General features: G+C 44.0%; 1 protein-coding gene across 1 annotated transcript; it reads right to left on the reverse strand.

Annotated features, from left to right (window-relative positions):
• Positions 1–9,900: 9,900 nt before the first annotated feature.
• Positions 9,901–428,721, reverse strand: LOC126262829 (putative phosphatidate phosphatase). The gene is made up of 7 exons (XM_049959681.1): positions 428,600–428,721; positions 372,919–373,050; positions 235,868–236,019; positions 163,710–164,035; positions 148,347–148,404; positions 102,363–102,539; positions 9,901–10,035 (listed from the first exon to the last, which is right to left on the reverse strand). Exons 2-7 carry the CDS (start codon positions 373,031–373,033, stop codon positions 9,916–9,918), a joined length of 948 nt encoding a protein of 315 aa, XP_049815638.1. The 5' UTR covers positions 373,034–373,050; positions 428,600–428,721; the 3' UTR covers positions 9,901–9,915.
• Between the last annotated feature and the right edge of the window lie 147,995 nt (positions 428,722–576,716).

Below are 576,716 nucleotides of genomic sequence, written 5' to 3' on the forward strand. Positions count from 1 at the left end.
GATGAAGCAAACACTGACTGCGGCCCGCCGAAGTGGCCGTGCGGTTAAAGGCGCTGCAGTCTGGAACCGCAAGACCGCTACGGTCGCAGGTTCGAATCCTGCCTCGGGCATGGATGTTTGTGATGTCCTTAGGTTAGTTAGGTTTAACTAGTTCTAAGTTCTAGGGGACTAATGACCTCAGCAGTTGAGTCCCATAGTGCTCAGAGCCATTTGAACCATTTTGAACTGACTGCGGAAGGGTGTGAACACGTTTTACTGTATTGTGTGCTGTGTACAGTAGAAGAGGAGTTTGGAGAGGACGCCTGTATTAGCATGACAATGCACTCTGTCACAGAACAACATCTGCGAGACAATAGCTTGTGAACACTATCATTTCTGAAGTGGAGTGCCTGCGCAAAGTCTCGACCTGAACGTAACAGAACATATTTGGGATGAGTTAGAACACCGACTTAGCTCCAGAATCTAGAAACCGCTATCTTTTCTGGGAAATGGAAATGATCGTATGGCGTCAGTGGGCAGGAGTTCCCTGGCAGGAAGTTCGGCCACCAAGTGCAAGTCCTATTGAGTGCGACGCCACATTGGGCGACTTGTGCATCGACAATGGGGATGAAATGATGATGAGGACGGCACAACGGCCCGCATCTCGTGGTCGTGCGATAGCGTTCTCTCTTCCCACGCCCGGGTTCCCGGGTTCGATTCCCGGCGGGGTCAGGGATTTTCTCTGCCTCGTGAACGCTGGGTGTTGTGTGATGTCCTTAGGTTAGTTAGGTTTAAGTAGTTCTAAGTTCTAGGGGACTGATGACCATAGATGTTAAGTCCCATAGTGCTCAGAGCCATTTGACAGCACAACACCCAGTCCCTGAGGGGAGAAAATCTCCCACCCCAGCCGGGAATCGAACCCGGGCCCCCGTGCATGGCATTCCAACGCGCTGACCGTTTAGCTAATGGGACAGACATATCTCTTCTGGTTTCGGGTCTTGAGAAAGGGTGGGCCTGTCGTTCTCCACAGACATACAGACACTCATTGAAAATGTCTCCAGCAGGGTTGGTGTTAAAGGCGAGGGGTGGGCACATTCCACATTTGTGTTCACTAATAGGAGTACTGATATTTTTGATTAGATAGTGCACAGACACGGTGTAATAAATACACTCAAAGTAAAAAAAAATGACGCACCACGAAGGAATTATCCGAATGGAATAGAAATCGGCATATATGAATAGATGCACAGACAAACAAATGACTACAATTTCAGAAAAATTGGATGATTTATTCAAGGGAAAGTGTTTCACGGACTGTGGAAGTCAGTAACGCGTTGGTCCCCCTTTGGCCCTTATACAAGCAGTTGCTAGGCTTGCCGTTGATTGATACAATTCTTGGATGTCCTCCTGAGGGACATCGTGCCAAACCCTGTACAGTTGGCTCGTTAGATCGCAAAAATCCCCGGATTGTTGAAGGGCCTTGCCCATAATGCTCCAAACGTTCAACAATTGGGTAGGGATCAGGCGACCTTGCTAGCCACAGTATGGTTTGGCAAGTACGAAGCCAAGCAGTAGAAACGCTATTCGTGTGCGTGCGGGCATTATCTTGCTGAAATGTAACTCCAAGATGGTTTGCCATGAAGGACACCAAAATGTGGCATAGATTATCTTGGACGTACTGCTGTGCTGTAAGAGTGTCGCAGATGTCAACCGAAGGAGTCCCGCTATGGAAAAGAATGGCATCCTAGACCATCACTCCCGGTTGTCAGACTACATATAGTTTGGTATCCAAGGCGTCCGAGACATGTCTGAGGCGTCTCCAGACACGTCTTTGGTGGTCATCAGGTCTCGGTTCGAAGACAATTGTACTCCATTCAATGAGACTCCAGAGCAACGACATGTCTGGAGACACTCCAGACAGAGGTGGGATACCAACCTGACTGTTGCCCGGCCATACAGCCCGACAACCATGAGTGATGGCCCTGGTGCCATTTCTTTTCATAGCAGGAACCATTTGATTGTCACCCGCGATAACATTACAACGTAGCGGTACGTCGAAGATAATCGAAGGTTCAATTTGTTGTCCTTCATGGCAAGCCATCCTGGGGTTACATTTCAGCAAGATAATGCCTGGCCACACACGACGAGCGTTTCTACCGCTTGTCTTCGCACTTACCAAACCATACCTTGGCTAGCAAGGTCGTTGGAACTCTAACCAGTTGTTAACGTTTGGACCATTATGGGCAAGACCCTCCAATCATCTCGGGATTTTTACGATGTAACACGCCAACTGGACAGATTTTCGCATCATATCCCCCAGGAGGACATACAATAATTCTATAAATCTACGCTAAGCCGAGTATCTGCTTGCATAAGGGCCAGAGATGGACCAAAGCGTTATTGACTTGCTCAATTTGTGAACCTCTTTCTCTTGAATAAAACCGCGTGGTGTAGCCGCGCGGTCTGAGGCGTCTTGTCACCGTTCGCGCGGCTCCCCCCGTCTGAGGTTCGAGTTCTCCCTCAGGTATGGGTGTGTGTATTGTCCTTAGCGTAAGTTAGCTTTAGTTAGATTAAGTAGGGACCAATGAGCTCAGCAATTTGGTCACATTGTCCTTGCCACATATTTCCAAATTTTCTTGGATAAAAAATATAATTTTATCCAACTATAATCATTTGTTTGTTTCTACATGTACATCCCACCTACCGATTTCCGTCTCGTTCGCATAATTATTTCGTGGTGCATCGTTGCTTTCTTTTCTTAGAGTCTACCTACAAACGTCAATGCGATTGCAGAGGGTTTCGTGACAAGCAATTTGAATACAAAGACCTGCATGAGAAAAATGTCGTCAAATGACGCTGCACATCGTCGAAGTTGCAGGGAAAAACACCTGCTGCTAGGCAAGATCTTCGGTAGCAAACCTGACGTCTCAGCCGTTGCTGGGTTTGTTGTTGTGACTGGCGTGGACGAGTAAGGCGCCATGTGCCACCCTAAGAACTGCGGACTTTGCGAAGAGTACGGCTTGCTGTCCGTCACGTTTTCTGCCAATGGGGTGGCCTAGCTGCAGGCGTTTTCCATGGATCTACGATGGTCTGTAGCCTCGCTGGATCACGTTTCTCAGACATGTGTTCACATCCACAATTTATTCGTCAAGGCACCATATACAAAGCTTCGAAGTTTGAAGATATTTTTGCTACACTGGCTTTAAAAAATACTGTCATGATTATAGTTAGAGAAATGTGTTTTGAAAATTACATATTTCTGGACGTTGTGTAGATTGTAAACGAGGTCGAATATTCGACTAGATCAGGTTTTCACAAACTGTGTTCTGCAGAACAGTGATGCTCTGTGGGAAGCGCTTCTAATAACATGGCGTACTTTTACGACACTTTTTCTTATTTTTAAAATTTTTTATTATGATTTGTGTGTTATTAATCATGATTTAACATTAATCACTGAATAAAACAAATTTTCTCGTTTTTTTTAATTATTAATTCATTAACCTTCAAAATAAAAAAGCTGTTCTATCGAGGTACCAAAATTCTCAGTGTTTTACGTCAAGCCGGCCGTTGGTGGCCGAGCGGTTCTAGGCGCTTCAGTCCCGAACCGCGCTGCTGCTACGGTCGCAGGTTCGAATCCTGCCTCGGGAATGGATGTGTGTGATGTCCTTAGGTTAGTTAGGTTTAAGTAGTTCTAAGTTCTAGGGGACTGATGACCTGAGATGTTAAGTCCCATAGTGCTCAGAGCCATTTGAACCATTTTTTTGTTCCGTCAGAAAACAAATTTGAAACTGTTACTTTAAATGAATGAAGCAAATCTAAAACACTGAAACTGACCTGTAAAGTAGACTCTAACACTCTGTAGTCTTCATCTTGTTTCAGCTTTTGTTCTACAACTACAGCTGTGCATTGTAGAATTTATAATTATATTTCTTCATATTGAGCTGTGTAGCCACCAAATCGACAACGAGGCAGTGTAGTGTTTGTAAATAACTAATGTAATTAACAACCCCGAGCTGGATAGGTTAATAAAGCTATCAGCACATAAATGCCTTGCCCAAATTCATATAACCACGAACACTAAAATCTTACAAACAAGGCCTGGTGTAGTTCTTAGAATACAGGCATAAGGACAAGGGACCAAAGAGAATGAAATAAAGTTTTCTTGTGATTAAAAAAAAGTTGGTTACTGAATCTGCTGAAACTAGTTAACGTACTGCGTTGCTATGGTTGGAATGATGGCTATTGCTAAATAAAAAATTTAAAAATTGTGAATGTATTTGTTGAACATGCATGGAAGTGACATAACACATTCATTCGAGGAAATTTGCTGTTTGGCTTGATACAGCCTACTATAAATCTCCATTGACTCTCAACCGAATAATTTCTTCGCTTTTGTTCTTTCTCGAATTATCTGTGTACATGTTTATATGGAACGTTTGTCATGTACACAACCATCGGTCTACTATATGTCATCCCCATGTGGACGAATTTTTTAACATTTCCATTAAAAAAGGAACACTTTTGTGCAGTGAGAAACTGGATGTTAAATATCTATATGTTTTTTTCTCTAAAGGTTTTTGCGTTAACCAGGTAGTTTGTTGTTTAAATTTTGGTTATTTGATCCTATAGACTCGTAGCAACTTAATGGGTAGTTGAAGCGTTTAATATCAGAAACAGTATGTCTTTATTACGACGGCTCTGCACATATAACATGAACATAGAATTATTCAGTAAGTACTGTTAGAGATTTGGCACTCGTAATAGCGAAACAATCAGCACATACCCCAAAACTATCTCTGAAGAACTTTTAGAAGAGTCTGCATCCACTCTGTATGATCTTAAAAATAATTATAAATATGAAACAAATCCAAATGAATTGTTTCTTAGAAATTTACAGTTTCTTACCTTGGCCTTCACATCATTTTTATGACATTCAAATTTTCAGGTACATAGGGTATACAACGGCATAGGAACAGATTTATAAGTTCAGGAAAAAAGGGAACCACTTTTTTTATTTATAACTCATCTTAATTTTGCTCACTGACACTATCAAACAATCTGTTTGTACATCATAATGCTTTCATCCCAAAACTACAGCCCTGTGACAGAGAGTTACATTCATGTACTTATAAATTATCTAATATGTTTTAGCAGTTAAGAAAGAAACTCAACCCTCTTATATCATTATTACATAACAATAATTGTAATTGACAGTGCATGGCTCCTTGCAATATAATTTACGAAAAAGAGATAAAATGAAGTCTCGTATCACATTACAAACGCACAAACAGCTAGTAACTGAAACTTTCACAAGTCAGCCGATTGAAACTGAAATGATAACAGCACACAGAAAAGGTCATATTTATTAACTGAGCAAGAGATATACATTGTTATGTACTATGGGACGCATCACTTCTCCAACTGCTGTAACTAGTCACTTATGCAACATTACAAAGGTGTCTTTTCCAGACGATTTTTCTATAATCAGATTTTTAACTGGAAAACTTCGTTTCAGTGAGACTCTTGCTAGTCATTGCTATGTTGACACACGCTCTTTGGACTTGTTGAAGGACAATGCATGTTTCATGACAGAATGACGTTCCTCTGTTCATTTTATGGTTCTGTGTCTGCCGGCTTCCAGATAATAACAACACGTACAAGGACTTTTACTAATAATGTTATATTTACATCGATTACAACAGAAAATTATTTATCTGATGCCGAACACGGAATAATACCTATACTTAAGCAAGAAAATCTAACCTATTTCCCGTTTCCTGTCTTTAGTGACACTGAGATCTAAGTCAGTCAACAATTCCGCAGAAATGTCTTCAGCTTTTAATTCTGCACTGTGAATGGATTGCGTGTTGTACATTGCTGCTAGTTATCACGAATTTGTGACACTACTCAGTAAGATTATCGCTGAAGGCTCTTGTGTATTTGTTTATATTTAATTTATGACGTACATCAATTGTAAAATTATTTTTTGCTCCAAAGTACGGTAAAAACACAATCAGAGTAGAGACTTCTTCGAACGAGATACTAAGAACACTTACAAATTACGTTAAAATAGGTTGAGTACTTCGTCTGTTGAAGTTTAAGACAGAGAATTGATACAATTATATTGTTTCTCGTTACCTATTCAGTAATTAAATAAAAGTTAGTCATTCTGGATGCTGAAACTAAGGAATTTTCTGGATACTCTAGCGGTATTAAAATTTGAAATTTTAGTGTTGGCTGGTTACATTCGTGAGAGACCGAGTTACATGTTTCATTTTTTTCTTACTTTTAATCGTAATGATAAATAACCGGTTTGCAAAACCTGTTCTATTGTTCTGTGTTTAAGGATTTTTTGGAAGCAGTGTTTCCTAAAAAAAAATTACTGAAAAATGTGTGACGTAGTATACATACTTTAATGTATTATTCTATGATAAGCACAGGCGAAATGTATTTGGACATTAAGACTGGAAATAACTGCTGTTACCGGTTAGTGGAAGACCAACATATCACGTTGCTATTTACAGACCGTAAGCTGACGCATTTTTACTTTCGAGGCAAAATATATCACGACTAAAGAAACAGATATGGTTGAAGATGTTTCTAAATTTCTAATATGTCATACGTAAATGTAGGTAGTGATGCTTATTGACAAAGAATTTTTAAGTTTGCTGTGACGAGGCTGTTAGCTTCCGGGAAGGCATGAAAACTATGCAGATTTTGCAGCAGCTGTTAAGCAGTTTTTTCTTGAGGTATAAACGATTTCTTCTAGCGCGAATAAGAAATGGTACAGACAGAGGCTGAAAATAGTTTCGTGTGGCTCAATGGTCTATTGCAAGTCTTTAAGACTGAAACTTTGGAAGCTAGCAGTTTCTGGAAGGACAAGGTAGAAATGGAAGACTCTAGTGTGGAAATTTATTCATTAAGAGCGAAGAAGATTTTTATTCTATGCTTGTACGTTGATACTTTTCTGGGACTGTCTCTTATACGACTTACTGTTTTGCCCATGGGAGTGCAAGTTGGTGGCCACAATTAGATGAATCTACACAGCTCATTCACGTCATCATAAATTGCATCCTGACTTACCTCGGGTAACTGTAGAGCGCAACCTTCTTATCCACTGCTTTCGTGAAAGATTTTAAAATTCTTTATATTGCCACGTAGCAATAATCCTATACATGTATGACCGCTTAAAATTAGCAGACGGACATGAAAGGAAGGGAAGATGACAGAAGGGACCAGTGCTTTATTTAATTCTACAGAACGAACAGGGAAAAAAATGTTAGTTAATTACAGCATCGTTTTACCGTTACATCGAAAGACTGCAACTATTTTAACGATTCCTCCATACGCCTAATAATTATGGAGATTGAATTGGTAACAGAAAAAAACTCTCAATTCCTCTTACTCTACAAATATTGTGGAACCTGCTTCTGTATTCCAAGGCGAGTGCAAAAATAAATACTCCAATAAATCAAAATGCTGAAGAGTTTTATAGTATCAGAATTGTAAAATAATAGACCAGTTTCTGAAATTATCGACGTTAGTTTAATATTTCGTTAGTTATTCATTTTTGAGTAGTAATTTAAGAAAGAATTGAAGATAGACTTCGTTAGTGTAAAAACTTTTTAAAGGAAGATAACGCTGATATTCTTCTTCTTTGGCGTGCAGAATACAGATGGTACCTTAAGTACACTTAAAAGTCTTTATATGATACCTTTTTCTGGTTTTACATTTACGTCAGTCTTTTTACTAATATTTGTCAACTTCCGCAATAAATGCCCCACCACTACCAATACATAAACACACGAATAAGGGTCTGGAGTTCCCGCTACACTAACCTGCCCACTAGGAACGTCGTCATTTATGTGAGTTTGAGAAAGTTTTTGTGTACGTGGCATCTGAAGAGGCTTCATTAGCGGCGGTAATGAGAAAAATTGTTACTCAGTAAGACATTGGTGCTAGTGACTGAAAATATTTCAGTATACAGTTTCCGACAGAACTACATTTATAAAGTACATAACCCATATTGCTGTAGCGCAATGGCAATGATAGCCGAAGTGTTCATACTTTAGAACAGTCTACTTTAGATAAGAAAGTATGGGTAGAAAATACATCGTTACTTCTCTCTTGAATGTTACTTCCACCTTATAGATATGAAAGAGAGGAGGGCTAGAAGAGATCACCTCCAACGATCGGGCTCCAGCAAACATTAGATCACCGTAATGCAACTGGGGGCATAATATTGTGCGAGATGGGTCGAAGGAGTTGTATCTTTCGGTTGGTTACCAAGATCTATAAATCGGTGGCCTACTTTACGTGGAGCCATGAAAAAAAAAATTTCTGTTCCTGACCTGTTAAGACAGTGCAAAATGGTTCAAATGTCTCTAAACACTATGGGACTTAACATCTGAGGTCACCAGTCCCCTAGACTTAGAAGTACTTAAACCTAACTAACGTAAGGACATCACACACATCCATGCCCGAAGCAGGATTCGAACCTGCGACCGTAGCAGCAGCGCGGTTCCGGACTGAAGCGCCTAGAACCGCTCGGCCACAGCGGCCGGCCGTGCAAAATCTCGTAGCTTTCATTTCAATAGATTTATAATAGGTATAATAGGTATAATAGGTATAAACAGGGAATGTTATGTTAAGGCTAACTCTTTGGTTTCAAAAGAGTCTCATCAGCAAGAATGGTGACGGTCGATGGGTGGGGGTGGGGGGTGGGAGGGGGCAAGGGGGGGGGGGAGGAAGGGGCGGAGAGCAATCTATCAGTTTCCCTCTCTCACTTTCTTATCTATGAAAGATGGTTATCATGCTCTATATCATCCGTCGAAAAATGTGCAAGTAATTTCCGCCGCACCCTGAATACATTAATATTTCAGCAAGTGCATAATAGAACTCGAACCAGTGAAATGTGTGCCAGGAACAAAGGAGGTTCATTTCCTAACACAGGTTTTGAACGCGGTAAGTAGTCAGTTACGTTGAGCACTGCAATTGTTCATACTCAACCAAAATGGGCACGAGGTAAACAGTTTGAAAAGTCCATTTGTCTGTGTACCTTTTTCTCCACACACTACAGTCTTCAATATTCTGAGGCTGTCTGCGTTCCTTCTCTGTAAAGGATACGCATACTGACGACGAAATTTTACATTTACCAAGTGCTACAAACACATGCCAATTTGTGTGTAAATGTGTATTGCAATCTGTGCCTCGGGAAACTGAATATTATGAACACAGGGCAGTTTCACGTTGTCGTATATCTAATGGAAGTAGATGGTTTGTGGAGGTAGCCAACAGAATGTGGCTCTTGCTGAGTTATTTTGAGCGTTCGACGTATTCCTTTGGTTATGGTGAACATATGATCACAAAGTCAAATGGTATGTTTCGAAATCAGTCGTAGCCTAAGAAGCGCATAAAGAAAACAGTTGTTGGAGCGAATATTCTGCTTATTCGAGCCTTTTCATCTGTGAACCCAGCAAATGAGCTTTACCTGGGCGACGAAGGTCACTCGTTGTTAGCAGTATTATGACACAGCTCGTCCAGCACACACTTTCCTTGACTGCTCTGTACCTGCAGAGCGTCCTACCTTTACCGTCGCACTATTTTTGTGCCAACAGAAACTAGCATCGTCACTGCTCAGAGAAAGGATTCGTCAGACGCACTGTACTATTGTTCAGCCCGAACGTTTAGGCACTACATTGCGACGCAGCCACACGTGAGGTTGGGAGTTTCTTAAGAACATGGAAAGTCCGACGGCTGGGAAGAGGGGTACCAGCTGACGGCAATTCATCGGCTCCTCCACGGCTCCCTGCAGCAGTCGGTCATGTCTGGAGACGCCTGTGAGGCAGCAGGCTGGGGGCCGCGGGCGCCGCCCCCGCCGCCCCCGCCGCCCCCGCCGCCCCCGCCGCCCCCGACGGCAGTCTGCGGGCTGTGACGTCACGCGGGCGGCACGCTGCCGTCGACGCTGCCGTACACGTTGCCCTCCGACAACGCCTCCGCCGCCCCCGCAGCCGGGCCTGCGGGAGCGCGCCGCCGCTGCGGCTGCACGAACACCATCTGCACAGATCACACGTGTTCCAGTTACCATCGAGGTGCCAGATGTGCGCGCTGCAGAACTGCCTGCCAACACGAAAGTCTGTAAGTAACAATTTTGTAACACAGTACCACGTGTCCACGACATCTCAAACATAGGAAGTAATTCTGCGAAGAAAATTATGTGAAAAATAGGTAAGTCTAAGGACTTTTGTGACTGAACACACTTCGAAATGGCTACGTGTCGTGAAAAGGCTTATGTGGTCGTGCAGAAACGTCTTGTGAAGCTCCACATGTACACTGATGAGCCAAAACATTATGACGACCTGCTTAGTAGCATGTTTGTCCGTCTTTGGAACGAAACACACCAGCTCCCTGACACCTGTACTGCGGGTCGGAGAAAAGCTGGCGGCGGCTGCATTATGCTCTGGGGAACGTTCACGTGGGCATCCACGGGTCCAGCGGAGCGCGTGCAAAGCACCATGACGAGCAACGTGTACCGCACAGTGGTTGCATACCTCGTACACCCCTTTACGACGATCATGTTTTCCGACAGCAGTGACATTTTTCAACAAGGCAACATACCGCAAGGCCAGGAGTGTGATGGAGTCGTTCGAGGAACACAGTGGCGAGCTTCAGTTTATGTTTTGGCCCACCAGTTCGATAGATCTGAACGCAGTCAAACACATCTGCGTTGTGACTGAACGTGGTGTCAGAGATCATCACCCCCCTCCCCGGAATTTAAGGGAATTAGGTGTCGGGAAATGCGTGGAGGTAGTGCATTGAAGTTAGAGCTCAGCATTGAACATATGTAGGTTGCCAATTTTTGCTGGTTTCCTTACAACTAAGGAGGAAATTTAAAAGCAGTGCATTAATTACTGACTGCCAACGTAATCTGAAGAAAGCGTTGTAATAACACTCTGGTTATTGGCAACTGGTTGTTTCGCATATATATGAGGTAGTTTCTGATGTCTGCAGTGACACACGCGGCGCAATTAAAGGATTTTATTAAAGCAACTTATGTATTAGGAAGATAATGTCAATAAAATACAATTAATGAAATGTGAAATTGACATACGACCTGGCACATAGGTTACTTGATAAAATCTGCTGTATAGTTTGAGGTCAGATAGCATGATTATGGGTAAACCATTTCTATTTGTCATCAAGAATCTCTAACATATCACTGAGACATAAGCCTTGTAATTACAGGCATTACGAACATATGCAACGAGACTGATCAGGTCTTTCGCATATTCTTAATCGTAATCAGCATAATAGGTACATATTCGCACTTGATTTCACAAAAATTTATTGTGCTTATCATTTTTAATAAAGGCTTGTTCTTATGTACATCGTTTCTGCTTGGTTCAAACCTCTGAAACGAAATTTATAGCCGTTCTCACATGATGAAGAAGGTATCAGATTTCATCAGACCATGCAACGCTCTGCCAGCGTGCCAACATCCAGTGTGGATGGTCATGTGCCCATTTCAGTCAAAGTTGCCGATATCGTGGTGTTAACTTTAGTACGTGCACGGGTCTTCGGCTGCAGAGGCCCGTGTTAGGAATGTTCGGTGCGCTGTCTATTGAGACACATTTATACCTGAGCAACATTAAAGTCTCATGTTAGTTGCGCCACTGTTCGTCTCCTGTGCTGTTTTACCGCTCTGCACAGCCTACGGCGTCCGACATCTGTAGTAAGGGGTAGCTGCCCAATCCCACAACGCCTGGACATGATTTCACCTTGGTTTTGCCACGTGTTATAGACACTCACCACAATACTCATCGAATACCCGAAGAGTTGTGCAGTTTCCGAAATGCTCGTGCTGAGCCTCCGGGCCATCGCACTCTACATTCTGTCAAACTCAGACAGATCGCGCGCCTCCCCCATTCTACTCACAGACAGCACACTCACTGACACTACAGGCACCGTGCGTGTGTCTGACCAGCAGTCATTCCTCGTCAGGTGACGCTGCTGTCACCTGGCCGGGTTATATCGATAGCAGGTCGGTGGTGATAATGTCCTGTCTGACCAGTGTGTATGTGGGACCACTGTGCAAACTCGACACTCCGCCGGGAGATGATGAGAGTGACACTCGCCGAAACATCGCGAAATTTCAATGCATGCACCTGGATGGATGCCAGAGAAGATTTCATCAGCAGTACACGCCGAGAAAGCCTACACTCAAGTTATTTATTTTATGTTCCATGGACCATAGCTGAGATGTCTAGCTATGATGAGGTCAGTTTTACAATCACAAATTAACTTCCTCTGAGAAAATGTGCAACATGCCGACCATTTATATGATTGCTTAAGCTATTCTTCTATGGTGATTTTTATTGTGTTCAGTTGTGACCAGTGTCCCCTCTTTCCCATCCATCACTCTCTCTCTCTCTCTCTCTCTCTCTCTCTCTCTCTCTCTATCACACACACACACACACACACACACACACACACACACGTACGATATTTTTATAAGTTCCGAAACACTGCTAGGGAGTAGGAGGTCAAGCGAAAATATTTCAGTTTGTTTTTGAAGTTAATTTAATTGTTTCCTTCTGGATGTGCCCCACAACTTCCATTAATTTCAGGATCAACGTGTTTCCACAGGGCTATAAGTTTACAGGTATGCTTTATTGAAGACGGTTTTCGGGGAAGCCAAGGCGAAATGGCTGTAGGAAATCGAAAAGGAAATGGTCGTCAGAAGGATGGATTCAACATACAAAAAAGTCAAAACAACTTTTTGCGTAATTGAAAGCAAGGGTGGCGACATTGAGCGTCCAACGTTTCACTGTAGAACGCAGAGAAGAGAGTAGATACACTGAAGCCGTCTTCCGAACAAGAACTTGTTTGATTAGGTCATAGAAGCGCGAATGGGAGTGTTTGTGGAAGACATAGAGGATCCGATATTAGAGTTTGAAATAGCTTTGGAATACTTTGCTAGCGATCAAATAAGGCACTAAGTATAGATAACATTCCTTTGGAGTTTCTAAAATCATTGAGGGAACAGATAACCAAACGATTATTCAGGTTGTTTTGTAGAATCAATGAGAGAAGAGACATACCATCAGACTTTCAGAAAAATACCATCTCGAAGACAGTAAGCGGGGATAAGTGCGACAAGTGTAGCACAGTCAGCTTAACAGCTCATTTATCCGAGTTGCTTACAAGAGTAATGTGTAAAAGAATGGAAGAGAAAATTGAGGATCTGTTAAACGACGTTAAGTTTAGCTGTCAGAAAGTTAGAGGCATCAGAGAGACAGTTCTAACGTTGTGCTTGATAAAGGAAGCAGGACTTAACAGAAAAGGAGACACGTTTATAGGATTTGATGACCTGGAAAGAGCCTTCGACAATGTAAAATCATGCAAGCTGTTCGAAATTTTGAGAAAGATACGAGAAAGCTGTAAGGAAGGTACAAAAACAATAAGACTGGAAAACCAAGAACGAAGTGTCCGGTTTAAAAAGAGTGTAAGAAGAGGATGCAGCCTTTCGTCCCTACAGTTAGATCTATACATCGAAGAATCAACAACGGAAATAAAAGAAAGGTTCAAGAGTAGGATTAAAATTCAATCTGAAGGGTATCAATTGTAAGATTTGCTGAAGACATTGCTATCGACAGCGAAATTGAAGTATAAATATACGACGTGTTGAATGGAGTGAACAATCTGATGAGTCCAGAATAGACAGAAGAAGGAGGAAAGTTATGAGGTTCCGCAGAAATGGGAACAACAAGAAACTAAACATCAAAATTAGTGATTACGAAGTAGATGACTTGAAGGAATTCTGTTACGTCGGAAACAAAATAACACGTGACGGACGACGTAACGAGGACACACATTGAGGTGACGAAAGTCACGGGGTAGCGATATGCACATACATAGACGGCAGTAGCATCGCGCACACACGGTATAAAAGAGCAGTGCACTGGCGGAGCTGTCATTAGTACTCGGCTGATTCATGTGGAAAGGTGTTCGCCACAATATTACCTTACGACGGCAATTAACAGACTTTGAACGCAGAAATGTAGCTGGAGCTTGACGCACGGGACGTTCCATTTCGGAAAACGTTAGGGCGTTCGATATTCCGAGATCCACAGTCTCAAGAGTGTGTCGAGAATACAAAATTTCAGGCATTACCTCTCACGACGGACAACGCAGTGGCCGATAGCCTTCACTTAACGATCGAGAACAGTGCGTCCGCGTCGCGTAGGATTGTCAGTGCTAACAGGGAACCAACGCTGCGTGAAATAACGGCAGAAATCAATGTGGGGCGTACGACGAACTTATCTGTTAGGTCAGTGCGGCGAAATCTGGCGTCAATGGGCTACGGCAGCAAACGACCGAGGCGAGTGCCTGTGCTAACAGCACAGCGCCTGCAGCACCTCTCCTGGGCTCGTGACCATATGGGTTGGATACTAGACGACTGGAAAACCGTGGAATGGTCAGATGAGTCCCGATTTCAACTGGCAAGGGCTGATGGTAGGATTCGAATGAGGCGCAGATCCCACGAAGCCGTGGATCCAGCTTGTCAACAAGGCACCGCGCGAGGTGGTGGTGTCTCTCCAGCAGCAGTCTGCCGCATCCGGTGCGTAAATCACACAGTTTCTTTACAAAAGTACACGGAGGAAATAACTGCTTTAATTATGTTAGCGAGAAAAGCGGAGGAAATCGCGAAGACCATTCTGCATGCGTCAATGGCTTGAATAGGGAATGAAATGCTTTACAATGATCTCACATACGTACTAGTAGAAGCTATTCGTTAACTCAGTTTAAATTTCATCCAGTTTTCGATTTTAAATTGAATACAGTTAAAGTACAGTGTCTAATGTCAATTTGCGGTCCCATAATATTTATATTCTCCATGTTGCATTGACTACTATCATTCTGAAGAAACGTACTTCATCATATACACTCCTGGAAATGGAAAAAAGAACACATTGACACCGGTGTGTCAGACCCACCATACTTGCTCCGGACACTGCGAGAGGGCTGTACAAGCAATGATCACACGCACGGCACAGCGGACACACCAGGAACCGCTGTGTTGGCCGTCGAATGGCGCTAGCTGCGCAGCATTTGTGCACCGCCGCCGTCAGTGGCAGCCAGTTTGCCGTGGCATACGGAGCTCCATCGCAGTCTTTAACACTGGTAGCATGCCGCGACAGCGTGGACGTGAACCGTATGTGCAGTTGACGGACTTTGAGCGAGGGCGTATAGTGGGCATGCGGGAGGCCGGGTGGACGTACCGCCGAATTGCTCAACACGTGGGGCGTGAGGTCTCCACAGTACATCGATGTTGTCGCCAGTGGTCGGTGGAAGGTGCACGTGCCCGTCGACCTGGGACCGGACCGCAGCGACGCACGGATGCACGCCAAGACCGTAGGATCCTACGCAGTGCCGTAGGGGACCGCACCGCCACTTCCCAGCAAATTAGGGACACTGTTGCTCCTGGGGTATCGGCGAGGACCATTCGCAACCGTCTCCATGAAGCTGGGCTACGGTCCCGCACACCGTTAGGCCGTCTTCCGCTTACGCCCCAACATCGTGCAGCCTGCCTCCAGTGGTGTCGCGACAGGCGTGAATGGAGGGACGAATGGAGACGTGTCGTCTTCAGCGATGAGAGTCGCTTCTGCCTTGGTGCCAATGATGGTCGTATGCGTGTTTGGCGCCGTGCAGGTGAGCGCCACAATCAGGACTGCATACGACCGAGGCACACAGGGCCAACACCCGGCATCATGGTGTGGGGAGCGATCTCCTACACTGGCCGTACACCACTGGTGATCGTCGAGGGGACACTGAATAGTGCACGGTACATCCAAACCGTCATCGAACCCATCGTTCTACCATTCCTAGACCGGCAAGGGAACTTGCTGTTCCAACAGGACAATGCACGTCCGCATGTATCCCGTGCCACCCAACGTGCTCTAGAAGGTGTACGTCAACTACCCTGGCCAGCAAGATCTCCGGATCTGTCCCCCATTGAGCATGTTTGGGACTGGATGAAGCGTCGTCTCACGCGGTCTGCACGTCCAGCACGAACGCTGGTCCAACTGAGGCGCCAGGTGGAAATGGCATGGCAAGCCGTTCCACAGGACTACATCCAGCATCTCTACGATCGTCTCCATGGGAGAATAGCAGCCTGCATTGCTGCGAAAGGTGGATATACACTGTACTAGTGCCGACATTGTGCATGCTCTGTTGCCTGTGTCTATGTGCCTGTGGTTCTGTCAGTGTGATCATGTGATGTATCTGACCCCAGGAATGTGTCAATAAAGTTTCCCCTTCCTGGGACAATGAATTCACGGTGTTCTTATTTCAATTTCCAGGAGTGTAGATTACAACCCCGAGAATCGTTTAGTAATTTTATTTTATTTTCCAAGGTGCTCACCATAACTGAAAAAGACATTTAGCGACAAGATACAAACACGAGGCAGTCCATAAAACCGAGAAATAGGTATATATGTTTTACACTAAGTTTCATAACAGCAGAAATTGCTAGTGTGTATCTTGTGTTTACTTTCTGACTTAAACTGGCAGTTACGTTAAGATTTCTGGCCACCTGGGAAAAATTCCAACCGTCGGACTTAACAACAAGAATTTCAGCAAATACATTTTTTGCAGTAAACGAGACAACAACTTTATGGTTACCAGTCACTGTTTCATTATCTCCACGACGCGTTTGAAAGGTTTGAACGTCCACCATCAGGTGGATTTAGATTTGTTAGTATGACATTTGTGAGTGTGTTGTGTTACCATTTTTTTATGAACTTGTGGCACTGTCTAGTGGAGAAACTAAACACTATTTCAGAGCATATGGTTTGGGTTTCTTTGGACAAAAAATTAAACATGTATCTAATGGTAAACATAAAATAAGTAAAATAAAGTACCTCCAGTGGTCACAGGTTCCTTTCACTGTCGTAACACATTACATGTGTACTATCATATGTTGTAAACAAATATGGCGTAGGAAACTATTGGGTGCATGGATCGTATACAAAAGAGAAAACATTATCACAATGGACAAAGAATATACTTCCTTACAAGATTATTACATAATAAATTTTAAAGCATTTGGAGGTGTCGTTTCGAGGTGTCGAACACATTTTTTGGAATAAATACTTCAGGTGGTATATAAATCCACTTTTGACAAGTTAAAGTACCTTAAACTTCATACTTGTTTATACAATCAGGTGAAGTGTTACAAACTTTTAAGTACAGTAATCATATTGGCTACAGTGGTAAAATTATACATAAATAACAATTTTGGTTGGGATTCATAGATAGATATGAAAGGAGGCCTGAGGGGGAGGAAGTGAAAGAGGAAGTGAGAGGGAGAGAGAGGGTGGAAAGTGTGATTGTATGACAGCAAACTTTACAAGGCAAGGGGTCTTAAGATTATATCAGTTACATGTAATAACCATGTAAAGGTTGGGGTAATACATTGGTTAATGCTTAAAAATATGCAGATGTATGTGAAATTTGTGCCAGTAGTTGATGTACATATAAATTCAAGCTGACAAGGGGTAGAAGCTGTTGGTGTGATGATATATCTGCAAATGAGGTCAACCTCTAGTACACTTAGCAGCTGTCATGGTAACATAACTAAATATTTGTGGTAAATATTAGTGTGTGTGTGTGTGTGTGTGTGTGTGTGTGTGTGTGTGTGTGTGTGTGTGTGCGTGTGCGTGTGTGCGCGCGCGTGCACGCTTTGCAGTTTTAATGATCTAGGCAGTTGCTGAAAACAGAGATGATACTATTGTAAATATTGTCATTTTTGTCGTTTAAGATGGATTCAGGTTGTTTTGTTTGGTATTTGTATATTTGGAGTGTTTCAAGAATGTCTAGTTTTCTGCCTTTCGGTTGGATATGTAGGATGCTGATACTTGTGTTGTTGACATGGTGTATGTTCCATGCACGTGGGTGGCTATTGCTAATGTGTGGTATTTTTTGTTTTTTAGTGCTGCCATGTGTTCTTTGAATCTAATCTCAAATGATCTGCCTGTCTGGCCAATCTAGAAGCAGTCACAGTCCAAACTTTCAATTTTGTACACACCTGTGTACTGCAGTGGTATGGAAGGTGTTATTTCATTCTTTTTTTGTGTTGTGATTGCTTTGCTATTATTGAGTGTTTTAGGGTGTCTACTATGGAGCGGTTATAGCTATTTGCAATAGCTGTTTGTTTTTTATTTCAATTTCTTGATCACATTTGTCTTCAGAGAGTGGTAGTTGGATAGGTCTATTGATCATGTACCGGAATGCCGCCATTTTGTGGGCTGTGGGGTGACACACATTTTTATTTCAGTTAATGTCAATACCAGTCACGGTAAAGCCTAATCAAAAATGTTCACATTTTTTGCAATAAATAACATCGACCACTGCAGGTAATACTTGTATTAAATTAATAAGCGATATCCCGAATCTTTTAGAATACAAAATGTGGAAAAAAATTAGAGGAAAATACACGCGAACCAGCTAATTTTCGCTTACATAGCTCACGACAGTATCAACTGAGCTACTGCTTCAACAAGGTAGCCAGCACCCGTATAAGGTACATAGTACACTGTCTAAAGACTCTATCTGCAGCTGTGATTATTTGATATTTAACAATGGCCCACTGTATTAATGCGACGCCGTTTTGATGGACGAACATTGAGCCGTAGCACTTAAACGGCATACTTTCATAGCACACACTGTACAATGCGAAAAAAATAAACAAAACAAAAATAAAATACGGGAAGCCTTTAGCGACCGATGTGTGGTTTCGTTTCATTTTATTATTACAAATCTTAGCTAAAATGACACGTTTTCGAGAAATCTTCAATTTGTTGATGATTTTAAACAGGTTATGTTTGTACCACGTAATCTATGATACACAAACGCGCTGAAGATGTAGTTCAACAATACGGCTGCTCCTCAGTTCTGTTTGTGAAGTAGAAACGATGTAGTAACTCGCTGACCTCGTTCCTCTAGCATGTCATATTCTTCATTTGAAGCTCTACAGTGTACTGGAACGTGAAATTGCAGACTGTGAGGTCATTAGCTCCTCTTTCACCTGCGTCCCGTGACAGGACGGCTTTAGTCGTGCATTCTTATCGTTCGCCCTTGGTTCCTGTACGTATGGTACACTGAGGCGACAAAAATCATGAGATACCTCCTAATACCGTGTCCGACCCGCTTTGTCCGGAGTAGTGGAGCAACTCGACATGCTGGAAGTCTCCTGGAGAAATAGTGAGCCATCCTGGCTGTACAGCCGTCCATAAATGCGGATGTGTTGCCGGTGCAGGATTTTGTGCACGACTAGACCACTCGATTACGTCCCATAAGTGTTCGATGAGTTTCATGTCGGGCATCTGGTTGGCCAAATCATTCCATCTTTATCCAGAATATTCTTTAAACCAATCGCGAACAATGGTGACCCAGTAACATAAAACTTGCATCGTTGTTTGGGAACATGAAGTCCATGAATGGCTACAAAAGGTCTCAGTTGGTACAGTTGGATCCAGTCAATTCCATCTAAACAGAACCAGTATGATTGTGGATCCATGTCCATGGCTTCGTGGGGTCTGGGCCACACTCGGAGCTCTTACCAACTGAAATTGGGACTCATCTCACCAGGCCACGGTTTACCATTTGTCTAGGGTCCAATCGATATGGTCACCAGCCCAGGAAAGGTGCTGCAGGCGATGTCGTGCTCTTCGCACGTCGGTTGTCTGCTGCCAAACTCGTTAACGCCAAATTTCGACACACTGTCCTAAGGCATAAGTTCGTCGTACGTCCTACATTGACATCTGTGGTTATTTCACGTAGTGATGCTCGTCTGTTGACACCGACAACTCTACGCAAACGCCGCTGTTCTCGGTCGTTCAGTGGAGATCGTCGACCACTGCGTTGTCTGTGGTGAGAGGTAATGCCTGAAATCTGGACTTCTCGGCGCGCTCTTGACACTATGGGTCTCCGAATTTCCCTAGCGATTTCCGAGATGGAATGTCCCATGCGTCTAGCTCCAAATGCTATTGCGTGTTCAAAGTCTGTTAATTCGCACCGTGCGGCCACAATCACGTCGTAAACTTTTTCATATGAATCATCTGAATCAAATGACAACTCCGGTAATGAACAGCCGTATTATAACTTGTGTACACGATACTACAGCCATCTGTATATATGAATATCGGTATCCTATGTCTTTTGCAACGTCAGTGTAAAGAGAGTAAATATGTACGGCAGAAACAATTTGCGTAATGGTCTACATGCCCTGCTGTAGTAGCTGGAACTGACTGCGAGAAATAAAGAAACGGAACGGTACATTTTCATAGCGCAGAGCATTTTCTTTGTCGGAGTTGGTTTTAGCGGAAAGGCTGCACATCGTGGTTTAAGAAATCCACAGAAGAGCCAAAGAAACTGGTACACCTGCCTAATATCGTGTAGGGCCCGCGCGAGTACGCAAAAGTACCGCAACACGACATGGTATGGACTCGACTATTGTCTGAAGTAGTGCTGGAGGGAATTGACACCATGAATTCTGCAGGGCTGTCCATAAATCCGCAGGAGTCCGAGAGGCGGAGACCTCTTCCGAACAGCACGTTGCAAGCAGTCCCAGATATTCTCGATAATCTTCACGTCTGGGAAGTTTGGTGGCCAGCGAAGTGTTTAAGCTCAGAAGAGTGCTCCTGGAGCCACTCAGTAGCAATTCTGGACGTATGAGGTGGCCCATTGTCCTCCAGGAATTGCCGTCGGAATGCACAATGGACATGAGTGGATGCAGGTGATCGGACAGGATGCTTACGTACGTATTACGTGTCAGAGTCGTATCTAGACATATCAGGAGTGCCATAAGACTCCAACTGCACACGTCCCACACCATTAAAGAGCCTACACCAGCTTGGACAGCCCCCTGCTGAAATGCAGGGTCCATGGATTCATCAGGTTGTATCCATACACGTACACGTCCATCCTCTCGACACAATTTGAAACGAGGCTCGTCCGAGGAGGCAACCTGTTTCCAAAAATCAACAGTCCAATGTCGGTGTTGACGGCCCCAGGCGAGGCGTAAAGGTTTATGTCGTGCAGTCATCAAGGGTACACGAGTAGGCCTTCGGCTCCGAAAGCCCATATCAATGTAGTTTCGTTGAATGGTTGGCACGCTGACATTTGTTGATGGCCCAGCATTGACATCCGCAGCAGTTAGCCGTTCTGTCACATTGAACGATTCTCTTCAGTCGTCGTTGGTCCCGTTCTTGTAGGATCTTTTTTCGGCCGCAGCGATGTCGCAGATTTGATGTTTTACCGGATTCCTGATATTCACGGTACTCTCGTGGAATGGAAAATCCATACTTCATCGCTACCTCGGAGATGCTGTGTCCCGTCGCTCTTGCGGCACTTATAACACCACGTTCAAATTCGCTTAAATATTGATAACCTGCCATTGCAGCAATAGTAACCGATCTAACAACGGCGCCAGACACTTATCTTATATAGGTGCTGCCGACCGCAGCGCCGTATTCTGCCTGTTTACATATCTCTGTATTTGAATACGTATACCTATACCAGTTTCTTTAGCGCTTCAGTGAATGTAGCCTATGTCCGCTTGATACTTTATGAGTGTATCGTGTAAAAATTTGATGTAAAAGGGGTGAAGTACTTTTCGAGATTTTTGGTAACTACATTAAACAACGACTTTTATTTATTTAGCAGTATATACACTACTGGCCATTAAAATTGCTACACCACGAAGATGACGTGCTACAGGCGCGAAATTTAACCGACAGGAAGAAGATGCTGTGATATGCAAATGATTAGCTTTTCAGAGCGTTCACTCAAGGTTGGCTCCGGTGGCGACACCTACAACGTACTGACATGAGGAAAGTTGCCATCCGATTTCTCATACACAAACAGCAGTTGACCGGCGTTGCCTGGTGAAACGTTGTTGTGATACCTCGTGTAAGGAGGAGAAATACGTACCATCACGTTTCCGACTTTCATAAAGGTCAGATTGTAGCCTATCGCGATTCCGGTTTATCGTATCGCGACATTGCTGCTCGCGTTGGTCGAGATCCAATGACTGTTAGCAGAATATGGAATCGGTGGGTTCAGGAGGGTAATACGGAACGCCGTGCTGGATCCCAACGGCCTCGTATCACTAGCAGTCGAGATGACATGCATCTTATCCGCATGGCAGTAACGGATCGTGCAGCCACGTCTCGATCCCTGAGTCAACAGATGGGGACGATTGCAAGACAACAATCATCTGCACGAACAATTCGACGACGTTTGCAGCAGCATGGACTATCAGATCGGAGACCATGGCTGCGGTTACGCTTGACGCTGCATCACATACAGGAGCACCTGCATGATATACTCAACGACGAACCTGGGTGCACAAATGGCAAAACGTCACTTTTTCTGATGAATCCAGGTTCTGTTTACAGGATCTTGATGGTCGCATCCGTGTTTGGCGACATCGCGGTGTACGCACATTGGAAGCGTGTATTCGTCATCGCCATACTGGCTTATCACCCGGCGTGATGGTATGTGCCATTGGTTACACGTCTCGGTCACCTCTTGTTCGCATTGACGGCACTTTGAACAGTAGACGTTGCATTTCAGATGTGTTACGACCCGTCGCTCTAGCCTTCATCCGATCCCTGCGAAACCCTACATTTCAGCAGGATAATGCACGACCGCATTTTGCAGGTCCTGTACGGGCCTTTCTGGATACAGAAAATGTTTGACTGCTGCCATGGCCAGCACTTTCTCCAGATCTCTCACCAATTGAAAACATCTGGTCAATGGTGTCCGAGCAACTGTCTCGCCACAATACGCCAGTCAATACTCTTGATGAACTGTGGTATCGTGTTGGAGCTGCATGGGCAGCTGTACCTGTACACGCCATCCAAGCTCTGACTCAATGCCCAGGTGTATCAAGGCCGTTATTACGGCCAGAGGTGGTTGTTCTGGGTACTGATCTCTCAGAATCCATGCACCCAAATTGCGTGAAAATGTAATCACATGTCAGTTCTAGTATAATGTGTTTGTCCAATGAATACCCATTTATCATCTGCATTTCTTCTTGGTGTAGCAATTTTAATGGCCAGTAGGGTATTACCCATCGTTTCCCATTGCGCGGCTCCCCACGTCGGAGGTTCGAGGTCCGCCCTCGGGCGTGGGTGTGTGTGTTGTCCTTAGCGTATGTTACTTTAACTTAGATTAAGTAATGTATAAGCCTAGGGACCAATGACCTCAGCAGTTTGGTTCCATAGCAACCTACCGGAAAGTTCCAAATTTACTTTCGCATAGCTCTCTCGTATTTTTCTCGAAGCTTCGATAATTTTGTGTCATTGTACATTGTCGAATGCTTTGTCCAAGTCGACAAATGCTACGAAAGTGTTCAGAATTGTCTTTAGTATTACTCAGGTTATCTACCTCAAGTGGTCACTAATGTTGTAACAGTGGAGCGTGTTTTTTTTAATTATTATTTGGCCTTTGAGTGTGTACTCAATTTAGCCATCGGCAACACATAATGACAATGTACACATAATTGAATAAACAAATACAGAAATGCATATTTACAAGAATAAAAAGCTTAACTGTTACAATTTTGTAAAGAATGTTTTAAAAATTGAATTGAATTGCATTGGAAAATAATTAAAAGTGTCTTGGCTAACAATTCACACCAATTCTGAAATATCTTCATCAGCAAGACATATTTATAATTTGCATACACCATTAAAACCTACAGATTGTAACCAGTACTCTTGATGAAGTTAACTATCACTTTATATAGACGAACGTCTTTAGTACACAAAAGAGAAGAAGCTGATTGAGGAAGATGGTAGCCCATACTCAGCAATGTCTTCAGAAAGACCAACAGTTCACGGTCAAATTTGGGGCACATAAATAAGATGTGGTTGACATCAGTTTCCGACCCAGGATCACACTTACATGCTGGTGAACTGTAAACGTTCATCCGATGTAGATGTTGTGGGAAAGAGGCATGATTGAAGCGGAGTCTTATGATGGTAGAAATCGTGGATCGGTCCAGATGTGTCCTCATGAACCACGGCTGTGAAGGAATCCGAGGTTGCAGCACTGCGTAATAACCACCTTTTGTCTGTTGAGAAACGTTCCACATTTCCTGCCATTGTTGTCTTGCGTGATCCTTGACTTCACGTAAGTAGTCTGTATAAGGAAGGTGCAGATCCAGGACGGTGCCTAAGGTTGCCGCTTGTTTGGCTAATGCATCAACATCATTATAGAGGATACCAGAGTGGGAAGGTACCCACAACAAATGGACCGTCCGGCCCGTGCGTGTGCTGCGAATATATTCAGGTATCACATCCAAGATATAACTGTTGGTTGTTTTGTTCCATCGACTGTACTGAGTGTTTTTAAGAACGCTTTGCGAGTCAGATACTATCAATATCTTGGGGAAGGAAGTGCTAGAGACAAACTTAAGTGCTTTCAAAACTGCCACTGTCCCCGCCGTAAAAATAGAAGTGCTCGTAGGCAGTTTGAAGGTTTTGCGGATCTGGATCTGAGGGCAGAAAAAAGCGCATCCTGTACACTCTTCTTGCGGAATTTTGGAGCCATCGGTATATACACAGAGAAAACCCGGCCACTGTGCTTGAACTAGACGATTGAAGCCAACGTTGACATTAGTACTGTCCAACCAGGTCGTACTTAAATAATGGACTGGGATCTGGGAGCAGAGCGTTTGAAGATCATATTCAAAAACAGGTAGATGCGCTGAACGCCGTATAGAATGTATGACAGGCGACCAAGTGTCAAAGCTGGCACAAACGGCTGGCACTTTATTCCTTCTGTGGGATGCAATCCGCAGTCGATAAATGCAGTCTCTACTTTGGTAGACGGAACTGTCCATAATGGCCATGCCTTGAATGTAGAATTTGTCCGATAACATGGCTCCAAGACGGGTACGAATGGCTCTATATTGAAGAGTATCTAATTTGGAGAGACGAATCTTTGACGCAGCGTGGTAGAATTGACAGCCATTGTCTAATCGAGATCGAATTATCCCTCGGTACATGGTGAGTAAAACACTCTGATGCGCTCCCCACCAGACACGAGTGAGTGATCTGATTACATTTAAACCTTCTTCACACTTGGTAACGGTGGATCGGATGTGGGGCGCCCAGCTTAACAGAGAGTCAAAAATCATCCTCAGAAATCGAGCGTGAGATTTTATTTGGAAGGTGTACTTGCCACAGGTAATGTGATCTTCAGTGCGAGCTGTCGTCGACTTGGAGAAGGGAACGACTGCTGATTTCTCAGCCGAGATCTCCAGCCCATTGATAGCCACTCATCGATGTGTGCGATGGTTGTGGTTAATGCCGTTTTGGCCTGAAGATATGAAGCAGCAGTAGAATAAACACATATATCATCAGCATACTATAGGATTTTTGTGGGGGAAGTAATTAAGCGTTCTAGGTCGTGCGTATATATACAGGAGAGGACTTAAAATTGGACCTTGCGGCAAGCCCTGGGAGACATAAAAAGGTCCGATCATGGTACCTTTGAAACGGACGTAGATCGTTCTTTGAGTAATCGGGGTACTGATACCGTAGATCATCCGTGAAGGAATTCCTAATCCTGCCAGCTTGTCCAAGAGTATCGGTATTTGTACGTGATCATATGCACCCTTAACGTCAAGAAAAGCTGCCACTACTGTCTCTTTCGTTTGAAAGACTGACGTGGTATCCATATTTAGCAAAAACAGGTTATCCGTGGTCCCTTTGCCTTTTCTGAAGCCGTATTGACTCCGAGGCAACAAATTACTTTTTTCAAGCCACCATTCTAGTCTCCTTTTTACCACTCGTTCCAGTGTTTTTGCAACACACGACGACAAGGCAATAGGCCTATAATTAGTACCGACATTTGTATCTTTACCACTTTTGAGAATTGGAACTATTACTTGCGTCTTCCATGTTAATATCAGGTCTTTCTCCATCCAGTACTGATTAAAAATGTTCAAGATAAAGTCTTTCGCTTCTATAGGCAAGTGTGCAAGCATAGAGTAGTGTATATGATCAATGCCAGTGCAACTGTCGCTCGATACTTTAATAGCTTCGTTGAGTTCTTCTTTAGAGAAAGGACGACGGAGAACATGATAGCGGTCTTCTTCAGCAGGGAACCGATGGTTTAAATGTGGCACCGTGGGAGGAGCGATTGTAGCTATGAATTCGTCTAACCAGACCGTGGTAGCAGGAGGGCAGGAAGACAGTCTTCTTGTTCTAAAAGCTTTTAATTTATGCCAGATGCTTGCCATACTGGTTTCATTATTTAGGGACAGGCAAAATTGTTTCCAACTCCCCTTCTTGGTTTTCTTCAGGAATTTGTTAACTCGCGCATTCACTTTTTGCACAGCCAAGAAGTTGTCCAATGAAGGATTCTGACGATAGGTTTTCAAGGCGAGTCGTCGCTTCGCAACTTCCCGGGAGCATTCAGAATTCCACCAAGGAAGAGTGGATCGTGTTCCGGTCAGTGCGGTGTTGTTGGGTTGAGTGCTCGCGAGACAGCAGGGCCAACGCGCAGCGGCGCATCGCTCCGCAGAGGCGGCGGGCAGTGTTGGCCAAGGCCGCAGGCGGCGCTGGAGTGGAGGGAAGAGCGTCCGAGCCGTCCCACGACCCTGCCGCATTCCAGCCGAGGCTGCCGCGGCGGGCCAGCAGCCAGCGGGAAACAGCAGGCGCCGGGCAGCCGCGGCGAGAACTCACTGTCCGAAACTGTTCTGCTTCGGCAAAAGAAAAAGCCGTAAGGCACTGGTGACTGGGAGACCCTGAAGAAAGGTTATCTGTGTTTACGCTGAGTCACCCAGGGCCGGTTTAAAAGGCCCAAGCGATAATACAAGCGGCAGCTTGTGGCGCTAAGCTGACACGGGCACGAGACCCTCCGTCCAAGTGCAAAATTTGTTCACAGAATGCGAAATAACTAGTAGTGACCATCTACAGGTGAAAGTATACCATAGTATTCGTAGAAGGAAAAGCGTCACGGTAGAGATGCTTGGGCAAACGAACTGTTTGCGAGGACATTTCTAATGTGTTGTTACTAGCCGCCGCTGATTTCACTACGAAATAGTCATATTATAAGTTTGCTTGATTTATTTGAAAAGTAAACTTTCCGATAACTGCCCATCTAAGTCCACGAAAATTTTTATCCAAGACCTACTTCTGATGTTGTTGTGGTCTTCAGTCCAGAGACTGGTTTGATGCAACTCTCCATGCTACTCTATCCTGTACAAGCTTCTTCATCTCCCCGTACCTACTGCAACCTACATCCTTCTAAATCAGTTTAGTGTATTCATCTCTTGGTCTTCCTCTACGATTTTTACCCTCTGCGCTGATCCCTTGATGCCTCAGAATATGCTCTACCAACCGATCCATTCTTCTAGTCTAGTTGTCCCACAAACTCCTCCCCAATTCTATTCAATACCTCCTCATTAGTTATGTGATCTACACATCTAATCTTCAACATTCTTCTGTAGCACCACATTTCGAAAGCCTCTATTCTCTCCTTGTCCGAACTATTTATCGTCCACGTTTCGCTTCTATACATGGCTACACTCCATACAAATACTTTCAGGAAAGACTTCCTGACACTTAAATCTATACTCGATGTTAATAAATTTCTCTTCTTCAGAGACGCTTTTTTTGTCGTTGCCAGTCTACATATTATATCCTCTCTACTTCGACCATCCTCAGTTATTTTGCTTCCAAAATACCAACACTCATTTACTACTTTAAGTGTCTCATTTCCTAGTCTAATTTCCTCAGCATCACCCGATTTAATTCGACTATATTCCATTATTCTCGTTTTGCTTTTGTTGATGTTCATCTTATATCCTCCTTTCAAGATACTGTACATTCCGTTCAACTGATCTTCCAAGTCCTTTGCTGTTCTGACACAATTACAATGTCATCGGCGAACCTCAACATTTTTATTTCTTCTCCATGGATTTTAATTCCTACACCCAATTTTTCTTTTGTTTCCTTTACTGCTTGCTCAATATACAGATTGAATAACATCGGGGATAGGCTACAACTCTGTCTCACTCTCTTCCCAACCACTGCTTCCCTTTCATGTCCTTCGACTCTTTTAACTGCCATCTGGTTTCAGTACAAATTGTAAATAGCCTTTCGCTCCCTCTATTTTACCCCTGCCCCTTCAGAATTTGAAAGAGAGTACTCCAGTCAACACTGTCATAAGCTTTCTCTAAGTCTACAAATGCTAGAAACGTAGATTTGCCTTTCCTTAATATATCTTCTAAGATAAGTCATAGGGTCAGTATTGCCTCACGTGTTCCAACATTTCTACGGAATCCAAACTGATCTTCTACCAGTTTTTCCATTTGTCTGTAAAGAATTCCTGTTAGTATTTTGCAGCCGTGGCTTATTAAACTGATAGTTCGGTAATTTTCACATCTATCAACATCTGCTTTCTTTGGGATTGGAATTATTATATTCTTCAAGTCTGAGGGTAATTCGCCTGTCTCATACATCGTGCTCACCAGGTGGTACAGTTTTGTCAGGGCTGGCTCTCCCAAGGCTATCAGTATTTCTAATGGAATGTTGTCTACTCCCGGGGCCTTGTTTCGACTGGCCTACTTCTATGTAACTGTAATCCATCAAATAGCATGTTGCAAATTACTGTACACCCGAACTGTTAAAAGAGGTGTTAACAGGTGCCGTCCTCACATTTGGAGGCAATATGCAAACTCACCTCGCGATCCCAAACTGCGTTCACGTTTCTCAGCTCAGCCGCGATTCCGTAAAAAGCGATATAGGTGACGTACAGTGTACTGGTCAAGCCTTCACACCCGGGGACTGCGCAGTTATCTTAGTGAATCGGCGCGAAGGATTTTCTCCCGCCTGATCTATGTGAATCTCTCGTAGATGTCGTCCCTCAAAGCTGCTCTTGTAGCGCACTGGATTCTTCACAAGATGCGACCTGTGGTTTTAATTCGTGGTACTGGTAGCTAATTTATATAACATTACTCCCACGGAGCTATTACGATGCACTTACTTTTAAACACCGTAAAATAGTAACAGTTTAGTATTATGAAACGATTCCTCTAGAAAAGTTAATAAAATCCGATAGCATGGCAAAGCCAACTATCACGTAAGACAAGTCCCATCGTCGACTATCACACATGAACTGGCTCCAGGCACGTCCTAACGCCGACTGGCAAGATTGTCAGGCAGCCGAAATTTCTGCCTTACATCGTAAAGCTTCGCCGCCTTTCATACAATTATGGCAAGTTGAAAATTAATGGAAAATCCTGGTTGGAATAATGACAATATTATGGAAAGGATCGTTGCTATACACCATTTGTCGGCGAAGCTGACTCACAGAGAGGCACAACAAAAAGAGTGAGAGGCAAATAAGCTTTCCTCCAAAAAGGCCTTCATCGGAATTAGACAACACACACACACACACAAACACACACACACACACACACACACACGCACATGAAAGTGAAACTCACACATACATGGCCACAGTCTCTGGCTGCCGAGATTAATAATTACAGTTATTAGAAGTCGTATGTTTTTACTTTGGTAGTACCTTCAAGTACATATGGCAAGGGCAAGCAGTGGCTTATTTTCCCCTGGGCAGCAAGTCAAGTGTTGAAGTGTGGATGTAAATGGTTCGTGTATACTGCCAGGTGTCACTCAATTCACCGCCATGCAGAAAGCATGAGGTCGTAAAGTCTGTAACGTGTTTTTGGAAACACTGTTAGACGCAGAGAAAAAGCAGTCAACACAGTGATGTGTGTACATATAAAGGTGCCAGATATAAAAATATCTGCACTTACACCAATCTGCGTGACACACACGTACACATATATATATACATACGAGGGTTATTCGGAAAGTAAGGAACGATCGGTCGCGAAATGGAAACCACAGTGAAAATCTGATGACGTTTTATGCACAGGTGTGTTAGGCACTGTCTCTAGTATGTCCGCCGGTCGCGTTACGTCGTTCTGTTCAGTTCTGAAAACAGAGGGAGCACATAGAGATACCTAGAAACAATAGTGTCTCCCGCCAAGTACGAGGACCTGGTGAGAAATTTCGCCTGAAGCTATGCAGCCAACATTACATAACAATCGTGCGTTTTCTTCTTCGAGACAATTCTCAGCCGCATACTGCAGGGACAATGAAGATTCTCCTGAATCGTTTTCAGTTGGAAATGTTTGATTACCCACAATACAGCCCCTAATTGTCTCCCTCTGAGTTTCATCTCTGCTTACATGAACTGCTGGCTATGAAGACAACATTTTGGCACAGACAACGAACCGTAGGCGGAAAGCACTGGCGGCTGCCTTCTATAACGAGGGTATTGGAATGTTGGTACAACGCTACGACGAACGTCTGTCGGGTCGGCGGCTACGGAGATAAGTAGCTGGAAGTTGTAGCTAACTGTTGCAAATAAAACAGTTTTCATTTTCACTGTGGTTTCCATTTCGCGACCTATCGTTGCTTAGACCTCATATATATATATATATATATATATATATATATATATATATATATATATATATATATATATATTGGGTTTCGAACTCATGTCTCCTGCTTCCTAGGCGGACACGCTGATCATTGCATCATGTGGCCACAATGATCAGCACAACTCCACGGACTGACATAACAGCCTCCCGTCAGACCCAAATCCTCAACTTCTTCACACGCTACTAAGATAGCGCCCCTTGCCCATTATCGTCATTACACGCTGCATTTCGCGGTTCGCCGATTCCCGTAAGAGTTCGAGCCTGGTGTGGATCCACACTGAAGACATCATGGCCGTCCTCCCCTTATATATATATGTGTGTGTGTGTGTTGCGTCTGTTGTTTCGGACATGTCCGAAAGAATAGACACTATTTTCATCTAGCAAGCAGTATGGATTGAGACACGTAGAAATTACAGACATTAACTGCGAGTCGGCATAGCTTAAATCAATGAGGAAAGCTGCAAATTTGGGCCGGCCTGGGGTTCGAACGTGGGTCTCCTGCTCACGAGGTAGATTTTTGACCAGCGATGTCTTCAAGGCGGATGCATACCAGGCTCGAACTCTTACAGGAATCTGCGAACAGCGCAAGTCATGAGGATAACGGGCAAGGGCCACTACAGTAGTAGTGTGTAGATAAGTTCAGAATTTGGCTCTGACGGGACGCGTGCTAAGCCATTCCATAGATCTGCGGTGACCACTGTGCGTGGCTGTCGCACTGGTCAGTGCAACTGCCTTGTAAGCAGGAGACCAGGGTTCGAGTCCAGGTCTGGCACAAATTTTCAACTTTCCCCATTGATATAATCAATGTCCAGTCTCAGTCAATGTTTGTAATTTCTTCTGTCTTCATCCATACTGAATGGCGTCCGTTCTTTCGAACATGTCGCAAAGACCTAACACTACATATATACGAGGGCTTTTCGGAAAGTAACGAACGATAGGTCGCGAAATGGAAACCACAATGAAAATCAAAACTGTTTTATTTGCAACGGTTAGCTACACCTTCCAGCTACTTCTCTACACAGTCGCCGCTCAGGCTTAGACATCTGTTGTAGCGTTGTACTAACTTTTCAGTTCTCTCGTTGTAGAAGACAGCCGCAAGTGCTTTTCTACAATTTTTTACTCTGGACTGCAGCTCGTGTCAAAATATTGTCTTCATAGCCAGCGGTTCATTTGAGCAGAGATGAACCTCAGGGGTAGCCTATTACGGGCTGTATTGTGAGTGATCAAACACTTCCCATCGAAAATGCTGCAGGAGCATCTTCATTGCCCCTGCAGAGTGCGGCCGAGAATTGCCGTGTAGAACGAACCACATGACAGTTATGTTATGTGGATTGCATATCTTCAGGCGAAATCTTTCGCCAGGCACTCATAAGTGGGGGAGATACTAACTTCTAGCCATCTTTACTTTATCACTGTGAGCTCAGAACTGAAAAGAGCGACATGATGCGATCGATGGGCGTACTAGACACAGTGCCCAACGCATCTGTGCAAAGCTTCATCAGATTTTCACTGTATTTTCCATCTTGCGACCGATCGTTCCTTACTTTGCGAATAACCTCGTACAAAACAAATTGTTATGGAATAGCACCGACACATTTCCAAACAGGCAAATAATGAAAGTAAGTGTTTCTCCAAGCAGCATCCCCGAAGGATTCCAGTGGTACCGAAACACTGATGTAACTACTGAACTCCTCAGTAGAGATGGCCAAACTCGTTCATCCTTGGGAACTAGTCCACTGCTGATCGTTCTTTTTTGGGAACCGTTCATTTTTACTCGTTCACCGTTCATTTGTGCTTGGTAAATGGTTCTTATGAAAAACTGAAAACTACACTCCTGGAAATGGAAAAAAGAACACATTGACAGCGGTGTGTCAGACCCACCGTACTTGCTCCGGACACTGCGAGAGGGCTGTACAAGCAATGATCACACGCACGGCACAGCGGACACACCAGGAACCGCGGTGTTGGCCGTCGAATGGCGCTAGCTGCGCAGCATTTGTGCACCGCCGCCGTCAGTGTCAGCCAGTTTGCCGTGGCATACGGAGCTCCATCGCAGTCTTTAACACTGGTAGCATGCCGCGACAGCGTGGACGTGAACCGTATGTGCAGTTGACGGACTTTGAGCGAGGGCGTATAGTGGGCATGCGGGAGGCCGGGTGGACGTACCGCCGAATTGCTCAACACGTGGGGCGTGAGGTCTCCACAGTACATCGATGTTGTCGCCAGTGGTCGGCGGAAGGTGCACGTGCCCGTCGACCTGGGACCGGACCGCAGCGACGCACGGATGCACGCCAAGACCGTAGGATCCTACGCAGTGCCGTAGGGGACCGCACCGCCACTTCCCAGCAAATTAGGGACACTGTTGCTCCTGGGGTATCGGCGAGGACCATTCGCAACCGTCTCCATGGAGCTGGGCTACGGTCCCGCACGCCGTTAGGCCGTCTTCCGCTCACGCCCCAACATCGTGCAGCCCACCTCCAGTGGTGTCGCGACAGGCGTGAATGGAGGGACGAATGGAGACGTGTCGTCTTCAGCGATGAGAGTCGCTTCTGCCTTGGCGCCAATGATGGTCGTTTGCGTGTTTGGCGCCGTGCAGGTGAGCGCCACAATCAGGACTGCATACGACCGAGGCACACAGGGCCAACACCCGGCATCATGGTGTGGGGAGCGATCTCCTACACTGGCCGTACACCACTGGTGATCGTCGAGGGGACACTGAATAGTGCACGGTACATCCAAACCGTCATCGAACCCATCGTTCTACCATTCCTAGACCGGCAAGGGAACTTGCTGTTCCAACAGGACAATGCACGTCCGCATGTATCCCGTGCCACCCAACGTGCTCTAGAAGGTGTAAGTCAACTACCCTGGCCAGCAAGATCTCCGGATGTTTGGGACTGGATGAAGCGTCGTCTCACGCGGTCTGCACGTCCAGCACGAACGCTGGTCCAACTGAGGCGCCAGGTGGAAATGGCATGGCAAGCCGTTCCACAGGACTACATCCAGCATTTCTACGATCGTCTCCATGGGAGAATAGCAGCCTGCATTGCTGCGAAAAGTGAATATACACTGTACTAGTGCCGACATTGTGCATGCTCTGTTGCCTGTGTCTATGTGCCTGTGGTTCTGTCAGTGTGATCATGTGATGTATCTGACCCCAGGAATGTGTCAATAAAGTTTCCCCTTCCTGGGACAATGAATTCACGGTGTTCTTATTTCAATTTCCAGGAGTGTAGTAGTGTAGGTGACTGAAGGATGGAGGACACCAAAAGGGGGCATTTGCCTCCCCCCTGGAGTATAGAGTTTTTATTCATTACAGAATTCTTACACACTTTTAGAAGTAATTTCTGTGATTCTGCAGAACCTCTCGTTTAGCCAACAGTCTGGCGACATACCATCTGACTTTCGGAAAAGCATCATCCACACAATTCCGAAGACGGCAAGAGCTGACAAGTGCGAGAATTATCGCACAATCAGCTTAACAGCTCATGCATCGAAGCTGCTTACAAGAATAATACACAGAAGAATGGAAAAGAAAATTGAGAATGCGCTAGGTGACGATCAGTTTCGTTTTAGGAAAAGTAAAGGGACGAGAGAGGCAATTCTGACGTTATGGCTAATAATGGAAGCAAGGCTAAAGAAAAATCAAGACAGTTTCATAGGATTTGTCGACCTGGAAAAAGCGTTCGACAATATAAAATGGTGCAAGCTGTTCGAGATTCTGAAAAAAGTAGGGGTAAGCTATAGGGAGAGACAGGTCATATACAATATGTACAACAACCAAGAGGGAATAATAAGAGTGGACGATCAAGAACGAAGTGCTCGTATTAAGAAGGGTGTAAGACAAGGCTGTAGCCTTTCGCCCCTACTCTTCAATCTGTACATCGAGGAAGCAATGATGGAAATAAAAGGAAGGTTCAGGAGTGGAATTAAAATACAAGGTGAAAGGATATCAGTGATACGATTCGCTGATGACATTGCTATCCTGAGTGAAAGTGAAGAAGAATTAAATGATCTGCTGAACGGAATGAACAGTCTAATGAGTACACAGTATGGTTTGAGAGTAAATCGGAGAAAGACGAAGGTAATGAGCAGTAATACACTCCTGGAAATGGAAAAAAGAACACATTGACACCGGTGTGTCAGACCCACCATACTTGCTCCGGACACTGCGAGAGGGCTGTACAAGCAATGATCACACGCACGGCACAGCGGACACACCAGGAACCGCGGTGTTGGCCGTCGAATGGCGCTAGCTGCGCAGCATTTGTGCACCGCCGCCGTCAGTGTCAGCCAGTTTGCCGTGGCATACGGAGCTCCATCGCAGTCTTTAACACTGGTAGCATGCCGCGACAGCGTGGACGTGAACCGTATGTGCAGTTGACGGACTTTGAGCGAGGGCGTATAGTGGGCATGCGGGAGGCCGGGTGGACGTACCGCCGAATTGCTCAACACGTGGGGCGTGAGGTCTCCACAGTACATCGATGTTGTCGCCAGTGGTCGGCGGAAGGTGCACGTGCCCGTCGACCTGGGACCGGACCGCAGCGACGCACGGATGCACGCCAAGACCGTAGGATCCTACGCAGTGCCGTAGGGGACCGCACCGCCACTTCCCAGCAAATTAGGGACACTGTTGCTCCTGGGGTATCGGCGAGGACCATTCGCAACCGTCTCCATGAAGCTGGGCTACGGTCCCGCACACCGTTAGGCCGTCTTCCGCTCACGCCCCAACATCGTGCAGCCCGCCTCCAGTGGTGTCGCGATAAGGCGTGAATGGAGGGACGAATGGAGACGTGTCGTCTTCAGCGATGAGAGTCGCTTCTGCCTTGGTGCCAATGATGGTCGTATGCGTGTTTGGCGCCGTGCAGGTGAGCGCCACAATCAGGACTGCATACGACCGAGGCACACAGGGCCAACACCCGGCATCATGGTGTGGGGAGCGATCTCCTACACTGGCCGTACACCACTGGTGATCGTCGAGGGGACACTGAATAGTGCACAGTACATCCAAACCGTCATCGAACCCATCGTTCTACCATTCCTAGACCGGCAAGGGAACTTGCTGTTCCAACAGGACAATGCACGTCCGCATGTATCCCGTGCCACCCAACGTGCTCTAGAAGGTGTAAGTCAACTACCCTGGCCAGCAAGATCTCCGGATCTGTCCCCCATTGAGCATGTTTGGGACTGGATGAAGCGTCGTCTCACGCGGTCTGCACGTCCAGCACGAACGCTGGTCCAACTGAGGCGCCAGGTGGAAATGGCATGGCAAGCCGTTCCACAGGACTACATCCAGCATCTCTACGATCGTCTCCATGGGAGAATAGCAGCCTGCATTGCTGCGAAAGGTGGATATACACTGTACTAGTGCCGACATTGTGCATGCTCTGTTGCCTGTGTCTATGTGCCTATGGTTCTGTCAGTGTGATCATGTGATTTATCTGACCCCAGGAATGTGTCAATAAAGTTTCCCCTTCCTGGGACAATGAATTCACGGTGTTCTTATTTCAATTTCCAGGAGTGTAGAAATGAGAACAGCGAGAAAGTTAACGTCAGGATTGATGGTCACGAAGTTAATGAAGTTAAGGAATTCTGCTACCCAGGCAGTAAAATAACCAATGACGGACAAAGCAAGGAGGACATCAAAAGCAGGCTCGCTATGGCAAAAAAGGCATTTCTGGCCAAGAGAAGTCTACTAATATCAAATACCGCCCTTAATTTGAGGAAGAAATTTCTGAGGATGTAGGTCTGGAGTACATCATTGTATGGTAGTGAAACATGGACTGTGGGAAAACCGGAACAGAAGAGAATCGAAGCATTTGAGATGTGGTGCTATAGACGAATGTTGAAAATTAGATGGACTGATAAGGTAAGGAATGAGGAGGTTCTACGCAGAATCGGAGAGGAAAGGAATATGTGGAAAACACTGATAAGGGGAAGGGACAGAATGATAGGACATCTGCTAAGACATGAGGGAATGACTTCCATGGTACTAGAGGGAGCTGTAGAGGGCAAAAACTGTAGAGGAAGACAGAGATTGGAATACGTCAAGCAAATAATTGAGGACGTAGGTTGCAAGTGCTACTCTGAGATGAAGAGGTTGGCACAGGAAAGGAATTCGTGGCGGGCCGCATTAAACCAGTCAGTAGACTAGACTGCTCGCCAATTACGGACGATGTGTTGCCCGTAACGAGCGGGTACAACAAACAGACAAACATGTAATAACTAGGCAGTGTAGAAATAACAAGCTAATGCAAGGAACAATGGCAAAACAATCGATGACGATGTGTAGAGAGTTGGAGAAGAGAACATGAAAATCTCACTCGAAGCGCATGGGCTATAGCACATGTAGTCTTGTAAACCTGTTGGTGGCTGTTTCCCATCTTAATAGACCACAAGTGTCTTGTATAAAATTCTTCGTTTCGACTTCCACTACATAGCTATGCTACGTTGTAAACAATAATCTTTTACACCCTATATATACTTCACGTTGTCTCTGAGTTCGTAGACGACGTAGACTTTATGGAAGCATAAAATAAAATGTGGTTTTCTCATCATACTTGCGTCACATGCTTAGTAAAAATTAGGTTTTTGTGTTGCATTATTAAAGTTAATGCAGCAATAATAATAATAATTAAGTTCGCAGTAATAAAGTTTTTGGTTCTTTTCAAATGGAGAGGCACCGCTTTTCCTACTGAGCCAAAATGTCCCACAACCCACTTTCTTTTTTTTCTTTTTTTTTTTGCAAAGAAACCAAACTAGCAGGTAATGCAAATTGGAAACAACCAAACTTAAAAATAATTAGAGCCTTCCTAAATGTAATGTTTTGTATATGAAAGATACACGAAAATCGTTTTATATGAATTTTCTTACACTAAAAATTAAGCAAATTATTGAAAGTTAGTTGCTGAATCAAGTCGATGAAACCTAAAAACATATGAATAACAAAAAAAACTTGCTTTGTTGTAAGTATGTTTTCTGCTGTTCATCGATATAATGAAGTGAGCTGATATGCCCTTTTGTTACCTGAAAAGACGTACCTATTACATATAACGTAATTTTTATGTAATTTACGTAACTATAAAATACTTTTTGATTACCGGTCGTGGACGCTGAATAGCCAGACTCAAGTGCGAGAACAGTTTGGAACACATGTAAAATGGGCGAGCGCAGTGAACGAAACGAACAACTGGATACTGAACTAACTAGGAGCAGTCGGCAGTGGAACTGAGACAGGTGGTCATGGGAAGAACGAAGAGTGCGGCCGAGGGAGACAGAGACTGAGACGAGCACGCGACCGAGGCTGGAACGAGAACTGCCGAAGTGACCGCCGCGACCGAAGTGAACTATGAACCGATCGTTCCTCGCTCCCGGGAACTATAAGTAGACCGCCGTGACTGAACTATAAACCGATCGTTCCTCGTTTCCGGGAACTATAAGTAGACCGCCGCGACCGAAGTGAACTATGAACCGATCGTTCCTTGGAATTCGTTCCTCGGTCCTGTCGTTCATCTTGGTGAACCGTTCCTTTGCACCCGTTCGTTCGCGAACTACCCATCTCTACTCCTCAGAATCACATGGTTACGTCAGTCCATTACTTGACATTTGAGCGTATTCAGGGTCAGTGACCAGTCCTTGCCTCCTCGTCCAAACTGACGGGATTGTCCTGCGTTTAGCAGACCCGCTACGAGTGGGCCTTAAACCGCGGAATAAGGAAGCGGGTTGTGGCAATCAATCCGTGTGTTTACCCTGCAGTTCACCGGGTGTGGTGGGCGCCGGGGAATGGCGCCCTTGAGCGGACGGCAATCATCCCACACGCGCTGGCGAGCGGTCGCTCTCTCAGCTCGGCAGGTGGGCGGCCGCAGGGGCTTGGCGGTGCCGTTAGCCGAAGACCGCAGCAGGCGACAGCGGACGAAGACGTGTGCCACTCGACCGCTCGCGGCTTTCCACGGCTCCAGCTTAATGGTCCAGCGGCGTTTCACTACCAGAGAACTGGTTCCGTCTCATTCCACACAGGTGAAACCGAGAGGGTACGCCACGCCGCAGTTGACTTTCGCATTCACTGGACTGTTTCTGAATACCGCTAAGTCACCAACGGCCTCCAACGCCGCAACTACACCTAGGCACCATGTCTGTTCTGGGATCCACAGGGAGTCTCAAACTGTACCCTGATCTTTTGTAAAATACACATCTTCTGCTGTGGGGCGATGTGTATGGCTGGAAAGGAAGAACACACTCCCGCAGGGGAGCGTCGTAGGACCGTTATTATTCACAATATACATAAATGACCTTACGGATGACATCGGAAGTTCACTGAGGCTTTTTGCGGATGATGCTGTGGTATATCGAGAGGTTTTAACAATGGAAAATTGTACTGAAATGTAGGAGGATCTTCAGCGAATTGATGCATGGTGCAGGGAATGGCAATTGAATCTCAATGTAGACAAGTGTAATGTGCTGCGAATACATAGAAAGAATGATCCCGTATCATTTAGCTACAATATAGCTGGTCAGCAACTGGAAGCAGTTAATTCCATAAATTATCTGGGAGTACGCATTAGGAGTGATTTAAAATGGAATGATCATATAAAGTTGATCGTTGGTAAAGCAGATGCCAGACTGAGATTCATTGGAAGAATCCTAAGGAAATGCAATCCGAAAACAAAGGAAGTAGGTTACAGTACGCTTGTTCGCCCACTGCTTGAATACTGCTCAGCAGTGTGGGATCCGTACCAGATAGGGTTGATAGAAGAGATAGAGAAGATCCAACGGAGAGCAGCGCGCTTCGTTACAGGATCATTTAGTAATCGCGAAAGCGTTACGGACGTGACAGATAAGCTCCAGTGGAAGACCCTGCAGGAGAGACGCTCAGTAGCTCGGTATGGGCTTTTGTTGAAGTTTCGAGAACATACCTTCACCGAGGAGTCAAGCAGTATATTGCTCCCTCCTACGTATATCTCGCGAAGAGACTATGAGGATAAAATCAGAGAGATTAGAGCCCACACAGAGGCATACCGACAGTCCTTCTTTCCACGAACAATATGTGACTGGAATAGAAGGGAGAACCGATAGAGGTACTCAGGGTACCCTCCGCCACACAGTGTCAGGTGGCTTGCGGAGTATGGATGTAGATGTAGATGTGTAGAATTTCAGTATAGAAATTTTTATTTCTCCAAGACAGCCAGCTTCAAGTCTTGGTTCAAATGGCTCTGAGCACTATGGGAATTAACTTCTGAGCTCATCTGTCCCCTAGAATTTAGAACTACTTAAACCTATCTAACCTAAGGACATCACACAGATCCATGCCCGAGGCAGAATTCGAACCTGCGACCGCAGCGGTCACGCGGTTCCAGACTGTAGCGCCTAGAACCGCTCGGCCACCCCGGCCGGCGTTTCAAGTCTTATGCTGCAAACATCTGATCTTGTGGAACTTGCTGTAAAAGTGCCACGTTACATTGCATGAAGTCAGTACACCAAAGGCACTCCACACACATATACATATCTTGTTAAAGAACCTAGAGTTGACAAAATGCACCTCCCAAGTTTGCCTAAAGCGTCGTGCGGCAAGCTTGGGACGCCATGTCCAACGTCGATATGCATGGACGGTACGAAGCAGGACCGTTGATATTTTTAAAATTTTGGGCATCCGATACATCGATACTTTCAAAAATATCATAACAGGCCCTCGATATTTCGAAAAATGAATCGATATGTACCCGCAAAAGATATCGAAATTCTGCCATATAAAAACGTTGGCCGCATATTGTAAACATACTGCCTGTCCATTTTTTTGGTTTAAATATTCTGTACATCAACAAGCTAACAGACTGCTTATCCCGCTTCGAGCAAGAATTGAAAGGAAAGCAAGGCACTTTGACTAATGGGGATAACCACTTGGTTAACATGTAAACAGAATTTACCTTCGGTTCTTCGTAGAACAACATTATAATAAATGAAAAGTACCATTTTGCTGTTGTTCTACCGTAGAACAAAAGCAAAGTGGTGCATTTCATTTTGTTAGCAATGATAACTGGATGTAAGTGGCACAATAGAAGGTGTCCGATGGACCCGTCGTTAGGTTTCATCACATATCGGATTTGTCCGGAACACTTCATGTCGACTTCCCTATTTATTCATTTCTGCCAACGCCAGCGACCTAGCAGCTGAAGTGTCAAAACTGCGTGGTGCAGTTAAACGTTGCAGTTTCTGTTCGTAGCGCCGAGTGCCGATAATGTCAGCATTCCCCTTCAGCACGTCTTCGCACACCGGAAAGACCAGTCTCGTCACTTAGATTTTTGTTCATCATTTTCAATAACTGTTTTTGAAGAACGTCGATGTCAAGCAATAGCACACTAGCAGCGATAAAAGTTGTTTTTTAATGCAAATGGTGTGCTACTCCTTCACTTCGGAAATCATCTTGTTATTTCATTCGCACTGCCACCCCTTCCCCGACCTGTCCCCCCTCTCTCCCCTCCCATTCCATTGGACTACTTCTTTGTGCCACCTACAATTGCTAACAGACTAGACCTGACGAAAGCTAAAAAACTAGTAAAACTCCTTCACACAGTGAAAGGAAAATTATGCTCTACTACAATTTCAAAAGAAAATTTCAGACATTTACGAAACTGCGAAAGAAGTATAATATAAAAAAAAGTCGGTGCTCAATATTTCCTTTCCGATATCGATATATCGATGTACCAGTGAAGAAGATATAACTGGTTTATATCGAGACCTTTTGGAATGTATATCGATGTATCCATATTTCATCAGAAGCCCTAGTACGAGGTGTGGCTAGAAAAAAACCGGACTAGTACTGGTGAAACAATAAAACGAATGCAATAAGGCTGAAATTCGCATGGCCTGTCACGTGACTCTCGCTCCGCCTACTGCTCGAGTTTCATCTGCCTCCTGCACTCAGTCTGCCCGTGGCGTCTGTTTTAAGTAGTTGACGTTTTGTCTGTGCGTCGGAAAATGTTGAGTGTACAGAAAGAACAGCGTGTTAACATCAAATTTTGTTTCAAACTAGGAAAATCTGCAAGTGAAACGTTTGTAATGTTACAACAAGTGTACGGCGATGATTGTTTATCGCGAACACAAGTGTTTGAGTGGTTTAAACGATTTAAAGATGGCCGCGAAGACACCAGTGATGACACTCGCACTGTCAGACCATTGTCAGCAAAAACTGATGCAAACATTGAAAAAATCGGTAAACTTGTTCGACACCTTCCTTGTCAACTCCTGTTAACTCAGACACTGCTCTGATTGTTAAACGGCGATCTTGTCGAACAAGTTTACCGATTTTTTCAATGTTTGCATCAGTTTTTGCTGACAATGGTCTGACAGTGCGAGTGTCATCACTGGTGTCTTCGCGGCCGTCTTTAAATCGTTTAAACCACTCAAACACTTGTGTTCGCGATAAACAATCATCGCCGTACACTTGTTGTAACATTACAAACGTTTCACTTGCAGATTTTCCTAGTTTGAAACAAAATTTGATGTTAACACGCTGTTCTTTCTGTACACTCAACATTTTCCGACGCACAGACAAAACGTCAACTACTTAAAACAGACGCCACGGGCAGACTGAGTGCAGGAGGCAGATGAAACTCGAGCAGTAGGCGGAGCGAGAGTTACGTGACAGGCCACGTGACTTTCAGCCTTATTGCATTCGTTTTATTGTTTCACCAGTACTAGTCCGGTTTTTTTCTAGCCACACATCGTATGAGTATGTTATCAACTGTATTCATTTTACCAACTCTATGTCCTTTATCAAGATGTATACATGTGTGGAGTGCCTTTGTTGTACAGACTTCGTGTAATGTAGCAAGACAGTCTTTTAACAAGTTGCATAAGATCAGATGTTGGCAGCATAAGATTGTTGAAACCGGACATGTTGGAACAATCACATTATATGAAGTGTGTTCTTGTGTTCCCTGATCGTGACTCTCGTCCTTGGCATCATTATCAGTTTAGACATCATCTCCTCTCCATAAAGATGCCCACTTTTTCCGTAGTCGCGCCTCACGTCCCCTCTCCTCTTACAAGAAAACATCAGCATCACCTCATATTTTTAAGTAGAAAAAAGCGCACATGCAAGATATCAGTTCCAGGATACGGTGGCGGCTGTGCAACGACTAATTTTCGTCCAAAACGCTGAGCGAATTCATTCGTATGTTCAGAAGGGGAGGCCGACACTTTCTGCCACCTTTCGGCCGGCCGGCAACACACTGCGTTGTCAGAATCGAGGTGCACGCCCTGCAGTCTTTCTCAAAAGATTTTAAAGAAAGTATTCGGTAAAAAATTTCATGTTTGCTTTACTTATAGCTGTATATGACAGGTTCATTATGATATGCCCAGCATTTCGTTAATGGTCATAATTTATTTATGTGGAATTTGAAAAAGTTTGCAATGAAAAATAGAGGTCGCTATGATTTTGCGTTTGGTGCATTTTACATAGTATATTGCTGAGTATGAAATTTAGCTAACGTATTGAATTTTTCTGTGGACTTGGGTAGAGGTCTCTGTCTGTCACCTATCTCGAGAAAACTGATCTGATGTAGCACACTCATTTGCGATCGCACCGCGCCAGCGATAAATACAGAGTGAAATATCCACAACATTCCTCATATTCCATAAACGGTCTGAGATATCACAATGAGATTTTGGCAAATGGTAGCATTCAGAGAGGAAAGTATTTTGCCATACGGTTATTATGCAAAACTTCATTACTTACAGTGTTTTGATGAAATAATGTACTTTTAAGCGCCATTGATAGATGGTGAAACGAAAAATTGTATGGATTTTGGAACAACGTAAGGTAAGACACTACCCGTTTATTTTGTACCGAGGATGAGCTTTCTCATAAGATATTGACCTTACTTTTCCTCAGTTCCTCACATAATAAATTTAATAAACCACCATTTCTGAATTCTCTCCCGACTGCGTCTGCACAACATGTTAGTGAGGTGAGTCTGTGCAAACTCCGCCGCGTTTTGGCAAAAAAAAAGCAAATTTTAACATAATAACAATAGAAATGTGCAGGTTTTACTCAAAATTCGCCACTCATGACACCTCTCTGAAAGTTACAAATGGTTAACAAGCCAGTCGATAATAAACCACAGCATTTTCGGCGGAATTCTTTTTAGATACTAACCTAAACAGAGGTCACAGATCTTTTTGAATGGTCACCATGCAAGTGTAGGTGTGGAGGGACCCGCTTAATATTTACAGAAAATGTGAATGTAGGCTTCTGTTAGAATGGCACCTGCCCTCCTGCACTTGGAATTTCCCCTGCAGCTCCTGCCTGCAGCCCCCCCCCCCCCCTCCTCCCCGCGTGCCCACTGTCTGAATATCCATTGGCCACGATGTCCTGTGCAGACTCTATGCAGTTACGACGTTTTGAATGAACACCTTTTAAACATTCACTGTGTCCCACTGCAGCCGCGCAATCTGCGAATTCGAAGTACCGAACTGTGGAATCAATACGAAGTTCGTGTTCATAATATGAGTGAAGCAACCAGCGATTGTGCTTTGTCCAGTGTGACAGAGTGCGCGGTTTCTTGCCTGTAACTGGTACCAGATATGTCTTTGCTTTGAACACTTTCATGCTGCGATTCACAAATGGATTGTTCAAATGGCTCTAAGCACTATGGGTCTTATCATCTGAGGTTATCAGTACCCTAGACTTAGAACTACTTAAACCTAACTAACCCAAGGACATCACACACAGCCATGCCTGAGGCAGGATTCGAACCTGCGACCGTACCAGCAGCGCGGTTCCGGACTAAAGCGCCTATAACCGCACGGTCACAAAGGCCGCCCAAATGGAGTGTAATCTAATGAAATAGCATAGCACTGTTTAATTATTAACATTGCTGTTGCGCGTTATTCTCTTTTCACTGGAAAAGTGAAGCTGTTAAAGTGGAATACAGTTGCAGGAGTTTCGCGTTCCTTGACGTGATTGGCATGATTAAATTGTAAATCGAAAATCATTAACTCCGTTTAATAAGAAATCTTCAGGTATTTTGTTTGAACGAGGTTGACGTATTTCGTACTCTTTCTGCGTAAAATGACATGTTTTCGAACAAGATTTCAAAACAATCTCTATAGACACATTAAATTTATTCGCAATTGCGGGAAAGCGGCTTTCAAGTACAATGTTTCGCCTGTACGGGAATACATAAAATGGATGTACGAGTACACGCGGTCGACACGTGGTTCACGACATGTATGGAAGTTTGGGTCTGACTGTGAGTCGGGGACGGATAACCAAATGGTCGGGTCTGAGGTTTTCTTCGATCGACGACTGGATATTGTATTATTCTTAAGCTCGTATTGTCGTAACGGACATTCCAGTGTTGAGATGGCTGAATGGGCACGGCCCGAAAGCCAATAACTTGGAAAAAAAGATCCGTGAACAGGAGGGCTCTGTCTGCCACCTTGCGGTCTGAAGCATCTTGTCACGGTTCGCGTGGCTTCCCCCGTCGGAGGTTCGAGTCCTCCCGCGGGCATGAGTGTGTGTGTTGTCAAGTTAGATTAAATAGTGTGTAAGCCTAGGGACCGATGACCTCAGCAGTTTTGTCCCACAGGAATTTAACACAAATTTCCAAAATTTCTTGAGAGCTTTTGGAACCCAACGAGCACAGAATTTGTGATACCATAACAGTGTTGCTCGTGGCCATGTGCATAATACTCCAAGAAAGCCGCTGAATTACGTCCGACAGTTGCGATATTGTAAAATGCTAGTTTTCATGTAGTTTGGCTCTGAGCACTATGGGACTTAACTGCTGAGGTCATCAGTCCCCTAGAACTTAGAACTAATTAAACCTAACTAACCTAAGGACATCACACACATCCATGCTCGAGGCAGGATTCGAACCTGCGACCGTAGCGGTCGCGCGGCTCCAAGCTGTAGCGCCTAGAACCGCTCGGCCATTCCGGCCGGCTTTCATGTAGTTTGTTATCATTTTTCTGTACCAGGCAGACAGGGGGAGACTAAAAACAGAGTTTACTTTCCGAATAGTTCTCATATTACTAGTCACCTAATTAGGTGTAAATTACAAAATAGTCGCAGCTAGCAGTTTCTTTAGTTTACTTCAATTTTACAGCCACCATATTTCAGACACCATTTACATATTGAGTAGTGAGGAGAGTTAACGGTTATTAAAGAAGTCTCGGAAGCACACTTCGACAGGAATGAGGCAGGAAATATCACTGTCTAGTTTAAGGGAAAATTCCGGAATTCGTCGGCCATCTCATTAGGCGAAGAAGAATACTGCAAACACGGAAAACAGATATCATCTACTCAATAAGAATTTATTCTGCTTATTGGATGACTGAGACGGATTTAACAGCTCTTGCGAACACTGAATAATCTCACACAGATTCAGCAATTTTTTATAGTTCCGTTTCTGGAGGATAACAGGCGTGCTTATCGTAGTTCGGATGCGCTCGAAATTGATCAGTCTTCACAGGGGAACCGGTGTATGGGCTTCGCTATATCGTTGTTTTTGGGCTAAATTTATTTCTCGAAAATGTATTTTTTTCGTCAGTTTTGTGGGTTTGACGTGGCCTACCACGATTTCTTTATTTCTTTCCCTATGCCAGTTCCTTCACCTCAATTTTGTGCAGTGCATATTCTAAACTCGGTCTTCTCCTGGATGTTAATTATAAAATCTTACCGATGTTCCCATTAAACGGGCTGATCCCAATATCTGAAGAACTACTTGGTGACTAGCAATACGGTTTCCGTAGTAGTGGATCCAAATTAGGTTATTTATTCAGACTTAAAACAAATAACTAAGTTATCAAAAAAGCCTATCATAGCATATTCGGACAGACACTCCGAAATATAATAAGGGAGTTTGAAATACCCTCAGAGCTAATCAGATTAATTAAAATGTGCGTAGCCAACCGCAGGAGAGACGCGCGGAATGGCCGCGCGGTTTGAGGCGCCATGTCACGGATTGCGTGGCCCCTCTCGCCGGAGGTTCGAGTCCTCCCTCGGGCATGGGTGTGTGTGTTGTTCTTAGCATAAGTGACTTTAAGCAGTGTGTAAGTGTAGGGACCGCTGACCTCAGCAGTTTCGTCCCTTAGGAATTCACACACATTTGAACATTTTGAACTGCAGGAGAAACTAAAAATTGTAAGGTGTGTACTGGACTGAGAGACGTCATTTCACCTATTTTATTTAAAGTCGTCTTAGACAAGATCGACGCAGAATTTACTAAAAATAATCCACAAGGGAGCCAAATGCAGGAGGTGACCATTACTAGACTTACTACGCAGATGATGTAGCATTAATTAGTAGTTCTAAAACAGAATTAATGAGAATGATGCAAAATTATTACAAAATCGTTGAGAAAACAGGATTACGTGTCAATGACGAAAAGGCCGAATATCTGGTTCTAAGTGAGGATATCCAAAGTGATGCAGCTTTGGCTTTCAAGGCAGTTGGTCGCTTCAAGGTACTTTTTCGTAACAACAGCAGAACAGGTATAAAAATAGATGTCCGCCCGAAAACAGCGAACAAAACACTTTTTGCCGCGCGGGATTAGCCGAGCGGTCTCAGCCGCTGCGGCTGATCCCGGCGGAGGTTCCAGTCCTCCCTCGGGCATGGGTGTGTTTGTTTGTCCTTAGGATAATTTAGGTTAAGTAGTGTGTAAGCTTAGGGACTGATGACCTTAGCAGTTAAGTCCTATAAGATTTCACACACATTTTTGAACAAAACACTTTTTAGTCCGATAAAAATCTTAAAGGGAAGATCACTTAGTACTAACTTCAAAATCGACTGTTATACCGACATTAAGCATCAATATTTGGCAAGAAAGATGAAGAAAAACTGTTAACATTCGAAGGACTAATACAAAGTAAAATTTTTGAACGGTTATGTGATGAAAATAACACGGAATGGAGGATAAGAAAAAATGAAGAATAAAGAAAGCTGTCAAACACCGTAACACCGACGAAATGCTAAAGAGGAGAAGGTTTTGGGCTGGCCATACGGCAAGAAAGACGGCGAATACGTAAGGTGGGCATGTCATTTTGATTTTTATAAGTTAATCAATGTGCATGTCAGAGAGAGAGAGAGAGAGAGAGCAAGATAGGTTACTGTTAAACAATCTTTGGTCTTATTGTGGTACAGTCTCTGCGCAGTCTCATACATTCTTAGTTGAAGCGTGATAGGTGGAGGTATTCAGTACCGCTGTGTTGACTTGTGATTGTATCTGTTGGGTGAAGATAGATTTACTGTAAAGGACACCAAGAATGAATGTGATATATGTACTGAAAGGCGAAAAGAATCTAAATTTTGAATAATGTTGTTTTTTAAGGGAAGAAGTTTGAGGTAAGGCTGCAGCACTGCGCAGCTAGTATGTCGGAATGATTATTGTGAACTAGTTAACTTTATTCACTTACTCAGAGCTGAGAGAAAGACCACACCTCTTCCCTGAGTCATGCGTTAACATATCATCTTTGGTTTTCATAGAAATTCTCTATTAACAAGATACCATTTTAAAATCATTGTTCACTTTGTTAAACGTAGTATTGTTCAGACCAATGTTATGTGTGAAGATCACGCGAAGTTTTACTTTGTCTCTTTGAATATATACTTCATTCTAAAATCGTGCCGGCCGCGGTGGTCTCGCGGTTCTAGGCGAGCAGTGCGGAACCGTGCGACTGCTACGGTCGCAGGTTCGAATCCTGCCTCGGGCATGGTTGTGTGTGATGTCGTTAGGTTAGTTAGGTTTAAGTAGTTCTAAGTTCTAGGGGACTGATGACCAAAGCAGTTGAGTCCCATAGTGCTCAGAACCATTTGAACCATTTTTTCTAAAATCGTTGTCTTGCAGTATCTCTTCATAGTAATAGTTGCTCTCCCAATCCTGCTGTTTAAAGAAGGTTTATTACTACCGATCACCACGTTGCACCACACGGTATACAACATTTTGAACACTGTCTGAAGTTTTTTCGAAAAATATAAATCTATCTTAGCGGCTGCCTGCCTACTGTTTGGTGTTGCGTTTTCGAGAAATCTGTAAAAATGTTATTGAGATGGGAGGTAAGTGGAAATTTTGATTAGGGCCAGATAATTGCTGTACTTCCGTTGTGCATTTAATATAAAGACAAGTTGTATTCAGGCCAGTTACAGAGTTCAGTTCAAATTAGATTCTGTTTAGTCAAAGGCTAGCATACGAGTTTAAGTTGCATAACAGTTCTTGGATACACAGTTTTGATAATAATTAGACTTTTTATAAAGTGGGAGGTAAATTTGGGGTAAGTTTCATACAGAAAAGCATAGTGGAGAACTTACAAACAGACTTTCTAGAACAGCATTCAGCAGGAGAATAAGGGAACGAGAGGACGAGGAAGAGAGAATATCCAGGAGGACGTAGCTAGGATAAACATCTTCTCTAAATGGACACAGAGTGCAGTCGACAGAAATAAATGGAACAGGCTCTCAGAACATGCAATCCCTTTGAATATTAATGCGTATCCTTTTCCACGTGTAAAAGTAGAAAGATTCCTTTTAGTTCCACAGATGTTTGTCCCTGATGTCTTAACACATATCCTGTGATACTGTCCCTTCTCCTAGTCAGTGTTTCCCACATATTCCTTTCCTCGCCCATGCTGCGCGGGATTTCCTCATTTTCTATCAGTATAATTAATATACAGCATTCTTCTGTAACATCTCACATCAAACCGTACGATACTCTTTCATTTTCCAACAATACGAGACTCATTTCCATACAATGCTGTCTTACATACGTGCGCTCTCAGAAACTTCTTTCTCGTGCTTTGGCTAGGATTGGTCTCTTCGCCTGTGTTAGTCTACTACTGACAACCTCCTTGTTTCCTTGTTTTGCTTCCAAGATAATAGAACGGTTCACTGAGTCTGCTAAGTGGCCCTGCAAGCTTATCGCTAATGTTGTTTCAGCTGCTCCTCAATACTTTCGCTGTTCTTTGGCTTGCTCTCAAGCCGTATTCCATGCTCATTTGACTCTACATTACATTCAACGTATTCTGTAATTCTGCTTCGCAGTCGCAGAGGATAGCACTGTAATCGACGAAACTGATAATTTACATCCTTCCTCCATGAGATTTGACCCCACTTGCGAATTTTCTCTAAGTAAAATGTAAACTTTCACTACCGGAAATGTCATACTTCTTGAAATATTCCAGGCTATTTCGCCGTGATAGAATTAGTTCCTTAGAGTAACCAACTGTTTCGTCGCCATCGGCGGAGGACATCTTCAGGAGGCGTTCAAAGCATCTCTGAGTGAGAGATTCACAGGCTACTCAGTAGTGACCTAGAACGCGAGTCGGACATTCAGATAAGCTACTATCACCCTCGAGGGTGTCCACCGCACACGGGGACGAGACGTAGAGTTTCACCAAGGAATTCGTTTGATCACGGCATAACAACCAGGAATATTTTAGTAATTGCGAATATTTCTTTCATTTTCTTCTTAATATTGAAGTACTTTGGGCATGAGTATGAAAGATGTTCCGTAGTGGATGTTAGGTTAACATTCAGATACGGTGATTCACTAATTAAATTCTATTCTGACGGTGGAACTAATTAGAAACTAAACTGAGGGCTTAATTTCCCGTCTACAAGAAAGTCGTTAGAGACGGCGCACGACATCGCATGTCACAGCGATGGAGAAGGAGTCATACAGGACATTCCCCTTAATCGATTTAGCGAAACCCATATTAATCAAAAGCTGGGTATCCGGGCCAAGATTCGAACCTCGCTCCTCCCGCTTCCAGCGCCTTAACCATTGCTCCGCGTCGCTCGGTGTCAGGCTTAGCTATCTCACCAAAAGATCGCGGAAATGCCTCCCCCGGTCCTCTGAGAAATTTATCCCCATACTCTCGCTGCAAACCCGTTCCGGAACTAGGTTAGAAAAAGTCACAGCCGTGGCGATGATTTAGTGCTGTTTGCGCACGTGGTCAATATTTTTCGTGAATTCTGGGCGCGGCGCCGTTTCGGAAAATAGTCGCCGGCGGTGGCGGTGGCAGCGGAGACAGGCGGCTTTTTGCGCAAAAGCTGTCCGGACACAACGAGCCTTAATGGGCTGTTAGTCACGCTAATGGGCCCGTAACACGGCTGCACGGCTACAGTTCCGTGATACACGACGAGGCCGGCTCACACTGGCGCCTCGGCACTCCAGCCATAGCCGTGCATATTCCCACGGCGGTGGCGCCTTCCCAGCACAACGTTCTGACGTGGACTCTACTGTCAGAGTTGTAAGAGTCGGAAATCGAGAGGGTCGCGTTCGAGTTGAGAAGGGTGTGAGTTAGGTTCCAACTTACCACTTTTTCTTCTTTTTGAGTCATCAAATCAATCTTCTGACTAGTTTGATGCAACCGGCCACGAATTCCTTTGCTGTGCCAACCTCTTCATCTCAGAGAGTAGCACTTGCAACCTACGTCCTCAATTATTTGCTGCATGTATTCCAGTCTCTGTCTTTCTCTACAGTTTTTACCCACTGCAGCCCCCTCTAGTACCATGGAAGTTATTCCCTGACGTCTTAACACATGTCCTATCATCCTGTCCCTTCTTCTTGCCAATGTTTTCCACATATTCCTTTCCTCTCCGATTCTTGTGCAGAACCTCTTCATTTCTTGCCTTATCAGTCTACCTAATTTTCATCCGTAGCGCCACATCTCAGATGGTTGGATTCTGTTTTGTTCCGGTTTTCCCATAGTCCATGTTTCACTACCAACGTACATTCTCAGAAATTTATTTCTCTAATTAAGGGCTATGTTTGCTGCTATCAGACTTCTCTTGGCCAGGAATGCCCTTTTTGCCAGTGCTATTTTTTTTATGTCCTCCCGGCTCCGTCTGTCATTGGTTATATTGCTGCCTAGACAGCAGAATTCCTTAGACTCATCTACTTTGTGAACATCAATCCAGATGTCAAGTTTCTCGCGGTTCTCATTTCTTTTGTTACCCACAGTTTCCTTGCAGTTACCGGGTGATCAAAAAGTCAGTATAAATTTGAAAACTGAATAAATCACGGAATAATATTGACGGAGAGGTACAAATTGACACACATGCTTGGAATCACATGGGGTTTTATTAGAACCAAAAAATACAAAAGTTCAAAAATGTCCGACAGATGGCGCTTCATCTGATCAGAATAGCAATAATTAGCATAACAAAGTAAGACAAAGCAAAGATGATGTTCTTTACAGGAAATGCTCAATATGTGGACCATCATTCCTCAACAATAGCTGTAGTCGAGGAATAATGTTGTGAACAGCACTGTAAAGCATGTCCGGAGTTATGGTGAGGCATTGGCGTCGGATGTTGTCTTTCAGCATCCCTAGAGATGTCGGTCGATCACGATACACTTGCGACTTCAGGTAACCCCAAAGCCAATAATCCCACGGACTGAGGTGTGGGGACGTGGGAGGCCAAGCATGACGAAAGTGGAGGCTGAGCACACGATCATCACCAAACGACGCGCGCAAGAGATCTTTCATGCGTCTAGCAATATGGGGTGGAGCGCCATCCTGCATAAACACCGTACGTTCCAGCAGGTGTTTATCAGCCAGGCTGGGGATGATGCGATTCTGTAACATATCGTCGTACCTCTCATCACCCGTCACGGTAGCAGTTACTGGCGTTTTGCTGTCCAGCGCCATCTGTCGGACATTTTGTGAACTTTGTTTTTCTTTTGTTCTAGCAAAACCCCATGTCATTCCAAGCATGTGTGTCAAGTTTTACCTCTCTATCTACATTATTCTGTGGTTTATTAAGTTTTCAAATTTATACTGACTTTTTGATCACCCGGTACTTTCTTTGCACCTAACTTCTTTATCAACTTCTATGACTGTCCTTTTTAGAGATGTCCATTAGTCTTCAACCGAACTGCCTTCTGATCTATTCTTTAACGCAGTATCTGTAGCCTTAGAAAACTTCAAGCGTATCTCTTCATTCCTTAGTATTTTCGTATGCCACTTCTTTGCTCACTGATTCTTCCTGGCTAGTCTATGAAACTTCAGCCTACTCTTCATAACTGCTAGATTGTGATCTGAGTCTATATCTGCTGCTGGGTACGCCTTACATTTCAGTATCCGAGCCGGCCGAAGTGGCCGAGCGGTTCTAGGCGCTACAGTCTGGAACCGCGTGACCGCTACGGTCGCAGGTTCGAATCTTCCCTCGGGCATGGATGTGTGTGATGTCCTTAGGTTAGTTAGGTTTAAGTAGTTCTAAGTTCTAGGGGACTGATGACCTCAGAAGTTAAGTCTCATAGTGCTTGGAGCCATTCGAACTATTTTTCAGTATCCGATTTCGGATTCTCTGCCTGACCATGATGTAATCCAACTGAAATCTTCCCGTATCACCTGATCTTTTGAAAGTATACCTGCTCCGCTTGTGATTCTTGAACAGAGTATCCGCTGTTACTTGCTGAAATTTATTGCAGAACTCAATTAGTCTTTCTCCTCTGTCGTTCCTAGTACCAAACCCATATTCACCCGTAACCCTTTCTTCTTTTTCTTGTCCTAAAACTGCATTCCAGTCCACCGTGACTTAGATTTTTGTTTCCCTCTACGTAGTGAAATACCTGTTCAATATCGACATACACTTCTTCTGCCTCTTCATCTTCAGCTTGCAATATTGGCATGTATACCTGAACTATTGTTGTCGGTGTTGGTTTGCTGTTGATTCTGACAACCCTGTCACTGAACTGTTCACAGTAACACACGTCTTCCCCACCTTCCTACTCGTAACGAATCGTACTTCCGCTATACTATTTTATGCTGCTGTTGCTATTACCCTATACTCATCTGACCAGAAGTCGTTGTTTTCTTTCCATTTCACTTCACTGACATCCACTATATCTTTATTGAACCGTTTCATTTCCCTTTCGAGATTTTATAGCTTCGCGATCACGCTCAAACTTATAACATTCCATCCCCCACACCCAGACTCGCAGAACACCCTTTTGTCGGTTATTCAGCCTCCTCTCGGAGGTCCGAATGGGGGACTATTCCGGAATCTTTTGCTAATGAAAAGACTATCATGACAGTTTTTCAATTACAGACAACATGTCCTTTAGCTACACATTATGTGTCTTTAGTGGAGTGGTTTCTTTTACCTTCTGCATCCTTATTCCGTTGATCATTGCTGATTCTTCCTCCTTTAGAGGCAGTTTACCAATCCATGGGCAAGAGAGTGCCTCTCCCCCCCCCCCCCCTCCCTCTTTGACAAGGCTGTTGGCAGAATGAGGGTTACTTCCTATGCTGGAAGTCTTTGGCCGCCATTGCTGCTGATTTTTATTCAAAATTTAAGCGGTAGCGGGGTTCGAATCCTGGACTGAGGATGTTTTGGTTACTAATAAAAGACACTGCCCCCTTTTTTGCGTTGATCTCACTTTGTTCGTTGTTGTTCATTGTATTGGTTAGGAGCGTACGTCTCATGACACCCGTTCAAGTTCATCATCGATCCATTGACTCAGTTGTTTATTACATATGGCAGCTAGTCCTCTGACCGAATTGTTTATATGTGTTTCATAATGAACTCACAATATTTACGTCTTTAATAGCGCAGATTGCGAACGAGTATCTATAACAGTGACAAAAGAGTAATTGTGCACCACAAAAATAAAGGTAAACATGATGAACAGTGTCAAGAAAAAGTTCAGAATATAAAAATGTGATTATGTTTCAGAAATGAAGTGGTAATGCGACATCCAGACCAGATGAGAGGAAATGCCGATACCATCAAACTACCCTACTGAAGATGCCTTAGAGTGAAAAAAGGGGAAACGCGTCTGGGAGACATAAATTACAGTGCAGCAAGAAAATGCGTTTTTTTTTGCCACGCAAACAAGCTTGATATTCGGCTTCACTTTCGCACTGTTCCTGTTCTGAATTATGTTCACTTTCAATTTCGTTGTCACTGTCTAATCCAACATCACTTCCTAAACTGTCCTCAAATCATTTTAAATCAGTATGCGGAAAGTCAACAGACAAAGACCTGGCTCTGAATCCATAACGCAAAATCGCAGGTGCGGTCCCAGAGTCGGCTTGCGTGAAGGAAGCAGCAGTACGTAGTATAGGTTCACGTCACATTCAACTGAATACTGACAAAGGAAACTACGGCAGCCTCGGGAAAGAACAACTGGACAACGCTGTAATCTCCTACCCCTCCTCTGTGCACTGGAAATGGAGTAACAAAAACCGCACTTGGGTCGTTAAGGGTGACACATCCCTCACACAACACGAAGAAAAGATGTCATTGCGAAAAAGAAAAGCCGTTCCAGTTAAAAATGCTATACGACTGTTTCTAGCTTTTTTCTTTCTATCCGAGTTTATGCTCTGTCTTAATACAACGTTAGCGGGGCCATTTGTATAAGCTTAAATGTTCAAATGTGTGTGAAATCTTATGGGACTTAAGTGCTAAGGTCATCAGTCCCTAAGCTTACACACTACTTAACCTAAATTATCCTAAGGACAAACACACACACCCATGCCCGAGGGAGGACTCGAACCTCCGCCGGGACCAGTCGCACAGTCCATGACTGCAGCGCCCTAGACCGCTCGGCCAATTCCGCGCGGCGTATAAGCTTAAGACGATTTTCTTCTGCACATTGTTGAATATATGGGTTGTCTCCAAAATTTACTCAGAAACGAGTAACGAATGGTAATCATTCTAATCGCATTTTTCTCTTATCTTGTAATTCTTCTCGTCCACCTAAGCGTAACGTGTTTATTTCACTAATATCAGGAACAATTGTTGTATAAGCTGTAGCAATTGCAGCTTTCCACTTGGAAACGACCTAACAACAGTGCTGTGATATTTGTTATTGTGAATCTCGAGTTATTAGTTTTTTGCACATATTTACGGCCTAGATAGCACTTTTGACCTATGTGGCTAAACATTTTTGGTATATAGGTGCCTTAGAAATCGGTGGCGTATTTTCACAACCGTGCCTATTGGTGAACTCATGTACAGACTAGTTTATTCAACCATGGAGCTGTGAATTGGTTGGTTGGTTGCTTGGGGAAGGAGACCAGACAGCGTGGTCATCGGTCGCATCGGATTAGGGAAGGATGGGGAAGGAAGTCGGCCGTGCCCTTTCAGAGGAACCATCCCGGAATTTGCCTGGAGTGATTTAGGGAAATCACGGAAAACCTAAATCAGGATGGCCGGACGCGGGATTGAACCGTCGTCCTCCCGAATGCGAGTCCAGTGTCTAACCACTGCGCCACCTCGCTCGGTGGCTGTGAATTAGTCGGCTGTTTACACATCATATATTTAGCTTGCGTAACACTGTAAGGGTATAAATTTAAACACATAAATGACGCAGGCCACACCAGACCCAATACTTTGCACTCATCATTTTTATTATATGAAAATCCCAGCCACAAAGATGCGGAGGATTGAGACCGTGTGACTTTAAGAGGCCGACGTACATACCCTGCTCGGTCTGTCCATCTTGGACCATATTGGCACTTTAGATGCCGTCTTACTTCAGCAGCAAGGGGTCAGTGCTTCATATTGCATATACCACGTTCTCCAACTTAGAGGAACTGCAGAAATTGGAGCCCGTTTCGATGGGCACTTAATGGAGAAGTTTACATTTGAAATACAGGATGGTTATAATTAAAGTGCAGCTTCTCACAGAGGTCCAGGCTATAATATGAAATTACAATGAAATCCAGACCATTAGCTATTTACAGGCGTTGATAAATAACGGGTGCAGTTGAAAATATGTGCCCCGACCGGGACTCGAACCCGGGATCTCCTGCTTACATGGCAGACGCCATCTTCATATTGGCTGTAATATCGTATGGCAGTGAAATAAAGTGTTAATGTGGAACCGCTGTAAAAGAAATTAATTCCAATTTTCTATAGGTGGTGACGCTGTGAATGCAAGAAAGACGTATAGAAATGTTTCCATATGTAACGCATTAGCAACAGGACGTGGACAGAAAAGCTGAAACAAGTAAGAAAGGCATATTGTTCATTTTATTATTAACCGCCGCTAGCACAATGTGTTCAATATGAGCACTGGAGACGTCGACGAGATGTTGTACAGAGCCAGATTTGCAGCTGGTGGCCAAAATTGTAACTAATTTTTTTCCATTGTAAATCGGTTCTGTATTAACTCATTTAAGTATCTAGCAAGTTTCGCTGCCATACGATAATTACAGCCTAACAGGACCTTTGTGAGTAGCTGCACTATAACTAAAACCACTCAGTACGTTTGTACCAACTACGACAATAATAACTATTGATGTCAGTGACTGCCCGTAGCCACACATTCGCAACTGTGTTCCAAACAGCTCTTTTGCGGACTCATGTTTACCAGGACGTTTTTGCTTCTATTACTAACTAATTTCACCGGTGTCCTTTTTTGTTATTAATGATGATGCACCCTGTGTATTACCAACCTTTCCTCATTTTAAAAGAAGGACCGTTCTTTTAACCTTAAATTTAGTTACGTAGTAACATTTTTTAGGGGTACAAAAAGTGTTTTTGACAACGTTGACTCGAATTTACTTTTTCAAATTCTCGGAGTACGGGGGTTAAATACAGGGAGCAAAAAATATATCCACAACTTGCACGAAAACCAGACGGCAGTTCTAAGAGTCGAAGTGCATTAAACAGAAGCAGTATTTGATAACAGAGTGAGGCGAGGTTGTAGCTTATCCCCGATGTTATTCGGTCTGTACACTGAACTAGCGGTGAAGGAAACCTAGGAGAAAGATAGAAACGAAATTAAAGTTTGCGGAGGAGGAATAAATACTTTGAGCTTTGCCAGTGATATTGCAATTCTGTCAGAGTCCGCAAGGACTTCGAAGAGCAGCCGAACGGAATTGGATTAGGAAGTGAAACAGTAACAGTAGTCGATGTGTTTCGCTATTTGGGCAGCAAAATAACTAATGATCGACGAAGTGGAGAGGATATAAAATGCAGACTGCGAATAGCAAGAAAAACATTTCTGAAAAGAGGAATTTGTTAACATCGAATATAAATTAAAGTGGCAGGAAGTCTTTTCTGAAGTGATCTATCTGGAGTTTAGCCTTGTATTGCAGAGGATAGTGGACGGTAATTATTTCAGTCAAGAAAGGAAGGGAACCTTTTGAAATGTGATGCTACAGAAGAAAGTCGAAAATCAGATGCGTACACAGAGTAACTAACTTAATCGAATTTGAGAAAGAAGAAATTTAACTAGACTAAAATAGGGGATCGGTCGGTAGGCCACATTCTGAAGTTGTGTAGGTGCGTGCGCCTCTCAGCCATTCTGCCGAGTAAATAACATTCTTAAATAAAAGGGGGAAAAGAACCTTTCCATCCTGTGTAAAATAATAGCATTCCTATCCATAAGAGGCAATCTACTGTTCCGAAGAGAACCCGGAAATTTATTATTTTATAGGAAAAAGTTTCACTTGATTTCTCAGATCTTTTTGCAATGAATAATATTTTTCGTTTGCTTAATGTTTTCTTACACTAACTAGCAATAATCCAGTACCCACGTATTCCTCTAGTTACGTAAGAATATAGAATATTTTTGTGTCTTTTCCTTACAGCGGACGACTCCAGAAGATATTTGTTGCTGAATGTTTTTCAAGCAGTTCTTGTTAGTACATTAGGAGCGTCTGTCTGACTTCTGTAGTAGTGTGAGGTGGAAATTGTTTCTTGCAGGAGGCAAAGGGTACTTGATGGATTAATCCATTGCGCAACTTGACAAAATAAAACCCACACACTAACATAACATGTGTCCGGATTTCGTCCCTTGATGGGACGCTAGCGCTAAGCGTCAATCACGTGTGTCTGCTACGCGGACGTCCAGAATCTGGTCTATAGGTGTCTGTTCAACCGACAACTGCTGAAGCAGCAACACAACACCAGTGCATTGTGCCCCCTTTATGCTGCAGTCCATCGATACGTCGATCAAGGATACCGCAGGGCCACAATGCGATTCGAATCAGATAGCTGAAGCTGTTCAGCAAGGGAATGTATTTGTCGGTGGGACGCGTTTGCACCTTTGAATACTGGAAACAGTGTTCACCTCTAAAAGCCAGCACAGTTACTGCATGCAGAGTCAAACAAAGGGCCCACAGACAGCCCTCATGAGCGTCGTCTGATCGCCGATGACCGTGACACGTGAATCATAAACACTACATTCCGGCAGTATATTATAGCATGGTGCACAGAACACAGTTCTTGAGGAATCTGCATGTTTATCCGGCAGTGTACTTCGTTGATGGGTACTGGTCTCAAAAGGTTTAGGGAGAACTGCGTTAGGAGATCCGTGAGGCGACAGCCGCAGTGAGTGAGAAGCGAGACGCCTCCAGAGTGTGTAACGACAACACGTTCGCTCCTGTGCGCTGTTGGGCGGGCAGGTCGCGTGTGGCCCGGTCGGCGAGCGTCCAACCGGCGCAGCGCAGCGCAGCGCAGCGAGAAACACTTTGCGTCGCCGCGCCGCGCCGCGTCGTGCTTAGTCCGGGAGCCGCGGGCCGGATGTCCGTAATTGGCCCGCTCCGGGTCGCTCGGGCGGCGAATTCCTTCGTCTGGCCGTTGCCAGCCTGCGCCATCCTAGCTAACGCTATACGCTCCAGAGGATTTTCAGCAAATTGTACACGGTCGGTCGTGATCTTACAGGTCTGCACGGATGAAAGAAATGTTACACGCGTGCGCACTGCACCCGCAAGTCCGTTATTCGCGTTCACGAGTCTTTTATCCACTTCCTGTGCATTTAAAATTCTGAAAACCATTCTGAATACGTGCGGCACGCCGGAACTTTGAAGGTAGGCCTGAATTTTCGACTGCTGGATGGTTTCATTGACTATTAATAGGAAGTTTAAAGCTTTCCCGACGTACTGATTGTCGGTTGTCAGTAATGTCCTGTCACGATATTTCGGCGCAGAGTCTTCTGGCCATCTTCAGGTGAGTGCCACTGTAGTAGTACTGGCGAGTACGCCCTTGAGCTCTATTATTTAAAGCCATACCGAGGTGACATTGCGCATGCACAGCTCAGCGTGCGCGTTCATAACAACTCCTTGCGCTGCGCCTCGCACCCTCCACGGTGAAAGCTTGGCATATCGATATCAGGTCGATTTTCATCTTTATGCAGATAACTACGTCGACTACGAAGTTTCTCTATAACATGATTCCAAACAGAGTTTAGCTGATAACCACTATCTCGACTGATGAGAGTCTCGTTGTTAGACAATCTTATTTCCATAGATTCATTGATAATCGAGCTCCAAAAGTTTGATGTATGGGCCAAAATTTTTGTGTCGTAGTAATTCATGGAGTGGTCTGTGGAAATACAATGTTCGGCGATTGCGGACTTGGTGGGTTGGAGAAGGCGAGTATGCCGTTGGTGTTACGTTCCTCCACAGTTCGTGTTGTTTGCCCTATATATGATTTGCCCCGTTCACTCAGAATCTTGTAAACACCTGATTTACAAAGGCCCAGGTCGTCTTTAACGGATCCCACCAGTGATCAAATTTCTGCCTATCTGTGAAGCTATATTCTCAATAAATAGTAGATAAGCAGTCGACCTGAAGGCCTCTTCCTCTTCCTTGTTCCGTCGTTTGTAGGTCTGCATCACTCTGTTCACTTGCTTACTTGAAAAGCCATTCTTCAGAAATACTTTTTGCAGGTGTTCCAGTTCCGCTTGCAGACTGTCGCCGTCAGAGATGGTATGGGCACGGTGGATTAAGGTTTTGAGAACACCCATTGTTTGTGCTAGATGGTGGCAACTAGTAGCTTGCAGATACAGGTCTGTATGAGTGGGCTTTCTGTACACCGAGTGATCAAGTGTGCCAGCACTCTTACGTCGCACCAAAGACGTCTAAAAATGGCAAGCAACCACATTTCTCTATCTCCATGGTAAACTTTATGTTTTCATGTATGCAGTTCATGTGACGTAAAAACCATAAGGCCACACTATAAAAGTGTCGTCAACTTATCGCCAAAATACTGTCGGTTTAAAAGTGGCAGAGTCGAGTGCTCTCTCCTCAAAATATTCCATAAAAAGATTGGCCAGCAGGGGGGGCAAAGGACTCCCCATGGCGACACCGTAAGATTGTTCGTAAAATTCGATGTTAAATATAAAATATGAAGAGGAGAGAGTATGCAGAAACAATGCTGTAATGTCTGCACCAAACATATTGCCAATGAGGTGTAGAGAGTCCACAAGGGGCACCTTTGTGAAAAGAGAAACCACATCAAGACTGACCAATAAATCGTTACTTTGTAGCTGTTGTGACTCATGTCGGCTGATAAAATCACTAGAATTCTTTATGTGATGTGCACACTTGCCTATCACTGGTTTGAGCAAAGATGCCAAGAATTTTGCTAGGTCGTACGTGGCTGCTCCAATGGTATTCACAATTGGACGTAACGGCACATTTTCCTTGTGGATCTTATGCAGTCCATGTAGCCTAGGTGAACCAGAGGTGCACCAATGAAGAGTAACATCTCGCCCATGGAAAGGATAGCCCGCCGTAACTTACGAGCATATGTGGATACAGTAGTCTTAAAATCTGACAAAGGAGACGCTACTGTCCTCATACCAAGGGATGACTATATTAATAAGATCAATGTTTTATTATGTGACTCAACGTATCGCAAAATCGATAAGGATCCCACGAGCCGAGTGATGCGAAAAACAGCAGAACTTTTATCAAATAGTTCTCTACCGAATGAGGTCATCAAGAGACTGAAACCAAACAGTTCAGTTCCACCTAGGCTATATGGACTGCCTGCAATGTCACCTCAGTGTGGCTTTAAATAGCAGAGCTCAGCGCGTACTCGCCAGTACTACTACAGTGGTACTCACCTGAAGATGGCCAGAAGACTCTGCGCCGAAATATGGTGGCAGGACGTTACTGACATCCGGCAGTTCTCCCGTGTTTTTATGGACTATTAATAGGAATCTTCCCCCCATGAACCATGGACCTTGCCGTTGGTGGGGAGGCTTGCGTGCCTCAGCGATACAGATAGCCGTAGCGTAGGTACAACCACAACGGAGGGGTATCTGTTGAGAGGCCAGACAAATGTGTGGTTCCTGAAGAGGGGCAGCAGCCTTTTCAGTAGTTGCAAGGGCAACAGTCTGGATGATTGACTGATCTGGCCTTGTAACAATAACCAAAACGGCCTTGCTGTGCTGGTACTGCGAACGGCTGAAAGCAAGGGGAAACTACGGCCGTAATTTTTCCCGAGGGCATGCAGCTTTACTGTATGATTAAATGATGATGGCGTCCTCTTGGGTAAAATATTCCGGAGGTAAAATAGTGCCCCATTCGGATCTCCGGGCGGGGACTACTCAAGAGGATGTCGTTATCAGGAGAAAGAAAACTGGCGTTCTACGGATCGGAGCGTGGAATGTCAGATCCCTTAATCGGGCATGTAGGTTAGAAAATTTGAAAAGGGAAATGGATAGGTTAAAGTTAGATATAGTGGGAATTAGTGAAGTTCGGTGGCAGGAGGAACAAGACTTCTGGTCAGGTGACCACAGGGTTATAAACACAAAGTCAAATAGGGGCAATGCAGGAGTAGGTTTAATGATGAATAGGAAAATAGGAACGCGGGTAAGCTACTACAAACAGCTTAGTGAACGCATTATTGTGGCCAAGATAGATACGAAGCCCACACCTACTACAGTAGTACAAGTTTATATGCCAACTAGCTCTGCAGATGACGAAGAAATTGAAGAAATGTATGATGAAACAAAAGAAATTATTCAGATAGTGAAGGGAGACGAAAATTTAATAGTCATGGGTGACTGGAATTCGAGTGTAAGAAAAGGGAGAGAAGGAAACGTAGTAGGTGAATATGGATTGGGGCTAAGAAATGAAAGAGGAAGCCGCCTGGTAGAATTTTGCACAGAGCACAACTTAATCATAGCTAACACTTGGTTTAAGAATCATGATAGAAGGTTGTATACATGGAAGAACCCTGGAGATACTAAAAGGTATCAGATAGATTATATAATGGTAAGACAGAGATTTAGGAACCAGGTTTTAAATTGTAAGACATTTCCAGGGGCAGATGTGGACTCTGACCACAATCTATTGGTTATGACCTGTAGATTAAAACTGAAGAAACTGCAAAAAGGTGGGAATTTAAGGAGATGGGACCTGGATAAACTGAAAGAACCAAAGGTTGTACAGAGTTTCAGGGAGAGCATAAGGGAACAATTGACAGGAATGGGGGAAAGAAATACAGTAGAAGAAGAATGGGTAGCTTTGAGGGATGAAGTAGTGAAGGCAGCAGAGGATCAAGTAGGTAAAAAGACGAGGGCTAGTAGAAATCCTTGGGTAACAGAAGAAATATTGAATTTAATTGATGAAAGGAGAAAATATAAAAATGCAGTAAATGAAGCAGGCAAAAAGGAATACAAACGTCTCAAAAATGAGATCGACAGGAAGTGCAAAATGGCTAAGCAGGGATGGCTAGAGGACAAATGTAAGGATGTAGAGGCTTGTCTCACGAGGGGTAAGATAGATACTGCCTACAGGAAAATTAAAGAGACCTTTGGAGAGAAGAGAACCACTTGTATGAATATCATGAATATCAAGAGCTCAGATGGCAACCCAGTTCTAAGCAAAGAAGGGAAGACAGAAAGGTGGAAGGAGTATATAGAGGGTCTATACAAGGGCGATGTACTTGAGGACAATATTATGGAAATGGAAGAGGATGTAGATGAAGATGAAATGGGAGATACGATACTGCGTGAAGAGTTTGACAGAGCACTGAAAGACTTGAGTCGAAACAAGGCCCCCGGAGTAGACAACATTCCATTGGAACTACTGACGGCCTTGGGAGAGCCAGTCCTGACAAAACTCTACCATCTGGTGAGCAAGATGTATGAAACAGGCGAAATACCCTCAGACTTCAAGAATAATATAATAATTCCAATCCCAAAGAAAGCAGGTGTTGACAGATGTGAGAATTACCGAACAATCAGTTTAAAAAGCCACAGCTGCAAAATACTAACACGGATTCTTTACAGACGAATGGAAAAACTAGTAGAAGCCGACCTCGGGGAAGATCAGTTTGGATTCCGTAGAAATACTGGAACACGTGAGGCAATACTGACGTTACGACTTATCTTACAAGAAAGATTAAGGAAAGGCAAACCTACGTTTCTTGCATTTGTAGACTTAGAGAAAGCTTTTGACAATGTTGACTGGAATAATCTCTTTCAAATTCTAAAGGTGGCAGGGGTAAAATACAGGGAGCGAAAGGCTATTTACAATTTGTACAGAAACCAGATGGCAGTTATAAGAGTCGAGGGACATGAAAGGGAAGCAGTGGTTGGGAAGGGAGTAAGACAGGGTTGTAGCCTCTCCCCGATGTTATTCAATCTGTATATTGAGCAAGCAGTAAAGGAAACAAAAGAAAAATTCGGAGTAGGTATTAAAATCCATGGAGAAGAAATAAAAACTTTGAGGTTCGCCGATGACATTGTAATTCTGTCAGAGACAGCAAAGGACTTGGAAGAGCAGTTGAACGGAATGGATGGTGTCTTGAAGGGAGGATATAAGATGAACATCAACAAAAGCAAAACGAGGATAATGGAATGTAGTCGAATTAAGTCGGGTGATTTTGAGGGTATTAGATTAGGAAATGGGACACTTAAGGTAGTAAAGGAGTTTTGCTATTTGGGGAGCAAAATAACTGATGATGATCGAAGTAGAGAGGATATAAAATGTAGACTGGCAATGGCAAGGAAAGCGTTTCTGAAGAAGAGAAATTTGTTAACATCGAGTATAGATTTAAGTGTCAGGAAATCATTTCTGAAAGTATTCGTATGGAGTGTAGCCATGTATGGAAGTGAAACATGGACGGTAAATAGTTTGGAAAAGAAGAGAATAGAAGCTTTCGAAATGTGGTGCTACAGAAGAATGCTGAAGATTATATGGGTAGATCACATAACTAATGCGGAGGTACTGAATAGGATTGGGGAGAAGAGGAGTTTGTGGCACAACTTGACCAGAAGAAGGGATCGGTTGGTAGGACATGTTCTGAGGCATCAAGGGATCACCAATTTAGTATTGGAGGGCAGCGTGGAGGGTAAAAATAGTACGGGGAGACCAAGAGATGAATACACTAAGCAGATTCAGAAGGATGTAGGTTGCAGTAGGTACTGGGAGATGAAGAAGCTTGCACAGGATAGAGTAGCATGGAGAGCTGCATCAAACCAGTCTCAGGACTGAAGACCACAACAACAACAACATTAATAGGAATATTCCAGTAAGGACTCAAGAATTAAAATGACTACAGTTGCACTTCCTGTACAAGGACAGCGACTTTTAAGATGATAGAGTTCACACTGACCTGCGCAGATGGAAGTATGGAAATGGACTTCAACACTTCCCCTGTCCTGCCCGCTTCTCCGATACGGAGCACAGAATCCAGCAGTTGGAAACCGTGTACAGTATCGACAGAATCAAGAGTACGCTGCACGACGAATGTCGCAGTATTGTTTGGGAAACAATTCACAACTTGTACGCACTTACAATGTGAACCGCAGGTACTCGAGCGAATACAGGTTTTTACTGTTTAAGTTCATATGCTTCATTTACTCGGTAGCTAACTTTACGTAACTGTTAGCTTAATCTGCAGTGTCCGCCACGAGTAGCTGAGTGGTGCTGGCACGGTGGCTCAGCGTGTTCGGACAGAGGGCTGCGTGCTCTCTGTAATAAAAAAAACTGAGTCACGGAATCAACGATCAACTTGAACGAATGTCTTGTGACGTCCGCCCAGACCAAACGCAACGAACTACATCGAACAAAAATTAAAAAAATAAAAATAAGTGGTCAGCGCGACAGAATGTCCGTCATAAGCGCCCCGGTTCGATTCCCGTCTGGGTCGGAGATTTTCTCCGCTCAGGGACTGGGTGTTGTGTTGTCCTAATCATCGTCATTCATCCCAATCGACGCGCAATTCGCCGAAGTGGCGTCAAATCGAAAGACTTGCACCCGGCGAACGGTCTACCCGACGGGAGGCCCTAGTCACACAACATTTACATCTGCAGTTAGAGCTCCACAAGTAATAATTATTTTATATCACGTGTATTCAGTACTGTCGAGTGCCCTACCCCTCATAAACCCTCCACTAGCTGTTGCTTTCGTTATCCTTTGTCATTTTACATGGGTGTTCGTTCAATACGCCTAAAGACGAGGGTAATGTTAGTACAAAAGGACGTGATAGATACAGTGACTGTAAAGGGAATGAACTATCGTAAGAAGGTTGTAGCTTCGTTAGTAAATGCTTTAAGAAGTTATTGTTGATTGTTGACCCTGCTACAAGCCATACAACACATTCATGCAGCATATTTTGCTAAAAGAGATTGCGCTGGATTGGAGACTCGATTGTACTGAACGACAGATATTGAGCTATAATTAATATTAACTCATGTTCTTAGAATATTATTCAAGTTATGCTATTCAAAACGAAACTACTTTACCTACTCATCTTTTGACAAAGCTCAATTAAGTTGTTACATGCAGGGATAGACACTTTTTTCTGTAAGCGTAAGCAAGTCGAACTAATCGATTTATGCAAGTGACACACGCTCTTGTCTTTTAGGCTCAATGTGCCTCACGAGAACGGGCACACAGGACTACCAACGTATACAGGGTGAATCATCCAAAACTTACACAGTAAATACTGCAGAAATGGAAAGTGCTAGTAATGCGCGGTTTTCACAGAATGGATTGTTAGTCAGGAGCTCATATTGTTACCCAATAAACTGACTGTAATAATAGTCAAAAAGTGTATTTTTGTGCAAAAAACAGGAAAATGCCTATTCACTTTAACAGATTAAAATTAGAATGTCTGTGGTGTTTGTTGCAGGAGTATAGAGTGAGTCGTTTACGAGATATCTTATTCTGTAAAGCTTCCATAACGATATTTGTTAGTGCCATTCAACCTTCGTAGTTGCTAGGTGCAGTGTTGTTATGTTCGCTTACAGTGCGCTTCTGTGTTCCTAGAATGCACTGCGAGTTGCTAGTCAGTGTGACAGTCCAAGCACTAGGTCATCAGTGGGCGATGGGATTTACTAACGCAGTAAAGGCGACATGCTCATAGTACGTGGAGAGTGTAGGAAGAATACAGCTCTTTCTTGTACGGTGTACGCGGCAAGATATTCCAACGGGAAATTATTTATAAACATCTTCAACCAGTTACGTGAAAGTGGTAGTGCATCACCTAGACAATGTAACAGAAGAATCAACTGACAACAGAAAAGGGGAAAATTAATGTTCTTGCTGCTGTTGCAGGTGACCCGCACATTAGATCCATCGCAATCGCGCGAGTAAGTGGCATGAGGCAGGCAAGTGTCCTGCGCATTCCACATCTCTCCCCATCAAGAGCTGCATGGAGACCATTACGAGAATCTTGTTAACTTCTGTACGTGCGCATTTTCACAGGATACTACAGATATATCATGTATCCTGTTTAGTGGTGAACCTACATTTACCAATCATGGCCAGGTAAGCCGCCGAACCATGCACTATTGGTCTGTTGACAATCTCCGTTGGCTTTGTCAGGTGGTACGTGAGCGTCCATGGTGTCTAAACGTTGGAGTGGGATAGTGAACCATCAACTCACAGGCTCGTTTTCCACGGACAGAACACTGAACGCGCACAACTACCGCAGCCTTCTAACAGGCCATCTTGCACGGATGCTAGAAGAAGTTCCTGTGCAGACTAGGAGGAATCAGTGGTACCAACATGACGGCTGCCCATCCCACAGTGCACGAAGTACTCCAGCATGTCTTCACGAATTGTTTCCAAACCGCTGGATTGGACACAGAGGACCTGTACCTTGGCTGGCCAGTTCCCCGGTTTTGTCGCCTGTGAACTTTTTTCTGTGGGGAAAGCTGGAAGAGGCTGTCTACAAGGACATACTAACTACATTCGGTGATATGCAACGATGTATGATTGCAGCCTGATAGGACATCTGCACTGAAATGATAGCACGTGTGCAGTAGTCATTCCATACCACTCTGGAAGTGTGTATTGCAGCTGTCGGTGGTCATTTTGTACAGATGTGTGATGGTCCATTGTCTCGATACAGGTCAGAATCCACATAACTACTGAATGTACTTGTGTTATTCCTTAGTATTTGCTACCTCAGACATTGCACAAGTGTCGGTGTGGGAACTTTTCAAAAGTGGTTCAAATGGCTTTGAGCACTATGGGACTTAACTTCTGAGGTCATCAGTCCCCTAGAACTTAGAACTACTTAAACCTAACTAACCTAAGGACATCACACACATCCATGCCCGAGGCAGGATTCGAACCTGCGACCGTACCGGTCGCGCGGTTCCAGACTGTAGCGCCTAGAACCGCTCGGCCACCCGGCCGGCAGGGAACTTTTCAAAATATGGTATTTCGTAAACGACGCGGACTACAAACCTGCAACAAACACCACTGATATTCTAACTTACCCTACCTTGAGTTTGTTAATGTCAATAGGCATTGTTCCATTTAAAAAAGTCTTTGCACAAAAAATACGCTACCTAGATATTATTATAATCTGTTTATCAGCTAAGAATACGATCGCCTGCCCACCAATCCACTCTGTGAAACCGCACATCAATAGCACTTTCCATTTCCGTAATATTTGCGGTGCAAGTTTTAGATGATTCACCCTGTTTACCAGCGTAACGAATCGGGATAAGAAATCTACCGATTAGGACCGAATCGGGCACGATTTGCTTGCAAGAGAGAAGATATGCGAGCAACAAAACATCGTAGAGGCTACCAGATCGGTGCTCTGAGTCTCGTAAAATATCCGTTACTCAGTCATGAATACATTTTATTTGCGAAGCCTTACTTTCAGCTGAATGGTAGTCGCCACTTACAGACGGCAATAGCTCTATTGCAGTGACAATAGGCGAGCGAAAGCTGCTAGTTCTTTCCTCGCGCCAACTATGTGGCACATTGCTATCAGATTGGCTGCAGCAATGACTGCAAATGTCGCCCCTCGCAGAGAATTGCAATTCTAACCTCTGGCAACCGTGAAGGAAATCCACTCGCAAGTTAACTTCTACTTGTGTTAAAGACTTACATATGCCATGTTTCTTTTAATGAGACCACTACTGATACCGTAAGACGTCGAATATTTACTTGACGATCTGAAAGAACATGTTGGGCGTAGTAAAATGAACCGGTCGTGGAAGCCTGCAATCTTAGAACACATGTCAATGAATAAATTCTGAGTTAAAACGTGTGCTGAAGCAGGATTGATGTCTGTGAGAAGTTTTAATTGCATTGCTAAAGCTACTGTGTCAGTTAATGTAATATTTAGTGTCAAAGGAAGACGGAGCATACGACGAAAAACTCTCTTCCATTAACGACAGTAATGGAGAAAAACGGCAAAGTGATAAAAAAAGGAGAAGAAAATGCGGCGCCTACTTAAAAGCAGTTTAATTTATCAGACAGTCAATCCTTCTCTAAATCACAGTGCGAAATCTTTCCCGTACCGTCTGCTGAAAAGAACCTTTCGATGCTTTGGATAATGTCAATGAAATGGTAAAAGAGGATTTGAATATATCGCCAGGCTATGAATCAGTTTCATGTGGTTCAAGTTCAACTCTCGAAATGTACTTTGTATGAATAATTAGCTACTCTGATAAATTACACTAGCTGAAAAGAATTTTTAATTTTTTCCAAAGGAGTGTCAAGTAATTAAACCGGCATGTGGTAACTTACAAGGGAACCTCCCCATCGCACCACCCTCAGATTTAGTTATAAGTTGGCACAGTGGATAGGCCTTGAAAAACTGAACACAGATCAATCGAGAAAACAGGAAGAAGTTGCGTGGAACTATGAAAAAAAGCAAGCAAAATATACAAACTGAGTAGTGCATGTGCAACATAGGCAACATCTAGGGGAATGCGAAGCCCAGAGCGTCGTGGTCCCGTGGTTAGCGTGAGAAGCTGGGGAACGAGAGGTCCTTGGTTCAAGTCTCCCCTCGAGTGAAAAGTTTAATTTTTTATTTTCAGACAATTATTATCTGTTCGTCCGATGCGAGGTAACTGCGCCGTAGTATGGGGACGTTGTATGAAAAACATATGTTTTGACAGAGCACAGGGAAAGTTGTGCGACTGTGAAACTGTTGCATTCATTTGTTGCAGTTTATATGACAAACTCTTATGTTTTCATCACTTTTTTGGGGGTGATTATTACATCCACAAGAAAATCTAAATCGGGCAAGGTAGAAGAATTGTTTTACCCATTCGCCAAGTGTACAAGTTAGGTGGGTCAACAACATATTCCTGTCATGTGACGCACATGCCATCACCAGTGTCGTATAGAATATATCAGACGTGTTTTCCTGTGGAGGAATCAGTTGAACTATGACCTTGCGATCAGATGTTTTCGGTTCCCATTGGAAAGGCACGTCCTTTCGTCTAGTAGTCGCACGGTTTTGCGGTGCGGTCGCAAAACACAGACACTAAACTTATTGCAGTGAACAGAGACGTCAATGAATGAACGGACAGATCATAACTTTGCGAAAATAAAAAAAGTAAATTTTTCACTCGAGGGAAGACTTGAACCCATGACCTCTCGTTCCCCAGCTCCTCACGCTAACCACAGGACCACGGCGCTCGTGGGGTCGCATTGTCCTTGATGTTGCATATGTTGCGAGTGGACTACTCTGTATATTTTGCTTATTTTTTTATAGTTCCACACAACTTCTTCCTGTTTTCTCGATTGATCTGTGTACAGTTTTTCAAGGCCTATCCACTGGGCCAACTTATAACTAAATCTGAGGGGGGTGCGATGGGGAGGTTCCCTTGTTAGACGCTACGAATAACCATTCCTCCGCTACGTATCGCATTTCCTTTAACACTGAGAAGCTCATATGAAGAACTGTAAACAGAAGTTTCTATAACTGCCCCCAAAGGAAGTATGGAATGTAGTAATTCGAACACTGATCTCTTATAAAGTCAATGCTGGAGACCAAACTGTAATTTTAAGTGTGCAGCATAAATAGAAATAAAAAATGTCGGACTGACCCCTCAGTTCTTCTTTCTCTTTCATTACTACCTTTTCTTTTTCTTTACATTGTCCCATATTTGTAGTTAATTACAATTTACACTTTAAAGAAACGGTTCGCACCCCCCCCCCCCCCCCCACCTCTCTTCTTTCATTAGGCTGGTTAAAATTAGAACGTGTTTCTAAGCACTCATTTCAAACGAATGTACAGGCACTATAAATTTGTTACTAATCATTTTGGCCCGTTTAGCTTTCTTTGTTTCTATTTCTGTTGTACACTTAATATTACGATCTATTTTACAGGTGTAAGTTGTTTACTTTCAACCAAAGACTACACTGTACTACTTTGTTTATTAGGTTAATGCTTCACTTGTTAGTATATGTTGCACTGTTTCTGTCTTTAACACGACATTATCTTGCCTATTTTTCATGAGCTGCTTAACTTATTTTCGTCTGGTATTTTTGTTACTTACTTTCGGTGTAAATAAGCCTTCTGGTGACAACTGCTCTGTACAGTTATTATATTGCTGACGGTTGTATTAAATACGGACGGCCAGCAACAGCAACTTGTTATCGTTTACATCGTGGTATAACATTCCTGCCAATTATGCCTGTAAGTACGATGTTTATAATTTTACACTAAGTTGTCAGACCGTGCAGTCGCTAACGTTTTGTATTTCCTCGTTTAGGCTAAGCTTGAAAACAGTCTGTGACAGAAACTAGTGGCACTGTGCAAAATAAAAGAGAGTGGAAAGTTTGCACCATGAATTTCAACGATTATCTGGCAGTTGGCTTTCCTCACTTATATGAATACGTTTTTTCTGTCTCCGAATATGGCAGTCAGATACGTTGGTACTTCGACCGTTGCCATATGCAATATGTCATACGGCAAGTTATTCAACATACTCTTCCTTGACAGATTCATGTTACTGAAAGACATTATAGTGTCAGATTCTCCAAATTCGGCTTGTCGCTATTCCTTGTTGTCTTGGACAGACCACTAATAGTTCGGCAAATATCTGTCCTTATAGATCGCAAATAGCAGGACGCCACTATGACGCAAATGTTTTAATATAACCAAATTTTTGTCATCAGTCTACTAACTGGTTTGATGCGGCCCGCCACGAATTCCTTTCCTGTGCTAACCTCTTCATCTCAGAGTAGCACTTGCAACCTACCTGTTCAATTATTTGCTTGCCGTATTCCAATCTCTGTCTTCCTCTTCAATTTTTGCCCTCTACAGCTCCCTCTAGTACCATGGAAGTCATTCCCTCGTATCTTAGCAGATGTCCTATCATTCTGTCCCTTCTCCTTATCAGTGTTTTCCACATATTCCTTTCCTCTCCGATTCTACGTAGAACCTCCTCATTCCTTACCTTATCAGTCCATCTAATTTTCAACATTCGTCTATAGCACCACATCTCAAATGCTTCGATTCTCTTCTGTTCCGGTTTTCCCACAGTCCATGTTTCACTACCATACAATGCTGTACTCCAGACGTACATCCTCAGAAATTTCTTCCTCAAATTAAGGCCGGTATTTGATATTAGTAGACTTCTCTTGGCCAGAAATGCCTTTTTTGCCATAGCGAGTCTGCTTTTGATGTCGTCCTTGCTCTGACCGTCATTGGTTATTTTACGGCCTAGGTAGCAGAATTCCTTAACTTCATTGACTTCCTGACCATCAATCCTGATGTTAAGTTTCTCGCTGTTCTCATTTCTACTACTTCTCATTACCTTCGTCTTTCTCCGATTTACTCTCAAACCATACTGTGTACTCATTAGACTGTTCATTCCGTTCAGCAGTTCATTTAATTCTTCTTCACTTTCACTCAGGATAGCAATGTCATCAGCGAATCGTATCATTGATATCCTTTCACCTTGTATTTTAATTCCACTCCTGAACCTTTCTTTTATTTCCACCATTGCTTCCTCGATGTACAGATTGAAGAGTAGGGGCGAAAGGCTACAGCCTTGTCTTACACCCTTCTTAATACGAGCACTTCGTTCTTGATCGTCCACTCTTATTATTCCCTCTTGTTTGTTGTACATATTGTATATGACCCGTCTCGCCCTATAGCTTACCCCTACTTTTTTCAGAATCTCGAACAGCTTGCACCATTTTATATTGTCGAACGCTTTTTCCAGGTCGACAAATACTATGAAAGTGTCTTGATTTTTCTTTAGCCTTGCTTCCATTATTAGCCGTAACGTCAGAATTACCTCTCTCGTCCCTTTACTTTTCCTAAAGCCAAACTGATCGTCACCTAGCGCATTCTCAATTTTCTTTTCCATTCTTCTGTATATTATTCTTGCAAGCAGCTTTGATGCATGAGCTGTTAAGCTGATTGTGTGATAATTCTGGCACTTGTCAGCTCTTGCCGTCTTCGGAATTGTGTGGATGATGCTTTTCCGAAAGTCAGATGGTATGTCGCCAGACTCATGTATTCTACACACCATCGTGAATAGTCGTTTTGTTGCCACTTCCCCCAATGATTTTAGATATTCTGATGGAATGTTATCTATCCCTTCTGCCTTATTTGACCGTAAGTCCTCCAAAGCTCTTTTAAATTCCGATTCTAATACTGGATCCCCTATCTCTTCTAAATCGACTCCTGTTTCTTCTTCTATCACATCAGACAAATCTTCACCCTCCTAGAGGCTTTCAATGTATTCTTTCCACCTATCTGCTCTCTCCTTTGCATTTAACAGCGGAATTCCCGTTGCACTCTTAATGTTACCACCGTTACTTTTAATGTCACGAAAGGTTGTTTTGACTTTCCTGTATGCTGAGTCGGTCCTTCCGACAATCATATCGTTTTCGACGTCTTCACATTTTTCCTGCAGCCATTTTGTCTTAGTTTCCCTGCACTTCCTATTTATTTCATTCCTCAGCGACTTGTATTTCTGCATTCCTGATTTTCCCGGAACATGTTTGTACTTCCTCCTTGCATCAATCAACTGAAGTATTTCTTCTGTTACCCATGGTTTCTTCGCAGCTACCTTCTTTGTACCTATGTTTTCCTTCCCAACTTCTGTGATGGCCCTTTTTAGAGATGTCCATTCCTCTTCAACTGTACTGCCTACTGCGCTATTCCTTATTGCTGTATCTATAGCGTTAGAGAACTTCAAACGTATCTCGTCATTCCTTAGTACTTCCGTATCCCACTTCTTTGCGTATTGATTCTTCTTGACTAATGTCTTGAACTTCAGCCTACTCTTCATATCTACTATATTGTGATCTGAGTCTATATCTGCTCCTGGGTACGCCTTACAATCCAGTATCTGATTTCGGAATCTCTGTCTGACCATGATGTAATCTAATTGAAATCTTCCCGTATCTCCCGGCCTTTTCCAAGTATACCTCCTCGTCTTGTGATTCTTGAACAGGGTATTCGCTATTACTAGCTGAAACTTGTTACAGAACTCAATTAGTCTTTCTCCTCATTCATTCCTCGTCCCAAGCCCATATTCTCCTGTAACCTTTTCTTCTACTCCTTCCCCTACAACTGCATTCCAGTCGCCCATGACTATTAGATTTTCGTCCCCCTTTACATACTGCATTACCCTTTCAATATCCTCATACACTTTCTCCATCTTCAGCTTGCGACGTCGGCATGTATACCTGAACTATCGTTGTCGGTGTTGGTCTGCTGTCGATTCTGATTAGAACAACCCAGTCACTGAACTGTTCACAGTAACACACCCTCTGCCCTACCTTCCTATTCATAACGAATCCTACACCTATTATACCATTTTCTGCTGCTGTTGATATTACCCGATACTCATCTGACCAGAAATCCTTGTCTTCCTTCCACTTCACTTCACTGACCCCTACTATATCTAATGGAGCCTTTGCATTTCCCTTTTCAGATTTTCTGGTTTCCCTACCACGTTCAAGCTTCTGACATTCCACGCCCCGACTCGTAGAACGTTATCCTTTCGTTGATTATTCAATCTTTTTCTCATGGTAACCTTCCCATTGGCAGTCCCCTCCCGGAGATCCGAATGGGGGACTATTCCGGAATCTTTTGCCAATGGGGAGATCATCGTGACACTTCTTCAATTACAGGCCACATATCCTGTGGATACACGTTACGTGTCTTTAATGCAGTAGTTTCCATTGCCTTCTGCATCCTCATGTCGTTGATCATTGCTGATTCTTCCGCCTTTAGGGGCAATTTCCTACCCCTAGGACAAGAGAGTGCCCTGAACCTCTATCTGCTCCTCCGCCCTCTTTGACAAGGCCGTTGGCAGAATGAGGCTGACTTCTTATGCTGGAAGTCTTCGGCCGCCAATGCTGATTATTTATCAAAATTTAGGCAGTGTCGGGGATCGAACCCGGGACCGAAGACGTTTTGATTATGAATCAAAGACGCTACCCCTTTTTTGTTTTTTTTTGTTTTTTCTCTTTTCAAAAGAAAACAAAGACTCCAATTATACTGGTTTCTCCTTCCAGTAAACAAAAATGAGTCTCCTTCGTCTTGTTGGTGAAGAAGCAATCTTTTGGGAAAAAAAAGAGTTTCTCAAAGCCAAAATCAAATTTCTTTTTCCTTTAAGAACAAATTATGAGGAATAAATAAGGAAAAGATTTTTTTTTTTAAATTAAAGTCGGCGTGCGACTTTTAGTCAAAGACCAGTTCTTACAGGAGTGCCTGAAGTGTCTCCGCCTACAGCAGGCCAGTTCGTCCAAACGTGTCTTCTCATTGCGTAGACGTGGGTTCTGGGTAGCAGATCTATTCAGTTCGGTTCGGTTTATACAGTTTACAGCTTCTCAGGGCTTGGACGTTCCAGCTACTAGGTGGGTCATCGAAAGTGCTCCGTAAGAAATTGGAAAAATATTGTTTATAGCGTGGGTTGCGTATCAGGACGCAGTGTCGTTCGTCGAGATAAGTCCAATATCCTAGCGTAGACTTGTCAAAAAAATGGTTCAAATGGCTCTGAGCATTATGGGACTCAACTGCTGCGGTCATAAGTCCCCTAGAACTTAGAACTACTTAAACCTAACTAACCTAAGGACATCATACACATCCATGCCCGAGGCAGGATTCGAACCTGCGACCGTAGCGGTCGTGCGGTTCCAGACTGTAGCGCCTTTAACCGCTCGGCCACTCCGGCCGGCCGTAGACTTGTCGCCAGAAGTAAAAAGACAGCGGATCGTGTGGCCACAGACCCAATTCACAGAGTGAGTTTTGGCTGAGGGGTAGAAAGTCTTATCGGGGTACAAAAGCATGTGGACATCGATCTGAGCCGGTGTCTGGCGAGTAAGAAACGCCAAAATTCGCCGCGCAAGTGTCCAGACGTCGAACGCTGTGCCACAGTGGAACCGGTGGACATGCGTGCCATTCACTCCACAGTGGGTGCAGAGGGATGAATCGGCGAGATGGATGCGGTGCAGACGATCTCGGTTAACCTGTTTGCCATTCACGGTGATGTACCACGCTGATTGAACGTTTGATTCAAGAAAACGCGCATGGATCGCCTTCCATATGTGTCGCCACACGTACTGTGGATACTTACGTTCGATGGGGTTGGACGGGTGGCAATGTTGTAACAATTCGGAGACTGTTTTCGTGAGGTACAAACGTGTAAGTGGTAAGGACCGGTAGATATAACTGAACTCCAGGAAAAATCGTTGGATGTAATAAAAGGGGGTTGGAATGGTCGATACCAGTACTGGGGCGGACACGGAGGCCGGCGCAAAGTTGTGAAGCAGGAGGCTAGTAAGGCTCTGCGGGCAACGATGCCAAAGTTTTAGTTGGGAGCTGACGTATAGGGCCTTGACACGAGTCGGCACGTGGATGAGTCCCATCCCGCCACGATCTCGTGGCAGTGCAAGGGATTCATACTGCACCTTGAATAACATTCCCGAGCTGACGAAGGAGCCGAAAGCCATCAACAGTCGTCGCGCCAGGAGATTTTGGATTGGTAGTACTTGAGCCACGTGTGATATACGGGAAGCATGATACATGTTCACGTATTGCGCGCGTTGGATAACGTCGAGAGCTCGTAGCCGGTGATCTGCGAGATTTGCTCTGATTGTCTGTAGCAACCGTCTACCATTGATAGTCGCTGAGCGGCGCAGGTATGATGTGAAATCAAGTCCAAGACACCGTATGGTGGCGGCGACACAAAGGGGGGCAGCACATCTCTCCGGCAAGCCCTCACCAATGAGCAGGACCTTGGATTTTGACACGTTGAGGCAGCTCCCCGACGCTTCGCCGTAAGTCGCCACCCATGCCAGTGCTGCTCATACTTCATCTTCACTGCGCAGATATAGTACTATGTCGTCTGCGTAGGCTGTACAACAAAAACGGTGGCCGTGCACAGCCATACCTTCCAAACGTTGGCGCATGCCCTGGAGCAGGGGTTCCAAGGCGAAAGCATACAAAATCGTGGAAAGAGGGCAGCCTTGCCGCACAGATCGTGCGATGACCAGGGGCGGTGTTAGGCGACCATTGTAAATGATTTTAGAGGTTGCACTACTCAACAGGCGCATAACCACTGTGACAATACCGCCAGGAAAACCCATATGCTGAAGAACTGTCCGTAAATAGAAGTGGTCAACACGGTCGAAAGCCTGGCTAAAGTCCAGTGAAGCCAAGGCGCCAGGGAGACGCTGATAATGCGCTAATGCTATCATGTCTCTGTAACGGCAAAGGGGCGTACGGATGTTGTTGTCGCCTCCTAGGGAAGTCTGGTCGCAGGATGTGCCGTAACGTGCGACCTTCTTGAGTCGCGATGCCAGTAGCCGTGTGAATATTTTCATGTCGCTGTTGAGCAAAGTAATTGGTCGATAGTCCTGGACCCTCGATAACCCGCGCGGTTTATGTACGGGGATAATAATGCCTTCTAGAAAGGCGCTCGGAACCACTGTCATCGGTGACATCAGCTCTTGTGCGATTTCCGTCCACGTGGAAGCCAACAAATAGTGAAAACGTTTATGAAATTCGATGGGGATACCGTCAGGTCCAGGAGATCTGTTATCGGAACCCGCCTTGATAGCATCTACCACTTCATCTGTGGTTACGTCGTCTTGGAGATCATGCACTGCATCCTCCGGAAGAGTGTTCGTAGTAGTCTTTCCTGAAGGAGGTGGTACATCGACGGACGTTCTTGAGGGATTCGATTAGAAGCTCGAGAACGGACTACAGTGCCTTCCAAGTGACGCCGCATGATCAAGGAGATCTGCGCCTTCGTGCGATGGACCATCGACTGCCGGGCTGGCGAGAAAGGCATCGTCGTACAGTCACGTAGTATGGTGTAGTAGAAGTGCAGGGTATGAGTTTGCCACGCCTTTAATTCCTTCCCATAACTCATCAGAGTCTTCCTGAGGGTCGGCTTTGCACAGGAGAGCTACCATGATAAGGTGGAGTCATAGGCTTCTCGACGATGGTGGCAGCGTGCCCACGCTTCTTCGACCATACGGCGACTGAGGAGGTCAGGTGAGCGACATTGAGTTTCCACAGACCACGACTATGCCACACTCGCTCACTCGCTATCGGGCGAGAGTGACGTCACAGAGGTACGCATCATGGTCTGAAAAGGCCAAGGGCCAGACTTCCGCATGACGTGTGCCATCAGCAAGGGAGCGGGTAACGTAGATGCGATCTATGCGGCTTGACGAGTGAGAGGTGTAGAATGTATAGCACGGTTGAATTCCGTGGAGCTTCTTCCATGTGTCAACAAGTCGTAGACGGTCGATGACCACTGAGAGAGATGCACAAGGGGAATGTCGCGGGAGTTGGTCCGCGGGCTCTTGTGTCGAGTTAAAATCCCCACCGAGTACCAAATCGTCCTGCGGACCGGTGAAGATGGGTGTGACGCTTTCGGCAAAAAACGTTTGTCGGTCATGACGGCGGCCAGTGCCGGACGGAACGAAGATATTAATAATACGCACGCCGAACAGTGTGAGGGCCATACCTCGCGCAGTGGGGAGGTAGATGACGTCCTCTGCAGGGAGTTCGTCGCGTAGCAGGATGGCGACGCCGCTACCGGTGTCGGATGCGGGGGAAACATGGGCGTTGCATCCGGTGGGAACTAGGAAGTCAGCCACAAACGCCTCTTGTAAGAGTGCTATATCCACATCCGCAGAGTAAATAGCGTCGCTCAACATGGCCAGTTTATGGGGGGCACGAATGGTGGCAAGATTCATCGTGGCGATACGATATTGCTGTGTACGGCCATCCTCAGTATTTGCAGAACGTGCGGTAGAAGTAGCCGGCAGGTGGAGACCCGCCGGTGGTGCCGCAGTGGTGATAATTACTGGCGGGGCGCCAGCCCCAGTGTCGCCGAGGTGGACTCCTGTGCAGACACGCTGGCAGTCTGTTCCACTTCTTCTTCAACGTCATCGGCCCAGGAAGCTGACGACGTGGACATGTGACGGTCACGTACTTCCGGAACGGGTGTTGTGGATTCCGCAACATGAGTGGCAGGGGGACCGCCGTCATCATTCGTTGACAACGGACAGGACACGTCCCGAACCGGGAGAGGAGGCGTCACAGGAGGGGCGCCTGTTGCTGCTGCATCGCGTGACTGGACGCAATGTGGGAGATCACCGTCAGACATCAGGTCGACATCTCGCGGGGCCGTCTGAGAAAGGGCGTCATCGGAAGGCGTTCGTCGTCGTTTCCTGTGTTTGCGAGGCGACCGCTGTTTTCTGATGTGGCCTTCTGAATCAGAATGTGGTCGCCCGTCGTCTGACGTCAAACCCGTCTGGACAAAGGCAGACGTCGGCACGACACCGAGGTCGACGTCCACGGTTCCAACAGGAACATCGGTTTCGGTCTGCAACCCGGACGGTCCTGAAGCGAGAACTGGAGGCGACGCCGTGCTTGTGTCGTCGGCGCGTTGTGCTGCGGCGGGTGGCGTTGACGATGCTGCTGGCGCAATCGAGATTGGTACGACGGGGTCCTGTGCAACCTTGGTGTAGGTGATGGGTAAGGACGTGACCGTCGAAGCCTGGGTCTCTTCACGTAACGGCGTCTGTATTAAACGGCGGTGTAAACATTCGGAACGTACATGTCCCTCCTGGCCACATCCTGCGCACGTTCGTGGCTGTCCATCGTACATGACGATGGCCCTCACACCGCCAATCAGCAGGTTCGATGGGACACGTTTCGTCAGCTCAATTTTTATTTGCCGGACGCCATTTAATACGGGGTAGGTCGTAAATGTTTGCCACTTCTCCGCGACGTGACCAAAGACGGTGCCATATGGTTGGAAAGCGGCAATGACCACATCCTGAGGCACCTCGAACGGGAGCTCCAACACTCGCAATGTCCGGAGACCGAATCTAGCATGGGCGACTGTCACAGCACCCATATGTCCATCAGAGTGTTTAAATTTGAGTCCGGTGGCATGACGGTGAATTATGTCATTGCAAATTTCCTCCGTCGACATCTTGATCTAGACAACACTTCCAGTGATGGAAAAATGTATGCCGATTACGTCCTGGGGGTTCAAACGTAGATCCTCTCGGATGAACTGTTCGACTTCGAAAGCTCTGGGTCGTGGATGTTCGGCCTGAAACGTTACTTTGATCGTTGCACGGCGGTACGAGTGCGCCATGGCGTACGTTAGTACTGGACTCGATAGACACAAACACCGCGACGCGGAAGTAAACACCGCCGAGAGCGGAGCGTCGGACGGCGCGCGGAGCAGCTCCGCACGCTAGCACGGCTGTGATCCGACCGCCCTAGACCACGGGTACACATTACTGGCAAGGGAACCTCCTCATCGCACCCCCCCCCCCCCTCAGATTTAGTTATAAGTTGGCACAGGGATAGGCCTTGAAAAACTGTACACAGATCAATCGAGAAAACAGGAAGAAGTTGTGTGGAACTATGAAAAAAATAAGCAAAATATACAAACTGAGTAGTCGATGCGCAAGCTAGGCCACATTAAGGAGCGTGTTAGCTTACGAGCGCCGTGGTCCCGTGGTTAGCGTGTGCAGCTGCGGAACGACAGGTCCTGGGTTCAAATCTTCTCTCGAGTGAAAAATTTAATTTTTTATTTTCAGATAATTATCAAAGTTCAGGCACTCACACATAATCAACTTCGCTCTCCAAAATTCCAGGACATGTTCAGATTTGCTTGGACATATACAGGATTTGACGGTCTACGCACGGAAACATTTGAAAACGTAAAAAAACATGTTTTGACAGAGCACAGGGAAAACTGTGCGACTGTGAAACTATTGCATTCATTTTATTCAGTTTATGTGACAAAATCTTAAGTTTTCATCACTTTTTTGGGAGTGATTATCACATGCACAAGAAAACCTAAATCGGGTAAGTTAGAAGAATCTTTTTACCCATTCGCCAACTGTGCAAGTTAGGTGGGTCGACAACATATTCCTGTCAGGTGACGCACATGCCGTCACCAGTGTCGGAAAGAATATATCAGACGTGTTTTCCTGTGGAGGTGGTCGTGCGGTAGCGTTCTCGCTTCCCACGCCCGGGTTCCCGGGTTCGATTCCCGGCGGGGTCAGGGATTTTCTCTGCCTCGTGATGGCTGGGTGTTGTGTGCTGTCCTTAGGTTAGTTAGGTTTAAGTAGTTCTAAGTTCTAGGGGACTTATGACCACAGCAGTTGAGTCCCATAGTGCTCAGAGCCATTTGAACCAACCTGTGGAGGAATCGGTTGACCTATGACCTTGCGATCAAATGTTTTCGGTTCCTATTGGAGAGGCACGTCCTTTGGTCCACTAATCGCACGGTTTTGCGGTGCGGTCGCAAAACACAGACACTACACTTATTACAGTAAACAGAGACGTCAGTGAATGAACGGACAGATCGTAACTTTGCGAAAATAAAGAAACTTTCACTCGAGGGAGGATTCGAACCGAGGACCTTTCGGTCGGCAGTTGCTCACTCTAACCACGGCGCTCATCAGCTAACAGTGTCCATTATGTGGCCTATCTTCCACATGGACTACTCAGTTTGTATATTTTGCTTATTTTTTCATAGTTCCACACAACTTCTTCCTGTTTTCTCGATTGATCTGTGTTCAGTTTTTCAAGGCCTATCCACTGTGTCAATTTATAACTAAATCTGAGGGGGGTGCGATGGGGAGGTTCCCTTGTGGGCAACAAAAACGGTCATGTTTAATAGCATATCGTATAGCGGGTCTTTCAGCCGCCGAATAGGACGACTTCCCTTATCCGCACACGAAGTGTGAGTGAGTTGTTGTAAGCGTACCTGTCCAGTGCAAGTGAATGAAATTATTGGGTGTATATTCTCACGTCTGTGATGACGATGACGATGACGACGACGATGATGATGATGTTGAGAGAGCAGAAATATGATGAAACCCATTGTCGGTACATAGCCTAATTCTCTCGAGTCGCACCAAACGGGCCACTGAGCTTAAGCCTTAGCTGCGTAAGACAGCGCAGAGGTATGGAATATGTCCAGGCCATCGGCACGAAGTCCGGTAATCAGGAACCATGCACCACCATCTCTCCTCAGCTTGATAGCAAAATACAAAGTGTTTCTAACAAATTCATCCCATTTCACATGATTGTATATTCTGCTTAAATGAAGACAGAAACATGGGATGATCTTAACTTACGCATGTGATACGAGTAAAGGGCGGTGTGATTTTAAAGGGTGCATCTTTTACATCCATACGCAAACAAACTATAGCATTTAGGATCAAAGCTTTCATTTACCATACAGAAATGTTCAATGCGCCCTCCACCGAACGTGCAGTAAACATCCAGATGCCATAAACGACGCCAGAGAGACCCATGAGGAATGGCTTGGATGCAGATGGCACGATGTGTGTGGCCTACGTGCAAATCTTCTAGCGTTCTGGCTAAGTGGAAGAGTCTAACAAAATGACGTCCCAAACATTATGATGGGCTGCCCAGCGTGAAAATGAACGCCGCCTTACTGGAGTTGCAGGCACGTGACCCGATGTAGACTGACGCTGCTTTATCGACGGTGCTCCTGCACATTTCAGTCGGGAGGCAAGAAAGTATCTCAAAGTTGCTTATCCCGATAAATGAATGGTCGTGCAGGACCAGTTGTTTCGCCCTTCAGATCTCCAGATTGTAACCCCTGGACATCTACCTTTGGGGCTGTCTGAAGGAGCTCGTGTATGCTGTTTCAACTAGGAACGTAGCACAACTATAGCAGCGAAAAGATAACAGGAGTGCAGCTGTGCAGAATGAGATGAACGGAGCCTGCAGTATTCCGAGAGCAGTGAGACGTCGCGCAACGTCACAGCCTGCGTCTACCATGGACATCGTTTTGAACATGTCGTGGGATAACGTACAGTACGTAGTTGAGCTGAATTTCGGGTCCCTTCACTCTGAAATCAATTACTTTCAGAAAGAAACTTTATTTAACGTTTTGCTCTTATTTTGATACGTACATTACACCTACGAAGTGTGTACAGTTACTTTTGAATCACCTGTACGTGTAGACTGAAGAGATAAATGAAAATTGCTATCGAGGCCAGGATTCGAAATCAGGTCTGCTGCCCACTAGGCAGATAAGCTAACCACTACGCCACCCTGGCACACTGGTTTTGCACAGCCGCATGAACAACCCACGCTCGTGTCCGCCCTCAATCTCAATTTCCATTCACGAATCAGACCACTTGTATTCCCCGTAAACTCGAACAAGACTGCAGAGGCTCTCCAACTGTATTGGAATAGCACCTCAGCATCGAACTAAATGGATGATTTGAAGGGCCTCTGCAATGCTGTTCGAATTTAAGGGGAATACCGAGTGGCCTGAGGCGTCAACGGGAATTTGGATTGAGGAGGAGGGTGTGCAGTTGTGCAAAGCCACTATGCCAGGGTGGCGGAGTGCTTAGCACCTAGTGAGCAGCAGACCTAGGTTCGAATCCCAGCCTTGGTACAAATTTTCTTTCGTCTCTTCAGTCTGCATCTATACATCATGCATGTTCGAGGCTTGAGAAGGTCTCTGGAACCACGTAGTTTCATTTGAATATGGAATGCCTGGATAAGCCAACCACTCTGCGACATGCTAAGAACTTCAACCAATGGTGTCCTCCAGACGATTCACTAAAAGTTAAGCGCTTTGACCCACTCGTCTCTTCTACACACATGTACAGGGTGACTCAACTGCCCCTACCGATCGGTTTTATGCAACCTGCAATGCCTTCAAATACCACGTGTACGATTTTCATATTCTCTTGCTTGCTACACACAAACAATTAGTACTAGAGAAAAAATGAAGTGGCCATGTTTGTAGGAAATTTAATGTTCTTAAATTTTGTACTGGCCTATGTTTTTTTGTGGAGGCCACGGTTGTCGAGTTATTTCAGAAAAAGGTATGATAGTGTTAACCAAACGCATTTTTCTTGAATAACTCGAGGACCGTGGCACCCAGGGAAAACGTATCCCAGTATCAAATTTAAGTACATTAAATTTCCTACGAAAGGTTCCTCTTCACTTTTTCTGTAGGACTAACAGTCTGCAGGTAGCAAGCAAGAGAATAAAAAAACCGTGTGTGTGGTATATGAAGGTGTTCGGGTTGCATAAAACTGATTTGTAGGGGCAGCTCAATCACCCTACATAAGGAGCAGTCAAATGAAACCGACGCTGATGGAAAAAAAAGCAAGCAAACTATTTATTATTTCAAAAGTAACTGCTATGAGTATTAATAAATTTGCGCCACTGTTACGCAAGACGGTCACTGCCTTCATGGAAAAAATGTTTGCGGCTGCCTACAGAACCATGACTGTGTCTTCTTCCGAAACAAATGCCGGCCGAAGTGGCCGTGCGGTTAAAGGCGCTGCAGTCTGGAACCGCAAGACCGCTACGGTCGCAGGTTCGAATCCTGCCTCGGGCATGGATGTTTGTGATGTCCTTAGGTTAGTTAGGTTTAAGTAGTTCTAAGTTCTAGGGGACTAATGACCTCCGCAGTTGAGTCCCATAGTGCTCAGAGCCATTTGAACCATTTTTGAACCGAAACAAATCGACGGCCACAAGTGTTTTCATCAGGGCTCCAATCAGGGCTCCAATGTTTTCCCCGGAGCTGGCGTGATTGTTGTTTTCACTACGCTGCATAGCTTTCGCTGGGAAGGCGTTACACATGCTCCATACAGTCTCGTTCTCTTCACATGCGATTTCCAGATACTCGGAGCCCTGAAGAAAGACATTCGTGACCGACGATTTGCTTCGGACGAAGTGGTGCACGCGTGGTTACAACCGCAAACGTTTTTCCATGAAGGCACTGACCATCTTGTATCACACTGGGATATATGTATTAACAATTATGACCACTGCTTTAGAAATAAAGCCAGTTTAGGTAATTTTTCCACCTGTCTCGTTTTCAAAATTGTTAAGGCTTTCGTGGCCACTTATTAACAAACTGCCTATTCGCTTCTGTCTCGCGTTATTCGGCCGCGTCTGATGATTTTTGAGCCGTGCTCACTCTCAACCAAGCGTTTTCGTGAACTTGGCTGTCTATCTGTGTTCGGTTTCCCGCCCTTGTTGCGGTTATGCTGTGGTTCTTCTTTCTTCTACGTGTGGCAGCAGCGATGTGTAACGATATTTGCACTATGTACCATCTTCGGTTTTGTGCATATAGTTTCCGGCTAGGGGGTCTGTGGGCAGTCGGTCGGTTGCTGCGGGTTAGGGAAGATATGTCCGCGTGGTGCAGTCGGCTGGGTCCGCTGGCGGTCCCTGCACAGTGTGGGCCGTGTGTGGAGCTCTCCGATCGCTGCGAGCTTCGTGGTTCACCGACCCAGGACGTCAAAGTTGAGTAGTGGTTTCAACTACCCAAGCCACGTCCATTAATGTTGTGTGGTTCGTTTTGGTGGTTTGCTGTTGGGGAGGTTTTCCTGTGAGCAACACCGAGTGCTTGTATTGCTGAAATTTAGCCACCATGTGGTGGAATTAACTACATTGGTTGACTACAATTCAAGTGCACCAGCGGAATTTTCTGCCTTGTGGCCGTTAGTGTTCCGGTTTCCTGCCCTGGCCACTAACGTAATTTCTGGCAGTGTCCTTTCCTCACCTGTTGTTGCTGTCCAACACGGTGTGTAGTTTCGACAGCTTAATACGTATACAGTACATATTTGATTATGGATAATTACGCCCATAACATTTTGTGTTTGAATTCTCATGTACGGATTGGTGGTAAGCAAGTCGTTTGTCGGTCTGTCCATGGCTGTCCCTTGGTTGCGTTCCGACGGATCAAGTGTAGTTGGGCTCACCACCTGTCTCACCTAACTGAACGAGGGCAGACCGACCGCCTGGAGGCTTCTGAGTGCCGTTGTCTTTATTGTCTTTCTCACCAGTGTTTAATTGTCTGTTTATAATGTATCATAGCCAGTGATTTAAAAAATTCTTGGTTTTACTGTGTTTTATGTAAATTAAACACCTTCAGCTGCGTATAAGTAAGTTCGAATTCTGAGAAGTGGATATTTGCTGAAAGGTTATTGTCGTTGTGTTGTCTTTTCTTTTAGTGCGGTTACAGCCACTTAAAACTTGAGGCTTATGGTTATAGCTTTTTTTTTAATTTTGGAAAATTAATTGTGGGCCTTCAGCCGCTTGGAACCTTATTTTTAAAATTACCTTTAAAGCTTAAATATTGCGGTCTTCTGCCCTTAAAGGTTTATGGTATTTCTGAATTTTGGAAAATCAATTGTGGGCCCTCAGTCGCTTAACGAAAGGTTATGGTAATTTATTTTAAAATGTTGAAAATTTTATTGTGGGGCTTCAGCCATTTGTATTGCATCTTGTTTATTTTTGTCTATCCACTTTTGCCTTGACGCTTTCAGCCTAGCTGTGATATATATATATATATATATATATATATATATATATATATATATATATATATATATATATATATATATATATACGCTCAAATTATTTCACGGCTGAAGGCCTCCAAACAAGGAATCTTAAAAGCAACAAAATAAATTTCAAGTAAACGAAGACACGCAGTTGTTTGGAGGCCTTCAGCAGTGAAATAATTTGAGTTTGAAACTCTTAATTGTAAAGGTTCGGCTATGTGCCACTTTGGTTTAAAGGTGTTATTAAATCACAATAGATTGCAATTTTAAGGTGAGGCTGACCCCAACCTTATTTGGCCGTTTCCCTTTCTGCCCAGCGGGTTTAGCGGGCGCCTCGATTTTTGTGGCGTTTCGCCAGCACGAGTGGCTGGCATTGTCAAAGCTCCAGTTCACCACCAGCAGTGGAGGATGAAGCTTAGACAACGCCAGCCAGTCGTGCTGCCGAAACGTCAGAAAAAATCATCAGACGCACATCGGCCGAAGAACCCGAGACAGAAGCCAATAGGCAGTTCGCCTCGTTTTCATTTGACTGCCCCTTATGCACGGTCTAGTCACATTAATGTGATCACCACCTGTGGTAGACGTCGGTGCAATAACAGCCCACAGAGGACAGGTGGCAGCAGTAAGAGTGGAGGTTATATAAAGCTTGTCAAGGGGACGCGGTAAACTGTGCAGTCACTGCAGCAATGCGGAAAAGGAGCGATCTGCCTGACGTCCAGAATGGCACTGTGATTGGCTTTCGGGCCAAGGGTGGAAGAATTTCCGAAACGGCTAAGTTTGTAAACTATTCGCGTGCCGCCGCGGTTGAAAACAGAGTCTCCTCAACGACGGTTCAGCGAAAGCTGCTGCGTATAGACCGCCGCAGCAGGTGCCTGGTTCGTCCACACATGAAGACTGTTGCTCATCGGCGTCGAAGGCTGGAATTTCCACGCCATTACTGCAACTGGACGTCCAGTGAGTGGGGACAGGTGGTATTTTCGGATGAATGACGTTTTATGCATCGGAGAGATGGTTATTGGCGCTTGCGTCGTGAAACGTCTGAAAGCAAAAACTGCAACAATCGTAGGAGGGGCCCAGGCCAGAGGGCATTCCCTGGGTGATCTCGGCATTCTGGAAGGGACAATGATTCAACACTAGTATGCATGTATGCTCGAGGACCACGTGCACCGCAACATGCAGTTTCTCTTTCCTCGGCACGACGGCACGTACCGCAGGACAACGCAACGTGTCACGCAGCTCGCAATGTACGCGCGTTGTTGCAAGAGCACCAGGATGAGTCTGCCCATTCGCCTGACCACCAAACTCCACGGATTAAAACACAGTGGACAATCTATGTGACCACCTCGATCGGCTCTGGAGTCGGCAGAGAATCCACAACCCTGTTGCTATCTTCCAGCAGCCCACCGACTCTATTCGTGTATGTCTCGCAGCGGTCCACTGGGCAAAAGGTGGTCATTCAGGCTTTTGGCAGGTGGTCACATCAATGTGGCCGGCCGCTGTGGCCGATCGGTTCTATGCGCTTCAGTCCGGAACCGCGCTGCTGCTACGGTCGCAGGTTCGAATCCTGCCTCGGGCATGGATATGTGAAATGTCCTTAGGTTAGTTAGGTTCAAGTACTTCTAAGTCTAGGGGACTGATGACCTCAGATGATAAGTCCCACAGTGCTTAGAGCCATTTGAACCATTTTGAACATCAATGTGACTGGAGAGTGTATCTTCCACCCGTATTATAAATTAAAGTCAACCGCACCATTTAGTATTACCTATGTGAGCTGCCATTGGTATTTCCATATGGTTTTCACTAACAGATAGGCTGATTCACGAGGAATATAGTTAACTACTGCTATACGAGACGAATCGCCCGGCCGTGGATACTCCCCGTCCCAACCCCCTCAGTGTTAGTGGTAAGATTGCCAGCGGATAGTCCATCAAAAGCTGATCGTAGATCAAGCATCAAAACAGGAAGAAGATATGATGAACCCTGACAAACAGAAGCAAAATATAAACAGTGAACGACCAAATCCCAAAATATGTAAAACTGAACATGCGTGTAAGCTATGGCGTTGTGGTTGTGTTTTCACGGCGTAGGGCTATGAAGGTGGAGATCCGTGTTCAAATCTCCCTCGTAATATATATATATATATATATATATATATATATATATATATATATATATATATATATATATATATATACTCCTGGAAATTGAAATAAGAACACCGTGAATTCATTGTCCCAGGAAGGGGAAACTTTATTGACACATTCCTGGGGTCAAATACAACACATGATCACACTGACAGAACCACAGGCACATAGACACAGGCAACAGAGCATGCACAATGTCGGCACTAGTACAGTGTATATCCACCTTTCGCAGCAATGCAGGCTGCTATTCTCCCATGGAGACGATCGTAGAGATGCTGGATGTAGTCCTGTGGAACGGCTTGCCATGCCATTTCCACCTGGCGCCTCAGTTGGACCAGCGTTCGTGCTGGACATGCAGACCGCGTGAGACGACGCTTCATCCAGTCCCAAACATGCTCAATGGGGGACAGATCCGGAGATCTTGCTGGCCAGGGTAGTTGACTTACACCTTCTAGAGCACGTTGGGTGGCACGGGATACATGCGGACGTGCATTGTCCTGTTGGAACAGCAAGTTCCCTTGCCGGTCTAGGAATGGTAGAACGATGGGTTCGATGACGGTTTGGATGTACCGTGCACTATTCAGTGTCCCCTCGACGATCACCAGTGGTGTACGGCCAGTGTAGGAGATCGCTCCCCACACCATGATGACGGGTGTTGGTCCTGTGTGCCTCGGTCGTATGCAGTCCTGATTGTGGCGCTCACCTGCACGGCGCCAAACACGCATACGACCATCATTGGCACCAAGGCAGAAGCGACTCTCATCGCTGAAGACGACACGTCTCCATTCGTCCCTCCATTCACGCCTGTCGCGACACCACTGGAGGCGGGCTGCACGATGTTGGGGCGCGAGCGGAAGACGGCCTAACGGTGTGCGGGACCGTAGCCCAGATTCATGGAGACGGTTGCGAATGGTCCTCGCCGATACCCCAGGAGCAACAGTGTCCCTAATTTGCTGGGAAGTGGCGGTGCGGTCCCCTACGACACTGCGTAGGATCCTACGGTCTTGGCGTGCATCCGTGCGTCGCTGCTGTCCGGTCCCAGGTCGACGGGCACGTGCACCTTCCGCCGACCACTGGCGACAACATCGATGTACTGTGGAGACCTCACGCCCCACGTGTTGAGCAATTCGGCGGTACGTCCACCCGGCCTCCCGCATGCCCACTATACGCCCTCGCTCAAAGTCCGTCAACTGCACATACGGTTCACGTCCACGCTGTCGCGGCATGCTACCAGTGTTAAAGACTGCGATGGAGCTCCGTATGCCACGGCAAACTGGCTGACACTGACGGCGGCGGTGCACAAATGCTGCGCAGCTAGCGCCATTCGACGGCCAACACCGCGGTTCCTGGTGTGTCCGCTGTGCCGTGCGTGTGATCATTGCTTGTACAGCCCTCTCTCAGTGTCCGGAGCAAGTATGGTGGGTCTGACACACCGGTGTCAATGTGTTCTTTTTTCCATTTCCAGGAGTATATATATATATATATATATATATATATATATATATATATATATATACAGGGTGTTTCAAAAATGACAGGTATATTTGAAACGGCAATAAAAACTAAACGAGCAGCGATAGAAATACACCGTTTGTTGCAATATGCTTGGGACAACAGTACATTTTCAGGCGGACAAACTTTCGAAATTACAGTAGTTACAATTTTCAACAACAGATGGCACTGCAAGTGATGTGAAAGATATAGAAGACAACGCAGTCTGTGGGTGCGCCATTCTGTACATCGTCTTTCTTCTGTAAGCGTGTGCTGTTCACAACGTGCAAGTGTGCTGTAGACAACATGGTTTATTCCTTAGAACAGAGGATTTTTCTGGTGTTGGAATTCCACCGCCTAGAACACAGTGTTGTTGCAACAAGACGAAGTTTTCAACAGAGGTTTAATGTAACCAAAGGACCGAAAAGCGATACAATAAAGGATCTGTTTGAAAAATTTCAACGGACTGGGAACGTGACGGATGAACGTGCTGGAAAGGTAGGGCGACCGCGTATGGCAACCACAGAGGGCAACGCGCAGCTAGTGCAGCAGGTGATCCAACAGCGGCCTCGGGTTTCCGTTCGCCGTGTTGCAGCTGCGGTCCAAATGACGCCAACGTCCCTGCATCCTCAAAAAGTACTGGTCTGGGCCGCCATGTCTTCCAAAGGAATCATTGGCCCATTTTTCAGATCCGAAACGATTACTGCATCACGCTATCTGGACATTCTTCGTGAATTTGTGGCGGTACAAACTGCCTTAGACGCCACTGCGAACACCTCGTGGTTTATGCAAGATGGTGCCTGGCCACATCGCACAGCTGACGTTTTTAATTTCCTGAATGAATATTTCGATGATCGTGTGATTGCTTTGGGCTATCCGAAACGTACAGGAGGCGGCGTGGATTGGCCTCCCTATTCGCCAGACATGAACCCCTGTGACTTCTTTCTGTGGGGACACCTGAAAGACCAGGTGTACCGCCAGAATCCAGAAACAATTGAACAGCTGAAGCAGTACACCTCATCTGCATGTGAAGCCATTCCGCCAGACACGTTGTCAAAGGTTTCGGGTAATTTCATTCAGAGACTACGCCATATTATTGCTACGCATGGTGGATATGTGAAAAATATCGTACTATAGAGTTTCCCAACTGCAGCGCCATCTGTTGTTGAAAATTGTAACTACTGTAATTTCGAAAGTTTGTCTGCCTGAAAATGTACTGTTGTCCCAAGCATATTGCAACAAACGGTGTATTTCTATCGCTGCTCGTTTAGGTTTTATTGCCTTTTCAAATATACCGGTCATTTTTGAAACACCCTGTATATATATATATATATATATATATATATATATATATATATATATATATATATATATATATATATATATTGAGAGGTGGCATGAGCCCCCTCTCATATTTCTATCTTACGATTCTCCTCTCTAATTGCATGCGGTGGGAAGTTGCTATTCCTTCACACGCGGACTTCCCATGCAGCGTCTCTCGTCACCCGGGTGGTCCAGTGACAGGCGAGCTCTTCTGACTTTGAAAGGGTAAGCCGACAGGTGTGAGGGGTCGAGTGAATGCTTTCCAGACGCCGACATTGTCAAGAGGCACGCCCGCAGAGGCCGGAAGTAGCGGCTGGGCTAGAGGTTCCGTTACTTTGCAGAAACTTAGCGAAAACACTTTCTGGCGGGCTACCAGCGAGGCGTGGGAATGACTTGTGTACCCAGGCAGTTGTGGCGGGAAAATTCCTGCGCTTTCTGCAAAATAGTAACTGTGATTGGCTTGCTCAGGGCATAGCTCCGTGACGTAGCAAAATCAGCGAAGAAATTGGCGCCAAGAATCTCCATTGGTGGAATGGTAGTGTTCCGGCAATGGAGTGGAATTTTCCGCCGGTTTTCGAGTTGCTGATTGGAACGTTTAACCACGGCCACTGTCGTGGGGGCGGGAATGTTCTGTGTTCGGCCTGTACGGGTGCTCTAGGTAGTCGGCTCTCGCCTTTCGGTCGAGGACGTCGAAACAACCAGCCATCACCTCCGGTACGGCAGATCGTGTTCTGGGAGATAAGAAGACAGTTTGGTAATGTATGTCCGCAGCACCGGCAGATAGGGATTTTCCTAGGTGATAATCAGAGCTCAGCAGAGCGCGCCTGTTCGTTTTTTTTAACTTTGTTCTGTCTTGAGTAGCAGCAATTATTGTTAGGTTAGCTGTCTGTCTCCCTTAAGATTTGAGTGGCAAGGAATTGGCTCCACATACCACTTCGTCTTAAACCTCACAATCTAGTTCAGGGACAACTTCACCTTTTCAGTGTTTGTATGAGTATCCAATTTGAGCCAATTTGATTTATTGTAAATGTTTATGTGTTTTTGTTTATTATTTTGTGTTTAGTCTTAATAAATCCTATTGTTATTTTGGTCAGAACTTTCATTCTATTAATCGGTAGAGCAACCCATCATTTCTCTCTACGTAATGAAACCTTCGTTTATTTAACTTATTTATCAAATTAAATTATTGCAGGTGCCAAACTCTTTTCTACTCCACTTGCAGGGTCTATTACAGTCAGTTCGCGTTTCTTTTTAATCCTTGTGCAACAGCAAAAGTCGGAGTTAGAATAGGGGGGGCTTAGAGCATCATTTATATATGTAGATTCTAGAATTTAGTGTTAAATTCACTGATAGCCCCTGCACCTCGCATAAAATGGCGACCCTTAGCCTCGGATCTTTCCTGTGAATCGCTGATAAGCGACATTCAGGGACATTCAGAATTTTTTGCTTAATTTTTTTATTGATTGATACCCAAGTTTTTTTTCTGGTAGTTCCGCGTTTAGTTTTAAGTAGCGGCGCATGATTACAGTTTTTGTTTTCAGTGTATATATTTTTTTGTTCATTGTTTTTTGTGTTTCGTTGATGTGGTGTCCGTACCACATCGCACTTTGTCGGATTTGTGTGCGGTTTCTGTACCACATCAAATTGTGTTTGTAGTTACAGCGTTGGAACGGCGTTGTTGAAATTTTATGTCTATGTGGAAAAATATTGGGAGTAGATGATTTTTATTGTGAATTTTAGATAAATTTGTTTTTTTTATGAATGATCACGAGAAGTAAGTCACGACTATTAGCGAGCGAAACTAAAACAAAAGAGAATAGCATAATGGATAAGGGGCAGTTTACTGACGGGGATAGGTTCGGAGATGAGATGGGCACATTTTTAGTAGGTCAGGACGACAGACTCATTGATGAGGAGGGTGATTTGGACGCGATCATAGAGCAGCGGCGCGGCCGTGATTATGATAGTGAGGTAGAGGATGAAACAGAGACAGGCACACAGGTCGAGACGGTAGCAGAAATTAATAATCAAACGAACGAGAGCAGACAGGGGCCAGCTCGGCCACGTCAGAGCTCTAGCGCCCAGGTGTCCAGAGCTACATCGCCCATGTTTGAAGAGGATCAAAAAGATGACGTAAACCTAATACTGAGCTTCCTACGATCAATGAAAGAAGAATCTGACGAACAGCGTAAGAAGGAGAAGGAAGAGGATGAGAAACAGTGTAAGAAGGACACAGAGGCAATAATTTCGCATATAGGGAAAATTCGTGGGGAATTACTAACAATAAAGAAAGAATGTGCAGAAGCAAAACAAATGTCAATGGTAGCACAAAAAGTAGCAGGCCTAGCCAAAACGGCAGCAACAGGGGCAATGAAAATCGCAAAAGCAACTTCTCAACTTGCAGGTCGCTTGCGACGTACAACACAATCCCACTCAAAATCCCTAGCATTCTTAAAAACTCAAGGTAATATCGCGGTTGCGAACACCATGAAACGAATGGAAGAAGTAGAGAGTCGGATAGCAAAACTAGAGCAAAACGGGCACACGAGCACTTCGCGTTCGGATACCAATGATGGAATACACAGAATTGTGTCTCCGAGGAAAAGCCCGCCGTGCTCTAGCCCAGTGACAGAGTGCGGAACTAACAATGCACACGCAGAAACACCTAGTAAGAGCTCCAATAATTATAGCCCATTTAGGAGAGTGAATTCTGAGTGCCACTTCCACTGTGATACAGAGGTAGCACATCACAGTTATCAGCAAGATAGAGCAGGACACTCTGCAGAGGTACAAGTATCGGAAACGAGTGACAACACCAGTGCGAGGATCAGACAGGATTTTGATCACAATCACTTCCTGTCGATACTAAAATTCCAGAAGTTCAAAGATAATGGAGGGGCGATGCATCCGAAGAGCTGGGTGACGCAGTTTACTAATTCATTACCGTCATCATGGCCAACCCACGCAAAATTAGAATTCATGTGTGGACACATCGAAGGCCAAGCCTCGGAAAAGATGCGGGGTGTGGCAGCGACGTGTCGGACTTATCAGGAATTTGTTGGTGCATTCCTGCGGACCTACTGGTCAAAGGAAACGCAAGACAGGATTAAAGAGGAAATAATATTTTGTCCTGAACTGGAGGTGTCCGGGCATAGGAGCGCCACCAATTTTTTTGATGATTTACTCAAGAAGAATCTATTTTTAGATAGTCCATATAGCAAGGGAGAAATCACCAAATTTTGTTTTTCCAAATTGCCTGTTAGGTATCAACAGACACTTGTCGGCAAGTGTGGATCTGACATAGAAGCATTCAAGAGTCTATTGCGCGAACTCGAAGTAGTCTTCGATAAACAAGACGCAAAGGACAGGAAGAAGGCGCAAAATAACAAATACCACGGGCCAGCAAGGGCAGACGACAACAGATCGCATAATCGCGTTCGCCAGTTAGGAAACCAGGGTTACGGGAATCAAGGTTACGCTATTCAAGGTTATGGAAACCAGAGACACGGAAACCAGAACGTCAGGGAACAGGGTCAATCTAGACAAGCAATCTGGGACAGGAGGAATGACGAACGGCAAAGCGACCGTAATTGGAGAGCGCGAAATCAAGGACAACAGGAGAACCAGGAGATTGAAATTAGACCTCCAAATCCTAATGGACGTCAGAGGAAGGGGAGTCTGACAAGGGATTGGCGCTAGTCCATAGGACTCCACCACTTCTCTCACACAAAGAAGTTCGTGGAATAATAGTAGTTTAAGTGGTGTACATAGTAGAATAGGCAAATATATGAACCTTTCTTCGGGGAACAATAATCGTTGCATTAATAGATTAAGATTGTCAAAGTATTAACACGCTGCATAAGAATTTACTGCTGTTAACGTTTTTTTTTGTCTATGTTCGCGATCTCCTCTGTCTTTGCGATAAGAGGCACTACCTTTCCATGAGCAATGTTTTTTTTTTTTGTCCTTTCCTATCTGGTGTCCATGTTAAGGGATAAAGATGAGTGACGAGATGTCGCACAAACGGGCGCATACAAGAACGTGCTCTTAGAAGCGTTCTGAGAAGTCGTGATACGCTCCATAGCGGCCACAACCAGTTCGTGAGACGTTCATACCAATGCTTGCAGGCACGCGTCAGTGCACTGCAAGATTGTGGTATATTGCGTGATTTCGAGGATGAATATGGGCAGTATAGTTTTTACAGTGATGCGCCAGCATCGTTGTCTTGCAAGTCGGGGTGAACCTGTGAGCGTTTGACTCCAATGGTGCCCTAGACGGTAGAAATGCGGGCATAAAGCCGACCATGCCAATGTGCTGGTTGGGGATTTAGCATGATGCTTGCGACTGTCACAGATGAATAACCAGTGACTCATACTAGGATATTCGTGACATACTGTGTAGCTGGCGTGTGGTGGGCGACTGAATCCTCAACAGGAACCAGACTTGGCTTGGTCAAATTACATTGCCTCTGGAAAGGTGCGCTTTCATTGCTAAAACTGCATCACATACAAAATTAAGTTCAACTATAAATTTATTGTCTTGGATAGCCATGGCTAACCCAGTCTCCGGAGTTTCAGTGAGGCGTAATGAAAACTCGGAGGTCATGTCGTACGGCGCGCACATCACTGTCGTCAATAGCGGCGAGCAGCGAGACATCTCAACGTAACAGGAATTATGTAAGAGTATTGTATAAGGTAAACAAAAAAAAAAAAAAAATAAAATAAAAAAATAAAATAAAATAAATAAATAAATAAATAAAAGGGAAAGTACGATATACTAGGATAAGTTAAACTGTAGGATTTAACAATAACTAGATTAATATTGTGGGGGTTTTCTACCACAAGTGTTGTGTTTGGCGCGCGCCTGTTGAGATGCTATTTTTTCAGGTCACCAAACCACAGACCCGAGATGGAGGGACGACGGGCGAGCGAAAGTAGTATAGTTGCATGTTCTTTATAGCACAGTAAAACTTAGACCTGCATAACAACATAATTTAAGTAAAAGACGTAGAATGTAGATCCTTGGGATATGGTAGTTAATTCTTGAGCATGTCTACTGTCGATCTATGTAAGTAATAGTAATATTGGTGCGGGCCCGCACATTTAGTTCTTCATCCAATATAGCGTCACACACCATGTACAATAGTGAGATCGGTCTCTACATAAATATCAAGATAAATTATTTCCATGATTTTTGTTATGACAGCTATTGATAAATAACTATAAAATTAAAATTAGAGTGTCTGAAATGACAGACCATCAATGTATCATGATGTAAATTTATCATAACATAGAAGGTCATGGGGAAAAGTTAGGCATAAGATTTTTGTAAGAATTGTGCAGATGACGGGGATCGTGGCAATGCAGAGGCCAGCCGGAGGTCATCGGCTACCTGCAAGAAGGGAGCGTCAGCGCGCTACTTGACGTGAAGGGCGCGAGAACATCCGGTCCTACAAGCTGACAGTCACCAGGCCGTATACCGGAGGGATTACGCGGGATCCTCGCCGGGCCACAAGCGAAAGTGAGGCTGGCCGTTGACACTGACACGCGACCCACACGCGACAGCCTGCTAGCTCTCCAGACGCGGCAGCCGTTTGGAGGGATTCCCTGCGGCAGTCCACGTTGTCGTGAGTACACGAAGAAGATCACATATCGTGTCAGAACCTGCGCCTCATGTGCCTCAGGACAGAAAGGGACGCTCTATACTCACCTGTTTCGGTTTTTACAACTCACTAGTATTGGCCGATCTGCATACACAAAGCAGTATCGTGCCACACACTCTAACAAATGAATGGTCTCATTTCTAACTTCTCCTCTCTATTAGAGAGCAGTTTTAGCAATCGTCGCTCCTAGTTCGATCCTGTATGGATGACCTCACACACATGTGGAGTCACTCCACGTGCCATCATCCCTCGTCGAACCGCAATATTGGGAAACGTAAAGTACTGTCCAGCGAGAGAAGAGACCTAGACTAGTGATGTATCCCAACAAGTAGACCTCAGAGACAATTAATCAACGTGAGGAGAGCCTATCACTATGTCTTCCTACCGTACTGCCGTGATCATATGCGTAGGTCTTGGTGCAATCTCAACAGAGTGCTGCAGATGCTCCAGCACACCCTATTGCCGTTGCAACAACGTAGCAACAACACGCGACGTTTAGCCCTATGTGATGTCAGTACTGTTAAATTTGTGAAGTGCTTCGGATATTTCTAACTGTGATTTAGTGCCTCATTCTCAGCACAGTCGTGAACTTTGTGCAATGTGCACGCACAATTTGATGCCCCATGAACCTTGTTTTTTTTCTTAAATTTCTTTCTCTTATGTTGTTTTTGTAATGTATGTTATACCTTGTATGCGTTTGTGTTTTACACTGTAATTCTTATTACAAATTACTGTATTGTTCTCCACACCATGTTTTTTTGTATTTTGTATTTATTGTTGTGTGTATGCAAACAGTATGCCTGAAGTCCCCATAAACTGAAGCAGATACCACCACTGTCATTGTGAATGGACCATCAGTTCAGGGAACATTTTGTAAAGGTTATTCTTGCTGCAGGGAGACAGAATGAATCGGAGGTTGGAACTAGATTCTGAAAGCTCACAAAGAGATTGTTAACTTAAAACAGTATCATGTGTGAGTGAGTTCAGGTTAGTTTCATGATTCAAATTGTTGTAAAATCTTGGGCATTTAATTGCAGAGCACACCAACTCTGATTGTAAAGAATAAACTGCTCCATATTTGGCTCACATGCCCGGGCCATATTTAGAGCGTGAATGTCTGTGTGAATCGGTGTTTGGAAGGGGCTCCCTGCGTATGGATGTGTGATGTGAGTGTTTGTGTTCCATATTAAGAAGGTGAAGTTGGCTACATCATAAATAATCCTCCCTCTATGAGCTGCATTTTTTCAGTTGCAATGATTTTTTATAGAGTGCGGCATGTGGAGTCAGTTTGTAAGATTGTTCTTGGGCGATTGACTCACTACCTTGCTCCTAAGTGAGCCAACCGCTCAACAATTACATTCTAAAATGGCGTAGGGGCAATGAGAGGTGGCATGAGCCCCCTCTCATATTTCTATCTTACGATTCTCCTCTCTAATTGCATGTGGTGGGAAGTTGCTATTCCTTCACACGCGGACTTCCCATGCAGCGTCTCTCGTCACCCGGGTGGTCCAGTGACAGGCGGGCTCATCTGACTTTGAAAGGGTAAGCCGACAGGTGTGAGGGGTCGAGTGAATGCTTTCCAGACGCCGACATTGTCAAGAGGCACGCCCGCAGAGGCCGGAAGTAGCGGCTGGGCTAGAGGTTCCGTTACTTCGCAGAAACTTAGCGAAAACACTTTCTGGCGGGCTACCAGCGAGGCGTGGGAATGACTTGTGTACCCAGGCAGTTGTGGCGGGAAAATTCCTGCGCTTTCTGCAAAATAGTAACTGTGATTGGCTTGCTCAGGGCATAGCTCCGTGACGTAGCAAAATCAGCGAAGAAATTGGCGCCAAGAATCTCCATTGGTGGAATGGTAGTGTTCCGGCAATGGAGTGGAATTTTCCGCCGGTTTTCGAGTTGCTGATTGGAACGTTTAACCACGGCCACTGTCGTGGGGGCGGGAATGTTCTGTGTTCGGCCTGTACGGGTGCTCTAGGTAGTCGGCTCTCGCCTTTCGGTCGAGGACGTCGAAACAACCAGCCATCACCTCCGGTACGGCAGATCGTGTTCTGGGAGATAAGAAGACAGTTTGGTAATGTATGTCCGCAGCACCGGCAGATAGGGATTTTCTTAGGTGATAATCAGAGCTCAGCAGAGCGCGCCTGTTCGTTTTTTTTTTTTTTTTTAACTTTGTTCTGTCTTGAGTAGCAGCAATTATTGTTAGGTTAGCTGTCTGTCTCCCTTAAGATTTGAGTGGCAAGGAATTGGCTCCACATACCACTTCGTCTTAAACCTCACAATCTAGTTCAGGGACAACTTCACCTTTTCAGTGTTTGTATGAGTATCCAATTTGAGCCAATTTGATTTATTGTAAATGTTTATGTGTTTTTGTTTATTATTTTGTGTTTAGTCTTAATAAATCCTATTGTTATTTTGGACAGAACTTTCATTCTATTAATCGGTAGAGCAACCCATCATTTCTCTCTACGTAATGAAACCTTCGTTTATTTAACTTATTTATCAAATTAAATTATTGCAGGTGCCAAACTCTTTTCTACTCCACTTGCAGGGTCTATTACAGTCAGTTCGCGTTTCTTTTTAATCCTTGTGCAACAGCAAAAGTCGGAGTTAGAATAGGGGGGGCTTAGAGCATCATTTATATATGTAGATTCTAGAATTTAGTGTTAAATTCACTGATAGCCCCGGCACCTCGCAATATATATATATATATATATATATATATATATATATATATATATATATAATGTGTGTATGTGTGTTATAAAATGTCAGTCCGGTCATTGACGTGCCTGTTCGCTGTATTCAAATTTGTGCCTGTGCGTCCCTTCGCAACAGCGAGGTGTAAGGAAGGGACCTCAAGACGTGCGCACCTCCTATTCGTTCTGCACAAGTACCACATGTTACCAGTCTTGCGTTCCGTTTTGGAAGTTTTGACTCTTGAGTTCCTTTGTTGTAACATAGTTCACACCCGTTTATTAGCTATTTTCGTTTCTGTGAGAGCTCTATGCGGCGTCTCGCATGCTCTCACTGTTCATCATATTTGCTTCAGCGTAATATATTATTACCAGGTGAGTCATATTCTAAAATCAATGTATAGCATGACAGTTGCCAAGACTACAGAAGAAGAAAACACACTTCAAATGACCGGATGAAAAGTTTATAGTTTTTTTGAAGAAAAAAGAAAAGAAGGGACACGAGGGAGATTTGAACACGCAACTCCCACGGCACAGTCTGTCACCATGACCACACAACTACGACCCCATTATCCTTGTGATTTTTGTGTTGTTTATCTTTTGCTTGGACCGTTCACTGATTACATTTTGGTTCTTTTTTTCACGGTTCAGCACACCTCCTTTCTGTTTTAATGCTTGATGTGTGTTCAGTTTTTGACGAGCTGTCCACTGGACTACATCTGAGAGGGTAGGGATGGGGAGTTTCCCTTGTTAGTGCTATCCGCGCTCCGCAGGTTGCTAGTTCTTTTAACGAATTTGAAAGCAATATTTTATCTGCAGATTCTAAAAACAACCAAAGAATTTTGGTCGTCCGTAAAATCTATGAACGCTACAAATAATTCAATACCTTCTCTTGCTGACAGTACGGGTAAGGTAACTGATAATGATAAACACAAGGCCGAAATTCTAAACCTAGCTTTCAAAAACTCGTTTACGGTAGAGGACTGCAGCGCCATTCCCCCTTTCAATTATCAAACAAACGAAAGGATGGCTGACATAGTGTTTAGTGTATCTGGGACTGTAAAACAGTTAAGATCCTTAGACACCAAGAAGGCACCTGGCCCAGACGGTTTGCCCGTAACATTTTATGTTAACTATGCTACAAATATAGCACCGTTCTTATCCATCATCTATCAGAGATCATTGGAACAGCGGAAAGTTCCACGGGACTGGAAGAAGGCCCAGGTCATAGCAATCCATAAAAAGGGTAGAAAATCGGATGCACATAATTACCGGCCAATTTCACTGACATCGATTTGTTGTAGAATCATGGAACATATTTTGTGTTCAGACATAATGACCTTTCTAGACTCTGAGAAGCTCATCTGCAGAAACCAGCACGGTTTTAGGAAACAGCGGTCATGAGAGACACAGCTGGCCCTCTTTGTGCATGATATACAACAGGCTCTAGATACCGGCTCCCAGGTTGATGCCATATTTATCGACTTTCGAAAGGCGTTCGACTCAGTTCCGCACTGTCGCTTGCTACAAAAAGTGAGCGCCTACGGTCTATCCGATGACATATGCGGTTGGATAGAAAGTTTTCTAACAGACAGGGAGCAGTATGTCGTCCTGAACGGGGTAACTTCAGCAGAAACAAGCGTAACTTTAGGTGTGCCCCAGGGCAACGTAATAGGTCCTCTGCTTTTTACGATTTACATAAACGATCTGGTTGAAGGTATTGACAGCGGCCTGAGACTGTCTTCCGATGATGCTGTAGTCTACAGGAAAGTAGTATCACACGAAAGTTGTGAACAAATCAATGAGGATTTGCAGAAAATAAATGTGTGGTGTAATGATTGGCAATTATCTCTCAATATTAGTAAGTGTAACCTACTGCGTATAACAAGGCGAAAATCCCCATTAATGTATGAGTACAAAATAAATGCCCAGTCTTTGAAAGCGGTAACGTCCATCAAGTATCTGGGTGTGACTATTCGAAATGATCTCAAATGGAATGATCAGATTACACAAGTCACGGGTAGGACGAACTCTGTGTTGCGGTTTATTGGTAGAACCCTGAAGCGATGCAGTCCTTCAACAAAGGAAATAACTTACATGACGTTAGTTCGTCCAGTCTTAGAGTATTGTTCGTCTGTGTGTGACCCTTTCCAGCTGGGGCTGATTCAAGAGATTGAGAAGGTCCAAAGAAGAGCGGCAAGATTCGTGACTGGTACATTTAGCCATCGCGAGAGCGTTATAAATCTGATAGAAAGGTTGAAGTGGGACACACGGCGAGCCAAACAGAAGGGGCTGCTCACTAAATTCCGAAATGCGATCTTCACCGAGGATGTAGAGCATATATTATTACCACCAGCTTTCAAATCGCGCAATGATTACCATTCAAGGATAAGGGAAATAAGAGCTCGTACTGAGGCGTTCAGACAGTCTTTTTTCCCTCGCGCGATCCGCGAGTGGAACAGAGGGGATGGGGAGGGGGGGGGGGGAAGACTTTGGCGCGAATTGTGCCCTCCGCCACACACTGCTTGGTGACTAGCGCAGTACATATGTAGATGCAGATGTACCCAGCTAAAACGAGGTTAGGGTATCCACTTAAATATGCTTCTGAGATCCCGTCAAGTTAGAAAATGCACTTAGTTCAAATCTGACGCAGAAAACACAATGCTCCGAACTTTAACAGAGGCACCGAGTGTTCGTGTAGTACAGTAGCAAGCCGACAGCAGCAGTGAATATGAAGTGCTTACCGTGAGGATGGCGGTGGCGGTGCCTATGGAGGATCCGGCGAGGACGTCGCTCCAGTGGTGCATGTAGTCGGAGACCCTGGACAGGGCGCAGCACCAGGCCGCCAGGAAGAGCACGAACTGCAGCAGGTGGCGCGGCAGCGTCGCCGCCCAGGGGCCGCCCGTGCGCCCGATGTAGATCTGCGGGCACACCGGCGTCTGCGTCACTGAATGCCTACACTCTCACCCAGTCCCAGCTGCAGGTCGTCCGTCTGACGGCTTCCAGGGGCGACAAACTTCATATAATGACTGGAAGAATTTAAATACTTAAAATGTTATCATACTCCACTCATTAAGGCCTATAACCTTATGTCGGACGTTTAACACAATAAGACCAATATTTAAGTTACGTGTTATGCGTATGTCTTGAAGTAGCTTTAGAAAGCATCGCTCCTGCGAAACGCAACTCGCCCTTTTTTTCACATGATATCTTGCGAACCATGGATGAAGTGTATCAGACGGATGTCATATTCCTTGACTTCCGGAAAGCGTTTGATTCGGTGCGCCACTGCAGACTCCTAACTAAGGTACGAGAATATGGGATTGGTTCCCAAATATGTGAGTGGCTCGAAGACTTGTTAAGTAATAGAACCCAGTACGTTGTCCTCGATGGTGAGTATTCATCGGAGGTGAGGGTATCATCTGGAGTGCCCCAGGGAAGTGTGGTAGGTCCGCTGTTGCTTTCTATCTACATAAATGATCTTTTGGATAGGGTGGATAGCAATGTGCGGCTGTTTGCTTATGATGCTGTGGTGTACGGGAAGGTGTTGTCGTTGAGTGACTGTAGGAGGATACAAGATGACTTGGACAGGATTTATGATTGGTGTAAAGAATGGCAGCTAACTCTAAATATAGATAAATGTAAATTAATGCAGATGGATAGGAAAAAGAATCCCGTAACGTTTGAATCCTCCATTAGTAGTGTAGCGCTTGACCCAGTCACGTTGATTAAATATTTGGGCGTAACATTGCAGAGCGATATGAAGTGGGACAAGCATGTAATGGCAGTTTGTGGGGAAGGCGGATAGTCGTCTTCGGTTCATTGGTAGAATTCTGGGAAGATGTGGTTCATCTGTAAAGGAGACCGCTTATAAAACACTTATATGACCTGTTCTTGAGCACTGCTTGAGCGTTTGGGATCCCTATCCGGTTGGATTGAGGGAGGACATAGAAGCAATTCAGAGGCGGGTTGCTAGATTTGTTACTAGTAGGTTTCATCATCACGCGAGTGTTGCGGAAATGCTTCAGGAACTCGGGTGGGAGTCTCTAGAGGGACAGGAGGCGTTCTTTTCGTGAGTCGCTACTGAGGAAATATAGAGAACCAGCATTTGAGGCTGACTGCCGTACAATTTTACTGCCGCCAACTTATATTTCGCGGAAAGACCACAAAAATAAGAGAGATTAGGGCTCGTACAGAGGCATCTAGGCAGTCATTTTTCCCTCGTTCTGTTTGGGAGTGGAACAGGGAGAGAAGATGCTAGTGTTGGTAAGAGGTACCCTCCGCCACGCACCGTATAGCGGAGTATGTATGTAGATGTAGATGTAGCATAGTTCACGGAGCGCAAATTATTCGGACTATATTCACGCAGTATTTGAGAATGCAAAGAGCACTTAGACATTTCCAACAAACTTTACACATAATTCCACATACCTTCTAATTTTTTCTTCTCTGACAGCCCCACTCCCTTCCCAACAACGAAAAAAAATTATCGCTTATTGATTTTCGCTGTGTAGTAAAACCTGAATGGCAGGCATAACATTTTAATTGGTTACTTCTTTGCTACTGACTCTGTTCGCATTACATTTTGCAGACAGTATACTAATACACCACTTAATGTCCCTGTAAAATTATGTCATTGTACGACGCATACCTTGAAGCGCCAAAGGAACTGGTGGAGGCATGCGTATTCAAATACAGAGATATTTAAACAATGTTAGAGAAGGAAAGTTGCTAATCTTTTTTGTTGTGCGTATCTCAGACGTAGCAACTCCGCTATTTGGTGAGTAGCTGCTTTCCTTGTCTAATATTGTTACTTTCCATCCTCAGTTTTTCATTGTTTGAGATATTTAAAAAGACAGATTACGCGCTGCGGTCGAAAACGTCCATATAAGACAACAAGTGTCTGGCGCAGTTGTTAGATCGGTTACTGCTGCTACAATGGCAGGTTATCAAGATTTAAGTGAATTTGAACGTGGTGTTTACAGTCGGCGCACGAGTGGTGGGACACAGCATCTCCGAGGCATCGATGAAGTGGGGGTTTTCCCGTACGACCATTTTACGAGAGTATCGTGAATATCAGGAATCCGGTAAAACATCAAATGTCCGACATCGCTGCGGTTGGAAAAAGGTCCTGCAAGAACGGGACCAACGACGAATGAAGAGAATCGTTCAACGTGACAGAAGTGCAACCCTTCTTCAAATTGCTGCAGATTTCAATGCCCGTCCATCAACAACTGTCCGCGTGCTAACCACTCAACGAAACGTCATCGATATGGGCTTTCGGAGCCGAAGCCCCACTCGTGTACCCTTGATGACTGCACGACACAAAGGTTTACGTCTCGCCTGGGCCCGTCAACAACGACATCGGACTGTTGATGACTGCAAACATGTTGCCTGATCGGACGAGTCTCGTTTCAAATTGCATCGAGCGGATGGACGTGTACAGGTATGGAAACAACCTCATGAGTCCATGGACGCTCCAAATCAGCAGGGGACTGTTCAAGCTGGTGGAGGCTCTGTCATGGTGTGGGGCGTGTGCTGTTGCATTGATATGGGACCCCTGTTACATCTAGACACGCGTCCTTCCTGTCTGGTCACCTGCATCTATTCATGTCCATTGTGCATTCCGACGGACATGGGCAATTCCAGCAGGAGAATGCGACACCCTACACGTCCAGAATTGCTACGAGTGGCTCCAGGAGTTTCTGAGTTTAAACACTTCTGAGTTTAAACACTTCCGCTCGCAGCCAAACTCCCCACACATTAACATTATTGAGCATATCTGGCATGCCTTGCAACTTACTCCTCAGGAGTGATTTCCATCCCCTCGTACTCTCACGGATTTATTCACAACCCTGCAGAATTAAAGGGGTCAATTCCATCCAGCACTACTTCGTACGTTAGTCGAGTCCATGCCACGTCATCTTGCGCGGTACTTCTGCTTGCTCGCGGGGGGTCCTACACAATATTAGGCAGGTGTACAGTTTCTTTGTCTGTTACTGTAGTTCAGGTGATACGACGTCATAAAAACAGAGATATGTGAAAAACTAGGGTTTTGCGTCTTCAGCCATAAAGTTTTTATATGATTAACATCAACTCTTTAACATACTGACTCTTTCGCAAAGCAATCAGACGATGTTTGAAGCCGTTTTATTCACGGGACCTAGATTCTTTGCAAACAGTGTTTTGTTGCGGTGTTGAGTATTCAATCAAAACTTTCTTTCCTTGTATTACAACTTTTCGTATCTTCTCCTGTGTTGTGTTCTTGGTAGAGACTAATGCTTTCTGTGAGGATGTTGTCAGTTTCAATATTATTTAGTTGGCGGTTTTCCATAAAAAATAACAAATAGCTGTCCAAGCGTGTTTGGGTAAATGGCAAAAAAAGGAATACTTTAATTTTCGCGGAAACGGAGTTTTAAAATTCAAATTTAATTCTCAGGTACGTGCAAAACTGCGTGAACAGGAGCTTCTGATCCCAGTAGGAAGGCCAGCGGCCGAATGTGTCATGAAATGAGTGAAATACTTGTAGTCCAAACAAACATATAAACGATACGTATCACATAAATGTATCTATGTAGGTTCCACATGTCCTCCTAAACCACTGGATAGATTTTAACGAAACTTCTCTTTCATATCATTTACTATGCCTAAAGAAGCACTGTGTTAGAGAGAACCACGTACCTTCAATGTGGAGGTGGTGGGGGTGTGAACGGTATGATATAGAAATATAACTAGGGAATATCTGGAACAATTTTAACACAATTTTCTACACACGTGACCCACAACTTTTATTACAAAAATACTGTGTTGGTGATATGCTTCCACGTACTACCCCTTCGTGTAGGTGTGGGTGACGTGTAAAAATGTCTGGTAACGAGCTATAATAGTGTAGGGGTTTGAATAGGCGCTTTGGTGACAGCCATGATGACGTTTCGGCTCTACGTGTGTGTGTGTGTGTGTGTATGTGTGTGTTTGTGTGTGAGTGAGTGACAGGGGAGAGAGAGAGGGAGAGAGAGAGAGAGAGAGATAGAGAGAGAGAGAGTGGAATGCAAATACAGTGACATAAAAGGTCATCTTTGTAACGCCAAAAGTAATTTCTGCCAGACTGGGCACACGCATCGCTTGCAATCTGGAAAAACTTAGTGTAACTCTAAGACCTCCCCCCCCCCTCCACGCCCCCCCCCCCATATCACAATCGATTCGATATGCCATTGAACTTCTAAAGACTATTAGTCAAATGTATATGTAAAAGGGCAAAGAAATATCTCTCTACTTCATAAGCCACTAAAAGGCATTTAATAGAAAGCAGTGGGATAAGGTCATGGGCATCTAGAAGGGAAAGGGAGTGACGTGTACGGAGACAAGACTAAATGTGAATCTGCACTTGACCCAGAAGGGTTACACAAAGGAAATGAGACCTCGAAAGACAGCAAGATCAGAAGAGGGGTCAGATAGGGATGTTGTCTCTCTCCCGTTTTTTAACATTTGTTTGGAGAAAATAGTGAAAAGTTTTTCGGATGGGAAAAGAGGCGTCGGGATAGGTGAACGGAAAACACAATGCATAAGACTCGTAGAAGACGTGGTGATTCCTGCAGAAAATGAAGAGACACTGATTCAGATGCTAAATGACCTGAACGAAGCATGTGTAGCACATGGTACGAAAGTGAAAAAAAAAAGAAAAAGAAAACGATAGGCATCGTTATAGGCTTAAAGAAGAGAAGAGCGAACTACAATTTAGGGATAGAAACCGTATAACAGGTGAGAGCTTTCAAGTACTGGGAAAGATTGATTAGGGAAGAAGTGCTGCGTGAACAGGACTTCAAAAGTCAGAATGGCTCTGGCGAAAGTGGTGTTTCAAAAACAGAAAAGAGTCTCAGCTAATGGTTTAAACACAGAATTAAGAAAGCGTCTAGTGAAATGTCTAATATGGGGCGTGGCTTGGTACGCAGCACGGACGCCGACACTGAGAAAACGGGACGAGAGGAGAATTGTGAGAGGCGGACAGACATCAGCAAGGCTGGTAAAGTCAGGAATAAGGAGATACTGAGATGAATTGGAGAACATCGGAGGACGTTGCTGGCAGTGATGAGTGGGAAGTTAAACTGCATAGGACATAATCTGACACCTGATTCCCTCCTAGTAGAGAGAACTGCAGGTTTTATTCAAGAGAAGAGAGTAACGTGCAGGAAAAGATACCAGGTGGTCTCCCTACAGCACATTATTTTTTGTACTGTTTGTTGTGATAAGGTGTAGGAAAACGTGACGTCAGCGCCTCAATATGCTGCCTATATACATTATTTTGGAGTTAGAATTGGTGTTGTTTAGTATTAGCCTTGGTATTATTTAGTAATTGATTACGAAAAAGAAAGGAAGTACAGCCCTTAAACTTAATAGAGAGACCTGCAACAACAGTTCCGATCGGTAAATGTCGCAGCCTTTGCAGGAGCCGCGGCTGATCAAGAAGGACTACTAGCTCATAACTTCAGAATTGTTAACCACTTTTAAATACCTTCGACCCAGAGGACTGTCGACCAACTACCGCGAGCTATCAACAACTGCCTAAAATGTTTAAACATTCCTTCCTTTCAGTCAATCAGTCTTAAGAGCACGGTCTAAGGCACTGCAGTCATGGACTGTGCGTCTGGTCCCGGCGGAGGTTCGAGTCCTCCTTCGGGCATGGGTGTGTGTGTTTGTCCTTAGGATAATTTAGGTTAAGTAGCGTGTAAGCTAAGGGACTAATGACCTTAGCAGTTAAGTCCCATAAGATTTCACACACATTTTTTTCCTTAAGAGCAGAATGCAAACACTCTAATTACTCATTTCCTTCTCCGGTTAACAGCACTCTTCCCGAAAGTGCTGTTTCCCTTGTAGGTTTCTTTCGCTAGTTTAGTTCCAACACGTGCTGGAATGCAGACAGTCATAGCGTCGAAGCTAGCGTTGCTGGTTCCAACCGAAACCAATCTTAGGCAGGCTACTGAAAGACCTGTTAGTTAGCACCAGACTGGACAAAGCTCAAATCTTGCGTCCCATCTGGCAAGAGGATGACTCTACTGAGTGTTCGGGAATAAAATGTTGCAGTACGCTGCAATACCCCTAGCAGCAACCGCATAAGCGCTGAGGATCGCAGTAGACAAGTTGTGAATTTCTGGGGAATGACTATGCGAAAGTGCCGCGTTATAGCCTGTCTTGCCTAAATACAGCGATAATGACGTCAGTACTGTTCGTAGTTTGACAGTTGTGAATAATAAAATGTTTCTGTCAAGACAAACAATAAACCACAGTGAGAGCAGACATCTTTCTAAAGACGCTGACTAGTGTTCCGAAGCACTTGGGGTTCAAATCCCCGTACGTCAGAATAGTCTTCAGTTGTCTTTGCACTCCCAGTATGTCACATAAGAATAAGAACTTCTCTAGAAATATAAATTTGTCCGTATCCAAATTATTATGTCAGTAGCCCGCGAGGGGGATAACAAAGAATGAAGAGGAAATTGGAAATTTTGTGGTAAGGACTATGGGAGCAAACTGCTGAGGTAATCGGTCCCTAGGCTTACGCACTACTTTAAACTAACTTACGCTAAGGACAACACACACACCCATGCCCCAGGGAGGACTCGAACCTCCGGCGGGGGGAGCCACACTAACCGTGACAAGACGCCTCAGACCCCACGGCTAACCCTCACGTCAGTGAAGAGGAAAGCAGAGGACAGCCTAGCATGGAAGGCTACAAAGTCCAAACCTTCCGCAAGGCAAATAACCAAATAACGGAATATCAGACCAGCTGTGTGGCTGGATTGAAGAGTTTTTAGCAAACAGAACACAGCATGTTGTTCTCAATGGAGAGACGTCTACAGACATTAAAGTAACCTCAGGCGTGCCACAGGTGAGTGTTATGGGACCATTGCTTTTCACAATTTATATACACACACACACACACACACACACACACACAGTATATAGTGTCGGAAGTCCCATGCGACTTTTAGCGGATGATGCTGTAGTATACAGAGAAGTTGCAGCATTAGAAAATTGCAGCGAAATGCAGGAATATCTGCAGCGGATAGGCACTTAGTGCAGGGAGTGGCAACTGACCCTTAACATAGACAAATGTAATGTATAGCGAATACATAGAAAGAAGGATCCTTTATTGTACGATTATATGGTAGCGGAACAAATACTGGTAGCAGTTACTTCTGTAAAATATCTGGGAGTATGCGTACGGAACCATTTGAAGTGGAATGATCGTATAAAATTAGTTGTTGGTAAGGCGGGTGCCAGGTTGAGATTCATTGGGAGAGTGGTTAGAAAATGTAGTCCATCAACAAAGGAGGTGGCTTACAAAACACTCGTTCGACTTATACTTGAGTATTGCTCATCAGTATGGGATCCGTACCACGTCGGGTTGACGGAGGAGATAGAGAAGATCCAAAGAAGAGCGGCGCGTTTCGTCACAGGGTTATTTGGTAAGCGTGATAGCGTTACAGAGATGTTTAGCAAACTCCAGTCGCAGACTCTGCAAGAGAGGCGCTCTGCATCGCGGTGTAGATTGCTGTCCGGGTTTCGAGAGGGTGCGTTTCTGGATGAGGTGTCGAATATATTGCTTCCCCCTACTTATACCTCCCGAGGAGATCACGAATGTAAAATTAGAGAGATTCGAGCGCGCACGGAGGCTTTCCGGCAGTCGTTCTTCCCGCGAACAATACGCGACTGGAACAGGAAATGTATCTAATGACAGTGGCACGTAAAGTGCCCTCCGCCACACACCGTTGGGTGGCTTGCGGAGTATAAATATAGATGTAGATGTTATTAAGTTCGTCCCACTCACTCTGCTGGACTGGTTTGACGTAAGTCCCGGCACAGCTATTAGACCAGTGCGTCCACGGTGTTCCTGAAGGCTGGTGCCCGTGTCACGCCCACGCCCGAGCAGCGGCCGTGCTTCAGATTCCCGCCACCTACAGCACGCTACACGCTACACGCTACAAGCTGGAGACGTGCCTGGCCCAATCGGAGCGTCCGTGCGTCTCGCCGGAATACAGATAGGCTGTCCGCGGCACGGCAAGTAGGCGGCCATTAGCATGCCGCAGCGCTGCCGCCGTCCGATCTGTTTCCGCGTGGCGGCCGTCGGCCCCACAGCTGGCTGGCACCTCATAACAATTCCGTGCTGCGCCCAGTTCGGCTACGGGACCGCTACCAACTTTCTCCGCCACATCTTTCTGTTGTCGAGAAATCTTATGGTCGTTTGCTTCGACTGTCGGATACACCTGTGCGACAGTTCGCTAACCTATTTGCGTGCGTGCGTCGTGGCCCACTCGCTGACGCTAAGAGAACACTGGTTATGACTAAAATTCAGTTGTTCACAGACCTCCAGTGTAGGCTGTAATTATGGTATGGCTGCAAACCTTGGTAGATATTCTAATGCATTAAGGCGCAACTTCCATAAGCTTGTTTTTGAGAGAAAAGTGCTTCGGAAGATCTCTATGCAGATACAGGGGAATGGAGGAACTATACCAGCAGCCCAACATAGCAGGAACTGTCAAAGCCAGACGAATGCAGTGGTCCGGCCGTGTAGCCCGGGTGGAGGATCACAGATGGCCTCGGAAGCTCCTGGATTTCACACCTACAGGAAAGAGACCGCCAGGGAGACCCAAGAAGCGCTGGAGGGATGGGCTCCATGAAGATGTAAACCAAGTGTCAATATATGTCAACAGACGGCCGATAGCACCAATGGACTGAATACAGTGGAGGAGGAAACGTGTAGATGCGTGCGGTCCACTGGGCCTGATCACGTTGTAGTAGTAGTAGTAGTAGTAGTAGTAGTAAGGCGCAACCGATTTATTCTGAAGAATAATGAGTTACATTTATGGCCACCAGGCGCAAATCTGGCGCTGTGCATCCAAGAAAGAAGTACAGAAATGTTTCCATAGGTAATGGATTAACAACGGGACGTGGGCGGAAAAGGTCACACAAGTGAGAAACTGCACAATGTTGATTTTGTTATTAACCACTAGTTACACAATTTGTTCATGCACACCACAGACGTTGACGAGATACTGCATTCGTAAAACAATGTGATCAGCAGTTGCTCACAGTACTTCCGCTTGGTTCTGACAAGGGAACCTCCCCATCGCACCCCCCTCAGATTTAGTTATAAGTTGGCACAGTGGATAGACCTTGAAAAACTGAACACAGATCAATCGAGAAAACAGGAAGAAGTTGTATGGAACCGTGAAAAAATTAGTAAAACATACAAACTGAGTAGTCCTTATGGAAGATAGGCAACATCAAGGAGAGTGCGAGCTCAGCAGCGCCGTGGTCCCGTGGTTAGCGTGAGTAGCTGCAGAACAAGAGGTCCTTGGTTCAAGTCTTCCCTCGACTGAAAATTTTACTTTCTTTATTTTCGCAAAGTTATGATCTGACCGTTCGTTCATTGACGTTTCTGTTCACTGCAATAAGTTTAGTGTCCGTGTTTTGCGACCGCACCGCAAAACCGTGCGATTAGTAGACGAAAGGACGTACCTCTCCAATGGGAACCGAAAACATTTGATCGCAAGGTCATAAGTCAACCGATTCCTCCACGGGAAAACACGTCTGATATATTCCATACGACACTGGTGACGGCATGTGCGTCACATGACAGGAATATGTTGTCGACCCACCTAACTTGTACACTTAGCGAATGGGTAAAAAGATTCTTCTACCTTGCCCGATTTAGGTTTTCTTTTAGATGTGATAATCACTCCCAAAATAGCGATGAAAACATAAGAGTTTGTCACATAAACTGAAAATAAAAAATTAAACTTTCCACTCGAAGGAAGACTTGAACCTAGGACCTCTCGTTCCGTAGCTGCTCTCGCTAACCACGGGACCACGTCGCACCTTGACCCCCAGTGTCCTTAATGTTGCCTATCTTCGCATGGACTATTAAGTTAGTATATTTTACTAATTTTTTTCATAGTTCCATACAACTTCTTCCTGTTTTCTCGATTGATCTGTGTTCAGTTTTTCAAGGTCTATCCACTGTGCCAACTTATAACTAAATCTGAGGGGGGTGCGATGGGGAGGTTCCCTTGTGAGCAACATATTACTGTATAGTGGCCTTCAGATCAAGAAGAGACCAAACGTGTCCCTGGTGAAGACGTTCTTTTAACATCTCCAGAGCCAAAAAGCACATGGATTCAGATCAGGTGATTTTGCAGACCATGCGTCTGTAGGACCTGTGGGTGTGCCACGTTCGTGGAAGGTTGCATTAAACAAATCTTTCACTGGGCGAGAGGCATGAGGTGTTGCCCCATCTTGCATGAAAACAGCGTCTTCCACACAGTTGTGATCTTCCAAAGCAAGTATCACATGTTGTACAGTGAGGTCTCGATAACGTGCAAACATCCGGTACGAATGACAGGCCCTCTGGGTGTATTCTCTTAAATAAGGAAGGACCGAGAATAAAGGTGCTTGTGAATCCACACCACACAGCCACATACGGCGAGTGCAAAGGCTCTTCGTACATAACTTGCTGTTTAACGGTACACCAAACTCGGCAGTTCTGTGTATTCACTGCCCCCTGTAGTGTAAAAATGTGCCTCGTCACTCCATAGAACATCGCCCAGCCACATGTCATCAACATCGATCCAAGCCAGAAACCGAAGATCACCTGCAGAAGGTTGCTGCGGCACATGATGTTCCAGCTGCTGCTCCATCTGGATCTTGTACAGATACTAGTGCAAAACAGACGGCAAAACTTACGCTCCCTTGAACATGGGATGGTCAGTTCTCGTGACGTTGCACGACGCTAGCACAGGCCTGGGCACGTGCTTCGTGGTCAGTTACAGCAACATCACCCTCGTCAGTAGTTCTCATCGCGCTAGGACGTCTTCCTCCTCTACGTGCCACACCAAGCTCACACCTGTTTCGTATTTCATTATCATCTTCCTTTAAATATTTGATGACAAATGGTTCAAATGGCTCGGAGCACTATGCGACTTAACTTCTGAGGTCATCAGTCGCCTAGAACTTACAAGGGAACCTCCCCATCGCACCCCCCTCAGATTTAGTTATAAGTTGGCACAGTGGATAGGCCTTGAAAAACTGAACACAGATCAATCGAGAAAACAGGAAGAAGTTGTGTGGAACTATGAAAAAAAAAAGCCAAATATACAAACTGAGTAGTTCATGTGCAAGATAGGCATCATTAAGGACAATGTGCGCGCAGGAGCGCCGTGGTCCCGTGGTTAGCGTGAGCAGCTGCGGAACGAGAGGTCCTTGGTTCAAGTCTACCCTCGAGTGAGAATTTTACTTTCTTTATTTTCGCAAAGTTATGATCTGTCCGTTCATTGACGTCTGTGTTCACTGTAATAAGTTTAGTGTCTGTGTTTTGCAACCGCACCGCAAAACCGTGCGATTAGTAGAGAGGCATTATAGAGGCACGTCTTTTCGTCTACTATTCGCACGGTTTTGCGGTGCGGTCACAAAACACACTAAACTTATTACAGTGAACACAGACGTCAATGAACGAACGGACAGATCATAACTTTGCGAAAATAAAGAAAGTAAAATTTTCACTCGAGGGTAGAGTTGAACCAATGACCCCTCATTCCGCAGCTGCTCACGCTAACCACGGGACCACGACGCACCTGAGCTCATACTGTCATTGATGTTGCCTGTCTTGCGCATGGACTACTCAGTTTGTATATTTCGCTTATTTTTTTCATAGTTCCACACAACTTCTTCCTGTTTTCTCGATTGATCTGTGTTCAGTTTTTCAAGGCCTATTCACTGTGCCAACTTATAACTAAATCTGAGGGGGGTGCGATGGGGAGGTTCCCTTGTTAGAACTAATTAAACCTAACTAACCTAAGGACATCACATACATCCATGCCCGAGGCAGGATTCGAACTTGCGACCGTAGCTGTCGCTTGGTTCCAGACTGTAGCGCCTAGAACCGCACGGCCACTCCGGCCGGCATTTAATGACATAAAACCCCTCCTCAGACCTTTCAGTCGGCGATAGACCCTCAGTGGAGCACTATAATTGCTGCCGTTTACTTAAAACTCTTTCACTAACGGCGCTCGGTCTGTCTTCTTGGCAACCATACTGTTCACTCGGGTTGTGACTTGTCAAATGACAGCGTGGACGTCACACAGTCATACAAACAGTGTACAGCGCCAGATTTACACTTGATGGCCAAAACTGGAAATAATTTTTTTCCAGAATATATCACTTCCAGCCTTCCCCCCATGAACCATGGACCTTGCCGTTGGTGGGGAGGCTTGCGTGCCTCAGCGATACCGTAGGTGCAACCACAACGGAGGGGTATCTGTTGAGAGGCCAAACAAACGCGTGGTTCCTGAAGAGGGGCAGCAGCCTTTTCAGTAGTTGCAGGGGCAACAGCCTGGATGATTGACTGATCTGGCCTTGTAACATTAACCAAAACGGCCTTGCTCTGCTGGTACTGTGAACGGCTGAAAGCAAGGGGAAACTACAGCCGTAATTTTTCCCGAGGGCATGCAGCTTTACGGTATGGTTAAATAATGATGGCGTCCTCTTGGGTAAAACAATCCGGAGGTAAAATAGTCCTCCATTCGGATCTCCGGGCGGGGACTACTCAAGAGGACGTCGTTATCAGGAGAAAGAAAACTGGCGTTCTACGGATCGGAGCGTGGAATGTCAGATCCCTTAATCGGGCAGGTAGGTTAGAAAATTTAAAAAGGGAAATGGATAGGTTAAAGTTAGATATATTGGGAATTAGTAGGAAAAGGAAGAGAAGGAAAAGTAGTAGGTGAATATGGACTGGGGTAAGGAATCAAAGAGGAAGCCGCCTGGTAGAATTTTGCACAGAGCAAAACTTAATCATAGCTAACACTTGGTTTAATAATCATGAAAGTAGGTTATATACGTGGAAGAGGCCTGGAGACAACTGAAGGTTTCAGATAGATTATATAATGGTAAGGCAGAGATTTAGGAACCAGGTTTTAAACTGTAAGACATTTCCAGGGGCAGATGTTAACTCCAACCACAATCCATTGGTTATGAATTATAGATTAAAACTAAAGAAAATGCAAAAAGGCAGGAATTTAAGAGGATGGGACCAGGATAAAGTGAAAGCACCAGAGGATGTAGAAACTATCAGAGAGAATTAGGGAACGATTGACAAGAACAGGGAAAAGAAATACAATAGAAGAAGAATGGGCAGATGAAATAGTGAAGGCGGCAGAGGATCAAGTAGGTAAAAAGGACTAGTAGAAATCCTTGGGTAACAGAAGAGATATTGAATTTAATTGATGGAAGGAGAAAATATAAAAATGCAGTAAATTAAGCAGCCAAAAAGGAATACAAACGTCTCAAAAATGATCGACAGGAAGTGCAAAACGACTAAGCAGGGACGGCTAGAGGATAAATGTAAGGATGTAGAGGCATATATCACTAGGGGTAAGATAGATACTGCCTACAGGAAAATTAAAGAGACCTTTGGAAAAAAGAGAACCACTTGTATGAATACAAGAGCTCAGATGGAAAACCAGTGATAGAAGGAAAGTCCTGACTTTAGTGTCAGGAAGTTTTTTCAAAAGTATTTGTGTGGAGTGTCGCCATGTATGGGAGTGAAACATGGACGATAAACAGTTTACAAAAGAAGAGAATAGAAGCTTTCAAAATGTGGTGCTTCAGGAGAATGCTGAAGATTAGATGGGTAGATCACGTAACGAATGAGGAGATACTGAATGGAATTGGGGAGAAGAGGAATTTGTGGCACAACTTGACTAGGAGAAGGGATCGGTTGGTAGGACATGTTCTGAGGCATCAAGGGAACACAAATTTAATATTGTAGGGCAGCGTGGAAAATAAAAATCGTAGAGGGAGACCAAGAGATGAATACACTAAGCAGATTTCGAACGATGTTGGTTGCAGTAGGTGCTTGGAGATGAAGAAGCTTGCACAGGTATAGAGTAGCATGGAGAGCTGCATCAAACCAGTCCCTGTACTGAAGACCGCAACAACAACATCACTTCCGGATTAACGTTTTAGCGTATCCACCAAATTTCGCGGCCATACGAAAGCTACAGCCCACACTGGACTTCTGTTTAGTAGCTGTACTTTAATTATAACCAGCCGGCATCTTCCCTCAGTTTTTTAGGTCCTGGAGCCACATGCAATTTACTGGAAAGTACATAAGATCGGAACACGCAGGAAAGTGTCAGGGTTTATTCCACTGTCCTGGCGAACAATTGGTTAGAAAATAGAGGCAAAACTACAAAGAACTTGGCAGTGTGAGCCTATATATCAGTGTGACGTTGTATTCCTCCTGGACTAGATGCACTCTCTGAGTGGGTAGGAAAAGGTGTTATAAAGCAGTTGTATTCTCTCGTGAGGCAAGTTGGCCAACGACTGTTCCGAATGATCTTGGATTTCCTGGATCCTAACACTGGGACAGAGTTGACATCTGAAATTGTCCCAACATGTTCTATCGAGGACAGATCTGAGGATCTTGCTCGCCACAGGAGTACCTCAACATCATGCACACGGTTCGTAAGGACATGTGGATTGTCTGACTGAAAAATGGCACCACGATACTCTCGGCTGAGAAGTAACACAGGACACAGAATGTCCATGAGGTACCGTACTTCTATCCCTCAATCACTACCAGAACTGACCTGAAGCTGTGCCCTATGATATAATTAAATTTTCCTCTAGACATTTGAGTCTCATCTTTGTATACAATAATGATGGAAGCTGAAGAAATGAATTAACATTTGTGCCATGGCCGGGACCTGAAACCAGATATCCTTGCTTACTTTTTCTAATTTTTTTTAATTCTTTGTTCATCTCATTTTGTTCTATATTGTTTGTTGTATTTGTTCGGGGCGACCGTCCCATGACACCAGTTCAGATTCTTCGTTGATCCGTTCAGTTTCTTTATTTTTTTTTTATTGTAGAGGGTAGCTAACCCTCTGACCGAACACGCTGACTCACCATGCCGGCTTGCTTAATAGGCAGTTATGCTAGCCTTTACACCACCATAACAATATAGCTAACAGAGGTGCAGGAACTACCCTAGTCCAACGCCCTTCCTAACGCAAACTTCAAAATATGGTGAAGGTGTGAAGTGAAGCTTGTGTTAAGGTAGTCTGTGCAGCTCAAAATTGGTTCAAATGGCTCTGAGCACTATGGGGCTTAACATCTGAGGTCATCGGTCTCCAAGACTTAGAACTACTTAAACCTAACTAACCTAAGGACATCACACACGTCCATGCCCGAGGCAGGATTCGAACCTACAACCGTAGCATCAGCGCGGTTCCGGACTGAAGCGCCTAGAACCGCTCGGCCAAAACGGCCGGCGTCTGTGCAGCTATGTTTGCTGTAATGCTATGGTGGTATAATGGGTAACATTCCTGTCTAGTAAGTAAGGAGTCCCAGGTTGAGGTCCTGGCTATGGCACAAATTTTAATTCATTTCTTCAGCGTCCATCACTATACCCTATGGCTCCCCACACCATCACGCCAGCAGTAGTATCCCTGTGCCTCTCCAAAATATCAGATGAATGGGACCTTTCCACCGGTCACGGCCGTACTCGCCAACTATGATCATCCGGCATACTGCAGAACCAAGATTCTTTGACATCAGTTATCAGGAGTCCATGGTTCCCTTCAAAGGGGCCACTCCAAATGCAGCCGTTTGTGTTATGGATGCTACCGCTTGCGTTACGGTGTCAAATGCAGCCTACACATGGGTTTGTATCTCCTTTGTTGAGTGGTACTTAAGTAAAAAAATTAGTGAAATCAAAGTGAACTAGAAATTAGGATATAAATGAAAAACTTGGTTTAGTTTAGAGAGTTACATACTCGCAAACAGCGGGCAGAACAGCAGAACAGAAGAGACAATGACCGTGAAGTCAGCAAGTTCCACATAAGCGGGCGCTGTCGATTCAGCCGTCGGGGCATCGCCCGACCGGCTCACGTGTTTCTCAGTTGTCGTATGTGAGCAAAGGCCCTCGCCTACATCCCAAGAGCCAATGACCGACGTTAAGAAGATTCTTCGAGGAGCTTCTCAATGTGACAGAAGAGGCAATGACCGTAAAGTCGTTCACCTCCAGTAAATTGAAGTGAATAAATACGCGAGACGCAGTGGGCCAGACAGATGAAGACGGAGGGAGACGGAGACGAAGAAGACGAAGAAGTAGCAGTAGTTTTCAGTCAGTTTCGGTGCTGAAGACCGTCATGCAAGAAGAGTCTACATCATGCACAGACGCACCGAGTCCGCCGCTGTAATGGAATAGCAAGCAGCAGCCTCGGCGCCAGAAGACAGAAGTTAAAAGGTATTTGAAGTCTGATTTTTACGTACCCGGGTGACTCGTGAGGACGGGAAGGAGACGGCCTCACCTCAGCAGTCACCTGTGAGCTGGGATGAAGACCTGACAGCCGAAGACTGGCAAGCAGGAGTCCGTGGTTCGAGTCCGGGACACTGGCCTTGCCCCCCGCCGCGCCGCTCCGGTGGCCGACGCACAACACACGCGGCCGCTTAGAGAAGAGAAACACTGGAACGCCACACCCAAGGTATCATCCGATGCACGACTTCGCTCGCAATAATTAAACCGGCCACCTCACGCTGCGCGTCTCCAGTCAGCTGGGCGAGACGGCGACACGAGATACACACCGCTACGCGTAATCAGACGCCGCCGCCGCTGCCGCAGCAGAAGCCTTCACAAACGACACAGCTGCCGCTCTCCGAACCAGAACATTCAGTAAGATACAGTTGTACAAATCTTCAATAAAAGTTATCTTATGTAAAAATGATGTTTCATTCGACCTCATACCCGAGCCAAGGAAGAACGCACCCTGCCCACATGTTGTTAAGAGAGAAAAGTTAATTTATTTAATATTTTCACCCTGACAGAATGCTTTAGAATGCTCATCCTGACAATTGACAGCATCGAAAGAGAAAACCCAGTTACATTTAGTGACAGAAGTGTCACATTTAGTAATACAACTGTTACACCTTAGCCCAGCTGCTGCAAGTCTCCGACCAATGGTGTGGGTTCATACAGAATATTGCGGGCTGTCCGTTACTTGTTCTTAGGTGCCAGTCACATCTGTGAAGGGATACGATGTTACTGATGCACCGTTGGGCTATCCTCCATTCTGGTGGTGAGACGTGGTCGACCAGAACCTTCACGAGGAGAATGCCAGCCCTCACGTTCACAGTCGGTCCACTATCGTGCTGCTATAACGGCCGAATGCCCCACAAATCTGGATATTGCAGAATTCGACCATCTGGCCAAGTGAACATTCACATGAGGTCACTTTCAAATTGTCAGGTGCCGATAACGCTGTATCATACGATTAAGCAACGGGTCTGTAATCTGTACAGTGATCATTCGACATCCGCCGCTCTTCACGCCCTTTGTGCAGGGTGATTCCGTGATGACATCTACATCTACATCTACATCCATACTCCGAAAGCCACCTGACGGTGTGTGGCGGAGGATACCTTGAGTATCTCTATCGGTTCTCCCCTCTATTCCAGTCTCGTATTGTTCGTGGAAAGAAGGATTGGCGGTATGCTTCTGTGTGGGCTCTAATCTCTCTGATTTTATCCTCATGGTCTCTTCGCGAGATATACGTAGGAGGGAGCAATATACTGCTTGACTCCTCGGTGAACGTATGCTCTCGAAACTTTAACAAAAGCCCGTACCGAGCTACTGAGCGTCACTCCTGCAGAGTCTTCCACTGCAGTTTATCTATCATCTCCGTAACGCTTTCGCGATTACTAAATGATCCTGTAACGAAGCGTGCTGCTCTCCGTTGGATCTTCTCTATCTCTTCTATCAACCATATCTGGTACGGATCCCACACTGCTGAGCAGTATTCAAGCAATGGGCGAACAAGCCTATTGTAACCTACTTCCTTTGTTTTCGGATTGCATTTCCTTAGGATTCTTCCAATGAATCTCAGTCTGGCATCTGCTTTACCAACGATCAACTTTATATGATCATTCCATTTTAAATCACTCCTAATGCGTACTCCCAGATAATTTATGGAATTAACTGCTTCCAGTTGCTGACTTGCTATTTTGTAGCTAAATGATAAGGGATCAATCTTTCTATGTTGCAAAGTGTCAGGGATAATGGAGGAAGGTAAACGAATCAAAAAAAGTCTAGTAAAATCTCTTGCACTACAAGCGCTTTGCTTTCCACATTTTACGACGAGATAGATCGCAACAAAATAAGAAAACTGTCTAGTACACATGAGCTGTAAAACAGATACCATAAGAGCTATAAGTACTCGGCCAATAGAAGAGATTTGTTCGCAGTAGCAAAGATGAAAAACTGTTCATAGCTCTTAAAGTATGCACATTAGATCCCATGTTATGGAACTTTTGTTCTTGTTTTGGTCCACCTCTCAAAATATGGAAAGGGAGAGGCTTGCAGTGGAATAGATTTGTTTCACATTATGGAAGATGAAGTGCTCATAGCACTTTAGGTATGCATTTTAGAGCCCCTGTTTACTAGATTCCTTTGATACATTTACCTTTCTCCATCGTCCCTGACATTTGAAACATTGTCACGGAATCACCCTGTATGTACCACCAGGTCTCGCACCAGCACTAAAAAGAAAAAAAGAACAACAGCAAAGCACTATGGCGGGCGCTCTACACTGAAGAGCAAAAGAAACTGGTATACCTGCCTAATATCGCTTAGGCCCCCGCGAGCACGCAGAAGTTCCGCAAGATGACGTGGCATGGACTCGGAACTAATGCCTGAAGGACTACTGGACGGAATTGATACCATGCATCCTGCAGCGCTGTCCATAAATATGTAGGAGTACGAGGGGGTGGAGATCTCATCTGAGCGACACGTTGCAAGGCATCCCAGATATGCTCAGTAAGGTCTGGTGAGGTTGTAAGCTAGCGGAAGTGTTTTAGTTCAGAAGTGTCCTGCCCAAGTCCGTCGGAATGCACAATAGACATGAATGGGTGCAGGTGATCAGGCAGGATACTTAGTTACGTTTCACCTGTCAGAGTCCCATCTAGAAGTATCAGGGATCCCCTATCACTCCAACTGCACACGTCCCACATCATTACAGAGCCTCCACCAGTTTGAACAGTCCTCTGCTGACATGCAGGGTACATGAATTCATGAGGATGTCTCCATACGCGTACACGTCCATCCGCTCGATCCATTTTGGAACGAGACTAGTCCGACCAGGCAGCATGTTTGCAGCCATCAGCAGTCCAATGTCGGTGTTGACGGGCCCAGGCGAGGCGTAAAGCTGTGCGTCGTGCAGTCATCAAGGTTATAAGAGTGGACCTTCGGCTCCGAAATCCCATATCGATGATGTTTTGTTGAATGGTTCGCACGCTGAGGCTTGTTGATGCCCGCATTGAAATCTGCAGCAGTTTGCGGAAGGGTACACTTCTGTCACGTTGAACTATTATCTTCAGTCGTCGTTGGTCCCGTTCCTGCAGGTGTTTTCTTCCTTTTTTTTCCGGCTGCAGCGATATCGGAGACTTGATGTTTTACCGGATTCCTGATATTCACGGGACCCTCGTGAAATGGTGTACGGAAAAATTCCTACTTCTTCACTACCTTGGAGGTGCTGTGTCCCATCGCTCGTGCGCCGACTATAACACCACGTTCAAACTCACTTAAGGGGGGTAGCACGTCAAACGGGCCGACTTGGAGCAGGAGAGGCAGCACAGGACGTTTTAATTTTCAGTGTCTATACTTTTACAAACAAATTCATAAAACTTTGTCAGCATCACCAGGAAGGATTCAGAATTCACACTCATTGCAGTGGAAGTTCGAAAACATATCAAAATACTTTTTTTTTTATCTGCGAAATTTTATCACATTTTCACTTACTAATGGCTGCATTTGTTGCTATAGGTACACTTTTCTTCATAAGTTAGAGAGATTCTTCGATGAATTTTGCACAGCATACATACAATACTTACAGGTGTATGAAACTCTAGAATTTATTTAATTTATGAAAAAAACGAATGAACTGTTATATTTTAAACTTCATGTTTAGAAAAAACACAAATTTTATAGTTAATTACCTCAATTTTTACCACAGTTTTTAATAGATTTCGAAAATTCTAGAGTATCATACACCTTTATGCATGGTTTGTATGGCGTGCAAAATTCATCGAAGAATCTCTTATACTTATGAAAAGTGTACCTATAGCATCAAATACTGCCATTAGTAAGTGAAAAAAATGATGAAATTTCACATGTAAAAAAATCATTTCGTTATGTTTTCGATCTTCCACTACTATGAGTGAGAATTCTGAATCCTTCCTGGTCATGCTGACAAAGTTTTATGAATATATATGTAAAAGTATAGACAGTGCAAATTAAAATGTCCTGTGGTGCCTCTCCTGCTCCAAGTCGGCCCGTTTGACGTCCTACCCCCCCCCCCCCCCCTTAAAAAACCTTGATAACCTGCCATTGTTGCAGCAGTAGCCGATCTAACAACCTGCGCCAGACACTTGTCTTATATTAGGTGTTGGTAACCGCAGCGCCGCATTATTCCTGTTTACATATGTCTGCATTTGAATACGCATGCTTATGCCAGTCTATTTGGCGCATCAGTGTATCTGTATCACAGAATTGCAACTTTAACCATTTACATTACTTGCCCACTGGCAGTGTGAACGTGTGCCAAATAGGTCTGTGTTTGAACAGTACTTGAGCTGTTCGGACAGTCTACGTCACAGTTCGAGAAATCTCTGGATCCGTGCGATCTTTTGATCGGACTACGAGCTAATAACGTTTGTTGGTACCATCACAACGACCTGTCTTAGAGTTCTTAATGCACTGTCTAATGGATTCTATGAATAAAAATAACCGTAAAACATAGATTGTGATATCCTTTATGGTGCAAGTCATGCGTAACAAATGCAATTACAAAATGAATAAAAAATTTCAATTTTGATTCCGTCAAATTCTCGAGCTTTCGCTCGTGCCGCGTTCATGTGACGTCTGATGGTACTGTCTCCAAGGCGGGTCTTGTCCATGTAATTCATTCACGCAATAAAAATTAGTCACTTTGTTGCAATCCATTTCATTTGTCCGGCAGTTACTTGCTGATTAACTTTTTACTGTTTCATGCGAATGTTGCCATCTTGTTTTCAAACTGATTAAAGCCTGGTAACATTTGTATCTGCTACTGTAATATGTGAACAGGTGTGAGTTGCTCATTTGCAACCTATTTGGTAAATCATTACCGTCTCTAATAAACAAATAAATATTACACTGCTTTCAGCCAAGCAATACTTTTAGCAGGACAGCATTTTGGTCCCTGTTTGTTATCTTTGCTTAAAGAGAAGCATAAATTTTTATATGCTGATGGAAAATAATCGCAACACCAAAAAATAATCCATATAGTGAAATTTCGGGAATACATTTCTCTAGGCAACATATTTATGTCATCAGCACTACAAGATCACAGGTTAATGTAAGCCCAATGTGAGCTGTTGCAAATGTGGAGTGCTGACACATTAATAACCGGCGTAACCGCCAGAATGTTGAATGCAAGCATGCAGACGTGCATGCATTGTGTTGCACCGGTGCTGGATGTCAGTTTGCGAGAGGCAGTTCGTGCCTGTTGCACTTGGTAAGTCAAAAAAGGGGCGGTTTGTGGATGACGGTGCAGTTACATCTATGAACATTGGTGTTTGACTTCTCGGTTACAAATAAAAGATACTCGTTACAGTGTTTTTGAAAACTGAACCCCTAAGGGGGTGAAGTGGGGGGTGCCGGTTTTCAGATTGAATTCTCCCTCAGTGTACGTAGCCGTTGTGTGATATCTGCAAAAGAGCATTTTTGGTGCAATCTTTTGTTTGATTTATAAATGCCTAAAACAAAATTATGTTGCAAGTAATACAGTAGTTCAAATGATAAACGTCTTTTCCATTCTGCACTTCAAGGGTTTTTTTTATCTTATGCGCCCAGACGCGTTTCGTCATAGCTACAGGGCATGTTCAGTGGTTGTCCTGAAATATTACACGATGTTTTCGTTTGCACATATAGGTTATATAACCCATATATAGCTAGATTAAAAAACTTGAAGTGTAGCACGGATATATATATATATATATATATATATATATATATATATATATATATATATATATATATATATATATATATGTATATATATATATATAGAGTTGAATGTTTGCAGCTACTAGTTGAAAGTTTGCAGCTTTCGACTACCCCATAAACGAACTGTTTTAGAGATATAACCAATCCAAAACTGTAATGTTTGTGATTCTAGACCACTCATGATGTTTTAACCCAATTAAATGAGAGGTATGAAAAAATTAGGAACGTTAATAGCTCCTAGACAGATTTAAGATGTTGTGGTCTTCAGTCCGACGATGCAGCTCTGAACGGTATTCTATTCTATGCTAAGCCTCTTCATCCCCGAATAGCTACTGTAGCTACATCCACTTGAAACTGCTTACAGTACTCGTCACTTGTTCTCCCTCTGCAATTAAAACAGCTTCATTACTTATTCAGGAAGGACACAATGGTCAGATAAATAAGGAATTCACAATAGTTGGTTCATATTACGGAATCATAGCAATAAACTGACCACAGAACGGATCTTAAAAAAGGCCTGTAGCAGCCAGTAGCAAAAGGCCTCAACCGGTTGTGGAAAATTTTGAAAAAATATATTTATGACCTACTTGTGACTGGTTACTATTTTAAAGGTATCTACTATTCTCATAACTGTACTACAGCACGTTTTCTCAACTCGGCAGATAACGTACATGCTCATTTTTGTCTTCTCAGCAGTTAACATTCGTAGGCGCTAATACTAATGGGCCTCTTGATGCTGACATGCAAAGTTGAGGAACGACCCAAAGGCGAAGCTTCCTCGCCGGCATATACTGCTGTCGCCAAGTACTGGCAGCAGTCTGACGCTCTCTCTGTCTACAGGTTCTCTGAGCCTCTAGTCTTAACCGTCGCCTGCCTAGCGGCGCCGCTCCGCGGAAGCTTGCGAACTACTACGAGAAAGCTTCGCCGGCGTCTTGCAGATGGCGCAGCTGTAGAAGTAAGCGCAACTGTTTTACGATAGAGACCAACATGTTGATGAAATTGTTATCAAAGAGCGAGGAAGTGAAGACGTATCGTCCTAATCTTCACGGGTAAACGTTGTTTTACAAAGATTATTCTGTTCTACGAAATCCCGAATTACTCGTTGCGTGGAATCTTAAAGACTTTCTCTAAAGTTCTGAGCCCTATCAGCCAGCATTCAGAGAAATACTATCGTCAGAGCGACGTTAAACCCTGAAACTGTTTTCCTTCTCTTGATGGACCTGACAAATCTATAAGATATTGCAATGCCTGCGTTATTCTGAATCGCTAGCATGCATGTCGAAACGAACTTTGCATCTTAATTCAAAATAACACAGGCACTGCAATTCATCAGCCGACATCGGGCGATCGACTTTCAAGTAAAATGTCTCACCTGTACGGGAATATACACAACTGATGCACGACTACAGGTTGTAGACGCATGGTAGAAGAGGTATAGACGTGATATGCAAGTTTGGGTCCGGCCGTGACTCATGCACGGAGAGTCAAATGGTAAGGCGACCGCTCACGATGAGCGGGAAATCCAGGTTCAGCTGCCGGTCCGGCACAAATTTTCACTGTTGTGGCATTCTACAGCTGTTGGAACAGTCGTAATTTCGCGCAGTGATGTGCCTGAAGGAAATGCGGTTGGAATCGTATCGCTTGTGTTAAATGTGTAGCTGCCGGAAGTTTAAACGTTGCATGTCTGTTAGTTATTTTTCAGTGCTGTATTGAGTAGAACGTTGTGTCACACTGTTTGCGAATTTCGAGATGGCAACTTAGAGGGGCAACGCGTCTGCATTAAATTTTGTTTGAAACTCAGGAAAACCTTTACAGAGACACACCAAATGACGTAGGAAGTCAACAGCAATGAGTACTTAAGCCGTAATCGGTGTTAGGCCGATATTACACTACAAAATTTCTTTGTCCAATATCTTTGTCAAAGAAATTTGATGGTGTAACAGGGAACATTGTCAAATGTCGTCAAATATTGGATCAAATCTAGGGCCTCGCTGTAGATTTGATCAAAGAAGTCGCTTGTCTTCTGTTCACTGCAATGTGACATGTTATCACGTGGAGCGCTAGCATCGCTGCAGCGTTCTGTCATTTGTAGTGTTTCTATAAACATTGTCAGTAAATACAATTGGTGTGTACCGACAACTTAACCGACAACTACAAAATTAATAGAGATGTATGAAGCTGATGTGGTGCTTTGCAACGTGAGGCACCCTGAATACAAAAATAGATTAAGAAGATTGGAGACCTGACCTAACATAACCTAACTCTCTCCTGTAGCAAGGAATTGGAGCGTTACAGTGTGCCTGTCTTCTGCAGATATAGCAGTTTTTAAGTGAGTATTGTGCTTTGTGATATGAGGATACACTTCACTGAGCACATACAGAAATGTATGCTCATCCGTTCCTAAGTAATTGACGTACGATTTGACGTCCCTCACTATAAGCTCACGTAACAAGTTTTGTTGAATGCTTTTATCGTGTCGTCATAAAACCCACGGCTTCACCCAGGCAAGTTTCCGTTTTTTCCCCTCACCTCTCTTCCACATGTGCACACAGTGCAATTGTGGTACATTCAACTGCTGCAATTAATAAAAACTTGTTGTTGTTAGCCATCTTGAACTTTGACGAAAAATCTGATGACAGTGTAATACTCCTTTTTAGCGCCACGTCAAAGATCTTTGTCAAATATGTTTGACGAATATTTCATCACATCTTTGATCATATCTTTGACAAAGAAATTTGATAGTGTAAAGGTGCGTTTACACTGCGATTTGTATCGGCACATGTATGAGATACATGTATATGCGACTTTGCGACATGTATCGCGACTTGTATGAGTTGACAAGTATCAACCTCATACATGTATGAGCGTGCGTTTACACTGGTTGATATGTATCACTGTGCGATAGCTTCCGACGACGATTTGGAAGATTTGACATTTTTATGTGCTGATACACTTGCTCTTTTGGAAGATGATAGAAAGAAAAGGCGGAGGAAGCGTAGATGGTGGCACAGAGAGTTTCTCGTGAATTAACGCTAGAGGATGGTGCATATTTTAGAAATTATGTTAGGATGAGTATGGAGGATTTCCACGGTTTGTTATCACTTGTGGCTCCTCTTGTGTTCAAAACCAACACAAACTTTCGGGAAGCGATTCCACCAGAGGATCAGTTGGCAGTAACACTCCGTTTTTTAGCCACTGGGGATTCCTCGTAAAACGAAGATTTCATGACAAAACATTTGCATTGTCGCGCGATTGCTAATGCCAACGTCTCACACACGATTGTCGGCATCCGTTGTCAACATTATCACGCGAGGCCGCCGGAATAATAGCAAAACATTGAAATATGTGCCAGATGCATGAAAAAATTATATAATGTATTACATACTCTGATATATATATTTAAAACTTTTACCTTCACTTCTTGGGATAAACTTGCACAATGGCCTCGCAAACACGAAGAATAATGTTGCATATGGCACTTTTTGATATTCTATGCAGATACATTAACGTCGAAACGACAGTCGGGACCTTCAAAACTCAAACAGCCGCCAAAGAGCTTGGTACTACCCATGCGCTAATCGTCGAAATAAGCGGCAGTCGACAAGACGACAGGAAATGATAGTATTGCGCATGCGCGAGTTCAAATGTCGCTCATACATGTCGCGTATATGGCCAAAAAGCGATATACAAAATGTATACGCGACATGTATGAGCTCGAGAGTCCGCATACAAGTTCCGTGAATTTTTGTATGAGGTGATGTATCGCGACATGTCAAATTGACATGTCGCTCATACATATCGCGATACATGTATCCCAGTGCAAACGTACCTTAATACCGGCCTTAGGAATGTTTTGCGCTGTTTAAAAGTGGCGGACAGAAGTTAAAACTGGCCAGACAGATGTTAAAGATGACCCTCGTTCAGGACGCCATTCGATGCCTACCAACGACGCTCACGTCAGGAACTTCAACGCTAGTGGGCGCGCCAATCGAAGACTGAATGTCCGAGAGTTTGCAGAAGAAAGTAACATTTCATGAAATCCAGCATCTTGGAATGCATCGCTTTGCCACAAAGTTCGTACGACGGCTCATGAGCCAGAAAGCCCTTGCATATCTGTGAAGAGCTTTTTGGGTAGCGCAAGTGAGAACGAGGTGTTCCTTAAAAGAATCATTACTGGTGATTAGTCGTGGACAAACGGTTATGATGTTGAGACCAATGTTCAGTCTTCACAACGGGTCGGGAAAGATTCTACAACACCAAAAATGCTCATCAGGTCAAGTCAAATGTCAAAGCCGTGCTGGTAGTTTTCTTTGACTTTGAATGATTAGTTCTTCATGTATTCGTGCCACAGTGACAAACTGTTAACCGATGGTTCTAATCGGGACGTGTTGCGACGCCTGCGAGAAAATGTGTGAAGGAAACTGCCTCAAATGTGGCGATACAATTCATGTCTCTTGCATCACGATAACGCACGCGCACATTCATCTCTGTTGGTGCGCGACTATCGCACAAAATACGAAATCTCTGTACTGCCTCATCCTCCGTCTCTCCAGACCTGACCTCTGAAGACTTTTTTTTATTTCCATAGTTGAAAACCCCGTTGAAGGGACGAAGATTTGCAACGATAAACGAGATAAAAGTCACAGACGGCGCTTCGTGCTATATAGCAATAGGCGTACCAAGACTGCTTCCGGAAGCAGAAACGGTGTTGGGAGTGGGGTATCAGTTGTGGAGGAGATTATTTCGAAGGAGACCATGCACAAAAAGCAAAAGGTAAGCGTAGAAAAATTTTGTGGACAAAGTTCCGGAATTTTTTGAGTAGGCCTCGTACATGTTAGGAATTAGAAAAACCGACGAGTTAAAACCGATACCGGTATTTTAGTTCTGAATAACCAGTATTTCTCGGTATTTGTTTGGTCGGTTATAACAGGTTTTAATCATTTTTTTACTAATACAATGTGTACAAGTTTGCTTCCTCCGTTTGCCGATAGGTGGCGACAACGGTAAGTAGCGGTCGAAAGAAACAGATCGAAGACGTCAGACAGTTAGCTTGGACCTCGGTCAACATAACTTCATTCAAACATTAGTCGATTTGTGTCTGCATCATAAAGTTGTTCTTGATTGAAAATGTCAGCTTACGAGCCTAATTCTCGTCATTACTCTGACAGCGGCTGAGTCTCATCGAATGCTCTCAAGTACATATGGTAAGGACTTTATTAGTGAAAGAATGTGTCGTGAGTGGTTCCAATGCATCAAGAATGGTGATTTTGCCGGCCAGTGTGGCCGAGCGGTTCTAGGCGCTACAGTCTGTAACCGCGCGACCGCTACGGTCGCAGGTTCGAATCCTGCCTCGGGCATGGATGTGTGTGCTGTCCTTAGGTTATTTAGGTTTAAGTAGTTCTAAGTTCTATGGGACTGATGACCTCAGATGTTAAGTCCCATAGTGCTCAGAGCCACTTGAGCCAATGGTGATTTTAACGTCGTAGACCGGCATAGAGGTGGAACAGAGAATGTTTTCGAAGATGCAGAATTGGAGACATTGCTGAGTGAAGACTTGCGTCAAACTCAAGAAGAATTGGCATGATTAGTGGGCGTGACACAGCAAGCCATTTCAAAACGTGCAAGGCTATGAGCATGATTCAGAGAGAAGGAACTTGCGTCCCATGTGAGCTGAAACCGAGAGACGTTGAACGGCGTTTGTGTGTTTGTGAACAGTTGTTTCAGAGGTAAAAACGGAAGGGATTTCTGCATCGCATTGTTACCGGGGACGAGAATTGGGTCCATTACGATAACCCTAAACGCATAAAATCATGGGGATAACCCGGCCATTCTTCCACATCCACGGCCAAACCGAATATTCACGGCTCCAAGATCATGCTCTGCATTTGGTGGGACCAGCTCGGAGTCGTGTACTATGTGGTGTTAAAACCAAGTGAAACAATCACAGGTGCTCGTTATCGAACGCAATTAATGCGTCTGAGCAGAGCATTAAAAGACAAAGGCCGGAATGCAGCGAGAGGCGCAATAAAATGATTTTCCAGCACCACAACGCTCGACCCCGCGCTGGAAAAGAGGTCAAAAGGTACTTGTAAACGTTAGAATGGGAAGTCCTACTCCACCCGCCGTATTCTCCTGACATTGCTCCCTCTGACTATCGCCTGATTAGATCAATGGCACATGGCCTGGCTGACCAACACTTCCGATCTGACGAAGTAGTCTCAAATTGGATCGATTCGTGAATGCCTTCAAAAGATGAACAATTTTTTCGACATGGGATTCGTACACTGCCCGACAGATGGGAGAAAGTAGTGGCCAGCGATTGAATGATACATGTGTAACCAATTCGTTTCATTAAAGCTTCAAATGTTGGGTAAAAAACGGCGAAGCAAAGTCGTACACCTTGTATCTGTCTAAAAATATTGGCATATAAATTTTCCATAGCAGCAGTGCTACAATTTTTGATTTCTCAGTGAAATTTTTTTAAAAACGAGTAAAATTTCCCTTGCCTTTTATAGTTTTTATAGAAACTGGAGAAAGCAATCAGCACTATTTTAATAACAACGCTACAGTTAGAAAACTATTACCAAACACATGACAAATGGAATCGGTAGAGCATTGCAGCGACAATAATGTACGTGTGTGTTGCCGTGTGGCGGGGCGTATTACACGATGTGCGTTCACGTGCAGTGTGCAACGTCTATCTAACAAGGGGAGGGCCTCAGACACGGCCAACCGATTCGGCTCAAATTTTGCAGGTCGCTTGTGTACAACCTAAAACGAAGGAATCTAAGATATTTTGGGTCAACACCCCCGCAATTTTGAGAAAATCATCCCTAAAGGTTATGATGAGCAATCGACTCAAAATTGGAGTGATCGACGGATAATTGTAAATAGAGCATTTGTCATCATCAGGTATGGGGTCCGCAAACGCAAACTTTTCCAGAAATCGAGGGAAGAAACTTTTACAACTCTCGCTTGTGTACCTTCATGGTTAACGCTTTTCGCCGACAGCGGTGAGAGCGCCGGCGCGGTAGCTCAGCGTGCTCGGTCAGAGGGTTAGCTTCCCTCTGCAATAAAACAAACTGAGTGAATGGATCAATGAAGAACTTAAACGGACGTCATAAGACGTCCGCCCGTACAAAAAGACCACACTCTAACGAACAAAATGAGGTCAACTAAAAAAAAATAAAAAAAAAATAAAAAAAAAACAAAAAGGAGCGCAACGGCGAAGGTAACTGGCTGGGAATCGGAGAACCCGGGTTCGAATCTCGAGGAAACCTCGCGGATGTTATTCTATTCATTTGCATTTTTCCATATCTCAATTGATCGGGATAGGAGGGTTAATAAGGTAAGTAAATCAATAAGGAATGATAATAATAATGTAGGCAAACTAATTTCCCAAACGCCGTGAGTTAGTAAAGTATTAAACTCTTAAGCCTTGTAAACAGCTCCGAATAAGAGTGCTGCGAATTCCTCACGAGGGATCACAGATAGCCAACTGCACGACGCTTGTTTACAACGAGGCACGGGAGGGAATGCACGCGGGGAGAATTATGTTGTCCCGGTTGCCTCTCCGTCATATCATAGTTGTGAACCTGGAAGAGTGAAGGTGTCCAGCACGATTCTTGTAGAAGTCAATCGGAAAGAGTAGTTTTCCGTCATTAGGCTGCCGCGAACCTCGTGGATACATGTAGTGATTTTTCCATCGTTAATGTGCCGAATGAAATACGTTTTGTGAATGAATACAGTGTTCTTCCATTAGTAACATATAACGAGTACTGTATGTAGTTTGTAGTAATCAGCTCGTCTGTTTATGCCGTAGTATCTAGTTATTGACAAACTGCCTATTGGCTTCTGTCTCGGGTTCTTCGGCCGACGTTCATCTAATGATTTTTCTGACGTTTCGCCAGCACGAGTGGCTGGCATTGTCAAAGCTTCACCCTCCATTGCCGGTGGTGAACTGGAGGCGAGCTCGCGGCCGCAGACTATATGTACCTGGCGCGCCAACGTCCGAGGGCTTCTCCGCGGTCATTTCCGGTGCGGTTCTCCTCTTGCTACCTGCGACGGTCGTTCGCTGCAGTACGGGAAGCCAGGATCCGTTTACCTTAAGGCTTTCCTCTTTCTTGTTGAAACTGTTCGCGTGTTTTTGGATTTCTACAGCTTCTCTGAACAAGCGCGTGTGATAGTGCTTCTCTACAGCCAGAACTTCCGTGTCGGCGAATTTTATTACGTGGTCGGTCTCATTCAGTGCGTGTTCTGCCACGGCCGATTTCCCCACCTGCCCCAACCTGCAATGTCGCTTATGCTCTTTGATCCTGGTGTTAATGGATCGTCCAGTCATTCCGACATAAACTTTTCCGCATGTGCATCCATTAACACCAGGATCAAAGAGCATAAGCGACATTGCAGGTTGGGGCAGGTGGGGAAATCGGCCGTGGCAGAACACGCACTGAATGAGACCGACCACGTAATAAAATTCGCCGACACGGAAGTTCTGGCTGTAGAGAAGCACTATCACACGCGCTTGTTCAGAGAAGCTGTAGAAATCCAAAAACACGCGAACAGTTTCAACAAGAAAGAGGAAAGCCTTAAGGTAAACGGATCCTGGCTTCCCGTACTGCAGCGAACGACCGTCGCAGGTAGCAAGAGAACCGCACCGGAAATGACCGCGGAGAAGCCCTCGGACGTTGGCGCGCCAGGTACATATAGTCTGCAGCCGCGAGCTCGCCTCCAGTTCACCACCGGCAATGGAGGGTGAAGCTTTGACAATGCCAGCCACTCGTGCTGGCGAAACGTCAGAAAAATCATTAGATGAACGTCGGCCGAAGAACCCGAGACAGAAGCCAACAGGCAGTTTGTCAACAAGTGGCCACGAAAGCCTTAACAATTTTATCTAGTTATTGTTTGTTGTGTCATATCTTTCAGGTGCATAATCTGAATAATGGAGGATGCACACCCTTCGACTAGCGCTGTAATATGTAGTTGGGAGCCTGTCACAGACGATGGCAAGCGGGAAGTTACTGATGCTGTGTTTTGGTTTGTAGCAGTGTTGCGAGACAGATGCATTATCAATGCACTACCGGAAGCAGGCAGTTCTGTTTCTCGGCGTTCCAGACTGATAGGAGCGGCTATCGTCGAGCGATTTTTGGAGCTGACGAACGAAATGACTTTTGTTGATACTGAAGTACTATACCATGAAGACGAAGCAGAAGGTGATTCATTGGAAGATATCCCGACTAGTGACTCGCAAAATGGTCATAACACTTTGGAAATCTCCACGTCACTGGGAATATGTGCTTCATCTGTTCCCGATGAGTATTACGAACCGGTTACTAAACGGTTGAACTACGGCGCTATATCCCTTGAAGTAAAAGTAAAGGCGGTAGCGCTAGCCAGGAATCATCCAAATTGGAACTTACAAACACTACAAAAGAATGGACAAACAACAGCCCTGGAAAGGGAGAGGGACTTGAAATTGTGGTAAAGTGATATTGTTAAAGGAGGGACAAGATACGACAAATACCAGGCGATAAATAAGTGGACATACGACAGATTTGTCGAATCTCGTCGTCGTAACGAGAATGTAACAACGAGAATACTTAAGGAGTGGGCTGCAGGTGCAGCGCTTCAATATACGGCCAACAAGGATTTTACGTTTGCTGCATCATTACCTTGGGCAAGAAATTTCAAATCGGAGTATAAAATTCGTCAACAGCACGTCACTAAATACGTCTTTCATAAGGAGGTGCAAAATATAGTACACTCCTGGAAATTGAAATAAGAACACCGTGAATTCATTGTCCCAGGAAGGGGAAACTTTATTGACACATTCCTGGGGTCAGATACATCACATGATCACACTGACAGAACCACAGGCACATAGACACAGGCAACAGAGCATGCACAATGTCGGCACTAGTACAGTGTATATCCACCTTTCGCAGTAATGCAGGCTGCTATTCTCCCATGGAGACGATCGTAGAGATGCTGGATGTAGTCCTGTGGAACGGCTTGCCATGCCATTTCCACCTGGCGCCTCAGTTGGACCAGCGTTCGTGCTGGACGTGCAGACCGCGTGAGACGACGCTTCATCCAGTCCCAAACATGCTCAATGGGGGACAGATCCGGAGATCTTCTGGCCAGGGTAGTTGACTTACACCTTCTAGAGCACGTTGGGTGGCACGGGATACATGCGGACGTGCATTGTCCTGTTGGAACAGCAAGTTCCCTTGCCGGTCTAGGAATGGTAGAACGATGGGTTCGATGACGGTTTGGATGTACCGTGCACTATTCAGTGTCCCCTCGACGATCACCAGTGGTGTACGGCCAGTGTAGGAGATCGCTCCCCACACCATGATGCCGGGTGTTGGCCGTGTGTGCCTCGGTCGTATGCAGTTCTGATTGTGGCGCTCACCTGCACGGCGCCAGACACGCATACGACCATCATTGGCACCAAGGCAGAAGCGACTCTCATCGCTGAAGACGACACGTCTCCATTCGTCCCTCCATTCACGCCTGTCGCGACACCACTGGAGGCGGGCTGCACGATGTTGGGGCGTGAGCGGAAGACGGCCTAACGGTGTGCGAGACCGTAGCCCAGCTTCATGGAGACGGTTGCGAATGGTCCTCGCCGATACCCCAGGAGCAACAGTGTCCCTAATTTGCTGGGAAATGGCGGTGCGGTCCCCTACGGCACTGCGTAGCGTGTTGAGCAATTCGGCGGTACGTCCACCCGGCCTCCCGCATGCCCACTATACGCCCTCGCTCAAAGTCCGTCAACTGCACATACGGTTCACGTCCACGCTGTCGCGGCATGCTACCAGTGTTAAAGACTGCGATGGAGCTCCGTATGCCACGGCAAACTGGCTGACACTGACGGCGGCGGTGCACAAATGCTGCGCAGCTAGCGCCATTCGACGGCCAACACCGCGGGTCCTGGTGTGTCCGCTGTGCCGTGCGTGTGATCATTGCTTGTACAGCCCTCTCGCAGTGTCCGGAGCAAGTATGGTGGGTCTGACACACCGGTGTCAATGTGTTCTTTTTTCTATTTCCAGGAGTGTATATATACAGAAAGTGGCCGCTCTTTTCAGCACGCAAACGGCGTCACTTATGACCGGTTTACGTGATCAACACCGATCAAACAGGATGCGAGTATTGGGCGAACATTCGACACACGTTATCTCCTAAGAGAGAAAAACGAACCCTTGTCGCAGTTGGTAGTAAAAACAAACTGATACATTCGTACACGGGGCAATATGCCATCACAGCCTCTGGAGAAGTGTTGCTTAAGGTTTTCCTGTGTTTACAAGAAACGAATGTTACATTTGGTCCTCGGGTTATTGAAGAGGTCAATCGTTTAACCGACTCGTTGAAAAATGTTTACATTACCTGCTCCAAATCCGGGAAACTGACGAATGCGATTTACAGAACATTTCTTGAGAAGGTTTAAACCATACGTTTCTGATACCAAGTTTTGTCTAATATTGGATTCCTGGAGTGGACAAATTAATACTAGAATATATGACACAATGTTTATAGATGGCGAGGGTCAACCGACGTGCACAGTAAAAGTAATATCGCCAAACTGCACACCTTTATGCCAACTGTGTGATGTTTATTTCTATCGCCAGGTTAAAAACTTTATTTCCAAGCTTCAGAATAGCAGTGTGCTTCTGGAAACCCAGCGGGAATTGCACAACCGCAAGGATGCAATAACTATTCACAGCATAATTCATAACCAACTTTCAGCACAGATTTTTCAGGCAATGATATCGTATGCACGGTACGCATCAAAATTAATTACCAAAAAAGACGTATTTTTAAATATAAACCAAGTTTGTTTTCCGCCGACTCTTTGGATGGAACAGTGTAGCCGTCGAAAGATTGCATTCATTAGATGTTCTTTCTGCCGTGAGTATATTTGTTTCGAATGTTTATATGACAAGTACCATCCATCTAGTTGTTCGAAGAAAAGTGAGGAAGAGCCATTGTAAAGTGACCTGGAGTATCAGTTTGGTTGTTTACTATCCCAAGAGGTTTGAGAAATTTATTTGCCTACCTTATTATTATCATTCCTTATTGATTTACTTGCAATATTAACCCTCCTATCCCGATCAATTGAGATATGGAAAAATGCAAACGAAAAGAAAAACATCCGCGAGGTTTCTTTGAGATTCGAACCCTTGCTCTCCGATTCCCAGCCAGTTACCTTGGCCGTTGCGCTATAGCCCCTGTCGGCGAAAAGCGTTAACCATGAAGGTACACAAGCGACATTTGTAAAAGTTTCTTTCCTCGATTTCTGGAAAAGTTTACGTTTGCGGACCCCATACCTGATGATGAGAAATGTTCTATTCACAATTATCCATCGATCTCTCTAATTTTGAGCCGATTGCTCGTCATAACCTTTAGGGGTGATTTTCTCAAAATTGCGGGGGTGTTGACCCAAAATATCTTAGATTCCTTCGTTTTAGGTTGTACACAAGCGACCTGCCAAATATGAGCCGAATCGGTTGGCCGTGTCTGAGGCCTTCCCCTTGTAAGCCGCGTCTATGAGGTAATTTCTCGCTGTCGCCCTCGGACATCGGTTGTGTTGCTGAATGGCACCTTGCCTAATTTGGAAGTATTTTACAAAATGCGGTACCAGTGAGGAACACTACTCCATTTACTTTAAAAGATTAAACACGAGAGGTGGTACAACAAACTTGCGACATCATATAAAGAGAAGAAACGTACACAGCATTCCTTACAAGGGAAACACCCCATCGCACCCTCGTCAGATTTAGTGGTAAAATAGACCAGTGGATAACCGGTCAACAGCTGAACAGGGATCAAGCATGAAAAGAAGAAGGTGTACTGAACTGTGAAAAGAAAGCAAAATAAACAGTAAACCGTCCAAGCTCGAGATGTGTCAACATTATTGATACAGGAAAAAAGCATTTTCCTGTATATTTTCTCGTTTTATTTCACGCCTCTTTGGATATTTTGCGCTTGGTCATATGAAGACGTAATTTCGGATCACTAGACTAAAAATAAGGCATATTAATAATATCAAAAGATATATTTTTTACGTGATAATACGTTTGGGGTTGCATACCAAAGTAATCTTCCTCAAAAATATTGAGTGAAAAATCAATATTTTAAGTCCAGGATGTAGTGGACTGACAAGGAAGCCAGTCCACAGAGACGGGTAGCCGAAAGGGCACACGTACACACACGCCGACTGGCGCGAAGTCTGGAACAGGATTCGTAATGAATGTGATAAAGAAAAGAACGTAGCTACTAGAACACTTAACTTTTATATCGTCCTTTGGTATACAGCATTCTTGATGATACAAGTGAGACTATCTTGAGATACATGCAATGGTACAAATGGCGCCTTGCTAGGTCGTATCCATTAACGTAGCTGAAGGCTATTGTAACTGTCTCTCGACAAATGAGAGAAAGGCTTCGTCAGTGTAGTCGCTAGCAACGTCGTCGTACAACTGGGCGAGTGCTAGTACGTCTCTCGAGACCTGCCGTGTGGTGGCGCTCGGTCTGCGATCACACAGTGGCGACACGCGGGTCCGACATGTACTAATGGACCGCGGCCGATTTAAGCTACCACCTAGCAAGTGTGGTGTCTGGCGGTGACACCACACAGGATCTCATTCAAAATGGTCGAAAATCCGATTTTTATTGCATTTTTTTTAAAGGTATATGTGTTTAGAATGTTGGAATGAATTTTTTTTTAATCCGTGCCTTACAAAAGTTTCTAAAGCCCGTTGTCGGGGGCAGTGTCACAGCAGCCGTGGGCGCTCTGAGACGGAGATGGCCGGCTCATGTAGTAAACATGTCGCACCGTGACGCACGTTCACAAAATGATTTCTATTGCAATACACATGCAAACGTATTCGCCCGAAAAGCTGACGAACACCGTGTGCAGCCTGCCGAACGCAGCATGTCCAGCTCAGCCAGATCGGCTTTTCTCGCCAAGAAGAACGAGGGAACTGCTCTCCAGAAACAATTCGTGTTAGAGGAACGGCTGATGTACGGTCCTGGAATTGCAGACTAAACTAAGTAACGAAAGTCCTGTTTTTGGTCAACTTTTGGTCAAAACTGGTCAAAATATAATTTTTCATCCGTCATATTAGATTAGCCATTTTGAATTTTGAAAATCGAACTTCAGATATGTGTTCAGCGACATCAATAATATGTAATAACGTGTAGTTTTTATACAAATTGAACAAATAATACATATAAAAGTTTTCCCGAACGTTTAAACACGAAATGATTTCTCGAAACTGCATGCAACATAAACTAAAAACTGTTCAACCTATTAACTTATAACTTTGACTTCCGAAAAGTAAACACTTTTCTTGGGAGCTTATACCTATAACATGTGCAACTTGTTAATATTACCTATTTTTCGTAAAGCTATAAAGAGTGACGCAATCCCCAAAAGACAGAACTTTAAGTTCGAGTTATCAACGGTCGTTAAATTCAAGGTTATTTCGTTGAGATTGGGTATAACGTACCCTAAATTTAATGTAGTATCAACTGATGTTACCCATTTTTGATTTCAGATAACTCCTGAGGGGCTACGTTGCTCACATCTGCGGAATTCAAACTCTCTGGCCCTTGATCAAACTATGATACCGGGGCCACTTTTTTTTTGCATTGAAAATCTAAATTGAAGTTCAAACCATGATCAATCATAATCCCCAAACAGATCCTTTGTATATCTTTTCATCTTTTCGTTGACAAAAAATTTCCAAACTTTGCTTATTTTTTCCTCATATGAATGACAATCTGACCTTAAGATAACATAAGTTTTGCGTATTTCCTGTAAAATTTAGCTCTTTGGCCAACCTGTGTTACCAAATTTACCGACTGAGTTGTAACAAAAGTGGTAATTTTAGAATCTTGTCCCCTATTGAATAAATTTATGTGGACGCCTTGAGTTTTAGAGTGCCAGGCCTGAGAGGGTAAGGCGGGCTTTATTTCCTCCCCCAACGCCGCACCACGCCGGTCGATCTGAGCTCCAGTTTGTTAACTTTCGCGACCGACTGCCCTGTTATAGTCTCTGCACTATACTATTTCTTGTTTCTGTTGCTATCTTCAGTCTGAAGTCGGTATCATGCAGCTGTCCTCGCCAGTCTATCCACTGAAATACTCTTCGTCTCTGCGTAGCTACTACAACAGTCATCCTCTGAAACCGGTTACTGCACCCAGTCACTGGTCTGTGTCTATCATTTTTACTCTCCACAATTCGGTCCATTCCGAAACTGTCGATTCCTCGATGGCTCAGCATGTGTCCTTGTAATCCCACAGTTACTATTACAGCTCCCTGATCTTAGAGCTGTTCTGTGACTTGTTTATGAAATGATTTTGCTTCACGAAGAATGCTAGTGGCTCAGTACTGTGTTGAACTCTGTCTCTTCTGTTGTAACCGTCTCAACGAATGGATGTAATAAAGGGTTGTGTCTTACGATGTTGATCTGGTTGCGCTGAATTGCAATAATATGTGCACTGAAGAGCCAAAGAAACTGGTACACCTGTCTAATATCGTGTAAGCCCCCCTACGAGCACGCGAAGTGCCGCAGCACGACTTGGCATGGACTCGGCATGTGTCTGAAGTAGTGCTGTAGGGAATTGAGGCCATGAAACGTGCAGGGCTGTCCATAAATCCGTAACAGTATGAGGGGGTGGAGATCTCTTCTGAACAGCACGTTGCAAGGCATCCAAGATATGCTGGATAACGCTCATGTCTGGGGAGTCTGGTGGCTAGCGGAAGAGTTTAAACTCAGAAGAGTGTTCCTGGAGCCACTCTGTTGCAATTGTGGACGTGTGGGGTGTCCCATTGTCGTGCTGGTATCCCCGAAGTCCATCGGAGTGCACAATGGACGTGAATGGACGCAGGTGATCAAACAGGATGTTTACGTATGTGTCACCTGTCAGAGTGGTCTAGACGGATCAGGGGTCAAATATCACTCCAGCTGCCCAGAGAGCCTCCATCAGCTTAAGCAGCCCTCTGCTGACATATAGCATCAATCGATTCATGAGATTGACTCCATACCCGTACACGTCCATCCGTTCGATACAATTTGAAACGAGACTCGTCCGACCAGGTAACATGTTAGCAGTCATCAACTGTCCAATGTCCGTGCTGACGGGCACAGGCGAGGAGTAAAGCTTTGTGTCGTGCAGTCATCAAGGATACACGACTGGGCCATCGGATCCGAAAGCCCATATCGATGATGTTTCATTGAATGATTCGCACGCTGACACTTGTTGATGGCCCAGCATTGAAATCTGCAGCAATTTTCGGAGGGATTGTACTTCTGACTCGTTGAACGATTCTCTTCAGTCGTCGTTGGTCGCGTTCTTGCTTTCCAGCCGCATCCGGAAAAATAGTTGGAGATTTGATGTTTTAGCGGATTCCTAAGATTCACGGTACACTCGTGAAGTGGTCTTACGGGAAAATCCCCATTTCCTCGGTACCCCGGAGTTGCTGTGTCCCACCGCTCGTGCGCCGACTGTAACACCACGTTGAAACTCACTTAAATCTTGATAAAACTCCGGCGCCAGACGATTGTTGTCTTTTATAGGCGTTACCGACCGCAGCGTCGTATTCTGCCTGTATTTAAATACGCATGCCTATACCAGTTTCTTTGGCGCTTCACTATATATTTACTTTGTTGACTGGTATTATTTAATTTACTCCTTGTCCTCATGTAATAATTTTTCACGATTTTCAGCAAATATTCGTTGTTGTACGAAGGCGAATGCCTTGTCAATAAGCTGCCGATACGGTTGCACTATCGGTCGGAGGATGGAATTCACGATTCGTACAGCCGTTACGGCGCCTTCCATGACCACCAGCGGCGTACGTCGCCCCCACATAATGCCACCCCAAAACAGCAGGGAACATCCACCAAGCTGCTCATATGCGACACTCGTCAGTGAAGAGAACGTGATGCCAGTCCTGAGCAGTCCACTCGGCATTCTGTTGAGCTTATCTGTACCACTCTGCATGGTGTCGTGGTTGCAAAGATGGACCTCGCCATGGACGTCGGGAGTGAAATTGTGCATCATGCAGCCTATTGCGCACAGTTTGAGTCGGAACACGACATCCTGTGGCTGCAAGAAAAGCATTATTCAACATCGTGGCGTTGCTGTCAGGGATCCTCCGAGCCATAATCCGTAGGTAGCGGTCATCCACTGCAGTAGTAGCCCTTGGGCGGTCTGAGCGAAGCATGTCATCAACGGTTCCTGTCTCTCTGTATCTCTTCCATGTTGGAACAACATCGCTTTGGTTCACTCCGAGACGCCTGGACACTTCCCTTGTTGAGAGCCCTTTCTGGTACAAAGTAACAATGCGGACGCGATCGGACCGCGGTATTGACCGTCTATGCATGGTTGAACTACAGACAACACAAGCCGTGTACCTCTTTCCTGGTGGAATGACTGGAATTTATCGGATGTCGGACCTCCTCCGTCTAATAGGCTCATGCATGGTTGTTTACATCTTTGGGCAGGTTTAGTGACATCTCTGAGCAGTCAAAGGGACTGTGTCTGTGATACAATATCCACAGTCGATGTCTATATTCAGGAGTTCTGAGAACCAGGGTGAAGCAAAACTTTTTTAATGTGTGTGTTAACAGCTTACTATACGGCAAGAGCATTTATATGCTATTAACTAACTCCTTACAACAGTCAAGTTAAGACATACAGCTATTGTGACTTCAGTTACATTCAGTATCTATTCATTAGTTATTCAGTTTACATATTTAATTTGCAGAAATCTTCGGTAGTGCCACAAAGCTTCCATACTTTTAGATGGCAGACCTCTCCCTAGTCCTGAATCGGTAGAAGTCGGTGAACGTCGGGAGGCTTCGGTAGGCACGCAGTTTCGACTGCTGCCAACATTACGTAGCTGACTGTGTTGTACGAGGTAGCCATTGTCGTCTGCTTCGTTATTGTTTTGCGCTGTACTGTTCTGCGTGTTTTTATTGTGCAGTTGTGCTGAACATTATCAAAATGAGTGAAGATGCAGTTGCTGGCCCATCTCGGGAGTCGCCAACAACCCCTACCGGTAGGCCTACAGTTGGAAGGAAACCAATATCACGTAGCGATGCTCGCAAAATTATATTGCGTGTGATTGAATGCTGCGAAAGGGAAACGGAGCAGAAAAAATTGCTTCACCCTATTAACAAATACGCTTTTTAACACGTTTGCGAAACGTGTTGCGAATAGTGTTAGTAGTGAAAAAATAATAGAACAAAACGTCATGCCTGCCGCGGCACTTTTTCACGCATCTCGATGTTTACCACGTCATATCTCCTGAATTATATGTCGTAAAGAGACGTAAATTTGCCGGCGCGTTTACTGATATATGTGGATACTGTATGCGAAATACGTTGCGATTAGAGTTAATAGTAACGAAATAATACATTAAAACGTCACGCCTACTGATGCAGATTTACGGTATGTACTGAGAAAATGTAGTAAGCGACAACCTTTTTGCCTTTCATTATTTTATGGGGGGTGTCAGCGAGAAAAAGTTTCGTGAAGGTTTGAAATTGTATGTAACGTTTGTTGCTAGTCGCTAAGTGCTCTCATTCTCAAATAGTGGATGCATAAATCTGAGTATTTTCCCGCGGTGGCATCTCATTGTTTATGACGTCATATCTCCTCAAGAATGTGTCTCATTTCTTTTTTTCGGCTAGGAACCTTTGTGGGCGTACGGAGAACAAATCATCAAAATTTCATCGCAATCGGATTAATGATTTGGGAACGCACAGAGGGCAGACATACATACATTCATTTTTATATATAGAGAGATTAACAGATACGATATACTATATGACCTGATTAAGTATATTTAAATTTTATAATTAATAGTTTAACATTGCGGGGAATAAAATAAAATGAAAAAAAATTGCGAGCAGTGGGAATCTAACCCGGGTCCACTGATGACAAGCCTGAACCTAATAAATTGCGCTACGCAGTGACCTAGCTGTAAAAAAAACATTGTTCAGTACTCTTTCCGGGCGTTCGGAGAACAACTCACCAAAGTTTCATTCCAATCGGATGAATGGTTTGTGAGCGCATAGTAAACAAACATACATACATTCATTTATATATGTATAGATTTTAATGTACATGACGATTTCAGTTTCGTTTACGAACAACATTTAAAGCGAGTTTTACTCCAAGCCTTTCGTCTGCTTTCGTGTAAGTATGACGCGTAATTTGTAGTGCCAGCACTGCAGCTGGGCCCGCATCTCGTGGTCGTGCGGTAGCGTTCTCGCTTCCCACGCCCGGGTTCCCGGGTTCGATTCCCGGCGGGGTCAGGGATTTTCTCTGCCTCGTGATGGCTGGGTGTTGTGTGCTGTCCTTAGGTTAGTTAGGTTTAAGTAGTTCTGAGTTCTGGGGGACTTATGACCACAGCAGTTGAGTCCCATAGTGCTCAGAGCCATTTGAGAACCATTTTGAACTGCAGCTGGTAGGTGTGCCTTGTCCTCCCCCCCCCCCTTCCCCCCCTCCCCCAACGGCTCCTGACTCCTCGCCAGCCAATGCTTGCTTCCTCCTCTCCCCGCACTCCCCTCACAACTAAGCCATCTAAAAGTTTACACACTGTACTCCACTTGTGTGTACTGTTAATCGACCTTGCTCCACTTTCGTATGAGGGTACACTCGATATAAAAAGTTGAGAAAAGATGGCTCAAAAATGGTCGAAATGGCTCTGAGCACCATGGGACTTAACATCTGAGGTCATCAGTCCCCTAGAACTTAGAACTACTTAAACCTAACTAACCTAAGGACATCACACATATCCATGCCCCGGGTAGGAATCGAACCTGCGACCGTAGCGGTCACGCGGTTCCAGACTGAAGCGCCTAGAACCGCACGGCCACCACGGCCGACGCAGTTGAGAAAAGACTTTGTATTTTTGTCATTACCTGTCAACATCCTGTGTCCTCTCTACTTCGGCCATCATCAGTTATTTTTCTGCCCAAGTAGCAAACGTTATTTAGTACTTTTGGTGTCTGGTTTCCTAATCTAATTCCCTCAGCATTCCCTGATATAATTCGGCTACTTTCGAATACCCTCGTTTTACTTCTGATGACATTCACATTATAATCTCTTTTCCAGACACTATCGCCTGCCGGAGTGGCCGATCGGTTATAGGTGCTTCAGTCTGGAACCGCGCGACCGCAGGTTCGAATCCTGCCCTGGGCATGGATGTGTGTGATGTGCTTAGGTTAGTTAGGTTTAACTAGTTCTAAGTTCTAGGGGACTGATGACCTCAGAAGTTAAGTCCCATAGTGCTCAGATCCATTTTGAACCAGACACTATCCATTCCATTCAACTGCGCTTCCAAGGCCTTCGCTGTCTCTGTCAGAATTACAAAGTCATCGGCGAACCTCAGCCTTTTAATTTCTTTTTCCTGTACTTTAATCCCCTTTCCAATTTTCTCATTGGTTTTTCTTCAGTACTCTCTCAATGTAGACTGAACAACAACGCCGGCCGGGGTGGCCGAGCGGTTCTAGGAGCTTCAGTCTGAAACCGCGCGACCGGTACGTTCGCAGGTTCGAATCCTGCCTCGGGCATGGATGTGTGTGATGTCCTTAGGTTAGTTAGGTTTAAGTAGTAAGTTCTAGGGGACTGATGACCTCAGAAGTTAAGTCCCTTAGTGCTCAGAGCCATTTGAATGATTTTGAACAACATCGGGGATAGACTACATCCCTGTCTCACTCCTATCTTGACTACTGGCTCTTTTTCATGTCATTCTATCAGGGACATACACCATAGTATTCACCATTGTATGCGTCACTGATGGCGGTTGCTCCGTCGTAACCTTGACCGAACACTTGCTCACATTCGTTTTACATACTGGCTGGTGATATTTAACCTTCCGCCATTTGTGAATACCCCCATGGAAAATGACTGATCTTAGGTCAATGAAAATATGTAGAAACATTTTTAAGAACATGTGGAAGAGAAATAACTAATAAACCACTGAAAGAAACACATTTTAATTTACTCGTGGCAGGTTAATATCTGTTAACTGCGTACCATGTTTACGTTCAAGGTTACAAAGGATGCTCAGCGTGACGACTATGTACATCCACGATAACCTGGAACCGCACTAGAAATTGCTCTGCTGCTGCCTGAAATATCTCAGTCGGAATATAGGCTACCTACTTCGCTATGCTCATCCTGAACCTCCAACGTGTGTTAGTGTCCTGTTGAAAGACCCCTTCATTCAGGTAACCCCACAGCCAGAAATCAGATGGGTTGAAATCTACTGCTCTTGGTGGGCACACAGTTTGATACGGTCGGCAATTCGAACTTTCGAATTACGTCCTTCAGCTCGGTGCGGACAGAGTTGGGTTCCTTCAATGCGCCTATACTCAGGAAGAGTAGCAGCACTATTGTCGTTATTGTGAGAAAACAGCTTTACGAGTAAAGCCCTGCCCACCAGATCCATGTTGACTGTCTGCAGCTGTAATGCACACTGGTGCTCGTGTTTCATCCTTACGTCGCCGTGTCAGTAATGACTTCTAGCGACAAGTCATGACACTAATATCACTAACAACATAAATCCTGTTGCGCACAGTCTGAAAATCGTTTCTGTAAAGTTGGGTACACATGCAATAAACAGTTCTCCGTCTACACTGACTGAAGCAGTGAAAGTTAAATTACTGCCACCCTACGTTCAGTTAACTGATGTTCATACCCTAACGCTCACGACGCCTGTAACTGCTTATGAATGCCTGTGTTCGTTATAGCTGTGATGTTCGACTCTTTGATCACATTTCACCATCATATGCACAGCTATACTGGCTGCGTGCAGACCGATCTGCATATCCTCTGTCTTCTTTACCGTCTGATCAATGTCACTGTCCCTCATATCTCTCGTCGACCTTAACGCTTTTGCCTGAGCAACATGGCAGAAACACCCTTTCTCATCGGAGCAAAATCTGTTCTGTCCCACTCAATCGTTCAGCCACCTTCTAGTTGTACTTCCTCAGTAGCAGCAATCCCACTCAGGAACAACCTCCTGCCTTACATTAGAGAACTGAATAAAATCTTCAGCTTCGGAAGGCTGATAATGACATATCTTCTAAATCAACAATAAGATTACCATTATCCCTGTACGCACTCGTTACCCTTGTACATCCCTCTTTCCATCCTGATCTCCCTCATTTCCCAGTATTCGTAGCCGATGCAGTCTATTTAAGTTTCCTTTCACTAGAACTCGCAATATCAGAAAACATCTATTTTGTAGACCTAAAAGTACTTCTTATATCTGCCACTATCATTATTCTTATTTATGTCACTATTATTAATATTAATATTACTATTATTACTATTATCACTGTTAGCGGCTGCAGCTGCAGTAGTACAAGTAATGGCAGTACAAACTTTGTTAGTTCATGGACAGTATAATTTACCAACGCTGCCACTTCAAGGATTCAAATCAATTTAAAACTACATATTTGTCATATTGAAATTGTTATTTCTTAGGTAACTATGATGTAAACCCTGGTCCCATGTAAGAGATGGCATAATGGCCGTAATCTGTTCAGGCTAGATATATAAATACATAACGCAGACTGATTTTTGACCTGCATAAACATAGGCAAATGATTCGTGTATCTTTACGACAGAATAATTTGCGAAGCAATCTTTCATTGTTTTAACATACCGAAAGACTTCACTTGACCGACTGATTTTACTAATATCTCCACTTTTCCTTCTCATTTATATTTTATCTCTTTCGTTTCTGTTTGTGCTTTCCTGTGGTTCCTCGCCCTCGGAGGAAACAGCCCGGTGGTCCGGACCTAATTACGCCTGTGCTACCATCGCTGGATAGTTTCCTTAATTGTGCGGTGATAGATTTCCAGATATCGTCTTCTTGGAGTAAACAAGATATCGATCGCTACGTGACGCAGACCTCAACAATACAGTGGTCTCTGGAGCGGCAAATGCCGTTGCTTAGCATCAGTCTGACGCGAGAAAATTAACGAGCATCATGAATGTATCCATCCCGTCAGCAAGATCTCATGAAAACCGTGAAATGCAGTGAGAGTACGGAGCAAGGACAGCAGTAAGTAGGTAAGTGATCAACATGCATGTGAGTTTCACCAATCCGTGGTACCTAAAGCACAGGCGTTAAATTGATCGCACCTTTCTGAGGATGTGTAATGTAAATTCTCACAGCCATGTATATTTAATGAATACATCGATATTCGGTATTAAAAGTTCTATTCAGGGTAATTTGATTTTGCGAACCAGTCATTCGTACTGTTTATCAAGTTTTGCTTGAGGCAGTGTGTGTTAGGGAGCATAAATTTTATACAGCATGTAATTACAGCAAAATCAGAATACTACAGGTTATACGTTCTCTTACGAAGATTCCATGCCAGGTGATGTCTCTATTTGCCCGTTTAGCCATTGCTCGACAAATCGGGTGTGTCACCATGGTGACTTTGAAACACGTGTTAGTCATGCACATATCGTACTGCAGACAGTATTGTTTGACGCCAAAATTGGAAGTCGGCAGACATAAGTCTTCTGCCTTCCTCCGATTGAGAATTAGAAAGCACAACACTCAAGAGAAGGCTGGAGAATACTGGTTACTTACAATTGTAAAAACTGCGGCGTAGAACGACAGCGAAGAATGGCCGGACGGGAAGGAAAGCCTGCAAATAAAGAAGTACACTTATTACATATTGTTAAGTCAGAATGAAATACCTTTCTACAATTACATATCTGAAGCAACATGCAGGGCGTCCAAAGACTTTAGCGTCAAAAGCGTACAGATGGTATAGAATTCTTAACTGAATGCTTTGAGACGAGGAAGAGAAGGGCGGAAATTAATGCTTTTTTAATTGATACAAACGATTGGCACCTCATCGCAACAGCAACGAAATTAGCAACTGTTCAGCGTTACGACTGCTATTACCAGTGCATTCATTAAAACGAGTATAAAATTTTGCTGAACTCTCTTAAATATTGCTGTAGTGTGCCGTGCAAAGAGGAGGCAGTTAGGACACTACCGACCAGCCCTTCAGTTTCCAGTGGGTTTCAAATACGATCGACTTCACGTAGCTTAGAAAAAGAAGTAATAATAATAATAATAATAATAATAATAATAATAATAATAATAATTTTCGTGGACAGATCACACGCGACTGTGTATTGTTTTCATTGTACAATCTCCTAGGGCTTTATCCCGTTCCATTCGCGTGTGGAGAGAGGGAGGAGAGATTACTTAAACGCCTCATTGCGCTTCGCGATTACTATGTGAGAGGTATTTAGGGGGTTGGTACGTTTCTAAACTCCTCACTCTACACTGGTTCTTGAAACAGTGTAGTACCCTTCCTCGGCGTAGTTTGCGCCTATCTTTAAGCGTCTGCCTATTCAATTTCTTCAGCATCTCCGTGATACTCTCTCATGGGTCGAACAAATATGTGACTATTTGTGTTGTTCTTCTCTGTATAGGTTCAGTATCTCCTTTTAGTCCTACGTGATATGGGTCCCACGAACTTGAGGAATGTTATAGGATGAGTTGCACAACAATTTTGTAAGAAATCTCTTTTCTCAACTAACTGCATTTCCCTGCTATTCTATCAGTTTCAGTTAAAAACTCGTCTTTACAGTATACGGCAATGCTCACGAGAAACGATTTTAGTTAAAGTTTCAGATTTGCTCTGCTACGTGCCAGAAGTCTATCAACTGCTTATCTAAGACTGAACCGATGCGATCATTTCATTTCATATCCCGACAAACTGGTACACCAAAGTATTTGTTTGGACTCACTCATATTGTAGTCTAGGACACTACGCATCTTCATTTTGTGAAGTGTTTACTCTTCCATTTTTTAACACCTCAAGTAAGTTTCCACTCTCCGCGCCAATCTGAAACCTTATCAAGATCTGACTGAATGTTTTGCAACTTTATTCAGGCAGTATTTTATTACATGTAGCTCCATACTATTAATATTATGTCCAAGGTCATTAATATACAACATGAACAGCATGGGTCCCAACACACTCCTCTTGGGCACGCATTATATCTACATCTGTCGATGACTCTGCATCCGACACAACATCCCGTTTCCTCTCTACCAAGAAATTCTAGATACCGTCATAAATTTCGAATGACACCACACACAATCTTAGTTTCGATAATGAGCATAGGTATAGTACTGAGCTAAATCCTTTTCAGAAGAAAAATAGCAATTTATAAGCCTGTGATTTACATGGCTTGTTCGATCTTAGCGTCTGATGTATTCATTTACGACCTTTAAGTGTTAAGATATCTATGATCAGCAAATTCGACGACTAGGAATAATTGAAACCGAAGGAACGAAATGTCGTAGATTATATTGTTATTTTTGTTGCTGTTGTTGTTGTTGGGCATAGAAGGTATTGGTAGACCAAGAGCCTGTCAGAGGACAGAAAGTGTTGGGTAATGACGTCTCACCAACTTCAGACTGATGTTTAAAAAAGTACATAACACACCCCAAACCACCCATACGATTAACTATTTACTGACTCGGTTATCTTTTCTCAACGTCAATATAAGAACCAAAAGTGAAGTCATCATTTGTGTCTTTCAGCTGTTGCTGATGCGAGTTTGTACCTACGGAGTAGGAAACATTCGTACAGTTTCGTTCTTTTTTTAAAAAAATGACAAAAACTAGTTCTCATAAACCGCGAAAAGTGTCTGTGTATACCGTAACCATGATCCGATTAGCCTTTGCATTATTTACCCCTTCCAAGGAGTAGATACTTTGTGTTTTCAACACCTTGCTCCACTGTTATAGAAGGGAACATGGCTGGGAGTCATAAATACGAGCAGTTTCAACTGTACGCCGAAACGAGATGCTGATTTTTTTATGCGTGCGGGCCGGGGTGGCCGAGCGGTTCTAGGAGCTTCAGTCTGGAACCGCGCGACCGCTACGGTCGCAGGTTCGAATCCTGCCTCGGGCATGGACGTGCGTGATGTCCTTAGGTTAGTTAGGGTAAAGTAGTTCTAAGTTCTAGGGGACTGATGACCTCAGAAGTTACGTCCCATGTGCTCAGAGCCATTTGAACCAATTTTATGCGTAAATACTGCCCTTCAGGCGAGAGCCTTCGATGGTTGATCTTCAGGAACAAAAACGGGCTGAACGATGTCAAGTCTGAAGGAAGTGCAGGGAGAACAGAGACGGGAATTATACGTAATTTCCTACAGAGTTCCAGTGGGAAAGGGTGAACGGAACGATGCAGGGACAGAGAGAGAGAGAGAGAGAGAGAGAGAGAGAGAGCGCTTTGGTGGGGTGTATATCCAGGCATAGCAGAGGATTAGAAAAGTCAGAGCTTTGGAGAATGTTGGGGGAACGCATTCCGTATGTTTGATCGCTTATTAGTTTCATTCTGTTGTGGGATTTCTGTTGTGTGATTTGTAAGTGCGGTTCCAAGTCAGTTTATGATATTTGAATCAGTCAGAGGTACTTCAGTGTGTTATTAATTGCAGAGAATAAAAAAAAGATATGTATAAACATTTAAGTATGGAGTGTGTCCATAACTAAGTATCAGTGTCAAAACGCTGTAGAAAGAAAACCACTGCTGAAAAAGACATCAAATTTGAACAGCATATTATTGACACAGGGGAAAGTGTCATGGAGGAAAAAAACTTTAACGAAAATCCTACCAATAGATAGTAGTGTAAGCGTCTTAACGTAATTGGGGTCAGCTACAAATGACAGGTGAATCGTAATACGATGGCTACGGTTTGAGTTGCACATTACACAATACGTACTGTTCAGTGTGCATGGCTGCACAAGTTCAGCGTGAACTGTCAGTTAAGTCTATCGACCACGGCAAGGTCGTACCACATCGGATGGGGAAAACCCGTTTTTAATTTTCCTGAGGCGAAAAACAGCATAAATTCCAAATTACATAGGTTTCTAATTGTCGTGAGATGGCGCGAGACATGTTTACTATGTTGTCCACCGTCTTTTGCCACAAGCCGAAATCGAGAAAGAGCATGTTCCACAACAGATCGGAGTATCTCGGGGTTCACGATCAGAATGCGTTGTGCAGTGCGTGTCTACAATTCAGCTACGTTCGTAATTCGAGCACTGAACACATCGTCTTTCAGATAACTCCACGGCCAGAAGTCGCACGGATTAATATCAGGTGATCTGGACGGACAGGGTGTAGGGAAATGACGACTGATAATTTCAGCATTTCCGAATCGCCTCTGTATCAGCCGCTTCACCGGCTTTGGAATGTGCGGAGAAGCGGCATCTTGCATAGAAATGGGCCTATCACATATCCACACTGTTGAAGGGTTGGAATGACGTTGGTGCGCAAAAGACGCTCATAGCGTTTACCATTGACGGCATAGGTAACAGGACTCATCTCCTAGAAAATATACACCCCTACGATGAACGATGCCGTTAACCCGTGCCACACAGTTACCTTTGCACGATGAAGCGGTACTGGTAGACGTGCGTGCGTATTTTCCGTTGCCCGTATTCTGAATTTCTGCATACTGTCATATCGTTGGAGATGTAAATGGGCTTCGCCAGTCCACAGAATGTTCCATGGTCATTCGTTGTCCAATTCCACCCGAGCAAGAAATTCCAGGGGGAACCTTTGTCTTGCTGGTGGGTCAACAGGAAGCAACTCCTGAACATGGGTGATTTTGTATGGATAGAAACGCAGGATGTTTCGTAGGATTTCATGCACCGCGCTCGCATGCATGACCACCGTTCGAGCAGTTGCCCTATCACGGCATGTTTGCACACCACTGCTCGTGCAATGTTGTGTCTACACCTTCGACAGACGTCGCATCTACTGCTTTCTTCCCTCTGCACCATTGCACTTCAAGAGAACCTGTCTTTTCGAATTTTGTAAACGCTTTCTCCAGAGCCTTAGCAGACATTTCGTACCCTTCAGTGCCCCGAACTTCTGCTGGGATACTGGCGCACTGTCACCGTTCTTGAAAAAGAGCTTTACCAGCAGTACGCGCGATTCTTCGTGGAGACATTCGCGTTGGCCGTCTCGGACGCAAACTGAGGAACAGCCGCGTAGCGCGTGTCCGTTGGTGCGCATGTTCTGACGCTTACAGCGCCATCTATCGGCCAAGTCCTTTCTCCCATGACGTTTTCCCTGCATCAATAGTGTACTGTTCAAATTTCACGTCATTCTGAGCAGCGGTTCCCTTGCTACAGCGTTTTGAGACTGGAATATTAGCTATGGACATGTAATATCACATTTTATTTAGGAAATAACTGTATCAGGTACTCTGCTGTATGTAGGAACCAAAGATGGTACTCCTTGCATAAGAAAAGCGAACACTATCATTACATAATCTCTGATTTTTATTATCTCTGTTATTCAATGTAATATTAATGGCTCTGGTTTTGTTCTTTCTCTGATAAAGACGAATGGGAACTTATAACAGAGAATAGTGAAAGTTGTATTCAAGGAATGAATAAACGAGTGCTCATATCTGATAATGAATTAAATGAGACTCGAACATAAATATTACTCTTTCTAGTCATCCTAATTACTAAAGAAAGTTTAATCTGCACAGCTGCAAAATACTAACGCGAATTCTTTACAGACGAATGGAAAAACTGGTAGAAGCTGACCTCGGGGAAGATCAGTTTGGATTCCGTAGAAATGTTGGAACACGTGAGGCAATACTGACCCTACGACTTAGAAGAAATATTAAGGAAAGGCAAACCTACGTTTCTAGCATTTGTAGAGAAAGCTTTTAACAATGTTGACTGGAATACTCTCTTTCAAATTCTAAAGGTGGCAGGGGTAAAATACAGGGAGCGAAAGGCTATTTACAATTTGTACAGAAACCAGATGGCAGTTATAAGACTAGAGGGGCACGAAAGGGAAGCAGTGGTTGGAAAGGGATTGAGACAGGGTTGTAGCCTCTCCCCGATGTTATTCAATCTGTATATTGAGCAAGCGGTGAAGGAAACAAAAGAAAAATCCGGAGTAGGTATTAAAATCCATGGAGAAGAAATAAAAACTTTAACGTTCGCCGATGACATTGTAGTTCTGTCAGAGACAGCAAAGGACTTGGAAGAGCAGTTGAACGGAATGGACAGTGTCTTGAAAGAGCATACAAGATGAACATCAACAACAGCAAAACGAGGATAATGGAATGTAGTCGAATTAAATCAGGAGATTCTGAGAGAATTAGGTTAGGAAATGAGACACTTAAAGTAGTAAATGAGTTTTGCTGTTAGGGGAGCAAAATAACTGATGATGGTCGAAGTAGAGTGGATATAAAATGTAGACTGGCAATGGCAAGGAAAGCGTTTCTGAAGAAGAGGAATTTGTTGACATCGAGTATAGATTTAAGTGTCAGGAAATCGTTTCTGAGAATATTTGTATGGAGTGTAGCTATGTATGGAAGTGAAACATGGACGATAAATACTTTGGGCAAGAAGAAAATAGAATATTTTGAAATATGGTGCTACAGAAGAATGCTGAAGATTAGATGGGTAGATCACATAACTAATGAGGAGGTATTGAATAGAACTGGGGATAAGAGGAGTTTGTGGCACAACTTGACTAGAAGAAGGGATCGGTTGGTAGGACATGTTCTAAGGCATCAAGGGATCACCAATTTAGTATTGGAGGGCAGCGTGGAGGGTAAAAATCGTAGAGGGAGCCCAAGAGATGAATACACTAATCAGATTCAGAAGGATGTTGGCTGCGGTACGAACTGGGAGATGAAGCAACTTGCACAGGATAGAGTAGCATGGAGAGCTGCATCAAACCAGTCTGGAGCCGCGAAACCGCTACGGTCGCAGGTTCGAATCCTGCCTCGGACATGGATGTGTGTGATGTCCTTACGTTAGTTAGGTTTAACTAGTTCTAAGTTCTAGGGGACTAATGGCCTCAGAAGTTGAGTCCCATAGTGCTCAGAGCCATTTTTTGCATCAAACCAGTCTCAGGACTGAAGACCACAACAACAACAACAACAACAACAACAACATTTAGGAAATAACTGTATCAGGTACTCTGCTGTGTGTAGGAACCAAAGATGTTACTCCTTGCATAAGAAAAGCGAACACTATCATTACATAATCTCTGATTTTTATTATCTCTGTTATTCAACTTAATATTAGTGACTCTGATTTTGTTCTTTCTCTGATAAAGACGAAAGTGAACTTATAACAGAGAATAGTGAAAGTTGTGTTCAAGGAATAAATAAACGGGTGCTCATCCCTGATAGGTAATTAAGTGAGACTCGAACATAAATATTACTCTTTCTAGTCATGCTAATTACTAAAGAAAGTGTCATCTGTACTATGGACGCGGAGTTGAAGAGACCCTGGGGGGATTGGCGCACGAACCTGAAAATAAACACGGCTATTTTCAATGTACTCAAGAGCACGCAACAACAAAATGCCACAACTTTTTACCAACATTTTACCACACGACAAAACACACACAAGGCGACTTTAGTTTCAATGTACATTTCAATACACCACTTGGAAACAAAGAATACGTGCTAAACTTGCCCATAAAACTGTAAAATACAGTAAAAATTATAAAAAAGTATGTCTTGTTTGTAACGTCATGAGTTGTCTGAATGAGAGCGTGGAAGGGCAAAATCTATAATTCCTTTTAGTAATATGGGAAAAGATTTATCAGGAAATAACATAAACTATTCTGCAGGGATTGAAGATAAAAATGTAAACCTTGAACACAACAAATAGAAAATCGGAAGTGATTTAAGGAAGTAATCTGACACATGTATTGTGAGATCACAAGAATTACAGGTCTTGCAGCGCTGAAGAGTATCCTTACGGCATTGTCTTCCTGATTTGTGGTTTCGACGCTATCGACTGCGCGTCGTGTATTCCGTTTGAAGTCCCTAAACTGTCTGCTTGCGCGATATGTCCCGCCAAGTTTGTTTGGCTACAAGAAGCTGACTATATTCTGTTGTTGTGGAATTGTTTTGGTATCTTACTTTATTTTTACCTCTATCGGTCGTTACCATTTTTTGTAACTGGACAACACTAAATTCTTTCAGACTTACGTTCTACTTATTAAGTATTCAGATTAGTACGTGTACCACAGACGTGTAACAGCAACCAGTACGGGGTCGACAAAGTAAAACTGGCCTCGATAATGTTTATAAGACTAGCGTGGATCTGAACCTTGGTAATGAACAGAAGGACTACCCACAACAGAAGACACTGAAACCGTGATATAAGTGCACTAGTCGCTTGCTGTCACATGTAGGCACATGCGTGTTTCCCAAGTTTTGCGTCCTGAGAACTTCGCTATGTCATTACAGCTGAGTGAGCGAGAGCAGCAGATTGTGTTTATTGACCAGTTTAAAGTAACTCAAAACGCTGCTCTCTGTGAAATGTGGATGGGAAAAATCGACTGATTAAACCGGTGGCTGTATTTCAGTTATGAATAAGCGGTATTTCTCGGTATTTGCTTGGTCTCGTTTATAATAGGTATTTTTCTTTTTTACTGATAACCGATGTATCAATTTTCCATAGCAGTGGGACTAAATTTTTGTTAAAAAAAATAAAACAGTTTGGTTGGGCGTTCTGTTACTTTTGAAAGGTTGATATCGTCTTTGAATGATATTGTTTCTGACGAAAGGAGTCAACTTATAGACCAACACATTATCGATCGAGTATTTATGAACACATTGGACAATAAATATTCACCATTGGGTTATTTCATATAGCTCAAATAGCTCTGAGGACTTAAATTCTGAGGTCATCAGTCCCCTAGAACTTAGAACTACTTAAACCTAACTAACCTAAGGACATCACACGCATCCATGCACGAGGCAGGATTCGAACCTGCGACCGTAATGGCCGCGCGGTTCCTGACCGTAGCGCCTAGAATCGCTCGGCCACCCCGGCCCTCTCTAATGAAGAAGGAACTTGTTATTTATGACTTTAAACAAGATTCGCAATTAACTCAATCTAGTATGTTAAAGTGCATGATAAATGTCTCGACAAACGTTGGCAAAGCTAAAATAACATCTTGGCAAGCCTACTCAAGGGATCTGTGGTCTGATACTAATGAATACGCATCCTTATAAAACAATCAAATTCATAAAGCCGTAATATAGCTGCTGAAAGGTTATTATTAAAAGGCAGATAGTGCTATAGAAGGATATGGGTTTGCATTTATGGCCGGACTTGAAAGCATGTTGAAAGTAAAACTGCCAGAAAATCCTCAGATGAAGCTTACAATTACTGAACTCGGCAAAAAATGACTTGATTGACCCTACAGTTCAACTCGCTGTCATGGCTGGATTTCACCATGTTAATCTGCAGGTGGAGGCTGAGGTGGCTGCAAAACGAGTCATTGGTTTCGTACTAACAACGTACGCTTACAGCTAAGTTCATATCAGCCGGAAAAATTTCTAAGTCCGCAGCTAATCAAGTCTGCTTGAAGAGGTGCCTGGCTGCAGAAACGCTCGGCTAATGTGGGAGGCTGACGATATCTGCCGGAGAAGAACTCTAGCGGAGAGGGAGCCTGGCAGAAAAGGAATTTTGTGCCCTCTGCTTCCTAAATGAAGATTTGTGTCTCTGCGGTATTCATTCATCACATTATTTTGATTGGCTGAAGTATAGACATTCCGAGTGCCGACCAGTGAAAATAATTATTAAAAAACGCTGGCCTTTTAGTCTGAGTCTCATTTCAGGCTGTTAACCTGTAACAAGCCACCTGACACTTGGCGCTGAAAAACTGTCTCCTTCTCTCTCTCTCTGTCTCTGTCTACGGCCAATATGGGTGGAGTTCTGTGGCACAAACGTGTTTCTCTCTCGAACTTGAAAATTATTCATATTATCCAGTCCAGCAGTTTTCACATCGTCTTAAATATTTTCGTTTTGCAGATCCTGAGCTCAACGGTGTCCCACGTCTATAGCGGTCTGTGCATTTCAGGGAATGCCTGCTTTCTGCTGTCCTGTTCCTGGCTAAAAATGGCACATCCCACCTTCCACATACAGGTCGTTAAAAGCAGACACTGGTGATCGGCGCTACAGGGTTCTTGGTGTCTAGTACACACTGCGGTCCCTTCATTGTTCTGATGAGTACGACCACTCTGGGAGGTTCCCCATCATTTACCTTTCTCTGAATTGCTGCTGAGGGTTGCCTCTCTTCCTTGTTCTATGGCCAACCTACTCTCGCTCATTCACTGCCCACTGAAATATGCTTTCACGTGGAGATCTCTTATTTAGGCGAATCATCAAATTCGGCATCGGTTGAGTACTGGAAATTTCTTTTATCAGTGGAGGTTAGTTATTCTGATCTGACTTGTCTCTTTAATTCTGGTTTTGTATCAATTACGGGGCAGATGGCGAAAAACGGTTGTGTGACACTACCCTTTATAAGGCAACACTTTTCAATTAAAATTTCGTCTAAACTATAATGGAAATATCCAGAAAATAGGATTTTGGTTTAAGTTTCAAATTTGCTTTGCTACGACGTTCCTTTGCTAATGATCAAAATTTTCTTGTAGCTGAGTGTCGAAAACATTAGGAGGCACTGACAGTTTTAGTTATGAGTACTGAACTTAATTCCTTTCTAATGTTGTCTCCACATTGTGGCGACTTATTTGCGATGAATTTTATTAGCGAGTGGACATACTGTGAGTGTGAGATTACTGTGCCTAGCTCCTTCAAAAGATGGTTATGATTGTGGATGAAACCATTTCCTATTCTCGCTATTTAGTTTTGCGCGACCAGTACAATGTTTCTAAGCGATGAATACCATCTAATGCACTTAGTTCATAAATTCTGATGAAATATATTTCACAGCCTTGGGATACAATTTAAGTTCGAAATATATTTGCACACTAATACATCAACGCAGATACACTGATAGGAATGGGAAGTGGTGTACCATCGAGTTGCAGTCCGATATTTAACAAATTTCATGGAGGTGATCATCACAAAGCCGGTATTAAACGATTAAACTTATATAGAGACGCGATTTATTGCTTCAATTAATGTTCATTTCTTTACATAACTTTTATTAGCAAAGATCGCATATAGATAATTTGATAACTATTTCCACTACTACCAGTGATCTTCAGATCAAAGTACACTCTGCAATGTCCAAGGTAAGAGGACACGTTATCAATTGGCTGTTATCAACGAAATGAAATGTCAGATTTGAATTCATATTTGTAACATATAAAATGCCTATACTTACGATTTACTCATGTTAGAAGTAGGAGCTCAAAGCTGACATTCCCTTGCGTTGTTTATAGCCAGTTGACGAAGTGTTCTCTTACCTTAGACAGTGCTGTGTATATTTTCATCTGAAGATGACGGGTAATGGTAGGAACTAGTTATCAGATTTCCTATATGTGATCTTGGCTAACAGAGTAAAAAGAACACCAACATTCATTGATTAAACTTTCATTCCATTTGTAACTGATGTCAGTCATCAGCAACTGGAGGTTGACCCCCACGGGCATGAATACAGTCTTGTTTGCTTTGTGGCATGATAGCAAACAGCCTCCCAATGGCATCTTGAGGAATTTCTTGCCATTTCTGAAACATATGATGTGCCAATTCATGGAGACTGCTGACTGGAGCCTGATATTTCCCGTCGCATCCCAGGTACGCTCTGTAGGTGGGAAATTAGGGGATCAGGCTGGCCAGTCAAGGATCTGTATACTTCTCAAAATGTTTATGGTGTGATCTTCAATTTGGGCTATTGCATTATACTGCTGGAATATTCCATTTGGAAACCTAGCCAGCCGGCCGCGGTGGTCTCGCGGTTCTAGGCGCGCAGTCCGGAACCGTGGGACTGCTACGGTCGCAGGTTCGAATCCTGCCTCGGGCATGGATGTGTGTGATGTCCTTAGGTTAGTTAGGTTTAAGTAGTTCTAAGTTCTAGGGGACTGATAACCACAGCAGTTGAGTCCCATAGTGCTCAGAGCCATTTTTGAAACCTAGCCGTGGAGGCTATGGCGAGAGGGTTAACCATTCTTGTCACATGGTGGCGAGAATTCAGCCTCCCTTCTGCAATTGACAAATGATTTTTGTTGCCATGTACCTCCCGTCACAGTGATACTATGAGTTTGGGAGGTATAGGTCTCGAGAATTACTGCTTTGAGTGACCTTTCAATCAGGTCGTGTAAAAACACGTTGTCAACGATCTGATCGCCACAAACAGAAGAAATACTCGTCTCTGACCGCCACACAATGAGACGAAATATCCCAATAGACTCTGGCACTGCACCATGCTGGTCTTTGCTGTTTGTGGTGTGGTATCAGCGCTGTTCCCGAGGATTCGTGATGGAACTCGGCTGGATTTCAGCTGTTGTCATCTGTCTATTCGTCAGAGCCAGTCGAAGAATCCTACGACGTTATCGTGGTGTAGTCCTTATGGAAGGACCCATGCCTACTAATCTTGCTAAGCTGTTGCTCAGGATTGATACCGTCACGACTCGCTCTTTAGTCATAGTAGAACAAACAACTGTCTGCATGGTCTGTCGATATGGCACTCCCGTGTCTCTCACATGAATGATTCGAGCTTTCTGAGAGTGTGAACGATGGTCATAAGCTGCATGTGCAATCTCCATCTTAAAGCTCCAGTAATGCTGTAAAGCCGAAGTATCGTGATTACAGCTGTCCTAATTGGTGTTCTTGTTCTACGACAATGCCCAACCTCATACAGGACGCAGTCACACATGCTACTTCTTTGGCGCATCATATTTTGCCTGGTACCCCCCGCCCCCCTCGCTTATAATCTCCGGGATCGAAAGGCATTCTTCAGTTTTTCATAAACAAACGTAAAAGGTCTGGAAATATACAGGACGGTCAGGAACAGTCTGAAAAGCTTGTAACGGTATTTCAGGGTAGGGTGTGCTGAAGAATAATTGTTAAGAAAACAGTTCGATACTTTGCGCCGTTTCAGAGTTAATTGCACTGAGATTAGCCAGTCAGACCGTTGAGCGAGCCAACTCAAGTGGCCTGCCGGAAACAATTAGTGTCAGTTGCTCTCATAGCGTAGTGTTGATAGCGCATGAGACTGCTCAGGTATTGTCCCGGGGTTCGAGCCTCTTTTTGTATCCCCATTTTGTACCGCTGTCTTGTTCGGTTTTAGGAAAGCAAACGAAGCACAGGTTTGGCGGTGCCACTTCTGGCGGGTCGCTTGAATTTGCATACACAACGGCCTGATTGGCTGACTACTGTGCTAATATACTCCGAAAAAGCACAAAGTATCGAAATTTTTTCTAACAATTATTTCGAAGCATAACCTTTCCTGCAACATCCTTACAAGCTTTACAAACTGTTTCTAATCGTCCTGTAGATGGGTTCACGAGATTTGCTCTTTAAGGTAGCGCCCCTGGCTACACTTCTAAGACTAGAGGAAGAGGCCATGTCGGATCTGTTTGAAATTAATGAAATTCAACGTGAATTGAATCAGTAACTCATGATCTGTGACAAACGATGAACACAGGAGAGATGCATTGGAGCCACTAAGAAAGCATGGAACCTTTTGCGATCTTGAGTGGTACAGATGGCAACACAGCACCCTAACCATAGAAATGTTTAGGAATTGCAGAGATGTATGAGGGGCGTTCAAAAGGAGATCTTTGTATGATGCACTGGTGACAGTGGTCCCTCTAGGCATGTAATGCTCCAAAATGACGCCTTTTTTGTCCCAAAAGAGAGTCAGCATAACCTTCCCTGCTGATGGCTCTGTTCGAAACTTGTTTGGTTTTGGTGATGAGGAACGGCGCCATTCCTTGCTCGCTCGCTTCGTTTCCGGTTGGTGGAAGTGAACCCAGTAAAGATCCTTGCAAGGAAGCCATCACCTCATTCAAAGCGCCGAAGAAGTTGTTCACAAGCATCAACACGTCGTTCTCTCATTTCAGGTATCAGCTGCCGTGGCACCCATCTTGCAGACACTTTGTGAAACTGGAGCACATCATGCACACTGTGGTGTGCTGACCCATGACTAATCTGCAAACATGCTGCAATGTCATCCAGTGTCACTCGGCAGCTTCCCTTCACCATAGATTCAACTGCTGCAATGTTCTGTGGAGTCAAAACTCGTTGTGCCTGACCTGGACGAGGAGCGTCTTCCACTGAAGTCACACCGTTTGCGAACTTCCTACATATATGATAAACATGCATCACTGTACTGAACCTTCATTCGTCGATGAATTACAATAGGTTTCATACCTTCACTACGCAAAAACCGAATAACACAACGCTGTTCTTCCTTGGTGCAAGTTGCAAGTGGGGCGGCCATCTTTATACTGATACTGCGACGGTATGTGTGCATCTGAACTATGCTACCACCTACAAGCCACTCTGCACGCTGTTTGTAGCACGCTTACCAACTTATAGGATTGTTGTTGTTGTGGTCTTCAGTCCAGAGACTGGTTTGATGCAGCTCTCCATGCTACTCTACCCTGTGCAAGCATCTTCATCTCCCAGTACCTACTGCAACCTACATCCTACTGAATCTGTTTAGTGTACTCATCTCTTGGTCTCCCTCTACGATTTTTACCCTCCGCGCTGCCCTCGAATACTAAACTGGTGATCCCTTGATGCCCCAGAATACGCCCTACCAACCGACCCTTCTTCTGGTCAAGTTGTGCCACAAACTCCTCTTCTCTCCAATTCTGTTAAATACCTCCTCATTAGTTATGTGATCTACCCATCTAATCTTCAGCATTCTTCTGTAGCACCACATTTCGAAAGCTTCTATTCTCTTCTTCTCTAAACCACTAATCGTCCACGTTTCACTTCCATACATGGCTTCACTCCATACAAATACTTTCAGATACGACTTCCTGGTACTTAAATCGATACTCCATGTTAACAAATTTCTCTTCTGCAGAAACGCTTTCCTTGCCATTGCCAGTCTACATTTTATATCCTCTCTACTTCGACCATCTTATTTTGCTCCCCAAATAGCAAAACTCCTTTACTGCTTTAAGTATCTCATTTCCTAATCTAATTCCAGCAGCATCACCCGATTTAATTCGACTACATTCCATTATCCTCGTTTTGCTTTTGTTGATGTTCATCTTATACCCTCGTTTCAAGACACTGTCCATTCCGTTGAACTGCTCTTCCAAGTCCTTTGCTGTCTCTGACAGAATTACAATGTCATCGGCAAACCTCAAAGTTTTTATTTCTTCTCCATGGATTTTAATACCTACTCCGAACTTGTTTCCTTTACTGCTTGCTCAATATACAGATTGAATAACATCGGGGATAGGCTACAACCCTGTCTCACTCCCTTCCCAATCACTGCTTCCCTTTCATACCCCTCGACTCTTATAACTGCCATCTGGTTTCTGTACAAACTGTAAATAGCCTTTCGGTTCCTGTATTTTACTCCCGCCACCTTCAGAATTTGAAAGAGAGTATTCCAGTCAACATTGTCAAAAGCTTTCTCTAAATCTACAAATGCTAGAAACGTAAGTTTGCCTTTCCTTAATCTATCTTCTAAGATAAGTCGTAGGGTCAAAATTTATTTTTAACACCCCTTATATTTGCCGCTGGAGTGTCACCTTGATATAAAGAGGTCCACATGTTTGAAGTGTCATGGCAGTTCTTTTACCGGTCAGAATATAAATACGCCTGTCTGCAAGAGAGCTGAGGGGCATCACCGAGTGCCCGTATCCCATGGGGCAGCGTCACAACAGTCTGAGAACAAAGACACCAATTCACTGGCCGATGACTCGGCCAACCTCGTCTACAGCCCCTCCCCCCCCCCCCCCCCCCGCCACCAGTCTGCTGACTCTCCCCCTTCCCTCCCCCCCCGCTCCACAACTGTGCGGGTCACTGACACACCTGTCTGACTCCACGGTGGACCCTACTGGCACAAAGTCTCTAGCATATACGAGCTGTGCGCTGGTGGAGCCTGGACCCTGGACCCGACTGCAATCAATAGAATCGTCGAGACGGGCCAGCCCGGCAGGGGTGGCCGGTCGCCTGTGAATGGGTAGCCTTACGTACCTCGCCTCCTCTATGACGTCCGGGTCGGTGCCGAGACAGGTGTAGTCGGTGATGTAGGTGTAGGGCGGCTGCAGCGCAGAGCAGTTGACGTCGGGCTGGCAGGCGGTGAAGAAGTGTGGCCGCAGGCGGCCGACCACCAGCTTGGCCGAATCGACGAGCAGCTGCTGCGCGCCGGCGCCCCACAGGAAGGCCAGCGCGGCCGCAGAGGCGCGCGACACCCAGCGGGGAACCGCCGCGCGCCGCGAGCACAATGATAACGACACGCCCCCGCCGCCGCCGCCACTGCGGGGCCGCGCGCCCCACACCACGCGCTCCGTAACCACCACCTGCGGAAGCACGGGGTGCGTCAGCCTCACTCCTCAGTCACGTGGCACTGCCTCACCGGGTCGTCGCTCTACAATGGGACAAAGTCGTGGGATACCGCCTAATATCGCGTCGGGCCCACTTTTGCTTTTTTTTATTTTATTTACACAAGTAGGACCCAATTGAGGGGCAAATCTCCAAGGTCATGGAATGTGTCAGTACAGGAAATTACAACGTAAAAGTAATAACAGATAAAAATAAAATGTTTATGAAACCGAAGAAAGTTGAGAGGTAGCATGCCTTTACGACGCACACAGTGACTTGCCCCCTCTCATATTTATATCTTACTCTGAGTAATACGATTTGGGGAAGTATGGCCGAGTATTGTCATTACAAGGCTAGTATTGAGAACTCAGAAGATACGAATATTTTCCTCTGTAATTGCATGTGGTGCAACGCTGCTATTGCTTCACACGCGGACTTCCCACGCAGCGTCTCTCATCACCTGGGTGCTCTGGTGACGGGCGGGTTCTACTGATCTTGAAAGGGTTATGCCGACGGGTGTGAGGGAGTCGAGTGGATGCTGTCCAGACGCTGACATTGTCATAAGAGTGTGCACGACACTCCCACAACAGGCCTGAAGGAGCGGCTGGGGCTAGAGATTCCGTTACTTGGAAGAAACTTAGTGAAAAAACTTTCTGACGGGCTACCGGCGAGGCGTGGGAATGACTTGTGTTCCCAGGCAGTCTTGGCAGGCAAATCCCAGCGTTTTCTGCAAAACCATAACTGTGATTGTATTGCTCAGGGGATAGATCCATGACGTAGCAAAATCGGGGCAGAAATTGGCGCCAAGTATCTCCATTGGCGAAATAGTAGTGCTTCGGCAATAGAGTGGAATTTCCCGCCGGTTTTCGCGTTGCTGATTTGCTCGTTTAACCACGGCCACTGTCGTGGGGGCGAGAATGTTCTGTGTTCGGCTTGTACGGGTGCTCATGAGAGGGTCGGAGTAGGTTACAAAACTGAGCTCTCGCTGCCTTCCGTTGGCTGTCTAATATACTTTCATTTAATTGTAACTGTTTGACGAAGTTGCTGAAGTTTCGACTTCAACGCAACTTTCCGAGTACAGTTGGCAATTGAGCGTTCTGCGTACAAGCGGCCTATGTTGTCCGTCTTGAGCAGTTTTGGCTAAAGTTGACTGTATCGGAGTTACTGTGTGACTTCGCTTGTTAAAATCAAACACTGTACCGTCAGTGATTGTACACTGAGCCTTCTTCGTCTCCCTCAGAGGCGCATTTGTGTTGCTAGAAAGTCTTTAGTCTGGAACAACCAGACCAGGATAATTTGTTTCGGGCTATACTCGCGACATTATCATCACCACGACGCGACGTCGAAGCAACCAGCCATCGCCGCCTGTACGCCAGATCGTTTCCTTCCTGTTAAGAAGATAGCTTGGTAAAGTATGTCCGCAGCACCAGCAGTTTAGGGAATTTAGTTATCTGACAATCAGAGCTCAGCAGAGCGCGCCTGTTCCCGTCTTTTCTAACGTGGTTCTGTCTTGGGTGTTCATTGTCTGAGCTATCACTACTGTAGCAGCAATTAATGTTGGGTTGGCTGGGTGTTTCTCTTAAGATTGAGTTGCAAGGAATTGGCTCCACATACCACTTGGTCATAAATGTCACAATCTAGTTTATGGACAACTTCACCTTAACAGCATTTATTTGAGTATCCAATTTGACGTATTGTAAATGTTTCATGTGTATTGTTTATTATTTTGAGTTTAGTCATAATAAATCAAATTGTTATTTTGGACAGAACTTTCATTCTGTTGATCACTAGAGTAACCCTTTCATTTCTCACTACGTCAATGAAACTTTCCTTTATCGAATTACTTTCTATCAAATTAAATTATTGCAGGTGCCAAACTCTTTTCTACTCCACTTGCAGGGTCGATTACAGTCAGGTCGCGTTTCTTCTTAATCCATGTGCAACAGCAACAGTCGGAGTTAGAAAAGGGGAGGGGGGGGGGGCTCAGAGCATCATTTCCATATGAAGATTCTAGAAGAATTTAGTGTAAAATACACTGCTAGCACCCAGCACCTCGCAAAGTCAAGCCATAAGTTTATAGTTCTGAGCACTATCGGACTTAACATATGAGGTCATCATTCCCCTAGAACTTAGAACTACTTAAACCTAACTAACCTAAGGACATCACACACATCCATGCCCGAGGCAGGATTCGAACCTGCGACCGCTGCAGTAGCGCGGTTCCGGACTGAAGCGCCTAGAACCCCTCGGCCACCGCAGCCGGTCATAAGTTTAAGTAAACTCAATCAAAATACAACAAGAATCAGCTTAATTTTTCAAGGAACTCCTCTTTCGATATGAAAGCGTGTGTATTACTGATAAGATTTTTTTATTCTAGTGGTAGATTATTGAAAATGGATGCAGCACTACAAGTACACTGCACACCTTTCTGCACAAGAGTTATAGAAGTCCGATCCAAATGGAGGTTTGATTTCTGCCGATTATTAACTGAGTGGAAGCTGCTTATTCTTGGGAATAAGCTAATACTGTTAACAAAAAACGACAGTAAGGAATATATATATTGAGAGGCCAATGTCAAAATACCCAGACTCGTGAACAGGGGTCGACAAGAGGTTCGTGAAATTACACTACTTATTCCCCGAACGGCCCGTTTCTCGGCCAAAAAAAAAAAATCCTTTTAGAATGGGAAAGCTACCCCAAAATATAATACCATACGACATAAGCGAATGAAAATAAGCAACGTAGACTAATTTTCGTGTCGAACCATCACTCACTTCTGATACCGTTCGAGTAGTAAAAATGGCAGCATTAAGTCTTTCCTGAACGTGGGCTTTCCACGACAGTTTACTATCGACCTGAGCCGGCCGGAGTGATCTAGCGGTTCCAGGCGCTTCAGTCTGGAACCGCGCCACCGCTACGGTCTCAGGTTCGAATCCTGCCTCGGGCATGTATGCGTGTTATGTCCTCAGGTTATCTAGGTTTAAGTAGTTCTAAGTTCTAGGGGACTGATGACCTCAGATGTTAAGTCCCATAGTGCTCAGAGCCATTTGAACCACTATCGATCTGAACACCTTGAAATCTGAACTGTTCAGTTTCACTAATTATGTGCCCATACTGTGAAATTAAAACGCCAGATTTTGTTGAATTGTGAGTTAGAAACTGTAAAAACTGAGTCTTGTTGTGATTTAGCGGTAGTTTATTTTCTACAGGCCATGAACTTACGTCATAAACTGCACTATTTGAAAACGAGCCAATGTTGCACACAACAACCTATACTACAAAGCTAGTGTCATCAGCAAACAAATATTTTTGAGTTACCTGTAATACTTGAGGGCATATCATTTACATTAATAAGGAGCAGGAGCGGCACCAACACTGATCCCTGGGGCACCCCCCCCCCCCACTTGACAGTACCCCACTCAGACGTACGATTGACTGCAGAACGATTCTGCAGCCGTCAATGTACATTTTGCGTAAGAGCCGAGAAGACAAGAGAAATTAGGGCTCTAATGGAGACATAAAGGGTGATCAGAAAACATCTGAAAAGCTTGTAAGGGCGCTGCTGCGGACGTAGTACTGACAAATAATTGTTTATAAAAAGATTCGATACGTTGCGCCGTTCCTGAATTATTTAGCATTGAAGTTAGCCACTCAGGTCGTTGTGCGCATCTGAACAAGTGATGACTCATGTTTTACCGGATTTATGTATATGCCAGTGCTTCAATTTGCGCGCACAACGACCAGATTGCCTATCTTCAGTGCTAAATAACATGGAAACAGTGCAACGTATCGATTTTTTTTTATTAACAGTTATTTGTCAGCACAATCTCCCCCGCAGCACCCATTCAAGCTTTTCAGACTGTTTCTGACCACCCTGCATAAAGAGTTGTTTTCCACTCACTCAGTTTGTAAATGGAACAGGAAAGGGACTGACCGGTAGTGGTATGTTTCACCATGAACAGTGTGGTAGATTGTGGACAATGTTAACTAGATGTACAAAGGGCGTTAAAAAGGTTATGCACAGCCGTCCGTAATTCTTTTACTTTTTTGCAGAAGGAGAATGAAATTTTTTGGAACATTTAGCTTTAAGTTGGTACATAAAAGCATTTTATTTTATTTGCAGGTGAGCCATAATGGACCGTGAAGTAGATGTCAGGTTGCGACAAAGGTCGGTGATGCAGTTCCTCTACAAGACCGGCGATGACTCTGCCACATCGATTCACAGGAAGTTGTTCCCTGTTTATGGGGAGGACACAGTGGATCGCAGCAGTACCCAGCGGTTGTTGCAGAGGTTTAAAGAAGGTGATGTCTCTCTACTGGACAATCCACTTTGTGGTAGACCATCGACGGCAGTGAGTGATGTGAATAAGGAGACGATTGATCAAATAATCCAAAATGAGAGATGTGTGACGACACGACAGCTTGCTGAAATGACTCGTTTGTCATTGAGTAGTGTGGTATCACTGGTACAGTCACTAGGGTAGAGAAAAATCTGTGCACGTTGGGTGCCTAGATTATTGACGAGAGAAATGAAAACGATGAGGAAGAATGTGTGCGAGGGTCTCATGAAGATCTTTACTGAAGACTGGAAACAGTGTTTTGACGGCGTCATTACCCAGGATGAAGCATGGTAGTTTTTGTCCCAACCTGAGAGCAAAACCCAATCCATGGAGTGGCATCACCCGGGTTCCGTTCGGAAGAAGAAACCAAGACTTTCGCGAACAACAGGCCGAAAGGTCATGGCCTCCTTCTTCTGGGATCAGTGTGGTGTCATTTTCATGGACTTTTTGGAACCTGGCTGCACAATTAACCGGGACTGTTACTGTTTGTCATTGGACAAGCTGCGACGTGCCATCAAGACCCACAGACCACAGCTTCAGGTTCAGCTTATCAAACTACACCATGACAATGTCTAACTTCATGCAGCCTTTATGACGCAGGAGAAAATCAGGAAAATGGGTTGGAAAATTGTTCCTCATTCTCCCTACAGTCTGGACTTGGCTCCGTCTGATTTTTACCTCTTTGGTCGTCTGAAGACCCACCTGATGTCGGAAATGGGGTCATTCCCTCTTCTGCCTCCCTTCCGGGTCCGTGCACCTACGCCTCCCTGGTGTTTGCCCCGGCCGTCCGTCCGTCTGGACTTGGCACAGGGACCCAAGGACTCGGTTCCGCCTGTGGCCCTCCGTCGCCGTTTTCTTGCGCTCCTCGCCTCATTTTCGGGCTGTGAGACTGTCTACACTGATGGTTCCCTGGTTGATGGTCACACTGCCTACGCTTTTGCTCACGCTGCCCATGTTGAGCAGCGTTCCTTGCCGGCTGGCTGCAGTATTTTTACTGCAGAGCTGGTGGCCATATTGCGCGCTCTTGAGCATATGCGTTTCTGCTCAGGTACGTCCATCGTCATCTGCAGTGACTCCCTGAGCAGCCTCCAGGCCATCGACCGCTGCTATACCTCTTCTCCTCTGGTGTCCTCTATTCAGGAGTTTGTTTCCGCCATTACCCGTTCTGGTCGTTCGGTGGTCTTTGTTTGGACGCCAGGTCACGTTGGCATCCCGGGGAACGAACGTGTTGACAGGCTGGCCAAAGGGGCGATCGACGCCCCAGCTTTGGAGATCGGCCTCACGGCTCGCGATCAGCAGCTGGTGTTCCGCCGTAAGGTGCTTGGGATGTGGACTGCTGAGTGGCGTGGCATGACATCCCCGAATAAACTGCGGGCTGTCAAGGAGACGACCGATGTGTGGCGCTCCTCCCTGCGGGCTTCTCGCAGGGACTCTGTCATCCCGTCGGATCCGCATCGGCCATACCTACCTGACGCACGGCCATCTTTTGCGTCAGGAGGATCCCCCCCTGTGTCGGTGTGGGTCCCGGCTGAGGGTCGCCCACATTTTGTTGGAGTGTCCCCGACTGCGCACCCTCCGGCAGTCTTTTAATCTCCCGGGCACTTTGCCTTTGGTTTTATGCGACGATGCCTCCATGGCTGACAACGTTTTAAATTTTATCCATGGTAGTCCTTTTTATAGTTCCATTTAGGGAGGTCCTGCATCTTTCTCTTTCTGTGTCTCTTGTTCTCGAGTCTCTCATATTTGGTTGCCGATTTTAGTGTGTTGTAAGATGGTTGACTCTTTCCCTTTTTTGTTGTTCTCGTGGTCAGTCAACCAGTCTTCGGCCATCTTCTTTTCTTCTGTTTCTTTCTGTCTGGTGTTCATCTGTACTCTTCTTGTCTGTAGTGTTCGTTGCCTAATTTGTGTTCTTTCAGTGCCTGGGGGGGGGGGAGTCTCCTTCCCCTTGGGGTTTTCCCTGCTCCACGAATTTATGTCTCGCCTGTTTTTGGAATGGGGCACTGATGACCTTAGCTGTTTAGTCCCCCTTAAACATCCCAACAACCACCACCACCACCACCTGTGCAGTAAAGCATTTTATAGTGAGGAAGACCTTATTTCCTGCGTCAAGCGATGGTGTAGAAGACAATCACCAGAATTTTACCAAAGTGCATTTACATCTACATCTACATTTATACTCCGCAAGCCACCGAACGGTGAGTGGCGGAGCGCACTCTACGTGCCACTGTCATTACCTCCCTTTCCTGTTCCACTCGCGTGTGGTTAGCGGGAAGAACGACTGCCGGAGAGCCTCCGTGCGCGCTCGAATCTCTCTAATTTTACATTCGTGATCTCCTCGGGAGGTATAAGTAGGAGGAAGCAATATATTCGATACCTCATCCAGAAACGCACCCTCTCGAAACCTGAACAGCAAACTACACCGCGATGCAGAGCGCCTCTCTTGCAGAGTCTGCCACTTGAGTTTGCTAAACATCTCCGTAACGCTATCACGCTTACCAAATAACCCTGTGACGAAACGCGCCGCTCTTCTTTGGATCTTCTCTATCTCCCCTGTCAACCCGACCTGGTACGGATCCCACACTGATGAGCAATACTCAAGTATAGGTCGAACGAGTGCTTTGTAAGCCACCTGCTTTGTTGATGGACTACATTTTCTAAGGACTCTCCAAATGAATCTCAACCTGGCACCCGCTTTATCAACAATTAATTTTATATGATCATTCCACTTCAAATCGTTCCGCACGCAGACTCGCAGATATTTTACAGAAGTAACTGCTACTAGTGTTTGTTCCGCTATCGTATGATCATACAACAAAAGGATCCTTCTTTCTATGTATTCGGAATACATTACATTTGTCTTTGTTAAGGGTCAGTTGCCTCTCCCTGCACCAAGTGCCTATCCGCTGCAGAACTTCCTGCATTTCGCTGCAATTTTCTAATGCTGCAACGTCTCTGTATACTACAGCATCATCCGCGAAAAGCCGCATGGAACTTCCGACACTATCTACTAGGTCATTTTTATATATTGTGAAAAGCATGGACAGAACGATGGGCCAGATGCATCAGAGCTGATGGAGGCTACATTGAGTAGGCTCAATGTATAGCTAAATGTTCCAAGTATGTTCACAAAAAATTTCATTCTCCTCCTGCAAAACATAAACAGAACTAGAGATGACTGTGCAAAAATGTTTGAGCGCCCTTTCTAGATTGTGAGTTCTTGTTCGTCAGAGCGGCACCCTTACCAAGCAAGGTTAATGGAAGAGATGCAGAAGATCCAAAGACGAGCACCGTGCTTTGTTTCAGGTACGGGTTCGTGACGAAGATCCTCATCCAAGTTCACTGGCAGAGCTACGAGAAAGTTGGGGAGATTCACTGTCGAATTGAGATGACATGCGAACCGAAAAGAGATAAGCGACATAGTGTTGCCTCAGTCGCATACTTCACGAAATGATCATCAGGGTAGTAAATTAAAGTTCTGGGTTGTGGGCGTAGACGGACCACCGTGTCATCCCCCGTGTTGGATGCGGTATGGAGGAACGTGTGGTCAGCACACCGCTCCGCCTGTCGTCATCGGGTTTCTTGACCCTGTAACCGCTGCTGATCAGTCGAGTGGCTCCTCAGCAGGCCTCGTGAGACTGAGTAAACCCCATACCAGTCCTTCGACCGAGGAAAAATCCCTCGCGGTATGGGGAATCGAACCTGTCTGTGTGCTGCGAAGGTTGGCGATCATCACAGTAATCAGAGAAATTCGAGATCCATTAGTGAACTGAAGAAGAAACGGGGTTAAATGATAATTATGTCCATCATAACTCTGCCACACATCGCGAGATGGCTTATAAAGTACAATAATTAGATGGAGTTTTAGTGGCCAGAAATGTGATTGGTATTTCATTTTCATTCATTTTATTTACTCGAGGAAAGAGATGTTAATGAAGAACCTGATGTTATTCATCGTCGTCGTCGTAGTCTTACGCACAGAGATTAGGCATATGGCTCACCATCTTCACAGTCTCTGTACGTCCTTCCGTGGCCGACCTGTTTCTCTCCTTCTTTTGGGGTTGTAGTTCAGGATTTTTTTTTGGTAGTCTCAAACCACTCATACTATTCACATGTTGTTTCCACCTCTCTCTCTATTCAGTTATTTCCTCATTAGTAGCATGCATGCTGAATTCATTTAGAACCTCCTGTGGACTTCAAATGTCGCTGGAGACGGAGCGCTGGCTCAGCAGAAGAGGGAATGGAATGGTTGCGACTTTTGCGCTCTTGAAGAAATCACCACGCATTCGCCTCAGTTGATTTCGAAAACTGCGGAAACTGGATGTCCGAATGAGGGTCGAGCCCTACTAGATTCGAATACGAATTAAACGCCTTAACCATTGAGACACTGCTCTTGGTAACCTTTAAAAGCTGTCATTGCACGCAAGCAACGAAAATCATACGGAAGGAGAAGAATCGAAAAATCAAGTTGTACAACAATGTCTTGAGAAATATCACCGTAACGGGAAATGAAGAGTGATCAGAGAATATGTATTACGTTTTACTACGGCGTGATCCCATTATTACTGTTACCTCTCAGGTATTGTAGTAATGCTTCGTAGAACAGTATTATTTTATTCTTTTGAGAACTTTTCAAAGTTCATTTCACAAGAAGTGTATACGTTACACATCCGTTATCTTTGAGATGGCTCATTGAAAGTTTCCGGAGCAGACTTGTAGCCGTCGTAAAGGCGAATGGTCGACGCACCCCATATTAATGTCCAGTAACAGGCGTCCACATACTTTTCAAATAGTTCCAATGGCTCTAAGCACTATGGGACTTAATATTTGTGGTCACCAGTCCCCTAGATTTAGAACTACTTAAACCTAACTAACCTAAGGACATCACACACATCCATGCCCGAGGCAGGATTCGAACCTGCGACCATAGCCACATAGGTTTGATCATATGATGTATGCGGGAGTGCTGGTCTGAAGTTTGGAAACTAGGAGCATGGTACTGGGGGAGACGAAGAGAGACGAGGAGGTGAGGGGAGGGGGGGGGGGAGAAGATTCGAGCCTGGATAGCTCATTCGGTCAGGGCGTTACCCGCGATAGGGAAGTTTCTGGGTTTGTGTCCCGGTGCGGTGCCGTTTTAATCTGCCAGAGGGTTCGAAAATAGTCCAAATTCAGCTGTAGATCGAATTATAGATCTGGAACGTGTGTGAAGTCTACAATATCTACAGCAACGGGAAACAGTGCATTAAAACCATCGCTAGTACTTCACAAGGATTACATGGTGAAAACATTAGTATTGTGTGAAACATTTTTGCATACTGCCATCAGTACACCACCAGAATCTCATACAGCACTCGGCACTGACAACAATGATTGCGGATTTAATTCTTGAGCTGAGACTGATAAGAGTCAGTTGTAGCCAACAGTCCACTGGTAGAGACTGTTCGTGGCCCCTTGTGGTATAGTGTGCAGCTAACAAGTGTCACCGGTATTCAGTCGGCGGCTTATCGTATTGAGGAGGAGGAGGAGGGGGGGGGGGGGGGAAGGAACGAGATTCACTGTTTACGGAAAACGGGTTAGGCAATTCAGGCGATACGGGGATTGGCATAACTCTGATAAAATATCGCGCCAGAGTTGTGGTCCCCGAGGGCGCCTGCCTCTGTCAACGGAACGTGCTCAGAGCCTCCTGCCTCTATCGAACATGTGTATCATTATCGTTTGGTAGAATAGCGTGTACTTTGTCGGCAAGATGAACTGTTACGAATCAGTATGTCTCTGTGTAAAAGTACGGAACCCGACAGTACTTTGCAGGTTATTGTCCTACAAACTAATGGTGTTGCGGTATTTTTAGTGTAGGTGATATACTCGTCATCTCTTACTTAACTTCTATCCCGTGTAGCGGGCGGTTCGCTTTCGCAGGATTTGACAAATTTTGATTTCACTGTTTAACATCGTGACCAGACGGCCTTCCTGACACCACAGTCGTGGAGGTAACCTAAGGAAGGGAAGTCGTGTACACCATCTGTCTGTGAAAACTTTGTTTTTCATCGTTTGTGATGTGTTATACCCTCTGAGGAGAAATCCGAAGGCCAGCCCAGGATTTGGCTAAACAAGCATGGCAAACTGCCTATAACCACAGGCTGGTCAGTGTACCGGCAATATACGAGTGGATTTTACCTTCTTCGTACACGGCATTTTCTTTATACTATACTGATATTATATTTGAATTACATTTAGGTGTAATTCAGAGAAATGAAACTAGACGATTTAACAGTCTAGCTTAATTCGCTAAACATTCCAGAAAATTCACGCCTAACGTAATTAGGCATATTTCACTGGATAAGCTGGATTGATTAAAGTATATGGTTCTCTGGGAAGTTCTGGTGCAGGTTAACAGTAGTTATTTGATTCTAAATTTTCAAATGCTTCCGACAGAAGCACTAGTTGCGCATTTCGTTGCGCCACTAAGTACATACTGCAAAATGTTCAACAATTATGATATCATGAAAGCATGACTAATCCTTGAATTATCAATTTGTCAACCACCGTTTGGTAGGAGGGTACGTTAATAATACAAGAAGAGGAGAAAAAGTACTCAGATTAAAAAGGCCATGAGGCAGGGATGCAGTGTTTCTTCCTTGTTGTTCAACCTGTAAGTTGAAGAAGCATTGTTGAGAATGCAAGAAAGGTTAGGGAGTGAGATTGAGATTGATTCAGGGTGAAAGAATATCAAGAATAAGATTAGGCGATGACAGTGCTATCTTTACTGAAACTGAAGTGAGAAATAATTACGGGATCTGTTCAATAGAGCGAACAGTCTAAAGAGCAAAATATGTGAAGTGAGAGTAAAACAAACAAACACGGAGACAATGAGGAATAGCAGAAATTATATTAATAATGAACGTATCAAAGCACCTTTTTCAAATTTCACCATGGCTTCCTTCTCTGCTTGCTCAGTGTACAGACTGAATAATATCTGTCTCAGTTCCTTCTCAACTGTTCCTACTCTTTCGCGTCCACTGCTGAAAAAGTTCGTAACTTATTGCAATTTCTTCAGCTTTAGTCTGCATTTTTATATGTAATGAATTATGATCAGAGTCCACTTTTGCACCTGGAAATGTTCTATAGTTTAAAATATGCCTTCTGAATCTTTAACTTGCCGTTTTATATCCTGTCTGAAACTTTTCAGTGTCCCCAGATCTTTTCCACATCTGCAACCTTCTTTTATGACACCTTAAGCCAAGTGTTTGCAATGATTATTGTACTCTGTGTAAAATTCTCCCAGGTGGCTTCTCCTTTCACTCATTCCCCAAGTGCATACCCTTGTCTTATATTTACTTATTTTACTTTTGCTACAATTGAATATCATTCCCTAATCGCAGTTAAACTTTTGTCACCATTAATGTACTGAATAAGTTATTTTATCTTGTGATATGTTTTTTTAGTCACTTCATGATCTGCAAAGCTAGAGACATTTACACTTACGTTACTGTGCTGACTCGTAGCTTTGTGATTATCTTCGCTATTAAATCATGTGATGCAGAACGAATTAGATTAGCAAACCATATACTTAAAGCAGTAAACGAGTTTTGCTGTTTGGAGCAAAATAACTGATGACTGCCGAAGTAGAGAGGATATATAATGTAGACTGTCAACTGTAAGAGATGCGTTTCTGAACAAGGCAAATTTGTTAATATCTAATACAGATTTAGGTGCCAGGAAGTCTTTTCTGAAAGTATTTGTAAGGAGTGTAGCCAGGTACGTAAGTTATACCTGGAAGAAAAACAGTTTAGACAACTACAGGACAGAAGCTTTTCAAATGTGGAACTACAGAAGAATGCTGAATATTAGGTGAATAGATCACGTAACTAATGAGATGCTAAATAGAATTGGGGAGAAACGAAATTTGTGGCACAACCTGACTAGAAGAGGGGATCGGTCGGCAGAACACATTAGGGATCACCAATTTAGTACTGGAGGGACGTCTGGGGGTAAAAATCGTACAGGAAGACCAAGAGATGAAGACAGAAAGCAGGTTCCGAAGGATGTAGGTTGCAGTAGTTATTTGGAGATGAAGAGATGTTGCATAGGATACAGTAGGTCGGAGAGCTGAGTATTGTAACAAGGCCGGTCCCATTCCAAGCCGGTACCATTCCAAAATACCGTAACCAACCCCCGCCACCCCCCACCCCCCTCCCCCCACCCCCGCCTACGTATACGCGCTAGACATGAAATGTTTTCATAACACCGTCACCTTTCCAAAGCATCGTTAGTCGACAAGGTCGCACGCAATGTAATGTGTTGACTCTCTAATCGTTATTACCGGCGCGGGGTTGTGACAGAGAGAGAGAGAGTTAGCGCCATCTCTCTCTACGCACGCAATGTATCCGGCACGTGTTGCCTCTCTAGTCGTTATTACCGTAGCGGGTTGTGACATAGAGAGAGTCCATTCCTTGACGTCAGAGTCGGCGGGAATTTCTTGGTCCTATGGCTAAACTCACATCCCTCCCCACCCACCCAGCCGGGAATTGGCGTGAAATTAAAAATGCCGGAGCCCTTTCTGGGACTCGATCCCTGGTGCTCCTGGACGGAATGCCCAATTGCACCCCCAACACATGAAACCTGTCTAGATGCGGGAGAGGAAGGTTAGGTTAGTGTACTTTATTTATTTTGGTCGAGAAACTGACGCAAAGATCGATCCTAATTGCGTAATTAATCACAAAGATCGGTCCTAATTACACAACTATATGCAAAGCACTACAGAAGGACGGCATAAAATCGCAATACGCCGCGAAAACTGACGATACCATACAACTGGTGTTATCCTGCCAAAGAAAAAAAATTCGCAGAACCACTCGAAACCAGCGACAGAAACATCGAAACTCTACCCTACACCTACAAGCTGCCAGAGTCGATATTAGCTAACTTTGAGACGGGTGTATTTCCTGCTTTTCATGTATGCGTGTTTCTACTGCATTACAGAGAAGTTATTATCAGAGTTTTTTTTTTTCTTTTTATACGTCTACGGCATTGCATGTTTAGAATTCTTTAAGTTCAATGGGCTCCATGTACAATTAATCTTAAATAGAGTGATGGTAGAACTGCTGTCTGGACGCTTCCATATGAGGTCTACTTTTTTCGTATTTGGTCTTCGTGGTCCTTATGCGCAATTAATGGTAGCTGCAGTAGAGTCGTTTGGTAGTTACCTTGAAATGAGGGTCTCTAAATTTTGTGTTTACAGTTCCTTGGAAAGAACACCGTCCTCCAAGGACTTCTGTTTGAGTTCTGAAAGCAGCTCCATGGCACTTACAGGTAACAAATCTAGAAGCCATTCGCCGAAATTCTTCAACATGATCTGGAACGGATCAATCCCACCAGTGAAGTAAGCAGGACGATAGTAATACTTCACCTGAAAGTTACTGGTTTATTATTCCTACTCATCAGCATTAACTTGCATTTTTTCTGCATTTAAGGCTAGCGACCATTCATCACACCAAATGGAAATTTTGTCTAAATCGTCTTGTGTCCTCCTACAGTCACTCAGCTTTGATGACTTATCGTGGACCGCTGCATCGTCGGCAGACTACTGACCCACCAAATCATTTAAGTATAAAGAGAACAGCAGCTATCCAATTGCACTGGGCTGCATATTGGATATAGCCACTCTCGTAACTCTGAGCCTGTTACATATGCTCGTGCCTTGGTTAACGGGCTGCGATGGGAGATCGTGTCATATACCTTCCTGAAATCTAGAATATGTAATCCACCTGTTACCTTCCTTTATAGTTCGAGATATATCATGTGAAATAAAGGCATGCCGAGTTTTGAACGAATGATGCTTTCTAAAATCAGGCTGATTCATCAACATAAACAGCTTAGCCTCAAGAATGTTTATTATATTCGAACTGAGAATACGTACAAAGATTCGGGAGCAGTCCGAAGTTAGGGATATTGGTCTGTAATTTTGCGGTCTGTTCCTTCATCTTTCTTGTATACTGGAGTGACCCGCGCTTTCTTTCTTTCCTTTATACCATTCGTTTCGATCTTCGTGTTGGACGAGAAAGAAAGAGAGAGAGAGAGAGGCGGGGTGATGGACCAATTCCCTGGAGTACTCCTTCTAAAATCTAACAGGAATGCCATCCGGACCAGATGATTTGTCTGTTTTTCAAATCTTGACGGTGCTTCCTTATGTCAGTTATACATCTTCCATACGGGAGTCCGTCCGAAGGTCAAGAGACTGCATGTTTGTACGGTTTTCATGCTTGAACGATGTCTTAAACGTGAAATTTTAAATTTCGGTTTGGCTTTTGCTATCTTCAACTGCCGCACCAGACTGGTCAACAAGGAACTGACTGGAATCCTTAGACTCGCTTACCGATTTTACACACAGCCTGAAAGTTCTCGGCTCCCTGCCAAATCTTTTGCTAAGTTGTGACGGTGGCAGTTACGTGCTTCACCCATTAATATTTCGGCAGCCGGCTAATGGCTTACGAGGCCTCGATTAAATCTATTAAACGTGCTTGATTCGATTATTCTATTCCCTACACCTTACAGCCATGAAATATCGGTCAAATTATACATCATCTTCGTTTCCATTAATGTCGATGGTACTTCATTCCTAAATATACGGCTTACAAGTAGTATTGTTTAGTGCTCGTCGCAGTTATGAGTACCGGTAACTACAAGCGAGGTTCATTACAAAAGCGATTCACTACAAAAGCGATAATGTCTGACTCGAAATAGCCAGGTATCTATGACAGGGTATGCTAATACACAGAAAATTCGGTGCATAACTGATTCTTTGTCTATGTGATGCACAAAACTAATTTCATTTTGTTTTGATGTTATTTATTTATTTATTGATTCTAGTTTCAGAAGCTATCCCCGATAGCCCCGCATCGCCGTCACCACTACCATCACTGCCAAGATGGTACTTACTTCCGGAGGAGGGGTATGGAAAAGATGATAATATGACGATGATGATGTAATATTTCTCTGTGAAATAATAAATATCGAGTAAAAGCACTACATATTTTGGAACACAACCTACGAGCAGCTTAGAGACAGAAGTGATGACACTTTCTGCGGGACCTGACCATCATTTTGCAGAACAATTCTCAAGCACATAGAGTGCAAACTGTTACTGATTTGTTTGACTGATGGGACTGCTGAGTGCTGTACCACTTACTGTGGTCCCCTGACGTAAGTCCTCGTGAGTTCAACTCGATTTCTGACTGAAGGAAACACTTCACGGCATTTGCTTGACGACTGCTGCAACTCATCGATTAACAGACCGCGTCACTCGAACTGTCCACACATGTGACACTGCTAAGAGCATCACTGGCAAGGGTTATACACTATGCTGGAGACTACTTTGAAGGTCAATAAAACTTTGAAAGACATATTTATTTTGTACGAGCTGTAAATAAATAGTTTCCACTGTTAAATTTCCCTTCCTCATATATAAACTCTCTCCTAGTATCCACCATCTTCTACAGGACGAGTCCCTTACAACAGAGTACACCACAGAGGTGCATGTGTGTTTGATGCTTTAGAAATACGCAGTGTGTTGCCTCAACAGTTGCTAAATTCATCGTAGCATCCACAGTGAGTAAATGATACACTGTCACTGTTGCGGCCAAAGATGCCAATACAGAGATAGAATGTATTGTACTTAAACTGCCAACAGCCTCGATTTTTACATCAGTCTATCGCACACCCTTGTTCAGTCTATTTCAGTAATGTCCAGCCTCGTACCTATCCATATATCATCAATTTACACTATAACTTTGATGCCACTGGCTGCTCTCCATGACAGCAGCAATATCTCCCTCCCTGTAATACTATTACTTGGAGTGCAATAAGACTCTCTTCACCAACTGTTCGGTGTTGTAATCAAGGAAGAAATTAACCGCATATTTACCTTCTCAGAGGAACCGAAAGTATAGGACCACTCGTATTACGTTTCGCAGACTCATCCATCAGTCAATTTGATTTCGTTTGGCTCCCATACAGCTCAGCTGATGACGCCATTCTTACGTGCTCTCCGTCCCACTCAGCAACTTGTGTGATGAACACGCTCGATCTGCTCACCACACAACGAATTCAACCACTGGTGGTGTTAAAGATTAATATGTTTTAGAACAGTTAGTCTAATTCTGAAGACGACGCTAGTTTGACTGATTATGGCATTGGTCTTCCGCTCCTAGTCTGCTTCTGTCTGTAACGGCAGGCTCAATTCAACGTCATGCTTATCTGTTGAACAAAACAAGAGTTAGTTTTACACGTTACAGCAAGTAAAAATCAGTGATAGTGGTCAAGGTTCATGGCTGGACTTGAGAGCATCTATCTTTTGTGGTGACCTTCATTATCATCCTTTAAACTGACTGACGTGTTGTTTTAGCGTCTCTGCTTAACTCAAATAGTTAAGTCCAGACTCGGCTAGCGTCGCTAATACGTCTCTACAACACTCCTACGGCCCAAATCATCAATAAGCTCTGTCGATCACGCTATTGCGTGCGACCAGCCACCTGATTTACGTCTTTCTATGACGGCTCAAAACTCGCCTTTTCACACAACATCCTCATCGCACCGATTACGAATTATCCATGTTTGATGCGTCCCTATCGCCTAATTTCGATTGACTGGCCACCGGATAGTCGTTTTGATCACCGTACTCACACTATCAACACAATTGAGATAACAGGTACGTCTCGAACACTACTGCGTCGGACAGAACACCTCATAATTATCACCCGAAACACCCGCACTCACCATACGCCGATAACGCAACGGGTGGGTCCTGAACACTACCGTTTTGGACGTCATACCCTGCACTCGTCTCAAGAAACGCAACACATTCGGTGGGACGCAATATCCACCTACCACATCACAACACGCTCAACACACCCCAAATCCATCCACCACAGAGCCAGATTTTATCCTGAAAGCTCTCCTGTCCAATAGCCTTGCCATAAAATTTTGTATAGGAAGTTATCTACATAAGATAACCCCTTCTATAATTAATCTAATACTTCTAAATATTGTTTGTGTCATAGCTGAAGCAAATTTTCTATACTAAGCGACCCAGTGGTCCCCATACAACAAAATTTAACATCAAACACATAATATACACACAAGCCATACCAAAATAAGACAAGCACATGAAAATAGGAAAATAAATACACACAACATAAAACAAATAATCACAAAACACAAATAAAACACTGCCTATACTAATACAAATAAACATCGCCAACAAATCACAAAATCTAATCTAATTATACACTACTTTGTTCCCGGCCACGTTCTTCCGCTGCCGAGTGTGCCGCCCTAGTCATTCTTGTCTGTTTTGCGCAGTTTGCGTACGGTCAGGGTTCGCCGGACGTATTTTGATTATTTGTGTAGGTTCTGGATTGCGGTCTTCACTCGCTCTCCAGTTCTGCACTGGTTGGTCCCTTCCATTTTTATTGGTTGGTTTCCAGTTATTATTACCCTGGTTCCACCTACGTTCCTGTGGCGGATAATGTTTGTCCTCTATTATCGCGTCACTGTGGATTGTTTCTTCAAGTTGCATGCTTTGTGGGCTGCACCGCGGAACTTACCCGTAAGATGACAATGGTCTCTACGAGGAGTCTCCGCTTTTCTATCTAAGGCCAGCCCGTAAATATGTCAATTAACAGCCTTTTCATACAAGTCATCATCATTTTCCTTTGATTTGGTCATGGGAATATTGATGCTGTAGAGCTTGTGAACTTGCCATGAAAGTTTTCCAAGCTCAGTGAGAAGCCAAACCGCCGGATCGTCCCCTACATAAGACTGATAGCTATTAAGTTTACAATCATATGCGCATGCAACTTGGAACGCCGCCGCATAAGGTACGTGTTTTGTGTGAAGGTTGTGTGTGAGGCTAAGGGGTTCCCTTCACAACGAGTAATAGGAGCCAGCAAGCATCAAAATCGGCGTACACAACAAAAGGACAACGCTGCTGGTGGTGAGCATTTTTAAATTTAATGAAGTTATTTTCCTCAGTGGGCATAACAACACGTACCGGGTCCTTGCATGCACAATCTAATAGATGTGTCGCTAATAACTCTTGAGATGAAAAATAATTCAAACACCTTATACAAATATGTTGTTTATGTTCATTTTTACTTAACTGGGAGGAAATGAGTCGGGACATGTCTTTGATCCAGACGTAGTGATAATTATCACGTTCGGAGAAGAGCAGCATGTTGACATGCAAATTTTGAGAAATGGAGGGGGCCTACTACTGTATGCTTGTTCTGCTCATCTGACTTGCTTTTCTTCTCCAGGCCACAAACGTGGACCGATATTGCGGTATTCTGAGCTTAAAACTTAGGTATGTCCTGGATTCTTAAAGGGAACTCTATTCCGTCAAAGTTGTACTGTCTCTTAATATCTTTGACTTTGTAACTGCTGGGACGCTCGGGATGATGTTTGTAATTGTAATTTCTCTCACAAGCCAGGACTGACCATGCAAAACACGCATTATCATAGTTATTTTGAACATTAATGCACGCCTGCTTTTTCTCAATATCTATAGGGAGTTTAATATAACTGGACCCTCCATTCATTGGATCATAGACATGTATATGGATGTCGAGGTGTGGTATACTGCTGAGCGCTTTAGCGGATCCACGTACTTCCATCTCGGAAAATCGGGCCATAATAGCGCTCAAGGTTGATTCTCGGTACTACTCAGCAATCGATGTGCTCCGAGAAATAACGCCATTTTCACCCATATATAATGCAGAGCAGCCGTCTCCGCGTCACCTTGATGTTTAGGGGGATGACTCAGTTCACTGCATAATACCGCACTGCATTTAATGGCGTTAAATTCCGGATCTTCTAAGAGTTTGAGGAGCTCGGTCTCCAAGACAGGGAGGCACGCATCCAAAAACCTTACAGGATCGCGATACCTCCCGCCTGGATTCTCAATTCTGGTGAAAGAGATTCGCTCCTCAAACGCTCTAGCAACTGCTGAGTATTCTAAGGGAGTCATTACGCCGTTATTCTGATCGAATTCGTTATCGATAGGATGGGGGAGAGAACTACCGCTAGCCATAAGGAAATTACTATTATTACTGTTGCTACAACTAGGAGTTCACCCGATAGATGAATGGGCTGGTGATGGGTGATCGTAATCATCTATGTCACACGCAGTGTATCCGGCATGGGTTGACTCTCTAGTCTTTATTACCGGCGGCAGCTCGCCACCGCCGCCCACGCAAGGTATGCGTTCCGAGACGTATACCTCTCCCCGCAAATGATGATGATTACGATCACCCATCACCAGCCCATTCATCTATCGGGTGGACTCCTAGTTGTAGCAACAGTAATAATAGTAATTTCCTTATGGCTAGCGGTAGTTCTCTCCCCCATCCTATCGATAACGAATTCGATCAGAATAACGGCGTAATGACTCCCTTAGAATACTCAGCAGTTGCTAGAGCGTTTGAGGAGCGAATCTCTTTCACCAGAATTGAGAATCCAGGCGGGAGGTATCGCGATCCTGTAAGGTTTTTGGATGCGTGCCTCCCTGTCTTGGAGACCGAGCTCCTCAAACTCTTAGAAGATCCGGAATTTAACGCCATTAAATGCAGTGCGGTATTATGCAGTGAACTGAGTCATCCCCCTAAACATCAAGGTGACGCGGAGACGGCTGCTCTGCATTATATATGGGTGAAAATGGCGTTATTTCTCGGAGCACATCGATTGCTGAGTAGTACCGAGAATCAACCTTGAGCGCTATTATGGCCCGATTTTCCGAGATGGAAGTACGTGGATCCGCTAAAGCGCTCAGCAGTATACCACACCTCGACATCCATATACATGTCTATGATCCAATGAATGGAGGGTCCAGTTATATTAAACTCCCTATAGATATTGAGAAAAAGCAGGCGTGCATTAATGTTCAAAATAACTATGATAATGCGTGTTTTGCATGGTCAGTCCTGGCTTGTGAGAGAAATTACAATTACAAACATCATCCCGAGCGTCCCAGCAGTTACAAAGTCAAAGATATTAAGAGACAGTACAACTTTGACGGAATAGAGTTCCCTTTAAGAATCCAGGACATACCTAAGTTTTAAGCTCAGAATACCGCAATATCGGTCCACGTTTGTGGCCTGGAGAAGAAAAGCAAGTCAGATGAGCAGAACAAGCATACAGTAGTAGGCCCCCTCCATTTCTCAAAATTTGCATGTCAACATGCTGCTCTTCTCCGAACGTGATAATTATCACTACGTCTGGATCAAAGACATGTCCCGACTCATTTCCTCCCAGTTAAGTAAAAATGAACATAAACAACATATTTGTATAAGGTGTTTGAATTATTTTTCATCTCAAGAGTTATTAGCGACACATCTATTAGATTGTGCATGCAAGGACCCGGTACGTGTTGTTATGCCCACTGAGGAAAATAACTTCATTAAATTTAAAAATGCTCACCACCAGCAGCGTTGTCCTTTTGTTGTGTACGCCGATTTTGATGCTTGCTGGCTCCTATTACTCGTTGTGAAGGGAACCCCTTAGCCTCACACACAACCTTCACACAAAACACGTACCTTATGCGGCGGCGTTCCAAGTTGCATGCGCATATGATTGTAAACTTAATAGCTATCAGTCTTATGTAGGGGACGATCCGGCGGTTTGGCTTCTCACTGAGCTTGGAAAACTTTCATGGCAAGTTCACAAGCTCTACAGCATCAATATTCCCATGACCAAATCAAAGGAAAATGATGATGACTTGTATGAAAAGGCTGTTAATTGACATATTTACGGGCTGGCCTTAGATAGAAAAGCGGAGACTCCTCGTAGAGACCATTGTCATCTTACGGGTAAGTTCCGCGGTGCAGCCCACAAAGCATGCAACTTGAAGAAACAATCCACAGTGACGCGATAATAGAGGACAAACATTATCCGCCACAGGAACGTAGGTGGAACCAGGGTAATAATAACTGGAAACCAACCAATAAAAATGGAAGGGACCAACCAGTGCAGAACTGGAGAGCGAGTGAAGACCGCAATCCAGAACCTACACAAATAATCAAAATACGTCCGGCGAACCCTGACCGTACGCAAACTGCGCAAAACAGACAAGAATGACTAGGGCGGCACACTCGGCAGCGGAAGAACGTGGCCGGGAACAAAGTAGTGTATAATTAGATTAGATTTTGTGATTTGTTGGCGATGTTTATTTGTATTAGTATAGGCAGTGTTTTATTTGTGTTTTGTGATTATTTGTTTTATGTTGTGTGTATTTATTTTCCTATTTTCATGTGCTTGTCTTATTTTGGTATGGCTTGTGTGTATATTATGTGTTTGATGTTAAATTTTGTTGTATGGGGACCACTGGGTCGCTTAGTATAGAAAATTTGCTTCAGCTATGACACAAACAATATTTAGAAGTATTAGATTAATTATAGAAGGGGTTATCTTATGTAGATAACTTCCTATACAAAATTTTATGGCAAGGCTATTGGACAGGAGAGCTTTCAGGATAAAATCTGGCTCTGTGGTGGATGGATTTGGGGTGTGTTGAGCGTGTTGTGATGTGGTAGGTGGATATTGCGTCCCACCGAATGTGTTGCGTTTCTTGAGACGAGTGCAGGGTATGACGTCCAAAACGGTAGTGTTCAGGACCCACCCGTTGCGTTATCGGCGTATGGTGAGTGCGGGTGTTTCGGGTGATAATTATGAGGTGTTCTGTCCGACGCAGTAGTGTTCGAGACGTACCTGTTATCTCAATTGTGTTGATAGTGTGAGTACGGTGATCAAAACGACTATCCGGTGGCCAGTCAATCGAAATTAGGCGATAGGGACGCATCAAACATGGATAATTCGTAATCGGTGCGATGAGGATGTTGTGTGAAAAGGCGAGTTTTGAGCCGTCATAGAAAGACGTAAATCAGGTGGCTGGTCGCACGCAATAGCGTGATCGACAGAGCTTATTGATGATTTGGGCCGTAGGAGTGTTGTAGAGACGTATTAGCGACGCTAGCCGAGTCTGGACTTAACTATTTGAGTTAAGCAGAGACGCTAAAACAACACGTCAGTCAGTTTAAAGGATGATAATGAAGGTCACCACAAAAGATAGATGCTCTCAAGTCCAGCCATGAACCTTGACCACTATCACTGATTTTTACTTGCTGTAACGTGTAAAACTAACTCTTGTTTTGTTCAACAGATAAGCATGACGTTGAATTGAGCCTGCCGTTACAGACAGAAGCAGACTAGGAGCGGAAGACCAATGCCATAATCAGTCAAACTAGCGTCGTCTTCAGAATTAGACTAACTGTTCTAAAACATATTAATCTTTAACACCACCAGTGGTTGAATTCGTTGTGTGGTGAGCAGATCGAGCGTGTTCATCACACAAGTTGCTGAGTGGGACGGAGAGCACGTAAGAATGGCGTCATCAGCTGAGCTGTATGGGAGCCAAACGAAATCAAATTGACTGATGGATGAGTCTGCGAAACGTAATACGAGTGGTCCTATACTTTCGGTTCCTCTGAGAAGGTAAATATGCGGTTAATTTCTTCCTTGATTACAACACCGAACAGTTGGTGAAGAGAGTCTTATTGCACTCCAAGTAATAGTATTACAGGGAGGGAGATATTGCTGCTGTCATGGAGAGCAGCCAGTGGCATCAAAGTTATAGTGTAAATTGATGATATATGGATAGGTACGAGGCTGGACATTACTGAAATAGACTGAACAAGGGTGTGCGATAGACTGATGTAAAAATCGAGGCTGTTGGCAGTTTAAGTACAATACATTCTATCTCTGTATTGGCATCTTTGGCCGCAACAGTGACAGTGTATCATTTACTCACTGTGGATGCTACGATGAATTTAGCAACTGTTGAGGCAACACACTGCGTATTTCTAAAGCATCAAACACACATGCACCTCTGTGGTGTACTCTGTTGTAAGGGACTCGTCTTGTAGGAGATGGTGGATACTAGGAGAGAGTTTATATATGAGGAAGGGAAATTTAACAGTGGAAACTATTTATTTACAGCTCGTACAAAATAAATATGTCTTTCAAAGTTTTATTGACCTTCAAAGTAGTCTCCAGCATAGTGTATAACCCTTGCCAGTGATGCTCTTAGCAGTGTCACATGTGTGGACAGTTCGAGTGACGCGGTCTGTTAATCGATGAGTTGCAGCAGTCGTCAAGCAAATGCCGTGAAGTGTTTCCTTCAGTCAGAAATCGAGTTGAACTCACGAGGACTTACGTCAGGGGACCACAGTAAGTGGTACAGCACTCAGCAGTCCCATCAGTCAAACAAATCAGTAACAGTTTGCACTCTATGTGCTTGAGAATTGTTCTGCAAAATGATGGTCAGGTCCCGCAGAAAGTGTCATCACTTCTGTCTCTAAGCTGCTCGTAGGTTGTGTTCCAAAATATGTAGTGCTTTTACTCGATATTTATTATTTCACAGAGAAATATTACATCATCATCGTCATCATTATCATCTTTTCCATACCCCTCCTCCGGAAGTAAGTACCATCTTGTCAGTGATGGTAGTGGTGACGGCGATGCGGGGCTATCGGGGATAGCTTCTGAAACTAGAATCAATAAATAAATAAATAACATCAAAACAAAATGAAATTAGTTTTGTGCATCACATAGACAAAGAATCAGTTATGCACCGAATTTTCTGTGTATTAGCATACCCTGTCATAGATACCTGGCTATTTCGAGTCAGACATTATCGCTTTTGTAGTGAATCGCTTTTGTAATGAACCTCGCTTGTAGTTACCGGTACTCATAACTGCGACGAGCACTAAACAATACTACTTGTAAGCCGTATATTTAGGAATTAAGTACCATCGACATTAATGGAAACGAAGATGATGTATAATTTGACCGATATTTCATGGCTGTAAGGTGTAGGGAATAGAATAATCGAATCAAGCACGTTTAATAGATTTAATCGAGGCCTCGTAAGCCATTAGCCGGCTGCCGAAATATTAATGCGTGAAGCACGTAACTGCCACCGTCACAACTTAGCAAAAGATTTGGCAGGGAGCCGAGAACTTTCAGGCTGTGTGTAAAATCGGTAAGCGAGTCTAAGGATTCCAGTCAGTTCCTTGTTGACCAGTCTGGTGCGGCAGTTGAAGATAGCAAAAGCCAAACCGAAGTTTAAAATTTCACGTTTAAGACATCGTTCAAGCATGAAAACCGTACAAACATGCAGTCTCTTGACCTTCGGACGGACTCCCGTATGGAAGATGTATAACTGACATAAGGAAGCACCGTCAAGATTTGAAAAACAGACAAATCATCTGGTCCGGATGGCATTCCTGTTAGATTTTAGAAGGAGTACTCCAGGGAATTGGTCCATCACCCCGCCTCTCTCTCTCTCTCTTTCTTTCTCGTCCAACACGAAGATCGAAACGAATGGTATAAAGGAAAGAAAGAAAGCGCGGGTCACTCCAGTATACAAGAAAGATGAAGGAACAGACCGCAAAATTACAGACCAATATCCCTAACTTCGGACTGCTCCCGAATCTTTGTACGTATTCTCAGTTCGAATATAATAAACATTCTTGAGGCTAAGCTGTTTATGTTGATGAATCAGCCTGATTTTAGAAAGCATCATTCGTTCAAAACTCGGCATGCCTTTATTTCACATGATATATCTCGAACTATAAAGGAAGGTAACAGGTGGATTACATATTCTAGATTTCAGGAAGGTATATGACACGATCTCCCATCGCAGCCCGTTAACCAAGGCACGAGCATATGTAACAGGCTCAGAGATACGAGAGTGGCTATATCCAATATGCAGCCCAGTGCAATTGGATAGCTGCTGTTCTCTTTATACTTAAATGATTTGGTGGGTCAGTAGTCTGCCGACGATGCAGCGGTCCACGATAAGTCATCAAAGCTGAGTGACTGTAGGAGGACACAAGACGATTTAGACAAAATTTCCATTTGGTGTGATGAATGGTCGCTAGCCTTAAATGCAGAAAAAATGCAAGTTAATGCTGATGAGTAGGAATAATAAACCAGTAACTTTCAGGTGAAGTATTACTATCGTCCTGCTACTTCACTGGTGGGATTGATCCGTTCCAGATCATGTTGAAGAATTTCGGCGAATGGCTTCTAGATTTGTTACCTGTAAGTGCCATGGAGCTGCTTTCAGAACTCAAACAGAAGTCCTTGGAGGACGGTGTTCTTTCCAAGGAACTGTAAACACAAAATTTAGAGACCCTCATTTCAAGGTAACTACCAAACGACTCTACTGCAGCTACCATTAATTGCGCATAAGGACCACGAAGACCAAATACGAAAAAAGTAGACCTCATATGGAAGCGTCCAGACAGCAGTTCTACCATCACTCTATTTAAGATTAATTGTACATGGAGCCCATTGAACTTAAAGAATTCTAAACATGCAATGCCGTAGACGTATAAAAAGAAAAAAAAAAACTCTGATAATAACTTCTCTGTAATGCAGTAGAAACACGCATACATGAAAAGCAGGAAATACACCCGTCTCAAAGTTAGCTAATATCGACTCTGGCAGCTTGTAGGTGTAGGGTAGAGTTTCGATGTTTCTGTCGCTGGTTTCGAGTGGTTCTGCGAATTTTTTTTCTTTGGCAGGATAACACCAGTTGTATGGTATCGTCAGTTTTCGCGGCGTATTGCGATTTTATGCCGTCCTTCTGTAGTGCTTTGCATATAGTTGTGTAATTAGGACCGATCTTTGTGATTAATTACGCAATTAGGATCGATCTTTGCGTCAGTTTCTCGACCAAAATAAATAAAGTACACTAACCTAACCTTCCTCTCCCGCATCTAGACAGGTTTCATGTGTTGGGGGTGCAATTGGGCATTCCGTCCAGGAGCACCAGGGATCGAGTCCCAGAAAGGGCTCCGGCATTTTTAATTTCACGCCAATTCCCGGCTGGGTGGGTGGGGAGGGATGTGAGTTTAGCCATAGGACCAAGAAATTCCCGCCGACTCTGACGTCAAGGAATGGACTCTCTCTATGTCACAACCCGCTACGGTAATAACGACTAGAGAGGCAACACGTGCCGGATACATTGCGTGCGTAGAGAGAGATGGCGCTAACTCTCTCTCTCTCTGTCACAACCCCGCGCCGGTAATAACGATTAGAGAGTCAACACATTACATTGCGTGCGACCTTGTCGACTAACGATGCTTTGGAAAGGTGACGGTGTTATGAAAACATTTCATGTCTAGCGCGTATACGTAGGTGGGGGTGGGGGGAGGGGGGTGGGGGGGTGGAGGGGGTTGGTTACGGTATTTTGGAATGGTACCGGCTTGGAATGGGACCGGCCTTGTTACAATACTGAGCTGCACCAATACAATCTTCGGACTGAATACCACAACAACAACAACAACAACATTATAATCATTTCGTTGCACTGTTCATAATGTACTTTTACAAGAGCTCCTCGTCTAGGCCTTGAAAGCTTAAGGCATGTTGACCAGCCGCCGCGCCATCCTCTGCCTTGCGGCCTAATGCGGATGAGACATGGAGAGGCATGTGACCAGCACACCACTCTCCCTGCCATTTATCCGACTTTCGAAACCGTGGAGCCGCTACTTCTCATTGAAGCAGCTCTTCAGTTGGCATCAAAAGGCTGAGTAAACCACGTGACAGTCCTCTCACCAAGAAAAAATCCCTGGTAGTACCGGGAACTGAACTAGGGCCCTCTGTATGGAAGCCTTCCACGCTGGCGACTCAGAGATATGGACGTTGTTCATAGCAGTTCACTAAAATTCCTATTTTCTTGTTCACTATGAGTCTTATTCCTATATAGCCCCTACAGGTATACGATTATGACATACTCCGTCATGGTGGTAGAACAATGCACCACCGCAACACTATTATCACAGGCGTACTGGTGCCACAGACTTCAGTGCGTTGTAGTTAAGTCTGAGCATTTTTAGAAATGGAGAGCTCGTAAGAGGGTGTCAACATTATTTTGTTCAATCCTTGTATTTGTTGTGTAAATCTCGCACACGAGATATTGTTTCTGTTTATTCAATTTTTTGTAAATTGCATTCCGTTTTGAGGTCAACTCCGCGAGAAACAGACTGAATAGGATACGATTAACCCTTGGTAGTCCTCTCGCTGGTAAACAGCGCCTTGCCTCACATTGTTTACACCTTAACGCGTGTGTCTTATCACCCACCTTTCCTTGACATCAAGGTTCAGGTAGCGCCAGTGTTTCTGGGTGGCGCACGAGTGAATGGCATGTGACACCGGCCGTGAGTAATGCTTTCCGCGGCAACGTAAACATATTTTGTATGCAGTTAACTTATACCAGCTGTACACGTGGACTGCTCCCCGCCCTGTGTTAATCCGACATTATCTGCCTGAAGCCAAGTAACGTGTGTGAGTCTCTGTGGACTCGGCTTATCTGCGACGTCGCAAAACAAACGTGGCGGTACCATCGCATTCCTCTCTTGTAACAACGCCCAGCGCGCGGCACCCAAACAACGGTTGTAAGAGTCATTTGTCTCTCTTTCACGACTTGATATCTCTCTCCGAATGGTTCAAATGGCTCTGAGCACTATGGGACTTAACTTCTGAGGTCATCAGTCTCCTAGAACTTAGAACTACTTAAAGCTAACTAACCTAAGAACATCACACACATCCATGCCCGAGGCAGGATTCGAGCCTGCGACCTTAGCGGTTGCGCGGTTCCAGACTACAGCCCTAGAACCGCTCGGCCACACCGGCCGGCTCTCTCTCCGAAATTTTAAGTTAGTGTGAGAAAGAAAGAGTCGTTGGCGTCTAACCAACACTAACTACTTCATATTTCTATTCCTATCACCGGTGATTCAGTAGAAACGTGTGAGGAAACATACAAGCGGATGACTCAATTAAGAATCAACACTAAATCTTACATATCTGAAGCGCCCGCGTTAGCACGCCTCTTCCGGGGTCGAGCAGACGTGCTGTTGCTGGATCGAATCCGCGAGGTTGATTAATGACGAGGGGTGGCAGGCAGCCTGGATGTGGTTTTTAGACTGTTTTCCACATTCGAGTAGGAGAATAAAGGGGTGGTACCCACATCCCTCGTCAGTCCCACGAGTCTCAAATATTTCCAAAACGTTCTCGCTAATTCACATGGGATAACACTAGACGCAGAGAGGTGGGGCAAATAAACTCAGTCCGAGGGTGGGATGAGGGTCAGTTTCGGGGGGCAGGGGTAGGGGGAGGGGGTGTCACGAAGGGTCAGCCTCTACCGTTACATTGCCAAATCCAGCCGCGCGGGATTAGCCGAGCGGTCTGAGGCGCTGCAGTCATGGACTGTGCGGCTGGTCCCGGCGGAGGTTCGAGTCCACCCTCGGGCATGGATGTGTGTGTTTGTGCTTAGAATAATGTAGGTTAGGTAGCGTGTAAGCTTAGAGACTGATGTCCTTAGCAGTTAAGTCCCATAAGATTTCACACACATTTGAACATTTTTTTGCCAAATCCAGATTAACATGCCGACGCTGTGAAGATATGTGATAAGGCCAGGGATGCGTTTCACAGTAGCGAAGATGAACAAGTGCTAATAACTCTTGAGTTTTTTTTGAGTCATCAGTCTTTTGACTGGTTTGATGCGGCCCGCCACGAATTCTTCTTCTGTGTCAGTTTCTTCATCTCAGAACAGCACATGCAACTTACCTCCTCAATTATTTGCTGGATATATTCTACTCTCTGTCTTCCTCTACTGTTTTTGCTCTCTACCATGCAAGTCTTTTCCTGATGTCTTAACAGATGTCCTATCATCCCTTCCTTCTTCTTGTCAATCTTTTCCGTACATTCCTTTCCTCTCCGATTCTGAGCAGAACCTTCTCATTCCTTTTCTTATCAGTCCACCTAATCTTCAACATTCGTCTGTAGCACCACATCTCAAATGCTTCGATTCTCTTCTGCTCCGGTTTTCCCACAGTCCATGTTACACTACCTTACAATGCTGTGCTCCAAACGTACATTCTCACAAATTTCTTCCTCAAATGAAGGCCTACGTCTGATACTAGTAGACTTCTCTTGCCCTCTTTGCCAGTGCTAGTCTGCTTTTGATGTCCTCCTTAATCTGTCCATCAGTGCTTATTTTGCTGCCTGGGCAGCAGAATACCTCAACTTCATCTACTTTGTGATCATCAATCCTGATGTTGAGTTTCTAGCTGTTCTTATTTTGCTACTTTCGTCTGTTTGCGATTTACTCTCAGCCCATATTCTATACTTATTAGACTTCTGCTTCACTTTCACTCAGGACAGCAATATCATCACCGAATCGTGTCATTGTTATCCTTTCGCCTTGAATTTTTATTCCACGCCTGAAACTTTCTTTTATTTCCATCACTGCGTCTTCGATGAACAGGTCGAACAGAGGAGGCGAAAGATTGCTTCCCTGTCTTACATCCTTTTTGCTCCAAACACTTCATTCTTCATCGTCCACTCTTATTATTCCCTCTTGGCTCTTGTACATGTTGTATATTACCCGTCTCTCCCGTACGACCGCAACGTCAGAATCGCCCCTCTGGCGCCTTTACCTTTCCTAAAACCAAACTGATCCTCATCGACATCTAACACTCTCAATTTTCTTTTCCGTATAATTCTTGTCAGCAATTTAGATGCAGGAGCTGTTAAACTGACTGTGTGATAATTCTCGCAATTGGCCGTTCTTGCTGTCTTCGGAATAGTATGGATTCCCTGTCTGTTCTAAGTCGACTCCTGTTTCTTCTTCTATCACATCAGACAAATCTTCTCCCTCACAGAGGCCTTCAATGTACTCTTTCCACTTACCCGCTCTCTCCTCAGAATGTAACTGTAGAATTCCCGTTGTACCCTTGCTTTTAATTTTGCCGAAGGCTGTTTTGACTTTCCTGTATGCTGGGGATCGAAATTAATGGGCAGAAGATGGACGTGCCACGTTATGCAGATGATATTGCTAGAGTCACGGAGGCAAAAGAAGATCTAGAGAAAGTCCCCAAAACAGTGGAAAAAATTCTATGCAATCAATATGGAATGAGAATAAACAAGAAAAAGACTAAAGTGATGATATGCAGTACAGGAGCAGAATATGAACGTCTGAGAATGAGAATTGGAAGAGAGGAGCTGGAAGTGATAGAGGAATTTACTTACCTGGGAAGCAAAATCACAAAGGATGGTAGAAGCCGGAAAGAAATTGCGAGCAGAATACTAGAGGCCAAAAGTGCATTTAATCGGAGAAGGAACTTACTCACCAGCAACAACATGTCTGAAAATAAGGAAACGTACCATGAAAGGTTTCGTTTGGAGTGTGGCCCTATACGGCTGTGAAACTTGGACAATTGGAAGAGAAGAGAGAAGACGGCTAGAGGCCCTGGAAATGTGGTGCTATAGAAGGATGATGAAGATCAGCTGGAGAAACAAAGTCACAAATGAACAGGTTCTTAGAAGAGTACAGGAAACCAGATCTCCGTGGAGGCACACCCAAACGAGAAGAGACAAACTTGTAGGGGAACATCCTACGACACATCATCATTGGAACAATAGCAGAAGGAGCTATTGAGGGAAGGAATCGGCGGGGGCGACCAAGGATATCATACATGCAACAGATCGTGAATGACGTTGGATGTAACACATACGTGGAAATGAAGAGGAAGGCACACAGAAGAGAGGAATGGCGCGCTGCTGCAAACCAACCTCAGGGTTGAACACTAAAAGAAGAAGAGTCAATCCTTCCGACAGTCATTGCTTTTTCGATTCATTCACATTTGTCATGCAGCCATTCCGTCTTAGGTTCCCTGCACTTCCTGTTTATCTCATTCTTCAGTGACTTGTATTTCTGTATTGCTGAATTTCCCTGAACATTTTTTTACTTCCTTCTTCCATCGATCAACTGGAGTATTTCTTATGTTATCCATGGTTTCCTCGCAGTTACCTTCTTTGTAGCTACGTTTTTCTTTCCAACTTCTGTGATTGCTCATTTTAGAGATGTCCATTCCTCTTCAACTGCACAACCTACTGAGCTATTCCGTATTGCTGTATCTATGGCCTTAGACAACTAGAAGCGTATTTGCTCATTTCTCAGTACTTCTGTTTTTCACTTCTTTGCGTATTGATTCTTCCTGACTAATCTCTTAAACTTCAATCTATTCTTTATCACTACTACATTGTGATCTGAGTCTATATCTACTCCTGGGTACGCCTTACAATACAGAATCTGATTTCGAGATCTCTGTCTGACTATGATGTAATCTCACGGAAATCTTGCCGTATCACCCGGCCTGTTCCAAGTAAACCACCTCCTCTTGTGATTTTTGAACAGAGTATTCGCTATTACTAGCCGTAATTTATTACAGAACTCAAATAGTCTTTCCCATCTCTCATTCCTTGTCCCAAGAACATCTTCTTCTGTAACCTTTTCTTCTGCTCCTTCCCCTACAAATGCATTCCAGTTCCCCATGACTATTGGATTTTCAGCTCCCTTTACGTGCTGTATTACGGTTTCAATATCCTCATATACTTTCTCTACCTCTTCATCTTCAACTTACGACGTCGGCATGGATACCTGAACTATCGTTGTCGGTGTTGGTATGCTGTCGATTCCGGTAAGAGCGACCCTATCACTGAACTGTTCACAGAAACACACTCTCTGCCCTATCTTCATATTGAAACTTCTTAATAAAATATTTGCTTAAACTGCTGAATGAAATTCAATGGAAGTGTCACTTTGCTAGTCTCCAATCTTACGACACTAACCTACTGAATTTTCCCTGGCAAACAGAACTCACACTTCTCGTATTCATTAATTACTCTCAATATACAACGGTAACGCGATCTGACAGCTACCAAAAGAATGGCCCTGACTAAAAAGAAATCCTAACAATAACCCATGCATTTCATTAAGCACTTACCTCATAAAAATCTTAATTACGCGAACTACTGCAATACAGCGAGCGTCAATACTGCCAGCTAAATAAAAGATTCTAACTGCTAAAGCCGCTAACTACTAATAGGCATGTGGTTAACAAAGGAAAGATTTTGTTGCAAACCAAATAATGTATTTATTTTTATCTCAATAATGTGACATGCAGTTCAAATACGGATATAAATCGTCATTGACATCTAGTACAAAGGTATATAATCATGAATAATATTCAGTTTCCAAGTCGAACATGAACAGATCGTTAGCCTACGCTAACACTTAAGACCTTTGCCCTCCATCAATACTAACTTTTCACATTTAACATCCATCGCTGCTGGCTCTTCACCTCCAACTGCCCAACAGTACTTCCATCCCTGCTGGCGACTAACTGCCAACTGCCCAACACTACTGGCGATTAACTTCCAACAATGAGTCCAGCCAGCCACAGAGTCTCTTACACAGAAAGCGCACTCAGGGATCCAATGCAAAGCGCTACACAGCCTTGCCAACACAGAAGCAGCCCACTTACAATATTCATAACAAACCCTACTCCCGTTATATCATTTTCTACTGCCGTTGATATTACCTGTACTCATCTGACAAGACATCCTTGTCTTCTTTCCATTTCACTTCACTGACCCCTATTACGTCTAGACTGAGTCTTTCTATTTAACTTTTAAGATTTTCCAGCTTCCCTACCACGTTCAAGATTATGACGTTCCATGCCCCGACTCTTAAAACGTTATCACTTCATTGGCTATTCAATATTTTTCTTGAGGTAAGCACTTCTAAATTTCTTACTAGACTTTTTCTTCTTGTTTCGAACCATGCTACCACCTCTCAAAACATGGCAAGCAAAGACCTTGCAGTAGAAGAGATTTGATACTCGGCAACTTAGATGAAGAAGTGCTCATACTTCTTAAGGTATGCACTTCAGAGCCCATGTTTACTAGACTTTCGTTTCTTCGAATGAGCATTCCCAATGTGACTGAATATTGCCCATTCCTCCTGGCATACCCTGCATACTTGTGCAGCGTTACATTTCGCACGATTCGGTGATGATTCTATTATATTACAGATGTTATTTCCTGGCAAAATCCACTTATTTTCACCGGTAGCGACTTCAGTGTTAACGTACCTGCCTCCGCAACGGAGAGGCTACACTGTAAGTTAGCTAACCTAATAACCTAACAGCCACTTAAGATTTCTGCATACCAAACCATTCCAGAACAGAGGTTGGAGTCCACTGCAGTACATTCTCAGGGAAATTAGCGCACTTGACGACATATCATACCAGAAGACGGATGGACTGCATCACTAGCTCTCCACAAAATAACACCGAAGGAAATGCAACCACGGTACGAGCTTTTCCCATACGTTTTTGTTATGATGCGAGCCGGCAGCCGTTATGTTCCTAGGAGTCCACGTTGCTATTTAATGGCCAAAAGATCTGTCGCCGTAGAAACCTGGACAGGAAAGCAAAAGATTAGTTGACACAAGTCCACTTCAAATAAGTATATTGTACTCAGCTGCAATGTATACAAGTTGCGGCAGCCGTGGTTAGCTATGAGCAGAGGCCCGATATGGGCTAGCGCCTGTGTACACCGAATGTTTGCCGGTACCTATCAAGAACTCGGTGTAACGTTCGGCACTAAATAGTGCCACGGAAGTATTCTCGACAAGAAGACTGGTGCTGAGGTGCCCGCGCATATAACACCGTCTTGGATATCTTCATTGGCGGCCTGGAGGTTTCTCGCTGGTGGCGAAGTTTAAAGCTCGGCTCGATGTGCCCGCAGGAATCTTCGAGGCACCGGCTCCGACAATATCGATAAGCTACAATACTACAGTTTTACGTTATTTCCATATTTACAAAACTCTTTTCGTGTTTTATGAAATACACTACTGGCCATTAAAATTACTACACCAAGAAGAAATGCAGATGATAAACGGGTATTCATTGGACAAATACTTTATACCAGAACTGACATGTGATTACATTTTCACGCAATTTGGGTGCATAGGTCCTGAGAAATCAGTACCCAGAACAACCACCTCTGGCCGTAATAACGGCCTTGATACGCCTGGGCATTGAGCCAGAGCTTGGATGGCGTGTACAGGTACAGCTGCCCATGCAGCTTCAACACGATACCACAGTTCAAGAGTAGTGACTAGCGTACTGTGATGAGCCAGTTGCTCGGCCATCATTGACCAGATGTTTTCCATTGGTGAGAGATCTGGAGAATGTGCTGGCCAGGGCAGCAGTCGAACATTTTCTGTATCCGGAAAGGCCCGTACAGGACCTGCAACATGCGGTCGTGCATTATCCTGCTGAAATGTAGGGTTTCGCAGGGATCGAATGGAGGGTAGAGCCACGGGTCGTAACAGATCTGAAACGTAACGTCCACTGTTCAAAGTGCCGTCAATGCGAACAAGAGGTGACCGAGACGTGTAACCAATGGCACTCCATACCATGACGCCGGGTGATACGCCAGTATGGCGATGACGAATACACCCTTCCAATGTGCGTTAACCGCGATGTCGCCAAACACGGATGCGACCATCATGATGCTGTAAACAGAACCTGGATTCATCCGAAAAAATTACGTTTTGCCATTCGTGCACCCAGGTTCGTCGTTGAGTACACCATCGCAGGCGCTCCTGTCTGTGATGCAGCGTCAAGGGTATCCGCAGCCATGGTCTCCGAGCTGATAGTCCATGCTGCTGCAAACGTCGTCGAACTGTTCGTGCACATAGTTGTTGTCTTGCAAACGTCCCCATCTGTTGACTCAGGGATCGAGACGTGGCTGCACGATCCGTTACAGCCATGCGGGTAAGATGCCTGTCATCTCGATTGCTAGTGATACGAGGCCGTTGGGATCCACCATGGCGTTCCGTATTACCCTCCTGAACCCACCGATTCGATATTTTGCTAACACTCATTGGATCTCGACCAACGCGAGCAGTAATGTCGCGATACGATAAACCGCAATCGCCATAGGCTACAATCCGACCTTTATCAAAGTCGGAAACGTGATGGTACGCATTTCTCCTCCTTACACGAGGCATCACAACGTTTCACCAGGCAACGCCGGTCAACTGCTGTTTGCGTATGAGAAATCGGTTGGAAACTTTCCTCATGTCAGCACGTTGTAGGTGTTGCCACCGGCGCCAGCCACGTGTGAATGCTCTGAAAAGCTAATCATTTGCATATCACAGTATCTTCATCCTGTCGGTTAAATTTCGCGTGTGTAGCACGTTGTCTTCGTGGTGTAGCAATTTTAATGGCCAGTAGTGTACTTGTGTTGCTAGACTATTCAGTATAATGCATTATCCTTCTTCCTCGGTACATGTGCTCTATTCAATGATCAGCCAGAACATTATGACCACCAGCCGGCCGTGGTGGTCTCGCGGTTCTAGGCGCGCAGTCCGGAACCGTGCGACTGCTACGGTCGCAGGTTCGAATCCTGCCTCGGGCATGGATGTGTATGATGTTCTTAGTTTAGTTAGGTTTAAGTAGTTCTAAGTTCTAGGGGACAGTTGAGTCCCATAGTGCTCAGAGCCATTTGAACCATTAAGACCACCACCGACCTACTGTCGATATAAATCATCAGTAGAGGCGACAGCAGCTTCTCCTTGTGGCGAATGGCCGCTAATCAGACACACGCATGGTACATGTAATATCAATGAGAGGTCAGTCCGCGTGTAGAATGGAAAAGCGCGCGACACATGACCGAGGGCAGATCGTGACGGCCCAGTCGCTCAGCACGAGCATTTCGAAAACTGCACGACTTGACGGGTACTCGAGAGGTGCCGCTGTCTTGAACACGTGGCGAAACCACGGTGAAAACACGTCACACGTCGTGTGGTTGGCCGGCCACCCCTCATTACAGATATCGGACGTTTTAGGCTGGGTAGACTTGTGTAACAGGACAGGCGGCGAACCGTGGTGGAACTAACATCAGAGTTTATTGCTGGGCAGAGCAGCCGAAGGTGCCAATGTTAACACCACGACATCGGCAACTACTTCTGAAATGGGCACGTGACCACTGGGCGCAATGGCAGGCGTTACATGGTCTGACGAATCGCGATACCTTCACCATAGCTTTGGGAGGGCGCGAATCCTTCGTCTTCCAGGGGAACAGCTCCTTGACCTCTGTACTGGTGGCGGCTTCATTATGCTCTGGGCAACGGTCACGTGAGCATCGATGAGCCCAGCGGAGCTCGTAGTAGGCACCATGACGGCCAAGGAGTATCATACACTGGTTGCGGACCACGTACACCCCTTCATGACGATCACGTTTTCCGATGTCAGTGGTGTTTTTCAACAAGATAATGCGCCATGTCACAAGGCCAGCAGTGTGTGGAGCGGTTCGAGGAACACAGTGGCGAGTTCCAGTTCATGTGATGGCCCCAAAATTCGCCAGATCTGAAGGTGATCAGACACATCTGGGATGCGATTGAACATGGCGTCAGAGCTCATCGCCCCCCTCCCCCAAATTTACGGAAATTAGGTTGCCTGGTTCCCTCCAGCTACCTTACAAGGCCTCATTGCTTCCATGTCACGACGCGTCGCCGCTGTTATCCGTGCCAAAGGTTGAAATACCGGCTATTAGGTAGTGGTCATAAGATACTGACTGATAGGTGTATCTACGTTTACACTACAGTGTGTGGCGGAGAGGACCTCTGGCACCAATATGTGTTCTTTCCTTTCCTGTTCTATTCACGAATGGTGCATGGGGACAATCATTGTCGGTAGAGGTTCGTGTGACATCTAATTCCTCTGATTTTCCCATCGTAGTCTTTTCGCGAGACATATGAGGGAGGAAGCAATAGCTTGCTCCACTATTAGCAGGACGTACACTCTAGAAATTGGTATAGCCCTCTGTGATGCACAATGCCTCTTTTGCAGTTTGTTGGGGACCTCCGTAGTGCCCCGAGTAAATGATTACGCTACGAAACGCACTGCTTTTAGTTGCATCTTCTCTAACCTCGTATGTTAATCCTATTTGGTAGCGGCCGAGACCGCCGGCCGGTGTGGCCGATCGGTTCTAGGTGCTTCAGTCTGGAACCGCGCGACCACTACAGTCGCGCAGGTTCGAATCCTGCCTCGGGCATGGATGTGTGTGATGTCCTTAGGTTAGTTAGATTTAAGTACTTCTAAGTTCTAGGGGACTGATGACCTCAGATGTTAAGTCCCATAGTGCTCAGAGCCATTTGAACCATTTAGTCCCAGACTGATGAACAACGTCCAAGAATCGGTGGAATGAGTCTTCTGAAATCAATTTCTTTCGTGGAAGAATTATATTTTCCTGCGACTCTCCCAATGGATCTGACTCTTATACTTTTCCTACCATTTGTTTTATGTGCTCTTTCGATTCTAAGTTACTCCTAGGTATTTTACGACTTAGTGATTTGCCGCCTATAGCAGTGGTCCCCAACATTTCTGAGACCATTACCCCAGAATGCAATCAGATATTAGGTAGTATCTCCCATCCCTGCACCCCTCGGCCCCCTCAAAATCAGCAACATTAGCACATAACTATGCTTTAGAATGAAATAAAATTTTCTTTCAACACGTTTATTTTTAAAGCGATCAAAGATAAATAATATTTTGTTTTTGTGGGATCTTTTAATTAAACTACAAACTGATGAGTCAACTGGTAGTGTATATTTCTAATAACTTTAAGTCTTTCCCCCGTTTTTTTATTATTAACAGAATGATGAAGCAATGGTCAGTGCAATGCGAGTGTACAGTTCCTCCTCAGCAAACAATGCTAACTGTCCGTGATGAGGTCAGGCACTTGTTACAAAACGAACGTACTCTGCACCTCTCCCCTCCCTAGCTACATTTGTTTATCTCCATCCTGCACCTCAATATTCTTCGGAACTGCTAGAAACTGGAAGATTTCAGGCTGCCGGTGCTTTGTGTATGACCACTGACACAGGTCCATTATGGGTACTACATACAACTCAGAGAAGGGATTTTTATGAGGTATTGAAGCATATGTGATGGATATGACTCAATTTTACTGTCGTAGATGCATAATACAAAGTATGTGAGTATGGACTGGACTGTGTGAGGAAGACGATGATCATACATTCTTTTACAAGTTGTAAAAATGTCACGAAATTTTGTCACATAGAACGCTATTATTTAAAAAGTTACTGGTAACATGTTTAATCATATCACAGTCCTACAGACTACTGATAATACATTAAGAAAAAAAGAATCCTCACCATGAAGGACTTCTCCAAATGGGAGGGAAATAAGTAGATGTGATGTACGTATGATTGGTTACAATTTCAGAAAAATTGGATGATTTATTCAATAGAAGGAGCTTCACAAATCGATCAAGTCATGATTAACATGTTGATCCTCTCCTGGTCCTTATGCAAGATGTTATTCGGCTTGACATATATTGAGAGAGTTGTTGGATGATGACCTGTGGAATATCATGCCAGTTTCTGCCCAATTGGCGAGTTAAATCGAGAAAATCCAGAGTTGGTTGGTGGAGCGTGCACATAATGCTCAAAATGTTCTCAGTTAGAAAGAGATCCGGCTACCTCGCCGGCCAAGGTAGGGTTTAGCATGCACGGAGATGAGGAGTAGAAACTATAGCCGTGTGGCACCCCAGACCATGAGTCCTGGTTGTCGGAATGGGGCATAGAATATCACTGATGTACCACAGTGCTATAAAGGTGCCATGGATGCCAAATAAAAGGGTTCTGATATGGAAATAAATGGCACTTGAGGACATCAGTCCTTGTTAACTGAATGGGATGTAGAGTATTATCGATGAACTGCTGTGCTGTATGGGTGTCACCAATGACAAACGAAGGGGTCCTGCTTTGAAAAACAACAGGACCCCAGACCATCAGTCCTGGCTGTTGGTATGGGACACAGAACATCATCAACATAGCACTGTGCCTTAAGGGTGCCATGGATGACAAAGAAAGTTGAACTGCATTGAAAAGATGTGGCACCACAGACATCAGTCCCAGTTATCAGAATGGGATATAGAGCATTGTCGAGAAACTGATGTGCTGTAAGGGTAACAAAGGACTTCTGCTATGAAAAGAAACGCCACCCCATTCCATCAGTCCTGATTGTCGGGCCGTATGGCAGGCGGCAGTCAGGCTGGTAGCCCACCAGTGCCCGTGCATCTCCAGACACGTCTTTCGCTTGGAATCTCATTGACTAGAGTAGAACTGTCTTCGAGGATGAGCTCCATTTTGAACTGAGCCCCGATGACCAACGATAACTCATGTCTCACCAGAAAGGTTTTCTACTGCCGTGCGCACAGCCACTACGAGTTCGATTGCAAACACAGTTAAGTGCCGCAATGAAAGAATACTTGCGCCGTGTCGACACGAGTGGTTTATTTCGACCTTTGCCGTTGTCTCTAATCCAGTGTAGGGTGCTAAGCCCATGTTGTTTAAAATACATTTTGTGTGTGAAAGTGGAAATAATGAAACACTGCCTGGATACCCCCATCTGATGTGGAGTTGGCCATTAATTGTCTTGAGAGGCCCGCCATTATAGAAGGAAGCGGTGAGTATTGTGTTATCATAGAGAAGCATCAGCAGAATGTTTCTTTCAGGAAAGCTCAGTGACTTTGAACGCGGACTACTCATTGGATGTCACCTGAGTAACGAATCTACCAGTGGTATTTCAACCCTTCTACAGCTGGCCATGTCGACTGTTAGTGGTGTGATTGTAAAGTGGAAACGTAAAGGAACAGTCACAACTAAACCGATACCAGGAAGTCCTCATGTATGCACGTACAGGGACTGTTGAATTTTGCAGAACGTGGTTACAGAAAATTGCATGAAATCAGCAAGAGGAATCACTCGTGAGTTCCAAAATGTTGTCAAAAATCCAGCAAGCACAATGACTGTGCACAGGGAATTAAAGAGAATCTGTGGTCAGTGCTAAGAAATGTTTGAGGTGGTGCAAAGAGCTTCGCCATTGGACAGTTGGTGAGTGGCAACGAGTGATTTGGAGTGATGAACCGAACTATACCCAGTGGCAATCCGATGGAAAGGTTGGTGTTTGGTGAATCCCTGGAAAGCGTTACCTATTGTCATATGTAGTGCACACAGTGAAGTATGGAGGAATTGCTGATATTATATGGTGGTGTTTATTGTTGTCAGTGTGTGGTATCGTTATTGAGCTTAAAGAAACGATAAATGCGGAAGGAGATGAACACATTTTACAGCAGTGAGCAACACGTACAGTGGAGGAATCGTTCCGATACGATGAGTGTTTGTATCAGCGATGCCAATGCTCCATGCGATAAAACAGCATCTGCGACGAAGTGTCTGTAGACAGTAACATTCCTGAAATGGACTGGCCTTCCCAGAGTCAGGACCTGAACCCAAAGCCACATCTTTAGGATGAGTTCGAACGTCGACTGCGCTCCAGATCACAGCGTCATCACGTTTCGGCTGCCTTTCATCCACAGACATTTTGACACCACGCTGAAAGGGCCCGCTGCAGAATTAAAGCCGTTATAAACGCGAAGGGTGGACACACCCCCTATTAAAATCCACTAGTAGGTGTCCCCATGCTTTTGATCAAGTAGTGAATGCCTGAACTCTCGCACTGCGATGTCACGTACACTCAGTATGATACGTGGTCTAACAAGGATGGGCCCAACCACTGCACTACGGTGTTTTCAACACCGTCTCTAACGTCATTTGTATCTACACTGAAGTGCCAAGGTAACTGGTATACCAGGTGTACCGGTATGAAATGGGCGTTAAGATACAAATGTGTCGATAGGGAACATTTGTTGTGAACGAGCCTTTATTTTCTTTTTGTTTGGTTGGTATGACATCTGTCAAAGATATTCAGTGTACATCAAGTCATGGAACGAACAACATCATATGTTTTCATCGTGTTAACGATATCGAATTTTGTACCAGAAAGTGATGATTTGCAGAAAGCATTAATTTTTTGTTTTCATTTGAAAAAAATGTGCTGCAGAGTCACATCGAATGCTTGTCGAGGTATATGGTGATCATGCTCTATCAGAAGCAACATGCAAAATATGGTTCCAACGGTTCAGAAATAATGACTTTGATGTAAGAAATGAAGAATGTGGAAGACCACCAAAAACGTTCGAAGACGCCGAATTGCAAGCAATATTGGATGAAGATGATACTTTGAGTCAGAAGCAAATGGCTGCAATGCTAAATGTTGCACAACAAACAATTTCTGACCGTTTGAAAGCTATGGGAAAGATCCAAAAGTGTGGAAAATGGGTGCCACATGAATTGAATGAAAGACAGATGGAAAAACGAAAAACCATTTGTCACATTTTGCTTCAAAGACATGAAATAAAATCAATTTTGCATCGAATTGTTACTGTCGATGAAAAATGGATTTATTTTAAGAATCCTAACGGGAAAAATCATCGGTTAATCCGGGACAACCAGCAACATCGACTGCAAAACCAGACCGATTCGGCAAGAAGACAATGCTCTGTGTTTAGTGGGATCAGAAAGGTGTCGTATATCATGAGCTTCTAAAACCCGGTGAAACTGTGAATAATGATCTCTACAGACAATAAATGATCAATTTGAACTATGCATTGATCGGAAAAAGACCAGAATGGGCCAGAAGACATGGCAAAGTAATTTTTTTACACGATAATGCACCTGCACACAAAGCAAAACTGCTTCAGGATACAATCAAAACACTTGACTGGGAGCTGCTACCCCATCCGCCGTATTCACCAGACCTTGCCCCTTCCGACTACCATTTGTTTTCATCAATGGGACACGCATTGGCTTAGGAACACTTCGATTCCTACGAAGAAGTCGAAAATTTGGTGTCTGATTGGTTTGCTTCAAAAGACGAACATTTCTATTGGCGTGGTGTCCACAAATTGATAGAAACGTGGTCAAAATGTATAGAAAGCAATGGTCAGTACTTTGAATAAAATGTTTTTACTTTTGAATTCAAAATTAGTGTTTCATTTTCACAAAAAAACGCTCATTTCATACCAGTACACCTGGTAGTCATGCCTATTCAAATACAGAGATATGGCAACAGTCAGAATACGGCTCTGCGATAGGCAAAGCCTATATAAGACAGCAAGAATCTGGCACAGTTGTTAGATCGGTTTCAGCTGCTACAATGGCAGGTTATCAAGATTTAAGCGAATCTGAAAGTGGTGTTACAGTCGGCGCACTAGCGATGAGACACAGCATCTCAGAGGTTGCGATGAAGTGGGGATTTTCCCGTACGACCATTTTACGAGAGTACCGTAAATATCAGGAATCCGGTAAAACATCAGATCTCCGACATCGCTACGGTCGGAAAAGGTCCTGCAAGAACGGGACCAACGACGACTGATAAGAATCGTTCAACGTGACAGAAGTGCAACCCTTCCACAAATTGCTGCAGATTTCAATGCTCCGCCATCAACAAGTGTCCGCGTGCGAACCAATCAACGAAAAGTCATCGGTATGGTCTTTCGGAGTCGAAGGCCCACTCGTGTACCCTTGATGACTGTACGACACAAAGGTTTACGCCTCGCTTGGGCCCGTCAGCTACGACATTGGACTGTTGATGACTGGCAACATGTTGCCTGGTCGCATGAGTCTCGTTTCAAATTGTATTGACCAGATAGGCTTGTTCAGGTATGGAGACAACCTCATGAATCCATGGACACCTTGGGTGATATGAGACCCCTGGCACGTCTAGACCACTTTGACAGGTGACACGTACGTAAGCATCCTGTCTGATCACCTGCATCCATTCATGTCCATTGTGCATTCTGATGGACTTGGGGAATTCCAGCAGGACAATGCGACACCCCACATGTCCACAACTGCTACAAAGTGGCTCCAGGAGCACTCTTCTGAGGTTAAATATTTCCGCTGGACACCAAACTCTGCAGACATGAACATTATTGAGCTTATCTGGGATGCCTTGTAACGTGCTGTTCAGAAGAGATCACCACTGCCTCGCACACTTACGGATTTATGGACAGCCATGCGGGATTCAGGGCGTCAGTTCCCTCCGGCACTACTTAAGACATTAGTCGAGTGCACACCACGTCGTGTTGCGGTACTTCTGCGTGCTCACGAGGGCCCTACACGATATTAAGTTAGGTGTATAGGTTCTTTGTTTCTTCAGTTTTGTAAATCTAATGATTGTCTCTAACTAGAAGTCTGTAAACATATGTGTATACGAATTAGCTTATTTTAAATTGATCTAAATTTGTAAATACTTTGACATGTCCTATATTCTTGTAAAAAGAGATCTGCGGATGAATAAAGCTACTACTACTACTACTATTACTCAATGTAAATGTACGTTCATCAACATCGATTTCCTAAAAGGAAATCTACAACCACAGAAAGTAACTGAATGTACTATTATGCAATAACTGTGGCTCTAAAATAAAACATTTATTTTACAGATTAAATGAAAGTGAGCTCCATTATGGACATAATGGAATACGAGTAAATGTCCAGATGAAGATATCGGAAAGGATTTCGCGGAAGCGATACCCATTAGACCATCTACCGGATGCTATAATACCAACGAAAATAGTTTCTTCCTGCGCAGGATTCCTAGAACTGTTCAGACGTTCATTTTTTAGAACAGTCCTTTTGCCGTAATGACGCACCGGTGATACTTACGTAACTCCACGATAACGCTACACGATAGCATTGGCAAATACGGTGTGTACGTCCTAACCTTGAATAACTCCGAACCTGTTAGATACGTTGTGCTGTAAAATGCGGTATTTTCTTCGAATGAAAATCGAAAGTTAGTATTTTCTTTTTCCAATTTTATAACAAAATGGCAGTTGTAATAGAAGACTACCGTCTATTTACAACAAATTTTATTTTAACCTTATTTCGTCCATATTGAACTGTGCTTTGGAAACTGCGTCTAATTATGATATAAATGGCAAAACAATTATCGAGTGTCACTGACTTATTTTCTCATACAACACGTTTCGAGGCCTTACACCCTCATCTTCAAGGTGGATCACTCATTTTCATTCGCATTTGTTTTCCTAGATGTAGGGACTTGTCTGTCGTACACTTCATTTTGCTTCAGATTAGTTATAATACTTCCAATCTTAATATAGCACTGTAGTTATACATTATCAGCGATATCATAATTACTTTTGACATGTTCTAACAAAAAGCATATTGTAGATCGTTACGTTTACACGTTGCGTCGGTGAATATCACACATATAAACAAAACAAAAATAGTCCAGAGGTTGGACAGGCAGATACCATATTTTGTAAGTCAAAGAGAAAAGCTTACCTTGTGAATCAAACTTACAAACCACATGAAAACAGGCATGTACATCTGTAGAACTTTCTCACATAAACATAATCTTTAAAAAATTTACATACAAAAATTGTGAGCGTATTTATTTGGTAATTAATCAGTTTGATAATTTGGGCATTGCGTTCTGGTTTCTTCAGTTTTAGACGCTCAAGAGGTAGCATTCAAAGTTATTATTTCTGGAGTCAAAGTTATTGTTTATAATCTAGTAACAGTGAAAAACGTCTAAAATGATTCATTGGCACTGTCTACGTTTTCTCATTCTTCCCATGGTTTCTGCTGCAAATAAGTACTTCCAATACATCAAAGAGACGTACTTTGTCGCCTTTGTTTAATTTGTGATGATGTTGAAAGCATGTCCTATGTCGTTAATGTGGGAAGTTCCGTCCAGTCTGATCACTCTTATTTTGTATCGGAAAGTTTGCTTTTGTTACTTTTTATATTGTGTGACAGCCTATATGTAATTCATTGCTGCTGAAAAAAAACTGCCTCATTGTATGTTCTCAATATGTTATGAATTATTTTCTGTGAAACGCCATCTAAATATGGATTCAACTCTGTTTGGTGTCTGTTTGTTACTCTTATTTTTGCTTTTATCTAACTTTTTATTACGTTCTTAGACCACTTTTCTATGATTGCAAGCTGGAAAAAATATGTACTGTTATTCGTTTAATTTAAAGAATAAACTTGTCAAGATTACCTATGACGGTTTCGGGAGCTTTCAGCCATCTTAATATTTATCACTAAACTACACTAGTGTGCTTCGCGAGTTATAAAGTAGTGCTAAGTCTGAAAGATGATTCAATTCGGCTGTAGATCTGTACCTGTACTATCTATGAAAAGTTTTCGTATTGTGTTTGTGATATTTAGCGATACAAATCATAGAGTATGTATATCTATGGAGTGTGCATAGTCTATTGCGCATATTCTCAACATCAAACCCAGCTAGTCACGTGATTGGGATCACGATGCTCGTCTACAATTTACGGTAATAGCGAAACTTCAATATTACACATTACACATATTCGCCTTGTTTATATAAGTTTCTGCATGCTTGAGTTTTAGTAACAGCTGTGGAGCAGTATTGTCGTTGCTATGGATGTAAAAGATAAGTATGTGAAAGGAAGACCAGTTAGTTTTCAGAGGTACGTACAACAAATGTGTAATTGTAAGTGTAAAGTTGATATGCAGCACTTTATACGAGGGCTATTCCGAAAGTAAGGTCCGATCGGTCACGGAATGGAAACGACTATGAAAATCCGATAAAGCTTTGCACAGATGTGTTGGGTAGTGTCTCTAGTATAACCCCAGTTAGCATCACGTCGCTCTTCTCATTTCTGAGCTCGCAGTGAGTGCGTAAAGATGTCTAGAAAATAGTGTCTGCCGCCAAGTACGGGGGCCTGGTGAGAAATTTCCCCTGAAGCTATGCAGCTAACATTACATAACTGTCGTGCTGTTTCGTCTTCAAGACAATTCTCAGCCGCATTCTGCAGGGACAATGAAGATGCTCCTGCATCGTTTTCAAATGGAAATGTGAGATTACCCACAATACAGCCCGTAATTGTCTCCCTCTGAGTTTCAGCTCAGGTCACATGAACCGCTGGTTATGAAGACAACATTTCGGCACAAGACAACGAGCCGTAGGCCAGCGTAGAGAATTGGCGGAGAGCACTGGCGGCTGCCTTCTATAGCGAGGGTATGGGAAAGTTGGTACAACGCTGCGATACACGTCTAAGTCGGGTCGGCGACTATGGAGATAAGTAGCTGCAAGGTGTATCTAACTGTTGCAAATAAAACATTTTTGATTTTTACCGTGGTTTCCATTTCGCGACCTATCGGACCTTACTTTCGGAATAGCCCTCGTATGTTGTAAAATATCGAGACACGGTACTATATGGTCTTGTATTGTAGAGATAACTTCTGCGGTTTTATGGCAGTTTGTTTACGAGACAAGTGCTCGATAAATTTTGAGGTGTGTTTGAGTAAACTGCAGTCAGTGTACATATACTGGTGCTACGTTCATACGCAGATAAAATTTATACATGACTGTCTGACTAATTTTCTCCAATTTATGCAGATTTTCAAACCCTTGTGTGTATCTAAGTATTTCTGCGTGACACAGTTACCTATACAGTGTCACTGTAACGTAATTAATTAGAACAGATTCGACAGTATGAATCAGTGCAATAGAAAACCTAAAAAAATATTGTTGGCTGTCACTTGTTTTACTATCACTTACTTTATTACTCCAAAATTCGAGCACTATTCTCGTATTTTTTTAATTTTCTTGTGCATAACGTTTCATTTTACTTTTTTGGTGAGTTGGCGAAAAAATGTTACAGATATTTTACTTGTTTGTAAAAAGCAGGAGGGCAAATAAAGAAAAGTTGAAAAGAATAATGGACAAGCAGGTTAAGCAAAGCTCTTACCGTATTTATTGTAACAGTTTCATAATTCCAGATGCGTTGTTTTTTCGTGACATTAGGCGCTGTCTACGGTGTCACTATGGCGTAATTGATTAAAACAGAGGTTCGACAACATGAGTAAGTGCAACACAAAACGTAAAAAAAAATGTTGTTGGCTGTCACTTCTTATTCCGCTATCGAAAATACGTACTTAAGGCGGGACCTGAGCTATGATACTGTGACGAAAAAGCGCGATAGTATTACTCTTCACATCTTTAACTCATCTTCTGCAGCTGGTATCAAATTGTTAAGATGTCTGTAAAACACGTATGCAAAGTTTCACGGTACCTCTGAAGGTGATATCAGTATCAGCGATGTAATGACTCTCAAAATACGCTAAGCACTCTATACGGGCTAAAATGCGCCGTCCCAAAACCACTTGACTTGAGCTGCAGCAGATGCTGGGAACAGAATTCTCGTTCTGTGCATCTGCTTGCTCACCCCATAGATACTTATACTGTATGGGACAAATATGTGTATACAGTGTATTTAAAACAACTGTCACATATTCCTACAGGAGGCAGTATTGGTCAAAACTAGAAGGAAAGTTGGGGTAATGATAAATTCTCAAACCAATTCTTGTTGGTATTAGGGTTAATCTGTCCACTCATTCCCATCTGTCTGTAGAGATAGACACTATAGGTTGTTCTGCATGAGATTATCAAGCATACCAAAGCATCCTTCAGTCTTTTTCGCAGTGAATCACATACTGTTTCAAATTCACCCGGCTCCATTCAGATTGCATTTGTCCTCCCCCCCCCCCCCTCCCACATCTCCGTATAGTCTGCAGATTGTCGATGAGTTCAAATGGTTCAAATGGCTCTGAGCACTATGGGACTCAACATCTTAGGCCATAAGTCCCCTAGAACTTAGAACTACTTAAACCTAACTAACCTAAGGACATCACACACACCCATGCCCGAGGCAGGATTCAAACCTGCGACCGTAGCGGTCGCGTGGTTCCGTACTGCAGCGCCAGAACCGCACGGCCACCGCGGCCGGCTGTCGATAAGTTGAACACACTCGAGAGCCTTTAAATATCCCCATAGCCTGAAATTCAACGGGTTCAGGCCCGGTGAATGGGACAGCCATGGTACTGCATCGCCTCGACCTATCCACCGCCCAAGAAACTTTGCGGTGAGTCACTTTCGAACGATCCGTAGAAAACAGGTTGGTACCCCGTAGTACACAGAACACAGCCGTTTCCTTTCTTCAAGAATATCATTCTCCAATAGCAATGGAAACTCATGGCGTCAAAATAGGTGGTACATAGCAACTGTTAATGTGTTTGGTAAAGTGTATGGTCCTATGACTACGTAACGGATAATTCCTTTCCATACACTGATACTTAAATAATCCTAATGCCTCACCTCCATGACTGCACGAGGATCTGGATCTGACATCACGTGCGTACGAGGTCTGTTCGAAAAATTCCGGCACTTTGTCCACAACATTTTTCTACTCTCACCTTTTACTTATTGTGCAGTTGTGCATGGTCTCCTTCGAAATACTCTCCTCCATAACTGGTACACCGTTCCAAACGTCGTTTCCGCTTCCGAAAGCAGTCTTGGTACGCCTCTTGCTGGGTCCCGCTAAGCATCGTGTGCGAATTTTCTTTTATCTTGTCTATCAACGGGGTTTTCAACTATGGAATTAAAAACAATCCGCAGCGGATGGGGCAGCACAGTGATTTCGTTTTCTTGCAACAGTCACGCACCAACAGAGATGAATGTACGCGTGCGTTATCGTGATGCAAGAACCATGAACTATCTCGCCGCCACATTTCAGGCCGTTTCCTTCTCACATTTTCTCGCAGGCGTCGCAACACGTCCCGCTAGTACCATCGATTAACAGTTTGTCCCTGTGACACGAATTCATTATGAACTAATCCAACAAAGTCAAAGGAAACTATTAGGAAGGCTCTGACATTTGATCTCAACTGACGAAATGTTTTTGATCTTCGAGGCCCTTTCGCGACCCATTGTGAAGATTGAACCTCTGTCTCAACATCATAACCGTAGACCCACGTCTCATCAGCTCTTAAGGAACACCTAGCCAGCGCGGTCTAAGGCGCCTTGCACGGTCCATGTGGCTTCCTCCCGTCGGAGGTTCGAGTCCTCCGTCGGGCATCGGTGTGTATGTTGTCCATAGCGTAAGTTAGATTAAGTAGTGTTTAGGCTTAGGGACCGCTAACCTCAGCAGATGGGTGCCATAAGACTTTACCACAAATTTCCGAATTTTCATTTGCGCGATCCGAAAGCTTTTCACAGAATGCGAGACGGAGGTCCTTCTGGTCATGGCTCATGTGCCGTGGGACAAACTTGGCGGCAATACGATGCATTTTAAGACGGTGACAGGATTTCATGACATGATCCAACTGAAACGTTACATTCTTCTGCAATTTCTCGGTCGGACACGCACAATTTCGTTGACCTTCCTGACATGACCGTCAGACATCGAAGGGTATCTTGTTGCGACGCCTGCTAGAAAATGTGAGAAGGAAACGGCCTGAAGTGTGGCGAGACAATTCATGGCTCTTGCATCACGGTAACGCACCCGCACTTTCACCCTTGCTGGTGCGCGACTATTGGCTCCTCCTCCGTACTCTCCAAACCTGAATCTTTAACTTCCGTCCGGTGATATTTAAACCGTGTGAACATTCGTAAAACCAAGTACGGCTTAAGCACTCATCACCGTAGGCTCCCTGAGTCATTTGGCGTGCCTCTGTTATGGATTTTATTTTTATAAGTTTCAAGCAAACTTTAATGCAGACGCCTTGCTCCTCCAACTCCGCCGTACCGAAATTTGCAGTCTGTGCGTCACAAAGTTCTACTCAATACAGCACTGGACAACAGCTAACAGACATACAACAATGAAAAACATGGCTCTGAGCACTGTGGGACTTAACATCTGAGGTCATCAGTCCCCTAGAAGTTAGAACTACTTAAACCTAACTAACCTAAGGACAACATACACATCCATGCCCGAAGCAGGATCCGAACCTGCGACCGTAGCAGTATCGCGGTTCCAGACTGAAGCGACTAGAACCGCTCGGCCACTCCGGCCGGCCCAACAATGAAACTTCCGGCAGTTACACATTAAACGCCGTTATGTGCCGGGATGGTAGGGACAGAGCATCGAGTGACATTATACTGAGTGCACTATCCGAAAATTACCTCGAGCAATTAAACAGAGAACCGACTCGTGGAGATAACATCTTGGACCTACTGATAACAAATAGACCCGAACTTTTCGACTCCGTAAGTGCAGAACAGGGAATCAGTGATCATAAGGCCGTTGTAGCATCCCTGAATATGGAAGTTAATAGGAATATAAAAAAGGGAGGAAGGTTTATCTGTTTAGCAAGAGTAATAGAAGGCAGATTTCAGACTACCTAACAGATCAAAACGAAAATTTCTGTTCCGACACTGACAATGTTGAGTGTTTATGGAAAAAGTTCAAGGCAATCGTAAAATGCGTTTTAGACAGGTACGTGCCGAGTAAAACTGTGAGGGACGGGAAAAACCCACCGTGGTACAACAACAAAGTTAGGAAACTACTGCGAAAGCAAAGAGAGCTTCACTCCAAGTTTAAACGCAGCCAAAACCTCTCAGACAAACAGAAGCTAAGCGATGTCAAAGTTAGCGTAAGGAGGGCTATGCGAGAAGCGTTCAGTGAATTCGAAAGTAAAATTCTATGTACAGACTTAAAAGAAAATCCTAGGAAGTTCTGGTCTTACGTTAAATCAGTAAGTGGCTCGAAACAGCATATCCAGACACTCCGGGATGATGATGGCATTGAAACAGAGGACGACACGCGTAAAGCTGAAATACTAAACACCTTAGAGCATAGTTGCCTAGAAATAAGCTTTTGTAATCAGGGAAAGAGTTTACACTCACCGTGCACCGTCACTCCCCTCACACCTTGTTCCAAAGCTGTTTCACAGAGGAAGACCGCACTGCAGTTCCTTCTCTAAATCCTCGCACAAACGAAAAAATGGCTGACATCGAAATAAGTGTCCAAGGAATAGAAAAGCAACTGAAATCACTCAACAGAGGAAAGTCCACTGGACCTGACGGGATACCAATTCGATTCTACACAGAGTACGCGAAAGAACTTGCCCCCCTTCTAACAGCCGTGTACCGCAAGTCTCTAGAGGAACGGAGGGTTCCAAATGATTGGAAAAGAGCACAGGTAGTCCCAGTCTTCAAGAAGGGTCGTCGAGCAGATGCGCAAAACTATAGACCTATATCTCTGACGTCGATCTGTTGTAGAATTTTAGAACATGTTTTTTGCTCGAGTATCATGTCGTTTTTGGAAACCCAGAATCTACATGTAGGAATCAACATGGATTCCGGAAACAGCGATCGTGTGAGACCCAACTCGCGTTATTTGTTCATGAGACCCAGAAAATATTAGATACAGGCTCCCAGGTAGATGCTATTTTTCTTGACTTCCGGAAGGCGTTCGATACAGTTCCGCACTGTCGCCTGATAAACAAAGTAAGAGCCTACGGAATATCAGACCAGCTGTGTGGCTGGATTGAAGAGTTTTTAGCAAACAGAACACAGCATGTTGTTATCAATGGAGAGACATCTACAGACGTTAAAATAACCTCTGGCGTGCCACAGGGGAGTGTTATGGGACCATTACTTTTCACAATATATATAAATGACCTAGCAGATAGTGTCGGAAGTTCCATGCGGCTTTTCGCGGATGATGCTGTAGTATACAGAGAAGTTGCAGCATTAGAAAATTGTAGCGAAATGCAGGAAGATCTGCAGCGGATAGGCACTTGGTGCAGGGAGTGGCAACTGTCCCTTAACATAGACAAATGTAATGTATTGCGAATACATAGAAAGAAGGATCCTTTATTGTATGATTATATGATAGCGGAACAAACACTGGTAGCAGTTACTTCTGTAAAATATCTGGGAGTATGCGTGCGGAACGATTTGAAGTGGAATGCTCATATAAAATTAATTGTTGGTAAGGCGGGTGCCAGGTTGAGATTCATTGGGAGAGTGCTTAGAAAATGTAGTCCATCAACAAAGGAGGTGGCTTACAAAACACTCGTTCGACCTATACTTGAGTATTGCTCATCAGTGTGGGATCCGTACCAGATCGGGTTGACGGAGGAGATAGAGAAGATCCAAAGAAGAGCGGCGCGTTTCGTCACAGGGTTATTTGGTAACCGTGATAGCGTTACGGAGATGTTTAGCAAACTCAAGTGGCAGACTCTGGAAGAGAGGCGCTCTGCATCGCGGTGTAGCTTGCTCGCCAGGTTTCGAGAGGGTGCGTTTCTGGATGAGGTATCGAGTATATTGCTTCCCCCTACTTATACCTCCCGAGGAGATCACGAATGTAAAATTAGAGAGATTAGAGCGCGCACGGAGGCTTTCAGACAGTCGTTCTTCCCGCGAACCATACGCGACTGGAACAGGAAAGGGAGGTAATGACAGTGACACGTAAAGTGCCCTCCGCCACACATCGTTGGGTGGCTTGCGGAGTATGAATGTAGATGTAGATGTAGATGTAGATGCCAACCGCATTTCGCACCAACACGCCATTGGCGTGAAATTGCGAATGTTCGGGGATTTTTTGAACAGACCTCGTATAGCACTGATTTACTACGCCATGTCTTGTGGATCCCGCCTCAGATGTAAACAAACTGCATGCTGAACTGAGAATCTTCAATGTCCCATATCTCAACAGGTATTTATTTCCGGACATAACACAGGATATCCGGGCTAGAGGTATTCACATACAAATCGTTATAACGAAAGAACTAGACATTTTATGTTGCTGGATAAATACGCAAACGATAGAGACACTCCCGAAGAAATTTTATGAGTCGCATGGCGCATGCGCGCCAGTGTCAGGACGCAACTGTCTCGACATGTTGCCGAGCTGTGCATTTCATCAGATGCCTCCCGACTCATTTTCCAGCAGGATGGTGCCAACCCCCCCCCCTCCCCCCCATAAGGTATCATGAGGATGTCACCACATTTCTCCATGAGACGTCTCCTGAGCGCTGGATCAGAGGGGGAGGCGAAAATGTCTGGTCTGGTCCCCTCGGACTCCCCATCTAACTCCGCTGGATTTCTGTGCATGGGGGTTTATCAAGAACTGCCTTAGCGCCCGCTGCTTCGCTCGCGGAGACTGTATAGCCTCCAAGAGAGTTTTGTTTTTATTTAATCGAATTTTTATATTGTTCACAAATTGAGACATTTTCTAAGCTTTTCACGCTAATTAAGGCCATACAAATCATGATCTTTTCCGAATGTACTTCTGATCAAAGAGCGATTTATAGCTTTTACTTTATGTGGAGATGTTTCTATAGCAACTTTCATGCCCAAACAAATTTTCATAAATTTAGCTTTAAAATTTTTTTAACGAAGCGAAATATTTTCTTAAAAAATTTCATCGCTTATTGGATTCCTTAGTGGTTCAATTTCCAGAAACACTGAAACACGTATTTTTTTTAAATTTCTAAACGAGAAGTCAAATACCAACTGTCAAAGATGTAGCATTAAAATCCTTTAGTAGTTATTTATTTTGAAAAAAAACCTTTCACCCACTATTTCACTCCCTTAGCGGTTGAATTTCCAATAATGCTGAAACACTTATTTTTTATTTTCTGACTGAGAAACCAAATTCCTGTTTTTACAGTTCTAGTTTCAAAATTCCCTTACTAGCAACATACTTTCAGAAAGCCTTTCATCCTCTATTTCACCCCCTTAGGAATGGAATTTCGGACAATCCCTGCAGTGTAAGCTCCATACCATCTACAAACTTTAAGTTCCCATCCTTAGCGGTTTGGGCTGGGCGGTGATGTGCCGATGAGTCAGTGTGACCCTATTTCGCCCCTTCTGTGATTGGATTTCTAAAACCGGTGAAACACGTATTTTTCCATCTCTAACCGAAAATCCGAACACTAATTTTCAAAGATTTAGCTTTAAAAATAGTTTCATAAAACTTTCACGCCCTTAGGGGTTGAATTTACAAAAATACTGACATCCGTATATTTCATTTCTAACAGAGAAGCCAAGTGCAAATTTTCATAGATTTAGTTTGAGAAATGCTTGCACAATGAAATATTTCCCTAAAAACGTTTATCCCTCGCTCCACCTGCATAAGAGTTGAATTTCCAAAAACAGTGTAACACGTATTTTTTTTATTTCTAACTGAGAAGCCAAATCTAAATTTTCATGGACTTAGCTTTAAAAATGCTTTCATAATAAAACAATTTCATAAAATTCTCATCCTCTATTTGACCCCGTTAAAGAGTTCAATTTTTAAAAATATTGAAACACGCATTTTTTAATTTGTAACTGAGATGTCAAATGCCAATGTTCATAGAAGTAGAATTAAAAGTACTTTAGTAGTTCTGTAATTATGACATATCTTCAAAACAAGCTTTCACCTCCTACTTCATATCCCATAGCGTTAAATTTCCACAAATGCTGAAACACGTATTTCTTTATTTCTGACCGAGAAACCAAATAACAATTTTCGTAGGTCTAGCTTCAAAACTTCCAAACTAGAGACTTTTTCAAAGAAGCTCTTCAATGCCTATTGCGCCCCTCAGGGTTGGAATTTCGAAAAATCCTATCGTAAGCGACGCCTACTGTAGAAGATGCATACCTTCTCAAAATTTCAAGTTTCTATCTTTAACGGTTTGCCTTTTATTTATACAGATATTGTTTACAGAACAAAGGCTCGAGATCTGGTGGATTTGTGACAACGGATGTAGGCCGCAGTAGAGGCCGTAACAACCAGTCATGCTTACGAACACGTGGCGAGAGATGGAGAGCCGTTTCGATATTGTCGAGTTTCAAAGAGTGCCCTCACTGAAGAATGTTTGAGTTCCTGTGTACAATGTTGGACAGATAATGTTATAAACCTTAAAAGGTTTTGAAATACAAACCTATGTTACTGTATACCTCCAGATCTGAATCCCTGTATTATCGGACTTCTTCTCTACTTTTGATAGATACACCTCCTGTTGGAACATGTTCAAAAATGGTTCAAATGGCTCTAAGCACTATGGCAACATCAGAGGTCATCAGTCCCCTAGACTTAGAACTACTTAAACCTAACTAACCTACGGACATCACACACATCCACGCCTGAGGCAGGATTCGAACTTGCGACCGTAGCAGCACTGCGGTTCCGGACTGAAGCGCCTAGAACCGCTCGGTCACAGCGGCCGGCATGGAACATGTGCTACTTCTTTTAACACCCTGTCCTGTCATTTCTGCTGGAACATTCTGTGAACAACTTTAGTATCGTGTATAATGTATGACTTTAGTGCCGTAACCAATAATAGCTAATTTGTAGCCACATGAAGCATAAAGGCAGGCAGGTAGCTACATTCAGGGAAATAAACAATGCTGGAAACTAGCAATCCACCTGAAGGTGAGGGTGTATATCCACGAAACGCGCCCTAGAACGAAATATAACTGACTGACAGAGAAATTGTTTTAATTGCTAGTTTATGGTTTAATTTAGATATAGAGTTATTAGTGGACAGTGAAACGCTGTTGCCAGTGGTAGATAACAAAATCAACTCAACGAACTCCGAATAAAGTGATTAGTAGGTCACACTTTCAAGACATCAGGAATGGAATTAGCTAGTCCTTTGCTCGAATCCGAAAGGAAGAAGGTTAGGACTTAACGTCGCGTCAACGACTGGGTCATTAGAGCATGGGGGAAGGAAATCGGACAATTTATTTTCAAAGGAGCCATCTCGCCATTTGTCTTTTACGACTTCGAGAAACTTTGGCCTGCATGGCCGGACGGAGGTCTCAACACCGCTACTCCTGAATTCCAGTCCATTGTCTCAATCACTGCCCCACTTTGACCAGTGTGTCAGTCCGAGCTGATGTGTGTACTGTTACTGAAAATTAACGTGACGTCAAATATCTCTGTTTTTCTGTCTGCAGGGAGCGCCAAGTTACGAGATACGAGTGACTCGAGCTTCACGCCTCCCCTCCTCATCACAGCCTCCCGCCTCCTTCTCTCCTCGCTCCCATCGTCTTATCTGACAGGAAGTACTTGTGACATTGGAGGAAGGCCAATGTTCATCTTTTATTGGGGACAAACTTCACCAGAGAGTGTGCTACTCGAACACTTGTCTGGTCTCGAATGGTTTTCCTTCACGATCATTTTCTACTGACCGCCAAAAGCAATGAAATATTAGATATGCATGCAAACCATGCAATAATGTACCATTTATAGAGACCTATGTGTATATCTGTTCACATTCACCTAATCTTTTTCAGGAATATTAGTATCCGTGATGGATAGGAAAACATTTTAGAGCAATAAGAATATCGGTTAATGTGGTAATTTGTTGTTAACGATTTTCATTTACACTAAAGGTCCGTTTTCACTTGATTTCATATAGATTTCATATAGGCAAAGGATGAATCGTGTATTATACAACGTTGCTACTCTCTACGGCTGTGCGCAAATGAGTAATGTCATTTTCGAAAGATACTTCTTGACCACTTTCTCTTAACTACTCACGCATTTTTCTAGACACACAAAAATAGTTCCAACCTCTCAAAGTTTTGCATCACCCCGGATCGCAGAACTCCTCAAGATAGATGTTGACTGTGGATATTGTATCACAGACACAGTCTCTTTGACTGTTCAGAAATGTCACTAAACCCTCTCAAAGATGCAAACAACCATGCACGAGCAGCGCCTATTAGACGGAGGGGGTCCGACAGCCGATCAGTTCCAGTTATTCCACCAGGAAGGAGGTACACGGCTCGTGTTGTCTGTCGTTCAACCATGCTAGACGGTCAATACCACGGTTCGATCGCGTCCGCATTGTTACTTCGTGCCAGGAAGGGCTCTCAACGAGGGAACTGTCCAAACGTCTCGGAGTGAACCAAAACGACGTTTTTCGGACATGGAGGAGATACAGAGAGGCAGGAACTGTCGATGACATGCCTCGCTCTGGCCGCCCAAGGGCTACTACTGCAGTGTATGACCACTACCTACGGATTATGGCTCAGTGGAACCCTGACAGCCACGCCACCAGGTTGAACAATGCTTTTCGTGCAGCCACAGGACGTCGTGCTACGACTCAAATTGTGCGCAACAGGCTGCATTATGCGCAACCTCACTCCCGACGTCCCCAGTGAGGTCCATCTTCGCAACTAAGACATCATGCGGCGCGGTACAGATTGGCCCAACAACATACCGAATGGACCGCTCAGGACTGGCATCACGTTTTCTTCACCGATGAGAGTCGCATTTGCCTTCAACCAGAAAATCGTCGGTAACGTGTTTGGAGGCAATCCAGTCAGGCTGAATGCCGTAGACACACTGTCCAGTGATTGCAGCAAGGTGGAGGTTCCCTGCTGTTTTGGGGTGGCATTATGTGGGGCCGACGTACGCCACTGGTGGTCATGGAAGGCGCTGTAACGGCTGTACGAATCGTGAATGCCATCCTCCGACTGATAGTGCAATTATATCGGCAGCATATTGGCAAGGCATTCGTCTTCATGTACGACAATTCGCGCCCCCATCGTGCACATATTGTGAACGACTTCCTTCAAGACATCGACATCGCTCGACTAGAGTAGCCGGCATGTTCTACAGATATGAACACAATCGAACATGCGTGGGATAAATTGCAAAGGGTTGTTCATGGACGACGTGACTAACCAAACACTCCGAGGGATCTACGCCTAATCGCCGTTGAGGAGTGGGACAAACTAGACCAACAGTGCCATGATGAACTTGTGGATAGTATGCCACGACGAATACAGGTATGCATCAATGCAAGAGGACGTGCTGTTGTGTACAGCAATCTGGACCACCACCTATGAAGGTCTCGCTGTATGGTGGTATAACATGCAATGTGTGGTTTTCATAAGCAGTGAAAAGGGCGGAAATGATGTTTATGGTGATCTCTATACCAATGTTTTGTACAGGTTCCGGAACTCTCGGAACCGAGGTGATGCAAAACTTTTTTTGATGTGTGTAACTTGCCTTGTGTCCTCAAGAGAAAGTGTTGAAACTAAACAGACTAAATAAAACGTCATTAAGAGTACTTCTAATGTGACAGCCGCAACTGTTTAAGTCTATTTTGTAAAATGAAGAAACAGCGCAACAGCGCTTGATCAACAATCTTTAATTGTATATACAACCGGTTTAGGAACATTTGAAGTTCAATTATCTGGTGTAAACCGCAATGATGAAAATACTGTGTTGCACGACATCGGGAGGAATCTTCAAGTCTGATAATGTCAGATAATGAATCATGCGTCTAAAATGAATTAAAAGAAACTGATCAAATAATGTTCCACTCACATCTGAGGTGTAGGAAAGGGTGTTCGGTATAATCAAGTGTACTGGCGCGTGTAATTGGTATCCGGGCTCTATGATAGAGAAATTGAGTAGAAAAATTGTTGTAAAGCGTGAGGGAGCGTGGAAGGGAATTACTTTAAACCAGTAGAGAAAAAGGGAAATAAGAACTTTTTTAATAGTCCATATCATTGATTCGAATCAGAGAGACCTGGAAATAAACTGATGTGAATCGACATAGCTCCGGCATTTTTCATACTAAAATATTTATGCAGCAGGTTAAGGGACCGTGAAGTCTTAAAAATGATCATTTCTCCTATCCCGGAGGGTTCCGTATTGAGTGCGATGCAACCCAGTTGCATAAAAGCAGATACACTGGCCAGACAGTCAGGAATTTTTATACGAAATTTAAAGAATATAACGACCTGGCCATTTCCAGGTCAGCCCTGACAATGCATTTAAATGATTGCACACTGCAGAGAAAGGTTGGTTGCTCAGAGTCTTGGAAGAAATTTAAATCTTAAGAAGTTTCATTCCCATTTTCTCGATACAGCTAATGAACGCACTGCCCTGTATCACTAAAATATTTTAGTTAATTATGACATTATTCAGGTACGTTAAGGTGTGTATAGAACATAACATTTCTCCATTTTTTTTTTAATTTACAGGGCCTCTTCCCCCTTAATGTTGGGATGGTTCCGTCTTCTTTCTGCTGATACTTCCCTTTTTTCCAGTTTAAACAGTTCAGGAATCACATATCTGCTTCATACCACGCTTGCGCTATGGGTCTTGTGTGGCCTCAGTACTGTTACATAGTTTTCCTGTTTGCGTTTCAGGTTACGCATTGCGGCGAACGGTTTTATGGAATTTATGTAAGTTATTTCAACCAATATGTGATTTCTCTTCCTCTTTTTACTGCAGTTTACATGTTTCAAGATTCTACTGAATTTTTCTGTCCGGTCGTGATGTCTGTTTTTTTTTCGGATTTTTCTAGGTCATTTTTATCCTTTTGGCACGGAACACTTGGTTCCATGACAACGTTGACCTCAGATGATAAGTGTTGGCGCATAGGTCCTTACCTGACATTTCAGACTTGAGGATTCCTCCGATTGACGTATACCACAACATTTTCATTTTAAAAGTTTGCACCAGGTCGGCGTGCGACTAGGGCCTTCCGTCGGGTTGACCGTTCGCCGGGTCTTTCGATTTGACTCTATTTCGCCGGCCGTGGTGGCCGAGCGGTTCTATGCGCTTCAGTCAGGAACCGCGCGACCGCTGCGGTTGCAGGTTCGAATCCTGCCTCGGGCATGGATGTGTGTGATGTCGTTAGGTTAGTTAGGTTTAAGTAGATCTAAGTTCTAGGGGACTGATGACCTCAGATGTTACGTCCCATAGTGATCAGAGCCATTTGAACCATTTTGACGCTATGTCGGCGATTTGAGCGTCGATGGGGATGAAACGATGATAATTACGACAACACAACACCCAGTCCCTGAACGGAGAAAATCTCCGACCTAGCCAGGAATCGAACCCGGGCCCTTAGGGCTGACATTCTGTCGCGCTGACCACTCAGCTACCGGGGGACGGACAGGTTACTCCAGGTGATGGAATTTTAAGTGTTCTGAAGGGTTAAAATGGCTCTGAACACTATGGGATTTAACATCTGAGGTCATCAGTCCCCTAGAACTTAGAACTACTTAAACCTAACCAACCTAAGGACATCACACACATCCATGCCCGAGGCAGGATTCGAACCTGCGACCGTAGCGGTCGCGCGGTTCCAGACTGTAGCTCCTAGAACCGCTCGGCCACAACGGCCGGCTAAGTGTTCCGAGACTGGTTGCGTACACAATGAAAGATTGTTGATTAAGCGACTGTTACGCATTTTTCCTTTCTTTCCTTTTTTCAGAATAAGACATTATTTTACAAATATTACCGTAATTTAATCAAAATAGCAATAATGTACAGGACACTGTAAGCTCGTCACTCGTTTATTATGGCACGGAACAGTAACGTCCCAGTGGAGTTACGTATGGTAAACGGAACGAGTGACATGCGGGAATAAGTGAAAGGTGCCAAGCATTGTCGAGTTCCTCGCAGTGGCCGGGGAGACACGCTCACATTTTTTTCTGCAGCTGCAGCTGCCACGCTGCTGAAGCGCCTGGTGTGCAACCAGAGGCCACCTTCCGGTCGTCGTCAGCGAAACGCGACGCGACGCCCTTACCGCATGGCGGTGGACATCCTAGGAGTTGCGGAGGCGCGTTAACACAGTTTATAGTAATTCGCCTCTCTGTCTGTGTACAACTGCACTGCAGCGTCTTCATTAAACGTCACGCGAGAAGAGTCAGTTTTTCTTCTACACGACGTTTGAATCCGGTGTACTGTTTTGGGTTTTGACTTCACACGGAGTTTCAGGTACAATGAATACCTGTGTAACGCATAAACTTTCATTTCGTAATGCACTGAGGCTGCGAACTTCCCAGCTGTTGTCAAATGTGAGTCGCATTAAATCAGCAAGACAGCAGATTGTTGTATGCAAGGCTAGTGTTCCAAAAATACCGCGGTCCCGTATACCGTATTTTACGGACTATAAGACGCTACGGGCTATAAGACGCACCTTAAATTTTAAGCAATTTTTTTAAAAAATGAAACTTTTGCTATTTTTATTATTAGATTTCAAAGCCAGACTAAAAAATAAAGCGAACTGATCTTTAAAGTACCTGAAAATCGTCGTCTGAAATTTCTTCTTCTTCTTTTTCTTCTTCTTCATCCTCTTCGTCGTCATCGTCGTCCTCTTCATATACAAGATGGCCTTCACTGCCATCGAGAGCGTTACTTATGCCGCACTTCTTGAATGACTTCACAATAATGTCTTCTGTCACTCTAGACCATGACTGTTATATCCACTGTCACACTTGTTTGAGTGTAGGTTGTTTTAAAGCTCCCTTCGGGGTGAATTCATGTTGGGTTTCAACCATCATCCATTTGTTGATTCAAAAAACTTTACCAAGAGCCTTATGTTTTGGTTGATTTTATTTTACATCTCAAGTGCTACCAGTTTCGCCAACTCAATATTGCTATCTTCAGGCCCCATACGCCATTATCGTATTAACAATCTTATCGAATGGCGCCATAAAACTGGAATCGTAAATCCGATCGTTATGCAACAGATTCCTGTGAACGGATGACACTGTTGCATAACGATCGAATTTACGATTCCAGTTTTATGGCACCATTCGATAAGATTGTTAATACGATAATAGAATATGGGGCCTGAAGGTGGCAATACTGAGTTGCCGAAACTGCTGGCATTTGAGATATAAAATAAAATAAACCAAAACATACGGCTGTTGGTATAGCTTTTTGAATCAAGAAATACGTACCAGCCAATGTCTCCCAGGCCACAATGGACCGACGAGATCATCCACTTGTTCCAGTCGTCTGTTTATCCAGACATAAAGAAGTTGCAGTTGTGAAGTGAATCCTCTAGGAATAACAGCTGCCTTTGTATTTTCTGATGTATTTTGGGTTTGGTTCGCAAGCACAACCTTGTAGATCCAACCAACTCCACCCTTAAAATCTATTAAATTCCACTGTAGCGCTAGCTTACGAATGTGTATTTGAATCATTTTTGTATTAATTCCAACGCCATTTTAACGGTGTCCTTGAATCCATTTCAGTATGTCATCTTCTAGTTCTGGCCATTTTGTATTCAGTCCTCTGTTTGCACATTTAGCCTTCATCATTTCTTTCAGTTCTTCCTTACTGCCCGCCAATCGCGAAAGGTTTTTTCTGTTGGTGGAGGGCCGAGATACCGCTCAGCTGCTCTGTTTCCATGTCCTTCTGTGTATGATATTATTTTCAATTTATAGCCCTCATCCTATGAATACATTTTACTTTTTTCCGTTACGGAAAACAAAGTAAACAAATCATTTTCGATTCGAGTTCACAGGCATTGTTATGACGCATCATAGGCTAGACAGTGGTCTCGGTTTGTGATAACCGAGGCGGGAGGAAGACAGTATTAGCAAGCTTGCGAATCAACGTAACTCGCGTCCGTCCGTTGGTGCTCTTCTGCTGCCAGTTGAATCCAACGTTGCCAGATAGAGATAGGTTTCCAGCGGCATCGAATATATGGTTATTTTTAAGACTGCCGGGAATTTTAAATCAAACACTAACATTTTTATATTAATTTCGAGTACAAGACCAACCTGAATTTTGGAGGCAATTTTTCGAAGAAAAAAGTACGTCTTGTAGTCCGTAAGATGCGTTATGTACGTGGCGACTTCACAAAGTAAGTTACGTGTACCGTTCGACACTATAACCGTTACCCAACAACGGTGGCGCATTGTCAGAAGAGACCACACGTTCAGGGTGTCCTGCAGATACAGTTCTACTGTGGTACGCATGAAGACGGATAATAATGTGCGCTGGGTGTTGTGTGCTGCCCTTAGGTTGGTTAGGTTTAAGTAGTTCTACGTTCTAGGGGACTGATGACCATAGATGTTAAGTCCCATAGTGCTCAGGGCCATTTGAACCAATAATTTGCGAGTGAAGTGGTACAGAAAAGCCCGGGTTCCCGGGTTCGATTCCCGGCGGGGTCAGGGATTTTCTCTGCCTCGTGATGGCTGGGTGTTGTGTGCTGCCCTTAGGTTAGTTAGGTTTCAGTAGTTCTAAGTTCTAGGGGACTGATGACCATAGATGTTAAGTCCCATAGTGCTCAGAGCCATTTGAACCATTTTTTTGGTACAGAAAATGCGATTGTACTCCAAAGCTAAAGTCGGCGGTAGCGTACAGTTCCCGTCGTCAAACGGTCTAAACTGCACACATATTCACCGTGAAATTGTGGTGATACATAGACCAAATGCATTGTCACATCCAGCAACAGTCAAATAGTGTCGACAATGTCACCAAAGCCTCACAGGCGTGGCTGGTACTGACCCGCCATACAGTGCAGATCCTACACCATTCGAATTCCATCTTTTCTGCAAGCTGAAGAAAACGTCCTGGGGAAAGAGATTTTCCAACGATGAGGATGTTCACAGGTCGTTTCTCGAATGGCTCCGTGACCAAAGGGCGGATTTCTGTCATCGAGGAACTGAGAGTAGAACGTTCTGACTTTTGTTTGCAGAGACCCCACGACTTTGTTGAAAAATACTGCCTCGTATACTATGTTACTTTGAAGCGTAGCGCAGCAGGCAATAAAAGTTATTTGGCCTGCCATGATAAAATGTAAGATACTTGCAGAAGTCCCCTGGTACAGCAAATAGACTACGCACCAAAATTATGAGAATTCTAAAGGAGAAATTCTTTAGAATTATAGGAAAAGCATAATAATCGATAGTCTGTGCAATACTGGCGTTCCAGGTGACCAATCTACACTGAAGGGCCGAAGAAACTGGTACACCTGCCTAATATCGTGTAGATCCCCCGCGAGCACGCAGCAGTGCCGCAACACGACGTGACGTGGACTCGACTAATGTCTGAAGTAGTGCAGAAGAGAACTGACACCATGAATCCTGCAGGGCTGTCCATAAATCCGTAAGAATACGAGGGAGCGGAGATCTCTTCTGAACATCACTTTGCAAGGTACCCCGGATATGCTCAATAATGTTCATGCCTGAGGAGTTTGGCGGCCAGCGGAAGCATTTGAACTCAGAAGTGTGTTCCTGAAGCCAGTCTGTAGAAATTCTGGACGTATGGGGTGCCGTATTGTCCTGCTGGAATTTCCCAAGTCCGTCGCAATGCACAATGGACATGAATGGAAGCAAGTGATCAGACAGGATGTTTACGTACGTTTCACCTACCAGTGGTCTAGACGTATCAGTTGCACACACCCCACACCATTTCAGAGCCTCCACCAGCCTGAACAGTCCCCTGCAGACATGAAGCGTCCATGGGTTCATGAGGTTTTTTCCATACCTGTAAACGCCCATCCGTTCGATACAATTTGAAACGAGACTCGTCCGAGCAGGCAACATGTTTCCAGTCATCAGCAGTCCAATGTCATTGTTGACGGGCCCAAGCGAGGCGTAAATTTTTGTGTCGGGCAGTCATCAAGAGTACACGAGTGGGCCTTCGGCACCGAAAGAACATATCGATGACGTTTCGTTGAATGGTTCACACGCTGACACTTGTTGGTGGTCCAGCGTTGATATCCGCAGCAATTTGCGGAAGGCTTGCACTTCTGTCCCGTTGAACGATTCTCTTCAGTCGTCGTTGGTCCTGTTCGTGCAGGATCTTCTTCCGACAGCAGCTATGTCGAATATTTGATGTTTTACCGGGTTCCTGATATTTACGGTACACTCGTGAAATGGTGGTACGGGAAAACCCACACTTCATCGCTACCTTGGAGATACTGTGTTCCATCGCTCGAGCGCTGACTATTACACGACCTAGAAACTCACTTAAAACTTAATAACCGGCCGATGTAGCAGCAGTAACCGGTCTAACAGACACTTTGCCGATCACAGCGCCGTATTGTGGCTGTGTACATATCTCTGTATTTGAATACACATGCCTGCACCAGTTTCTTTGACGCTTCAGTGTATTTGGCATGGACCTCTCTCTGCCCTTCTCCTTACCGTACTAGCCCGTCAGACTTGCTAGACAACTATGAGTTCATCACTGACTCTGTCAGTGAGCAAAACCCTCACGCAAGTTTTTCGATATGTTATTGGTTAGCTTCTAAGAACTCTGAAAAATAACAACAAATTGTAATGTAACTGATAGCTCACTCCTTTTGTCGGTACGGCGGCAGACCGCAAACGAGGGAGAGATACGGAATAGGAGCGTCTGAGACTGGAGGTCATGTGCCATGGTGCCTGAGATCAAAACGCAATAGCAAAATAATAAAAAAAGCTGGAGTTTTGATGAGACAGTTAAAAGAATTATTTATATGAATTCAGAAGACTACAGAGAATTATATAATAAAGTGACATTAAACTTTAAAGTGGTCGCTGTGGTTTGGTATACTTAATATAGATACAATAACAATTTATGAACCTGCAGCATGCTGCAAGTGAAAAATAAGTCCGCAACTTGTCTTATAATTGAAATAAATGGTTGTAGCTCGGCCATAAGTTGCATTGAGAAGTATCTGCTCTCTTTTTTGTTCTTGATAGTAACTAGATTCGGACACTAGTGTCCATTTTCAAACCATCCGTGATGTAAGTATGACAAATACAGGCGATAGCCCATGTACAGGAACTGTCCCTGCAGCAATCAAAATGGTATAAAGCCGAATTAACAACAGCAAAATACACCTCATAGGACGGACATTAGAGTTCTCTGATTACCGCAGAAACAGTTTCTGTACATGGGCAGTCACCTGTATTTGTCACACTTGCCGCACGGATGGTTTGAAAATGAATACAAGTATCTGAAACTATTCACCATAAAGAAATAAAAGATAGATACTTCTCAATGCAGCTTATGACGGGGCTACAACCATTTATTTCAACAATAACCGTTATTGTTGATAATGAAAAATAATTAATAAATTTGAAGGAAGGATGATTAGGGTTTGAAGTCCCGTCCGCGACGATTGATGAGATAAGATAAGGTGAGCAGGAAAAAAGGACTCAGAACGATTCTTTAAGAATATTTATTCAAGCCTCGTCCGAAGGTAAGCCTGAAATGATTCGAAAAGTTTTACAAAGTTAAAGTAGGCCATCAAATTGCTAATTACAGCTGTTTGTAGGTGCAGATGAAAAATAAAGACTATGAAAACTAGCGAGTAAAGCATTAAGATACATACGTTAATTTTTATTGCTTGATGCGGAATTTCTATAATTAAATGTAATGTCGTTTCCTGAAAACTCCCGATGTAATTTCAGAAGGTTCAAATGGCTCTGAGCACTATGGGACATAACATCTTAGGTCATCAGTCCCCTAGAACTGAGAACTAGTTAAACCTAACTAACCCAAGGACATCACACACATCCATGCCCGAGGCAGGATTAGAACCTGCGACCGTAGCAGTCGCGCGGCTCCGGACTGCGCGCCTAGAACCGCGAGACCACCGCGGCCGGATAATTTCAGAAGGAATGGACTGCTCTCCATTTAGTTCAAAGAAACAAAACATCCAACTAAACCGCTTGTGACGCAGAATAAGAGTCAATTTTCATCAATTTTCAGATTAGGAAATGAAGAACACATTTCGTACTCCGCAATGGCAAAATGGTAACTTTTGTTGTTCCAAGATGATAGGTTTCAACAGATTATGCTGCCGTCATCTGATCATGGTACTTTTATAACAAGCTGCATAACATCGGATACATCGGAGACTGTTGAAACAGGTCATCTTGGAATAATAGAAGTTTCCACACTGTGACTGCGGCGTACGGAGTGTGTTCTTCATACCCTGCCATATAGATCGCCACACAGTACAACATGTGTACTTTACAAAATTTTCAGTTTAGTATACACTTCTGAAATCTCTAGAATTCTCTGTCGAAGGACTGCATCTTAAATATGAAAGTAGCCTAAGTCTCGCGCAGTATTATGCTGGACTAGATGCTCATGTGCCCACCCTGAGCAATAGACTGCCGTTATTCACTGTCAAATTCCGTTGATAAGCCAAACATGAAGCCAAGTCCCGTGTGACGCCTGGAGTTACTGATTATCAGTTCCCTGTGGAGGCTGATATTGAACGCCATGGATGCAACTTTAAACTTATCGCAAACAGTGGTAATGTACAGGAGCTGGACAAAAATATAGAAACAGTCCGGGAAATGGATGCTTGCACATACATCTACATCGACGTGATTACTCTGCTATTCACAATAAAGTTCCTGGCAGAGGTTTGAATGAACCACCTTCAAGCTATCTCTCTACCGTTCCACTCTCGAACGGCGCGCGGGGAAAACCAGTACTTAAATTTTTCTGTGCGAGCCCTGACTTCTCTTATTTTATTGTGATGATTATTTCTCCCTCTGTAGGTGGGTGCCAACAGAATGTTTTCGCAGTCGGTAGAAAAAACTGGTGACTGAAATTTCATGAGAAGATACCGTCACAGCGAAAAACGCCTTTTTTTTTTTAATGATTGCCACTCCAATTCACGTATCATGTCTGTGGCACTATCTCCCCTACTTCGGGATAATACAAAACGAGCTACCCTTCTTTGTACTTTTTCGATGTCATCTGTCAGTCGCATCTGATGCGGATCCCACACCGCACAGCAATACTCCAGAATAGGGTGGACAAGCGTGGTGTAAGCAGTCTCTTTAGTAGACCTGTTACACCTTGAAAGTGTTCTGCCAATGAATCGCAGTCTTTGGTTTGCTCTTCCCACAATCTATGTGATTGTTACAATTTAGGGTACTTGTAATTGTAATCCCTAAGTATTTTGTTGAATTTACAGCCTTCAGATTTGTGTTACTTATCGCGTAATCTAAATTTAGCGGATTTCTTTTGGTACTCACGTGAATAACTTCATTCTTTTCTTTATTCAGGGCCAATTGCCACTTTTCGCGTCATACAGATATTTTATCTAAATCATTTTGCAATTCATTTTGGCCATCTGATGACTTTACAAGACGGTAAACGACACCATCATCTGCGAACAATCTAAGACGGCTACTAAGATCTTCTCCTATGTCGTTAACATAGATCAGGAACAATAGAAGGCCTATAACACTTCCTTGGGGAACGCCGGATATTACTTCTGTTTTACTCTATGATTTTCCGTCTATTACTACGAACTGTGACCTTTTTGACAGGAAATCAAGAATCGAGTCGCACAACTGAGGCGATATTCCATAGGCACACAGTTTCGTTAGAAGACGCTTATGGGGAACGGTGTCGAAAGCCTTCTGGAAATCTAAAAATATGGAATCAGTATGACATCCGCTGTCGATAGCACTCATTACTTCCTGAGCATAAAGAGCTAGTTGTGTTTCACAAGAAATTTTCTGAATCCGTGCTGACTATGAGTCAATAAATCGTTTTCTTCGAGGTAACTCATAATGTTGGAATACAGTATATGTTTCAAACACTTACTGGAAATCGACGTTAGTGATATGGGCCTGTAATTCAACGGATTACTCCTGCTTCCCTTTTTGGGTGTTGGTGTGACCTGAACCATTTTCCAGTATTTAGGTACGGATGTTTCTGAGAGCGAGCGGTTGTATATAATTGTTAAATATGGAGCTATTGCATCAGCATACTCTGAGAGGAGCCTGACTGGTATACAATCTGGACCGGAGGCCTTGCCTTTATTAAGTGATTTAAGCTGCTTTGCGACACCAAGGATATCTATTTCTACGTTTCTCATCTTGGCAGTTGTTCTTGATTGGAATTCAGGAACATTTATTCGTCTTCTTTGGTGAACGAGTTTCGGAAAACCGTGTTTAATAACTCTGCTTTAGTGGCACTGTCGTCAGAGACTTACTCGTTGTTATCGCGCAGTGAAGGTATTGATTGCGCCTTGCCAGTGATGTGCTTCATGTATGACCAGAATCTCTCTGGGTTTTCTGCCAGATTTTTAGACAGAATTTCATTGCGGAAATTATTGAAAGCATCTCGCATTGAAGTACGTGCTTTATTTCGAACTTCTGCAAACCTTTGGCAGTCTGGGGGATTTTGCATTCTTTTAAATTTGGCATGCTTTTTTTTCTGCTTCTGCAACAGCGATCTCACCCGTTTTGTGTACCATGGGGGATCACTACCATCACTTATTAATTTATGTGGTATGTGTCTGTTAATAGCTGTCGATACTATCTCTTTGAGCCGGCCGCGGTGGCCGTGCGGTTCTAGGCGCTCCAGTCCGGAGCCGCGCTGCTGCTCCGGTCGCAGGTTCGAATCCTGCCTCGGGCATGGATGTGTGTGATGTCCTTAGGTTAGTTAGGTTTAAGTAGTTCTAAGTTCTAGGGGACTGATGACCACAGCAGTTGAGTCTCATAGTGCTCAGAGCCATTTGAACCATTTTTATCTCTTTGAAATCATTCCACAACTTTGCTACGCTTGCATGATATGATCGGAAGGAGTGCAGACTGTCTCTTAAAACGTTGTTAAGAGCATTTTTAACAGCTTTTTTAAATAAATATACTTTGCGTTTCTTTTTCATGGTTGTAGGTGTTACGGTATTCAGACGATAGCCAACACACTGAAACTATCAGTCGTGGTCAGAACAGTGTTCTGTGTAGTTGTGAGGGTATTACGTTGAACGTAAGTGAATTCGAACGTAGGCAAATTATTGGTGCTCATTCCAAAGAAATCAGGTACTGACAGGTGTGAAAATCAGTTTAGTAAGTCACGGCTGCAAAATACTAACAAGAATAATTCTTTACAGACGAATGGAAAAGCAGGTAGAAGCCGAGCTCGGAGATCAGTTTGGATTCCGGAACTCGCGAGGCAATACTGACCCTACGACTTCTCATAGAAGATACGTTAAGGGAAGATAAATTTACTTTTATAGCATTTGTTGACTCTGAGAAACCTTTTGACAATGTTGACAGGAACACTCTCTTTCAAATCCTAAAGCTGGCGGGGGTAAAACACAGGTAGCAAAATACTATTTACAATTTGCACAGAAACCAGATGGCAGTTATAAGAGTCGAGGGACATGAAAGGGAAGCAGTGATTGAGAAGGGAGTGAGAGACGGTTGTATTCTATCCCCGATGTTATTCAATCTGTATACTGAGCAAGCAGTAAAGAAATCTAAAGAAAAATTTGGAGTAGGAATTAAAGTCTAGGGAGAAGAAATAAAAACTTTGAGGTTTGCCGATGACACTGTAATTCTGTCGCAGACGGCAAAGGACTTTGAAAAGCAGTTTAACGTAATGGACAGTGTCTTGAAAGGAGATATAAGATGAACATCAAGAAATGCAAAACGAGGACATGCTGAGGTAATTAGATTAGGAAATGAAACTCTTAAATTATTAGATGAGTTTTGCTATTTTGGAAGCAAAATAACTGAGGATGGTCGAAGCGGGGAGGATATAAAATGTAGACTGGTAACGACAAGAAAAGCGTTTTTGAAGAAGAGAAATTTGTTAACATCGAGTATAGATTTAAGTGTCAGGAAGTCCTTTCTGAAAGTATTCGTATGGAGTGTAGCCACGTATGGAAGTGAAACATGGACGATAAGCAGTTTAGACAAGAAGAGAATAGAAGCTTCTGAGATGTGGTGCTACAGAAGAATGCTAAAGATTAGATGGGTAGAGCGCGTAAGTAATGCGGCGGTCTGAATGGAGCTAGGGAAAAGAGAAATTTGTGGTACAACCTGACTAGAAGAAGGGATCGGTTGGTAGGTCACATTCTGAGGCATCAAGGGATCACCAGTTTAGTTCTGGAGTAAAAATCGCAGAGGGAGACCAAGAGATAAATACAGTAAGCAGATTCAAAACGATGTAGGTTTCAGTAGTTACTCGGAGATGAAGAGGCTTTCACAGGATAGAGTAGCATGGAGAGGTGTATCAAACCAGTCTTTGGACTGAATACCACAAGAACAACAAAGTGGGTGCTTCCATAAACAGGATAGCGGAAGTGTGTTGTGTTTCAAGACGCACCGTACGGAAGATTTATCCGGCATACATTGAAAGCGGAGAAAGATCTGCAGCTAACTCACAACGCGGACGAAAGTATGTCTCTAGTAATGGTGACGGACAGTCATCGAAGGCGATTGTGACGAAAAATAAGAGGACGACAGCTGCAAAAGTCACTGCGAAACTGAATTCGTCGCTCGCGAACGCTGTCAGTACCAAAACAACACGAAGGGACCACAGTATGCAAGGAACGGCAGGGTGCCCTGGGGTTGCAGAACCATTCATCAGTGACAGGAGCACCCTTGACGGGAAAAGGTGGTTCCGAGACTATAAATCTGGAGCACGGAGGAACGACAGAAAGTCATTTGGGCGGACGAGTCTCGCTGCACACTGTTACCAACATCTAGCCGAGTGAAACATCGTGGGGGTCTGGTGATGATTTCGCAGCCATGTCATGGTATTCCGTGGGCTCCACGGTTACTCTACAAGGTTGCCTTACTGGCAAGGATTCCGTGACAATATTGGATGATCAGGTCCATCCCACGTTACAATGTTTGTTGCCCAATGGTGAAGCTGTGTTCCAAGACGACAAGGCCTTGTTCACACAGCTCGCATCGTCCAGGACTGGTTTCGTGAGCACGAAGATGCATTGTCGCACCCTCGCCCCCTATCCCACTCCACCCCCCTGGCCATCACTGTTACCACGTCTAAACATTATTGAGCCTTTGTGGTCTACTTTGGAGAGGAAGGTTGTGATCGCCATCCACCTCCATCATCATTACTTAAACTTGCCACTATTTTGCAGGAAAAGTGGCAACCACCGTATTAGGCGTGGCAACATGTTTTGTTTCGGATGTTTCCATATGTTTGTCCGGTACCTGCATAAAAGAGCGAGGTGTGTTGGTAAGCAATGGTTTCGCTGGAGGCTGGAGAAGAGCTGGCTGGACTCACCACAAGCAGCGGCAGGCCCAGAGCGACGAGTGCGAGGGCGAGCGAGGGCACGGTGTCCGCCTTGACGGGGTGCCGGATGGACTCGTCGTCGCAGAAGAAGCCGCGCCGGAACGGCTTCCCGAACAGGAAGATGAACAGCACGGCCAGGCCCTCTGCAACACAGAGGGCACCTGCTCCAGAAACCTGCTCTCCTCATAACAGCTCCAAAATCTATTCCGAAACTACATTACTTTGGTTGCAATAGGTTGCACAGTCGTCATAGATACAGGGTGTTTCAAAAATGACCGATATATTTGAAACGGCAATAAAAACTAAACGAGCAGCGATAGAAATACACCGTTTGTTGCAATATGCTTGGGACAACAGTACATTTTCAGGCAGACAAACTTTCGAAATTACAGTAGTTACAATTTTCAACAACAGATGGCGCTGCGGTCTGGGAAACTCTATAGTACGATATTTTCCACATATCCACCATGCGTAGCAATAATATGGCGTAGTCTCTGAATGAAATTACCCGAAACCTTTGACAACGTGTCTGGCGGAATGGCTTCACATGCAGATGAGATGTACTGCTTCAGCTGTTCAATTGTTTCTGGATTCTGGCGGTACACCTGGTCTTTCAAGTGTCCCCACAGAAAGAAGTCACAGGGGTTCATGTCTGGCGAATAGGGAGGCCAATCCACGCCGCCTCCTGTATGCTTCGGATAGCCCAAAGCAATCACACGATCATCGAAATATTCATTCAGGAAATTAAAGACGTCGGCCGTGCGATGTGGCCGGGCACCATCTTGCATAAACCACGAGGTGTTCGCAGTGTCGTCTAAGGCAGTTTGTACCGCCACAAATTCACGAAGAATGTCCAGATAGCGTGATGCAGTAATCGTTTCGGATCTGAAAAATGGGCCAATGATTCCTTTGGAAGACATGGCGGCCCAGACCAGTATTTTTTGAGGACGCAGGGACGATGGGACTGCAACATGGGGCTTTTCGGTTCCCCATATGCGCCAGTTCTGTTTATTGACGAAGCCGTCCAGGTAAAAATAAGCTTCGTCAGTAAACCAAATGCTGCCCACATGCATATCGCCGTCATCAATCCTGTGCACTATATCGTTAGCGAATGTCTCTCGTGCAGCAATGGTAGCGGCGCTGGGGGGTTGCCGCGTTTGAATTTTGTATGGATAGAGGTGTAAACTCTGGCGCATGAGACGATACGTGGACGTTGGCGTCATTTGGACCGCAGCTGCAACACGGCGAACGGAAACCCGAGGCCGCTGTTGGATCACCTGCTGCACTAGCTGCGCGTTGCCCTCTGTGGTTACCGTACGCGGTCGCCCTACCTTTCCAGCACGTTCATCAGTCACGTTCCCAGTCCGTTGAAATTTTTCAAACAGATCCTTTATTGTACCGCTTTTCGGTCCTTTGGTTACATTAAACCTCCGTTGAAAACTTCGTCTTGTTGCAACAACACTGTGTTCTAGGCGGTGGAATTCCAACACCAGAAAAATCCTCTGTTCTAAGGAATAAACCATGTTGTCTACAGCACACGTGCACGTTGTGAACAGCACACGCTTACAGCAGAAAGACGACGTACAGAATGGCGCACCCACAGACTGCGTTGTCTTCTATATCTTTCACATCACTTGCAGCGCCATCTGTTGTTGAAAATTGTAACTACTGTAATTTCGAAAGTTTGTCCGCCTGAAAATGTACTGTTGTCCCAAGCATATTGCAACAAACGGTGTATTTCTATCGCTGCTCGTTTAGTTTTTATTGCCGTTTCAAATATACCGGTCATTTTTGAAATACCCTGTAGTATGAATGATAACATTTTACCGCAATGCCTGTCAATGCTTGTCAATGCAGGCAGTTTCCCTCTATTTTGATTCTATTATTGTAACACCTTCAACTGTGTAGCCTTTCTCTAATACATACATAAGTACGTACGATACGTCAAATCGGCAACATTTGCACAAGAGGCCCTGAACGCTAAACTCACACATGAAATAGCGTAATCATAGGAGGCAGGCCATAATATCAGACTACAGAGTTACAAAACATTACAGGCATTATTAAAACGAACAGATAAAATCAAAAATGGTAAAAAAGAGCATGTTAGCAAATTTCAATATTTTGCCGAATCTCTATGAGAACAGAGAAAAACTTAACATTAGGATTGATAAAGTTCAGGAATACTGCTGCCTAGGCCACAAGGTAATCAATGACGGATGGAGCAAGGAGGACATCGAAAGCAGACTAGCGCTGGCAAAAAGGGCGTTCCTGGTCAAGAGAAGTCTACTAGATCCAACATAGGCCTTCATTTGAGGAAGAAATTTCTGAGAATGTACGTTTGGATCACAGCACTGTTGGACAGTGAAACATGGACTGTGGCGAAAATCGGAACAGAGGAGAATCGAAACGTTTGAGATGTTGTGCTACAGACGAATGTCGTAAATTAGGTGGACTGATAAGGTAAGTGGAAAACACTGACAAGAGGAATGGACAGGATGATAAGACATCTTTTAAGACGTCAGGGAATGACTTTCGTGGTACTAGAGGGAGCTGTAGAAGGCAAAAACTGCAGAGGAAGACAGAGATTGGAAGACATCCAGCAAATAACTGAGGAAGTACATGGAAAGTACTACTCTGAGATAAAGAGGTTGGCACAGGACAGGAATTCGTGGCGGTCCGCATAAAAAAAAAATTAAAAGTAAATAAATAAAAATGGCAGACTGGAGTAGAGAAATTTGCGAAACGTGTGTTAGTAAACAAAAATCAGACAAGTTCAAGCAGGACTCGCACTGAGAGAATTACGTGGATTCTTAATTATATATATAGATAGTTCGTCTATCCTGCGAATCGAGAATCTGGGTGATTTTTGCCTGTTTTCGACATCAATACTGGTAAGATATCTGTCCTGGGAATTCCAAGACGTCCGAGAATGCTTCGATTTTAAATTTAAATGTTTTCGGAATTTCACATTCGCTATTTTAGTTTTTTTATTTACTTTACTAATTTTGGATTATATTAAAATGCTCTGCTAGCTGGCAATTACAGGTGCGTTGACTTCGTCTGTTCTCGTCTGTGTTGCGATTACTAGTCAGACCTGTAGAAAGTTTCCAGACAACAAAACGATACGAAAAACACACAGAGCTGTTGTTGCTGCACAGATAGCGAACTGCCCCGTGGAATGCTTCGACGTATATTTTATGGAATGTCCGGACCTCATCCCAAAATATGGCAGTGCAACCCTGTTTCACTTACCATAATTATCATTACAGACGCTGTGTATGTTATGGGAATAGACTGTCAGGGGATGTTTGAACACTATGTAATCAAAAGTATCCGGGCACCTGGCTGGAAATGACTTACAAGTTCGTGCCGCCCTCCATCGGTAATGTTCGAATTCAATATGGTGTTAGCCCGCCCTTAGCCTTGATGACCCACTCTCGCACGCATACGTTCAGTCAGGTGCTGGAAGGTTTCTTGGGGACTGGCAGCTCATTCTTCACGGAGTACTGCACTGAGGAGATGTATCGATGTCGGTCGGTGAGGCCTGGCACGAAGTCGGCGTTCCAAAACATCCTAAAGGTGTTCTACAGGATTCAGGTCAGGACTCTGTACAGGCCAGTCCATTACAGGGATGTTATTGTCGTGTAACCACTTCGCCACAGGCTGTGCATTATGAACAGGTGCTCGATTGCTTTGAAAGATGCACTCGCTATCCCCGAATTACTCTTCAATAGTGGGAAGCAAGAAGGTGATTAAAACATCAGTGTAGGACTGTGCTGTGATAGTGCCACGCAAAACAACAAGGGGTGCAAGCCCCCTCCATGAAAAATACGACCACACCATAACACGACCGCCTCCGAATTGTACTGTTGGCACTACACACGCTAGCAGACGACGTTCACCGGGCATTCGCCATACCCACCCTGCCATTGGATCGCCACATTGTGTACCGTGATTCGTTTCTCCACACAACGATTTTCCACTATTCAATCGTCCAACGTTTACGCTCCTTACACCAAGCGAGGCGTCGTTTGGCATTTACCGTCGTGATGTGTGGCTTATGAGCAGACGCTCGGCCATGGAATCCAAGTTTTCTCACCTCCCGCCTAACTGTCATAGTACTTGCAGTGGATCCTGATCAGTTTGGAATTCCTGCGTGATGGTCTGGATAGATGTCTGCCTATTGCACATTGCGACCATCTTCAAGTAAAGAATGGCTCTAAGCACTATGGGACTTAACATCTTAGGTCATCAGTCCCCTAGAACTTAGAACTACTTAAACGTAACTAACCTAAGGACATCACACACATCCATGCTCGAGGCAGGATTCAAACCTGCGACTGTAGCAGCAGCGCGGTTCCCGAGTGGAGAGCCTAGAACTGCTCGGCCACAGCGGCCGGCCCCTCTTCAACTGTCGGCGGTCTCTGTCAGTCAACAGATGAGGTCGGCTTGTACGCTTTTGTGCTGTACGTGTCCCTTCACGTTTCCACTTCACTATCTCACCGGAAACAGTGGACCTAGGGATGTTCACGAGCGTGGAAATCTCGCGTACAGACGTATGACACAAGTGACCACATTCGAAGTCCGTGAGTTCCACGGAGCGCCCAATTCTGCTCTCTCTACTACTGAGGTCGCTGACATGGATTTACTGGCAGTAGGTGGCAGCACAATGAACCTAATATGAAAAAAGTATGTTTTTGGGGGTGTCCGGACACTTTTGATCACAAAGTGTAATTACACAAACCTTCTCTTCAACAACTCTAGCTGTTACTGAGAACCAGATGAAAATACCTGTAGTAGTCCCTGAGAATTTGTGGTGATCTTAATATAAGTGAAAGGAACCTGTGACCACTGGAGGTACTTTAGTTTACTTATTTTATGTTTACCGTTAGATACGCGTTTAATTTTTTGGCAGAAGGAACCCAAAATCATGTTCTGGAATAGTGTTTTGATTCTCCACTAGACAGTGCCACAAGTTCCTCCAAAAAATCATAACACAACACATACACACACATATGTCATATTAACAAATGTAAATCCACCTGATGATGGGTGTGTAAACCATTGAAACGCGTCGTGGAGATAAATAAACAGTAACAGGTAACAGTAAACTTGTTGTTTCATTTAATGTCAATAACAGTCACGGTAAACCTTAACCTAAAATGTTCGCATTTAAAGATGAATCGCTTTCGAAGCGAGCAGTCCATTACTCGACTCGTCGCGGCTATGCACAAAATACAAGTGACGTGTTGGCCCGCACCCTGGCAGCGACTTGTAGACATAGTTTCCAGCGGACAACAATCCCCACGCTAAGGCCGCTTAATAAATCTGCTGTAAACAGATGTGATCCGGCAGTAGCGAATGCTACAAACCAAGCGCAGTTATCGCGCTATTAAACGGGTGCGAATAGCTCGAATCTGTTCTATTTCAGAACCTTGTTTGCGTCCGGCACTTTCCCCAATGATGAGACCACCTGGTGATGTGCATCGTAAATGTGATGTTTACTCTGAGGCGCACCACCGGTGCAAACGAAGAAGTTCTGATGTCAAATCCAGAAACGTAGAACAAACGACAAAGCTTTCAGACACTCACGTCTTATGATATAAGGCAGTCGTTATACCTGGCGCCCCAGCAGTTGATTTTGTGCGTACCCCAAGTACATTTTTGTTATGATGTGTAAAATAATGTAGTTTGCGCGGTGATATGAGTTATTTTATGTTAATTTGTATGCCCCTAATGTATTCTTTGGTCGCAGAGTATTTTTGTACATGACAGCAGCTAAGTTCAAATGGTTCAAATGACCCTGAGCACTATGGGACTTAACATCTATGGTCATCAGTCCCCTAGAACTTAGAACTACTTAAACCTAACTAACCTAAGGACATCACACAACACCCAGTCATCACGAGGTAGAGAAAATCCCTGACCCCGCTGGGAATCGAATGGCACGCCAGCAATATATGTAACATGCCTATGATATGTTACTATCGGCAGTCTTCAAGTCATTGGATCATTATGAATCTGTGACAACAAATTACCAGCTGCTGTTGTGGTTGTACACAGAGCAAAGTTCAGAATACGATCTTAAAAGGTGTCAGTGTAGCGTGGATCCTTTGGTAAAATGACGGAATATGGCCATCTTTTACTTGTAATTAAGAGTGACTTGAAAACGACTTCAAGTACAGATGTTACAAATGTAAGTAAGAAATTTGTGCAGTAATGTTTTGTCTTAATGTGGGATGTGAAAGTGTTATTTATGCATAGTTATGTATGCAGAAAATGTAGTGCTTTTCCATGGTTTTACAGGTGCTTGACAATGACGTGTAGTCGGAATTGGCTGATCGCACGATTAAATAAAAATCGCCATACAGCCTACTACTGACCATGTTTACCTTTACTAAAATATAATGGGCAGACGGCACGGTAAAAACGGAGAGAAAGCTACACGGTTATTCGTTTATTTAAATGTTGTGTACTCGTAGCTCAAGAGATGAATGAGAAACACTGTTAGTAATGAAAATAGTGATATACGGATCTAATGTCAGATGAGGTGATTAAACCCACTTGGATTTGTGGGAAAAGAAAGATGCTTAGAGGTGTTCGTCATTCAATAGAAACGTCTAACGCCGGAGAAAAGGGTACATACAGGGTGTTTCAAAAATGACCGGTATATTTGAAACGGAAATAAAAACTAAACGAGCAGCGATAGAAATACACCGTTTGTTGCAATATGCTTGGGACAACAGTACATTTTCAGGCGGACAAACTTTCGAAATTACAGTAGTTACAATTTTCAACAACAGATGGCGCTGCAAGTGATGTGAAAGATATAGAAGACAACGCAGTCTGTGGGTGCGCCATTCTGTACGTCGTCTTTCTGCTGTAAGCGTGTGCTGTTCACAACGTGCAAGTGTGCTGTAGACAACATGGTTTATTCCTTAGAACAGAGGATTTTTCTGGTGTTGGAATTCCACCGCCTAGAACACAGTGTTGTTGCAACAAGACGAAGTTTTCAACGGAGGTTTAATGTATCCAAAGGACCGAAAAGCGATACAATAAAGGATCTGTTTGAAAAATTTCAACGGACTGGGAACGTGACGGATGAACGTGCTGGAAAGGTAGGGCGACCGCGTACGGCAACCACAGAGGGCAACGCGCAGCTAGTGCAGCAGGTGATCCAACAGCGGCCTCGGGTTTCCATTCGCCGTGTTGCAGCTGCGGTCCAAATGACGCTAACGTCCACGTATCGTCTCATGCGTCAGAGTTTACACCTCTATCCATACAAAATTCAAACGCGGCAACCCCTCAGCGCCGCTACCATTGCTGCACGAGAGACATTCGCTAACAATATAGTGCACAGGATTGATGACGGCGATATGCATGTGGGCAGCATTTGGTTTACTGACGAAGCTTATTTTTACCTGGACGGCTTCGTCAATAAACAGAACTGGCGCATATGGGGAACCGAAAAGCCCCATGTTGCAGTCCCATCGTCCCTACATCCTCAAAAAGTACTGGTCTGGGCCGCCATTTCTTCCAAAGGAATCATTGGCCCATTTTTCAGATCCGAAACGATTACTGCATCACGCTATCTGGACATTCTTCGTGAATTTGTGGCGGTACAAACTGCCTTAGACGCCACTGCGAACACCTCGTGGTTTATGCAAGATGGTGCCCGGCCACATCGCACGGCCGACGTCTTTAATTTCCTGAATGAATATTTCGATGATCGTGTGATTGCTTTGGGCTATCCGAAACATACAGGAGGCGGCGTGGATTGGCCTCCCTATTCGCCAGACATGAACCCCTGTGACTTCTTTCTGTGGGGACACTTGAAAGACCAGGTGTACCGCCAGAATCCAGAAACAATTGAACAGCTGAAGCAGTACATCTCATCTGCATGTGAAGCCATTCCGCCAGACACGTTGTCAAAGGTTTCGGGTAATTTCATTCAGAGACTACGCCATATTATTGCTACGCATGGTGGATATGTGGAAAATATCGTACTATAGAGTTTCCCAGACCGCAGCGCCATCTGTTGTTGAAAATTGTAACTACTGTAATTTCGAAAGTTTGTCTGCCTGAAAATGTACTGTTGTCCCAAGCATATTGCAACAAACGGTGTATTTCTATCGCTGCTCGTTTAGTTTTTATTGCCGTTTCAAATATACCGGTCATTTTTGAAACACCCTGTAAAACGGACTTGAATCATTTACAGAACGTCGCCAGAGAAACTGTAGAACAGAACAGATCAATGAGTACGAAATATCACTTTTGCAGATACAGCATTACATGTTGTTTTATTGGAATAAAAAAAGAGAGTTCACAGAATTAAAAAGAATATTTAGTAGCACAATTACAAAATTCACTGCCTGATAGGAAAATGTTAAGCACACGGAATGGGAGGAGTAAACGAAATGAAACTGCATGGACTGAGAGGGTATGTGGTGTTACTTCAGCGATTATAAAATCGAGTCCACTTTACATACAATTTGACAATACGAGCCCACTTATCAATATGGCGTTGAACCCCTTCTGACCTGTATTAATACACTGATGCGGTTCGGAAGTGCGTCCTAAAGCCGTACAATAGACTGGTTTGATTCAACGCCATGAAATATTATTCCATTAAAGAGTTATTGTTGTTTAGAATATAACCACAAGCATTAATTTAAGAATTTTTGTGAAAATACTCTTTGTTGGCGTAGAAGAAGTTGCCGAAAGGGAATATATAGAACTCTATGTTAAATTCCACTTCATTATACATAAGACACTCTATTTTCTTTGGCCGGTTCTTGAATATACGATTAGCCCTCAATAATTAATGCAACACTTTTTTTCGGACAGTTTCGGTGGAAAAATACAGAATTTGTTGTGGGACACCGTGGAACATTCCCGCTTCAGGCCCTATAGTTTCATGAAGTTCCGATAGGTAGCGGCAATATACGTACGCCTCAAATGACGTCTGCAACGCATGTGCATTAACATCTACATCTACATGGATACTTTGCAAATAACATTTAAGTGCCTGGCAGAAGGTTCATCGAACGACCTTTAAAATTCTCTATCATTCCAATCCCGTATAGCGCGGGGAAAGAACGAACACATATATCTTTCCGTACGAGCTCTGATTTCCCTTATTTTATCGCGGTGATCGTTTCTCCCTATGTAGGTCGGTGTTAACCAAACAGTTTCGCATTCGGAGGAGAAAGTTGGTGATTGGAACTTGGTGAGAAGATTCCGTCGCAACGAAAACCGCCTTTCTTTCAATGATGTCCAGTCCAAATCCTGTCTCGTTTCAGTGACACTCTCCCCCATATTTCGCGATAATACAAAACGTGCTGCCCTTCTTTGAACTTTTTCGGTGTACTCCGTCAGTCCTATCTGGTAAGGCTCCCACACCGCGCAGCAGTATTCTAAAAGAGATTCTGAGTAGATCTGTTACATGTTTTAAGTGTCCCCACAACATTTTCTGTGTGTTCCTTCCAATTTAAGTTGTTCGTAATTGTAATTCCTAGGTATTTAGTTGAATTTACGGCTTTTAGATTAGACTGATTTATCGTGTAACCGAAATTTAACGAGTTCCGCTTAGCACTCATGTGGATGACCTCACACTTTTCGTTATTTGGTGCCAACTGACACTTTTCGCACCATTCTGATATTTTTTCTGAATCGTTTTGAAGTTTGTTTTGATCTTCTGATTACTTTATTTGTCGATAAACGATAGCGTCGTCTCCAAACAACCAAAGACGGCTGCTCAGATTGTCTCCCAAATCGTGTATGTTGCTATATAATGCGTTCAGTATGCTGTTCATAGTATCTTACCCGCGCTCCTATTTTTTTATTCATTATTAAACCTACTCCTGCTTTACCTCTATTTGATTTTGTATTTATAACTCTGTAGTCACCTGACCAGAAGTTTTGATCCTCCTATCGCCGAACTTCACTAATTCCGAGTATATCTACCTTTAACCTAGCCATTTCTCTTTTTAAATTTTCTAATCTACCTGTCTGATTAAGGGATCTGACATTCTGTGCTCCGATCCGTAGAATGCCGGTTTTCTTTCTCCGGGTAACGAAGTTCTCCTAAGTCGTCCCATCCCGGAGATCCGAATGTTGTTGTCCGATGTTATTCAATCTGTATACTGAGCAGGTAGTAAAGGAAAGAAAAGAATAACTTGTAGTACGAATTATAATCCATGGCAAAGAAATAATCCGGGGCGAAGAAATAACAACTTTGAAATTTGCCGAGGACACTGTAGTTTTGTCAGAGACAGCGAAGGACCTGGAAGAGCAGTTGAAAGGAATGGACATGTCTTGAAAGAAGGATATAAGATGAACATCGACAAAAGCAAAACTAGGATAATGGAATGTAGTCGAATTAAATCAGGTGATGCTGAGTGAATTAGATTAGAAAATGAGACACTTAAAGTGGTGGATGGGTTTTGCTATTTGGGGAGCAAAATAACTGATGATGGTCGAAGTAGAGAGGATATAAAATGTAGACTGGCAATAGCAAGGAGAGCGTTTCTGAAGAAGAGAAATTTATTGACGTGTAGTATAGATTTTAGTGTCAGGAAGCCCTTTCTAAAAAAAAATTGTATGTAGTATAGCCATGTATGGAAGTGAAACATGGACGATAAACAGTTTAGACAAGAAGAGAATAGAAGCGTTCGAAATGTTGTGTTACAGAATAATGCTGAAGATTAGATGGGTAGATCACGTAACTAATGAGGAGGTACTGAATAGAATTGGGGAGAAGAGGAGTTCGTGGCACAACTTGACTAGAAGAAGGGATCGGTTGGTAGGACATGTGTTGAGGCATCAAGGGATCATCAGTTTAGTACTGGAGGGAAGCGCGAAGGGTAAAAATCTTAGAGGGAGACCAAGGCATGAATACACTATACAGATTCAGAAGGATGTATGTTACAGTAGTTACGTGGAGATCAAACATCTTGCGCAGGATAGAGTGGCATGGAGAGCTGCATCAGACCACTCTATGGACAGAATACCACTACAACAAACAATTGATGAGCAAGAAGTTGGTACCGACAGACCAATAGAGTGGTACCACACAGTTCCTCCCAGTATGGTGACGTAAGGCCGTTGCATGGGGCGGAGATTTTGTCGAAAAACAGTGTTCTGTAGCCAAAAGAGTGGGGAATAATATGATGGATTGGAATATTCAATACAACCAAAGTCTATAGAGTTCGTTTTGAGTCCTAATATTACCTTCGTGGTTTGCACTATTTTTTGAGAAATATGATATATTTATAATGACAAAGGACCTTAGTGTGTTCTTAAATGGTGAAGCAGCAAATTTTTGAAAATGTCTGTATAGGATGGTCCAGAACTATCGCCCGATATGATTCTTATAATTAGCCATTGTATTCTAAAAATACTAAGCCCATAAATTAAGTCTCCACAAAATATGATACTGCAACCGATTAGTGGATGGAAAAATGCAAAAGAAGCTTGTTTCTTTATGTTTAAATCATTCATAGCAATAATCATGCGCACAGATCCGTAGTTTTGTTAATTTTGGTGTGTGGGGTTTCAAATTAAGGTTGTAACCTCTCTCTGGTCCTCAAAAACGGAACATTATCTGCTCTTTTTAAATAGGTGATTTTTACCGTTAGTGGAGTTATTTCAGAACTATTGAATTATGTTTTAAGTCTTGCCAACCCCCATCGAAGCAAAATAAAGTTTTCGTAAGTGTTGAAGGTCCTGGTCACGTTAGTGAATATCCGTGGGTACATACAGCGAGGACGATGTGAACACCCTCGCGTGCTAGATGCCTTCGAGCCACACCCAACCTGGTCGGACAGCGCGCGTCATTAACGGTTAAAGAGACGCGTTTCGGCGAAAGCCACCCACAACGGCAGGCAGGCCACGTTAACAAGTCATCTCGGAAAGCCACATGACAGGAAGTAATGGTAGCGCACCGTCGCCCAGAGGTAGTTTCCGGGAATTTCTGCTCGCACAGGGGGCCTTTCAGCTGCTGTTTTAATAACAAACCTATAGTCACAACACGGAGAGTATATTCTGCTCTAGCAGACCGTGGAACGCGGCGAGAGACGGGAAACAAACAGCTTCGGTTGGTTCTTAGATTTTCATAGATACGGTATGCGAGTATGTTCTCAAGATATACTGACCATATCTTTAACTATGTTGTAGTTCTAATGGCACTAATTTGCATTAGAGAGGCTCATTGCATGTACGAAATACGATGAAGCTTTCTAAAAAACTAGCCTTAATTTACAGGTAACAATGATGATTGAAATTCACGCACCTCACTGAAACTAAATCTTTAATCAGGTGAACTGAAATGGGTGTACATAATAAAACAACAAAAAATAGTAATACCAAAAGGACTGCAAAAAGTGTGAAATAGGAGCTGTCATTTCTATTATAGGGGTACGGAGAAATGACAATAATACAGGACTAAGGGAAACAAATTTTATTTCGTAAAAATGTATTATATGCTGCTGGTATGTAGTCCACTTTGAAAATAGGAAACACAAGACCTAGTAGATCAATTACAGAAGCCATAATGCAATTACGAGCCAAACCTCTAAGCCGAAAACGAAAAATTATTGACTTACGGCAGGGTGGAGACATTCAGTAGGCCCAAAAACTGTCACAGAAATAAGCTAGTTAAATGAGTCTCACACATCAAACCTTTACAAGGACTGAAGTATTACTATAAAAGAAAGCAATTTCCATTTCCTCACCTTAACAGCTCTAAAAGCCTAAAAATTATTAAAAAAACACTTAATTTTTATGAACTATGGCACTTCCAGCATTGCTGCACGCTTCTGAAACATAGACCGTTACAAAAATTTGGCGAGAATACAATTTAGCGATCAGAAATGAAATGTTTATCGAGTGTCAATATATGTAGTCTCACCCCAGATAACGACAGAACAGGAGAAGTAAGTATCAAACTAGAACTAAAACAAAATCACGTTTGCTACAACGTGTACAAAGGGTGAAAAACAACAAATGTCCCCCACCGGAAAAGCGATTTAGTGTCATAAATCCGAACACAGTGTACGATTATGAGGATAATTATGATTTTTATGGTGATCTTGGTATTGGGGGTGATGATGATGCTGGTATTGGCAATGATGATCATAACAAGTGATATTGATCAAGGTGACTGTGGTATTAATCACGCTAATGGTGCGTTTGACCACTGTGGTGGTGATACATACCATGCTGATGATACTGATGGTGAAGATGATTGTTCAAAAGTGGTTCAAATGGCTCTGAGCACTACGGGACTTTACTCCTGAGGTCATCAGTCCCATAGAACTTAGAACTACTTAAATCTAACTAAACCAAAGGAGACCACACACATGCATGCCCGAGGCAGGATTCGAACCTGTGACTGTAGCGGTCGCGCTGTTCCAGACTGTAGCGCCTAGAACCGCTCGGCCACCCCGGCCGGCGAAGATGATGTGATGATATTGATATTGTTCATGACTGTAGTGCACACTAATGTTATCACAGAAGAGAAATTTGGGTACGAAAAGTTAATGAAAGATAATCTGGTGAAAGACTTCATGAAAACGCAGTCCTCGCCAGTATCAACCCACATACCCATGATCAGCTTCTAGATGTGGCGACTGGCGAAGCAGATACGAAAGAAGCAGCTGACAGACCAGGTACTATGCGTACGGGAACCGACTCATCCAAGTTTCAAAAAAGGTATTTTCATCGCCTTTCGAGCCAAGGACACTATATCCTATCGACGAGTTTCAGGAACTATTCGTGTCCCTCTGAGGAATTATGTGTACCATGGCTGGAGAGTGAAATAGTGGTACCACAGTGAATTACTGTCGTAAATCTAAGTACCATCGACATTGAAGCTGAGGGTAGACTACACCTATGTGTACACTAAAATCAATAGTCCAGCTAAACCAAGAACCGACCAAACCATAAGAATAGAGCTGTGTATGGCGTTTCGAAGCAGACACTTCGATGTCTTTAGTCGCGCGTCGACAGAAAAGGATCGGATCGGCATTATCTAAACTGGACTGTGGCTGATGTGCGTCCAGTAGCCTTTTCCGATAATATTCTTCCTGTTTTATAGGACGCACAGAATAAAGCGTGTTTGTAGAAAACTTGGGAGCAGAGACGCTCCTGAAACGATTTCTGAAAGAACACGGCGCTGAAAAGAAGCATTTATGTCACTCTACGTAACGTTTTCACGTCATTCTCAAGTAGTTCAACTCTGTGTGGAAGACACTCCGGAAACTAGTTCGCTACGAATGCTTCCATGAAGACCACGACCAACTATACACGACAAATGTCTTTCTTTCGCAGGCCTAGAAATGTCGGTAAGTTAGTGAAAAAAATCAAGGGAAATCACCGAGGTACAGTCCCCACCTATGACACGCTGTATTTTCATGATAATCGGAAAACTGTTTGCTACGTGAGTCTTTCACAGTGGACCCTTCAGCAGCTGTGGGAAGTGTTGTTAATAATATGGCCACAGATATCTGAGAAGACGTATTGGCATAGGATTCTGTCACTTCCAGCTTTTCCAGCCTATGTTTGTGCATCAAATAGATATTGTTCTGCGTATGAATAGAACGTACGTCAGGTATATTTTAATGTTTTTTTTCCAATGTCTGGACCTTTCTAAATATGTCTTTGGTTCTTCGGAGTACACATGATGTACTTAATGTCTCTATTCCAGATTTGATTATTGTGTTGCAGCAAAGATACCAAACAAAAATTTTTTCAGGCTCGAACACATTATCGTATTTCACATTTATAAGTTTTTCTCCCCCCATGAACCATGAACCATGGACCTTGCCGTTGGTGGGGAGGCTTGCGTGCCTCAGCGATACCGTAGGTGCAACCACAACGGAGGGGTATCTGTTGAGAGGCCAGACAAACGTGTGGTTCCTGAAGAGGGGCAGCAGCCTTTTCAGTAGTTGCAAGGGCAACAGTCTGGATGATTGACTGATCTGGCCTTGTAACAATAACCAAAACGGCCTTGCTGTGCTGGTACTGCGAACGGCTGAAAGCAAGGGGAAACAACGGCCGTAATTTTTCCCGAGGGCATGCAGCTTTACTGTATGATTAAATGATGATGGCGTCCTCTTGGGTAAAATATTCCGGAGGTAAAATAGTCCCCCATTCGGATATCCGGGCGGGGACTACTCAAGAGGACGTCGTTATCAGGAGAAAGAAAACTGGCGTTCTACGGATCGGAGCGTGGAATGTCAGATCCTTTAATCGGGCTGGTGGGTTAGAAAATTTAAAAGGGAAATGGATAGGTTAAAGTTAGATATAGTGGGAATTAGTGAAGTTCGGTGGCAGGAGGAACAAGACTTCTGGTCAGGTGACTACAGGGTTATCAACACAAATAGGGGTAATGCAGGAGTAGGTTTAATAATGAATGGGAAAATAGGAATGCGGGTAAGCTACTACAAACAGCATAGTGAACGCATTATTGTGGCCAAGATAGATACGAAGCCCACACCTACTACAGTAGTACAAGTTTATATGCCAACTAGCTCTGCAGATGACGAAGAAATTGAAGAAATGTATGATGAAATAAAAGAAATTATTCAGATAGTGAAGGGAGACGAAAATTTAATAGTCATGGGTGACTGGAATTCGAGTGTAGGAAAAGGGAGAGAAGGAAACGTAGTAGGTGAATATGGATTGGGGCTAAGAAATGAAAGAGGAAGCCGCCTGGTAGAATTTTGCACAGAGCACAACTTAATCATAGCTAACACTTGGTTTAAGAATCATGATAGAAGGTTGTATACATGGAAGAACCCTGGAGATACTAAAAGGTATGAGATAGATTATATAATGGTAAGACAGAGATTTAGGAACCAGGTTTTAAATTGTAAGACATTTCCAGGGGCAGATGTGGACTCTGACCATAATCTATTGGTTATGACCTGTAGATTAAAACTGAAGAAACTGCAAAAAGGTGGGAATTTAAGGAGATGGGACCTGGATAAACTGAAAGAACCAGAGGTTGTACAGAGTTTCAGGGAGAGCATAAGGGAACAATTGACAGTAATGGGGGAAAAAAATGCATTTGAAGAGGAATGGGTAGCTTTGAGGGATGAAGTAGTGAAGGCAGCAGAGGATCAAATAGGTAAAAAGACGAGGGCTAGTAGAAATCCTTGGGTAACAGAAGAAATATTGAATTTAATTGATGAAAGGAGAAAATATAAAAATGCAGTAAATGAAGCAGGCATAAAGGAATACAAACGTCTCAAAAATGAGATCGACAGGAAGTGCAAAATGGCTAAGCAGGGATGGCTAGAGGACAAATGTAAGGATGTAGAGGCTTTTCTCACTAGGGGTAAGATAGATACTGCCTACAGGAAAATTAAAGAGACCTTCGGAGATAAGAGAACCACTTGTATGATCATCAAGAGCTCAGATGGAAACCCAGTTCTAAGCAAAGAAGGGAAAGCAGAAAGGTGGAAGGAGTATATAGAGGGTCTATACAAGGGCGATGTACTTGAGGACAATATTATGGAAATGGAAGAGGATGTAGATGAAGATGAAATGGGAAATACGATACTGCGTGAAGAGTTTGACAGAGCACTGAAAGGCCTGAGTCGAAACAAGGCCCCGGAGTAGACAACATTCCATTGGAACTACTGACGGCCTTGGGAGAGCCAGTCCTGACAAAACTCTACCATCTGGTGAGCAAGATGTATGAAACAGGTGAAATACCCTCAGACTTCAAGAAGAATATAATAATTCCAATCCCAAAGAAAGCAGGTGTTGACAGATGTGAAAATTACCGGACAATCAGTTTAATAAGCCACAGCTGCAAAATACTAACATGAATTCTTTACAGACGAATGGAAAAACTAGGAGAAGCCGGCCTCGGGGAAGATCAGTTTGGATTCCGTAGAAATACTGGAACACGTGAGGCAATACTGACCTTACGACTTACCTTAGAAGAAAGATTAAGGAAAGGCAAACCTACGTTTCTAGCATTTGTAGACTTAGAGAAAGCTTTTGACAATGTTGACTGGAATACACTCTTTCAAATTCTAAAGGTGGCAGGGGTAAAATACAGGGAGCGAAAGGCTATTTACAATTTGTACAGAAACCAGATGGCAGTTATAAGAGTCGAGGGACATGAAAGGGAAGCAGCGGTTGGGAAGGGAGTGAGACAGGGTTGTAGCCTCTCCCCGATGTTATTCAATCTGTATATTGAGCAAGCAGTAAAGGAAACAAAAGAAAAATTCGGAGTAGGTATTAAAATCCATGGAGAAGAAATAAAAACTTTGAGGTTCGCCGATGACATTGTAATTCTGTCAGAGACAGCAAAGGACTTGGAAGAGCAGTTGAACGGAATGGATGGTGTCTTGCAAGGAGGATATAAGATGAACATCAACAAAAGCAAAACGAGGATAATGGAATGTAGTCAAATTAAGTCGGGTGATGTTGAGGGTATTAGATTAGGAAATGAGACACTTAAAGTAGTAAAGGAGTTTTGCTATTTGGGGAGCAAAATAACCGATGATGGTCGAAGTAGAGAGGATATAAAATGTAGACTGGCAATGGCAAGGAAAGCGTTTCTGAAGAAGAGAAATTTGTTAACATCGAGTATATATTTAACTGTCAGGAAGTCATTTCTGAAAGTATTTGTATGGAGTGTAGCCATGTATGGAAGTGAAACATGGACGGTAAATAGTTTGGACAAGAAGAGAATAGAAGCTTTCGAAATGTGGTGCTACAGAAGAATGCTGAAGATTAGATGGGTAGATCACATAACTAATGAGGAGGTACTGAATAGGATTGGGGAGAAGAGGAGTTTGTGGCACAACTTGACCAGAAGAAGGGATCGGTTGGTAGGACATGTTCTGAGGCATCAAGGGATCACCAATTTAGTATTGGAGGTCATCGTGGAGGGTAAAAATCGTAGGGGGAGACTAAGAGATGAATACACTAAGCAGATTCAGAAGGATGTGGGTTGCAGTAGGTACTGGGAGATGAAGAAGCTTGCACAGGATAGAGTAGCATTGAGAGCTGCATCAAACCAGTCTTAGGACTGAAGACCACAACAACAACAACAAGTTTTTCTCCATTACTAAGTAATTTGAATTAGCTGTAGGCGTACATAAACTAACCTGTAACAAAGAAGACAATGCTGTGAAACAGAACACGCGCCAGAAGGTTATCGGACGAATGACAAGTGCGTCCCCTCTTTTTTTTCTTTTTAACGAATACCACGTCGCCGACATTACGTAAGTTTATCTCTGACTGGTCAGGCAAGGTCACATAACATCCTGTGTGGAGTGAGATACTGCTGGGACTGAGTGAGCTGACTTTCGAAAATCAGGTTACGTGGTTATTCAATAATGTTTGTTGGTCTCTTTTACATCAATATTAGATTGTTTGTAAGGAGCTCTCCTGGCTTCCTCATCACTGACGGCCGTTTCCTGCAGACTACCTGAAGGAAAATTTGGAAAGTATTTCGCGTAGATTTCCCGACCATGTTATAGTTCTGGGTGGAGATTTTAATTTGCTGGATATAGACTGGGAGACTCAAGAGACTCAAACGTTTATAACGGGTGGTAGGGACAAAGAATCCAGTGAAATTTTTTTAAGTGTATTATCTGAAAACTACCTTGAGCAGTTAAACTGAGAACCGACTCGTGGCGATGACATATTAGACCTTCTGGTGACAAACAGACCCGAACTATTTGAAACAGTTAACGCAGAACAGGTAATCAGCGATCATAAAGCGGTTACTGCATCGATGATTTCAGCCGTAAATAGAAATATTAAAAAAGGTAGGAAGATTTTTCTGTTTAGCAAAAGTGACAAAAAGCAGATTTCAGAGTACTTGACGGCTCAAGTGCAGATAGTGTTGAGGATCAGTGGAAAAAGTTCGAAACTATCGTACAATATGCATTATTCGAGTATGTGCCAAGCAAGAGCGTAAGAGATGGAAAAGAGCCACCGTGGTACAACAACCGAGTTAGAAAATTGCTGCGGAAGCAAAGGGAACTTCACAGCAAACATAAACATAGCCAAAGCCTTGCAGACAAACAAAAATTACACGAAGCGAAACGTAGTGTATGGAGGGCTACGCGAGAGGCGTTCAACGAATTCGAAAGTAAAGTTCTATGTACTGACTTGGCATAAAATCCTAAGAAATTTTGGTCTTATGTCAAAGCTGTAGGTGAATCAAAACAAAATGTCCAGACACTCTGTGCCCAAAATGGTACTGTAGTCGGATGACCGACTAAAGACCGAAATACTAAATGTATTTGTCCAAATCTGTTTCACAGAGGAAGACTGCACTGTAGTTCCTTCTCTAGATTGTCGCACGGATGACAAAATGGTAGATATCGAAATAGATGACAGAGGGATAGAAAAACAATTAAAATCATTCAAAAGAGGAAAGGCCGCTGGAACTGATGGGATACCAGTTCGATTTTACACAGAGTACGCGAAGGAACTTGCCCTCCTTCTTGCAGCGGTGTACCGTAGGCCTCTAGAAGAGCGTAGTGTTCCAAAGGATAGGAAAAGGGCACAGGTCATCCCCGTTTTCAAGAAGGGACGTAGAACAGATGTGCAGAACTATAGACCGGTATCTCTAACGTCGATCAGTTGTAGAATTTTGGAACACGTATTATGTTCGAGTGTAATGACTTTTCTGGAGACTAGAAATCTACTCTGCAGGAATCAGAATGGGTCTCGAAAAAGACGATCGTATGAAACCCAGCTCGCGCTATTCGTCCACGAGACTCAGAGGGCCATAGACACAGGTTCCCAGGTAGATGCCGTGTTTCTTGACTTCCGCAAGGCGTTCGATACAGTTCCCCACGGTCGTTTAATGAACAAAGTAAGAGCATATGGACTATCAGACCAATTGTGTGATTGGATTGAAGAGTTCGTAGATAACAGAACGCAGCATGTCATTCACAATGGAGAGAAGTCTTCCGAAGTAAGAGTGATTTCAGGTGTGCCGCAGAGGAATGTCGTAGAACCGTTGCTATTCACAATATTCATAAATGACCTTGTGGATAACATCAGAAGTTCACTGAGGCTTTTTGCGGATGATGCTGTAGTATATCGAGAGGTTGTAACAATGGAAAATTGTACTGAAATGCAGGAGGATCTGCAGCAAATTGACGCATTGTGCAGGGAATGGCAATTGAATCTCAATGTAGACAAGAATACAAAGAATGAAAGATTCTTTATCATTTAGCTACAATATAGCAGGTCAGCAACTGGAAGCAGTTAATTCCATAAATTATCTGGGAGTAGGCATTAGGAGTGATTTAAAATGAAATGATCATATAAAGATGATCGTCGGTAAAGCAGATGCCAGACTGAGATTCACTGGAAGAATCCTAAGGAAATGCAATCCGAAAACAAAGGAAGTAGGTTACAGTACACTTGTTCGCCCATTGCTTGAATACTGCTCAGCAGTGTGGGATCCGTACCAGATAGGGTTGATAGAAGAGATAGAGAAGATCCAACGGAGAGGAGCACGCTTCGTTACAGGATCATTTAGTAATCGCGAAAGCGTTACGGAGATGATAGATAAACTCCAGTGGAATACTCTGCAAGGGAGACGCTCAGCAGCTCGGTACGGGCTTTTGACGAAGTTTCGAGAACATACACTCACCGAGGAGTCAAGCAGTATATTGCTCCCTCCTACATATATCTCGCGAAGAGGCCATGAGGATAAAATCAGAGAGATTAGATTCCACACAGAGGCATACCGACAATCTTTCTTTCCACGAACAATACGAGACTGGAATAGAAGGGAGAACCGATAGAGGTACTCAAAGTACCCTCTGCCACACACCGTCTGGTGGCTTGCAGAGTATGGATGTAAATGTAGATGTAGGAGTATCAAGTCTGATGAAATTAATGCTCTTAGGAAACTATATTTACACTGTCATTACCAAAAGATAATTTTTTTCCCCACAATATGTTATCCAATGAAACTTGATGTTAAAGTCTAATGAAACGTACCCAGGATATAACTGCTACATGTTTAATTTAAAAATGTATGTCTGGAATTGTAATGAAGCACACCTATAACCATGAATTTATAAAAGCTTCAGTAGGAGATTATTTTGAGGGTAGATATTTCTAAGTCTTTGCAACGTATATTAAAACCAAATGAAAGATGCAGATGCGGATGCAGATGGCTTTACTCTTATTAATGTCATAGAAGCGAAAATTCTTTTTACACCAACAGAAAATAAACTTTCATTTGATTACGGTACTGCAATGGAGTTGTTCGTCAGGGTTCCATATTTCGACCACTTTTTTTTGCTAATATACCTGAGTGACTTCCCATTTGTAACACACGGAGACGCATTGTCGATAAAGGAGGGTCAAAAATTATCTACACTGCACATGAACGCTTACAGCACCACTGCACGCATCAGTTATTAGACTTCAGCCAATTCAGTTACGTTCTGTCAGTGACAGCTTATATTTGTCGGCTCCGCTAGTAATTTTCGCTGATGAGAAAGAATGCACAGTGATTCGTCTTCTTTGGTCGAAAGGGGCGAAAAGGACTGAAATTCATTGTAGAGTTTCAGGGCAATATGGCGACAATGCTATGTCACGCCAAAGTATTTATTTGTGGATCAAGATATTGAAAGTGGCTGGACGATTGTGATACCTAAAGAGGAAGTAGGCTGTACTTCAATGCGCACAACTGTCAAAAAGATTCAGCAGTCTGAAGAGGTGGCTTTAGCGGATTAGTGATACGGTATCATCTTCTTCGGGCGTCAGTATGGTTCTAATCAAATCATACACGATTAATTTGGTTACCATAAAGTTGTTGTGCGATGGGAAAAGTCAGCTTACTGAAAAACTCAAGGTTAGACGCGCTGACATCTGCCAGCTCTTACTTGATCGTAGCAAAACGTAAGGCGTCTCATTCTGGACCAGGATAGTAGCCAATGATGAACCGTGTGTTGACCACTACCAGCTAGAAACAAAACGTCAAGGTATGGAGAGGAAGCACACCGAATCACCAAAGACAAAAAAGTTCGGGACATTTCCATCGGCAGGAAAGGTTATGCTAACCATCTTTTGTTACCAGGTGGAGTTTTACTGAGACAGTACATGACAAAAGGAACATGAAAGGTTGGATGATTAGAGTCTACAGCCGGCCGGTGTGGCCGAGCGGTTCTAGGCGCTTCAGTCTGGAACCGCGTGACCGCTACTGTCGCAGGTTCGAATCCTGCCTCGGGCATGGATGAGTCTGATGTCCTTAGGTTAGTTAGGTTTAAGTAGTTATAAGTTCTAGGGGATGACATCAGATGTTAAGTCCCATAGTGCTCAGAGGTTTTTAGAGTCGACAGCGAGGTCACTAGAGACGGAGCACAACGAATTACAAAAGGATGGTGAAGAAAATCGGTCGCCCCCTTTCAAAGGAGCCAACCGGCTTTCTCATGGATCGATTTAGAAAATCACGGATACCCTAAATGTGGATGATCGGATGGAAATTTGAACCATCTCCTCGCCCAGCGTACTAACCTGATTGGGAGGAACAGCTGAACTGTATGTGTGTGTGTGTGTGTGTGTGTGTGTGTGTGTGTGTGTGTGTGTGTGAGAGAGAGAGAGAGAGAGAGAGAGAGAGAGATAGAGAGAGAGAGAGAGTTTGAGTCTATCAATTTAATGAATTTTCATGAGTTTTTCGATAACCTGTACTTGAAGGCAAAGGAGAGGAAATGCAAAATGAAAAGGCTATTGTGATGTATTCAACGGTTTTATATTTAATAAGGAGGACAATAGTTTCAACTTTGTACAAGGAGAAAATCGTTAACATTTTCACCAGCGAAATAGTCAGGTTTCACATTAAAATACTATCAACATACAAAATGTCCCAGGAGGAATGTTCAGTATTCAGAGATGTGACAAACTATGCATTCGAAGAGAAAACTCTAGTAAATATGGGTTCTAAAAAATATACCTTAAGAGCTCTGAGCAGTTGTGCAGCAGACAAGGTATGTTACACGGTAGCGGAGGCGGACAAGTGCTCTTAGCTTTTAAGTTACGCATTTTAGAGCCCATGTTTGCTGGATATTTTTATTTCCAATGATCGGTCCTGTTATGTTCCTGAATATTGGCCAATCCTGCTCGTACACTCTGTTCAGGGTAACAAGGAGACGGCTCTGCTAGAACTGCTGCTTGCATGGGGCTTATGGCATTAATCGAAGACACGCTGACAGCTGCGAACCACCTGCATCCCTTCACGCTTGATGCCTTCCCCAACGGCGATATAGTCTTTGAACAGTATAACTGTCCGTGTCTCAAACCCAGAATCGTGCTACAGTGGTTTGAGGTGGATTATAGTGAATCACATTGAGGCGACCACCGAGTACACAAATAATCGGCCATTATTTACGGGAATTACGTTATTTGTGTTTAGACATCCGCTGTCACGTATCTCCGCAAGCCTACCAACGAACTTTAGAAGAGATGGTATGCAGAATCGGTGATTTATTGCGTCCCAAAGATGGCCCAACAAGCTATTAAGCAGGTGGTCATAATGTTTTGGCTCTTCAGTGTAAACTTCGATGACAGGGCACAGCCACCGAGCGCCAGAAATGTAACACCATCTATCTAAATAAATGCCTATGTGAACCACAAGTGATCATCTTGAGCAGCCAAGGGCAGCCCACAGCATCATTTTAGGTGCTGGAATGACGATAACGAATGCAATGTGGCAACGTTTGCTTCTCCTCAGAGCATCCACACACAGGCACATGCATCGTGATACCGTACGCAGAACAGTAGAAGACGGCGCTGTGTTACAGTAGTCCTGTGTACCCTATTGTCGCTGATACAGCCACTGCCGGCACCCCTCTCTCCGGTGGCGGATCAAGGGAAGCCGCGCCAACACTCGCCGTGCTGACACTGCAGAGGGTTGATGAATGGTGCAGGTCCTAGCAGTTGACGAAAATAACATATTTCGTGTATTTTAAAATCTTGAATATACACTCCTGGAAATGGAAAAAAGAACACATTGACACCGGTGTGTCAGACCCACCATACTTGCTCCGGACACTGCGAGAGGGCTGTACAAGCAATGATCACACGCACGGCACAGCGGACACACCAGGAACCGCGGTGTTGGCCGTCGAATGGCGCTAGCTGCGCAGCATTTGTGCACCGCCGCCGTCAGTGTCAGCCAGTTTGCCGTGGCATACGGAGCTCCATCGCAGTCTTTAACACTGGTAGCATGCCGCGACAGCGTGGACGTGAACCGTATGTGCAGTTGACGGACTTTGAGCGAGGGCGTATAGTGGGCATGCGGGAGGACGGGTGGACGTACCGCCGAATTGCTCAACACGTGGGGCGTGAGGTCACCACAGTACATCGATGTTGTCGCCAGTGGTCGGCGGAAGGTGCACGTGCCCGTCGACCTGGGACCGGACCGCAGCGACGCACGGATGCACGCCAAGACCGTAGGATCCTACGCAGTGCCGTAGGGGACCGCACCGCCACTTCCCAGCAAATTAGGGACACTGTTGCTCCTGGGGTATCGGCGAGGACCATTCGCAACCGTCTCCATGAAGCTGGGCTACGGTCCCGCACACCGTTAGGCCGTCTTCCGCTCACGCCCCAACATCGTGCAGCCCGCCTCCAGTGGTGTCGCGACAGGCGTGAATGGAGGGACGAATGGAGACGTGTCGTCTTCAGCGATGAGAGTCGCTTCTGCCTTGGTGCCAATGATGGTCGTATGCGAGTTTGGCGCCGTGCAGGTGAGCGCCACAATCAGGACTGCATACGACCGAGGCACACAGGGCCAACACCCGGCATCATGGTGTGGGGAGCGATCTCCTACACTGGCCGTACACCGTTAGGCCGTCTTCCGCTCACGCCCCAACATCGTGCAGCCCGCCTCCAGTGGTGTCGCGACAGGCGTGAATGGAGGGACGAATGGAGACGTGTCGTCTTCAGCGATGAGAGTCGCTTCTGCCTTGGTGCCAATGATGGTCGTATGCGTGTTTGGCGCCGTGCAGGTGAGCGCCACAATCAGGACTGCATACGACCGAGGCACACAGGGCCAACACCCGGCATCATGGTGTGGGGAGCGATCTCCTACACTGGCCGTACACCACTGGTGATCGTCGAGGGGACACTGAATAGTGCACGGTACATCCAAACCGTCATCGAACCCATCGTTCTACCATTCCTAGACCGGCAAGGGAACTTGCTGTTCCAACAGGACAATGCACGTCCGCATGTATCCCGTGCCACCCAACGTGCTCTAGAAGGTGTAAGTCAACTACCCTGGCCAGCAAGATCTCCGGATCTGTCCCCCATTGAGCATGTTTGGGACTGGATGAAGCGTCGTCTCACGCGGTCTGCACGTCCAGCACGAACGCTGGTCCAACTGAGGCGCCAGGTGGAAATGGCATGGCAAGCCGTTCCACAGGACTACATCCAGCATCTCTACGATCGTCTCCATGAGAGAATAGCAGCCTGCATTGCTGCGAAAGGTGGATATACACTGTACTAGTGCCGACATTGTGCACGCCCTGTTGCCTGTGTCTATGTGCCTGTGGTTCTGTCAGTGTGATCATGTGATGTATCTGACCCCAGGAATGTGTCAATAAAGTTTCCCCTTCCTGGGACAATGAATTCAAGGTGTTCTTATTTCAATTTCCAGGAGTGTATTCATCATTTAGTTTTGCACTTCCTTTTATAGGCCGTGTTTACAGTTAAAATTGTTGGATGTGAGATCCGCCAGTGAACACTGGGCTGAGACACACAACAAACCGCAATCACACTGTGTTTTGGTGAGGTGAAAAGCGTTTTCACTGCGTTATTTGTGGAAAATACTTGTTATAGTTACGTGTGCATGACAACACCTCAGCATGATGCGGAGGATGGAAGTGCTTGCCACACGAAAACGTAAGTAAAAACGAATATAGGTGCGAAAACATAGCGGCAAACTAAATTGTATGCTAGAAGATAGGTTAACTCCCAGGAAAAAACTTTCTCATCAACATCGTTTGGTTGCACGTGGCGAGCTAGCTGTATTAATTAACACACAAGTGATCCAAAAAATTCATGCACACCAAATGTAAAGGTATTTACAAAATAATCTGCTTGTTGAACTAAAGATGCACGTAATTTTATAGTCATTTAACAAAAATGTTCACATTGCAGAATAAATAAAAACAAAAACCCACTGATGATGACACAGTGGTGCCGAAACATGTTTGGGTACTGAGATGGTTCAAATGGCTCGGAGCACTTGGTTCAAATGGCTCGGAGCACTATGCGACTTAACTTCTGAGGTTATCAGTCGCCTAGAACTTAGAACTAGTTAAACCTAACTAACCTAAGGCCATCACACACATCCATTCCCGAGGCAGGATTCGATCCTGCGACCGTAGCGGGCGCTCGGCTCTAGACTGTGGCGCCTAGAACCGCACGGCCACTACGGCCGGCAGGTACTGCGAAAAACGGTGTTTTGCGTAACTGGCGGACCTCACATCCAACAATCTTGAACATAGTTCAGTATAGGGATTGTAGAATGTAATTTCGTGAGGCTTTATTTCACTTGATGCTCACGAATATTGCGTATCCATAGGGGAAAAAATCCACTACTGTAGAACTACACTGTTGATGACAAACTGCTTAAAATAGTATATAACATTATATATCTAGGAGTAACAACCCAGAGCGACCTTAAATTGAATGACCACGTAGAACAAACAGTAGGAAAAGCAGATGCCAGACCGAGATTCGTAGGTAGAATCTTAAGAAAACGTAACCCATCCACGAAGGAGTTTTTCCACAAGGCGCTTGTTCCACCGATTGTTGAGTGTTGTTCATAAATGTGGGATCCTTACCAGGAAAGAGTAATAGAACAGAGAGAGAAGATCCAGGGAGGAATGGCGCGATTCGTCACGGGCTCGTATAGTACGTGTGAGTGAATTACAGAAATGCTCAACAAACCTCAGTGGCAGACATTACAAGACAGTCGTTTTACATTACGGAGAGATTTGCTATTGATATTTCGAGTGAGAACTTTCCGAGAGGAGTCGGACAACATATTACTTCCTCTCCCATACATCCAACGAAAAAGTCCGAGAAGTTAAAATTTATACAGAGGATTACTGGCAATCATTCTTTCCACACGCTCCTTCCCACACGCCATTGGCGAGTGGACTAGGGAAATGGGAGGGGGAATCAGTTAGCCGTTCTAAGAGTAATGACCGCCAGATGTAGATGTAAATGCCGATGCAATATCACCGAACGGTAAACTGCATCGTCGATAGGTCACGACTCACGATCTTGCAACTGTCGAATTCCGGCACGTGCTGTTGTATATTATTCCATCTCTTTATTATTTTTTGTCATCAGTCATCTGACCGGGCCGGTTTGATGCGGCCAGCCGCGAATTCTTCTCCTATGCCAACATCTCCATCTCAGAGTGGTACTGCACGCAAACGTCCTTAATTACTTGTTCGATATATTAGAATCTCTGTTTTCACCTATAGTTTTTATGCTCTATAGCTCCTTCAAGTACAATAGAAGTTCTCCCTTGGTCTCTTACACATGGCCTATCATCCTTTCCCTTCTTCCTGTCTATTATGAAAGTTATTTGCTGCTTTTTTGCGGACATTAACGGTCGATACCTCGTCTTTAACATCGATATTCCACTCTGTCACTGACTTCATTATCGGCATTTAAATATTGATGTGTAAACTCCTAACTTCGAATTTTTTACATATCGATTATTATCGAACGTCCCTAGTTGGGAACCGCTGGGATGCGGATCTAGCCGGCCGGAGTGGCCGAGCGGTTCTAGGCGCTACAGTCTGGAGCTGCGCGACCGTTACGGTCGCAGGTTCGAATCCTGCCTCGGGCATGGATGTGTGTGATGTCCTTAGGCTAGTTAGGTTTAAGTAGTTCTAAGTTCTAGGAGACTGATGGCCTCAGCAGTTAAGTCCCATAGTGCTCAGAGCCATTTGAACCATTTTGATGTGGATCTGGCTATTTATCTCAGAGAATGTTATGCCCTTAGAATCCTATGATCAGTGTGTGACATGCAGTGTCTTTTGGTTACATATTAACCATATGTACACTCAGTTCTTAGCTATGGCATTCTTTTTTGGGGAACAAATACACAAAATATGAACACAGTTTTCATACTCCAGAAAAGAGTCATAAGAATAATAACCAAAAATACTAGTCAAGCTCATTGTAAAGATCTGTTCACAACACTGGGGATTTTAGCTGCACCATGTGAATACATTTACCAGTCAGTTGTACACATCAAAAATAACATTGGTAATTACTGCACAAACAGCTCTGTCCATGACCATGCAACAAGATAATAGACTCAACTTACATTTGCCAAGAAAAAATAAACATAAAAGTCGAAACAGCAGTTTCTACCAAGGAATAAAACTGTACAATAAATCACCAAAAGAGATTAAAGAAATTGCAAAAATACACTTATTTAAAAAGGCAGGTAACAAGTACCTGTTATGCAATAAATTTTATAGATTGTAGGATTACTTAGCTAAAACAGGGTAGGGGTTTGATAAAAAATGTTATACAAATAAATAATAATAATAATGATTGTACAATATCCAACATTCCACGAAACACCTTCACTTTATGTTTTTTTTCCTTCTTTTTTCCATTTCTAGAAATATTTAGCCCCAAGCCCCTCGTAGGATAATACTAACACCGCTTCCCCTTTCTGAGCTCAACATCTCACTCATTATGGAGGGATGCTGACTTAGCTTTTCAGGATAGCAAATGGTACGTTGCGGTACAGAAAATGGCCCAGAGATCACCAGTGTGTGTGTGTGTGTGTGTGTGTGTGTTTGTGTGTGTGTGTGCGTGCGTGTGTGTAGTGAGTGAAGTATTATGAATCAATGTGTGTATAGTGCTTGCAGTGACTGATAGTGAGATGTGAGTGAACATTGTGGGATTACATTATTTAATAAGTTATTTGTAAAAAAAGTTTTGTATACCAGGAGTAAATCTAATGATTGTCTCTAACTAGAAGTCTGCAAATATATGTGTATACGAATTAGCTTATTTTAAATTGATCTAGATTTGTAAACACTTTGACATGTCCTATATCCTTGTAAAAAGAGATCTACGGATGAATAAAGCTACTACTACTACGATTGTGGGTTTGAACAGGCAGAGTCACGCTTGCGCAGACCTGCGGTGCACGCCAGTTCGGCGTGAGCTGAGTCGGCCGTTATCTGTGACGTAGCGCCAGCTTGTCAGTCGCGGCCGTGTCGCTCCGGAGTGACCGCCTACGTCACCAGTCGATTACAGCGCGAGCCGCGGCTGCAGAGGTAAACACCAGCTGAGCGATACCAGCTGGCGGGCCCAAAGGTTCTCTCACTCGATGCTAACGTCTGTCTCTCAATGGACGGCGGGTCCCTCGCGGTCGACAAAGGGCGCTATATGCGTCTTGTTGGCTCTTTAAAATAACGATGGCTCGCAGACGACATAGTCCGTCTGGCTGCACGGAAGGAAGACAACTGCCGAGCGAAAGGCGCAGGGTACTTACAAGGGAACATCCCCATCGCACCCCCCTCAGATTTAGTTATAAGTTGGCACAGTGGACAGGCCTTGATAAACTGAACACAGATCAATTGAGAAAACAGGAAGAAGTTGTGTGGAACTGTGAAAAAATAAGCAAAATATACAAACCGAGTAGTCCATGGGCCACATAGGCAACATCGTGGAGACCGACAGCTCAGGAGCGCCGTGGTCCCGTGGTAGCGTGAGCAGCTGCAGAAGGAAAGGTCCTTGGTTCAAGTCTACCCTCGAGCGAAAATTTTACTTTCTTTATTTTTGCATTGTTATTATCTGTCCGTTCGTTCATTGACGTCTCTGTTCACTGTAATAAGTTTAGTGTCTGTGTTTTGCGAACGCATCGCAAAACCGTGCGATTAGTAGACGAAAGGACGTGCCTCTCCAATGGGAACCGAAAACATTTGATCGCAAGGTCATAGGTCAACCGATTCCTCCACAGGAAAACACATCTGATATATTCTATACGACACTGGTGACGGCATGTGCGTCACATGACAGGAATATGTTGTCGACCAACCTAACTTGTACACTTGGCGAATTGGTAAAAAGATTCTTCTACCTTGCCCGATTTACGTTTTCTTGTGAATGTGACAATCACTTCCAAAAAAAAGTGATGAAAACATAAGAGTTTGTCACATAAACTGAAAATAAAAAATTAAACTTTTCTTTCTATGGAAGATTTGAACCAAGGTCCTTTCGTTCCGCAGCTGCTAACGTTACCACGAGACCACGACGCTCCTGCGCTTCTAGTGTCCTTGATGTTGCCTATCTTTCCATAAACTACTCAGTTTGTATATTTTGCTTATTTTTTCACAGTTCCACACAACTTCTTCCTGTTTTCTCAATTGATCTGTGTTCAGTTTTTCAAGACCTATCCACTGTGCCAACTTATAACTAAATCTGAGGGGTGTGCGATGGGGAGGTTCCCTTGTTAGCACAGAAATTGGGCTCGGCAGAAACGTTGATGATGAGGAATAGTATCTTAACGCGAAAGTAGCTTTTACATGATTGGTCACCGCCTAGTATCATAGCTCGGTGAAACTTGGACCATGCATAGATGTTACTGTTCAGTACCGAAGATGATTGGAAGAAATACGCAATGAGACGAACGACAGTGACATTGTAATTCAAACACACTTGTTAAACTGTGGTCTTATGATGCGACTTATGATGGTTTCCTAGGCATTGCAAAAGGCGGAATATAGTTCTTAATAGTATCTGTGATAATCACAGATCGAAACGCATGCTCTGCAACGTGCTTCCATGATGGCCACAAGTTTGGGAAGGAGTTGTTGTGGCGGGCTGTTGCATTCCTCCACCAACTGGGTTGGAAACAGCTGGGTGGTCGCTGGTGTGTGTGGACGTGCTGCAACACAACTCCCCAGAGCCTCCCATACCTGGCCGAAGGGTTGGTGGAATGGGCAGGCCAGTCCATTTGCAGAAATTCTCTCGTTCCAAGAGCTTCTCTGCTGAGCTGTTCGATCCATCGCCCAGTGTCATCCATGAAAATGGAAGGCCGGGTCTAATGTATCACTGAAAAAACGCACAAGTGGGTGGGGGATAGTGTGACAATGACGTTGGCCAGCGAGTGTACCGTCTTCACAGATTCCGTGCTCCTTTTCAACTTTATGCCTCCCCACACCATTACACCTTGGCCACCTAAAAGGATCATGATCGAGAATTCTTTTCTGTGCGTTCCGCGTTCCGTCCTGTCGCCATATGAGGTTACGTCCATCAGTGTCGACATGGTCGTTTTGGTGGTCCACGTGTTATGGCGTGAAGAGGCATAATGGCGCATTGGTTTACTGACCTCCAAATCTGTGAACGCAGTAAACTCACTGGTCAGTTTTATTGTGGCACTGTACTCCTCCTTCATGTGCGTATTTTCAAGGGTGCATTCGGCACTAACTGCATTTTTATGGGTGGCAATGTGCGACCACATCGAATAGCTCAGGTGGAGAAGTTCTTGCATTTAAATCTTATCGGTCACGGGCGAGATGCATTTTGGAGACATTCTGAAGCACATCCACATACAGCAGTGGTTCTCAGCCGCGCCGGTGGAGGAGTGGGGGTCCCCAAGGCAAGCACTCTTTACCAACCTTCTTGCCAGCATGGGAGCACATCGGGGAGAAAATATTTCCGTCCGTGGTGATCACATAGCCTACTAAGAACCATGTCCAGCCTTTTGTAACGTGCAGCGGACCATCATTAATCGGGATGACTTCAATATAAGTACTGTCTTCGAACAAAAGTGTCTTTTATGTTCGTTTCGTCACGTATGTCTTTGAGTTATCTTCTGTCTTATACTGTAGCTGTTCTTTCTATGTATGACCCAAGTTTCATCGACGTCTGTTGTTGACAGTGACACATCATGCGAAAGTTACTTTCGTTCTTACGTTTTCCCACTTCACTGTAGAAAGGATAATGAGAAATTTCTAACACTGCAACTGGTCAAAAACGTATAAAGAGGGATTTACGCTAACGCTCCATTGTTCACCTAATTTTTGAAAGGTACAAAGCTTAAGTTTTATGAAAAATTGAGTACACTAGGTGACAAACTAGTCGCGCCCGGGAGATGTAACGGTGATACCGTCTAATACGGCTTCTGGTTTGACAACGGATTCAATTCGGCGAACAAGAGAGTCGACAAGTATCTTCAGCTGCACCACATCCGACTGATACCAGTCATGGAGGTTTAGATCCTGCGGAGCTACCAAATTTCGGTGGTGCTGACTCTTCATTTCACCCTCAGTTCCAAATATCTACTGGCATTTTCAGTGTGGGTTTAAGATCTGGTGGTTTGGGAGACCAGCTGAGGCGGGACAGTGTATCTTAGCGTCGTCAGATCAGGAGAACACGCGCAGAACCCTACTAACAGCGCTGCCATTCTCTTGGACGGTGGTAATGACAATGGATTACTCGTTGTGAAGATATACAGAGTGGCGCACATAAAACCGGCCCGAACAGGAATGCGAACGAGCGTGAGTAGCATTACTAGCTTGTCAGTTTCTTTCCCACCTTCCAACAGCAGTGGCGTGTGAGTAATTCATACGGAAAGTAGTCGTTATAAACCGTGTACGTCATTGTCATGCCTTACTCCATTGAAGAATGTGTGTTCATTGTTGAAGAATATATGCGATCTGAATCCATTAAAGTTGTTCGTGACACTTTTTATGAAAAGTTTCCTGAAACTAATAGTCCTGCAAGATCAACGATTCAGTATCTAGTGAGAGAGTGGCGTTCGACGGGCAGTGTTGCTAATTCAAAGAGAAAGAAGGCACCGACTGTACGTACACGTGAAGTGGTGGCAAACGTGACGGCACACATTTAAAGAATTGCCTACAAGTCAACACGACGATTATCACAGCAATTTGGAATATCTCAAAGGTCATTTCAACGAATCCTTCATGGCTTAAAAATGAAACCTTACAGTGTGAGTGTTGTTCAGCAAATAAAAGAAGTAGTTAAGGGTAAACGTACACATTACTGTAATTGGTTGCTGGAAAATGTCGCTGGGGGACAACTTGATCCTTTCCTCCTTTTTTCGATGGATGAAGCTTGGTTTCATCTGTCGGGTTACGTTAATTCACAAAACACAAGACATTAGGCTACAGAGAATCCCCATGACATACTGCCAAAGCCGTTACACGATTTAAAACTTGGTGTATGGTGTGCTGTATCTGGTAACAGAATTGTCGAGCCATTGTTCTTCAACGAAACTGTCAACACACATGTTTACTTGCAACTCTACAATGAATTTTCGGCTCAGTTAACACCAAACAAAAAATGCTGTGCATATTTCCAGCAAGCTGGAGCAACTTCTCATAATACGTAGGATTTGTCCTCAGCTCGCATACATAGTGATTTTACAGAAGAGAGGACCATCTGTAAGAGCTTGTGGCCACCCCGCTCTCCCGACTTGTCACCATGTGACTTTTACCTCTGGGGATTTCTAAAGTTCGAGTCTACCGCAACAATCGCAGAACACGTGACACTTTAAAAAACAACGCACGTGAAGAAATTTCGAACATTCCTCAAAGAGCACTGCAAAGTGTTTTCCTTAACGTGCTTCGAGGTGCACAACTTTGCTTGGATGCTGGCGGAGAACATTGTCAACACAGACTTTAAATTCTAAAATATGCCTATTAAACTAATAAATGTAAATTTGTTACTTAAACTGTTAATTACATAGTTAATAATGAAACTGTACAATAAAAAGTAAGAAAGCGATGATGAGCAATGGTTTTCTTCAGGGGCAGTGCAGGGGCGAGTTTTATGTGCGTCGCTGTGTAGGAGAATGGGCAGTACTTGGTCACCGTGACTGCTGAAATAAACAATCTGGATCATGTTCATTGGAACCTGAACGAGGGAGCCTAGATCACGGCATGAAAATAGAAAAGAACTCTCAAAGGATGACAGAACCATCTGCGGTACGAACTATACTCTCCAAACATTGCGCAATCAAGTCTGACTGTGCTGTCGCTTCTCTGGACACCTTGGATCATTTGAAGAGGCGCAAAGCAGAGACTCTTCAGGTTGCACTACACGGCTCCCGTCAGCTACTGTCAAGATTCCGTGCTTTTTGGCCCAGTGTAACGGGGTAGCTTTATGTGCCGCTGCGAGCAATGGTATTTTGCGAGGTACCAGAAGTGCGCAGTTTCACTCGGAATATTCGGCAGGCTAATGGCTGAGGTCGACCTGCATTCTTTGACAGCAACAATCCCTGTCGCTTTATGAAAGCGACTGTCACTGAGCAATTGTGACACTATTCTCCGATCCCTGTCGATTAGGATGCCAGTTCTTATGCCGTGTTACATGGCTGCGAGCGGTACCAAAGCAGCTAGTACCTCCGAGTGCATGAGGCGAGGTAAGACTATAATGCTTATTTTTCCCTGGGCAGCAGGTAAAGTGTTGAAGTGTGGACGCATATACGCAAAATGGTTAATCTATACGGACAGGCGTAATGCACTTAGGGCTCTGTACAAATGTCGATTAGAACTTAACTGCCGTTCTGTCGGCATTTGACGCTGGTCAATGCAAACTGCAACTGCGCCAACCCCAGTTAAAGTTAAACTATGCGGATTTTCACCGTTAAAGTTGACAGAGGTCGGAGACTTGTTTATCTTGAACTGATTTTGGTAAAAATGATGTAAATACGTACCATATGAAGATGGCGGCGTCCTTTGACATTTTAGAAGAAAATAGTGATTGTTATTGGGTCAAATCAACGAGGGGTTGGAATTTCCTAGTTATCGGGATAGCCCGGCCTCGCAAATGAAGAGACTTCTAATGACATTAAGGGCATATGCGTCTGGTGCATGTAACGTAGTTCTTGGTGACAGAGCTGATGTACGTAGTACAACAGCGCAAGAAATTATCAGTGATGTGTCAGGGATCACAGCAGCAACCTCTCCACAATATATGAAGTTCCTTCTCGAGCAGACTAACATTCCTTGATGAATTTTTTCAGCTTACTGGATGGATTTCCTGGAGTCACTGATGCAGAGGATTTCAATGCTACAGCACTGTGATGATCTATCAACAGCGCGTCGTTTTAATTCAATTTATCATAGTTAAATATCGTACAATGTTTGTAGATACACTCTTTATACAGTGTATATCGATTTGGAGAGATGGCTAGTATGTTCAAGCTGTAGTCAGATTGATAGTGTCGTGAGCGGAGAAGTGAAAGGTAGTAGCTGCCGCGTCCACCTTCTCCCAAACATTTTTCTTCATCTTTGGTTTGTAAAAGATTCTGGATCTTTCTTCCTAATTAAATAGAAGTGTTACCTGCAGCAGTCGATGTTATTTATGATAAAAGTGTTTGCTGCAATTCTTGTTGCAAAGGCCAACGTCTGGAATGTTACCCCAGTGGCCAGAAACCTTAACGCAACTATCAGTCTGTGTTAAACACAAGTCACACCCCGGACGTTTCTGTAACGTGTAAAATATGTATATCTATCTCTTGGTTTAATGGACTGCCTCATGTCTGTATCTTGTCGGTAAATGTCTTTTTCAGTGATGATAGCAGATTTGAAGAAATGAATTTACGAAACGAATCTCGATCTTGAAATTTATTTGATGAAGTTCGTTACTTTAGAGTGATGGCTGTCAATGCAAGGATGGGAAAATGGATAGTATGCATGTGCAAATTGACATTAGACACTATAGTTTAATTATATTCAATTTAAAACCGAAAATGGGATTAAGACTCAACTGAATTAACGAATAACTTCAACTAGTATGTACGTCAGACAGCTGTACAGCATTATTCGTTGGCAAGGTATCGACGTCTCCCATATCTTCTTAACACTGCGTAAGTACTTTTTTCTTTTACACTCTAAAATTATCGAATTACAGGGCGACCAGCTCTAACAGGACATCAGTTTCAAATTTTGAGAAATTTGGCCTCCTTTTCTTGTTCGGCACGGCGCAGTAACAATACTCACGTTGCGATAACAAACTAAAAAGCCTGCGTAAGTACCAAGTCAGCGGTTATCGTTAGCTTTGCATGTGTAATGAAGGCTTTCCCTTGTAAGACACGGAGTTAACAGCGGTCAAATTTCCGGTTAGCGGAACACATTTTCCTAACCAGCGTTTAAAGTTGGTACAATGCAGACACAACTTAATCGTGACTACGCTTTAGCCGTGATCCGGGAACCTCGGTGATCTTGCTTCTTAATCGACGTTGGTGCGATCTATCATAATGGTGCAGCTACTACCGTGCAGCAAACGTCAGGTCATACAATTCGTGAAGTGTTTGTGAGAAGACTGTTCGAAGCAGGGAAAAACTACCAGGACACCGATGTGTGCACACATTAAGGTGTCACATATAAAAATAACTGCAATTATACCCGTTACCCCGTATAGCCACACTGGGCAGTCGTCGTTGATACATAAGAAAATCGGGGAACTTCATTCACGGTGTGGTCACAGCTAAGTTCAAGCACGGTAACACTTTTGTGCCACTCTCTCACGTCTCCTCGTCAACTGTCTTACTGCTCTTATTCCATACAACCGACTGGCGTGTCCAGACCACTTCACTGCCGCGACGTACGTCAGTTGTGGAGGATCCGATGACCCTGTGGTATCGGTACTGCACCTTCTACAACTCTTCAAAGCGTCCAGGGTGCTATTTTAAGGTGGAAACTTCTATTTGGTCTAGAGAACTTATTATTTTCAAAAAAGGTTCAAAAGGCTCTGAGCACTATGGGACTTAACATTTATGGTCATCAGTCCCCTAGAACTTAGAACTACTTAAACCTAACTAACCCAAGGACATCACACGAGGCAGAGAAAATCCCTGACCCGCCGGGAATCGAACCCGGGAACCCGGGCGTGGGAAGCGAGAACGCTGCCGCACGACCACGAGCTGCGGACTTATTATTTTGTGCTAACATCTGCATACATTAGTGCCGGCCACTGTGGCCGAGCGGTTCTAGGCGCTTCAGCCTGGAACCATGCTGCTGCTACGGTCGCAGGTTCGAATCCTACCTCGGGCATGGACGTATATGATGTCCTTAAGTTAGTTAGGTTTACGTAGTTCTAAGTCTAGGGAACTGATGACCTCAGATGTTAAGTCCCATAGTGCTTAGAGCCATTGCAAAAAAATGGTTCAAATGGCTCTGAGCACTATGCGACTTAACTTCTGAGGTCATCAGTCGCCTAGAACTTAGAACTAATTAAACCTAACTAACCTAAGGACATCACACACATCCATGCCCGAGGCAGGATTCGAACCTGCGACTGTAGTGGTCACGCGGTTCCAGACTGAAGCGCCTTTAACCGCACGGCCACACAGGCCGGCAGAGCCATTGCAAGCATTTTTTGCATACATTAGCATATGTCCGAAAATTACCTCTCATTTGTGTTGCGTCTTGCAACTTGATTTTAGAGACAATACAAGCATGTGTATGAATGAAAAAAAAAAAAGAAGAAAACCAGAAAGAGAGAGAGAGAGTAAGAATCGAAGCTACATAATGCGTCCTGTTCCCTGTATGACACTGTTGTTAATTTTCTTTCTTTGTGACTGCGGAGTATAGCGAGCGTATATCAGCCGAATAACTAATATTCCATGCAGTATATGAATTGCAACACATTGTTGATTGGTTGATTCGACGGAGGGGACGAAACAGCTAGGTCATCGGTCCCATCGGATTAGGGAAGGATGGGGAAGGAAGTCGGCCGTGCCCTTTCGAAGGAACTATCGTGGCATTTGCCTGAAGCGATTTAGGGAAATCACGGAAAACCTAAATCAGGATGGCCGGACGCGGGTTTCAATCGTCGTCCTCCCGAATGCGAGTCTAGCGCGCTAACCACTGAACCACCTCGCTCGGTGTATCACTTTGGGAGAAGGATCAGTTTTAGTTCCACTACTCTCTTCTTAATAATTTGGTTGGTACAAGCTCACGTCGTGGAAATGAATAACAAAAACGAAAATAATGCCAAGCAATAACATAGGACTCAGTGTTTCATTCGTTTACTGACGCAAAATACTTCAGAAGTAATTTCATAATATGTGCAAAAATTGTAAATGTGCTTTCGTTTCGATTCCGGCCAAGCCAAACGCGATGGTTGACTATGTGGTGAAAATTACGGCTCAGCCACACAAAGTTAACAGTATCTGTACCAAAATGTGTAAAAAAGTGTGTTAAAAATGTACATAATACTGCAACATGGATCTACTCACAGATAAATGAATATAAGTGCTCCTCAGTTAGACTTGTTGCCTAAACGTATTGTTATACTGCATAGAACGCTGCAGAAATAAAAATGCAGTCGACGAACTGCTTTAATGCAGCTTAAAATGAGTAAAACCTGAAACGCATATTGGCCTAAACGAAGTTTAAAAAAGTCCTCAGTTGATCTATATTTTGAAGTGAATTGTGTCAGAAGATTATGAAATACCTGAAAGAAAACGATCTATTGATACATATTCAGAAATTATTGTTCTTGTGAAACTAAACTGGCACTTTATTCACGTGAAGTAAAGGGTTCCGTAGACGGGAGACCTCAAGCTGATTCCATGTTTCTAGAAAAATGTTCAAATGTCTGCTGAGGTTATCGGTCCCTAGACTTACACACTACTTAAACTAACTTATAGTAAGAACAACAGACAACATGCCCAAGCCCGAGGCAGGTCTCGAACCTCTGGCGGAAGGCATGTTTCTAGATTTCGGGAAGGTTTTTAACGCCGATCCTCAGAAGCAGCTGTTAATGAAATTGCGAGGCTGTGGAGTATCGCCGCAGTTGTGCGACTGGTTTCGTTGTTTCCCCTCTGAGATGACACAGTTCGTAGTAATTGCCGGGAAGTCATGTAATGAAACAGAAGTGTTATCTGTAGTTCCCGAAAGAAGCATTATAGGTCCTCTGCTGCTGATAGTCTATACAAACGATTTAGGAGACAATGTGAGCAGCCCTGTTAGACTGCTTACAGATGATGCTGTCGTTTAACATCTAGTGAAGTCTTCATGATATCAAACCGGACTGCAAAATGATTTAGACAAGATACATGCATGGTGTTAAAAGTTTCAGTTGATCGTGAACAATGGAAAGTGTGAGGCTCTGCGTATGAATGCTAAAAAGAGTGTTAAATTTCGGTTACACGATAAATAACACCTATTTGCAGATTGTCGGGTCAACTAAACATCTAGGGATTACAACTGTGAGAAGTTACATTTGAACCATCACATAGCAAATGTTGTGGGGAATGCAAACCAGAGACAGTGTTTTATTGGCAGGACGCTACTCAAGAGTGTGCCTTCATTACGCTTGTCCGTCCTCTTTTGGAGTTCTGCTGCGCGGCATGGGATCCTAAACGGATAGGAGAACATCGAAAAAGTTCAAAGAAGGGCAGCTCGTTCTGTATTATTGCGAAATACGACGGACAGTATGACATTTTATGTGACCTTCCTCCGAGGGCTGGCTGTTGTCGTACCTAGGCGACCAGCATTACTTTGTCTCATAACTTTCCCTCTGTTGTATATCGAACTCACGAGACTTGGCCGTTTGCCGTGTGTACTGTAATAGTGGTCATGCCGCAAACCCACCACTACCCATCACCAGGACACGGCGATCTTCATCTGTCGTGGCACATTACCATCCCACACATTAGAATACCTGATTCGTTCTGTCTCATACGTTGAAAGTCGTCGACCCTCGTATATCAACATTTCTTCCAAGTAAACGTTACGGTTGAGTCTTCCTACGTGCTCACATGCTTTGTCATGAACGACAATGTCTTTTCATAGATGTTGAACCCCAATGTCCAACGTCTTGTCATCGATGTTTGAAGCGGTATTTTCTAGACATAATGTTGTTGTGCATATGTTTTTATAAACGTTTCTTCTCCTATCGGTCCCTTAGGAAAAAAAAAAAAGACAAGTCTAGAAGAAGGAAGGATAGAAGATTAGAATGATTAGAGTTTAACCTCCCGTCGACAGCGACGTCATTAGGTCATTAGGCAGAATACAAGCTCTGGTTAGGGAAGGATGGGGAAGGAAACCGGCCGTGCCCTTTCAAAGGACATCCCGGAATTTGCCTAGAGCGATTTAAAGAAATCAAGGAAAACCTAAATCTGGATGTTCGGACGGGAGTTTGAGCCGAATGCGTGTTCAGTGAGCTAAGCACTGCGCCACTTCGCTCGTAAACACGTGTAGTACTTACGCGGAGACTGAGATAAATATGAAAATATGAGGAAATATCGTATAAAAGTCTATCAAAATACGAGAAGTACTTACAAAGGTCCGCCAGCTCAGTCATAAAACATCTGGCAAGAGAGCTTACGGTCTGATTGTGGTGAGGATCTACATTTATGACAAGCAAGCGGGACCTCTGAAGAGCAGTGGTCTATAAACAGCACGAAAGGGCAGCGAAAATGCGCCAGTCACTCGACATTTGCGGAATGCCGCCGCCTAGAGCAACGTTTCGCAACTTCGCAACTACCAGAGAGAATAGCTTACATTATTGTAACTATCTTGTCCAGCTCCCAGTTTAGTTTTATGTTTCTTACTTCTTAAAATTAACTCCTGCTACTGTTTCCGCCACTATTCTTGGAAGTGTGTGAATCCCGTCATCGTCTTTTGCAGAGGGATGAGAAGAAGATACTCTTGAGTGTACCTAGAATTTTTCTACTTCCAGATTCTCGCAATAGTTTATGAGCAGCACTCACGCTGTGTGCCACCATTTGTTGACGTCACTGTCAGCTCCCAGAACAACTTAAACATCGTCCTGTATTGACAGAATCGGTCAATCAGGATCCTGTTAGACTGTTCTCTGAAGAGAGAGTTCACATTAGGGCAATCGTTTCAAGCGGCAGTGTGGTACACGACACAGGCTAACGTGCTTATCTGCAATAAAAAATATCAGGGTTACTTTAAATACTGTAGTCATCACATAAACTAAAACTCACTGTTACTTCCGTGTAGATCGAACACCACTGTCGACCATTCCTGACAACTAGTCTGCTTTCTACGACGCTTTGAGCTAAACTCTTCTTTATTAGCTCCTTTTTGTTGCATCGTTACTTTCAACAATATGCAAGACAAAAGAAGTGCTCCAGTGTTAGTAATTCCTCTCCCTTATCTCTCGCTGATAATACGAAGATAATTCCGTTGACAAACTGAAATATACGAGGGCAGTTCAATAAGTAATGCAACACATTTTTTTTCTCGGCCAATTTTGGTTGAAAAAACCGGAAATTTCTTGTGGAATATTTTCAAACATTCCCGCTTCGTCTCGTATAGTTTCATTGACTTCCGACAGGTGGCAGCGCTGTACGGAGCTGTTAAAATGGCGTCTGTAACGGATGTGCGTTGCAAACAACGGGCAGTGATCGAGTTTCTTTGGGCGAAAAACCAGGGCATCTCAGATATTCATAGGCGCTTGCAGAATGTCTACGGTGATCTGGCAGTGGACAAAAGCACGGTGAGTCGTTGGGCAAAGCGTGTGTCATCATCGCCGCAAGGTCAAGCAAGACTGTCTGATCTCCCGCGTGCGGGCCGGCCGTGCACAGCTGTGACTCCTGCAATGGCGGAGCGTGCGAACACACTCGTTCGATATGATCGACGGATCACCATCAAACAACTCAGTGCTCAACTTGACATCTCTGTTGGTAGTGCTATCACAATTGTTCACCAGTTGGGATATTCAAAGGTTTGTTCCCGCTGGGTCCCTCGTTGTCTAACCGAACACCATAAAGAGCAAAGGAGAACCATCTGTGCGGAATTGCTTGCTCGTCATGTGGCTGAGGGTGACAATTTCTTGTCAAAGATTGTTACAGGCGATGAAACATGGGTTCATCACTTCGAACCTGAAACAAAACGGCAATCAATGGAGTGGCGCCACACCCACTCCCCTACCAAGAAAAAGTTTAAAGCCATACCCTCAGCCGGTAAGGTCATGGTTACAGTCTTCTGGGACGCTGAAGGCGTTATTCTGTTCGATGTCCTTCCCCATGGTCAAACGATCAACTCTGAAGTGTATTGTGCTACTCTTCAGAAATTGAAGAAACGACTTCAGCGTGTTCGTAGGCACAAAAATCAGAACGAACTTCTCCATCTTCATGACAACGCAAGACCTCACACAAGTCTTCGCACCCGAGAGGAGCTCACAAAACTTCAGTGGACTGTTCTTCCTCATGCACCCTACAGCCCCGATCTCGCACCGTCGGATTTCCATATGTTTGGCCCAATGAAGGACGCAATCCGTGGGACGCACTACGCGGATGATGAAGAAGTTATTGATGCAGTACGACGTTGGCTCCGACATCGACCAGTGGAATGGTACCGCGCAGGCATACAGGCCCTCATTACAAGGTGGCGTAAGGCCGTAGCATTGAATGGAGATTACGTTGAAAAATAGTGTTGTGCAGCTAAAAGATTGGGGAATAACCTGGTGTATTTCAATGCTGAATAAAACAACCCCTGTTTCAGAAAAAAAATGTGTTGCATTACTTATTGAACTGCCCTCGTATATTATGAGATGCGGTCAATAAGTAACGCAACACTTTTCTCCTCTGCCAATTTCGATTGAAAAATACGGAATTTGTTGTAGGACATCCTGGAATATTCCTGCTTCAACCCCTACAGTTTCATGAAGTTCCGATAGGTAGTGGCGCTGTACGTAGCCTTCGAAATGACGTCTGTAACGGAAGTGCAGTCCTAATACAGAGCTGTCATTGAGTTTCTTTTGGTGGAAAAACAGAGCATCGCAGATATTCAAAGGCGCTCACGCTCACAGAATGTCTACGGAGGCGCCTGTCGTCATCGCAACAAGCTCTCGCAAACATGTCCGATGCCCCGCATGCTGGCGGGCTTCACTCAGCTGCGACTCCCGCAATGCTGGAACGTGCGGTCACTCTTACCCGAGGTTGTCGACGGATCACAACCTAATGCCTCACTGCCCAACTGGGCGTCTCTGCTGGTAGTGTTGACATAATCGTCCACCATTTGGGGTACTCAAAGGTGTGTGATTACTGGGTTCATCGCCGCTTAAGGGGCTCCGGAAAGGCTCAAAATCATGAAAAGTTCAATTTTTACTTTTTTGTGTTTTCTGAATCTGCAGACTATTACCTTTTAATAGATATATAATTTATTCAATTCCGAAGACTACAACTATTTTTAAATTTTTTTTGAAATGTGTTCTACATGGGCGTGACCCACTGTGGCGCTGTTAAACTCCTGTCAAATGGTGTTATTATTAACGTCCGTGTTCATCAGGTACATTTTAGTGATGTGAGATAAAGTATGTGTTGTGGCTAACCTGTGATGGTTCAATATATATCGCTGGTGTGATTGTCGATTGTTTCATGTTTATTTACTCTGTCGTTATCTCGAAAATATTCGTAATTAATTCTGTTTCTTGAGTCTCTGCTTTGTTGAAGTATAATAATGAGTAAAAGTAAAGTTATTAGAAATCCTCTGAAGGCTTTTAAGAAAAGGAGAAATGTTGGAAAGCCAAAGGTATGTGTTATTACTGTAAACAATAAAGACGATGAAAATCCCCAACATAGCTTGTGTCCCAAAGAAGAAGACAGTTGGTGTAAATATAACAAAGGATTGCTAACTGGTGAAGTGTACACTCATAAGCATAGTCTGCCTCATGCAATAATGGAGGTGATAAAACCTATTTTCAGAGACTTAGCAGCACCTGAACTGTTGAAAAAGTGTATTCACGGAAAAACTCAAAACCCCAATGACAGTGTAAATAGTGTTATATGGTCGAGAATCCCCAAGACTGTATTTGTTGGAATAGAAACACTTCACTTTGGTGTGTATGATGCTGTTGCGACTTTCAATGATGGCAACATTGTAAGGTGCAAGGTATTTAGAAATATGGGAATGAAGATAGGTTCTAACATGGTACGAGCGATGCTTGCTTTAGACAAGGAACGCCTTCGGGCTGCAGACAGGGCTGTAAAGAGTCTAGAAATACAAGCAAGAGTAAACAGGAGGAGGAACAAGAGGAAGCTGGAGGAGGAGTTTGCAGAGGATGAAGATAATCCATCCTATGGACCTGGAATGCACTAAAAAGTTAATCCAATCTTTGTCGCTCGATTCCCAAAACTTTTATTTTCTCATACTAATTACATGTTTTCTAAGGATCTTCCAAACATATTTGTTTCAAACTTTCAGTAAATGTTACACAGTACCTTCTGCATAATTTAACGCAGCCTTTTTCCAAAAAACTATTTTTTTGAATATATAAATAAAAAATTGCAAAAAAATGTTGTGACTTTTCATTACAATTGAGAAAACATCATCTTTAATAACTGAACTAAAATTTTGTAAAATCCCTGTGTTAAGTTGTAGCCCATATTCCAATAAATAATCTGTAAAAAGTTCAACTTCCTACCTCAAATACTTTGTGAGGAAAGATGTAATTTATAAGCGTTATTTTAACATTGCAAGTATAGGGCGTTCCGGAGCCCCTTAACAAAAGACCATAAAGAGCAACGAAGCACCTTCCGCGTGGAATTGCTTGGACACTGATCGCGACAATTTTTTGTCGATCATCGTCACAAGCGGTGAAAAAATGGGTTCACCATTTCGAACCGGAAACAAAACTGCAGCCCATGAAGCGGCGCCACACTACCTGTTGTCCGAAGAAAACGTTCAAACCGCACCTTCAGCCGGTGAAGTCATGGCGACGTTCTTCCGGGACTCTGAAGGGGTTACTCTGTTCGATCTCGTCCCTCATGGTGCAACGATCAACTCTGAAGTGTATTCTGTTACCCTCAGAAAATTGAAGAAACAATTTCAGCGAGTTCGTCGCCACAAAAATGCAACGCAAGGCGCCGCACAAGTCTGCTCACCCAGGAGGAGCTCGTGAACTTCACTGGACTGTTCTTCCTCATCCACCCTACAGCCCGGATATCGCAGCTTCCGACTTGATCTGTTTGACTCCACAGGAAGTAGTACGTGGATGGTGTTGAGGTTATTAACGCAGCATGACGTTGGTTCTGACGTGGTAGCGTGAGGGCATATAGGCCCTTCCAGTAAGATTCCGTAAGGCTCCAGCGTTGAACAAAGATTATGTTGAAAAACAGGGTTTTATAGTCAAATGAGCGGGGAATAAAATGATGTCTTGGAATCCTGAATAAAACCAACCTGCTTTCAGAACAAACGGTATTGTATTACTCATTGAACAGCCCTCACAGTATATTTATTATACACTCCTGGAAATTGAAATAAGAACACCGTGAATTCATTGTCCCAGGAAGGGGAAACTTTATTGACACATTCCTGGGGTCAGATACATCACATGATCACACTGACAGAACCACAGGCACATAGACACAGGAAATAGAGCATGCACAATGTCGGCACTAGTACAGTGTATATCCACCTTTCGCAGCAATGCAGGCTGCTATTCTCCCATGGAGACGATCGTAGAGATGCTGGATGTAGTCCTGTGGAACGGCTTGCCATGCCATTTCCACCTGGCGCCTCAGTTGGACCAGCGTTCGTGCTGGACGTGCAGACCGCGTGAGACGACGCTTCATCCAGTCCCAAACATGCTCAATGGGGGACAGATCCGGAGATCTTGCTGGCCAGGGTAGTTGACTTACACCTTCTAGAGCACGTTGGGTGGCACGGGATACATGCGGACGTGCATTGTCCTGTTGGAACAGCAAGTTCCCTTGCCGGTCTAGGAATGGTAGAACGATGGGTTCGATGACGGTTAGGATGTACCGTGCACTATTCAGTGTCCCCTCGACGATCACCAATGGTGTACGGCCAGTGTAGGAGATCGCTCCCCACACCATGATGCCGGGTGTTGGCCCTGTGTGCCTCGGTCGTATGCAGTCCTGATTGTGGCGCTCACCTGCACGGCGCCAAACACGCATACGACCATCATTGGCACCAAGGCAGAAGCGACTCTCATCGCTGAAGACGACACGTCTCCATTCGTCCCTCCATTCACGCCTGTCGCGACACCACTGGAGGCGGGCTGCACGATGTTGGGGCGTGAGCGGAAGACGGCCTAACGGTGTGCGGGACCGTAGCCCAGCTTCATGGAGACGGTTGCGAATGGTCCTCGCCGATACCCCAGGAGCAACAGCGTCCCTAATTTGCTGGGAAGTGGCGGTGCGGTCCCCTGCGGCACTGCGTAGGATCCTACGGTCTTGGCGTGCATCCGTGCGTCGCTGCGGTCCGGTCCCAGGTCGACGGGCATGTGCACCTTCCGCCGACCACTGGCGACAACATCGATGTACTGTGGAGACCTCACGCCCCACGTGTTGAGCAATTCGGCGGTACATCCACCCGGCCTCCCGCATGCCCACTATACGCCCTCGCTCAAAGTCCGTCAACTGCACATACGGTTCACGTCCACGCTGTCGCGGCATGCTACCAGTGTTAAAGACTGCGATGGAGCTCCGTATGCCACGGCAAACTGGCTGACACTGACGGCGGCGGTGCACAAATGCTGCGCAGCTAGCGCCATTCGACGGCCAACACCGCGGTTCGTGGTGTGTCCGCTGTGCCGTGCGTGTGATCATTGCTTGTACAGCCCTCTCGCAGTGTCCGGAGCAAGTATGGTGGGTCTGACACACCGGTGTCAATGTGTTCTTTTTTCATTTCCAGGAGTGTATTATTAGTTTCGCGACAGAGGGGAGCGATACGGTACTATTTGCTGTATCGACAGTGTCTAGCGATCAGTGTCCTGTTAAACCTTTCGGTGTACATGTGGTGGGAGCCGATAGTATTGTAGAACCCTTTGTGTCTCACGAGGAAGCTCCTGTGCACTTCTCCCCTAAAATTGTCTGTGGATCACCGCTTATACTGAGGCTTACAGGTGTACACCAGTGATCCCTACAACCAACGTTTTTCTGCTATATTAACTGGTCCTTTGTAGCTCAACTTCCTGCTGTACATTGCTTCCTTCTTGATGTTACCTTATGTGCTGCTGTCTATGATATCATTCAGGATCTGAAATAAATCTCCTCTCTCGCCGACTCTTCTCTTCGACAGTCTCTAAGATTGTCCCTCCTTTTATGTTAACATACGTTCAATCCAGTTTCTTTTCCTCCCTTTTATTACACTCAGTAGTTGTCTTTCCTCCCCCACGCTTCTTGTTAACTTTCCTTTTTTCACTCAATTCATCCAACTTATTTTTTCTGTCCTTCGCCATGTCCACATCTTAAAAGCTTTCTGCTTTACCTTTCTTTGTCATTGTCCACGTTTAAGTAGCACACACGATCACACTCCACACAAAACATTTTTTATTCTTCTTTTCCTCAAAACATTGTCTACATTGCTGCAGAAAATTCTCCTGTTCTTACAGTATGCGTCTTTCGTCATTGCTATTCTCATTTTAATTACGGTGCTGCTCTTCCAGTCGGTTACTGTCCTGCTTGCAGTGTACTTTACGTTTTACACAATTCTTGATATTTCTCCATTCAGCACTATATTTACCTTTTAATTCCTCCTAGGTCATTAATTTTGTGTTCTTTGTAGTGATTTTCACGCTATAAATCTTTCCTTAGTTTCAGTGGTATCCACGATACCTAGTAATTCTTTTTCAAATGTTCAAATGTGTGTGAATTCCTAAGGGACCAAACTGCTTAAGTCAGCGGTCCCTAGACTTACACACTACTTAAACTAACTTATGCTAAGAACAAAACATAGACCCTTGCCCGAGGGAGGACTCGAACCTTCGGCTGGAGTGGCCGCGCAGTCCGTGACATGATGCCTCAAACCGCGCGGCCACTCCGAGCGACTAATTAATTTTCATCTGTTGCTCGAAGGACCATGCCGTCTGCAAACCTGAAGCATCATACTTTCGTTCCTCAATTTTTATATTATCTAGTGGGCAGTGGTCCATCATATTTCTAAGAGTCGATTAAAAAGTGTAGGAGATAGACAGCAGCCTTGCTTTACTCCTTTACCAAGTGCTATCCAGTTGATACTTTCTCCTCTCATTTTCACTGACTCTTTTCGATTTAAGTATAACGATTTTCTGAGTCAGCTTGTTTTCCAGTCGTATCCCTTTTCACTCATTCCAAGCCACATTACCAAATGATTTTTCTAGGTCTATAAAACACCTGTACAGTGTGTTAGGGGTACAGATACAGATATTTTGATCATAGGTACCCTAATACGTACCCACTTCAGTGTGTTGGTTTTTCCCTGGGTCTAACCGTCTTCCCACAAACGCCTTACATAATTTACTATCTGATGTTTTTTGCACGGTTATAAATACTCCGCGAAGTGTACGCCTCTCAGTATAGACTATCCGTTTTGCGTGCTCTCAGTATAGACTAACCGTTTTGCATCCACGGATCCACACTTCAACACCTCACCCGCGCTTCAACGCCTGACCCGCTGCCGTGGGGAAAGTAACCATTAATGGCTTACTTGGGCTACTCATACTTGAGACACTAACCGATTCAAAAACGTACTACTATAATTATTTGTCTTCAAATGAAGTAAATACTGGTGTAACGTTGTTCAGTGCACTGTCCTCAGTCAGCAACAGAAATATCTACTCCTAACACCTTGTAAGTGCCATCCATTTTCAATATTTCGCAAGAATCCTATTGCATATCTAGTGCCTGTATTTCATGAAAAACCGAATTATTGCTCAGACAGATTCTCCTCCATCGACTTTTCGAGTCTTTTATTACTGGTTCTTCACATTACTTTGGCTACATGTAAAATGAGCCTATCTCTCCTGTGATCACTGCGTTTCTTGACTTCTTGTTTCTTTGTTAGTGGACTCATTAATGTTGTCAGATGGTCCTCGCTATACTAGCCGGTGTCCGAACAGAGAACTGCAGTGCTGCGTGTACATTCCTGCCATCTGCGTCATCCACCACAGTGCTGTTTAGCAAACAGTTTCTATCGATCTGTAGGTGATTAAAGATTGCAGTGGGACCTCGTTTCCCCAGACTGGGCGAGACTGTAGGTCAACCAGATAATCGAAAATCCGGTTAATCCGGAAAGTCAAGAGAAAGTGTTATGACGTGGCTTAAATGCTATATTTGTTTATTCGCACGCGCCGTCTACGCTTGTAGCCAATAGTATTCCACAGCTTCAAATTTCTATGTGTTCATACGCGCTGACTATATTTTAAGCAAAGAGTGCACCAAACACGTATTTACATTCCAGACAAAAGAATTATCTAAAGTTCATTTTTATTCTTACAAAGCTCCGTTACAAAATCTTGACCTTACGCAGTTCAAGATGTAATGTTACATTATGATATGAACGGAGTAACGATGTGAAAAAACAGTAACAATGACGTCATATCGTGTTGGAATCAGTCCAAGGTGCTGTCACCCAACATTTTTTACCGATCTTAGTAAAAGTAAGATACTGGTAAACTGTTAAGGCGACAGCACCTTCGTCTGGTGCTAACATTATACGGCACCACTAGTGCTCTTTTTTTTTCATAGAGTAACATTACAACTATAGCTGTGTAAGGTCACAGTTTTGTAATATGGATGTGCTGTCCCTCTCCCCTGCAACCCATACATGATCGACTGGATTTAAGTCCCGGAAACGCTCAGGCGAATCCATTCGCCGAATATCCTTTCGTTCCAAGAGCTCCTTCATCGTCGCAGTTTGATGCGGTCGCGCATTGTCATCCATGAAAGTGAAGTCAGGGCCGAATGCATCCCTAAACAGATGCGCAGATGGAAGGGAGGTTAGTACATGTATGCAGTACTATACTTCCCCACACCGTAACAACTGCACCACCAAAACTATCATGTTCGACAACACTGGACGCACTCTTATATGGCGATAGGTGGGAACACGCAGTTCACCCAGTAACATTGTCGTACATGGCCGTTTTGGTCGTCAAGGTGCTGCTGTGCTAGAGGGCATAATGTTCCGTGGGTGTACTGATCTCCAAATCTTTGAACACGGTCCATTAATCAGTCAATGTTTTTGCGACACTATATGCGTATCTTTTCAGGGTGCGTACTGACTTCGGTATAAGTTAGTCTCTTGAATGTGACCACTTCTCTATTACTTCGAAGAGAACGGTCTATTGACACACAGTTAATACGGATGTAGAAAACATCGTTCTTGTGGAACACAACAAGCTCTTCGCACACGCACACATGAAGTGCGAGCGTAATTGGTAAGGCATTTCAAATTGATTCCGTAAGGCATTTGACATTGTACAAAACAAGCGGCTTGTAGTAGAATTGCGTGCTTATGGAATATCGTCCCAGTTATGTGAGTGGATCCGTGACTTCCTGTCAGAGAGGTCACAGTTCGTAGTAATTAACGGAAAGTCATCGAGTAAAACATAAGTGATTTCTGGCGTTCCCCCAGTTAGTGTTATAAGGCCTCCGCTGTTCCTTATATAAACTATTTTGGAGAGAATTTGAGCAGCCGTCTTACGTTTTTTGCAGCTGATGCTGTCGTTTATCGTCAAGTAGAGTCATCATAACATCAAAACAAATCGCAAAACGATTTAGAAAAAATATCTGTATGGTGCGAAAATTGTGAAAAGTGTGAGGTCATCCACATGAGTGTTAAAAGGAATCCGTTCAGTTTGGGTTACACGATAAATCAGTCTAATCTAAAGGCCATAAATTCAACTAAATGCCTAGCAACTCTAGTTATGAACAATTTAAATTAGAAGGAAGACATCGAAAATGTTGTGGGGAAGGCAAAGCAAAGATTGCGTTTTATTGGCAGAACATATAGAAAATGTAGTAGATCTACTAAACGGACTGTCTGCACTACGCTTGTCTGTACTCTTTTGGAGTCCTACTGCGCGGTCTGGAATCCTTACCAGACGAGATTGACGGAGTAAATCGAAAAAGTTCAAAGAAGAGCAGCGCGTTTTGTATTATCGCGAAACAGGGGAGAACGTGTCCATTAAAACAAAGGCGATTTTCGTTGCGGAGGAATCTTCTCAAGAAATTTCAGTATCCAGCTTTCTCCTCTGAACGCGAAAATACATTTGTTGAAGCCGACCTACATAGAAGAAACGATCATCATAGCAAAATAAAGGAAATCAGAGCTCGCACGGAAAGATAAAGGTGTGCAAGTGTATCAGTCAAATTGTGCTCTAGCAAACACTTGAAATGCAGATATGTCTTATTTGATATTTCCACTACTGCGAGCCGGCCGGTGTGGCCGAGATGTTCTAGGCGCTTCAGTCTGCAACCGCGCGACCGCAACGGTCGCAGGTTCGAATCCTGCCTCGGGCATGGATGTGTGTGATGTCCTTAGCTTAGTTAGGTTTAAGTAGTTCTGAGTTCTAGGGGACTGATGACCTCAGATGTTAAGTCCCATAGTGCTCAGAGCCATTTTTCCACTACAGCGAGCTTTGCACACTGTTATGTTCATAGCTGTTGTAATACTTCGCATTCTTTGCCTTTAATAATACTGTAACCTCTGTAGGCAGTGGTTTGAGAATAGACGTCACCGTTTGAAACTAGTCACGGAACTGTGACATAAACTTGAATAAATAATCATTACATTTGGTTTTTGCTCCTATTACCGACAAAATATTGGAATTATATTAAAAATATTTTTGCTGTAATATTTGTTTCCGAGTCGTAAACATAAAGGACCATTTTTTCCTCTTCAGAATGATTAATCGAACGTCTCGTCATTATAAAGATCGTGAACATCGTAACTAATTATATCGAGCAACACGAACAAAATGAAAAGAAGTACGCAGATTACAGGTAGAAACATAGCTCAAGTCTGTGTGGCTCGAATCATGAACGGAATTCTGACCTGACGGCAGACAGAGTGCAGCCTTACGTTCGCCGTGGCACTGGTAGGGGAAGGGTGGCGACCCCATCGTCCTGTCCGCTTTTTAACCCCGAGAAAGATCCCCAGTACTCGGTTTGTCAGCAGGCTGAGCGCGTCTGGGGCAGTCCTAGAAGGACTGCAACGAGGGAAATTCCCCACCTCTACCCGGGATTGAACCCACCACCTCCTGGGCCGGTGTCTAGAACTCTACTCGCGAGACCACCTCGGCCACAATAAAATATTTAAAACAACGCATTCGATAGCGCACTCTGCCTGGGATGTTGAGCTCACCAGTGGTGACCTGGTCTATTGTTCCTCAATACGGGTCAATTGGGAAGAATCGTCGCCACTAGCAGTCAGCCCCAAGACATCGTAGCAGGACTCGGTACAGACCTCCTCTCTGTTCCGGTTTAAACGCAGTGCTGTGATAAGCACTCGAACAATGTTGACATTTCCCGTTGTTCATTTCTAGTATACTTCGTTTTCGACATGTTAGTAGGTCTTTAGTTCAGATTTAAACAAATTTTAGTACGTAATGATTCATGTTCGGAGATTTATATTCAGAGGTCTGAAAAACTTCTAACTTTTGCAATCGACGCATCTTTTCAGCACATTCGAGACCACAAAGAGTGAAATTGAGCGCAAGTTAACATCAGCAGAGCCCTTTTTCTCAGAAAATTGTTTGGAAATGTTTTAAATGTTCGAGACTAGATGTCTCAGTGTTATTTCACGTGACCATCGGGTAACAGTTATCGGAATTCGTAAACCTACTTCGTCCTGTCGGTCTTAATTCTTAGATTTTGCACGTTTTATTGGTTTTAGCAAAAATTTCAACTGCAAACATAAACAAGTCGTACGCCTTGTACTATTATCGAAGAATAATGTTCCCCCATGTCATGGCCTCGAGCACAACAACAGGGATGACTGAGGTCCTCGTGCACATCATACGCCTATGACGTCAAATGTTGTAATCCTTTTCCTCTACACCTTCGCCGGTAACCAACAAATAATCCTGTGTCAAGCAACGGACGGACGCGCAAATTAGCTCGCGAAAGATCATGAGAGCATCGACTTCATTGAAACGATTGTTGCAAATGTCCCTCTGGTGCAAACTGACAGTGATTTCTGATATCAGCATTGTTCAGCCACTAAAGTAAAAGTAAAGATATCCTCAATCTAACTGCTGTCCGCCCCCGGTAGCTGAGCGGTCAGCGCGACAGAATGTCAATCCTAAAGGCCCGGGTTCGATTCCGGCTGGGCCGGAGAGTTTCTTCGCTTAGGGAGTGAGTGTTGCGTTGTGTTGTGAAGTGGCGTCAAATCGAAAGACTTGCACCCGGCGAACGGTCTATCCGACGGGAGGCCCTAGTCACACGACATTTATTTACTCCAAATGCTGGTTTGAACACGACAGTCCTTTACCAGGCACGATCCAATTGCCTTCTTGTCCCCTTTGAACTGACTTACAACGTGGACTGCAAACCACGGCATTTTCGACAATGACGAACTGTTATATCTGTGAAAGCAGCGATAAGTGACAGGAAAAAGAAGCCTAGGATCCAGTCATGGATCTGTATGTTTGGGGATTGGCACCTATTTACGAAGCCACCGAGAACAACGTTTCAATAATAATTTTAAAAACAACTCACAATAGGGTACGTTACTGTCAGAGACGGACGTCGCCGTAACTTTGAAGAAGTCAGTCCCACTCTTCAGATATTGATTGAGTCTTGCGGTCTGTCACATCGGGGGAGGGACGGGGAATAGGCTTTTAATGATGCGAGTGTCCTTTTCCCGTTTCCTTGAAGCTGAACGTTAAGTAAAAGAAAACATTACAACTTAACTCTTTCATCATAATCATTTACTAGGAAGCAATAAAACTTTTACTACCTCATTTTGGTAAATGCGACTGTTATCAGCTGTTACGTTTCTTATTGTTGGCCGTGTAGAGCTGTAAAAACACGCACCGCACACATTTTAAAAGATCCTAGACTGCCCTTAAAAACAGCAGCGCTATATTTAGAAAAAAATGCCACAGTTATTCAATACAACGAGACGCAAAAACGCTGACTGCATTCAGTTCAAATCCTCGAGCAGCCATGATGAATTTTCCGTTGTTTTCGTACACCACTTCAGACGAATAATCAAGTGTTTCCTTTAAGGAAGACCACACTTGATTATTTCTTTATTATGTATTACCCGAACTAGTCTCTTATAACGTCCATGACGAGGGAATGCTTACCCCTAACCTTTCTTCGTTGCAGCTTCTCCCTATCCTTTTTTTAACGACATTTATCGTTAATAACTTTACAGACTACAACTCAAAATTAACAATTAAAAGCATAATAAAAATTTTGCCTTGTGATGTTTTTGAGGTTTCTTCCATACTGTGATTTAAAGCTCAACATTTTGGAACATTTCAGTGTCAAGCGACCACCGCTGTTGCCTCCTGTTACTACCCTCATCTTCTTCCTTTTTCTCTTTTCTTCTTCTCCGTCGACTTCTTTCTACTTATGGCGGTGTGCTCATCGTGTTCAGCCAACTTCGGAACGAAGCAATTGACAAGAGCGTCTTATCTACCCAGTGGCATTCCTCACAAGTTTTAATCAAACGACGAGATAAATACGATAAACGCCAGAAGTTCAGGAACGTCGATCTTCACAACAGATTAGATACACTTTTTTCTTGTTGCTTGTCTGCATAATCCACAGAAACAGATTCACGGGTTAACTATTTCGAAATTGATGTTTTCAGTTGACAATTTGTGACTCATAAATAAAAAAATATAGGTTTCTGCTATTGCGTCTTTAGCATACAAACAACCACGTCCCTACAGCTGAATCAACATGGCTGAACGTATATTATGAATTTGAAATTACCAAACAAGTTCTTTCACAACCGGCGTGAGTCAACATCCGTAACTCAACTATTTGTTATGTAGATTACCTGCTTCATAACTCTGCAAGCCAGAAGACCTTTTAAGTGTTACTGTTCGCTGGAAATCAGATTTAGTCAATAATAAATAACTTACAATTTCAAATAGTGTCCTTCGGAAAACGTCAATATTTTTGGTATCGAATGAATGCCAGTACTTTTGGTACAGAATTAAGTAAATGGATTAGATTTAAGGCACACTAAAAAATGACTACCTTTCACGCAAATTAATGGGTTACGAAATACTGTTTGAAAGTACATAACTCCCATTCATTACGTGTGTAATAACTGTTTCGATGTTAAATTTTCCTGTGATGAATGTACATGAAGGTTTAATGTTAATTCAGTACTGATTAATACTGCCTTTCCCTTCCATCCGACTCCCTGTACTGAGATAGTTCGACAGCCTCCGTCGTTTGCAATGCCCCAATCTCTTGGCATACGTAGTACTCATAATTATACGATATGATGTATACAAATCACCACTTACCAAGTGTGGTGGGGCAGCCTAGTGAAGTAGTCCCCCACAAAACATTTTATCTGGACAGGAATAATGCGTCTTTCAATAAAAGTTCTTATGATTTGACATCTACACAAGACAGAATACTTGTATTTGTGCATTTAATCCACTCACATATACTCACAGATACAAATGTATTTAGCTTATGTGTTATTCAACAACTCAGCAAATTACAAGCAAAACCTATGTTGCTATTAACACTGTGTGTTAGGAAAAGTCTAAATTTAACTGTAATGCTGTACAAATTTATATCATGAACCAAAGACATTCCAGTCTGCATACGTTGGTCTGTTATTGACCTTCTACAGGTAATCGATACATTGTGAATGATAGCAGATAACTAAATTACACAAAACCTTGAGATTGGATTCGAAGGTCGCAGGCAAATTCCTCAAGCCCAAGGGATCAGAAATAAGAAAATTGGTGAGATTAAAAGACACGAAAATGTTTTATTCGTTATCAAAACCATAAACGATCACCATTCGATTAAGTAATAAATGACTGGAGCGTTTTAACATACACACATTTAAGGAACGAAACCAATCTTGTTTGGAGTCTAAAAGAGACATCAAGCATCAAGCAGGCAGAAAAATTTAATGCACCATTGTGAGACTTATTTTCTGAATGTCAATAATCTGTATTTTTAATAATATTTTTCTTAGATGTACCCAACACACTGATGCCGTACCAAAACTCTCCGAACCACTGAGAATTTCTTCCTGAGAACCAGATGGTGAGGGGTCTGGATAACAGACACATTTAGCAGACTACGTACAGAAAACTATGTTTTATTGAAAATTTAATAACGTAATAACAGAGTGCAGCCTAAAACTTGATTTAGCCTATTCTAAGCTATATATTGTAAAGCAATCTTTGAAAAATATGTTATTGTCATAATAAATAGTAATAATAACAATAATAATAACATAACCTGACAAATGGACCTATTTGACTTACAGTCATCACGGACATCTATCCACAGAACGTTAAAATATGTCTGACGGGAATGTGCATCTGACTGTTGTCATCCGGAAAATTTTTCTTGGCTATGGACCACATTGCATTGAAAATATAAGGCTAGTATTGTTCAGAACACTTACTTCGAACCTGTTGTTTGTAAGAAAACGTTCAACGGTACTGCTGCATTTTACTTCGGTCGACAACAATAGTCAGATGCACCGTAATACAGGATTTACTCGATCACTTTTATGACTCATGCTGAAAACATCACTATGAAGATTTGTTAAGCAGTACAGGGGTTGGACAAAAAACGGAAACGGTTTGAGAAATTCATGTTTGAGCATTAATGCAGAGTCGCGCGGGGTAGCCGTGCGGTCAGGGGCGTCTTGTCACGGTTCGCGCGGCTCCCCCCGCCGGAGGTTCGAGTCCTCCCTCGGGCATGGGTCTGTGTGTTGTCCTTAGGATAAGTTAGTTAAGTTAGATTAAGTAGTGCGTAAGCCTAGGGTCCGATGACGTAAGCAGTTTGGTCTCATAGTCCTCACCACAAATTTCCAAAATTTCCATCAATGCATATGCTAGCGAAGCCTGTAGGTTGCGCCGTTGTACTTGCCCACGAAACCCACCTGTGTCAGTCCAGGTCAAAACAGTGTTCCGTGTAGATGTGAATGTATTTTGTCGGAGCTAAGTGAATTCGAACATGGGCGAATGGTTGGTGCTGGTATGGTGGCTGCTTCTATAACTAAGGGACCCGATGTGTTTGGTAATTCACCGAGACCTGTATCGAAGATTTATACCACAAGCAGGGAAAGCGGATAAATATCATCCGCTGAAGCACAACGCGGACGAACGTGTGCACTAAGTGATCGTGGCGCACGGTCATTAAGAGGATTCTCAGAAAAAATAAGGACGATAGATGCAAAAGTCACTGCAGAACTAACCGGCCGCTGTGGTCGAGCGGTTCTAGGGGCTTCAGTCCGGAACCGCGCTGCTACTACGGTCGCAGGTTCGAAACCTGCCTCGGGCATGGATGTGTGTGATGTCCTTGGGTTAGTTAGGTTTAATTAGCTCTAAGTCTAGGGGACTGATGACCTCAGATGTTAAGTCCCATAGTTCTCAGAGCCATTTCAACCATTTTACTTCCTAACAGTGAACATGTCTGGGATTCGATGATGATTTGAACAGCCATATTGTGCTGTTCCGTGGGCCCCATGATTATTTTGCACAGTCCCATTCCTGCCAAGGATTATGTGACCATTTTGGCTGATCAGGCCCATACCATGTTACAATGTTTCTTCCCCAATGGTGAATCTGTGTTCCAAGGCTACAGGACCCGGTTCACGCAACTCGAACCGTCCCAGACTGATTTTCTGAGCACGAGGATGAATTGTCACATCTCCCCTGACCACCACTGTCACCAGACATCAGTATTACTGAGTCTTTGTGGTCTACTTTGGAGAGAAGGGTACGTGATCGGTATCCTCCTCCATCATCGTTAACTGAACTTGCCTTATTTTGCTCGGACAGTGGTGTAAGATTCCTCTGAAAACTATACAGGATCTGCATTAATCCATTCCGAGACGACTGGAAGTCGTTTTTCTAATGTCAACGGTTTTCCCACAGTGTATTAGGCATGGTAATGTATGCAGTTATGGTGTTTCCATACCTTTATCCAACCCCTGTGTATTCCTAGTGTGGGTGGGCTTTTTTCGTCCAACTCTGATCTGTTGAGAAATCCTTGCATACCGCGAAGTAATACTGGCCATTAAAATTGCTACACCAAGAAGAAATGCAGATGATAAACCGGTATTCATCGGACAAATGTATTATACTAGAACTGACATGTGATTACATTTTCACGCAATTTGGGTGCATAGATCCTGAGAAATCAGTTCCCAGAACCACCTCTGGCCGTAATAACGGCCTTGATACGCCTGGGACCTTGGATGGCGTGCACAGGTACAGCTGCCCATGCAGCTTCAACACGATACCACAGTTCATCAAGAGTAGTGACTGGCGTGTTGTGACGAGCCAGTTGCTCAGCCACCATTGACCAGACGTTTTCAGTTGTTGAGAGAGCTGGAGAATGTGCTGGACAGGGCAACAGTCGAACATTTTCTCTATCCAGAAAGGGCCGTACAGGACCTGCAACATGCGATAGTAAATTATCCTGCTGAAATGTAGGGTTTCGCAGGGATCGAATGAAGGGTAGAGCCACTGGATGTAACACATCTGAAATTTAACGTCCACTGTTCAAAGTACCGTCAATGCGAACAAGAGGTGACCGAGACGTGTAACCAATGGCACCCCATACCATCACGCCTGGTGATACGCCAGTATGGCGACGACGAATACACGCTTCCAAAGTGCGTTCACCGCGATGTCGCCAAACACAGATGCGACCATCGTGGTGCTGTAAACAGAACCTGGATTCATCCGAAAAAATGACGTTTTGCCATTCGTGCACCCAGGTTCGTCGTTGAGTACACTATCGCAGGCGCTCCTGTCTGTGATGCAGCGTCAAGGGTAACCGCAGCCATGGTCTCCGAGCTGGTAGTCCATGCTGCTGCAAACGTCGTCGAACTGTTCGTGCAGATGGTTGTTTTCTTGCAAACGTCCCCATCTGTTGACTCAGGGATCGAGACGTGGCTGCACGATCCGTTACAGCCATGCGGATAAGATGCCTGTCATCTCGACTGCTAGCGATACGAGGCCGCTGGGGTACAGAACGGCGTTCCGTATTACCCTCCTGAACCCACCGATTCCATATTCTGCTAACAGTCATTGGATCTCGACCAACGCGAGCAGCAATGTCGCGATAGGATAAGCCGCAATCGCGATAGGCTACAATCCGACCTTTATCAAAGTCGGAAACGTGATGGTACGCATTTCTCCTCCTTACACGAGGCATCACAACAACGTTTCACCAGGCAACGCCGGTCAACTGCTGTTTGTGTATGAGAAATCGGTTGGAAAGTTTCCTCATGTCAGCACGTTGTAGGTGTCGCCACCGGCGCCAACCTTGTGTGAATGCTCTGAATAGCTAATCATTTACATATCACAGCATCTTCTTCCTGTCGGTTAAATTTCGCGCCTGTAGCACGTGATCTTCGTGGTGTAGCAATTTTAATGGCCAGTAGTGTATGTTAGTTACATTTCTAGTCTTTTGAAGTTAACCATCTAGAAATTTGGAAATTATTAGAAAACTGCGCGATCTATACAGCTGATGGCAATGTATTCTATCTTCAGCTGTAGGAAGGGTAACGCTGTCACTCTTCGTCGACAGCGATAATCCAGGTAAAAACGGAAAAGGGTTTCAACGTACAACACTTGTTTCCGATAGCTATCTCATGAGAAAGACACAAGGTTACCGTTGCGTGTGTTTGGCAGTGTGCGAGTACAAGTTGGCGGCCTGTACGCGGCTGTCACAGCATACATCAGCCGCGCTGGCATGGTCGGTATCTCTCCTGGCGGGGACGTCGAGATAAGGAGCGAGGTGGCGCACTTGCAGCAGGCGTAATGGAATGGCAAGGCCGCTGCGATAGCGCGAGTGCGAAGTACAGTAAAAAGGCAGGGGCAAACGACCGACCAGCGCGACACGGTCACGAATTATTGATCTGCGAAAGCCGCTTCGCTGCGCAGAGAGAGAGAGAGAGCGTCTTTGTGCTTTGATAGGCAGTTCCGAGCATCTGCGTTTCATGCCAGATACACTCCAGCTATTCCGACCTAACTTTTCAACAGCGGAACTGTGGATGTTTGGTTGTGACTATCAGGACAGATCCATTTGTTATATTACTAGCATAGTGCTTAAACAGCAGATGATAACGACACACTTTAATCACAAGAGGATGCCATTTAGCAAAGGACCACAGTGGTAAGATAATGGACTGGTCTCCAGGAGAATGGAGTTTCAAACTCCTATCAGGCCGTCCCGATTTAACTCTGCTGTTGGTCTCTTATGAAACGTCCCCTTAGAAAAATTATAAATTACTGTGCTGGTAAACTTCTACGTTATTTGATACAGACAGCTGAGTAAAACTGAACGTACTCAGACATTTCTCCCTTTACTTATTCTGATCACCAATAAACTGACACACAATATTTTTAGCGCAAAGCAATCTGACTTTCAATAATCCCTGCAAAAGAATGACCCTGACTAACAATAACCTACCTCATCAAAATCTTCGTTACTCGAACTACTGCAATACAGCGAGCGCCAATACTGCTAGCTATATAAATGATTCTAACTACGGAAGGCACTAACTACTGATAGGCATAGTTAGCAAATGAAAGATTTTGATAGCGAACAAACACTGTATTTACCTTAATAATGTTCAAAAGTCATCACATATATATCAGTTCACGGTATCCAGTCTTAGGAATTTCGTCTTTCTGACGGACACACGTCCATATCGTCCGCTTTCAAAATTCTGGCATCTCTCTCCCCACATCCACGACTGCTGGCGGCTCACCTCCAACTGCGCAACGCTACGCGCTGTTGACATCCAACTGCCCAACACTACAATAGCGAATATTCCAACATTGCCAACCAGCGACAGACTTCACACAGCACAGGCAGTGTTTTTCATACAGAGCGCTACGTGGCGTTACCAACATAAAAACTTAAACAGCCTACTTACACCCTGAATCGCTGAAGGCAATGTCAGGTCCAGAATGGTTCCTTCAAAAAACACGCGGCTTATTTCCTTCCCCATTCTCTGGCTGATATTTTTCCTTATCTTGCAGAAAGGTGCAGTCGTTGACAATCTGATACGGAAAACTTTAGGACGAAAGCAATCTTCGTATGATGTATGACTGGCAAGTAACAAAGCACGATGAAACTTCATAGAAAAAACTGCTACAGTACAGCACAGCACACTACAGTCTAGTACAGAAGGTAACTGTGTCAGTGGACTGCTTGTGTTGGTAGCGCTGTGTAGCGCTTTGCATTGGATCTCTGACTGCGCTTTCTTTGTAAGAGACTCTGTGGCTGGTCGGACTCATTGTTGGAAGTTAATCGCCAGTACTGTTGGGCAGTTGGAAGTTAGTCGCCAGCAGTGATGGAAGTACTGTTGGGCAGTTGGAGGTGAACAGCCAGCAGTGATGGATGTTAGATGCGAGAAGTTAGCATTGATGGAGGGTAGAGGTCTTAAGTGTTAGCGTAGGCTAACGATCTGTACATGTTCGACTTGGAGATTGAATATTATTCATGATTATATACTTCTGTACTGGATGTCAATGACGATTTATATTCGTGTTTGAACTGGATGTCACATTATCAAGGTAAAAAAATACATTATTTGGTTTGAAAAAATCTTTCCTTTGCTAACCACATGCCTATTAGTAGTTAGTGGCTTTAGTAGTTAGAATCTTTTATTTAGCTGCCACTATTGACGCTCGCTGTATTGCAGTAGTTCGCGTAATGAAGATTTTTGGGAGGTAAGTGCTTAATGAAATGTATGGGTTATTGTTAAGATTTCTTTTTAGTCAGGGGCATTCTTTTGAATTAATTATTTGAAGTCAGGTTGTAATTCTTTGGAGCAGTCAGACTGCGTTGCACTAGAATATTGTGGGTCAGTGTTGAAATGATAAATAAAAAAAAAAGTAAAGAGAAAGTAGGCGAAGTACGTTCAGTTTTACTCAGCTGTTTCAGAATCAAATAACGTAGAAGTTTCATTTTCTCAGTCATTCAGCAATTTAAGTACAGATACACACATTTAAATAAAGAAGTTTCAACTGAAAGAAATACGCAATCACACGAACAAAATTGACACTTTTATTCAAAGATAAAAATTACACTGATATCGCCGCGATTTACGACAGTCCACCGCGCATTACAGAAGACGGGACGTGGTTGCTAATACTGTGATCGCCATGGACGACAATGCAAGTTTTCTACTTGCTCCATGGCTGGCCACAAGCCCAGTAACGAGCTCTTGTGGTGGGTGTCTCATTCCTTCACCAGCGAGGTTTACGACTGCTGCATGATCGTTGGTACGTGTGCACGTGGACGTGCACGGCTCGACATTCCATCCGACACGTGCCCGATGGGACTGAAGTCGCAGGAACGGGCAGGCCGGTCCATTCGCCGAATATCCATTCTTTTCAAAAGTTCCTCCACCTGCGATGATCGATGCGGTAGCGCACATTCATCCGTAAAAATGAAACCAGGTCCGAATGCACCTTGAAGAGATACACACGCGGAAGGAGTACAGTGTCAGAATACCGTTGATCCGTCGGTGTGCCGTGTTCAAAGATATGGAGGTCAGTACGCTCAAGCAACATTAGGCTTCCCCACACCGCGACACCTGGGTCACCAAAGCGATCATGTTCGGCAGTGTTCCTCGGAGCATTATCTGCTCCCATCTCTTGCCAACATTGTCGAACATGATCGTTTTCGTCATACCTGTGTTATGGTGTGTGGAGGGAATATTTTTCCTTGGGCGTACTGAAATCAGAAACTTTGATGACCTTGCACTCAGCTGTCAACGTTATTGTGGCACTAGAATGCCTCACCACTTGCGTCTTTTCGGCTCTGATTTTATTTTTATAAGTGACACTGCACGTCCGCATCGAACAGCGAAGGAGGAGGAGGACATTTGCGAATGGACTGACCTGCCCGTTCCCCCGACAAAAATCCCATCGAGCACATGGGGGATGCGTTGGGAAGACGTATTACAGCACGTCCGCATACATCCACCAGTTGTCAACCGCACTGGTACTAGAACACCCTACCAACCTTGTGGACACTATGGGAGAACGCTGGAGAGCACGCACTGGCGTCCGTGGTGCTCACACGCCTTATCAAGGACCGTGTCCCGCCTTTTGCAACGTCCAGGGTACCTTCGTAAATAGTCGTGACTTCAGCGTAATTATTGCCTTTGAATAGAAGTGTCATTTCTGCTCGTCTTGTTGCTTATTTCTTTCAATTACCTTCCTGTAGTGTATTGTAACATTTCTTCCTGTGCACGCTCCAAGATTCAACTAGCTATGTTACCCGGCTTGGCAGTTACACATCATTCAAGCGAAAGTTACTTTCGTCTTTCATTTTTGTACACCAGTGTACGATGAACACAGTTTTGTTACGCGTTTAACTAAGGTATTCATCGCGTTCATCCCGATGAATACTTTGTGTGGCGCGACCGACTCACTTAAGACGAATTTCGAGATGAGTTCTTATGGGATGCATTTCTTTTTGGCTTTTCTGCTCACTTCGTTAATGGGGCCTGCATGATCTCATTGTTTGTGTCAGTCTTTTCATTTAACAGTACCACTTCCACCAAACTTCCTCAAATATTTGTTGTATGTATTGTAAATCAGTCCTCTTCTACTATTATTTTTCTTGTATTGATCCTTCAAGTACCACTGAAGTTTTTTCCCTGATGTCCTATCTCCTTTCGTCGTATCTCTTCTTCTAGTCTCTCTCTCTCTCTCTCTCTCTCTCTCTATCTATCTATCTATCTGTTTCTTTCCAAGTGTACCTTTCCACGTCGATTCCGCGGTGAAACTCTAATATCATCATTATACTCCATTTTGACTGCCCTTCTGCAACGTCGCATTTCAAACTTCAGTTCTCCTTCTTTGGCTTCTATTCCGGTTTTCACACAGCTTATGATTCACGATCCACAACTGCGTTAGATCAGCTGAGTTCGTAGATGGGCTTTCTATGACACCACAGGTAGGATCGTTACTGTACCACTGGGGACATCCACTTGGGCTTCCTTGGGAACTGTAGTACTGATCGAAGGTACCATGGGAACTGGGGACTAATTGATAATTATTGCAGACCACCTGCATCCCTTAATTTTTGATGTCTTCCCTCGATGTGACGGCATCTTCCAGCGCGTTAACTGCCCGTGTCACAAGGCCAGAATCGTGCTACGGTAGATTGAGGAGCACGGTAGTGAAGTCACGTTGCTTTCTTAGCCACCAAATTCGCCTGCTGTGAACCCGAGCGAAGACGTTTGGGAAGCTACTGGATGCCAGCTCCGCGCCCCATGACCCACCGACCGGTAACGTACAGGAATTCAATGTTCTTTACGCAGACATCTGGAGCCACTACCCTCCAGAAACCTACCAAATAGTTACTGAACCCATGCCACGAAGAATCGCTATTGTACTGCGTTCCAAAGGTAGACCAACACTTTATTAAGAAGGTGATCATAATATTTTGGCTCATCACTGTCTTTTTGTATTTTATTTTTTAACGAATTTCTCTGGTCTCAGCCATTTTATGTTTTTGTACAATAGTAATAATATAAGGGACAATCAACTGAAAACAAGACACATGGAAAAAGTAAGTAAACTGTTTATTATTTCAAAATTAGTCGTCGTATTGTTAACACATTTATCCCACTGTGAGAAAAGAACCATGACTGTACCCAGGCGTGCACATCTTCGGCCGAAGCAAATTGATGGCCACGAACGTCTTCCTTCAGTGCTCCAAAAATGTGATAAATAGCATGGAGAGAGATCAGGATGGTATCGAGGACGTGTAAGGGCTCCCAGCGAAACTTATGCCTGCCGACAAAGTGCCCACTCGCGTGTTGTCAAGGTTGATTCTAGTACGCTTCAGAAGTTTAGTTGGAAAGCCCTTACACATCGTCCATATACTCCCGATCTCTCCCCATCCTACCTCCATGTTTTCGGAGCACTAAAGAAAGACATCCCTTTGTTTCGGACGAAGACGAGCACTCCTGGATTTACACTCCTGGAAATGGAAAAAAGAACACATTGACACCGGTGTGTCAGACCCACCATACTTGCTCCGGACACTGCGAGAGGGCTGTACAAGCAATGATCACACGCACGGCACAGCGGACACACCAGGAACCGCGGTGTTGGCCGTCGAATGGCGCTAGCTGCGCAGCATTTGTGCACCGCCGCCGTCAGTGTCAGCCAGTTTGCCGTGGCATACGGAGCTCCATCGCAGTCTTTAACACTGGTAGCATGCCGCGACAGCGTGGACGTGAACCGTATGTGCAGTTGACGGACTTTGAGCGAGGGCGTATAGTGGGCATGCGGGAGGCCGGGTGGACGTACCGCCGAATTGCTCAACACGTGGGGCGTGAGGTCTCCACAGTACATCGATGTTGTCGCCAGTGGTCGGCGGAAGGTGCACGTGCCCGTCGACCTGGGACCGGACCGCAGCGACGCACGGATGCACGCCAAGACCGTAGGATCCTACGCTGTGCCGTAGGGGACCGCACCGCCACTTCCCAGCAAATTAGGGACACTGTTGCTCCTGGGGTATCGGCGAGGACCATTCGCAACCGTCTCCATGAAGCTGGGCTACGGTCCCGCACACCGTTAGGCCGTCTTCCGCTCACGCCCCAACATCGTGCAGCCCGCCTCCAGTGGTGTCGCGACGGGCGTGAATGGAGGGACGAATGGAGACGTGTCGTCTTCAGCGATGAGAGTCGCTTCTGCCTTGGTGCCAATGATGGTCGTATGCGTGTTTGGCGCCGTGCAGGTGAGCGCCACAATCAGGACTGCATACGACCGAGGCACACAGGGCCAACACCCGGCATCATGGTGTGGGGAGCGATCTCCTACACTGGCCGTACACCACTGGTGATCGTCGAGGGGACACTGAATAGTGCACGGTACATCCAAACCGTCATCGAACCCATCGTTCTACCATTCCTAGACCGGCAAGGGAACTTGCTGTTCCAACAGGACAATGCACGTCCGCATGTATCCCGTGCCACCCAACGTGCTCTAGAAGGTGTAAGTCAACTACCCTGGCCAGCAAGATCTCCGGATCTGTCCCCCATTGAGCATGTTTGGGACTGGATGAAGCGTCGTCTCACGCGGTCTGCACGTCCAGCACGAACGCTGGTCCAACTGAGGCGCCAGGTGGAAATGGCATGGCAAGCCGTTCCCCAGGACTACATCCAGCATCTCTACGATCGTCTCCATGGGAGAATAGCAGCCTGTATTGCTGCGAAAGGTGGATATACACTGTACTAGTGCCGACATTGTGCATGCTCTGTTGCCTGTGTCTATGTGCCTGTGGTTCTGTCAGTGTGATCATGTGATGTATCTGACCACAGGAATGTGTCAATAAAGTTTCCCCTTCCTGGGACAATGAATTCACGGTGTTCTTATTTCAATTTCCAGGAGTGTACATACTTCACTCTATTTTTCGAAGTAGTTGCCAAGTTTGTTCAAACACGTATCATACCTCTGAACCAATTTTAAAATACCCTCTTCATAAAAACTTGCCGCCTGCTCCAATAATCAAGAGTTCACCGCCGTTTTCACGTCGTCGTCATCATTGTAACGGTTGCCACTGAGATGTTGATTGAGGTGGAAGAACACATGGTAATCGCTCGGCACAAGATCAGCATTGTAGGGTGGGTGGTCTAAAACTTCCCAGCCAAAATGGTCCAATAAATCGCATGTCTGACCTGCAGTGTGAGGTTTTGCATTGTCATGGGAAGGACAATTCCCTTTGTCAGCATGCCGCGTCTTTGTTTTGAATCACTCTGTGTAGCATTCTCAGGGTTTGGCAGTACGGTTCTTCACTGATAGTGGTTCCTCGTTGCATGAAGTCGACCAACAGAGCACCATGCCTATCCCAAAACACCGACGCCATGATTTTGCGCTGGGACAGAGTCTGTTTGGCCTTCACTTTTACAGGCGAATGTGTGTGTCTCCATTCCACGCTCTGTTGCTTCGATTCGGGCGTGATATGTGAAACCCATGTTTCGTCTCCAGTTACGATCTGACTCAAGAATACGTCATCTTCTTCGTGATAATGGGTCGAGAACTACATCGCACACTCAAATCTTTGATGTTTGTAGTCCTCTGTTAGGAGTTTCGGGAGCCAACGGGAGCACAGTTCCTTAAACTTTGGGTGTGCAGAATCAATCTTGTTAGGCACTGATCTCAACACGTCAGGAAATTCGTTTGAGAGACCTGTTATTGTGAAGCGCCTGTTCTCACGAATCCTCGCTTCAACTGAGGCCACCAAATCGTCTGTAATCAAAGAAGGGCAACCAGAGCGGTCCTCATCATAGACGTTGCCACGGCCATCTTTGAATTCTCATACCAACTTACGCACTTTGCTTTCACTCATATCGGTATCACCGTGCACTTCACAAATCTGTCGGTGAATTTCTGCAGCAGACAGGTTCCTTGCTGACAAAAACCGTATCACTGAGCGAACCTCGCACGCGGCGGGCGAGTTGATAGTCTTAAACATTTTGAAAGCACAGAACAGAACCGTACAGGTTAGCTACAGAGCTGAAAATGAGCACAGTTGTTCCCGAGGCATGTCAGTACACGACGCACGCGCTCGTTGCGGTATGCGCGCGAACTACTAGTGTCTACAACAAAACGGACCAAACACGCCTCGTATTAACAGTTATGGAGATTACTTTTGAAATAATGAGTAGGGTACCTACTTTTTTTTCATCCATCTCTTTTTCATTTGACAGCTCCTCCTTATAATAGCTGTAATACTTTCTCTGTTATACTATACAAAAAAGTACATGATTCCAAAATAATTTTGAAAAAAGGTTTTTGTTTTATACTAAACGTGGGAAGTTTCAATTCATTTAAGATCGAGAAGGTGGTCTTCAAAATCATCAGTGGATGGCATTGTTTCGGGACAAACTGCATCTTTCCTGTAAAACTAACAGATTTTGCGGACAATATCTCTATCCTTCACAGTCATTTTTTTTTTATTTTATTTCCACACGAGAGCCACTGTCAGTATGTAGCACTTCAGGCTACGGTACGTGAAGATTCGCAGAGAAAGACGGATGAATCAAAATGTCAAAGTAGTTAGAGACAAATAATAAAAGAAGGACGATTACGGTTTGATGTGCCATCGACGACTGTGTTATTAGGGACGAGGCAGGAGGTCGGATTGGGGAAGGGTGTGGGAGGTAACCGGCGTGTCATTTCCAGAGGGACTATGCCAGCATTTTATTAAGCGATTTAAGGAAAACAAGAGAGTTTAAGTCTGTATGGTCGGACTGGGAATTGAACCTCCTTCCTCCCACGTGCAAGTTACTGCGCCAACTCACTCAGCAAATGATGTTCCTCAGTACTTTTCTTTTGTCTTCTACTGCACGGACGATAGAAGCTCTCCTGCACATGCTGCCTAGTTAGCACTGCTCACAGATGGGCTATCGCGGTGTATGGCAGAACGATTGTTCGTTTCTCAGCGAAGTGGACGCACAACCGGCAGTTTGTAGCTGCAATAGTTGGTTCTCTTACACACGAGGGCGTTGATATCCCTCCAATATTGTCTGATTTTTATCCACGTGTTCAAAGTTTCCCGTTGTGGCATTTGTCTCTTGTAGCTTGCTACTTCTCCTCTTTTGGGATTCTCCCTACATTCTATGTTAGCTGTTTCATTTTTACGTGATTATTTAACCTGATCAGATGTGATCACTGTTTTGTACATAAAGTATTTTTTCGTCATAATCAATTAATAAATTATACTAATTCTACTACGATAAATAGCAATAAAATGGCAGCAATATATTTAAAAAGGATTTGAAACAAGATTTTAATGTACCTAATGACAATATGATTAATAATACTGGCTAATAACTTATAGCATTAATATTAGCGGTCTTATTAATACTACGGCTGCTGCCGATAACAATAATAACAATGGTATTAACAGACAGAAAATGTATTTATCGGGGTACAAAAGTGTCATATTCCGCCACAGGAAGTTCTGAGATAGAAAAATTAAGATAGGCTGCAGCAGCTGGAGACTTTGTGGAATGAGGAAGATCGTAAACGGGTGCGTACTTGGCTAATAGTTGTTTTAGTGGATGTAGGACTAGGTGCCTCTTGTAACTGGGGATGCTATTTAGTTCTGATGTTATGGGCGAGGTCGTTAAAGAGTCAGGTTTCTGCAACTGAAAGAGGCTTAGAAAAGGCGTCTGAGTGATGGACTGGGACAGAAAGGATCTTGCTCCGATGGGAACGAGTGATTCTGCTGTTTGTCAGGCAAGAGCTCGAAGATGACGAGAAAGACAGAAGGTGTAGTAAGCTTTATTCTAGTCTGTACGTACCCAGGATAGCCGTACATAGGATGGTGAAATATAGTCAGAAAGTCTAACGTCGCAGATACATCGTACGCAGACGTCCATCACCACATCCAAACGCCATGAGTTTTCCGGAGAAAGACCTTACAACATAACGTCGTTGTACTCAACAACACAACAGTACTGACAGACACAATTTAGTTATTTTCTCTTATTGGTAACTAATGTTTTGCATAATCCTAGTTTAAAAAATAATCGATTTGAACTCCACAGCTGATTGACACAAACATTAAAGATTAATGAGCACCACCACAGTTGTACTGATAGACATTTGTTATGTCACGACCGGTTTCATTCGTTATATCATCATCAGGTGGCTTCCAGTTAAAAAAAAAAAAAGAAATTAAACTAAAAGCTGTAGTCAAGTCAAAGTAGTGCCGCACTCAGGGAATGACGGCAGGGGAAGAGATGCAGCAGTCCTGCATCGCCGTTCCAGCCAAGATCGTAGCGGATGCGGTTTACCATCCTCCCCTCCGATCTGTTACGAAGTGTCAAGTACATATCTGTATTGTGTGGTTGAGCGTGATGAGTGCTTCTACAGTATAGTGTTGGGTTTGTGTTGTTATGGATGAGCGGAAGGGAGCGGGTGAAACACGTTGCCAGCTCAACCGACTGCTCCTCTCGAATAGCACCAAACGGGACGCCGAGCTTAAGGCCAGCACGCAACGGACGCAATCACCATTAACAGTGCCACATATCCACACTTCATGAGACACTGTGGTGAAGTTGGGAGTCTAATCCTGGATCATGGTGCAAAGTCTCGTGATCAGGAACTTTGCACAACCCACCTCTCCTTCCCTCACAGGCCAAATAGAGGTAGAGAAAATTTTCCACCGCTAGGATTCAAACCGGCGTACCTCCGAATCGAGCACCACCACAAAGGCGTGCGTAAGCGACGCGGACTACTGAGGTGGATCAGCGAGAGGATGGTGGTGGTTAGTGTTTAACGTCCCGTCGACAACGAGGTCATTAGAGACGGAGCGCAAGCTCGGGTTAGGGAAGGATTGGGAAGGAAATCGGCCGTGCCCTTTCAAAGGAACCATCCCGGCATTTGCCTGAACCGATTTAGGGAAATCACGGAAAACCTAAATCAGGATGGCTGGAGACGGGATTGAACCGTCGTCCTCCCGAATGCGAGTCCAGTGTGCTAACCACTGCGCCACCTCGCTCGGTCAGCGAGAGGAAAAGAAACCTGGTGTCTCACGAGGCTGCTAACTTACACTCACATCATTTTCCATTGACATTAGAGCCAAAATTCTGGAAATGACGTTCTTTTAAATATTCAATATCGACATCTACATCAGTAATCAGGAAGCCATCTGATGGTATGTGGCAGAGGGTACTTCTGTTCCACTAGCGAATGGCGCGTGGGAAGAATGATAGTTGGTAAGCCTCGGTATTGGTTCTGATTTCTCGAATTATTTCGTCGTTGTCATTTCGCGAGATGTATGTGGGAGGATGTAATATGTTGTCCGACCCTTCACGGGGACTATTCTCTCAAAATTTCAGCAGCAAGCCTCTCCATAATGCACGACACATCTCTTGTAACTTCTACCACTTGAGTTTGTTGAACATCATTGTAACGCCCTCACTCAAAAAAATGTTCAAATATGTGTGAAATCTTATAGGACTTAACTGCTTAGGTCATCAGTCCCTAAGCTTACACACTACTTAACCTAAATTATCCTAAGGACAAACACACACACCCATGCCGAGGGAGGACTCGACCCTCCGCCGGGACCAGTCCATGACTGCAGCGCCTAAGACCGCTCGGCTAATCCCCCGAACGCCCTCACTCATACTAAACAATCCCGTGACAAAACGGGTCTGTCACTGTCGAATCTCTCTCTCTCTCTCTCTCTCTCTCTCTCTCTCTCTCTCTCTCTCTCTCTTCTGTCAGTGGTATCTGGTAAATGTACGAGATTGATGAACAGTAATCAAGAATAGGTCGAACAAGCGCCTTGCAAACCACTTATTTCGTGTATGAGTTACATATGAGGTACATTTCCTTAAGATTCTCCCTTGAATTTCACTCTGGCATCTGCAGTTCCTACTTTTTGTTTTACGTGATCATTCCATTTAAGGTCACTCTCGTTAGTTACTCCTACATATTTTACGGTAGAACTGTTTCCAGCAGTTTCTCATTAATAGTGTAGTTATACAGCAGTCAGTTTCTTTTTCCTTTGCATGCGCAATATGTTACATTTATTGACATTAAGGTTCAACTGCCGGAGCCTGCACTATTCGTCAACCCTCTGTCGTTCATTTTGCAAATCGATACTGTCTTCTGGGTTTGCTACTTTCTTATAGACAAACGCACCATCTGGGAACAGCCTTAAAGACCTTTCGACTCTTTCTAATACATCATTTATGTAATTTGTAAACATTAATGGTCCCATGACACTCCCTTGGGGTACTCTGGAAATTATCTTTACATCTGTTGATTTGTTTCGTTAAGAGCGAATTGCTGAGTTCTGTCTCCAAGGATGTGCTGAATCCAGTCCCAGATCAGGTCCGATACCCGATAAGCTCGTTCTTTTTGCACTAAATGGCAGTGCGGGACGGTATTAAATGCCTTCATGAAGTCAAGGAACAATGCATTGACCTGAGCACCGTTGTCTAAGGCGCTGTGGATCTCATGGAGCAACAGAGCGAGTTGAGTTCCGCAGGATCTCTGTTTGCAGAATCAACAAAGAGTGTTCCATAATTCTATTAACAGCTTCACGTCAGTGATATAGGCCCATAATTAAGTGCATCTTGAAAACGGGAATCACCTGCGCCTTTATCCAGTTGCTGGATACCCTTCGTTTTTCGAACGGACTACGATAAATTGCTATAGAAGGGGAGAAAATCCTTTCGCATAATGTCACAGGTATCTTATCTAGTCCTGATGTCTTTTTAATACCAAGCGATTGTAGTTAATTTTGTATTCCACGATCGGTTGTCTCAATATCTGCCACGTCAACGTTCGTACGATGATTGAAAGAAGGGACAGTGTTACGATTTTCTGCACTGAAACAACTTCAGAAGGCCGAATTCAGTATTTCGGCCGATCGCCTGGCGGAGGCATGGCGAGCAGTAAGTGAATGAGGCACTGCACCCAGTGTATGCCACTTGACTATCCAGGCAGGTGCGAAATGGCAGTAGATGCACGTCAGAAGGAATATTCCATCGTACTTCTTAATAACACAGGCACTGCTATTTCCTATTTATTCACCGATACCGGGCCCTCGAGTCTCAATAAGTACGTCCTTTCTGGACGAGAATATACGTAAACTACGAGTGCAGGTTGTACCACACGGACGAAGACATACGGAAAGTCGTTTCTGGCCGTGATTCGTGCACGGATAGCCGAACCTGTTAAGGCGACCGCTCGCCTAAAGCAGGCAATCCGGGTTCAAGTCTCAGTCTGCCACAAAATTTCATTGTCGTCATCCTAATATGCAGCCGAATGTGGTTCATATACGCAACTGTGAATACATTTCCCGTATAACCAGACAGGGTCGCCCCACTGGAGAGGCGAACACTTAAACATACTGCTTGACCTCTGTCGAGTGCAATATATCGATTGTCGATCATAACTGTTACAAGGAAAGAAAGAACCTTAAATACAGAAATGACATTAAAGTGTAAAGAATACTACACAATTACTCAAAATGCCTGCAAAATAGATACAAACAAAGATTAACAAAACCAATAACTAGGGAACAGAGGCAGTTCTTACACAAAGTTGCATCGTCGTTCGATATATATGACAGTAAGTGACTGACTGTAGAAAACTGTTGTAACGTAATTATGTAGAATATAACAGAAACAGTAATTACATCTCATAGAACAATCACTACTCATGAATAAAGTGGTTACATCGAAAATGTGAAAGAGTTAAAATAATTAAACCTGGTGGTTTCCATTGTATGTTGTTACCAAAATTAAACTCGAACTGTGTTAGCTCGCTACAATTATCCACAGAAACAAATGTCATGCTTCTTCCAGGCAGTCAGTAGAATGTTTATATGATCGTAATTTACAGATTTTGCCTGCAACGTGGCACAAGATAAATGGACCTCTTGTAACATGAGCCGGCCGAAGTGGCCGTGCGGTTAAAGGCGCTGCAGTCTGGAACCGCAAGACCGCTACGGTCGCAGGTTCGAATCCTGCCTCGGGCATGGATGTTTGTGTTGTCCTTAGGTAAGTTAGGTTTAACTAGTTCTAAGTTCTAGGGGACTAATGACCTCAGCAGTTGAGTCCCATAGTGCTCAGAGCCATTTGAACCATCTTGTAACATGATATTAGTGCAACTCAGTAAGGATTTATTTTAAGTCAGTTTGTAAGGTGGCCGTAATTTCGCACCTTAAAAGCACTCATCTACATACTTTGCCGTGATTTACAACCGCAATTAGGTATCATTTGATAGGTTGTATATCGTATATATGAATATTTAAAGAAGACTGACATTGTCACGTACACCTTGTAAATAGTTGTTAAAGCTTATTGCATGAAAGGTGACGGAGTGGTTTTATTATCAAAACGGCGTTATGAATGATTGCCTGTACTAGTAGAGGTTGGAACGCCAGTGGAAATGAAACGGCAGGCGTAACTCAGGCCCTGGGTGGAAAAGCCCGCACAGGTGTGTTGGTCCTGCTTTACACAGGAAGTGCCAAGACGGAGGGTCTGGGCACCTTAGCGCGGAAGCACAATACAGCGGCGGCCGGCCGGTTTGTAGTGGGGCCGGAAGGATAACCAGATAATACTTCGGAAACGCTGGGAATCTTGGACGCAGCAAAGAGAAACGAGGAAGCGTTACCTCGGAAATCGCACGCTGTGTTATTTCCAGGATTTTTTCTCTGAGAATCGTACCATTGTATGCGTATAGGTATTTCCTCGCAAACTTTCAGCGCTGGACGACAAAAGACTAAAATATGGTTGGTCGGCGTACGGAAGAATCTGTAGAGAGGGAGAATATTCCGTGGTTTCGAGAACATTATCTGCGTTCAGAGTTACGATGAAGGGGAGCCGAGATTTGATGGGAAGCCAGCGGTGGGGAGGAGAGGTTTTCCGTTTTGAGCACCCGTGTTGGACGGTCGCTCAGTATCGGCTTTTGTTGGTATGGACGGACTTGCTGTCTTTGCTCTCAGGAGATTTTTATAGCTAGAACAGTTAGGCACTGTATTTTGCGAACTTATACGATTCTGGACTTCACCACCGGGTTCGGAATCATCGTTGAGTACGCAGCGTTCAGAGCACTTCTGTCAATACGTTGAGACGTTATCTGAACTCCGTCCTTGTGGCTGGGAGTTCCCGTTTCTTGTCTGTAGAACACAGAGAGGAGAAAAGAGTATTAGATTATACTGGTCAGAGAACCGTCTTGTGCCGTCCTAGTGTTTGAATGTCTTTTTTTTTTAATATATTTTGCGGCTGGAGTTCTTCTGTCGTCAGAGACGAGTACGAGAACCATCACTCCGGAGGCAGTACATACAGTGATATTGCAAATTGCTTCGGCTTATTAGGCCTATAAAGCTAAACAGCTGTGATCACGTAAATGTTATTTCCACTGAGGTTGCACTCAACTGTAGATCATCTTTGAAAGTAGTGTCTTTAGTGTTTGGTACGTAGATGTCAGTCGTCTCGCCTTATTTATAATAGATCGCATGCCCATAAAAGGGGCAGATTTGGGCAATTGATCAATCCTATTAGTTAGGGAATTCATTTGTAGCGATTTATGTCCATTGGACATTGATATATAAACATTTGTAATATAAAGGGCTTTTAATCGACAGTAAACGTATAAGCGGAAACAGCATTTATCATTTGGTAATTACTAGTTCCCTTAATCATTCATTTATGCTTATGTTGTAATTTATATGTTACAGTACAAGAAGGAGGAGATAATCACCATTAAGAGATCCTAAGATCTGCTTCAGGGGGTACTCAAACAAGGCCAAATCTTCATTTCCGCGTTCAGTATTTCCGTTGCGCAAATTCATTTAACACCCGCCTGGAGTAGCATCTTGGAAGTTGACAGTATGAGTTGCCTGTTTTATTCGTTAAGACACTGTAGCTTTTAGTGTAATCTCTTGTTTTGTTTAACTGCAAGTCACATGTTGACCTCCTTACTAACGAAACCGGCCATGATACAATAAACGTGTAATAATAAGATGCTTTGGTTCTCATTAATCACAATATTACTTCAAAACTAAGCCGCCTATGACAAGAACCCTTGCGTCGAATTGCCCTTATTTGTAGCGCCGCAAGAATCACTTCTCTTCACTAATATCCTCACCCACTGCATTTCAAACTTCTAGCTAAATTTTTCAGACACTTTTCCTTGACAGAGGGCACGCGCAGTCTCAGCTTGGAATCAGAGCCCACAAAAGCGGCCTCCAATGAGAGTTTCCGCAGTAGGCGCGTCACGCCGTATGCTTCGGCGCGTCTTTCGTCACTAGACCGAGGAGGCCTATCTCCGTCGGACTTGGACCATAATGCGAGGCCTCCAGCAGAGAACCGTGTTCAGCGGACCTCCCAAGATTTCACAGTGTGCACTTCAACGCACTCACTCTGACAGCGGAAAACTCTAAAGACGGGTAGTGGGCACTCTTAAATATACGTGCCATTCTAATTTCATTGAGACATACCATAAGATTACATGCTACACACGGGTGCAGTATATCGATCTACGAACGCGCAGTTTCCCGTGGACGCTATGTAACATCCTCCCGAGCTCCCTGCCCCGTCAAGGTATTCAAATTCCACGATCTTTCATGTGAATGCCCACAAACCACCATCAAGTGGTGACCATTGCTCGTCCCTGTGTAACCTAAAGATGAGCAACCCGGGAACTCAGAAGTTCTCCATTCCAAAGAGCTCTCTGTGTTCTCCAAAGTCGGAGAATACGACCTTCCGTTTAACCGTACCCAATCCTTTCGTGACGCCATATCGACAGCTTTTGATGGGTGTTCCCGTAACCTTTTCGGTTCTCGGATGTGTTTCCGCCTCCGCTTGGCTCCTGCTCGGCCTTAAGACTGAAATTTTGGCAACGAATTTCACTTGTTATACGGACTAGAACGTTTGGATCGAGTGAAGAGGCGCAGTGACGAGATATTGGACTAGAATTCGGGAGAGTGGGGGCCAATAATGTTTATCTTTCCTGTGATTTCCCGAAATCGGTTGCAGGCGAATGCCGGAATGGTTCCTTTGAAATGCAGCAGTCGATTTCCCTCCCCATCTGAGCCTTCGTAATGGAAAGACATTAACCCGAATGTCACTTCCTTCTTTTTAGAACACTGGATATAAGTATGTGTTCAAAAAAGTTATGTCAAGTAATGCACACTTTATTTTTGATCAAACAGAACCCCTTAGAACTTCACAATGTACGAGATCTGTTCAAAAAATTCTGGAATATTCGTAATTTCGCACCAATGGTGTGCTGGAGCGAAATGTGGTTGGTGTTGTGGCGTAACAAGACAGCCACGCCACTCGGAAGTAGCCGAAAGGCACGCGTTAACTCACGCAGGCTAGTAGATAGGTCTGAAACAGGATACGTAATGAATGCTATAAAGAAAAGTACGTAGCTCCTGGAATACTTAACTTTAATCCATCCTTGTGGTACATTGCTCTTGACGATACAAGTGAGACTCTTTAGATACAAGCTATGTAAGGCTAATGGCGCCTTGCTAGGTCGTAGCCATTGACTTAGCTGAAGGCTATTCTAACTATCTGCTCTGCAAATGAGCGAGGCTTCGTCAGTGTGCATCGCTAGCTACGTCGTCCGTACAACTGGGGCGAGTGCTAGTACGTCTCTCGAGACCTGCCGTGTGGTGGCGCTCGGTCTGCGATCACTGTCAGTGGCGACACGCGGGTCCGACATGTACTAATGGACCGCGGCCGATTTAAAGCTACCACCTAGCAGGTGTGGTGTCTGGCGGTGACACCACAGTTGGCACCCCTGCATACCCCTGTGTTTAATGTGTAACTGCTGGATGTTGCATTGTTGTATTCCCGTTAGCTATTGTTCAGTGCTATATTTAGTAGAACGTTGTATCGCGCAGTTTGCGAATTTCGAGATGGCAGAGTTAGATGAACAACGCGTCCGCATTAAATTTTGCGTGAAACAAGAAAACATTTGTAGAGACACACCAAGTGTTTCGAAGGGTTCACACGGTGTAGAAATGGCCGGACGGAAGATAATCCTCGTTTAGGATGCCATACGACGAATACCCACGAGTCTCATGTGAGGGACGTCACCGAAATTGCGCGTGCCAATGGAAGACTTACTGTCCGAGAGATTGCAGAAGAATGTAACATTTCGGTTGCATAATGTCCTGAAATCCTGACACAGCATCTGGAAATGCATCGAGTTGCCGCCAGGTTCGGCCCACGGCTCAAGAATTAAGACCAGAAAGACGTTCGCCTTGCAATCGGTGTAGAGGTTTTGGTTTGTGCAGATGACAACCAGATGATCCTGGAGAGAATCATAACTGGAGTGAGAGATGGGCCTATGGATATGATGTTGAGACCAAGCCTCAATATTCACAGTGGGTAGGGAAAGGTTCTTCAAGACGAAAAACAGCTCGGCAGGTCAGGTCAAATGTCAAAGCCATGCTGATAGATTTCTTTGACTCTGAAGGATTAGTTCATCATGAATTCGAGCCACAGGGACAAACTGTTAACCAATAATGCGATGGGGACATGTTGCGATTCCTGTAGGAAATGTGAGAAGAAAACGGCCTGAAATGTTCTTCCACCACGATAACGCACCCGCACAGTCATCCCTGTTTTGGTGCGTGCCTATTGCATAAAATACGAAAACACTGTGCTGCCTCATCCTTCATACTCTCCAGATTTGGCCCCTGTGAACTTTTCCTTTAATTTCCAAATTCGAAAGCCCCGTTGAAAAGACGAAGATTTGCAACGACTGACGAAATAAAATAAAATTCGCAGACGGCGCTTCGTGCGCTCCAGCAGTAGGCAAGATTGCTACCGTAAGTGAAAGCTGCGTTGGGAGTGGTGTATGAGGGCTATCCGAAAAGTAAGGTCCGACTGGTCGCGAAATGGAAACAAGTTAAATAATGTTGTATTTGAAACGGTTAGCTAGATCTTCCATCTACTTCTCTGCATAGTCGCCGCTCAGACTTAGACATTTGTCGTAACGTTGTACCAAATTTCCAACGCCCTCGTCATAGAAGACAGCCGTCTGTGCTTTCTACCAAATCTCTACGCTGGTCTACGGCTCGTTGTCTGTGCCAAAGTGCTGTCTACATAGCCAGCGGTTCATGTGAGCAGAAACGAAAATCAACGAAAATCAATGGGAGCCAGTTACGGGCTGTGTTCTTGGTAATCAAACACTTCCAATCGAAAACGTTGCAGGAGCATCTTCATTGCCCCTGCAGAGTGCGGGCGAGTACTGTCTTCAAGAAGGAAACGCGTGACAGTCATTTTATGTGGGTTGAATAGCTCCAGGCGAAATCTTTCACCAGACCCTCACGCTTGGCGGGAGACACTTTTTTCTAGCCATATTTACGTGCTCATTGTACGCTGAAAACTGAAATGAATGACTTGAAGCTATCGACTGGCATACTGGAGACACTGCCCAACACGTCTGTGCAAAAGTTTCAGCGGATTTTCACTGTCGTTTCCATTTCGCTATCGATCGGACCTTACTTTCCGAGTGGCCCACGTATCAGTTGTGGATGAGAGTATTTCGAAAGAGATCATCCACAATAAGTAATAGGTAATAGTAGAAAAATTTTGTGGACAACGTTCCGAAATTTTTTGAACAGACCTCCTATTGTATTCAGGACTGGTATGAGGCCCAGGTAACACAAGCCGCCGCTTCGAGCGCCAGAGGCGCTACATCTCAAACATTTCTTCACTGGATGTATTAGAATTAACAGTGGCCACTTGGGGCGCCAAGCTGAGATGGGTACCCAAGTGCGACATTTGTTTATAGCGGGCGTTACTGTTTGCAGCAAAACCGGCAAGGACGAAAGAGCTGAAGGAAAGGCGGCAGCCGGCCAGAGTGGCCGAGCGGTTCTAGGCGCTTCAGTCTGGAACCGCGCGACTGCTAAGGTCGCAGGTTCGAATCCTGCCTCGGGCATAGATGTCCTTAGGTTAGTTAGGTTTAAGTAGTTCTAAGTTCTAGGGGACTGATGACCTCAGATGTTAAGTCCCACAGTGCTCAGAACCATTTGAAAGGGGGCAACGAGGAAGGGGAGGGGGAGAGGCAAATTACAAGTCGCTTGTGTGGAAAAATGTTATCGAACAGCTCCCAATAATATAGTTAATTTAAAAATTATTGTGAAAAATAAAAGAGAATTAAATATTGTGTCAATAATTTCCGGCGAAAACGTTGAAGATTTTAATATTTCAGTACAGTAGTAGAACTAAATTATCGAAAATTTCTTACGCTTTATTGCAACAGATAAACCAATGTATTAAAAACTAAACATCGACGAAACTGTGAATTCCAAACAAACATTAACTGTGGTGCCATCAACTATTAAGAGCATTCTTTTCTATTTTGCTCTGTCCTGTTTAACTTTTTTTTTTTTTTTGTTTTGACAGATTGTTCCCGCCAAGAAAACTACTAGCACACCGGTGTACAAAATTTAAGGACGAAAGTAACTTTCCAACGATGTGCCACTGCCAAGTAACTCAGCTCGATTAAACTTGCACCTCGCACACAAAGAGCTCCTGCAGCATACAACGGAAGGCAATTGAATGAAATACGCAGTGAGACGAACGGAAATGACACTTCTGTTCAAAGGCAATAATAAGGCTGAAATCACCACCGTGTATGATGCTCTGCAACAAGCTCCCATACTGGCCACTAGGTTGGTACGGAATTCCTGTGCTAGGGCGTTCCAACCATTCAACAAATGGTTCAAACGGCTCTGAGCACTATGGGACGTAACATCTGAGGTCATCAGTCCCCTAGAACTTAGAGCTACTTAAACCTAACTAACCTAAGGACATCACACACATCCATGCCCGAGGCTGGATTCGTACCTGCGACCGTAGCGGTCGCCCGGTTCCAGACTGAAGCGCCTAGAACTGCTCGGCCACATCGGCCGGCAATCATTTAACAGAGGTGTTGACACCTGCTGGATGGTCGTTGGTGCACATACGCGTGCTGTAATGTTCAGCGGACCATTATAAATGTCGCCGTCTTTAGTGTAATTATTATCTTTGAATAAAAGTGTCTTTTCCGGTCATCTCATAGGGAATTTATTTCACTTATGATCTGTCCAAACCGTAGCAGTTCTTTCTATGTATGGGTCCAGTTTCATCGAGCTATGTTACTTTCGTCCATAAGTTTTTCACACCAGTGCATTTTATTTTATTTTATTTATTTTTTGGCTCTCGCTGTTTGCCTCCCCAATGGTGTTTATTTGCAACATTAGTAAAAACTAACTATGTACAATTTCAATATTTTAAACATAGCTGCACAACAGCAACGGTTTCACGTAATAAAATTATAAACAGCCGACCAGTTGCAATGGATAAAGAATTCTTTACCTAGGTTTCGACAAATATAAATTTGTCTTCTTCAGAAGGTGGCCTAATTACAATGAACATCATAACTTACATTAGAAAAGTATGAAACTTAAGCCAAGAATAAATTGTAACACAAATTATAGAGCTCTTGCATTACTGAAATATGATAACGACGACTGGTACTTACAATTTTACATCAGTAAGGACTAATGTACCATCGCCGATTTCACAAATGTCGGCATAGATCCATTTGTCAAAAATGAAATATAGCCCTAAAATTATATACCTTTTGGGGGCTTCACTAATATAGTAATGTAATTTTTATATTTTGGTTGTATATGCCACTGGGCGTAATTCTCTCGGCGTAAGCGCCACCTGCTTTTTTTTATGTATAACTCCATTAATTGTACTAACGCTCCCATACTGTTATAACGGGAGTGTTAAATGCCTTCCTTCTTTTTTACTGTTACTGTATCTAAGGACTTTATTAATACTGACAATGTACACGTTGCCTTTGTACGCCAATTGGCACATGGTTCTCGCCACGAGCGCCACCTACCCTGGTCTCAGAGTAACTACACTCGCCGATTACACTCAGTCGGTTGTGAGCTCTGCAAGATCCATGTACTAATTTATATTTACGTGACAAACCCTAATTCTAGGGCTATATTTCATTTTTGACAAATGGATCTATGCCGACATTTGTAAAAACGGCGATGGTACATTAGTCCTTACTGATGTAAAATTGTAAGTACCAGTCGTCGTTATCATATTTCAGTAATGCAAGAGCTCTATAATTTGTGTTAAAATTTATTCTTGGCTTAAGTTTCATACTTCTCTAATAGAAGCTATGATGTTCATTGTCATTAGACCACCTTCTGAATAAGACAAATTTATATTTGTCGAAACCTAGGTAAAGAATTCTTTATCCATTGCAACTGGTCGGCTGTTTATAATTTTATTATGTACAATTTCTTTCGTTTTCCTGTTTTGAATAGTTTCTATGAGATTTCTTCACTCATTGTTCCTTCTCCAAACATCTTCACTAGATTCTCTTTCTGTCCAGCTATTCCTCGTTAGCTTTCTCCAAAGCCACATTCTTATGATTTCTACGCGCTTCCTGTCGTATAAAGAGGACTTGTTCAATAAAAGCTGTCTTGTTTCAATGAATGCGCGTATTATACTCCGATTCTTTTTCTGATTTACATGCAGGGTCATCATATACTTCCTAAGAACAGCAGCCAAGGAGAGTGGAGAGAGTGACTGTAATGTAGCCATTGATAAATTACGTCACACTTTAGGAGTGGTTTAAGGTGGCGGTGAAAGTGCGGAACTGACAGTGTGATTAGGAGGTAGGGACGGGTGCCGAGGGTCCTACTAAAGTCACGAAGTCTTCATATGAAGATTTTCTTCTTCATCTTCTTCTTATGCACTAAAGGTTTAGGAACTTGTGTCTGTTCTGTCTTCACTTTTCATTGCCACCTCATTCTGGGTTTCCCTACGTCCTTCCTTCCTCTTCGCTGGTACAGCACGGCCAGACGTGGGATTCTCTCTGCACTTATTCTTTGTAGGTGGCGTTTCCATAATGTTTTATTTTGTTCAGTCTTTTCATTAATATTGTAAATAACTAGTTCATTCGTAATATCTCCATGTCTTATACGGGTTTCCCTGGTAATACCTCTCACTTTCCAAAGAAATCTCATTTTATTATGTTTTTTAGGGATTTATGACTCACTCCCGTAAAGTAATACTGGTGTAGGCATGTTTTTATAAAAATTAATTTGTTTCCTTTCGTATTTTGTTCTGAAATGTTTTGTTTATCACTCCACATATTGATTTATATTTGTTAATCTTAGTTTCTATGTCCCTGTCCATGTCATATCTTACATCGCACCCTAAAAACTTTTAAGTTGAAGACCTGCTTAAGTGGTGTATCATCTATTATTATTTACCACGATGAATTATCATTTTAATTTTCTTTGTTGATATTCCAAAGTTTTATTCTCTTTCCTATAACTGATCTAATTTTTCCTTGTCAGTACTCGAAGATGTAACGTATAGCCTGCTTTTTGTAGCTCATCTTCACTTCCTTCCATAATAATATCATGTAGTGTCCCTTTAATTCCACTGACATGGTGATGGAGCATACCTTAATAATTAAGGTAAAAATGAAGAAGTATGAGACTTGCACTTAACTATCCTGTAGAGCAATTGAATACTAATTTAAAATGTAAATAAAATTATACATTTATGCACAGCTATTGACATCTGCCAGATGTCAGTAGCTGTGTATAAATACATAGTTGTCAGGTGCAGGTAAAATGGTGCACAAATCTCAAAAATTTAATCATAAATTAAATTCTAGTTCGGTGTATTATTAAGTAATAACGCGCACTTTAATGCTTCCTAAAGCTGCAAGGTTAAAATTCTCATGTTATGATCATGATTTAAAAGATGCACGCAAGTTCGTATAATATGACCATAATACAAAGAAAACAAAAGAAACTGCCAAAATTGTTGAAGACCTGCTTAAGTGGTGTATCATCTATTATTATTTCCCACGATGAATTATGATTTTAATTTTCTTTGTTGATATTCCAAAGTTTTATTCTCTTTCCTATAACTGATGTGATTTTTCCTTGTCAATACTCGAAGATGTATCGTATAGCCTGCTTTTTGTAGCTCATCTTCACTTCCTTCCATAATAATATCATATGCGTGCATAAGGATATTAACATATTCATTTCTACTAATCTTTATACCAGAATTTACTTCCTGTATTCAGTTTTTTTCATCAAATATTTATATGTACATTAAGTAACGTTGGTGAAAGGCTGCAGCCTTGTTTGAGTCCCTTATTGGTAGAGATTTCATTAGTTTTATAATTACAAATTTTATTATTATTTTGTGCCAAGTATAAGCTTTTTACAGCTTCAAAAAGATGTCTAGGATATCCAGCTTAAATCATTATGTCTTGTGATTCCTCTCTGTTCACACTGTCAAAAGGTTTTTCGAGTTCAATAGAAGCTATATGTGTTTCTAAATTGAATTCTCGACGTTTCTCGAGAATTATTTTTATAGTGAATGTATTATTACTGCATAAGAGGCCTTTACGGAATCCACATCGTTCTTTTAATAGATGAGTCTCTGTTATGATTCGATTATTGATTATTCTTGCAAGTATTTTACAGGTTCAGTTTAGGAAGTTGATTCCTGTGTAATTTTCACAACTGTCCGTGTGACCTTTTTTAAAAACTAATATCTTTTCTGATAATTTCCAAGAGTGTGGAATTTTACACCAGCGCCAACATTCATTAAATAAATGTAATAATCGAAAATCATAAAGAGACCAGTATATTTGAAAAGTTCCATGTTAATACTTTCTGGCCCATGTGATTTCCTGTTTCTCATACTTTTTAAAATTACCTGCAGTTATTCTATTCCGACTGAATCCGTCGTACTATTATGTGATATGATTCCCTCCTCGACCATCAATTCTGTATCTTCTGTTCGCCACTTTTTTTTATAAAATCCTTTTTTTTATAAAATCCTTTCCACTGATCTTCGCTAGTTATATCTAGACCTGCAGTGTTGTTCTCCGTTCTATTTGAGCTTTTTATTAGTTTGTAGGCAAAAGTTTCCCTCCTGTGTATATTTTGTTCTACTTTAGTTATAAAATGATCCCATGAGTCTGCTAGCCTAGTTGTTTTATACATAATGACTTTCTTCAAATTTCACGGCCTCGGATGAAAAAGGATGAAAATTGTACTTTGTCTAGTACCACGATGTTAGAAAATAGTATGTGTGTTACTTTTCCTAATTAAAAAAAGATCAAGAATTGTGTCGGTGAAGGAGAATGTTTGACTCCTTGAAGTGTACGCATTATGGCTTTTGCATCACTAAAAACAATTTTTATAGTAGTCATGACAAACCAGTTCCTTTGTTGCGGCCCATTTACATCTGGGTAAGTGCGTTGTTCCATATTGTTTCAGAATGCACAGCTTTTCGACGCAAGTGAACAATAGCTTATAAGCACTGCAGAAAGAATGGCTTACCTTTATAGGCTAATACTATGTAACCAATCATTACCGAAGAATAATACTCGTACTGCTTCAACGGTCGGAGGCTACAGCTTAAAATCTCATTAGAATGTCATTACTAAGGCCCTGCAAGTGTTTTGTTTCTCCCGCCAGTGTTTATAGTCCTTCACTTTCTGAAAGACTACTTCCAATCTTTTAGTATTTCTTTGGATTACGCGGGTAACTATAGGCTAATGACACGTTACGCTGAGGTCAGCAATCCGATTATTCCCGGCACTCGAATTTACATTCGATTCTTTTGGATTTAGAGAACAGAGCTGTCGTGAAATGGTGAATGGCACAGGGAGCCACAAACACTTTTTAAATGCTTTATTTTAATGCCATAACCTGTTTCAGGCTACCATGCACACCTGCAGTTATTTTTGTTCACTATGCAATGATTATCATTAAGCAAAGATGCAGAGATATCTTTCATTTTCCTGTGGACGAAGGACGTAAAAAGAGCAAAGGTGATGTATGGGATGTGCAAAATATGTGCAAAATGCAACATGTTAATAACAGAAAAACGTTTGCACTGTAAGAGTAAACTTATTATTAAAAGGCAATACGACAAATAGTTTTCATACGTCTTTTTTATATATATAACTGTCAGCGAAAATTTTGACGAATTACTTTAAAGCCGATTGATTGCATACTATGTATCAGACATATATGTACATATATTTATATGTACAACATTTGATTACCATACAGTTTATAAGCTAGATGCAAAGAACGCAAAATTAAAAAAACTAGAGTGTGGGATGAGAGCAACATTTTTGTTCATTTTGATACTGATACCTTTAACAGGTTTTCTTTCTTTTGTGAGGTGTTGTGAGTGTTAGTGTAATTTGTGTTTGATTTCGGCGAATAGCCTAAGGAAATTATTTAGAAACTGTTTATTGGCTAGCCCCAGCTGCTCATTTAGAAGTTTCAGAAAAATTCGGGTGTGAATATATATTTCTAGTTCGTTTAAGAGGTCCATTTCTTGCCTTTTGTTAGTCATATGTAACATGTAAGTTGCCATTAATGTTAGAAACGGAGTGTCTGTACTGATTCACGTGAGTGACTATTACAAATTCATTTAAATGTTTTAGTCTAAAGATAACCGTGTGTTCACGATATTCTGCAGCTTTTGCCGATCTGTGCGAGATAAATATGTTGTACATTGTTATTGGTGCGAAAACGTATATCAGCTCCTGTCCTTCGGAATAGATGTATCGATTTCTTTCTCTTTGGAAGACGAACTGAGGGAAATTTTATGCATTCATCTGCCAAGGAGGAAGAAGTCATATTGTCAAAACTGTAGCAAAAAATAATCGCTATAAGCCACAAATAATTGACCGCCTACACTTTAAAATTAAAGACGGTTAATTTCCTGCTGTAAATTCACAACCTGAAGCAGAAGAGGAACTATTTGCATATATTCCCGTCCTTGGCACAATTCCATATCAAGTGGCCAATCTGTGCAAAGGACAGGATAAAAAAGTTGTCGCTGTTGTTGTTCTTACACTTGCAGTTATTTGTATTAAGGGTAGATGACCTCGACATTAGCGCCTATACTGTGGCATTAAATAGAAAAGAGTAAAATAGAAAAATAAAACAAATATTAGTGAGAAAGTGACAAACAAAAGTTACAGTAAATTGGAAAGATCTATAAATGGGAACGTTTGGTTCTGAGAGACAGCGTAATGATCCAAATAATACGTAAATTTTAATTCCCAACACTCTGTGTTGGAGCTGACAAGAGAAACAAAATATTAATACTCGCATGGCACGCAAAGTGTCGCCAGATTAAACAGACAGCAACCTTTCATCCATATTATGGAAATGCCTTTCATTAATAATTTACAACCATTGTTACAAAATACGATGTACAGTTTGTTGCTCATAACACATTTCAAGTTTCAGTGTAGTAAAATAATATTTTCCATCTCGCAGTAGAAATTCAAGTCAATATATAACGAATAAGGATGAGAAAGGTATGAATCTAGGCCTCTTGCATTTTTAGGATCAGTAAAATTGTCAAAAATGTAAATGTCGTCCGAAATTGTTGGGTGAATTCAGCTGCCTGTTGGAAAGGATGTCCTTCCTCCATGCGCACTGGCCCCTTTCCTTGCAGATATGTGAGAGCTGTGTCGTACATGTTAGCGTAGATGAGTGTAACTGATGTGTGTATAGTGCAGTGTGATGTTTGTGTTGTACGATGACGGTGAGAGAAGGTAGGAGATGAAGCCTAACACTGGTACACAGCATCAAAGGGGCAGATGAGTTTAATACCTCCAACAGTGTCTCATATCTCACTTTATGAGGCACTGTGGAGAGGCTTAGAACTTAATCCAGGACGCTGTGGCAAAATATGGTGATCAGGGACTTTACACCACCATCTCAGTTACCTCTGTGTTGAGGCACAGCATCATGGGTGTGTGTGGTAGGTGTGGTTAGGGTTGAGAAACGAGTGACACCAACAACAGGATCGTGGCTTTCCTCTTTCTGGCCACTGCGGCAGGAGGAAGTATAGCCCGCACAGGATACGATGGCCAGTGCACAGTGACCAGTTTTCGCCCAAAGTACTGGGCGAGTTCATTTGTTTGGAATGGGAGGCTGATAGTGCCGACTGCGGTGGTCGAGCGGTTCTAGGCGCTTCAGTCCGGAACCGCGCTGCTGCTACAGTCGCAGGTTCGAATCCTGCCTCGGGCATGGATGTCCTCACGTTAATTAGGTTTAAGTTGTTCTAAGTCTAGGGGACTGATGACCTCAGATGTTAAGTCTCATAGTGCTGAGAGCCATATGAAACATTTTTGGGGGGCCGATAGTGTTTTATCATCTTTCAGCCGGTCGTCGAAGACAGAATCAAGGTGCACGCCATGCAACCTTTCTCAACTGATTTTACTGAAACTATTTGGTGAAAAAATCATTTTTGCTTTACCTATAGCTTTTTGGTGAAAAAAAATCACTTTTCTTTACCCATAGATCTGTCAGCTTCGTGATGATGTGCCCATAGTTTCGTTAATGGTGATAGTTATTGTGCTATTTACATCAAAGTAAGGCACTGTGGAAATTCAGAAAAGTATGTAATGAAAAATAGAGGTTGCTGTGATTTTGCGTTTGGTGCATAGTACATAAAATATCATTGTTTATGAAATTTACCTAACGTATTGAATTTTTCTTTAGACTTGGGTAGAGGTATCTGTCACCAATCCCGAGAAAATTGATCTGATGTAGCACTCTCATTTGCGATCGCGCTATGCCAGCGATAACGCCTGACTGAAATATCCACAACATTCCTAATATTTCATAAACGGTTTCAGATATCGAAATGAGATTTTGGCAAATGATAGCACACAAAAAGAAGAGTATTTTACCACATTGTTATTATGTAAAACTTCATTATCTACCATGTTATTCCAACTACTACAGAATTTTTCGTTGAAAGAATGTAATTTTTAATGGCCATGATAGCTGGTTCAAATGGTTCAAATGGCTCTGAGCACTATGGGACGTAACATCTGAGGTCATCAGTCCCCTAGAACTTAGAACTACTTAAACCTAACTAATCTAAGGACATCACACACATCCACGCCAGAGGCAGGATTTCAACCTGCGACCGTAGTGGTCGCATGGTTCCAGACTGAAGCGCCTAGAAATGCTCCGCCACATCGGTCGGCTGATAGCTGGTGAAATTAGAAATGCTATAGGTTTGGAACAACATATGTGTAGGCATTACATGTTTTTTTTTTTTTGTACCAAGGATGTAGTTTTTCATAAGCTACCAAATAGTTGCATTTTCAGCGGAATTCTTTTTAGATACTAACGAAAGCGGAAGTGACAGTAGATCTTTCTGAACCGTATACATGCAAGTGCGTACGTGGAGGGACCCCAGAAAAATGAGTGTGTAGGCTTCAGTTTAGAACGGCACTTTCCCCTCCAGCGCTTGGCATTTCTCCTACAGCGCTCTGAGCGACCCCCCACCACTTCCACTCTCCCCACACTCCTCCAGCCGACTGCGCATCTAGCGGCCACGGCAATCTGTGCACACTATATTCTTAATGCGCCGCTGGATATGACACAGTCCACTGACACATGGATTTCTCCACTGCCAGTGCTTCCGGTGTACAAGTATCTGTGCACCATATTTTAAAAGAATTCATTTGATATCAAGCTGTGATGGCCTCAACCAACTCACCAGCTGACCCGCATTCCAGTTTAGGACACAGTGAATCGAATGTAGTCCATGTTTAAAGAGTCTGCGTGATGTCTGATCTTCTCAGTAGTTTGTTAGGTAGAAGATTTTAATGTTTCCAGGGTGACAGCTTCATCTATGATCTTAACAGTAATCAACGATGACTGTTACACCATTTTAGATGTCCTGTAGTTATGGTCATGCATTTAAATCACGAACTGTCTTGAGCCATACATCTTTTGGTCTTCTGTGTGAAAGTGTGAGTGTGAGTGAGAGAGTGTGTACAAGGGTGGCTAAAGTACACAGTCCATATTTTACCTTTAGGTACATACTTTTCACAAAACAGAACCACATTCACACCCAGTTAGCTAGGTAATGGGACTGATGACCTCTTTGTTGAGCACCCTATACGTAACACCACCCCTCAATGACTTAAAACTGACAGTGAAATTTTCAACACCGCGAGGATTCGAACCCGCGTACTTCCAACTCGAGCGCTACTGCACATGCCTGCAATAACAACGTCGGCTACGGAGGCGAGAAATAAAACTCTAAACTAACATGTCCGGACCATTACAAGTCGACTTGCAACCTTTAACACAAGATTGAAAATACATCACAAGGATGACATCTTCTTATGCACCAATAAAACTCCACTGCCATACTCTAATGCAAGTTTCATGTTGCATACGGTATTGTGTATTGTTGTATACAACATTGTGTATTGTTTTATACAGTAATAATAATATAATAATGGCGTGTGACGAGGGCCTCCCGTCGGGTAGACCGCTCGCCTGGTGCAAGTCTTTCGATTTGACGCCACTTCGGCGACTTGCGCGTCAATGGGGATGAAATGATGATGATTACGACAACACAACAACCAGTCCCTGAGCGGAGAAAATCTCCGACCCAGCCGGAAATCGAACCCGGGCCCTTAGGATTGACAGTCCGTCGCGCTGACCACTGTCTTTCTTTTTTTTTTTTAATCTCATTTTGTTCGTTTTCGCTCGTTGTATCTGCTCGGGGCGGACACCGCAAGACACCCGTTTCAGTTCATCGTTGACCCATTAACTCAGTTTTTTTATTACAGACGGACGTTTTATACAGTGTTGTGTTGCATTGATCTAGACTTGTAGCCATATTATTTGCATACAATTGGTAGAGAAGGTAGTATAGGGGATTAGTTACCAATAAATGCTGCAATCACACAGCTAAGCCTCTGGACAGATTTGTTATTAACCAGATACGTATTTCAACGATAGCTTTGACCGGCTGGAAAATCAGCTATAGTAAACAACAAAACGTACATTAATAACATTTCACCATCAAAATAATTTAAACTGGATTCAGTTTGTTTTCCAGTGGGAGGGCTCCTCTACGAAGAACAGCAGCTGTTTGTATCAGTGCCTTGAGAAGTAGCAGGAGTTTGTAGGCATGTCACGGGGCACCGACTCCACTGGCTGAACTGCCAACATTGCTCCGCTTACCACGCTAACAGTGAGACGCCCATTGTTTGCCGCCTGGACTTGGGTACTCGTGTTACACATGCGCACATGGCACTTTATTCTTGCCATGCCCCGCAAAGGCTCTGATAGCGCACATTTCGTGGTGCGACATAGCATCCGTTGTCCAGTATGCAAGCTGCTGAACGTTGTGTAATAGACTGCAACATTGCCAACGGTTATCGGTAGTCTCTGCTGCTAGCAATCCAGCAGAGGGCGAGTGCACAACCTAAATGACTCGTCTGCACAGGTGTTTCGTTGCACACCATTGCTTTATGCACTTACGTAAGCGATTAATGGTTATTAATGTGAACTATGAAGTCAGACAGTGAAACACTGATATATAAGAGTAAACTCAGCAATGATATCGGGAATTGAGGATATTAATGCACGTTTAGCACACGTTAGAATTATATCGTTCCTTTATTCATAAAAATTGCTTTGCTATGAATGACGGTCCTACACACAATGGTCCAGTCGAATCTAAAATAGTTTTAGCACAGGAGTTGCACGCAATAAACAGTTCACTAAATCACAATCACTGTAAATTCCGCTATGTTCACAGTTCACATACTTATAAACCGAAGACTAGCTTCTGAACAATCCTGTAGGCATGATCCTACATCGGAATTAAAACACGTGCGGCCCCAGGCCGTTCTAGTCCACCTTACCTACACGGCTCCTAACACACAAAAGACCTTGATTTCTGCCTAGCGTCTCTCTCCTGCGTTTTGTCACATGACACACCGCTGCAGTCAAATTTACATCCATATCCAAAAAGGGCTTAAATGGCTCTAACCACTATGGGACTTAACATCTGAGGTCATCAGTCCCCTATACATAGAACTACTTAAACCCAACTAACGTAAGGACATCACACACATCCATGCACGAGTCAGGATTCGATCCTGTGACCGTAGCAGCAGCGCAGCTCCGGACTGAATTACATCCATATCCCTGACGATCATTCATTTACAAACACATTTCAGAATATACAAATACTTGAACCAAATACATTACACAGCTCTGTACACACTTATTCCGTCATATACTGTTACCTTTCTCCCTACAGTTTTTATTTCACTGTACTGCAGAAACGAGAACAGCAATCACTCGTCAAAACAGTTACTTTATTCTTTCATGCCCGTTTTGCATTATGATATTCAAATCCTTCTAAAATCATTAATAGATAAAATTATAGTTTTATGTATTTGTGAACGAGTACGTTTTAGGTGCACTGTTTCAGCTGTTATGTTACGAGACCAAGCTGAAAACATGCGGCTATGTGACATCATTCTTGACATTTGAATTTTTTGCAGTTTTTATGATCGGTTCTATGATCTCGTAGCCACCATCATTGTCACGTATAATAATCGAGAACTTGCGTTTGGTAAACTACTGCAACATGAAGCACAGACAGAGTGCACAGTTCCATACGTACTTTATTGAGAATCTTGTTCACAACTCGATGTGGTGTCTGATCACGCTTTACCCTAGTGGAGAAAAAGGCAACATGTGAGGCGATACAGCATTTTACGAAAATTGTTAATAGTTTTGAAGATTTTAATGCTGACAAAGTTAGTACCTAGTGTGAATTTTCACTCTGCAGGTGAATATGTGCTGGCAGGTAAAAGCTGTGTGTCGGACCACTGTCTTTCTCTGACAATTCCTCTACCAACTTAGCTATCTAAGAACGACTAACGAACCATCCTCACTAATTTACTTCCGCCAGTACCTCATCAGCGAAAGTCAAAGGTCCCAGATTCGAGTCCCGGTCGTTCACACAGTTTTAATCCGCCATGAAGTTTCAAATCAGCGCTCACTCTGTTGCAGAGTGAAAATTCATTCTGGAAACTTCCCCTAGGTTGTGGCCATGTCTCCGTGCTTTCCCTTCTTCCAGTGGTGATGGTTCCGTAAGGTATGCAGGAGAACGTGAAGTTACCACAGCTGCTAGGAATCTAGGAGGTAGGAGATGAGGTGCTGGCGGAAGGAATTCTGTGAGGACGGGTTGTCAGTCCTGTCTGGATAGCTCAGTCTCTGGAGTAACTGCCCGTAAAAGACAAAGGTCCCAAGAGGCCCAGTCCGGCGCACAGGACGTTTCAAATGAGTACCAGTTTCAGAAAGCATACCAGCTATATATAGCATACAGTGCGAACCGAGCCGCGCTTGGTACAAATGAAACCACAGGGTGTTTTACAATATTTTGATGATTTCAAATCTGAATAACACATAACATCCGAAGAAATTCGGGTCGTATGTAAAGTACACAAGCGGCAAGACGCAGTCAATACCTTCGCTGCGCAGTGCCGATGGCACTGTTACCGACGAATGTGCCGCTAAAGCGAAGTTACTGAACGCAGTTTTCCGAAATTCCTTCACCACGGAAGACGAATGGAATATTACAGAATTTGAAACACGAACAGCAGCTAGCATGAGTTTCTTAGAAGTAGATACCTTAGGGGTTGCGAAGCAACTCAAATCGCTTGATACAGGCAAGTCTTCAGGTCCAGATTGTATACCGATTAGGTTCCTTTCAGATTACGCTGATAACAATAGCTTCCTACTTAGCAATCATATACAACCGCTCGCTCACAGATAGATCTGTACCTACAGATTGGAAAATTGCGCAGGTCGCACCAATGTTTAAGAAAGGTAGTAGGAGTAATCCATCGAACTACAGACCTATATCATTGACGTCGGTTTGCAGCAGGTTTTTGGAGCATATACAGTATTCAAGCATTATGAATCACCTCGAAGGGAACGATCTACTGATACGTAATCAGCATGGTTTCAGAAAACATCGTTCTTGTGCAACGCAGCTAGCTCTTTATTCGCACGAAGTAATGGCCGCTATCGATAGGGGATCTCAATTTGATTCCGTATTTCCAGATTTCCGAAAAGCTTTTGACACCGTTCCTCACAAGCGCGTTCTAATCAAGCTGCGGGCCTATGGGGTATCGTCTCAGTTGTGCGACTGCATTCGTGATTTCCTGTCAGGAAGGTCGCAGTTCGTAGTAATAGACGGCAAATCATAGAATAAAACTGAAGTGATATCAGGTGTTCCCCAGGGAAGCGTCCTGGGACCTCTACTGTTTCTCATCTACATAAATGACCTGGGTGACAATCTGAGCAGTTCTCTTAGGTTGTTCGCAGATGATGCTGTAATTTACAGTCTAGTAAGGTCATCCGAAGACCAGTATCAGTTGCAAAGCGATTTAGAAAAGATTGCTGTATGGTGTGGCAGGTGGCAGTTGACGCTAAAAAACGAAAAGCGTGAGGTGATCCACATGAGTTCCAAAAGAAATCCGTTGGAATTCGATTACTCGATAAATAGTACAATTCTCAAGGCTGTCAATTCAACTAAGTACCTGGGTGTTAAAATCACAAACAACTTCAGTTGGAAAGACCACATAGATAATATTGTGGGGAAGGCGAGCCAAAGGTTGCATTTCATTGGCAGGACACTTAGAAGATGCAACAAGTCCACTAAAGAGACAGCTTACACTACACTCGTTCGTCCTCTGTTAGAATATTGCTGCGCGGTGTGGGATCCTTACCAGGTGGGATTGACGGAGGGCATCGAAAGGGTGCAAAAAAGGGCAGCTCGTTTTGTATTATCACATAATAGAGGAGAGAGTGTGGCAGATATGATACGCGAGTTGGGATGGAATTCATTAAAGCAAACACGTTTTTCGTCGCGGCGAGATCTATTTACGAAATTTCAGTCACCAACTTTCTCTTCCGAATGCGAAAATATTTTGTTGAGCCCAACCTACATAGGTAGGAATGATCATAAAAATAAAATAAGAGAAATCAGAGCTCGAACAGAAACGTTTAGGTGTTCGTTTTTTCCGCGCACTGTTCGGGAGTGGAATGGGAGGGAGATAGTATGATTGTGGTTCCATGAACCCTCTGCCAAGCACTTAAATGTGAATTGCAGAGTAATCATGTAGATGTAGATGTAAACTAATAGCGAAGCAAACTTGAACATTTTACACAACGTACAACATTTATTCAAGTTTACTTATGAAATACTGCATCGGACAAATGACGGCCTTTCACGGCTAAACATTACTCGACGCCTTTCACGCAGTTTTTGAACACATTTTTCATAACTGCTTGAGGAATTCTGGAAGTTTCATCGTGAATTCGGTCTTATAGCTGGTGAAAGCTTCTAGGCAGATCGTTTGGGTACGTTTTCGTAATGAACTACGAGGGCTTTCTCGTAAATTGGTACGCACACGTTCGATGTTCTCGGGAGTTCGGTAGGTTTTCCACGGTTCGGTGGACTTATGATCCGATGCACGGAAGTTTCGTACCCAGTTCAGTATTGTACCAAGAGTAGGAATTGGATATCGCGGATGAATCTTGAAATGCTTGCGATGGCACGTTGCACGTGGACGATAGATTTGCCATCCGAAAATAGCGCGCCACCACGACCGCACGATTCGAGCAGTACAGCATGAATACTGACCTCCATATGGGATGAAACGTGACACTTCGCACTACTGTCGCTGTATCTTGCTTTTAGAGCATGTTGTTCAAATTTGAAATCGTCAAAACATTGTGAAACACCGTGTATTTCTGGAACACAAGTAGTAGCGAAAACGGTCGAAGCACTTGAGCGTAGGTTTCCTATTAAAATAAGAATTCCTAATAAGACGAGTTGCTTGTTTGGTTGGTTTGGGGGAAAAGACCAAACAGCGAGGTCATCGGTCCCATATCGGACGCGGAAGGAAGTCGGCCGTACTCTTTCAAAGGAACCATCCCGGCATTTGGCTGAAGGGGATTTAGGGAAATCACGGAAAACTTAAATCAGGATGGCCGGATGCTGGTTTGAACCGTCGTCCTCCCGAATGCGAGGCCACTGTGCTAACCACTGCACCATCTAGCTCAATAATGAATTCGTAGTGTACTATCGACGTACTCCGTTCGGGAAGCTAAGGCAGGTACAGTTGAAACTTTGTTCTGACGCTTATTGATCAGTAGCGTGGATACGTTGCCGACTCTACGCGTTACTTCAGAATGACTCTCTGTGATTACGCAACACACATCGTATAGCGTGATATCAAAGTTTGTGTGCGGCTATTTCTGTCTCCTCATACATGGAAACTCTACGAACACTGCTTCAATCCTGTTCTTTACGGCTTTACAAACACTAATGAACAGTTAAATAAGATACAGCGGGCATACTGAAGAGAGAAATACCCTCTCATTACGGCGAATGTAGTAGTTCGGCGAATAATGTGTCGAGGATGTCACCAGTCCTTGAACTGGGCGTTGTAGTGACAATCGGGCATCGACGCGAGATGTCAACGTGTCTGATGGTGATCGGGCCGTGGTCGCACGACGCGGGGATCGCTACATCGTCGTTGGGCGCAGGCGCTGGGGTCTGCACACTCCAACGTGTCAAAAGGGTGCGATGTCGGTACTACATCTACATTTATACTCCACAAACCACCCAACGGTGTATGGCGCAGGGCACTTTACGTGCCACTGTCATTACCTCCCTTTCCTGTTCCAGTCGCGTATGGTTCGCGGGAAGAACGACTTCCTTAAAGCCTCCTTGCGCGCTCGAATCACTCTAATTTTACATTCGTGATCTCCTCGAGAGGTATAAGTAGGGGGAAGTAATATATTCGATACCTCATCCAGAAACGCAACCACTCGAAACCTGGACAGCAAGCTACACCGCGATGCAGAGCGCCTCTCTTGCAGAGTCTGCCACTTGAGTTTGCTAAACACCTCCGTAACGCTATCACGCTTACCAAATAACCCTGTGACGAAACGCGCCGCTCTTCTTTGGATCTTCTCTATCTCCTCTGTCTATCCGACCTGGTACGGATCCCACACTAATGAGCAATACTCAAGTATAGGTCGAACGAGTGTTTTGTAAGCCTCCTCCTTTGTTGATGGACTACATTTTCTAAGGACTCTCCCAATGAATCTCAACCTGGCACCCGCCTTACCAACAATTAATTTTATATGATCATTCCACTTCAGATCGTTCCGCACGCATACTCCCAGGTATTTTACAGAAGTAACTGCTACCAGTGTTTGTTCCGCTATCATATAATCATACAATAAAGGATCCTTCTTTCTATGTATTCGCAATACATTACATTTGTCTATGTTAAGGCTCAGTTGTCACTCCCTGCACCAAGTGCCTATCCGCTGCAGATCTTCCTGCATTTCGCTGCAATTTTCTAATGCTGCAACTTCTCTGTATACTACAGAATCATCCGCGAAAAGCCGCATGGAACTCCCGACAGTATGTACTAGGTCATTTATATATATTGTGAAAAGCAATGGTCCCATAACACTCCCCTGTGGCACGCCAGAGGTTACTTTAACGCGTGTAGACGTCTCTCCATTGATAACAACATGCTGTGTTCTGTTTGCTAAAAACTCTTCAATCCAGCCACACAGCTGGTCTGATATTCCGTAGGCTCTTACTTTGTTTATTAGGCGACAGTGTGGAACTGTATCGAACGCCTTCCGGAAGTCAAGGAAAATTGCATCTACATGGAAGCCTGTATCTAATATTTTCTGGGTCTCATGAACAAATAAAGCGAGTCGGGTCTCACACGATCACTGTTTCCGGAATCCATGTTGATTCCTACAGAGTAGATTCTGGGTTTCCAGAAATGACGTGATACGCGTGCAAAAAACATGTTATAAAATTCTACAACAGATCGATGCCAGAGATATAGGCCTATAGTTTTGCGCATCTGCTCGACGACCCTTCTTGAAAACTGGGACTACCTGTGCTCTTTTCCAATCATTTGGAACCTTCCGTTCCTCTAGAGACTTGCGGTACACGGCTGTTAGAAGGGGGGCAAGTTCTTTGGCGTACTCTGTGTAGAATCGAATTGGTATCCCGTCAGGTCCAGTGGACTTTCCTCTGTTGAGTGATTTCAGTTGCTTTTCTATTCCTCGGACACTTATTTCGATGTTAGGCATTTTTTCGTTCGTGCGAAGATTTAGAGAAGGAACTGCAGTGCGGTCTTCCTCTGTAAAACATCTTTGGAAAAAGGTGTTTAGTATTTAAGCTTTACGCGTTTCATCCTATGTTTCAATGCCATCATCATCCCAGAGTGTCTGGCTATGCTGTTTCGATCCACTTATTGATTTAACGTAAGACCAGAACTCCCTAGGATTTTCTTTTAAGTCTGTACATAGAATTTTACTTTCGAATTCACTGAACACTTCACGCATAGCCTTCCTTATGTTAACTTTGACATCGTTTAGCTTCTGTTTGTCTGAGAGGTTTTGGCTGCGTTTAAACTTGCAGTGAAGCTCTCTTTGCTTTCGCAGTAGTTTCCTAACTTTGTTGTTGAACCACGGTGGGTTTTTCCCGTCCCTCACAGTTTTACTCGGCACGTACCTGTCTAAAACGCATTTTACGATTGCCTTGAACTTTTTCCATAAAAAGGCTCAACATTGTCAATGTCGGAAGAGAAATTTTAGTTTTGATCTGTTAAGTAGTCTGAAATCTGCCTTCTATTACTCTTGTTAAACAGATAAACCTCCCTCCCTTTTTTTATATTCCTATTTACTTCCATATTCAGGGATGTTGCAACGGCCTTATGATCACTGATTCCCTGTTCTGCGCTTACAGAGTCGAAAAGTTCGGGTCTGTTTGTTATCAGAATGTGACGATCGTGTGGAACCTAGCTTGCTCTGATCGTTCACAATATACCAGCGTCCATGTTATTGCCATTGTCTTGTATTTCCGGAAAGTGTACGATACTGTTACACACTGTCCTAAGCAGTGAGGTGACAGAAGTTGTGGGATACCTCCTAATATCATGTGGGACCTCGTTTTGTCCGGCGTAGTGCAGCAACTCATTTTGGCATGGACTCAACAAGTCGTTTTTTGTCCCATGGAGAAATATTGAGTCAAGTTTCCTCTACAGCCGTCCATAACTGCGAAATTGTTTACAGTGCAGGTTTTTGTGCAGGAACTGACCCCTCGATTGTGTCCCATAAATGTTCGATACGTGGCCAAGTCATTGGCTCGAAATGTCCAGAATGATCTTCAAACATTTCGCGAACAACTGTGGGCCATTCGCAAGCCGTATTCTCATCCATAAAAGTTCCATCGAAGTTTCGGAACGTGGAGTCCATGAATCGCTGAAAATTACCTCCAAGTTGACCATTTCCAGCCATTGGACCTTCATTTCGATCAGAGGGGGCAGTCCATTGCATATAAACACAGCCTACGCCGTTATCGGGGCACTGCCAGCTTGCACAGCGCCTTGTTGATAACTGGGGTCCATGGCTTCTTGGGATCTGCGCCAGACTCTAACTCTACCATCTGCTCTTACCAACTGAAACCGGGGCTCATCTGCTCAGGCCGCGGTTTTACAGTCGTCTAGGGTCCAACCGAAATGGTCACCAGCACAGGAGAAGCGCTTCAAGCGATGTCCTCTAAGCAAAGACACTCGCGTCAGACGTCTGCTCTCACAGCCCATTAACGCCAAATTTCACCGCACTGTCTTAACGGATACTTTGGTCGCACTTTCCACATTGATTTGTGCGGTTGTTTCATGCAGTGGTGCTTGTCTGTTAGCACTGAGAACTCTATGCAAATGCCGCAGTCTAGGTCGTTAAGTGAAGGCCATCAGCTACTGTGTCGTCCGTGGTGAGAGGTAATGCCTGAAATGTGGCATTCTAGATACAATATTGAATTCCCTAACGATTTCTGAAATGGAATGTCCCATGGGTGTAGCTCCAACTACCATTCCGCGTCCACAGTCTGTTAATTTCTGCTGTGCGACCATAATAAGGTCGGAAACCTTTTCACGTGAATCACCTGTGTTCAGATGACAGCTCCGCCAATGCACTGCCCTTTTGTATCTTACGTAAGTGATACTGCCGCCATCCGTATACGTGTATATCCCTACCCCATGACTTTTTTCATCGAAGTATAATGAATGAAATACGAGCGAATGGAACATCAGACCAGCTTTGTGACTGGATTGAAGAAATTCTAACAAATAGAACACAGCGTGTCGTTCGTATCGCAGAGAAATCTTTAGATGCAGAAATACCTTTGGATGTACCCCACGGAGCTGTTATAGCACCATTGCCGTTCACAATGTGCGCGGTGTGTTGCATTCATGTTGAAGTCTCCTAACAACTTTCCTTCCAGAAAAAAAAAAGTCAGCACGTAACTGTTGTTTTGGACATCAGCGGGTTATTAACCTTCGTGACTGTCATTTAACTTTGTTCACTACGAAGATTTGAAGAGCAGTACGTCTTTTTTAAATAGCACCCTATGAATTTTATTATGTAGAGATGCTTCACAATAAAAGGATGACAGCCAAAAACAGTTGCAGGATAAAATTTTTTATTAAAATTCTTGACCAAGGTTTCGGTACATATAAATATACCTTCATCAGAAGTAAAACTTCCTGAACAGGAAGACACATTCATTAGAAAAGCCATATCAACGAAAGTGAGAAACAGAAGCTTAAGTAACGGTGAAATTACCAAAGTAACACAGGCACAAAATCTTTAGTACTTACTAAAATTACATCATGCAATGGAGAATAATAAAACAATTATGCCAAAGGCGTCGTCAGTAATTAAGACTTCATCTCCATTTGTACAACATGTGTAATGGGTACAGGGTCAAAGCGAACAGCTTAGCACCATTACTTCGCTTATGAACTATTGAGACACGAGTGTGAAAGCACTAGGGCAGATGGTTTCGCCGAGAGAGGGCACTTGCATGTGCCAGACTCACGCATATTAAAAACCTTTGATAATTTTTGATGCGCTTATGTACGTATTCATGGGTTTTTAATATGCGAGAGTCTGGCACATGCTAGTGCCCTCTCTCGGCGAAACCATCTGCCCTAGTGCTTTCACACTCGTGTCTCAATAGTTCATAAGCGAAGTAATGGTGCTAAACTGTTCGCTTTGACTCTGTGCCCATTACACATGTTGTACAAATGGAGATGAAGTCTTAATTACTGACGACGCCTTTGGCATAATTGTTTTATTATTCTCCATTGCATGATGTAATTTTAGTAAGTACTAAAGATTTTGTGCCTGTATTACTTTGGTAATTTCACCGTTACTTAAGCTTCTGTTTCTCACTTTGGTTGATACGGCTTTTCTAATGAATGTGTCTTTCTGTTCAGGAAGTTTTACTTCTGATGAAGGTATATTTATCTGTACCGAAACCTTGGTCAAGAATTTTAATAAAAAATTTTATCCTGCAACTGTTTTTGGCTGTCATCCTTTTATTGTGAAGAATTTTAACAGTTGCTGCTGCAGCCATGTTTAAAATCTTGATGTAGAGATGCGTAGCATTTCTACACTGTCCAGCCACATTAATGTGACCACCTGTCAAAAGCCTCAATAACCACTTTTTGCAGTGTGGACTGCTGCGAGAAGAGTAAGAAAAAAGTCTATGAGATGCTGAAAGGTATCGACAGTGATGTGGAGCCATGCTGGCTCCAAAGCTGTGGCCAGCTGCGCAAGGTTCCTCGGTTGCCACGAACAGCCCTGTGGTATAGATAGCTACGGTGCCGCGGCTTAGGTACCAGTTAAGTTGGCACTACGACACCGATATCGATGACAGCACCCTCTAGCCGGTGCTGGAAAGCTCTACGAGCATCGCTACAGATTCACCCATTTCATCAGGTGCAGCCAGCCAGGACACTTCGCTTCAGCATCGCACCTACGTACAAAGTTATGTAATCGTTTATCACCTTGTTTTTGCACCAGTAAACCATTTTCTTGCAGTACCGACTTCTATTACCTTTTCCCGTTCCTACCCACGCGGCGCCTCCTAGGCGGGATACAAAAAGCCAATTCGAGGTGGTCCAACAGATTCTCAATTGAATTTAAATTCTGGGAGCTTGGTGGCTGCAGGTATATGGTAAACGCATCCAGGTGCTCTTCGGACCACGCATCTACACTGTGAGCTATGTTACAAGTTAGATGCCACCGTGTTGAGGAAAAACAAACTGCATGTAGGGGTGGACATGGTCTCCAAGGATAGATGCATACTTGTGTTGTTCCACTGTGCCTTCGAGAATGACGAGATCATCCAGAGAATGCCACAAGAACAGTTCCTAAGAAAAAAAACGCTCCCTCCTGGACCTTTGCGACGATTGTAGCAAGGCCGTAAACGCCAACAGCCATCTGTCCGATCGAGTATAAAAGATGATTCGCCTGGAAAGGCCATCTTTCGCCACTCAGCGGACGTCCTTTTGCGGTAATGACGTGCAAATTTCAGGCTTCTTCACCGACGAACACCATTTGACATGGATCCATGAACGAGGCGCCTGCTGCAGGGAACAACACACAGCAACTTTCGCTGACCGGTCGTTGAGGAGACATTTGGTAGCCCCTGAACAACCACCTTTTGCAGAGAGGACCGCTGCGAGACGTGCAGGAAGAGAGTCAGAGAGGTTCTGGAAGGTACCGACAGCGATGTGCAGCCATGCCGCCTACAATGCCATGGCCAGCTGCAGTAGGTTTCTCGGTTGAGGATGCATGGCGTGAACAGCCCGATCGAGGTAGTCTCTCAGATTCTTGATTGGGTTTAGTTCCGAGGGGTTTTGTGACCAGGTGAATACAGCGAACTTCTCCTGCTGCCCTTAGAAGATTGCAATTAACACAACAAGGTTGTGACTCGTTGCATTGTTCTGCTGGTAGATGCCGAGTAAAAACAAACTACATGGGGCTTGGACGTGGTCCCCACCGATAGTCGAATACTTTTGTTGATCAATTGTGTCTTCCAGAATGGCGCGAACAACCCCATCGAGGTGGTTCCTCAGATCGTCGATTGGGTTTGGTTCTGGGGAGTTTTGTGACTAGGTGAATACAGTGATCTCGTCTTAGTGTCCTCAGAGGAATGCATTTACAGAGCAAGCTTGTGACTCGTTGCATTGTTCTGCTGGTAGATGCCGAGCAAAAACAAACTGCATGTGGGGATGGACATGGTCCCCAAGGATAGATGAACACTTTTGTTGGTCAGTTGTGTCTTCCAGAATGACGAGATCACCCAGGCAATGCCACGAAAACATTTCCCAGACTATAACGCTAGTTCCTCCGGCCTAGACCCTTACGATGGTTGTTGCAAGACCATACATGCCAATGGCCATCTGTACCTCGGAGAATTAAACGTGATTTATCTGGAAAGTCCAGCTGTCGTCATTCAATGGACGTCTAATTGCAGTATTGGCGTGAAAATTACAGCCTACTTTGCCGAAGAACGGTAGTGAATACGGGTACATGAACGAGACGCCTGCTGTGGAGGCTCAAACGCGGCAACCTTTATTGAACTGTCATTGAGATGATACTGTTGACAACCCATTGCTTTATCTGAGAGGACAGCTGCTCAGCAGTTGCATGTCTGAAACTTCGTGGCAGATTAAAACTGTGTGCCCGACCGAGACTCGAACTCGGGACCTTTGCCTCTCGCGGGCAAGTGCTCTACCATCTGAGCTACCGAAGCGCGACTCACGCCCGGTTCTCACAGCTTTACTTCTGCCAGTACCTCGTCTCCTACCTTCCAAATTTTACAGAAGCTCTCCTGCGAACCTTGCGGAACTAGCACTCCTGAAAGAAAGGATATTGCGGAGACATGGCTTAGCCACAGCCTGGAAAGTAGGAGACGAGGTACTGGCAGAAGTAAAGCTGTGAGGACCGGGCGTGAGTCGTGCTTCGGTAGCTCAGATGGTAGAGCACTTGCCCGCGAAAGGCAAAGGTCCCGAGTTCGAGTCTCGGTCGGGCACACAGTTTTAATCTGCCAGGAAGTTTCATATCAGCGCACACTCCGCTGCAGAGTGAAAATCTCATTCTGGAGTTGCATATCTGTTTGCCCGTGCACATATCCGCAGCTGTCATTCACTCCTGTGGTGTATTACCCGTGGTGCACCACAGCAGCCTTGGTACCAGTTTTGGATAGCGCCAGTTTGCCGTGAATGGTATACTTTAACCACAGCGACATGACAACAGTTTAAAAATTAGCCGTTCCTGAAATGCTTCCACCCTTAGCCTGAAAGTTAATGATCATACCCTTTTGGACGTGAAATAAATCGCTACATCTCCGCATTACGACACCGACTGCACTTTTGTCGGTGTCCCGCCGGCACACTTTATATACCCTCCACTGCTAGTGCTGCCACCTGCCGTGTGTGAGTGGTTATTGCTCCCTGAGGTCAAACGTAGGCTTCAGTCACAGTAATGTGACTAGATGCTGCAGTTTATCTTCATTGGTGTCCATTGTTGTTACACGAACATTCAGCTGAATACTGTTTACTAAACGATCGGTGTGCATCTTCCTTGTGTTTCCATTTGTTTACTGTTGAGCTCCAGCAAGTAGACGTGTTACGTTACAGCTGTGTGGTGGTGCAAGGGCCAAAGTCAATTTTTCATAAGGTCTCCTTTTTGAACGGAAAGGAAGTGCATTAACGAATAAAACATATAGAGTATTATTTTAGAAAGACGGTAAAGGGCTCCCCGTAATGGTAACACCAGTTCCCGGTCAGATCACCGAAGTTAAGAGCTGTCGGACTTGGCTAGCACTTGGATGGGTCACCGTCCGGTTCTGCCGAGACCTGTTGGCAAGTGGAGTGCACTCAGCCCTTGTGAGGCCATTTGAGGAGCTACTTGATTGAGAAGTAGCGGCACCGATCGGTCACGAACGAAAACTGACAGCGACTGGGAGAGTGGTGTGCTGGCTACATGCCCCTCCGTATCTGTATCCGGTGAGGCCTAACGGCTAAGGATGACACAGCAGCCACATGGCACCACTGGGTCTTTAAGGCCTGTTTGGACGGCCTTCGATTTTTAACCCACAATAGGCCACAGCAGTCTACCCACCTCACCGCCGCCCCAGACTGAACCCAGGGCTATTGTGCAGGTTGGTCCCCAGTGGATCTCCCCCCCCCCCCCCCCCCCCCGGGAATGTCTCATAGCAGACGAGTAGACGAGTGTACCTCAAATGTTTGCATGGTTATGGTTTACGTGTACGTGGAGACAGCGTTTGCGCAGCAATCGCCGAGACAGTGTAACTGAGGCGAAATAAAGGGAACCAGCCCGCATTCGCTGGGGTACACGGAAAACCTCCTTAAAAACCATCCACAGGCTGGCCAGTACACCAGACCTCGACATGAATCCGCCGGGTGGATTCATACCGGGGACCGCGACGTCTTCCCGCTCGGGAAACAGCGCGCTAGACCGCGAAGCTAGCCGGGCGGGCTATATAAAAGGTACTCATGCTGGTTTATATGTGACTGGTAGCTAAGTAAAATATGCTTGATAAATTTTTTTATTTTGCTTATGGACGAAAAGGCTGGGCAGGCTAAATGAGACATCATGTATGTACACGGCCCGACGAAAAAGTCAAGGACGCAGAAGGGGAGGACGTAACGAGGTGAAACTTATCTGGTTGAGTCGGTGTGTGATGTTATTTCAGTGATTATGAGATCGAGTCAAATTTACAAGGAACTGACAATATAGCCCACTTTTTAGTATGACATTGCACTGCCTCTGGCCTGCATGTGTGCACTGATTCCTTTGGCAAGGGTGTCATAATGCTGTTGTATCCTCTATGGGGCAAGCTGTCCCATAACTGGCCATTGATATCTTGGATACTGGCACTGCACGGAGTTGACGAGCGCACTGGTCCTACACATGTGTTCTTTTCGGGCAGATCTGGCGATTTTCTGGCCACGAGAGTACTTCAGCACCACGCAGGCAGTTCATAGAGACACAGTCCTTCAGCTGACGGGCATTGTCCTCTTGAAAAATGGCACCACGATCACGTAGCATCAGAGATAGCATATAAAGATAAAGGACGTCGGTGCTGTGCCACTGTACCGTCACAATTCCATCAATATATACTACCCGCGACCTCAAGTCATACCCAACGGTTCTCACACCACGACATCAGGAGTAATGCCACCGTGGCTCTCTAAAACATTGGAAGAGTGGGAACGCTGCTGTCCAGGTCGCCGCCATACCCCACCACGGCGGTCATCCGGGTTAGTGTAGAACCACGATCCATCACTGGACCATGTCATTCATTAGCAGTCCACGCTCCCTGGTCACGTCGCCTGGGTGTTATATTAAGGGCCTGCTGTGCTTGGGACGGTAACTGCTCAGTCCGACTGCTGCTTGTCTCTGACAGTGGTGTGGGACGCAGTGTTGCATTGAGTTCATTACTTATTCTCGGATGGCAGGCGCAGATGTGATGTGGTTACATAATGTGCTTTGTTCACAATGCAGCGATCCTCCCTGCTGGTGGTCAGACGATCCCGATCGGTATCTTGTCGACGAGTGTGCCCACCCTCATGTTCTCATGGAGTCAAACGTTGGCCCACATATCTGGATACTGCACAGTTAGACCAGCCGGCCGTGTGGAGGCCCACAGCGAGGCCGCTTCGAAACTCTGTCACGTTCTCGTAACCGTATCTCACACCGTTATGTGGTACCTCCGTGTCCCCCCCCCCCCCCCCCAACTTCAGACGCTGTTCGTACCCCATATATCCACATATATCCTTCCAGGCCTCTTAACAATACGAAACCCGTCCTGGTTGTCAGTCTACCTGTCACTACGGGTTGGAAGTGTAATTCTTTGCATGCCCGACGATGTTGTGTTCGTGTACGAAGTTACACTGACATGTATTCTCGGTGCTTCACATTTTTTGTCAAGCCGTGTGTAAGTGACCTAGTAGATAAGCTCTGTGAGGCTGTCCACGGATGGTATCTTGTATGTAGACGATCCCAAAGATTAGAAATTATTGAAAATTGTAGGAAGCCCTGCCAAGGATCGACATTCGGTGTTGGGATTTGCTGTTGACCATCAAACAAATTTTAGTAACATATTCTGCAATACTACGTTATTATCTTTTTAAACGATTGCCCAACAGTTGCTACAAAGCAGTCGTATCCAATGAAAATCTGGGAGCATGGCATGGAATATTTCGAAATGAGGAAGCATGGTCCACCCACAAAGGAGATAGCCTACAAAACTCTCACTCGAGTGCTCCTCCTCGGTCTAAAACCCTTAGCGGCTAAGGTTGACTGAAGAAATAGGAAAGATCGAAGGACGAGCAGAGAGTTACCTGACGGCTTTGTGTAGTAAGCGCGGAACGGTGACGGAAATTCTCATCCATATCCAGTGGCAGTGGTCACAAGAGAGGCGTCGTACAGCACGGTGTGGTTTACCGTTGATATTTCAGGAGCGTACTTTTCTATGAAGACTGAACCAATCTGATGCTTACTGCTACATACATTTCACGAGAAGGCAGTGAAGGTAAAGTTATGGAGATTCGAACCGACACGCAGGCTTACCAGTGCGTGGTTCGGGATGAGGAGAGGAAAGGCGAGAAGAAATCGTGATATGCGAAGTATCCGCCACCACGCACCATAGCGTTACTTGTGCACTACAGATGTAGATTTAGCAGCCGCCGCACGCCAGTATTGTCGCATTTATCCGTGGCGGCCGACTTCATCCGCCATGAGACGCCATATTCGACAGCTTGTGACGATTTCTTCGACTCATCGGTCGGTAACTGTACCATGTTACCTCACAGCTTCCAGTGCTGCCATCGCTAGTGGGAATAAGACAAAACGCCAACGAAACTGCTAGTTTCCAACGTCCATAGCTCGGCAAATAATGTTAAGTATGGTCAGTTCGCTGAAGGTGGTATTCCCTTTGCAGTGTCTGACGCACGCGTCTCCCGTCGTACGTCTGCCGCGTTGTAATCACTACAGATGGTGTTTGATGGAACTGTCACACAGTGCGCCAGCTACCTGAGGCTGACTTACGGGAGCGTGCGGCTGTGTCCGATCCTGTTGGGGAGCAGTACAGACGCAGACGGAAGGACAACAAGTGAGCACAGATGAGGGAAAAATACTATGTACGGAGGTGGAAGATGAGAACCTGGGAGAAATGGTTTCAAAATTTCCCCGCAGCTACGACGTATCCTTACCGTTATACAACGGCCAAACTGTGAATGAAAATGACTGGAGAGAAATAGCGGAATTCGTGTACAGTTTTCAGTTTATTATTTATTCGTATTGCTTATTAGTTTATTTTCAGGCAAGTAATGCACCTTGTCTCATAGACGAAAATAAATTTATTTCTATCATTGTCCCACTTACTATTAATTTATAATAATAATAACAACAATAAATAGTACACAAAGTGAGCACAGAAAACTCGTTTATATTATAGAAGTTTAATCTATAAGCATATGCGTACATATCTGAAAATGTCCTGTAACACTAGGACGTTCGAAGTCTACTGACAAGTGAGCCTGTTAACGTGATTACTTTGCCAGGGCGTTACACCTGCACCTGCACGGCTATCGAAGTATTACGTAAAGGACTGTCACCCAGAAAGTCCATCACTATAAACGACACTCCTCGCTAATGGTTCAACATTTTCAGTAGGTAGTGATTCTTTCCTGCTTAGCTGAAAATGAGTTTCGTTATTTTTTTCTAAGAATGCATCTCCAAGTAAACTGTTTGAACAGCAAGGAACATAAAAGATTATGAGACGTTTCTGGTTGCAGACTGATCGGTGAATAGGAAGAAGCATATCCAACGTTGAAAGTGAAGAATAGCTAAGTTCATATGGTTGATGGTGAAGCGAGTGTGCCGGCCGGAGTGACCGAGCGGTTTTAGGCGCTACAGTCTGTAACCGCGCGACCGCTACGGTCGCAGGTTCGAATCCTGCCTCGGGCATGGGTGTGTGTGATGTCCTTAGGTTAGTTAGGTTTAAGTAGTTCTAAGTTCTAGGGGACTGATGACCTCAGAAGTTAAGTCCCATAGTGCTCAGAGCCATTTTACAGCCCACACATTTTAAATTGTGTGATTGCAATGTGCAGGTCAAGCAACTGCCACAAAGGAGAGGAGTAATGCAGGTGAAGTACGCTTTGTAACAAGTGTCTATCCTCACTGTGGATAGTTAATTTTCTTGTCTGAGAAGGAGTTGTGTGTAGCACGTACGATGTACCACAAATTCTTTCGACAAGCGCTAAAGTTTGTAATAATGTGGGGCAGTGGAGGTGGGGGGGGGGGGGGGCAACAGACAGCAGGTGGGTGGAGGCGGGGGTACTAGCTAATTTTGCAACTGCACTCAGGGGTTATGGTCTAAGAAAGATTGGGAACCACTGCTCTATAGGAATCGGCAGCTATGCTTCGGCCGCATTACGTCAAGCGAATAACGGCCGACGCGTGCGTCAGACGCTGCATAGGAATCCCGCTTTTAAAGTAGAACGGGCGTTCCATCTGTGGAGTAGGTACCGTTTAGGGAAAGGCTCGAGGCCACGCCGTTTGAGAAATGTGGATCCGCAGCAGAGGAGCGTTTCGTGTTCCCTTGGTGGCGAGGATTTCGACTGTACGCTTACTGCGGTCACAATATCACCAACACTGTCTGGACTATCGGATGTTGGAAATGCTGACCCAGGTCAGACGAATATTGCATACAGTCACGTCACTCCGACATTCGTCTCAGTTTACACAGCCCTTCGAGTTTACACGCGTGACGAGCTTTTACAACCGAACATGGCTGCGCAGTGATGGAAACACGGCACTCACATTCTGGAGGACTCAAATCTACGGCCTACTTCTTCTTCTCCTACATCAGCGTTTGACGCGCAACATAGCGAGGTATTAAGTTGCCATCTGGTGCTTTTTGTGGTTGCTTGTTTGGAGACCCACTATCTTGCCGGCTGCATGGAGGGTATCAAACCACGTTGCCTCGATCTCCCAATAGCTCGTTTATCATCAACTTTCAAAGAAAACTCGCGCTTTGCTGTTGTTTTTTGATCCGCTCAAGTGTGTGTCTGTACCACCTAGACTCCTTTCCTTCACTCAAATCCGCGACTGCATGTTAATGACTACTTTGCAAGACACAGTTAAGTGCTCGGCAGAGGGTTCATCGAATTCCTTTCAAATATTTCTTTACCGTTCCAGTGTCGAATGGCACACAGGAAAAACGAACACCTAAATCTTTCCGTGCGATCCCCGATTTCTCGCCGGCCGGTGTGGCCGAGCGGTTCTAGGCGCTACAGTCTGGAAACGCGCGACCGCTACGGTCGCAGGTTCGAATCCTGCCGCGGGCATGGATGTGTGTGATGTCCTTAGGTTAGTTAGTTTTAAGTAGTTCTAAGTTCTAGGGGACTGATGATCTCAGAAGTTAAGTCCTATCGTGCTCAGAGCCATTTGAACCATTTTGAACCCGATTTCTCTTATTATATATAACTCTTTCGCGTTATATATATATATATATATATATATATATATATATATATATATATATATATATATATAAAAGAGAAATCGGGTTCAAATGGCTCTGAGCACGATATATATATATATATATATATATATATATATATATATATATATATATATATATATAACGCGAAAGAGTTACGGAAATTGGTCACAAATTGATATTTATGCACGTATCGAGGGACACTGCAAAATTGTAAACTTTAATGGCCTGTAGATGAACATGTGACACTGCAGTGTAATTTCACCGCGTAGCTGGCAAGGATAGTAAACGGGGGGCCAAGTCTATGCCACGGTATAAAGTCTTCTCTAATTTCATTCCGTGTACGCAGCTGGACAGTAACTGTACCTCGGTGACAGGCGTGTGAACAATATACGGAGATGTCAGCATTTGAGAGAGAACGTATATTTAGGCTCAAGGAAGTCGGTCGGAGTAATTAGCTAATCGCTCCACCTTCGAATAGGAGCGATGTATCCATGGCCGAACACAGTGTTAGGAAGGAAGCGGTCGACCCAGAGGAAGGACAGAACGTGAGGACTAAGCAGTCATCAGAGAGGCACTCAGAGCTCCGGGATCATCATTATCATCGATCCAACGTGCAACTGGTGCCTCAGTGACCACAGGGACCATTAATAGGCCGTTGGACAGAATTTAGCACGACAACCCTCAGGAGGACATCCGATACCTCTATCAATCAGTGCCAAGTTGAATAACTGCTTGCATACGGTAGGGTGGGGGGGGGGGGGGTTCAAAAGGCTCTGAACACTATCGGACTTAATATCTCAGGTCATCAGTACCCTAGAACTTAGAACAACTAAAACCTAACTAACCTAAGGACATCGCACACATCCATGCCCGAGGCACGATTCGAACCTGCGACCGTTCCAGACTGATGCGTCTAGAGCCGCTCGGCCACCACGGACGGCTTGCGTAAGGGCCTGAGATTGACCAGTCCATTATAAACTTCTTCAATTTGTGAAGCTCTTTCTCTTGAATAAATCATTCAGTTTTTCTGAAACTGTAATCATCTGTTTGTCTGTACTTGTACACGGCATTTACCAATTTCCTTACCATTCGGATAATTCCTTAGTGGTACGTCCTTTGTGTGTGTGTGTGTGTGTGTGTGTGTGTGTGTGTGTGTGTGTGTGTGTGTGTGTGTGTGTGTGTGCGTGCGTGCGTGTGTCTTTTTGAACTTTGAGGAAAAAGGTGGTGATTGAAATTTCTTGGAAAGATCTCGCCACAATGAAAACCACCTTCGCTTACCATTCCAACTCGCGTATCATATCTGTGGTACTCTCTCCCCTATTTCGTGACTGCCCTTCTTCGAGCTTTTCGCTGTCTGCGTCAATCCTATCTGGCAAGGATCCCATACCGGGCAGCAGTACTCCGGAAGAGGACTGACAAGAGTCGTCTCACAGTTCTGCCAACAAAATACAGTCTTTAGTTCCCCTCCTCCGCAACATTTCCTGTGTGGTGGTTCCATTATATTTGTTCGTATTTACTGTCTCCAGAAGTTTAGTAAGTCGACAGTCTTTAAACTCACCACCCTCTCGTCGTCAGTGGATTGCTAAACCATAAACGTCCTTGTTTTAATAGTTTTTTTAAACATTTATAACACTGGATGATTACTGCCCGGTGGTGGCAGAACCCACATGGGTCTGGGTGGTTACTGAAGGGGCTTTGATGGTCGCGGTTGCAGGGTTCACCAGATTTATCGCAGATGATTTATATCGCTTCATTTTTCATGTCATTGGTATTGGATGTACCAACGCGCCATATTTGTTTGGTGTGGTTGGAGAAGCATTATGATGGATTCCAGGTGATCCATTGCCTCAGAATTCTTCGAGTGTTAGTCTGGCCGAACAAGTCTAAGATGTCATCGAGATCCATTCCAGATCTCATTAACAATTAGCTGCTGTTTAATTTCCTATCACCTGCGCGGTTCCAGTGTCTGATAGTTTCGAATTTTCACAACAGAGCATATACTTTTACGTTTTTTTTGTGTACTCTAGTACCTCCGGCGCGGAAGTCGAACACGCGCCAGAACAAATGGATGTGGCCAGCCCATAGAGGGCTCCGCGTCCGCCGCGGCTCTTCCGCGCAGCGGCTCTCTCGCAGCGAGGACGCCACCGATACACCACGTGCAGACCGCGGCCAATAGCCGCTCCCTCCGGTTTCGTATATAGGGACCCGCTCTACCCTAGTCCAGTTCCAAACCTACGCCCTTCCTATCAACTACATACTTCCTCTCCCGCCGCCCCTCCTATGTTACCATCCATAATGCCAATTCCCACACCCTCTACCCCTCTGCAGGTGTGCCCCAGGGCTCTGTCCTCTCCCCTCTCCTCTACCTCCTGTACACGGCAGATATGCCCCAACCCCCCCCCCCCCTTTCCAGTACACCCGTTGCAATATGCCGATGACACCGCATTCCTCGCCCTCGCTCCTACCCTCCAACGGCCCCAATGCCTTTTCCAGAATCACCTTGACCTTTTTGCTGCATGGTGTAACCAGTGGCTCCTGAAAATCAATCCTTCCAAGACGCAGGCAATCATTGTAGGTCATACCATTCGCTCCTTCCGGCTCCTGGATTTCTCCCTTACTGTCTTCGCCCATCCTGTCCACCTCACCCCTACCCTCACCTACCTTGGCCTCACCATTGACCGTCACCTGGATCCCTCATCTCCGCTCCATCCAATCCAAAGCCCACAACCGCCTCTGACTCCTCAAACTCCTCTCTGGCCGGACATGGTTATAGCACCCCTCTACCATCCTCCACACCTACAAATCCTTAATCCGTCCCATCCTCTGTTATGCCAGTCGCGCCTGGATATCTGCCCCCCCCCCCCCAAATTCTATAAGTCCCTCCAGATCCTTGAGCGCCATGCACTCCACCTCACCTTCCGTATACACCTCCTGTCTCCCACGCGGGTCCTCTACAACCTCATTCCTTTCCCCCATCTGCTCCTATTCCTCGAACATATCTGCATCCTCTACACCTCCCGCCGCCTTGATCCCCCTCACCCCCTGGTTGCTCCTCTCCTCTCCCATCCCTGCCCCCTGCCCCGTCTTCACTGTTGTCCCCCCTACCCTCCATCTCTACACCCTTCATCTCCTTTCCCAAGGTGGCTTCCATCAACTCCCCCTCCCAGATGATGCTCTCTCTCCCTCCATTTACCCCTCCTATCAACTCTGATCCTCACTCCCCCTCCTTTCCTCTCTCCTTTTCCCGGGCTTCCTCTCCCCCCTTCCATCCTCTTTTTTCCCCACCTCCCCTCTCTCTGCCCCCTTCTCTCCCCCGAGTCCTTTTGCATTTCCCTCTTCTGCCTTTTCTCATTCCCTCTCGCGTCTGTCCTGCCCCTCTTCCCCCTTGCGAGTCCTCTCCCTCCTTGGTTCCCGTCCCCCCTTTTCGTTTTTTCCTCTCCTCCCTCCCAGTGTTTTACAGTGAGTGTTTTATAGTGTGTGTTCCGTGTTGTGTGTCTTTTGGGAAGTGTTGCGAACGTCCATCATACTGTCACTGGGTGTGATTTTTTATCTCTTGCGAACAGAAACCAGACTGTCGCCATGTTTTTTTAATTGTGTGTCTACTATGTTACTTGTCTGATTCTGTGTATTTTATTTACATTGCCAACCCCTTTGAATTCTGTTTTAACTTTCCGCATTTTTCCGCCATTTTACACTTTGTCACCATTTTATCGCCTGTTTTTCTTGTTTCTTTTCTTCTTCCGTTTTTAAAAAAGTCTGTATGCTGTAGAGCAGCGTACTAAGCTGCTGCCAGCCCGCCCCCATCGGGGGGAATTGAAAAATCAATAAAGGAAAAAAAAACCTAGTCCAGTCAGTCTCGTTCCTGCAGCCCAAGGCGTTCCCGCTGTTGGTTTTGGTTACTACATGTACCATGGTTCATACTATCACTTCACTACATATCGACGTTCTGTAAAATGCTGTATCAAATGAAATGTACACACTGCGTTAATGGAACGTCTGTTGGTTTGGTTATGATGCGTTACATGCTTTTACAGAATACACAGATAGCGCTACTCATGGTAGAAATATTTAACTACAACCGTTGCATTGCGAACGTTGGAAATGTTTTTCTTCCTTCTTATTAATGCAGATCTAGAGGTCTTTATTTTTTTCTGAAGAGAAATCAACTATGACAGTAACAGTACACCTGCTTCTTGAACCAGTCGGCAGGAGGATTGGTTCAAGAAGCAGGCACAACAGCTTATCAGCAAAAAACTTTTTACGCACTTCATTCCATCCTTATATGTTCACAAGAATTAATTAAACAACCTTTCCTGCATTTCTTTCACTGTCATAACAGGAAATCTGATTTGCAGTTCATGGATGTCCTTTGATCATAAAAGTATGTCGTCTGCAAAAAGCGAGTCTTTGTGACGCAAAAAAAAACCTTGCTTGCAAAAATATGTGCCAAATAGTGCAACAGCTGAATCAGAACGCTGTTTTAACAGCTTGTGTTGAAGTTGTTAACAGTCCTGAGTTCTTTCCCTCTTGGCAGAATGTTCTGTTGATAAACAGAGAATAATTGAGTACCTTCCTTGATAGTGTTCGACAGTTATTAAACAGGGCTTTCCTCCTCCTCCCTCGTATCATGCCAACTTTGCTAAATTATATTTGTTGTTGAATGAATCGCTAAAACTTTTGTCAATTTGTAACGGCTCAGCAGCACTATTTCGTATCCACTGTGGTTGCGCTGTAGGTGTACATTGACCACATTTAATGCAAACGTATATGAAAAGCATTTCACTCTGTTGCTTGGAAGGTGAAATGTAACAGGCTATCTTTATGCATACGGTATGTCGTGACCTCACCGCATTGTGCTCCCAATTGTTAGCATATTTGCTGGCGAATGTACATAATGGGTCTCTTCCACTTGGAGTAACGTAATAACACAGGCCGAAACAAGCAGCACACTCATTAGTTACACTACCATTGAACGCATCCGTTCTCCTTCGTGGCGAACTATCAGTTTGCTAACCGGTAGGCAATCTCACCACCTACCCAGCGGAAGTGAACACCGTGTAGTCTCAGATCGCATTCGTTCTGTCATCCACTGAGGACCTCTCACACAGACAGCAATATCATCGTCCCGGTATTATTACACCGGGTTTTCTCACTCTACGTTTCTCTTTCTCTCATCATTGATCCCTTGTTAAAACTATCGTAAGAATTTAGGAAACAAGTTCGAATCTAGAAGGCCAAGAAATCACAACAGGAAAAATATATGGAAAAGAAATGCACCGTGCAATCAAAAGTATTCACGCACCTTTTGATGGACATTAATATGAGGTGTGTCCAATCTTCGCTTTATGACGTCTTCACCTCTGCTGGTAACACTCCCAATGAGGCTTTGGAATGTCCGTGAATGAATGGCAGACTTTTCTTCCTGAAGAGCCGGAAACACAGAAGGTAGCGATGTTGGAATCTAGTAAGGGCAGAAGTCGACGGTCAGGCTCATCCAGAAGTGCTCCATTGGGTCCAGGTCGGGACTCTGGGCAGGCCAAACCGTTTCAGGAATGTTACTGTCTACAGATCACGGCCTCACAAATGGGGCTTTATGAGAGGGTGTATTGTCCAACTGATCTACCGTACCCAGTGCACAATGCTGTAAAGCGTGTTCCTATCATTCCCCATTTAACGTTTTCTCAAGCACCATAAGTTGAATACACCCTAATCACGAAAAACATTCCAATACCGTAACGCCTGTGTTACACATGATGGCAGAAAACGTTCTACAGTCATTCGCCAATGTCATACCCTTCCATCGGATTTCCACAGAGTGTGGCGTGATTCAGATCACTCGTTTCCAGTGCTGTCTCTCTTTACATCTCCTCAAGCATCGCTTAACATTGACTGCAGAAATGTATGCTTTTGAGGAGTTGCTCGACCATTTTTGTAACTCATTCTTTATCAGCTTCCTGTGCATAGTCGTTGTGCTAGTTAGGACTGCTGGCAGCACTTTGCAAGTTAATAGTGATTTCTGCTGCTGATTTCATGCGATTTTTTGACAACCAGCTTCGTCAACGCTCGATGGCCCCTATACGTCACTATATGAGGTTCATCTGGCCTTATCTTAGCTCTGGATGTTCGTTCGCTTTTCCGCTTCCTCAGACATTTTTCCTGTTGTGATTTCTTGGCATCGAAGCTTCGAACTTGTTTCCTACATTCTTACGATAGTATTAATAAGGGGCCAGTATGAGAGAAATAGAAACGTAGGTTGAGGAAACCCAGTGTAATAAGACAGGAATCCTCAGTGAACGATAGAACGAACGTGACCTGACACTATACATACGGTGTTCACTTTCGTTGGGTAGATGGTGGAATTGTCACGAAGGAGAACGGACTCCTTCAATGGTAGCGTAACTAACAAGTGTGCTAGTTGTTTCGGTCAGTGCTATTACGTTACTCCACGTCTCATGCTGTACCTTCGTCAGCAAAAATCCTAGCGATTTGGAGCACAGTGCGTGAGGTCACGACATATGGTACGCATAAAGATAGCCTGTTCCATGTCATCGGTCAGGCTAAGAGAGTGAAAGGCTTTTTGCATAAATTGTGGACAATGTTCGCCGACAGAATTGCGACTGACTACAAGCACAGTGGATGCGGAGTACTGCTGTTGCGGCGTTACAAGTAGAGAAAGTTTTAACATCACCAATACTTGACTCGGGCAGCTTTACAAAGTTTGAAGCCGGCCGCTGTGGCCGAGAGGTTCTAGGCGCTTCAGTCCGGAACCACGCTGCTGCTACGGTCGCAGGTTCGAATTCTGCCTCGGGCATGGACGTGTGTGATGTCCTTCGGTTAGTTAGGTTTCAATAGTTCTAAGTCTAGGGGACTGATGACCTCAGATGTTAAGTCCCATAGTGCTAAGATCCATTTGAACCATTCTGAGGAAGTTTCAAATGTTCCTGTTGGATTCGTTACTCCGGTGCCAACCAGTGACGAATCAACGTTCGAACTGACGGAGCTCTGCCAACCTACCCATTCTGCTTGTCTACTGACAACACAGCACTCCTCGCTTCCTTTTACAGTGGCGTATCTGCCTCTCATGACATCTGCTAGTCAGCTCCGCATTGAATAGGGCTGTCCAGATACTTTCGGTCGGTTAGTGTACATTCACCTTCATAAGACAAGAGATCCACGAAGAGGTATTGCTTCACGGAGACCAAGTGAGGACTAAACTGTGACTGAAGAATATGGGAGCATGAGACATACAGACTTTTTTAAGTGTCCAATATTCTTACAGCAGATACTGAAGATGGAAAGTAGAACGTCCTTATAAGTAGGTGTCCAGACAGAAATACTTGTTGAGATATGGACAACCAGCTGTAACCCGCTGCTTCGCTCGCGTATCACTAGTTTAATTATGATCAGTGATGGTGAGTAAGCAAGCTAGTAATTTTACGATATGTCTGTGTAAACAATAGTGTAGAGACGTAAGTATGAAAAATGTTTGCAATACGGGCATGTAGGTACATAATGGAAGTGTTTCTATTATTTTGATGTATGTCGAATCTGTAAGCATGCATTATATTTAAAAATGCCTTGATTCATTAATTCGAGCAGAACTAAAGTTTTTAGCGGTTTCTGTGGCTCATCTAGTACTGTATGTCAGATTTTCCACCTCAGCAACATATACCAACTGTTTCACCCTTCCATTTTAACGGATTAGAGTGCCTATATTTTTGATGCGTCCTTCTGTGATGCTTAATTCATGATTAACGTAATCAGTTAATAGATCATAATCAAATCCAACCACACCAAAAGCCTCTCACGTTCCATAAGTAAAGGCACGACCTTGTCTTTGTAGTATACACCTTAAATGACGCCGTCGTTGTGAGCTTACAAACGCCTTGGAAACTTTAAGAGACAGATGACGCCCAGCGTCTAAAATGCGACGGACGTATGACTGTTCTAATGTCTCTGTAGCTCTTAAGACCACCTGACGTTCTGCGTCCAAGTTACTTTCGCATTTATAATGTTAGTGTGGATTTAGTTCTATTACAGCCATCTATTCACACCACAGTAAGTGCTTGGTATCGTTATCACTCATTCCTAGATATTCTTCACTCATCATTCTCAAAGAACCACAAACTCTACGAACCCATTTGTTGAATTCGAGTAACTTTCGCAGCTTGATCTTTCTTAGAACTACTCGCTAAATCAGGTTTTGGTTTGCCACGCTTATAGCAACAGTTTTAAATATGGTTCTCGGGATTACTTTCCGATTTTCTTGTATCTCCATCAAAACTCTCCAGCTGTGGCAGTCGGTGTAGGAACTCAATATCATAAACCATGCGCACAATGACGTTGGATTTGGAGTGTCACGGAATAATCTACAGGCACTGACTGTCGCCGACCATCGCGCCACCGTCGCCTGCTTGCCATTCACCTATTCCACGTTTAAAAATGTTAACAATACCCAAAAAGATACAGCTTTCTAGAGTAGCTTACTACGTTCGTTTCGTATTTGACAACACTGGAATTACTATGGAAGTGTGAATTAAACACGTAGAGGACTTTATAAGCATTCTGTTCATAATGATGAATCGTATTACGTAGAACATATCAGCAACAGCATTTTCACAAAAACGATAAACTTCAAAAGTCAAAGAGTAAATAGCTTTTCAAATAGTAATTATTGTTCCATATTTAGCGTTATATTCTTCAATACAGTAAATATGTTGGACTATAGACTTTCTAAAATCGCCTATGTCTTTCCTCGGCGTTCAAACTATCTCCATACCAAACGTTATCAAAATCGGTTCAGTGCTTTAGTCGTGGAAACGTAACACACAGAGTTACTTTCGCATTTATAGCATCAGTGTGGATTTAGTTCTATTACAGCCATCTATTCACACTACAGGATGTTCCTGATATCGTTATTGCTCATTGTTACACAATATTCAGCCCTCATTATCAAAGAATCACAAACTCATACGAACCCATCTGCTTTCCTTCGGTTACCCAAAAACTAAAGAGCTTATAATCAGGCGAAGAGCAAGGCCACGATCCTGGAGCCCATTGATCACTAATCGTCTATCAAAGGACTACATACAGACGCAACAGATTCAATAAGGAATGAGCAGTGAACGACAGCACAAAGACATGCTACACCGCTGAGTACTGTCCATTGTTGACAAAAGGGAAATGGCTCATATCTCTACAACTACTCAGCACGTTTTCTAGTGTTGACCAGTACCATTTCCTTTAAAAATACTGAAGGTGTTTCCAAGACATACCGCCACGGGAGCGGTCATATGGATGACCTCCTGCGACGTTGTGTGCCATCTAATGGACTGGCAGACAATATTAAGACTCTGACGTCCGGCGACACCTCGGTGGTGTCGTGCGTGAAATAGCGATCAACAACCGGCGACTCCAGAGTGGTGTCGTGAGCTTAGTGCTCAGTGGCCGGCGACACTACACTGATGTCGTGAGCATAGTGCTCAGTGGCCGGCGACACTACACTGATGTCGTGAGCATAGTGCTCAGCGGCCGGCGACTGCATTTCAGTATCTTTTGCATTCTGTTGGTGTTTTGTTTAGGTAGCAATAAATTCACGCGAAAGACGAAAGAGACGATACGATTAATTACGATGAATGAGCGGAGCAAAACTTGGAGGTTGCCACTACATCGCGTACGTCTCATCATGATCCGGTTGACAGACTTTCCGGTCACATAAAGCAACACCAACTAATAGGCCTACGTATTTCCGAAACGAATAAACGAAAACGGAGGAACTGCCATGTATGTTTCAAAAACAAAAAAAAGAACAACAAACTTAATGTGCAAGTGTTGTGGAGTTGCGTTACATCTTGGAGACTGTTCTGCTGTATATGATATGAAAGAGAAGTACTTAGAACAAAAGACAACGCAAATAAACAAATATATGAAACAAACAAATTTTCTATTTATTTACGTATGTATATCTTCGAAATTTCAGAAAGTAGGGCAACAGGGTCGAGAACTTATCAGAACTAACGATGAGATTAGTAAAATGTAACAATTTATAATCTCCCGTTAATGTCAAGAACGGCCGGCGACAATCCAAGTAGTCCGAATCAGCGCTGCCGGCGCCAAGCGAATAAATTTGTACGAGACGTGCGGACGCAAAGTGTTAATAGCAAAATCAGTTTTTCTGCAGATGATACAGTTATATACGTATAACGACGAACTACTTGATTAAAACTGCACATATCTCCACTCATGTCTTCCAAAGAGATAAACCAGTGCAACTTGCTTTAACTTTTCAGAAATGTAAAATTGTGCATTTCAACAAAAGCAAAAGTGTAGTATCCTCTTACTAAAATATCCATGAGCCGCAACTGTCGTCAGCCAACTCATACATATACTCTGGTGTAGAAATTTGTGAGGATACGAAATGGAGTGATTATATAGGTGGTAGACCGGTTCATTTGCAGAAGATGTGGATGATGCATTGAGTCTACAAAGAAGATTTCTTACAAAACATGTACCACACATCCTGTAATATTGCTTAAACGCGTGGTACGTATACAAAATAGGACTAACGGGGGACGTTGGACGCATACAAAGAAGGGCAGCACAAATGGACCCAAATTTGTCTGACACAGGGCAACGTCATCGAAATCACTGAAAAATCTGGAGAGCGACCGCCTAAAGTCGTACCAACATCTGAAGCATTAGGAAACTCAACAGGGCGTGCTGAAAAGTAATGACTCCGAACGTTTTATATGAAAAGTCTTCAAGCCTTCTAAATCAATCAATCTTTGTTAACATTCTACAACTTTATTCTTGATGTCTACATATTTTTGTCTCAACATAGTCAAGGCTACTAACACATCTGTCACCTCTGCTTGCACCGCTTCATCACTGACAACCTGACGTCCTCGAAGGTGTTCTTGAAGCTTTGGAGATACATGAAAATCACATGGGGTTAGGACGGGGCTTTGTGGAGGATGATCGGTGGCAGTAAACCCAGGCGTTGGATTGTTTCACATATCGCAATGCTCGAGCTTGGTCTGACGATGTCATGCTGAGGAAAAGGATGGTCCACGTGTGGATGAACTCTTCGAATTTGAAACTCGACTACAGCACGCTGCTTCCGATACAGCGACATACACTCCTGGAAATTGAAATAAGAACACCATGAATTCATTGTCCCAGGAAGGGGAAACTTTATTGACACATTCCTGGGGTCAGATACATCACATGATCACACTGACAGAACCACAGGCACATAGACACAGGCAACAGAGCATGCACAATGTCGGCACTAGTACAGTGTATATCCACCTTTCGCAGCAATGCAGGCTGCTATTCTCCCATGGAGGCGATCGTAGAGATGCTGGATGTAGTCCTGTGGAACGGCTTGCCATGCCATTTCCACCTGGCGCCTCAGTTGGACCAGCGTTCGTGCTGGACGTGCAGACCGCGTGAGACGACGCTTCATCCAGTCCCAAACATGCTCAATGGGGGACAGATCCGGAGATCTTGCTGGCCAGGGTAGTTGACTTACACCTTCTAGAGCACGTTGGGTGGCACGGGATACATGCGGACGTGCATTGTCCTGTTGGAACAGCAAGTTCCCTTGCCGGTCTAGGAATGGTAGAACGATGGGTTCGATGACGGTTTGGATGTACCGTGCACTATTCAGTGTCCCCTCGACGATCACCAGTGGTGTATGGCCAGTGTAGGAGATCGCTCCCCACACCATGATGCCGGGTGTTGGCCCTGTGTGCCTCGGTCGTATGCAGTCCTGATTGTGGCGCTCACCTGCACGGCGCCAAACACGCATACGACCATCATTGGCACCAAGGCAGAAGCGACTCTCATCGCTGAAGACGACACGTCTCCATTCGTCCCTCCATTCACGACTGTCCCGACACCACTGGAGGCGGGCTGCACGATGTTGGGGCGTGAGCGGAAGACGGCCTAACGGTGTGTGGGACCGTAGCCCAGCTTCATGGAGACGGTTGCGAATGGTCCTCGCCGATACCCCAGGAGCAACAGTGTCCCTAATTTGCTGGGAAGTGGCGGTGCGGTCCCCTACGGCACTGCATAGGATCCTACGGTCTTGGCGTGCATCCGTGCGTCGCTGCGGTCCGGTCCCAGGTCGACGGGCACGTGCACCTTCCGCCGACCACTGGCGACAACATCGATGTACTGTGGAGACCTCACGCCCCACGTGTTGAGCAATTCGGCGGTACGTCCACCCGGCCTCCCGCATGCCCACTATACGCCCTCGCTCAAAGTCCGTCAACTGCACATACGGTTCACGTCCACGCTGTCGCGGTATGCTACCAGTGTTAAAGACTGCGATGGAGCTCCGTATGCCATGGCAAACTGGCTGACACTGACGGCGGCGGTGCACAAATGCTGCGCAGCTAGCGCCATTCGACGGCCAACACTGCGGGTCCTGGTGTGTCCGCTGTGCCGTGCATGTGATCATTGCTTGTACAGCCCTCTCGCAGTGTCCGGAGCAAGTATGGTGGGTCTGACACACCGGTGTCAATGTGTTCTTTTTTCCATTTCCAGGAGTGTATTATGACTTTTGAACACTATTAAGGTAAATACATTGTTTGTTCGCTATCAAAATCTTTCATTTGCTAACTATGCCTATCAGTAGTTAGTGTCTTCAGTAGTTAGAATCTTTTATTTAGCTGGCAGTATTGGCGCTCGCTGTATTGCAGTAGTTTGAGTAACGAAGATTTTTGTGAAGTAAGTCATTCACGAAAGGTATAGGTTATTGTTAGTCAGGGCCCTTCTTTTGTAGGGATTATTAAAAGTCATATTGTGTTGCGCTAAAAATATTGTCTGTCAGTTTAGTGTTGATCAGAATAGGTAAAGAGCGAAATGTCTGAGTATGTACAGTTCTGCTCAGCTGTTTGAAAATCAAATAAGGTAAGAGGTTTATCAGCACAGTAATTTTATAATTTTTCTAAGGGGACGTTTCAGTACGAACCCGCACACTGAGCCGATAAAGTCAGTCGACAGTCTTCTGAGACTCTGAAGGAGTTATTCCGTGTGATGCCGACATCATGGTAAAATGATCAACTCCAAAGTGTTTCATGGTACCTTCAGGAAACTGAAGTATATACTCAAGTGGTTTCGTCGCCACAAAAATGCAAACGAACTTCTTCTTCTCCATGGAAACACAACGCCACAATCAAATCTGCGCACCCAATAGGAGCTCACAAAACGTCACTGGAACGTTCTTCCTCATCCACCCCTTAGCCCTGATCTCGCACCCCCCGACTTCCATCTGTTTGGCCCAGTGAAGGATGCCCTCTGCGGAAAGCAGTACGTGGATGATTGGGAGACTACTGGTGGAGCAAGACGTTGGCTCCGGCGTCGACCAGTCGAGTGGTACCTTGTGGACATGCAGGCCCTCCCAGTAGGGTGGCGTAAGGCCATCGCGTCGAAAGAAGATTTTGTTGAAAAATAGGTTTTTGTAACCAAAAGAGTGGGCTATAATATGTATTAAAACCAACCTGCTTTCAGAACAAAATGTGTTGTGTTACTCATTGAACGCCCCTCATGCTTAACCACGGCACACATAAAAATATAGGTTTTGCTGTCACCCCTTCAGCCCCGCGTTTTGTAATCGCCCTGCAGACGTACACATTTTTCACAACGCTGACGCCATGATTCCATGGCAGCGGCGAAGGCTTCTTTAGGAGTCTGTTTTGACCACTGGAAAATCGCTGAGGCAATAGCAGCACGGCTGGTGAATGTGCGGCCACGGAGAGTGTCTTTCAGTGTTGGAAAAAGCCAAAAGTCACTAGGAGCCGGGTCAGGTGAGTAGGGAGCATGAGGAATCACTTCAAAGTTGTTATCACGAAGAAACTGTTGCGTAACGTTAGCTCGATGTGCGGGTGCGTTGTCTTGGTGAAACAGCACACGCGCAGCCCTTCCCGGACGTTTTTGTTGCAGTGCAGGAAGGAATTTGTTCTTCAAAACATTTTCGTAGGATGCACCTGTTACCGTAGTGCCCTTTGGAACGCAATGGGTAAGGATTACGCCCTCGCTGTCCCAGAACATGGACACCACCGTTTTTTCAGCACTGGCGGTTACCCGAAATTTTTTTGGTGGCGGTGAATCTGTGTGCTTCCATTGAGCTGACTGGCGCTTTGTTTCTGGATTGAAAAATGGCATCCACGTCTCATGCATTGTCACAACCGACGAAAAGAAAGTCCCATTCATGCTGTCGTTGCGCGTCAACATTGCTTGGCAACATGCCACACAGGCAGCCATGTGGTCGTCCGTCAGCATTCGTGGCACCCACCTGGATGACACTTTTCGCATTTTCAGGTCGTCATGCAGGATTGTGTGCACAGAACCCACAGAAAAGCCAACTCTGGAGGCGATCTGTTCAACAGTCATTCGGCGATCCCCCAAAACAATTCTCTCCACTTTCTCGATCATGTCGTCAGACCGGCTTGTGCGAGCCCGATGTTGTTTCGGTTTGTTGTCACACGATGTTCTGCCTTCATTAAACTGTCGCACCCACGAACGCACTTTCGACACAACCATAACTCCATCACCACATGTCTCCTTCAACTGTCGATGAATTTCAATTGGTTTCACACCACGCAAATTCAGAAAACGAATGATTGCACGCTGTTCAAGTAAGGAAAACGTCTCCATTTTAAGTATTTAAAACAGTTCTCATTCTCGCCGCTGGCGGTAAAATTCCACCTGCCGTACGGTGCTGCCATCTCTGGGACTTAATGACAATGAACGCGGCCTCATTTTAAAACAATGCGCATGTTTCTATCTCTTTCCAGTCCGGAGAAAAAAAATCAGAGGCCTTAGAACTTGAATGCACCTCGTATTGTCATTTGAGCATTGCACTGACTCCCATAAAGAGAACTTAGTAATAAGCATCCCTGGTGCAGAGGAGACAGTGAAAGAGTTTAAAGCAGTTAAGTCGCCAGGTCCTGATGGAATCCCAATTCGGTTTAACAAAGAGTACTCTACAAATGGTTCAAATGGGTCTGAGCACTATGGGACTTAACATCCGAGGTCATCAGTCCCCTAGAACGTAGAACTACTTAAACCTATCTAACCTAAGGACATCACACACATCCATGCCCGAGGTAGGATTCGAAACTGCGGTTCCAGTCTGTAGCGCCTAGAACCGCTCGGCCACTCCGGCCGGCAGTACTCTACAGCAATGGCTCCTTACTTAGCTTGCATTTGACGGGCATCTCTCGCCCAGCGCAAAGCTACTGGAAAAAAGTGCTGGTGACTCCTATATATATAAGAAGGGTAAAAGAACGGTCCCAAAAAATTACAGACCAATATCCTTAACATTAGTTCGCTGCAAATACTCTCAGGTCGAATACAATAAATTTCCTTGAAAGAGAGAAGCTTATATCCACGAATCAGCACGGTTTTAGAAGGCATCGCTCGTGTGAAACCCAGCTTGTCCATTTCTCACATGATATACTGCGAGCTATGGATAGAGCGCAACAGGCACATTCCATTTTCCTAGATTTCCGTAAAGCGTATGAGTGGTTCCACACTGCCGACTAGTAACCAAGGTACAAGCATACGGAATAGGTTCGCAGATATGTGAGTGGCTGGAAGACTTCTCGTGTAATAGAACCCAGTATGTTGTCCTGGACGGCGAGTGTTCATCAGGACAAGACTATCGTGGAGAGCGCCACACGGAAGTGTGATAGGACTGCTGTTGGTCTCTGTATACTCGTACATAAATGATCTGGCCGTAGGAGTCAACAGCAGGCTGCGGCTGTCCGCCGATGATGTTGTGGTGTATGGAAAGATGTCGAAGTTGAGTGACTGTAGGAGGAAACAAGATAACTTACACATAATTTATAGTTCGTATAATGAATGGCAGCTACCTCTAAATGGAGAAAAATGTAAGATAATGCAGATGAATTCAAGTACAGAATTAATAATGTTGCTGCTTGACACAGACACATCGATTTAATATCTAGAAGTAATGCTGCAGATCGATATGAAATGGAATGAGCATTCAAGGAAATGGAATGAACATTTAAGGACCGTAGTAGGAAGACGAGTGGTTGACTTCGGTTTACTGGTAGAATTTGTAGGAAAGTGTGGTTCGTCTGTAAAGGAGACCGTTTATAGGAGACCAGTGCGACACATTGTTGAGTACTGTTCGAGTGTTCGGCTTCCACATCAGGCCCGATTAAAGGAAGACAGTGAAGTGAGCAGAGGCGGGCTGCTAGATTTGTTGCCGGTAGTTCCGAACAACACTCAAGTGTTACGGAGAAGCTTCGTGCGCTCGAATGGTAATCACTGGAGGGCAGCCAACGTTTCTTTTCGAGCAGTACTACCGAGAAAATTTAGGGAACCGGCATTTGAGGCCGACAGCAGAACTAATGTACTGACGCCAACGTACATTTCGGGTAAGGACAACGAGGATAAGGTCAGAGAGGTTAGGCAACTGTTTTGCCCTCGCTCTATTTGCGAGTGGAACAGGGAAGGAAATGACTAGGAGTGGTACAGCGCCCTCTCCGCCACATACCATACGGTAGCTTACGGAGTATACACATAGTTGTAGATGTAGATGGATGGACGAGGACATGAACTGGCGTCCTCCAGAATACGAGTGCACCCTGCCACTGTGGTCAGTGTTTTCAAGAGGAGCAGGCCCTGTGTTAGCACACGGTCTCACCCCTCTCCCCTCCCCATCTGTGATACACTACTGGCCACTAAAATTGCTATACCACGAAGATGACGTGCTCCAGACGTGAAATTTAACCCATAGGAAGAAGATGCTGTGATATGCAAATGATTAGCTTTACAGAGGACTCACACAAGGCTGGCGCCGGTGGCGACACCTACAACGTGCTGACATGAGGTAATTTTCCAACCGATTTCTCATACACAAACAGCAGTTGACCGGCGTTGCCTGGTGAAACGTTGTTGTGATGCCTCGTGTAAGGAGGAGAAATGCGTACCATCACTTTTCCGACTTTGATAAAGCTGGGATTGTAGCCTATCGCGATCGCGGTTTATCGTATCACGACATTTCTGCTCACGTTGGTCGAGATCCAATGACTGTTAGCAGAATATGGAATCGGTGAGTTCAGGAGGGTAATACGGAACGCCGTGCTGGATCCCAACGGCCTCGTATCACTAGCCGTCGAGACGACAAGCATTTATCCGCATGGCTGTAACGGATCGTGCAGCCACGTCTCGATCCCTGAGTCAACAGATGGGGACGTTTGCAAGACAACAACCATCTGCACGAAGAGTTTGACGACGTTTGGAGCAGCATGGACTATCAGCTCGGAGACCATGTCTGCGGTTACCCTTGACTCTGCATCACAGACAGGAGCGCCTGCGATGGTGTACTCAACAACGAACCTAGGTGCACGAATGGCAAAACCACATTTCTTCGGATGAATCCAGGTTCTGTTTACAGCATCATGATGGTTGCATCCGCGTTTGGCGACACCGCATTGAACGCACATTGCAAGCGTGTATTCGTCATCGGCATACTGGCGTATCACCTGGCGTGATGGTATGGGGTGCCATTGGTTACACGTCTCGGTCACCTCTTGTTCGCAATGACGGCACTTTGAACAGTGGACGTTACATTTCAGATGTGCTACGGTCCGTGGCTCTACCCTTCATTCGATCTCTTCGAAACCCTACATTTCAGCAGGATAATGCACGGTAGCATGTTGCAGGTCCTGTACGGGCCTTTCTGGATACAGGAAATGTTCGACTGCTGCCCTGGCCAGCACATTCTCCAGATCTCTCACCAATTGAGAACGTCTGGTCAATGGTGGCCGAGCAACTCTCTCGTCACAATACGCCAGTCCCTACTCTTGATGAACTGTGGTATCGTGTTGAAGCTGCATGGGCAGCTGTACCTGTACACGCTATCCAACCTCTGTTTGACTCAATGCCCAGGCGCATCAAAGCCGTTATTACGGCCAGAGGTGGTTGTTCTGGGTACTGATTTCTCAGGATCTATACACCCAAATTGCGTGAAAATGTAATCACATGTCATTTCTAATATAATATATTTGTCCAATGAATACCCCCTTATCATCTGCATTTCTTCTTGGTGTAGCAATTTTAATGACCAGTAGTGTAGAAACATGACACATACGGTGCACACGTCGTATAAACGTAACCAATCACACATCACCAACTAAAGTCAGTCACCAATGTCGAAACCGCCACGCGCGCGAACAAATCCTTTCCGTTTAGAGAGCTGAATATCTCCTCGGGCTCTCGTGGCGAACAAAGGCGTCGCGGCTTTTGTTTTCGAGTGAAAGGAGTAGTGCAGTGGTTAGGGCACTCGACTCTAATTACAGAACAGGAGGGTTCAAACCCCCGTCAGAACTATCAGATGTATACCTGTACGTTTTCCTTGGTTTCCCTAATAAGAATAGAGGAACACCCTCTTTGAAAACGAAGGATGAAAAATTACGGTTTCACGGCCCCTTGATGTCGAAGTTATTAGAAACGCAGCACAAGTTCGACTGTGTTTAAGGACGCGGAAGGGAATCGACATTGCCGTTTCAAAGGAACCACCCCCTTTGAAAAGGCTGCGAACGGTTTCCAGATCCATCTTCGCCACTTCGATGTTGTGCTCCGCCTTTAAAATATTTCTCAAGTGAAAACATTGTCCCCTAGGAGTTGTACAGTAATCGCATTTATTTGCTGTTGGCCAATTTCGACATATTAGTCAGTATTCAGTAACATTCAGATAATCTCTGTGTGACATGTTGCAACACAGGCAGATCAATTCATCACACCATTTGTTCCCTGATAAAAATCCAGTATGTACAAATACCACATAACTATAGAGGGGAACAATGTGATTAGTGATTAGATGTAGTAGATCTTCGGTAGAAGCGGGGGGTGGGGAGGGGGGGGGGCGGAACAGGGGCGTGGTGGTACCACACATACGTGCGCGTGTGCGTGTTTAAATGAGTAAGTTAATTTCATTTTAAGTGCTAGGCAGAATGCTCTCTGATGTGGTGTGAGAAGTGTTGTGACACATTGCGTAGCAGGTACTTATAAGTGGCGTGGCAAGAAAGTGACTCGACACCAAAAGAAGTGATGTAAAAGGTGTTCTGTCTTTAGTAGATTTAATTAACGTTTTGTGTAAATGGATCTCAGCTACATGTGCGGCTGTAGTGTTTTTCTCAGTAAACTTTTATTTTCACATACAAAATTAAAAACCATTGTCCTATGTTTCACATGTGGTCTCCAAGCCACAACATTTCTCATTCGATTTTGAGTAAATTATTCGAGAGAAATTTTCTATAGAAAAATTTTTCAAACCTTATAGTCTCACTTCGTATCTTGATGTCCAGCTCAGTAGCTGCGAGGTCAGCCTGCCTGATGCTAACCCAAAGGACCCCGCTTCGATTCCCGGACGGGCTGGAGATTTTCTCCGATCTACTTGTTGAGCCACTTCTAACACTAACGTCATCACTCAGATTGTACATCATTTCATGAACCAACATAGGACTCATTCTCGTGGTATCTATACATACAGTCTCTGCGGGGTTGTACCAATGCAGCTGCTTTCAGAAGACTCTCAGATGCGCCCCCTGGAGTGGAAAACCAGCTGCGTAAACAGTCACTACACTTTCTCCAACTGGTTTGTAGCGTCTCCTCCGCATACAAAACAGGATACCAGTCTACAATTAAAAGGGAGAAGGATACACACAAGTTTCCCATGGAGCAACTCGAATATTGTCCTCTGTAAGATCTACCCATGTTCGCCTTGTTGCTGTCAAACACTACAACCAGGTGGATGACGCCTCCACGCTCTGATGTGAAACTTCTGTGCGCATAGCACCATCCAGTCGAAAATCGAGTTTCAACGCCGCACTTGACAAACTGGTGCTTGACAAACTGGCACTAGGAACAAGATGGAATAACATTGTATATGACCTGTAGTTAATATACCATCCAGATGATGGCCGCTTGCAACAGGGTCGAAACGTTAGACTATATAGGAAACAAAAAGACGTGTGGAGACATGCCAAGAAAAACTTCATTCAAGACGTTTGTTTTCTGGTTTTCAGTCCAAAAACTGCTTTGATACCGCTCTCCACTTTAGTCTATCCTGTGCAAGTATATTCATCTGAAAATAATTACTGCAGCCTACACCATTTGAACCTTAGTACTATAGTCATTCTTTGGTCTCCCTCTACAATTTTCAGTTCTCTGATTTCCCTCACCAAATTCACGTTTCCTTGATGCATCACGGTATGTCCTATCAACTGCTCGCTTCTATTAGTCAAACTGAGTGATAAATTTCTTTTCTGTCCAATTCGATTCAGTACCTCTTAATCAGCTACTCGATCTATCCATATAATATTCAGCGGTTTTCTATAACACAGCATTGCAGAAACGTCTCTTCTCTTGTTGTCTGACCTACTTCAGGCATGTTTCACTTCTGCACAATGCTATACTCTTGACAAATACCTTCAGAGTAGGCTGTCTAACATTTAAATTTCTGGTAGACTAGCTAAGTACGCGGTACTGCGCAGGTATTTATTTACTGCAATCTACTTATAGTCCATCTCCTACTGCCCCTTCTTCCTGTCCATCACTTAATGCCCCCTTTCTCTGTCCATCCTCTCCTCTTTCCTTTCTCTGTCCATCTTCTCATCCTCATTCCATCTGTCCATCTCGAACTCTTACCTTTCTTTGTCGATTTCCTCCTCCCCATCTCTCTGTCCATTTCCTCCCTCCGTCTGGTGTTTGTCACCTCCTCAAACTTCTCTGTCCATCTCTTTCCTGTCTCTGTCCACCTCTTGCCCCCCCCCCCCTCTCTGTTAATTTCCTCCTCTTCCCTTTCTCTGTCCATATCTCATTCCCTCTCTGTCTCTATCCCCCTCCCCTCATTTGTGTCCTCTCCTCCTTCTCAATTTCTGTCTGTCCATCTCCTCCTCCCCCCTTCTCTCAAGGAATTATCACTCCTACCCCAATAGGAGGTCGCTACTTTTTACCCCCACATTAATTCTTCCCAGAAGTAAGTAATATGCGTACCAAGTGTGGTTGAAATCGGTTCAGGGCTTTAGGAGGGGTTCTTTACTCGTGGCCATCCCAGCATTCGCAGACGTCACATATATTTAAAATATTACACACAAATTTCTCACATACTTCACCTCTATGTATCTCTAGCGAATTTCGCACTGGAGTTTCGTTTTCATGCAACCCAATGTTTGTAGTGTCCAATCTCTTGAACTACGTGTCGGACAATGATATAATCTTGAAGGAACATACAGTGGTACATGTGCACACTGTATGCGAAATGTGTTGCGAATAGAGTTAGTACTTAAGAAGTAATAGGTTAAAACCTGATGCCTGATGCGGCAGTTTTACTGCATGCACAGCGAAAATATAGTAAGCAATGAACTTTTTTCCTTTCATGATTTCGTGGGGTGCATCAGAGAGAAAAAGTTTCTAGAGGTTTAAAATTGGGTGAAAAGCTTGTTGGACGTCGCTAAGTGTTCTCATTCTCAAGTACTGGATGCATATTGTCTGGCTAATTGCGCATAATGAGCTACGGTACTCCTTCACCCCCCACTCCCTTAAGAGGAAGGTCGTTCTTACCCCCTCATGTGATATGTGTACAGCGTAAGTGGTTGAGTAGGAGCTATGTAACATCCACTTTCAGAATATGTATGGATGTTAACACAGTTAGCTTATTCACAAAGATTTTCTTTTTATAGCTAGTCTTCATTTCATATCCTCTCTACCTCGCCCATCATCAGTTATTTTGCTGCCCAAACAAGAAAACTCATATACTATATTTTAGTGCTTCATTTCCTTATCTAAGTGTCTCAGCATCCTCTGATTTAATTGGACTGCAGTCTATTACACTTGTTTTACTTCTGTTGATGTCCATCTTATAAGATCGGGGATAGGCTACAACCCACACTTCCTTCCTTCTCAAATATTGATTCCCTTCCATGCAGTTAGAACGTTAGACGCCAGTCTGGGTTTTGTACAAGTTGTAAGTAACCTCTCGCTCCCTGTATTTTATCCTTGTTATTATGAATGTAGGTTTGCCTTTTTCAAGTTTTCTTCTACCAAAAGCCGTAGGGTCAGTATTGCCTCGCGTGTTCCTATAATCCTGCAGAATCTACAATGATCTCCAAGATCGTCTTCTACCTGTTTTTCCTTTCATCTGTAATTCGTGTGAGTATTTTGCGACCACGGCCTATTATCCTTCCTACTACCAGTATTTTTTGGGCTCACTGAGTATCAATGGGGTTATGTAGTCGGCCAGTAATTTACATCGCATATATTGGCAGCATTTTAATGAGAACTAACATAAGAACGTACACTACAGTTGTTGAGTGTAACAGTAATGCTACTGTTTTCATAGATATTACCTTCAAAAACAGGACAATTTGTTTGGGATTCCTATTGATCCCAGTGGTACTCACTGCAAGAAACCATGAATAAATTTTAATGTGTTCCAAATATAAAAATGGACAAAACATCATTGAATACAATTTAGTCAAAGAGAGAAAGACAAATATTTTGAAAATAATGGTTTTGGAAACAAGGGAGATACATATTTGCATCGTGCTTATGGGGTTATATTGACCCCAGTGGTACTAAGAGGATTAAACTGATCGTTTGGTGATATTCACAATTGTCAACAACTGTCTTCTTTCTAATTACTGCACTCTTCTTAAGGTATGAGAGTATTGCGCCTGTCTCACATGACTTGTTTACAAGTTGGAATAGTTTTGTTGTGGCTGTCTCCCTCAAGAGTCTCAGTAATTCTGAGAGAATGTTGTCTATTCCTGGGAACTGTTTCCACTTATGTCTCTAAATGGTTCAAATCGCTCTGAGCACTATGGGACTTAACATCTGAGGTCATCAGTCCCCTAGAACTTAGAACTACTTAAACCTAACTAACCTAAGGACATCACACACATCCATGCCCGAGGCACGATTCGAACATGCGACCGTAGCTCTCGCGCGGCTACTGACTGTAGCGCCTAGAACCGTTCGGCCACTCCGTCCGGCACTTACGTCTCACAATGCTCTTCCGAATTCTAATGGCACTATCATACCTATCATCTCATCTTAAATTACTTCCTGTTCTCTTTCCATAATACAGCTTCAGTATTGTTCCCTTGTACACACAGATGACAAATGTCATGGTATAGCAATACGAGGTGTGGCTAGAAAAAAACCGGACTAGTACTGGTGAAACAATAAAACGAATGCAATAAGGCTGAAAGTCGCGTGGCCTGTCACGTGACTCTCGCTCCGCCTACTGCTCGAGTTTCATCTGCCTCCTGCACTCAGTCTGCCCGTGGCGTCTGTTTTAAGTAGTTGACGTTTTGTCTGTGCGTCGGAAAATGTTGAGTGTACAGAAAGAACAGCGTGTTAACATCAAATTTTGTTTCAAACTAGGAAAATCTGCAAGTGAAACGTTTGTAATGTTACAGCAAGTGTACGGCGATGATTGTTTATCGCGAACACAAGTGTTTGAGTGGTTTAAACGATTTAAAGATGGCCGCGAAGACACCAGTGATGACACTCGCACTGGCAGACCATTGTCAGCAAAAACTGATGCAAACATTGAAAAAATTGGTAAACTTGTTCGACAAGATCGCCGTTTAACAATTAGAGCAGTGTCTGAGTTAACAGGAGTTGACAAGGAAAGTGTTAGGCAGATTCTTCATGAAAGTTTCAACATGAACAGAGTGTGTTCAAAAATGGTTCCAAAGTGTCTCACAATTGAACAGAAGGAACGCCGAAGAATGATTTGTTCTGACATCCTGGAAAACATTGAAAGTGATCCCACCTTCTTACAAAATGTTATTACTTGCGATGAATCGTGGTTTTTTACTTACGATCCCGAAACTAAACGCCAATAGATGCATTGGAAAACTCCTGGTTCTCCACGACAAAAAAAAGCACGAATGTCAAAATCGAAATTCAAGGCAATGATGATTGCTTTTTTTGACATCAAAGGGATTGTGCACATTGATTGGGTACCAGAGGGACAAACAGTGAATCAGCATTACTACATTAGCGTCCTGGCTACCCTACGTGAGCGAGTACGGAGAAAACCGAACGGATCCTTCACCAAGACAATGCCCCAGCTCACAGTGCGTTGTCAGTGAAGACGTTTTTGGCAAAACACAACATTCCCATCTTAGATCATCCACCCTACTCACCTGATTTGGCCCCCTGTGACTTTTTTCTTTTCCCTAAAGTCAAGTCAGCTTTGAAAGGAACTAGATTTGAGACTGTTGAAGCAGTAAAAGAAAAAGCGACGGAAGTAATGTATGGACTTACCGAAAATGATCTGCAGCATTGCTATGAACAGTGGAAAATTCGTATGGAGCGGTGTAGAGACGGAGGAGGAGAGTACATTGAAGGAGATAACATGAAATTGTAAATAATTGTAAATAAATGTTTTTTCCAGCATCAGTCCGGTTTTTTTATAGCCGCACCTCGTATGTACATATACGGATGCCGGTAGTGTCTCGTATACAAGGTATAAAATGGTAGTGCATTGGTGGATGTGTCATTTGAATGCAGGTTATTCATGTGAAAAGTTTTCCGACGCGATTATGGCCGCTCGATGGGAAATAACAGGCTTTGAACGCGGAATGGTAATTGGAGATAAAGGTATTAGGCATTTCATTTGGAAAATGGTTAGTGTATTCAATATTCCGAGTTCCACAGTGTCCAGAGCTTGCCGAGAATAACAAACTTCACGCAGTGCCTTTCACCATGGAAGACGCAGTGGCCGACGGCCTTACTTAACGACCGAGAGCTGTGGCGTTTGCGTAGAGTTGTCAGTGTTGACAGAAGGCAACACTGTGTGAAATATGGGACACACGACGAACGTATCCGTTAGAACAGCGTGGCGAAATTTGGCATTAATGGGCTACGGCAGCAGACTACGAAAGCGAGTGAAGTTGCTAACAGCACGACACCGCCTGCAGCGCCAGTCCTGGGCTCGTCACCATATCAGTTGGACCCCAGACGACTGGAAGACCGTGGCCTGGTCAGACGAGTCCCGATTTTAGTTGGTAAGAGATGTCGGTGGCGTTCGAGTGTGGGGTTGACCACATGAAGGCATCGACACAAGTTGTCAACAGGGCACTGTGCAAGCTGGTGGTGGCTCCATGATGGTGTGGACTGTGTTTACGTGGATCAGTGACTCGAAATGGCTATGTTCGGCTACTTGGAGACGATTTGCAGCCATTTATGGACTTCATGTTCCCAATGAACGATGGAATTTTTAAGGACGACAATGCGCCCAGTCATCGGGTCACGATTGTTCGCAATTGGTTTGGTCAACATTCTGGACAGTTCGAGCACATGATTTGGCCACACAAATCATCCGACACGAATCGCAACGAACATTTATCGGACACAATCGAGAGGTTACATAGTGCACAAAATCCCGCACTGGAAACACTTCGACAATTACGGAGGCAGCACGTCTCAATATTTCAGTAGGAGACTTAGAACGACTTCTTGTGTCGATGCCAGGTCGAGATGCTGCACTATTCCGGGCGAAAGGTGGTCCCACACGATACTAGGAGGTATCCCACGACTTGTCACCTCAGTGTATAGAATCTCTATTTATTTAATATCAATTTATCCATTTTACTGGTTACTATTTTGTCAGAAACTGACATTTCGAGCCGGTGGCTGTGTGCACAACCGGTTTCGAACCGACAGGTTAATCTTCAGACATCTAGTTCACGTTTTACATTCGATTTCGCCTTTTGTTTCCCTACCTGACGAAATTTCTTCGAGGTGGTTGTGCCAATGAAGAATCTGTGCCATTATGTTCAAGTGCAGGCTGCTTATCATCTTGCAGCAGCGAAAACTGTATAATGCACTTTTTTGAGTATAAACATGCACATGGTGTAGAGCACCACTCACACACTAAGAAGTTTCATCACATCGAAGTATGTATACGTAATGGGACGGGTTCTTCATCGGCATCACCACCCCAAGGAAATTTCGCCAGATGGGGAAGCAAAAGGCGAAATGTAATGCAAAACGTGAACTAGTCGTCTGAAGATGAACTTGTGCGTTAGAAACCGGTAACAGCGCAGTGTAAATAAATAAATAGCATTGTGAAAAGTGGCTGGTTGCTGTAATCTTGTATGTAAGAGTCAACCTATACTTTACTGGTTGTTCAACACCGTGGTTGTGAATTATACGCCTTTTTTAAACGTCGTTTGTTAATATGAATACGCGTTTCGACCTTTCACACGTCTTCAATTGCCGTAATAGATATGTAATTCTTCAGTTAGGACATCGTAAAAAATCATCATCATCATCATCATTTAAGACTGATTATGCCTTTCAGCGTTCAGTCTGGAGTATAGTCCCCCTTATAAAATTCGTCCATGATCCCCTATTCAGTGTTAACATTGGTGCCTCTTCTGATGCTAAGCCTATTACTTCAAAATCACTCTTAACCGAATCCAGGTACCTTCTCCTTGGTCTGTCCTGACTCCTCCTACCCTCTACTGCTGAACCCATGAGTCTCTTGGGTAACCTTGCTTCTCCCATGCGTGTAACATGACCCCACCATCTAAGCCTGTTCACCCTGACTGCTACATCTATAGAGTTCATTCCCAGAGTTCACTGTGGAGACCCTCCTGCCACTGTTCCCATCTACTAGTACCTGCAATCATCCTAGCTACTTTCATATGCGTAACCTCAACCTTATTGATAAGGTAACCTGAATCCACCCATCTTTCGCTCCCATACAACAAAGCTGGTCGAAACATTGAACGGTGCACAGCTAACTTAGTCTTGGTACTGACTTCCTTCTTGCAGAAGAGAGTAGATTCCAGCTCTTTCACTATGTTGCCATCCTGTGAGAATATGCATCCTAAGCACTTGAAACTGTCCAACTGTTCTTTGTTCCTCCTATTTGGCATTCAATCCGTTTATATCTCTTTCCCACTGACATTACTTTCGTTTTGGAGATGCTAATCTTCATACCATAGTCCTTACATTTTTGATCTAGCTCTGAAATATTATCGTTAAAAATATCGAGCGCAATTTGGATGCTGCAGCTACCCTGTGCAAATATATTTTTTAATCTTTAAATAATTTATTCCTTCCGCCTTCCAGCCTCCGCTAGTTTGATTACTACTGGTTTTTTGTGTACGCTGTATCTCCTGTAATCGTGCAACTTTAAGTATGCTAGCGGCTGGTACTCACCTAGCAGTATGACGGTGATCTCGAGGGTGACCCTGAGCAGGGAGAGCCTGACCACGGCCATGGCGGCTGCGGGTGGCGCCGGGCAGGGCTGCTTCTGCGGCGGCTCGCTGCGCATGCGCGCGCCGGCCCAGCCTGGAACACGCGCCGTGATGTCACCGAGGGCTCTCTCCATTAACGAGATCGCTGTTTAGGCGGCCGCACGCTCCGCGGGCCCTGCCGCTGAGAGCGCGGCGCATTCACCAGTCTGGCTCTTCACAGGGCCCGCCCTCCATTGATCAGCGCCGCAGTTGGGGCCCGTGGTCCGCGTTCGGTCGCTAGGGTGGGTGCTTTCCATTGACCGTCGGGTGCTTCAGATAAGGACGCACTGGCCGTCAACTGTCTGAATGATGCTTCTAGCGAACTGAAAGCCGGCGAACAGCGACTGGAGGGTACGTTCTTTTTACGCTGTTTCGTTTTGCCTATTGACACAGGGACCCCGCTCCCATTTCCAGCTAACATACCGGGTGATCAAAAAGTCAGTATAAATTTGAAAACTTAATAAACCACGGAATAATGTAGATAGAGAGGTAAAAATTGACACACATGCTTGGAATGACATGGGGTTTTATTAGAACAAAAAAAAAAAACAAAGTTCACAAAATGTCTCACACATGGCGCTGGACAGCAAAATGTCAGTGACTGCGCATGACAATCGTGTATAAAAGGAGCTGTAATGAGAGAGATAATCAGATGCGCCAGCAGTCGCAGCGTGTTGACGTTACCTGCAAAGGCGCATTTAGTGAAGCTGTATTATCAGAATGGGGAATGTGCTAGGTCAGCGTTACGATCCTATCACCACAGGAAGGGGATTCGAACGGGTAAAGGTCCGTTGAAAAATGCAACTGTGGCGAGAATGATTTCGAAGTTAGAAGCCACGGGTTGTTTGGACGATAGACCCCGTAGTGGCCGACCGAGCACAAGGCGTAATGCTGCTGAGACAGTTCAGGAAGAAATGGAGACTGTAGCGGGTTCGTCTACGCACGGGGAAGTCAGCGCTCGTGCAGTCGCAAGTCGCACCGGCATTCCATAGACTACTGTTTGGTTGGCACTTAGGCGTACCCTCCGATGCTATCCGTACAAAATCCATCGGCATCATGAACTGTTACCTGGCGATTTAGTGAAGCGGAGGGCATTTGCAATGTGGGCGTTTCAAAAGATGGCGGAAGATGACCATTGGTTGAGTAACGTGTTGTGGACCGACGAAGCTCATTTCACGCTCCGAGGGTCTGTCAACGCCCACAACTGCAGAATTTGGGCTGCCGAAAATCCTAGAACTGTCGTGGAAACTCCATTGCAGGACAAGAAAGTCACGGTATGGGTTGGATTTACCTCATCTACCGTTATCGGGCCTTTTTTCTTCGAGGAAATGCGTGTTTCTGGTTTTGTAACTGCTACCGTGACGGGTGAGAAGTACGCCGATATGTTACAGAATCGCATCATCCGCAGCCTGGCTGATAAACACCTGCTGGAACGTACGATGTTCATGCGGGATGGCGCTCCACCCCATATTGCTAGATGCGTGAAAGATCTCTTGCGCGCGTCGTTTGGTGATAATCGTGTGCTCAGTGGCCAGTTTCGTCATGCTTGGCCTCCCAGGTCCCCAGACCTCAGTCCGTGCGATTATTGGCTTTGGGGTACCTGAAGTCGCAAGTGTATCGTGATCGACCGACATCTCTAGGGATGCTGAAAGACAACATCCGACGCCTATGCCTCACCATAACTCCGGACATGCTTTACAGTGCTGTTCACAACATTATTCCTCGACTACAGCTATTGTTGAGGAATGATGGTGGACATATTGAGCATCTACTGTAAAGAACATCATCTGTGCTTTGTCTTACTTTGTTATGATAATTATTGCTATTCTGATCAGATATATTGCTATTCTGATCAGATGAAGCGCCATCTGTCGGACATTTTTTGAACTTTTGTATTTTTTTGGTTCTAATAAAACCCAATGTCATTCCAAGCACGTGTGTCAGTTTGTACCTCTCTATCCACATTATTCCGTGATTTATTCAGTTTTCAAATTTATACTGACTTTTTGATCACCCGGTATATAGGTTTGCCTTATTAAGGTCGAATCCTGCTGCTATTTCGACGTTAGAGATTTTTCTTTGGTGGTCAGGTCCTCTGAATTGTTAGGCCGCATTCCTCTTTAAACTTATTGACTACTCATCGTTTTGACTCATCAGGATTATGCTGGTATCCCCAGATGCCTGAAAACTGCCGAAACACAATGTCGTTATCACTTATAGATTGCTGTTTTCACGGGCTTTTCCGAAAAATTGGAGTTACTGGGTGAAATCTTCTTCGTGATATCGATGCATTGTCATCACTGAGTGAGTACTGAAAGCATATACTGAAAGAGAGTGGGAATCAAAAATATTATTTATATGTGATGTCTGTTCTTTCAGACATATCCGAAAGAACAGGCACCACATAGCTGGCCGGGGTAGGAGAGCGGTTCTAGGCGCTACAGTCTGGAACCGCGCGATCGCTACGGTCGCAGGTTCGAACATTGCCTAGGGCATGGACGTTAGTTAGGTTTAAGTAGTTCTAAGTTCTAGGGAACTGATGACCTCAGAACTTAAGTCCCATAGTGCTCAGAGCCTTTTGAATCAGGCACCACATATGTAATTAAGGCGATGGCGGTGCAGATGCACACCAAGCTCTTATGGGAATCGGCGAGATGCCGCGAGTAATGCGGCTAATGAGCAGCGACAGTACTTCAGAAGTATGTAGTACAAGCTGAGAATTTGGATTTCATAAGGGCCTGCTAGGATAGTTCGTGCGATGGTGGTGACCACTATGTCTGGATAGCGTGCTCGGTCAGAAAGTTAGCTGCCCTCCGTGATAAATAAATAAATAAATAAAAAAACTGGATAAATGGATAAACTTTAACAGGTGTCATGGGACGTCCGCCCCGAACATAGGCAACGAACAAAATGAGATCAGAAAAAAAAGTGGTCAGCGCATCTGCCTAGTAAGCAGGAGACCCGGGTTCGAATCTTGGTTCCGCATAAATTTTCAACTTGCCCCATTGATTTACATCAGTGTCTATTGGCAGCTAATGTCTTTAAATCTTTTGTTTCTGGAAAAATATTATTGACGTTGTACCGCCTGGTAGCTCTTTATGTTCCTCCCTCGCCGTAGCTAGATGTTTACTTCCGTGAAAGTGGACAGCCATGAAGGTGGAGCCATTTAACCATCATCTCTATTGAAATTGTACTGATTCTTTGGCGTTTCAATTACTGCATGGACTTTACTTCTATAAATATTACTTTTTCTGGCTAACACTCGTATGTTCCTAAAATACACAATCTGGTCTCATTTTTCCTGGTGCTCTGCTACGACCAATTTTACACGATATCTTAAGACTCTGTGGCGTTCGCGATCCTTAACGCGTTCTTTTATTGAGCTTCCAGTTTCTTGATACATACGCTATCTTATCAGAACTGTCTCGACACCACTATGTAATGGAATTGGCCACTAGATGTCACAAGAGGCGTACGTGCCAGCATGAAAGCAGACAGGGAGAATTTTGTTGCCAGCAGAGAAGCCGCGACACCAGAGTGAGTCGCTCAGGGACAGCTGTCACTTCAAACATGGACTAGTTACTGGATGTCACCTAACAAGGGAACCTCCCCATCGCACCTCCCTCAGATTTAGTTATAAGTTGGCACAGTAGATAGGCCTTGAAAAAGTGAACACAGATCAATCGAGAAAACAGGAAGTTGTGTGGAACCATGAAAAAATAAGCAAAATATACAAACTGAGTAGTCCATGCGCATCATAGGCAACATATAGGATACCATGCTTGCAGGAGCGCCGTGGTCCCGTGGTTAGCGTGAGCAGCTGTGGAACGAGAGGTCCTTGGTTCAAGTCTTCCCTTGAGTAAAAAATTTAATTTTTTATTTTCAGTTTATGTAACAAACTCTTACGTTTTCATCACTTTTTTGGGAGTGATTATCACATTCACAAGAAAACCAAAATCGGACAAGGTAGAAGGATCTTTTTACCCATTCGCCAAGTGTGCAAGTTAGGTGGATTGACAACATATTCACGCCGTCACCAGTGTCGTATAGAATACATCAGACGTGTTTTCCTGTGGAGGAATCGGTTGACCTATGACCTTGCGATCAAATGTTTTCGGTTCCCATTGGAGAGGCACGTCCTTTCGTCTACTAATCGCACGGTTTTGCGGTGCGGTCGCAAAACACAGACACTAAACTTATTACAGTGAACAGAGACGTCAATGAACGGACGGACAGATCATAACTTTGCAAAAATAAAGTAAGTAAACTTTTCGCTCGAGGGCAGACTTGAACCAAGGACCTCCCGCTCCGCAGCTGCTCACGCTAACCACAGGACCACGGCGCTCTTGTGCCCACGTCGTCCTTGATGTTGCCTATCTTACCCATGGACTACTCAGTTTGTATATTTTGCTTATTTTTTCATAGTTCCACACAACTTCTTCCTGTTTTCTCGATTGATCTGTGTTCAGTTTTTCAAGGCCTATCCATTGTGCCAAATTATACCTAAATCTGAGGGGGGTGCGATGGGGAGGTTCCCTTGTAAGTGACAGATCCTTCAGGGATATTTCAACACTACTAAAGCTGTCGAGGTCGACAGCTGGTGATGAGACTGTGAAGTAGAAACGCGAAGGAACAACGACAGCGAAATCAAGAGCCCCCGGGAGGGGACTGTCGAACATTGCGGACGGTGGTTGTAAAAAAATTGGATGAAATCAGCGGAAGGAATCATCTGTGAAGCTCCGAGGCGCTGTCAGCAGCCAAGTTAGAGTAATGACTTGCGTAGGAAGTTGAAAAGAATGAGGTACAATGATCGACTAGTTGCTTGTAAGCTACACATTTCTGATAGTCAGTACTAAGTGAAGCTTGAAGTGGTGTTAAGACCACCGTCAGTGGACAGTGGATGACTGGTAACGAATTATTTGGAGTGACGCATCACATTATATACCGTGGCAATCCGATGGAAGTATTTGGGCTTGGCGAATGCCATCATGTGTAGTGCCAAGAACGGAATAGTGGGGAGATGCTCTTAAGGATGTTTCTCGCGGTTAGGGTGTGATTTCATATCCTCATTGCTTTTGACAAAACTCTAAATGTGGAAAGATATGAACACATTTTACAGTATTGTGTACTGCCTACGGTAGTGGAACAGTTCGAAGACGATCCCTGTTTGCATCACCATGACAATGCACCCTCTCACAAAGCAGCATCTGTGTTGCAAGCCTTCGTGGACAATAACAACTGCGAAATTTATTGGGCTTCCCTCAGGCCTGACCTAAACCTAATGTAAGTACTTTGGGATGAGTTAAACTTGCCCTGGACCCTAGCGTACACCCTCACTACCATCTCTGGTTTCGGCTCTTGAAGGAAAAATGGACTGCGATTCCTTCACAGACATTCACATGCCTCATTGGGAGTGTCCCCAAAAGGGTTCAAGACGTCACACAGACAAAGCGTGAACAGTGAATACAACCCAAATTAATATTCACTAATAGGTGTCCAGCTATTTCTGATCAGACAGTGTACTTTGCGAAAAAGAAGCGTCATTTCACATACTCCCGCAGTGTGGAGCGGTCAGGCACGTCCGTTGTAGGTCGGAAGGAGTCTTTTAACTTACGCTGATTAAAAAAATAGTCGTTATATAATTCTCCCAAAAGAGCCTGCCTGTGTGGTCGGTTAATCTAGTAACAAACGGTGATGTTGGAGGTTCCTCGGTCTGCTAATTTACATGATTATTCTTTACTTAAAACTTCCGGGCTGATAGGCCGTGGTCGAACTATAAAACTGTCTCCTAACGTTTCGTCTCCGACTGCGGGAGACATCTTCGGAGGTAAAGCGGCGAACTGCGAAGAGGACTCGAGGAGGCGCTGATTATATAGGCAGTACAGAGGGCGCCACTGTCGATCACGTGGCGTCGGCTATCAGATTGTCTCTGGTAATGCCAACATTCTCGATTGAAAGTAATCGATCGTCACGCTTGCGGTGCAACGCTGACATCCAAATTTTATCCAGTTTAACACCTTCGTCTTTCCTGTTACAATTATTACGATGTTTATCAATCTCGATAGCCTCTCCATACAAGCGTGCATAATAATACGAGGTTTTTGATATGACGCTCGTCTCGTTGAATTTTATTTCATGATCACCTTCCTGGTAAACATGTTCCGCTACGGCCGATTTATGCGTGTGACCTAGGCGGCAATTCCTCTTATGTTCGACAAGACGGGTGTTCACACTTCTCTTTGTAGTACCGATGTAAACCTGTCCACAACTACAAGGAATTTTATATACCCCCGGTGTAGCCAAAGGGTGCCGTGCATCTTTTGCTGACCTTAAAAATTCTTTTATTTTCCTAGTAGGTCTGAAAATAGTTTCCACCCCATACTTGCCTAAAACTTTCCCTTTGGCTACACCGGGGGTATATAAAATTCCTTGTAGTTGTAGACAGGTTTACATCGGTACTACAAAGAGAAGTGTGAACACCCGTCTTGTCGAACATAAGAGGAATTGCCGCCTAGGTCACACGGATAAATCGGCCGTAGCGGAACATGTTTACCAGGAAGGTGATCATGAAATAAAATTCAACGAGACGAGCGTCTTATCAAAAACCTCGCATTATTATGCACGCTTGTATAGAGAGACTATCGAGATTGATATACATCGTAATAATTTTAACAGGAAAGACGAAGGTGTTAAACTGGATAAAATTTGGATGTCAGCGTTGCACCGCAAGCGTGACGATCGATTACTTTCAATCGAGAATGTTGGCATTACCAGAGACAATCTCATAGCCGACGCCACGTGATCGGCAGTGGCGCCCTCTGTACTGCCTATATAATCAGCGCCTCCTCGAGTCCTCTTCGCAGTTCGCCGCTTTACCTCCGAAGATGTCTCCCGCAGTCGGAGACGAAACGTTAGGAGACAGTTTTATACTTCGACCACGGCCTATCAGCCCAGAAGTTTTAAGTAAAGACAATACCGGCCGTGAAAGTTTACATTGTATTACATGATTATTATTACGGCTTCGTTTCACGGCTCTGTCTGTGGGAACGGTCGTCATAGCTGTTGGCGTTCTACGTTTCTATAAGGAAATAGGGCCCTGATAGCAAGGTATCATTGTCAAAAAATGGTTCAAATGACTCTGAGCACTATGGGACTTAACTTCTGAGGTCATTAGTCCCCTAGAACTTAGAACTACTTCAACCTAACTAACCTAAGGACATCACACACATCCATGCCCGAGGCAGGATTCGAAACTGCGACCGTAGCGGTCGCGCGGTTCCAGACTGTAGCGCCTAGAACCGCTCGGCCACCCCGGCCGGCGGAGTCATTGTCAGTGATGCACTCAGAGCGAATTGATTCTGGCCTGGGTCAACTCGACAGTCTCTCAACAGTGTTCAGCCATTCAGAGGGCCGGCAGGGGTGGCCGAGCGGTTCTAGGCGCTACAGTCTGGAACCGCGCGACCGCTATCCTGCCTCGGGCATGAATGTGTGTGATGTCCTTAGGTTAGTTAGGTTTAAGTAGTTCTAAGTTCTAGGGGACTGATGACCTCAGAAGTTAAGTCCCATAGTTCTCAGAGCCATTTGAACCATTTGAACCATTCAGAGACACTAGTGGGGCTCTGAAGGAGACCGCGGCAATGAGATCGAAAAGTCGGGTATTGAAGAATTACGATTAGGGATATAACTCAGGAGATTTTACCGTGACAACGGAAACGAAAACCTGCTAACTTGCATGAATTTGGCCTTCTATGCCTTCTCGCGTAATACGTGTTCTCATCACATACTTTTTTCAAATACATTGTTTCGTTACAACATACACTCCAAAAAAAGCACGAAGGAATTGTCCGAAGGAGACGGACATCGATAGATGCGACGTACGTGTAAAGACAAACAAGTGATAACAGTTTCAGAGAAATTCGGTATTTGTTCAAGAGAAACAGCTTCACAAATTGAGCATGTCAATAACGCGTTGATCCACCTCTGGCCCTTATGCAAGCAGTTACTCGGCTTGACATTGATTGATGGAATTGTAGAATGCCCTCCTGAGGCATATCGTGCCAAATTCCCTCCCGACCTGGTTGGAAGGTCCTGCCCATTATGCTACAAACGTTGTCAATTCGGGAGAAATCCAGTGACCTTGCTGCCCAAGGTAAGGTATGGCAAGCTCGAAGACAAGCAGTAGAAACTCACCGTGTGTGGCAGGACATTCTCTTGCTGAAATGTAAGTTCAGGATGGCTTGCCATGAAGGGCAACAAAATGAGTTGTAGAATACCGTCGACGTACCAATGTGCTGTAAGGGTACCGCGTATGGCAACCAATCGGGTCCTACTATGAAATGGCACCCCCCAGACCATCACTCTTGGTTGTTGGTCAGTATGGCGGATGACATTCAGTTTGGTATCCCACCACTGTCTTGGGCGTCTTCAAATACGTCTTCGCTGGTCTTGGGGGTTCAGTTGGGAGTGGGACTCATCACTGAAGACAGATCTACTCGAGTCTGGAGACGCCCCGACAGCGGTGAGGTACGGACCTGACGGTAGCCAGCCATACGGCCCGATAGCCGAGAGCTATAATCAGTGGTGACCCTTCTTTTCATAGCAGCATCCCTTTGGCTGCCGTATGAGGTACCCTTACGGCCAGTTTTGTCGCCATTCATGGCAAGCCATCTGGGATTACATTTAGCAAGATAACGCCCGGAGAGAGTTTCTATTGCTTCACTTCGTGCTTACCGAACCATAGCTTCTTCAGCAGGCTCACCGCATCTCTCCCCAGTTGAGAATGTTTGGTGCATTATGGGCAGGTCCCTCCAACCAGCTCGGGAGACTGATAATATAACGCGGCAATTGGACAGAATTTGCCATATGCAACAATTCTATTAATCAATGGCAAACCGAATAGCAGCTTGCATAAGGGCCAGAGTTGGACCAGTGCTTTATTGAACGGGACAGTTTGTGAAGCTCTTTCTCCTGAATAAATTATCCATCTTTTTAAAAAATGGAATCATTTGTTTGTCTGTATATGTACGCCACATCTACCGATATCCTTTCCATTTGGTTAATTACTTCGTGGTGCGTGTTTTTTCTTCTTTTTTTTCTCTTGGTACATTCATTAGCTTCAAGTAACTAACTGTTTGTTATTTGGTGTTTTTCCAAGAACACCATCCTCAGTTTTGTATCATTACCTATCTCTCATCCTATGCAATAGCGCTAGTATTAGCCTAAAAATTGAGATACATTTCTTTTTACCATATACTTTTCAGAAAGTGGAACGTGGATAGAGAGAAAAGCGGAAATGAAGAAACTGAGGGCTCTGAATGTTAACAATTAACTGGGGGTGATCACGTGCTAGACAAAGAGGCATTAGGGAGTATGAGGAGGGAAGACGTCCGTGAGAAACTTTTATAATGAGACAGGATTGTTTGATGTTACCTACGTTGAATGAATGGAGAGCTGAGAAAACAGTGGACAGAAAATGTTGTACGGGGCAACAAAATCTGTAAAGTATCTCATGTCACTGTTTAACACATATGAAGAGATTAAAAACATGTAAAATCATATGAAGTCAGTCGAAAGCCGACAACGCTTCACCAAATGCTTGGAATCACTCGTTTCCCATGGCATTTAATGTACGTCCATGTAGTGTTTTTGCGCATAATGTCATCTGCACCAAAAGTTTGTGAGCCGTCGTTGCATACTTCATTTTAACTGTGCTAGCTTCATTCGCATCATTTAAATTGGCCAAAGTGATGCGATGTGTTCAAGTTAAAAAATATTAGTTTATGTCCGTGGACGTATACACACTCACACAACACGATAGCCGTAAGTGGCTTCATTCAAGGATGTGTATTCGGCGGTTTCCGGCTTCTGAGGGCGTTTGGATGTACATAAGTTACGTCATGCCAAAATGTAATTTTCCATGTACAACAACGTCACGTAAATACAAAGTGCCTGTGTACTAAGTTCTCCATACATCCTGTCTCTGGTGACGCGTTACGTGGCCGAGATAACAAGCGACTAGAAAAGGCTTCTGCCTATTTATCTGGTGAGTCAGTAAGATGTGGCATAACAGACGATGTGACTGTTCTCACTTGCAAGACAGCAAGCACGCCATTCAGCCTTGCGCCGCGTAATGGCACATCTCTGCCCGTTAGCCATGAGTATTCGGTGAAACATTCAAGTTTAAAGGACAGCACTTTAAACACCTTCGCTTCTTCAATTCACTACAGTCTTCATCTAATTTTATAAACATAAGAAACAACAATTTAATGCTACTAAATGTTCTCTCTTTAACCTCATCAAATTCTGTCATACGACTCCCGTTTGTACTTTTTGGTTTATTTGCTTTCAGATAATGCAAAGCAATTTTCTTCTTATTCGCTGTTTAATACAGATTTTTAAGAAAACTTTTCTTACAGTAGGTTGAACGTAATTATTAAAGAGCGAGAAAGAAACTATTTCAATAAAGAAGAGACAGTGAAACATCAAAAAATAGAGTATTTAAATTGTAGCGTAAGTTAATTAATAATTTTATTCAAGGAGCTGAAAACTGGGTAAAGAGCGCTGGTTTTAAAGCTTTGTTGGTCGAGAAACAGAATTTCAGTAGTAGAATGATAGGTAGTACTTCCTAGGTGGTGCATTTTGTTTTGTTAAATCTAAAATCAAAATAGTTACATTAACTTTTATGTGATAACTAAATGTTTTTTTGGTTTTCTGTAATGATGACATCAGACAGTTGTGTTAACCTATTAAAAACCATTTTTCCTGAAAATTTTGTTCTGAACTGCGATTATTTACTAAGCGAAAACCTGATAATTTAAAAACGACTGAATTGATGAACTCAACAACAAATCAAATGGCTCCGAGCGGTATGGGACTTAACTATCTGAGGTCATCAGTCCCCTAGAACTTAGAACTACTTAAACCTAACTGACCTAAGGACAGCACACACATCCATGCCCGAGGCAGGATTCGAGCCTGCGACAGTAGCGATCACGCGGTTCCAGACTGAAGCGCCTAGAACCGCTCGGCCACACCAGCCGGCGAACTCAACAACGGAAAAACACCAAGAAATCAGGGTAAAATTCAATCCGATAATGAGAATGGATAAAGCCTCGTCTTAGAGCAGCTTCTCGGTGAAGTTCATGATTGAAAATCAAGGCGTTGCCTCTTGGCATGGAAGTCGTTCAAATGTCTCTTTTTGCAGAGCAGTCACACAAGCATATTTCCCACGACATCATTCAGTTAGTTCAAAGGAAACGCCGAGGTTTTAGCGCGAATCTCCATTTGAAAAGAAATCTCTTCTCTCCAGATTGAATCAGTCTAGAGCGGGTATTATGGAACTGTTCCCAGCTGGTGACTTAACGACGTCGGCTAAGGAAAAATTACTTTGGTGCACGATTCTGGTAACCGCTGCGACAACAGCATGAGTTTGATAAAGAAAGAACGAGGTGTATGGCGTTCTTGGAAGGGAGATGCAGATGGGTAAGTTCAGTCTCCAATACGAAAGGGTTTTCTTCTCCCATGGACAACAATTTCACTCCATCTAATGAGCGAGAGTTGTGTGTCAGGGCCCATTTCACATTTGTCCGGCAACCACCTAAACCACGGCTGAGCATGGCTTGCCCAACTTCACGCAGGCTGCGTGTAGACCGAGGCTCAACCTGTCTCGCCTTTTCTCGTTCCTTCCCTGAAGTACTCGGTACAGGACAAAATTTCATTTAGTACTGGATTGCGGCGTTGTCGATCGGCACAACTCTTTAGATCGGCAGAATCGTGGTGTCAGTGCTATTTGCCCTTGGCTGCAAGTTCCTGGTATGAAGGACATTGACAGATTCAGTGGATATCTGCACAAAAAAAGGCAAACTAGCAATCTTCACAAGCTTTTAGAAAGACAGGGATCAGAGTCCTCAGTATGCAATATGCAGTGGCAAACTGAGAGATACTGCAAATTTGCTACGAAACGATATTACAATACGATACAGAAGCAACTGAAGAGAATGTAGATGAAGATGAAATAGGAGATATGATACAGCGTGAAGAGTTTGACAGAGCACTGAAAGACCTAACTCGAAACACGTCTCCGGGAATAGACAATACTCCATTAGAAATACTGACAGCCTTGGGAGAGCCAGGCCTCACAAAACTCTACAATCTAATGAGCAAGATGTATGAGACAGGCGAAATACCCTCCGACTTCAAGAAGAATATAATAATTCCAATCCCAAAGAAAGCAGGTGTTAACAGATGTAAAAATTACCGAACAATCAGTTTAATAAGCCACAGCTGCAAAATACTAACACGAATTCTTTACAGACGAATGGAAAAACTGGTAGAAGTCGATCTCGGGGAAGTTTAGTTTGGATTCCGTAGAAATGTTGCAACACGTGAGACAATACTGACCCTACGACTTATCTTAGAAAATAGATTAAGGAAAGGCAAACCTACGTTTCTAGCATTTGTAGAATTAGAGAAAGCTTTTGACAACGTTGACTGGAATACTCTCTTTCAAGTTCTGAAGGTGGCAGGGGTAAAATACAGGGAACGAAACGCTATTTACAATTTGTACAGATACCAGATGGCAGTTATAAGAGTCGAGGGGTATGAAAGGGAAGCAGTGGTTGGGAAGGGAGTGAGACAGGGTTGTAGCCTATCCCTGATGTTATTTAATCTGTATATTGAGCAAGCAATAAAGGAAACAAAATAAAAGTTCGGAGTAGGAATTAAAATCCATGGAGAAGAAATAAAAACTTTGAGGTTCGCCGATGACATTGTAATTTTATCAGAGTCAGCAATGGGCCTGGAAGAGCAGCTGAACGGAATGGACAGTGTGTTGAGAGGAGGATATAAGATCAACATCAACAAATGTAAAACGAGGATAATGGAATCTAGCCGAATTAAATCGGGTGAGGCTGCGGGAATTAGATTAGGAAATGAGACGTTTAAAGTAGTAAATGAGTTTTGCTATTTTGGGAGCAAAATAACTGATGATGGTCGAAGTAGAGACGATATAAAATGTAGACTAGCAATGGCAAGGAAAGCGTTTCTGAAGAAGAGAAATTTGCTAACATGGAGTATAGATTTAAGCGACAGAAAGTCGTTTCTGAAAGTATTTGTATGGAGTGTAGCCTTGTAAGGAAGTGAAACGTGGACGATAAATAGTTTAGACAAGAAGAGAATAGAAGCTTTCGAAATGTGGTGCTACAGAAGAATGCTGAAGATTAGATGGGTAGATCACATAACTAATTATGAAGTATTGAATAGAATTGGGGAGAAGAGGAGTTTGTAGCACAACTTGACAAAAAGAAGGGACCGGTTAGTAGGACATGTTCTGAGGATCAAGGGATCACAAATTTAGCATTGGAGGGCAGCGTGGAGGGTAAAAATCTTAGAGTGAGACCAAGAGCAGATTCAGAAGGATGTAGGTAGCAGTAAGTACTGGGAGATGAGGAAGCTTGCACAGGATAGAGTAGCATGGAGAGCTGCATCAAACCAGTCTCTGGACTGAAGACCACAACAACAACAACAGAAGGAATTTAAAGATTTAGTTTACAATTAAAAAGCAAATCATTGCAGCAGTTGCTAGACGGAATTCATTGTTCACAACAAGAAGAAGCACGTTGTGCTAAATTTGGAAGTATGCAGCACATGAAGAAATTGGTGGAACGAGTATTAAAATTTCTGAAGTCGCAGGAATTATTCCACTGTTAGTTGCAACAGTTTCAGACATAATCGAACGAACACTATGGAGACTTTACATATTACTGCAAAGTACGTTGGTTTAGTGAAGAGGCTTGCCTGAATCGATTTTTCGAATTAAATTTGGGTAATGTTGAATTTCTGAATAAAAACGAGTGCATAAACGAAAATTAGAACGTCCGGAATGGATTGATTTAATGTGGATGCAATTAAACAGAAAATCATATCATAGAAGAGACACATTTTGACTCACAAAGTCCAGTTCCATAAGGTCACTCCCAAAAAATGGTTCAAATGGCTCTGAGCACGATGGGACTTAACTCGTGCGTCCTTTATAGACACACCTCTGTAGGCTGCGTATAGCGCCGCAAACTATCGGAGCTTCACAAAACTGTAGGGACAGAAGCGGGAATATTCAACGTTGTCCCAAAACAAATTCCTGGTTTTTTCAACCGAAATTGACCTGGAAAAATCATGTCTTGCTTTACTTATCAAATACCTCTCGAAGAAGTAATCTCGGGTGTACCCCAGGAAAGTGTGTTGGGTCCCCTGTTGCTCCTGCTGTGTATTAACCATCTTGCAGAAAATATTAAGGGGAAACTCAGACTTCTGGCAGATGATGCAGTTATGTTCAAGGAAATACAGTATGAACGAGATACTCAGTCAGACCTTGATAAGATTTCAAAGTGGTGCAATGACCGGCAACTTGCTTGAAACGTTCAGAAATGTAAAATTGTGTGCTTCACAAAAAGAAAAAAACACACTATCCTACGAACATAACATCAGTGAGTCCCAATTGAATTCTGTAAACTCATACAAATAACTTGGTGTAACACGTAGTAGGGGCGTGAAATGGATCAATCACATAGACTGAGTTATGGGGAAACCAGGTAGCAGACTTTAGTGGTAGAATAGTAGGGAAATAGAATCAATCTACAAAGAGGACTGCTTAAAAATGATTCGTACGACCCATCCTAGGAAAGTGTTCAAATGTGTGGGATCGCAAACAAAAAGGGCTAGCAGTGGCATTGAACGTGTACAGCTTGAATGGTCTCAGGTTTGTTTGACCCGTGGAAGTGTCAAAGAGATGGTGAAAGAACTGAACTGGCAGACTCTTGAAGAAAGACGGAAAGTGCCCTGAGTAGATCTGCTACGAAACTTTCGGGAACCGACTACAAATGATGACTCTAGGAATATACGGAGACGTACGACAACGCCCTACACACCGCTTCCGTAATGATCGCCAGGCAAAGATTAATTAATTACAGCACGCAGAGAAGCACTTAAACAATCATTTTTCTCGCACTCGCTACGTGAATGGAATAGGAAGAAATCCCAATAACTGGTACAGTGGGATGTATCCTCAGCCATGCATTTCACGGTGATTCGCAGAGTATAACTATAGACGTAGATGTGGAAATAGCAAGAAAGACAGGACAGGGCAGGGATAGCTGTTGACTCTTCATTATGTTATCGTCACACAATACGAACATGACACCACAGCCGCGCACGGGATAGCCGCGCGATCTAGGGCGCAATCCCACGCCTCGAGCGGCTCCCCCCATTCGTCAGAAGCCCGGGTCCTCCCTCGGGCATGGGTGTGTGTGTGTGTTGTGCTTGGCGTAAGTCAGTTTAAGTAGTGTGTAAACCTAGAGACCGATGACCTCAGCAGTTTGGTCCCACAGGAACTTACCACAAATTTCCAAAAATGATCCCACAGTAGAGACACATCCATTATAGTAAAAAAAAAATGGTTCAAATGGCACTGAGCACTATGGGACTCAACTTCTGAGGTCATTAGTCCCCTAGAACTTAGAACTAGTTAAACCTAACTAACCTAAGGACATCACAAACATCCATGCCCGAGGCAGGATTCGAACCTGCGACCGTAGCGGTCTTGCGGTTCCAGGCTCCTGCGCCTTTAACCGCACGGCCACTTCGGCCGGCCCATTATAGTCACTTACACTCAAAAGATACAATTATATCATTTATGGTCACGATGTCTATGTTTATACAGTGTCTGTATCTTCAAAATACAGTGATTTCAGACATGCACGTGCGGGGATTACGAATTGTGCGAGCTTAAGGGTTGTGACTGCGTGACATATGGAGACGTGCTCGACTAGGTGAAGTGGTTAACACGACCGCTCGCGATAAGCGGTAAATCCAGGTTCGAATCCCGATCCGGTACAAATTTTGATATATCGCACACAGTTGGTCCTTGCATAGTTGCAGAATGCGAGTTTGTTTCGTAACGCTTACCATAGCTGTAATCGTCAGTGACAATGTCTGTCCCTTCAGTTATGGATGAATATTCGAAGGACATTGTATTGTGAAGAAACAGACACTGTACGGACACAGACATTATAACCTTCTGTGGTATATCCATGACTCGACGAGCTAAAACGACGATGTTGTTGTTGTGGTCTTCAGTCCTGAGACTGGATTGATGCAGCTCTCCATGCTACTCTATCCTGTGCAAGCTTCTTCATCTCCCCGTACCTACTGCAACCTACATCCTTCTGAATCTGCTTAGTGTCTTCATCTCTTGGTCTCCCTCTACGATTTTTACCCTCCACGCTGCCCTCCAATACTACCATGAATTGGTGATCCCTTAATGCCCCAGAACATGTCCTAGCAACCGATCCCTTCTTCTAGTCAATTTGTGCCACAAACTCCTCTTCTCCCCAATTCTATGCAATACCTCCTCATTAGTTATGTGATTTACCCACCTAATCTTCAGCATTCTTCTGTAGCACCACATTTCGAAAGCTTCTATTCTCTTCTTGTCCAAACTATTTATCCTCTATGTTTCACTTCCATACATGGCTACATTACATACAAATACTTTCAGAAACGACTTCCTGACACTTAAATCTATACTCGATGTTATCAAATTTCTCTTCTTTTGAAACTCTCGTAATATTTCTCTCCCTGTGCGGGAATTATGAATTGTGTGAGCTTAAGGGTTGTCACTACGTTATACAGAGGGGTCCAAAAAATGTATCCACTGTTTAAAAGTCCATAACGTGCATACTAATTGACGGAGTTGTCTCATTTTTGGTGACAGTGTAGCTTAAACTCCTACTTAAAGATATCGCTGTAGATGTTCGAAATGGTCACCATTAACATCCACACACAAACGATGCCGCCCAACTGCAGCACGAACTACTGACTGCAACGTGTTCAGTGGGATATTTGCACATGAATGTACGATGGATTCTCGAAGTTCATCCAATGTGCGTGGCTTTTGTAAATAAACGACGTTCTTTAGTGTTCCCCACAGGTAAAAGTCCACAGGTGTTAGGTCTGGGGAACGTGGTGGATACTCCACAGCACCTCTACGGCCTATCCATTTTCCTGGTAGATTTTCGTCGAGATACGCCCTAACACGATTTTGGTAGTGGGCTGGGGCACCATCCTGTTGAAAGTAAACTCTTCCGTCTCCGTACAAGTCTCGGATGGCAGGTAAAATGGATGTCTGAAGCTTCTGAAGGTACACCTCACCGGTAACTGTGCCGTCAAAGAAGAATGACCCAATCAGGCCCCGGTTAGACAACCCACACCACACATTTACTCCTGGCAAATTCACGGCTTTGTCTACATTGACGTTCGGGTTTTCGGCGGCCCAGCTGATGCAATTGTGGCGATTTACTGTACCATTGAGTTTGAACTGTGCCTCATCAGACCACGCAATCATCTCTGCAAACTCTTCATCGTTGCGCACCATGTTAGTAAACCACTCGCAGTACTCCATTCTACGATCTGGGTCGTCCTCCTTCATTGCGCGTAGCAATTGTGGGATGTAGCACTTCCGCTTTGCTGTCTTCAAAATTCGCCGAACACTTGAGCGACTCACTCCAATTTCACGGGCACAATGTCTCTCAGACCTCTGTGGTGAGCGAATGAATTTTTGTAACACACGACGGGAGTGGACTTGGTACTGTTACAGGTCGTCCAGATCGTTGTTTGTGTACATCTTTAACACAGCCTTCGGCTTCAAATTTGTCTCGAATGCGACGAATTGTTAAACGTGTCGGTGTGTCTGTTTGATACTAATTTTGCCATTGCCGTTGAACCTCATTGATTTTTTCGTACTTAAAACATCACATCAAAACTGACTTCCTTTCATCGAATGTAAGCCTTGCACAAGCCATGTTTACTCGAGTAACTACGTGCAACTAAGAACAAAACACTGACTAACTGGCGACTGTCATTTGACAAAAAAAGAAAAAAAACGCAATACAACGCTTGTTTGGCGATTGCCGGAACTACAAACTATTACACTACCAAAGACGAGACAACTCCGTCAATTAGTATGCCACTTATGGACTTTTAAACAGTGGATACATTTTTTGGACCCCTCTGTATATTGAAGTTTGGATGGATCTGGAGACGAAGCGGTTAAGGCGATCGCTCACTGGAAATCCGGGTTCGAGTCCCCGTGCGGCACATATTTTCATGTCTCGCAAACAGCTGACGTCAGTACATTGAAGCAGACCATGAATCAGTTTCGTAAAGATACACTTACGCCCATTTCACACTTGTCCGGCAGCCGTATCTGTAGCCACCGTGCATACGGCCCTGATATGGGAATTCATGCGGCGGATATCCGAGATACGCGGCTCGTGCGTTGCCGTCCAGACGGCGCGCGGCAGTTCTGGAGCCACCGGGCACTCCAGCTGCAGAGGATGGCTGCCGTGCAGTTGAGCCCGTGACGTAAAGGGGTGGCACCGGCTTGGTAAACACTGACGTCATCACATCTTCCAGGCACGGCACGTCACGGAAGTGTCCGAGGCACCAACGGCGTGTGCATCGGGTCGTTCGTTCTACTGTTATTTGCCTTTCTTTTGTTTTCGTAACTTCTTCTCGGAGGCCTCCGCATGGTTTTGGATATAGACGAGCTATTAATTAATTTCGTGTTAACATTCGACAGTTTTATGGAATAAAATTCTAAACAATTGCAAGGACAGGATCCATACAAAAAATGCGTGGATCGATGTATTCAAGGGACTGAGTGGGTCATTTCAAAACATGAATGCCACGGAAAGAAACTTATATGGTACGTAAGCAGTTCAACCACTTGAATATATTTTATTGTGCCATTTAAATTGTGTTACCACCACGTAATGTTGTCTGAGTGAGGGGCGGTGGGGGGGTGGGGGGGGGGGAAGGAGGAGAAACTGCGAACGCGCCGTATTTAAATGGCTGCATAAGACTTTTATATTTCACGTTTCTCAACAATATATACCACAAACAAAACAAATGTTCAAATTATTTAACTACTTCTGGCACCTTGAAGACATAATATAATTTTTTACCTAGTACAAACTGTCGGCATACCCGGACAGACACAGACAATTTTAAAGATTTTCGCACTTAGGCTGCCACGTAATCGTCCCTTATTTACTTTGATAATCGAAAAAAGATCTTTAATGCAAACATGTCGATCGAAATATCGTAGCATTTTCGCAACCTCGTTGTAGAGTCGTGGAAGCTCTACCTGCGGGAAGCAATGTAGGCACACTGAGCCGTTTTAACGCAAAAGGACTCGTCATTAAACCGTGTATTACCTTGCAGGTAAATCATTTACATCTGTACATGCAAAGGGTGCTTTCAACTGGAAAGGAAAACGGCCTCGAAAACAGTTCGAAAACATATGTAAGATCGACAGTAACCTCAAAACGTTTAGGAAACTATCCTTGTAATTCTTTCAAGGCCACAACGAGTCCTTCAAACATCGCGTTTTCTTCAACGGGAGTGACCTTGCCGGCCGTTGTGGCCGAGCGGTTCTAGGCGCGTCAGTCCAGAACCCCGCTGCTGCTACGGTCGCAGGTTCGAATCCTGCCTAGGGCATGGATGTGTCTCCTGTCCTTAGGTTAGTTAGGTTTAAGTAGTTCTAAGTCTAGGGGACTGATGACCTCAGATGTTAAGTCTGTTCCCTTTCCTATTCCAGTCGCGTATGGTTCGCGGAAAGAACGACTGCCGGAAAGCCCACGTGCGCGCTCGAATCTCTCTAATTTTACATTCGTGATCTCCTGGGGAGGTATAACTAGGGGGAAGCAATATATTTGATACCTCTTCCAGAAAAGCACCCTCTCGAAACCTGGACAGCAAGCTACACCGCGATGCAGAGCGCCTCCCTTGCAGAGTCTGCCACTTGAGTTTGCTAAACATCTGCGTAACGCTATCACGCTTACCAAATAACCCTGTGACGAAACGCGCCGCTCTTCTTTGGATCTTCTCTATCTCCTCCGTCAACCCGACCTGGTACGGATCCCACACTGATGAGAAATACTCAAGTATAGGTCGAACGAGTGTTTTGTAAACCACCTCCTTTGTTGATGGACTACATTCTCTAAGCACTCTCCCAATGAATCTCAACCTGCTACCCGCCTTACCAACAATTAATTTTATATGATCATTCCACTTCAAATCGTTCCGTACGCATACTCCCAGATATTTTACAGAAGTAACTGCTACCAGTGTTTGTTCCACTATCATATAATCATACAATGAAGGATCCTTCTTTCTATGTATTCGCAGTACATTACATTTGTCTATGTTAAGGGTCAGTTGTCACTCCCTGCACCAAGTGCGTATCCACTGCAGATCTTCCTACATTTCGCTGCAATTTTCTAATGCTGCAACTTCTCTGTGTACTACAGCATCATCCGCGAAAAGCCTCATGGAACTTCCGACACTATCTACTAGGTCATTTATATATATTGTGAAAAGCAATGGTCCCATAATACTCCCCTGCAGTACGGGCCCTCACAGTAAGGTGGAGTTAGGTTGTCACTCTGAACGGAGTTTATATTGAAACATTTGGTTTTGCACCCGAAAATGTGGGAAATAATATGGTGTATTGGAATCCTGAATAAAACCAACCTGCTTTCGGAGAAAAAAAGGGGCTACATTACTTATGAAAAGCTCCTCGTACCTCTGTCGATGACTCGCCATCCAGGATAACTTCCTGTATTCTCCATAAAAAGATATCCACAGTTCAGTGACAAACTGCCTCTGATATCCCATACGATCGTACTTCAATAAACGTATCTGTGGCAGAGCATAAAATGCTCTTCGGAAATAGAGAAAATAGTGCATCTATCTGACTGCCTTGTTTCGCGTCTTTCAGAATGCCATGCGACAAAAGTGTGAGGTGTGTTTCACATGACCTATGATTTTGGAATGCATGCTGGTTGGCATGGAGAAGGTCGTTCTGGTCGAGAAATCTCATCACGTTTGAACTCTGAATATGTTCTAAGTTCCTACAACGAACGGATGTGAAGGATATTGGACGGTAGTTTTTTTTTTTTTTGATCACTTTTGCTACATTTTTTGTAGACAGGTGTGATCTGGGCTTTCTTCCAGCTACTGGGGACAGTTTTCTGCTGGAGGGATCTACGAGAGAATTATAGTTAACAGAATCGGGTGTAGAATTCAATAGGGATTCCATCGGTCCTGGGCCTTGGTTCAATTTTAATATTTCACCTGTTTCTCAACGCCACTGACATTAATATCTATTTCATTCAGCTTTTCATTGGTGCGAAAATTAAACTGCGGCAATTGTCTTGGGTTTTTCTTTGTGAAGGAACATTTAATAACAGAGTTGAGCATTTCAGCTTTTGCTTTGATGTATTCAGTTCGATTTGCATTCACGAGGGACTGGGCACTAACTTTGGCGCCACTGACCACGTTTACATACGATCGGAATTTCCTTGGTTTTTGTGAAAGATCATTTGACAATATTCTGCTAAAGTGTCAGTGAAGGGTTCACGCATTGCTCTTTTGACAGCAAAACTCATTTCATTCAGCATTTCTCCATCTATAGATCTATGTTTTATTTTGTACCTGTTAAGCAATAGTTTCTTTACACTGACTGTATATGATGGAGGATCTCTCCCATCATAAACTGTTCTACTGGGTACATATATATCGTCAGCTATTCTTTTAAACTTCAGTCGTAGTTGCTCGACATGCTACTGTCCTAAGCTAAAACTTTCAAGTTCAGATGGTTCAAATGGCTCTGAGCACTATGGGACTCAACTGCTGAGGTCATTAGTCCCCTAGAACTTAGAACTAGTTAAACCTAACTAACCTAAGGACATCACAAACATCCATGCTCGAGGCAGGATTCGAACCTGCGACCGTAGCGGTCTTGCGGTTCCAGACTGCAGCGCCTTTAACCGCACGGCCACTTCGGCCGGCCCTTTCAAGTTCCTCATTGAGGTATGACACTACTGCTTGTCTGACTAGTTTGTTGCTGAACAAATACATCTTTCTGCGTGTTTTAGTTGCTCTTTGTAATTTGGTATTCATTGTTGTTATAACTGCCTCAGGGTCAGTGTTACCAGTCTGGATGTGGACATCCTGAAGAGTACAGGTCTGTTTGCTGCCATTAGACCTATTATAGAGGCTGGTCAGAAACAGTATGCAAAGCTCGTAAGGGTGCTGCGTGACTAATTTCAATGAAAAAACTCGGAAACGGCGCAACGTATCGAATTGTTTTCTTAACAGTTATTTCCCGGCACAGCCTCATCTGCAACAACCTTACAAGTTTTTCAGACCGTTTCTGACCACCACGAGTCGGTTTCTGATTTATCTGTGTACGTAATTTTCAGAGAAGGATGTCTTGTCACGCCCCTAGTTAACAAAACTGAAATTATTCTAATCAGTTGTTGCATTATTTAAGTCGCGTCAAATGATTACAGTATGATTAGGACACTTTTGTACAAGCGAACTGACTGAGGTTTTTTCTAAAGATTTTGATCACATCAGCAGGTGAGTCTGGTGGTCGATAGAACTGTTTACGAGCTCTCAGTAAACTTTGGGGTAAATGTGCTATTACTTTACAGTCTGTGCGGTTCATTCGCGCACTTGGGAAGCCTATATGCCTTTCGCTCATTCACACACAGATCTGTCAGTGATGGCTTGAGAATTACTCAAGAAAATAAATGTCCCGCAACGGATAACGTCTTTGAATGCAAGTAATTTACATGAGTGGCATGGGAGGGACTCCCCAAATTAGCATCTTGCCCAGTGTAAAAAAATTAATATATTTGGAAGGCCCTAGACTATTCTCGTAATTACTAGAGCTCAAAAACCTTGTAATTAAAGCAGTTTCAAAGACGAATAAGCGCTGGTATTGGCGGGTGTATGAACTATTGTAGTGCATTTCATCTATATTTCTATTTTATTATAATTTATAGATAATCCTTCTTTCTTAGCACGAGACAAAGTCCACACCAAAGGATGTCTAATTGACATTATACTGTGCGCCATCGAGGGACAATCGAACGGCAGTCTTGTCTGGAAAGTCCGCAGTCACATTTGTGGGGGGGGGGGGGAGGGGGGGATAATTAGTTCCATTCGCACATGCTACAAAGATGCAAGAAACTACTATTGCTGGTCTATGTATACAAACTGCGCTCTGATGAGGTTGAGAGAGAATTAACGAGTGCTTTGCGGATACCTGTTGGCTGCACCAAGTTTCCATCACATACAGGAATATAATTTTAAACACTGATTAATTTGTTCTACAATAGCATATATTTACTTATCTGCCGTCACCCCAGTTGCCAAAAACGCATACATACGCTACAGTCATTCTGCCGGTATTGGCGTGCATGATGGATGTGCGCCAAAAATCCTATCACTCCACAGCTTACAAAATCTAAGGTATTTGACCTACACAGCCCGCGCGCTATCGTTGGATTCTGGACAAAAAGATCCGATAACTTATCTTGTTTAAAATGAATATGCATTAAATTCAGTAACAAGTGATGATATGATGCCACCTCCTGGGTTGATTACGAGGGCGCATAAATTTCACAATATTTACTATTTCAAACTGTTTAAGGCGCGTCAGTGAGCTTAGTGAATGAGTGACTCGGTACATACTTCAGATAAAACTATTTAATACAGATTCCAAGACCATAGTTCCCAGAAAGAATTCTCATCAGAATCTGGATTAAATGAGCGAATAATTTGGATTAAATGAAGGGATAATTTGGGCTCTACGATCACTTGATAAATTTAGTGAAGTTAACAACAGGAATACTATTCGTAGGGCCACCTGAGCTAGTGCAATTCCCGGCATTCTAGCTCCAGCAGCATGAATAAAGCCAAATTTAGAGCTGCACTCCCTCGCGAAATTTACGCCAATATAGATAGCAAAATGGATCCAACATAACTGCACTTCATCACGAAACAGTTGTGTGTAATTACTTTAGAAAATGATTCAGATTCGCCGGCCGGGGTGGCCGAGCGGTTATAGGTGCTACAGTCTGGAACCGTGCGACCGCTACGGTTGCAGGTTCGAATCCTGCCTCGGGCATGGATGTGTGTGGTGGTTCTAAGTTCTAGGGGACTGATGACCTCAGAAGTTAAGTCCCATAGTGCTCAGAGCCATTTGAACAATATTTTGATTCTGATTCCGAATTACAAACGCTCTATTCAATTGCGTATAACGGAGCTTGCCAATAGCGTGCGTTATGCACCAAGACCAGGGTCCTAGTGCCGCCCGTATCTTCACCTGCCTAAACTTCATGGGAAGGAGAGAGAAAAAGCAGTGTCTACCACTACCTGCACTTTACACGAGGGCAGGTGACCCTTCTCTACCTCAAAGCAACCTCTCTAGGTCTCCCTTAAAATTAAAAGAAGTTACCCAAAGCCTACGGTGGTACAGTATTCTCTGGCTCAAGTGGAGCATGCTTGAAACATAGTTGCAAACTTGGTTATTCAGTTCGCCCTCACACAGGAGGAAGTGTAAGGAAAGATTATGGACTGAATTGGGCAAAGAAATAAAGATACATGTGAACATTTTCCTGCAACATTGGCTGGGCGATCAAGTTGTAGCCATAAAATTTTTTAAAAATTTTAAAAGCAGGTAATTGCTGGCAACAAATAGTCGCACAAATTGCACACCAACACCGTAAAAGTGGGACGCATTGTTCTCTTTCAGGAGAGTGAAACCAGGAGCTAGAACATAGCACCAAGGGGGTCGCCGAGCTCAAGGTCCCAATCCGACATAAGGACGACCGTCGAAAGTGTCACATGCCTTCACTCCACGTGACACTGCTTCGGAGCTGGGAATTTTACCGAGGACGTCAGCATAAAGTCTGGTGGTCAGGAATCGTGCACCATTATCTCTTCTCATCTTACCTTCCAAATACTGGCTGCGAACGTTATCTCCAACAGCGAGGTTTGAACCATTTACCTCCGAGGCGAACACCAGGGTTCTATTAGCAGCCTCGGGTACGGAGGCGGTATCCGAATAACAATAAAAGAGCACTTTCCTGCTATGAAGCTTCCGTGAGTTGCTCATGTACTGGTCAATGTATTCCCCACAGAGATGGAATTTAAGCTTTTCCATGCCTGTTCCAAGTTGGATTATCTTCTTTTATCAGTTATACAGGATGTTCATAAAGCCCAAATGTCATTTAAAAAAATCGGACAAGTGCGAGTAGAATCGCGCTCTGAGGATTGCACATAAACTGTGTTATATAGACGACGATAATAGTTTCGTACTGCTCAATGGTCTGATGCAAGGCTTTTCCATTGGACGCTACCTCGGCGACTTGCGTGTCCCTAACCGACAAGTTGTCCAACTGGGGAAACGGGCCTACAACTTTACGTGAAATCCGAACCACGCATTATTTCTGGCGACTCCACATCGTTGAGAGGTAAAGGCTAGGTTAAAACGAAGACTGAAAATCTGTGTCCCGACCGACATTCGATCTCGCGACCTCTTGGTTTCCAGCCACGTGCAAGACCACCCGACCCAATGTGTTTACAGATACTTCACGTGTAGATTTTGATGACTTAGTTTACCAATATCAACGTAAGTGATATATTTTTGCTTGCATTTACGTGGAACCTTAAATTATTTTCACCATTAAGAGGCGGTAGACCTTAGAACTTGACATAAATTTCAATTTGATACCTCCATTCATTCCTGAGAGAAAGAGGTCTCTACAGATGGACGTAACATTCGATTGCATTGAGCCATGCGCTGGGACCATCACGATCCATTTGCCTCACAGGAGATGTGGCAATTTAGCACATCCAGCACCTTCAAACATCAATGTGAGCGTGCACCGTCATGCTTGAAGTTGGTGGACGTCTGTTTGAGGCACAAGGTAACGTCCACTTTGAGAAAGATCTTTGATACTACTTGTCTCTTTAAAACCTTTGAACCATCTCATTATGCTTGTTCTCCCGATTCTGCCCTCCCATACTGACGCCGTTAATTCCGCAGTACCGTTGTCATAAGTTTAGATTTTTTATACCAGGTAACACATTGCGCCTTCTCCGGATATGTCGTCATTCTAATGCCAAGTCCACTCTACAACAAAGAACAAAGGAAAAGCACTTTGAGAGCTGCTGAACGCTTTACAATGAACCACGATGCTCTGTCTCTAGTAGTTTCCTAGAAATGACTTTTTTGGAGTGGTAACGGGACTTTACGGACACCCTGTATATTGTAGGATCGACACAAGATTCATGTAAGATCGTCCGCTCAGTAATCCATACTGTTCCTCAGTTATCGTGGCTAATTGCTCCGAGTCCATTGTTTGAGATTATGGCATTTCCTTCCTTCGAGCAGCCGATTTCATTTCGCCTGCAGTGTCCTTCCTGCCCGTCTCTGTCAGGAGGTGTAGGGGGGTAACAATTTGCTGCAGATGGGAGCTACTGATTTACTCGATCCATCAAAATACTCCCGGAACTTGGGGAAACAGCTCGCTGCGACAACACTGGAAATGAAGCAACTAGTCAAAGAGAGACGTGGATCGCAGAACGGCAACTCATACAGTATAAAGGCGGAAGTTACGGTAAAATTAACCCGCCCTACCGGACACTGAGTTCTGGCAGGAGGAACATGAATACTCCAGAAGATTCAAGAACACTACAACACACCTCACGTTCTACCACGGTTCCTAAAGGAAAGCCGGCCGGAGTGGCCGTGCGGTTCTAGGCGCTACAGTCTGGAACCGAGCGACCGCTACGGTCGCAGGTTCGAATCCTGCCTCGGGCATGGATGTGTGTGATGTCCTTAGATTAGTTAGGTTTAATTAGTTATAAGTTCTAGGCGACTGACGAACTCAGAAGTTAAGTCGCATAGTGCTCAGAGCCATTTTGCTAAAGGAAATAACTACATCATGCTGATCTGGTGTCGTCACCATAATGGCATTGCACCAGAGAAGAGGATCACACAATAAAATATTTCGGGCTATTGCGCTGTGGATGAATGAGTTTTTTCGAGAAAACCAACAGGGTGTGTTAGCAACAGGCGTTAGCAACAGGCGTTAGCAACAGGCATTAGCAACAGGCAACCATTTAGTCGGTAACGGGCCATGGAGTCACTCGGACATTCAACTTTCATAGAAGCTAACGAACACCCCCCTCCCCCCTCCTCCACCACCAATACCCGAAGGTGACGTTTGCAGATGGGGGGACGAAAGTTGGAGTTCTCCAAGATATTCATTCGACCACGGTACAGTAGCCCTAAATATTTTAATAAGCGTGATATTTACGCTCTTAGAATTTTACATTGCACAAACAAGAAGATGACAACTATGTCTTCTTTGGCTATCCGAACAGATACTGAACCACAAGTCAACTGCACCAACGTACGTTCAACTTGGGCTATCCTACAGCCGACTTCTGTAATCGTGTTGTTATGTCTAAAAGTCTTCCCAAGTATATGGCGTATTATATTCATTATTAAATTAAATGTTAATCACCTCTTAATGTAACATAAGGTGGTCGGTACTGTAAATGTGTGCATTTGCATTATGTGTTTTAGTTGTAGTATTTGTATGCTGATGGTCGTATGAATTTGTTATATTGCTAGAGAAGGCCGAAATGCACGCTATAAGCTCACGCAGGATGGCGTGAGGTCTGAAACAAGATACGTAATGAATGGACCGATGACCGTAGCAGTCTGGTCCCTTTGATCCCCCCCCACGTAATGAATGCCATAAAGAAAAGTACGTAGCTTCTGGAATACTTAACTTTAACTTTAATCCATCATTTGTATACATCGTTCTTGATGAGACATGCTTCATACGATAACTATCAATTGCTATGGCGCATTGCTAGGTCGTAGCCATTGACTTAGCTGAAGGCTATTCTAACTATCTGCTCTGCAAATGAGCGAGGCTTCGTCAGTGTGCATCGCTAGCTAAGTCGTCCGTACAACTGGGGCGAGTGCTAGTCCGTCTCTCGAGACCTGCCGTGTGGTGGCGCTCGGTCTGCGATCACTGACAGTGGCGACACGCGGGTCCGACATGTACTAATGGACCGCGGCCGATTTAAAGCTACCACTTAGCAAGTGTGGTGTCTGGCGGTGACACCACAGAATTAGTACTCAAAAACAGAGCGTGCGATTGTGGTGCCAAATTTTCTTCAGTTTCAAACAAACCTGTTGCAAGAATTAATGTTCAGCGATCGTCAAGACGTATCTATTTCATCAACATCGCCATCGTCATCATCATCATCATCATCACCATCATCAATTATTGCGTTAACGAGCCTTTAAGAGGAGCAGGACGTCAAAAATTTGAGTAAAATTGATTTTCAAAAATGTCCTGTTTTGTAGCGCACATATTTCTGAATAGTTTGATGTATGAAACATATATATTTGAGAGATTATGAGGCACGTTATTTGGTCTTAAGTATACCAAGATGCAGCGCCACACCCCTTTGCACAGCATTCTACTGTCATACATAAGTATATTTCGCTCTGTAGAATTCGAATGTTTATATTTGCGCCAGAGATTGTCATACGTGAAACAAAGGACAATTGATAATTTCTCTGCTGCTATCGACGTGCATTGCTTTGATCACTGATTTTGTTTGCTCTCTGTCTTGAAAGGCTTGCGGCGTGGTGTTGAGAGTTTCGAAACGATTTTCATTTGACTGTGTTGTTTTGTGTTCGTTTGTGGCATATTATCGCACAAGATGCCTAGAATTCATTGCTTCAACCGTAAACAATATCACCAGGGCAACAGATACACAGTAAAGGGTGCTACAACATAGGTTACACCAGTGGCTCAAGACTGAAAACACTCAGGGCCGGAAACAAAACAAACGTCAGTTGCTGGCGGTGAAGAATATCATCACAGGAATTTTCTACCAACTGCTGTAATGGAAGCCATCAAACCTACATTCAGGGGTACCCAAAACCCAAATGAAAGTTTTAACCAACGTGTCTGGGAAAGATTGCCAAAAACCACCTTTGTGGAAAGAAATGCACTTGCTATTGGTGTTTATGATGCAGTTTCACGTTTTAATTATGGTGTGCAAAGCAGGAATATGTTTTAGAGAAAATGGGAATTAAGCCCGGAGTGTACTACAAGGTACATCACTGCATGCGATAGACAGAGAGCGTGCAGTGAAAGCAGATAAATTATTTTTGGAGGTGATAAAATCAAGAAGACTGTATCATAGGAATGTAAAAAGGAAGAAAACTGATTTAGAAAATGAAAAAGAACCTGCTTATGGTGGTGGACAGTTCTGAAAGAATGCCAAATACAAGTAAGTACTCTAACGGCCCTTTTTCCGCAAAACACAAATTTCTGTACTTAGGTACATGTAATATCTAAAATAAATATCCTGTTACTTTCAAACTTGGTATGCTTATTAAACACAAAATCCTTAATGCAAAACGCTAGAATTTTCCAAATCTATTAAATACTGTGATAAAAATTGAGATAATTAACTACAAAATTTGAGTTTTTGCTAAACATGAAGTTTAAAATGTAACAGCTCATTCATTTTTCATAAATTCAATAAATTGTAGAGTTTGAAACATCTGTAAGTATAGTTTGTATGCAGCGCAAATTTCATCTTAGAATCTCTCTCTTACTTATGAAGAAAAGTGTATCTATAGCAACAAATGCAGCCACTAGCAAGTGAAAAAAATGATGAAAGTTCACATGTTAAAAAAATTCATTTTGTTGTGTTTTTGAACTTCCACTGCTATGAGTGTGAATCCTGAATCCTTCCTAGTCATACTGACCAAGTTTTATGAATTTATTTGTAAAAAATGGAAGTCAGCCAGTTAGTCACAACATTGGATATCTAGTGCAGATGGTAGTTCGTCGATGCCAGTCCCTATCTTCATCTTCCAACGCTGTTGGCTCCACTTGTTTAAGGATTGTTGGTACTCGACACTTTCATCACGTAGTTGGTCGTCCCTTGGCAGTTTTCCAACAGGGTGAGAAAGGAAGACACTATTAGGGAGGGATCCATGAGCTGGAAAGATGAGGCTAAATCGCTGTAGCGTCTTCTGCCCTAATAGTCGACCAATGCGTGGCTTTCCAAGCCGCTGAAATAGGTCTTCTTTCCCATTTACCTTCCATGGTGTTCTACAAGGGCCCACAGCTCTTTCGAAGTGCCTTTTTCTAGAAGGCACAGATTGCTTCTTCAGTTGTTACTAACGTCGCCCAGCTTTCACAACCGAATAAAAGTCCCGGCCGTGTTAGTGTCATGTACAGCTGAATCTTAATCTTCTATGATATTAAATATGACTTGAACAAACTGTTCAGCCTAAAGAACATGCGATTAACGTTCATTATTCGTTGATTCAGTTCTTTCATCCTTTCATTTATATCTGTAATAATTTAAATCCTCGGAGTCGGACCTGACCTTGAAACTGTCGCCACACCTGTAATCAGAAAGTTGTTTCGCTACTGCGCCACATGATCTGGTAGCATAATGTCGTGGAAGATATGACTCAATGTCATCTTGTATAATCTGATTTCCCCTAAGAACAATGGCAGTGTGATTGTACTGCTGACTACTGACACAGTGTTTGTGTCAGCTGACAAGCTATCACTCAAACGTATCTGCGTTCATATCCTATGTAATACCACGTGATGTTTCGTGTCAAGCATGTGAGAAACTTCATTTCTCTGTTCTCATCGGAGACGACAGCGACCGTACACGAAAACTGAAAACACTTAATGCGAAGAGTGTTGCCAGGAACTTTAATCAATCTCTACAGAAAACCACAGAAAGAGAGCGGACTTAGAAATATGCACGTACTTATGTACTACCGGAAGTAACGTTTTCACCAAGAAGTGGTGTCTCAAATCAGCCAGAAGTTGCTACAACAACTCAGTGCAGTTCACAGTGGGTTCATACCTCACAAGGCGTCTTGTATATAGAGGAAAGTCAATAACCGGTCCGTCTTTTTTCCATTTGTACCAACCAGCAAATCAGTTGTAATTAATTTTATTTTTTTTTATTTTACACGTCTAGTTCCGTAGGACCAAATTGAAGAGAAAATCTCCAAGGTCACGGAACGCGTCAGTACATGAAATTACAACAGAAAAGTAGTAATAGATAAAATAAAATGTTTATGAAGACTAAAAATACGACAAGCTATATAAGTTTATACACACACAATCAACATCGAAACACAGGAATTAGCTTGCTTTTTCAAGGAACTCCTCAACAGGACAGAAGGAATCACCGACGACGAAACTCTTCAGTTTAGATTTGAAATCGCATGCATTACTGCTACGATTTTTCAATTCTTTTGGTAGCTTATTGGAAATGCATGCAGCAGAATACTGTATGCCTTTCTGCACAAGAGTCAAGGAGCTGGGATCCAAATGCAGATTGGATTTCTGCCTAGTATTAACTGAATGAAAGCTGCTGATTCTTGGGAGTATTATGTGGTGACACAATGAGGAATATATATATATATATATATATATATATATATATATATATATATATATTGAGAAGCAGATGTCAGAATACCCAGACTAATGAACAGCGAACCGCCCGTTTCGGAGCCAAAAATACCCTATGAGAACGGGAAGAGTTACCCCAAACTGTAATACCAAACGAATAAACAAAGTAGACTGCTTTTCGTGTCGAACTATCAGTTACTTCAGATGATGTTCTAATAATAAAAATGGCAGCATTAAGTCTTTGGACAAGATCCTGAACATGGGCTTTCCACGACAGTTTACTACCTATCTGAACACCTAGAAACTTGAACTGTACAGTCTCACTAGTCAATGCTCATTCCTTGTAATTAGAACGTCAAGTTTTGTTGAACTGTGTGTTAGAAAATGTGAAAACTGTGATTTAGCGATAGTTTATTTTCTACAAGCCATGAACACATGTCTTGAGCTGCACTATTTGAAACAGTAACGATGTTGCAGACTGTATCTTTTACTACCAAGCTAGTGTTATCACTGAACAGAAATATTTTAAAATCACTTTTAGTACTAGAAGGCATATCATTTACATAAAAGGAGCCGCGCGGAGTGGCCGCGCGGTTTGAGGAGCCATGTTACGGATTGCGCGACCCATCCCGCCGGAGGTTCGACTCCTCCCTCGCGCATGGGAGTGTGTATTGATTGTTCTTAGCATAAGTTTGTTGAACTAGTGTGTAATAGGGACCGAAGACCTCAGCAGTTTCGTTCCTTAGGAATTCACACATTTGGACATTCGAACATAAATAGGGAACAGGAGTGGCCCCGGCACTGATCCCTGGAGGCACCCTCCATTTAGCTTGGACCCCTCATCATAGCCATTCGCAACACTGTGGATAATAATCTTTTGCTGCCTGTTCTTAAATTAAGAGCTGAACCAACTGAGAGCTGTTCCCGTATTCCATAATGGTCCAACTTCTGGAGCAATATTTTGTGATCAACACAATCAAACGCGTTAGTTAAATAAAAAAATGCCTAGCGTTCAAAACTTTTTGTTTAATCCATCCAGCACCTTACATGGAAAAAAGAATGTAGCGTTTCCAGCTGTTAAACCTCTTCTAAAACCAAACTGTACATTTGCCAGCAAATTATACGAAATGAAATGATCAGTTATCCTTACATACACAGCCTTTTCAAGAACTTTCGCAAACACTGATGACATATAAATAGGTTTAAAATCGTCTACATTAGCCATTTTTGCCTTTTTATAAAGCGGCTTTACTGCTGAGTACTTTAATCGCTCAGGAAACTGACCATCTCTAAAGGAAAAATTACTTAGGAACAGGGCTAACATGTGCAATATAGCACTTCAATATTCTTCTAAATACTCCATCACATCCATAACAGTCCCTAGTCTCCAGTAATTTAATTATTGACTCAATCTCCCCCTTATCAGTATCAAGGAGGAGTATTTCACCTATCAGTCTCGGAAAGCCATTTCCCAAGAGAGTTATATGATTTCCTGCAGAAACTATCAGAAAGTGACTGTTAAAAATTGTACATATATCTGACTTAACAAGAGCAGAAAATTTTTGTTACGTAACGACTTTATATCCTCGATCTTATACTGCTGATCAGACACATCCTTCACTACCGACCATGTGGTTTTAATTTTATCCTGTGAATTACTTGTTCTATTTGCGCACCGCATACTCTTTACATTCCTAAGGACATTTTTAAGCACCTTGCAGTACTGTTTGTAATGGGCTACTTCAGCTCGATTGTGACTACTATCAACATTTTATATGCTTCCCACTTCATTCTACATGAAATACTTATCCCTCTAGTCGCCCATCCAAGCTGCGTTTTGCTCATAGTGCCCTCTTTTGAACTTTCTAGCGGAAATCAGTTTTCAAAGAGCATGAGAAATATGTTACGGAAAGCATTATACACTCCTGCAAATTGAAATAAGAACACCGTGAATTCATTGTCCCAGGAAGGGGAAACTTTATTGACACATTCCTGGGGTCAGATACATCACATGATCACTCTGACAGAACCACAGGCACATAGACACAGGCAACAGAGCATGGACAATGTCGGCGCTAGTACAGTGTATATCCACCTTTCGCAGCAATGCAGGCTGCTATTCTCCCATGGAGACGATCGTAGAGATGCTGGATGTAGTCCTGTGGAACGGCTTGCCATGCCATTTCCACCTGGCGCCTCAGTTGGACCAGCGTTCGTGCTGGACGTGCAGACCGCGTGAGACGACGCTTCATCCAGTCCCAAACATGCTCAATGGGGGACAGATCCGGAGATCTTGCTGGCCAGGGTAGTTGACTTACACCTTCTAGAGCACGTTGGGTGGCACGGGATACATGCGGACGTGCATTGTCCTGTTGGAACAGCAAGTTCCCTTGCCGGTCTAGGAATGGTAGAACGATGGGTTCGATGACGGTTTGGATGTCCCGTGCACTATTCAGTGTCCCCTCGACGATCACCAGTGGTGTACGGCCAGTGTAGGAGATCGCTCCCCACACCATGATGCCGGGTGTTGGCCCCGTGTGCCTCGGTCGTATGCAGTCCTGATTGTGGCGCTCACCTGCACGGCGCCAAACACGCATACGACCATCATTGGCACCAAGGCAGAAGTGACTCTCATCGCTGAAGACGACACGTCTCCATTCGTCCCTCCATTCACGCCTGTCGCGACACCACTGGAGGCGGGCTGCACGATGTTGGGGCGTGAGCGGAAGACGGCCTAACGATGTGCGGGACCGTAGCCCAGCTTCATGGAGACGGTTGCGAATGGTCCTCGCCGATACCCCAGGAGCAACAGTGTCCCTAATTTGCTGGGAAGTGGCGGTGCGGTCCCCTACGGCACTGCGTAGGATCCTACGGTCTTGGCGTGCATCCGTGCGTCGCTGCGGTCCGGTCCCAGGTCGACGGGCACGTGCACCTTCCGCCGACCACTGGCGACAACATCGATGTACTGTGGAGACCTCACGCCCCACGTGTTGAGCAATTCGGCGGTACGTCCACCCGGCCTCCCGCATGCTCACTATACGCCCTCGCTCAAAGTCCGTCAACTGCACATACGGTTCACGTCCACGCTGTCGCGGCATGCTACCAGTGTTAAAGACTGCGATGGAGCTCCGTATGCCACGGCAAACTGGCTGACACTGACGGCGGCGGTGCACAAATGCTGCGCAGCTAGCGCCATTCGACGGCCAACACCGCGGTTCCTGGTGTGTCCGCTGTGCCGTGCGTGTGATCATTGCTTGTACAGCCCTCTCGCAGTGTCCGGAGCAAGTATGGTGGGTCTGACACACCGGTGTCAATGTGTTCTTTTTTCCATTTCCAGGAGTGTATTTGTCATCTATGTTATCAATACTACAAACACCCTGCCACTCTTATTCCTTAACGAGATTTAAAAAAACTCTATTGCCGTTCGATTAGCTTTCCTACATATTTTGTAATTATATACAACACGCATTTGAGTAAAGAAAACCATTTAATGTTTGTCCATAGTAGTCTGAAAGGCCATTACCATTTTATTAACGGAATGGTCATCTACTAATGAAGAATGAATAAAAATATTTTGTATGGTTGTGCTACTGTTCCCCTACGACCTGAATGGAAAAAAATACAATCTGCATCAGCTCATATGAATTTAGAAGATCTTCCAGCATCCTTTTTCTTGCACAGTCACGTACAAAATTAATACTGAAGTCACCACATACAACCAATTTTCGGTACTTTGTGTAAAGTGAACCAAGAACTCTCTCTAGCTTGAGCAGAAATGCTCTGAAGTCAGAGTTAGGGGACTACAGAGAACATTGGCACGAAATCTGGTGATCAGATCATCCCTCCTCACCTCTCTAGACAAATACTACCCGTGAAGAACATTTCATTACCAGCACTCGCACCGCCTGTCTCTGCGAGGAACGACATCGCACAAGAGTGTGATAGTGACTTACGTTACGGCAACTATTTTCTGTTTCTATAGTAGAATTTCATATCCAGAATAGACTATCTTGGAGAGTTCCATCAGGCAGGGTCCTTGGACTGGAGAACACAACAACTGAATTTCTCGGTTGGCCATACTTATCGAATTACTGAGTTCTCGATTTTTCTCCGTAGAGGGAGTTCACAAGTCAAAGCTAATGAAGTGTATTCCATTCTGCAATCTCTGATAACGAGTGTGCGGTGAAAGGTAATTCCTCCGAATTTTTATGTGAACATTCTTACAGCTCTCTGAATGAAACAAACGTTATGAACATTCCAGATCTTTATTCTTTATGCATAGACTACTTACTTGTTTCGCAACATAGTTATCCTAGCGACGAGAGACTATTTTGCTGGTACTGTCAGAATACAATGTTTGAAACTTTACTGACGGACCCACAACCTCACGTGTGCTTTCACCGCTTCACCAATACCGAAGTAAAGGCCTCGAAGTTACTCTTTAAGTTTTGTAAACAGATGAAAATCGGATGGTGCCATGTTGGGACTGTATGGAGGATGGTCGACGACAGTGGGTCATGTGATATGCAGGAATTGTGCTGAAATGATGAACGTAACTTCCAACCAGCATCGCGGTTGATGATCGGAAAAATAACAAGTACAGTTGTTAGTAAGTTACAAATGTAATATCGGAATTCTACACAGACAGACTTGGGAGAGCGGACAACACCAAGTTACATGCTTGTTTTTGCTACAGACTTTAAGTCTTTACTCCTTAGTAATAATGTTACCCACCGAGTTTTTGCTTCAAGCATTCAAGGGTATAGAAGAAATTTATTATACTGCTTGGCAATTGCTAAAGAATAGACGCTGCTGGACAGAAATAATTACAATCAATGATGGACGACATGAAACACAGTACATACGTAATAGAGGCGAAGTGGTGTATTTACAACGACGAATTGTACAGATTTCACTACACAACAAAGCCATTTTCGTACATTTTCATACGAATTGAAGCGTATAATCGGACGGAGGCAAGTCTGGAGAATATGCCGCATGCCCTAGTATTTCTCAACTGAACGTCTCGTCCGTTTCCCTGACCTGCTTTGCTGTGGGTGATGGGGCGTTGTCATGGAGCAGTTGACTTTGTGTTGCCTTTTTCCGTATTCCGGACGTTTCTCAAGTGATGCTCGCTTTAAATCGATCATTTGCTGTTGGCAGCGATCAGTATTAAGGGTTTGACGAGGTTTTAAAAGATCATTATAGATGACACCCTTCTGATCCCACCAAACACAGAGAATTGTCTTCTTTCCAAAGCGATTTGGCTTTGAAGTGGATGTCGATGGTTTGCCTGGATTCAGCCATGATTTACGACACTTAGGATTCTCAAAATATATCCATTTTTTATCACCTGTCACTATTCGAGGGAGAAACGACTTTCTTGTGTGTCTGGCAAGCATCACTACACAAGTGATCTTTCGATTTGTTTGCTGTCTTTCATTCAGTTCATGCGGAACCCATTTTCCCACTTTCTGCACCTTTCCCATAGCTTTCAAACGAAGAGAAACGGCTTTCTGCGTCACATTCAATTGTTTCGTAGTTCCTATTAAGTTTATCGTCTTCATGCAATAAGGCACGCAATTCGTTGTCTTCGAACTTTTTCGGTGGTTTCCCGCGCTCGTCGTTTCTCATGTCAAAATCACTACTTTTGAATTTTTTTGAACCAGTCGAAAGACCGTGCTTTCCCAAGAGCATGTTCGCCGAAAGCTTCGATAAGCATTCGATCCGATTCTGCAGGAGTATTCTTCAAATGATAACAGAAAACCAATCCTGTCTGCAAATCGTAGATCGTAGGCACAAAACTCGACCCCTTTACGGGTTTGAAACAGATGCCGATGCATAGAACTTGTTTTACTGTGTGTAGACTTTCGTCGTCAGTCATTACAGGAAGCAGATGGCGCTGCAGACTCTGTCTATATGGAAATTCCGGTTTCATACTTACACACCTGGTAAGTAACTTTCATGTTGGACGCAGTTCTGTCTCCCAACATAAAGATCGATATCGGACGCTCAGTAACGAAAATGCCCCCCTCAGGAACTAAAGCACATTTTGCACCTGTTACTCATACTCGGTAGCAAACTATTGAGAAGTCCGTGGGGAATATTGTGCTACTCCACTCTCAAGACTGTTTTCAGTTCTTCCACGGTTACGGAAGAGGGTCTTCATTGAAAAACACGTCTTCCAAGAGCTTTCCAGCCATGCCCTATAGATTTTCGGTTCGGGGAGTTAGCAGGTCATTCCATACGATTAAAATCATCACCTTCCAGTGTGTCCGACACCTCAGCGTTCATGTGTGGGCGGGCAGTGTCGCCCATAAACAGAAAGTCGGGAGCTACAACACCCCTAAACTGATGGACACAATCCAGAATAATCTCCCTGCAGTACCGCTATGCTGCAACGGTACCTCACGCAAAGGTATGCAACGGATTTCGAGCTTTGTGCTTAATGCTTGCCCACACCTTAACGCCACATTCTGTGGTGTGTGAAGTGTTCCCCTTCTCTCTCCGCACCAAGTGGTGGGCAGAATCACTTGCCACAGTGAAGCGGGATTGATCGGAGAAGATCACTCTAGACCACTGTTGCTAACCCCAGCCAACATGCTCCTACACCAATGAACATTTTCTCGACGATGGTGTGGTTGAAGTGAGATGCGTTTAACATTCTCCCGAACGTTCAAACAAGCCTGATTTAATCGCCGCGAAATGGTTTTGGTAGAGAAACGTGTAGCGGTGGCGGTTGCGAAGTCTGCAGTGATCTGCCTACGACTGAGATGTCGTTTCCTTTTCGCCACTAGCTCTACAAATCGCTCCTCTTGCGGGGTAGTGGTCCGTCTACAAACACCGGTATCCTTTCGCATAGAATTTCCGCCTTCAGTGGACTTTTTTAATCGTGATATGATACTTTGGACACACCCACTACTGGCCACAGGAGTGACGCTTTGACCAGTTTCGAACCGTACAGCCGGCCAGAATGGCCGAGCGGTTCTAGGCGCCACAGTCTGGAGCCGCGCGACTGTTACAGTCGCAGGTTCGAATCCCGCCTCGGGCATGGATGTGTGTGATGTCCTTAGGTTAGTTAGGTTTAAGTAGTTCTAAGTTCTAGGGGACTGATGACCTCAGAAGTTAAGTCCCATAGGGTTCAGAGCCATTTCAACCATTTTTTAACCGACCAGCTATTCGTCCACGATAGTAAGCACTCAAAACTTGACTTGGAGTCACATTGCCGTACCAAACGGAATGTCGCACTAATCAATTCCACAACAACCCTCGTCAAACACCGTGTTGCATGATCTGTCGAATGTACACAGCTTGTTCGTGTACTAGCTTCACTGTAGTTAGCACGTTCCGCCCTCTACATTTCGTTTTACTATCATTGGTCGGGCGTTCCGTACCGATGGGCACCTGTTCCTTAGCAAGTGTCAGTTAATCCTTAGCAGTGAAATATTCTGTATTTATGTGCACCCGACTAGATTTCCGTGAGCCATGTGTTAACCTTACTGAAAAAAGTGCACGTCGGACATTTGTTCCTGTACTTAGGCGATATGTAAAGTTTTCTATGTGCGTGGCCTTACAACAGTCGATATGTAAACAGTTCTTAATTAATATGGGTACCTTGTAAGAAGCCTTTTCTGCTGAACGAACGCTTATGTGAAGTGTATCTTGTCGTAAGTAAACCCGTTGAGAACCGTGGCTGTAGTACAGTTATAACGTTTACAATTTAAACAACAACCAGCAACAAGGTCGGTTTCAAACGTTTATTCAAATCGAACCATTGCTGGATTACTGGTTTCCGGTTTATTACAATCTCATCCTCATATGCCTCTTGCAGATATCCGTGCTTTCCTGTGTTTTGTATTCTTTACTGGTTTGCGCAGTAAGTGTAGCTAGTACTTATGAGGGCACACCAGGAAATCCGGGAGATCTGAAAGAGTCCTCGGAAGGTGAATTTGTAGCAAACACGAAACCGGCAATAAAAGGTTTTAGATCAGCCTTGTGGCTGGTTGCTCTGTGAATTATAAAACTTTTACTGAAGAATTTAAGGAGTTACTGTGATTGGAGAGTTTTTAGCGAGACTCTGACAGCAGCGTTACACAACCGTTACATATGCTCATCTTCGAAGCTAACCTGCTCTTTGCTCACCCAATGCTGAAGTGACGTCGACTAACGTGTATCGACGTGATAATTACAATAGGGAAGCGTGCTCACGCGGTTGTTACGACCTACTCTTAATTTACATTCGTGACGACCACTACACTTTCTGCCCTGGACAACGGCAGCCCTTGAAACGTTGCATCGATTCTTGTGGTTCACACAAATAGCCAGTCAGCAGAGCGACTCATATGTCGGCGGAAGCAAACTTCGCAGGCGATACTTTAGTCACGCTACAGAAAGTAACAAGTTCTGAACAGCACATGTTTAAAAGGCGTCGAGAGCATTCGAAAACTCCCTCAAAATCAATATTTTCATCACTTTTTAATAACTCCTGTGGCGTGAATACGTTCTTCTAACGTATAACAAGATTAAGATTGAGTCAACGATTGATATTACCACGCAGAAGGGATGATTTACGCGTGTACAAAGTGGTCATGCTGAAATAGAACTACTGATAGAGGAAGTTGAGAAATTGGTAGAATATATCAACTGCAAAAAACGTAGTCTTATGTGATTAGACCACTAGGATATAAAACAGAGAAAGGCTGGGTAAATACTTTCATTCGTCACTTCGGTCTGCATGTAAACCTCATACATGTTTGAGACTTGAAAAGGTCTCTGGAACCATATAGTTTCAGGTGAGTAACCTGCTTTGCTGTGTCGATGTTGTACTTTGTGTACAATGCGTTACTGACGTTTCACATTCTGTAACAGCGAGCAGACTCATCACACACGATACAAATCACTAAATATGAGCCACATTCAAAGTCCAGGAACTAAATTTAAGACGGTAAGAATTGTCAGGTTTCGGTTTTTCAATCTGAAAAGAATAAAATCGAGGCATGTGAGATTCGAATCTGCCGAAAAATGTGGAAAATAAGGTGGACAGATAAGGTAAGAAATGAGGAGCTTGTTCGCAGAGTAGTGTACTGTCCGGAATGGACAGGATGATGGGGCATGTGTAATAGAACAGGGAATACTGCAAATACCTTCTCTTACTAGAGGGAGCCGTAGAAGGCAACTTCCGTACCGCTGGTACAAGTGCTAGTCTGAGATGAAGAGTCTGGCGCAGGAGAGCAAATCGCTGGGAGCCGCATCAAGCCACACAGACCTGCACCTCCCCCCTCACCCCCTCCCCTTCAAAGAGAAATGTTGGAAGAAAACAAATTAGTCTGTGTTGAAGAGCAAAGGATCGTTCCTTAAATGACGCATGAGCACTGGACACTCTGCCCCACTGCGGACGGTGAACGAAGATAACAAGCATACGACATAGGTTCCCAGATATGTAAGTTCTTAAGTAATAGAACCCAGTACCTTGTCCTCGACGACTAGTGTTAGTCAGATACAAGGGTATCGTCTGGAGTGCACCTGAGAAGTGTCATGGAATCACTGTTCCCGTCTATGTACATTAATTATCTTACAGACAGACTGAGGAGCAATCCGCGGATGTCTGATTACGACGATGTAGTGTACGGGAACGGGAAGGTGTCGTCGTTGAGTGACTGAAGGCAGCACACCAGACGACTCACGAAATTTTCTAGTCGGTCTGATGAATGGCAGCTTACTCTAAATGTAGATAAATGTAAGTTATTGGTGATGACTAGGAAAAACAATCCCGTATTGTTCGAATATAGTATTAGCAGTGTGCTTCACGTCGATTAAACATACAGGCTTAACGTTGCAAAGCGATATGATATGGAACGAGCGCGTAAGGACGGTGGTAGGGAAGGTGAATGGCCGATTTCGGTGTATTGGGGGAATCACCGGAAAGTGTAGCTCTTCTGCAAAGGAGACTACGCACTAGAACAGTTGTGCGACCCATTCTTGAGTCCTGCTCGAGTCTTTGGGATCCCCACCAGGTCCGACTGAATGGATACATCGAAGCAACTCAGAGTCACTGTTAGATTACTTACCGTTAAAGTTCGATCAACATACGAGTATTACAGAGATGCTTCGTGAACTCAAATGGGAATCCCTGGAGGGAAGACGACATTCTTCTCAGGAAACACTGTTGGGAAAATTTAGAGACTCAGCACTAGCGACTGACTGCAGAAAGCTTCTACTGCCTTCGACATGCATTTCGTGTAAGGACTGCCAAGAAAATATTAGAGAAATTAGGGCTTGTACGGAGGCATATAGACAGTCGGTTTTCCCTCGTACTGCTGGAATGTGGAACAGGAAAGGAAATTAGTAGGTACAAGGTATCCTCCGCGACACGCCATACGGTGGCTTGCAGAGTATGTATGCTGTTGTAGATGCAACGAGTATGAAACAGTTTCGTCTTGAGTTACTCATGAGATTATAAAAATAACTCTTCCATACGAAAGAAATAAGTAAGAAGGATTTTGTCGCTGGAGGGACATTTGCAGCAATATAACGGGTGAGCTGTTTAGCAATATCCCGTGTCAGTGCATGTACGTGCATAGTGCTAACTCATACATATTCATGATATTCGCCCACAGGTGGGACAAGGGCAATGTGTACGTTACATAATAGTTAGTACACAGTACCAACCTACTGCAAATTTTGCGGACATTTGCATAACTCATTTCCTTTTCCTCTGAGAACAACAAAGCTGACAATGCCCGATTTCATTATGCATACATATCGTCCAGCACACGATTCAGTTTCAATATATACGTTGCTTGTGCCTTTTGAGATTCCTCCAGTTTTTGGTGTGCAGGACTAAAGACTCTGGAACATCTTTTGCTGTTTTCTTTGAATTACGAATAGGCTGATCGAAATCAATTAAATTGATCTCTTGTCTTGCAACCTCTGAAACTGATATGGTGAGTTCACAAACGAAACAATTATGTGCCAAGATACTGTCTTACGGAATATCTTCGCAGGTACGTATATGGGTGAATATTTGACTAATAGAACCAAGGGAATCACCGTTGTTAGGAGCAACGTCTTTAACAATGCTTAAATTCTGAATAAAATCCATAAGCAATTGTGATCGAAGACTTCTAGTATAAAGAGCAACCCGCGGTCTACCAACGGACTTGTCAAAGTGGATGGAGGAGAGGACAACGAAAAGGTAACACTCTACTCGTTTGAGCGGGGAATGTTAGAATTATGAATGTGGTACGGAAGCTAGAATAACTAAAATGGGAGCTGCAAAAGCTCTGTCTAGATATAGGGGGTCAGAGAAGTAAAATGCATAAGTAACGAATATAGTGTAATACCAACAGCAGCAGCAGGTGGTGTAACGGGAGAAGGATGCGTCATGAATAGAAATGTAGAGCAGAGAGTAAGTTACTATGAACAGACGTAGGATTATTCCCATTATAATCAACAAGAAACCAACACCAACAATAATAAATTAGGTGTTCACGCCGTCACACAAGCAGAAGCTGAAGAGACAGAGAAACTGTATGAAATATTGGACGTGTCGGTTCGGTATGGTAAGGGAAATGAAAAACTAATAACAATGAGTGATTGGAAGCTGTAGTCGGGGAAAGAATAGAAGAGGGAGTCTCGGCTTAAAACGGATTCAGCATTAGCAGTGGCAGAGTTCTGCAATACTCGGCTAGTAATAGCGAATATATTGTTCAAAATTCAGACCAGGAGGAAGAGGTACGCATGGAAATGTCTGGAGACACAGGAAGGTTCCAGCTGGATTTCATCATAGTCACGCAAAGATTCTGAAATCAGACACTGGAATGTAAGACGTACTCAGGATCAGATATAGTCACAGATCACAATTTAATAACAGTGAAGAGTAGGCTGAAATTAAGAGAGTTGTCCGGAAGAATCTGTGTATGAATAAGTGAGAAACTGAAATACTGAGGAATGATGAGGTGCGTTTAAAATTATCTAAGGATATAGATACTGTGGTGATAATAAATAATACAATTTTAAAAAGGCAGTCACGGAACTTGGACTTACAAATATAGGAACGAGTAAGGTGACTGCGAAGAAATCTTGAGTAACAGAAGAATTATGTCTACTGACCGACGAAGGAAGGAAGTACAAAAATGTTCACGAAGAGACGGGAATAAAGTAATATTTTATGTCAGTTGGGAGTGAAAGAAATAAAAACTGCATGGGGCCAAAGCGAAACGGCTACAGATAAAATGCGAAGAAATCGAAAAAGAGAAGGTGTCGGACAGATTATTCAGCATACAGGAAAATCAAAACATCCTTGGGTGAAACTAAAACCATAGGCATAAACATTAAGCCTACAAAATGAATTCCGCTGTTAAACGCAGAGGAGAGAGCGACTGTGTGGAAAAAGTATGTTGAAGGCCTCTATAAGGGGCAAAACCCGTCTGATGAAATATAGAATCAGGAATAGGGATGTGTATAGGAGACATGTCCGCCCTTCGTGGTCTCGCGGTAGTGTTCTCGCTTCCCGAGCACGGGGTCCCGGGTTCGATTCCCGGCGGGGTCAGGGATTTTTCCTGCCTCGAGATGACTGGGTGTTGTTGTCTCGTCTTCATCATCATCATTCATCCCCATTACGGTCGGAGGAAGGCAACGGCAAACCACCTCCATTAAGACCTTGCCTAGTAAGGCGGTGCGGGTTTCCCGCATCGTTCCCCTACGCTCTGTAAAGAAGCATGGGACTTCATTTCCATTTCATTTCATAGGAGACATAGGGGAACCAGTATTAGAGTCATTGTTTAACGGAGATAAAATAATGCGGAAGGCAGAGAGTACATTCCATCATAATTTCTCAAATCGTTGGGGGGAAATGGCAACCAAACGAATAATTCAAGTTGATTTGTTGCCCCTGTGAGTTTAGAGACAAACCATCAAATTTTCGGAAAAAATATAATCCGCACGATCTCAAAGATAGCAAAGGCGGGTAGGAGCAACAATAGGCTTAACATCTTATGCACCCGAGCAAGAATACTATACAGAAGAATATAAAAGAAAATAGAGGATGTGTTTGATGACGATCAGATAAAGGCACCAGAGAAATAGTTCTGCTTCGAGCTTGATAATGAAACCAAGACATAAGAAAAATCAGAGCACGGTAGTAGAACTTATTGACTACTAGGTAGCGTCAGACAATATAATATGATGCAAATGTTCGAAATTCTCAGGAAAACGGATAAAAGCCATAAGGAAAGACGGGTGATGTGTACAAGAACCGAGAGGGAATATTAATAATGAAAGACCAGAAGTGAAGCGATCGGACTGAAAAGTATTTCAGACAGGGATGTCCCTAGGTAAATTTCACTATCAAAAAGCGTAATATCCTAATATAATTTTCTACGGCACGTGGTAATAATTTTAGCGTGTGGTAAGTAGATTTACATGCATGCTCAATGTATGGTTCAAATGGCTCTGAGCACTATGGAACTTAACTTCTAAGGTCATCAGTCCCCTAGAACTTAGAACTACTTAAACCTAACTAACCTAAGGACATCACACACATCCATGCCCGAGGCAGGATTCGAACCTGCGACTGCAGCAGCCGCGCGGTTCCAGACTGTAGCGCCTAGAACCGCTCGGCCACTCCGGCCGGCTGCTCAATGTATGTTGTGATATTACATTACGTACAGAATGTATATGGTGCCATCTGAAACACGATGTCTCTTCCTTCGCCAGCGAACTACTTCATGTGAAGGAACTGTCTGAATAATTTTTACATCCACTGTATCTACGAGTATTTTCCATCCTTCTTCTTGGTGCGGGCTTTAGACTGGGCAGAGACGAAATTAAAAGTAGCTTATTATATTGTCTTTTCGCTTAAATTTTTGTGTTTCTTGTTTATCTTCCTTTTTCAAAATAATTTATTTAGAACTGTCAAACAATTTGAACTATCAGTTTCAGTTCCCGATGATTAATTATGCTTCTTTGTGTGATCAGTCTCGAAACGGGGCGCAACACATAACGGTGCGTTGCAAGTTTCCTGGCGCACTACCTGTTTCGTGGAAACCAAACATCTGCTCATTAGTGAGTTTTTCCTTGAATGTTAGCTCACAATAACATCGCAAAATACCTCTCTGTAAATTCCACAGCCTTTTCGTCATCGAAACGCCTTCCCCTGTCAGTTTTTCTCCGTTTGGTTCCACATTTTTCTATGTTTTTCCTAACTAGAGGGCGAAAAATGGCACTCACAGAGTTTCGTCAACTGTCTGAGTGTCATTTTTCGCCCTGTAAGTGACCTGTGGAGAGCGTGACCATTTAAAATGAACTAATCCAGAACAAGAAGAAATGTATCTAATACCAGTTTAGAGTCTTATGCACTAATCTTACTGAGCTCAAAAGCATGTCATGACGGCAAACTGCAGTCATACTTGATTTGTAACCTACAATACATTGGGGTTTATTGATTTTTTCGCCAGTATTTCTGTCAATCCTTTATGTTTCAGCCGTTTTCCTTGTGTTACATGTGGTCAACATCCACACTTCTCTTTTATCCCACCAATTGATAGCAACCATTTTGTCAGTTGACCTAAACTCAGTTTCTGCTTGTTTCAAGATACAACGCACTAATTTGATGTTTCTACAAGAGGTGCAGTCTGCAGGTATTCAGAATGCGAAGGATCAGAATATGACACTGAAATGCTCTGGAAAAGCGCACACCTTATTGACATTTTTGATCAGAAACAAACCAATTTCTAGCCATTGAAACAAGTGTTTTATAAGTTGACTTTAGGGCGCAAATTGAACTGGTTAAAGACTCAAACATTTTGTCATTTTTTATGATATTCCTGTCAGAACGCGTTTCATTGACCTCTGCGGTTGTGGCATATTGAGCCTTTGCTACTAATAATATATGTTTGTTCCGTGGCTGAGAAGCCAGAGGAATAAGGCTGGGTCGAATACCATTGTCAACATGCAGGTTATGTCCCCGTTCCAAATATGGTCTCATAAGTGTTGGCAATATGTCGCCACTTGTTTCTAAACTGTGGAACCAGTTTCTGTTGTTGCGCCGGTATAAACAATGAATTTCTAAATTTACCAAGCAGACAGTCACACTTCACAGATGTCTTCATTACGGTTCTACTTCGCTTAGATGGAATAAATTGTTTAAAAGATAATCGACTTTTGAATAACAAGACACTATCGTCGATGCCGAGCTTCTGATTTGGGATAAATGTGCTGCGCAACGTCGCACGTACTTTATCAACAAAATTCATAATCTTAAACAAACTGTCCCATCCAGTACCCGCACAATGGTTACTAGTGTGTAGCATTTTAGAAAGTAAAGTAAAACGGCCTCTGGACATAGTTTCGCACAAAACTGGAGTGTTAAAAGTGTATCTGTGAATCAGTAACACTTATTTTCAACTTTTGAGCCATTAGAAGACAAATAACAACAACGAAATAAAGTTCTTCCATTCCAGTAACATCCCACCTTGACAGTCGAGACTGAACAGATTCACGAGTACTTGCCTTGGTGTATACGTATTACCGCTCCGTTTCGTCTACTGTAAAATGAAACAGGTCTTCTGACAGGAATGTCATAAAAATGACAAAATGCTTGAGTCATTAATGAATTGACATTTTTGCCCTGAAATCAACTCACGAAACGCGTGTTTTAATGGCTAGAAATCGGTTTGTTTCTGATCAAAAGTGTCACTAAGGTGTGCGCTTTTCCAAAGTATTTCGCTGTCATGTTCTGATTCTTCGGATTCTAAATACCTGCCGACAGCACCTCTTGTGGAAACAACAAACTAGTGTGCTTATCAACTAATATGCTGAGGACTATTTATTCGAAATTCCACTGAAGACCCGTCACTGCTACCGACGTCAGAGAATTCACACCTTCCGTCTCTCCTAGGGAGTATCTCTAGGCTCTCTGTGTCTGCACAACTACATGACGTAACATTTCTCTCAAAGTAAAACTAGATCTTGACAAAAACATGCAAAGAAAAGTTGAAATCTGCAGTGAGGGAGCGCAGCAGCCAATGCAAACGCACACTCGAACTATTCAGCTGGAACTATGAAAATCTCTGGAAGAAGGTGCAGAAATTCAGCTTTGCGTGTCAACACTTCTAGAGCACACAGGTAGCTGTGGCTCAGTACTCCTAAAGTCACCCGCAGCAGTGAGAGGGCCTGCGAAACTGGAAGCATAAACACATAAACCGTGCCGCAGGGAATTCCAGAGGCCACCCTTAAACCCTTCCACAGCACATGGGGAGCGGCAGAGCATGACGAATTAATTCGTTCACAGCAATCAGAGGGCTGGACGGTGCGTGGTCCTTACGTCAAACAGTAGAATTCCAAGTGCCATGAGTCAAGGTCACCCTCATGTGGTGACTTACGTGGTAAGAAGATTGCATGGAAACTTTTGTTTGTATCAATAAAACATCATTGTAATGAAAGTAGAGAATCTGGGTTTTAAAAATAGTAAAAACGTTGTTGAAGTAAACAGACAAGCCAACTACTAAAGCTGTGAACCCATTCCATGTAATTCCAAGGCATACAACTGACACCTTTGAGTTTAAAGATGTTGCTGAAACATTACTGTCAATGCTGGCATGTAAGATCACCTAATGCAGTGTGATGAAAGTGTCTCATGCTCGCAAGTCTCAAACAGATACTAAAAAATAGAAAAATGTCAATTTATTCAGGAGAGGAAAGACCAAGACTGACGGATGCCATGCAGCAACTGATGTGAGAGGCCAGTCATGTGTATTAGTTACAAAACAGGAAGACCTGTCGACGATGTTGTCATTTCTTCCTCGACAGTATAGAGAGTTCTACTTTGAATTTTGTAACATCTGACCCCAAGAATGGATAGTGCAAGAAATACAGCAGTGTGGTCTTATGTGGAAATGAAATGGAAGGTAGAAGCACAGAAAGGAAGAGAATAACCTTTGAAATGTGGTGCTACAGAAGAAAAATGAAGATAAAATAGGTGGATCGAGTAACGAATTAGGGGGGCTGATCCAAAAAGGGCATAACTTGACTAAAAGAAAGGATAGCTTGACAGGACACGTCCTGGGGCACCAAGGTGTAATTTATTAACTAACGGCGGTGTAGAGGATTAAAAATGAAGAGCGCAACCACGGCCTGAATACAGGTGCAGATGAATGTAGGGTTCAGTACTTATGTAGAATAGTATGGAGAGTGAAGTAAACAAGCCTTTGGACTGATGACAACAGCAGAAACAACCTAAAGTAATTCTGCCTCAAACGACATTTATATAGAAATGCAGTGCAGTGTTCCACTCCTCCCCCCCCCCTCCCACCCTCCAAGTGTACCCTCGCTCAGCGGCATACGAAAAAGTGAATTATTAAAGGGGAGAAAATAACATCATGAAAGTCAAATGTCTGTATAAGTGACCATTGAGCAAGGTAAAACACTTAACGGTCGTTTACTGGAATATGTATGAAATGTGACAAACAAGTAAGTAATTAAGGTCTTTGAATCTACCCAAGGACCAACCGAATCGGAGAAGAAACAGCCATGGATAGCTGAAGAAATACATCATACTACTAATGAAAGAGCCGGCCGCGGTGGTCTAGCGGTTCTGGCGCTGCAGTCTGGAACCGCGGGACTGCTACGGTCGCAGGTTCGAATCCTGCCTCGGGCATGGGTGTGTGTGATGTCCTTAGGTTAGTTAGGTTTAAGTAGTTCTAAGTTCTAGGGGACTTATGAACTAAGATGTTGAGTCCCATAGTGCTCAGAGCCATTTGAACCATTTTTTACTAATGAAAGAACGAAATACGTCAATGCAAACGACGTGAAATGAAGCCAGCAGTGGATAGCTTAAGAAATACTCCACATTACGAATGAGAGAAGGCACTACATCTGTGCAAACGATACAAGCGGTAGCCAGTAATAGGGGCCGCTTAGAAATGAAGCAAACAGAAAGTGGAAAAAAGTAGAAACGAAATATCTAATACGTAAAATTAGAAATAAACCTGTTATGGGAACAACAGACGTGGAATATGGGGCAAAGGACAAAAAATATTCTGGTTGAAAGCAGCGTGGAACTCATTAGAGAATTTCGTTATAATGATCACTGATCATTTACTATATTGAGTAACATCAATAGCAGTCCAGCTTAGATCACTAACATATTCGATTATATAAACTGAATAGCATGAATTAAAATTTTAATTTACGAACTAGAACTGGTGATATTTTGCGGAAAGCACAAAAAATCATAGTTATGTAATATACTGAACATTTCTCTACGAATTATTAGTCTTCACTTGTGTAATACACTGAAGCGTATTCAAGTAAAGAGATAAGTAAACATGCAGAATATGGGGCTGCAGTCGGCCAAGCCTATATAGGACTACAAGCGTTGGCGCACTTATTAGATCGGTTACTGCTGCTACAAAGGTAGGTTATCAACATTTAAGTGGGTTTGAACGTGGTGTTAGAGTCGGCGCACGAGCAATGGGACACAGCATCTCCGAGGCAGCGATGAACTGGGGATTTTCCCGTACGACCATTTCACGAGTGTACCGTGAATATCAGGAATCTGGTAAAACATCAAATTTCCGACATCGCTGCGGCTGGAAAAAGATCCTGCAAGAATGGGACCAACGATGACCGACTAGAATCGTTCAGCGTGACATGTGTGCAACACTACCGCGGATTGCTCCAGGTTTCAATGCTGGGACATCAACAAGTGTCAGCGTGCGAACCATTCAACGGAACATAATCGATATGGGATTTCGGAACCGAGGGCCCACTCTTGCGCCTTTGATGACTGACGACACAAAACATTACGCCTCTCCTAGGAGCGTCAACACCGACATAAAACTGCTGGTGACTGAAAAGATGTTGCCTGGTTGGACGAGTCTTGTTTCAAATTGTATCGAGTGGATGGACGCGTACGGGTATGGAGACAACCTCATGAATCCATGGACCCTGCATGTCAGCAGGGGACTGTTCAAGGAGGTGGAGGCTCTGTAATGGTCTGTGGCGTTTGCAGTTGGAGTGATATGGGATCCCTGATACGTCTAGATACGACTCTGACAGGTTCAAATGGCTCTGAGCACCATGGGACTTAACATCTGAGGTCATCAGACCCCTAGAACGTAGAACTACTTAAACCTAACTAACCGTCCGCAACTCGTGGTCGTGCGGTAGCGTTCTCGCTTCCCCCGCCCGGGTTCCCGGGTTCGATTCCCGGCGGGGTCAGGAATTTTCTCTGCCTCGTGATGACTGGGTGTTGTGTGATGTCCTTAGGTTAGTTAGGTTTACGTAGTTCTAAGTTCTAGGGGACTGATGACCATAGCTGTTAAGTCCCATAGTGTTCAGAGCCATTTGAACCATTTGAACCTAACTAACCTAAGGACATCACACACATCCATGCCCGAGGCAGGATTCGAACCTGCGACCGTAGCGGTCGCGCGGTTTCAGACTGTAGCGCCTAGAACCGCTCTGCCACTGCGGCAGGCACTCTGACAGGTGAGACGCACGTAAGCATCCGGTCTGATCACCTGCATCCAATCATGTCCATTGTGCATTCCATCGGACTTGAGCAAATCCAGCAGGACAATACGACACGCCACACCTCCAGAATTGCTACAGTGTGGCTTCAGGAACACTCTTCTGGGTTTATACATTTCCGCCGGCCACAAAACTCCCCGACATGAACTTTATTCAGCATATCTGGAATGCCTTGCAACGTGCTGTTCGGGAGAGATCTCCACCTCCTCGTACTCTTACGGATTTATGGACAGCCCTGCAGGATTCGTGGTGTCAGTTCCCTCCAGCATTACTTCAGACATTAGTGGAGTCCATGCCTAGATGTGTTGCGGCACTTTTGCGTGATCGCGGGGGTCCTACACGATATTAGTCAGGTGTACCAGTTTCTTTTACTCTACAGTTTACATGAACATTCTTCTGTGGCGTATTGGTAATTACGGCAGCAGTAGCAAATGGATCAATCAATGGATTAATGAAAAAGTCTGGTTTTCTAAGTGATGCAACTTTGGTGGATTACACTTCAGTTTCCTTAAGTTCGACTGTCTGTGGTTCTATAAGTGAGTTGCGTATAGCGTTGTGCTGCGTTGTTGAAACCGGTGCTGGTAGGTAGCTTACTTGTCTCAAATAGAATGAAGGGATCTGCCGTGCTTAGCGTCCCGTTCCCAAGGGCGGATCGCCTTCAGCGATTGAACTCAGGACATTAGTGGCAAGTGTTGGTGATCGGCAACTTTACAGCATCGCCACTGAAGCAGTTTCTGATTTAATCACGGCAACACCGCCATAATAGTGGGTAAAATACATTTTCTGACAGAATAAATTTTCCAGAACGAATTTTACATTCTGCAGAGGACTGTTCGCTGTTCGAGCTCCGGCCCGACACACGGCAACAGTCGGTGAAGAAGTTTAATTTTCCGGCAATTTAGCGGCGAAGAATACTCCTATTTCGTCTTTAGTTAATCTTCCGGTTTCTTACTCTCCACTTCTCATTGTAGTACATTTTCTTTCTTTCCTGAAAATTACGTCACATATCTTGCCTGTCCGTTCAGCCTGCTCTCATCTGCTCTTATTCTGCTTACCATGTTTTCCGGTCTTATACTAATCTCTGCCTGCCCTAACTGTTTTTTTTCCCACTTCTTCTACCCCTCCCATCACGAGGTTCAACGACGTCTTAGAACCTTTACCTTTCGCAAGGAAGGGTCTTCGACAGACTTCTTACCTCATATATTATTTTTAGCATCTACATTTTGTACCACATCTGTCCACCCGTTCTTACATTCTCCGATAGCACCACATTTGAGGTCCTATTATTTCTATGCGGTGATATGCCACAGATGTACGCTTTCAGGAACTTCTTCCTCATTTCCACATCAATAGCTGATGTTAGTAGAGCTCTTTCACCTAAGAAATCTTTCCTAGCTTCACCTATTTGCGCAGGCCGATGTGGCCGAGCGGTTCTATGCGCGCGACCGCGACCGCTACGGTCGCAGGTTCGAATCCTGCCTCGAGCATGGATGTGTGTGATGTCCGTAGGTTAGTTAGGTTTAAGTAGTTCTAAGTTCTAGGAGACTGATGACCTCAGACGTTAAGTCCCATAGTGCACAAAGCCATTCGAACCATTTCAACCTATTTGATAATGATAACTTCCTTTTCTCGTGTTTCCTCTGTAATCTAGCCACTAGTTCTAGATACTTTTATTATTACGATTATTTACTATTCGTTAAACTAGATCTAAATAGTGTTTAAAATCACCAAAAGACTAATCTCATCGTTTGTATTTATTTTCCAAAACATTACCACTAATAATGCTGTGATATAGTTTACACAAACTGTTGCTTTAAGTGTATTTGTCAATCAATATTCGGTATAATACGCTGAAGAGCCAAACAAACTGGTACACCTGCCTAATAACGTGTAGGGCCCCCGCGAGCACGCAGAATTACCGCAGCACGACGTGGCATGGACTCGACTAATGTCTGAAGAAGTGCTGGAGGGAACTGACACCATGAATTCTGCAAGGCTGTCCATAAATCCGTGTGAGTACGAGGGGTTGGAGATCTCTTCTGAACAGCATCTTGCAAGCATCCTACATAAGCCCAATAATGTTCATGTCTGGGGAGTATGGTGGCCAGCGGAAGTGTTTAAACTGAGAAGAGTGTCCCTGGAGCCACTCTGTAGCAATTACGGACGTGTGGGGTGTCGCATTGTCCTGCTGGAATTGCCCAAGTCCGTCGGAATGCACAATGGACGTGTATGGACGCAGGTGATCAGACAGGATGCTTACATACGTGTCACCTTTCAGTCGTATCTAGACGTATCAGGGATCCTATATCACTCCAACTGCACACGCCCCACACCATTACAGAGCCTCCACAGCTGAACAGTCCGCTGATGACATGCAGGATCCATGGATTGATGAGGTTGTATCCACACCCGCACACATCCATTCCCTCGATACAATTTGAAACGAGACTCGTCTGACCAGGCAACATGTTTCCAATCATCAACAGTCCATTGTCGGTGTTGACTGACCCAGGCGAGGTTTAAAGCTTTGTGTCGTGCAGTCATCAAGAGCACACGAATGGGCCTTCGGCTCCGAAAGCCCATATCAGTGATGTTTCGTTGAATAGTTCGCACGATGACACTTCTCGATGGCCCAGCATTGAAACCTGCAGCAATTTGCGGAAGGATTGCACTTTTGTAATATTGAATTATTCTCTTCAGTCGTCGTCGGTCCCGTTCTTGCAGGATCTTTCTCCGGACGCAGCGATGTCGGAAATTTCATGTTTTACCAGATCGCTGATATTCACGGTACACTCGTGAAATGGTCGTACGGGACAGACCTCACTTCATCACTACATCGGAAATGCTGTGTCCCATCGCTCGTGCGCCGACTATAACACCGCGTTCAAACTCACTTAAATGTTGATAGCCTGCCATTGTAGCAGCAGTAGCCAGTCTATGAACTGCACCAGACATTTGTTGTCTTACACAGGCGTTGCCGACCGCATTACCGTATTCTATCTGTTTACGTGTGTCTTTATTTTAAAATGCATGCCTGTAACAGTGTGTTTGGCGTTTCAGTGTATCATACGTTATCGGAATTTAAGATTGGTGCTCAGGCAGCCTTCTTAAAAACCAATTACACGAAAATGGCTTTTGATATCACTTTATAGATAAGATAGGTCTATATTCACAGCTATGCTGTGCGAGTCACCTGACGGCGTGTGGTGGAGGAGACTTCTGGTAGGCAGTCATGAATTACCCCGATCGCTGTTCCATTAGTAAATGGATCGTGGGGAAAACGCCTGTCGGAGCGCCTCTGTAGGGACACTAATGTATCTGATTTTTGCATTGTTGTCTTTTTACCAAAGGTAGGTGACAAAAAATAATACGCTGTTCTTGAAACGTACACTATTGGAATTTCAATAGCAAATCTGTCCATTATGGACAACGCATCTCTTTTATCTTCTACCATTGGAGTTTGCTGAGTGTTTTCTAACACTCTAGCGCATACTAAGCAAATCTGTGACGGAATACACCAGTCTTTGTTGTATCTTTTCTCTTTCTCTGTCTCCCGTCTACTGGTCAAACGTGGTAAGAGTTCCAGACTGTCGGACAATACTCAAGAATCGGTCGAACAAATGTTATATATGCACGTTCTTTCGTTGTTCAGCTACAATATCGTAAGATTCTTTCAATGAATCTCAACCTGGCATCTGTTTTCCGTACAATTAGTTTTTGTGGTCACTTCATTTTAGGCAGTTCCTGACGAACACCCGTAGGTATTCCACCTTTGTTGCTCTTTCCATTGATTTATCACCAATAGCAGAATGGAACAATGTATTAATTGATAATACGTTATCATTATTTAGTTTTAGGGTCAACTCACGCCGGCGGTTCTAGGCGCTACAGTCTGGAACCGCGTGACCGCTACGGCTGCAGGTTCGAATCCTGCCTCGGGCATGGATGTGTGTGATGTCCTTAGGCTAGTTAGGTTTAAGTAGTTCTAAGTTCTAATGGACTGATAACCTCAGATGTTAATCCCATAGTGCTCAGAGCCATTTGAACCATTTCGTCAACTCACAGTGGCTGCACCAACCTCCGATCCCCTGCAGGGCTTCCTGCATTTGGCTGTAGTTTTCTGTTTCAACTTTCCGATACACGACAACATTGTAAGCGAACATGCTCATTGAGCTTCTAGCTTTATCCACTAGGTATTTTATATACGAAGGCGTCCTGAAAAGCAATAAATCCGAATTTTTTTATGTGAAAACAGTTAAAGCTTTTTAAGTTAAACAAACTTTAGTACAATTCTACGTCTGTATACTTCAAGTTTATACACACATAAAAAAAAGTTTTGCATCACCTCGGTTTCGAGAGTTCCGGAACCTGCAGAGAAAATTGGAATAGAGATCAACATAAACATCATTTCTACCCTTTTTATTGCTCATGAAAACCACACATTGCATGTTGTACCGCCATTCAGCGCGACCTTCAGAGGTGTTGCTGTACACACTGGTACCTCTAATACCCAGTAGCACGTCCTCTTGCATTGGTGCATGCCTGTATTCGTCGTGGCATACTATCCACAAGTTCAACAAAGGCACTGTTGAAAGGGTGGAAGTGACAGTGGAACACAAAGTACTCTCCGCCACACGCCGTGAGCAGTGCGACCCAGCGCCTTACCTCTGTCTCCGGGAGGTGGCAGCAACGAGGCCGCTGCCTGTGGAGGCGCGCCAGTCGCCGTTCGCGGAGGGGTGCGTGCGGCGCCGGCCCGTGGTCTCTGCCTGCTGCCTGCTGGCTGTTGGCTGCTGGCTGTTGGCTGTTGGCTGCTGTCGCGGCGCGCAGTGGCGAGGAACGCCTACTGACGGCCAGCACCGCCGAGGGCGCGGGCCGCTGGAGATGCGCCGCTGCGCATGCGCGGGGGCACCAGTCTTATCACAAGTCGCGCGTCGGGCAGGGGGTGTGATGGAGCAGGGGGGGGGGGGAGTGTAGCCGTGACGTCGCACGCACCCAGCTGATCTGCCGCCAACGCGAGGCGGTGCGGCGCCGCTTTCATGTGGTGTGCGCGTGGGCCGCCTCCGATGCCGTTCCCGTCACCGGCGACGAGCGGCGCTACCTGCATTAAGCGACGCGGGGGCGGACGTGACGCGGGCACCACCGCTGACGCAAGTCAAGGGACATCCACGTTTGTCCGACAGTTTCTCATGTACGGATTGAAACCTTTTAACATTTATAGCCTCAAGTGTCTCTTGAAACGTTAAATACAAGTCAATTATTCAAAAACAGTCTTAATCACATTTATTATTATTATACCGCCAACCGGTTTCAGCCCGACGTAGGCGTCATTTTCTGGGCGTTTACACCATAGTTTCCCGCCGTTATGGCCGGCCGGAGAGGCCGAGCGGTTCTAGGCGGTACAGTCCGCAACCGCGCGACCGCTACGGTCGCAGGTTCGAATCCTGCCTCGGGCATGGATGTTGGTGGTGTCCTTACGTCAGGTTTAAGTAGTTCTAAGTTCTAGGGGACTAATGACCTCAGCAGTTGAGTCCCATTGTGCTCAGAGCCATTTGATGCCTGCCGTTATGTAGACAGGAGTGACACCACCAGCAGTCGACCAGTGGTGTAAACGCCCAGAAGATGACCCCTACGTCGGGTTCAAACCGATTGGCGGTATAATAATAATTAATGCGATAATACTGTTTTTGAATAATTGATTAATCATACTAATCGCTACATCATCTCCACAACCCTGTTGTCCAAAACTCTTTAAATACAATATTTTTTTATTAAAAGTAAACCTTATTTTGAGAGGACGTAGTACAGACCAAAACAAAAACAGTGTCCAGTAAACATGGACTCTAAAATTCACACAATACCAATGAGCACTTGTTCGTCTTTACTACTGTGGCATCACATCTCTCTTCTATTGCAATCTCTTTCCTGTTACGAACAACCTACACGCTGCAGTAAGCCAATGAACAAAGAAGTGAGAACACATTATTTTGTTACTGTGAAACACAACAGCTTCTAACGTAGGAGCCGCCAAGTTTTTTTTCTTCAAGAGCCAACATTGACGTTGTGGAACGGCATCTCGGGCCGAAGATATTCCTGTCTTATTTTCATTGGTAACCTTCATAAATTACACTAGTGGCCATTAAAATGGCTACACCAAGAAGAAATGCAGATGATAAACATGTATTCATTGGACAAGTATACTATATTCGAACTGATAAGCGATTACATTTTCACTCAGTTTGGGTGCATAGATCCTGAGAAATCACCACCCAGAACAACGACCTCTGGCCGTAATAACGGCCTTGATATGCCTGGGCATTGAGTCAAACAGAGCTTGGATGGCGTGTACAGGTACAGCTGCCCATGCAGCTTCAACACGATAGTACTGTTCATCAAGAGTAGTGACTGGCATATTGTGACGAGCCAGTTGCTCGGCCACCACTGACCAGACGTTGGTGAGAGATCTGGAGAATGTGTTGGCCAGGGCAGCAGTCGAACATTTTCTGTATCCAGAAAGGCCCGTACAGGACCTGCAACATGCGGTCGTGCTTTATCCTGTTGAAATGTAGGGTTTCGCAGGGATCGAATGAACGGTAGAGCCACGGGGCGTAGCACATCTGAAATGTGACGTCCACTGTTCAAAGTGCCGTCAATGCGAACAAGAGGTGACCGAGACGTGTAACCAATGGCACCCCATATCATCACGCCGGGTGATACGCCAGTATGGCGATGATCAATATACGCTTCCAATGTGCGTTCACCGCGATGTCGCCAAACACGGATGCCACCATCATGATGCTGTAAACAGAAGCTGCATTTATCCGAAAAAATGACGTTTTGCCATTCGTGCACCCAGGTTCTTCGTTGAGTACACCATCGCAGGCGTTCCTGTCTGTGATGCATCGTCAAGGGTAACCGCAGCCATGGTCTCCGAACTGATGGTCCATGCTGCTGCAAACGTCGTCGAACTATTCGTGCAGATGGTTGTTGTCTTGCAAACGTCCCCATCTGTTGACTCAGGGATCGAGACGTGGCTGCACGATCCGTTACAGCCATGCTGATAAGGTACCTGTCATCTCGACTGCTAGTGATACGAGGCCGTTGGGATCCAGCCCGGCGTTCCGTATTACCATCCTGAACCCACCCATTCCATATTCTGCTAACAGTCACTGGATCTCGACCAACGCGAGCAGCAATGTCGCGATACGATAATCCGCAATCGCGATAGGCTACAATCCAACCTTTATCAAAGTCAGAAACGTGATGGTAGGCATTTCTCCTCCTTACACGAGGTATGACAACAACGTTTCACCAGGCAACGCCGGTCAACTGCTGTTTGTGTATGAGAAATCGGTTGGAAACTTTCCTCATGTCAGTACGTTGTAGGTGTCGCCACCGCAACCAACCTTGTGTGAATGCTCTGAAAAGCTAATCATTTGCGTGTCACAGCATCTTCTTCCTGTCGGTTAAATTTCGCATCTGTAGGACGTCATCTTCCTGGTGTAGCAATTTTAATGGCCAACAGTGTAGTAAATCATATTTTGAGAGGAGGTAGTACCGACCAAAACAAAAACAGTGTCCATTAAACATGGGCGCTAAAAGTCACACAAGACCAATGAGCACTTGTACGTCTTTACTACTGTGGAAACGCATCTCTCTTCTATTGCAATCTCTTTGCTATTACGAACGACCTACACAATAAAGCAAGCCAATGAATAAAGAAGTGAGAACACATTATTTTGTTACTGTGAAACACTAGACCTTGTAATGCAGGGTTCGCCTTGTTTTTTTCCTTCAAGAGCCAACACTGGCGTTGTTGGGCGGTATCTCTGGCCGTAGATATTCCTGTCTTATTTTCACTGGTAACCTTCATAAATTAGTATGTTATGAGGGCCCAATAGACTAGCTGTGGTGAGGGTGCTACCAGCCTATTAGTACGGTTCGAAGGCGGCACCATTCGTAACACTTCGTGTTCTTTGTTGCAGAATGCTGCCACCCTCAAAGAATCCAAAGCTGTGACACTTTCGTTGCCTGACAAAGTGTTGTGCTGTGTTAGTAAACGATTAATTAATCAATAACAGTAATTTTACTTACATATAAATGCATTATGCAATACGCAATACGATCGGAAATATTTACTAAATGGTTTCGTGGATTCGACCAAACAGCTAGGTCATCTGTCCCATCGTCTTAGGGAAGGATGGGGAAGGTTGTCGCCCGTGTCCTTTCAAAGGAACTATCCCGGCATTTGCCTGAAGCGATTTAGGGAAATCGCGGAAAACCTAAATCAGGATGGCCGGACGCGGGCTTGAACCGTCGTCCTCCCGAATGCGAGTTCAGTGCCAGTCACTGCACCACCTTCCTCGGTAAATGTTTCGAATATCGTTTTTTTCTGCGTATTGTGTTGTACTATAACAGTTTCAATTTAGTTACATATTCCTTACTACATATATGTATCGCATTTTGAGGATGACCGTCTATATAATGCGCTTTCACGATTCCATATTACATCCGTCTGAAATACACCACCGATTGTGGAAATTGCAACACCAAGAAAGAAACGTATGAATTCAATTAATTTAATACCACAGGTTAGGTACATGACAAGCAACAAATGATTATCTTTTCAAATCTGTAAATGCCCTTTGAGCCCTACTATTCAGTATGTCGTGTGGCCACCATGCACTGCAATTAGAGCTACTATACGCAGTGGCATTGAATAAATAAGGTTATGAATACGTTCCTGAGAGATTTCCCTCCACGCAGTTTCTATCCGAGCCCACAAAACTGTGACACAAGGTGCCGACTAACCATATCCCAGGCATGTTCGATGGGCGACATGGCTGGCGAATGTGCAGGTCGGGGAAGCAATGATAGTCGCCGCTCTTCGAAGAAGGCCTGTGCATTGCTCGCAATATTTGGCCGGGCACTGTCCTGTTGAAATGTGCCCTGTGGAGATGCCTGAAGCAGGGAGAGTACCTCAGGCTCCACAACCTCCGTTAGGTACCGGTTGCTGTTCAAAGTTCCCGCAATACGTACGAGGCGAGATCGGTTGTTGTAACCAGTGGCACCCCAAACCATCACACCTGGTGTTTGTCCGCTGTGCCGCTCCACAATGCAGCCCTCCAGGTTGCGCTCACCACGGTACCGTCGGACACGTATGCGGCCGTCACTGTACGTCACGTTGAAGCGGGACTCATCCAAAAAGATTACACGTTGCCACTCAGCACTCCAGTGACGCTGTTCACGTACCCATTACTTATTTACTAAATGTTTTAATTGGTTGGTTGGCTGCTTTCGTGGAGGCGACCAAACAGCCAGATCATCGATCCCATCGTCTTAGGGAAGGATGGGGAAGGATGTCGGCCGTGCCCTTTCCAAGGAACCATCCCGGCATTTTCCTGAAGCGATTTAGGGAAATCGCGGAAAACCTAAATCAGGATGGCCGGACGCGGGCTTGAACCGTCGTCCTCCCGAATGCGAGTTCAGTACCAAACACTGCACCACCTTCCTCGGTAAATGTTTCGAATATCGTTTTTTTCTGCATATTGTGCTGTACTACAACAGCCTCAATTTAGTTACATATTCCTTACTACATGTATGTATCGCATTTGAAGATGACCGTTTCTATAATGCGCATTCACGATTCCATATTACGTCCGTCTGAAATACACCACCGTTTGTGGAAACTGCAACACCAAGAATGAAACCCATGAATTCAATTAATTTATTACCACAGGTTAGGTACATAACAACCAACAAATGATTAAATTTCCAAATCTGTACATGCCCTTTGAGCCCTTTTATTCAGTATGTCGTGTGGCCACCATGCACTGCAATTAGAGCTACTATACGCAGTGGCATTGAATAAATAAGGTTATGAATACGTTCCTGAGAGATTTCCCTCCACGCAGTTTCTATCCGAGCCCACAAAACTGTGACACAAGGTGCCGACTAACAATATCCCAGACATGTTCGATGGGCGACATGGCTGGCGAATGTGCAGGTCGGGGAAGCAATGATACCCGTCGCTCTCCGAAGAAGGCCTGTACATTCCTCGCAATATTTGGCCGGGCATTGTCCTGTTGAAATGTGGCCTGTGGAAATGCCTGAAGCAGGGGGAGTACCACAGGCTCAACAACCTCCGTTAGAAACCGGCTGCTGTTCAAAGTGCCCGCAATACGTATGAAGCGAGATCGGTTGTTGTAACCAATGACACCCCAAACCATCACACCTGGTGTTTGTCTGCTCTACCGCTCCACAATGCAAAAATGGTTCAAATGGCTCTGAACGCCATGGTACTTAACTTCATCAGTCCCCTAGAACTTAGAACTACCTAAACCTAACTAACCTAAGGACATCACACACATCCATGCCCAAGGCAGGATTCGAACCTGCGACCGTAGCGGTGCGCGGTAGCAGGCTGAAGCGCCTAGAACCGCTCGGCCACTCTGGCCGGCCAATAGGCTTCCATTATGCTGTCAAGTGATAATATAAAACTACAATGTAGAAGCAGGGAGTGTGGTGTATGGTTCGGCGGCACCCTCAGCGATGCGTTTACTCGACCCAACGCACCACTGTGGCGTTCGCCTAGCGACAGGTGCCCTTTTCACGAGTCCGGTGACCAGAGTCCTGGTAGAGGCCGGAGTCCGTCCATTGCAGGTTAGGCGCTCGCAGTTGCTCTCCAGTTACGTTGCACACGTTTGTAGTTCTCCTGCGCATCCGAATTACCCTCTCCTTTTCCCGCTCACGACGGTTCATCTCCCTCATCGGCGTCCCAGGTCAGGGCTTACAATTGCAGTTCGTCTGCGATCCCTTCTCTCCCAACTGGGGTCCTTGCCTTTACCACCTATACTTAAGGTTCATTCACGAGCACCTTCATGCTGTACACCTAGGCAGCGGCTTCTCCTGGACCTTTCACACGGCCCTAAGGACTCAGTTAACCCTGCGACTCCCCACTGTTACTTTCTCTCGATTCTCGACATGTACCGGGGTCATGAAGTGGTCGATGGCTGATGGTCACGTTGGCTTCGTCTATGTTCCTGGAGGACATATAGAACAGCACTCCTTACCAGATTGCTGCAGTGTTTTCACTGCAGAGCTGGTGGCCATATCTCGTTCCTTCGAGCACATCCGCTCATGCCCAGACGAGTCTTTTCTCCTGTGTACTGACTCCTTGAGCAGCCTACAAGCTATCGACCAGTGCTACCCTCGTCATCCTTTGGTAGCGATCGTCCAGGAGTCCATCTATGTTCCGGAACGGTCCAGTCGTTCGGTGGTGTTTGTCTGGACCCTGGTCACGTCGGAATCCCAGCCAACGAACTTGCCCACAGGATGGCCAAAAAGGCTACGCGGAAACCGCTTATGGAGATCGGCTTCTCTGACACTGACCTGCGTTCAGTAGTTCGCCGCAATGTTTTGCGGCTTCGGGAGACGAAATGGCATAACCTCAGTACGCACAACAAGCTGCGTGCCATTAAGAAAACTGCGAATGTGTGGAAGACCTCCGTGCGCGCCTCTGGCAGGGACTCTGTGGTTCTCTGTCGGCTCCACCCCTTGCTGGACTGCCCACTTTTAGCCGCTCTGCGGCTGGCTTTTAACTTTCCCAGCACCCTACGTTCGATGTTGGGCAACAATGCCTCAACAGCAGCTTTAGTTTTATTCGTGAGAGTGAGTTTTATCATTTGCTATAAGTATTAGCACATGTCCTTTGTCCCTGTGTGTCCTCCACCCAAGTGCATTCAAGGTGGAGGTTTTAATATGTTGCAGAGTAGCTGGCTTTTCCTTTTTATCCTCATGTTCAGGCCGGCCATGGTAACCTGCTTTCTAGTTTTAACCTCTTCTACCTTTTTCTTGCGTCTTTGTGGTTTTGTTGCCCTTCAGTCGTTAATGTAGTTTTCCCTTTCATTCTGTTTTGTGTTGTAAGCCTCATTGTCTTATTCTCACCCTCGCGTCATTGCTTCCTTCGGGTCAAGTGACCGATGACCTCGTAATTTGGTCCCTTCCCCCCTCTTTTAAACAAACCAACCAACCAAACTGGTTCCGCTTCACTTACCCAGAACTGTGAGTATAATTTCCAGTAGCACCAGTAACAGACGTTTAGTGCATGCTGTACCATGGACAATAACAGAGGCACGTGTCGTCATCATAGAAACAAAGAGCTTGCAGTAGAAGAGTTGTGATTCATGTAAGCCCATGTTTACTGGAAGATCAACAGATGCTCATAGCTTTTGGGGCATGCATTTGAAACTATATGTTGTGGATTTTTCTGTCCTGTTTTGGTTTATACTACCACTTTTCAGGATAGGGAACACATTTTTTACCACCCTGTGTACTGGATAATTTAGTCCGCCTTCGTAACTACACTCATGTACAGAAAAACACAGCACCTTGAACGATTAGAGATACGACGTTCATATTCACAGGGCATGTGCATTAGTGAAAGGATTCGCATTTGAACCATGTCACCCCGCGGGTTCGAGGTCAACATGGATCTCGCGGCTCAACACCAGCTACAGGTAAAATGTGTCTGCGGCTCTCGTTATCGCTACAAACCGAAGGTAACGGGTAAGTTTGACTTGAGCGGATGTGCAGAAAGCCTCGCAGACGTATGCGCGAACCGTACTGTCAAATCAACGAGTTTGAAAGTGGGCGCATTATTGGCATGAGAGATGGTGATGCGTCCACCTGGGAAATTGCTGCTGGTGTGGGATAAAGTGTTTCGGCAGTGCGACGGGTGTGTGCAGAATGGTTCCAGGAAGGCCGTAAAACACGACGAGAATGGTCAGGTCGCACCACTCAGACCATCCCACCAGAAGATTGACACCGCATCCGAATGCCACTGCATGACAGATCTACGTCCTCCTCTGTTCTGGCGCAACATTGAAATGGTATAACACACCGCACGCTGCAGGGGTGGCAGTCCTTCGCCATTTATTATGGCATGGCTTACGTGAGCGTCGTCCACTTCTCCGCCAGCTTTTGACGAATGCTAGGCGGCAATGGGGTATTGAACGCGGTCACTGGCAGCAGGAATGGCATCCGATAGTATTTTCGGACGAATCCAGATTCCGTTCCTTTGGAAATGATGGCCGCATTTTGGTTAGCCACAGTCAGGGGGAGCGTCATCATAATGACTGCATTCGCACAAGACATACAGCACCAACTCAAGGCCTTATGGTGTGGGGTGCTATTGGGTACGACAACAGTTGGTGCGTGTCCAGGGCTCTGCGACCAGTGCAGCCTGCGACCTGCAGCCACATCCTTTCTGCACAACACCCCAGGTGCCATTTTTCAACAAGACAATGCGCCACCACGTGTTTCTGCACGAACACATGCCTTCTTGGTTTCACAGGATGTCACACTTTCGCTCTGGCTCGCTAGAGCACCAGACATGTCGCCAATCTAAAATGTGTGGGATGTGATGGACCAATGGGTGCAGTGCTGTGACCCAGTGCCAACCACCACAGATTAACTTTGTAACCAGATGAGTCCAGCATGCATGACTATACCACAAGACGCAATTCGCGCCTTATACGCGTCGATGGCATCACGAGTCGAACAAATCACCAGGGTCCTTGCCTCCTAGGCAACAGGACACATGCTGAACAGATGTGATGCTGAAATGCTGACCGTTTATGCAGAACACCCTAGTGTACTTGTCCCGTGAATATGAACATCCTATCTCTAGTGGTTCAAGGTGTTCTGTTTTTCTGAACGTGAGTGTAAATGGTCACAGTACGGTCCACTGCCATATTGGCTGATCCGGCTTCGATTCCCAGTACTGTCAGTGATTTTTCCTTAGTGGGTGGACTGGAACGGTGTGCACCCAGCCTCGTGCGGCCAACTGAGGAGCTACTCGGCGCATTAGTAGCGGTTCCAAGGTCAAGAAAGCCGACAACGAACACAACCACCGGGAGGGAGGTGAGTTGACCACGTGCCCCTCCATATCTCACCCAATGACACGCCGGTTGGCCGGACCCGATTGGCTCGTCTCGAACCAGATGGCGCAACTTTACTTATGTTGGATAATTTGTTTTCATTCAGACAAAAGTCATAAGACTTCCAATCAACACATTTTCTTAATCGTCTTAAGCTATGATATAATCTGTTGAGTCCCGAGCACACATTAAAAGTGCAAATGAACTACATTTTCTGTTATTGCTTTTGGTAATGCTAATTAAGAATTTAAATGAAACTCAAAATTTTTTAAGGCCATAGCAAATTTTTTGTGGATGTTATCGTACACGATATCTTGGGACTCAAGCAGGAGAGTTACACACTCAACTATCCAGCTTCATACTGCTGTATTACAAAGAAAAACAATCATAAACATTACATATTTTGTTCATATTTGCTGTAGATTTAAAGATAGGACGAACTAGAAACTTGGTATGTAAAATTTCAACAACTGTAAGTAAAAAATTCAAAACGATTTAAACAAAAGTTTTCTAAATAAACTGTCTGAAAAGAAACAGTATTCATTTTAATAACACACTTACTCTTATTCACTTTTATGTTTCAAGAATTCGCTTCTTTCTTGAATTTGAGCAAGAGACACTGTTTCTTCTTCTGATTCATCGCATCAAAGCGTACGTTCATCATCAGTTTAATCAATTTCTAAGTCATACTTACCTGGATTAATTCTCTTGACCATCTGAATCATCTCTTCACCGGTCAAGTCTGGGGATCAAGTGGAAGAAAATATCACCAAACCTCAGCTGTTATAATTAAAGCCGGCATTGAGTCCCGAGGTATCATATGTGGTAAGTTTAAAGCTTACAGATCCGTTATAACGTTCGCTACTAATTGAGGGATGTCTGTACAGTTTTTATACGCTATTAAAGCATGTGGAAACTCATGTAGTTAGAAAAAGATACCTCTTTACCTTTATTTCGCCGATACATGCTCTGCAGTCGCATAATCCAAAGTTTCCAATCAGTGCTGGCACATCACGATGTTCAGCAGAAGGACAAATAATTGACCTGACGCCAGCGCGATGTCTATTTTACTTGATATCATGGACCAGAAAACGTCCAGCTGCGTACGCGAGTGAGAAGAAAATAAAATCTGGTCGTATTATGTATGATTTCTCGAGACTGAAGAGGATAACACCATCAATATTCCAGAATGAGATTTTCAATCTGCAGCGGAGTGTGCGCTAATGTGAAACTTCCTGGCAGATTAAAACTGTGTGCCGGACCGAGATTCGAAGTCGGAACCTTTGCCTTTCGCGGGCAAGTGCTCTACCATCTGAGATACCCAAGCACGACTCACGCCCCGTCCTCACAGCTGTACTTCTGCCAGTATCTCGTCTCCTACCTTCCAAACTTTACACAAGCTCTCCTGAAAACCTTGCAGAACTAGCACTCCTGAAAGAAAGGATATTGCGGAGACATGGCTTAGCCACAGTTTGGGGGATGTTTCCAGAATGAGATTTTCACTCTGCGCGGAGTGTGCTCTGATATGAAACTTTCTGGAAAATTAAAATTTTGTGCAGGGCCGACACTCGAACTCAGGATCTTTGCCTTTCGCCGGCAAGTGTGCAAGTGCACACAGTTTTAATCTGTCAGGAAGTTTCACCATCAACAGTTTTTTTACAGCCGGAATCCACTGTATTCTCGCTGCAGAATATCCCTAGTCAGACTATAATATTTCTGGCTTTGCAGCCACCATATTCGTGTACAAGAAGCTCTTCTTAGAGCAGTTGATAAGGCAGCAGTGGTGAGATGACGTAAAGTGGCGTGAGGTACCGATGACAGCTGGCTTGCTATCGTCAGAGAGACCGCCTATACTGTGGTCCTCCTCCGCGATTGGTTGCTGCGTTCGGAAGCTGTGCGCCAAAATGATAATCTTCTGTTACTAATATTAGACATGCTAAACAGCGTATTTACTTACACTTCAACTTAAAACATGTCTCAATAGCGTGCCATCATTCCATTATTTCACAAATATTATCAACCAGCGGAATGATAAACAACGAAAAGGCACACGAAGCACTTCGTCGAGCTTCGGTTCGCGCCTAACTTGGATGGTAGGCGAAGTGGTTCGGCTGTAAGATCATAAGTAGTTCGGCAGTGTCGGAGGACAGACACGTTGTCTGCCGTGGTCGGTATCAGTTGAGACTTTACTAGTAATTTAGTTTGTAAATATGAGAGCTGGTTTGCCAGTGTAGGAAGACAGACATGTTGTCTGCAGCGGTATCAGTTAAGACTTAATTTGTAATATCTAATCTGTGAATAGTGCTGGTTCGGCAGCCTCCGAGGACAGACATGTTGTCTGCCGCAATCGGTGTTAAGTCTTTACTAGCAAACTCCGGTTATTTGGAAATACAGTTGAAAACAGTGTGATACTAATTACGGAAATAGGCAGTTCATTAATCCTGTATAAACGAACTGATTGGAAATTTAATCATTTCTAAAATAACAGTTTCTTGCTAAGAGTTTCTTGCAGCCTCAAGATAACGGATTCACGACCTACGAGCTATTTTCTGAGCAGGGGACAGCTGTAGAAGACTGCAGGTTTGTAAACATTTGTTAGAACTTACGCAATCCACTCAGGGCGGTGGAAACAAATAGGCACCTCTCGTGTACTGCAATATTAGTACATATGAGATCAGTGACACGTCATCTGTGGTAACACAGAAGAGGTATGAAGGAGAGGTATATTTTTGAGGGAAGGGGTTTATCGAATGGTTCAAATGGCTCTGAGCGCTATGGGACTTAACATCTGTGGTCATCTGTCCCCCAGAACTTAGAACTACTTAAACCTAACTAACCTGAGGACAACACACACATCCATGCCCGAGGCAGGATTCGAACCTGCGACCGTAGCGGTCACGCGGTTCCAGACTGAAGCGCCTAGAACCGCACGGCCACACCGGCCGGCGAAGGGGTTTATCGCACGGACGTATATATACCTCTCTCTCTCTCTCTCTCTCTCTTTCTACTTTCCGTAAGACAAAACCTATTATAAAGCTTTAAAAATCACGTCAAAGAAATCTAGCTACGTCCATGAAGTGATAGGAACATTCCTTGTCTCTTAATTCACTCTTAGATACATCTCAATTTTCCCAACGATGGATGACTTGGCACAGAAATTGGGGGGGGGGGGGTTGATGTTTACGCTTTGACTGCTAAAGAAGCGTTTGACCCTGACGATCACCTCGTTGTAATTCTGTAAACGTCTGCCATGCAACTTTTTCTTTATTCGAGGGAAGAGGACGAAGTCACAATAGTCCGATTAAAATTGCTTAATAGTTGACGTCAGTCAACTGCCGCTACAGTGTTGCGACATCCGCTGCCGGCTACTGCTCGGTTATAGGGGACACAGAAACACGGCCGATCACTTCACAAAAGCTGTTAATGTGTAACACGGAGCAATGTTGGAAGCGAGCCGGCCGCGTTGGTCTAGCGGTTCTAGGCGCGCAGTCCGGAACCGCGCGACTGCTACGGTCGCAGGTTCGGATCCTGCCTCGGGCGTGGATGTGTGTGCTGTCCTTAGGTTAGTTAGGTTTAAGTAGTTCTAAGTTCTAGGGGACTGATGGCCACAGTAGTTAAGTCCCATAGTGCTCAGAGCCATTTGAACCATTTTATTGTTGGAAGCGACCGCCACGAGGTCTGACGGAAATGGGAGATGCTTTGTCGATAGCTGATTTTGATTGACCAATGATCGAACTGCGGCAGGCTACGGCTATTATAGCCCTAAATTTAAACTCACGTCCTAACTTAACCACAACCTCGTGATGTGAAATGCATCTGAGAAAACGGCGATCAGCAGTCTGCGGTAGAAATAAAATACGATCATTTTTTTCAGGTCGTTTAGGGCTAACCTTTCCGAACGAAACCAAGACAGAGAAATTTCGTTAATAAGTTCCACAGTCATTTTCCGCACAAAATTTCAGTTTTAGCGGTAAAAACAAACTAATTTCTCGCTGTTATTGGTTACCTGACACTGTCCTCACACTGGCTACACGGGATGCAATAATAGGTGACACAAACAGATTCCAAACGAAAGAAAAATAGGAACAAACAAAAAACTCAATATTATCATGAAAAAGATGCGGCAAGCTATTAAAATTTGAAAAACTACATTTATACCAATTACTTGAATAAAAATGATAATAAAGTTTTTTGGTTAGACCTGTAAAAGTAAAAAATTTCGCTGAGTTTAACGAGATTCGAACCTTCTACCTTTTATTTTGTTTTGTGTGTTTGCAATGTGTTCGGTATTGTTCGTTGCGTTTGGTCAGGGTGGGCGTCACAAGACAACCGTTCAAGTTGATCGTTGATTCCTTTACTCAATTTTTTTATTAGAGAGGGCGAGCAGCCCTCTGACCGAACACGAGCTTCTATACGTCAGGTTTATATGCTGTCCACAAAGCTATGCCATTACTATGCTACAGACGCTTGAATTTGCAAATCTGATGTTACATTCCCAACGATTAACCGACAGCCTTCAAAAATTCGGCTTCATGCAATGTCGTGCGCACCTTTTCTAATACACGGATGCATGGGGGCTTAATTAAAATGAATGCAAATACTTTTAATTTTTTGCTTTAGTAGCTGTCTGTCCGATTACGAAGTCTCGTAAACGGTTGGCCCTGACTAGTATTATTACGCTATCTGACTGCATAGAACAATAACAAAGAATGAAATGGAAATTTTCATTAGCACAATTAATTAATTAAGTCCCCAGCAACTATAAAACCTACGAAACCAAAGCACAACTGTAACTGTTCTGTGTGTGGAAGTATGACTCAACGTACGCATCTGGCACGGTTCTTCTTCAATAACACAAGAAATTTTAAATATCATTTATACTGAATTAATTAAAGAAAATAAAAATACCATAATTACTCAAGAAAACCAGAATTACACTCTAATACAAGAACACAAGCCGGATGCTTTGTTGACTGAACCTGTAATGACGCATTATTTAAAACATGGAAATAATGAAAAATAAATCAAGTTTCGTTACCTTCATATATTGACCAAAATCACTCTAATCATTACAATATATCTCCACACCGACTCGCTATTACCACATCTCAACAAGAACTTTTCAGTATCACATCTCAGCAAGCACTCCCTACTAGCACATCTCAACAAACACTCTCTGCTACGAGTTCTTAACAAGCACTGACTACCACGAGCTCTCCCCAAGCACTGCCCACTACGACATCTCAATAATCACTGCCAGTGGAGGCGGCGGAACAATACTCTCTAGCGCGATCTCTGGCGCTGTGGCTCAGTGTAGCCACCTTTCATATGCCCTTCCTCCACGGGCTAGAATTTGATGGTATTTTTGCCAGCATTGGTGGTGAAAATACCACCAAATTCGTCAAAAAAAATACAGACGAAAATAAAAGATAATATTAATAGGTAAATATCATATAACTAGATAAAATTTTGGCTTTACACTGACCTTTCAATAACCTAATATATAAAATACAGTAAGCAATACAAATTCTTTCATACATGTGACTTTACATAATAGTTTACACAAGTATTATGTGGTTAAACAGTTCAATCAATAGCGTCAGCAATGACGAATATGTGCAGGTAAGAGTCTCATAACTTTTCACAAACAGTAATACACAAAAAATCAGTTTATACAAATATTCACATAAACGCTTTCCATAGCCCAAGAAACAAGTAGTTGACAGTTCCAGCAGTAGCACCCAGCAATGGTCAACAGGTGCAAAAACCAACAAGTGACATTTTTTCAGTAGAAACAGTCCATCAGTGGCACCCAGTAATGTTGAATAGGTGCAGACACCAACAAGTAACATCATTTCGGTAGAAGCAGTCCATCAGTGGCACACAGCAATGTTGAGCAGGTGCAGACACCAACAAGTGACATCATTTCGGTAGAAGCAGTCCATCAGTGGCACCCAGTAATGTTGAATAGGTGCAGACACCAACAAGTAACATCATTTCAGTATAAGCAGTTCCATTAGTGGCACCAGTAATGTTGAACAGGTGCAGATATCAACAGGTGACATCTTTTCAGTAGAAGCAGTTCCATCAGTGGCACCCAGCAATGTTGAATAGGTGCACACAGCAACAAGTCACATTTCTCAACAGAAGCAGTTCCATTAGTGGCACCCAGCAATGTTGAGCAGGTACACACAGCAACAAGTGACACCATTTCAGTATAAGCACTCCATCAGTGGCACCCAGTAATGTTGAATAGGTGCAGATATCAACAGGTGACATCTTTTCAGTAGAAGCAGTCCATCAGTGGCACCCAGTAATGTTGACCAGGTGCTGACCGCAGTCCATAAAATTCACTATCACTAATCACACTGTTCATCAGCAGAAATTAAACATGTCCTAGTGGCACGAATCATGTAGAAAAAGTGCAAGTAACAGTCCATAATATTTACTATCACTGATCACACTGTTCATCAGAGTTTATAAGCAGAAATTAAACATGTCCTAGTGGCACCAATCATGTAGAAAAAGTACAAGTAACAGTCCATACTATTCACTATCACTAATCAGACAGTTCAGGCATGAACAATAGTTTGAATCCACATACAAATGCTTTTACACTAAACATACAAATCATAACAAACACACAAATGATATCAGATAATTGTCATATTAAATATTACAAATACACAAATATCAGTAAACCTATAATTTTTATGGGTGTCAGTGCAAGCCACAACAACAAGTAAAATAATATTTCGGAGATAGGTTGGTACCAATTTGGGATAGGGAAAGGAAAACACACAAAAAACACTCACTCATCTTTCATCCACATTAGTGCTACTGTGTAATTGAATAGTGTTAACTGTGTAAATGCAATTCTGTCAAAATTTTATGTTCATCATGTGTATCAAGTAGTAGTGGCAGCAATGTATAACAGTCAATAATAGTCAGTCAGCGTCATAGTCATCACGTCAAGACCAATGTTTGCCAAGCCAGATCAAATTGTACGGTTGCTGAACAACTGTCAGTGAGCCAAGATATGCAATTACTTCCTCTCTCCAAAAAAAAAAGTATATACTGCTTAGTGATTTAACAAAGTGTGTGTGTAGACAATCTTCCTGCTACTTTAGTGTTCTAGTCTGCCATCTTCATCCTCCTTGTTCCATATAGACCAACGAAAAAAAAAAATATGCTCCTCACTTACTTCACCTCTTATCCACCAAAACTCCAATAATCATCAGCATCACATAATCTCAATACTTCAATAATACCTCTTCAATACGTCGATATATATATAAACCTCAGCACCAATATCATTTCACTTCCATAACAACTCTTTCCTCTAGTCGGTCTCCTCGAACAAGTACAGACAAAATCCTAGTGCAAACTTCAATTCAGCATCCCATACAATCCGAAGACACAGTGTCCACACACAACCTCTGTGTAATCCATCTGATCCAAATCTGCTACTCATTATAAATTATAAGATACATTTTGTTTACCTTGTCCATCATTAAATAAAAGAAATGCGTACATGACCTCTAACAGACTTAGTTCGAATAACTCTCAGTAATTAATTACGATTACGGAGTGTGAATGACCATAATATTTCACAGTGTGTACACCACTTCAAGAATCATGGCAAACAGAAGCAAACATGTGGAGTATTTTTTGTGTCAAGTGTCACTTCCTATTTCAATTGCTCACGAAGAATGCAGTGTAATAACTGTCAAGGGTCTAAACCTAGTGTTGGTATGTCATGTCGTTAGCTTCCTTCCTATTAGCATAAATTTATACAGCTTCCATAAAACCTCCAGCTCATGTGACTTCTATGAAGTTTCTCGTACTAATGTCGTTCGTCGAATTATAGCAGTTCATTTTCTTATCTTAAAAATATAAGGCACTGAGCGTAAGCAATACATGCAATATCGCGACAATATACCAGTAGCGAACAGAATGTCAACAAGTGGATGCAGCACAATTCCTACAACGAGGCTCTGCCAAGCAAACAATCTATAATTAATACAATAGTGTAACCTAATCTTCATGTTTGTACACTGTACATCAGCATTGCTATATTCTAAATTGAAGAGTAGTTATGACAACAAAAGGAAATGTATAAATATGCAATCAATACGCACAGCAGCAAACATATATCTTACGTAATAAACAGGTCATTAGCATCATATCAGCATAAGCAAATAAATGTTCATATGTAACCTTAATAAGTAAACGTGAAGGCGCAAGCAGATAAATCACAAAGTATAACTTACATACATAACCACAGTCAGCACAATTAATCAGTTGACAATTACAATTTAAATAAATAAGCACAGCAGGCTCATAATAAAAAAATATGACATCAGTGAAAAAGCATAGCAGCCAAGCGATGCATAATATACATAAGTAACAACACTGTTCATTAATCAATAATTGTCAAAATCAGCAAATGTACACAAGCACGTCGCTTCACAAGTAAATTCATAGAACATGAAATTAGCACAAAGTATGAATCACGTAAACGCGAGCAGCAAATTACGTCTAAAGTACGTACCTAAGTGGAAATATGTTACCTGAAAAATAAACCCAATTAATCGTTACCTTTCTGGTTTTTTACTTCTTTTTTTTTCGAAATTACATTCTTCCTGAAATTTTCTCCAAAGCAAGTCGTCTTAACGTCGGACACGCACAGAATTTACCTGAAGTTCTTAAATATGTTATACAACCGTATCCTGAAAAATACTGAACGTTAATAACATAATTTATAAAGTCACCATAGCTTTATACAGAATTTAGTCGGAGAAATTAGACTGTGTATTTGTTTACGTCTGTCAGTGCATTCGCACTGACCGCTCGATCAGCTGTAGACGCGTGACGTAGAAAGTGATTGTTTGCGGTCAACGACAGCCTTGTGCGGCGCGCAGACTTCACTGTTGCTTTGAGTATCTGCCGCCGCCGGAACACGGCGCGGTATCCTTGCATTCTCCGTGTGTTTACGTACAACTGTTAGTTTCTCAAAAGTATGTCATTCCACAAAAATTTTAACGTTGCCTGTTGACATAATTTGCATTTGGCAAGAACAGATCGAATACGTTTTTCCATATTACTGAAGTAGCAATTTTCTCGTAATTTATGAAAGCATTTTCTGGGACCAAAGTGCGCATAACTGAAATGTGTAAACGAGGTGTGGCCAAATCATCCAATCTAACAAAGCGTCTAAGAAAATTACAGACACCAAGGAAACTACGAATAGCACGTTTTGTGGAAGGAACAGCATAATTACAAATAGCGTCTAGTTTCTCTGGATCAGGAAGAATACCTTCTGTAGAAATAATGTGACCGAGAAATTTCACCTGAGAACGACCAAATTCAGATTTTTCCAAGTTCACTGTCATGCCAACTCGTGCAAAAATACGTAATAATGAATCCAAAATTTTGTTGTGCTCACTCCAAGAACGTTTAGCAATAAGAATATCGTCAACATATGAAGTAATATTGTCACGAAGATAAACAGGCAAAATTTCATTTAAGCTACGAATGAATGCTGCAGAAAATATAGTAAGTCCAAACGGTAATTTCCAAAGTTACTTTTGGGTAAAACAGTCAAATCCGGTTATTGTTTACCTACTGTCTAGATAGATGGATAGTAGAAGAGTTATTTTTATAGATACAAAGAATAGTGAAAGAGTAGGCAGCGGTGCAGAAAACTAAAAGGGAAATAGCACCACTACAGCTCGGGGCCCTGTGAACGCTACGGCACATATTCATTTAGTATAGTGAATCCCCTGAGGACTTTAATAGCCGCACATAATTTCTAGTTTGTGACTTAGTGGCAAATTCGGTGTAAGTGCGTACGTAAATTGATCTAACCATGAACATGGATGTATGTCATTCCTAGAATTGCAAAAGATCTTAAATTTCCGAACAGTCAAAAAGTGTTTATAGTCAAAGTTTTCGCCTCGTGGCGACAAAGACCTACCGCGTCTGTCCCAGTCCCAATGTCGATTATTGTCAAGTTCGCGCGCCTGGCGCTCTCTTGTTGCATTCCGTAAATGAAATAAATTACTTTCTTCAAACCCCTCTGCTATCTGTAATTCTAAATTTCTTCTACTGTCTTTTCCTACAATTTCGCCTTCAATATGTTTGTCTTGCTTTTGTAGTGCCTCAAATTCCCTATTAACGCGATCATTAAATTTTTCCTGATTTTCAACATGCTTATTTATGTTCTGGTACTCTTCGGTTTCTGCAAATGGTAATGGAGCTGTATCATCCGAATCTCTGTCCCCATGTAAACTAAGACTTGTCAATTTATCTGAAATCTCCTCATCTCTTTCCAATAAGTTTACGTCTTCCGTAAGTGTCGCGACTCGGGTTTCGGTATTGTCACATTTAGTAGTTAACTGTTCACACTGTTGCGTTATGTCATTTGGTACGGATTCCTCGATTCTTTCAAATATTTCTTCCTTATCGTGTGCACGTTGTAAATTTAACTCTGAAAATTTTTGTACTATCACGCGATCTTTTTCTTCCTGTTCCCTGTCCTGTTCCTCTTTTCTAATTCCTGTCGAAATTAAACTATTATTGTGAGCATTCAAAACAGGTTGTACTTCTTCTCTAATTTCTTTCTTTGATTCATCTTTCATGTTTTTGAAACATGTCCCTGTTCGTGAGCCTAACTGTATTTCCATTGTTTCCATCTCGGTTTTAATTGTTCCTATTTTTGAACTTAACCGTGTTGTCATTGCTTTCAATTCAGATCCTAACTGTGATCCCAGTGAGTCTAACCGTGTTTGCATTGTTCCCCTATCTGTTTTTAATTCAGATCGTAACTGTGATCCCAGTGAGTCTAACCGTGTTTCCATTTGTGAGTCTAACCGAGATCCCAAATTTAATATTGCACTCATCAACTGCTCCATGTTAACTGTTTCAGAATTCTTTTCGCCCCTAACATTTCCCGCAAAACCACTTTCCTTCGTCATAGCTGTAAAGCTATCTGTGTTCGATACTATTCCAGAATCTTCTGTCGTTAACCACGCAATCTGAGAATTTTTCGATTGTGAAAAATTTTGAACTGTTTCCGGACTATTTTATCGACTTCTTAAATTGTTTTCAACTTCATTATCCATCATACTGTTGTCCTGTGTTGGCGAGTTCGCCATGTCAACAATTTCGTCATTCTGACTATCCATCATTTTTGCCTATTTCATTGACCGCATAATCATTTACAAAACATAGAAAACTCGTCACTATATGAAAATTACACACAATGACACTTTATCTCCAACAATACCATTCACACGAAATATTTCCCTCAAACACGATTAATCGAACAATTGAAATAATTGCACTAATTGTCAAACCCGTAGACAAGACAACAGAAATGAAATTTTGCAAAATAAATACCATTAGAAGAATGACAATTACCAAATCTACACATGCAATATAGACTACAATTACTAAACTACAAATTACTACAACAATCCTACTGTCTACTATTTCTACAATCAGAAGAATTCCAAGGGACGATCCTGGCAGGGTCGCCACGTGCATGGGGGCTTAATTAAAATGAATGCAAATACTTTTAATTTTTTGCTTTAGTAGCTGTCTGTCCGATTACGAAGTCTCGTAAACGGTTGGCCCTGACTAGTATTATTACGCTATCTGACTGCATAGAACAATAACAAAGAATGAAATGGAAATTTTCATTAGCACAATTAATTAATTAAGTCCCCAGCAACTATAAAACCTACGAAACCAAAGCACAAGTGTAACTGTTCTGTGTGTGGAAGTATGGCTCAACGTACGCATCTGGCACGGTTCTTCTTCAATAACACAAGAAATTTTAAATATCATTTATACTGAATTAATTAAAGAAAATAAAAATACCATAATTACTCAAGAAAACCAGAATTACACTCTAATACAAGAACACAAGCCAGATGCTTTGTTGACTGAACCTGTAATGACGCATTATTTAAAACATGGAAATAATGAAAAATAAATCAAGTTTCGTTACCTTCATATATTGACCAAAATCACTCTAATCATTACAATATATCTCCACACCGACTCGCTATTACCACATCTCAACAAGAACTTTTCAGTATCACATCTCAGCAAGCACTCCCTACTAGCACATCTCAACAAACACTCTCTGCTACGAGTTCTTAACAAGCACTGACTACCACGTGCTCTCCCCAAGCACTGCCCACTACGACATCTCAATAATCACTGCCAGTGGAGGCGGCGGAACAATACTCTCTAGCGCGATCTCTGGCGCTGTGGCTCAGTGTAGTAGCCACCCTTGACGGAAGAGCGAAATAAACTGGTACACTTACCTAATATCGCGTAGGGCTTCACGAGCACGCAGAAGTACCGCAACACGACGTGTCATGGATTCGACTAATGCTTGAAGTAGTGCTGGAGGGAACTGACACCATGAATCTTGTAGGGCTGTCCACAAATCCGTAACGTACGAGAGGGTGGAGATCTCTTATGAACAGCACGTTGCCAGCTATCTCAGATATGGTCAATAATGTTCATATCCCGGGAGTCTGGTGGCTAGAGAAGGTGTTTAAACTCAGAGGAGTGTTCCTGGAGCCACTCTGTAGCAATTAGGGACGTGTGAGGTGGCCCATTGTCCTCCAGGAATTGGCCAAGTCTGTCGGAATGCAAAATGGACATGAATGGATGCCGGTGATCAGACAGGATGCTTACGTACGTGTCACTTGTCAGAGTCGTATCTAGACGTCTCAGGGGTCCCATATCACTCCAACTGCACACGACCCACACCATTACAGAGCCTCTACAAGTTGAACAGTCCCCTGCTAACATGTAGGATCCATGGGTTCATGAGGTTGTCTCCATACCCATGCACGTCCATCCGCTCGATGCAATTTGACTCGTCCGACCAGGCAACGTGTTTCCAGTTGTCAACAATCCAATGTCGGTGTTGACGGGCCCAAGGGAGGCGTAAAGCCTTGTGTCGTGCGCTTGTCAAGGGTACACGATTGGGAATTAGGCTCCGAAAGCCCATATAGATCCTGTTTCAATGAATGGTTCGAACGCTGGCACTTGTTGCTGGCCCAGCATTGAAATATGTAGCAATTCGAAGATGGGTTGCACTTATATCACGCTGAACGATTCTCTTCAGTCGTCGTTGGTCCTGTTCTTGCAGGATCTTTCTCCGGCGGCAGCGATGTCGGAGATTTGATGTTTTTGCCGAACTTCTGACATTCACGGTACACTTTTGATATGGTCGTACGGGAAAATTCCCACTTCATCGCTACCTCGGAGATTCAGTGTCCCATCGCTCGTGCGCAGACTATTACACCACGTTCAAACTCACTTAAATCTTGATAAGCTGCCATTGTAGCAGCAGTAACCGATCTAACAACTGCTCCAGACACTTGTTGTCTTATATAGGCGTTGCCGTCGGCAGCGCCGTATTCTGCCTGTTTAGATGTCTCTGTATTTGAATACGAATGTCTATACCAGTTTCTTTGGCGCTCCACTGTGTAATCCGATGTCTGTAATTATAATAACTGTACAAATGACAGCGAATCGCGTCTTGTGCGGAAGCATCCAGTAGTGTGTGTGTGTGTGTGTGTGTGTGTGTGTGTGTGTGTGTGTGTGTGTGGCGTTGAGCGCTCTGCAGGAAACCAGCTACAGTATATGAAGTACCAACTGTCAGATAATTTTAATCAGACTAAAGGTGCCATGTAGGTGAGGTAAAATCCGCTATCCCAAAGAAACAGCACATGTCACTTGTATCCTGTTCCCACTGTTTGCATTGGTCCTTTGTCCCGGGGCCATAGTGACACATACAACACCCGCCCATGGTGGTTAGGCAGATAAGAAAGTCATGTGGAGTGACCTGACACAACTGAAACATCTCTGTTGAGCCTCAGTTCAGCAGTCGTGGGAGCTTCCAGGCGACGACATTCCTCAAGTTAAGACCATTTTGCAAGATGTACGAAGCTTATCGATGACGGATTTTCCCTTTTACCACTCTCGCCTCGATTGTGATACACCGTTGCACTATAGCCTCCACTTATCTTGCCATTCATGTTTCTTCACCGAGGGATAGTCTGCACTTTGTTCTTCGTCATTCAGACTTGTTTCACCACACTGGAAGCGCCTATGATACCTAACCACTGTGGCATGTGATGGTCAATTGTTTGCGTACATTTCCACCAACTCAACATGTGTTGAAACTTCCTGGCAGATTAAAACTGTGTGCCCGACCGAGACTCGAACTCGGGACCTTTGCCTTTCGCGGGCAAGTGCTCTACCATCAACATGTGTTGTTGCTATGTTGTTCCCCTTCAAACGCATGGAACAACTACCGCACGATATTCCACTTCATCAATGACCTGCGCTACATTGTCTTGTCACCTCTTGCGGCGTGATATAAATTTACATGTGTACCAACACTGCAAATACGTACCTGCAAACAAACACTTAATTAGGTGACTTTATTTTTTCGAGGTGATAATTAAGATTTTATGACCACCTACTATCTACAATAAACTTCCTGAGAACTGTAACATCAGTCAACAGAAATTAACTTCATTACGTCTGGCTTCACGGCAGCCATAGTTTAATCTTTCACTAAAAACGTAAATTTATTAGTTGTAGCGGCACCAGCGTTTAGGATAGGGAAAGTTAGTTTTGTGCGATACTCGGAGCATGAGGTACAGCCAGGTGCAGGCCGGAGTGCAGTAAGTTACACATACCAGCAGTTGCGAAGGCAAATACAGGCCACGGGGGCATAGAACGGCACTCACAGCAGTTTCCATGGCGCAAGTCACAGGCAAAAGAAGGCCACAGGCCCACCTAAGTGTTATGCATATGTGACACGAAGTAGCGCACTTGGAAAAACAGAAGCACACAGCCGAGCATAAATAGGTGCCGTTTTCTAACGAGATTCATTCAAGTGTAGCAGCTTTGCTGGATGGCGGGGCATGTCACGCCGCCGGGCTAGACGCAGAAACACATGGGGTGACAGTGTCCCAGTCCACAGCGGGTCGCTGGTTCAACCCTCTGAGCCGATGTGGGGACTGGAGCCAGCCAGCGGCAGGCCACTCTTTGGCTCGCTACTGCGGGTAGTCGTCTCAGCTCCTGGCACATGCTGGAGACTTCCTGAGGCGAGGGCTGCAGATTCAGATGCTCGATCACGGGCAGTCATTGCCGCTGCATTCCCAGCTTCGCCAGTGAGGAAGAAGCAGCAGCGTGGCCGGCCTATGGCTCCTGCCAGAGCAGCACGGCTCACACTGAGCAGCACTGAGTTAGCTGCTGGTGGAGCCATCCTGACATCATCGGAACTCAGCGGGCCGTCCAAGGCAGGCACGACATAGCAATGCGTTGCACAGGCCGCTGGGGTGGTTCCTCAGCATTGCAGGGCCCTGTGACGCAGACCGAGGTGAATGGAGCACTGCAGTGGAAGGAAATAAATCATCTGGAAAGTTCTCGCCGAGTTTTAATACGGCACCTCCTGGCACCCTACCCATGACATGTTGCACAACAGGATGTAGTACAGAGTTTGATATTTGATAAAAGCTTGAAATCCAAATGGAACTACCGTTTTAACCTTTAACAAATAGAGACATATTTGACTGAAAGGAAATTTATACGACAGTTTATGGGGCGGTATATTATACAGAATTATAGAATAGTAACAACAGTTTGTTAGAATTGTAAATGAGCCCAAACTATGACCATTCAGTGTCACATTCTACAATCAGCGTTGTGGCGTTCCGCCTATCGGGAGGAGAATACTGAATGTTCGTAAACAGCCTCCTTGCTTTCACATTCCCAATCGTGGATGCGCAAGTGCTATTAATTCAGATCCAGGCGATGTTCCCTCTCAATAGGGGCCTAATGTGAAACCCCACCGAATAAACAATGGTTAATTAAAATGATGGCCTGGAATAAAATGTTCTGCATCTGACTGCATTACATCAGTGTTCGTCTCTGCATACAGTGTGACACCTCTTATTCTCTAACAGTTTCTATAAAATCCAAAGAATAAACTTTTAACACTGTTTGGAATTATTTCTCCACACTAAATTAAATAAAACTGGTCAACTTCAAATTTCAAATCAACAATCAGTGCAAACTACCTAACTTCAATAGCAGAAAATTACCAGTCACACAGAGGTTAATGGTGAAAGTGTTGCCAGTGCAGGAATCTGCGCAAGAACTAAGCATTCGTTTACGTCTCATACGTGACACGAAGCAGCGCACTTGGAAAAACAGAAGCACACAGCCGAGCATAAATAGGTGCCGTTTTCTAACGAGATTCATTCAAGTGTAGCAGCTTTGCTGGATGGCGGGGCATGTCACGCCGCCGGGCTAGACGCAGAAACATATGGGGTGACAGTGTCCCAGTCCACAGCGGGTCGCTGGTGAATTGTCCAGAACGTTCTTCAAACCAATCGCAAACAATTCTGTCCCTATGACAGGGCGTGTTGTCATCCATAAAAATTCCATCGTCGTTCGGGAATTTGAAGTCCATGAACGGCTGAGTATGGTCTCCAAGTAGTCGATCATAGCCATTTCCATTCAATGATCGGTTCACTTGGACCAGAGGTCCCAGTCCATCCCGTGTAAACACAGCCCACACCATTTTGGAGCTACCACCAGCTTGCACAGAGGCTTGTTGTCAACCTAGGTCCGTAGCTTCGTGGTGTCTGCACCACACTCGACCCTAGCATCAGCTCTTACCAACCGAAAACGGCACTCATCTGACTAGGCCATGGCTTCCAGTCGTCTAGGGTCCAATCGATATCGTCACATGCCCAGGAGAAGCGATGCAGGCGATGTTGTGCTGTTAGCAAAGCCATTCGCGTCGATCGTCTACTGCCATAGCACATTAACACCCAATTTCGCCGCACTGTCCTAACGGATTCGTTCGTCGTACATCCTACATTAGTTAGTGCGATTATTTCACGAAGTATTGTTTGGCTGTTGGCACTGACAACTCTATGCAAACGCCGCTGCTCTCGGTCGTTAAGTGAAGACCATTGGCCACTGCGTTGTCAGTGGTGAGAGGTGATTCTAGAAATTTGGTATTCTCGGCATGATTTTTGTCACTTCAGTGTACACTGTACCTGACTTATGCATATATTCTCAGGACACCAGATTCGTGAAACTGTTCTCAGGTATTTTAAAATAATTGAAATGCAATGTTAATGCCATAACAGACTGGCCTTTCGCAAAATAATACGTCAGTCGTTCAAGAATACATAGAAAGGGCTGCCTGCAAGTAATTAGATTTTTAACTATGTTATTCAGCAGAAGTGGCGCACCGACGTTGGCTGGCTGCCAGTATTGTCGCCCAGCTATCGTTGCCCACACAGCTCAGTCCCAGGTAATTTCATCTTTCGCAGCACCTCCGGATACTGTGTGACTCGTTACAAAAAATCACTTTAAGCAACAGTTTTTTCACAAACATTAGTACGTGACATTTACGCCACTTGTAGTTTCGGTTGGCTGCTAAGCAATATTGATCGATGAAATTTCCTACTTTTGTGGTATACAAGGATTAAAATTATGTACTGATAGTCATCGTGGATGAACTGTTACATACGACCTCACTAAGACGAAGTACTACTACCTAAATCGCTGAGTCGATCCAAACAACCTACAAGCTGGCTGACTTGCAAACGGACTTCTTCGAAAGCATGAGTTCTTCGTTATCAATACGCACAGTATTTTAGTATGTAGCCGTAGATCAGAGTTCTATGGTACACTGAATACATATATAGATATCACTCCTACTTAATATTATTCCTCTTATATACTCCAATAGATTCTCAAGTCTATTGGTGGCCATCACTATGCTTCAACCAGTGAGTACCTGTGTGTTTTCCAATATTCTTTCTTGTCATACAATATGTATAGAATCGTAGTAACAATATATAGTCAACACTTCACATCCTTCTTTCAATATACAAATTATTTTGTTTTCGCCACACCTTTGTCCTCATCCTGCCTTCAATGCAATAAATAAAATCACCTTCCCCCATCATGTTCCCCATTAGTGACTGCAAGTTTTATCTAACAGCTCTACTTAAGTGTCTCTAATTGTTTAACACGATCACCTGATAATTACCGTATTCCTAGCAGCTCTAGCAGTGTGGCTGTAAGTTAAAAGTTAAGCACGACAGACAGAAACTGCGGTATTTGAGCGACAGTTCCACCACGTGAGAGTCGTGTAGGTTTACTTTATCTACAGTCGTGCCTTCACCCTTACTTCAAACACGTCTTATATCCAAATGCATAATATATAAAAGCATTAATTATTCTTCGCCTCAAGCATAGTCGACATAAATACTGCATCTTCATTGTATAGCTTCAGTACCACTGGTCTTAGTAGCCCATTCTATAGTTAGATATCCTCCCATTCAAATCTCCTTGCAGGATGCAATTAACTTTATGTACATAATTTCCATTTCTTATTTTAAAAATATTAACTGATTCGTATATTTCTCACTATGCGGTACTCAATAAATAACATTATTCTACACCATTATATTTTGGTTACGCTAATAAATATTCCATTCCTAGCATAACTTCGCTAAATGGATTACTTTATTCATATATAGCATTTTTCATTTCTTTCATAGTGAAATTTCTTCAGACAAGAACAGTGGAAGTAAAGATGACTTAATCGAGCTTTCTCTCGTACACAACATGAATTTACTCATAAGAAAACAGGACGTTGTTAAACACATACCAACGTAGCATTCCTCAAATGTAATGTTCGTTCAATATTTATAATATTTCTCCCATTGGAGCAAAATCAGACATATCATGCAAGTCCCTCTAAAGTGCTTGTAACATTGTTTATAATGTTTGTTTGATATTTCTAATAATGCCCACAATTAGAGCAACAATCAGACATATCACGCAAGTACCCTCAAAGCAACTGTGGCAATACTGCTTAAATTTATGCTTAAGTGCAGTTCCACCAGACCAAGAATTATTTTTTTACAATAAACTTCATCCACAGCTGACAAGAACAACTGAACATAAATAATATCTTGTACCATACATAAGTACTGGACATTTTGCAACGAAATAATTCTGTCTTGCAGCTCAACTAAGTTGAGACAGCTGTGCTGGCTGAGGTTGCCGCATGGATCTGCCAGTAAAAAGGTCACCAGTCCGAGGTCTCTCTGGGGCAACAACTCTTTGCGTTAAGTCCCTGCATGACTTAGTGCCATAGAGTAGCAGACCATCTGAGGTCTACTCTTGCAGCACATCCGACACCTATCTAGTTGACAGCAGGAAGCTTCCCATGCACATCAGCAGTTTTCTCCCAAGCAGGACTTGTGCTTCGTCATGGTGGGCTTTCCCCACTGTGAAGCTGCCGAGGCGGCGCTAGGGGCTGCAGTAGATATGGCATCGTGACGTGTACACGCCACTAACGTTGAATCCTTGTTGCCAGCTTACATAACGAGGCCGCTGGTGTATGGCGGAGCCTCGAGGTTAGGAATCTGCCATGTGCAAGCAACCAGCCGAGTGAAACTCAGTGCCTGCTGGTCACTGCCACAGTGTATTATGCAGTGCATATGCCTCAGTAAAGAACTTGCTGACTTTGCAGCCATCTTTCTCTCGAGCCTCCTGAGCTCCCCTCTCACCTCCACCACCTGCTCACACCCTCCTGGCCTATAGCCACCCCTCCCTGCACAGGGGGTGCCATAGTTTGGTGTCAGAAATAGAAGCGGCGTCTTCACTCAGCGCTGTTGACCACGACCTATGGTGTCAACAAGGTGTGGTGAGTGACGAACTATTTGGTTATTTTTTAGAAGGGAGTAGCAGGCATGGAAGCGAGGTGTGGATGTTATTGTTACATGGAGGTTACCTTGTTCAGGCCAGAGGATCAACTTGACTTATCTCGAGGTTAGAGGTAATTGTGAAGAGTAGTGTTTGGTGTCTATAAGGTTTATGCAATATAACTTTCTTGAGAATACTGCCCCACACATGGAGGTCAGCCTGTAACCCGTTGTATGTGTCATCGGTATGATCATATTGAAAGGCAGTGTAGAGAATTTAGGTATCTTATATTCCCTAAAGGCTACTTTGTGATGATTATTTGTTTTATTATGTGTAATGAAGAATAAGACTGTCGCAACGGTAGAGTCAGGAACGCAGGGTCTGCTAGAGCCGAAAGCAGTATGGTCATGTTAGAGAAGGTAGCACAGTAATAGTGGATAATAATCAATTACACGGGCCCGCGACACATCGGCAAGATCAGGCAGCACTGCTTCAGTCACTGCAACTGAGGTAGATCCAGATGCCGAACGATTAATTATTCCGTTTTGTGGAAAATGATTTGAGATTTTGCGGTCGTTCTTTCAAGGCTTTAAGAAATCAGCAAGGATGAGTGGTCAGACCGACAGTCGGTTGTTGCAGGTAGCAAAGGAAACATACGTAAGGTGTACTGAGGTGTTAAGGAATGCAGCAAAGTTTGGCACTTTGAGAAGGGACTTTTGGACTGACACATAAATCCGAGTAATGAGACGTGTTTTCGGGAGCAGTTGAGCACTACTGTGCAGAGACATTGGTAAGCTATGGAACGTTTCACGGACAGGACGAGGAAAGTTAATGGTTATATTTGTGAGCTGCGGCAGAGTGATCATCGAATGCAGATTCGTTGCAAGAAGCTGAACAAGTGTGCTCGGTGTTTTTTTAAGATTGTCGCCAACGGACATTGAAAGGTAAATAGACAGGATAAATTAATTTTGTAAGAAGATACTAAATTGAACCAGAGATGGGCAACTGTAGTAGCGTCACTGCTCAACAGTGATCGCTGATTTAAGGTGTTGTAGGTAATGTGTTAGAGTAACTTTAGATTGAGAGATGTGTGGAGGGGTCTCATATGTAAAGACGTGTTGTATCTGTGTGCTGGATGTATAGTTACTCGCTTCCGGCAGTAATGATTTTTTTTTACTTGCAAGATACTATGATGTTTGCTAACTGTAAAGGAAGTTGGAAATATGATTTTTTATCAGCAAAAGTGTACTTTCCTTTGGCCTATTCCCACTTTTCCCAGTACTTACGAGTAAATAATGCAGTTGTTACCTGCATAAGTTTAGGATTTTGTATTAATATCCACAACTGTCATACTTTACAAATGTTAAAAGCATTTAATACCTCTTTAAGTTCCATTTTATCCTTATGCTATTGTCCTTCTCTACCTAAGATGGTCATGAAACACACAGTTATATTCTTGTCTGCAACAATATAAATGTATGCAAGCTTACTGAGATCTACGATAATACACTACAAATGAGAGAGGTGTAATGACGCCATTCATTGCGCTCATGATGGTACTAGGCGCCACTTAATATATAACTGATTGAGATGTCATTGGGTACTATATCTACCACTGCCACCAAGGAGTCTGCTCAATGCCAAATTTCACTAGTTTGACATAACTAGTGAAGTTAAAAAAATATTCAAAATAACATGACTTAAAAATACACTCCTGGAAGTGGAAAAAAGAACACATTGACACCGGTGTGTCAGACCCACCATACTTGCTCCAGACACTGCGAGAGGGCTGTACAAGCAATGATCACACGCACGGCACAGCGGACACACCAGGAACCGCGGTGTTGGCCGTCGAATGGCGCTAGCTGCGCAGCATTTGTGCACCGCCGCCGTCAGTGTCAGCCAGTTTGCCGTGGCATACGGAGCTCCATCGCAGTCTTTAACACTGGTAGCATGCCGCGACAGCGTGGACGTGAACCGTATGTGCAGTTGACGGACTTTGAGCGAGGGCGTATAGTGGGCATGCGGGAGGCCGGGTGGACGTACCGCCGAATTGCTCAACACGTGGGGCGTGAGGTCTCCACAGTACATCGATGTTGTCGCCAGTGGTCGGCGGAAGGTGCACGTGCCCGTCGACCTGGGACCGGACCACAGCGACGCACGGATGCACGCCAAGACCGTAGGATCCTACGCAGTGCCGTAGGGGACCGCACCGCCAGTTCCCAGCAAATTAGGGACACTGTTGCTCCTGGGGTATCGGCGAGGACCATTCGCAACCGTCTCCATGACGCTGGGCTACGGTCCCGCACACCGTTAGGCCGTCTTCCGCTCACGCCCCAACATCGTGCAGCCCGCCTCCAGTGGTGTCGCGACAGGCGTGAATGGAGGGACGAATGGAGACGTGTCGTCTTCAGCGATGAGAGTCGCTTCTGCCTTGGTGCCAATGATGGTCGTATGCGTTTTGGCGCCGTGCAGGTGAGCGCCACAATCAGGACTGCATACGACCGAGGCACACAGGGCCAACAACCGGCATCATGGTGTGGGGAGCGATCTCCTACACTGGCCGTACACCACTGGTGATCGTCGAGGGGACACTGAATAGTGCACGGTACATCCAAACCGTCATCGAACCCATCGTTCTACCATTCCTAGACCGGCAAGGGAACTTGCTGTTCCAACAGGACAATGCACGTCCGCATGTATCCCGTGCCACCCAACGTGCTCTAGAAGGTGTAAGTCAACTACCCTGGCCGGCAAGATCTCCGGATCTGTCCCCCATTGAGCATGTTTGGGACTGGATGAAGCGTCGTCTCACGCGGTCTGCACGTCCAGCACGAACGCTGGTCCAACTGAGGCGCCAGGTGGAAATGGCATGGCAAGCCTTTCCACAGGACTACATCCAGCATCTCTACGATCGTCTCCATGGGAGAATAGCAGCCTGCATTGCTCCGAAAGGTGGATATACACTGTACTAGTGCCGACATTGTGCATGCTCTGTTGCCTGTGTCTATGTGCCTGTGGTTCTGTCAGTGTGATCATGTGATGTATCTGACCCCAGGAATGTGTCAATAAAGTTTCCCCTTCCTGGGACAATGAATTCACGGTGTTCTTATTTCAATTTCCAGGAGTGTATAATTATCTATGAACCAGTGTCTAGGGATCCTCGATTTGCAGACCATCCAGACTGTATCTTTACCTCAACCATCACATTATCCTTACCTGTTTCACTTTTTATTTAATATTTTACACTCGTGATATAGCTACACTATGCTTTGTGTAACAATGCCTATGATTAATCATAACTATGGAAATGAGCGTTATAAATGGACACTTGATCTCACATACTAGTGTACATAAGCACTACGATAGGTTTGTTTATAAATAAATACATCTTCTGCTACCAGTCACGATTTTCTTTATTTTACTATTCACACGACGCGTTTCGAGAAATAATTCCCATTTTCAAGTGCGTTTTTATGATGTGTGTTAAGCCATTTCTTTTGATGTTGTCAGTGTGTGTGAGTCTGCTTCATTTTGTTGACTTTTACTGTAATACATAAGAAACGCGATTTTTAGTTGGGTATCAATTCTTTCGGTGAGAAACAAATGAATTTTTTGCTACTAATAACATTCAGCACATTGAAAAAGACCCAACCAAACAATTCCAAAGTAAAATTAAGGAACAACTAAAGAACACACATTTCCTGTTGACAGAAACTGAAAAGAAATACCTTACATGTATGAATCCAAAAGCACCACGCCTAAGAGCACAGCCAAAAATACACAAAAATGGATACCCGATACGTCCTGTGGTCAACTCTATAAACAGCCCAGCATACAAACTGTCTCAAAAACTGAATAAAATACTGGTGAAAAATTATACATATGAAACAACATATTCCATAAAAAACAGCACGATTCTAGCCAAAGAACTAAGAACCAGAAAGCTCCCCCAAGATGCACAATTTATATCACTTGACATCACCAACCTTTATTCAAACATACCCATACAAGAAGCTCTAACAGTAATACAAAAGAACCTTATGCAACACAAGAAACTATCATACACAGAGATTGTCGAATTTATGGAACTCCTTCAGCTAACCCTAAGTTACAACTACTTTACCTTTAATGACAACATTTATAAGCAACCAGATGGCATAGCAATGGGATCATGTATATCCGGTACCATAGCTGACATATACATAAATCACTTAGAACAAAAATTATTTGACAGCCAAGAACCTTGCCTAAGGAAAATAGAATTTTATAGGAGATATGTAGATGACACACTACTGTTAGTGAAAGGAGATACCAAAGACATCACAGACATTCTTAATCATTTCAATAACCTAAATGAGAAAATCAAATTTACAGTGGAACATGAGCAAAATAAAAGTATCAACTTTCTGGACCTAAATATTACAAGACACAACAACACATGCACATTCAAAATTTATAGGAAAAACACAATGACTGACACCACAAACCCTGCAACCTCATGTCACCCAAATATTCATAAACAGGCAGCTTACAGGTCAATGCTGCATAGGGCAACAAAAATACCATTGAACCAAGAAAATATGCAACAAGAAATAAACACAGTGAAGAAGATTGCAGTTTCAAATGGTTACAATGCTTCCATGGTTGACACAATCTTAGACAAAATGAAGAGAAACCCAGGTACAAACTGCACCACAGAAGAAAAAGAGAAAAACAAATATATATCTAGCATTCCATACATAGGCAATGTATCACAGAAGATTGCAAATATTTTCAAAAATCACAGAGTAAATATTGGGTTTTCTACATCCAATAAACTACACCAAAAACTAATACATAATATAAAGTGTAATCATGATCCATATTCAGACTCTGGAATATACAAGGTAGCATGCCAGGAATGCTCCAAGATCTACATAGGACAAACAGGCCGAAATATCAACACCAGGTACACAGAGCACATTAGAGCATACACACACAACAAACACACTACATCAGCAATAGCAACACACATACGTAATACAGGACACCCATTTGGAAAAATAAAGCAAAATGTCAAAGTACTCCACCGACTAGATAAAGGACATAAAATGGATTTGTTTGAAGAACTGGAGATATATTCACATTACAGAAAATATGAAGATAAAATATTAAATGAAAAACTTGAAAGTGAATCAGTGAATTTCTTCAGATGTTTCGATAATATACTTAAATAAGAATAGTAAAACATAGAAATAAGCACAATTGTAAAATCGGTATAAGTAATTCATGAGCCAAATTGTAAAGATAAATTAACCTCTGTACAAATGCATATCATAATCTGTGGAAGACCTATAATTTTATCTCTGTGAACTACTTATAAGAAGATCTTTGTAACTGTTTTGTTTATATAAGATATTTTCGATGTGTAAAATGTACAAGTTGTGTGTGAAGTTAAGTGTGTGTGACTCTCTACACAAATGGACTACTAGAAAATTGTAAGTACAAATTGTTCTCAAACTTCAGCCACTAACCTCACAGAAAGAATTGATACCCAACTAAAAATCGCGTTTCTTATGTATTACAGTAAAAGTCAACAAAATGAAGCAGACTCACACACACTGACAACATCAAAAGAAATGGCTTAAAACACATCATAAAAACGCACTTGAAAATGGGAATTATTTCTCGAAACGCGTCGTGTGAATAGTAAAATAAAGAAAATCGTGACTGGTAGCAGAAGATTTATTTATTTATAAACAAACCTATTGTATCTACAGTCGCAGGCTTTCAAAAACCATTTACAATGGATCAAATCAGATCATAAGCACTACATTTCTTAACAAGTTTGTAAATACTTAGTAATGTTTTTTCTATAACTCTGTATTGTATAACTCAGGTTGTTTTAATTCCAATGTACTTTGCAAAGAGAGAGCCGCTGATACTATTGTGTTTTTCTTGGATATCGGGCTACATTTTAAGGTTTCATAGTGCACATGAGCACTATCGTACCTGACTATTTGCACATTCGTGTTTCCTAACCACAAATGTTAGATGGTGAAAGAAAATGCTTCACAAATTAACCATGATACTTTTATGCTACTCAAAGAGCCAGATGTTCACAAAGATTTGTATTTCCTTATTAATGATCTCTTTTACGCTACATTCCCGAACTTTTATCAGCTTATATTTACGTAATGTTAAGAATTTGTTGTGTTATTATGGACAATTGTCATAAAATCCTACCAAATTCTTCAGAGGGAGGCTGCAGGGTTATGAAAGGTGTGGTGTCACCGCCAGACACCACACTTGCTAGGTGGTAGCCTTTAAATCGGCCGCGGTCCGTTAGTATACGTCGGACCCGCGTGTCGCCACTATCAGTGATTGCAGACCGAGCGCCGCCACACGGCAGGTCTAGTCTAGAGAGACTCCCTAGCACTCGCCCAGTTGCACAGCCGACTTTGCTAGCGATGGTTCACTGTCTACATACGCTCTCATTTGCAGAGACGACAGTTTCGTATAGCCTTCAGCTACGTCATTTGCTACGACCTAGCAAGGCGCCATATTCAGTTACTATAATTACTTCAAGAATGTATTCTGAACAGATAATATTGTGAATCATGTACCGTCAAGAGCGACGTTCATCATTAATGGATTAAAGTTAAGTATCAAACTAATTACGTCCGCTTTCGGAATTCTGATTCCTTGTCATGTTCCAGACCTCACGTCAGTATAGTTCTTCCCTCCTCACGCCAGCCTGCGTGAGCTAAAATGCGTGCATTTCGGCCTCCACTCGTAACACGGTGTTGGCTCTTCTGCTAACACAAAAAAGTTATACATACAGCGTAAATTAATTCAAGTTTTGTAAGAAAATATTATATTGAACCGGACACGGCCAAATGTAGCATCGATTGTGTACTAGCGTCGCTGCACAACAGCGATCGCTGATTCAAGATGTTATGGGTAATGTGTTATAGTAAATTTAGATCGAGAGATGTATGAAGGACTGTGAAGTGTAAAGACATGTTGTATCTGATGTGTGCTGGATATATACTTAATCGCTACAGGCAGTAATGATTTTTTTTATTTGCAAGATATATGAAGTTTGCTAACTGTAAAAAGAATCTCGACAGAAGTTGGAAATAATTAAGGTAAAGGAAGTTGTTTTGTAACTAATGCAACGCGTGTGTTCATAAGTGATGACTGAGACAGTGTATAGCACTCACTTCCAATGATTTTGTAAAGCTAATTTTTAATGTATAATCAGTTTATTGAGTGTGTTAATTGTGAGCATTATTACTTTTCAAGGAGTCAAAATACAAGTTTTAAGGTTAGTGCCATATTGTTCTTACCCAAGTCAATACCTGTTCCCAGATCAATGTCATTTTGATTAACTATTTTTCTCAAGAAGTTATTGTCTCAGTCAAATTAAATTTAATTAAAATGTATGCTAAGCAACAGCCTTGCACAATAGCTATTTGCTAACTATACAATTTAAAGCACTAACAGAGAGCAGTGCGAAGAGCGTTACCATTGTGCAGATAAAGGTAAGAAATTTTGTTTTTTATCAGCGATAGCATATATTTCACAAGGACCTTTACTTTCAAATTGATCAAGTTTTGTTTTATTACCAGGGCCAGTTTCAAATTAATGGTGTTACATAGCATTCAGTTATCGTGTTATATACATTCACGCAGTTTTGCTTTTGGTTTAAAGTTATTGACAGTTTTTATTCTCACAGCTAAGTTAGGTTTACATTCATGCAGTCAGAAAAGTTCAGAACAGGGCAAAGCGCATAAATGACGAGATTAAATACACGTTCACATACCATTCCCATTGTAACCGTTGGCTTTCAGACTATTGTCAGTTACGTAATTTCATAATTTCAGTCATATTTGAAACGTACATGTTTCAACATGTCAAGAAGAGTGCGTGCAGGTGCACCAAATGATCTGAATTTTGCTGTTAGGTTAGTGACAGAAAGAGAAGAAAGTGACATATCAACAGGAGCATAGGCTAGACGTGGGCTATTTTCTGTGAACTTTAAGTATTACATGCGTGAGTGGATGGAGCATTTACGGAGGCAGTGTCCTTAGACTTAGGAAAATAAAGGAGATGGAAGTAGCAGAGTTTTGGTAAAGGAGATAGGGATGAATGACACGGTGGTAAGCAGTTATGAAACGCAAACACGGACCTTAACTCCACCCGAAGGTGTTCCCGCTGAAATTAGATGCAGCGAATACATACGAGGTGTGGCTAGAAAAAAACCGGACTAGTACTGGTGAAACAATAAAACGAATGCAATAAGGCTGAAAGTCGCGTGGCCTGTCACGTGACTCTCGCTCCGCCTACTGCTCGAGTTTCATCTGCCTCCTGCACTCAGTCTGCCCGTGGCGTCTGTTTCAAGTAGTTGACGTTCTGTGCGTCGGAAAATGTTGAGTGTACAGAAAGAACAGCGTGTTAACATCAAATTTTGTTTCAAACTAGGAAAATCTGCAAGTGAAACGTTTGTAATGTTACAACAAGTGTACGGCGATGATTGTTTATCGCGAACACAAGTGTTTGAGTGGTTTAAACGATTTAAAGACGGCCGCGAAGACACCAGTGATGACACTCGCACTGGCAGACCATTGTCAGCAAAAACTGATGCAAACATTGAAAAAATCGGTAAACTTGTTCGACAAGATCGCCGTTTAACAATCAGAGCAGTGTCTGAGTTAACAGGAGTTGACAAGGAAAGTGTCGAACAAGTTTACCGATTTTTTCAATGTTTGCATCAGTTTTTGCTGACAATGGTCTGCCAGTGCGAGTGTCATCACTGGTGTCTTCGCGGCCGTCTTTAAATCGTTTAAACCACTCAAACACTTGTGTTCGCGATAAACAATCATCGCCGTACACTTGTTGTAACATTACAAACGTTTCACTTGCAGATTTTCCTAGTTTGAAACAAAATTTGATGTTAACACGCTGTTCTTTCTGTACACTCAACATTTTCCGACGCACAGAACGTCAACTACTTGAAACAGACGCCACGGGCAGACTGAGTGCAGGAGGCAGATGAAACTCGAGCAGTAGGCGGAGCGAGAGTCACGTGACAGGCCACGCGACTTTCAGCCTTATTGCATTCGTTTTATTGTTTCACCAGTACTAGTCCGGTTTTTTTCTAGACACACCTCGTATGCAGGAGTGGAGTGTGCAGTAAGGGGTGCGTGCTGTAAGACGTAAAGAGTACAAGTTTTTGTTGGACGCAGGGGGCATGTGTCTGTTGCCAGTAGTGAATTACTGGATCGAAAGTAACATAAACCGCCATTCTGTAGGTTACGTTGGGCTGGGGATAATGATGCGAGGCCTTCGGGATCGGTGGACGTATATTTTCGTACAAAGGCGGTTCGGATTAAGCACTGTGTAGAGGTGGTACCTCATGTAAATGAGTGCTACAGCGTGATCCCGGGGTTAGTCTTTTTGTACCAACATTGTGCTTAAAATCTACCTCCTTCAGGGACACACAGCTGAACTTAGTGGAATGAGATTGCGGCTAGCGGAAGCTGGTCGCGAGGGCCGTCTACCGTAGTGACAAACCAATTGAATTGCTTCCAATTGCACTAAGGCTTGATTCGAATGATTGTGTGCCAGATGATGGGCATTTTCTTTCTCAGTTAAGGGAACTCTTGCTTTTCATTAATTCCATTGGCAGTATTCAATCCTCTAACAGTCACAAAAATTCGTACAGCTGTTCTTTCGCGTTGTTGCTAGCATTCTTTAATAACTCAGGAGGGATGTTATTAGTTCCAGACGCTTTTTTATTAAAAAACATTTATTTAAAACATTGTTGAATTCTGACTTCGTAATTGGTGATTCTATGACTTCAGTTTCCACTTCTCCCATTTTTATTTTGTAATCTGAATCATATCTAACGTCTTTTTCGTCATTTAGTTATCTGGTGCTTCTTTCCTCGTATCTACTACATTTTAACTTTAAATACAATGTTAGCTTTCTTATCTTGAACTACCTTAGGTCTAAATCTACATTTATACCGTAGTAATGTAATATATTGATTATTCCTTGCTACTGAAGTGTTTTCTTGAAGCTGTGAGAAAGAAGGACAGGCGCTCCAAGGCGCGGAAACAAAGACGATGATGGGGGCAGACGAAACTAGGAGAGACATTGTTACATGAAGTAAACTGTAAGGGGAGAGCCTTGCGAAACTTCAGACGCCCCCAGACGTGGTCCCAGGGCGCTAGTTACTCTTCAAGGAATTAACATGTAACTTCATATGTCGTCTAGACGCTGTGGTAGGTTGCCACCGTAGAACTTTGTGACCAACAGGCACGTATTAGCGATAAAGCCAGCTTGATACCAGCCCTGAGAACAGCAACGTCAGTAGGCTCACAAGGGTTAGAAAGAGACCGAAAACGCCAAAAACAGTTGACTTAGCAGTCCCTACTCCGGGGAGCCCGAGGGGTGGTGCTAAATGACGTATAACAATAATGTTGCAAGCCTTATTTGGCCGAGTAGTTACGTTTAGCTTTCAGCTGAACAATGTTGATACCAAATACGGACTTAGCTAGTGCAACTGCATTAACATCCCCGCCTTAGGAGCAGTAGAGGGGACCTAACTAAACCGTGATTGGCAGGCGCCTGCAAGATACCTACGGGATTGGCTGGGTGGCTGCAAGTGGGAAAAACAGTGCCCCCACGCGACTCTTTAAAACCCCTAGATTCCGCATTTTGGCGGAGTTCTCAGTCAGGCGATCTGACCGTCCGTCGACTCCAGCCTCGGTCCAGCTCCGCGTAAGTCCGCTGTCTCACTTGGAGTGCCTCAGTGAACAGTGTCACATTCAATATGTTTCGTTTTGCAACTAAGTTGTTGCTTTAAGATGCTGCTAGTGTTTGCTACTGTGGTTAGCATCCACTCCTGGGGCTTCTGCACTGGCTTCCGTTGTAACAATGTTATTCATACTTTTTCTAACCCTAGAGCTAGCCCCCAGTTTATTAGTTAGTCTTGTCTGGAATAAACAACTATTTCAAAACCTTGTTTGTCCAAGAGTCTCCACAACGAGTTCCCTACCAAGTCTCACCACCTGCATTCCTAGTAAATGCCTGTACCAGTGTTGGCTCAGATCGAAGAAAACTGTCAAATGCCTTCACTGTGAATTGTCCTTCTGCCTTCTGCTCTGTACCGCTCGGGAGCGCAGACTGACCAGCAACCCCTTTTCTTCCTCTCCCACCTATGTCAGGACACGACAGTAATATAATTTTTTAACATATTTTGTCTGTGTCTGCTCTTGCTGGGCTTTCTTCTGTCTCGTCTCTTATCTGCCTCAGTCATTTATCTTTTCCTACACAGCACATTGTTGTCATGCCGTATTTTTATTTTTCTGTATTAGTGTAAGTCTATTTTTATCAACATATTTCTTTCTTTTATGTGATATAGTATTTCTTGTATCATCCATGATTTTCGTAGCCTCATTTTCTTCTTGCCTAGTATATTCCATGCTCCTTCAGTGATAAATTTTATATCTGTCCAGCTTACAATTTCCTGCTGTATCTTGTCCGTCTCTAATTTTTTCAAATCTGTCTTCATTCTTTAGTTTTTCCATACACAACTTAGCCGCAAGTGTACTTGTTTTTTTTTCTTTTTTAGTCGCAACTGTACTTCATTCTTTTTTCTTTTCTTTTTTTAAGAGATTAATAAATTAATGTAGCACAAGCCTATACACGGCCGATTTCCTTCCCAATCCTTCCCTAACCCGAGCATGAGCTCAGTCTCTAATGACCTCGTTGTCGACGGGACGTTAAACACTAACCACCACCACCACCACAAGCCTATAATACTGCCAACGTTAAAATCAGGGTCTGAATCACTAGATTTTATTTGCTTTCTGTCTCTTTGTTTGACTATAATATAAACTGTATACTATCCAGAGCTATAGACTAGTGCTTTTAATGTGTGTTTGTTTTCTGTTAGCATCTGTGAACTATGTGTTTCTTAGGAACATTTCACAGTGATCATAGAATACTAACAGCCTTTCGCATCCACAATTCATGTTTGCAGTGCAAATTAGCCAACCCATTTTGAATTTTGGTGGATGCCCACACAGGTATTAAGCCTGAAGCAGGCGTACATACGCATAAAGTGGGTCAATCACAATTAACATTCTTTTGTACCCTTATACTGTTGTTTTACAATTGCAAGGTCACTTCTATTCATTTATTATTGCTCCAGCTAACACAGTGCTAAGCTGTATTGTTATATGCCAAAATGTGCAGCAGTAACATAAAATAAACAGCGATCCAGGTGAGAAAAAATTTACGATCCATGCAAGAAAATGGCCCATATTCCGAGCTAGAAGCACGACCCTTAATGAGGTAGTTGCTTACAAGATAATTAATAATGGAATAAGTGTTTGGCGGGGATCTGCGCTCTTTAATGCTCTGAGTGGGTCGTTACTGCGCGGTAACACTTGAACACGGCGACAAAGCGATACAATCAAAGTTTGTTTTGTTGTTGTTCATTTAAGCAGTGATTTAGCTCACATATTATACGTTTATTTTATCGATGTTTAATTAATCGAAGATTAAACTGCGATTTTGCTCATACACGTTGACCTTGGTAACATAAAGACACCTATCCATGTGCACAAGGTACGCAGCGCGCCCACTCGTATTATGAAAATCGGCGCGCCCACTCAAGGTTAAAGTCTCCCTTTATCGCAATATTCTCGGGCGTGATGGTGTAGTGGTAATGCACGTACCTAGAAACTGAAACGTCATTAGATGGAGTTTTAGTCAGATCACGGAATTTTCACTCTGCCATTAACACGACCTTCACTTCTTAACGATCTTTAGATTCACCAGGAACGACACGTTATTTTGACTCATCATTAAGCTGTACGTCCCCTTTCCTCTAGGGACACGCAAATCGCAGAAGTTGCGTCCAATTGAAAGACTTGTCACTAGGTCATAGAGTCGCACAAAATTATTAATGTTATAATATTATCCGTTTTATTGTTTTTTTTTCTTAGTAGCTCCTCTATTTGATCTTACATATCTTCAGCATCAAACCAGTCTCAGGACTGAAGACCACAACAACAACATCCTCGATTTCTTCATTATCACTGTTCGTTGTTGGGAATTAAATTTGTATTATACGTCGATATATTGGAGAAGCAGTTAGCAGTTACCTGATATGAAGTCTCCCATGCTTTTCCATCTAATTTCTGATGCACCGAGCACATATAGTTGAGCATATTTCACGAATTTCACGAGTTCTTTTAACTTTCCTAGCTTTAAGAAGACGTCTGTAACTGTATGTAGATAGTCCTAAACCGAAACGGCACAACTAAAAAAAGGTTTTACAATGCAAGACGATGACAGACCCCATGCAGAATGCGAAATATACATAATAGAATTTTGTAACGGAACTGGACATAATGTACAATACCAACTAGGTGCAAACTTGTTTTTGTTCCCTTTATTTCAAAAATTACGTTATTGGTTCCGAATTTACGAATTCATTAGAAGACCACTTGCGTACTTTTATCGAAACGTTGCGTACGCCTATTTACAGATGTGTTGCCCTACGGTAAACAGAAATTAACTGTTTCAAATGTGTGACAATGATGGTGGAAATTAATGTTGTATAAAACGCGTGTAAAAAGTGCAACTTATGTGGTACGACCGCCTGAAACACTTGCTTTCAACATTATTCTCTAGTAAATTACATAAACGTCATTCTTGATGGTTTCACACTCATACACAGTGGTAAACATTATTTTTCACTTTTGTTGGGCAAATGCAACATTTATCGAGACACACCACTTAAAGAAATAAGAACAGGTATTAAGCAGTCACGAGGTATAAAAGTGTGAAAGATGCTGTGTTACATAAGTCTGGCACCAAGAATAGGCACTTAATCAAAAGGAGCCCAGATATAACTACTAATTTAGATTCAAAGGTAGCGTTCAGAGTGGACTGCTGGCATTTTAGATAAAACAACATACCAGTCAGAGATTTATAGCATAGCTAAAATATTTAATATTGAATTGAAATAAGTCTGCGATAATGACAGAAGCTGAAGAAATGAATTAAAATTTGTGTCATGGCCGGAACTTGAACACGGTTCTTCTTGCTTCAAAAAAATGGCTCTGAGGGTTGGTTGGTTGGTTGGTTTGGGGAAGGAGACCAGACAGCGTGGTCATCGGTCTCATCGAATTAGGGAAGGAATGGGGAAGGAAGTCGGCCGTGCCCTTTCAGAGGAACCATCCCGGCATTTGCCTGGAGTGATTTAGGGAAATCACGGAAAACCTAAATCAGGATGGCCGGACGCGGGATTGAACCGTCGTCCTCCCGAATGCGAGTCCAGTGTCTAACCACTGCGCCACCTCGCTCGGTGGGCTCTGAGGACTATGGGACTTAACATCTAAGGTCATCAGTCCCCTAGAACTTACAACTACTTAAACCTAAATAACCTAAGGACATCACACACATCCATGCCCGAAGCAGGATTCGAACCTTCGACCGTAGAAAAATTTGTGTTAAATAAAAGTGTTTCAAGAGACCATGTAGAAAACTTTTGCCATTTTAATGGTACTATTAATGGTACATTACAAATTGATTATATATTTAGTGCCATAAATCAGAATACAGCAAGGATATTCAGTGCCCTACGATCAGTAACAGTTTATAGATAAGTTGAGAATCTTTACTTACACTGCAGTGGGAAGAGCAGTTTCTGGAAGGTTTCTCTCCTACAAAACGATTATTAGTCAACTTGTTACTCATTGAGGACATGGACAAGGAAAACAGTTTTTGAGAGTTTATTTAACTTCAGCGGTAATGAATTCACATTATGCTAAAAGAACTTTACTTATTTGTGTTCTGCTGTGAATGAACGTGGACAAATTTTGTAAGATGTTTTCTTGTAAATGTACGAGTGTCATTTTAATAACACAGAATTACATTGCACAAAAAAGTTTGGTAAAAAAGGTGAGCTATTTTTTGGTGTCACCTTTTTCGTTTCAAATTTAAAATTAAATCCTCCTTACAATCAAGTGCTCTCGACGACTTAACAAACCTTGGAGTATCTAATTTCAACTTTCCCTCGTTACAAGGGCAGTATTGATTTGTATTCACAGCATTTAGGACGAAGCTCAAACCTGGCGAGGAGTGTGAAATCTCGCGGCGCCTGTTCACAGGACTGACATTCTTGCAACTGTAGGATTACGTTTGTTTTTGAATTATGTTTATAATTAATTGAGCTATTGATTATGGAAGCTTCTTAATTGTGCACTAACGACTGTGAAATTTTAGACTGCATACAAATCGCTCTGGAAAGGGACAGTATTAAGAGTTAAAAGAGGCCAAAAAAAGGAAAACAGAGGGGTGGAAGGAATCGATTGGAACAACGCAGACACAAAAATACAACAGGTGCAGAATGCATTACTTCTCATCCCTGTGCAACTGAGTGACTTGAATCACTACTTGACAATCATCTGTCAACTGACAGTTGCACATGTAGTAGCGAAATAAATTGGAATAAAAGTAAAATAACCAGATTTGTTTGACAGATCAAGAAATAACAAAAAAGTAAAAACAAGTGTAAGTTTATTTTGATTTAGTGTGGAATGTTCTTTTCCGGATTTTTCCCCAGATCTTGCAGCCTTTTTTTTGTTTTCGACTGAAAACATTCAGTTATTTCCTTCCTGGGAGCATAACAAACAAAACAAAAAAAACAGTCAACCAATTATGTCGTTCCCATCGTAAGTTAAGTTACAAAAAGCATACAAAAATTTTAAGTTTTGCGATTTGTGCGAATTTTCCGAGTTTCCTTTGTAATTGTCCCGAATATTTTCCTGAAATCTTTTCCAGAACCATTATGAATACAACTTAAAAAGGAATTGCGCATATCCATCTTTCGAATCGTGAGTTATGGTCTTGAGTTCACACGAAAATCCCATAGAAAAAAGTGCTTTCAAGTTTTCTGAATTTCCCAGTTTTCCGGCAAACTTTTCCAGTTTTTCTTTTCCTAAAAACCTTAATGGGGCTATCACGAAATGATTTTTTTTAAAGAATACTTAGATCTGTCCAGCCGTTCTTCACTGATGGGCTTGCCAGCGAACAGCATTTACTTTTTATTTATATAGATACGTTTTCGCACCTTTATTTGAATCTTCAGCTCACCTCTCTGGGCTGTGAACCTTGCGGAAGGCCGGCATTCGGGGGGGGGGGGGGGGGAGGACTCGAGGCGGGCGGATGCTGTAGCCGGTCGCTGTTCTTCAAAGCCATACTACATGCTGACCAAAATAACCGTGAACTATACGCGATCAGACACATGCTGCATCGAAAATATCGGCAGACTGTAGGTCCTGTACAGCGCCACCAGAGCCAGCAGCTCACTAACACGTGTACCAAGAACTGGGACACGCCGGCAAAATGCGCTCTCTGCGGCGACAGCCATCCGGCAAATCACAGCCGCTGTCCTACTACACTAACGCTGATGGCAATTCGTCCCCAGCTGTCGTCCTCCCCGCGAACTGCTACCGCAGCCACGACAGTGACGGCGGGCTCTGCTCCCGCAGCCACAGCCACAAGTTCGAGCTCTGCTGCCGTCAAAAGCCGCAGATGGAATGTGCCAGGGCCTGAATTGTACCCTGCCCTTACCCTACCACGCTTCACAACAGCCGCTGCCGTCCTGCCCACTCTAGGGTGTGGAGGCCGCTGCCACACATCGCAGTCTTCCCACAGCGCTCAACCGGATACATTTCTGGACGAGCTGAGAGGGCTGCCATAACTGTTTTCAGGAATCAGTCTTATTACCCTTTTTAGCACTTTTTAAGGACATCTTGGCAAAGCTTCGAGCTGCGCCTGATGCCCTATCAAGATTTATGATTATTGCTGAAGGAGCAATGACGTTAATGGCATGCCTTGATGGATCGCCTGAGGTCCAGAAGAACAAAAATAGCATTGGCGTTAAAACTAGAAAACTGTTTTGGAAGGTTTTCTAGATTGGCATGCCAACGATATTATGTGTCTGACGGAAACACACCTGAAGCCCGACGACCGATTCTCTGTCACAAACTACGCCATCCACCGGTACGACCGTGTGGACCGCCCTTGCGGCGGGACAGCGGTATTGGTTAAGGGCAGAAGGTGCTTCCGCTCCTTTGAACTTCCGCAGACTATCGAGGCTGCCAGTGTAGAAATCAAAATTGGCCAAAACCTTTGGCAAATTATTTCGGCCTACCACCCCCTCCCCACCAACTTCACGTATCTGAGTACAGGACCTTCAGGCTCTGCTTAGGTGTAGCAACCGTGTCTTGCTGAGACGGGAACTAAATTCGAAACATAGAGCCTGAGGCCGTCGAGCCGAGGACGCAAGTGGCAAGACTTTGTGGGGTTTCAGCGAGAGGCGCGCCACCCTTAGTATCTTCGCACATTCCCGGCAACGCGGACATAAATTCTCATATTTCAGATATTTCTGCCGCGAGGAACTTTGATCTCAATGCGTCGGTCACAGAGCGCTACGTGCTGCACTCTGACCACAGTCCTATCGTACTGGATATCGCCAGTGTCGATGCAGGGAGGATGGCAAACACACAAGTGATTACAAACTGGGACAGATATACCGACCTGATGCGAGCATATGGAGGAAATTCTCCCGCTTCAGACGGAAGGAGACTTGGACGAAGCCATTGTGAATTTCACCGGCATCCTCCACGCCTGTGCTCGTGCAACTAGCGTCAGGATAACCACTGGCCCTGACGCCAGGGACCTGCACCCTGACATCTGGGACCTCGTAGTCGCCGGCCGGAGTGCCCGTGCGGTTCTGGCGCTGCAGTCTGGAACCGAGCGACCGCTACGGTCGCAGGTTCGAATCCTGCCTCGGGCATGGATGTGTGTGATGTCCTTAGGTTAGTTAGGTTTCATTAGTTCTAAGTTATAGGCGGCTGACGACCTCAGAAGTTAAGTCGCATAGTGCTCATAACCATTTGAACCTCGTAGTCGCCAAACGCAGGAGCCGTGGGCTGTGGCAGCGCTATCGCGACCCAGCCGACCGCCGCCTGTTGCGGAGTCTAGAGGACCAGGCGAGACAAAGATTACAAGCGCACTAGAGCCGCTCCTGGGAGGAGAATCTAAGATCCGCCGAAGCAGACAAATCCAGACGCAAAATCTGGAAAATAACCCGGCAGCGGAAAACTCCACGGCGAGAGCGGTCTTGCATTCGACGAGCAAGAAAAGGCGGAAATAATGGCAAAATCATTGGAATCACAATTCCGAACTCACGTCGTCCACGATGACGAGAGCGACAGGCAGGAGAGAATAGTTTTCGGACGAGTGACTCAGATAAGAAGTACGCGGTCAATGACTGAATTCGTGGCCATTAACGAGCCGACAGTATGTGCACTAATCAAGCGGCAGGGTAACCACAAAGCTCCTGGCCCCGACCGCGTCCGCACCCCATTCCTGAAACACCTTGCCCCCTCTCCATATCCTACCTAGCAAGGGTTTATGATGACTGCTTGAAATTCACATACTTCCCCTCAGCGTGGAAAATTGCGAAGGTCACCATCCTACTAAATGCAATAAAAACCTGCTCTTTCCCTAAAGCTACAGGTCCGTTTCCCTCCTAGTAAAATTCTAGAATTAATAATGATTTCACCCCTTCGCCAGTTCCTGACTGAAAACAATATCCTTATGCTTCAACAGTTCGGATTCCGCGGTGAGCATTCCGCTATCCAAAAATCCCTTCGCTTGGTAGAACACATTTGTCTGGCCAGGTCAAGGAGAGAAGCAACAAGAGCAGTGTTCCTGGACATAGAAAAGGCATTTGACCGCGTCTGGCACGATGGCCTAATCTACAAACTAGATCAGATAGGGTACCCGATGGCCGGCCAGTGTGGCCGAGCGGTTCTAGGCGCTTCAGTCTGGAACCGCGCGACCGCTACTGCCGCAGGTTTGAATCCTGCCTCGGGCATGGATGTGTGTGATGTCCTTAGATTAGTTAGGTTTAAGTGGTTCTAAGTTCTAGGGGACTGATGACCTCAGATGTTGTCCCATAGTGCTCAGAGCCATTTGAACCATTTTTTGGTACCCAGTTCACTTAATCTCGATCATTGACTCCTTCCTTACAGGACGTCAGTTCTTTGCAAGAAACGGGGACAAGTCCTGCCAGACACGACAGATTGCAGCAGGAGTCCCGCAAGGTTCGGTTTTAGGTCCCGTCGTCTATACCATATACACGAATGATATCCATAGGCGGATTGGCGGAGACATTAGTCTATATGCAGATGCCACCGCCATATACAGAAGCAGTCGCAGCCTCCTCCTTATACACCTCACCTCCAACAACATCTCGATAACGCAGTAGTGTAATCGCTGGAAAATAAAGATCAATCCTACCAAGTATCAGGCGATCTATTCCACTACTGAGATCAAGCGACCTGATCGTCAACTCACCACTGACGGAAGAGAGTTAACTTGGAGAAATTCAGGTATTTACCTGGCCTCGAAATAGATCGACGCCTGACATGGAACAGGCACTTCACCACCACAGCAAACAAAGGCTGCGCCCTCTTCTTTAGTTTATATCCCCTGCTGAAAGGCGAGGGAATAGCCATTCAGTGCAAACTTCTCCTCTGCCGTCAGCTCATGCTTCCAGTCATCTTGTATGGCTCGGAGGTATGGTCTGTAGCATCAGGCCCAGGACTAACGCTCCTGCAACATCTCCAGAAGAAAGTTTTTGTGTCAACTCAGGCGCTAGCAGATACGTCCCCAACACACACATAAGAGTGTTCTTAGGCCAACCCACAATTTACACAGTTATTCGACACTAATCCACAAAATTTTACAAAACACGAACCTGACTCACCTTCTCATTCAAAATTAAGGAAACGAACCACCAGAAGCTTCTCACAAACGCCCAAAATTAACCCTTACCCGCCTCTTTAGGACCAATAACACATGCATAAAACACAAAGCACAAGTTTACACACAGAAAACGCACACACAACGCCGGCAGGTGAGGCCGTGCGGTTCTAGGCGCTTCAGTCTGGAACCGCGTGACCGCTACGGTCGCAGGTTCGAATCCTGCCGTGGGCATGGATGTGTGTGATGTCCTTAGGTTAGTTAGGTTTAAGTAGTTCTGAGTTCTAGGAGACTGATGACCTCAGAAGTTAAGTCCCATAGTGCTCAGAGCCATTTGAACCACTCACACAACCCCAATCCCTCATCTTCACTAAGTCCCTTAGCGCATTCTGAAGTCAGATGGGCACAGCCCAGTGGTACTTCATACGCAACCAAAACAACCATAGCCCCGTCGTCCAGAGCGGAAACAGTGTTGCGGGTAGAAATGGTTCAAATGGCTCTGAGCACTATGGGACTTAACATCTGTGGTCATAAGTCCCCTAGAACTTAGAACTACTTAAACCTAACTAACCTAAGGACGTCACACGCGACCGTAGCAGCAGCGTGCTAGTGAAGAAAAAGCAGATCCACATGTAGGAGTAATGGTTCCTTTGAAAGGGCACGGCCGACTTCCTTCCTCGCTGTTTGGTCCCATTCCCCAAACAAACTAACCAACCAACTGAATACCGAGTAATAAAAATACTAAACTGCCTGTTCAAGGTGTCCATTCAGAGCACGCTGACATGTTTTCCCTACCACTTTAAGGATGGGACACGAAGTTTCAACTTTCAAAGCCTGTCTCACACCGATGAGAGCGTCGGTGACGATGGTGAGTGGATCTTCAGCCAAACGAAGGTCTGCCCTTACGTAAGTATTAAAACACACGTAGCTAATAAATATTGAACATGAAGTGGCACACCACAATCTTCAAAGTGCTGGTTCTCCACCGGGTATTAACGGGCTGCCTACATCAAGTGAAAAGTTTAGGATCTTATAACATCCGTATAATGTTGACGTTAAACGTCGCCTACGTCCAACATATTACTGATGAAAATGCGAAACGATTACACCGCGTTAGATTAGACATACTGTCCGTTCTGCAGACCCATATTAAAGAGATCATCAACTTGTTCGGAAAACAAAAATCCGTAATGCATATTTACATAAGGATTGATATACCGATGTTACTTCCAGGTTTCCTGAGTGAGATCGTCCTCTGGAATGTGGAAAGTAGTCAAAAACACACAAATTGGCGTATTGTTTACAGGGTGTTTGTATTAACTTGAAACAACTAAGTGTCTCGAAAATTAAATACGAAAGAAAACGTTCTACGTGAAAAGTTGATATTTGTAAAGAGGACATCTGTTTTTGCTACAACTGGCTTCCTCCTAACCACACCTCTTGCGTGGGAGGGGTCAACTTTGTATTTTCAAGTGGGAATCACAAATTGTTATTTCATATCTGGATTCTACGTCATAAAATAGGTATAGTTTACTCAAGGCAGTGATTCCCATTCGTGGCAGATGGCACTATAATCGACAGATATCAAGCGTACCTGTTTTCGAAACTAAGAACCGACGAATTTATTTTTGTATTTCATTTACGATGTAAATGTCTGTGTCTACCGTTGATATCTATGTTCTAAATTTACTTAAGAATTCCGGTGTTGTTTGCACGGTACAGTATAGTTAACCATTTCAATGTATAGTTAGAAACTACGTTCAACGTGCCCCAGGAACAACGACGTGGATGTAACAGCTTACAGCTCCCATCGGATGCTTAATTTTGTTGAGTCCCCTTGCCTCTCACCATTGGGATTCTAGATTTCGGTGAGTATCCATGGCAGGTGCGCCTGTCACTATCACTTGATGGACGTTTTACTGTATTACAATGGTTGTGGTTTTTATTCCGTCGGTAGTCGCACAGTGGCTAGTGCGAGGGTTACGGCGGTTGGATGGGAACACACAACGAAATCAGTCACCCTGATGGCGACGTTCGAGGGCGGCACCGGAACCAACCATTACGATGATTGCGAACTCACCACGACCAGCTCCATAGGGAACAGAGACTGCGTTACCATACAAGTAGCTTATCTGCCAGAAATGTCAATCTATAACCATATTATTTGTACCGTACAATCACGTTTTCAGCACTCAAGTAACGTTTGAACATAACCGTTAACCAATGGCTCAGAGTACTATAGGACTTAACATCTGTGGTCATCAGTCCCCTAGAACTTAGAACTGCTTAAACCTAACTAATCTAAGGACATCACAGACATCCATGCCCGAGGCAGGATTCGAACCTACGACCGTAGCGGACACGCAGTTCTAGACTGAAGCGCCCAGAACCGCACGGCCACACCGGCCGGCTAACCGTTAACCATTAGAACACAAAGGTTTACATTAACATCGTAAAGGAAATGCAGAATCAAATGTGTCTGTTCTTAATTGCAAAAACAGTTAGTGGTTTACAGCGCCATCTACCACGAATGTGAAATAAGTTTCAACAAATCGTATTTATTTTTTGACGCAGAATCCGAAAATGCAATAAAAATAGGGATTTCATATTTGAAAATATCAAGCTGATCCGTCCACGCAGGGGCAGTGGCTAGGAGGTGGCCAGTTGTAGCACAGATGTCCACTTCACTACTATTAACTTTTCATATAAAACATCGTTTTCGTACGATTAGACGTTTTCGTGATATACGGATATCTCAAGTTAAAACAAACATCCTGTATATTCATGTAAACAATGAATAAAAGTATGCATAAACATTTAAATGTATACATATTGAAGTGTGTTAACATAACTCCAAGGCTATTCTAGTCAAACAATGTAAAAACAAACAGTTTGCAAAGCTGTCCTCCACAGGCTGCATTACTGCACTGAAACTGTGATGAAGTCAGGCAATACGTACCATTCTAGTTGTGAAGTACGAGGTTTGTCCGTAAAATACGTATAAAAGTTGAATAATGTCGTTACGTTACAAGTTTCAGTCACCGCCAGGTGGGACTACTGCTGTAATCAATCCCATCGACGTTCAGTTCGAGTCAGAGCACTCTGCGTGAAGGTGGGAGTGTACGGCAGCTTGTCGACAGTCACCCTTTTTCACCTGCCGTCGGCATGGAACTCTCTCTGATTGAGGAACAGCGAGTCAACATCAAGTTTCTTGCAAAGCTAGGCAAGAATGGCCGTGAGATTTTTGAGTGTTTGAAACAGGTTCACGGAGACAATTCTCTGAAGGAACCAACCGTGAACAAGTGGTTAAAAAGGTTCCGGGATGGCCGAGAAGAAGTGAACGATGACCCTTGTCCAGGACGCCCGTCGACATCGAGTTCCGATGCAAATGTTGAACGAATTCGGGCTTGTGTTCTTAAAGACCCTAGATTGGCAGTCAGAATGATTGCTGACTAGCTGTCAATCCCCAAAACAATCATTCACGAAATCCTGACACAAAAACTTGAAATGAAGAAATTGTGTGCAAAAATCGTACCGAAGATCTTGACGCCAGAATAGAAAGCAAAGAGGGTTGAGTGCCGTGAGGATTGTTTGGAAGCAGAGGAACGAGGGGACTTTCTCAACGGAGTCATCACTGGAGACGAGTCCTGGTTTTACGAATTCGATGTGGAGCTCAAATCTCAAAGCAAGGAATGGAAACTAGCAGGAGAACCGAGAACAAAAAAGTCGCGAAAATCAAGGTCCAATGTGAAGACAATGTTGATTGTTTTCTTTGATTCTAGGGGCATTGTTCACAAGGAATCTGTCCCTCCCGGCCAGAGAGAGAACGGAAATTTTTACGTTGAACTTCTGACACGTCTCAGAGCTCGTGTGGCCCGAGTTCGACCGGAGTTGGCAAAAGGGGGCAGGTGGATACTTCATCACGACAATGCGCCCGCTCACACGTCGCTCGTTGTGCGCGAGTTTTTGGCCCGAAGCTCAATCACCGTGACAGACTACCCGCCTTATTCACCCGATTTAGCCCCGTGTGACTTCATGTTCCAGAAATGCAAAATGGTGATTCGGGGCGGCACTTGGGAGATGTGGAAGCCATCGAGGCGGCAACGACACGGCAACTGAACAACATCACAACTGAAGACTTTCAGCAATGTTACCAACACTGGAAACGGCGTTGACAGAAGTGTATCGCGTCTCAGGGCGAGTACTTTGAAGGAGACCATATTGTTATACCTGAATAATTGTAAAATAAAGTATTATTCAACTTTTATACGTATTTTCCGGACAAACCTCGTAATTGGTATTCTGTATATCAATTGGTTCTCTTGAAAAAATCAGTGGAGTCAGAGTTGCCTATCAATAATTTCTTCAGGTCCATCTTAAAGTGTATTCCATTAGCTCCTAAACGTGACGAGGTTGCTGGCAAGCTGCTGGAAAGGCCTGTTCCTGAATAATAAACATATTTACGGACTAAAGTGGTTGGTTTAAGCATTATTCCTTGTATTGATTATGTAAATTGCGCTATGGTTTTTGAGGACTTTTTATTGATGACTAATTTCATTAAAAATAAGTATTGAAACCAGTAGTTTGTTACTCAGGTGAGACATTAAATATACGCCATAAATAATTCGTGTCATACGCTTTTGGACAGAGAACTCCTTAGCCTGCGTTTTTAAGGTACCCCAAAATGACATTCTGGACTGAAAATAAAAGGATGTCAGGTTTCCCCATTTTTATATCACCTGTTCTAACTAAATACACAGAGAGAGTAAACATTAGTCTAGGCGTTTCAAAAGCTATCCTCCACCCACCTGAATTCATTATCAAGAAATAATCCCAAGAATTAAGCGCTGTCCGACTTCTATCTGCTTGTAATATTTAAGACTAATTAAGGAATGGAAAACTTACTAGGTCATGACAGCATATAGTGTGTCCTTTCGAAGTTCGGTGACAAAGACTGGAAAAGATTTATTAATATTGTGGGATTCGGACAGGAGACTAGTAAGACGAAAGTAATAAATAATTTATGTGAAAGGAATAGCTTTTTGTTAAAAAAACATGGAAAATATTAACAACACTTTCTAACACTATGCTTTATTTTCTATTTATTGCACCGTTTTCGTCATCTTCAAGCAAAACATGCCCGTGGGAATGTTTCTGACAAAATTTCAACATAGATGAGAAAAATAAGGGGTCTAATATGGAAGCTGTTTTGGACACCACAGCTAACTAGGCACCATTTGGATGACGACAGGTGGCTGAATAACAACTCTACTTCCTACTGATACTTTCGCCGCAGATGTGACTTGCAGAAATTCCTGAGAATCCTACTCCATCTCTTCCTCCTGCTCCTCTTCCTCCTCCTCCTCCTCCTCCTCCTCCTCCTCCTCATCATCATCATCATCACAAAGAGTAGTTCCTATCACAATCTAGCCAGCTCTTCCGTAACCTAGTTTTCCATGTGGTTCGTAGCTCAATTCTTGTTATCTTTCTTGTGAGCTCCACATTTTACTCTGTTTTATTAATTCGTTAGTTGCATGAATTCCCAACTGTTCTCTGATGTCTTCATTCCTTGTCTAATCTCTCAGACTGCAACCATTCACGCATCTCAAATTTCATTTCAGTGACACCTTAATACTCTAAGTATGTAAATAACGCAGAAAAATGTGTAACAGATTACATTATACAGATACACTGATAGCTTAACTTTTTATTTTCTAATTTTTCTGTATATTATGCAGTGACTGATCAAACGATCAACTACAAACAGATGAGAACGTCCCGCGGAACGTGACGAATTAGATTACCCAATCGTTCTCGAGTGACAGCAGTAAAATATCCAGCAAAATACATCCAATGTGAACTAAAGGGGGACGACCACAGAACACCGTTTGGAGACATGTTCCAGACAGCCATCACAATAATCGGAAGCAAAAGGATCTTACTGATGGTAACTCCAAATGGGAATGTTACGATGCCATTCTCTGAGCTCCACGTCGCCATCACTGCGCCGAGGTGCCCCCTTCAGAAGCGGTCATTGATTTTCAGGAAGACTGTGTGGATATCCGGGGTGGGGTCCGTGTACTCTATGGACTGGTCCACGGGCGAAGGGTACAGACACAGAGCAAGTCTAACAACTGAGTAGTCTCTGGCCATAATAGTTCATACGTACAGTGAGCTCCAAGTTAAATAACCTATATCGTCAGCGTGCCCAATCCACCACACACACGCACACACGCACACACGCACACACGCACACACGCACACACGCACACACGCACACACGCACACACGCACACACGCACACACGCACACACGCACACACGCACACACGCACACACGCACACACGCACACACGCACACACGCACACACGCACACACGCACACACGCACACACGCACACACGCACACACGCACACACGCACACACGCACACACGCACACACGCACACACGCACACACGCACACACGCACACACGCACACACGCACACACGCACACACGCACACACGCACACACGCACACACGCACACACGCACACACGCACACACGCACACACGCACACTATATAGGGGCATTCAGCACTTTTTTGTTGTTTGTGAATTTCTGTTGAAAAAATGTGGAATTCGTTGTGAGGCGTCGTGGAATGTTACCAATTCCTCCCCTATACTTTCACGAAGTTGCGATAGTTGGAGACGAGATAAGCAGCGGTCTTTATGGTGTCTGTAACGGAGGTGCGTTCCAAGCAGAGTCCTGTCATCGAGTTTCTTTTGGCAGAAAACGCAGATATTTATAGGCGTTCGCAGAATGACTATGGAGATCTGGAAGTGAACAAAAGCACGACGAGTCGTTGGGCGAGACATCTGTGATCATCGCAATAAGGTCGTACTAACCTGTCCGATGTCCCACGAGCCGGCCAGCCACACAGAGGAGTGACTCCTCGTGTGGGCACCCTCATTCGAGGTGATCGACGGATCATAATCAAAGACCTCGCTGCTCAACTGGAGATTTCCATTGGTAGTACTGACACACTCGTCCACCAGTCGGGGTACTCAAAGGTGTATATCCAATGGGTTCCTCGCCGCGTAACAAAAGACCGTAAGGAACAACCATCTGCGTGGAATTGCTTGCGCATTATTATGTTGATCGTGAGAATTTTGTTTCGAAAATCGGCATAGAGGATGAGACATGGGTTGATCAGTCGACATAAAAGTTTTCTGGGTTTGGTACCGCGTCATAATGTAAAATCTACTGCTGCTGGAGAAAAACCAACGTTTCTGCCACGACTGCAGCGGCCTTCTTCTGGGTCTAGACCCAGTAGATTTTACATTATGACGCGGTACCAAACCCAGAAAACTTTTATGTCGACTGACTCTGGCCGCGGAAGCCTACACAATTATATGGGTTGATCACTTCAAACCGATAGCAAAGTGGCAATTCACGTAGTGGCACCTCGCCAACTCTCCTCTGAAGAAAGAGTTAAAAACCACATCCTCAGCAGGTAAAGTCATGGCGACGGTGTTCTGGGATGGCTGTTTTGTTTGATGTCCTCCCTCATGGTGCGACGATCAACTCTGAAGTGTTTGTGCTATCCGGAGGAAATTGAAGAAACGACTTCAGAGTGTCAATAGCCTCAGAGATGCTAACGAACTTTTGCGTCTCCATGAGAACGCAGAGCCTCTCACAACTCTTCATTGGACTCTCCTTCCTCATCCGCCCTGCAGCCCGGACCTCATACCTTCCGACTGGCATCTGTTTGTCCCAATGAAGGATGGACTCCTCGGGAAGCACTACGAGGATTATGAGGAGGCTATTGACGCAGCAAGACGACGGCTCCAACGTGGACCACAAGGGCATACAGGCCTTCTCAGTAAGGTGGCGTAAGGCTATCGCATTGAACGTAGATCATGTTGAAAAATAGGATGTTATAACAAAAAGACTGGCGAATAAGATGGTGTACTGGAATTTTGAATAAAACCAAAGTCCTTTTAGAAAGAAATGTGAACGTGCTCGCAAGTAATTTTATGTTTTTCTGGAAAAATCGATTATACCGTCCCAGAAATGAAGTATTCTAATTTCGCTTTTAGCAATAAAGGTTTTCTGGAAGTTTCCCCTGGTTATCGGGCGAATACCCTAACGGGTAGTCCCACATCAAATATTCTCAACTGGGATTCCCTCCACCCACTCCCAACCTGCTCGGGAATTTCGCTCAACAGAACGGCGACTCTAATGTGTCGCATCTGACTCTGCGCTTTGCTTCTTGTAGTAGAGAAAGGGAAATACTAGGCGGTCACCACCCCGTTTTTTGCCACACCGCACCTGTGATTTACTATTATGTAGTGTCAAAAGCGGAAATCTGGTTACGTACCTTGGATTCATAAGTGACACCAAAGTAACGCTTCTGTTATTTCGTAACAGTTTAAAGCAAACGCCATTAATACATGCCTAAACATGCAAGGTGTTTCACAATTCGTTTTACAGGCTTATACAAGTTGCTTAGAGGACTTGGTAGATAAGGTTTTGATAGCAAATCCTTATCCAGAAATGTACCGTTTGGATATAAGGTACATTGGAAGAGTGAATGTTACAAATATCCCGCATCAGAATACGCTCACACAAACTGAGATGAGGACGCTGTCGTCTGTCCGTGTGCAGCAAAGCGAAAGATTTGAATGAGATCATCTAAACTTTATACACTGAATCCCCTCTACAGCCCTTAGAATCCTGTAACAGCATTGTGAAGTATCCTGTGTAACGTCCCCTTAGAAAAATTAATGAATTACTGTGCTGATAAACCTCTTACGTTATTTGATTTTCAATCAGCTGAGCAAAACTGAACGTACTCAGACATTCACTAAAGTGACACACAATATTTTTAGCGCAACGCAATCTGACTTTCAAAAATCCCTACAAAAGAATGGCACTGACTAATAATGACCTATACCTTTCATGAATCACTTACCTCACAAAAATCTTCCTTACTCCAACTACTGCAATACAGCGAGCGCCAATACTGCCAGCTAAATAAAAGATTCTAACTACTGAAGGCACTAACTACTGATAGGCATAGTTAGCAAATGATTTTGATAGAGAACAAACAATGTATTTACCTTAATATTGTTCAAAAGTTATATATGTATCAGTTCATGACATCCAGTCTTACGAATTTACTGTCTCTGTCCAGATCATCTGCTCTCAAAACTCCGCCATATCACTCCCCACATCCACCACCGCTGGCGGCTCACCTCCAACTGCGCAACAATACGCGCTGTTAACAGCCAACTGCCCAACACTACAATAACGAATATTACAACAATTGCAACCAGCAAAGACTGCACACAGCACATCCAGTGATTTTCATACACAGCGCTACATGGCGTTACCAATATAAAACCTAAACAGCCTACTTACACCTGCATAACTATGGGATTGAATGAAACTGCGTCGTGAAACAACATACACGCACGTTGAACGACAGAATTAGTAAAAGATTAGCCACGTCATTCCAAGTGTTTTGTTTTGGAAACAAAGAGAATGTCAAAAAAATTAAAAGGTTCATTAGCTTCATTACTGAGTGACTCTGAAGCTTGTAGCCACTATGTTTCAAAATCTGAATTTGCTTTCTGTGTGTCACTGTTGCTCCAACAACGTTTGTTATGCTGCTGCTCTCCAGAAAACTTCCTCCTGTGTTTTTCGAATCATTAAAATCATGACACACACATTTTACATGGACGCATCTCGCCAAAGGTGAAAAAAGGAACAAATCAATAGGAATCAAATTTAACAGTTTCTGTCTTTATTTCCACGGAAAAACGAAAGAAAGTCAGTTTAAGAATGTGGTGTCACCGATAGACACCACACTTGCTAGGTGGTAGCCTTTAAATCGGCCACGGTCCGTTAGTATACGTCGGACCCGCGTGTCGCCACTGTCGCCAGTGATTGCAGACCGAGCGCCGCCACACGGCAGGTCTAGAGAAACTTCCTAGCACTCGCCCCAGTTGTGCAACCGACTTTGCTAGCGATGGTTCACTGACAAAATACGCTCTCATTTGCCGAGACGATAGTTTAACATAGCCTTCAGCTACGTAATTTGCTACGACCTAGCAAGGCGCCATTATCAGTTACTATTGATATTGATTCATGTACCGTCAAGACCGACGTTCTTCATTAACGGATTAAAGTTAAGTATTCCACCAGCTACGTCCATTTTTCTAAATTCTAATTTCCTTGTCCTGTTCCAGACCTCACGCCAGCCTACGTGAGCTAAAATGTGTGCCTTTCGGCCTCTAACACAGTGTTGGTTCTCCTGCCAACCAAAACATTGGCGACGAGGCACAACCGCGTTCTTATCGATATTGCCCTGATTTACTTGTGTAATGGCTTTGCCACAATCTCCAGATGTGCTGTCCGAATTTTATCGCTTACAGAATCAGCAGACGCAAGCCTTACTGGGTGCCCTTGGAAAGCTCGTCCAGGGTCAACGGGCAATGCAAAACGATGCGGCAGCCGTCGCTACACCGCTAACGCAGCCACAACACGCAGTTGCACCAATTTTTCGACCTTTTGATGCTGCACTGGAAAGCTGGACGGAGTGGTCACGCCAATTTGGATTCCACCTTGCCGCCTACAGAATTCAAGGTAACGAGCGGCAGCCTTTGTTGTTATCATCTGTCGGAGTGAACACGTACCATGTGAATCAAATTATTTCCCTGACGCGACGTAGCAACTCTGTCCTACGACGCAATTTTGTCTCCATTAGATGCATATTTCAAAGAATCAGTCAATGTAGTTGTGAAAAGGTATACCTTCTTTCGCACAAAAAGTACGGCAGGTCAGGCTAATTGGGAGTAGGTTGCAACTTTGCAAGGCCTTACTAGGGATTGTGCTTTTGAGTGTCAATGTGGACTCTCTTATTCAGATACTATGGTATGCGATGCAATTGCACAGAACGTTTCTGATGTTCGTATACGGGAACAGATTTTGAAACTAGTCAATCCCTTCCTTCAACAAGTGATGGACATATTGGATCGGCAGGACACACTTGACTTTGCTCAGGAATCATTTGAAACTTCACCATCCGTGTGTCAGGTTAACCGGCCCGCCAGGCGAGCTGCACAGAGCAGTAAACAGACCTCGCGCCCGGCCGCGCCGCTGCCGCCAGGCTATCAGCCACGTGTGCCGTGCAGGCAAGCAAATGCAGTACTAAAATCATGCCCGCGGTGTGCTACTAGACATTCGCGTGAGAATTGCCCGTCACGCCAGGCTATTTGCTTTTTCTGTAATAACAAAGGACATGTTCAGAGAGTTTGCCAGAAAAAGCTCAGATTGGAAACTCACAACCATTCCAGGCCCTTTGCTTCACGCCGAATTCGAACCAAGGATACTCAGGCTCGTGAAACTTCGCCCATGGAAATTCATGTAGTTCATTCCACTCCCCCCAGTGCCACTCTCTCTAACAGTGACTGTGTTCGTCCCACACAGTGTGCGTTGACATCGCCGGAAATCCCGTCAAGTCGCAAGTGATTATGTACCAGTGTCAGTTCACGTTGCACGAGACAGTTCAAATGGTTCAAATGGCTCTGAGCACTATGGGACTTAACATCTGTGGTCATCAGTCCCCTAGAACTTAGCACTACTTAAACCTAACTAACCTAAGGACATCACACACATCCATGCCCGAGGCAGGATTCGAACCTGCGACCGTAGCAGTTGCGCGGTTCCGGACTGCGCGCCTAGAACCGCTAGACCACCGTGGCCGACCACGAGACAGTCGCTCTTGTCGTCAGCAGGACAATAAACTTTTTGTAGACCTGGACATTAACGGCAACTGATACCATTCCAGGTCGATACCGGAGCTGTAGTTTCACAGCTGGGCACACCTCCATTGCGTTCCGCAAATGTTAACTAGTTATTCAGGTCATGATATCCCTGTGTTAGGACAGTGCAGCCTTCTTGCAACATACAAAGGACAAACAAAACTTGTGTCATTTTACGTCCTTCGCTCTTCTTCTGCAGTAAACTTGTTTAGTTTCGATTTATTTCAGTTGTTTAACTTGTTTATAGTAAATCAGGTCCTATCAGTGAACCGGACTGTGCCTTCAGACAGTGTTTCTCGTCTATGTGAAGAATTTGCAGACATTTTTGCACCGGGCCTTGGTTGCGCTACGAACTATAAAGCACATTTGGAACTGAAAGTAAACGCGCAACCGAAATTTTTCAGAGCGCACTATGTTCCCCATGTATTGCGTGATGAGGTCGCAAAAAGATTACACGCTTTGGAATTGCAAGGTGTAATTGAATGTGTGCAGGCTTCTCTCTGGGCATCACCCTTAGTAATATTGCCAAAACCTTCCGGAAAATTGAGACTTTGTGTGGACTTCAAGGCAACAGTGAATCCACAACTAGAGATTGCAACTTTTCCTTTACCCCACCCGGAAGATCTTTTTGACAAACTTTGCCCGGGTAAATATTTTTCGAAGTTGGACCTAGCACATGCGTACTTGCAAATACTGGTGGACGAAGACTCCCAGCACGTTTTGGTGGTTAACACGCATCTTGGTTTGTATCGATTCAAACGACTGCCATTCGGGTGTGCATCCGCCCCTGCATTGTTTCAGCAATATCTACAAACTGTTTGTGCATCGGTCCCTACTGCAGCAAATTATCTGGACGATATTGTGATCTCCGGAAAGATGGAAGAAGAACATTTGGCCAATCTCAGAACATTATTTCAGGTCTTGCGACAAAATGGTCTTCGCTTGCGGAAGGACAAATGTGTGTTTTTTGCTCGTGACTTGCCCTACCTGGGACAGGTACTCAATGCCCAAGGCATACATCCTAGTCCCGAGCACCTCCGTGCCATACAAGACTTGCCTTCGCCGCAGAATTTGAAGCAGCTACAGAGTGTGCTGGGAAAAATTAATTATTATCACCGTTATATCCGACACGCCTCTTCCATTTCAGCTCCGCTTCATCGCTTACGCCGTAAAGGTGTTCCGTTCGTCTGGACGACGAACGCGCCTTTCGCCAGTTGAAATCGGCGTTGCTTTCCAATACTTGCCTTACGCCATTCGATCCCCAGAAGCCCCTTTTGTTGATGGTGGATGCATCGGATTTCGGCATCGGTGCTGTGCTTGCGCACAAAAATGGATCGCACGATCGCCCTATTGCCTTTGCGTCAAAATTGCTCTCGTCTGCGCAAAGAAATTATTCACAGATCGAGAAAGAAGCATTGGCTCTCGTATTTGGTGTTACAAACTTTCATGATTTCTTGTATGGTTGTCACTTTACCATCATCACAGACCACAAACCTTTGACATTGCTTTTTCATCCGAACAAGCCTGTACCTCCACGTACAGCGCAGAAATTCATTCGCTGGTCTATTTTCCTCTCGCAGTACCGCTACGATATCTTGTATCGGTCCACTGCTAAGCACGGAAACGCCGATACATTGTCCCGCTTGCCTGTTGCTGAGGATAGGGCATTCGATTTCTCCGAACTTGCTTGCATGTTCATTGATTCGGAAACCGATGACGTTGTCGAATCCTTTTCGATTGATTTTCGTCGTGTAGCTACTGCCACAGCTGCCGACCCTGTCCTTGCTACCGTTCTGCGTTTTGTTGCTACTCAATGGCCCTTGTCAAAGTCACGGATCGGGGACCCGTTGGTTCGCCGATTTTTTGCTCACAAGGAGAGACTTTTTGTTCGACATGGTGTTTTGCTGTTGCGTTCTGATAATGATCAGTCCAGGGTCGTGGTCCCACGTTCGTTACAGTCCTCTGTCTTACAGCTTCTCCACCAAGGACATTGGGGTATAGTGAGAACGAAACAACTTGCTCGTCAGCACTGTACTTGGTTCGGAATCGATGCCGCGATTACGAATATGTGCTCTTCTTGCATGGTGTGTGCCGAACAACCATCAGCCCCACTGTGGAAATTCTTTGCATGGCCAAAAGCCACTTCCCCTTGGCAACGCTTACACATCGATTTTGCTGGTCCATTCTGGAACGCTCTATGGTTGGTTGTGGTAGATTCATTCAGTAATTTTCCTTTTGTTATCCGGATGTCTTCCACGACGTCATCTGCCACCATCCAAACGTTATCTGCTATCTTTTGCATTGAAGGTCTTCCACAGACTATTGTTTCCGACAATAGCCCACAATTCATGTCCGCAGAATTTCAGTCATTCTGCAAGGCCAATGGTATTCAACATCTGACGTCCGCGCCGTTTTCGCCACAGTCAAACGGTGCCGCTGAACGATTGGTCAGGACTTTCAAGTCACAGATGTTGAAGTTAAAAGAGTCGCATTCTCTGGAGGACGCGTTATTGCTCTTTTTGTCCTCGTATCACTCTCAGCCCCGAGATAATCGCTCGCCGGCTGAGCTGCTGCACGGTCGTCATCATCGAACCTTGATGTCTTTGCTACATCCGCCGCATCAGGTTCCTGTGCAGCGGCAGACACCTGCTTTTGCTCCAGGCGACGTTGTCCACTATCGTCACTACCGGGGTTCACGGCGTTGGCTCGCAGGGCGCATTCTTCGCTGCCTCGGACGCGCTATGTATCTGGTTTTGGGGGCCTCTAGTGAGGTGCGTCGGCATCTCAATCAGCTGCGCCTCTGTCTTCGCACGGGATCTGCCACTCCCCGTCTGCTTTCAGCGACGATGCCGCCCTGGGGACCCATCTACTGGCTCGCCTCAGCCCCAGGTGTTACCGACGCTGCCTTCCATTTTGCCCCATGGCGACGCGCCGCCGCCGCCGCCGCCGCCGCCGCCTGTTCTCCCGCCGGCGACGCCCGCAGTGGACTCTTCGCTGCAGCCGCCGGGCGCCTCCCTGGGTCACGCACCGCCGATCGCTTCCCGTGACCGGATGTCCTCAGACATGGAACTCTTGCCCGCTCCGGACCATATGTCGTCTTCGCCCGTCGGGTGCCCCGACCCGATGGAGGTCGACCCTTCGGCCCCTCCTGTCTCTCTGCGGGCGCATACACCGCATGTTGGCGTGCACCCTGTAGCAGGTTTTCAGGCGTTTCCTATCTCCCCTCGGACTGAATGGCAGGGTGCGGGTGGCACAGCCTCGCCTGTTAGGCTCCCCACCTCGTCGCATACGTCAACATGGGGTCCTCTCCACAGCGGGCGGAAGCCTTGTACCACAACCGTCCGCCGATTTGCGGGGGAGGAATGTGGTGTCATCGTCAGACACCACACTTGCTAGGTGGTAGCCTTTAAATCGGCCGCGGTCCGTTAGTATACGTCGGACCCGCGTGTCATCACTATCAGTGATTGCAGACCGAGCGCCGCCACACGGCAGGTCTAGAGAGGAGTTCCTAGCACTCGCCCCAGTTGTACAACCGACTTTGCTAGCGATGGTTCACTGACAAAATACGCTCTCATTTGCCGAGACGATAGTTTAACATAGCGTTCAGCTACGTCATTTGCTACGACTTAGCAAGGCGCCATTATGATATTGATTCATGTACCGTCAAGACCGACGTTCTTCATTAACGGATTAAAGTTAAGTATTCCACCAGCTACGTCCGTTTTTCTAAATTCTAATTTCCTTGTCCTGTTCCAGACCTCACGCCAGCCTGCGTGAACTAAAACGCCTGCCTTTCGGCTCCTTCTAGTAACACGGTGTTGACTCTCCTGCCAACCAAAACAAAGAATATACTGCAACATAACATTAGGTACCTATTTACTTCAATGTGGTAACTAGTAAATGAGAAACGATTTTAAGAGTCTGGAGTCTACTAAAATTACAGTATGGAAGCTCTTTTGGAAAGGTATGAATCTACATTCTAGTGTTTGCAACGTAAAAATTCTACACTGCAAGATTAAGAAGTTGTTTTACAGTACATACTTCGTAATTTATTAGTTCGACATTACTAAAGAAACATCAGAGAAACATTTGTGCCATGCGGAAAAGCATAATTTTAGATTTTCAGAATCTGACTTGCACGACCTCGATTAACAACCATTGTCCACTGTTTTTTATTTTTAAGTGCTGGTATTACTTGCATCGTAAAGCATTTGTCGCTTTCACTTTTACAGTGAACAGTGAAAGAATGTCACATGGTTCCAGAAAGTCGTACACAGCCATACAGGTCGCACGAACTAGAATCAGGAAGTCACTTACCATCAAAATTTACCCTACAAAAACTTCTGCGAAAATGAAATTCTCAAACTGCAACCACAACGTTACAGATGTTAATTTACGTAAGACTGAATGACATACTTGTCGCGTATATGTATACGCGTATATGTAGTTTTGCACTGAACCCTGCAACTTCCACTATACAGGGTGGTCCATTGATCGTGACCGGGCCAAATATCTCACGAAATAAGCGTCAAACGAAAAAATCTACAAAGAACTAAACTCGTCTAGTTTGAAGGGGGAAACCAGATGGCGCCATGGTTGGCCCGCTAGATCGCGCTGCCATAGGTCAAACGGATATCAACTGCGTTTTTTTTAAGTAGGAACCCCCATTTTTATTACATATTCGTGTAGTACGTAAAGAAATACGAATGTTTTAGTTGTACCACTTTTGTCGCTTTGTGACAGATGGCGCTGTAATAGTCACAAACATATGGCTCACAATTTTAAACGAACAGTTCGTAACAGGTACGTTTTTAAATTAAAATACAGAACGTAGGTACGTCTGAACATTGTATTTCGGTTGCACCAATGTGATACATGTACCTCTGTGAACTATCATTTCTGAGAACGTATGCTGTTACATTACCTGTAAATGCCACATTAATGCAATAAATGCTCAAAATGATGTCCGTCAACCTCAATGCGTTTGACAGTACGTGTAACGACATTCCTCTCAACAGCGAGTAGTTCGCCTTCCGTAATGCTCGCACATGCATTGACAATTCGCTGACGCATATTGTCAGGCGTTGTCGGTGGATCACAATAGCAAATATCCTTCAACTTTCCCCGCAGAAAGAAATCCTGGGACGTCAAATCCGGTCAACGTCCTTCGACGACCAATCCACCTGTCATGAAATATGCTAGTCAATACAGGTTCAACCGCACGCGAGCTATGTGTCGGACATCCATCATGTTGGAAGTACATCGCCATTCTGTCATGCAGTGAAACATCTTGTAGTAACATCGGTAGAACATTACGCAGGAAATGAGCATACATTGCACCATTTAGATTTCCATCGATAAAATGGGGGCCAATTATCCTTCCTCCCATAATGCCGTACCATACATTAACACGCCAAGGTCACTGATGTTCCACTTGTTGCAGCCATCGTGGATTTTCCGTTGCCCAATAGTGCATATTACGCCGGTTTACGTTACCGCTGTTGGTGAATGACGCTTCATCTATAAGTAGAACGCGTGCAAAAAATCTGTCATCGTCCCGTAATTTCTCTTGTGCCCAGTGGCAGAACTGTAAACGTCGTTCAGAGTTGTCGCCAGGCAACTCCTGGTGCATAGAAATATGGTACGGGTGCAATAGATGTTGATGTATTCTCAACATCGACGTTTTTGAGATTCCCGATTCTCGCGCAATTTGTCTGCTACTGACGTGCGGATTAGCCGCGACAGCAAGTAAAACACATACTTGGGCATCATAATTTGTTGCAGGTCGTGGTTGACGTTTCACACGTGGCTGAACACTTCCTGTTTCCTTGAATAACGTAACTATCCGGCGAACGGTCCGGACACTTGGATGATGTTTAGGATACCGAGCAGCATACATAGCACACGCCCTTTGGGCATTTTGATCGCAATAGCCATACACCAACACGATATCGACCTTTTCCGCAATTGGTAAACGGTCCGTTTTAACACGGGTTTTGTGTCACGAAGCAAATACCGTCCGCACTAGCGGAATGTTACGTGATACCACGTTGTTGTTGTGGTCTTCAGTCCTGAGACTGGTTTGATGCAGCTCTCCATGCTACCCTATCCTGTGCAAGCTTCTTCATCTCCCAGTACCTACTGCAACCTACATCCTTCTGAATCTGCTTAGTGTATTGATCTCTTTGTCTCCCTCTACGATTTTTACCCTCCACGCTGCCCTCCAATGCTAAATTTGTGATCCCTTGATGCCTCAAAACATGTCCTACCAACCGATCCCTTCTTCTAGTGAAGTTGTGCCACAAACTTCTCTTCTCCCCAATCCTATTCAATACCTCCTCATTAGTTACGTGATCTACCCACCTTATCTTCAGCATTCTTCTGTAGCACCACATTTCGAAAGCTTCTATTCTCTTCTTGTCCAAACTGATAATCGTCCATGTTTCACTTCCATACATGGCTACACTCCATACAAATACTTTCAGAAACGACTTCCTGACACTTAAATCTATACTCGATGTTAACAAATTTCTCTTCTTCAGAAACGATTTCCTTGCCATTGCCAGTCTACATTTTATATCCTCTCTACTTCGACCATCATCAGTTATTTTACTCCCTAAATAGCAAAACTCCTTTACTACTTTAAGTGTCTCATTTCCTAATCTAATCCCCTCAGCATCACCCGATTTAATTTGACTACATTCCATTATCCTCGTTTTCCTTTTGTTGATGTTCATCTTATATCCTCCTTTCAAGACACTGTCCATTCCGTTCAACTGCTCTTCCAAGTCCTTTGCTGTCTGACAGAATTACAATGTCATCGGCGAACCTCAAAGTTTTTACTTCTTCTCCATGAATTTTAATACCTACTCCGAATTTTTCTTTTGTTTCCTTTACTGCTTGCTCAATATACAGATTGAATAACATCGGGGAGAGGCTACAACCCTGTCTCACTCCTTTCCCAACCACTGCTTCCCTCTCATGCCCCTCGACTCTTATAACTGCCATCTGGTTTCTGTACAAATTGTAAATAGCCTTTCGCTCCCTGTATTTTACCCCTGCCACCTTCAGAATTTGAAAGAGTATTCCAGTTAACGTTGTCAAAGGTTTCTCTAAGTCTACAAATGCTAGAAACGTAGGTTTGCCTTTTCTTAATCTTTCTTCTAAGATAAGTCGTAAGGTTAGTATTGCCTCACGTGTTCCAACATTTCTACGGAATCCAAACTGATCTTCCCCGAGGTCCGCTTCTATCAATTTTTCCATTCGTCTGTAAAGAATTCGCGTTAGTATTTTGCAGCTGTGACTTATTAAACTGATAGTTCGGTAATTTTCACATCTGGAAACACCTGCTTTCTTTGGGATTGGAATTATTATATTCTTCTTGAAGTCTGTGGGTATTTCGCCTGTCTCATACATCTTGCTCACCAGATGGTAGAGTTTTGTCATGACTGGCTCTCCCAAGGCCATCAGTAGTTCTAATGGAATGTTGTCTACTCCCGGGGCCTTGTTTCGACTCAGGTCTTCCAGTGCTCTGTCAAACTCTTCACGCAGTATCTTATCTCCCATTTCATCTTCATCTACATCCTCTTCCATGTCCATAATATTGTCCTCAAGTACATCGCCCTTGTATAAACCCTCTATATACTCCTTCCACCTTTCTGCCTTCCCTTCTTTGCTTAGAACTGGGTTGCCATCTGAGCTCTTGATATTCATACAAGTGGCTCTCTTCTCTCCAAAGGTCTCTTTAATTTTCCTGTAGGCAGTATCTATCTTACCCCTAGTGAGACAAGCCTCTACATCATTACATTTGTCCTCTAGCCATCCCTGCTGATACCACGTACTTATACGTTTGTGACTATTACAGCGCCATCTATCACAAAACGAAAAAAGTGGTTGAACTAAAACATTCATATTTCTTTACGTAGTACACGAATATGTAATAAAAATGGGGGTCCCTACTAAAAAAAGTAGTTGATATCCGTTAGACCTATAGCAGCGCCATCTAGCGGGCCAACCATAACGCCATCTGGTTTCCCCCTTCAAGCTAGACGAGTTTAGTTCTTTGTAGTTTTTTTCGTTTGACGCTTATTTCGTCAGATATTTGGCCCAGTCACTATCAATGGACCACCCTGTATAGAGGATAGCCGTTAACTGCGGTTTGCGTCTCACTGCGAGGAAGCGACAAATGCTGTAATGGTACGGAAATGTGTTGGAAGGAACAAGCGTAAGTTACACGTCTGTTTTACCTTAGACGTAGTCCTGTAGTCGCGTCGGCGTAAGACGAATGCGGACAGCTGCAGGGGGCAGGGCGCCCATGCTTCGCGCGCCTGCCTCGTGTCATCAGCTAAGACGAATTTGTGAACGTTTCCATGGAAACGCCTCACTGTTGCTGGTGCTGTGTTGACGGCTGTTCTGCGTTCGTAGTCGGCTGCGCATCGCAGCTGTCTGCCAACCACGAGGAATTTTGTCACGATGAGTAGCGACTACGGGGGTGTCACCGCTACAGTATATGTAACCATGGTCTATGTTTGGACTCTGCTACTCACTCCAACTGCCATCTAGTGGCAGCTTCAAACTGGGCAGGTCAGACTGTCCAGTATAGTCTGCTCCCTTTCGGAAGAATTTGCAACCTATGTGCGGAAGTGGACCTCCCAGGTCCTTTGTGCGCACAGGTAGGATTAGCCGTTGTAACGGCCGAGCAGGTAGCTGCGAGACCCCGTAGCGGACGGGCGTGTATGTCTTCCAGCTAAGCCAGGAGCCGCAGTTGGCGCGCTGCCTGTGCAATTTGTAACGTTTAATGTAATAAACAATTATACCAGACAACTTGTTCCGTCTAGTTGTTGTGAGTGGAAACAAGGGGAGGACAGTAAGTCCTCTCGCACTATACATTCACACTTCAATGTGCCACCACGGGAAGAAGAGCCCGCGCGCACAGTCTATTATAAACGTACCACGTGTCTCTTCCTGCCCCGTTTCTCTCTCCATTTCCTCCTTCCCTGTCTCTCCGTCCATCTCCACTCCACCGCCTCTGTCAATATAGTCCTCACCGCTCTCCCCGGCAATACCGAAAAAAGAAAAATCTGATGATCCAAATATATGACGAAATACAATCATATTGAACTAGTAGTTCTCGGGTAACAAAGGCGATGAGAATAAATTTATCTTTGTGGAAGGAAACCATTCATTTTACACATGTGAGAAACCGATTATTTGCAGATTTAATTGAGAAACTGTGTTTAAACAAGAATCAAGAGAACCATTCCTTCAAGGGAGAATGCCTTCGAACGATAATTAAAGCGTCTGAGGCAAAGAGTGGTCACTGAAGGTATTTTTAAATGGAAGGGAGAAACGGGTCTGTGTTAGAAATATGTACACTGTATCACATTACAATATTATTAACATTAAAATATTAGATTACGATTTTCAAGAGGCGGGGAAGTTAATTTGAAATATTGAATTTAATATTAGCCATGGAAGTCAGTTTCTGATATATGCTTTAAATATTCCTGACTGAAATTAATTTAACTCCCCAAAAGACGTTAACAGTCTCTTAAAGAATTAGTAAGTAGTATTACAAATCTTTTAACCAAGTGTGCTGGTGGCAAAGCTTCCGAAAAGGTAGAACGGAGCATAGAAAATGTTTTACTTCTTTATAAATTGATTTGCATTCCACCATCCAGCATTAGGTTTCTATCAGACCGACGAGAACGTTGACCGAAGGCTTTGTGCAGAGGCCAGTGACCGATCTCAAAATTACGCAGTTTGCGTAATCACATTGCCCGGGTACTCATGGAAACGGTCGGTCAGGGACCATGAAATAATTTATTAAAGTAAATGCCGATTTAATACTAGTAGCATTCGGCTGTGGCCACCAAACAATTTTTCGGCAACTCTCCTGCGCTGTAGCCTGAAAAAGTTCTAAAATGCAACATGAGAAATGGCATTAATGGAAGACCAAAGTAGATTTCTTGATTCAAACACAGTTGTCACCATTAAATTAATGTAATTATTTAACCAAATGTTACAGATACGAGAGCGGCACTTACATTTTATGAACAATAACAAGAAGAGGAGCGCAGATCGTGCTTTTAAATAGTCAAAACAAATTACTGCAACATTCTTTATATGAACAGTAAAAAATATATTTTTATATTAAATTATGGTCTTTTTCCTTAATTTACAGATTTATTTACACAGAAAATAATTCTTAATGATTTTTAGCATTAATTAAACGTTTGGGACATATTTTATTAATTATTCAAAAAGCAACATTTCATCAGCTAAGAACTTTATGTTTAGTGTGAACTAAAACACAGTTTAAGCTAATAGGTGGCTGGTCATTATTCTAAATATATTGCAATTTACCATTAATTCAAGAGACTACCAAATGGAACACATACGTCACAGTGAAGTGTGCCCAAACAGTCTCATCACTAGAAAGATTACAGTCCCGCTCCCTCCCTTCCAGGTAGCAATTCAGGCGTGTACTCTCAAATGCAAACGACCATAGAGGTGTCCCAAGCGTCTTGCGCCTTTTGTTAAAATTTGGCAATGGTTCTTTCCGTTCCGCCGCTAGAGAACGTAAAAGTTCCCATTTCAAGTCCCATACTTGTTCAAATGACGAGAGATCTAGTGATGTTGCCCTCAGGGGTTCAGCATTCGTTTGCTGAGTACGGGTCTGGCTGTCCCGGGGTTTCTGAGCTGGGGACTAGAGAGCGCCGCCTGTCCCCCGTCACCATAAGCGCCGGGAAAGCTTCAGCGACCACCGTGCGACAGTGGATCGTTGTATGTCACGGGAATGGGGATCTTGGCTTGATCGACCGGATCGCGAGGATGGAATAAATCGCTATAAAAAAAAAAAGAAAAAAAACTTAATGTCAAGGTATGCTGCGCGCTCATGAGATGTGTGGCTGTTGAAGTGCTACTGTCATTAGCGCACAACCTCTGGGAAACCTGCCGGACCTCAGTTGTATAAGGCTTACTCAGGCATGCGGGGCTCTGAGTGGACCCTTATTTCCCTAGCTACTCGGGAGACCTAAATGGATCCTCCTGAACAGGCGCGGCTCGTAATTAAAGGCTCTGAGGAGGAGCCGCCCCAAAATATATGTTAAAGTAAATTTCGCAAGAACGTATTACATAATTTAAATGATCAGGACGAATTTCGCATATTTCCCATTCCGATTAAAATAACGACGGTCAACGTTTTTGAAACTGTTTGTATCGATGAATGTTTTCCGAACGGTTAGTAGTGTTTAGGCTGCGCCTTGGAAAGTCCGTAAGCTACATGTAGTAGCGGTTTGGGGGCGTGGCTTCTACATAGCAGTGCTCGTTATGGGCGATCCGAAGGCTCAGAGCTTGCAGCCTAAGGGTGTCATACCAACCACCACACGTTTTTCACGTTCCACTATCTATGTAATAAAGGAATGTAGAGTGGCCGAAACTTCGCTATCCAATCTCTGTCTCTGCACATCTCTACTACGTACTCGATTCGTCATTAATCGACGTTTAGTATTATTGTTTTGATAATGTTTTACATAGTAGTTTTGTTTCTACCATTGGCTATTGTATCCACATTTAGAGTAAGTTTGCAAATATCCCGCCAGAGTGCACTAGACTACAGTAACATAACAGTACTGCCATCTAGCGAGAGTTTCGTAAGTGATTAGAGGACAAAGCGCGCGAAATTTGTCCCGTTACTTTATTTTCCTTGCTTGCTGATGCTGACTGCTTTTGTTGATACCGTGTGATATTAGCAAGTTTCTATTTCGGAGTGTATTTTGCAAGATTATAGTGAGTTTTACTTCCTTGTGAATATCTGCGACATACGGCGAGTGTGAAACCAGCGCAATATGAATTCAGTGTGCAATTTAATAGGTAAAAGCTTGGAACACGGCCACAGGATGAAAGTGAAAGAACTTGGTGCACCCAGACCCGATCTAACGATCAATCAAGAACAGAAACAGTGCAAATCTAGGCAAGGATACAAACGCAGTTTTAATAGAGCAATGTACGATGCAGCTGAGTGGCTGTGTGGTTGTGAAGTGAAAAATGCATTCTTCTGTTTCACCTGTCTTCTTACAAATAGTACTGATAGTGCCTGGACTGAAACTGGTATCGCTGACTTAAAGAATTTTCACACAAAGGTGAAAAAACATAATTCCAGCGAAAAACATTTAAATGGGTACATTGAGTTTTCAATGCTAGGGAAAGTGGACATTATGTGCCAATTAGACAGTGCTTACCGCCGTAATATAAAGATATATAATGAAAATGTATCAAAAAAATCGGTATATTCTGGGTAAACTGATAGACTGTATTAAATTTTGCGGCAAATTCGAGCTTGCCGTAAGGGGCCACGACGAAACAGAAGATTCCAAAAACCCAGGAATTTTTCGAGGATTAGTCAGTCTTATGGGAGAACTGGACTTCTGTCTTGAAGCAGCACATTGAGAAATCAGAAAACCGTGTTTTCTTAGGCCTATCGAAGACAATTCAAAATGAACTCCTGGAATCAATTTATGAGGTATGCCTCAGTCTCATCAGGAGTGAACTGTCGAAGGCAAACTTTCTCACAATAGAAGTTGATGAAACTACTGACTGTGCAAATTTGTCACAATTGGTACTAATAATTCGCTATGAGCTACTGGGACAAATAAATGAAAGATTTATTTCCTTTGTACGCCCAAAAAGTCACAGTGCAGACGATGTAACTGCAGCTGTTCTCTGCGAGCTAGAGAAAATGAATGTACATGAAACACCTGAAAAACTGATAGCTCAGTGTTACGACGGTGCTCCTGTTATGAGTGGCCATAAAAGTGGAGTTCAAACTAGAATTAGAGAAGTGTACAGGAATGCTCACTTTATTCACTGTTACGCCCATCAGTTAAATTTAATTGTTGAACGTTGTGTGACAGGCAATAAACAAGTTCGGATCTTCTTTAGCAACTTGGAAGGAGTTTCCACCCTTTTTTTCCCGGTCTTCTACCCGTACAGCCATTCTTGACGAAGTAGTGAAGAAGCGTATTCCTACCTGTCCTCAGTCCATCAGATGGAATTTTAAATCACGGAGCGTAACCACTGTGTACAAATACCAAAAGGAAATTGTTGAGTGCCTAGAAAGAATTATTGATGATGATGCCAGTGATTACAAGACAATAGACAAGGCCACGGGACTGAAGGGTTTCCTGCAAGACGAAGATTTCCTCTTCTGGTTAAATTTTTTTAATACAGTCATGCCACACTGTGACATTCTCTTTAATCAACTGCAGCAGAGGAATATTGATGCTGTGAAAACTGTTGAATATGTTTCGCACTTTGCAGATTCTGTCCAGCAAATTAGGGCCTCACTTGAAACCGACGATCACTGGGAACAGGTAGAACCAACTGCAAAACGGGGACGTTTCACAGAATCAAGAATGGTGTGTGCTCGAAACGTTTGCGACCTCATCATAACTCAGATCAGAGAACGATTCAGTTTCAATGATCACTTATCGATTGCACAGCTGTTTGATCCATCGTTGTTTGCAAAACATCAAACTATTTTTCCGGAAAAAGAGTTTAAAATAGCTGTTAATTTGTTCAATTTACAGTCTTCTGATCTACGTCATGAGCTGAACGTGTTGTACAGCCGAAAAGATTTTATGAAGGCGTCAGGTGCTTTCTTTACGATAACAATCTGGCTAAAGCTTTTCCTGAAAGTGTAAAACTTCTGCAAATAATAGTAACCTTCCCTATGACGACCGGCGAGGCAGAACGCTGCTTCTCGACGTTAAAGCGAGTGAAAACATTCATGCGCAACACTATGAATGAGGACAGACTTTGTGCGCTTGCAATGTGTTCCCTAGAAAAAGAATTATTGAATCGGCCAAATTTCAATGAAATGGTCATAGACCATTTTGCTGCGCAGAAGGGAAGACGAGCTGACTTCGTCTATAAACAAATGAATTGAGGTAAGCGAAAGTGCATTCATAGATGATAAGAGGTAATTTCTTTATATTAAGTCCTACTTAGCCTATTAAGTGAAGTGAGTAAAAAAGTGTAGTGTCATGTTTAGCCAGTCATAAACGTGATGACATTTTCCGAAACGAATCACTTTTGGTACCAGTACAGTGTGTTGCGCTACAGTGTCACATTTTGTGTACTTTAGCACAACAAACCGTACTAAAAATGACGTATTTTGGAGAGATCTTTAGTGCGCTATTTCATATAAATGCATATTTTCATAATACACAATAAATACGAACTGTTCGCTTCTCAAACATGTGAATTAATATGGCAGTTGCACGGATTGCTCATGCCACCCAATCACAGCACAAGTCTTGTGACGTCACAAAAACATCACAGTATCGTCATGCGAACTCGTAAATTTCGAGCTTTGGAGGTTAACCACAATAAACGCCTTAAGTTTAGTACGGAAAACACCAAAAATATTAAGCAACCGCAAAGTTAACATTCATCGCATTAAAGATCTCTCCAAAACGCGTCTTTTCATATGATTTGCTGGAAAGTGTCAGAATATGTAATGATGATGTACAAAAACACTAACCAAAGATTTTAATTCGAAGTTAGCTTTTAATCATATTTAATACCTGATTATAGAAGATGCAGTACGTAAAATTATGGGTAGAGAGTGATCTGCCACCCCCCTCCCCCTGAATTTTTAGTTGTTTATGTTAGACTAATCTGTAGTGTAACCCGAGGTCTATGTTGGCTCCGATCGATAAATGCCGCAGCCTTCCCCAGTATAGAAACCACGAGCCGCCCCTGCTCCTGAACTATCTTTTCCTCCTCCCACCGGAAAGGGTGGGCCGCTGGTAGGTAGTAACACCCAGTCTAACAAGAGGTTCAAATGGCTCTAAGCACTATGGGACTTAACATCTGAGGTCATCAGTCCCCTAGACTTAGAACTACTTAAACCTAAATAACTTAAGGACAGCACAAACATCCATGCCCGTGGTAGGATTCGAACCTGCGACCGTAACAGCAGCGAGGATCCGGACTGAAGCGCCTAGAACCGCTCGGCTACAGCGGTCGGCTCTAACAAGCGGGATCATGTAACCAGTCCTCCTAACTAAGGTGTTATACAGAGTTTTTCAGTACACTGTAGCAGCACACATGCTGCTGGTCAGAATTTTTTTTTTTTTTTTGTGGTTTTAGGGCGCACAACTTCAACGGTCATTAGCGCCCAGACTACGTTAGGAATGCACCGCGAGTCAAGTTTAAAACAGCAACGAAACGGAAAACACGATAAAAGACAGACTGACAGGCATAGGATTAAAAAAGAAAACAGCATAATCAAATGTCCTTTGAGAGGGTTGTCAAATTGATAAAATGAAGAACGCGAGCAGCTGCTCGTGGGTCATCCGCTAAAATGGAGTCTACAGTACAGGGCAGGCCAAGATCAAGACGCAGGGTGTTAAAATCCGGACAGGACGTTAAAATGTGGCGGACCGTCAGCAATTGCCCATATGGGCAGAACGGCGCCGGCGCAGCCGTCAGCAGATGGCGCTGGCTGAACCGGCAGTGTCCAATTCGTAACCGGGCCAAAACTACCTCCTCCCGCCGAGAAGGGCGTGAGGAGGACGTCCAAGCCACGGGAAGAGGTTTTAAGGCCCGAAGCTTGTTGTCTGTAAGTGCAGCCCAATCGGCATGCCACAACGATAAAATGCGCCGACAAATTACCCTGCTACAATCTGACGAAGGGACACAACAAGAAGCTGTCCGAGGCTGGAGGACCGCAGCCTTGGCCGCGGCATCTGCAGTAGAGATGGGCAAAACTGTTCTTTTCAGAGATTGGATCAGAACTGTTCACTCCCTGAAATGAATTAGCTCTTTTTCATGACTCACCACTCATTTACAATAGAAAATAAATGGAAGGCACATTGACCTTTAAACTTGGTTTATTCCAGTACTACACCTGTATTTTGATCTTATTTGATCCTATTTTGAAGTAACACAGATAATGAGTAAGAATTTTGTATTGTTTATTGAAATTTCCACGATATGACAAAGTTTTTGATTATTGATTTATTTTGCACTATCGTGGTTTTTTGGGTGATCGGAAAATGTTGTAACTTGAGATTTACATTAACAATATATTTGGCTATAATGTATTAAAATTTCATTAACCTCATACAAATACATCGCAAGCCATATATTTTTAAAGTGAACGTTTCCTTCCGAAGACGCCTAAAATCGCAAAATCCGTACCAGAATAAGAAAAAAAATATAAATTTGACTGTAAAACGAAAGTGCTGCATATAGCCTTACGCAGAATAAAACAAGGAAAATATTGGTGTATCACATTTTGCGATACGTTTATTGGTTCGCTCGTAATTAAAGCGTATTTTCGAGTGTCCATAATAAAAATCCTATGGTAAGAGGAGTCATCAGCAACCTAATCTAATCAGTTTAAACAAATAAAAATAAAATAAAAACGATTGATGTATACATAACATAATAATGTAATATACATAGCGGTATTACTACGAAGAACAATATCCAGTGGGGACGAACTCCGATGCAGAGGCGCTGAGTCGAGCAGGTCAAGCCGCGAGCTGTATTGCTGCATGAGCTGAGACCGCAGAGACCAGACTGACACCTGAGTCGCTTTGCTCAACGCTCTGGCTAGAGTCGAGACGGTGGGGTGAGCGTTGAGCGGGCGAGTTCCGAGGGTGGGGGGAGCTCACCCGCTCGGAGCCAAATCGTCCGTTCCCTTGCGAGCAGGTTTTTGCAAGTAGTTCCTATGTTATCCACTAGGTGGCTCTCTGTCCTGTTGCTCGCATCAACTGCCCAGAGGGCAGGACGTGCGACTGAAACGATCGCCGACAGAGTGCGATGCGAAGTTAAGCTGCGCCAGACACTGCACGCGGCAGATGACGCACAGAGACGGCACGGCATATGTGAAACACAAAATCCAATGGGGCACTGCACAATGCAGGCAGCCAAGGTAGAAGCAGGGCAGAGGCCGGCGCTGGCTGTGTTGTGTGGCGTGCAGTGTGCTCTGACCAGCAGACGCGCTGCTGATATGCTCCGTCTCTCTCTCTCTCTCTCTCTCTCTCTCTCTCTCTCCCTCTCCCTCTCCCTCTCTCTCTCTCTCTCTCTCTCTCTCTCTCTCTCTCTCTCTCTCTGCCGTGGGAAACGTTTGGAGCTACCGTTCTTTTTTTCTGAATCACTGATTGTTCACTCCTTTGAAAGATTAAACTCTATGAATTAGTTCAAGAGCGGATCCCCCATCTCTAATCTGCAGCGGCGTTCCCGGGGATACCGACATGGCCAGGAACCCACATAAAGCTAACCGAAGAACCGACGTCCACCAGCTGCTGAAGAGAGCGTTGGATCCGGTGCACGAAAGGGTGAACCGGGTACGGATCACTGAGGCTCTGGATAGCGCTCAGGGAATCGGAGCAGATGATATATACAGAATGTCGGTGGCGGCAGATGTAAAGAACAGCCTGGTAGAGGGCAAAGAGCTCAGCTGTGAAGACCGAACAATGGCCATGGAGCCGGTATTTGAAACTTTGTGCCCCGACAATAAAAGAACACCCGACCCCGTCATTGGTCTTAGAGCCATCTGTATAAATGAAGGTCATATTAATGAACTTCAAACGAAGTTCGACAAAACGGGAGTGGTAGACCGAACCGGGGGTAACCTCCTTCGGGAGCGAGCAGAGGTCAAGGTGGACGCGAACCTGAGCCTGGAGCCAAGGTGGCGTGTGGCTCTCGCCCACTCGAAAGGTTGCAGGGAGTGAAAAATTAAGGTGTTGAAGGAGGCGACGAAAGCGAACTCCAGGGGGTAGCAGGGCAGAGACATACAACCCGTATTGACGGTCGAGAGATTCGTCAAAAAAGGAACGATAAGACGGGTGGTCGGGCATTGACAGTAGCCGACAGGCATACCGACAAAGCAGTATATCGCGCCGGTAGGTGAGTGGCAACTCACCAGCGTCAGCATGAAGACTCTCGACGGGGCTAGTATAAAACGCTCCGATCGCAAGTCGTAAACCCCGATGTTGTATGGAGTTGAGGCGGCGTAAGATGGATGGCCGTGCAGAGGAGTATACGAAGCTCCCATAATCCAGCTTGGAGCGGACGATCGACCAATATAGGCGAAGTAGGACGGTTCGATCCGCTCCCCACGACATACCACTGAGAACACGGAGGACATTTAGAGAACGGGTACAACGGGCAGCCAAATATGACACATGTGGAGACCAACTAAGTTTCCTGTCAAATGTAAGACCTAAAAATTTTGTTGTCTCCACGAATGGGAGAGCAACGGGACCGAGTCTTAAGGACAGTGGGAGAAACTCTTTGTAGCGCCAGAAGTTAATACAGACCGTCTTCTCGGCAGAAAAACGGAAGCCATTGGCGACACTCCAGGAGTAAAGACGGTCAAGAGAACGCTGAAGACAGCGCTCCAGGAGACACGTACGCTGCGCACTGCAATAGATGGTAAAATCGTCCACGAAAAGGGAGCCTGATACATCAGCTGGGAGGCAATCCATTATTGGATTGATCGCTATGGCGAAGAGAGCGACGCTCAAAACTGAGCCCTGTGGCACCCCATTCTCCTGGCGAAAGGTGTCTGACAGGACAGAACCCACACGTACCCTGAACTGTCGATCCATTAAAAAGGAACGAATAAAAAGAGGGAGGCGACCGCGAAGGCCCCATGTATGCATGGTGCGGAGAATGCCCGCCTTCCAACAGGTGTCGTAAGCCTTCTCCAAATCAAAGAACACAGCCGCGGTCGGGCGCTTCCGCAAGAAGTTATTCATAATGAAGGTCGACAAGGTAACCAGATGGTCAACAGCAGAGCGGCGCCTACGAAATCCACATTGTACATTGGAAAGTAGTCATCGAGACTCGAGCAGCCAAACCAATCGAGAGTTAACCATTCGCTCCATCACTTTACAGACACAGCTGGTAAGCGAGATGGGTCGATAACTGGAAGGCAAGTGCTTGTCCTTCCCCGGCTTAGGAATCGGGACAACAATAGACTCGCGCCAGCATGCGGGAACATGTCCCTCAATCCAGATGCGATTGTAAGTACGAAGAAGAAAATCTTTACCCGCAGGAGAAAGGTTCTTCAGCATCTGAATATGAATAGAATCAGGCCCTGGAGCGGAGGACCGTGATCGGCCAAGTGCGTTTTCGAGTTCCCGCATGGTGAATGGGGCATTATAACTTTCACGATTCGAGGAGCGGAAGTTAGGTGGCCTAGCCTCCTCTGCCTGTTTGCGGGGGAGGAAGGCAGGGTGGTAATGAGCGGAGCTCGAAACCTCTGCGAAAAAGCGGCCGAAGGCATTGGAGACAGCCTCAGGGGCCACAAGGACGTCATTCGCGCCCATCAAGCCAGAAACTGGTGAGTGGACCTTAGTGCCAGATAGCCGGCGCAGGCTACCCCAGACAACAGAAGGAGTAAAACTGTTGAAGGTGCTTGTGAAAGCAGCCCAGCTGGCTTTCTTGCTTTCTTTAATAATACGACGACACTGTGCACGTAATCGCTTATAATTGATACAATTCGCCACTGTAGGCTGGCGTTTAAAGGTGCGTAAAGCACGTCGACGAGCACGTAAAGCGTCTCTACATGCCGCGGTCCACCAGGGGACCGGTACGCGACGTGGAGAAGAAGTAGGGCGAGGGATGGAATATTCAGCAGCAGTGAGAATGACTTCCGTGAGGTGTGCGACCTGACTATCGCAGCTTGTGAATGTTTGATCCTGAAAGGTCGCCCTGGAAGAGAAGAGCCCCCAGTCTGCTTTGGAGATGTTCCAACTAGATGAGCACGGAGAGGGGGTATGCTGCAGGAGATGGATAACACACGGGAAGTGGTCGCTCGAATATGTATCAGAAAGTGCATACCACTCGAACCGGCGTGCAAGTTGGGGAGTACATATAGAGAGGTCTAAATGGGAATAGGTGTGAGATGTGTCCAAAAGAAAAGTAGGGGCGCCACTATTGAGGCAGACAAGATTGAGCTGGTTGAAAAGGTCTGCAAACAGGGAGCCCCTCGGGCAGGATGCTGGAGAGCCCCAAAGGGGATGGTGGGCATTGAAGTCTCCAGTTAACAAAAATGGTGCAGGTAGCTGAGCAATAAGTTGCATAATGTCTGCCCTGGTAACGGCAGACGACGATGGAGTGTAAACGGTACAAATGGAAAATGTAAAAGTGGGGAGAGTAATGCGGATGGCAACTGCCTGCAGGCCGGTGTGCAACGTGATGGGATCGTAGTAAATATCATCCCGGACCAGCAACATAACCCCTCCATGAGCTGGGATACCTACCACAGGGGGTAGGTCAAAACGCACAGAGGTGTAGTGTGCCAAGGCAATTTGATCGCAAGGGCGTAGCTTCGTTTCCTGGAGGGCGACGACGAGCGGACGGTGCAAGCGGAGCAGCAACTTCAAGTCCTCTCGGTTGGAGCGAATGCTGCGAATATTCCAGTGAATAAGTGCCATCGTAAGAAAAGAAAAAGGAAGATGAAAGAAGGGGTCACCTCGAAGGCCGCTGAGGGCCTGGCTTCGAGCGAGCACTGCCGCCGCTATCAGTAGGTGGACAGTCATCGTCCATTGGGTCTATAGGTTCATCGGCCATCTTGGAAAGATGGCCGGGAGGGGGAGCTTCCTCCGCCGGTGAACGGCCAGATGTTCGGCTACCAGCGGTGCGGCCAGGCGAAACGGATGACGGCCTGGGGCGGCAACCGCTGGGTGGCGCAGGAGAAGAAAGGCGCCGTGGCGGAGAAGGAGAACTGTGCTTCCTATTAGCCTTCTTGGAAGGTCGTTTGGTGGAAGTACCGGTCGAAGGCTCGGAGGTCGAGGTACGTAGGAAGTCTGCACGGGACGGTTCCTTCTTGAAGGCCCGTGCATCTGACTTCTGGGTCTTCGTCTTAGCAGAAGCTGATGAAGGGGCTGGTGCCTGTGGGGTGATGGGAGGAAGAGGAGATGTCGACCGCACGATCTTTGCACTGGCCGAACGGACGACCGTGGTGCTGAAGGTCAGATCGCATGTCTGGGTTGCCACCTCCCTGGTAGTCCGAGGAGAGGCGAGGACAGTACTGTATTTCCCCGCTGGGAGCAGCGTGGGCTTCCTACTAGCCAATAGCTTGCGAGCAGCCGAGGTAGACACTTTCTCTTTGACCCGAATTTCTTGGATACAGCGTTCTTCCTTATAGACAGGACAGTCGCGGGAGGATGCGGCATGGTCACCCTGACAGTTCACACAACGAGGAGACGGAGGTGGACAGTCACCCTCATGGGCATCCCTGCCACAAGTGACACATTTAGCCGCATTGGAACAAGACTGTCGAGTGTGATTGAAACGCTGACACTGGTAGCAGCGCGTAGGTGTCGGGACATAGGGGCGAACAGAAATAACCTCGTAGCCCGCCTTGATGCGCGATGGCAGCTTAACACTATCAAAGGACAAGAAAAGTGTCCGGGTCAGTACAAGGTCATTGTTGACCTTTTTCATGACCCTATGGACAGCCGTCACGCCCTGCTCAGCGAGGAAAGATTGAATCTCCTCGTCAGTCAAGCCGTCGAGGGATCTAGTATAGACCACACCACGAGACGAATTCAAAGTTCGGTGAGCCTCCACCCGGACAGGGAACGTGTACAGGAGTGTGGCCCGAAGCAGTTTTTGTGCCTGAAAGGCGCTCTCAGTTTCGAAAGTAATAAGGTACCGTTACGCAACCTGGTACAAGATTTAACAGATCCGGCTATGGCATCTACGCCCTTCTGGATAACGAAAGGGTTGACAGAGGAAAAATCCTTTCCGTCCTCAGATCGAGAAACGGCGAGGAACTGTGGGGCAGGCGGTAGTACTTTTGTCACTGGTAGCTGGTCACGTTTCCGTTTTTGGGCAGAAGTCGAGAGAGATGGAGTGGAATCCATTGCGGAGGAATTCCCCATGATTGCCAGCGTCTCCGATGGCGCGCTCCTTCCTTGTGGGGACCCTCTCAGAGGGCACTCCCGCCTTAGGTGAATGTTTACACCTCAGGTCACACCTCCCGAGAAACAGACGGAGGGACCAATCGGCATGGTCAGAAGGTATCAGCTCAGGCAATCACCCCTCCCCGGGCCTGGCCTTTACCAGGGGGTACGCGCGTGCCTTACATGTCTACCCAGGGCGGGGAATTACGCGTTACCCCGTCACCGGCTACGCGTGCGAACGCGTGGGTCGGCCTTCAGGCGCGCACAGGGAGGAAGGAAGAAGAGGAAAAAGGAGAGAGAGGAAGAGAGAGAGAGAGAGAGAGAGAGAGAGAGAGAGAGGACAGACTGTCTCAAACGCCGAGGCGGAGACCAGAGAAGGCAAGGAGAAGAAGGCAATGAGAAGGCAAGGAGAAGAAGGCAATGAGAGGGCAAGGAGATTTTGCAGGGGAAAGTGTAAGGAAGACAGTGAGGTGGAGAAGAGCAAAGAAAGGAACCAACCAAAGGAAGGAAGAAACGAGAAGTGATAAAGCAAAATGACCGCAAATAGAGGTCGTGGAACCGTCCGTCTCCGGACGCAGGCGCTAACTACCCCCTTGAGGGGGAGGGACTCCTTTTAGTCGCCTCTTACGACAGGCAGGATTACCTCGGGCCTATTCTAAGCCCCGGACCCGCAGGGGGGCTGGTCAGAATGTGCTTTTGATTGTGAAGCGAAAATACCGCCACTTTGAGAAGGTTTCACCTTTTTATATTCAGAAAGATTTAGAGAGAATCGCAGGTGCTCTGAAACCCGTCACGCGATTGCTTAACAGAACGCTGTTCGTTGAAACTGCTAGTTCCCAACAAGTCATCAACGTCCGCAAAGTGCCTTGGGGCATATGCCGCAGAAACTATAGCAAAGGTGTTGTGACCTGTAAAGATTTTGTCGACATTCACAAGGAGGAATTGAAGGATGAGCGGGGTCACGAAGGCATAGGTGACATGCGAAATATATATGGGGGCCTCATAATATCTGACTCCTCCTCCTTACGGTATCGTCAATAGCCTCTCTAACGTCTTTCGCAAATGCCGAAAGCGGATTTTTATCAACCTGTACTATTTCATTCTCTTCGAAGAACTTTTCAGTTTTAGAAATGTAATCAGCATCATTAATAAGAACCAATAAGGAACTTTTGCCAGCTTTAGTAACCAACACGTTGTCTGTCAGTTTAACATTAGGTAATTCCATCATCTCACAACTACTTTTAACCTGTGCAGTAATTCATTTAAAAATTTTATAGTCAAATTTCAGAGGAACATTATAGCTGGGGTCCCTACTGAGCAGTGTTAACTCTTCACTGGAGAGGGGAATACCGATCACATTCACTACTATTGCAGTAAAACAATGTCTACTTACTTGGTTAGCGGTAGAAGTACAGTGCCCTGTACTATTCGTAATCAGTAGTTGCAGTTTCCGCCAGTGTCGCTGTTGGATAACTGTTTCTAACATGCATTCTCATGAATTACACTAGCCAAAAAATGAAACTGCTTTGGAGTTATTAAAGTAGGAAAGCGAGTATGTGAAGATTTGGCCGTAATAGCAGCCAAAGCCTTTGCCTTAAGCGCTACTTTAATTTCACTTTTTACTAGTGCCACTTCACAGTTAGCCGTAATACGTACAGCACTGTATTCTTACTTTGGGGTACGTCGGTGTTACTTCGTTTTCCAAGCACGCTTTATTAAACATAATTTTCAGCTGGGTGTGCATAACAAATCTTTTTGCACGCTAATGTACTGTAGCCTACTTGTTTGCCAGCTTGGCACGGTAATTTTTAGATCAGACGTAAGGTCCTGATGGACAGTTGAAGCCATAATCACAACTAATAAAATATGACAAATACTGATAGGCTGTTGAAATGAAGTATATCAAGATGGTAGCAAATCCTTTAGTGTGCTGACGTCTTTCGGCAAAGCCCACCATTAGAGTGAGCAGTAGAAATACAAAAGGCAATAACAGTAGGACATACAGTGACAAAGCAGTTCAAACAGTTTTTAAGAAAGTTGGAAAGAAATCTGAGGTTAGTGGGGAGCCGATGATGAAAGAATATATCTTACTCGCTTACCATGATCCTCTGTCAGATCAAATAGCTAATGCGTCCCGCAAAGAGAACGTTGTATTGGATTTCCGGAAAATAATAAATTGGACAAATTATAGGTTGGAGACAGCGAGTAATAAGTTTGGCAGAGCAGGGGTCTACAAGATCAATCGTGCCTCGTGTGCGAAACATTACACTGGACAGACTGGGAGGGATTGTGAGATCATGTATCGTGAGCGTGGATGTGCTAGTAGCGGTCGTGCATTAGGGGACCATCTAAGAGAACTGAAGCGTTGCTTAAGAAGCATTAACGATTGTGGTATCGATTGCTACGATGCCACATAGTTTCAAAGGTTGGCACTACCAGGAGACACCGACGGCAGCGTCCTCTAGCTGGTGCTGTGCAGCTCTACGAGCTCCGCTACAGACTCTGCCCCCATTTCATCAAGTTCAGACAGCCAGGACACTCCGCTTCAACTTCGCACCACCTTGCAAGTTATGTATTCTTATTGCTTGAGTAAAGGGGATTTTAAATTCATGCAGCAGTACCGATGTGTTTTACCTTTTCCTGATCCAACCCACGCGCCGCCTTGCAGGCGGGATACAAATACGATGACTTTTCTATGGCTCTGAGCACTATGGGACTTAACATCTATGGTCATCAGTCCCCTAGAACTTAGAACTACTTAAACCTAACTAACCTAAGGACAGCACACAACACCCAGTCATCACGAGGCAGAGAAAATCCCTGACCCCGCCGGGAATCTAACCCGGGAACCCGGGCGTGGGAAGCGAGAACGCTACCGCACGACCACGAGCTGCGGACACTTGTCTATCCTGATATTTTTAGAGATTGAAATTTACGTGAGTGGAATGTGTGTTCTTATAGGACAACTATCTGAGGATTTCCATCCAATAGTATCCAAACAGCAGACTCTGTACACAATTTATTATATTGCCAATACTAAACTCTTTTAAATAACAACAAACTCGTAACTTACAGAACTTAACAACTGTTTAAAACAACAAGCTTTAAAAGCAATAACGGCGGCTTGCCACCATAAAATCAAAGAATCTTTTACAATAGTGCTTTTAGAGTTCACACAAGAGACAAAATCCAATAATAAGTTAACTTGGCAATACAACGTAAGATCATTTACCAAAACCATTAAGAAACATAATGGCACTTGGCACCGTAAAATCAAAGAAGCGCAACACACAACCAACGATTATAATAACAAAATCATAATGAGATAATAGCGAATACCCTGTTCAAGAATCACAAGAGGAGGTATACTTGGAAAAGGCCGGGAGATACGGGAAGATTTCAATTAGATTACATCATGGTCAGACAGATTCCGAAATCATACTGGATTGTAACGCGTACCCAGGAGCAGATGTAGACTCAGATCACAATATAGTAGTGATGAAGAGTAGGCTGAAGTTCAAGACATTAGTCAGGAAGAATCAATACGCAAAGAAGTGGGATACGGAAGTACTAAGGAATGACGAGATACGTTTGAAGTTCTCTAACGCTATAGATACAGCAATAAGGAATAGCGCAGTAGGCAGTACAGTTGAAGAGGAATGGACATCTCTAAAAAGGGTCATCACAGAAGTTGGGAAGGAAAACATAGGTACAAAGAAGGTAGCTGCGAAGAAACCATGGGTAACATAAGAAATACTTCAGTTGATTGATGAAAGGAGGAAGTACAAACATGTTCCGGGAAAATCCGGAATACAGAAATACATGTCGCTGAGGAATGGAATAAATAGGAAGTGCAGGGAAGCTAAGACGAAATGGCTGCAGGAAAAATGTGAAGACATCGGAAAAGATATGATTGTCGGAAGGACAGACTCTGCATACAGGAAAGCCAAAACAACCTTTGGTGACATTAAAAGCAACGGTGGTAACATTAAGAGTGCAACGGGAATTCCACTGTTAAATGCAGAGGAGAGAGCAGGTAGGTGGGAGGAATACATTGAAAGCCTCAGTGAGGGTGAAGATTTGTCTGATGTGATAGAAGAAGAAACAGCAGTCGATTTAGAAGAGATAGGGGATCCAGTATTAGAATCGGAATTTAAAAGAGCTTTGGAGGACTTACGGTCAAATAAGGCAGAAGGGATAGATAATATTCCATCAGAATTTCTAAAATCATTGGGGGAAGTGGCAACAAAACGACTATTCACGTTGGTGTGTAGAATATATGAGTCTGGCGATATACCATCTGACTTTCGGAAAAAGCATCATCCACACAATTCCGAAGACGGCAAGAGCTGACAACTGCGAGAATTATCGCACAGTCAGGTTAACAGCTCATGCATCGAAGCTACTTACAAGAATAATATACAGAAGAATGGAAAATAAAATTGAGAATGCGCTAGGTGACGATCAGTTTGGCTTTAGGAAAAGTAAAGGGACGAGAGAGGCAATTCTGACGTTACGGCTAATAATGGAAGCAACGCTAAAGAAAAATCAAGACACTTTCATAGGATTTGTCGACCTGGAAAAGCGTTCGACAATATAAAATAGTGCAAGCTGTTCGAGATTCTGAAAAATGTAGGGGTAAGCTATAGGGAGAGACGGGTCATATACAATATGTACAACAACCAAGAGGGAATAATAAGAGTGGACGATCAAGAACGAAGTGCTCGTATTGAGAAGGGTGTAAGACAAGGCTGTAGCCTTTCGCCCCTACTCTTCAATCTGTACATCGAGGAAGCAATGATGGAAATAAAAGAAAGGTTCAGGAGTGGAATTAAAATACAAGGTGAAAGGATATCAATGATACGATTCGCTGATGACATTGCTATCCTGAGTGAAAGTGAAGAAGAATTAAATGATCTGCTGAACGGAATGAAAAGTCTAATGAGTACACAGTATGGTTTGAGAGTAAATCGGAGAAAGACGAAGGTAATGAGAAGTAGTAGAAATGAGAACAGCGAGAAACTTATCAGGATTGATGGTCACGAAGTCAATGAAGTTAAGGAATTCTGCTACCTAGGCAGTAAAATAACCAATGACAGACGGAGCAAAGAGGACATCAAAAGCAGACTCGCTATGGCAAAAAAGGCATTTCTGGCCAAGAGAAGTCTACTAATATCAAATACCGGCCTTAATTTGAGGAAGAAATTTCTGAGGATGTACGTCTGGAGTACAGCATTGTATGGTAGTGAAACGGACTGTGGGAAAACCGGAACAGAAGAGAATCGAAGCATTTTAGATGTGGTGCTATAGACGAATGTTGAAAATTGGGTGGACTGATAAGGTAAGGAATGAGGAGGTCCTACGCAGAATCGGAGAGGAAAGGAATATGTGGAAAACACCGATAAGGAGAATGGACAGGATGATAGGACATCTGCTAAGACATGAGGGAATGACTTCCATGGTACTAGAGGAAGCTGTAGAGGGCAAAAACTGCCGAGGAAGACAGATTGGAATACGTCAAGCAAATAATTGAGGACGTAGGTTGCAAGTGCTACTCTGAGATGAAGAGGTTAGCACAGGAAAGGAATTCGTGGCGGGCCGCATCAAACCAGTCAGTAGACTGATGACAATCACAGACGAGTGAGCTCAACACTTCAGAGACCTCCCACTACTTACGGTCCCCGAAATAAACCTCTGAGAGCTCCCTGACATACCTCCCACAACTGCCCATGATTTACCTTGGCTATGTTCTCTAACACACGACACATAATATCAACACAGGATAAATTCCAAAATCAAATAATATCCAGACAGCGCATGATAACCACGGTGCCGTTAACTCGGGCGCTCTTAAGTGCCGGAAGCCAACAAACAAATCTTAATAAACAATTATCGCTTCTTAAAACGAAACAATAAAAGCCCAGCGAACATGAAAAGTCAAACCACAGTCTTAGAAGTGTCTTAACGACACCAAACGCGACTATTCCACCAAGTTAAAAATAACAGTGAGATAAAAGTACAGCACGTACCACTAAACGCTGTTACACAAATCAAGTTGACGAGATCGTGTTGTTCAGGTCCCAGCAGACCACATGTGCCAAGAAGCAGTAATTCACTATACATATACTGTCCAAAACCACCTTTCTTAGGCAGACTTTACCTAACATCAAATGCCAAATATACCAGACATGAACGGAACTCCGAGCGGGTAACACGAACCACCTACGTGAATTTCTTCAAAAAGGAACAAACAGGCGCCACCAAAGGCAACGCTGAGCAGATCGGGCTGGCAACGACCCACTCAGCGAGATAACCAAAAGATACTCCAGTTGAGCAAATAAATTAGTACCGACAAATATTGTAACGTGCCACACACACAGCAAAAACTTCCAACAACGCCGTCCCACATCAGAATGAAGTTCAGAATCCGCTGCTGGAGCTTCCAGCAGAAAATCTGACGAGCCAACCGAGCCCACACCCTAACCTGGCAGACGACTCCAAAATTCAGCAACTAGTTGTATCCGGGCCAGAGTATCACAGGAACCCACCGGACCTCCAAATCAGACAGACAGGCAGAACAAGTACGCCGACTCTAATTAATCACCACCGCATGGCCAGCACAGCGGCGAGTCGCCTCCTCCCCAGACCACTCTGCTCATAGCACTAGTCACCAGCAGGTCAGGCAGAGCGAACTTCACGTTCCGTGCAACACCCGGAAACCGACTACCCTCTCGCTTTCCGCCGGCCACCGCAAACACATTCCAGCGACGTAATAGCAAATCACCACCGCAGCGCCACCCGCACCAGAACAGAGAACTATAATCGATTATAGCGCGCGCTCTAAACAAGATGACAGGATAGCGGCGCGCGCCATATGAATGAGTCATCAGGAGGATATGAATCTTTTGATAAATGAGCAGGTAGCGAGTTGTTGTAAATGGTTTCTCGATTTCTTCGACGATGTAATAGTAGATAAAAATGAAAAAAAATACTTTTTTTAGCTATATGTTAACCTTCAGTTGCTTTATTATGTGCTGTTCTGTATTAGACTTCCTGCATTTAAGGCTATAGTCAATCGTGAGGTCCTCTAATGGTAGTAGCTTAAGTTTGACATCTTTGGCGTATTTGTTTCAAGAGATACGGGAAGGTTTGAGGTGCCTCTTTTTAAATGTTGACATTTTCATAATTTAAACGAAAAATTACGAAATATAAAAATGGTTTTTATTGATTTCATTTCTTAAACTTGCGACACATCATATGACGTAGAGGGCGCTCATCTTATGTATTCCGTGCTTTCATTACGGCTCCGTAGTGAACCAGTCTCACTTCAAATTTTGGTTTTGACTGATCTACGTCACTTACTGTATTCGACAACAAATGTCGTTTGTCAGTTCCGCATGGTCGTCATTATGCGTCCACTTCAACTTCTTTTGTATTTGTAAGAAGTGGTATGTACTTATATTTCTTCTTGTTTAGTTGTTGTGCTCGTTTTCAACAAGTTGAAATGCTGTGTCACTGTGATGTATTGCTTTTCGTATATTTTACTGGGCGCGAAACGCGCCAGCACACTAAAGGATTTACCACCGTCTGGATCTCATTCATTTCAGCAGCCTATCAACATATTTGTCATATTTACATAATTGTGATTATGGCTGCATACCTCTGTCTGATATATGAAAAACCTCACTGCTCAACTGGACGTCCTGTTGGTAGTGCTGACACACTGGTCCAGCAGTTTAGATACTCGAAGATGAGTGCCCGCTTGGTTCTTTGCTGTCTAACAGAAATCGAAAAAGATCTTCCATCTGTTTGCCCTAATGAAGCAGCACGTGCATGATTGGTAGGCTACTGATGCAGCAAGATACTGCGTGCGTCGTCCATGAGCAAAGTGGTACTATGCGGGCATACAGTAAGGTGGCGTAAGGCCGTCGCATTGAACGGAGAGTTTGTTGAAAAATAGGGTATTGTGGCCAAAAGAGTGGGGAACAGTATTGCGTAATGGAATCCTGAATAAAAACAATCTGCCTGCAGAAAAAATGTGTTGCGTTATTTATTGAACGTTCCTCGTATTTTCGAAAAATATTGTGGATTGCTTTTGTGGTGATCCTCGTACATCAACGGCTCACCGGATATTATCAGCAGCACTACCAGGTTACCGTTGGCGATGCTGTTGTCCACAGGAAAGTGTCATCGCTGGATGCAGAAAGACTTGGACAAAATTTCGAATCGGTGTTTATTCAGTCACACACAAACGTCGTTTTCCACGAGTCCCATTATGCTGTGTAACTAGTCAAGGCAAACGTTAAGAGCCGGATCTACTACTGCATTCTTCTTCTGTAAAGTATGGAGAGGACGACATTTCTGTTGAGCTTGAGACAAGAGTGCTGATTGTCATGAAAATAATTTTTAATCGGACAAAATCACATTTATTTATAACGGAATGTCTTTTTCGTCTGGCATCGACCATTCTCAGATCATGAAATACTGGCCGTGGGTGAATCCCACCACGCGGAAAGCACGTTGCTAAACAACAACGCTGTGTTGAAACTGACGCATGACTCGTATTTTGTGATCTGAGGATGGCCGATATCGGCTCAAACCAGCCATTTCATTAGAAATAAATGCCACTGAACTGGATTATTAGTTATTTTCTTAAACATACTGACAAATAATTGTTGATGTTGTTGTTGTCGTTGTGCTCTTCAGAGACTGGTTTGATGCATTTCTCCATGCTACTGTATCCTGTGCAAGCATCTTCATCTCCGAGTAACTATTGCAGCCTACATCCTTCTGAATCTTCTTAGTGTGTCCATCTCTTGGCCTCCCTCTACGATTTTTGCGCACCACACTTCGCTGCAGTACTAAATTGGTGATCGCTTGATGCCTCAGAACATGCCCTACTGACCGATCCCTTCTTTCAGTCAAGTTGTACCACAAATTGCTCTTCTCCCCAATTCTGTTCAGCACCTCCTCATTAGTTACGTGATCTGCCCATTTAATCTTCAGCATTATTCTGTCGCATCACATTTCGAAAGCTTCTATTCTCTTCTTGTCTAAACAATATATCGTCCGTGTTTCACTTCCGTATATGGCCACACTCCAAACAAATATTTTCAGAAATGACTTCCTGACACTTACATCTACACTCGATGTTAACAAATTTCTCTTCTTCAGAATCGCTTTCCTTTTACATCGCTTTACTCTACATTTTATATCCTCTCTACCTCGACCATCATCAGTTCCTTTTGCTTCCCAAATAGCAAAACTCATCTACTACTTTAAGTGCCTCATTTCCTAATCTAATTCCCTCAGCATCACCCGATTTAATTCTACTACATTCCATTATCCTCGTATTGCTTCTGTTGATGTTCATCTTACATCCTCCTCGCAAGAAACTGTCCACTCCTTTCAACTGCTCTAGCAAGTGCTTTGCCGTCTCTGACAGAATTACAATGTCATCGGCAAACCTCAAAGTTTTTATTTCTTCTCCATGGGTTTTAATTCCTACTCCAGATTTTTCTTTTTTTTTTTTTTCCTTTACTGCTTGCTCAATGTACAAATTGAACAACATCGGGGATGGGCTACAACCCTGTGTCGCTCCCTTCCCAACCACTGCTTCCCTTTCATGCCCCTCGACTCTTATAACCGCCATCTGTTTTCTGTACAAATTGTAAATGGCCTTTCACTGCCCGTATTTGAACCCAGCCACATTCAGGATTTGAAAGAGAGGATTCTAGTCAACATTGGCAAAAGTTTTCTCTAAGCTGTTAGAAACGTAGGTTTGCCTTTCCTTAATATATCTTCTAAAATTAGTCGAAGGGTCAGTATTGCCTCGCGTGTTCCAGGATTTCTACGGAATCCGAACTGATCTTCCCCGAGGTCGGCTTTTATTAGTTTTTTCATTCGTCTATAAGGAATTCGTGTTAGTATTTGGCAGCCGTGACTTATTAAACTGATAGTTCTGTATTTTTGACCCCTGTCAACACCTGCTTTCTTTTTGATTGGAATTACTATATTCTTCTTGAAGTCGGAGGGTATTTCACTTGTCTCATACATCTTTCTCACCAGATGGTAAGAGTTTCGTCATGGCTGGCTCTCTCAAGGCTATCAGTAGTTCTAATGGAATGTTGCCTACTCCTGGGGCCTTGTTGCGACTCAGGTCTTTGAGTGCTCTGTCAAATTCTTCACGCAGTATCATATTTCTCATTTCATCTTCATCTGCCTCGTCTTCCGTTTCCATAATGGTGCTCTCAAGTATATTGCCCTTGTATAGACCCTCTATGTACTCCTTCCACGTTTCTGTTTCCCCTTCTTTGGTTAGAACTGGTTTTCCATCTGAGCTCTTGATGTTCATACAGGTGGTTCTTTCTCTCCAAAGGTCTCTATAGTTTTCCTGACATAATAATTATGAGACCCTAATTCTCGTACACTCACAGTTATGAGAATTACTTATAGATCAGTTTACAAACACAGCTTGAGAAAAAAAGTGAAGCACCCAGACGACACATTCTGATGTCAATGTATCTTGGTATATGTACATGTACAAGCTATCGGCGAGTAGATAACGATTGCAGTTGCAGTGCTCTGTGAAAGGCAGAACGCCCTGCAGAGAGCATTACTATTGTCCGTGTTTAGTGTTGTCACCTGGCCCTGTAAGTACGGAGATGCAGCATAATCGTTTGACTCATCATTATCAGCACCTGATAGAGATTTCAAACGGCCTCTCTGTGGGCCTCCATTTAACCGGCTGGTCGAGTCATTCAATATCAAAATTATTTTTTTTTCCGGCTGTCAAATTAGCCCAATGTTGGGCTGCATGGGAAGGACAGAGCAGGCATATTCGTCGTCAAGGTCCCAGTCTCCCAGTCGACCACCAACGCCGTACTGTGCACCAAGCACTTCGTAACTCCTTCACATCTTTCACATCTGTGCCTGTCTTCTGAGAACAAGTAATGGACTCGCTGCAACATTCAGTGTCATCCTGCATCATTGGTTAAGGAACTGCAGAGCTGGACTATTGAATTACTGTGTCATGTGTAGGCTGCCATTAACACTAAAACACAAATGGCCCCATTGTGGTGGTGCCCTGAATGGAAAGCATGGACTGTTAGCGAGTGATGTCGCACTGAGTTCAACGATGAATCGCTCTTCTGCACTACTCTGATTGAACATGGCGGCGATGTGCGGAAGGGTCGCATTTTGGAGCTGCTCAGAGGTGTTACTCCTCGCAGCGTCACGTGGGAAGCCACCGTGTATGACTTCAGGCAACGACTGACAGTGATTGACGGACCTCTAACAGCACAACAGTACGTCATGGATATCCATCATCCTCATGTATCACCTCTCATGTGCCAGTATCTTGGTGCCATTTTTCAGCAGGATAACGATCGTGCACACCTGACAATCGTGTCTATACTGTCTGCATGACGTTAAGGTTCTCCTGTGGCCAGTAAGACTCCCAGGTCTGCCCCCAATAGAACGCATGTATGACCATCTCGTATGCCAAGTCCCCCTCAGCTATAGTATTAAGGATATTAAGGATCAGTTGTGGGCCGGCTTGCCTCAGGAGAGGATACAGCGCCTTATGACACACTTCCCACTTCCCAACAGGATCAGTGCGTGCATCGAAGCTAGACGCTGTGCAACGCCATAGTGATCAGCGAGCTCGTGCTGCCATTTCCTTTGTAAATTTGACTGGTTCTATAATCATTGGTCTGGTACCGCGTGCCGTGGAATTTGAATCCGCGCCAGACGTCATGGACGTCGAAGACCCATAGAGGTCTCTCCACCATCGAGCTGTGGCCCGCTTTTAGTGTGAGGGCGCCACAGTGGAACACGTGGTCCCAGCGGAAAATAGCGGCGCCCCCGATAGCGTACTTAAGAGCCTGCCTCTTGCTCAGCCAGCTCCCCCTCCTACTCCCCCTCCCTCTCTTGTGCCCCCTTTCAGTGTCTCTGCACTCCCTCCTGCCCTGTCTTCCCTCTTCATCTCGCCGGCCGCTGTGACCGAGCGATTCTAGGCGATCAGTCCGGAACCGTGCGACTGCTATGGTCGCAGGTTCGAATCCTGCCTCGGGCATGGATGTGTGTGACGTCCTTAGGTTAGTTAGGTTTAAGTAGTTCTAAGTTCTAGGGGACTGATGACCACAGATGTTAAGTCCCATAGTGCTCAGGGCCATTTGAACCCATTTGAACCCTCTTCATCTCCCACCCCACGTGTCTCCTGCCTCTTCGCGTAGCCGCTGACGCCCCTACTCTCTTCATCCCGCTGCTTCCCCTGCTGCCCCTTGCTCTCCCCTCCTTTTCCATCCTCTGTGACCTTTGCCTCGGCAGGTCCCACCTGGCAGTTTTATTCTTCGTCGTGTGTGCTACAAGTGGGTTTTAAGTGTGTTGTTCTGGAGTGTTTATAATACTGTGGCCGACTTTTAACCTGTGCATGTCCATTCAGTGTCTTCTCTGTGTTTTAAGAATCGCCAACTGTGTTTTTTAACTTTCTGGTGACTTTTTTAACTGTCCCCCATGAACGTCTCCATGTCAGTCTATTTTTACCTCCATTTTCTCCCTTTACTCTGTTTTATGTTCCCCTTTTTTATCGCCTTATGTATGTAACATTTTATTCTTATTTTAGTTGCCATGTCACATGGCTGAAGAGCGGCGGATTGTGCCGCTGACAACCCTCCCCTGCCCATATGGGGCAGGGGAATGAAATCAGAATAAAGAAAAAAAAAACCTCAGCCAGCCAGTCTAATCTCGCGTACATCTGTTGACACATCGCCTCGCGTTAGACCGCTTACTTACTTGTTCTGTGTACGAGTGGACGTCTTTGTTAGGGTTCCTTGTGACTCCGTTGTCCGAACTTGTTGTTGTTCGTTCTTTGCTTCGTTGGTCGTGTCCGTTTTCTACCGTTGTGTTGTTGTTCGTGGGCCTCTCCGCGGGTCCCACCGTGCTTTCCGTCTTTTCAACACCACGACCGGTTGCAGCAATTAGAATAACAACACTCACACTCTCAATCAGTGAGGTTTCATTTCTCTCCTTCCTTCCCTTCTGGATACTTGACTTTCTTGGTCGAATAGTGAACCAGCTTCAATTTCCCTTTCTCATGTCGTTAAAGCGTCTCCTGTGAATTGCTCGTTGGTTTAGCAGACCTAGACCTGCTACTACTCGGTAAGCAGCTCCTCAATTGGCATCACGAGGCTGAGTACACCCTGTTCATAACCACCAAAGACAAACCCATGGCAGTACCCAGAATCGAACCTGGATCCCTCGCGTGATGTGACCGACAACATTCCCCGATCGTGCCAGTGTTCCAGTGGCCCTTATACCTTCCACACTGTGATATTTTGATGAAGTACTTGCCACGTTCCTCACCGAAATACTACAAATTTTCAGGTGCAGGTGGCTTTTCATAGAGTGGATTCCGAGGCTCATCAAAATCATTTTCAAGCTTTCTGTCTGAAAACATAAATATGAGCTCTTTTTGTTGTGTAGAACATGGCACCAACCTCCTTAACAGATTCCAGACCTCCTCTACCTAACACAAGTTGGAAATGAAATTATTAGAACGTCATGTTCAACGAACAATCCGCTTCCGTAGCAGAGCGGTCCTCCTGGCTGAATGCTATGTGAGGAACCCGGGCTCGGTTATCGGTACCGCCAGGGATTTGTCACTGGTAGTTACAAACGGGGTGTACCCAGTCTCGTGATGCCAGTTGAGGAGTTACTTGATCGAGTGGTAGCGGCATCAGGTCTTTTAAACTAACAGCAGGGGGAGTGGTCTGCTGACACTTGCCCTTGCGTATCGCATCCAAACGAAGCTATTGGCGAAGGTGGACATGGCAGCCGGTCGGCCTCGATTGTCCCGTCTACGGTCAGACAGCTTCCGATTTCGCTTCTCAGATGACGGAACTTCTCGTAAACATTCTTCTTCTTTGCATATGGTTTTCGAAACTGTTTTATTTCGCCAATTAACAGAGTACAGGTGATAACAAAAATCTTTACAGATCCACTTGGTTTTTGGGTAAAAGAAAAGCCGAAGAGCTTGTCATAGCAGTTATGATAAATGCTAACCAGTGCAACCAGTGCTACTGAAATGTTAATTTGGTATTATTATTAATCAAAACAGTATATGAAAAGTGTGTCGTTAAACACGCTAAAAATTCAAGTTTTAAATATTGAGTGTTAAAACTGGTGAACGATATGGTTTTTCGTGTCATATTATGATTCGGCCATCTAAAAGCCACAAGAGCAAGCGAAGTTCACTTTAGAAAACTTTTTGCATAGTTGGTCTTCATTATTTAATGAGTAATTCAGTTGACTGAAGAGCGTGGCGCTATTGGCCAACGATACACGATAACATCGCGTCAGAAAGAACAAGGAAAAATCAGTGTATGATGTCCACCGACATCGATATCTACACAGACGGAGCACAAGTTCGGATTAAAGAAGGACGCGGAAGGAAATCGGCCGTGTACTGTCAAAGGAGTCACCCTGGCATTTGCATAAAGAGGTTTGGGGAAATCACTGAAAACCTAAAGCGGGATGACCAGACGGGGACTTGAATTAGCATCCTCGCGAATGTGTGCTAACCACGTTGCTCCGTATCACTCGGTCATCCTAAGTGGCGATTCAGTTTACAGTGGTCAAAATAAATATTGCATATTGCCGAAACTGAATACTGAACGTTGTGATCCTGAAATACGATATCAACACATTTATTTGTTTGTAATGTAATTCTCGCGGAAACAGCCCATGTATCTACAGTGAGGAGGTAGTATGCACAGTCTATGGCAACCGCGTCACCGGTAAACATTGCAGTACCCGTGATGTGTGTCATTACGAGAGTTGCGTTGCTTCAGGATGGTTAGGACAACAATACCATACGATCGGAGGCTCCATATAGTCACTCTAATGGAGGATGGACAGAGACAAGTGGACGTCGCAGCGAATGTTGCTTTGAGTCAAAGTGATGTATCTACTGTATCTATCTATATCCGAATCCCGCTCCAGCAACTGCCGGGTCTGGGTGCTGACGAGTCCTCTCCATTTGGCTCGGTCCTCCCACCACTTTTCTTCCTCCACTTGCTGCCAGATCACACCTCTCCTTTCTACAGATATTCTCACTCCCATTTTCCACCGTGTTCTTGGGCGCCCTCTAGGTCTTTTCCCATCCATCTTTAGTTCTTCCATAATTTTGGGGAGTCTCTGCCCATGCATCCTTTTAACATGCCCATACCATCTTAATCTCTTTTTTTTCAGTTTCTTTTCTCATACTTTCTTATTTAAGGTCCTTTCTAATCTCTACATTCCTTACTCTGTCCATTCATGTTTATACCTTAACTGATCTGAGAAATTTCATTTCCCCTGCTTGCAGTCTGCTCCAGTCCCTTTCTGTCATTGTCCATGTTTCTCCTCCATAGGTGACAATAGGGAAGTAATAATTCTTATACATAAGGAGTTTTGCTTTTTCTGAAACTTCCGTATTCCAAATCAGGTGTTTCATTGTTTGGTAGAAATTGCCTGCCTTCTGTAACATCCTATTAATTTCGTTAGTTATCCTCGCATCCCTAGATATTTCACTTCCTAAATAAGTGAAATTTTCTAACACTTTGAGGGGTTCTCCATTCAAGGTAATATTTCCGTTGATCCCTTTCTCTCTTCCAAATACCATTACTTCACTCTTACCTTTATTTATTTTTAATCCATACCTTTTCATTAGCCGGCCGGAGTGGCCAAGCGGTTCTAGGCGCTTCAGTCTGGAACCGCGCGACCGCTGCGGTCGCAGGTTCGAATCCTGCCTCGGGCATGGATGTGTGTGATGTCTTTAAGTTAGTTAGGTTTAAGTAGTTCTAAGTTCTAGGGGACTGATGACCTCAGCAGTTAAGTCCCATAATGCTCAGAGCCATTTGAACCATTTGAACCTTTTCATTATTTCCTTCCACGCATCAAGCTGTAACTGTACATCTACCTATTTATCACCCCATATTACCATATCGTCTGCAAAAATCATCTTTTTGTCTTTTTCTTTTACTGTATCTTTAACTGCCCGGTTCATGCCCTCCATCAGAACATTAAAAAGTGCAGGAGATAGAATACTTCATGGCTTAAGTCCTTGTCTTATTTCGAAGCATTCAGAGTTCCCCAGTGGTGTTCTAACTTTACAATTGTGTCCTCTGTACATTGTCTTTATTACATTTATGTAACCATCTTCTATATCTATCTTCTTCATTTCTTCCCAGAGTCTTTCCCTGTTAACTGAATCAAATGCCTTTTCTATGTCTATAAAAACCATTATCACCCTTTTGTTATACTCCCAACATTTTTCCTTCAGTTGACGGATAGAAAATATCAGGTCGATCGTGCTTCTTCCTTTCCTAAATCCATGCTGTTCTTCACTCAGCTCCTTTTCTATCTTTTCACTTATTCGATTTAGTAAAATTCTTTCAAAAATCTTGGCTGTATGACTCATAAGGGTTATTCCTCTGTAGTTTTTACAAAGTCTTTTATTGTCTTTCTTGAAGGTGGGAACAATGTTTCCTGTTCTCCAATCGTCAGGTATTGTAGTATTTCTCCACACGTTTGATAGTACTCTATACAGCCACTGCATTCCCACTGGACCTGCTGCTCTTATCATGTCCACTGATACTTCATCAGGTCCTCGGGCTTTCCCGCCATTCATCTTCTTCACAGCTTTCTCCATTTCTTCCCGTGTAATTTGTCCTAATTCCGCTTCCCAACTTCTCTGTTTTCTATTTTTCACACACTGATTCATTTTCCATTGTCCCACCAGTAATCAATGGTCTCCATTTGGACTCACACTTGGAATTACCTTCGCATTTGTTACTTTCTCTCCCCATTCCCTATCTACTAGAATATAATCAATTACACTCTTGATTCTTCCATCCCAACTGTATCTGGTGATAACATGACTTTCTCTCTTCATAAACCAGCTATTTGCTATTTTCATTCCATTCCTCTGACACAAATCCAGGAGTCTTTCCCCTACTTGATTTCTGCCTCCATATACAAAACATACCAATACTTGCTCAAATCCCTTTCTGTCTTTCACTATCTGAGCATTAAAATCTCCCATCACTATACTAGCACTCTCGATATGGTTTTCTAACACATTTTCAAAGTCTGTCTTCTCCTTTTCGCTACATTCCACTTGAGGTGCATAAATCTGGATTATTTTTAGTGTTTCTTTTTGGAATCTCAGGTTTAAGATTATGATCCTGTCTGATATATATCTCACACTTTCAATACAGCTTTGTACGTTCTTATTCACCATCACTGCCACACCATTTCTTCCAGACCTGTAATTCCCACTCCAGTACAGTTTTCCTCCTCCTCTCAAATTCTTCTTACCTTTTCACTTCCACTTTGTTTCGCTTAATCCCAATATATCTAACTTTCTATCTGTTAGTACATCTGTCATTTCTTCCATTTTTCCATTGAGGGTTAATATATTAAGGGTGCCAATATTTAGGTTATTTTTTAGTCCAGTTGTTTACATCTTCTTGTACTGATGAATATCATCAGGTCTCCCATCATTCGCACCTGTACTTGAAGAAGTAGTGGGGTCAAATCCTGAGTGGTTCGTTCTGAGGATCGTCTGTAATTTTGAAAGCAATATATGAAGGCTACTGGCTTGCTAGGCCTAACGCAAGAAAGGATTTTCTGTTGGGGTTGTCTCCCTTAGCCTTTGGAGTTTCTCCTCCACCACAAGGCAGTGGTTCCCTTCTCATTTAATCCCCAGAAAGGAGGGTTGCCTCATCTGCCAGCTACGCCATTCTGAAGTCTTCCTCCTCCGCCGTTGCTGCCATTAACGCCTTCACCCGTAACCCTGGGCATGGGTTCCGTGTTATACCCCACGGGATTGGATCCCTGCCTGAACTCAGCCATCCTAGCACTCCGGCCTACTGAAGTGTAGGATGCCCACCCCCGCGACGTGGAAGCGCCAGACAGGAATTACCCCAGTGGAGGAATAGGGAAGGGCACCCTACCTTCCTGAGGCTAAGTTAATGATTGTGTATGGTGCCACAATCAAAGATGTATCTAGTACATGGAAAAAGTTTCTAGTGAGAGGATTGGTTGGAGATTGTCACAGAAGCTGCCGCGGAAGAAAAACTGCAGGCTTCAGGACCAATACCTGATTAAACACCAACCATAAACCCTGAAAACATTGCTACACGTCCGCTGAGGCAGTTCCAAACAACTAGACGAGTGCAAGTGTCAACACAAACGATACGAGATAGGTTCGATGGACAGGGATTACTTGGCAGAAGACCTCTCAATCGGGTTCAGAGATGAGCTTGTGCCGTATGGGCTCGAAGCCACTTTTTGTTGTCTAGGGAACAATGGGAGAAGACAACAATGGGAAGAAATTGTAGTGTTTGCAGTCGAATCTTTTGTAAGGATTTTTTTGTTATCAAGTGGAAATGTGTTTATCTTATTCCCTTTTTTTACTCATTATTGTAGCTGACAGAACAAAATAAGTTTTGTTTCCTATATATTCAATATTCACAATAAAGCAATATGAAACATTTATTTTGATCATTGTGAGTGACTGCCGTCAAGGAGGAAAATTTTCCTTCGCCCTCACGGTCTTCTTCGACACCCCTTCGCTCATGTATCCCCCTCTCCCCCCTCCGCTACCCCCCCCCCCCCCGACAGTTAGGCTTGAAACTATTCAATCGACTGTTTTAGCGTGAAACTACTTTTTGGCTCTATTCTTGTTATTCCACTGGTGTAAAATGCTGGAGTACTAAATCAATTTCAGAAATGAAGTAATGATGTGTTGTGGTCAATATGAAGGCGTCGATAGTATGTTACGTATACTGGCAGAAGTGAGAGACACTGTGGCTGTATTTCAGAGAGACGCTTTGGAGTTTTCACGTTCATCCAATGTTTTTAATGGATTTTAAGTGACTTACTTCGACCACCTGACACGAGCGTACTTCGGAGTTGTAAGGCCCGGCAGCTCGGACGTCGTTTCGGCGACGCAGGCAGTAGGTCAGCAGTGAACGCGAACTTGGCCGTGCATCCGGCCCAGGTTGCGTAAAACTGAGCTTCCGTCTGTGGGTGGCTGGCTTCCTGCGAACATTCCTGACAAACACCAACAGCCGTGGGCGACCTTCCTCTCTTCCGCTCCATTTTCTGAAACGTTGTTAGGCATCCTCCCTCAATTGAGCAATATCGATTCCACGAGTCGAATTCCCCAGTTTCTACGCTACCACAATACGCAGAAAACCGTAGTAATGATTCTGCGCACTCCTGAACAGCGTGTCCAAAATATTGAGATTCAAAACTGTGTTATTATTATTACTGGAAATGAATGAGCGTATGGCATTGTTGGCCGGGAGGCCCCACACGGGGAAATCCGGCCGCCAAGTCCAAGTCTTATTTCAGCCGACGCCACATTGGGTGACTTGCACGCCGGTAATGAGGATGAAAATGATGATGAGGACAGCACAACACCCAGTCCCTGAGCGGAGAAAATCTCCAACCCGGTCGGAAATCGAACCCGGGCCCCCTTGCATGGGAGGCGAGCACTTTAACACCCAGCTAAGGAGGCGAGCACTGTTATTATTATTATTATAGCATTAATTAATTCAGAGATCAATTAATAACAACATGTTGTTGTACTTCCGTTATCTTCTACCAAGTCTCTCTCTTCTTTGCCTCCTCCTTGCGTATCATGCAATGCTCCATTTACTGTCACTACTCACCATCACGTATTCGGTTTCTTTCAGACTCCTTTGCAGTCCCCATTTATCATCTTTCTGATATAAACGGCGTATCATGAACTCAAGATCGAATTCAAGTTGCTCTCGAACAGCTTGACCATCAGTAAAACTTAACGATAAAACAGCTGTACATCGTTAATAATAATTCCCATTCCTCCACAGCTGTTCTTCCACCTTCGGAGAGCCACTTCTACATATAAAATGAATAAGATGTAGGTGGCATACTGCAACCTTGTCTTAGTTCTTTTATACATTAATAGGTTACGGTAATTTTGACCCTCTTTAATCTGTACCTTATTATCTCTGCACATTTCAATTATACACTGAAGAGCAAAAGAAACTGATACACCTGCCTAATATCGTGTAGGACCACCACGAGCACGCAGAAGTGTCGCAACACTTTGTGGCATGGACTTGACTAATCTATGAAGTAGTGCTGGAGGGACATGACACCATGAATCTTGCAGGGCTGTCCATAGACCCATAAGAGAACGACGGGGTGGAGATCTCTTCTGAACAGCACGTTGCAAGGCATCCCAGATATGCTCAATAATGTTCATGTCTGGGGAGTTTGTTGGACACCGGAAGTATTGAAACTCAGAAGAGTGCTCCTGGAGCCACTCTGTAACAATTCTGGACGTGTGCGGTGTCGCATTATCCTGCTGGAATTGCCCATCCGTCGAAATGCATAATGGACATGACTGCAGATGGATGCAGATGATCAGACAGGGTGTGTACGTACGTGTCACCTGTCAGAGTCGTATCTAGATGTACCAGGGGTCCCATATCACTCCAACTTCACACTCCCCACACCATGACATAGCCTCCACCAGCCTGAACAGTCCACTGCTGCCACCCAGGGTCCATGGATTTCTTTAATTTCATTTTCTTGAAAAACTGCATTGTCTTATCCACATAATCTTTTTCGTAAATCACAACTTATGGTCCACTCAAAAAAGATTATGTAAATGTAATTTCTTTAAAAACTGTCATATTGTTAAAAAGTATATTCGCCATTAATATGTATGGTGATAAAATAACATCTTAGTACATATGCACAATTCTTACAGATAGAGGGCACTTTTTACTTTTGCCAGTCAGGTTTCTCCAAACTGTGGTAAGGTTTTAACAGATCATAAATTACTTTAGTTATGACAGCGAACGAGTAGTTCTGTACTGACAGGTTACTTCGTAACTGCAATATGTGGTATGTTTGTATTTTAATTCGTTCAAAAGATTTTTTTGTAAACTAAGATAGTTCTATCAGTAACTATATAATCTCTCTTATTAATTATATTTTAACATTATCTAACAGATCTGAAGATAGGCAGCTGGCCTGAAACCGGTTATTGAAAATAAAAAATAGCGATCAAAGACTGAAATGCCATATTTTTATGTGGAGCTTTTTGTCTTGCAGTCATCAAGGGTCCGAAAGCCCATATCTATGATGTTTCGGTGAATGGTTTGCACGCTGACACTTGTTGATGGCCCAGCATTGAAATTTCCAGAAATTAGCGGAAGGGTTGCACTTCCGTCACGCTAAACGATTCTCTTCAGTCGTTCCCGTTCTTGTAGAATCTTTTTCCGGCCGCAGCGATGTCGGAGATTAGATGTTTTACCGTATTCCTGATATTCACTGTACACTTGTGAAATGGTCGTACGGGAAATGTTTTCACGGCTAATTCGCTTTTAATGTAACCTGAGACAGACTGAAATTTCCACTGCGTTATTAAAAGATTCAGTAATATTGATTACAAATTGTGTTGAAATTGGGCTTCAAAAGTTATCTCAGTTTCCACTAAAGTAAACGTATGATGTGTCATGGCAGGTTGTGTCAATGACTTTCTAGTCAAGATCCAAATATGATTATGAGGGCGACCGTTTTCTTCATTATGTAATGCTTTTACAGAAGGATTATCGTAAGGTCAGGTTGTCCTGATGCCTGTCGCAGTTGTGTAGACTAGCACTGTTGTTTTTTAAGTACCAAAAGCTATCGAAAAGATGACTAATTTAAGCAGTGAAGAGTTAGTTAAAATATTTTGACTCCGGCCTCGATAGTATCCTGTGGACGCTTCGGAAATTACGATAGCCTTTGCAATAGTTTGGACAGGTGTTTGAAGACAGTTCTTAAACCAGTAACAGCTTCGGTAAAAGTAATCATTAACTCTGTTGAAGTATAATATGGCTAGCTTATTGACGAACGTTGCTCACTCGTTTGTAGCTACTCAAGTTTGTAGAAATGAAACGTCGATTACTACACGTGCCGGAGGTAAGGGTTTAACACTCAAACAATAACAAATAGAAATGAGGTGTAATTACACAGTGGTTTGAGAACGATGTGGAAAACATCACTAGCTCCGACAAATTTCACTCTCGAGAATTTCACGTTTTTTTTTTAATTTTTATTAAAATGTTCTCTAGGGCGTCTGCTTTATGATACTGATCATCCCAAGCTCGCTAGAAACTCCGTAATCGAGTTACAATGCTATTTGTGAAAAAGTGTCTGAAAATCATTCACGGAAGGGAAAAAATGGTCGACATGTAATTTTATCGGCGGCCCAACAGGCATTATAGAAATTATATACTTTAAACGTGTTTTCCTCGAAACCATATTTTTGAAACTGGCGGGAAACAAAACTTCAGAAAGTTGCATACGATTCTGATCTTAACTTGGCGCAGACATTTTAAATTAAATTCTGTATTAGTTTAAGTAGCCGTTTTGCAATGTCTCTAAAAGTCTGTTTTCGGTGCACGCTTTGGTCTCGATTTTGTGGGCGAAGAACATTGCATTTCTTTCAACGTGGCACCGTTTTGTTGGTACATAATATTTTTCAATTGTTATATGGATGCTGGAAGAATATATACTGAAAATGGCTTGTACACATTCATTTTGTTGCAGGTCCAATATGAGGGATTCGGGAATTTCCGCGGATTACCAATGTTCTGGCTGCAAGAGGTCCTTCCACCTGGTACTGCGTTTAGAGGGGACACAAAAATTATTTTTCAAGGACAAAAGTGTAAGAAATAAAACGTTTTAGCAGATTTAGCATTATTTCTTATTGTACTTGAAAAAGCATCACGAAAATCATCTATTTTCCTTGCGTTTAAAGAGGGATACCCCCTTAAGAAAACATTTGACAACAACCAGCAGTAAATCCATAAAGACGAAGAAAGCAGGGCCAGGAATAGAGACACAGTCGTAGGGACAGAAACCGTTGTCGATCTGTCATACTGGAGACCCGCATATGACGGGGGCAGACAGAATGTTACACTTAATAAACAAAGTGTCAGAGGACGTCCCTCAATCACTTCTTTCGAAGAGTCCCATCACAGCAGTGGACTTCATCAGATGGGACCAGCACATTGAGGCAAGGCACCAAAGAAGAATGCGCCAAAACAGCTTCGACACACTTTTGAATGTGGTACGGATGTCAGTCACAGAAGACCAATTCGCATTGCTGATGTGGTAAGTATTAACACGAAGGGATACGTGGTTTTATGACACGTTAATGTCGAACACAGACGGCAGCTGGTAGAAGCGTTGAATACCGAATGCGAGTAGGAGATAGCATAGTTAATTCTAGAAAACCGATCATTAGAAACAACCTGTCCAGCACAAACGTACCCCACAACACACACTTATTCCACCATCATCACCGATGAGAAAGGCTCTGGTCAATGGTCAAGACCAGTGGTTCCCAACAGGTGGTCCACGGATACCCAGGGATCCGCGAGCTAGCCAGAGGAGTCCGCAAGATGCTACTAGAATAAAAAATAAATATTAAATATATTTGGTATGATAACAAATATTTTGTTTTGGCTGCTTCCTGCGTGATCAGAGCTTTAGCGAACGCTAACTTCTGACGCTTAATTTTGCTTTTTTAGGCACTTGATACTGTGATATGACAAGGTACCAATCATGAGAGGATCCTCGAGAAAATTTTGTTGGGAACCCCTGGTCTAGACGTTCAGCTAAGCAGCTAAGCCATAGTCGAGTGGAGAAGCGTACTCAAGCTCACAAGAGAAACCTATACGCCAAAGACAGTCATAAATATCACAACTGGGCTTTTTGGGTAATTAAATGGCACCAAGAGCCACAAGTCGTTCCTAAGTATATATTCTTTGGGATAGCCAAACCACTCCGGGAACGTTAATTCAGTGCCATAGGGAATAATGCTGCTCTACGATTATTGACTACTCATCAGAGGAATCTGTTATCCAGTCCCCAACGAGTCCCAAACTGCCAAACTGACCGACGAATAGTACCCTTGAGTATCTCAGTTTACAGGCAAATTCAGGTCCAGAGAGGGTATAAGGCAGTCCAAATGATCCAGTGTGAAGCATATCAAATCTGGGTCTCATTCCAGTCCCCATCTATAGTCCAGTGACACTGCGCATTTTTATCCATAAAAATTCCATCCTTGTTTGGTAACTATAAGTATATGAATGCCTGCAAATGGTCTCAGTTGATTCACCTGGACCGGGAAACCAGTCTAGTCCACGTAAACACAACCCACATTATTATTGAACCACCACCAGCTTGCCCAGTGCCTTGGTGACAAGCTGGGTCTATTGGTTCGTAGGGTCTGGGCCACACTGGAACCCTGCTATTACCAACTGCAGTCTGGACTCATCGGACCAGGCCACTGTTGTCCAGTCTTCTGGTGTCCAATCGATATGCTCACGAGCCCAGGAGAGTCGCTGCAGCCGACGTCATGCTGTTAGCAACGACCTCACACCGGTCGTCTGCAGTCATAACCCATTAACGCCAAGTTTCGTCGCACTGTCCTAACACATGCGATCGTCGTACGTCCTACATTGGTTTCTGCGGTGTTTCACGCAGTGTTGCTTGTCTGTTATCACTGACAACTCTATGCAAACGCCGTAAGTGAAGGCCGTCGGCCACTGTGTAGTCCATGGTGAGAGTTAACGCCTGGAACCTGCTATTCTCGGCACACTCTTACTGTGCGCCCTGTAGTATTGAATTTCCTAACGATTTCCGAAACAGATGTCCCATGTATCTAGTAGCTTCAACTAACGTTTCGCATTCAGAGACTGTCAACTCCCACCATGTGGCCATAATCACGTCGGAAACGTTTTCACATGAATCACCTGAGTACAAATGATATCTCAGGCAATGCACTACCTTTTTATACCTTGTGTACGCGATACCACCGCGATCCTTGGATGTGTATACGCTATCCCACGACTTGTCACCTCAGTGGAACGCCGTTTGGCCTCTACGAGTTCACAGTAAAGGCGTTTGATCCGCGCAACACTCCAGCCAACTTTGAACACATGGTGGATTATATCCTCCGACATATTAAATGTGCGATATGAGTTTGCTACTTGAATGGAAGGAACGTCCTGCGCTGTACGAACCCGCCATTGTGTGATGGTTGTAGTTGGGAGATGACTGTCAGCTCCAGCAATCAATCATTTACGATTTGCAATTCTTGGAAAGTTCTGTCTTTTACACAATATTTTAATTTTCTTGAACATTTTATGTATGTACAAATAGGACAGATTACTTAGACAGGCAGTTCTGCTCTGCATATATTTAGTGCGGTCTCTTTAAAGATACTTCCCGTGTAAGGCGTTACTTCTTTTTAGCCCTCTTAACTGGTACTTCAGTTCTGCGTGACAATGTAGCTGCATAACCAATTCCCAGCAATGGGGGTTCGCAGTATTGACGATGTTGCCAGTAAGACTTAATAAATTTTCACCTCTAAAGCTTGTTGTGGCACACTTATTCTGAACTATTTTTTCAAACAAAAATAAATGTTTTTGAAACAAATTTTAAAGATGACCTGTTTGTAACAAATACGGCAGTCAGCTAAAACCCGATCGGTGACAAAGGCCAACAAAACACTATAAAAATTAAACGCTCTCGAGCAGGCAACGGGCTGTGTAATTTAATGACAAACCTGAATAAAGTAAACACCCTTCCGTACAAGGTAAGAAACTACAGCGTTATCGGAAGTTGCAGAATAGGCGGATCATTTAGAACTATTGTCGGCAAATGATGAAACAGGTGGAGCTGCTGAAACAGTTGTCTGGAATCTGTAATCGTGTCGACAATGCCAGCCGAAATAGGAAAGCAATTTGTGAATTGGTATACTCAAAGATGGGCAGCTTGAAGGGCTATCAAAGTCTCCATTGACGACGGGCCCCAAGCCAATGCGTAGATTAGACACTGCAAAGCACAATTATTAGAAAATGATACTTAGTCGCAATATAAGAAGATACGTGCAAATTCAAAGTGAGTCACAATTGATGACGAAAAGGCTTCTTTTACTATTTGCTGTCGATTGAAAGGATACTGAATACTCATCCATCACCTATGGTGGACATTTTAGCAGTAATTACCTGTTTTTTTCATATTTCCCATCCAACTATTGGCGAATCTAGTAATGCAAATCATCGCGCCTCAACGAAGGGTTGTTGGTTGCCAGCGTTTGGTGTCGGCTGCGTTCGTAGTCGTTCGTTGCAATCGCTTCCACTGACTCATGAAAACGACTGCGCATCAGTGCTGTTTTTGGGCTTCTTATGGTTCTGTATATGTTTCATTCGATATTCTTTCGACATCAGATCGAATGGATCCATAGGCTCAGTGTGGAAGGTCCGCTTTTGACTGTAGTCGCATGTATTAAAGTCATTTGCAGTTTTTGACGATTGATTCTTTTAGAAAGATGTTGGTAGCAAAATCAGAAATCTGTTACAGTACGTAACATTTTTACTATGTTTACATCAACCACAAGTCTCTGTAAGGGGCAGCTTACGTTTAAATGAGCCAATTCCCTTCGATAATTCTGTCTGTTTATGACCTTTTTACAGTGCCCGTGGCTATATTCGCAATTAGTAATACAGGAAGTCACAATGTGCCAGACCACATCAGTAATCCACAATTACTTGTCGGACGTGCTCTCGGCATCACACGTTGCAGGGTGGTAGTTGTTATGCAGACATCGAAAACAAACGGAGACGTCATGCAAATAGATGTGGTTTTCTTCGTTATATTACCTCTCAAATGTCATATAAATTAAATAATATTACCAGTGAACAAAAATAGATTAGTAATTAAGTTTGAGCGGGAGTCGAACCGTCGCCTCATACACGTTCGTCTTTCGAAGCTCGAACGCTGATAATTTTTTTTATCACATATTGTTCGTTACTGTTCGTTGCGTTTGTTCTAGGCGGATGCCCCATAACATCCGTTAAAGTACATTGTTGAACCATTCACTCAGTTTCTTTTTTATTTTTTTTTTATTTTTTTTAATTTTACTACGGAGGGCAGCTAACCCTCGGACCGAACACGCTGAGCTACTGTGCGGCTGATCGCATGACCACCACGAACTCTAACGTCCAGCATCTACGCACAGATATATAAGTCACATAATAGACGCGTAAAACTTATCTTGCGATTTTCGCGGAATTGCCAGAGTAGTGAACCTTACTTCTTGCAAATTGTTTTAATGGCCTGCTAAAGGTGTACAAAGTTTGAAGTAAATCAGTGATCCCAACGTCGCCACCGCCCCTTGTTAGTGCGACAAATGTAAAGCATTGTGACGAAAGTTAACAGGCGTTGTACATCTGGGATAATGCTGTTTTGTACCCAATAGCAATTTCCCGTGTAGGCTTATTTAAACTTATTGCGAGCTTAAAAACATCTAAAACGCAGAGTGACTAAAGGCCCGCTTAGCTGTTTGTTGTACAGCTGTAGTGGAAATTATTTCTGATACTTTTTAAGCCTGACGTTTGTTACCAACATAGACCGATGAACTATTTTAGCAAAGGATGTTTTTCATATGAGTTCTTGGTTTAAATGCGTGGGCTAGAGCCGCCTACTACAAATATTCTCTCTAATTATTCTTCCTGCCATCTTTAACGTGTTCTAGCAGTAGTGCCATATGCGTTGTTTCAGCGTACTTTGTGGCAGTAAAATGGTTTATGACTAGCCTCCAATCGCACCTCCGTGTTTAAACTGTTATCACGAAACAAATCTTTCCACCTGTTATGTTGCACAATTTGTGGGCTTACTCATTGATAAGTCGTAACATTATGTCTGACTATCAAGCAGGAGGAGGAAATTAGTGTTTAACGTCCCGTCGACAACGAGGTCATTAGCGACGGCGCATCCCGGCATTTGCCTGAGACGGTTTAGGGAAATCACGGAAAACCTAAATCAGAATGGCCGGAGACGGGTTAGAACCGTCGTCCTCCCGAATGCGAATCCAGTGTGATTATCAAGCAGCCAGTCCCCTATGTAACGGGGTGTGTCGTCAGTGCTAAAGGCACCCGTTAATGCTAGTTTTGATGCGCTCTGTCGGTCGAGGCCTCTGTTTGAGGATGTCTTGGTAGACTATTAGCTTCATTAGTGCTTTGGATTGAAACTGCCAAGCACCTGTCACTGCTTTTGAAAATATTTAACCTGTTTAGTTTCTTGGTGGTTAGGGCTGTGAAATTGTTTTAAACATTTTTTTCGTGTTGTGTAGCCAAGGACCGCATTTGAAAAATTTTTGGTGCGTTAGTGAAGTTAAAACGGCTAATGTCGATTTGGTTTGGCAAATTCATTGGAAGTGATACTTAAAGCATCCGTAGCTGTTTGTTGTACGACCAAATACATATAATTTTCCGGGGAGTGTAGTGATACCCCAGCTATTGACTGTGAGTTACAAAGTGCCAAAGGCGGTGAACATAGCTGTCGCTATATAACTACTGTTTAGCAACAGAGCTTTATTCAGCACTGTTCTCCACTCCTCTCCGTAGTGGCCTGCTCCACATCACCGTTTCATACTGTCATCAAGGGCGTACTGGCCATACTTTTATAAAAGTTACTCTTATGACTGTGCTAAAGTCCTTTGACGCTAAGAAAGTATTACTCTTTTTCACAGAGTAAAATGTTCTGATGATCCTGTAAGAGGACGAAATTTGTCACCAAATGAAATAAATAACTTACATGTGATCCATAGCACTGTCATTAAAATAATATTAAGGACATAAGGTGGAGCAATCAGGCAGAGCAGCGACGGAAGCAAGCAAGAAAGAAAGTCAGTTATGGTTTTGGGAAACCATGGAGTACGTAATTGGGATGGCAAGAAGTGTCTGAACTGCCAGCCACTGAAATGCGACTATAGTGCTAATTATTATGCCATCACAGTGATCGCAGAAAATTTTATGCACACCAGTGGGAAGTTGGGTTCTCAGAGCTTCTGCTATCACAGTTTTAATAAATCGTTTCTACATTTTTAAAAGTACATTTTTATTGACCAGCAACTCAATATCTTTGAAGCCAGGTAAAATATAATTATTTCTTCTTCGATATTCTGCTCCGGATAAAAATTTTTACCACCACGCTGTCTTCCAATTTTCATTGTGATTTGATGTTTCCAGATCCTGACCCTGCAAATAAACACATGAAACTGAGAATTTGCTACTCTTTGATATGGGTGAGTTTTGTCAGTCAAATTACTCCCCAAGATTTTCTTTGCAGCTTAGAGAAATTGCTGCTTATTGCAAAAATACTTCTAAGCAGATTCATATTTTACAAAATTTGAAGTAAGGGAATGCTGAGAACACTGAAATGCAGCCATGTTTCTGTTACAAAAAATGTTCAAATGCGTGTGAAATCTTATGGGACTTAACTGCTAAGGTCATCAGTCCATAAACTTACACACTACTTAACCTAAATTATCCTAAGGACAAACACACACACCCATGCCCGAGAGAGGACTCGAGCCTCCGCCGTTTCGGTTACCTTCTAGCAAAATCTTTTGCGACTATTTTCGAAATCATACTGTTTCAACTTCATGATACATACGGTAACAATATATAGTGACTACAATGTTTTTGTTTGGCTTCCTGCAGAGAAAAATTACGACACTTTTAAAAGCGAATTCTCCGTCTGTGCTTGGCAAAAGGCAGCAATAGTAACAGAAAACGAAATACTGCGTTCATCTGTTATAATACATGTGCTTACAAACCTGTTTCCGACTTCTGCCGTAATATGTGGCAGCTAAATGTAGCACAGAGGAAATAATGTGCAACAGGTTAGTGATACAGATTGTGTTCTCACAAAGAATCGCATGAACTTTTTAAAAACATTGCAAAGAAAGTCTTATGTAATAAGCCAATAACAAATCACATTTTAATACTGTAGTGTCGTTTTCTCTGATACGCAGAATCAAAATTTAACAGAGGAAAAGGGAAACTTTATATGTTCATATAAAACTCCTTCTTATTGATTTCAAGTCTGTCCAGTAGGGCACCTATTTTTCTTAACGAAATGTGGAACGTAGCAGTGTACATTGTAGAAATGGATTTCTGTTAAAAGATGTTACACACAACCTGAATCTGACTTTCTCAGTCCCCAGTTTCTTTCACGTCCAGACACGTAACTACCACAGCTCTGTCTGATCAACATGAGTATTTCCACATTGCTTGAAGGTGTTGTTGCACCAGTCTCTGCCAGTGGTATGGTTGTCACTACTACTGAATAGTTCTTAAGCCATGTTGTTGTAAAGCACAGTTCTGTAGTTAAAATCCTTTTAACTTTTTTGTAAGGCTACCTAAAATTTTGCCACCAAATGGGATAGTACACCAGATTTTGTCTGTGATTGGTTCCTGTACGCCGGAGTAAAGGTGTGGTAGAATTTGTTGATGGTGAATATATGTTTAAAGGTATTGGGTCATCAGTCCCTCCATTTCATGGAAAACACGTGAAAAGTGCAAAAACAGGGGGCATTGCTGCTCCAACTACATTATAAGATCAAAAGTATTTGGACACCCCCCAAAACATTCGTTTTTCATATCAGGTGCATTGTGCTGCCACCTATTACCAGGTACTCCATATCAACGACCTCAATAGTCATTAGACATCGTGAGAGAGCAGAATGGGGCGCTCTGCGGAACTCACGGACTTCGAACGTGGTCAGGTGATTGGGTGTCACTTGTGTCATACTTGCATCATACTTGTTTCACACTTGTACCACACTTCCTAGGTCCACTGTTTCCGACGTGGTAGTGAAGTGGAAACGTGAAGGGACACGTACAGCAAAAAAGCGTGCAGGCCGACCTCGTCTGTTGACTGACAGAGACCACCGACAATTGAAGACGGTCGTAATGTGTAGTAGCTTCAAATGGCTCTAAGCACTATGGGCCTTAACATCTGAGGTCATCAGTCCCCTAGACTTAGAACTACTTAAACCTAACTAATCTAAGGATATCCGCTGGATAGGTCAGGAATCCACTACACGCAACAAGCGGCTACACGGGTAGCAGGGGTTGTGTGGCGTGGGCTGGGCGGTTTTTTTTAGGTTAGATGGCCTTGGGCAAGTACAGAAAGGGCAACAGCCTCAACGGGTGCGGGGGAAAGTCAGGACATGCGGGGACCAAGCAGCAATCGGTATTGTAATTGTCAACTGTCGAAGCTGCGTTGGTAAAGTACCGGAACTTCAAGCGCTGATGGAAAGCACCGAAGCTGAAATCGTTGTTGTTGTTGTTGTGGTCTTCAGTCCTGAGACTGGTTTGATGCAGCTCTCCATGCTACTCTATCCTGTGCAAGCTTCTTCATCTCCCAGTACCTACTGCAACCTACATCCTTCTGAATCTGCTTAGTGTATTCATCTCTTGGCTCCCTCTACGATTTTTACCCTCCACGCTGCTCTCCAGTACTAAATTGGTGATCCCTTGATGCCTCAACACATGTCCTACCAACCGATCCCTTCTTCTAGTCAAGTTGTGCCACAAACTTCTCTTCTCCCCAATCCTATTCAATACTTCCTCATTAGTTATGTGATCTACCCATCTAATCTTCAGCATTCTTCTGTAGCACCACATTTCAAAAGCTTCTATTCTCTTCTTGTCCAAACTGTTTATCGTCCATGTTTCACTTCCATACATGGCTACACTCCATACAAATACTTTCAGAAATGACTTCCTGACACTTAAATCTATACTCGATGTTAACAAATTTCTCTCCTTCAGAAACGCTTTCCTTGCCATTGCCAGTCTACATTTTATATCCTCTTGACTTCGACCATCATCAGTTATTTTGCTCCCCAAATAGCAAAATTCCTTTACTACTTTAAGTGTTTCATTTCCTAATCTAATGGCCTCAGCATCACCCGATTTAATTCGACTACATTCCATTATCCTCGTTTTGCTTTAGTTGATGTTCATCTTATATCCTCCTTTCAAGACACTATCCATTCCATTCAACTGCTCTTCCAAGTCCTTTGCTGTCTCTGACAGAATTACAATGTCATCGGCGAACCTCAAAGTTTTTATTTCTTCTCCATGGATTTTAATACCTATCCCGAATTTTTCTTTTATTTCCTTCACTCGTTGCTCAATATACAAATTGAATAACATCGGGGAGAGACTACAACCCTGTCTCACTCCCTTCCCAACCACTGCTTCCCTTTCATGCCCCTCGACTCTTATAACTGCCATCTGGTTTCTGTACAAATTGTAAATAGCCTTTCGCTCCCTGTACTTTACCCCTGCCACCTTCAGAATTTCAAAGAGCGTATTCCAGTCAACATTGTCAAAAGCTTTCTCTAAGTCTACAAATGCTAGAAACGTAGGTTTGCCTTTCCTTAATCTAGCTTCTAAGATAAGTCGTAGGGTCAGTATTGCCTCACGTGTCCCAACATTTCTACGGAATCCAAACTGATCTTCCCCGAGGTCGGCTTCTAATAGTTTTTCCATTCGTCTGTAAAGAATCCGCGTTAGTATTTTGCATCCGTGATTTATTAAACTGATAGTTCGGTAATTTTACACATTTGTCAACACCTGATTTCTTTGGGATTGGAATTATTATATTCTTCTTGACGTATGAGGGTATTTCGCCTGTTTCATACATCCTGCTCACCAGATGGTAGAGGTTTGTCAGGACTGGCTCTCTCAAGGCCGTCAGTAGTTCTAATGGAATGTTGTCTACTCCCGGGGCCTTGTTTGGACTCAGGTCTTTCAGTGCTCTGTCAAACTCTTCACACAGTATCGCATCTCCCATTTCATCTTCATCTACCTCCTCTTCCATTTCCATAATATTGTCCTCAAGTACATCGCCCTTGTATAGACCCTCTATATACTCCTTCCACCTTTCTGCTTTCCCTTCTTTGCTTAGAACTAGGTTTCCATCTGAGCTCTTGATATTCATACAAGTGATTCTCTTCTCTCCAAATGTCTCTTTAATTTTCCTGTAGGCAGTATCTTTCTTACCCCTAATGAGATAAGTCTCTACATCCTTACATTTGCCCTCTAGCCATCCCTGCTTAGCCATTTTGCACTTCCTGTCGACCTCATTTTTGAGACGTTGTATTCCCTTTTGCCTGCTTCAATTACTGCATTTTTATATTTTCTCCTTTCATCAATTAAATTCAGTATTTCTTCTGTCACCCAAGGATTTCAACTAGCCCTTGTCTTTTTACCTACTTGATCCTCGGCTGCCTTCACTATTTCATCTCTCAAAGCTACCCATTCTTCTTCTACTGTATTTCTTTCCCCCATTCCTGTCAATTGTTCCCTTATGCTCTCCCTGAAACTTTGTACAACCTCTGGTTTAGTCGGTTTATCCAGGTCCCATCTCTTTAAATTCCCACCTTTTTGCAGTTTCTTCAGTTTTAACCTACAGGTCATAACCAATAGATTGTGGTCCGAATCCACATCTGCCCCTGGACATGTCTTACAATTTAAAACCTGGTTCCTAAATCTCTGTCTTACCATTATAAAATCTATCTGAAACCTGTCAGTATCTCCAGGCTTCTTCCACGTATACAACCTTCTTTCATGATTCTTGAACCAAGTGTTAGCTATGATTAAGTTGTGCTCTGTGCAAAATTCTACCAGGCGGCTTCCTCTTTCGTTTCTTACCCCCAATCCATATTCACCTACTATATTTCCTTGTCTCCCTTTTCCTACTACCGAATTCCAGTCACCCATGACTATTAAATTTTCGTCTCCCTTCACTACCTGAATAATTTCTTTTATTTCATCATACATTTCTTCAATTTCTTCGTCATCTGCAGAGCTAGTTGGCATATAAACTTGTACTACTGTAGTAGGCGTGTGCTTCGTATCTATCTTGGCCACAATAATGCGTTCACTATGCTGTTTGTAGTAGCTTACCCGCATTCCTACTTTCCTATTCATTATTAAACCTACTCCTGCATTACCCCTATTTGATTTTGTGTTTATAACCCTGTAGTCACCTGACCAGAAGTCTTGTTCCTCCTTCCACCGAACTTCACTAATTCCCACTATATCTAACTTTAACCTATCCATTTCCCCTTTTTAAATTTTCTAACCTACCTGCCCGATTAGGGGATCTGACATTCCACGCTCCGATCCGTAGAACGCCAGTTTTCTTTCTCCTGATAACGACGTCCTCTTGAGTAGTCACCGCCCGGAGATCCGAATGGGGCACTATTTTACCGCCGGAATATTTTACCCAAGAGGACGCCATCATCATTTAACCATACAGTAAAGCTGCATGCCCTCGGGAAAAATTACGGCTGTAGTTTCCCCTTGCTTTCAGCCGTTCGCACTACCAGCACAGCAAGGCCGTTTTGGTTAGTGTTACAAGGCCAGATCAGTCAATCATCCAGATGTTGCCCTTGCAACAACTGAAAAGGCTGCTGCCTCTCTTCAGGAACCACACGTTTGTCTGGCCTCTCAACAGATACCCCTCCGTTGTGGTTGCACCTACGGTACGGCTATCTGTATCGCTGAGACACGCAAGCCTCCCCACCAACGGCAAGGTCCATGGTTCATGGGAAGAGGCTGAAATCGTTATAGGTACAGAAAGCTGGCTGAAGCCAGAGATAAATTCTGCCGAAACTTTTACAAAGGTACAGTCGGTGTTTAGAAAGGATAGATTGCATGCAATCGGTGGTGGAGTTTTCGTCACTGTTAGTAGTAGTTTATCCTGTAGTGAAGTAGAAGTGGATAGTTCCTGTGAATTATTATGGGTGGAGGTTACACTCAACAACCGAGCTAGGTTAATAATTGGCTCCTTTTACCGACCTCCCGACTCAGCAGCATTAGTGGCAGAACAACTGAGAGAAAATTTGGAATACATTTCACATAAATTTTCTCAACATGTTATAGTCTTAGGTGGAGATTTCAATTTACCAGATATAGACTGGGACACTCAGATGTTTAGGACGGGTGGTAGGGACAGAGCATCGAGTGACATTATACTGAGTACACTATCCGAAAATTACCTCGAGCAATTAAACAGAGAACCGACTCGTGGAGATAACATCTTGGACCTACTGATAACAAACAGACCCGAACTTTTCGACTCTGTAAGTGCATAACAGGGAATCAGTGATCATAAGGCCATTGCAGCATCCCTGAATATGGAAGTTAATAGGAATATAAAAAAAGGGAGGAAGGTTTATCTGTTAAGCAAGAGTAATAGAAGGCAGATTTCAGACTACCTAACAGATCAAAACGAAAATTTCTGTTCCGACACTGACAATGTTGAGTGTTTATGGAAAAAGTTCAAGGCAATCGTAAAATGCGTTTTAGACAGGTACGTGCAGAGTAAAACTGTGAGGGACGGGAAAAACCCACCGTGGTACAACAACAAAGTTAGGAAACTACTGCGAAAGCAAAGAGAGCTTCACTCCAAGTTTAAACGCAGCCAAAACCTCTCAGACAAACAGAAGCTAAACGATGTCAAAGTTAGCGTAAGGAGGGCTATGCGTGAAGCGTTCAGTGAACTGGAATAAAATTCTATGTACCGACTTGACAGAAAATCCTATGAAGTTCTGGTCTTACGTTAAATCAGTAAGTGGCTCGAAACAGCATATCCAGACACTCTGGGATGATGATGGCATTGAAACAGAGGATGACACGCGTAAAGCTGAAATACTAAACACCTTTTTCCAAAGCTGTTTCACAGAGGAAGACCGCACTGCAGTTCCTTCTCTAAATCCTCGCACAAACGAAAAAATGGCTGACATCGAAATAAGTGTCCAAGGAATAGAAAAGCAACTGGAATCACTCAACAGAGGAAAGTCCACTGGACCTGACGGGATACCAATTCGATTCTACACAGAGTACGCGAAAGAACTTGCCCCCCTTCTAACAGCCGTGTACCGCAAGTCTCTAGAGGAACGGAAGGTTCCAAATGATTGGAAAAGAGCACAGGTAGTCCCAGTTTTCAAGAAGGGTCGTCGAGCAGATGCGCAAAACTATAGGCCTATATATCTGGCATCGATCTGTTGTAGAATTTTAGAGCATGTTTTTTGCACGCGTATCACGTCATTTCTGGAAACCCAGAATCTACTCTGTAGGAATCAACATGGATTCCGGAAACAGTGATCGTGTGAGACCCGACTCGCTTTATTTGTTCATGAGACCCAGAAAATATTAGATACAGGCTCCCATGTAGATGCAATTTTCCTTGACTTCCGGAAGGCGTTCGATACGGTTCCGCACTGTCGCCTGATAAACAAAGTAAGAGCCTACGGAATATCAGACCAGCTGTGTGGCAGGATTGAAGAGTTTTTAGCAAACAGAACACAGCATGTTGTTATCAATGGAATGACGTCTACAGACGTTAAAGTAACCTCTGGCGTGCCACAGGGGAGTGTTATGGGACCATTGCTTTTCACAATATATATAAATGACCTAGTACATACTGTCGGGAGTTCCATGCGGCTTTTCGCGGATGATTCTGTAGTATACAGAGAAGTTGCGGCATTAGAAAATTGTAGCGAAATGCAGGAAGATCTGCAGCGGATAGGCACTTGGTGCAGGGAGTGGCAACTGTCCCTTAACATAGACAAATGTAATGTATTGCGAATACATAGAAAGAAGGCTCCTTTATTGTATGATTATATGATAGCGGAACAAACACTGGTAGCAGTTACTTCTGTAAAATATCTGGGAGTATGCGTGCGGAACGATTTGAAGTGGAATGATCATATAAAATTAATTGTTGGTAAGGCGGGTACCAGGTTGAGATTCATTGGGAGAGTGCTTAGTAAATGTAGTCCATCAACACAGGAGGTGGCTTACAAAACACTCGTTCGACCTATACTTGAGTATTGCTCATCAGTGTGGGATCTGTACCAGATCGGGTTGACGGAGGAGATAGAGAAGATCCAAAGAAGAGCGGCGCGTTTCGTCACAGGGTTATTTGGTAACCGTGATAGCGTTACGGAAATGTTTAGCAAACTCAAGTGGCAGACTCTGCAAGAGAGGCGCTCTGCATCGCGGTGTAGCTTGCTCGCCAGGTTTCGAGATGGTGCGTTTCTGGATGAGGTATCGAATATATTGCTTCCCCCTACTTATACCTCCCGAGGAGATCACGAATGTAAAATTAGAGAGATTAGAGCGCGCACGGAGGCTTTCAAACAGTCGTTCTCCCCGCGAACCATATGCGACTGGAACAGGAAAGGGAGGTAATGACAGTGGCACATAAAGTGTCCTCCGCCACGCACCGTTGGGTGGCTTGAGGAGTATAAATGTAGATGTAGATGTAGACAACCATGTACGAGGCAAGATTCGAACCTGCGACCGTAGCAGCAGCGTGGTTCCGGACTGAAGCGGCTAGAACCGCTCGGCAACGTGTAGTAGGCAGACATCTATCCAGACCATCACACAGGAATTCCAAACTGCATCAGGATCGCATCTTTCAACACGATTGGGCACCTGTTCATAATGCATGGCCTATGGTGGAGTGGTTACACAACGATAGCATCCCTGTAATGGACTGGCCTGACCTGAATCCTATAGAAAACTTCGTTCCAGACCTCACCGATCGACATCGATAACTCTCCTCAATGCAGCACTCTGTGAAGAATGGGCTGCCATTCCCCAAGAAACCTTCCAGCACATGATCGAACGTATGCCTGCGAGAGTGGAAGTTGTCATCAAGGCTAAGGGTGGGCCAACACCATATTGAATTCCAGCTTTAACGAGCGAGGGCGCCACGAACTTGTAAGTCATTTTCAGCCAGGTGTCCGGGTATTTTTGATTACATAGTGTATATAAGCAAGTCAAGAGTTTGAGAAAGGGGGCGACAGTTGTTTTAACACGATAGGTAAAAGAAAATAGAGATAGCCCAGGCAGCATGTTGCGCAAGAGGGTCTAAAGGAACAACAAGGTGAGGGAGGGAAGAAAGTAACCACAACCACAACTAAAACTGAAAGTCGATTGTTATAGTTTAGTGTAGAGTTTACTCGATTGTTATAGTTTAGTGTAAAATCGGCTCTCCCTCAGGAAATGTAACACTTTGGCAGTGGCTGTCTCGTCATCCGAAAGCATCTGAGGTAGGGAGGTAGACAAGCTGAGATTGTGCCGCAGATCGGACAGCAAGGCGCAGTCAACAAGTGCTATCGTCAGTGGCCTACCGCAGCGAGGAGCATTCCCCGACGAAGAAGGAACTCCTGGGCGAGTCTCGCGTGGCCGATGCGTTGTCAGCACAAAACAATGGCATCTTCCTAAGATGCCTGAAGAGACGTATGCCACAGTTTAGTGGATCCTTTAATCGCTCACTACTTGTTTTGGGTTGCACTAGGCTACCATCTAACTCCCAAAGCCTCAAAATGTTGCGTCCAAATTGCAATCGTAAGTCGGTGCCCGGTATTCCGACGTCAAGTTGATCTGTAGTGGTGTCTTTAGCTAGATGGTTGGCGACTTCATTTCCCGGAATGCCTATGTGGCATGTCCAGATGCTCACTTTTCCCATAGTTTTAGAGGCCAACCAGTAGGTTCTGGATGTTGGCGACCAAAAGTATTTTTCGATGGCACAGGGATATACCTTTTCAGCAACTCGTGGAATCGCTACAGATCAAAGATGGTCGTTGCCAGTGATTTGACGTACCGCAAAGCCTCAGGTATGGCACCCAACTGTGCAGTGCATACACTGCAGGCACTTACAGAGAGCCTTTACGTGTCCCCTTGCATGTGCAAAAAGCGTAACCAACCCTGTCGTTGACTTTAGATCTGTCAATGAAGATGCGTACCGAATTAGGATAATAGCGGAGAATCGAATGAAATAGGTGTCTGAGAAGGACAGGATCAACATCCTCCTTGATGCCAGAAAAGAGGTCCACCCGTATAACAGGACAGGTTACAGACCACGGGGGGTGTCTAGAGGGAGCTCTAGGAACACAAACTAAAGGAGACTTTGGGGGTCCTTCAGTAGAGTATCGAGTCCGATCCTATCTAGTCTAACCAGTTTGGGGTGATGTGCAGTCTGAGCTTGTGAGGAACGGTGCCGAAAGCCTTCTGGAAATCTAAAAATATGGAATCAATTTGACATCCCCTGTCGATAGCACTCATTACTTCATGAGTATAAAGAGCTAGATTTTTCACAAGAATGATGTTTTCTGAATCCGTTTCCTCCGAGGTAATTAATAATGTTCGAACACAAATGGTTCAGATGCTCTAAGCACAATGGGACTTAACATCTGAGGTCATCAGTCCGATAGACTTAGAACTACTTAAACCTAACTAACCTAAGGACATCACACATATCCATGCCCGAGAAAGGATTCGAACCTGCGACCGTAGCAGCAGTGCAGTTCCGGACTGAAGCGCCTAGAACCGCTCGGCCACCGAGGCCGGCTGTTCGAACACAGTATATGTTCCAAAACCCTACTGCAAATCGATGTTAGTGATATGGGCCTGTAGTTCAGCGCATTACTCCTATTTCCCTTTTTGGGTATTGGTGTGACCCATGCAATTTCGCAGTCTTTAGGTACGGAACTTTCTGTGAAGGAACGGTTGTATATAAGTGCTAAATACGGAACTATTGTATTAGCATACTCTGAAAGAAACCTGACTGGTATACAATCTGGACCGGAGGTCTTGCCTTTATCAAGTGATTTAAGCTGCTTTGTTACACCGAGGATATCTACTTCTATGTTCCTCATCTTGGCAGTTGTTCTTGATTGAAATTCAGGAATATTTACTTCGTCTTCTTTGGTGAAGAAGTTTCGGAAAACCGTGTTTAATAACTCTGCTTTAGTGGCACTGTCATCAGAGACTTCCTCGTTGTTATCGCGCAGTGAAGGTATTGATTGCGTCTTGCCACTGGGGTGCTTTATGTATTACCAGAATCTCTTTGAGTTTTCTGCAAGATTCCGAGACAGAGTAAAGTTGTGGAAATTGTTAAAAGCCTCTCGCATTGAAGTACGCGCTATATTTGAACTTCTGAAAAACTTTGCCTATCTTGGGGGTTTGCGTTCTTTTAAATTTGGCATTCTTATTTCTTTGCTTCTTGAACAGCAATCTGACCCGTTTTGTGTACCATGTGGGATCAGTACCATCACTTATTAATTTATGTGGTATGTATCTCTCAAGTGCCGTCGATACTATCTCTTTGAAATCATTCCACATCTTTCCTACGCTTACGTGATCAAATCGGAAGGAGTGGAGACTGTCTCTTAAAAAGGTGTTAAGAGCATTTTTATCAGCTTTTTTAAATAGATGTACTTTGCGTTTCTTTTTGGTGGTTTTTGGTGATACGGTATTCAGCCTAGCAGCAACTGCCTTGTGATCGTTAATCCCTGTATTCGTCAAGATACTCCCTATTTGTCCAGGATTATTTGTTGCTAAGAGGTTAAGTATGCTTTCGCAACCCTTTACGCTTCGAGTGGGCTCATGAACTAATTGTTCAAAATAATTTTCTAAGAAAGCACTGATGGTGATAGCAAACTACGTTACACTCAGAACTGATGACCCCTGAGGGACTCCAGTCTCCTGTATATATTGCTTGCTGTGAGTCGAACCTATCCAGACCCAACAAAGTAGGAGGAGATTCCGGATAAAAATTGGTAAACTGCCCCAGAAACCATGCTCATGCTATGTAGACAGTATGTGATGTCGCCAGATGGTAATGTATGCCTTCTGAAAGTCACAGAACACAGCAGTCAGATGTTGGCGATGCGCGGAAGCTTTGTGCCGTGCAGATTCCAAACTAACTAGACTACCTGTTTTGGACCAAAAAGCCCAAAAGCTACTTTGGGATCATGATATATACCCTCTGGCTTCAAGGCACCAACGAAGACGGCAGTTGTCCATCCGTTCGAACAGGTTACACAGTCCTTTCCTCAGAGAGACTGGCCAGTAGTTAATTAAAATATGTGAGTCCTTTCCCAGTTCCCTGATAGGAATAATTGTACCTTCTCGCCAAATACGATAAGGAAGTCCGAGGATATATTTCATGCTGTGAGCACGAAGATGTCTGAACATTCGGTTGTGGAATTTGTCAGGTCTAGGGCCGTAACTCGACACACTGCCAAAGTGCTGCGACGCTCCCATTCAAGAAAGCTGATGTTGTATGACGAGGAGCATTGTTCGTGGAAGAACAGCGGTCAGTACTCAGTGTTTCCGGGTCAGGAAATTTCGTTGATAGTAGTGCAAGCGTAAACTTCAGCGAAGTGTGCCGCAAAACATTCGGCAAGTACAACTGAGCAGTGCAGATGTTACCATGGACAAGGATGCCAGGCACCATTGTAGGTGGTGACTGGCCGCAAATATGGGGGTTTTAGTCCACACTTCCAACGATGGAGTGTAGGATTGCAGAGATGATATACAGGGTGATTCAAAAAGAATACCACAACTTTAGGAATTTAAAACTCTGCAACGACAAAAGGCAGAGCTAAGCACTATCTATCGGCGAATTAAGGGAGCTATAAAGTTTCATTTAGTTGTACATTTGTTCGCTTGAGGCGCTGTTGACTAGGCGTCAGCGTCAGTTGATGCTAAGATGGCGACCGCTCAACAGAAAGCTTTTTGTGTTGTTGAGTACGGCAGAAATGAATCGACGACAGTTGTTCAGCGTGCATTTCGAACGAAGTATGGTGTTAAACCTCCTGATAGGTGGTGTATTAAACGTTGGTATAAACAGTTTATAGAGGATGGGTGTTTGTGCAAAGGGAAAAGTTCTGGACGGCCGAGAACGAGTGATGAAAATGTAGCACGCATCCAGCAAGCATTTGTTCGCAGCCCAGGAAAATCGACTCGCAGAGCTAGCAGAGAGCTGCAAATTCCACAATCAACTGTATGGAGAGTCCTACGAAAAAGGTTAGTTATGAAACCTTATCGTCTGAAATTGGTTCAAGCACTGTCTGCAGCTGATAAGATTAAAAGAATCGATTTCTGTGATTTTATCCTTGCTCAAATGGAAACAGATGAATCTTTCGTTTCAAAGATTGTGTTTAGTGATGAAGCAACTTTCCACACTAACGGGAAAGTCAACCGTCACAATGTCTGTATATGGGGCACTGGGAATCCGCGGGAAACAACTCAGTATGAACGTGACTCGCCTAAGGTGAACGTTTTCTGTGCCATTTCAGCCAATAAAGTTTTTGGTCCCTTTTTCTTCGAAGGTGCTACTGTAACTGGACTACAGTATCTGGAGATGTTAGAGAATTGGCTGTTCCCTCATCTCGAACAAGAAGCACAACAATTCATATTTCAGCAGGATGGAGCGCCACCACATTGGCACTTATCTGTCAGTAACTACCCGAACGTCAACTACCCGAGGAGATGGATCGGCCGCCAGGCAGCCCGTGACAGAGCACTTCATCACTGGCCTCCAAGAAGCCCTGATCTTACCCCCTGCGATTTTTTCTTATGGGGGTATGTTAAGGATATGGTGTTTCGGCCACCTCTCCCAGCCACCATTGATGATTTGAAACGAGAAATAACAGCAGCTATCCAAACTGTTACGCCTGATATGCTACAGAGAGTGTGGAACGAGTTGGAGTATCGGGTTGATATTGCTCGAGTGTCTGGAGGGGGCCATATTGAACATCTCTGAACTTGTTTTTGAGTGAAAAAAAATCTTTTTAAATACTCTTTGTAATGATGTATAACAGAAGGTTATATTACGTTCCTTTCATTAAATACACATTTTTAAAGTTGTGGTATTCTTTTTGAATCACCCTGTATATTACTCCCAACTTTCTTGTTTCCTTTTCTTTATTAAAAACCTCGCTTTCACCTGCTATCAGATTATCCAGATGGACGGCGCTTGTGCCATTGAAGCTGCTTGCGCCGTTCCCTGGTAGTTGGGGCTGTATCTTCAGACCACCATGCTACCGGCGATAGTCTGTATGAACTGGAGGAGTAGGATACCGTTGCTGCTGCAGCATGAGTAACAGTATGAATTGCATCCTGTACCACTTTGTTGGTATCTGTCGCATGACTGGCCACAACAGTGGCTGCAGAGAGAAAGCCTGCCAGTTACCGTCCCGAAACGATAGACCTGGAGCATGTTGCAGATGTCTGAGTGGAGAGGGAGACCGATAGGAAAATGGTCGATCTCACAAATATCGCCATGGACGCACCATTGAATCAGGGATAAGATACTCCGGCTGCAAACTGTGAGATCAATAGTTTAGTACATTCCGTTGGCCGCACTGAAAGGTGTTGCAGTTCCAGTGCTACGTAGGCAGACGTCCAATTTTGAAAGAAGGTGTTCTAGTACTCGGCGATACCGAGAGTGTCGCCGCCCCACGAAGGATTATGGATATTAAAGTCCTGTAATAAGAGGAAGGGTGGAGGTAGCAGTTCCACTGACTAAGAACTCGTGGTGATGGAAAGGTCCATCTAGGGGTGGATGAACATCACATATTGTCATCCGAATTGACAGGTAGATACTAACGGCCGTGGCCTCTAGTGCAGTGGTAAGGGGCACTGCTCACTAGAAATATCAAAGCGTGTGAGGGTGCAGACCCCACCGAACGCTCTCTCGACATTAATATGATTGGTACAGTAGGATAAGTCAACTACCCTGGCCAGCAAGATCTCCGGATCTGTTCCCCATTGAGCATGTTTGGGACTGGATGAAGCGTCGTCTCACGCGGTCTGCACGTCCAGCACGAACGCTGGTCCAACTGAGGCGCCAGGTGGAAATGGCATGGCAAGCCGTTCCACAGTACTACATCCAGCATCTCTACGATCGTCTCCATGGGAGAATAGCAGCCTGCATTGCTGCGAAAGGTGGATATACACTGTACTAGTGCCGACATTGTGCATGCTCTGTTGCCTGTGTCTATGTGCCTGTGGTTCTGTCAGTGTGATCATGATCTGACCCCAGGAATGTGTCAATAAAGTTTCCCCTTCCTGGGACAATGAATTCACGGTGTTCTTATTTCGATTTCCAGGAGTGTAGTTTTTCAGAGCAGAGAGGTGCGTTGCTGTAAACAGTATTTCCTGTAGAGCTATTCCAGTTACGGAGTAAGCATCCATTAAGTGACTGAGTTCGGTCGGATGGTAGTCGTTACAGTTCCATTGAAGGAGCTTTGGAGTCAGGAAAGTGGTGAATGGGAAATACGGGTGCGATAACTTCGCTACCATCTTAGTTTACTGGATTGTGCAATTGTGCGTATAGGCTCGGCCTCTGCAGGGATGGGGAGCGGAATTTCCAAAGCCTCAGGAAGTAGATTACCTTTCTGCTTATCCTTCTTACCCTTCAGAAACTTCGATTTCTGTGAATATTTCCCCCTTTTATCTTCTAGGAGCGAAGAGGAGCGTACTTTTCTTCTTTTCTTCGGCGTGCAGTCTGTGGCCGTTGGTCCTTTTTTTGAGAGGCGTAAAGATAGTGCACCATACTCTGAAGTGTTTACGAAATTATTTTCCATTTCCAAATTATACAGAATGTAACATAACACATCTTGCGTGTAACTATACGAACGTGTAATGTTAAGAAAAATGTTCGGGTATAGAAAAAAATCTTACAGAAACCTGTATTCAGGAGCAGTTATCTTTATAGAATGTAATTAATTTCCCTTTCGTTTACACAGTTTATAATAAACGTCTCAATATTCACTAAAATACCGAATTTCAAATTTTCTACGAGATTTTCTGATTAATCATCAGGTAAAGAGCCTACACTATATTGAAGAACACATAATTAACTTCACCAGTAAGTTCAAAAATTCAAATGGCTCTGAGCACTATGGGACTTAACTTCTGAGGTCATCAGTCCCCTAGAACTACTTAAATTTAACTAACCTAAGGACATCACACACATCCATGTCCGAGGCAGGATTCGAACCTGCGACCGTAGCAGCCGCGCGGATCCAGACTGTAGCGCCTAGAACCGCTCGACCACTCCGGTCGGCAAAGCACCAGTAAGTATAGCACTACATTTTTTCTCAGTCAGTTTCGGGTTAAAAATGCGGAATTTTCTGTGGGACATCTTGGAATATTCCTGCTTCAACCTGAGGTGGCGGGGGTATAAGTAGCCTTCAACGTTGCGTCTATAACAGATGTGTGTTCCAAGCAGAGAGCTATCATTTAGTATCGTTTATCGGAAAACCACAGCTTTGCGCATATTCATAGGCACTTGCAGAATACCTGTGGAGACATAGCAGTGAAGAAAAGCACGGTGAGCCGCGCGGACTGGCCACGCGGTTAGAGGCATCATGTCACGGACAGGGTGGAGTCCTCCCTCGGGCATGGGTGTGTGTGTTGTTCTCAGCATAAGTTAGTTTAAGTGGTGTGTGAGTCTGGGGACCGATGACCTCAGCAGTTTGGTCCCTTAGGTATTCACACACATTTGAAGATTTAAAAGCACAGTGAGTTGCTGGGCGACGTGTCTGCCATCATCACAGGATGGCCGCACAAACATGTCCGATCTCCCGCGTGCCAGCCAGCCGCACACAGCTGTGGCTGCTGAAATGTTGGAACGTGCGGACACACTCATTCGAGGAGATGGACGGATCACAAACACCTTGTTGCTCAACTGGACGTCTGTTGGTATTACTCGTCCACCCGCTGGATACATCGTTGCCTAACACAACACCATAAACAGCAACGAAATACCGTCTGGGCGTAATTGCTTGCTCGTTACGAGCCTGATCGTGACAATTTTTTGTCGAACACAGCCACAGACTACGATAGATGGGTTCATCAAAAATGGTTCAAAAAGCTGTGAGCACTATGGAACTTAACTTCTGAGGTCATCAGTCCCCTAGAACCTAACTAACCTAACGACATTACACACATCCATGCCCGAGGGAGGATTCGAACCTGCGACTGTAGTCGTCGCGCGGTTCCAGACTGTAGCGCCTAGAACCGCTCGGCCACCTCTGCCGGCTGGGATCATCACTTCGATCCGGGAACAAAACGGCAAGCCATGGATTGGCGTCTCACCACCTGTCCTCCGGAAAAAAAGTTTAAAGCCGCTCCGTCAGCCGGTAAAGTCATGGTGACGGCCTTCTGGGTCTCTGAAGGGATTATTCTGTTTGATCTCCTCCCACATGGTGTGACGATCAAGTGAAGTGTATTGGCCACCCTCAGGGAATTGAAGAACCGACTTCAGCGTGTTCGTCGCCACGGAAATGCAAATGAACTACTACTGCATGACAACGCGATGCCTCACACAAGACTGCACGCCAGAGAGGACCTCACGAAACGTCACCGGACTGTTCTTCCTCATCCACCCAACAGCCCGGATCTCTCAATTTCCGACTTTCACCTGTTTGGCCCAATGAAAGACGCACTCCGCGGAGAGCACTACGCGGATGATGGGGAGGTTATTGATGCTGCAAGACGCTGGCTCTTACGTCGACGGGTAAGAGTGGTACCATGTGGGCATACATGACACTCAAGTAGCGTGGCCTAGGGCCGTCTTACTGAACGAAGATCAGGTTCAAAAACAGCCAAAACAGTGGCGAATAATAAGGTGTATTGGAATCCCGAAGAAAACCAATCTGCTTTCAGAAAAAATATGTGTTGCGTTACTTGTTGAACTATCCTCGTACTTTTTCTTGGTCTGAAAATTTAATATTAGAATACGTTAACAAACCTTGTGACGTTCCATATTTGGAAAGTTCTTAACTTTATTTTAGAACTACGTAAAGTATCCTTTCTTACTGTTTCGATTATCAAATTTTTGTTACTGTAAAAATATAATATCTTCCTTAAATTTACCAGTGTTGCTTAAACCAGATGTTATTGTAATTCGAGAAGTTTCTAGTACATTGTGCAAAATGCTGTTTGACATATACACAAACGTTATGAAAAATTGTGAGCAAACAGTTCCAAATCTGTGTGAAATCTTATGGGACTTAACTGCCAAGGTCATCAGTCCCTAAGCTTACACACTACTTAACCTAAATTATTCTAAGGACAAACACCCGTGCCCGAGGGAGGACTCGAACCTCCGCCGGAACCAGCCGCACAGTCCATGACTGCAGCCACGTAGACCGCTTGGTTAATACCGCGCGGCTCGGTTTTAGGTCCCGTCGCCTATAGCATATACGCGAATGATATTCCTAGGCAGATTGGCAGAGAGATTGTTCAATATACGGATGCCACCGCCATATACAGAAGCAGTCGCAGTTGTCTCTCTTGCATTAGAAACCATATGTTGCGCTTTAGTATATATGACACGCAAAATATGAAATACATTGGAAGAAATATTGCGTTGACTGGCAGGTGAACAACCTGTGGACATATTCATCCCCTAATTAGACGTCAAGTGCCGCAAATTCAACGAAGGAAAAATGAAAATCCTTCAGGATCGATATTTATCAGATTTAATACCGAGTGATTTTTCTACGTGTACTAAACTAGCAAGCAGAGTGGTCAAAAAGGAATAAACCTAGGAACAGTCATTTCAGCTGGGGTGGCTCTTCTAAAATTATACGTCTCGGATGGGACACTTCACACTCATGTATTATAATACTATTTTGCGGTCCGAATTGCCTGATTTTTTTATTGCCCAATCTCCTGGCGGGGACTACTCAAGAGGACGTCGTTATCAGGAGAAAGAAAACTGGCGTTCTACGGATCGGAGCGTGGAATGTCAGATCCCTTAATCGGGCAGGTAGGTTAGAAAATTTAAAAATGGAAATGGATAGGTTAAAGTTAGATATAGTGGGAATTAGTGAAGTTCGGTGGAAGGAGGAACAAGACTTCTGGTCAGGTGACCACAGGGTTATAAACACAAAATCAAATAGGGGTAATGCAGGAGTAGGTTTAATAATGAATAGGAAAGTAGGAATGCGGGTAAGCTACTACAAACAGCATAGTGAACGCATTATTGTGGCCAAGATAGATACGAAGCCCACGCCTACTACAGTAGTACAAGTTTATATGCCAACTAGCTCTGCAGATGACGAAGAAATTGAAGAAATGTATGATCAAATAAAAGAAATTATTCACGTAGTGAAGGGAGACGAAAATTTAATAGTCATGGGTGACTGGAATTCGGTAGTAGGAAAAGAGAGAGAAGGAAACATAGTAGGTGAATATGGATTGGGGGTAAGAAACGAAAGAGGAAGCCGCCTGGTAGAATTTTGCACAGAGCATAACTTAATCATAGCTAACACTTGGTTCAAGAATCATAAAAGAAGGTTGTATACATGGAAGAATCCCGGAGATACTAAAAGGTATCAGATAGATTATATAATGGTAAGACAGAGATTTAGAAACCAGGTTTTAAATTGTAAGACATTTCCAGGGGCAGATGTGGACTCTGACCACAATCTATTGGTTATGAACTGTGGATTAAAACTGAAGAAATTGCATAAAGGTGGAATTTAAGGAGATGGGTCCTGGATAAACTGACTAAACCAGAGGTTGTACAGAGTTTCAGGGACAGCATAAGGGACCAATTGACAGGAATGGGGGAAAGAAATACAATAGAAGACGAATGGATAGCTCTGAGGGATGAAGTAGTGAAGGCAGCAGAGGATCAAGTAGGTAAAAAGACGAGGGCTAGTAGAAATCCTTGGGTAACAGAAGAAATATTGAATTTAATTGATGAAAGGAGAAAATATAAAAATTGCAGAAAATGAAGCAGGCAAAAAGGAATACAACGTCTCAAAAATGAGATCGACAGGAAGTGCAAAATGGCTAAGCAGGCATGGCTAGAGGACAAATGTAAGGATGTAGAGGCTTATCTCACTAAGGGTAAGATAGATACAGCCTACAGGAAAATTAAAGAGACCTTTGGAGAAAAGAGAGCCACTTGTATGAATATCAAGAGCTCAGATGGAAACCCAGTTTTAAGCAAAGTGGGGAAAGCAGAAAGGTGGAAGGAGTATATAGAGGGTCTATACAAGGGCGATGTACTTGAGGACAATATTATGGAAATGGAAGACGAGGTAGATGAAGATGAAATGGGAGATACGATACTGCGTGAAGAGTTTGACAGAGCACTGAAAGACCTGAGTCGAAACAAGGCCCCGGGAGTAGACAACATTCCATTAGAACTACTGACGGCCTTGGGAGAGCCAGTCCTGACAAAACTGTACCATGTGGTAAGCAAGACAGGCGAAATACCCTCTGACTTCAAGAAGAATATAATAATTCCAATCCCAAAGAAAGCAGGTGTTGACAGATGTGAAAATTACCGAACTATCAGTTTAATAAGCCACAGCTGCAAAATACTAAAGCGAATTATTTACAGACGAATGGAAAAACTCGCAGAAGCCGACATCGGGGAAGATCAGTTTGGATTCCTTAGAAATATTGGAACACGTGAGGCAATACTGACCTTACGACTTATCTTAGAAGAAAGATTAAGGAAAGGCAAACCTACGTTTCTAGCATTTGTAGACTTAGAGAAAGCTTTTGACAGTGTTGACTGGGATACTCTCTTTCAAATTCTAAAGGTGGCAGGGGTAAAATACATGGAGCGAAAGGCTATTTGCAATTTGTACAGAAACCAGATGGCAGTTATACGAGTCGAGGGGCAAGAAAGGGAAGCAATGGTTGGGAAGGGAGTGAGACAGGGTTGTAGCCTCTGCCCGATGTTATTCAATTTGTATATTGAGCAAGCAGTAAAGGAAACAAAAGAAAAATTTCTAGTAGGTATTAAAATCCATGGAGAAGAAATAAAAACTTTGAGGTTTGCAGATGACATTGTAATTCTGTGAGAGACACCAAAGGACTTGGAAGAACAGTTGAACGGAATGGACAGTGTCTTGAAAGGAGGATATAAGATGAACATCAACAAAAGTAAAACGAGGATAATGGAATGTAGTCGAATTAAGTCGGGTGATGCTGAGGGAATTAGACTAGAAAATGAGACACTTAAAGTAGTAAGGGAGTTTTGCTATTTGGGGAGCAAAATAACTGACGATGGTCGAAGTAGAGAGGATATAAAATGTAGACTGGCAATGGAAAGGAAAGAGTTTCTGAATAAGAAAAATTTGTTAACATCGAGTATAGATTTAAGTGTCAGGAAGACGTTTGTGAAAGTATTTGTATGGAGTGTAGCCATGTATGGAAGTGAAACATGGACAATAAATAGTTTGGACAAGAAGAGACTAGAAGCTTTCGAAATGTGGTGCTACAGAATAATGTTGAAGATTAGGTGGGTAGATTACTTAACTAATGAGGAGGTATTGAATAGGATTGGGGAGAAGAGAAGTTTGTGGCACAACTTGAGTAGAAGAAGGGATCGGTTTGTAGGACATGTTCTGAGGCATCAAGGGATCACCAATTTAGTACTGGAGGGCAGCGTGGAGGGTAAAAATCGTAGAGGGAGACCAAAAGATGAATACACTAAGTAGATTCAGAAGGATATAGGTTGCAGTAGGTACTGGAAGATGAAGGAGCTTGCACAGGATAGATTAGCATGGAGAGCTGCATCAAACCAGTCTTAGGACTGAAGACCACAACAACAACAACAACATGTAAAACAAGTTTCCATTCTCTGCACCAGTTTGACATCTTATCGAGATCAGAGTTGATACTTTTGCGCCGTTTTTATAGAGAATACTGAATTACAGATAAATGGATTATCAGCAATAAGTCTGCTGCTACTATTGTCTGCCTGGTCATTAGTGTACGAGGGTTGTTCAATAAATAGCGCGCCTTTCTTTACAGCCGTTAAGATACATATAAGAAAACATAGATGTACGTGTTTCTAATTTGATGCTTTTTGTACACGTGTGCTAAGTTTCGAGCAATTTGGACGGATGGCAGAGCGTAGTGGATCGCCAAAGTGGCGTCTACGCAAAGCATGTGCTTTAAAGGCTCCTTTTTCCGAAACATAGAATTCAGTGATGGACGCCGGTAAATGTTTCTCTCTGTGCATGGTAATGACGTCGTTGGTAGCGGTGCTGTTAGGCGACGGGTGAAGGGTCAAAGCATCAGGAAGTCCAGAAATTGATCTCCATGATATGCCACGTTCGGGAGGACGTGTCACAGCCATTGCTTCCGACATGATGAATCGCGCTGTTGTCATTATTCGTGCAGACCGGCTCATCAACTCGAGAATTGGCTGTGCAGCTGTCTTTGAGCACTGAAAGAGCGTGTACAATGAGACTCCTGGATATTCAAAAGTTTCCTGAAGACTGATTCCATAAATGCTCACTACAGACCACGATTTCAAAGAGGAGCCATTTCATCCAAATTGTTGGAGCAGTTTGAGGCCAATGGAGAGTCCTCCTGCTACGGATCGTTACAGGTGATGGAATCTGGATGCATCGCTCCGGGCTGGAAACAAAAAGACTGTCATTGGATAGGCTTCATCAGCATACAAAAAAGAAGAAAAAATTTACTGTTGGCAGAACCATGATGACAGCCTTCTTGGATAGCGAAGATGCCATTCTCCTATATATGTTGCCTAAAGAGTGAACTTTTAATTCAGGGTAATACTGAAGAAACTTAAAAACTGTTTTTGACGCATTGGGTCAGACAGTAGTCCGAAAGAAATTTTGCTCCAACATGACACAGCACTTCGACCAAAGTTTGAAAACCCAGGAGTACATGGCCAAGTTAGGTTAACATTTCCTGATCCTCCGTACAGTGCAGATCTCCCACCGTCTGACATCCATCTGTCTGGGGCACGTAACAATTTTCTACGTGGAACACATTTTGAAGATCAGGGTTTAATAGATGCAGTGGAAACATGGCTACGACCACAGGACAAGAACTACCACCTACCTAGCGAATACATACTCTCACACAACGCTGGCGTACGCCAGAGGAAGTTATGGAGGCCAGGCAGAAACGTAACGCCTGGAAGAGGTACGCTGATTGCTGTTACCATCACATTGTAACTCTAAGAACAAATATGTCTTAAGAAAAAAAATGGGCATTATTTATTGAACGATCCTCTTACAACATGAGCAGCAAGGTTTGCAACAATTCCTTGGTGCATACCTGAAATTAGTGGTACTTCTTTTCGATTTGCCCCCATAGGAGTTAACATGCTCTATCCCGCCTATCGAGAAATCTAGTCACAAATTTTGTTTGTTCCATACAATCACACTACTGCTAGAAAACTTTGGAATGGAAGGTTTCAGAAAGATTATCTGATGGTGGATCATTTAAAAAACAGATTTCAAACTGCAGAACATTTACAGAGCATACGTAGACTGCATGATTTGTTGGTTATGAGCTGCAGATTAAAACTGAAGAAGCTGTAGTAAGGTAGCAAACTTGGGAAATTGAATCTTGTTATATTTAAGGACCCAGTGGATGTTGAGAGTTTCAAAGGTACATTAGGCAACGATTAACAGATTCATGGGAAAGGAAAATAACAGAAGATGAATACTAAAGGCAGCAGAGTACTAAATAGGGAAAAAGGCAATACCTAGCAGAAATCATTGGGCAGCAGGAGGCACTGAATCTAGCTGAAAAAAGGAGAAAATATAAAAATTCAGTAAATGTAGCAGGGAACACAAACCTCTAAAAAAAAGAGTAACAAAGTGTAAATGGCAAATAAAAAATGGCTAGGCGAAATGCAATGTTGTCGAAGCATGCATGACTATGGTAAGCATAGGAACAGAGTATAAGAAAATTAAAAAGACCTTTGGAGAAAATAGAAACACCTGTATGAATGGTAAGTGTTCTGATAGCATCCCAGAACTTTGCAATGGTGATTATTTCATCGGGGGATTGGTGGTGAAGGGAACGGCGGAGGGCCTGGGGGGGGGGGGGGCATAAAAGGATTAAACAGAGACGTCACAAGTCCCTCTTCAGAGAGACAGAGAGAGAGAAAGGGGGGGGGGAGAGGGAGATATTCCATTTGGACTCAGTGATGTCAGCCATAAATTTGACCTGTTATACAATTACCTATCTTCTTTGCCAAGAGCGCTAATAATAATTTTTATTCGCGATGCCCGGTTTCGGTAATCATTGTTACCTTCTTCAGATCTCGACAAACAGGTTATTAGAAATTCAAAATTTGTGGTAAATTCCTATGGGACCACATTACTGAGGTCATCGGTCCCTAGGCTTACACGCTACTTAATCTAACTTAAGATAACTTACGCTACAGAAAACACACACACACCCATGACCGAGGGAGGACTCGAACCTACGACGGGGGAGCCGCGTGAACCGTGGCAAGGGGCTAAAAACAGGTTATTGTAGATTTCTTGAAATAGCAGTGAAAGCACTCTTTCTAATGAATTTTGCAAGATTAGTAGAGTGATGCATCAGTGTGTAAAAACTAAAACAGCTATATACCCAACTATTCACCACATGTATTTGTCTTATCCCACTCACAGCAGAGTACACCACTGCAACTAGGGTGCCGCTAGTTTGTCTTTTTTAATATACACTCCTGGAAATTGAAATAAGAACACCGTGAATTCATTGTCCCAGGAAGGGGAAACTTTATTGACACATTCCTGGGGTCAGATACATCACATGATCACACTGACAGAACCACAGGCACATAGACACAGGCAACAGAGCATGCACAATGTCGGCACTAGTACAGTGTATATCCACCTTTCGCAGCAATGCAGGCTGCTATTCTCCCATGGAGACGATCGTAGAGATGCTGGATGTAGTCCTGTGGAACGGCTTGCCATGCCATTTCCACCTGGCGCCTCAGTTGGACCAGCGTTCGTGCTGGACGTGCAGACCGCGTGAGACGACGCTTCATCCAGTCCCAAACATGCTCAATGGGGGACGGATCCGGAGGTCTTGCTGGCCAGGGTAGTTGACTTACACCTTCTAGAGCACGTTGGGTGGCACGGGATACATGCGGACGTGCATTGTCCTGTTGGAACAGCAAGTTCCCTTGCCGGTCTAGGAATGGTAGAACGATGGGTTCGATGACGGTTTGGATGTACCGTGCACTATTCAGTGTCCCCTCGACGATCACCAGTGGTGTACGGCCAGTGTAGGAGATCGCTCCCCACACCATGATGCCGGGTGTTGGCCCTGTGTGCCTCGGTCGTATGCAGTCCTGATTGTGGCGCTCACCTGCACGGCGCCAAACACGCATACGACCATCATTGGCACCAAGGCAGAAGCGACTCTCATCGCTGAAGACGACACGTCTCCATTCGTCCCTCCATTCACGCCTGTCGCGACACCACTGGAGGCGGGCTGCACGATGTTGGGGCGTGAGCGGAAGACGGCCTAACGGCGTGCGGGACCGTAGCCCAGCTTCATGGAGACGGTTGCGAATGGTCCTCGCCGATACCCCAGGAGCAACAGTGTCCCTAATTTGCTGGGAGTGGCGGTGCGGTCCTCTACGGCACTGCGTAGGATCCTACGGTCTTGGCGTGCATCCGTGCGTCGCTGCGGTCCGGTCCCAGGTCGACGGGCACGTTCACCTTCCGCCGACCACTGGCGACAACATCGATGTACTGTGGAGACCTCACGCCCCACGTGTTGAGCAATTCGGCGGTACGTCCACCCGGCCTCCCGCATGCCCACTATACGCCCTCGCTCAAAGTCCGTCAACTGCACATACGGTTCACGTCCACGCTGTCGCGGCATGCTACCAGTGTTAAAGACTGCGATGGAGCTCCGTATGCCACGGCAAACTGGCTGACACTGACGGCGGCGGTGCACAAATGCTGCGCAGCTAGCGCCATTCGACGGCCAACACCGCGGTTCCTGGTGTGTCCGCTGTGCCGTGCGTGTGATCATTGCTTGTACAGCCCTCTCGCAGTGTCCGGAGCAAGTATGGTGGGTCTGACACACCGGTGTCAATGTGTTCTTTTTTCCATTTCCAGGAGTGTATTATCAAAGATCGCCCCTTGCAGCTCAAAGCCAGTAAACTAAAAGCCAGCTTTGCTACTGGACATGGCGGACTGTCAAGCACTGGGAATCGCTGTAAAACGAAGAAACCTCGCTTGAAGTTCTAAGGAAAATGAACTTCTGGATGAAACCTATAAAAGTTAAACGTGCGCTGACAGTCCAGGAGCATAATTGTAAAAAATCATTTCGGATCGTCTGAGAGAATGAGCTGAAGGGTAAACTATGCTAATTAAATTTTGTCAACATAGTTTGTGTACCGATTTTTTTTCCTTTATTGTCCAAGTTTTTCTAACCTTTTTAAAGTGTACCTTTTCTTAAAAAAATAAATGGATACCTTACGTTAGTGTTATCTGAGGCACACGCATCACTATGTATCATGGGATTTCCGTGGACATTTCCATCAAATTTGGTACTCATTACGATATGCAAAATCCGCCTCCTTAGCTGAGTGGTCAGTGCTCTGCTTGCAATGTGGAGGAGCCAAGTTCGATTCCTTGTACTGCTAAGGATTTGGCCTTGGAAAGACGATTGTAGCGGTGTGCATTCAGCCTCATGAAGACAACCGAGGCTCCGAAGTCAAGAAAACCGACAACAGCGGTCAGCGAAACCCATGGCTCTCCATACTACAGCCATAACGCCATAGCAAATGGATGGAACGGTTATAGCTCTGTCCCAATTGGCCCATGAGGACCTGAACTCTCAGATATGCTTGCTTACTATATGGAAAAATGCTATTTGAGTATGATACCTATTGGGTAGCTGTCACAGTCGCCATCCTGGATCAAATTCTTGCACCCCCTCTACACAATCGTTTGTTCCTCAGGTCTGTCACACAGTGGTTCAAATGGCTCTCAGCACTATGGGACTTAACATCTGAGGCCATCAGTTCCCTAGACTTAGAGCTACTTAAACCTAACTAACCTAAGGACATCACACACATCCATGCCCGAGGCAGGATTCGAACCTGCGACCGCAGCTGCCGCGCGGTTCCGGATTGAAGCGCCTAGAACCGCACGGCCATATCGGCCGGCTGTCACACAGTGGAAATAGGTACACGTTTCATTATGCACAAGTATAATTATGCAAAGAGCAATTTCGAGACTTAACTGTGGAGACGGGTGTAGCCACGACAGTCTGACTCCTGTTTCACCTTCCTGAAACACACACTGCCGGCCAGTTTCTGCCAGTTGGAAGTCTTCAGCTGCAGATGCAGTGTGTCCATGTGTCAGAGCCCATGTCACCATGATACAACTAAATGCTTTTGACAGACCCACAGTGATGCTTCCGACGCCCCCCTCCCCCCCCCCCCCCCCTCAATTTAGCGAGGCTCCTATATTCCAAGGGTAAATAACCAACTTGGACGAGAACGTGGGCACTGTCCCTGAAGCCCTGAAGCACAGTGCTGTATAGAGAAGTATCATTTAGAACCGTAAGATTTTCTGTACCTTTATTTGGACCTTTGGTGTATCCCATGGGGCCGCGGACCTTGCGGAAGGTCCCTCCACAGAGTTGTTTGTGCTGCTGGCAGTTCAGGTCCCTGGGCCAGGGCGGGCAGCGTTTGTGGCGCTTGGTGGCGAGGCAGGGCCTCCGCTGGCGGCAGGGGCCGTCGCACTGGTACCAGTGCTGCCTGCAGAAGTGCACCTCCTCGTGGAACCAGTGGAACTCCTCGATGTTCGTGCCCGCCTCCCGGTTGATGCGCCGCGCGTGCTTCTGGAACTCCGGCCCGTGCCCATACCCGTTGCTGTCGCTTTTGCTGACTATAAGGTACGCGTGGATCATCTCGTGCTGCAACACGACATAAATGCACCTGGAGGCCAAAGGGTCTCTTGACTCACGTTAAGTTGCTCCATCAATAGTAATATCACAAATTGAGTCCGCCTTGATGCAAACACCGTGTTATTTATTTCTTTATTATCCCAAACTAGTTTCGGCGACAAATATCACCATCATCAGTGGGATTTTTTTAAAAATTTATTTATTGTATGCTACAGCATGTTTTAAGTTATTATTGGCGCTGTTTGTGACATATTTTCTGTGCTCTTCTTCTGTTGTCGTCTTTTTATACTTAGCGAGCTATCATATCATGTTCGTTGGATGGTGTGTGGCTGCTTTTTACACAGAAAAACAAAACTTTTACACTTTGTTTCTGATCCATAATCTTACGCCATCTTGCTGTTCGCAACAGAAGAAGAGCACAGAAAATATGTCACAAACAGCGCCAATAATAGCTTAAAACATGCTGTAGCATACGATAAATAAGATTTAAAAAAACCACTGATGATGGTGATATTTGTCGCCGAAACTAGTTTGGTATAATAAAGAAATAAACAAATAACACGGTGTTTGCATCAAGGCGGACTCAATTTGTGATATTACTATTTTTCTACGCAAACAGGGACCAAATGGAAGAGTTCCAAGATAATATTATTGTTGCTCCATCAAAAAGTGTAAGGTTTCATTTGCCTTACATTATCTGACATTCATAGATCTCTGTCAAACAGTCGCCTATCAGAAGGCAGGTAGAAGTATCCACCATACAACACAGCACCTTTAAAATCAGATTTCATAAATTACTTCAGTGAATAGTTTGAATCCTCTGAAAAGTAGCGACTGTAGCCAGATGTCCCAGTTAACATAAATACAACCATCTACGAATATGTCCAGCGGATGTCAACCTAAGAATGTGGCAGGGCTGAAAGGAAAATGGTTGTAAAGGGAGGAAAGGATGGAAATTAAGGTATAATGCACCGATGGTGACAAGATCATTTAAGTGTCTGAGGTCCCGTAGCCTCCCAGGTCGAAATATTTATTATTTCGTGACAACTTTTGTAAGTTTATAGCCAACAGCCTTGCCGCAGTGGTAACACCAGTTCACATAAGATAGCCAAAGTTAAGTGCTCTCACACTTGGCTAGCACTTGGATCTCTGGGTCTGCCATGCGCTGTGGCAAGTGGGGTGCACTCACTCCGTGTGAGGCCAATTGAGGAGTTACTTAACTGAGGTATAGCGACACCGATCATGAAAACCCTACAACGGCTGGGAGAGCGGTGTGCTCACCACGTGCCCCTCCATATCCGTATCCCATGACGCCCAAGGACTGAGGATAACATGGCGGCCGTACTGTTGGGCCTCCAAGGCTTGTATGGGTAGTGTTTATTTGAACTTTATCTATAAGCTTCATTGTAGATGAACTGTTGTGTTACTACAGCTATCATTGGTTATGCCAAGTCCAGCATTATAGAGCAATCTTGGTCCACCTCCAATGCATTCCTGACGTTGTGGTTGTTCTTGCTGTGGGTGCCCGCTTGGCATTGCAGACCGGCAGTTACGTACAGACAGTAGTTGCAATATGTAATTGGCCTTGCTTACTAATGTGTCTTCAAGCTAGTTATCCGCTCCGTGCTCTGATGGTCAGAGTTTCAGTGTGAAGTTATTAATATTGTACTGTGGTTCAGAAGGCACTGCCAAAACAGGAAGTAATTGAATTCTTTGAAATCAGTAACAACTTTTGTAATAAACGTGCAGATATGATTCACTAATTACTGTTCTCAATAGACTCTGCCGCTGTACACTTTCTAAAATTACCAGCCAAAGAAAATATCGTTAACTCCTTGGAGTGGAGAGACGTAAGGCTGTTGTCGTCTAACATTATGTATGTACTACGAGGCGTCAGCTTAAATATGGAGACTGCTCACAAGGAAATCGCATCCTACAGTCTTTGGGTCCAGAGCCCAACAGCCAAGTGCGAGATTTTGGTGGGTGATGTTGAGATTTTCAGTAGTGTCCTTTTTCTTTTTTCAAGCAATGTTAAATAGCAAAAAAGATATAGACTAGTGGTAAACTGGATATCCACTGTATGTATTTGAATAAAACTGTTTAGTCAAACCAAGAATGATTATTTATTTAATGGAGAGGACAGTGTCAAGAAAGGGGTTGATATAGACCTCATTAAGGGATTAGGATTGATTAATAATATTCAAATTGCAAAGACAACTGAAAATGCTAATTCAAATATCAGTATAAACACTGAATCACGAAACGCAGTGACAGACAACTTTGGTGTTGCTCATGTATGAAATGAGGATATGGAAACTCAATTTTGACAAAATCTGTAAGCACATTTCATGGCAAGTGTTCAGAGTATGTGAACTGAAGGTGGATGGAGAAGAAACAAATGCAAATACTGATGTCACGTGCATTGGGACAGTACACGGAAACAATAACACGAGTGAAAATGTGTACCGGAGAGGGATTAGAACCCACGATCTCCTACACTGGCAAGTGTGTTAACCATTGCGGCATCTAGCACATAGTGTTACCGCAACTGCACAGACTGGCCACACCTCACGGCTGACCCACATTCCCACTGAGCACCACCTATCTGCAGCCCCTGTCCATTTCCTCCAGGCTCGCTACACCGACTCCTGTGGGAGGTCGGACGTACCTGTGCATCTGCACTGAAGAAGGTGGATCCATCACTCATCTATGTGAATCATTTACATGAATGAGTGGTAGTGCATGAGTAGTGGGACAGGGGTGGGGGGCATCAGCGCGTTTTGTTAGTGTGGGTTGCCTACATTCAGGGCAAAGTATTCTTTCAGGGCCAAACCTGTTCTTCGATTGACAGGTCCTTAACCTGTTGTCCTGCTAGTAGATTATGGTGGATAATCTCTCCTCCTGAGAAACTATCCCGCCCCCACCCCCCAACCCCTCCACCTCATTTGATACGTTGCTCTTTTTCTGCTGTAACTCGTCCAAGCACTGTATGATTACAGCTTTGTACACTGCGATACATTTTGTTTTCTCCACAGTGAGTTCGAGGTCTGTGTCAGGTTCTACACTGACATTAACACGTTTCGATCCATTGGCTCTGACAAAGCTGAACAGGGTACAGTGTAAACCGTGTTGCTGCTGGTCCCACAACACACACATTGGATGATTGAAATAAAACACAGTCACAACATAAGAAAACTGGAATAGTTTTGTGGCACTGTGAAGCGTTTCCTAACAGCTGTCTGAAGATGACTAATGACCTCTACATTTAAAGTCACCTTTCACAGTGGTAGCAGATGGCTTGGTGTTCAGTTTCGACTGATATACTGTGATCACGTATGTGATCTCTGTTCAATGCTGACCATCCGCAGAAGGTGTTGCCCCTCCACCAAGCCTCTTTCTCCATCTCAAATAAGTGATGTTAGTCAATTATTATGTGGTAATCAATAGCGAACCAGTGGGTGGATGGAATGGAAAAGAGACCTTCGATGTACTGTAATAAGCATAATATTTGATAGTGTGATCAACCCTGTCTGTGATTGCTATTCCACACCAATCTTCCTCACGTCACCCAACCAAGTCCACAAGATCTCTCCAGATGCACGTATGTCGAGGAGTTAAGGATCCCTTATCGGTGTATAGTTTATATTAAAGTGTTGTGATGATACATCAGACTGTTATTAAGAAACATTTGGTTTATCCTTGATGGAGTTTGAAGAATTTTACGTAAATCTCCTGTGCTATCAATTAAGAAGTATTGTTCTAGTGTCTGAGGTCAGTACCAAGAAGGTATAGTCAAGAGAGAACATAAACACATTATTCCTAAGTCTACACAGTTCTGCACTTAAAGCATGCTATAACGCTGCAGCAGTGTGGCTTCTGATCTATTAGCAGTGTAGAATGCAGTGCTGTAGAATGCAGTGTAGAATGCAGTAGAATGCAGTGTAGAATGCAATACGTCACAAGGGGTGAGTGCACCCTACTTGCCACAGCGCTTGGAAGACCCAGAGAGCAATCCATCCAAGTGCTAACCAGGTGTGACAGCACTTAACTTTGGCTATCTTATGAGAACTGGTGTAATCTCCAGTGTAAGAAATATACCCTCAGGACATGACATACATTCTCCATGCAAGTTTCTCTACGATAAACTAGGGTGACAAACTGTAAAGTATGAACAACTACCTTGCACACCAAAGAAAACATTGATTCTTTGAGACACAAACACTAAATAGGTTTCCAGAGGTGCACGACTTGCCCTCTACCCCGTGATCCACTTGCATGCATTTAGGATAGGACGAACATGAAAAGCATAGTAACAGTCGTCTCGTACCTATATGGAACTGAAGACTCGATTTACGTCCAAGGTTTGGCAAATAAATGGGATACTTCACATACCTCTCCGTTCGTCTAGAGGAGTGTACCGAAACAGATTCCCCGTCGATGGACCTGTTTCATCACACATGAGTTGGAAGTCCTCTGGTGACTGTGGTTTGGAGTGGTTTGCTGTTAACGATCGCAGGTAGATAGTGCTCTAAGTCACATACAAACACACAGTTGTATACGAGTCGGTTGTAGGCTATACCACACAACTGATGCACCCCAAGAGAACAACGAAAAGAAATGGTTAAACGTGTGATAAATGACCTGTAGGAACATCTCCCTCTCTCCCTCTCAACCGATCACTCCATCTACTTCCCATAGTCCTTTAACGCAGATCCCTGTAAGTTTAGAGGCAGATGGCTCTCTTCTCCAGGAACGCATCAAAGAAACAGTTGACTTGCATGTATCACTATTACCTCAATAGACGTACAGTAGTACGTTGCCACACAGCAGCTGTTTGTTAGCTGACGCTGTTAAGGTTGTGATTGGGGGAGAGTACAGACAAGCATATTGTAAATGCTATTTGTTAGGGTTTAAAACACCTAAATGATTCTGCACAGGGTCAAACACGCGATACATTCTTTAGCTGTATACTGCAGCCGGTAATAAAACGCCCTTTAGCTAAGAACATTTTGTAAAAATTTATAAGGCAATTGCCGATAACTTTAGGGTCACACCTGGACTTGTGATCTGACATACACAAATTTATTACTCTACTCTTGGCAGTCATTCACGTTAAGGATTCGATTCCAACCGTCGTATCGCTGTCGACGAAGAATGACTGTTTCTCTGGTTCCTGGGGCTTCCGTCTCAACGTTTTCTCGTATCCTCTTGCTGTCGCATATCGTTCTCATGTACAAGACAGCAAGCAGAACACATGCAAGTACTTCCTCAGTACTCCCACATTTCAGAGTATTTTACCGTAATTTATACGTATTTTTCGTAATTTTATCCATTTTATGTCACTTCTATCCATTCCATACGATCATGACATCACTTCTCGTTCCATACTCTAAAATTGCTTGTACATGTAGGACAGTTGCGAAGACCTAGCGCAAATACATTTTTTTTTCTGGTCGGATAGAGTAGCATAGCACTGTACTGGGATGCATCCAGTCACCTGCAGCCACATATTCTACAGTTGCAGTGTGTGTGCGCTCTGCTATCTGCATGTCTGTTCTGTGAATGTGTCGCAGATGCAGACAGGATGCAGAAGGCGGTGGACACAGCGCCCTCCGACTTATGCTCACATCCGACTTAAACTGGGACGATCACACTGACTAAGTTACAGGGAGGGCGGGTAAGGGACAGTTTCAAAATGCAGAGCGATTGTCTAAAGCTGTAGCAGATAGGTTCGAAAAAGGTGACACATTTCAGGATATGAGAGTGGCATGAATATGATTCACCAGTGGATGTAATCATTAAAAGACAGCCGCGGGGGATTAGCCGAGCGGTCTAAGGCGCTGCAGTCATGGACTGTGCGGCTGGTCCCGGCGGCGGTTCGAGTCCTCCCTCGGGCATGAGTGATTGTGTATTTGTCCTTAGGATAATTTAGCTTAGGGACTGATGACCTTAGCAGTTAAGTCCCATAAGATTTCACACACATTTGAACATTAAAAGACATCTCCATAGGATCCAATGTAAGTACGGAAGACAGTATCCCCATCAGAAAGCATAACGCTATCAGCGACTCTTGTGGGTACCTGGAGGGCCAAGACCACTTTTTATGCAGAGTGACAGTAACAGTCTTTGTGACCATGTTTTTAATAGCGTGGTCCTTATGCGAAATGTATATTGCCAGCGGTAGAATACTTCTTTGGTCAGTTTCAGATGTCAGTTCTCCACTGTGTTCCTCGAAAAGAACATCTTCTTCCCTCCAGGGATTCCCATTTGAACTATGTGGTGAGTGTAATCCAACTATTGACAAAGAAAAATTTATGGCCATGCGATGTGCCTCGTGGTAAATGTAACTGATCAGTCTATTAATTTGATATCAGTGACATGCCGTCTGGCGGGTGGAGATGATGGCTGGGGCATCATGCATATCATTCCTGACTTGGTGTTTTTTTCGTTGGGACGATATCAAGATATCTTTTAACGATATTTGAATCTCTCGTCTACACAGGGAGAGACGACCATCAGATGTATTACCGAATTTATAAAGTCACAAAACTTATATTTACAACTTCTCTGTGATGTTACATTAAGAGAGTCAAAGTGAGGACCAGTCCTGTGAGAGTGGTAGATCTTAGCACTCCGTCATGAGCCAAAAATGAATTTAATATTCTAGTTCTGTGATGCACGTCAAGACAGATAGGAGAAGATATTTTTCTGCCTGCTTAGAGAATGGATAGAGGGAATATAGCCCATGCCATAGTTCTGTACAGGACTTCAACAACGAGTAACGATAAGGCCCCGGGAGTAGACAACATTCCATTAGAACTACTGACGGCCTTGGGAGAGCCAGTCCTGCCAAAACTCTACCAACTGGTGAGCAAGGTGTATGAGACAGGCGAAATACCCTCAGACTTCAAGAAGAACATAGTAATTCCAATCCCAAAGAAAGCGGGTGTTGACAGATGTGAAAAATACCGAACTATCAGTTTCATAAGTCACAGCTGCAAAATACTAACGCGAATTCTTTACAGACGAATGGAAAAACTGTTAGAATCCGTCCTTGGGGAAGATCAGTTTGGATTCCGTAGAAATGTTGGAACACGTGAGGCAATACTGACCTTACGACTTATCTTAGAAGAAAGATTAAGGAAAGGCAAACCTACAGTTCCGGCATTTGTAGACTTAGAGAAAGCTTTTGACAATCTTCACTGGAATATTCTCTTTCAAATTCTAAAGGTGACAGGGGTAGGATACAGGGAGCGAAAGGCTATTTACAATTTGTACAGAAACCAGATGGCAGTTATAAGAGTCGAGGGGCACGAAAGGGAAGCAGTGGTTGGGAAAGGAGTGAGACAGGGTTGTAGCCTCTCCCCGATGTTATTCAATCTGTATATTGAGCAAGCAGTAAAGGAAACAAAAGAAAAATTCGGAATAGGTATTAAAATCCATGGAGAAGAAATAAAAACTTTGAGGTTCGCCGATGACATTGTAATTCCGTCAGAGACAGCAAAGGACTTGGAAGAGCAGTTGAACGGAATGGACAGTGTCTTGAAACGAGGACATAAGATGAACATCAACAAAAGCAAAACGAGGATAATGGAATGTAATCGAATTAAGTCGGGTGATGCTGAGGAAATTAGATTAGGATGTCAGTCACTTAAAGTAGTAAAGGAGTTTTGCTATTTAGGGAGTAAAATAACTGATGATGGTCGAAGTAGAGAGGATATAAAATGTAGACTGGCAATGGCAAGGAAAGAGTTTCTGAAGAAGAGAAATTTGTTAACATCGAGTATAGATTTAAGTGTCAGGAAGTCGTTTGTGAAAGTATTTGTATGGAGTGTAGCCATGTATGGAATTGAAACATGGACGATAAGTAGTCTAGGCCAGAAGACAGTAGAAGCTTTCGAAATGTGGTGCTACAGAAGAATGCTGAAGATTCGATGGGTAAATCACATAACTAATGAGGAGGTATAGAATAGGACTGGGGAGAAGAGGAGTTTGTGGCACAACATGACAAGAAGAAGGGACCGGTTGGTAGGACATGTTTTGAGGCATCAGGGGATCACAAATTTAGCATTGAAGGGCAGCGTGGAGGGTAAAAATCGTAGAGGGAGACCAAGAGATGAATACACTAAGCAGATTCAGAAGGATGTAGTTTGCAGTAGGTACTGGGAGATGAAGAAGCTAGCACAGGATAGATTAGCATGGAGAGCTGCATCAAACCAGTCTCAGGACTGAAGACCACAACAACAACAACGATAACGACGTAAAAACGAGTGTATTGTCCGAATTCTTCGAAAATAACTCGTATAATAGAAAGGAATCTACAGTTCACGTGAGAAATTCGGGGTGTATTGTCAACAACATCGGTGTCTCAGATTGGGAAAAGTAGATTTTTCAAACTGGCGGGTCCATGTCAGCGTGGAATTGTCTAGAACAGTGGTTCCCAACAGGTGGTTCGCGAACCCCCAGGCGTCCGCGAGCTATGCCACAAGGGTCCGCAAGCTGGTATTAGAATAAAAAATATATTAAATATATTTCGTATGATAACAAATTTTCTGCTTTGGCCGCTTCCTGCACGAGCAGAGCTTTAGCGAACGCTAACTTATGCGTCTACCGTCTTCCTAGAGCCGACTGACACTAGCACACTCTAGCGCAAAACTAGAATTAGATAGAGGCAAATAGTTCTGCTGTATGCCATTAGACTGCACGCGCTGCCTCTTTGCAGCTGACAACTGACAGTCACTTTACACAGAAACTCGCATTTTAGACGACAATCGGCCATTGTTAATTTATTGCCAGTGCTTTCATAGACCGTGTTGTTTACATATTCAATATTCTGTATTAAAACAGTAGTGTTTGCAAAGCATTCATGAAAAACAAGTATAGAAATCGGCTCGATATGCGGTCGGATTTCAGAGTGAAAGTTTCAAGCTTGGAACCTAATATTTCAGAAATAATGGACTCAAAGGTCAGACTGAACTCATCTCATTAAGAACTGAAAATC

Source organism: Schistocerca nitens, chromosome 6, assembly GCF_023898315.1.
Source record: "Schistocerca nitens isolate TAMUIC-IGC-003100 chromosome 6, iqSchNite1.1, whole genome shotgun sequence".
Classification (NCBI taxonomy): domain Eukaryota; kingdom Metazoa; phylum Arthropoda; class Insecta; order Orthoptera; family Acrididae; genus Schistocerca; species Schistocerca nitens.

What these genes read in the sequence shown, in the direction of transcription:
- LOC126262829 (XM_049959681.1), bottom strand. Translation starts at nt 373,033, where the DNA reads ATGCGCAGCGAGCCGCCGCAGAAGCAGCCCTGCCCGGCGCCACCCGCA. An exon ending in TGGGCCTGCCGCTGCTTGTG is followed by an intron (nt 164,036 to 235,867) that starts GTGAGTCCAGCC and finishes GTGCTTCCGCAG; the next exon opens with GTGGTGGTTACGGAGCGCGT. An exon ending in CCGCCACCGCCATCCTCACG is followed by an intron (nt 10,036 to 102,362) that starts GTAAGCACTTCA and finishes TGATCTGTGCAG; the next exon opens with ATGGTGTTCGTGCAGCCGCA.